This window comes from Manis javanica, chromosome 7, assembly GCF_040802235.1.
Source record: "Manis javanica isolate MJ-LG chromosome 7, MJ_LKY, whole genome shotgun sequence".
Lineage (NCBI taxonomy): Eukaryota > Metazoa > Chordata > Mammalia > Pholidota > Manidae > Manis > Manis javanica.
The window spans coordinates 85,595,362-86,084,993 of record NC_133162.1 but is presented as its reverse complement, the minus strand read 5'-3'; the positions used below and the strand labels follow the sequence as shown (position 1 = coordinate 86,084,993).

Below are 489,632 nucleotides of genomic sequence, written 5' to 3'. Positions count from 1 at the left end.
TTGGAGTCTCTGAGTCTGCTGCTATTTTGTTCCTTCAGTTTTGCTTCGTTGTTATACTCCACAAATGAGGGAAATCATTTGGCATTTGTCTTTCTCTGCCTGGCTTATTTCACTGAGCATAATATCCTCCAGCTCCATCCATGTTGTTGCAAATGGTAGGATTTGTTTCTTATGGCTGAATAGTATTCCATTGTGTATATGTACCACCTCTTCTTTATCCATTCATCTACTGATGGACACTTAGGTTGCTTCCGTATCTTGGCTATTGTAAATAGCGCTGTGATAAACATAGGGGTGCATATGTCTTTTTGGATCTGAGAGGTTGTATTCTTTGGGGAAATTCCAAGGATTGGAATTCCCAGGTCAAATGGTATTTCAATTTTTAGTTTTTTGAGGAACCTCCATATTGCTTTCCACAATGGTTGAACTAGCTTACATTCCCACCAGCAGTGTAGGAGAGTTCCCCTTTCTACGCATCCTCACCAGCATTTGTTGTTTGTTCTTAGTCTTTTTGATGCTGGCCATCCTTACTAGTGTGAAGTGATACCTCATTGTGGGTTTCATTTGCATTTCCCTGAAAATTAGTGATGTGGAGCATCTTTTCATGTGTCTGTTGGCCATCTGAATTTCTTCTTTGGAGAACTATCTCTTCATATCCTCTGCCCATTTGTTAATTGGGTTATTTACTTTTTGGGTGTTGAGGTATGTGAGCTTTTTACATATTTTGGATATTAACCCCTTGTTGAATATGTCATTTACAAATATATTCTTCCCATACTGTAGGATGCCTTTTTGTTCTGTTGATGGTGTCCTTTGCCGTACAGAAACTTTTTAGTTTGATGTAGTCCCACTTGTTCACTTTTGCTTTTGTTTCCCTTGCCTGAGGAGGTGCGCTCAGGAAGAAGTTGCTCCTGCTTATATTGAGGAGATTTTTGCCTATGTTGTCTTCTAAGAGGTTTATGGTTTCATGACTTACATTCAGGTCTTTGATCCATTTTGAGGTTACTTTTGTGGATGGTGTTAAACAATAATCCAGTTTCATTCTCTTGCATGTAGCTGTCCAGTTTTGCCAACACCAGCTGTTAAAGAGGCTGTCATTTCCCCATTGTATGTCCATGGCTCCTTTATAGTATATTAATTGGCCATATATGGTTGGGTTTATATCAGGGCTCTCTAGTCTGTTCCATTGGTCTATGGGCCTGTTCTTGTGCCACTAGCACATTGTCTTGATTACTGTGGCTTTGTAGTAGAGCTTGAAGTCGGGGAGCATAATCCTCCCAGCTTCATTCTTCCTTCTCAGGAATGTTTTGGCTATACAGGGTCTTTTGTGGTTCCATACGAATTTTAGAACAATTTTCTCTAGTTCGTTGAAGAATGCTGTTGGTAGTTTGATAGGAATTGCATTGAATATGTAGATTGCTTTAAGCAGGATGGACATTTTGACAATATTAACTCTTCCTATCCATGAGCACGGATGTGTTTCCATTTATTGGTATCTTCTTTAATTTCTCTCATGAGTGTCTTGTAGTTTTCAGGGTCTAGGTCTTTCACTTCCTTGGTTAGGTTTATCCCTAGGTATTTTATTCTTTTTGATGCAGTTGTGAATGGAATTGTTTTCCTGATTTCTCTCTCTGCTAGTTCATTGTTAGTGTATAGGAATGCCACAGATTTCTGCGTATTAATTTTGTATCCTGCAACTTTGCTGAATTCAGATATTAGATCTAGTAGTTTTGGAGTGCCTTCTTTAGGGTTTTTTATGTGCAATATCATGTTATCTGCAAACAGGGACAGTTTGACTGCTTCCTTGCCAGTCTGGATGCCTTTCATTTCTTTGTGTAGTCTGATTGCATGCCTAGGACCTCCAGTACTATGTTGAATAGAAGGGGGAGAGTGGGCATCCTTCTCTTGTTCCCAATCTTAAAGGAAAAGCTTTCAGCTTCTCACTGTGAAGTATAATGTTGGCTGTGGGTTTGTCATATATGGCCTTTATTATGTTGAGGTACTTGCACCCTATTCCCATTTTGCTGAGAATTTTTATCATGAATGGATGTTGAATTTTGTCAAATGCTTTTTCAGCCACTATGGAGATATCATGTGGTTTTTGTCCTTTTTGCTGGTGTGGTGGATGATGTTGATGGATTTTCGAATGTTGTACCATCTTTGCAGCCCTGGAATAAATCCTGCTTGATCATGATGGATGATCTTTTTTATGTATTTTTGAATTCAGTTTGCTAATATTTTGTTGAGTATTTTTGTATCTTTGTTCATCAGGGATATTGGTCTGTAATGTTCTTTTTTGTGGTGTCTTTGCCTGGTTTTAGTATTAGCATGATGTTGGCCTCATAGAATGAGTTTGGAAGTATTCCCTCTTCTTCTACTCTTTGGAAAATTTTAAAGAGGGTGTGTATTAGGTCTTCATAAATGTTTGATAAAATTCAGCAGTGAAGTCATCTGGTCCAGGCATTTTGTTCTTAGGTAGTTTTTTGATTACCAGTTCAATTCATTGCTGGTAATTGGTCTGCTCAGATTTTTTGTTTCTTTCTTGTCAGGCTTGGAAGGTTGTAATTTTCTAGAAAGTTGTCCATTTCTTCTAGGTTATCCAGTTTGTTAGCATATAATTTTTCATAGTATTTTCTAATAATTCTTTGTATTTCTGTGGTGTCCATAGTGATTTTTCCTTTCTCATTTCTGATTCTGCTTATGTGAGTAGACTCTCTTTTTTTTCTTGATAAGTCTGGCCTGGGGTTTATCTATTTTGTTTATTTTATTTTCTTGAGGAAACAGCTCTTGGTTTCATTGATTCTTTCTATTGTTTTATTCTTCTTGAATTTATTTATTTATGCTCTAATCTTTATTATGTCCCTCCTACTACTAACTTTGGGCCTCATTTTTTCTTTTTCTAGTTTCATTAATTGTGAGTTTAGACTGCTCATATGGGTTTGTTCTTTCCTGAGGTAGGCCTGTATTGCATTATACTTTCCTCTTAGCATGGCCTTCACTGCATCCCACAGATTTTTGTGGTGCTGAATTATTGTTGTCATTTGTCTCCATATATTGCTTAATCTATGTTTTTATTTGGTTATTGATCCATTGGTTATTTAGGAACATGTTGTGAAGCCTCGATGTGTTTGTGGGATTTTTCATTTCCTTTGTGTAATTCATTTCTAATTTCATACCTTTGTGGTCTGAGGAACTGATTGGTAGAATTTCAATCTATTTTAATTTACCAAGGCTCGTTTTGTGGCCTTGTAAATGATCTTTTCTTGAAAATGTTCCATGTGCACTTGAGAAGAATGTATATCCTGCTGCTTTTGGGTATAGAGTTCTGAATATGTCCGTTAGGTCCCTCTCTTCTAATATGTTGTTCAGTGCCTCTGTCTCCTTACTTAATTTCTGTCTGGTTGATCTGTCTTTCAGAGTTAGTGGAGTGTTTGAAGTCTCCTAGAATGAATGCATTGCATTCTATTTCCCCTTTTAATTCTGTTAGTATTTGTTCACATATGTAGGTGCTTCTGTTTTGAGTGCATAGATATTTACAACAGTTGTTTCTTCTTGTTGGATTGACCCTTTTATCATTATGTAATGTCCTTCTTTGTCTCTTGTGACTTTGTTTTGCAGTCTATTTTGTGTGATATAAGTACTGCAGTTCCTGCTTTTTTTCTCCCTATTAGTTGCATGAAATATCTTTTTCCATCCCTTCACTTTTAGTCTGTGTATGTCTTTGGTTTTAAAGTGAGTCTCTTGTAGGCAGCATATAGGTGGTTCTTGTTTTTTAATCCATTCAGTGACTCTATGTCTTTTGATTGGTGCATTCAGTCCATTTACATTTAAGGTGATTATCAGTAGGTATGTATTTATTGCCATTGCAGGCTTTAGATTCGTGGTTACCAAAGGTTCAAGGTTACCTTCCTTTTCTAAGTGTCTAACTTAGATAAGGTTACCAAAGGTTTAAGGTTAACTTCCTTATCTAAGAGTCTAACTTAACTCACTTAATATGCTATTACAAACACAATCTAAAAGTTCTTTTTTTTTCTTCTCCTTTTTCTTCCTCCTCCATTCTTTGTATATTAGGTATCATATTCTGTACTCTTTGTCTATCCCTTAATTGACTTTGGGGATAGTTAATTTAATTCTGCATTTGCTTACTAATTAGCTGTTCTACTTTCTTTACTGTGGTTTTATTACCTCTGATTACAGATGACAGCTATTTAACCTTAGGAACACTTTCATCTAAGCAGTCCCTCCAAAATACACTGTAAAGATGATGTATGGGATGTAAATTCTCAGCTTTTGCTTATCTGGAAATTGTTTAATCCCTCCTTCAAATTTAAATAATAATCTTACTGTATAAAGCAATCTTGGTTTGAGGCCCTTCTGCTTCATTGCATTAAATATATAATGCTACTCCTTTTTGGCCTGTAAGGTTTCTGCTGAGAAGTCTGATGATAGCATAATGGGCTTTCATTTGTATGTGATCTTATTTCTCTCTCTGGCTGCTTCTAAAGGTCTGTCTTTATCATTGATCTTTGCCATTTTAATTACTATATGTCTTGGTGTTGTCTTCCTTGGGTCTCTTGTGTTGGGAGGTCTGTGCACCTCTATGCCCCGAGAGACTATCTCCTTCCCCAGATTGGGGAAGTTTTTCAGCAATTACCTCCTCAAAGACACTTTCTATCCCTTTTTGTCTCTCTTCTTCTTCTAGTACCCCTATAATGTGAATATTGTTCTATTTGGATTGGTCACACAGTTCTCTCAATATTCTTTCATTCTTAGAGATCCCTTTGTTCTCTCTGTACCTCAGCTTCTTTGTATTCCTCTTCTCTAGTTTCTATTTCATTTATCGTCTCCTCCACTATATCTAATCTGCTTTTAATACCCTACACTGTGCTCTTCAATGATTGGATCTCTCACTGGAATTCATTCCAGAATTCTTGAATATCTTTCTGTACCTCCATGAACATGTTAATGATTTTTATTTTGAATTCCCTTTCAGGAAGATTCATGAGGTTGATGTCATTTAAATCTTTCTCAGGCATTTTACTAATTTTACTTTGAACCAGGTTCCTCTGGTGTTTCATATTTGTATATGGCACCCTCTAGTGTCTAGAAGCTCTACTTCATGGAGCTGCTCTGCCCCTGAAGCAATGTTGTGGGTCGTGGGGGAGTGGTATTGGTGCCTGGGGGAAGGTAAGAGCTGTTTCCTGCTTTTCAGCTCCTATGCCTGTCTCCACTGCCTGAACCAGGTGGCCAAACACACAGGTATAAGCCTCTATGCTTTCCATTTATAGTTACTGTAGACAGATCTTCCCTTTGGCTGGCCTAATGCAAGGGTAGAGTTCACAGTTTTGCAAGCCAGGTGGGTCTGGCTGGGAGAAAGGCGCAGTAGACTGCGTATCACGGAGGGGGTCCTTAGAGCTGTGTAGCCAGCCAGGGAGTTGAAGCACCTGAAGATTGTGAAAGCTCCCCACCTGCTGAGCAGAGTGCACCCAGACAATTTTGTCTCCCTGTCCTTTCTCCTGAGCAGTAAACTCTGTGCAATCCTTGCCCTTTTAGCAGCCCTCTTGCTATTAGGAATTCTCTCAGACTGCCCACCTTGCTTTTGTCCCAGAGCAGCCCGATATGGATCCCTGCTTTGCACAAGCAACTGGAATCTCAGTCTCTCCAGGAATTCTGCTTGTCTTAGCTTTCCAAACCCCTAATCATGAGAATACCATGCAAGCACCATGAAAGGTGGGTTTGTGCTCCCAGAGCAGATCTCCAGAGTTAGGTATTCAGCAGTCCCAGGCCTCCACTCACTCCCCTCTCCATTTCTCTTACTCCTGTAGGTGAGCTGGGATGGGGGAAGGGCTTGGGTACCGCCGGACCACAGCTTTGGTATGTTACCATGTTGCGTGAGGTCTGCTCTCTTCTCCCGGTGTATGCAGTCTGGCGCAGTCCTCTTTCCTCTTGCTTTTTTAGGATTAGTTGTATTTATTATATTTTTGTCTTATATGCAGTTTTAGGAGGAAGCCTCTGTCTCACCTCTCATGCCACCATCTTTAATCCTCTATCTCCACTGCATGTTTCTCAGTCTGGTGTTTGCATAATGCATCCTTTTCCATTCTTTTATGATTAACCTAGCTATATCTTTATTCATACAGTAGGCTCTCTATTGTTGGAGATGACATAGAGTTAGATATTGCTTTTTTATTCAGCCTGCAGAACTGTATCTTTTAATTGGAGTGTTACATTATTTCTTATGCAATTATTCTGTGGTCAGGTTTAAATCTATAATCTTGCAATGCATTTGTTTTCTATTTGTCCCATTCATTCCTTTTTCTTACCTCCTTCTGAAATAACTGGGTATACTGTATATTCCATTTTATATCACATATAGGCTTATATCCTCCCTTTCTTTCCTGTTTTAGGGTTTATAATAATTTTTTACCTTCCCACAATATACCTTCAAATAACATTATACAACCCTTTTTTTTACTATGAGATCCTTACAACAGTATGCTCTCATTTCCCTAATTCCTAGTATTTTTTGTCCTATTTTTCTTTCACATACACAATAAACCCTGAAACATTGTTTTTGCTTTAAGCTCTCAATTTCTTTTGAAGAAATTTTGAAATTATTTTTTTAAGTCTTTTACCCAATTTTTATTACTGAAGATTTTTTTCATTCATTAACAAAGATCCAGATTTCTATTTAGTATCATTTCCTTCTGCCTGAAGATCACCTTTTAACACTCCTTGTCATGTATATATGCTGGTGATGAATTGTCTAAGCTTTTATTTGAGTAAGTCTTTATTTTGCCTTTATTTTTGAGGGATATTTTTCTAGTTTGACAGTTTGAAGCAGTTTAAAGATGTCAATCCATTGTGCTTGCATAGTTTCTCTTAAGAGATCTGCAGTATTATTATCCTTGTTTCTTGGCATGTAGTAGATCTCTTTCTGTCTGCTTATAAGATACTCTATTTATTATTGGGTTCCACACTGTGAGTATGAGATTACTTGGTGTGATCTCCTCTGTGTTTATTCTTCTTGGTACCCCATGGATTTCTTGTCTCTGTAGACTTATTTTTTTGTCAAATTTGGAAAAATATTACCCATTATTTACTTAAATATTTTTTTCCGGCCCCTTCTTGCTCCTCTTCTTCTAGGACTCCAGTAACAGATATAATAGGCCATTTTTTATGTGGTACAAGTCATTGACACTCTGTTCATTTAAAAAATTCTTTGTTCTTTCTTTTAGTTTAGACAGTTTTTCAACTATGTGGTCAAATTCACTGGTCCTTTCTTCTGAAGTGTCAAGTTGGAATTTTATTTCACAGGTCAAGAAAAAGGCAAATACTGTGATAGCTCAATTATATGTGGAATCTGAAAGAAAAAGCACACAGAACTCACAGAAAAAGAAATCAAATTTGTGGTGACCATAGGCAGGGGGTGGAGAAGGGGAAATTAGAGGAAGGTGGTCAACAGGTACAAACTTCCAGTTATAAGATAAATAAATACTAGGGATGTAATGTAAAACATAATGACTATAGTTAGCACTGCTGAATTGTATATAGAAGAGTTGTTACAAGAGTAAATCCTGTATTTTCATTACAAGGAAAATAATTTTTTCTTTTTATTCTATCTGTTTGAGATGATAGATGCTAATTAAACTTCTTATGGCAATCACTTCACAAAATATGTATGTCAAACCATCATGCTGTACACTTAAACTTATACAATGATGTATGTCCATTATATCCCAATAAACCAGGGGAAAATTTAAAAAATAAAATGTAAAATTAAAAAGAAAAATTTCATTTTAAATATTATATGCTTATCTTTTGAAGTTCCACTTCATTTCTTTATAAACTTCCACTTTTCTTGTTAGATTGATTTTTCTGTAAGTCCTTGAGCATATTGAGCATATTTATAGTAGTTATTTTAATATGGCTTTTATGTGACTTCTATCATTTCCTTCCTTTCTTGGTCTGTTTCTATCAAATGAGTTTTCTCCTGTCTTGGGTCACATTTTCCTATTTGTTGGCATATCTAGTGTTTTTAAATTGCATGTTAAACATTGTAAATGTATGTTATGTACCTAGATTTTGCTGTCTCAAAGAGTAGGGATTTTGTTCTGGCAGGCAGTCAAGTTACTTATGGATCAGTTGGGTCTTTTTTATAGTTATTTTAAAGACTCTTAGCCTTTATTCCAGGACTAGTCAGCTTTCCTCCTATCCTATGATGCTTCATGTTCCAGGAACTCTTCCCTTCTGTGATTGGAACTCAAACGTATCCCAACCCCCGTGAGCTCTAGGAATTGTTCAGCTTGCAGCTGCCTGAACAATCTTTGCTCAGGTTTGTGGAGTTTTATCTTGCACATATGACTTTTTATACAGCTAGAGTCCCCAGAGCTCCGCAGATGGGAACGTGGTTCTCCTCTTCTGGCAGCAACCTTCTTCTAATAACTCTGAGCCACAAATTCCAGGTCTCTGTCTCCTCATCTCAGAAAGACCTCTGTACTCCTCAGGATCTGGTTCTGCCCCGTAGCTGTCAGCACCCCAGGCAGGAGGCTGAGGAGATGACAGATTCACCTAGTTTGCAGCCTCTTTCTCAGGGAGCCTGGTCTGTGCTGCCTTTTTTCCACTCTTTGAAAATCATTCTTTTATATATTATCTCCAGTTTCTAGTTGTTTATGACAGTAGGGGAGTCTGATCCCAGTTTTCCCAAAGTGGACTGAAGTGGGAGTTTTTGGCCTTTAAAAAATTTATTTTTTTATTGAACTATTGTTGATATACAATATTATATTGGTTTCAGGTGTACAACATAGTGATTCAACAATTATATACATTAAAAAATGCTCACCATGGTAAGTATCGTTATCATCTGTCACCATACAAAGATATTGCAATATTATTGACATATTGACAGCATATACCCTATGCTGAACCTTTTATCCCCTTATTTATTTTGTAACTGGAAGTTTGTACCTCTTTATCCCTTTCACCTATTTCACCTATCCCCTCACCCCTCTCCCCTATGGCAACAACCACTTTATCCCTTTATTTATGTCTATTTCTGTTTATATTTTTTAGATTCCACATATAATTGAAATCATATGGTATTGTTCTTCTCTGTCCAACTTATTTCACTTAGAATAATACTCTCTGGGTCCATCCATGATGTTGCAACTGGCAAGATTTCCTTCTTTTTATGGCAAAGTAATATTCCATTGTGTACATGTACCACATCTTCTTTATCATTCATCTGTCTATAGACACTTAGATTGCTCTCATATCTTGGCTATTGTAAGTAATGCTGCAGTAAATAGGGATACATCTATCTATCTTTTATAATTAGTGTGTTTTTTTCATCAATTAAATACCCAGAAGCAGAACTGCTGGGTTGTGTAGTATTTCTATTTTGAATTTTGAGGAGCCTCCATACTGCTTTCCATAGTGGCTGCCCCAGTTTACATTCCTACCAGCAGTGTAGGAGGGTTCCCTTTTCTCCATATCCTCGCCAACACTTGTTATTTCTTGTCTTTTTGATAATAATCATTCTGACATGTTGGGGTGGTACCTATTTGCTTTGATTTGCATTTTCCTGATAATCAGTGATGTTGAGCATCTTTTCATGTTACCCAGATAGGAGCACATGGTAATAGATTTTACTTGGTTGTAATAAAATCCTACTATGTAGAACATCATCTATAGAAAGCATGTAATGAAATTAGCTAATTAACCATTTGTATTTAGGTCATATCAGCAAGTATGAAAATTATAGCTTAATTTTTCTTAAAATCTCAGAGGAAGATAGTCTTTTTTCTTAATGCTTGTAACTGGATTCCAGGAATTTTTAAAGCTCTTTTAACAAAATTAAAGTCTGAGAAAGAAAGAATGGCTTATGTTATCAGCCTTCAGAAATTATGGTTTAATTCAGACCAGTTTAATTCACTTTGGTAATGAGCCAAATTTTGCCATGAAACAATCTTTTCTATACTTATCTGTCTATACTTATCTATACTTATTAACTTTGCTCATAAAAGAAGAAACAAGCTCAGCACTTGAGCAAGAATATTATAGCCCAGTCTCCAATGATCTTCTCCTCATTTGGGGCTTAAAGGACACATTGTATTATTTAATTTCTCTCAAATAGCTGAATTGCAACCCTGTATCCCCAAAATGTCAGGATATATTTTTCTGTTCAGGTCATATAGCACAATAAAATCAGTGGCAACTCCTCCCCAACTCAGTGTATATTCAAGTATAGTTTGTATTGGCAAATGTAGCTTCTTTTTTAATTGTGGATTTTAAATTGGACATAACCTGGGGGAAATATCTGGTAAATACTATGTGTAATGTGATACTCCCAAATACCAGTTTGTGCTGAACCTAAAGCCTCTTTCACTTCCCTTTGACCTCAATCTTAATTCTTTATCTTTTTTTTCATCGTCCACCTACCAAGTCCATCCCAACTGCTAATGCTTGTCAGCTGGTCTTTCTGATTAAAGCTTTCAAACCTATGAAATTTTGAAGTGCTTTGACTTCATAGTATATGAAATGCTATCCTGAGGAGTACATTGAAAAATAATAAAGCTGTCCAAAAGTGGAACAGATTGACAAGTGGGGACATTTTGTCCTCAATTTGGGACAAATTATGAATAGTTGAAGGTAATCAGCAAAATAAGGGTTAATGGTTACTCCAAGAACTCCAATAGTTTCAATCTCCAAATGTTAAGCTATTTGAGTTTCTTACCTCCCTACTCAGTTTTCTAAACATTGACCTTGTAGCTTTTCTTTAACTTTTGACAATTTAATTATAATGTATCTTGGTGTGGGTCTCTTTGAGTTCATCTTCTTTGGAACTCCTTCGGTTTCCTGGATCTATATGTTTCTTTCCTGCGGATAAAGTGAGGGTTCCCATGGCCAGGATTCTCACCTGGCCCTGGTTGACTAGCTCACTACACACATGTGGGCAATACATTGTTATTGACTCTATCTAAAGAGCCCTTCCCAGTGCTCTAAGAGACATGGTGGCACAGCTGCAAGGCTGCAGGAGAACAGAGATGAGACTGGAGTGGTGGCAGTGCTGAGGACAGAGACTGAGATGGCTGTGGGGGCAGAGAGGCCCAGAAGCAGGGACCAGCTTGCTGCATTCAGACTCACTCTGAGTGGATGGGATTCTAGTGGTTGACCTGCCACTGTGGAAATAAAGTTGGGTATGACCCTTTCACCCCAAGAATATTTTACTGTCATTTCCTTGGTCACATTGAATCCAGAGTGAACTTGCTTGGGGCTGAAACCCATTGGCAAGACACCTCCCCAGGTTAGGGAAGTTTTCAGCCAATATTTCTTCAAATAAGTCTTCTGTCTCTTTCTCTCTCCCTCCTCCTCTAGGACTCCTATAATGCAAATATTGGTCCCATTAGTCCTTTAAGCTAGCTTCACTCTTTTTCACTTTTTTCTCTTTTTTGCTCTGTTTGGGTGAGTTCCTCTGCCTTGTCTTTGAGGTCTCTGATCATTTTTTCCACTGCTTCTCATCTGTTGTTGGACCCCTCTGTTGTCTTTTTTCAGTTTAGATATTGTGTTCTTCAGTTCTGTGACTTGTTTGATACTTTCTTTTACTTTCTTTCTCTTTGTTGGAAGTTTTCACTTTGTTCATGCATAGTCCCCTTACCTTGGTTAGCATTTAATGACTATTATTTTGAACTCTTTATCAGGTAAATAACATATCTTTGTTTCATTAGGTATTTTTCTGATGTTTTATAGTTTTTTAATTTGAAATTTATTACTTTATTTATTCATTTTCCTGAATGTGTTAGTTTCTACACATTAGATAAAACCACCACCTCTCCTAGTCTTGAAGGGTTGGTTTCATGTAGGAGACAAACCTTGTTCAACCATGCTCTAGTTCTTGGTTGTCTCTTAAGACTTTGTGATTTTCCAAGCAGCCCACTTTGTTCTCAGTGGCTTCCAGTAGTTGAGACCTGTCAGTGTTTGTGGGGAAAGTTGGGGTTCCTATGGCCAGGATCTTCACCTGAACCTAAACCATTTGATAATGTAATTGGCCTGCTACTAGGCTAATGCTTCCACACCCATAGGCAATAAGCTATTATTGACTGAGTCACTATATAAAGAGCTCTGCCTAGTGCTCTGGGGCAGAGGCAGAGATGAAGGAGGATTATAGACCTGCAGACTGTTGGATGCAGAATGTAATTCTAGTGCTCGACCTATTGCTGGGAGAACAAGCTGGGTAATAAACCCTTTTACTCCAAGAATGTTCCATTGTCATTCCTTAGAGTCACTGAATCCATAGTCAACTTGCCCGGGACTGAAAACCATTGGTAAGACAGTGTTCCAACAGGGAGGATCTCAGACAGCACCTAGATTCAGGCTGATTGGAAGCCATATCCTCAGGCAGCAACTTTTTTGAAGGACAAAAATATACTTCTTCAGAAGACTGGGAGATGTGCACTTGTGGATAAAATGAAGGTTCCTGTGACCAGGATTCTCACGTGGCCCTGGTTGGCTAGCTCATTACACATGTGTGGGCAATGTGTCCTTATTGACTCTATATAAAGAGCCCTGCCCAGTGCTCTGTGAGACACAGCACGGCTGCAGGAGAGCAGAGCAGAGGATAGAGGCCCAGAGGATGGATGTGCGGGTAGTGAGGCCCAGAGGCAGACACCGGCTCGCTGCATGCAGACTCACTCTGAGTGAATGGGATTTTAGTGATTGACCTGCCACCATGGGAATAAAGTTGGGTATAACCCTTTCACCCCAAGAATGTTTTACTGTCATTTCTTGGTTACATTGAATCCATAGTGAACTTGCTTGGGGCTGAAACCCATTGGCATGACAGCACTTCTACTTCCTCTGTACTGAGCCCTGGTGTGCTAGCCAGTTAAGAACTATTTCCTTGTTTGCTACCATCCTGTTGAGTCTATGAACACAAGCTCTGCTGGGCCCAGAGCCAGGGATGTGTCCTCTATATGGCAGCCATAAAAGCTGGCATACCAGACATGTGCACAAGCTCTTCTTGGAGATGCCAGTGACCTAGGGCAGCCGTAGAGGGAGAATGCAAAGATGGTGCCTTGCTGGCCTACCTCTGAGAATTGCAGTCAGCCCCTAGATATGTGTTTAGTTAGAAGCCTGCCCTTCAGGCTGCAGCTATAAAGATAAACCAATAGGCCTTTATGGAAAGACAGGGTGTTTCTGCCAGCTGGCTCAGCAGCATGCCTTGAAGTGGCTGTAGCTGGTAAGAACTGTTTCTCCATTTGTTCTTGTCCTGTGGGATGTACCAAGATAAGCTCTGCTGACCACTAAAGCCAGGTGATCAGAGTGCGCCCCCTGGATGGAGTCATTAAAACTGGAGCCCCAGACATCTGTACAACCTCCTTCCTGGTAGATACTAGGAACTTGGAGTGAGGCAGAGGGAGAGCACAAAGATGGCAGCCTGCTGCCTCTGTTGTTGGGGCATTTCAGTGGCCCCTAAGTATGTGTTAAATGAGATGCCTGATCCTCAAGCTTTTAAGATAACCAATCGGCCTCTTCCACAGAAAGACTGGGCACGTTTCAGTTCAACAGCCTTGGTGGGTTCACGGTGTGAGTCCATCAGGGATGACCCTTTTAAGATCTGTTGTTCCTCAATTTGCTATAGCCTTGTAGTCTTGTGGACGCAAGCTCCGTTGGCTTTTGAAACTAGATGTCTTGGGGGTCTGTCTCTCAGGTGCAGATCTTAAAAACTAGGGCACCAGATGTGGGGTTCAAACCCTTTGCTCCTCAGGGAAAGCTAGGATTGGGAGTTCCCTCCCAACTGTGGGTTGCTGCACTAGGGGTGAGGTTTATGGTGAGATTGTGTCTCAGCCTCTCCTACCCATTTCGACGTGGGCATTTTTTTTTTCATCCATCTGGGGAGTAGTATTGCTTAGTTAGTTTTTGGATTTATTTAGAGGAGATTGTTCTGTAGGTTCAGTTTGTCTCCAGGAGGTGATTTCAGGATCTTCCTATGCTGCCATCTTGAATGAGAACCCTGTAGCTCTTCTTTCTTTGATTCAAAACATTAACAAGCCATCCAAAAGATTGCCAAGTATGAGTTCTGAAGGGCTGGAAAAAGAATTTCCCTACTCCTCCTCTCCTCTGTTCATCATCCAGCACTGCACCTATGCATAATTGGCATTCAATGAAGGTTGTTGAAAGGAAGAGTCAGTCTGAGATTTGTACCTCAAGAGGGGACATTTAGGTTGGCAGGCTTACACTGATGCTGCGTCTGAGTTCTTTTGGGGACAGACACCTACAAACAGGTGTGCTGTAGTCTTGAGAACCCTTAAAACATCACAGATTCAAAGCAGAAAAAAATAATTCTGGGTTCTTGGACTGCTATTTGCTGAATTCACCCAGCACTGTGCAATGCCATCATAGAAGCTGAGGTGTGTACAGGATGTTCTTTCCTTCACTACTGGGCCTGTGATTGTTGATATGCCTACCTCTGGCCTTTGCAAATGTATAATTGGAACACATATGCTCCCATCTTCACTAGTCAAATGTCTATTCATCTGTTAGGTTTCAACAAAGATTTCACTTGCACATGGGGCCTTTCTCGATCCCTTGCTCTAAATGGAATTCTTCCTCTATACTTTCTCAGGCCATGCTTTACCTTCAGTGCTTGCCACATTTGGTAACTAGATACCTGAACATCATGGGTACTGTGTTCTGCCCCCAGCCCGCAGCCTGTGGGAGTGCCGGAGCAGCTGTACTCACAGCATGGAGTGCACTGCCTGTACACTGCAGGGGCTCCATACAGATCTGCTCTTGGGGGATGGGCAGATGTGTTTTTCTTTAGATGAGTGGTTTGACTTGGGGCTGCTGTCTAAACTCCATTTAAGGGTAGTGAAGGTTGAAATATGAAATTTCCCACCAACAGGAAATGAAGTTTTATCTTTTCTTAGCGACATAAATGTGTAGGGGAGCTAAAGAGAGAACCTATGTGGGTTACAACTTGAGATCTGGCATATATGGTATAAAGAATAGTTCTTTAAATTTATGTTATGAAATTTATTCCCAATTTGAAGAGGCAGTGTATACAAAGATAACAGAGCTTGTGATAATTTACAGAAATGTTTGCTACAACATGCACATTACAAAGTGTTTCAAACATATACATACTAAGTTTCATGCTGAATAAATAATCCCTCCAAATTTTTATTTTTACATAAAAATATAATATTGCACTCTTAACAAGACCAGTTATTTTGCATGTTTTCTCTTTAGATAAATGATGAAATTCAGCCTAAAAAAAAAAAGATTGAGTAGCAACCCTATTCTAATAGGGAACTAATTGAAAGTTCTCAGTATAAAAATGAGAGTTAGACAATAGCTGCAATTATTGTTTTAATAGAGCAAATCACTTCAACGTGAATAGGAATAATCTCATCTCTGCACTTATTTGGACTTCAGAATTAATAGCTGATTTGTGCAGACCATGATCTAAATGCAGCCTGTGAATTGTTCTGACATATGTATGCAGTATGAAGTTACAAGTATATGGGACCACTTGCTTCCTACTGTATTTGTCTTGACAGCAGATACTTTGGAATTGTATTTTATACCGTTTTTGAGCAGAATGTTTTAGAAAGTCTGGAAGTTACAAAAGTAGGTTTGTAAACACCATACAAATGAAATTTCTGTAACAAACACGCAAGTTATTCTTAGGCAGGAATACATATTTTTCTCCCGTGGTAACATATGACTCAGCTATTGTACAGTGTTTCCAAAGCCAATGAAGCAGCAGTCCATGTAACAACAGAGCTGTAACATCATGGTAGACAGACTATCCCAGGACTGAGGGATTCTGTCTTACGGTGTAAGTTTGCTGTGGTGTACACTTAGAATTTCTATTGTTGCTAGATTTCTCAGGCTATATGGGTTAGTAAAAACAGTGGAAACTGCTTCCTAAAAGAATTATTCTGCCTTCTGTTTTAAACAAAGTAAATGGTCTCTTTTCTTTTTGTAATTCTGTTTTGGGGAAGAAGGCTCCTCCTGCACATTAGATTAAAAGCCTTATCTAGACTGTATTATTAATATCTGTGCAAACTTTTTGCATAGTGGAGGCTTCCTATTGCAAATTGTTAAGCATTCAATGCTCTGTAAATGAGAGATATTAAAAGAATTATTGTATTTAAATCTTCATGACTCAAGTAAGGATATTTAATATTTAGTGTCATGGATTTTAAGTTGTATTTTTTATGAAGAAATAGAGTATGTATGAAATCAATGATACCTGTTTCTTGATTATGACTATCAAAAAATTCTAGTTCTACTTTGAGCTGAGAAGGCAACTGTTAAAAACAGCCTAACACTGAGATTTCTTCATAGTCTGCGTTTAGTATTCAGATATTCCATAAGCCGTTTGGTGCAGAAGCACCTACTGAATAATTTACTTCTCAATGAAAGCAATGATCAAGCCCTGAATTTTTATCTTTTCTTTTCCTTTTCTGTGGGAGAAGGGACTATCGTGGCACAGAACTTCTTAAATATAATTTTTAGAGTATTTTACATAAACAATTAACTAACCAATTAAAAAATTCTACTGGCTCTTTAAAAATAACAGAAAAAGGAGACACCCTAATCTTTTCTTTAGAATACTCTTGTAGAAAAACCTTTGAGAATATTATTTTTAATTTACCACGAAGACTTAAATCCTGTTAGTGCATACTGACATGATCCTCCAGATTATCAATAAATTAGGAGAAGACTTTCCTCTCAGGAACTTGTGAGGCTGCTGACTCGTGTGCAGTGAACAGATTTTATCGGTATTTGGATGGTTTGTTTGGTCATCCATTTCTTCAGGTTCAGCCTCCTAAAACTGATGAAGTCCACGATCTGGTTAGGAGTTAAAGTGCTTTGGAGAATGAGAAGTCCTCTCTCATTCACCCAGCTGCATAGCTGCTAAGGAAGGAATAGAACATTGGCTGTTTCAGGCGCTGCTGGTCCTTGCGACACCAGGCAATCACGGTCCCATCACTGTTTGCCGTGTACAAATGGTGGCCGTCACAGGAAAATGTAAGGCTGTAGAAAAAAATTCCCATTTGGATATTATACCTCTTAAAATTGCATTAGCATATTAGTGATTGTATATAAATTAGTATAAAAATGTTATCTGGAGTGGAGAGACAAATGAAATGATTGCCTACAACCCACCAATTTTAACTGTAAGTCTAATATAGTTTAGTCACTCTGTGGGCAAGTTAGTGAAACTCAGGTGACCAAGTGATACAGAATAAAATCAGGGTCAGAGAGATCAACACTTTCTCTTCCTTGGCATATTTTCTTTTTCCTTTTGTTTATGCCTTGTTACTTCAGTGACAAATATTTGGGTGTAGGAAACTTTAGAAAATATAACAGCACTAAATTTTCTGTTTATAGAAATAAATGATGATGATTTTATGGAGGTATTTTACTTCCCTGAAAGAGGAAAGGGTAAAAATGTAACATCAATGAGTAATTTAGGTTCAATAAACTTTACATTTAGTACATTGAAAACAGTTTCATTTCAATAAAGTAGAATTTGAATGAATTACTTCCAATTGAGTTTTCAAAGTCAAATCTGTTAACAGGGTGAAGGGTAGCTGGCTGTTTGCCCATCTGTGAAGAAAGCCCCCACAGCTACCAGTCAACATAATGGTTTTTCAGTAAGTTAGGAAATGAATACAGCTCCTGCAGTTCCAGAGGCCTTCCCTGGGCTCTGTCTCAGCAGGTGAGACTGTGTGTTCCTGACTCAGATTTTAAGCACAATGAAGACAAGGAAGGTGCCCCCCTTGCCACTGGGTCCTGGACAACCTCGAGTCAGATAAATAGTTGGCTGTTTGTATTGACTTCCATCACATATTTCTTTAGGTCTGTGCTTTAATAGCTCTAACAAAAACACAAAGTATATTACCAAGAATTGGGCATGTGGAGAATTTTACCTTACAATAGGCTTATTTGATTTAGGAAATGTAATTTCCCGCACAGGCTTTAGGTCCCATGTACTCCATAACCTAGAGAGCAGAAAAAAGACATCACCTAATTATGCAAACTAGAATCTCCTTCACTACAAACACCTACATTTTTGTTTATTTGTTAAAAATCACCTGAAAGAAAACATAATAAATGATTAATAGTTACTTCTAGGAAGTTTACAGTGTGTTGATGTGAGAGTATGAAAAATTAACTTTGTATATTTTCATAGTCTTAATCTTTCATAGTTAACAAACAATACAAAATTTTAAAACCACACTAAAGCTATCTTTATTGTTAATAAACGAGCATAGCTAAAGAACAAGAACCTATATCTGAAGGTGATTATAAATCTCTAAATATTAAATATTAGTATGTCTAGATATTAAAACTAATTTTTGAAATAACTGTATCCTTATGAAAAACAGAAAGCAGAGTCAGAACTGCTCTTACCTTACAATTCCATTTTCTAATCCCCCAGCAATTACATTGATGGATATTCCTTCAGGTTGGTTAGAGAAAGCCACAGAACAAATGATCTCTCTGCAGTGGACATGTCCAACAAGGTCCCCGTTCACTGTCCAGAGTCTGAGGTCACTGCCTCCGCCAGCTACAACATCAAAATTACGGCAGGTCACCAGAGTATGGGTGTCCCTGAGCCCCCCACTTTGGGTCCTAGAGACATCCCTGAGGGCCAAGCTTGTTTGTTTTAGTGATGAAGTTTATAGGCAACTCATGACTAAAGACTGTATAAATGAAATTTATATGTGACTGTAAGTCACACAGAGCTTTACATATTAACTAGAGACAATGATCAGTGAATAAATAGAAATAAAAAAATCTATAGAGCAACAACATAAATTAATCATTAATCTTTGTATAATCATGTATTTTAGCATATGAATGGTCAAATCTGGATTTAAAAGTACCTAGAAATCTAAACAATCTCCAAAAAGAAAATAAAATATTCTGTGAAACCATCTATGAGAAATGACTTTGTGTGACTTCTGAAGAAAAAGTTATAGTAAAAGTGAGCTGAATTAAAAACTAATTCTTTTTTTTTTTAATTAAAGTATCACTGATACAGAATCTTACAAAGGTTTCACATGAGCAACATTGTGGTTACTACATTCCCCCCATCATCAAGTCCCCCCGACATACCCCATTACAGTCACTGTCCATCGGCATAGTAAGATGCTATAGAGTCACTATTTGTCTTCTCTGTGCTATACTTCCTTCCCCATGCCCCCCTACATTTATGTGTGCTAATCATAATACTCCTGAATTCCCTTCTCACTCCCTTCCCACCCGCCCTGCCCACCCTCTTTCCCTTTGGTAACTGTTAGTCCCTCTTGGGGTCTGTGAGTCTGCTGCTGTTTTGTTCCTTTAGTTTTACGTTGTTGTTATACTCCACAAATGAGTGAAATCATTTGGTACTTGTCTTTCTCCACCTGGCTTATTTCACTGAGCATAATACCCTCTAGCTCCATCCATGTTGTTGCAAATGGTAGGATTTGTAAAAACTAATTCTTAAAAATATATATGGTTCTTCAGAAGGTCTAAGACTGAATCTTATAAATCAATGTCTTATTAAAATTCAAAGACCATGAGTGATCAAACATTTTTGTAATTTTCCAGGGAATGGAGGAGGTAATAACTGTCTGCCATCTTCTACAAACTAGGGCTGGTGGGTTAGGGCTTCAGGATGATGTGTCCAGCATTCTCTGGAGAAATCTTTCCATGCTGATAAAGAAAAAGGTTAAGAGGCTTATAATGTCTGGATGACACAATGTCACTACACCTAATTTTCTTCCTCTATTAGAACTAACATAAAAGTAGATAATTTGTTCCTCTTCTTTATTAAAGCAATAAAAATATTTCATATTTTATGACAAAGAAACAAATACTGGAAATACTTCTTTATTTAAAGATATACTAAAGATCTTCAAATATTACAAAAAATGCCTAGTGTGTTGCAGCATTATTCACCATAGCTAAAAGGGAGAAACAACCGAAATATCTGTTGACAGATGAATGGATAAACAGAAGGTGGTATACCTATACAATGGAATATTATTTAGCTACAAAAAATAGTGAAGTCCTGACATATGATGCAACATGGATGAGCCTTAAAAACATTCTGCAATGTGAAATAAACCAGACACAAAAGGACAAATACTGTATAATCACACTTACATAGCATGTCTAGATTAGACAAATTCATACAGACAAAAAGTACAATACAGGTTACCAGGAGCTGTGGGGGAGGAGGAATGGGGAATTATGGTCACAGAGTATCTGTTTGAGGTGATGAAAAAGCTTTTGAAATAGACAGTTGTGATAGGTGTACAACATTGGGAATGTGATAATGCTATGGGATTGTGTATTTTAAAGTGGTTTAAATGGCAACTTTTATAGTAAATATATTTTAACACATGGAGATTTAAAAATGCCCAATGTTCTAAAAGTAAACTCTAAAAGACTCAAAGACCTGAATGTAAGTCACGAAACCATAAAACTCTTAGAAGGAAACCTAGGCAAAAATTTCTTGAATATAAACATGAGCAACTTTTTCCTGAACACATCTCCTCAGGGAAGGGAAACAAAATAAAAAATGAACAAGTGGGACCATATCAAACTAAGAAGCTGCTGTATGGCAAAAGACACCATCAACAGAACAAAAAGGCATCCTACAGTATGGGAGGATATATTTATAAGCAACATATCCAACAAGGGGTTAACATCCAAAATATATAAAGAACTCACATGCCTCAACACCCAAAAAGCAAATAACCAGATTAAAAAATGGGTGGAGGATATGAAGAGCCAATTCTCCAAAGAAGAAACTCAGATGGCCATCAGACACATGCAAAGATGCTCCACATCACTAATCATCAGGGAAATGCAAATTAAAACCACAATGAGATATCACCTCATGCCGGTTAGGATGGCCAGAATCGAAAAGATGAAGAACAACAAAGGCGGGTGAGGATGTGGATAAAGTGGAACCCTCCTACACTACTGGTTAGAATGCAAGCTAGTTCAAACATTGTGGAGAGCAATATGGAGGTTCCTCTAAAAACTAAAAATAGAAATACCATTTGACTAGGGAATCCCACTCCTAGGAATTTACCCAAAGAATACAAGTTCTGGAGGATTTTCTCAAGATGGTGGTGTGAGTAGGGTGGTGGAAATGACCTCTCAAAACCATATATATTTTGAAAATACAGCAAATACAACTATTCCCAAAAGACCAGAAGATACACTACACCAGCCAAGCTACATCTATGTCTGCGAGAACTCAGCATCTCACAAAAAGGGTAAGATACAAAGCCGTGACCCAATGGGATCTGAACACTACCCCGACCCCAGCTCACTGGTGGGAGAAAAAGAATCAGAGTGGGGAGGGAGTGGAAGCACAGGACTGTTAAATAACCAGCCCTAGTAATCTGCACCAGGAGCACAGACACACATTGCATGGTGTACTGGATATTAGAGAAACGGAAAAGCAAAATCTGAGACTGAGACTGCGAGTGGGTCCCCACAGCCGGCTCCCATGGGACAAAAGAAAAGTGGGCACTTTAAAAGTCTTAATGGGACAAGGGTTTAACAGGTGGACAAAATCGTCCCAGCACACTCAGCCCAGCAGGCTGGGAATCTTAAGGAACTTCAGGTGCCCTAACGCCCTTGGTCGCAATGCAGCTCCAAAGCCCCACATGGTGATAAGCAGCCTGCTATTCATTCCCCCCCCCCGCTAGCACTGCAACCAAACTGGCCATTGCTGCAGACAAGCTGGGGAGCAGTCTCACCCAGACCAACCACACAGTCTTCTCCCAGCATGCAGCTAACCAGACCAGACCCAGCGGCTGCACTCTGTGTGCAGCTGCCCAGCACAAGCAGAGGAAGCCAGTGCAGAGTCTGGAAGGCATGAAGGGGCACCACTCTCACAGGAGTATACACACTGCTTCTTTGAGAGCCCTGCCTGTGCCCTAGGCTATCCTGAGGACCACACAGCCTATGGAAGTGCAGGGGATTAATCCAGAGACTGCTCTGTGTGTGCAGGTAACCAGCATAGGCAGCGGGGAAGGGCAAAGTGACCAGCAAGCAAGAGAGGAATTTGTTCTCCCAGCTGACACACGCACCACTTGCCAATAATTGTTTCTATCCCCATGAAAAGGCAGAAGAACCTGGTCCAGTCCAAAATCATTCAAATGCCAGAGAGAGGGCCTGGCAAGATTGATATAACCAATCTACCTGAAAAAGAATCCAAAATAAAAGTCATAACCATGCTGATGGAACTACAGGGAAATATGCAAGAGCTAAGGGATGAAGTCCGGAGGGAGATAACAGAAATGAAATAAACAATGGAAGGACTTAAGAGCAGACTGGATGAGGTACAAGAGACTGTTAATGGAATAGAAATCAGAGAACAGGAATACAGAGCAGCTGAGGCACAGAGGGATAAAAGGATCTCTGGGAATGAAAGAATATTAAGAGAACTATGTGACCAATCCTAATGAAACAATATTTGCATTATAGGGGTAACAGAAGAAAAAGAGAGAAAAAGAGATGGAAAGTGTCCTTGAAGAAATAATTGCTGAAAACTTCCCCAAGCTGGGGAAGGAAATAAGTCTCTCAGATATGGAAGCCGACAGATCTCCCAACACAAACGACTCAAGGAGGACAACACCAAGACATATAATAATTAAAACAGCAAACATCAAAGACAAGGACAGGGTATTAAAGGCAGCCAGCCAGAGAAAAATGATCACCTATGAAGGAAAACCCATCAGGCTATCATCAGACATCTCAGGAGAAACCTTACAGGTTAGAAGAGAATGGCATGATATATTTAATGCAATGAAACAGGAGGGCCTTGAACCAAGAATTCTGTATCCATCATGATTATTATTTAAATATGAAGGAGGGATTAAACAATTTCCAGATAAACAAAAGTTGAGGGAAAGTGCCTCCCACAAACCACCTCTACAGGGTATTTTAAAGGGACTGCCCTGGATGCAAGTACCTCTAAGGCTAAACAGATGTCACCAGAGCAAATAAAATCACAGCAAAGAAAGCAGACCAACCAAACACTAACTAAAGGCAAAAAATAAAATCAGCTATTCACAAAAGCAGTCAAGGAAAACACAAAAGAGTACATAATAAAACACCTAACATATGAAGAGTGGAGAAGGAAGAATAAGAAGGGAGAGAAATAAAGAATCATCATACTGTGTTTATAATAGCATAATAAGTGAGATAAAGTTAGACAGTTAGATAATAAGGAAGCTACCCTTGAAACTTTGGTAACCACGAATCTAAAGCCTGCAATGGCAATAAGTACATATCTTTCAATAATCACCCTAAATATAAATGGACTGAATGCACCAATCAAAAGACACAGAGTAATAGAATGGATATCATCTATATGCTGACAACAAGAGACTCACCTCAAAAACAAAGACATACACAAACTAAAAGGGAAGGCATGGAAAAAGATATTTCATGCAAGCAATAGGGAGAAAAAAGCAGGTGTTGCAGTACTTGTATCAGACAAAATAGACTTCAAAACAAAGAAAGTCACAAGAGATGAAGAAGGACATTACATAATGATAAAGGGCTCAGTCCAACAAGAGGATATAACCATTATTAATATATATATGCACCCAACACAGGAGCACCTACATATGTGAAACAAATACTAACAGAATTAAAGGAGGAAAAAGAATGCAATACATCCATTTTAAGAGACTTCAACACACCACTCACTCCAAAGGACAGATCCACCAGACAGAAAATAAATAAGGACACAGAGACACTGAATAACACACTAGAAGTGGTTGACCCAACAGACATCTACAGAACTCTAAACCCGAAAGCAGCAGGATACACATTCTTTGCAAGTGTACATGGAACATTTTCCAGAATAGACCACATACTAGGCCACAAAAAGAGCCTCAGTAAAATAAAAAACCAACTTCTCATATCACAAAGGTATAAAACTAGAACTAAATTGTAAAAAGGAAACAAAAAGGCTCACAAACACATGCAGGCTTAACAACATGCTCCTAAATAAACAATGGATCGATGACCAAATTAAAACAGAGATCAAGTAATACATGGAGACAAATGACAACAACAGCACAAAGACCCAACTTCTGTGGCATGCAGAAAAGGCAGTTCTAAGAGGAAAGTATATAGCAATCTAGGCCTATTTAAAGAAGGAAGAACAATCCCAAATGAATACTCTAAATTCACAATCATTGAAACTGGAAAAAGAAGAACAAATGAGGCCCAAAGTCAGCAGAAAGAGAGACATAATAAAGATCAAAGAAGAAATAAATAACATTGAGAAGAATAAAACAATTTAAAAATTAATGAAATCAAAAGCAGGTTCTTTGAGAAAATAAACAATACAGAAAAACCCCTAGCCAGACTTATAGGAGAAAAAGAGAATCTACACACATGAACAGAATCAGAAATGAGAAAGGAAAAATCACCACAGACACCATAGAAATACAAAGAATTATTAGACAATACTATGAAAATCTATATGCTAACAAACTGGAAGACTAGAAGAAATGGACAACTTTCTAGAAAAATACAACCTTGCAAGGCTGACCAAGAAGGAAATGGAAAATCCAAACAGACCAATTACCAGCAACAAAATTAAATGGTAATAAAAAAACTACCCAAGATCTAAACACCTGAGCCAGAGGGATTCACTGCTGAATTTTATCAGACATTTAGAGAGAACATACCACCCATTCTCTTTAAAGTTTTCCAAAAATAGAAGAGGAGGGAATACTTCTAAACTTATTCTATAAGGCCAGCATCACTCTAATACCAAACCAGACAAAGACCCCACAAAAAAAGAAAATTGCAGATCAATATCCCTGATGAATATACATGGAAAAATACTCAACAAAGTATTAGCAAACCGAATACAAAAATACATAAAGAGGATCATACACCATGATCAAGTGGGATTCATCCCAGGGATGCAAGGATGGTACAACATTCGAAAAACCATCAACATCATTCCCCACATCAATGACCATCTCCATAGATGCTGAAAAAGCATTTGACAAAATTCAAAATCCATTCATGATAAAACCTCTCAACAAAATGGGTATACAGGGCAAGTACCTCAACATAATAAAGACCATATATGACAAACACACAGCCAACATTATACTTAACAGTGAGAAGCTGAAAGCTTTTCACCTAAGATCAGGAACAAGACAGGGATGCCCACTCTCCCCACTTTTATTCAACATAGTACTAGAGGTCCCAGTCACGATAATCAGACAGAATAAAGAAACAAAAGGCATCCAGATTGGAAAGGACGAAGTCAAACTGTCACTATTTACCAATGACATGATATTGTACATAAAAACTCTAAAGAATCCATTCCAAAACTACTAGCACTAATACCTGAATGGAGCAAAGTTACAGGATACAAAATTAATACACAGAAATCTGTTGCATTCCTATACACTATTGATGAACTAGGAGAAAGAGAAATCAGGAAAACAATTGCATTCACAATTGCATCAAAAAGAATAAAATACCTACGAATAAATGTAACCAAGAAAGTGAAAGAGAAATTAAAGAGGACACTAACAAATGGAAATTCATCCCATGCTCTTGGCTAGGAAGAATTAAAATTGTCAAAATGGCCATCCTGCCTAAAGCAATCTACAGATTTAATGCAATCCCTATCCAAATAAGAACAGCATTCTGCAACAAACAGGAACAAATAGTTCTAAAAGTTATATAGAACCACAAAAGACCCCAAACAGCCAAAGCAATTCTGAGAATGAAGAATAAAGCAGAGGGGATCTCACTACCTAACTTCAAGCTCTACTACAAAGCCATAGTAATGAGGACAATTTGGTACTGGCACAAAAACACACCAACAGACCAGTGGAACAAAATAGAGAGTCCAGCTATTGACCCAAACACATATGGTCAATTAATATATGATAAAGGAACCATGGATACACAATGGGGGAAATGACAGCCTCTTCAACAGCTGGTGTTCGCAAAACTGGACAGCTACATGTAAGAGAATGAAACTGAATCAATGTCTAACCCCATACAGAAAAGTAAACTCGAAATGGATCAAAGACCTGACTATAAGTCATGAAACCATAAAACTCATAGATAAACACGTCGGGAAAAATCCCTTGGACATAAATATGAGCAACTTCTTCATGAACGTATCTCCCTGGGCAAGGGAAACAAAAGAAAAAATGAACAAGTAGGACTATATCAAGCTGAAAAGCTTCTGTACAGCAAAGGTCACAACCAATAGAACCAAAAGGCATCCTACAGTATGGGAGAATATATTCATAAATGACAGATCCGATAAAGGGTTGACATCCAAAATATATAAAGAGCTCATGCACCCCAACAAACAAAAAGCAAATAATCCAATTAAAAAATGGGCAGAGGATCTGAACAGACAGTTCTCCAAAGAAGAAATCCAGATGGCCAACAGGCACACGAAAAGATGCTCCACATTGCTAATCATCAGACAAAATGAAAATTAAAACCACAATGAGATATCACCTCATACCAGTAAGGATGGCCAACATCCAAAACACAAACAACAACAAATGTTGGCGAGGATGTGGAGGAAGGGGAACCCTCCTACACTGCAGGTGGGAATGTAAATTACTTCAACCTTTGTGGAAAGCCGTATGGAGGGTCCTCACAATACTTAAAAGAGAAATACCATTTGACCCAGGAATTCCACTCCTAGGAATTTACCCTAAGAATGCAGGAGCCCGATTTGAAGAAGACATATGCACCCCTATGTTTATCACAGCATTATTTACCATAGCCAAGAAATGGAAGCAACCTAGATGTCCATCAATAGATGACTGGATAAAGATGACGTGGTACATATACACTATGGAATATTATTCAGCCATAAGAAGAAAACAAAGCCTCCCATTTACAAGAACTTGGATGGAGCTAGAGGATATTATGCTCAGTGAAATAAGCCAGGTGGAGAAAGACAAGTATGAAATGATTTCACTCATCTGTGGAGTATAAGAACAAAGAATAAACTGAAGGAACAAAACAGCAGCAGACTCACAGAACCCAAGAATGGACTAAGAGTTACCAAGGTGAAAGGGACTGGGGAGGATGAGTGGGAAGGGACGGACAAGGGGGAAAAAGGAGGCATTACAATCAACACACATAATGTAGGTGGTGGGGCACGGGGAAGGCAGTATAACACAGAGAAGACAAGTAGTGATTCTACAGCATCTTATTATACTGATGGACTGTGACTGTAATGGAGTATGTGATTGGGACTTGATAATGGGGGAAGTCTAGTAACCATATGTTGCTCATGTAATTTTACATTAATGATAGCAAAAGAAAAAAAAAGAATACGAGTTCTCAGATTCAAAAAGACATATGCACCCCTATGTTTATCACAGCACTATTTACAATAGCCAAGATATTGAAGCAACCTAAGTCTCCATCAGTAGATGAATGGATAAAGAAGAAGTGGTATATATACACAATGGCATACTATTCAGCCATAAGAAAGAAACAAATCCTACCATTTGCAACAACATGGATTGAGGTGGAGGATATTATGCTGAGTGAAATAAGCCACGCAGAGAAAGACAAGTATCAAATGATTTCCCTCATTTGTGGAATATAACAACAAAGCAAAACTGAAGGAACAAAAGAGCAGTGGACTCACAGACCCCAAGAAGGGACTAGTGGTTACCGAAGGAGAGGTGTGTGGGAGTGCGGGTGGGGATGGAGGGAGAAGGGGATTGAGTGGTACTATGTTTAGTACACATGGTGTGGGGTTCATGGGGAAGACAGTGAAGCACAGAGAAGGCAAATAGTGAATCTGTGGCATCTTACTACACTGATGGACAGTGACTGCATTGGGGTATGGGGGGGGGACTTCATAATATGGGTGAATGTAGTAACCATATTGTCTTTTATGTGAAACATTCATAAGAGTGTATATCAATAATACCTTAATAATAAAAAAAATGCCCAGTGTTGTACTAATAGTTCCCATTGTAGAACTGATTGGGCGAGATTATCTAACAAAGCACCAAATTACAGGAGACAATGTGCTCAATAAGGAAATACAACTGTAGGTGAGAAGCTCATCTTTCCCCTGAGCAGAGCACATTTCACTCTTCCTTTTGAGTTTAGTGTCTTGTACGAGAATTTTAAAATATGCAAAGTAGCCAGATGTGTACTTAGTCCTCCAAAATGAAAACCATGAATGAGGTCTTGGCTCCACTGAGGTATGGTATGGAACTTCTCAGGCAAAGTATTACTCCATCAGATCATCCAGCAAGTTGGGCTACCATAAAACCAAGAAACTACACATCTGCCTAAGATTGCAACATCAAAAATCAAGGCCTTTATCCAATACCAGATTGCTTTACATGTAAAATTTAGCACATTAACTAAATGCCAGAAAGTTGGACATCCCTGAAAAAAATCTCTATTGTCTATATGTCTTCACTGAAATTAAAATAAATTGGAGAACCACACCTACCCTGAATCTCAGTATGTTAACTTTATAACGCCACTGACAATATATGACCAGGCCATGAACCAAAAGCTATATATTTGATACAGTGACAGAATGATTTAAAAAACACAGAAACCATCTATTGTAATATTTATATAGTTTAACAAATTTCACATTTTATCACTACAAAAAGCACATCCCATAATAAGCATTCAGGAACTAAGATCAGGAGGAATTACCTTGCCAGTGCAACTTCAGCCCCAACACAGAAATTTTTGAGAACATTATGTATATACATATACACATCACATTCATTGTGAATTTATATACACCTACATATACATCTGCATTTTATTTATTTATTTATTTACTTATTTATATTTATTTCATCATAAATCTACAGTTACATGAAGAACATAATGGTTACTAGACACCCCCTTCACCAAGTCCCCCCCCAAAACCCCATTACAGACACTGTCCATCAGCATAGTAAGATGCTGTAGACTCACTACTTGTCTTCTCTGTGTTGCACATCCCTCCCTATTCCCCCAACAAATTATACATGCTAATCATAAGGCCCCTTTTCTTTTTCCCTGCCCTTATCCCTCCCTTCCCACCCCTCCTGCCCAGTCCCTTTCCCTTTGGTAACTGTTAGTCCATTCTTGGGTTCTGTGATTCTGCTGCTGTTTTGTTCCTTCAGTTTTTCTTTGTTCTTATACTCCACATATGAGTGAAATCATTTGGTACTTGTCTTTCTCCGCCTGGCTTATTTCACTGAGCATAATACCCTCTAGCTCCATCCATGTTGTTGCAAATGGTAGGATTTGTTTTCTTCTTATGGCTGAATAATATTCCATTGTATATATGTACAACATCTTATTTATCCATTCATCTATTGATGGACACTTAGGTTGCTTCCAGTTCTTGGCTATTGTAAATAGTGCTGTGATAAACATAGGGGTGCATCTGTCTTTTTCAAATTGGGCTGCTGCATTCTTAGAGTAAATTCCTAGAAGTAGAATTCCTGGGTCAAATGGTATTTCTATTTTGAGCATTATGAGGAACCTCCATACTGCTTTCCACAATGGATGAACTAGTTTGCATTCCCACAAGCAGTGTAGGAGGGTGCTCCTTTCTCCACAACCTCGCCAACATTTGTTGTTGTTTGTCTTTTGGATGGTGGCCATCCTTACTGGTGTGAGGTGATATCCCATTGTGGTTTTAATTTGCATTTCTCTGATGACAAGCGATATGGAGCATCTTTTAATGTGCCTGTTGGCCATCTGAATTTCTTCTTTGGAGAACTGTCTGTTCAGATCCTCTGCCCATTTTTTAACTGGATTATTTGCTTTTTGTTTGTTGGGGTGTCTGAGCTCTTTATATATTTTGGATGTCAACCCTTTATTGGATCTGTCATTTATGAATATATTCTCCCATACTGTAGGATGCCTTTTGGTTCTATTGATTGTGTCCTTTGCTGTACATAAGCTTTTCAGCTTGATATAGTCCTACTTGTTCATTTTTTCTTTTGTTTCCCTTGTCCGGGGAGATATGTTCATGAAGAAGTCACTCATGTTTATGTTGAAGAGATTTTTGCCTATGTTTTTTTCTAGGAGTTTTATGGTTTCATGAGTTACATTCAGGTCTTTGATCCATTTCGAATTTACTTTTGTGTATGGGGTTAGACAGTGATCCACTTTCATTCTCTTACATGTAGCTGTCCAGTTTTGCCAGCACCATCTGTTTAAGAGACTGTCATTTCTCCATTGTATGTCCATGGCTCCTTTGTCATATATTAATTGACCATATATGTTTGGGTTAATGTTTGGAGTCTCTATTCTATTCCATTGGTCTGTGGCTCTGTTCTTATGCCAGTACCAAATTGTCTTGATAACTGTGGCTTTGTAGTAGAACTTGAAGTTGGGGAATGAGATCCCCTCCACTTTATTCTTCCTTCTCAGGATTTCTTTGGCTATTCGGGGTCTTTGGTGTTTCCATATGAATTATTGAACTATTTGTTCTAGTTCGTTGAAGAATGTTGTTGGTAATTTGATAGGGATTGCATCAAATCTGTATATTGCTTTGGGCAGGATCGCCATTTTGACGATATTAATTCTTCCTAGCCAAGAGCATGGGATGAGTTTCCATTTGTTAGTGTCCACTTGAATTTCTCTTGAGAGTGTCTTATAGTTTTCAGGGTATAGGTCTTTCACTTCCTTGGTAAGGTTTATTCCTAAGTATTTTATTCTTTTTGATGCAATTGTGAATGGAATTGTTTTTCTGATTTCTCTTTCTATTAGTTCATTATTAGTGTATAGGAAAGCCACAGATTTCTGTGTGTTAATTTTGTATCCTGCAACTTTGCTGTATTCCGATATCAGTTCTAGTTGTTTTGGAGTGGAGTCTTTAGGGTTTTCTATGTACAATATCACGTCATCTGCAAATAGTGACAGTTTAACTTATTCTTTACCAATCTGGATTCCTTGTATTTCTTTGTTTTGTGTAATTGCCATGGCTAGGACCTCCAGTACTATGTTGAATAACAGTGGGGAGAGTGGGCATCCCTGTCTTGTTCCTGATCTCAGAGCAAAAGCTTTCAGCTTCTCACTGTTCAGTATGATGTTGGCTGTGGGTTTATCATATATGACCTTTATTATGTTGAGGTACCTGCCCTCTATACCCATTTTGTTGAGAGTTTTTATCATGAATGGATGTTAAATTTTGTCAAATGCTTTTTCAGCATGTATGGAGATGATCATGTGGTTTTTTCCTTCTTTTTGTTTATGTGGTGGATGATGTTGATGGATTTTTGGATGTTGTACCATTGTTGCATCCCTGGGATGAATCCCTCTTGGTCATGGTGTATGATCCTTTTGATGTATTTTTGAATTCAGTTTGCTAATATTTTGTTGAGTATTTTTGCATCTACGTCCATCAGGGACATTTGTCTGTAATTTCCTTTTTTGGTGGGGTCTTTGCCTGGTTGTGGTATTAGGATTATATTGGCTTCATAGAATGAGTTTGGGAGTATTCCCTCCTCTTCTTTTTTTTGGAAAACTTTAAGGAGAATGGGTATTATATCTTCTCTGTATGTCTGGTACAATTCCGAGGTAAATCAATCTGGCCCCGGGAGTTTTGTTCTTGGGTAGTTTTTTGACTACTGCTTCAATTTCTTTGCTGGTAATTGGTTTGTTTAGATTTTGTGTTTCTTCCTCGGTCCGTCTTGGAAGGTTGTATATTTCTAGGAGGTTGTCCATTTCTTCTAGGTTTTCCAGCTTCTTAACATATAGTTTTTCATAGTAGTCTCTAATAATTCTTTGTATTTCTATTGGGTCCATCATGGTGTTTCCTTTCTGGTTTCTGATTCTGTTGAAGTGTATTGATTCTCTTTTTCTCTTAATAAGTCTGAATAGAGGCTTATCTATTTTGTTTATTTTCTCACAGAACCAGCTCTTGGTTTCATTGATTTTTTTCTATTGTTTTATTCTTCTCAATTTTGTTTATTTCTTCTCTGATCTTTATTATGTCCCTCCTTCTGCTGACTTTAGGCCTCATTTATTCTTCTTTTTCCAGTTCCGATAATTGTGATGTTAGACTATTCATTTGGGATTGTTCTTCCTTCTTCAAGTGTGCCTGGATTGCTATATACTTTCCTCTTAAGACTGCTTTCGCTGCGTCCCACAGAAGTTGGGGCTTTGTGTTGTTGTCATTTATTTCCATATATTGCTGGATCTCCATTTTAATTTGGTCATTGATCCACTGACTATTTAGGAGCGTGTTGTTAAGCCTCCATGTGTTTGTGAGCCCTTTTGCTTTCTTTGTACAATTTATTTCTAGTTTTATACCTTTGTGGTCTGAAAAGTTGGTTGGTAGAATTTCAATCTTTTTGAATTTACTGAGGCTCTTTTTGTGGCCTAGTATGTGGTCTATTCTGGAGAGGGTTCCATGTGCACTTGAGAAGAATGTGTATCCTGTTACTTTTGGATGTAGAGTTCTATAGATGTCTATTAGGTCCATCTGTTCTAGAGTGTTGTTCAGTGCCTCTGTGCCCTTACTTATTTTCTGCCTGGTGGATCTGGCCTTTGGAGACAATGGTGTGTTGAAGTCTTCTAAAATGAATGCATTGCATTCTATTTCCTCCTTTAGTTCTGTTAGTATTTGTTTCATATATGCTGGTTTTCCTGTATTGGGTGCATATTTATTTATAATGGTTATATCCTCTTGTTGGACTGAGCCCTTTATCATTATGTAATGTCCTTCTTTATCTCTTGTTACTTTCTTTATTTTGAAATCTATTTTGTTTGATACTAGTACTGCAACACCTGCTTTTTTCTCCCTATTGTTTGCATGAAATATCTTTTTCCATCCCTTCACTTTTAGTCTGTGCATGTCTTTGGGTTTGAGGTGAGTTTCTTGTAAGCAGCATATAGATGGGTCTTGCTTTTTTATCCATTCTATTACTCTGTTTCTTTTGATTGGTGCATTCATTCCATTTACATTTAGGGTGATTATAGATAGGTATGTACTTATTGCCATTTCAGACTTTAGATTCGTGGTTACCAAAGGTTTCAGGTTACTTTCCTTACTATCTAAGAGTCTAACTTAACTCACGTAGTATGCTGTTACGAACACAATTTAAAGGTTCTTTTCTATTTCTCCTCCTTTTTCTTCCTCCTCAATTGTTTATAAATCAGGTATCAAATTCTGTACTTTTTGTCTATCCCTTGATTGACTTTGGGGACAGTTAATTTAATTTTGCATTTGCTTCGTAATTAGCTGTTCTACTTTCTTTACTGTGGTTTTATTACCTCTGGTGACAGCTATTCAACCTTAGGAACACTTCCATATATAGTATTCCCTCCAAAATAGACTGTAGAGAGGGTTTGTGGGAGGTAAATTCTCTCAGCTTTTGCTTATCTGGAAATTGTTTAATCTCTCCTTCAAATTTAAATGATAATCTTGCTGGATAGAGTAATCTTGGTTCCAGACACTTGTGCTTCATTGCATTAAATATATCATGCCACTCCCTTCTGGCCTATAAGGTTTCTGCTGAGAAGTCTGATGTTAGCCTGATGGGCTTTCCTTTGTATGTGATCTTATTTCTGTCTCTGGCTGCTTTTAACAGTCTCTCTTTATCCTTGATCTTTCCCATTTTAATTACTATGTGTCTTGGTGTTGTCTTCCTTGGGTCCCTTGTGTTGGGAGATCTGTGCACCTCCATGGCCTGAGAGACTATCTCCTTCCCCAGATTTGGGAAGTTTTCAGCAGTTACCTCCTCAAAGACACTGTCTATCCCTTTTTCTCTCTCTTCTTCTTGTGGTACCCCCTATAATGCGAATATTATTCCATTTGGATTGGTCACACAGTTCTCTCAATATCTTTCATTCTTAGAGATCCTTTTGTTCTCTCTGTGCCTCCGCTTCTTTGCATTCCTCTTCTTTAGTTTCTATTTCATTTATCGTCTCCTCCAGCATATCAAATCTGCTTTTACTACCCCCCCATTGTGCTCTTCAATGATTGAATCTTTAACTGGAATTCATTCCTGAGTTTTTGGATGTCTTTCTGTACCTCCATTAGAATGTTGATGATTTTTATTTTGAACTCCCCTTTCAAGAAGAGTCACGAGGTCCATATCATTTAAATCTTTCTCGGGAGTTTTATTAATAATTTTACTCTGGACAAGGTTCCTTTGGCATTTCATGTTTGCATATGGTGCCCTCTAGTGTCCAGAAGCTCTATTCTGGAGCTGCTGAGCCCCTGAAGCAATGTCGGGGGTTGCAGGGGAGTGGTACTGGTGCCTGGGGACACCTCCCGGCTGCTGTGCCTGTCTCCACTGCCTAAGCCAGTAGGCCAGGCCCAAAGGTATAAGTTTTTGTCCCAGAGCAGCCGGATATGGATCCCTGCTTTCCACAGCAGCTGGAATCCCAGTCTCCCCAGGAACTCTGACTGTATTAACTTTCCAACCGGTAGTCATGTGAGTCTCATGAAAGCACCATGAAGTGTAGGTTTGTGCTCCCAGAGCAGATCTCAGGAGCTAGGTATTCAGAAGTCCCAAGCCTTCCACTCCCTCCCTGCTCTGTTTCTCTTCCTCCCGCTGGTGTGCTGGGGTGGGGAAGAGCTTGGGTCCCACAGACCCACAGCTCTGGTATGTTACCCCATTCGCTGAGGTCTGCTCTTTTCTCCAGGTGTGTGCAGTCTGACGCCATCCTCTTTTGTGTTGCTCTCTCAGGTCTAGTTGCACCAACTACATTTTCTAATTGTATCCAGTTTTAGGAGGAGGCCTCTGTCTCTCCTCTCATGCCACCATCTTTAATCTCTCTCTAATTATTTATTTAAAATTTTTATTTTAAAGTTACTTGGATAGCACCCACTAGGGGGTGAAGATTTTTGTTAGGCTAAATATGATAGCTTATTTCCCTTACTAGGCTATAAGAACAGGAGGATGAATTCTAATCTGGGTCATTAAACATAAATTCAGCCACTGTTTTAAAAAATTATTATTTTTATTAAGTTCTCTATATACCAAAGTCTTTTTATGACTCCTCTTACATACATATTAAGAGGCCTTAAAAAAGTTGAGAAACCCTTTTTATTCGAATTGGAAGAAAAAGTTCTAGCCAATACTCAATTATACTGTGTGCTACCTAGGGAAACCTGAATACCCTATTAGTGCGTTGGTAACTGCAGCAAAAGTAATTTTGTTTCTTGTTCCCATATGACTGGCTAATATAATATCACAGATATAAATCACCACTGGCAGTGGGAAAGTAATTAACTAGGAAACTGAGCTCCCTCAGGATCAGTCCTAACTTACCAACGTTGCCAAAACAAGAAAGTGAAGACCTCTATATAAATAATTATACCATCTCCCCAGATTCCCTCTTGATATAACATACTAAAAGCTGCTTATGTACAAATTAAGAACAATTAGAAAGTCATCAATCATTGACCACACTTATATTACCAAAGTCAACTGCTTAAGATTTTTCCCCTTAGTTATGATGATTAGGAAATATAAATGATTTCATGACATGGTTTTATGACCAGAGGCTAAGACTGTCAAATACTTCACATATGAAATCCTTAAGCATGACTGAAGGCATTATTTTTCCTGAATATAAAAGTGGATTAACACTTTAAAAAAACAACAGAACTCCAAGAGATATCTGTGGTATAATAAAAAAAAATTTTTGTCTTTGTCCCAGGCCCTGGCACAGAGCTCCTATGGCCCTTGTAGTTTACTGTCTATATGCTAATGAAATAAGCATATAAAAGACTGGGAGTGGGGGTGGGCTGGGCCTAGACAGTTTCAGGATGGGGTATGGTCATCAGAAAAACCAACCAGTTCAAGGTTTAAATTTACAGCATCTCCCCACCTCCTGGGAGGGGAGAAGGGCTGGAGACTGAGCTCAGTTACCAGTGGCCAATGATTTCCTGAATCATGCCTACATAAGGAAACCTCAGAAACCTTGAACTGTGGGGTTGGAGAGCCTCTGAGCTGACAAAAGGCCCCCTGGATCTCACCCTGTGTATCTCCTTGTTGGGCTGTTCATTTGTATCCTTTACAATAAACTATAGTAGTAAGTGTTTTACTGAGTTCTGAGAGTTGTTCTAAAGAATTTATTGAGGTAGGACATTAAAGATAGCAGCATGAGAAGTGAGACAGAAGCTTCCTCCTAAAACCACATATAATACAAAAATATAATTAATACAACTAATCCTGAAAGACTAACAGGAAAGAGGGCTGCTCCAGACTGCATACACCTGAAGAAAAGAATAAACCTCACAGAACAGGGTAACGTGCCAAAGCTGTGGCCCAGTGGGACCCACACCCTTAACCCAACCCAGCTCACCAGCGGAAGTAAGAGAAACAGAGCGGGGAGGGAGTGAAGGCCTGGGAGTGCTGAACACCTAGCTCTGAAGATCTGCTCTGGGAGCACAAACCTACATTACATGGTGCTCTTGGGATTAGAGGGGTTGGAAAGCTAAGACAGGTGGAATACTGGCTAGACAGATGCCTGTCTCTTGTGGAAAACAGGGTTCATATCCGGCTGCTATGGGACAACAGAAAGGCGGGCAGTATGAGAGACTTCCTAATAGCAAGAGGGCTGCTAAAGGGGCAAGGATGGCACAGAGCTCACTGCTGAGGAGAAAGGACAGGTAAACAAAATTGTCCAGGTGCACTCTGCACAGAAGGTTGGGAAGTTTCACGTTCTACAGGTGCTCCATCCCCCAGGCTGGCTACGCAGCTCCAAGCTCCTCCCCACCCCATGATATGCAGCCTGCTGCGCCTTCCTCCCTGACAGTCCGCACCTGGCTTGCAAACCGGCAAACCGTGCCCTGGTGTCAGGCCAGACAGAGGGAAGCCCCGCCTACAGCAGCTACAAATGCAAAGCACATAGGCTTACACCTGTGTGCTCCGCCCACTGGTTCTGGCAGTGGAGACAGGCATAGGAGCTGGGAAGCAGGAAACAGCTCTTTCCTCTCTGTAGGCACCAACACCGCTCCCCTGCAACCCCTGACATTGCTTCATGGGCTGAGCAGCTCCAGAGAGTAGAGCTTCTGGGCACAAAAGGGTGCCTCATACAAATATGAAACGTCAAAGGAACCTGGTTCAAAGCAAAACTATAAATACACCAGAGAAAGAGTGAAATGAAATCAACCTCATGAATCTTCCTGAAAGGATTTCAAAATAAAAATCATAAACATGCTCATGGAGGTATAGAAAAATATTCAAGAACTCAGGAATGAATTCTGGTTGGAGATCCAATCATTACGGAGCACGTACCAGAAATGAAACATAGATTTGAAGGTTTTAAAAGGAGATTAGATAAGGTGGAGACGATAAATGAAATAGAAATTAGAGAAGAGGAATTCAAAGAAGCTGAGGCATAGAGAGAAAAAAAGGTTCTCTAAGAATGAAAGAATACTGAGAGAACTGTGTGACCAATCCAAACAGAACAACATTCATATTACAGGGGTACCAGAAGAAGAAGAGAGAGAAAAAGGGATAGAAAGTGTCTTTGAGGAAGCAATTGCTGAAAACTTCCCCAATCTGGGGAAGGAGATAGTCTCTCAGGCCATGGAGGTACATAGACCTCCCAACACAAGAGACCCAAGGAAGACAACACCAAGACATATAGTAATTAAAATGGTAAAAATCAAGGATAAGGACAGACTATTAAAAGCAGCCACAGAGAGAAATAAGATCACATATGAAGGAAAGCTCATCAGGCTATCATCAGACTTCACAGCAGAAATCTTACATGCCAGAAGGGAGTGGCATGATACATTTAATGCAATGAAACAGAAGTGCCTCGAACCAAGAATATTTTATCTGGCAAGATTATTATTTAAATTTGAAGGAGGGATTAAACAATTTCCAGGTAAGCAAAAGCTGAGAGAATTTACCTCCCACAAACCCTCTCTACAGTCTATTTTGGAGGGACTGCTATACATGGAAGTGTTCCTAAGGTTGAATAGCTGTCACCAGAGGTAATAAAACCACAGTAAAGAAAGTAGAACAGTCAATTACTACGCAACTACAAAATTAAATCAATGACCCCCAAAGTCAATCAACGGATAGACAAAGAGTACAGAATATGATACCTAATATATAAACAATGGAGGAGGAAGAAAAAGGAGGAGAAAAAAGAACCTTTGGATTCTGTTTGCAATTGGCATACTGAGTGAGTTGAGTTGGACTCTTGGATAGTAAGGAAGTTATCTTGAACCTTTGGTAACTACGAATCTAAAGCCTGCAATGGCAATAAGTACAACCTTTCAATAATCACCCTAAGTGTAAATGGACTGAATGCACCAATCAAAGGACACAGAGTCACTGAATGGATAAAAAAACAAGACCCATCTATATGCTGCCTGCAAGAGACTCACTTTTAAACCAAAGACATGCACAGACTAAAAGTGAAGGGATGGAAAAAGATATTTCATGCAACTAATAGCAAGAAAAAAGCAGGAGTAGCAGTTCTTGTATCAGACAAAATAGACTTCAAAACAAAGAAAGTCACAAGAGACAAAGAAGGACATTACATAATGATAAAGGGGTCAATCCAACAAGAAGATATCCCATTATAAATATATATGCACCCAACACAGGAGCACCTACGTATGTGAAACACATACTAACAGATTTAAAAGGGGAAATAGAATGCAATGCATTCATTCTAGGAGTATTCAACACTCCACTCCCTCCAAAGGACAGATCAACTAGACAGAAAATAAGTAAGGACACAGAGTCACTGAACAACACACTAGAACAGATGGACCTAACAGACATCTACATAATTCTACACCCAAAAGCAGCACAATACATAGTCCTCTCAAGTTCACATGGAACATTTTCAAGAATAGATCATACGCTAGGCCACAGAAAAAGCCTCAATAAATTCAAAGCGATTGAAATTGTACGAACCAGTTTCTCAGATCACAAAGGCATAAAATTAGAAATAAACTACACAAAGAAAATGAAGAATCCCACAAACACATGGAGGCTACACAACATGTTCCTAAATAATCAATGGATTGATGACCAAATAAAAACAGAGATCAAGCAAAGAGGGAAACAAATGACAACAATAATTCAACACCACAAAAATCTGTGGGACGCAGGGAAGGCCGTGCTAAGAGGAAAGTATAATGCAATATAGGCCTACCTCTGGAAAGAAGATCAATCCCATATGAACAGTCTAAACTCACAATCAACAAAACTAGAAAAGGAAAAACAAATGAGACCCAAAGTCAGTAGAAGGAGGGGCATAATAAAGATTAGAGCAGAAATAAATAAAATCGAGAAGAATAAAACAATAGAAAGAATCAATGAAAGCAAGAGTTGGTTCTTTGAGACACTAAACAAAATAGAAAAACCCCTAGCCAGACTAATCAAGAAAAAAAGACAGTCTACAAACATAGATAGAATCAGAAATGAGAAAGGAAAAATTACTACGGATACCATAGAAATATAAAGAATTATTAGAGAATGCTATGAAAAATTATATGCTAACAAGCTGGATAACCTAGAAGAAATGGACAACTTTCTAGAAAAATACAACTTTCCAAGGATGACCCGAAAGAAAATCTGCACAGACCAATTACCAGCAATGAAATTGAATTGGTAATCAAGAAATGACCTAAGAACAAAAAAACAGCTGGCCCAGATGGCTTCACCACTGAATTTTATCAAACATTTAGTGAAGACCTAATACCCATCCTCTTTAAAAGTTTTCCAAAAAGTAGAAGAGGAGGGAATACTTCCAACTCATTCTACGAGGCCAGCATCACTCTAATATGAAAACCAGGCAAAGACACCCCAGAAAAAGAAAATTATAGAACAATATCCCTGATGAACACAGATGCAAAAATACTGAACAAAATATTTGCAAACCAAATTCAAAAATATATCAAAAAGATCATCCACCATTATCAAGTAGGATTTATTTCAGGGCTGCAAGGATGGTACAATATTAGAAAATCCATCTACATCATCCACCACATCAACAAAAGGAAGGACAAAAACCACATGATCATGTCCATAGATGCTGAAAAAGCATCTGACAAAATACAACATCCATTCATGATAAAAACTCTTAACAAAATGGGTATAGAGGGCAAGTATCTCAACATAATAAAGGCCACATATGACAAACCCACAGCCAACATCATACTTAACAGCGAGAAGCTGAAAGCCTTTCCTTTAAAATCAGGAAAAAGACAAGGATGCCCACTCTCTCCACCTGTATTCAACATAGTTCTGGAGGTCCTTCCCACAGCAATTAGACAACACAAAGAAATAAAGGGCAAAACAACCCAATTAAAAAATGGGCAGAGGATATGAAGAGACAGTCCTCCAAAGAAGAAATTCAGATGGCCAAGAGACACATGAAAAGATGCTCCACATCACTAATTATCAGGGAAATGCAAATTAAAACCACAAGGAGATATCACCTCATACCAGTAAGGATGGCCAGCATCTAAAAAACTAAGAACAGCAAATGCTGGCAAGGATGCTGAGAAAGGGATACTTTCCTACACTTCTGATAAGAATGTAAGCTAGTGTGTAGAGCAATATGGAGGTTCCTCAGGAAACTAAAAATAGACATACTATTTGACCCGGGAATCCCAATCCTTGGAATTTACCCAAAGAATACAACTTCTGAGATTCAAAAAGACATATGCACCCCTATGTTTATTGCAGACTATTTACAATAGCCAAGATATGGAAGCAACCTAAGTGTCCAATCAGTAGATGAATGGATAAAGAAGATGTAGTATATATACACAATGGAATACTATTCAGCCATAAGAAAGAAACAAATCCTACCATTTGCAACAACATGGATGGAGCTGGAGGATATTATGCTCAGTGAAATAAGCCAGGTGGAGAAAGACAAGTGCCAAATGATTTCCCTCATTTGTGGAGTATAACAAAAAAGCAAAACTGAGGGAACAAAACAGCAGCAGACTCACAGACTCCAAGAAGGGACTGGTGGTTGCCAAAGAGGAGGGGTGTGGGAGGGAGATTGGGAGGGAGAAGGGGACTGAGGGTTATTATGTTTTGTCCACACAGTATGAGGGGTCACGGGGAAAACAGTGTAGTACAGAGAAGGCAAATAATGAATCTATGGCATCTTACTGCACTAATGGACAGTGATTGCAATGGGGTATGGGTAGGGACTTGATAATATGGGTGAATGTAGTAACCACACTGCTTTTTCATGTGAATCCTTCATAATAGTGTACATCAATAATATCTTAATAAAAAAAATTTACTGAATTTGGTGGGCATCTCAGCACTCCCAAATTTCCTAACTTCAAATAGTTACTGTCAGAATTGAACTGCATTGCTGGAAAATCCATTGGTGTCACAGAACTGCATAATTGTTTGTTGTCTGTGAAGATACCACACAATTTGCTTCAGAAAAAAACAAACAATATAAAAAATGCAAGCAAAGGCTAGAGGTCCACCCACTATAAATGTGTCAAAGATATTTTACACTGAGTGGATAGAAAGATAGAGTTTTTCAAGGGATCATTAAGATCCTTACAAATAGAAATAAACATTGAAAATTTGTGAATTTTTCCAACTGTTCTTTCCTGCTGGGTACATCAAGTTTTTTAGTATATATACATGAAAAAAACCCCATAAAAATCAAAGCAAGACCTTTGATTAGGAGATATATCTGTGTCGTGTAAATTAGGAGATATATCTGTCACGTCTACTTGTCATTCTCTACTATTGTTCTCTCTCAGGAACTGGAAGACATATTCAAAGCTGATCATCCACTGATGTTTTTCATTTAGTCACGAGGAAAGTAGTAGTTAAAAAGCAGAAGCAAAAAAGTATAGAACAAAACCCAAGAAAATTCAGATAATTATGTAAATAACAATTAACTTACATGTGCTCAAATGCAATCTTACACATATCAAAGAAAGTTAAATTATGACAATGCTATCTTTTGTATAAGTTGCCAGCTAAATTGATGAACTCAGTGTTGGACCTTACTACATTTTAATGCACATACATGCTATTATCACAGCATTTAGATCTAGCAGGGCCTGAGAGAAGTATCTGATAGTGCAGCCTGTGAGGTAGCCAGCTGGCCGAATGCACTGCTGGCACAGCGGCCCTGTGCTTTGGTGTTGGGGCTAGCTCACCTGAATCACACACAGTGGCAATGTCACCTGTTGTCTCACTGGCAGAGACGGCCGTGACAGGACTTTTGTGTCCCGCCAGACTTTGTACGTAGCACAACCTGAAAGATCAAAGATGTGAATTTGCAAATAAACATTAAATATACTTATATTCTTATTTGTATAAATCTTTTCTTCAGTATATGCACTGACTATTCATAAGGCATTCCTAACTGTATCCCTAAGTGATCTTTTGATTTTAATAAGATTACAAAGGTAATGTCTGTATTTCATGCTTAAAATTATAATATAATTAAAGATACTATTTTAGTGGATCTGTTTCATACAATAAGAACTGAAGCATTAAAAATAGCTAAGTTTGGTTGGAGACCTTCTTCTGTACCTGTTTAAATCCCATATGATGCAGGTTCCATCTCTGCTCACACTTATCATTATACTGTACGGTTTGCAAACAAACAAGCTGGTTATTTCCTCTGTGTGCCCATAGAGATGTATCTGAGACTCCATTTCTATCTCTGAAGGCTGAAATTAAAAAATTAAGTATAAGACAAAAGCATTGACAAAAGATAACCTAGTGTTATCTCAAAAATAAAAACAACCTGTCTCATTTCTTTCAAACATACCATTTTTCCATCCAATTCAGTTCAACTTTTTCTAAAGAGTAACACTAAGTAAACATTAAAAAATTTTAAATTGTCCATAATTTCATCAACTAATATACATTGCATTTTTTTGTTTATTCTTGTCCAGTTTATCCAAATAAATATACATCTATTTTTTTAGTTGTGATTACTGCCATGTAATTTTGTTTTTTATTTTATTCTCTCATAAGCATTTCTACTTTTGACACTGTCTTCAAAATGATTTTCAATGTTGCTGTAATATTCTAATCAGTTAGTATGCCATAATTTACTTGAGCATCCTTTATTGATAAACATTGAAAACTGTTTCTAATTTTTTCAAAATTATAGATGTTAGAATTAAATTCTTCATGTATGAAAGTTTTGTTGCTCCTCTGAATTATTTCCTTAGAATGAATTTCCAGGATCTCACTAGTGGGTCAGTGAATATTGATAATTTTATAGTGTTTGACAGTGTACTTTTTAAAGGCATAGCACCAATTCACAATTCCACCAAAGGTGGTGTATATAATGACACATTACTTGTCAATAGCTAGGAATTGGTTGTCTAAATCAAAGGTCACAAACTGATGTTCCAAGGTCCACACTGCCTTACAGATGCAAGATGTCCCCAAAAGGTTTGACTCATTTTCACAGGGCTGTTTATTGCCATAAAGTATTTCCACTTCAAAGAATACAGAAAAGTAGACTAAGTATAACAAAAATATACACTGACCACTCAGTTAAACTACTCCTAACATTTTATATGATCACTTTATTTTTTAAATACAGAAAACATTACACATTACATAGTTTGGGTACTGTTCAACATCCCATTTCCCCTCCCCTGTCAGGAGTTCCCACTGCCCTGAATTTTGTATTTATATTTCCCACGTATGTAGAATACATGTTCTACAATATGTTACTAAAACTATGAACAACATATTGTATTGTTTTTTATGTTGATAAACTTTATATATGTGGTATTATTCTTTAGGTATCTTCTGCATTTGCTTTTTTGTTCACTATTGTTTTTGAAACATATCTGTGTTGCTATATTAGCTGAAACTCATCTATTTTAAGTGCTATGTAGTCCAGTGTTTTATTCATATAAAAATACATATTTTACACTTAGAGAATTAAATGACTAGACAACACCAGGTTCACATTCTTCCTTGGAACAACAGGCTTGAGCTGTGTAGTAGCTGCTCTGTTCAGCCAGGGCATGTGGCCTTCAACTGAACACAACCACAGCAACCAGGTGGGCTTTGAACAAGAGAGAGGGTCCTGGGTGTAGGCCCCTTCTGGCTCTCTGACTGTGACCTTTTGTGCAGGGCCAGTAGTGTGCAGGACTGAAGAGATGCGCCCAGAACCCTTTCAGACCATGCTGCAGGCTACCTGGGACCGAAGAATTCCATGCACCAAAAGCGCTAAGCCTCTTCTTTCTCTGCTTGAGCTCTGCAGCATTTGAATTTGTGACTCACCTTTCATTCTAAATCTTTGAAAATTTCCCAGGTGTTAAATGGCAATCAAGGTTGCTTTAAGTTGCATTTTCTAAAGTTTAACTTTTTCACATATTCACTTTCTTATCCATACATTTGTGTGCAGGTTTTATGTACTTGTTACTATGTTTAAAAAAATTCACTTATAGGAACTCCTCTATTTGTGGAACAGAATGCAAGTATCCTCCTTGTTTCTGCCAGATGACATGGACCGCATGCCAATCTAGGGACGCCTTATCCAAAGTTGAGTCCTGAGGTTCCCCCCAGGACAACCAGGGAATTCCAACCCAGGCTGTGGTTTCATGCAAGAGCTGAAACATATGTATGTATATATGTCATATGTATTCTTTTATTACTCCATAACCATGAATAATATTCATGGAGTAAACACAATATAGGGTCCCTGTAATGGTTGATAATTTTATATATTTTACACTTTAAAATGATCACAAGAGTTAGTGGAACTAGATGATTCTCTGATGGATCAGAAAATAATTTCTATGGGTAAAACAGGAATCTTATGGTGCCCTACTTCATTTTAAAATTGTTCTTGAATGACATACTACTATCATGGATGAACTGAATGTATATATTCTCCTATAGCCGCCACTTGAGAGAACAGAAATGTAGTTGGTCACTTATATGAAGATGACGTGGCTACACTATTTAGTACATGAAAAAATGACTCAAGCAACTATTTTAAAATCACACCACTTTTAGAAAACATTCTTTTCTAATATAAAAATGGCTTATAGATAACAATTCCTTATAACAAGTCAACTTATTCATCAATACCTGGAATGCACTTAGAAGGCTATCTTGGGAGATTCAACAGAAACTTACAAAGCTCAAAGATATGCTTCACTAGCTAAGGAAGGTATTTCATAAGAGGCCCTTGAAAATATTTTCAACAATTATTTTGGTCATACATTAATGGAACTTGAGGAATCTTTCTTTTGTCTATGTTAAAGCCAACACCGATGGGAACATAAATGCTTTTAGAACCATGGCATTCAGTGGGTTGGGAGAACAGAAACTAGTGAACATGAGGTGCTTCCTGCTAATCTCACAGGTGCAGGCTCAGAACTGCAGCTTTAGGGACACCAAAATGGTGAGACGGTCCTGGAGAAAAGGCAACCAGGACATCTACAAAAACTGAAGTCACCTCCCCTTAAAACAAACAATGACAAAAAGATGCAGTTTTGGATACCGTTTAAATAGTAACTGTAAATCTAATGGCTTGATTGCCTAATACTATTATACTTTGGAGAAAAAGAAAACCCTTATAAATAAGCTAAAAATCTACTTTCAGGCAAATATATAACAAAGGAAGTATAAGCAAGATAAGATTTCACAAGTCTATAATAACTTCAAATCTAAAAGAAGCATGTCTTGTTATATTCAAATTATAACAGCCACACTTCTGGTCTGCTCTATTCAAAGCTATGCTGTGCACAACTACTCCTATACTGATAACTTCATCTCTCTGTTTAACTTGTACTTTATACTGTATTAGTGTACAATTAAAATTTTAAATATAGGGAGAATGAAAGTAACAAAAATGAAGAACAAGGCTGTTCAAAGTGTTGAGAAAAGCAACAGGAAATAAAAAGCTAAAGATGAACCTAGTTTTAAATAGGTGTTTCTGGCATGGTGCAAAATTATCTAAGTACACAACAGACTGCTGTAGTAGTGGTGATTAGAACATATTTGGAGGAAAAGGAAACAGAAGGGTGAGCTCAGAAAATGAAAGGTGATGGCAGCAGTGAATATTAGGGGTGTTATAAAATCAACACCCATTATGAGGCCTTTGAGAGTAAAAAGGAGCATAAAGGAGTCATTCCAAAAGCTAAGATACTTCTTGGCTGGTGGTCTCAGCATTCATCATTATAGGTGGCATATTAGAGTCTTACTTTTCCAGCCTACTTTTGCCACTCCTTCCCAGCATGTTATACTCTAAACTGCATATAAAAACTCTTTGCCATCCCCTCATTACCATGCCTTTGATTCCGTGTTGCTTTCCTTTGCCTGAAATATTTTTTCCTCTTTTCTCTGTGTAGTAAAATGAATCTTTAAGATCCAGCTCAAGTGTAATTTTTCTGGCCCCTGGACATCTGGTTGGTCCCTCTTCTGTGCTATTCTAACCAGCATGTGAATCTTCCTTAGAGCACACACTTCGCTGTTCTGTAATGATCTGTACGTGCCTGTGTCTGACACTAAGGCACCGTCCTGACAGCCTGCCACATCACTGCAGTGGCCTTCTAACTGGTGTCCTTGCCTTGGCTCTCCTATTCCTTTTAAGTGCTTCTCCTTGTAGGCTTCACAGTGTTCTTCCTAAAGTGCTGACTGGATCATATTATTCCTGCTGGAAACATTTTAATGGTTCCTTATGCTAAGGAACAGAAACAATATGATGGTCACATTTACACCCCAAGGATCATGGCAGAAAACCTTAACAAGGGCTTAAAAAGGAATAAACTTGGACAGAAAAGTAAGAGGAATCTAGCATCACCCTACAATAGGAATACACGTTTCACCCAATAAAACATATTTAACAATATAATGGAGAAAATTGTAATGGAAAAAAAAGCACAGAGGAAGTTCTAGATTGGAGTGATAATTACTGACTTACCACCCCAAATATGCCACTTATCCTTAATGGCACCACAGACAGTTGATTCAAGAAAGGAACAACAGTAAATTAACAGGATTATTGCATAGTGTATCTTCTTTTCTTCACTAGAGTGTTTTATAATTTAACTCACAAATCTTGAGGATTCAGTGAATGGCTAAAAGAAAATTTTTCTAGTGATAGAAATGAAGATGAGCTAGTTGAATTTTGTTGACAGCTAATTTATCTGGAGAGTGTGAGAGTATATTAAGAGAGTGTAAGATTGCTCATCATTGTAGTTTGAGATTTCACAGAATCTTGCTCCTAAGCACTGAAGTGGATACTGAGAATACAGTTATGCAAGCATCAAAACGTCATGAAAAAGCCTAACACAAAACAGATCCTAACTCAAAATACTGCCTCTGACGCACAAAAATAAAACCTTTTAAATTATTTTTGCATATTTCAATATAATTATTGTGATCCAGACAAACCTAAAATGAAAGAGTTAGATATGTGACCTTTCACATTCTAAGGGCTTATGTGAAGAAAAGATTGAAGTACAAAAATTTTAACTTACTCTTAAACAAGGTAAATTATGCCTCATAAAGGTTTTCTTGCCCTCCTAATGTGAAATTCCCAAAGTACCCACCAAGCGAGTCCAGGACCTACCGTGCTGCTCGTCAGCCTATTTGTATAGGCAGTGATGACACCACACTTGCTCCCAGTAAACAGCTGGCAACCATCAGGGACCCAAGCACAACTAGTCACCTTTGAAAAAGGATGGAGTCAAAGAGTATCATGTTTAAAAGCATAAAATGCTTCTCTGACCACTCTTTAACAAATACATAATCACAATATGTAAGGTAAATTGTTAACCTGAAATAATTAGAATGGTGTCGGATATAATAGAGCCAGGTGTCTTAAAAGTTGTTTTCAAATTAAAAGATATTGCACTGCATTGTCCATGATTTTACGTTTCTCTGTACACACATATACAGCTATTTGCTCCTTAGAAATTTAAGCAAAGTGATCCAAATTGACTAGATCCAAGGTTAAGTATGTGCATGATATATGTGTATGTGGGAATGTTTCACACATTTGCCTGATTTTAATTTTTTTTCTGTTTTTGGTGGGAAAACCAGGTAAACAGAGATATTGTTTCTAACAGTTCTAAACATTGTTAAATAGAAGGAAAGACAAATGTGGAGAAAAAGCTGGGATTGTTCCCTTGGGATTATAAGCCTTTCAGTCCTATCCATGGAGGCACTCTTCAAGGTCAGTTCAACTCTGCTTGGCCTGATGAGTCTTCCCCTGGGTACTAGCTGACCCCCAGGGCCACGTGCATGGCAACTGTTGCCCCTGCCCTGCCTCCTTGCACTCCTCCTTTCTGCCTCCCCACACAGCAGTCCCCACTGAGAAGACAGGGTCAGCCGTGGACCTCTGCCCCTTCCTCCTTTGGGCCTCAAAGTGTCTTGTAGCTTCTCCTGATTTAAAGGAGGAAGTTTCTCTGTTTTCAAAGGCCAGTCCCACCCCACTTCCAATGTCCCTTAGAATCCTTGTCCTCTCTCAGAATTCCAGTCTTTTGCTGACGTCTTCCCTTGGACCTACAAATATGCCAAGATAATGCTGCCTTAAAAACGGACTTTCTTTGGTTCTGGCTCGACTTAACTCCTAACTTAGGTCCAGTGGATCCAATTTTATTTCTGAGTTTCTTTATAGTCCCAACTATGGTAAGGATTGAAATTTTTTAACTTTTATTCTTTCTTAGAGGTCTTCCAAAGAACAGAGAAAATGTACCTATTTTTCATATATAGGAAAAATTATTGTGTCTACTGAACTCTTTTATAAACCTAAGTTACATTACATGATTTTAATAATCTTGTTTGTCCTCTACCTTGAAGTATTTTTCTATTATTCTAGGAATCATTTCATCACTATTCATCAATCACTCACAACTATGCTAAAACAAAACAAACAAAATAATAAAATGGAAGAATGATAGATATCCTGGAAGGATGATGTAATATGTGAAATAAACCATCATTTTTTGTTTTCTTATTGCTTTGTCTAAAGAACATTGTCATGTTTCAAGAAAGTATAAAAGAGGGCTGCAGACACCATTTCTGTAGTCTGTTTTCAGGTTCATTGAACACAGCTGGGAATTCAGAATTTTTCATTCTCTACTGATAACAGAAAAGAGAATAAATTAAGGAGGTCAATCAGAAGGTGTAGGTGAAGAGACAGGACTCGAATCTCTAATGATGATGATAGAATTCAACATGTAAGTGAAATATGTAATATGGAAAGTGTAAGTGTTCCTATGATAATACCCTAGATGTATTTTCTCAAACTAAAGAACTAATGAGTGAAGTACACATTCCTAAGGCTGAAAATGAAATATGCTGCTCTCATCCCGCTTGACCAAAACTACTTTATCACACAGTACTTTGCTTAAAAAATCTGGACTACTCTGTTGTGCTTAAGATTTATGAGAGAATTCCTTAATCTTTTATGATGTTTGTGTGTGAAACTTTAGCAAATGATAGAAATAATTTTGTAATGCTTAAATTCTTATTAAATTTCTAATAAGGTTGCTTTTCACTGCCTTTCATTCTTACTTTTCTTAGTTTAGGATAAGCCAGATAACTGTTCTCCTTTATCTCACTGCCAAAAATTTTTACAAAGTAGCATACTCTGTTTTTAAAGTGCTCATGGAATGGGGATACATGTTAGAACACATGAATAGGCAGCAGATGTTACACAGGTAATGAAGGTCAGAAAATAGTAAAAGAAATTCCTATGGAAAGATAGTCAAAGAAATAGGTTTAACATACAACTTAGTTCCAGAAAAAGTTGTGGCAGTATTGTGCGTGTGTGCATGCGTATGGTGTTTAATAGCTTACAAAGTACTTGCACAAACAGTGGGTAAATTTTACCAAATCCCTGAGAAAGAGTAGTGAGGGTGCTGTTATCCCAGCTTTATAGAGGAGGAAAGAAACTCTTGTGTGGTGAGATCAGGTAACTTGTCAAAGGCTACACAGTAAATCACTAACACAAATTACAGGCTTTCATTAGGTTGGGTGCTCCTTCTGCCACGTGATGCCTGATTATACAGTCCACTCAGGAAAATCCAGGTGTAGAAGATGGCACTCTGGCTATAGAAAATTATGTAGTGACAAAGGGCAAGTTAACAGGGCTGATTTTATTCAAACACGAGGCCGTTAGCTGCTGCTGAGTAAGAGATTATGGTAACTGTCTCAGTAAGACCTTGAGCAGAAGACTGGGGACACTGTCTAAACAGTGGTAGTTGGGAAGTCTGTAAGCATTGTAAACCAGGCACGTGTCCAGCATAAGCAGCTCACCTCGACTAAATGCAGTTTACCTGATATTGCTGTGAACTTTGTATAAAGTTTATTGGAGGCTCGCTTTGTTTACTCTTCAGCCTTAAAATGTTATCAGCATATCCCCAGCTCAGGATGGCTGACCACTGAATGTCTGTACTGTTCATGCTTCTCACACCTCGAGAAGGAGAAATGAAAGCATCAGACTGCTGCAGCCCAAGTGTTATTTGACAGCCTTCAAAAATGGCTGGCTAACAGCAGAGGTTTACATAGCAGAACACATATCATTCTAGTGCAAAATCATCATTATATCCATAAGATGGACTGATTTACATAGTTTTATTCCTTTAATGCTAATGGGATTCTAAGGATGGAACTGCATTCTTTTTCACTGGCAGTGCTTTGGTTGGGATTTTATTTAAAACTAAAATTTCTGATAAGAAATTTTTATAAAAGACAGTGATAGTCAAGCTTAGTCTATTCATGTTTTGCAACACCCTATTTTTAAAAATAAATGTGAACCAGATACCATTTAAATAACTTTTTAGATAGACCCTGCAGAAAAACCCAAATGGACAATTATTAAAGTGAACATAGAGAAGTGGCACCCACCCTGAGATGGGAAAACTCAACAGGTTCACCTGTAAGGACTGCACATGGCAGACCTTCATCTAGTAAATGTCAGTTCTTTTCTCTTTGCCTCTGTCTTTTTTACATAGTATTATGTCCTTTTGGGATAAAGATTTGGACATTTGACATCCCCTTTAGGTACTGATCTATGCCTGAAGATAGCTATGCAGCATACATGCTCTAACTGGTGGGCACTTCGTGCTTGGCACACTTTAAACTCCACAAGAGAGAGAGACTGCTTTATTTATTCCAGTATCTAGCATAATACCCAGCAAATAGAGGAATAAAACAAATAAATATTTGTTGAATGAATCAACAGCACATTGAACATGAAATTCACAAATCTACTTTTGTTGAGTATAATACTAAATGTTGACATCAGTTTTTTAATAAAGGAAATGGGATATACTCACTAAATAAAAGCTCCTCTAAGTATTAGCTTTTAGGGAAAGGCATTATATTTCATGAGTCTCAGGAGTTCTTAAATTCTACCAATAATGACTGGCATGTGGCAGATGCTCAATCAACCAAGTGCTCCATGAACCAAATAAAGTTAGTAATTGTTCCCAGTTTCTCATAACAGCCATACAAGATGTACCATTTTCTTTGAACAAAACGAACTTCTCTTTTACTCTTAAAGACAGTGGATCTTAAACAGGAGTTTGCAAGAAAATTGCTGTTTCTGTATGTGTAGGCTTGGACTCAAGCCCCAGAAATTCTGGTGTAGTGTATCTCAAATGGGACCCAAGCAAGTGTATTTTGAAAAAGAGCACCTCAGGCAATTCCAAGGCACAGTCAGTTCTAAGTAATTGGCCTATACTGGATTTAAGATAATCGAAACCACTTCAGTTCAGTTGTTACATTGTACTACACACTTATAATTGGCAAAAATACACTTATTTGTTCAGCATTTTGCTGCAGTGAATACATGACCTTTCACCTGCAAGCTGCACTCTTCGTTTGTCCCTGCCAGGTTCCACAGAATACCTATGTGGACTGCCATGTGCTGGGTACAGAGTGAACACTCATGTGGTCCCTGACTCCAGCATGCTGACAGCCAGTCCGATGGACATTTACTGAGCACTTAGAATGCATCTGGCACTGTGCTAATCATTCCCTATATGGTTTCATTTAATCCTTACAGTAAGTTACTCTGTGAGGTGAATCCTTTTGTTATTTTCATTTTATAGACCAAGAGCCAGGGTCTGGAAGGTGTAATTTCCTCAAGCTCACACAACTATTAAGTAGCTAAGCTGGGATGCAAATTCAGGCATTGGGCCTCCCAAGGCCATCACTGTGGTATTACACCACTTTCCTGGACATAGCAAGATTCTGACAAATCCCAAATACATTCCACAAGGAAATAAAAATTAATTTGAATGAATGCCATTAAGGGAACACTAAGGGCTTGTGACTGTAGTGGCACAAATAAGATAGGCTGACAATTATATTTGACATTTAAGACTCATCATGCTAAGTGATAATACCTTTCTTTTATGCTCAACTGAAATAAACTTCAATCTCCTCTTCATTAATTTCTTAAAGGTAAATTTATTCACACATTTTACTACTATAACTAGTATGAATAGTCAATTACTTGTGACATACCTTACAATTAATTACAATATACTAGTGATAGTAAACCACTTATGCCACAGCAACTATGATTAAACAGATTTACCTTATCCTATAAATTCACTAAACTTGGATAAAATGGTATGCAGACTCTTTCACTTCTACAACTATAAATGCAATTACTTATTTCATGGTGGAGTTAAAAGTCGGAGGAACTGTGCAGTCTTGCCAGCACACTTCATTTCTTCGAGTGACTGATGTTTGGCAGTACTGGTATCCTCGTACTGCAGGGCCATGTGCGGTGAAGGCTATATGGGTGGTGAGGAATGCAGTGCACAGAAAGGTATGCTAAACACTAACAGTGTGGACTGCTAGGGGCATCTAGGTAGCATCCTGGCTTGCAGACAAATTGGCACACACCTGATGTGAACAGGTGAGTGCCCCTAGTCATTCATGTTAGTGCCCAAAGCTCATGCCATTAAGTAGGGAGACTTCTTCTGCACTTAAGTGAAATGGTCATTTTGGAAGATCTGAGGGATTATTTGAGTGGAACATGCCCCTCGTTTTCCACTGTGTAGGTGTTTAGAAACAGGAAGCGGGCCTCTGCTGCACTCTTCTTCCATGTGCTGCTTTTCATGAGTCAGTACGTAAAAAGTGAGAAAAAGATTGTTTTCCAGGCACATGTATTTTTAAAACCAGTTTTCAGGGCTGTCATGATGTCCTTGTTTTGTCTGTTTTAATTTCATGACTACATATTCTAAAGTACTAGATTTGCTGGTCAAATAAATCTGTCTATTCTGGGATTCAAGAGCCTCAAAGTATACATTTCTATAAAACTGATAATGCTTTCATCTTGTGAGCATAATCATTTACTCTTATCTCCTTTGATGACTCCTCTCATCTGCATGCAATTCCCATTTTTTTCATGTATTATGTTTTAATTCCTACTTTGCACTAAATAACTACAAATTTGAGCAAGAGTTTTCCACCAAGGACTTAGAAAACTTAGAAATAAAACAAAATACCATCACAGATAAGATGGAAACATTCAACTCTCATGCAGGATATACCTAGAATAATTTTCATTATGTTTTATTTTACCTTGTTCTTTGCTGTATGTCATTAGAAGACAGAAATTTTGGGACAAACCACAGATTGCTCTGGTGGGCAGAGCCTGGAGAGAACCAAATCTTTCTCCATGGGGCTGGCTGAAGCAGACCACAGGTACTGGAGCACTTGGGGAACCCACATACTCCCCCCACTTCAAGCCTTTTATCCATGACAAAGGACTCTAAAACCGAGGAAAGGAAAAAAACATGATTTTTCTAAAAGAAGGTAGTAAACACAGACTTACTTGTAATTTAACTTCTAAACAAAGAGAAAGAAACCTGATTATAAGCCCTTTGTGGGCGAGAATTATTTAATACTTGTTTATTTCCCCCATGCTTAGCATATAGAAATACAAGTTTCTTGTTACTGGACACACAGATGAACAGGACAAAGCCCCAGTCCCCCTGGCACTGCATTATACTTGTGATGGGTGCAGAAATGAAATAAACAAATACATATGCAACATGTCAGGTGGTAAAAGTGCTCTGAAGAAAAACAATGGGGAGGAAGACTGAGAACCATGGAGCTGTTATTTTAGGCATGTGGATGAGGGCAGACCCTGAGGAGGAGTGGGGTGAGGGCAGACCGTGAGGGGGAGTGGGGTGAGGGCAGACCCTGAGGAGGAGTGGGGTGAGGGCAGACTGTGAGGGGGAGTTGGGTGAGGGCAGACCGTGAGGGGGAGTGGGGTGAGGGCAGACCGTGAGGGGGAGTGGGGTGAGGGCAGACTGTGAGGGGGAGTGGGGTGAAGGCAGACTGTGAGGGGGAGTGGGGTGAGGGCAGACCGTGAGGGGGAGTGGGGTGAGGGCAGACTGTGAGGGGGAGTGGGGTGAGGGCAGACTCCCTTAGCAGATGGCATCCAAGTAGAGACCTGAATGGCATGAGAGAGGAACCTGAGGCTGTATTTGGGAACAGTCATTCCAGTTGGAAAGAACAGCGAATGTGAAGGCCCTGAGGTGAGGATGAGGCAGGTGAGTACCACATCCCCACTGCAAGCAGATAGGCTGCTCAGATCATTTATATATAGCATTTAAAACAGGTTATTTTTTTGAAATAAGAATAGTGGTGAATTTAATAGCACTTACTACTTTTCAGGGATGTGATATTAAGTTATTTTGATATGTTAAAATAGTAGATTCTAATTAAAATAATGACTGGTAATAATGGCTAAAATGTTTTGTGGGTCTTCAAAATCTTGAGTTAAATTGACAAGTAAACAAATATAGCTTTCAACTATAAAACACAACATTGCTGATCTGATTTCAACAAAACCACATTGTCTAGCATACTGACGTTTTAAATTTGAGTTTTACTAATTATATAACTTCGCTTGTATTTAAGATGCAAATTTGAAACGTAAGCTATAAGCACAAGTATTTTACATTTAATATTCTATTTGTGTTTTACATTTAGTGTACTTAAGTAATATTATTATATAAACTGATTGTGAAAACCTTCGTCTCTGAAGTGGAATCACAGATGAGGGCAGAGATGCGCTGCTGCTTTGCTTCTCTCGGAGGTCCTTGCTGGGATCCCCTCTGCAAACTTCTCTACCATTTTACACTTCATGGTCTCCCATCTTATGTTGCTTTTATAATGAACAATTTAGTTGGATACCAGAATTCATCTTACTCTTAAGGTTTGGTTTGCTTTACTTTTTCATTTCAAAGTAAAAGTTATACCTATTCCTATTTTAAGGGGCAAAACAGTGCAATGCTTTTTATCATTACAATCTGGGGAGGCCGAAGAAATATGTAAGGTTTCCCCTTAACTGTAAGCCACAACATTCACACTTCTGGGCAGGGCTTTTGTTGAAGATGATAACCAGGACCAAGCTCTGCATGTCTGCACTGGGATACCCACACTCAGACTTTATTACCACTAACACAGCATTGGCTACACACAGAACATTACCATCAGCTGATGTGTCTGTGCTCATTGGCTGGTGCCTACTCTCAGTCTGGGACCAGGCTTTCATCTTAGTGTCCCTAGGCCTGGGAGAGGGCCTGACATTTCAGGAGTTGAATCAGTTTTTGCTTTCTATTGAAATTCGAATGACATACCGGATAGGTAATTTCTTTGACTTGTTCTCGAGTTTCTCTGAAAGCAAACTGCACTAACAACCCCACAGCAGCAGGGAGCTCTCCTTCAATATTGAGCCTGGATCCAGGTCTGCTCACATGGGCTGACTGGAAGAGCTGACGAGGGGTCTGGCCATAGGTTTTTATCATGGTTTCTAGAGCTCGTCTCTGAACTGGATCTTCCACTGCAGAGACATCCATTCCAAAATATGTCTGAAGAGTAAAAGAGAACAAGAGATAGGTAAAAAGGAAGGCTTGGCAATAACAACAAAGGGAAAAACAACTAGTTTTGTTCTCTAGGCAATGGTTTACTCTGCTCTATTTCCAATGGAAGTGACTTTTAAATGTTTTTAATCAGGTTAGTAATCATCAATGGTCTCACTGAGATCAGAATAGGAGTAGCATTCAGTGATGTTTCTGAATGGGTGAATGAATATAGTGTTATTTGATTGGTGCTAATGTTTATAAAATTGATTTTTAATTTAAGAGCAGAGAATATCATATGAGACTTTGTGTGCCTGCAGAGCAAAAGAAATCATAAACAAAATGAAAAAGCAAACTATGAATGGGAGAAAAATATTTGCAAATCATATATCTGTAAGGGGTTAATATCTAAAATATGTAAGAGTTCAACAACAAAAAATTTAAAAATCCAATTAAAAAATGGGCAGAGAAGACTTGAATAGACGTTTTTCCAAAGAAGACATACAGGTACATGAAAAGATGCTCAATATCATTAATCATTAGGGAAATGCAAGTCAAAACAATGGGATTATCACACCACATCTGTTAGAATGTCTAATGTCAAATGACAAGAAATAACTAGGTTGGTGAGGATGTGGAGAAAAGGGAACCTATGTGTACTGTTGGTGGAAATGTAAATTGGTGCAACCCCAATGGAAAATAGTATGGAGTTTCCTCAAAAAATTAAAAATAGAATTACCATATGATCCAGTAATTCCATTTCTGTGTATTTATTACAAAAATGAAAACACTAATTTGAAAAGATATATGCATCCTGTTTATTGTAGCATTGGTTGCAATAGCCAAGATATGGAAACGACCTAAGTGTCTGTTGATGGATGAATGGATAAAGAAAATGTGGGGTGTGTGTGGCACACACATACACACACACACACATGCACAATGTATAAAAAAATGAAATCTTGTAACAACATGATGGACTTTGAGGGCATTATACTAAGTGAAATAAGTCAGGTAGAGAAAGACAAATACTGTCTGATCTCACTTATATGTGGAATCTAAAGAAACAAGAAAAACAAGCTTATAGATACACAGAACAGATTGGTGGTTACCAAAGGGACAGTGTAGGGGATGAGGAAAATAGATGAAGGGGGTCAAAAGGCACAAATTTCCAGTTATGAAATAAATTAATCTGGAGTATGTAATGTTTTCCATTGTGTATCTGTTAAGTTGCTAACAGAGTAAATGTTAAAAGACCTCATCACAGGGAAAAAAATTTGTAACTATGTATGGTGACAGATGTTAACTGGACCTACTGTGATCATTTTGCAATCATTATGTTGTACACTGGAAACTGATTAAAATGCTATACGTCAATTACATGTTAATCATTATGTTGTACACTGGAAACTGATTAAAATGCTATATGTCAATTACATCTAAATTAAAAAAAAGAAAAACCAAATGAGGTTTTTCTTTAGTCTTGTCTTTCAGAGAGGATTGATGAAAAAATAACCAAGATTTTCAATTAAGTCTACCTAAAATAACTCAGCTTCTACAGGCAGATTACTAGGTGGCTGTAATTTTTCTGTAGCTGCCTGTCAGATATAGGTCATAAAGCTAGAGTCAAGGTGTTAGTCAACATCATTTCAGGGGGTCAACCAAATTGAGAGAGACAATAGAAATTTCATCTGTATGGTCATGCAGAGTCTGAAGAAAAGTATTTTCTTCAATTTGTAAAAATGAGGACTAGAAGTTCAAAGCCATTTGTATTTGCCTGAAATTATGTGATATCCAAATGCTCTTTTGTTCTTTGACATAAATACACTCAAAGAGTCTGATTTCTCTCTCTTAAGACACAGTGGCTGGTTTCACAGGACAACCTTTTGTTGTTCACTCAGATTTGCCATCTTGAAGATGCCTACAACTATCAACTAGTGAAGCACATTTTCTTACATATATAGACAGTAAGGAACCTAGATTTCTGTATGTTTATATCTTTCCTCTTTTCTGGGTTGAAGAATCAGGAATCTGCATACTAGTATCAAAACTCAAGCAAAGTCTGTCTGATTTCCATCCTGTAAGCTCAAGAGGAACACCTCATGCTTATTTATCTGTGGAGGGGATAAATTTAATTTTGACTTCCTCTCTGTGTTTGCTTGGCAAGTTTTCACATATATTGCTGAAAGTGACTAGAAGTTGGCAGTGAGAAGGCTAAGCTATCGCTTTATGTTAGCCTCCCTGGGCCAACTTGGCAGCCTGTCAATGGAGGCAAAAGGCCAGCTTCACCTCCTGTGCAGGAGGCAGAAGACTGCGTGGAAAACCAAGTCAACATATTCCACATTTGCCAAAACACTGCAGAGAGGTTGGCACAATTCATGTCCAGGTGAATGGTGTCTTCCATGCTATCACCTCTCTAGGACTTGAAGCTAAAGAGAAAGGAGGCTCACAGTAATAATCAAACTGGAAGAGGAGTAAAAATTCAGGATTTGCTGTTGTCCTTTCCTTTCTTCCCTAGTGTTGGTATATAGAAAAGACTTCATGAACAATACTAAATTATTGAAAAAGTGATTTGCCCAAAATGATATATAGGAAAAGTCAAAAATGAAATTAAGATACAATATTGGTAGGTAGTACAAGAGAGAATTATTGGGTTCTAATCTGAAAGCAGCAGTGAAAATTCCAGGCTCTTTAATGCAAAGGGTGTGATTACACTTTTCTCCTTTGCGTTGTCATCCCTTAGAATCAGCTGAGGAGCAATGTGTTTGCTTTTGTATTTCTAAAGCCAGCAGGCGGAAGCTGGGTACAGATCTGCCATGCTTTGTGCATACCCACTTGTACAATTTAGCTTTTAGCATTTAATCAGTCATAGCAAATTTCATTTATACATCTAGGTATAACAGTTCTATAAATGCCAAAATAACATTTCTAAGATTCTTCAGAAGTTAAATAGTCTCCAACACTACTACTCTCACCACCACGGCCACAGGGATTGAATACTTATTATTAGGCTTATCTAAGTAGGGACATTCTTATGGCTGCTTGACTTAATATACTCAAAAATTCAAATGAAGGTTGAAATAATCCTCTAGTCAAGACTTTAAAAAATTTGTCTTAAAACAGGGCTTCTTTATATTCTGTGGTATCAGTTTCTAACTGAACCCTATATATTAGTGAGTGATGAATTAATATCAAAGGCATTTCTACATTCTTTTCAAAAGGCTAACATTTATTTGTACTTAATTGTATGGCAGACATTATCCTATGTGAATTTCCTTCCTTATTTATGAGGCTGATGCTATTGTTCACACTTTATAAATTTGTACATTTGGGTACAGACAAGTTAAGCTATTTTCCCAGAGTTATGCAGCGAGTGACAGAATCACAGAGGATGTGAAACTCAGTTCTTAATTCAGAGACTGTATACTTAACCACTACACTTTGTTTTGCCTCATGAACTGAACTTAATTAAATTCCTACAACGATATAAACACTATCCTTTTTAAAGCTCTGAAGTCCCAAAGAATTAGTGAAAAAAGTTCCAGTAAGATGAAACTTATGTGGTGTATTTCAGCATGTATATACTTTTAATGTGAATTTTATATGATAATTGAAATGATGTGCCAGGATTATAGGCATAGAGTATATTGAGTTAATGTCAAATTCCTAATTGCTTGTAAGGTTATATTTTAGATCAAATTTGAATGAAATTCAAACATTATACCTTAAGCCTTGCCTTTATTTCATACTACTCTTGCGTATAAAATTATTAAGTGCCAAACTGTATTATTCCCTTTTCAGAACACTTTGCCATAGCATTTATCTTCTACTGGCATCATTGATAAATCTGTCTTATTTCCAAATTTAAGGAGTTTAATTTTTTATTATCTCAGAGATACTTAAAATAATTACTGAGCAAAATGAACCAAATAGATTTTTATTTAAAATCACTATTCAGGAATATAGATCTTTAGCATAAATAAGCCAAGATACAGAGTGCAATAGAGTAGGTTTGTGTGCATTTTAGCTGTATCTGTTATAAACACTTGATGAATCTACCTACACAGAAAATTACAGCTGGAAGGGAAGTCCAAGATCCATCTAATGCTACTTACTAATTTTAAAGTTAAGAAAATAAAGAGACTATGTGTCTTATGCAGTGGATTAATTATTAATCTGTTCTACTTGTCTTTGAGTAGCAACACCAGGAAATAACTTTCTCCCCATTTTTACCTTTTTAACCTCTCATTCCTTGAGTAATTTCCTGTTTGAGGCCTCATTCAGACTCTACAAGCAGGCCCAATGCCCCAATTTTCCATCTAGCCCTACTTTCCCTATTCGAATCTTATTCACCTTTCCCCCGCCTGAAAGCCTAGCAAAATAAATGTTTCTTGAACAGATAAGCTTTTTTTAAAGGAACATCAAGAAGTGTGTGAAAGTGAAAAGTTCCACTTCTAAGAAATTTTCTTAAGAAGGTAAAGCTGAACATGAAGAAATAACCTTAGGAATATTAATTTAAATAGCAAATAAAAACTAAATAACCAACAACAGGGAACTAGTTAAATAAATTAAGGAATTGGGAATACTAAGCAGTACTGTTATATGAATGGAGTCCTACAGTTATATGAATGGAATGATATATACATATAGAAAAAAGTCTAGAAGGTGGTTTTGGTTTTGGTATTTATCTCTGGATGGTGATATCAAAGTTAGTTTTAAAATTTCCTCCTTTTGCAGTCTGTATCTTACATATTTTTCTAACAAGGCACAAATACTATTTCTGCCATAAGGAAAAATAATGACATTTTAAGACAGATCATGTATATACGATAGTGTGCAGAAAACCTCAACTGCTTTCCTTGGAATGGGCTTCTTGCAAGGTTGGCCCTCAGCTGGTATCTGAGGCATGGATTTCAGGAGGGTTCCCACCACCCCATAACTGATAAGAGTGGCTCACTGTGCCTAAACTCTTTGTACAAACAATCTGGTTTATGCTGAACACCTGCTTTCCTTCTGGAGTCTGGAATTTTAGTATATGGGAGTGAGAGGGTCCCTACATGACCAGCTCCCAGTAAAAGCCCTGGGCACTGAATCTCTAATGAGCTTCCTTAGTAGGCAACATCACACATATCAAAATTTGTTGATGGAGGAAGTGTTTTCTTTGTGATTCACGGGGAGAAGACTCTTGGAGGCCTGTGCCTGGTTTCCTCCAGCTTTGCGCATGCTTCTTTTCCTTTTGCTGATTTTGCTTGGTATTTTTCATTGTAATAAACCTCAATTGTAAGTATGACTTATATTCTGAGTCCTTAAGTCCTCATCCAATCTGAGGGTGATCTTGGGGAACCTCCTACAGACAATATCTTAGTTATTTTTAAAGAGGTGAAATATAAAATCTGAAAAATCTTGGTAACAGTTTAGTGTCATTGCCAATTTTCTTTGATAACATGGTGTTTTAAAGAAACAGCATAACAGCTAGCCTTTTATTCAGGTTCTATCTTCAAAAATGCAGATTTTTGAAGAGTCACTTACAGCAGGGTGAAAAACATTGATGGCTTGAACAGAAGCCTTCCCTTTTTGCTTATACCCGAATACTAAGTCAATCCACTGACAGATGTTCTGGGACACGTAGTCAGACTCTAGAGCCTGTCTATGGATGAGGATAAAAAGTCGAGGATCATTACGTGCCCAAGGGGGAAGGTTGACGTGATTAACCCGTTCACCATTCTGACGCACACCAAAATCAAAACCTAAAAGAGAAGATTAATATTAATGCTTATCTCCACAAAAGCATGCTTCATTTGTTCCACTGAGCAGGACTTAAGAATTCACAGAAATAGCCATTGTGTGCTATCACCAGGACAAGGAGTGCAAAGAAGACAGTACACTGTTGTTCATCTACTTACTTACCTGATAATACATGGATTAATGCTATCCTCATTAAATGTGAGATCTTTCAACTTTATCCTTCTACTACTTTATATCACATTGGAAAAAAAGGAAGAAAATCATTATCTGCTAATTTCATATCAAATCTTCAAATACAGTTTAGTGCTTAAATATCTATTCGATTGTAAATGTGATTAAAATAAAAGTGAGGCTTTGGATAAGCAGTTCTGAATTACTGGTGTTAATGTTATACTAACTTAGCATTTATATTTATATTTAGTAAATGTCAGCATTCTTTAGTTTAAAAAACCCAAAGTATACACATTCCTAAAATGAACTCAGTCTATTAATTTTATGGTATGTCTATAGGTCTGTTCTAACCATATTTCTACTAAGCATTTCTGTGGACAACAAAATTAGCCCAACACATTGAATAAGAGGGCTCTTGTGTGATGTAAATGAGCTCTTATCTAATTGTCTCATTAGTCTGCTAGTGTAAACAAAACCTCAGATGTGTTTATTTTAAAAAATTGTCATAAAAGAAATGCTACCTTTGAACATTTGAACCTTTCATGGACAGAAGTCTAAACACCATAATCAGAATAAAGATGGAAAAGGACCTCATAAATGCTGATTACGTGCCATATAAAATTAACCTGCTGTCTGTTTACTTCTTGATCTCATAAAAACAAAAAGAGCTTCACTAATTTTGGAAGTATTTTGAAATGACATGATGTGAAATAGAAACCAAGGGCTTATGTAAAGTTAACATGGGGTGGGGTGGGAGTCATCATATAAAGCTCAGTAGTCACCCTACAGCCCACTGCAGGGTGACTTAGGATGGACTGCTGAGTACCTACAGAACTCTGCATGTAGCTTTGGGACAAGCAGCAAAAATTTACAGATTTTACACTAGTGGATGAGGCAGCTAAGGCCCAAGCTGGGGAAGGACTGAGAAACAGGGCATCTCAAATTATTCGTAACTCAAATTACTTCCAACTTTCAGGTGATCTGAGGATACATCACAGAGGTAGACACTCCACCCAGAGCAGATGACTGAGAGGCCTAGAGGAATGCTGTAGGAAATGACATGGTGTACACTGTAGTTACCCAAAATGGCTATGATAATACTTGCTGTCCCACATGCTCGTCTCGCTACTAGCCTATCCATCAAGTGGCAAAATCTCTGCTCCTTCCTTTTGAACGTGTCAGGCACTTGTGACTGTCTCACAAACAGAACGCAGTGGAAAGACCACTGTGTGTCCTCCAAGTGTAGGCTGGAAAAGCCCGTGCAGCTTTTGCTCATCTCTCTCAGGACACTCACCTTTGGAACACTGAGTTGCCAAGTAGGATGTCTGAGGCCACCATGCTGTGAGGAGGCCCAAACTAGTCCACGTGGAGAGACCACATGGAGATGCACTGACACTACATGAGGAGAGAGAAATGCCCACCAGCCTCAGCTGCTCTGATCCCATGGCTGTTCCAGCTCCAGCCAATCTGAATGCAATTGCACAAGAGACCCTGAGCCAAAACCACAAAAAGCACCTGGCTGAGTTCTTCCTAAATTTCTGACCTGCAAAAACTGTAATAATAAATTTATCCTTGTTTTTGGGTTGTTTGTCATGCAGCCATAGATAACTGGAACAAATATTAAGAAACCATGGCAGGGAACACAAGCAGTACATTTAAATATGAATCTCAAATTGAAAGTCACAAGGCAGGTACCCTAAATGGAAGGTGCTAATATTTGACTGAGGCATTTCTCCCTGGGGCAACACTATAAAACATATTCCACATAATTAGCAGCATGGATTTATTAATGATTCTCCAAACAACTCCAAAGAGGCCAGTTAATATAGAATAAAATTCTAAGGTAATTTGTCCAACACTAACTTCTCTAGAGATATAATTCTCAGTTTCATATATTCCTTACAGGGTACATAAAATATGAAATTACATACTGTAGGAAAATGACCTGAAGCATTACTAAAGAACAGGTAAGGTTGGCTAATAAAGTTGGTCATGGGCATCACAGAAAATTTGATTTTATCTCCTAGCATCCCTTTCTGTTATTAGATAATTCTGGTTAGAATGTTTTCCTGACTCAATCATTCTTCATAACACTGAGATTTTGGTTAATTTACACTGTGCTTTGATAAATTTCATGATTAATTTTTTTTGTTGTAATGAGCATATTATAACTTTTGTAATCAGAAAAAGAATAGAGCAATTTGTGTAACAAAATTAAAATACATGTTTACAAATACTTTTAATAGCTAAAAGTTATAGTTTCCCAACATGTTTAGTCCTAATACTTAAAATCCTCAAGGTCACTTGGAAATAAAACTTGGAAATGTTTTATGATATGGCTATGATAATACTTGCTGTCCCGCATACTCGTCTCGCTACTAGCCCATCCATCAAGTGGCAGAATCTCTGCTCCTTCCTTTTGAATGTGTCAGGCACTTGTGACTGTCTCACAAACAGAACGCAGTGGAAAGACCACCGTGTGTCCTCCAAGTGTAGGCTAGAAAAGCCTGTGCAGCTTTTGCTCATCTCTCTCGGGACATGATTCTCCAAACAACTCCAGAGAGGCCAGTTAATGTAGAGTAAAATTCTAAAGTAATTTGTCCAACACTAACTTCTCTAGAGATATAATTCTCAGTTTCATATATTCCTACAGGATACATAAAATATGAAATATGAAATTTATTCTTACAGGGTACATAAAATATGAAATTACATACTGTAGTAGACTCAAATTTAAGGACTTAAATTATAAAATAAGTACAAACCCTCAGAAATAAAAATTAGAAATGATTTACTGCTATACCTTCACGGTTAACTAAGAACTCTGGAAGGTAGAAAAACTCTGGGATAAGTTCCTTCACATCAGTCATGGATTCAAAAGATGAGAGGCGCCAAGTTGTATTTGTAGAATGAAAAGTTCTGTCTGGAATGTCAAAACTTTGATCTATAAAAACATACAAATAATATAATTAAGACACAAACACCTGATTCCCTTTAAAGCCCATACTGTTACTTTAAAAGACTAAAATGACATTCATTTTGTTTATCCATAGTTTAAAAGAGGTCATGTTCTTGAAAATAAAAATTTCTATACATGATTTGGGACAAAATTATTTTAAATCTGTATTATGTTCTCATAATAGATGAATTTATATTGATTGGTTACTTTCTGTCTGTCCAAGTAAAATGAGAATTCCATAAAAGAAGGGAATCACCCACACATAACACATTCTAGGTACTTGATAATGATATATTTATCACTGAATGAACGAATGAGTGAATGAGGTAATAAAGAAGGAAAATTGAAGTTCAGGTAAGTAAGATAGTTTTTTCCCCCATTGAAAAGCAAAATTATTCCTTTGCCTCTAATTGTTAAGACTACATTTTCTTCTTTCTTTTCTTTTTTTGGGGGAGAAGGCACTGCTTGTTAAGTGTTCTAACTCTAAGCTAAAGAATTCAGTAAAATTTCCTATAAATGAAAACAAAGCTAAGCATATTCACTATCTTAAGTTTTTCTGGTGTGGACTATTAATAAGCACAAACTAAGTTTTGACCCTGTCACTTTTCTGTCAACAGTTATCACACTTTCTAGCCACAGGGCAGGCCTAGAATATTAAATGGTATCTGAGGGCTGGCCCCTGAAAACAGCAGTGTGGATGCTTTTTAGGAGCTATGTTGCACCATCTAAAGCTCCTCTGAACTTGCTGAAATTTGAACACATCTTCTTCTTTGTAGAATGTCACCAACTAATCTCAGTATCACGCAAGGCACTTAAAAAATATATGCTAAATTTCTTCCCCAAGCCTGAGCTGCTCTGCCAAACAACGTTTTCTATTACTTTTATTAGTTTCTTATATATTCTGTTGAGTCAGTTAGCATTGGCTGGTCACTAAATAAGAGGAAATAAATTAGTTTTATAAATATGTCTTTTTTCTCAGAAAGTAGAGAGGGCCACCTAAAGAGATATTTACTAACTCACTGACGAGAAAAAGTTATCAATTTAAATGGGATCCAGAAAAATTGAAGGTAATTCTGTAAGGCTATGGTTGGAGTAACTATACCTAGAGTAGAGACTATGGAACTGTGGAATAAGAGAAACACACTGAAAGATTTTGGTTCAAATACTTAAATTCTCTGTACTTTCTTATTAAAAAAAGTAACACTAAAAATTCCTAAAATCTAGAACATGCATGTACTAAATTAGTGGTTCTTAATCTAGCACTCTGCCACCAGAGGACATTTAGCAAAGCTGAAGATGTTTTTGGTTCTCACCACTGGGTGGGGGGATGCTGCTGGCATCTAGTGGGCAGAGGCCAGGGATGTTGCTAAATGTCTTATAATGTACAGGGCAGTCCCCACAACAAAGGATTATATAGCTCAAAATAACTCTCTGGACTAAACCAGAAGTCTAGAAATAAATTCAAAAGCCAACACAAATCATTTTTAATTAATCAGATGAAATTGAAGAGGGACTGAGGTAGCCCTTACTTTTTGTTTTGAATCATTCTTAAATATACAGTGAAAAAACCTAGCATAATAGCAATATGTATAGAATAAATTAAGACATGTTAATTAATTGGGAGTTTTATATTAATAGATTCTCGGGCTACATTAAAAGAAACGGAGGGCAGTAACAGTTCTTTTATACACTGCAGCAGTCCCAAACCACAGCTGAAATCACCTTTTTAATTTTGACTGCCACTTTTTAATAAGGACAATCACAAATCAGAACATGTCCAGAAAGATGATCAGATTAGTGACAAGGCTGGAAACTAGAGCAAAGGGTAGCTTAAATATTAGTGTTTAAAATTCTAAGTAAAGAACTAATTTCCTTTTTGTATTCCTTGCAGCAGCTGTGGTAAGATCTTGCATAGAGGATGCTCTCAACCTAATGTCAAATTAACTAAGGATAATTAGCCTGAGGATAAACAAGACTGAGAGGGAGGAGGGAGAAAGGAGACAGGAAAATAGTCTTTAAATATTTGAATTGATGTCATGTGGAGCATTTGTTTTGTGTCCTTACAGAGGGGACAAACATAAGAAAGCCCTTTTTATAGACCAAGTAGGGAAAATACAGAATTCATTCCTCTAAGAGGTTGCATATGAGTAAAGATATATAAAGTTCAAGTAAAGTTGAGTAAATGAGTGGATAATAATTCCACAAAGGATTCTGGGTGCCATAAGGAACTACTTTAGAGGAAATACCATGAAGTTATTAGAAATGAGTGTGTCCCTATTTGCAGTGTCCCTATTTGCACAGAAATCAGTAAATTCACCTCTATCTATGCCATCTTTAGGTCTTCAGGGAGCCACTTAAAATGCTCTGGTAGAAGGTTATTAACTAGGAAGTTACTACAGTGAAGGTGGGAGTGTGGCTCTCCTATTAACTAGTTATGTACGATAAATTACACTAACATATTTCCCTTTAAGGTCCCAAGACAACTTATGTGATCTGAAATAATTATTAAGTTGAACATCTTTGGAAGTGAATTATGTACTCTTTAAAGAGGTTTTGAAAAAGGTAAATTTCATAGTATATGAATTACATCTTAACTTTTAATTGCATTTTTATGAACTTAAACATGTTTACTTTGAAGCTATAATTTGAGCCATTAATAAGATAATTGTGGTTACTGCAGATTTTTTGAAGGGAATTTTGTCCAAGAAATAAATAGAATTCTTTTTCCTGTGGTTTGATTAGTATAAATACATTCTCAGGAAGTGAGTCAAGTTTTTTTTTTCTGATGACTCAATGTGACTTTTTAGTAGTTATAACACAATCCTTACCTTGATAGGCTAAAAACATTTTCGTGAAAGGAGGCATCCTGACCAGGAAGTGAAGCACAGTGCCGCTGTTAGAATAGTGGGAGCCATAGTGGTAGGGCTGCACCGGAGGCATGGGGTCATCTTCCCTGGCTCCTTTGCGGTACTCTTCCTCCAAGTACTGAAGGGGAATCAGAGGGGATGCAAGGTATTGTGCTCAAGGCAAAGCTGGAAAAGCCCCATTAGTTTTCTTTTTCATCCATTTCCACTATCCCTCTGACGCCATCCTCCATGGCTTGACCTCCACTGGTGCTTGGACCTCAGCCACCTTGAGTGTCTGGCGGTCTCCTCCTTGGTGCCCTGCTGAGGCCTGACTACTCGAGAAGCATATCACAGCCTGCACCTTTCCTGTCTCATTTCCTCATAGAAAATCACCTATTCTGCACGCTACTTCCAAGCACTACTGCTCCCAAACAACAACTTATAAGGTCTAAGTTGATTAAACACCACTAAATGGGAGCTATGATCACTGGAGATGTCTGTATTTTAAAAGTGAGTTTCAAGAAGTAATGTTATGTTTTTTTAGGGAAATGCACTTTTGTAGTGGTAATGCATTAGAAATGGAAAAACTATATTACATTATTGGAATTCTTAGGTCTTACTCTAACATTATATGGCCGTGTTACAATGTAGTTATAACAATGTAGTTATACTGAGATAAAAAAGAATACAGTGATTTATCACTACCCCTATCTTTCCATGATAAAGTAGGCAGCTCAATAAAATTTTTAATATCTGTCACTATTCTCATCTCCTTTAGCTTCTGTCTGGCACTGATAATAAAGTCAGGTGGTAGTGAATTGCCTGGAGCCACTTCTCTTTGATTCCATAGCATTGGCCCATTTTTAACTGCAGAAGAACCAAGCAGTGACAATTATAAGATGTTTGGAGGGATCTTTCTGGAACTATGACATAAAATAATGTGATAAATATAAACATGGCTTTAACTGCTCCTATCTTGATAGTGTTGTGAAAAATGAACATGTGCCTCAGGAGTTTTTAAAAATTTCTAACAGAATTCTATTAATATTAATTTCACAGAAAAAGGTAACTGACTTCTATTTTTAAAGTTTAAAATCTGGTATATTCCTGTTAATAAATCAATGCATAATTTGCTGAATGTGAATAATAAGGATTGTTGTACATTATAAATATACTGACATTGTTATACATATAACACTAGGGGATACAAATAGCAGGGGCCTGGAGATGTTTGTGATTTTTATAAGGAATATAGTTATTTATATATCTGAATATAAAAAATGATTATTTGCTTCCAGTTTATGCCACAAGTGAATTTGTTTTTTGGGCAAAGTGTTTCCAAAGCATTGAGATAGGTAACAATATTTAAAATCATATAATGATTTCCATTTGTTTGTTAATCAAAGCAGAAGGAAATAATAAACAGAAAGATCAATAGTGTATATTTAAAATTAGGTAAAACCCAAGTCTATAAAATAAAACTTCAGTTTTCATTTATCAAAATCTGAGGAGAAACTAAATCTACCTTGTATGTGTCCACATAACGATCTTCTTTCTCCTTATACTGCACAGCTATTGGTTTAGAGAGGTTTCTACAAAGGAAGAGATGATGGAAAAAATATGAACTATTTTGACACTGTCAGGGTTAAGCCACCTAGATGTCTGCATTCTCTAGGTAAAGTGATCAAAAAAATACTTGGCCTTTAGTTTAGTAATCTCATGTTGCTTACACATGTTGCTTTGCAAATAAGTCACCATTTGAAATTGTGATTTAATGATGCTGCCCAGGGCAGCCAATTCCTGCCAAGCCCTAGAGTTTCTGTCCCTCTTTTCCAGACTACACTAATTAGGCAGTGAAGAGTGAAGGGCAGATTGGACAGGAAAGGTGATCATGAGATGTTATGTAATTATTAGGCTAGTTATTGAAAGCTGAAGAAACAAAACATGCTTAAAATGACCAAGCTGAGATTTGGAGTGTAAGTATTGAAATAAACATTCGGTTCTCTAATTGGTAGATAGCAACTAACACCATTGTGCACACTATAGAGAATGTGTGCATGCATGTGGATGTGTCTTGCTGGTGTTTAACTGTATCAGCGAGGCTCTTGAGAGAATTCAAGGATGAATTCTCACTTTACAAACTACAGAGTCAAGTAGTATTCCTGTGGCACTTGCAAGAACAGGAGAAAAACATACAATGGGGAAGGACAGGCTTCCCTGCCTGAGGAGCCATAAGGTCTGACACTGGGATGGGGCCACTAGAGTTTCAGTATTTGACACGAAACCAATTAACATCAAGATTTGCCCATATTTCAGTAAGTCAAACCTGGTCTGCTTAGTCTGATGCTGATATATTTATTTTGGGGGTAATAATTTACTAGGGATATTGAAATTAGTGACAGTAAACACACTAATTTCGGTTCTCAGACTTTTCTAATCCTAAATACTTTGTTAAAAAAGTAAAACCAGTTTTACATAATATATATGAGCTCACATCTCAAAACAGAAATCATATTTAAGATCCTGGCATGCAATTTTTTCTAACTACCATAAATAAGTTTTTTTGACCACAACTAGTACTTATTATTGTGGTTGAAAAGTCAGAAATTATTGATGAGCAGACAGAATAAACCAAACATCAGCCACAATACTATCACAGGTAAAACATTTTGGTATATACCTTTCAAAACGTTTTTCTGCTTATCTGTGTGTGTATATATATATGTATGAACTTTTAAAATAAAAACAATATCTTGCCCCACCTATACTATAGTCATCTACAGTATCATATTTTTAATAGCTGTAATATATAACAATTTACTTAAACCTAGTGTTGGGCATTTGGCTTGTTTCTTTATTTTAGCTATTAAAAAAATGATATGAGGATTAATCTCATGGCTAAATCTTTGGATGTAGTGGCAGGCACTATAATCAGTAATGAGCCAGACAGACAGTTCTTGCCCTCAGGAAACTTCTGGTAGAGCACATACATCCTTAAGTGTTTCCTAAGAAAAAAGTCCCAGAAGTTAAATTGTTAAAACAGAGTATGCATATTTGAAGAGTTCTTTGGCTATATACTGTCAAATTGTCTTCCAGAAAGATTGTATCTACTTAATGCCAGTGATTAATTAAATGTTTAAATGTCCATTGCAGTGTACAAAAAGGTCTGTAAGATAAATAGCAGGCCATTTGTTATTTTTTAAATTGACAAATATATTAAAGTGGATCTGATTTCTTGAAAACTGTCCAGATGAGGCCCACTTTTCAGTAGTTATAATTAAAATACTCTAAAATACTAAGTAGAATAGTTTGAGCTAATATTTCTTTAAATTGAATAAGAGACTATTTTTTAAAACTAAACAAACAGAACATTCCCTCATCAATGAGGGGTATTTGATTACTATAAAAATGCAAATCACTCAGAAAAGGAAGGATAGAAGTGAGGAACTGGTGCCCTGTAGTTAGAGCCAATGGTGACGAATGAGTTTAGTTTTGCTTTGTTTTTTTGGGCCTTTAAAAAAATCCATACTGAAGAGAGGATTAAAGATGGCAGTGTGAGAGGTGAGACAGAGAACTCCTCCTAAAACCACATATAATACAAAAATATAGTTAATACAACTAATACTAAAAAAGCAACAGGAAAGAAGGCTGTGCCACACTGCATACACCTGGAAAACAGAGCAGACCTCACAAAAAAGGGTAACGTACTAAAGCCTTGATCTGGCGGGACCTAAGTCCTTCCCCCACCCCAGCTCACTTGCGGGAGGAAGAGAAATGGAGCAGGGAAGGAGTGGAAGCCTAGGACTGCTGAAAACCAAGCCTTGGACATCTGCTTTGGGAGCACAAACCTACATTGCATGGTGCTCTGGAATTAGGGGTGTTAGAAAGTTAAGACAGGCGGAATAATTGGAGAGAGTGAGATTCCAGTCATTTCTGGAGGACAGGGATCCACATTCAGTTGCTCTGGGACAAAGGAAAGGTGGGAGGTCTGAGAGTCTTCCTATCAGACAGAGGGCTGCTGAAGGGGCGGGGACTGCATGGAGTTGCCTGCTCAGGAGAAAGGATAGGTGGACAAGGTTGTCTGGGCACGCTCTGCCCAGCAGGTTGGGAACTTTCAGGAGCTTCAAGCACTCCACCCCCTGGCTGGCTACTCAGCTCCAAGGGCCCCCACTGTGACATGCAGCTGGCTGCACCTTCCTCCTGGCCTGATAGCACTGGCTCCCAAATTGGTAGTCCCAGACCTGGCATCAGGCCAGACAGAGGGAGGACCTACCTATAGCAGCTACAAATGCAAAGCACAGAGGCTTATACCTTTGTACTCAACCCACTAGTTCTGACAGTGGAGACAGGCACTGCAGCTGGGAAGCAGGAAACAGCTCTTTCCTCCCCGCAGGCACAAGTGCCACTGCCTGACAACCCCCAACATCACTCTAGGGGCTGAGCAGCTCCAGAGATAAGAGTTTCTATGCACTAGAGGGTGCCACATACAAATTTGAAACATCAAAAGAACCTGGTTCAAACCAAAATCTCACAAACACCAAAAAACGGGCCAAGTGAAATTGAACTCACCAATCTTCCTGAAAGACATTTCAAAATAAAAATCATAAAAATGCTAATGGAGGTACAGAAAAATATTCCATTCAAGAACTTCAGGGACAAATTTAGGACAGAGATTAAATCACTAAGACATTCCATATCTGCAATGAAACATAAAATGGAGGGATTTAAAAGCAGATTAGATGCAGTAGAAGAGATGGTACATGGAATAGAAATAAGAGAAAAGGAATACAAAGAAGTGGAGACACAGAGAGAAATAAGGATCTCTAGGAATGAAATAATCTTGAAAGGAGGTAATTGCTGAAAATTTCCCCAACACAAGGGACCCAAGGAAGACAACACCAAGACATATAATAATTAAAATGGCAAAGACCAAGGTTAAAGACAGACTATTAAAAGCAGCCAGAGAGAGAAATAAAATCACATACAAAGGAGCGCCCATGAGGCTATCATCAGACTTCTCAGCAGAAACCTTACAGGCCAGAAGGGAGTGGCACGATGTGTTTAAATCAATGAAACAGAAGGGCCTTGAATCAAGATACTGTATCCAGCACAATTATCATTTAAATATGAAGGAGGGATTAAATAATTCCCAGACAAGCAAAAATTGAGGTAATTTGCCTCCCACAAACCACCTCTACAGAGTATTTTAGAGGGACTGCTCTAAATGGGAGCACTCCTAAGCCGAAATAGATTTCACCAGAGAAAATAAAATCATAGCAAAGAAAGCAGACCAACCAAATACTAACTAAAGGCAAAAAATAAAAAAATAAAATCAACTACCCACAAAAGCAGTCACAGGAAACACAAAAGAACACAGAACAAATCACCCAACATATGAAGAATGGCAGAGGAGGAATAAGAAGGGAGACAAATAAAGAATCACCAGTGTTTATAATAACTCAATAAGTGAGTTAAGTTAGACAGTAAGATAGTAAAGAAGCTACCCTTGAACCTTTGGTAAACACGAACTGAAAGCCTGCAATGGCAATAAGTACATATCTTGCAATAATCACCCTAAATGTAAATGGACTTAATGCACCAATCAAAAGACACAGAGTCATAAAATGGATAAAAAAGCAAGACTCATATATATGCTGTTTACAAGAGACTCACCTCAAACCTAAAGACATACACACACCAAAAGTCAAGGGATGGAAAAAGATATTACATGCAAACAGCAGGGAGAAAAAAGCAGGTGCTGTAGTACTAGTATCAGACAAAATAGATTTCAAAACAAAGAAGTAACAAGAGATAAAGAAGGATATTACATAATGAAAAAGGGGTCAGTCCAACAAGAGGATATAACCATTATAGATATATCTGCACCCAATACAGGAGCACCAGTATATGTGAAACAAATACTAACAGAATTAAAGGAGGAAATAGAATGCAATGCATTCATTTTGGGAGACTTCAACACACCACTCACTCCAATGGATAAATCCAGCAGACAGAAAATAAGTAAGGACACAGAGGCACTGAACAACACAGTAGAACAGATGGACCTAATAGACATCTACAGAACTCTACATCCAAAAGCAACAGGATACACATTCTTCTCAAGTGCACATGGAACATTCTCCAGAATAGACCACACAGTAGGCCACAAAAAGAGGCTCAGTAAATTAAAAAAGATGGAAATCCTACCAACCAACTTTTCAGACCACAAAGGTATAAAACTAGAAATAACTAGTACAAAGAAAGCAAAAAGGCTCACAAACACATGGAGGCTTAACAACATGTTCCTAAATAATCAATGGATCAACTACCAAATTAAAATAGAGATCAAGCAATACAAGGAAACAAATGACAACACCACAAAGCCCCAACTTCCATGGGACGCAGCGAAAGCAGTCTTAAGAGGAAAGTATATAGCAATCCAGGCATATTTAAAGAAGGAAGAACAATCCCAAATGAACAGTCTAATGTCACAATTATCGAAATCAGAAAAAGAAGAACAAATGAGGCCTAAAGTCAGCAGAATGAGGGACATAATAAAGATCAGAGAAGAAATAAATAAAATTCAGAAGAATAAAACATTAGAAAAAATCAATGAAACCAAGAGCTGGTTCTGTGAGAAAATAAACAAAATAGATAAGCCTCTAGCCAGACTTATTAAGACAAAAAGAGAATCTAGACACATCAACAGAATCAGAAATGATAAAGGAAAAATCACTACAGACACCACAGAAATACAAAGAATTATTAGAGAATACTATGTAAACCTATATGCTAACAGGCCAGAAAACCTAGAAGAAATGGACAACTTCCTAGAAAAATACAACCTTCCAGGACTGATCAAGGAGGAAACAGAAAATCTAAACAGACCAATTACCAGCAAAGAAATTGAAGCGGTAGTCAAAAAACTACCCAAGAACAAAACCCCGGGCCAGATAGATTTACCTCAGAATTTTATCAGACATACAGAGAAGATATAATACCCATTCTCCTTGAAGTGTTCCAAAACATAGAAGAGGAGGAAATACTCCCAAACTCATTCTATGAAGCCAACATCACCCTAATACCAAAACCAGGCAGAGACCCCACCAAAAAAGAAAACTACAGACCAATATCCCTGATGAACGTAGATGTAAAAATACTCAACAAAATATTGGCAAACCGAATTCAAAAATACATCAAAAGGATCATACACCATGACCAAGTGGGATTCATCCCAGGGATGCAAGGATGGTACAACATTCAAAAGTCCATCAACATTATCCACCACATCAACAAAAAAAAGGACAAAAACCACATGATCATTTCCATAGATGCTGAAAAAATATTCAACAAAATTCAACATCCATTCATGATAAAAACTCTCAACAAAATGGGAACAGAGGGCAAGTACCTCAACATAATAAAGGCCATATATGATAAACCCACAGCCAACATCATATTGAAGAGCAAGAAGCTGAAAAAGCTTTTCCTCTGATATCAGGAACAAGACAGGGATGTCCAATCTCCCCACTGTTAATTCAACATAGTACCGGAGATCCTAGCCATGGTAATTAGACAAAACAAAGAAATACAAGGAATCCAGGTTGGTAAAGAAGAAGATAAACTGTCACTGTTTGCAGATGACATGATATTGTACATAAAAACCCTAAAGTCTCTACTCCAAAACTATTAGAACTAATATCGGAATTCAGCAAAGTTCCAGGATACAAAATTAATACACAGAAATCTGAGGCTTTCCTATACACTAACAACGAACTAATAGAAAGAGAAATTAGGAAAACAATTCCATTCACAATTGCATCAAAAAGAATAAAATAACTAGGAATAAACCTAACCAAGGAAGTGAAACACCTATGTCCTGAAAACTACAAGACACTCTTAAGAGAAATTAAATAGGACACTAACAAATGGAAACTCATCCCATGCTCCTTGCTAGGAAGAATTAATATGATCAAAATGGCCATCCTGCCCCAAACAATATACAGCTTTGATGCAATCCCTATCAAATTACCCATAGCATTCTTCAACGAACTGGAACAAATAGTTCTAAAATTCATATGGAAACACCAAAGACCCCGAATAGCCAAAGCAATCCTGAGAAGGAAGAATAAAGTGGAGGGGATCTTGCTCCCCAACTTCAAGCTCTACCACAAAGCCACAGTAATCAAGACAATTTGGTACTGACACAAGAACAGACCACAGACCAGTGGAACAGAATAGAGACTCCAGACAGTAACCCGAACATATATGGTCAATTAATATATGATAGAGAAGCCATGGATATACAATGGGGAAATGACAGTCTCTTCAACAGATGGTGCTGGCAAAACTGGACAGCCAGATGTAAGAGAATGAAACTGGATCACTGGATCCCATACACAAAAGTAAATTCAAAATGGATCAAAGACCTGAAGGTAAGTCATGAAACCATTAAACTCTGAGAAAAAAACATAGGCAAAAATCTCTTAGACATAAACATGAGAGACTTCTTCATGAATATATCTCCCTGGGAAAGGGAAACAAAAGCAAAAATGAACATGTGGGATTATATCAAGCTGAAAAGCTTCTGGACAGCAAAGGACACCATCAATAGAACAAAAAGGCATCCTACAGTATGGGAGAATATATTCATAAATGACAGATCCAATAAAGGGTTGACCTCTAAAATACATATAGAGCTCATGCACCTCAACAAACCAAAAGGAAATAATCCAATTAAAAAATGGGCAGAGGAGCTGAATAGACAGCTCTCTAAAGAAGAAATTCAGATGGCCAACAGACACATGAGAAGATGCTCCACATCGCTAATCATCAGAGAAATGCAAATTAAAACCACAATGAGATATCACCTCACACCACTAAGGATTGCCATCATCAAAAAGACAAACAACAACAAATGCTGGCGAGTTTGTGGAGAAAGGGGAACCCTCCTACACTGCTGGTGGGAATGTAAATTAGTTCAACCATTATGGAAAGCAGTATGGAGGTTCCTCAAAAAACTAAAAATAGAAATACCATTTGACCCAGGAATTCCACTTCTAGGAATTTACTCTAAGAATGCAGCAGTCCAGTTTGAAAGATACATATGCATCCCTATGTTTATCACAGCACTATTTACAGTAGCCAAGAAATGGAAGCAACCAACCTAAGTGTCCATCAGTAGATGAATGGATAAAGAAGCTGTGGTACACATATACAATGGAATATTACTAAGCCATAAGAAAAAAACAGATCTTATCATTTGCACCAACATGGATGGAGCCAGAGGGTATTGTGCTCAGTGAAATAAGCCAGGCAGAGAAAGACAAGTACCAAATGATTTCACTCATATGTGGAGTATAAGAACAAAGAAAAACTGAAGGAACAAAGCAGCAGCAGAATTACAGAGCCCAAGAATGGACTAACAGTCACCAAAAGGAAAGGGACTGGGGAGGGAGGGTAGGTAGGGAGGGATAAGGGGAAAAAGGGGTCATTATAATTAGCACACATAATGTAGCAGAGGTGGGGACATGGGAAAGGCAGTATATACAGAGAAGACAAGTAATGATTCTATAGCATCTTACTATGCTGATGGACAGTGACTGTAATGGGGTATGTGGGGGGGACTTGATAATAAGGGGAGTCTAGTAACCATACTGTTGTTCAAGTAACTGTACATTAATGATACCAAAAAAAAGAAAAGAAAAAAAATTGAATTTGTACCCACCAGTGTCTCAGATCACAAAGGTACGTAACTAGGAATAAATAACGCAAAGAAAATGAAAATGCCCAGATATACAAGGAGGCTTAATAATATGCTCCTAAATAATCAATGGATCAATGACCAAATTTAAATAGATATCAAGCAATATATGGAGACAAATGACAACAATAATTCAACACCACAAAAATCTGTGGGATGCTGCAAAGGCCATGCTAAGAGGGAAATATATTGCAATACAGGCCTACCTCAGGAAAGAAGAACAATCCCATACAAACAGTCTAAATTCACCATTAACAAAACTAGAAAAGAAGAACCAATGAGGCCCAAAGTCAGTAGAAGGAGGGACATAATAAAGATTAGATCATAAATAAATAAAATTGAGAAGAATAAAACAATAGAAAGAATCAATAAAAGCAGGAGCTGGTTCTTTAAACCCCTAGCCAGACTTATCAAGAAAAAAAAGAGTCTACATACATAAACAGAATCAGAAATGAGAAAGGAAAAGTCACTATGGACACCACAGATATACAAAGAATTATGAGAGAATAGTATGAAAAAGTGTATGCTACCAAACTGGGTAACCTAGAAGAAATGGACAACTTTCTAGAAAAATACAACCTTCCAAGGCTGACCCAGGAAGAAACAGAAAATCTGAATAGACCAATTACCAGCAATGAATAATCAAAAAATGACATAAAAACAAAATACCTGGACCAGATGGTTTCACTGCTGAATTTTATCAAACATTTAGTAAAGACCTAATACCAATCCTCCTTAAAGTTTTCCAAAAAGTAGGAGAGGAGGGAATACTCCCAAACTCATTCTATGAAGCCAGCATCACTCTAATACCAAAACCAGGTGAAGACCCCACAAAAAAAGCAAATTACAGACCAATACGTCTGATGAATATAGATGCAAAAATACTGAACAAAATATTAGCAAACCGAATTCAAAAATACATCAAAAAGGTCATCCATCATGATCAAGTACGATTTATTCCAGGGATGCAAGGATGGTACAACATTCGAAAATCCATCAACATCATCTACCACATCAACAAAAAGAAGGACAAATACCACATGATCATCTCCATAGATGCTGACAAAGCATTCGACAAAATTCAACAACCATTCATGATAAAAACTCTCAATAAAATAGGCATACAGTACAAGTACCTCAACATAATAAAGGCCATATATGACAAACCCACAGCCAACATCATACTGAACAGCGAGAAGCTAAAAGCATTTCCTTTAAGATCAGGAACAAAACAAGGAAGCCCAGTCTCCCCACTTTTCTTCAACATAGTTTTGGAGGTCCTAGCCATGACAATCAGACAACACAAAGAAATAAAAGGCATCCAGATTGGCAAAGAAGAAGTTAAACTGTCAGTGTTTGCAGATGACATGATATTGTACATAAAAAACCCTAAAGAATCCACTCCAAAACTACTAGATCTAATATATGAATTCAGCAGGTGCAGGATATAAAATTAATACACAGAAATCTGTTGCATTCCTAAACACTAACAATGAACTAGCAGAAAGAGAAATCAGGAAAACAATTCCATTCACAACTGCATCAAAAAGAATAAAACACCTGGGAATAAACCTAACCAAGGAAATGAAAGACCTATACTCTGAAAACTACAAGATACTCATGAGAGAAATTAAAGAAGATACCAATAAAATGGAAACACATCCCGTGCTCATGGATAGTAAGAATTAATATTCTCAAAATGGGCATCCTTTCTAAAGCAATCTGCATATTCAATGCAATGCCTATGAAAATACCAACAGCATTCTTCAATGAACTAGAGCAAATCATTCTAAAATTCATATGGAACCACAAAAGACCCCAATAGTCAAAGCAATCCTGAGAAGGAAGAATAAAGCAGAGGAGGATTGTGCTCCCTGACTTCAAGCTCTACTACAAAGCCACAGTATTCAAGACAATTTGGTACTGGCACAAGAAAGACCCATACATCAATGGAAAAGACTAGAGAGCCCAGATATAAACCCAAGCATATATGCTCAATTAATATACAATAAAGGAGCCATGGATATACAATGGGGAAATGACAGCTTCTTCAACAACTGGTGTTGGCAAAACTGCATGGCTACATGCAAGAGAATGAAACTGGATTACTGTCTAACCCCATACACAAAAGTAAACTTGAAATGGATCAAAGATCTGAATGTAAGTCATGAAACCATAAAACTCTTAGAAGAAAACACAGACAAAAATCTCTTTAATATAAACATGAGCAACCTTTTCCTGAACGCATCTCCTTGAGCAAGGTAAACAATATAAAAAATGAACGACTGGAATTGCATCCAGCTAAAAAGCTTCTGTACAAAATTCAAAATGAATCAAAGATCTGAATGTAAGTCATGAAACCATAAAACTCTTAGAAAAAAACATAGGCAAAAACCTCTTAGACATAAACATGAGTGACCTCTTCTTGAACATATCTCCCCGGGCAAGGAAAACAACAGCAAAAATGAACAAGTGGGACTATATTAAGCTGAAAAGCTTCTGTACAGCAAAAGACACCATCAACAGAACAAAAAGGAACCCTACAGTATGGGAGAATATATTTGAAAATGACAGATCCAATAAAGGCTTGACGTCCAGAATATATAAAGAGCTCACATGCCTTAACAAACAAAAAACAAATAACCCAATTAAAAAATGGGCAGAGGAACTGAACAGACAGTTCTCTAAAAAAGAAATACAGATGGCCAACAGACACATGAAAAGATGCTCCACATCGCTAATTATCAAAGAAATGCAAATTAAAACTACAATGAGATATCACCTCACACCAGTAAGGATGGCTGCCATCCAAAAGACAAACAACAACAAATGTTGGCGAGGCTGTGGAGAAAGGGGAACCCTCCTACACTGCTGGTGGGGATGTAAATTAGTTCAACCATTGTGGAAAGCAGTATGGAGGTTCATCAAAATGCTCAAAACAGATCTACCATTTGACCCAGGAATTCCACTCCTAGGAATTTACCCTAAGAATGCAGCAATCAAGTTTGAGAAAGACAGATGCACCCCTATGTTTATCGCAGCACTATTTACAATAGCCAAGAATTGGAAGCAACCTAAATGTCCATCAGTAGATGAATGGATAAAGAAGATGTGGTACATATACACAATAGAATACTACTCAGCCATAAGAAGAGGGAAAATCCTACCATTTGCAGCAACATGGATGGAGCTGGAGGGTAGTATGCTCAGTGAAATAAGCCAAGCGGAGAAAGAGAAATACCAAATGATTTCACTCATCTATGGAGTATAAGAACAAAGGAAAAACTGAAGGAACAAAACAGCAGTGGAATTACAGAACCCAAACATGGACTAACAGGTACCAAAGGGAAAGGGGCTGAAGAGGACGGGTGGGTAGGGAGGGATAAGGCGGGGAAGAAGAAAGGGGGTATTAAGATTAGCATGCATGGGGGGGAGGGAGAAAGGGGATGGCTGCACAACACAGAGAAGACAAGTAGTGATTCTATAACATTTTGCTATGCTGATGGACAGTGACTGTAAAGTGGTTTATAGGGGAGACCTGGTATAGGGAAGAGCCTAGTAAACATAATATTCTTCATGTAAGTGTAGATTAAAGATTTAAAAAAAAAAAAGAAAGAGAGAAAGAAAAGGAGGATTACTCCTTGATAGGATAAAACTACTGGTAAATCAACAATTAACGCATGCTTTAAATATCCTTAATTTTGATCACTGAAAGGATGTCAGATGATCGGCTATGGAGGTACACTTTTCTGATAATATTCCTTTCTCTTAAAAAAAAAAAGTTCCTGTGTGGTGACCTCCAATGAGTTCTACACAATGGTATAAAGGGCATATCAAAGTGTGGGCAAAGGGTCTGTTTGTGTTTATACAGAGGATCAAACCTAATTTGGCTACCCAGAAAGTGAACTAAGATACGATATGAAGAACTTCCAACATCAGCACTCTCTGGAAGATGCACACCAGAAGATGATCATCAAAAAACCTCCACAAAGATACAGGCGATGCTGCAGTTGTAGCTGCATCCATCCCACCATTTCCTGGACTTGCCATTGGAATGAAGAAGGAAATATCTAAGCTGGCCTGTGCATACAGTAAAACAACAAATTTGACTGGATCTATACTGTTGGAACTCAACCAAGAATTAGGAGAAGTGCAAGTTGTAGTGCTCCAAAATCTTACGACTACAGACTATCTACGGTTAAAAGAACATATGGGATGTGAACAGTTCCCAGGAATGGGTTGTTTTAATTTGTCTGATTTCTCTCAGACTGTTCAAGTACAGTTGAACAATATCCATCATATCATAGACAAATTTTCACAAATGCCTATGGTGCCTAAGTGGTTTTCTTGGCTTCACTGGAGATGGCTGGTAATTATAGATCTGCTTTGGTTATGTAACTGTATTCCTATTATGTTAATGTGTGTGCACAATTTAGTTAGTAGTTTAAAACCTATACATGCTTAAGTTACTCTACAAGAAGACATGTCAAAGAAATAATCAATCCTCCCATGTTTTCTTCCATCTGCTACCTCTATAGCTTTTCTTCTTCCTTCCTAATTACAACCCTTAAATAGAATTCGTGCCTCATATCGAATTTACCAAGTATCATAATTCTCCAAGTGGTAAAGATACCTCAAGACAAATGCTGGGCATAGTAGCCACAGGGCATAAATCTGCAAAGAAGTAAAAAGCTAACCTTTTCAAACAATATGGCTTCTCTCTCACTTACCAACTTTACATCTCCCTGTATGGCCCCGGAAGATGACTGGTTAGCCAGAGATGGGTAAGATTCCTCAAGGGAGGAACAACCTAAGACAGGCACAGTCACAGGGGGCCCATCAGGTGATAAATTGGGGATGAACAGTGGTGAAGCTTAGAACCTCACCCCCCCTGTCTTGAGAGAAATCTTCTGCATCCGTGGATGTTTTAATGCCCTTGTCTAGCTTAGATTAACACATAGTCTACAGGCACACACCTGATCATCTACAATTGCTCTCTTACAACACTAAACTATGTTTTCTACCTTTATCTTGCATCTACCTACCACTTCAGCATTTTATTAAAAATAAAAATAATAATAATAATAATAGAGGGAGAAATGTGGGATCCACATATAAATCAAGTATAAAAATCAAACGAATAGTCATATTTGACCTGATTGTTTGTAGTTCATAATGCATGATCAAAACTGAAAGTTTCTGTGATGACTGCTCTTGTACTGTTCACCATGTAAGAACTTATTCACTATGTAAGAATTTGTTCACCATGTAAGAACTTGTTCGTTATGCTTCAGAAGATTGGAGACTGACGAGAATTAGGCTTGAGATGGATTAATGATTGTGCATTGAGCATTGACTCCCCTATACAGAATTTTATTGTTGTTAACCATTTGATCAATAAATATGAGAGATGCCCTCTCAAAAAAAAAAAAAGCTTCTGTACAGCAAAGGACACCACCCACAGAAAAAAAAGGCATCCTACAGTATGGGAGAATATATTCATAAGTGACATATCTGACAAGGGGTTAACATCCAAAATATATAAAGAACTCACACACCTCAACACCCAAAAAGCGAATAACACTATTAAAAAATGGGTGGAGGATATGAACAGATACTTCTCCAAAGAAAAAATTCAAGTGGCCAACAGGCACATGAAAAGATGCTCTGCATCACTAATTATCAGGGAAATGCAAATTAAAACCACAGTGAGATATCACCTCACACCAGTTAGGAGGGCCAGCATTGAAAAGACTAGGAACAACAAATGCTGGTGAGGATGTGGAGAAAGGGGAACCCTCCTACACTGCTGGTGGGACTGTAAATTAGTTCAACCATTGTGAAAAGCAATATGGAGGTTCCTCAAAAAGCTCAAAATAGAAATACCATTTGACCCAGGAATTCCACTCCTAGGAATTTACCCAAAGAAAACAACTTCTCAGATTCAAAAAGACATATGCACCCCTATGTTTATTGCAGCACTATTTACAATACCCAAGATATGGAAGCAACCTAAGTGTCCATCAGTAAATGAATGGATAAAGAAGATGTGGTACGTACACACAATGGAATACTCTTCAGCCTAAGAAAGAAACAAATCCTACCATTTGCAACAACCTGGATGGATCTAGAGGGTATTATGCTCAGTGCAATAAGTCAGGCAGAGAAAGACAAAAACCAAGTGATTTCCCTCATTTGTGGAGTGTAACAATGAAGCAAAACTGAAAGAACAGAAGAGCTGCAGTCTCAGACTAGTGGTTAACCAAAGGGAAGGAGTGGGGGAGGGCAGGTAGATCAGGAGGGAGAAGGGGATTGTGGGTATCGTGATTGGAGCACATGGTGTGTGTGGGTTCATGGGGAATATAGTGTAGCTAAGAGAAGATAAATAGAGACTGTGGCATCTCACTACACTGGTGGACAGTGACTGCAATGGGGCAATGGGGGAGACTCGACAATAAGGGTGAATGTAATAACCACATTGTTTTTCTTGTGAAGCCTTCATTAAGAGTGTATATCAATGATACTTTAATAAAAAAATCAGTATTAACTTAGGTATTTTTTATTTAAATGTGTTTCAATCAATTGTAGTCATTATTCTTACTGATGCTCTGATTGTCCTACCCTTGGCAAAGAAAGCTTTTTCAAGTTGCTCAAGTTCTTTACTTTTTAAAAATTGTGGTAAAAAACACACAACACAAAATTTACAATCCTAACCATCCTCAAGTATACAGTTCAGTAGTGTTGACCATATTCACATTGTTGTGTAACAGATCTCTGCAAGTTTATCTTAGTACCAGATCTCCACAAGTTTTTTATCTTGCAAAACTGAACCCTATACCCACTGAACAACTACCTGTCTCCCCTACCCTCTCCCCTTACAATCACCATTCCACTCTCTGATCCTTGAGTTTACCATAGACAACTCACCTAAATGGAATCACAGTGTTTGTCTTTTTGTTGCAGGCTTACTTCACTTAGCACAATGTCCCCAAGGCTCATCAATGTAGTAGCAGAGGGAATCTGTGATGGGATTTCCCTCCTTCTTAAGGCTGAATAAAATTCCATTGTACATACATAACCCATTTTGCACATCCATTCTCCCATAGATAGACACTTGAGTTCCCAAGTGCCAGGACTCTTGGCTTTGTGAATAATGCTGCAATGAACACAGGTGTGCAAATATGGCTCCCAAGTCCTTTTGACAGAAGCATATTAGTTTCTGTGCTCTCTGACACAACAAAATATCCCAGGTTCATCTTGTATGTTTTCTTCTAATAAATATAGAAGAAATGAGAGACTAGGAGATCACCATTTTGTAACCCTAGTGAAAAAATTGACTCAAGCAATAAACATCATAAAAGAAGCAAGTCCAGTGGCAGCCTGAACTCACAGATCAATCTGAGTGTCACTGGAGTGGGACATCATATGCCTTCTGATATGGGGCAATATAAAATTCATACTACCACTTTGAAAGGATTCTTGCCAAGAAAAAGGTGAACCTGAATCTAAGCAAGCCTTTAGAATAATTTCTAGTCTCTAGGAAAATACAAAGGCTAAAGGAAAAAGCTAAATTCTAACATGGAAATAGGGGTCACCCTACAAGATAAATGACCTGTTTTTTTTCAACAAGTCAATGTTAGGAAGAAAGAAAGAGAAAAATACATACAAAAAATGAAACCTGTATATCTAGATGGATGTCTTTAGAGGCATAGCAACCAAAGGTGACACTGGGACTGAGTCAAGCAAATCAACTGTAAAAAGGTATCTTTGATATAATTGGGGGACATTTGAGAATGGACGGCATATTAGATGATACCATCTAATTACTGCTAATTTTCTTAGATACGATAATGGCACCAGAGTGATGTAGGAAAATGTTCTATTTTTTTCTTAAGAGATGTGTATTGAAGAACATAGGAGTGACGTAACAAGATGACTGTGATTGTCTTAAAAGAAAACAGATGATGATGCAAGTTTGGCAAGAATTTTTTCATAATTGTTGAGTTGGGGTGATGGACACATGGGGTACACTGTATATTCATTCTATATTTATGCATGTGTGAAAATTCTCCCAATGAGAACTTTAAGCATGTGGATGAAGCCCAGATGAGATGTTGCTTTTAGTTACCTGTAGACCGATGGATCGCTGAGGTCAAGGGTCTCACTAACATAGTCAGCAAGTATAAACGGGAACACAGGATATTGCATGAGATCATTGAAGGATCGGCCAGCATGTTTGTTTAAGTGAGTCAAATATTCAAAATTAGTAATTTGTCCAGTATACCACAAATTTGTCAGAGCAGTGATGTTGCCATATTCCAGAAGATTAGGGAGGTCGTTTGTTAGTATACTGTGGAACACATCATCACGAACCTACAAGGGAAGGAGGAAAAATAAACAACACAGATTTTATTTTTAGGCTTATTGATACTTTCCTCCAAAGAATTAGTAATATTATAGGTTTGTTACTAATCTCAAGTGCTCTAAGAAAATAGTTTTTGCCTAAAGACTAGTGAAAAACTGAGATACAAATCCAGGTCTTACTCCAAAAGTAGGGCTGTTTGCCACTACATTTTGCAGCTGGATAAATCTGTTAATAAGAAACTAAGAAAGTTTGTATAGATAGTCAGTTGTATACAGATCCTAAAAAAAATTCAATACAGTATAAAGAAGGGTCTTCATCTAAAAAAAATGCAACAAGACGCAGTAGAAAGAGCATGGTTTTCTGAATTAGACCTGGCCTGTTTTCCCACTAAAACCCTTTGTTTTCTCCATCTGTAGAGTGGGGGTAATAATATTTATTTCATGAGAATGAAATAAAATATCTTCTATATAACAGGATATTTTATTTTCACTACTGATTGAAAACTAGTATCTAAACTTGTTTTTTAGAGATTCATAAAACTTCTATTACAGAAAAAGAGCATTCTGATTTCTTCTAAAGCAATTAACTGATGATAGGTAGTGAATGGAAAAAAAAATAGATAAGCCAGGGCTTTGCTAAAAACAAATCTGAAGTACTCATCTTAAATGTGTACATGCTTCAGGCATAGGAAGAAGAGACATAGATGTGAATCATCAGAGAAGGGACTAAAAGTAAATGAGAAGAATGAGAAAATAAAGCTATGGTTATGGAACAGGCAAGATCACAGAGTGTTTAAGAACCTGAACTTAGAGGTTTGTTTCACAACATGAATATACTTAATAGTACTGAACTATATGCTATAAAAGGTTCAAGATGGTTAAATTCTATGTTATATATTTTTTACCACAATTTAGGAAAAAAAAACGGTTTCAAGGAAAATAACAAACAAAAACCCTAAACCTGTAGTCTAAGTCTGAAAGTTGCCAACTGCTGAGGCTAAGGTTGATGGAATGGAATTTAGGACTGACTGCATAACAAATTCTGCAAGAAAAAGGAAGCATTCAACAAATATTTATTGAGCCCGTAAACATCAGTAAGTTTAAGGTGCTGCAGCTATAGCACTTAAAACAAAGAGATTACATTCTACTGGGGAGACAATGCTCTTATACAGAAAAATAGGGCAAAGTAAAAGAGATCAGGGATGCATGTGGCTAGAAGTGAGAGGGGTTACTATTTATTAAGAGTCGTCAGGGAAGGTCTCTGATAAGGACATTTAATCAGGGAACGTGAAAAAAGGGAGGGAGTGAATCATGAATCATGTGGATTTCTAAGAGGAAAAGCATTTCAGGTGGCATTATAGGGAGCAGTGAGAGAGAGGGCACTGAGGCTTTGTTGTGCCTGCTATATTCAAGGAAAAGAAGTCACACAGAGGGAGTAGAAACAGTAGGGGATGGAAGATAAAATCAGAGAGATAATGAGGTATCAGATTATTCAACTGCTTTGTTTGGCTACTGTAAAGACTTTGGCTTTTAACTGAGCGATGCACAAAGTGATTGCAGGGTTTTGAACAGAGGAATGGCAGGAGCTGACATAGTTCAGCTGCTGGGTTGATAACAGTCTGACAAAAGGCAGGTATGGAATCAGGGAGGCCAATTAGGAGACTATTGTAATGACTTAGATGAAAGATGATGGTAGCTTAGACCAGGACCGTAACAGTCTAAGTAAGTGGTCAGATTCTGGATGTATTCTGGGGGCAGAGTCAACAGGACTTACTGATAGAGTAGATGTGGGGATGAGAGAGTAAGAGGAGTCTAGCATAATTCCAAGGTTTTTGGCCTGGGCAATCAGAAAGACTGGAGTTGCTATATATTGAGATGGGGAAAACTGCAAAGAGATTTTGTGGGGGGATGATAAGAAGTTTGTTTTTTTATCTGTTAAGAAATAGCTGAGTGAAGCATTCAAGGGAGAGGTTTGGGTAGTGAAATAAATTTGTATGTATATATATGTATGGTGACATACATCTGGCATCTAAAGTCATGAGACTGAATGAGCAGAAACCAGACCTGAGAATGAACCCTGAGACTCTGCAAGGAAGCATATGCAAGCGAGCCTGGGAAGGAATGGCCGTGGCTGTAAAAGGAGAACTAAGGAAGGTGACAACCCAGAAACCCAGTGAGGAAGGTTTTTTCTGTGTTTAAAGAAAGAGATGACAATCAGATGTGTCAAATGCTGCTGACAGGCCAAGTAAGATCAGGACTAAGAAATACCACCACAGGCTTGCAACGTGGAGGTCACTGGAGACCCTGACCAGAGGAGGTACAGATGTAGTGGCGAGAAGAAAAGCTGATGGGAGCATTTCAGGAGAATGGGAGGGGAGAGTTGGAGGCAGCAAGCATACATAGCTTTTTCCAAGAGGATTTCTATAAAGGACCACAGACAAAAGTAGCTGAAGGGATGTGAGGTCAAGAAAGGGGTGTGAAAAATGGAATCTACTATCAAGTTTATATTACTCATTTCAAGTTGATAATGCATTCATTCATTTACTTTTTATAGATATAGTCACTTTGGAGAATCAGAATTAAATACAGTTTGAAGGACAATCATAATCCCAATACTTTCATTGGGGCTAAGAAATAACAGTTTTTATTTGATGTCAGAAGCAGTGAAAAAAGTTTAAAGAAACTGAATCTTCATGTAATCAGTATACGTACAGTTACTGGTCTGATGAACACCTCAAAAATACATATCTATTAATAAAGCCAAACTTACCTTGGTGTTTTCAAATGCTAACAGGAGTGTTCTGCCATTTGTTAAAAAGATTTCTACGGCATTATCTCTCAACTGCCACCAACGCTTGTGAACTTCTTTAATTTCTTCATATATCCAGGAAAATGATGCTGGTTCTAATTCTCCCTGAAGGCTCTAAAATAAAGGAAATAGATGATAGTATTTGCTTTACATGAGAAATAAATAATCATTTTCATTTCCAATTTTTAAAAATATCAAAATGAAATAGAATGTCTGTTTTGTGGAAAATGGCAGAGAAAATTCCTTGGAAATCTACAAAACTCCTTGGAAATCTACAAAACACTTAAAAGTGCTGGATAAAATTTAAGGAATAAAAAAAGTAGACTTTATTTTTATTTTTAATTTTTAAATAGGCTTAACTAAAAGTTTGAGATTTAAAGCAGTTTTAGGTTTGCAGAACACTGAGCAGATAGTAGTCCCCACGTATTCCCTCTGGGCACTCGCAGTTTCCCTATTAACATGTTGCATTAGTTTGGTGCAATCGATGAGCCAATAATGAACACATTATTCTTAACTAAAGTCCTTCGTTTATATTAGGGTTCGCTCTTGGTGTTCTACAGTGTTTTCCCAAAGTGCAAAATCAAGAAAAACTTTTAAAAACACATCTAAATTTTTGTAAACTCTAGTTGAATACATGAATTACATTACTCATTACTCAATGCTTTTAATAGAAAAAATAATGAAGAAAGCATCACCAAAATTTAAAAATAGTTATAATATATCTCATCAAATAAAACCTGCATCCTAGTTTCTGTTTTTTTATTATAAGTATTCCCTTTTGGAAAACTGCATTCACTTACTCTTTTGTGTTGGAACAGGAAGCTCAGAGCAAAATTCAAAACTTAGTTGCAATATCTATCTTGTCCCAGGCTGTTCATCCTATTAAAGCCTTATTTTAAACTTAAGACATGTATTGCCCTGCTCTGTGTGTGTTTCTTACTACTGTACTGGGTCTTAATTCATTTTTAGAAGTAGAGGCAGGAAATACATTACAAGTGATATAAACTGTTTTAATGAAACTGTAATATTCTCATGCTTAAAACTGAATTCTTTCTTGTTTAGCTTTAACATTCATTCATTCATTCCTTCAATTTAACACACACTAAGCATCTATGGGCAAGGTGCTCTAAGTCCTCTGCATGAAGCAAATCTGTGTAAGACAAAGGAGCATGAGATATTTGTACACACATTTAAAATGCAAGCTATCAAATGTCATACAAGAAGAAAGAACAAATACTACAAAAAGTACAGATGAAGGAAGGATTCTTCAATCTACTAAAAAGCAAGAGTATTTTAGGAGACTTTTAAAGGGGGAAAGTGTCATCTTTTGGACCCATTAAAACACTGGCTCATATATCAGCTATTAAATGCCTTGGTTGCAAAGAAGATACACCTTGAAAAGTAACATAACTACACTTTCAGTAGTTGGGAAAAATGCTATGGTAATTGATATATGAATCATGAAAGAATGTCTAGTCAACTTTTTGGGCCACATTAAATATTTTCATGATGTTTTTCACATTCTTTCTTTTACAACAAAATTTTATATTTTCATGTCTTAATTACTTTGAAGTCAAATGTGTATTTACCATTAAACCACACATAATCATATTTAGTATATCCTTAGGAATTCCTGGCTTTAGCACTTTTCTGAAACAAAAAGCATTATTTCTCCGATCACAGGATCTTAAAACAATGTTTTAATGGCATACATGCTAATTCAAATGGATAAAAAGACTATTCAAAAAATGTGAATCAAGTCTTTTATTTTAATATCAGTACTTCCAGAAGAATAAAAATATGATTCTAAAGTATGTGAATATCAGGATTACTTAAGTTATTCAATTACATAGTATTTTATTTTCTTTTTGAAGGCAAATTTACTTAATAGTAAATGGGAGTGGCAGGGAGAAGTTATTTGTTGCTATTGAGAGTAATGATGAGAAAGAATGGACCTAAATTGCAATAACAGGAGTCAGAATTTGATTCATAATGCTAACTGCTATGAGACTCAGACCATAAACCAGGGGAGATGGCATGGTCTTTTTAAAATTATCTTTAAAAAAAATTTGGAATTCCGATCCATCTACACATAGAGTGATAAGAAATGAACTAATAGTTCTACCTGTTCTGTGGCAGTACTGAATTTGTACATCTGGGAAATTTGTCTGGATTTATATAAATGCAAACTTAAGTCTCTACTCACTGAACTTTCAACTGTATCAGAAGCATTATCTTCCACAAAATACATTCCGCATTTTCCTGTAGAAAGTAATCAGATATGAGTTTAAGAATATATGTGCACTATTGCCATATATGATTAAAATCATGACCTCTAGAGTCAGGTGTCCTGAATTTACATGCCATACATTGTCAAGAAATAGTTCTTGACAATATTTTTTAATAGTATTCATGAGATCTTGGGCAAGTTACTTGATCCCTATCATAATTTCCTTATAAAAGGATTGGGGAGGGAGAGGACTCTATCTCCCAGGGTTCTTGTGGAAATTAAATTAGACCATATGTAAAATGTTTATCAATAGTGCCTGGCACTTAGTGCGAAAAAAAATGTTGGGTACTTATTATTACCAGAATTCTTCTTATATTAATAGCATATTAATTTGCTTTATTTTGTCACACACTAACTAAAGTCAAGTTGCAAACCATGGATCAGAAACCCTGGACTTCCTTTTAGAAGCACAATAGAGAATATAAATTATGAACAATCTCAAGATGGATATATTTCTTATGCACAGGTATATCTGTTAATATTGTTAATTACCAATAGTTCTTCACTTTAAAAATTGTTTTTCAGAAAGTAAGATTGTCATTTCTTCACATTCATGAATCATATGTATATAACATTAAGGCAAAATAACCTCTGTGATGTTATAGAAAGTTTGTCTTGACTTAATGGCAATGTGTTAAACAATGCTTCAAATGATCTAAGAATAAAATAAGGCAGTGTGAATTCATGTGTAAAATTTCAAAACGTGACTTACCTAATAACAATTCACCAGCTATCTCTCTAGATGGTGCAACGCTGACACATCTTCGATTCACTCTGTCAAAACATTTAAAATTACTGTAATTAAATGTTTTGACCAATTTTAGAGACCATAAGCTTTATTTCACCTAGTAAGAAATTTCAGCAAAGCAGATTATGGAGTTTCAAAAGCATGAGGTGTCTTGTCCAAACCCACATGAAAATAGTATCTCATTTTTTAACATTCAAGTAGAGGAGAAAATAACTGACAATTTTAGAAAAGGCTAATAATTCATATACCCTGTATGCAGAACACAGAGATTCAGTTATTTAAAAGAGACTTCAATATTTTATATTTTCCAGTAAATAAGCAAATATGGGTTCATACCTCTGATATTTTGAACACATAAAAGAAGCCTGTATTCTACCAAAACCATAGATTTAAAGTCAGAGAAGTTCCTCCACTCTTTGGACAAGTCACTTAACCTTGAGTCTCAATTTTTCATCTATAAAATGGGTATGATAACAATCACCACTACTGCAACAATAATGATAATATATCAATAACTAACATATACTGAGCCATTTAATACTTGACAATGCTATGATACTTTGGGTATTATTATCTTCTTCATGTAACAGATAAGGAAACAGACAGAGAGGCTAAGTAACTTACCCAAGATCAGACCATTTGTAAGTGGAGGGATGAGAATTTGAACCTTTAATTACTACACTAGGTTGACTCTTAATGTGTCACCAACAGTGCTCTCTCTTTCACAGAGCTGTTAGAAAAGTCAATTCCAAGGACATGTGTATGCAAACAAGAGCCAGAGCAGGATAATGGATATCCAATGATTCCTGCTATGAAAAATATCTTTTCCTTTTGGATTTTGGCCATTTTGCCTTGTCCTCTCTTAAGCCTGTTTAGGACCTTTCCTAAAGCCCCAGCATTATCTAAATAAACACTACAATAAACTATTAAAATATTTATCTCCTTCAACAAAAGAGAAAACATCTTATGAATGTAAATTTACCTTATAGACTCGCTTGCAGCTTTGTCTTTTACAGTAGAAGAGAAAGAAGAATGAGTTTTGTCTTCAAATAGATAAGAAAGTGGTGGCTTGACCACATCTGTTGAAGAAAAAAAAGCACATATAATCTTTATCTAATGACCACAGTTATCTGCTATATTTATATATAAATACATAAGTAAGGAAGCAAATATTACCTTCTGATTTTTGTCTATCCCTAAGAAGATACTTATTTGGAATAGTTAAGTAACATCTCTGTAAACGCCTCCTCTCTCGATTTGGTCCTTCTGTTGGATCCAACTGCCATGAAGTTGGATAATAGATAGGGTCATACCAGACTGCTCTGCAAGCAAAAACAAAAGAATGTTTGAAGTGGCAGTCTGAAGTATTGCAGTTTTAAAAAAATCATTATAGAGATTGAATAAATAGATCAAAATTGATCTACCAAATAAAAAAAATAGTTTATATAATTAGGTTAGGGAATGTGTATACACAGTATGAAAGAATAAAATAGTGTTCTCCTCTCTTGATGGAGTCTCCCAGTTCCTTGTCTGGAAGCATGCTTTACCACCAGTTTCTTGTCTCTATTAAATTTTTAAAAAGATAAATCATGACTACTCTCAATGCTTTAGCAACATGTTGGATTTAATATGACAAACTAAAAAAAAACATTTTCCAAATTAAGTTTTTACATTTCTCATTTTGCCTACTATCTAATGTAACAAAATTAGTTCATTTTTGAAACATAAATTATATTAATATATTTAAAAGTGAATATTTTATTTTATTTTATTATTTGGGGGGGCAAGGAAAGTGACTTTATTCTGAAAGCCAGCAGATTGAGAAGATGGGATACTCATGTCCTAAAGAACCATTTTAAAAGTAAATATTTAAATGAAAGAAAATAGGACCATATAAAAATATTTTTATAAACAGATAAGATTAAAAAAATCACCCTTAATCCTATTACCCTAATCATACCAAAATACTGGTAGTGGTTATTTTCTTTCATATTCTAAAATTGCAGTTAAAATTATTATGTATCTACGTTTCTATAGCCTTCCTTCTTTCACTGATTAAAATCTTTATTATCACCATTTAAGATGGTTGATACTGCAATGAGTGTCTGCTTCATGATGTAGTTGCTATGCATTACTATTATTATATATTTAAGTTGCTTCCAATTCATTCATTAGCATAAATAATGCAGAGATGAACACCTTTTCTTTATTGTATTTCTATATTTTGAGTGTTTCCCTTAGGACACAATCACTAAAATAGGGTATCGGGAGCTAGGAGTAAAACGTTTGTATTGATATATATTGTCAAAGTGTACAATGCCAGCAAAGCTCTGACCAAGGACTAGGATACATTTCTTCCTGCTGTGGATATTAGCACCTAAAATTTTTTTTTTGTAACATGAAGGGTAGAATATGGTATCTGAAGGTTTCAAAAAACTAGATTAGTCTGTAGCCATACTGAATATTTCCCCATCTACTATTAATTCTGTTTGTCTTATGTGAAGAGCATATTCATGTCTTTGCTCAAATTTTGGATTCTTACGTTTTACACTTTTAACTCTGCATCAGTTTTTAAAAGAATAAAAATATTAACTCTTTGATATATTTACTGAAAATAACTTCTCATGTTTTACTGTTTTTCTTCTTTGTAGTGTCTTCTACTGCACTTGAGATTAGAAAGTTATGCATCCAACAGAGTTGATAAATACCTTACTTTCTTCTACTTCATAAACTTTTTGAATTTAATTTTTTGTTCACTTGGAATTTGCTTTAGTGAATAATGTTCAGTGAATTTTAGCACCCGAAGCAATAATAATCAGTTTTCTTAGCCAAATTTAGAGAACAATGATTTAATATTCCTTTTTTATTTATTATTATTATTTTTATTTTGGTATCATTAACCTACAATTACAAGAGGAACATTATGCTTACAAAGGGTAGGATTGTTTTCTTCTTTCTTATGGCTGAATAATATTCCACGGTGTATATGTACCACATCTTCTTTACCCATCATCAAGTCCCCCCGACAAACCCATTACAGTCAGTGTTCATCAGCGTAGTAAGATGCTGTGGAATCACTACTTGTCTTCTCTGTGTTGCACAGCCCTCCCTGTGCTCCACCCAACATTACACATGCTAATCATAATGTCCCCTTTCTTTTCCACCCCCCTAATCCCTCCCTTCCCACCCATCCTCCCGAGTTCCTTTCCCTTTGGTAACTGTTAGTCCATTCTTGGGTTTGGTGTTTCTGCTGCTGTTTTGTTCCTTCAGTTTTTTCTTTGTTCTTATACATATGAGTGAAATCATTTGGTACTTGTCTTTCTCCGCCTGGCTTATTTCACTGAGCATAATACCCTCTAGTTCTATCCATGCTGTTGCAAATGGTAGGATTTGTTTTCTTCTTTCTAATGGCTGAATAATATTCCACTATGTATATGTACCACATCTTCTTTATCCATTCATCTACTGACAGACACTTAGGTTGCTTCCATTTCTTGGCTATTGTAAATAGTGCTGCAATAAACACAGGGGTGCATCTGTCTTCTTCAAACTGGGCTGCTGCATTCTTAGGGTAAATTCCTTGAAGTGGAATTCGTGGGTCAAATGGTATTTCTATTTTGAGCTTTTTGAGGAACCTCTATACTGCTTTCCACAATGGTTGAACTAATTTACATTCTTGCCAGCAGTGTAGGAGGGCTCCCCTTTCTCCACAACTTCACCAACATTTGTTGCTGGTTGTCTTTTGGATGGTGGCGATCCTTACTGGTGTGAGGTGATATCTCATTGTGGTTTTAATTTGCATTTCTCTGATGATTAGCGATGTGGAGCATCTTTTCATGTGCCTGTTGTCCATCTGAATTTCTTCCTTGGGGAAGTGTCTGTTTTGATGCTCTGCCCATTTTTTCATTTTTTAATTGGGATACTTGCTTTTTGTTTATCAAAGTGCATGAGGTCTTTATATATATTTTGGATGTCAACCCTTTATCAGATCTGTCATTTATGAATATATTCTCCCATACTTTAGAATGCCTTTCTTCTATCGGTAGTGACCTTTCCTGTACAGAAGCTTTTCAGCTTGATATAGTCCCACTTGTTCATTTTTGCTTTTGTTTCCCTTGCCTGGGGAGATATGTTCATGAAGAAGTCACTCATGTTTATGTCCAAGAGATTTTTGCCTATGTTTTTTTCTAAAACTTTTATGGTTTCATGATTTACATTCAGGTCTTTGATCCATTTCTAATTTACTTTTGTGTATGGGGTCAGACAAAGATCCAGTTTCATTCTCTTACATGTAGCTGTCCAGATTTGCCAACAACAGCTATTGAAGAGGATGTCATTTCCCCACTGTATATCTATGGCTCATTATTCATACATTAATTGACCATATATGTTTGGGTTAATGTCTGGAGTCTCTATTCTATTCCACTGATTTGGGCTCTGTTCTTGTGCCAGTACCAAATTGTCTGATTACTGTGGCTTTGTAGTAGAGCTTGAAGTTGGGGAGCAAGATCCCCCCACCTTATTCTTCCTTCTCAGGATTGCTTTGGCTATTCAGGGTCTTTTGTGGTTCCATAAGAATTTTAGAACATTTTGTTGCAGTTCGTTGAAGAATGCTGTTGGTATTTTGATAGGCATTGCATTGAATCTGTAGATTGCTTTAGGCAGGATGGCCATTTTGACAATATTAATTCTTCCTAGCCAAGAGCATGGGATGAGTTTCCATTTGTTAGTGTCCTCTTTAATTTCTCTTAAGAGTGTCTTATAGTTCTCAGGGTATAGATCTTTCACTTCCTTGGTAAGGTTTATTCCTAAGTATTTTATTCTTTTTGATGCAATTGTGAATGGAATTGTTTTTCTGATTTCTCTTTCTATTAGTTCATTATTAGTGTATAAGAAAGCCACAGATTTCTGTGTGTTAATTTTGTATCCTGCAACTTTGCTGTATTCCGATATCAGTTCTAGTTGTTTTGGAGTGGAGTCTTTAGGGTTTTCTATGTACAATATTACGTCATCTGCAAATAGTGACAGTTTAACTTATTCTTCACCAATCTGGATTCCTTGTATTTCTTTGTTTTGTGTAATTGCTGTGGCTAGGACCTCCAGTACTATGTTGAATAACAGTGGGGATAGTGGGCATCCCTGTCTTGTTCCCGATCTCAGAACAAAAGCTTTCAGCTTCTCACTGTTAAGTATGATGTTGGCTGTGGGTTTATCAAAGATGACCTTTATTATGTTGAGGTACCTGCCCTCTATACCCATTTTGCTGAGAGTTTTTATCATGAATGGATGTTGAATTTTGTTGAATGCTTTTTCAGCATCTATGGAGATGATCATGTGGTTTTTTCCTTCTTTTTGTTTATGTGGTGGATGATGTTGATGGATTTTTGGATGTTGTACCATTCTTGCATTCCTGGGATGAATCCCACTTGGTCATGGTGTATGATCCTTTTGATGTATTTTTGAATTTGATTTGAATTTGAATATTTTGTTGAGTATATTTGCATCTACATTCATCAGGGATATTGGTCTGTAATTTTCTTTTTGGTGGGGTCTTTGCCTGGTTTTGGTATTAGGGTGATGTTGGCTTCATAGAATGAGTTTGGGAGTATTCACTCCTCTTCTATTTTTTGGAACACTTTAAGGAGTATGGGAATTATATCTTCTCTGTATGTCTGATAAAATTCCGAGGTAAATCCATCTGGCCCATCTGGGGGTTTTATTCTTGGGTAGTTTTTTGATTACCACTTCAATTTCTTTGCTGATAATTGGTTTGTTTAGATTTTGTGCTTCTTCCTTGCTCAGTCTTGGAAGGTTGTATTCTTCTAGGAAGCTGTCCATTTCTTCTAAGTTTTCCAACTTCTTAGCATATAGGTTTTCATAGTAGTCTCTAATAATTCTTTGTATTTCTGTGGGGTCCGTCATGATTCATGATTTTTCATTTCTTGTTTCTGATTCTGTTGATGTGAGTAGATTCTCTTTTTCTCTTAATAAGTTTGACTAGGGGTTTATCTATTTTGTTTATTTTCTCAAACAACCAGCTCTTGGTTTCATTGATTTCTCTCTGTTTCATTCTTCTCAATTTTATTTATTTCTTCTATGGTCTTTATTATGTCCCTCCTTCTGCTGACTTTGGACCTCATTTGTTCTTCTTTTTCTGATTTCGATAATTGTGACTTTAGACTATTCTTATGGGATTGTTCTTCCTTCTTTAAATAGGCCTGGATTGCCATACACTTTCCTCTTAGAACTGCTTTCACTGCATCCCACAGAAGTTGGGCCTTTGTACTGTTGTTGTCATTTGTCTCCATATATTGCTTGCTCTCTCTTTTAATTTGGTCATTGATCCACTGATTATTTAGTAGCATGTTGTTAAGCCTCCATGTGTTTGTGAGCCTTTTTGCTTTCTTTGTACTATTTATTTCCAGTTTTATACCTTTGTGGTCTGAGAAGTTGGTTGGTAGGAATTCAATCTTTTTGAATTTACTGAGGCTTTTTGTGGCCTACTATGTGGTCTATTCTGGAAAACGTTCCATGTGCACTTGAGGAGAATGTGTATTCTGCTACTTTTGGTTGTAGAGTTCTGTAGATGTCTAGTAGGTCCATCTGTTCTAGTGTGTTGTTCAGTGCCTCTGTGTCCTTACTTATTTTCTGTCTGGTGGATCTGTCCTTTGGGGTGAGTGGTGTGTTGAAGTCTCCCAAAATGAATGCATTGCATTCTATTTCCTCCTTTAATTCTGTTAGTATTTGTTTCACATATACTGGTGCTCCTGTATTGGGTGCATATATGTTTATAATGGTTATATCCTCTTGTTGGACTGAGCCCTTTATCATTATGTAGTGTCCTTCTTTATCTCGTTACTTTCTTTGTTCTGAAGTCTATTTTGTCTGATACTAGTACTGCAACACCTGCTTTTTTCTCCCTATTCTTTGGATGAAATATCTTTTTCCATGCCTTCACTTTCAGTCTGTGTCTGTCTTTGCATTTGAGGTGAGTTTCATATAAGCAGCATGTAGATGGGTCTTGCTTTTTTATCCATTCTATTACTCTGTGTCTTTTGATTGGTGCATTCAGTCCATTTACATTTAGGGTGATTATTGAAAGATATGTACTTATTGCCATTGCAGGCTTTAGATTCGTGGTTACCAAACGTTCAAGGGTAGCTTCTGTACTATCTAACTGTCTAACTTAACTCACTTATTAAGCTATTATAAACACAGTGTGATGATTCTTTATTTCTCTCCCTTCTTATTCTTCCTTGTCCATTCTTTGTATGTTAGGTGTTTTATTCTGTGCTCTTTTGTGTTCCTTTGACTGCTTTTGTGAGCAGTTGATATTTTTTGCCTTTAGTTAGTATTTGGTTGGTCTGTTTTCTTTGTTGTGATTTTATTTTCTCTGGTGACATCTATTTAGCCTTAGGAGTGCTTCCATCTAGAGCAGTCCCTTTACAATATCCTGTAGAGGTGGTTTGTGGGAGGCAAAATTCCCTCAACCTTTCCTTGTCTGGGAATTGTTTAATCCCACCTTTAACTTTAAATGATAATCATGCTGGATCCAGTATTCTTGGTTCAAGGCCCTTCTGTTTCATTGTATTAAATGTATCATGCCATTCTCTTCTGGCCTGTAAGGTTTCTGTTGAGAAGTCTGATTATAGCCTGATGGGGTTTCCTTTGTAGGTGATCTTTTTTCTCTCACTGTCTGCCTTTAATATGCTGTCCTTGTCCTTGATCTTTGCCATTTTAATTATTATGTGTCTTGGTGTTGTCCTCCTTGGGTCCCTTGTGTTGGGAGGGCTGTGGGCTTCCACAGTCTGAGAGACTATTTCCTCCCCCAGTTTGGGGAAGTCGTCAGCAATTATTTCTTCAAAGACACTTTCTCTCCCTTTTTCTCTCCTTTTATTCTGGTACCCCTATCATGTGAATACTGTTGTGATTGGATTGGTCACACAGTTCTCTTAGTATTCTTTCATTCCTTGAGATCCTTTTATCTCTCTGCCTCAGCATCTCTATGTTCCTGTTCTCTGATTTCTATTCCATTAATGGCCTCTTGCACCTCATCCAGTCTGCTCTTAAGTCCTTCCAGAGATTGTTTTATTTCTGTATTCCCCCTCCTAACTTGATCCTTTAGCTCTTGCATATTTCTCTGAAGGTCCATCAGCATGGTTATGCCTTTATTTTGAATTCTTTTTCAGGAAGATTGGTTAAATCTATCTCCCCAGGCTCCCTCTCAGGGGTTGTCTGCGTGATTCTGGACTGGATCAGATTCTTACGCCTTTTCATGGCTATAGAGGTAGTCGTGGGCAGTTGGTGCATGTGCTAGCTGGGAGAACAAAGTCCCTTCCTGGTTGCTGGTCACCTTGCTCTTCTCAGAAAAGCTTCTGGTTTTATTTCCTGATCCACCGTGGGCAGGGAAGTCGTCGTGGCAGCCCAGAGCCCTGCGGGTTGGGGCAGGCACGCCGGGTGTGCTCTCCTTTGAGGATGACCCTTGGTGCCCTGTCTCAGCTTCCTCTGTCTGTGCACGCCAGCAGGGCCTCTGAGTCTGGCCCAGGTGGCTGCTGAGGAGGCTCTGGGTGGTTGTTATGGCTGCGGCTGCTCCCCTGCTATGGCGGGGCCATGCTGGACAGGGACTGGTGGGAGGCTGTTTATTGCCATGAGGGGTTTCAGAGTAGCGCTGCCTCCCAGGGGGCTTGAGTGCCTGAATTTCCCCAGGATTCTCAGCTACTGGGCTGTGTGTGCCAGGACACTTCCGTCCAGCTGTGGGGCCCCTGTCCCTTTAAGACTTTCAAAAAGCACTCACTTTTCTTTTGTTCCAGGGGTGCCGAATGTGGGGACCCACTAGCAGATTTTACTGTTCCGTTTCCCTAATATCTGCACACCATGCAATGTGTGTCGGTGCTCCCAGTAAGGATGACTAGGGCTGGGTATTCAGCAGTCCTGGGCTTCCACTCCCTCCCCGCTCCGACTCCTTTCCTCCTGCTGGGGAGCTGGGGTCGGGGGTGCCGCTTGGATCCCACCAGGCCACGACTTGTATCTTACCCCCTTTGTGCGACACTGAGTTCTCACTGATGTAGATGTAGCCTGGCTCTTGTACTGTATCTTCTGGTCTCTCTTTTAGAAATAGTTGTCTTGTTGTATTTTAAAAAATATATATGGTTTTCGGAGGAGATTTCCGCTGCCCTACTCACCCTGCCGTCTTGGCTCCTCCTCTAACAGTCCTCTTTTCATTGTGATATATATTTTAAATTATATTAATGTCTTAGCCAGGAAAAGATCTCTTTCCCAACTGTCCTGTTTTCCAATTATTTCTCTATGCTTCTTCAAAGATCGTATTTTAAAATTAAAGTCAATATACAGACTTTACTATCTGGAAGAGCTAGTGGCTTTCTTACTACCTTTCCTCCCTACCAAAAATTAAGAAAAAAATTCTCATAGGATTATTTTTCCAGATGAAACAAATCACAAATAATTAAACAAAAAAATATTTAAGGTAATGAGATAATGTTGTGAAATTTTTATTGTGGAATGAACATATTTTAACATCAGTATATAAAATATTCACACAAGACAACCCACTTTGCTCACCTGTCATGCGTCAGTTGTTGAATGAGTTCCTGCCAATATCTGCTAGCACTCAAATCTACTTTATACATGCCTCTGATATGCTGGATCACCTTTTTTCTCTCCATTCCTTGGGAGAGAGACACTGCCTGGGTGATATCTGCAGCTATTTTAGATATATCCTTTGCTTTTGAATTGAGGCGCTGAAATAGACTAAACAAACAATAAGATTATCCAGATGTTGAGCATTTGTGAAACATTAAATGTGTATTAAAACATGATACTTTAAAACTAAAAGTCTATGTGAAATCTAAGGGGTTCCTAAAACATGACTTTTAGAACACATAAAATCCTACCTTTGTTGATTATTATTAACTGTTTTCTGCCAGGTAGCTTTATTCATACCTTCTTCAGCTTCATATTTCTTTTGTTCCTAAAAGATTTAGATAATATCCTATATAAAACTTTTTATTTATCATTTAACATTGGCACCAAGCCCAACAAAATTATTTTAAAACCAAGTTAACAAAGGAAAAAATATTGTCCAAAGGAGACCAGAATATTAGAATACATTAATATTTTAAACTGTTATAATTCCCCTTTGCTTCCACAAAATTTGGGTGACAGAAGTTGGGGGAGAATAGTTAATCAGGTTGCCAAATCTAATGGGTTTGCATAGTTGCTTGCTTCCTTACTTTGCTCTTTCATTAGAGAATCTATAACTCAAGGTTGATGTTTCAACTTATGACTAAAAATCTTTCCTTCACTGAGAGCTACTGATAATGAATAAGGATGACAAGAGAGAAAAAAATTCTCCTTAAAATAAGCTTATATATGTTCTCTCATAGTAAAAAAGCGATATAAAGAAAAAAACAATTATTTCAAATTTATCATCAATGATACACTGTAACTTTAAAAAATCTTTCAATCATTCCTTAACTATATTTAATGGGGTCTCCTAAGAAGACTGTGTCTTATGGTTTCACTGACTCACCTCTTTGATCATTTTAATAAGGTCTGATTTTGTTGATGCACTGAGAGGGATGCACTTATACCCACATAATTTTAAAGCATTCATAAGCAGTTCTGCTGTGTTTAGTTCTTCTTCAGTCAATTCATCCTGGTGATTATGTATCAACTCTGATAAATACAAAACTAACTTGGCTCCATGCTTCAAAAAAAAGTAAAATTGTTTTTAGTCATGAAGAATTTTTATTCTTACATTAAGTTATTTAACAGTAATTAAATTAAATTATATTGCTAGATTTAATTCATTGAATCTGGTTTGAATAAATCAGCTAAAAAAGACACTTTGGGGACAACTGAAGAAATCTGATTATGCATTGGATGTATGATGACATGAGGGTGTTTACTAATTTTGTTAGATATAATACATTATGGTTACATAAGACAATGACTTTGAAAAATGTCATGGTATTTCTATAATTTAAAATACTTCAGAAAAAGAAGAAATGATGTCAATATGATAAAAATATTAACAAATGTTAAATTTTAGTGGTGGTTATATGGTATTATACTATTCTATTTTCTTAAGTATATTTGAAAATTTTCATTGTAAAAGAGAGAAAGAAAGGAAAAGAAAAGGATGGAAGGAAGGATGGAAATAAAAGAAGGAAAACGAAGAGAAAAGTAAGCAAGCTTTTGGGGAAAGAATTGGGAGAGGATTTGCTAAAGGAATACAGAAAATATGCTTGGGATAAAGGAAAGTAATTCTTAGCTTTTCTCATAGAAAAACTGAACTGGAAGGGAAACTTCCTATAAACTGTAAGGTAAGAGAATTATCCTTATTCTTTCTCCTTTGAAATCTGCTTGGAATAGAAGTGAAAATTTCAGAACAAAAACCTACCTCTAAATTAGTTTGTAAATATTCATGACTCCCTAGGGAGAACAAAAGGTGAAAAACTCTAAAAGCAGTGGGACCTCAGCACTCAGTTCCCAGAGAAGGGTTGGTTTAGGCCAGTCTTTTATGAACACTCTAAAATTACAGTGTTACTGAAGGTAACTCAGAGTGTAAACCTGAACCAAACTTTGAGTCATGACTTTTTAAGTGGTCCTTCTGTACTATTTCTCTTACACCTGATTGTTATGTGTATATTATTATTTAGACATTAATTTTGCCAAGTTAAAGGATAATTTTGCTTTTTAAATATTTGCTTTCATACAAATTTGCACTGCATTTTGGCTTTATGACATTTTAAAATGTGAATTGTATTAAATGTCAAAAAATGGATTTTAGAAAGCATTACATTTTGGGTTATTTAAATTAACATGCTGAATCACATCTTGTCATTTCCCAAAAGCATAAGATTAACATATGAGATGATGAAAATAGCAAAGCGCATTTTAATGCCACATTTCAAATTAGTCAGTAGACAGCTGCTACCAGACCAAAAGAGAAAAATGAGCAGACTCTGTACGAGTAAAAGGCTTGATAAGTTGGTAAATAAACAGAAATGGTAAATAACTAGAATATTTTCATGTAAGTGTCTTAAAGGTAATCTTCTTGATATAACTCTAAAAATATTTCAATTTAGTATTTAATGACTTTCTAAAACCACCTTGAAAAACTATGAGAAATGTTTTTATTCATTCTGAATATCCAATGAAACACATGATTTTCTTAGATACTGAAGCTGTTTCTCATATATCACTTTAACATAGTCTGATCAATCATTTATTGGTTGGAATTCCTAGAACTAGAAAGAGTATTATTTGGGAGAGATGAAAAAAAGTATTGTTTTACCCTTCAAAAACTGATTTAAGGAACTGAATCTAATGAAACACAGATCCTTAGAAAATAGTAAAATGCTAATATGTGTAAAATAAAAATTTCAATAAAGTTTTTAAAAAGGAAAAGTTCTGAGTGGACTAAAAGGAGGGCTTTGAAGGTGGCACACAGTGAGCTGGGTATATGGTTAAATGGACAGAATGGGTATACAGACAGATAAAGGAAAGGAGATTAGACTGGACAGCATGACTAAAGCAGCATGTCAGGGGGAATACACAGGCTGTGAAGAGGTTACAAGAGACAAAGATGAGACTATCCTGAAAGGAGAGCTACAGACTGGAGAATTAATCAGACTCAAGTTGTAACATTAGACGATAAGCCTGGGGCTTTGAAAATGAAGCAGATAACAAATGGAATACAGCTTGTAGGCAGCTATATAAAGGCATGAAAAGATCTCTATATATTGCCATGGAATGATCTTTAGGGTATATTGTTGGTTGAAGATAGAAAAATGCAGAAGAGTGTGTATAGTTTGCTCTTTTCTTTGTGTTGAGAAGTGGAGGAGATAATATATACACTGTGTGTGCATCTGTGTGTATATGTGTATGTGTGTACATGCACAGATTTGCTTTTCTCTCCAAAAGAAAAAAAAAGAAAATTAAGATTGTTACCTACAGGGAAAGGGAAGAATGAGGGGTGGGCATAGAGATAAAAGCTAGAAACTCTCAGAATGTGCTATGTTTCACAATTTTGATTTTGAAACCATGTAGATATTTTACATAATTAAAAACAAAAACAATTAAAAACTCAATGGAATCTCTAAAACAAAAAAAGGAGCTAACTATTCATTGCAGTTGGTGGCATAATGAAATAGAGAAAATTACTGCTTTTACAATAAAATATTTTCATTGTCCATCCACAGTGGCATCCTAAGAACAAAAAGAACCACAGAGAAATCTTAAATTGCATTCAGTGGGCTTGCGATAATGTTGCTCATCTTTACACACACAAACACACACACACACACACACACACACACACACACACACACACACATATGAGTATAAAGATAAAGCAAATAAATAATTATAATAAAGTCATCATGAATCATTTAAAATTGCCCACAAAACAAAACTTACGAATAAACCTAACAACGGAGGTGAAAGACATGTACTCTGAAAACTCTAAGACACTCATATGAGAGAAATTAAAGACACCAATAAATGGAAATCTATCCAATGCTCATGGATAGGAAGAATTAATATTGTCAAAATGGCCATCCTGCCCAAAGCAATTTACAGATTCAATGCAGTATCTATTAAAATACCAAAGGCATTTTTCAATGAACTACAGCAAACCACAAAAGACATGAATAGCCAAAGAAATCTTGAGAAAGAAAAACAGGTGGAGAGACAAGATGGCGGCATGAGTAGAGCAGCAGAAATCTGCTCCCAAAACCACATTTATCCATGAAAATATAACAAAGACAACTCTTCCTAAAATAGAGACTAGAGGACACAGGACAACAGACCACATCCACACCTGCAAGAACCCAGTGCCTCGAAAAGGGGGTAAGATACAAGCCCTGGCCCTATGGGTCCCGAGCGCCCCTCCCCCCAGCTCCCAGCGGGAAGAGAGAGATCTGAGCGGGAGGGAGAAGGAGCGCAGGACTGCTGAACACCCAGCCCCAGCCATCTGGACCAGAGCACAGACACAGTGCATGCGTAGGGTCCTGGATACTAGGGAAACAGGGCGACAGGACTGGTGAGCGGGTGCCTGAGGCCAACGCCGGAGGACAAAGAAACGGGAGCAGCCATTGTTTTTTCGGTTTCTGTTCCTCTTTTTTTTTTTTGGCGAGTGCTTTTTGGAAGTCTTAAAGGGACAGGGACCCCAATACTAGGGAAACAGGGAAGCAAGACCGGTGAGTGGGTGCCTGAGACCGGCACCTGAGGACAAAGAAAATCATGCTTTTTTCTTTTTTAAAAAAATATTTATTTATTTATGATTTATTTATTTATTTTGTTGTTGCTGTTGTTGTTTTGGTTTGGAGAGTGCTTTTTGGAAATATTAAAGGGGCAGGGCAGGACACTTAGTCCAGAGGCAAGGAATATCGGGTTCTCTGGACACTCTAACGCCCTGGGCAGCAGGGAGCACAGAGGCCGCTTGCAGAGATAAATGGCCTCCCAGCCACTCCCCCTCTAAAGGGGCTCCACCATTTTGGAGCAGCCGCCCAAGCCAGGTGACGCCCACAGCAACAGCAGACATAAACTCTATAGCAGCTGGGCAGGAAGCAGAAGCCCTGTCTGTGCACAGCTGCCCAGCACAAGCCACTAGAGGTCGCTATTCTCCCAGGAGAGGAAGGCCACAAACCAACAAGAAGGAAAGCTCTTCCAACTGTCACTCGTACCAGCTCTGCAAACTATCTCTATCACCATGAAAAGGCAAAACTACAGGCAGACAAAGATCACAGAGACAACACCTGAGAACGAGACAGACCTAACCAGTCTTCCTGAAAAAGAATTCAAAATAAAAATCATGAACATGCTGATGGAGATGCAGAGAAAAATGCAAGAGCACTGGGATGAAGTCCGGAGGGAGATCACAGATGCCAGGAAGGAAATCACAGAAGTGAAACAAACCCTGCAAGGATTTATAAGCAGAATGGATAAGATGCAATAGGCCATTGAAGGAATAGAAATCAGAGAACAGAAAGTATAGAAGCTGACATAGAGAGAGATAAAAGGATCTCCAGGAATGACACAATACTAAGAGAACTATGTGACCACTCCAAAAGGAACAATATCCATATTACAGGGGTACCAGAAGAAGAAGAGAGAGGAAAAGGGATAGAAACTGTCTTTGAAGAAATAATTGCTGAAAACTTCCCCAAACAGGGGGAGGAAATAATCGAACAGACCACAGAAATACACAGAACCCCCAACAGAAAGGATCCAAGGAAGACAACACCAAGACACATAATAATTAAAATGGCAAGTATCAAGGACAAGGAAAGAGCTTTAAAGTCAGCTAGAGAGAAATAGGTCACCTACAAAGGATAATTCATCAGGCTAACATCAGACTTCTCAAAAGAAACCCTATAGGCCAGAAGAGAATGCCATGATATATTTAATGCAATGAAACAGAAGGGCCTTGAACCAAGGATACTGTATCCAGCACGACAATCATTTAAATATGATGGCAGGATTAAACAATTCCCAGACAAGCAAAAGCTGAGGGAATTTCCTTCCCATAAACCACCTCTACAGGGCATCTTACAGGGATTGCTCTAGATGGGAGCACTCCTAAAAAGAGCACAGAACAAAACACCCAACATATGAAGAAGGGAGGAGGAGGAATAAAAAGGGAGAGAAACAAAGCATCTCCAGACAGTGTATATAACAGCTCAATAAGCGAGCTAAGTTAGGCAGTAAGATACTAAAGACGCTAACCTTGAACCTTTGGTAACCATGAATCTAAAGCCTGCAATGGCATTAAGTACATATCTCTCAATAATCACCCTAAATGTAAATGGACTTAATGCACCAATCAAAAGACACAGAGTAATAGAATGGATAAAAAAGCAAGACCCATCTATATGCTGCTTACAAGAAACTTACCTCAAACCCGAAGACACATGTACAGACTAAAAGTCAACGGATGGAAAACATATTTCAGGCAAACACCAGTGAGAAGAAAGCAGGGGTTGCAGTACTAATATCAGACAAATAGACTTCAAAACAAAGACAGTAACAAGAGATAAAGAAGGACACTACATAATGATAAAGGGCTCAGTCCAACAAGAGGACATAACCATTCTAAATATATATGCACCCAATACAGGAGCACCAGTATATGTGAAACAAATACTAACAGAACTAAAGGGGGAAATAGACTGCAATGCATTCATTTTAGGAGACTTCAACACACCACTCACCCCAAAGGATAGATCCACTGGGCAGAAAATAAGTAAGGACACAGAGGCACTGAGCAACACACTAGAACAGATGGACCTAATAGACATCTACAGAACTCTACATCCAAAAGCAACAGGATACACATTCTTCTCAAGTGTACATGGAACATTCTCCAGAATAGACCACATACTAGGCCACAAAAAGAGCCTCAGTAAATACCAAAAGATTGAAATCCTACCAACCAACTTTTCAGACCACAAAGGCATAAAACTAGAAATAAATAGTACAATGAAAGCAAAAAGGCTCACAAACACATGGAGGCTTAACAACACGCTCCTAAATAATCAATGGATCAATGACCAAATCAAAATGGAGATCCAGCAATATATGGAAACAAACGACAACAACAACACTAAGCCCCAACTACTGTGGAACACAGCAAAAACAGTCTTAAGAGGAAAGTATATAGCAATCCAGGCATATTTAAAGAAGGAAGAACAATCCCAAATAAATGGTCTAATGTCACAATTATCGAAATTGGAAAAAGAAGAACAAATGAGGCCTAAGGTCAGCAGAAGGAGGGACATAATAAAGATGAGGGAAGAAATAAATAAAATTGAGAAGAATAAAACAATAGAAAAAAAATCAATGAAACCAAGAGCGGTTCTTTGAGAAAATAAACAAAATAGATAAGCCTCTAGCCAGACTTATTAAGAGGAAAAGAGAGTCAACACAAATCAACAGTATCAGAAATGAGAAAGGAAAAATCATGACAGACCCCACAGAAATACAAAGAATTATTAGTGAGTACTATGAAAACCTATATGCTAACAAGCTGGGAAACCTAGGAGAAATGAACAACTTCCTAGAAAAACAAGACTGACCTTCCAAGACTTCCAAGACTGACCAAGAAAGAAACATAAAATCTAAACAGACCAATTACCAGCAAAGAAATTGAAGTGGTAATAAAAAAACTACCAAAGAACAAAACCCCCGGGCCAGAAGGATTCACCTCCAAATTTTATCAGACATACAGGGAAGACATAATACCCATTCTCCTTAAAGTTTTCCAAAAAATAGAAGAGGAGGGGATACTCCCAAACTCATTCTATGAAGCTAACATCACCCTAATACCAAAACCAGGCAAAGACCTCAGCAAAAAAGAAAACTACAGACCAATATCCCTGATGAACGTAGATGCAAAAATACTCAACAAAATATTAGCAAACCGAATTCAAAAATACATCAAAAGGATCGTACACCATGACCAAGTGGGATTCTTCCCAGGGATGCAAGGATGGTACAACATTCGAAAGTCCATCAACATCATCCACCACATCAACAAAAAGAAAGACAAAAATCACATGACCATCTCCATAGATGCTAAAAAAGCATGACAAAGTTCAACATCCATTTATGATAAAAACTCTCAGCAAAATGGAAATAGAGGGCAAGTAACTCAATATAATAAAGGCCATCTATGATAAACCCACAGCCAACATTATATTGAACAGCGAGAGGCTGAAAGCATTTCCTCTGAGATCGGGAACTAGACAGGGATGCCCACTCTCCCCACTGTTATTTAACATAGTACTAGACGTCCTGGCCATGGCAATTAGACAAAACAAAGAAATACAAGGAATCCAGATTGGTAAAGAAGAAGTTAAACTGTCACTATTTGCAGATGACATGATACTATACATAAAAAACCGTAAAGACTCCACCCCAAAACTACTAGAACTGATATCAGAATATAGCAAAGTTGCAGGGCACAAAATCAACACACAGAAATCTGTGCCTTTCCTATACACTAACAATGAGCCAACAGAAAGAGAAATCAGGAAAACAACTCCATTCACAATTGCATCAAAAAAAATAAAATACCTAGGAATAAACCTAACCAAAGAAGTGAAAGACTTATACTCTGAAAACTACAAGTCACTCTTAAGAGAAATTAAAGGGGACACTAACAGATGGAAACTCATCCCATGCTCATGACTAGGAAGAATTAATATCTTCAAAATGGCCATCCTGCCCAAAGCAATATACAGATTTGATGCAATCCCTATGAAACTACCAGCAACATTCTTCAATGAACTGGAACAAATAATTCAAAAATTCATATGGAAACACCAAAGATCCTGAATAGCCAAAGCAATCCTGAGAAAGAAGAATAAAGTAGAGGGGATTGCACTCCCCAACTTCAAGCTCTACTACAAAGCCATAGTAATCGACAATTTGGTACTGGCACAAGAACAGAGCCACAGACCAATGGAACAGACTAGAGAATCCAGACATTAACCCAGACATATATGGTCAATTAATATTTGATAAAAGAGCCATGGACATACAATGGCGAAATGACAGTCTCTTCAACAGATGGTGCTGGCAAAACTGGACAGCTACATGTAGGAGAATGAAACTGGACCATTGCCTAACCCCATATACAAAAGTAAACACAAAATGGATCAAAGACCTGAATGTAAGTCATAAAACCATTAAACTCTTGGAAAAAAACATAGGCAAAAACCTCTTAGACATTTAGACATAAACATGAGTGACCTCTTCTTGAACATATCTCCCTGGGCAAGGAAAACAACAGCAAAAATGAACAAGTGGAACTATATTAAGCTGAAAAGCTTCTGTGCAGCAAAAGATACCATCAATAGAACAAAAAGGAACCCTACAGTATGGGAGAATATATTTGAAAATGACAGATCCAATAAAGGCTTGACGTCCAGAATATATAAAGAGCTCACACACCTCAACAAACAAAAAACAAGTAACCCAATTAAAAAATGGGTAGAGGATCTGAACAGTTCTCCTAAAAAGAAATACAGATGGCTAACAGACACATGAAAAGATGCTCCACATCACTAATTATCAGAGAAATGCAAATTAAAACTACAATGAGGTATCACCTCACACCGGTAAGGATGGCTGCCATCTAAAAGACAAACAACAACAAATGTTGGCAAGGCTGTGGAGAAAGGGGAACCCTCCTACACTGCTGGTGGGAATGTAAATTAGTTCAACCACTGTGGAAAGCAGTATGGAGGTACATCAAAATGCTCAAAACAGACTTACCATTTGACCCAGGAATTGCACTCCTAGGAATTTACCCTAAGAATGCAGCACTCCAGTTTGAAAAAGACAGATGCACCCCTATGTTTATCGCAGCACTATTTACAATAGCCAAGAATTGGAAGCAACCTAAATGTCCATCGATAGATGAATGGATAAAGAGGATGTGGTACATATACACAATGGAATACTACTCAGCCATAAGAAAGGGCAAATCCTACCATTTGCAGCAACATGGATGGAGCTGGAGGGTATTATGCTCAGTGAAATAAGCCAAGCGGAGAAAGAGAAATACCAAATGATTTCACTCATCTGTGGAGTATAAGACAAAGGAAAAACTGAAGGAACAAAACAGCAGCAGAATCGCAGAACTTAAGAATGGACTAACAGGTACCAAAGGGAAAGGGACTGGGGAGGATGGGTGGGTGGGGAGGGATAAGGGGGGGTGAAGAAAAAGGGGGGTATTAAGATTAGCATGCATGGGGGTGGGCAAAAGGGGAGGGCTTTACAACACAGAGAAGACAAGTAGTGACTCTACAACACTTTGCTATGCTGATGGACAGTGACTGTAAAGGGGTTTATAGGGGGGACCTGGCATAGGGGAGAGCCTAGTAAACATAATATTCATCATGTAAGTGTAGATTAATGATAACAACAAAAAAAAAGCAGTTCCTGTGTGGTGACCTCCAATGAGATCTACACAATGGTATAAAAGGCATATAAAAGTGTAGGCAAAGGGTTTGTGGATCAAAGCCTAATTTGGCTACCCCGAAAATGAACTAAGATACGATATGAAAAAGAACTTCCAACATCAGCACTGTCTGGAAGACTCATGCCAGAAGATGATTATCAAAAAACCCCAACAAAGATCCACGCGCTGCTACAGGTGTAGATGCACTCATCCCATCAGTTCCTGGACTTGCCATGGGAATGAAGAAGGAGATATCTATGCTGGCCTGTGCATACAGTAAAACAACAAATTTGACTGGATCTACACTGTTGGAACTCAACCAAGAATTAGGAGAAGTGCAAATTGTAGTGCTCCAAAATCTTACAACTACAGACTATTTACTGTTAAAAGAACATATGGGATGTGAACAGTCCACAGTAATGGGTTGTTTTAATTTGTCTGATTTCTCTCAGACTGTTCAAGTTCAGTTGGACAATATCCACCATATCATAGATAAGTTTTCACAAATGCCTAAGGTGCCTAACTGGTTTTCTTGGTTTCACTGGAGATGGCTGATACTGGAGATACATTATAGGTATGCTTTGGTTATGTAACTGTATTCCTATTATGTTAATGTGTGTGTGCAATTTAATTAGTAGTTTAATACCTATACATGCTGAAGTTACTATACAAGAAGATATGTCAAAGAAATAATCAATCTTCCCATGTTTTCTTCTGCCTGCTACTTCTATAGCTTTTCTTCTTCCTTCCTAGTTACAACCCATAAATAGAATTCGTGCCTCATATCAAATTTACTGTGTATCACAATTCTTCCAAGTGGTAAAGATACCTCAAGAAAAATGCTGGGCATAGAAGCCACAGGGCATAAATATGCAAAGAAGTAAAAAACTAACCTTTTCAAACAATAAGGCTTCTCTCTCACTTACCAACTTTACATTTCCCTGTATGGCCCCGGAAGATGACTGGTTAGCCAGAGACGGGTAAGATTCCTCATGGGAGGAACAACCTAAGACAGGCACAGTCGCAGGGGGGCCTTCAGGTGAGGAATTGGGGATCAACAGAGGTGAGGCTTAGAACTCCCACCCCGCCACTGTTCTGAGAGAAATCTGCTGCATCTGTGGATGTTTTATTGCCCTTGTCTAGCTTGGATTAATACACAGTCTACAGGCACATACCTGATCATCTACATTTGCTCTCTTACAACACTATGTTTTCTACCTTTATCTTGCATCTACCTACCACTTCAGCATTTTATTAAAAATAATAAGAATAAAGAGAGAAATGTGGTATCCACATATAAATAAAGTATAAAAATCAAGCAAATATTCATATTTGAACTGACTGTTCATAGTTCATAATGCATGATCAAAACCGAAAGTTTCTGTGATGACTGCCCTTGTACTGTTCACCATGTACCTTATTCACTATGTAAGAATTTGTTCACCATGTAAGAACTCATTCGTTATGCTTCAGAAGATTGGAGACTGAAGAAAATTAGGCTTGGGGTGGATTAATGATTATACATTGAGCATTGAGTCCCCTATACAGAATTTTATTGTTAACAATCATTTGATCAAAAAAAATAGAAGAGATGCCCTCACAAAAAAAATAATAATAATAAATAAATAAATAAAGTACACACTTCCAATTGTAAAATAAGTAAGTAACTGGGATGTAATGTATAGTATAAGGAATATAGTCAAAATATTGTGACAACTTGGTATGGTGATAGCTGATACCTAGAATTATCATGTATATAAATGTTCAATCACTGTGTTGTACACCTGAAACTAATGTAATACTGTATGTCAACTACCCTTCAATGAAAAATAATTATCTAAAAAAAAAAAAAAGAAAGAAAAACAAATCTGGGGGTATTAAGCTCCCTGACTTAAAGGTATACTACAAAGTTACAGTAATCAAACCAGTGTGGTATTGGCATAAGAACAGACCCACAGGTCAACAGAACAGAGAGCCCAGATATAAACCCACACTTACATGGTTAATTAATATACTATAAAGGAGCAATGAATATATAATGGAGAAGAGAAAGTTTCTTTAATAACATGTTGATAAAACTGGACAGCCACATGTAAAGAGAATGAAACTGGATTACTGTCTAATACCATACACAAAAGTAAAGCCAAATGGATTAAAGACCTAAATGTAAGACATGAAACCATAATGTTCTTAGAAAAAAATATAGGCAAAATCTCTTGAACATAAATAAGCATGAGCAATTTTTCCTGGATACATCTCGTTAGTCAAGGGAAACAAAAGCAAAAATGAACAAGTGGGGCAACATCAAACCAGAAAGCTTCTGCACAGCAAAAGACACCATCAACAGAAGAAAAAGCAACTTACAGTATGGCAGAATATATTCATAAATGAGTCATCTGATAAGGGGTTCAATCCAGAAAAAAGAACTTACATGCCTTAACACCAAAAATAGTAATAACCTGATTAAAAAATGGGCAGAGGACCTGAATAGATATTTGTCCAAAGAAGAAATATGGGTGGCTAACAGGCACATGAAAAGATGCTTCATATCGGTAATCATCAGGAAAAATGCAAATCAAAACCACAACAAGATATCACCTCATATTAGTCAGAATGGCCACTATCCAAAAGACAAGAACGTGTTGGTGAGGATGTGAAGAAAATCTCTGTTGGTGGGAATATGAATTAGTGCAGCCACTGTGGAAAGTGGTATGGAAGTTCCTCAAAAAACTAAAAATAGAAATACCATACAACTCAGTAACTCCACTTCTAGGAATTTACCCAAAGAAAACAAAATCCCTGATCTGAAGATATATGCACTGCTATGTTTATTGCCTCATTATTTACAATAGCCAAGATATGGAAGCAACCAAAATGTCCATCAATAGATGAATGGATAAAGAAGAAGTGGTGCATACACACAATGGAATATTATTCAGCCATAAAAAAGAAGGAAATCCTGCCATTTGTGACAACATGAATGGACCTAGAGGATATTAAGCTATGTGAAATAAGCCAGGTGGAAAAAGACAAATACTATATGATTCCACTTATTTGTGGAATCTAAAAACAAAACAAAACAAAATGAACAAAATAGGTGCATGAGAAGTGACTGGTGGTTACCATGAGGGAGGGGCTGGGTGGTAGGTGGAGAGAAATATACATTGGTCACAGGGATGGTAGTACAGCATGGAGAATATAGCAAAAGGCTCTGTAACATCTTCCTATGTTGACAGATAGTAACTGCACTAGTGGGGGTGAAGATTTAAAAATATGGGTAACTATTGAATCACTGTGGTGTATACTTGAAACCAATATAAGATTGTATATCAAGTATACTTTGATTTTTCTAAAGTCATCAGGAATCAGAATTATCAATAATAAAAAGAAATAAAAATATAAAATCCAAAAAAAGTGTGTCAGATGAACTCATGATTGTGTTTTTTTTTTTAAAAAAGATGCGTATTTCCTAGCTTTGTCCATTAAACAGGCTGAGAAGTGACAATACAACAGAAGTGAGGATACCTAGTCCCTAGATATGTAGTCTCTAAATACAATTATCTCATTAAAAGGAAATGGGAGCTTCCTGGGGGGAAAAGCTTGGTTCTAGGTCTGGAAAAGGAAATGTACAAGATGACCCTGGGGCATTCTTGTGCTCCAGAAAGCAAGGAAGTTAATCATATTAACTTGTTAAAAATTAAAAAGGTCATGTTAAAAGAGCACAACAACTTGAATCTACAGAGGCGTTCAACGGAATACCAAACAGAATTGTAACTACAATGGTTTGAAACTGTTTAAAATATTCATAAAAAATACCATAATGGCACCTCAAAAATAAAAACTAATATAAAAACTGAAGGTGGCTAGGGTACTAATTCATTATTCTAAAAATTAATAAATAGGGAGAAAAAACCTTATCTTTCCTACTTAGACTGTATTTTAGGGTAGCAAATATTCGATAAGGGAATCTTCTTCCTTACAGAAGAACCAGAGCTAATAGATGCTAGTGCAATGAGAAACTTAGAGAAATCACCATTTTGCAGCTCATAGTGAAAAAGTGGATTTTTGGCAACTAACATTGATGGCTGCTAAAACTATTAGGTTAAAGATGGAGGATGAACTTTATAATGAATGTATCAGGCTGACACCCAAACTCAAACAACTTGACAGTCTCTGCCTCCTGCCGTGATGTAACAGAAAATGCAAAGCATTCCTACTAAAATTTGATATCTGACATTTGTTTCAAAATACTATAAAGAAAAATTCAAGCTGATCAACAGTCATGTGATTTTTTTATTTCTGCCAACTTTTAGGTATGTTTGAAAGTTTCCATAATAAACTGAAAAAAAACAGGTACAGTAATTTGGTCTTTAGGTGGAGAGGAGGTTACAGTAATGACTGGAACATAAGGGGTCAAAGTCTGAACTAGGATGGGGAAGGTAGACAATAGAGAAAGACGGCTAAATAAATGACTGGCTTTGGTAATGAAATGGATTCAAGAGTGAAGAAAAATCAAACATAGTTTCAAGTTTCCAGATGAAATCAGTAAAGCTTCCACTGACAGAAATGGAACAGTAGAGAATGGACATTGATATGAGGAAAAGAAAACTGTTCCCACCAGGGTTGGATTTTGATGGATTGCAACTTTGCTGAGTATAAAGGAATGAAAGAACATCACTTCAAATTCTCCACAGAAGGAAAAATTATGGGGCTGGATATGCTTCTGCCTGAGGAGAGGGAAGACAATGCCCTTTGTGCTTGAGAGTCATAATATTGGGAAGAGAACCTAAATGTTGGGAAGAGCATCAAAACTGCAACCTTTTGGTTTCCAATATATTTGAGTTCCCAGGTATTAAAGGGGACACCTGTCCTTTCTTATATATCATCCACTTCTTTATTTACAGGGGTATAATTTCATGCAATAAAGCATATAGATATTATGTGTTTGTTTCTATGAGTTTTGAGAATAGCATATACCTAGGTAACTACTACACAACATAAGAAGTAGTACAAAGCTTCCCAATGCTCCTTTCCAATCAATTCCTCTTCTTGCTGCTCACCTCCACACAGAGACAACTACTGTCCTGAATTCTATCACCATATCTTAATTGTGCCTGTTCTTAGACTTCATCTGAATGGAACCTTAGAATGTGTATACTCTTTTGTGTTTGTTTGCCCCTTTCATCAATATAGTGTTTTTGAGCTTCATCTATAATGGCAGGTGTATCAGTAGTCTTTCCTTTTTAACGCTGTGTAACAGTCTATTGTATAAATATATCACAATTTGTTTATACATTCTCCTGTTGATAGACATTTGCGTTATTCCAATTATTGGCTATTGGTAAAAAGGCTGTCATGGATATTGTGCAAGTCTTTTTATGGACATATGTTTTAATTTCCCTTAAGTAAATATGTAAAAATGGAATTTTAGCATCACAGGTTAAGTGTATATTTAATTTTATAAGAAACAGCTGAACAGCTCTCTAAAATGGTTGCACTATTTAAACTCTCCATCTATCACTCTTTAAGCAATAGATTTTAGAGACTGAAATTCTTTTATGTACTTTATTTGATCATACCTAGTGATCAGCAATTTTTTTTATTCTGAAGTGCTGCATTTTTTTACGTCATATTTATTATTACTTGAGCCATTCAGTATAGATATTTCATTAATAATATCATTCTTAAAAAAGTTTCCAAGCAGTTCATAAAGAAAACACTTCAAGATTAAGTAACAAACTACAAAGGACCTTGTAAGAACTCAGATACAGAACTTCTTAATTTAAGCACTGGAAAAATGGAAAGGAAAATAAGCAGAGAGGCCACATTGAGTCTGGTATAGAGCATCTGAAGAAAAGAACTCAGGTGGTATTTGTCTGGTAAAAAAACTGTATTTATGATGTTTGGCGTGAAAATACAGTGTATTTTCAGCTCTTGTTTTGCACAACTTTACATCTCACCGGTAGCTTTTATGTAGGAAACGCAGAGATACTTACTTGCAGGGATGGGCTAAGGCAGTCTCGTAATATTTCCTGATGATTGGGTTCACAAACTATTTCAAAAATTTGCTTTCTCTCTTGCAAAGGATGGGTTGGTGACAAAATATACACTAGTAATCTCCCAAGCTGCATTCGGAAGGTTTCCTTACAAGACCATAAGATCTTAGTCCACTGCTGCTTGGAACCACTGGTTTTACCTGAACCCTTAAATCAGAATAAGAATAAATTAAGATAACACTTCTTAAGCAATAATATACTAGCCTCAGCACAGCCTTAAAGATCATGGAAGGTGTTTTATTATAGATTTTTTTTAAATAGTCAAATTAGAAAGACATATACATCCATACAAATGGGTGTTTAAAAGAGATGGAGGTACACCAATATTTACAGGACCATTGTTCTAAATAGTCAAAAGGTGGAAACAATACAAATGTCCATTGATCGATGAATGGATAAACAAAATGTGGTATATACACAAAATTGAATATTATTCAGCCTTATAAAGGAATAAGGTTTTGATACATGATTCAATATGGATGAGCTTGAAAACATTATATTAAATGAAATAAACCATATCAAAAGGACAGATACTATATGAAATATTATATGATAACTTATATGCGATATCTAGAAGTAAAATTTATAGAGACAGGACATACAATAGTGATTATCAGTGACTGAGCAGCTATTGTTGTCAGGGAGTAATGGAGAGTTAAGTGTTTAATAAGTGCAGAGCAGTTTGGTATAATGAAAAAGTTGTAGGGATGTATAGTAGTAATGGTTGCACAACAATATGAATGTACTTACAACTACGTAATTGTACCCTTAAAAACAGTTAAAATAGTAATTATTATGTTATGTATGTTTTACCACAATTATAAAAAAGAAATGAATGAAGAAGTTTAAGTACTAAGGCTTTTAAAAAATTACACAGGGCTTGGAAATTTTAAGCTAAAGAAAAAAGAACTCTCAAAGAAGAATAGTGGATAAGCCCACACTGATTTTGTAATATAAATAAAGAGAAAGGATTCATAATAAAGACTTGAATTAGTACCAAGATATTAAGTATAATAGTCACAAACTAAGAACTGCACATAAATTGACTACCAGTATTTCCGAAGAAATAATAGAAAGAGCTTGTTTCAACTGTGATTTCATTAAGGCTAAGCCAACCCTAATCCAAACTCCTGTCTGGTTTGACATTGGAATCAGTACATCTTAGAGTTTGGTCTGAGTTTTAGAATTGGCTCTTCTATTACTCTAGTCCTAAGGGCCTTGTGTGAATGATTCAATTCTAAGTGAAACCTGCAGACACGAAAATCTAGCTTAGATGTAGAGATTGTCAGAATCATGATTTATGAGTTCTGCTAGAATTAGACTGGCCTTTGGTTCTTTGGAGTGTTTTGTTCCCTATGGTCAACGGTAAGTGACCCACAGAAGACCATGTGAGCCAATGACAAATGGATCTTGACACTTGCCAGTATTCTCTCTGTGATTTTGATGGTGTTGGATATGTTTAAGCCAAGATCTAAACTTCATAATAATAATTCAAGAGTAAGTAGCTATAAATAAAGTCCTTTAACAAGTGGCTATTAATTTAAACTCTCATAGTAATCACCAAAGTCGTACTCTTTTCTGATGCTGATCTTACTAAAGTACAAAATGGCTTTCTTGTTACAGACTTAAAAACCAATGCTGCATGAAGTGAGTCATACTGGAAAGGATAAATTAGCAACATATATTACTCTTTTATTAAAAATTAAGTAGTCTGAGTTTCAGAAAACTCTGTGAAATAGAAATATGATTTTGAAAACATGTAATATAGATACATGACACCTCTACTACTTCTGTGTGAATGAACATTTTTCCATGTAATTTATTTACTTACAATAGATAATTTGAATCCTTCTACCAGATACACAAACATTTCTTTCTGAAATGGGCTGAAAATGGAAGGCTGCTCATGATGAATATTTTCTTCAGAAATTTCAGTCTGGGAAATGGAGGTCTTGCTTTGAGTTGCATTTTCTGGAGTGCTCAAAATGTCAATAATGTCTGGATTAAACTCTTTGAATCAAGAAAAGAATAGAAAATTAGACCACTGCTACTCAGCCATTACAAATGGTAATGATGTTGGTAGAAATACTTTATGTAGCTGATAATTCAGATGTCACAATACAAAAGTGTAGTTGGTTTATTAGATGTAGATACAGTGTATTAGAGAAAAAGTGAATTCACCTAAGACAATGTAGAAATTTAAGCATTCATAAGTCATGCAAGTTTAAATTAAAGATTTATTTTACTAAAGATGAACCACACTGTAAATTAAAGCCATCCTCATGACTTTACTTTCATTAATTAAACATAAAGACCACATGTTCTTCATTTTAGGTGGATGTGCAGAACTGTTTCACTGTATATGCTGTGCTATTAAGTGCTGTGCATATGATAAAAACGGTTCAATTTCAGAGTTTAGTTTAGGGGCCAGGAAACAGGAAAAATTAAAAAAAAATCTTGGGTGTATTATGTGAAACCTTCATAAGATTGTATGTCAATGATACCTTAATTTAAAAAATCTTGTGTGTATTATGTTTCTTCTAGTGATTAACAATTACTGTTTTCTTTTTCCTGTCTTCTTGGGGTAATGTGAACACTTTTTAGAATTCCATTTTGACTTATCTATAGTATTTTTGAGTGTATTTCTTCACATAGCTTTTTAGTGGTTGCTCTACGTATTATATTTTTTATATAAATACATAAATCATTAACCACTAGAGACATTCAAACTGAAACCACAATACAATCTCACTACACATTTATCAGAATGGCTAAACTTAAATATAGTGAAAACTCCAAATATTGCTAAGGATGTAAAGAAAACTGGATCATTCATACATTGTTTGTGGGAATGTAAAATCATACAGTTACCCTGGAAAAGTATGGCAGTTTCTTAACAGAAACAAAATACACGACTACCATACAATCCAGCAACTTCACTCCTGGCCATTTATCCCAGAAAAATAAAGACATATTCATGCAAAAAACCTGTATGTAAACGTTTACAGCAGCTAGCTTTATTTGTAATAGCCCCAAATGGGAAACAACCCCAGATGGTCTTTCCATACGTGGATGGCTAAACAAACTAGTATATCAATACCATGGAACACTACTTAGCAGCAACAAAAAAGGAATAAACCATTGATGACTCTGCAGAGAATTATGCTGAGTGAAAAAACCCATACTAAAAGGCTACATACTACATCTATCTACATAACATTCCCTAAAGGAAAATACAGAAATGAAGAACAAATTGGAGACCTGTAAGGAAGGGGTGAGGGTGGGTGGAAAGTGGATATGGCTATTATAAAGGCAACAAAATGGATCCTTGTGATAGAAATGTTCTGTTCCTTGGCTGCATCACTGTCAATATCCTAGTAGTGATACTGGACTACAGTTTTGCAAAATCCATTAGGGAAACCGGGTAAAGGGTATATGGGACCTCTATAGTGTTTCTTAACAACTGTGAACCTATGATTATCTCAACAAAAAGTTAAAAAAAATACTGGAAGTGCTCTACTGTTTTAAACTCAATGGTAAATCTAGTCCAGCTTTTAATTGATTAAAAAGTAGACCTTTATTCAAGACTATTAGTTGCAAATAAGAAATTATTTCAATAGTGTAGATGTTAAGGTTGTTAATGCTGTTTAAAGATTTGAAACCTAATCAGTTCCCTCGTAAATTATTTTCCTTTTAATTTAATATCTGAGTAAGAACATATTCATTATCTAGTTTTACCTTGATAAACGATCCTGTTAACTGCTAAGACAGTGAGCCTCTGCAGTCTCTGTGCAAGCTCTGCTTCAGTTGCCTGGACAGGGTTCTCCTGGCTCATTCTCCTTTGCATCATCATATGAAGTTCATCACTTGCCACTGAACGCATTTTCATCAGAAGAGAGTCAGTTTGAGCAAGAGGAAATTTTCGAGGACCTTGCAGTATACAAATTAAAATGTCACATGTCTATAAATTAATAAGGATGAAGGAAGCTATTTTTGTTGCAAATTTTTGATTATCAGACCATGAAAAGAATCTTAGTTAGTATAAAGTTAATTAATCCAAAGGAAATAGAGTGATTAACAGGAAGTGATGTTTCTCCCTCTTTGAAGAAGTGTAACAATACTTGAGTTCAAAGTTCTAAATAACAATGCTGAAGCTTAGTAGGATGTATATTATTTGGCAAAATTTGAGTCTTTTGATAAGCTTAAAGAATTAGAAGGGTGTACATAAGTAGTTCAGAATGTTTTGACAAAATATTTTCAAATACTGTTTCACTTCCTTGTATTCCAAAATAATTAATAGGTTTTTAAAGCACATTGTGTTTTAGTAGGCACATTACTATTTCTGGATAATCATCGTTCTTGAATTTTATAAAGTACTTTTGAGAAGTGTACAGTTACATATTAGAAATCAGATGAAAGTGAAGAGATCAGAAAGATGAATATAATTCTGGAGATTTTCTATTAAAATGATTTGGTACATATACATTACTTGAAATTCAACCCTACAAAAGCATTTCCCAAGAAATGTTTCATGAGACTGAACAGGTAGGAGTAGCATTCCTGCACCATTACTGCACCTGCTCTGAGAGGCACCACACAGGTAGTGGATCCAGGAGAAAACGGGGGTACTGAGTCATGATTTAATGAGCTGAAGGAAGGAAGTTGACCATAGGAATGAAAATGACGCCTTGGCAGGTGAGGAATAATGGAGTCCTTCATTAGGATTGAACCTTTATTTTAAATTATGAAAACATACATCAGTCTCCCAATAATAGCCTCTGCAAACATTAACTATGTGTAAGTAAATTATGATAGTTTTTAATGAATCATCCTGCAAGATAAATATTTTAATAGTATTTTAAATTGTCCAGTATTTTTGGTGATCAGTATTTCTAATCAGTTAATCTATTTCGGTGGGTAGAGTCACTTTTGAGACAAAAATAAAGCAAATAGAAAGAAAAAAAGGTTCATATCTGGATATATCCAAGAATAATAGTCAGACTATGTCCTTAGTTTAAGCAGATTCTTCCTAATGTCTACAGCTCTGACAGCTTTCATACCATATAAGCAGCTAATAATCACATGAGAGGCACAGCAATGTGCATTTGAGTAAGGAAATTGTTAAGTCTTCTCTAGTACGAGGTCCTTTAAAAAGTGGTAGGGTATTTCAGCAGTCATACTATAGCTACACCAAGCTGATGTGGCCTTAGGTACACCTCTTTCTACACCTCAGTTTTTTCATATGTAAGGTGTGAACTGGAAAGTAAAGTAGAGACTATTTCATAGGCAGATAATTGTCACTATCTGACACTACATTAAATATATCTGGGTATAGGCTTATTGACTATTTTCTACAGTAAAATATAAGTTCCATAAGAGCAGAAAAAATAACAACTGGTATATGGCTGATGCCAAAAAAAATCTGATGGTTGAGTGAATGGATAAAGAGGGTTGTTTTGTGAATTAAATAAAATAATGGAGGTAAAACACAATGCCTATTTCATACAAAGAATTAAAAGATGTCAATAGTTGGTATTAATGGTTGAAATTCATTTGTATGTGAATAATATTAAGGATACATATTTATATATATACACATATATATTCACTTATGACAGTGTAAGTAGTTGTGTAGCAGTTTAAATAATACCCTGATGCTTCCGTCTACCAACATGCATTAAGGTGACATGTAAAGTTTTCACATTGTTAATCATATAAGTAAAAATATACATACAGAAGAATATACACTGCTACCCAATTTATAAAAGCAAAAATAAACAAGTAGAAAAGAAAAATCATATTAGAAAATCCACCAACATGATCCACTACATCAACAAAAAGGACAAAAATCACATGATCATTTCCATAGATGCTGAAAAAGCATTTGACAAAATTCAACATCCATTCATAATAAAAACTCTCAACAAAATGGGTATACAGGACAAGTACCTCAACATAATAAAGGCCATATATGACAAAGCCACAGCCAACATCATACTTAAAAGTGAAAAGCTGAAAGCGTTTCTTCTAAGATCAGGAACAAGACAAGGATGCCCACTCTCCCCACTTTTATTCAACATAGTACTGGAGGTACTAGCCATGGCAATCAGACAACACAAAGAAATAAAAGGTATCCAGATTGGTAAGGAACAAGTTAAACTGTCACTGTTTGCAGATCACATGATATTATACATAAAAACCCTAAAGAATCCACTCCAAAACTACTAGAAGTAATATCTGAATTCAGCAAAGTTGCACAATACAAAATTAATACACAGGACCCAGGAATTCCAATCCTAGGAATTTAGCCTAATAATGTAGCAGCCCAGTTAGAAAAAGACATATGCACCCCTATGTTTATCGCAGCACTATTTACAATAGCCAAGAATGGAAGCAACGTAAGTGTCCATCAGTAGATGAATGGATAAAGAAGATGTGGTACATATACACAGTGGAATATTATTCAGCCATTAGAAAGAATAAAACAAATCCTACCATTTGCAACAACATGGATAGAACTAGAGGGTATTGTGCTCAGTGAAATAAGCTGGCAGAGAAAGACAAGTATCAAATGATTTCACTCATCTGTGGAGCATAAGAACAAAGCAAAAACTGTAGGAACAAAACAGCAGCAGATTCACAGAACCCAAGAATGGACTAACGGTTACCAAAGGGAAAGGGAATGGGGAGGATGGGTGGGAAGGGAGGGATAAGGGGGGGAAAAAGGGGGGGGCATTACAATTAGCAGACATAATGTGGGTCAGGGGGAAGGGGAGGACTGTACAACACAGACAAGACAAGTAGTGAATCTATAGCACCTTACAACACTGATGGACTGTAGGGGGTATGTGGTGGGGACTTAATGATGGGGGGAATCTAGTAAACATAATGTTGGTCATGTAACTGTACATTACTGATAGCAAAATAAATAAATAAAATAATTTAAAAAATTAAGACACAGAAATCTGTTGCATTCCTATATACTCACAACAAACTAGCAGAAAGAGAAATCAGGAAAGCAATTCCATTGACAATTGCATCAAAAAGACTAAAATACCTAGGAATAAACCAAACCAAGGAAGTGAAAGACTTATACCCTGAAAATTACAAGACACTCTTGAGAGAAATCAAAGAAGACACCAATAAATGGAAATACATCCCATGCTCACGGGTAGGAAGAATTAATATTGTCAAAATGGCCATCCTGCCTAAAGCAGTCTACAGATTCAATGCAATCCCTATCAAAATACCAACAGCATTCTTCAATGAACCAGAAGAAATAGTTCTAAAATTCATATGGAACCACAAAAGACCCTAAATAGCCAAAACAATCCTTTGAAGGAAGAATAAAGCAGGGACGATTATGGTCCCCAACTTCAAGCTCTACTACAAAGCCACAGTATTCAAGACAATTTGGTACTGGCACAAAAACAGACCCACAGTCCAACGGAACAGAATTGAGAGCCCAGATATAAACCCACACATATAGGGCCAATTAATATATGATAAAGTAACCATGGACATACAATGGAGAAATGACAGCCTCTTCAATAGCTGGTGTTGGCAAAACTGGACAGCTACATACAAGAGAATGAAACTAGATTACTGTCCAACTCCATACACAAAAGTAAACTCGAAATGGGTCAAAGACTTGAATGTAAGTCATGAAACCATAAAACTCTTCAAAGAAAACCTAGGCAAAAATCTCTCGAATATAAATATGATCAACTTTTTTATTAACATATCTCCTTAGGCAAGGGAAACAAAAGCAAAAATGAACAAGTGGGACTACATCAAACTAAAAAGCTTCTGAATAGCAAAGGACACCATCAGTAGAACCAAAAAATATCCTACAGTATGGGAGAATATATTCATAAATGACATGTCTGATTAGGGGTCAACATCCAATATATATAAAGAGCTCACATGCCTCAACACCCAAAAAGCAAATAACCCAATTAAAAAATGGGCAGAGAATCTGAACAGATACTTCTCCAAAGAAGAAATTCAGATGGCCAACAGACACATGAAAAGATGCTCCACATCACTAATCATCAGGGAAATGCAAATTAAAACCACAATGAGATATCACCTCACACCAGTTACGATGGCTAACAACCAAAAAGATAAGCAACAACAAATGCTAGCATGGATGCAGAGAAAGAGGAATCCTCCTACACTGTTGGTGGGAATGTAAATTAGTTCAACCATTGTGGAAAGCAGTATGGAGGTTCCTCAAAAAACTAAAAATAGAAATACCATTTGACATAGGAATTCTACTCTTAGGAATTTACCCAAAGAAAAGAAGATCACAGATTCAAAAAGACAATATGCACCCCTATGTTTATTGCAGCACTATTTATAATAGCCAAGACATGGAAGCCACCTAAGTGTCCATCAGTGGATGAATGGATAAAGAAGAAGTGGTACATATACACAATGGAATATTATTCAGCCATAGAAGGAAACAAATCCTACCATTTGCAACAACATGGACGGACCTAAAGGGTATTATGCTCAGTGAAATAGGCCAGGTGGAGAAAGACATGTGACAAATGACTTCACTCATCTGTGGAGCATAACAAAGCAAAAACTGAAGGAACAAAACAGCAGCAGACTCACAGAACCCAGGAATGGACTAGGGGTTACTGAAGGGAAAGGGGTTGGGGAGTGTACATGGGAAGGAAGGGATAAGGGGATTAAGGGGTATTTTGATTAGCTCACATAATATAGGAGGGGGCACCAGGAAGGCACTATAGCATAGAGAAGACAAGTAGTGACTTTATAGCATCTTATTATGCTGATGTACAGTATCTGTAATGGGGTATGTGGTGGGGACTTGATTATAGGGGGGAATGTAGTAACCACAATGCTGCTCATGTGAAATCTGAGTGTAAGATTGTATATCAATGATACCTTAATAAAAAAAACCCTTGTTTATCAATAAAAACTAGGGAAGATCATGGCAAATCAATATAATCAATTATTAAGCATATTAAACATAAAGAATATTTATATTACATGAGAAAATGTCTATAATACAGTGATTAGAAATGGAAACCAGTTTATAAACAGAAGGTAAACTATGATACCATTTAGGCAAAATTACATCTTTCAGTATACATTTATACTGAAAGAAGACTTAGGGTCTAAGGATCAGAGCTTTGTTCACTGGATGGCAGGGAATCATCAGCGCTGCTGAGCACAAGAATGGTACATGAGTCAGGCCATAAAAAGATTAATCAGGCAATAAAGTAGCATCTAGCTCCTTTAAGAGTATGAGAACTTGAAATATAGAAATGATGAAAGTGTTGCTGAACAAATTTTGGTCTCCCAAAACCATGGATATCTTGGGCTTCACTGAGTTAATCTGTCTATTAATCAAAGAACGTGGCATGTGGCTGTAGTAGCAGCTGCAGCTGCTAGCTGTCCCCACCACTCCTGCTGGCAGTGCAGAGAGGGGCAGTGAGATTGGAGGTGTCACTTGCCTCAGCAGTTTTCAATAAATGCTAAGTGAATATATTTAGGAAAAAACAATCCCCCAAAGTAATTAGCACTAATGAGAACAGGTTGTTTTAAATCTCTGAAGGAATAGTTCATTACCTAAATGATAGAAATGGTAGAAATATAAACCTTTAGTCACTTTAGTATCATGAATAAATGAACTAAATGGGTTTTTATAGCCATATTGCTCAGAAGAAGAGAAGCTTCAGTACTTTGTACCTTTTGTACCTATCAGATACAAAGCCAGTACAGCTTGACAACAGCTTCTGACTGTAAAGAACTAAAACACAGTCTTTTCCAAGTACATGTGTAAATCAATATGAAGGAACTGCAAAGCAACAACTCATCACATATAAAGTAGTATTTTGTAAACTGGATTCACAAAGACAGAATTTAAATAAGGCAGTATTTAAAACAAGAAGGATTCTTGGGAGATAGCTCAGAAAGGTGGGTCCTGAAGCTATGGATGTGGTCCTGAAGTTACTACAGACCTGGAATGTGGATGTGGGGAGGACACAAAGGGAAGAGTGCAGGTGCTTCTGTCCCAGCAGTCTCTAATCTCTAGCCTCAGTGAATTTGCAAAATGAGAAAACTGGACTGGTGACTTTTAAGGTCCAAATTTGGTAGGATTCTATAAGCGTCCTATGGCTTACAGTCATTGCATTTACTTAAGAGTGAAAATACAACCCAGGGTTAAGAGGCCGAAGGAGAATAAAAGGAGAATGGCCTAGAGAAAAGGACTAAAAGCCCATTAAACACTTTAAAATGACTCAAATAAACAAAAAATAAACAATAACAAACTTGGAGCTATGCAGGGCTCTAAGGCTGAAGTTGATTAAAGTGCTAGTATCTAAAAACAGAGAAGACAGATTGCTGGGAAATCACAGACCAAAATGAAAATAGCAAGAGGGCTAAAGTGTTAGCCCAGGCACAAGCTGATTACCATCCACCCCAGGGATCCAGGTGTAGAAGAGAATGAGAAATAGCAACAAGAAAGCAACAGCAGGAATTCATGAAAGTATTAGAGTATACTTTTCTTTATCAACAGAGGGTGAATTCCAACTAAGACGTCACTGTTTATGTAAAGAATCCTACAAAGGAAAGAGGATCCAAAAACCACCTTTTGGCATGCAGGCAGCTAAGTATCACTGCCAGACTGGGTAAAAGCTAGAATTCTACCTGGGACAAAAGGGGTGTTAACTGTGAGGGCAGCTCTCAAGGAGGGACTGCGTTCAGATATTCAGTTAAGGAAGAATGTATGTGGGTGGTAAGTTTACTCTTGTGGATGCTTTAGAAGTTTCATTTACATAAGTTTTTATTTAGCATAATCTAAACATATTGCTGCAAAACATGTATAGTTAATAGTTTTTTTCTACAGATTAGTTTTTCACATGGTCCTAAAATTTGGCATAGCACAAAACACAATGAAGTAGTTTAACACAGGTAGAAGAAAGATTTGGATTTAAAAGACCTTAAAACTGAAAGGGTGATTAACCTTCAAACAATTTACCAAGTACAGTTTGGAGATACATATACACCCACTATACGTACATACACGGTATGTGTATGAGTATGTGTATTTAGATTCTATGTGTGTATGTGTTTGGTGTGTGTGTGTGTTGGGGGCTGTTTATGCTATATCTCTGAAATATGAGTATGAAGGTCATAGCAGATTTTACGGAAAAAATGGGGAAGTTTACAATTTGATGATATGTACTAATTCACAGCAAGCCTGGATGCCACACGCATTCTAACCACATCTGAGCTCCCAACATCTCTTCTGCCCTGCCTATTACAATAGCCTCCTACCTGGACTTCCATTACCTTTCTTGCTTTCCTTTAATTCACTCTCTACACGATGGTCTTTATAAAATGTAAATCTGATTATGTCATGACACCTACTTAAAAAACTTTGATGATTTCCCATTAGGATAAAATCTAAATTCTTTATGACGGACGACATCTTTATGTATGAACCGGCCCATACCATCCTGAGTCACCTTGTCAGTATCACACCCTCCTCACTGTCTCTAGAGTACCTGCCGGTATCTGCCCGTAACCATCTTTCTCTGACTCTCTACCTCAGTAATTCCTTTCTCATCCTTTATGTCTATGCTGGAATTTCACCTCCCCAGAGACTTCTTACATAGGAGTTACATAAATCAGGTTGCCCTGTTACAATCTCTATTACTACCCTCTACATTTCTCTACTATTTTATAAACTCTGCAAGGGCTGATTCTGTGTCTGTTTTTTCATCTCTATCTTCAACATTTAACACACTGCTTGGCACAAGGGAGATCATAAGAGAAAACTGAGAAAAGAACTGAAAAGAAGGCAGTAGAAAATAGCTTCCCCTTCTCCAACTTTATTGTTTAACTTTTTAAACTAAGAAATATTTTTAAAATGTGAATGGCATCAGAATATAGGAAAGTCAAGCTACCTTCAATTTACAGTTATTAAAATATTTCAATACTCACCAGCAATGCTCTTCCGCTTTTGAAATATTGCATGATGGGGAGCAGTAAGTGACTGGAATGAATCTGTAAAGTTTTCAGAGTCATGATTTGCAGTGCTCCTTATAAATTCCATAGCAGCCTGGAGAACTCTAAACTGCAGTGCAACAGCCATATCTAAAAACAGAAGATACTAGAATGTTTTCAAGCTATGTGGTTGTTAATTTTTTTTTTTTTAGATAAGTATTTTTTATTGAAGGGTAGTTGACACACAGTATTACATTAGTTTCAGGTGTACAACACAGTGATTTAACATTTATATACATGATAATTCTAGGTACCAGCTATCACCCTACCAAGTTGTTACAATATTTTGACTATATTCCTTATCCTATACATTACATCCCGGTTACTTATTTATTTTACAATTGGAAGTGTGTACTTTCTTTTTTTTTTTTTTGTGAGGGCATCTCTCCTATTTATTGATCAAATGGTTGTTAACCACAATAAAATTCTGTACAGGGGGGTCAATGCTCAATGCACAATCATTAATCCACCCCAAGCCTAATTGTCATCAGTCTCCAATCTTCTGAAGCATAACGAACAAGTTCTTACATGGAGAACAAATTCTTACATAGTGAATAAGTTACATGGTGAACATTACAAGGGCAGTCATCACAGAAGCTTTTGGTTTTGATCATGCATTATGAAGTGGTTGTTAATTTTTAAAACTGAATTGATTTTTATATTCATGCAATATCTAACTGTCAAAAATGTTCTGTTAGACACAAATTTAAAAATTTTGATCAACATGGGCTCTTGGTGGTACATATTTTTAAGCAGTCTTTGAAAGAATTTTAAAGCAAATTTCCAAATGGTTGCTATAAAAAATTCAATGGGAAAATACTGACTCACAGATTTATCTGATTTTATATAACTGCTTTAAAAAATAGGCTTTTAAGATATAAAAGGCAAGATTTAACTAGAAATTCTCACATTTTTCTGTTTCATATTCACTTTAATATTTGCCATGAAAGAAAACTAATGGGGATTATTATTAAACAATAGCCATTTAATTCTACTTGGTAAGAAAAATAAGTGGCTTTAATGATGCTACTAATTACATCAAGGATTCATTTAAAAATTTTTGCCACTTAGAAAAGCCTTGCTTTTAACATTAATAGATATCATCATAAAATTAAGGATGAACCTTCAGTAACACAGTTTCCAAAAGAAAGACATTAAGTTCAAATAACATATTAGGCTATTATACAACTCCTCCCCAAATCCATGAAATTTAAATCTTACTTTGTGTCCTTTTGTTTTTGCTATTTTGAAGATATCCAAGAAGTACAATAAGGTCTTCAATAACCCTAAAGTATTGTGAGCCTGAGGAACTGCAAGCATGAATTGTAACTGCTATGAAAAGTTGCTGTATATCACAAGCAAGCAACCTATATTCATTCAAAGGAACACTACAAAAAAAGAACAAATAATTTAAGGCACAGAGAACTATTTTAAATTCTTGTTCTAAAAGCATTCGTTTATTCACACAATCCTTCTATATTTATTCATGCTTATACTATATAGGTAACACAAATTACATGCTTGGAATAGAAATAAGAGGACATGCTTTGACACCTGTTGAAAAGTGTATTGTCTTGCAGAGGACCAGACAAGTAAAGAGATAACTATAAATAGTAAATGGTGGTACCTGAAACAACAAAGAGTAACACAAGGTTCTACGAGAATGCATAGGCACATTGCTACCCCACACCAAAGGTGAAGACTTTATGGGTATGAGTAGGAACTTCTAAGAAGACTTCTCAGAGAAGGTAAATTTGAGTAAATTAATCTCTGTGAAGCTTGTTTACACCAATTACAGTTATTTTAAGGATTAAAATATATAATAGATTTGAACAAATATTAATTGCTTATAAATACCTAATAAATATGTATTACTTACTTCTGTCCCTTAAAATCTACCTCAGTGTGTGATATTAAGCCTAAATACTTCTCTCCATTTAGTTTTTCCAAAGCAAGCAAGAGTTAGAAATGCTAAGTGTTTGGGACCAATTAATAGAGTAGCATACAGGGACATTCAGTATGCCCAACTCATTTTTTAAAAAAATACAACAAACTACTTTTAGGAGAAGCCTGAAGGCAGTCTTCCCAAATTTCATGCATTGTACTGTAATCAAGACTAAGTGTTTTGAGGAAATATAATACTTGGTATTTCTCATATGCCTTGCACAGATCCTAAATTTAACAGGTGTCCAGTTAAAATTGAACTGAACTGAGTACAAGGAGTCTCTCTTGCAGGGCCTCCTTGGCCTAGAGAATCACAAAGATATGGTCTGCCTTCTCTGCAGAAATACAGATAATATGTAATGCTTTAACATGCAGTAAGACGATGCTTCTGGAGATCTTATTTTAACATTATGCAAATAAAAATGTTACACCACACATCAAAAATGCAGACACCAAAGGAACAAAATCCAAATATAAATATAATCCCCTAACATAATTTTTTAAACTATTAATCAACTTGGTGAGCAGCGACCTGCCAATGCATTTTTGAATATTAGAAATTAATTTATGGTAATAATGGTATGGTATGCTATAAGTAGGATAGCGTGGTGAATTGAAAATAGGCTTTTTAAGTGAGACAGATGCAGTCTCAAGTTCTCTGCTATTAGCTGTGTGATCTTCAACAAGGTACTGTATCTCTTTGGTCTTCACTTTCCTATTTCTATGTGGACAATATTTTTTATAAGACTACAGCAGAAGCTCGGTAAGTATATGTGAGGACAGTTAATTTTATTCAACTTGGCTTCAGGTTCTAAATACCTAAAGTAGGTCACCTAAGCTCTTTATTTTTAACCAAACTGTTGAAAAAGATAGAAATTACACACCCTCCAAATCTAATCTAATCAGTTTTTTCAGGAAAGAAGTTCTTTGAAAGTATTTTGACAATTCAGATGCTTTAATGTAGCCTATTACTAGTTTTCACTTTCCAATATATTACCAGATGTAGGTTTAAATAATGATTTAAAACTTACTTTTTTTCTAGTCCATTCAGGGTTGCTACTGTATTACATAACACGTAGAGTAGACCATTATCCAACAACATATCTGCTACCTTAGAACAAGAATTTAATATTTGGAGAAGAAGTAAAAGAGCATTATGCAAGAGCATGTTGTCATAGAGGGAGGTCTCTACTAGTCCCAGAATAGGAATGACAGACCACTTCTGAAAAAGTTCCATGTTTTTCACATCTTCTAGATCAAATCTATAATAAATAATACAGTTAAAAGCATGTTAGAAGCAATCAACCACAAAATAAGGAAAAGATGATTACAATATGGGCTGTTTTGTTAACTTAACTTCAAAGCTAAAAAAAAAATTGGGGGAGCAAGGATTCTTAACCTTATTTTAGATCATACACTCTTCCAATAAGATAAAATGTGTTATTAGAAGTCTGTGCTGAGGTAAATATACAAACATTCTGATGAAACATGTATACAATTTCATGGTTTCAAATGACTCACTTCATTTATGGGAACTTTAGGGGTCCCAGAACCCCTGTTTTAGGGCTCTATATAACATGTGCACAGGAAAATATTAGTATTTGAGAGAGCTAGTAAAAAGAGGTCTAGCAAAAGGAATGAATTTTGAGATCTTGTCCCAATATTATTTGCCTCTGTAATAGAGGGAAATAATTTAATCATTTTGTGCCTCATTTTCCTTTTCTGTCAAATACATGTGGTGATATTTGCCCTACTTTCTTCTCAAGGCTGTTGTGAGAATCAAATGAGATAATTGCTGAATTAATTTGAAAGAGCCAAAAGCTGTATGCAAATGAAAATACTATTGTCATCACCACAATCAGTAAGTATATTCCTTAAGAACTAATTCAGACCTTGAGGAATTTGCTTAACAATAAGTAGGCTATACTTATAATAATAGCAAGACACACATTTCTCTCTACTTTATCACACACAGAAATAACAAATTTAACTTTTCAGCCAAACTTTTAGTTTGGAAGAAAATATTTTTGTATTTATCTGCTAATCCTTCAGTATTGTATATACCAGGGTTCAATTTCTGTAAACAGTATACCAGAACTCCAGGCAAAGGGTTCACCCTCCTCCCAGATAACCTGAAGACTCTGAGGTAGTGAGAGCTTCTCTGTGGTCACTCATGCAATCTGTTGCTGAGAATACAGGAACCACCTTCTTTTCAGTCAACCCTCTCGTGTTGATACAATGTACCAAAACTTAACTATCACTTTCTTCTATTTGATGCAGCATTTATTTGTTTCTAGTTTCTAGTCTAGTTAGTGAATGAAATACAAATGAAGAATTTACACTAGGAAGAATATCATATAGATTCACCTGGAAAATGACATTTGGCAGATTTTTTTCTAAAATGTCCAAATAATTTTGTTAAGAATCAGTTTAATAAATTTTACATCTAAGACAAACAATCCCAAATTATGGGGAGGAAGAATGAATCCACTTACTCCTCATCAAGGCTAATACGTCGACCAAAGAACATTTCAATGAAGCATTCTAACAATTCCTGAGTTCCCCGATGAAGATACAACTGGTTGGCTAGCAAGGAAAAGCCACGATTCTTCAGAAACTTATCTTTTTGTTCCTTAGAGGCTCTATTAAAATATGCACCTAAGAGCTAAGAAAAAAATTAAGATAACTTATATAATGTATTAAAACTGTATATAACATAAGCAAAGGAGTGTATTATATTTGTAAGTTGTTTAATTTTATATGTACAGAACATAGAAAGCACAAAAAAAAATGCCACCTCCATGGCAAAATAAAAATGAACTTTGTTTCTGACTTTTATGAAATGCTGCTGATGACTTTATCTTAGAGCTCTTAATATTTTGTGACAGGGAAATTAGCTTCTTAGCTAAGCATGGACACTGGCAGCATTACTTGAGTGTAAGTAGAATATTTGTGCCTAATTCTGAAGGAAAAAAAAATCAATCAACATTGTACTATGCTCTCTCTGCAAAAGGTGTGCATGCATATGTGTGTGTGTGTGTGTGTGTGTGTGTGTATGTGTAGCTTAGACAAATTATGCTGAGCACAAGCCTATATTTTCACCTTCTCTAGTATTTTCAATGCAACACTGAAAAAGCCAATTAATTATTTTTCCTGCCAAACTCAGTTCTCCATGGTTCTGATCTTAGAGCACAGTAGCACGACCCTCCTAGACTCAAGGCTAAACTCACTTCTGGCTTTTTTGTCCTTAATTACCTATGTAATCGTGAAGGCACCTCTTCTCCATTCCAGTGAGTGTCTCTCAAATCTGTCCATCCTGTGACTTCCTGCTTCCGCAGAACAGAAAGCCATCATTCCTCCCCCAGAATGTTGTGCCAGTCTGTTAGCAGAACACTTCCACCTCTCTCCCCTGTAATCACTCCCTCATAGGGTGGCAGACATTTCTCCCTAAACACACATCTACTTACTGCCCTACTTAGAAAGCTTTCTAAGTTTACAGAACTCAAAATACATTTTTTGCATGAATCCTTCCCTGGCTCTTCCATCAGAATGAATTGTTTTTCCTACGCTCCCACTCTTCTTTATTAACACTGCCATTGAAGCACTCATCAAGAAGTCCTCAATTTTACTTCATTGGGTATATCTCTCCCCCACTGAACTAACTCCTTGAATGCAGGGGCTTTTATTATTTCCGTTGTATTCCACATAGCTACAGGCTCAGTGTTTTGTGCATGGATGGAAGCTTAATAAATGAATGGGTTGAATTGCAAGTGATTAAACAACATCCTACATCAAGACAATTGAAAGAAAATGAGAATTATAAAATATTGGGTTGTTATTCAGTGGAAATTATTCATATCAAACATTTATTCATTCAACAACATACCTAGTATCTATTATATTACTAGGCACAGGATGCCTACCCTCATGGAGCCTATATTTCAGTGTGGAAAATTATAAAAAAAAAAACAAGTACAGAAATAAATTTAAAAAATACTTTTAAGACATAACTAGGATGTTATGCTCAGATAAATGAGGAAAGCTCTTTTGAAAGGTGATCAGGGAAGGCCTCTCCGAAAAGGTGACATCTGAGCTGAAACCTGAAGTAAATATCCAATGAACTGTGTTCCTCATAATTGGTAAACTTGAAAAAACATATTGACATGAATCAATGTATAGAGGAATACTTAGAATTGAATGAGAATACACGCAAAAATATGAGTAAGAAGTAACAAACTGAGAAGAGGATTAAAGATGGCGGCGTGAGAGGAGAGACAGAGGCTTCCTCCTAAAACTGGATACAATTAGAAAATTTAATTGGGGCAACTAATCCTGAGAGAGCAACAGGAAAGAGCACGGCATCAGACTGCACACACCTGGAGAAAAGAGCAGCCCTCAGTGAACAGGGTAACGTACCAGAGCTGTGGCTCCGTGGGACCCAAGCCCCTCCACCACCCAGCTCACCAGCGAGAGGAAGAAAAACGGAGCAGGGAGGGAGTGGAAGGCTTGGGACTGCTGAATACCTAGCTCCAGAGATCTGCTCTGGGAGCACAAATCTACATTTCATGGTGCTTTCATGAGACTCGCATGACTACCGAGTTGGAAAGTTAATACAGGCAGAGTACCTGGGGAGACTGGGATTCCGGCTGCTTGTGGAAAGCAGGGATCCATATCTGGCTGCTCTGGGACAAAAACTTATACCTGTGTGCCCGGCCCACTGGCTCAGGCAGTGGAGACAGGCACAGCAGCCTGAAAGCAGGGAACAGCTCTTTCCTACCGGCGGTACCACTCCCCTGCAACCCCTGACATTGCTTCAGGGGCTCAGCAGCTCCAGAATAGAGCTTCTGGACACTAGAGGGCGCCATATACAAACATAAAACGCCAAAGGAACCTTGTCCAGAGTAAAATTGTTAATACAACTCCCGAGAAAGATTTAAATGATATGGACCTCGTGACTCTTCCTGAAAGGGAGTTCAAAATAAAAATAATCAACATCCTAATGGAGGTATGGAAAGACCAAGAACTCAGGAATGAATTCAGGCCAGAGATCCAATCATTAAAGAACATGATGGAGGGTACTAAAAGCAGGTTGGATATGGTGGAGGAGACAATAAATGAAATAGAAACTAGAGAAGAGGAATACAAAGAAGCTGAGGCACAGAGAGAAAAAAGGATCTCTAAAAATGAAAGAATATTGAGAGAACTGTGTGACCAATCCAGCAGAAAAATATTCTCATTATAGGGATACCAGAAGAAGAAGAGAAAAAGGGATAGAAAGTATCTTTGAGGAGGTAGTTGCTGAAAACTTTCCCAATCTGGGGAAGGAGATAGTATCTCAGGCCATGGAGATCCACAGATCCCCCTACACAACGGACCCAAGGAAGACAACACCAAGACACATAGTAATTAAAATGGGAAAGATCAAGGATAAGGATAGACTGTTAAAAGCAGTCAGAGGCAGAAATAAGATCACATACAAAGGAAAGCCCATAAGACTAACAACAGACTTCACAGCACAAACCTTACAGGCCAGAAGGGAGTGGTATGATATATTTAATGCCATGAAGCAGAAGGGACTGGAACCAAGATTACTTTATCCGGTGAGATTATTATTTAAATTTGAAGGAGGGATTAAACAATTTCCAGATAAGCAAAAGCTGAGAGAGTTTACCTCCCACAAACCATCTCTGCAGTCTATTTTGGAGGGACTGCTATCAATGGAAGTGTTCTGAGGGTTGGATAGCTGTCACCAGAGGTAGTAAAATCATGGTAGGGATGGCAGAGCAGCTGATTGCAAGGCAAATGCAAAATTAAATTGACTATCCCCAAAGCCAATCAAGGGATAGAGAAAAAGTATAGCATCTGATACCTAATATATAAAGAATGAAGGAGGAAGAAAAAGGAGGAGAAATAGAAAAGAACCTTTAGATTGTGTTTGTAATAGTATACTAAGTGAGTTAAGTTAGACTCTTAGATAGTAAGGAAAGTAACCTGGAACCTTTGGTAACCACGAATCTAAAGCCTGAAATGGCAAAAAGGACATACCTATCGATAATCACCCTAAATGTAAATGCACTGAATGCACCAATCAAAAGACATAGAGCCACTGAGTGGATAAAAAAACAAGACCTATCTATATGCTGCTTACAAGAGACTCACCTCAAACCCAAAGACATGCACAGACTAAAAGTCAAGGGATGGAAAAAGATATTTCATGCAAACAATAGGGAGAAAAAAGCAGGAGTTGCAGTACTAGTATCAGACAAAATAGACCTCAAAACAAAGAAAGTAACAAGAGATAAAGAAGGACATTACATAATGATAAAGGGCTCAGTCCAACAAGAGGATATAACCATTATAAATATATATGTACCCAACACAGGAGAACCAGCATATGTGAAACAAATACTAACAGAACTAAAGGAGGAAATAGAATGCAATGCATTCATTTTAGAAGACTTCAACACACCATTCACTCCAAAGGACAGATCCACCAGACAGAAAATACGTAAGGACACAGAGGCACTGAACAACACAGTAGAACAGATGGACCTAATAGACATCTATAGAACTCTACACCCAAAAGCAACAGGATATACATTCTTCTCAAGTGCACATGGAACATTCTCCAGAATAGACCACATACTAGGCCACAAGAAGAGCCTCAGTAAATTGAAAAAGACTGAAATCCTACCAACCAACTTTTCAGACCACAAAGGTATAAAACTAGAAATAAATTGTACAAAGAAAGCAAAAAGGCTCACAAACACATGGAGGCTTAACAACATGCTACTAAATAGTCAATGGATCAATGACCAAATTAAAATGGAGATCCAGCAATATATGGAAATAAATGACAACAACACAAAGCCCCAACTTCTGTGGGACGCAGTGAAAGCAGTCTTAAGAGGAAAGTATATAGCAATCCAGGCATATTTAAAGAAGGAAGAAAAATCCCAAATGAATAGTCTAACATCACAGTTATCAAAATTGGAAAAAGAAGAACAAATGAGGCCTAAAGTAGGCAGAAGGAGGGACATAATAAAGATCAGAGAAGAAATAAACAAAATTGAGAAGAATAAAACAATAGAAAAAAATCAATGAAACCAAGAGCTGGTTCTTTGAGAATATAAACAAAATAGATAAGCCTCTAGCCAGACTTATTAAGAGAAAAAGAGAACACACATCAACAGAATCAGAAATGAAAAAGGAAACATCACGATGGACCCAACAGAAATACAAAGAATTATTAGAGACTACTATGAAAACCGATATGCTAAGAAGCTGGAAAACCTAGAAGAAATGGACAACTTCCTAGAAAAATACAACCTTCCAAGACTGACCAATGAAGAAACACAAAATATAAATAAACCAATTACCAGCAAAGAAACTGAAGTGGTAATCAAAAAACTACCCAAGAAAAAAACCCCTGGGCCAGATGGATTTACCTTGGAATTTTATCAGACATACAGAGAAGATATAATACCCATTCTCCTTAAAGTTTTCCAAAAAATAGAAGAGGAGCGAATACTCCCAAACTCATTCTATGAAGCCAACATCACCCTAATACCAAAACCAGGCAAAGACCCCACCAAAAAAGAAAACTAAAGACCAATATCCCTGATGAATGTAGATGCAAAAATACTCAATAAAATATTAGCAAACAGAATTAAAAAATATATCAAAAGGATCATACACCATGACCAAGTGGGATTCATCCCAGGGATGCAAGGATGGTACAACATTCGAAAATCCATCAACATCATCCACCACATCAACAAAAAAGAAAGACAAAAACTACATGATCATCTGCATAGATGCTGAAAAAGAATTTGACAAAATTCAACATCCATTCATGATAAAAACTCTCAGCAAAATGGGTATAGAGGGCAAGTACCTCAACATAATAAAGGCCATATACGATAAACCCACAGCCCACATCATACTGAACAGTGAGAAGCTGAAAGCTTTTCCTCTGAGATCAGGAACAAAACAGAGATGCCCACTCTCCCCACTGTTATTTAACATAGTACTGGAAGTCCTAGCCACAGCAATTACACAAAACAAAGAAATACAAGGAATCCAGATTGGTAAAGAAGAAGTTAAACTGTCACTATTTGCAGATGATATGATATTGTACATAAAAAACCCTAGACTCTACTCTGAAACTACTAGAACTGTTATCAGAATACAGCAAAGTTGCAGGATACAAAATTAACACACAGAAATCTGTAGCTTTCCTATGCACTAACAATGAACCAACAGAAATAGAAATCAGGAAAACAATTCCATTCACAATTGCATTAAAAAGAATAAAATACTTAGGAATAAACCTTACCAAGGAAGTCAAAGACCTATACCCTGAAAACTATAAGACACTCTCAAGAGAAATTCAAGAGGACACTAACAAATGGAAACTCATCCCATGCTCTTGGCTAGGAAGAATGAATATCATCAAAATGGCTATCCTGCCCAAAGCAATATACAGATTTGATGCAATCCCTATCAAATTACCAACAACATTCTTCAACGAACTGGAACAAATAGTTCAAAAATTCATATGGAAACACCAAAGACCCCGAATAGCCAAAGCAATCCTGAGAAAGAAGAATAAAGTGGCGGGATCTCACTCCCCAACTTCAAGCTCTACTACAAAGCCATAGTAATCAAGACAATTTGGTACTGGCACAAGAACAGAGCCACAGACCAGTGGAACAGATTAGAGACTCCAGACATTGACCCAAACATATATGGTCAATTAATATTCGATAAAGGAGCCACGGACATACAATGGGGAAATGACAGTCTCTTCAAAAGATGGTGCTGGCAGAATTGGACAGCTACATCTAAGAGAATGAAACTGGATCACTGTCTAACCCCATACATAAAAGTAAATTCAAAATGGATCAAAGACCTGAATGTAAGTCATGAAACCATAAAACTCTTAGAAAAAAACAGGGAAAAATCTCATGGATGTGAACATTAGCGACTTCTTCATGAATATATCTCCCCGGGCAAGGAAAACAAAAGCAAAAATGAATAAGTGGGACTACATCAAGCTGAAAAGGTTCTATACAGCAAAGGACACCATCAATAGAACAAAAAGGTACCCTACAGTATGGGAGAATATTTTCATAAATGACAGATCCGATAAAGGCTTGACATCCAAAATATATAAAGAGCTCACGCTCCTCAACAAACAAAAAGCAAATAATCCAATTAAAAAATGGGCAGAGGAGCTGAACAGACAGTTCTCCAAAGAAGAAATTCAGATGGCCAACAGACACATGAAAAGATGCTCCACATCGCTTGTCATCAGAGAAATGCAAATTAAAACCACAATGAGATATCACCTCACACCAGTAAGGATCCCCACCATCCAAAGACAAACAACAACAAATGTTGGCGAGGTTGCGGAGAAAGGGGAGCCCTCCTACACTGCTGGTGGGAATGTAAACTAGTTCAACCATTGTGGAAAGCAATATGGAGGTTCCTCAAAATGCTCAAAATAGAAATACCATTTGACCCAGGAATTCCACTTCTAGGAATTTATCCTAAAAATGCAGCACTCCAGTTTGAAAAAGACAGATGCACCCCTAGTTTATCGCAGCACTATTTACAACAGCCAAGAAATGGAAGCAAACTAAGTGTCCATCAGTAGATGAATGGATAAATAAGATGTGGTACATATACACAATGGAATATTATTCAGCCATAAGAAGAAAACAAATCCTACCATTTGCAAAAACGTGGATGGAGGTAGAGGGTATTATACTCAGTGAAATAAGCTAAGCGGAGAAAAACAAATACCAAATGATTTCACTCATATGTAGAGTATAAGAACAAAGAAAAAACTGAAGGAACAAAACAGCAGCAGAATCACAGAACACAAGAATGGACTAACAGGTACCAAAGGGAAAGGGACTGGGGAGAATGGGAGTGTTGGGAGGGATAAGGGCAGGGAAGAAGAAAGGAGGTATTATGATTAGCATGTATAATGTGGGGGGTGGGGTAAAGGGGGGGGGCTTTGCAACACAGAAGACAAGTAGTGATTCTATAACATCTTACTCTGCTGACGGACAGTGACTGTAATGGGGTTTGTAGGGGGGAACTTGGGGTAGGGGAGAGCCTAGTAAACATAATGTTCTTCAAAAAAATAAAAATTAATTAATTAAAAAAAAAAAAGAAGTAACAAACTTTGTCAGTCTATTACTCCTAAGTATAAAATAAAGCTTTAGGTCTACTTTATCATATATGTTCAAAATTTAAATTACGTATATTAATTTTTCTGAATTAACACATCTAGTATTTGTCCTTACTTTAATAACGCCTTGTTGTATAGCAGGTGATGGATGGTTAACAAGCACTAAAAGCGTGTCTGCTTGAATAAGCTCCAGTACATCTCCAAGCATGATGTCAGGCAGGACCAGAAGAACTCCACTTAAGAGTTCATATAGTCCACAGCAGATAGGCACCAAGCAGTCTTCAGTTACACTAAAACAGAGACCCAAAAAGTCTTAACTGAACAGTATTAGGGAGAAAAGTACATGATGATTACCTTAAGGACTGTGATGAGTAGTAATAATTTAAACATGTGAAACTAAAGTTCATAAAGTTTAAAAACAGTTTTCTCATTTCACTATGATTAACAGATTTGCAATCACTTTTTAACACCAATATTTTTTAGGCATATAGTCTACTAAATACTATTCTATGCTACATCTATGATGTTCAGTATGGTAGTCACTTGCCAGCTGTGTCATTTAGTCAGCTCTTCAGTTGCACTGGCCACACTCCAAGTGCTCAATGGGCATATGTAACTGGTGTCTACTACATTGGAAAGCACAGGTAAAGCACTTCCATTATCACAGAATGTTTAATTGGACAGGTGATACTTTCAGAAAGAATGATAAATCTTATAATTTCCTTGAAGAGTTGTTCTAATAACCATAGGAATTAAATAAACCACAAGATATTTTTTTTCTTTGAGAGCTATGCATGACTTAGTCTTCAGTTAAATATGGAATATCAATATTATCTAGATTAAGGGAAAAGACATCTTACTGTTTGTTATTAGTATGTATGTTGTCTTCTAAGACATGACAATAATGAAGATGTTTCTACAAGTGTAGATACTCTTCAAAGAATAGGAAAATGAGGTAGGGAGGGTCAACAAAAACATGTGAGTACCTGTTAGCATTGGTAGTTAGGTTGTAGTTTGGCTCATAGGTGAGAGAAAAGGCAAGGTTTTCCCAATCATCAGTGTTCTTGTCAATAAGACTTGGCCAATGGCCAAGAGCTGCAGATCCATTCTGGGAGGGAAAAGCTAGCCCTAGGCTTGCAATAGTGCTGTGGCTTTGCTGGAATGAGGCCAGTCCCTTTAGGTAATCAGGTCGACGTGGGCAGGACTCATCCCCAGGACTGTCACCATTTGATCTGGGTTCTGCTCCCAAGTCTTTATGATCTATTCTGACCACTGGAAATCCCACTGTTCCCTTTGAAACACCAGGGACAGTGGCTTGGGCTGAAAGTACAGCTTCCATTTCACAAACAGTTTTTGCAGACTCACAGCTACTGATGAAGTCATCTTCTTTGCTTTTTTTCAGCGTCTCAGAACTCTCCAGAGAATTCAGTTTCTCTGGTTGGGAAGTGACATCATTATCTGCAATATTTTGTAACCTGTCAATACTACAACCCAAACTTCCAGTCAGTTTTTGTGGTTGTATTAGAGATGAAGAAGTAGGAAATGCTGGTAGACTTCTAGAGCGCAACATGTTGGCAGTCATCTGTTGTGGAATAATATTGGAGGAATTGTTTCCTGGTAAGAGTAGACAGAAAAATGTTATTTAAAAACCTATTAAGTGGGACCACTTCTTTTCTGGACTACCAGACACAACCACAGCAATAACCCATTTATCTAGCAATCTTAAAGAATCCATATAGGTTAATGTTCCTAGTACTAATGTTTAAAATTCTTAACTTGCCCAAACTGTTTTTCTTTCAACTACTTTTTATTAAAATCTTCCAGGTGTTTTTTCCTGTCTGCTTAACAAAATACAATATTGACTGAATGAATCAAAGTCATCAGGATTAACTGTTCTACTATAGTGAAATTAAATGAATTAAGGGAAACTTAACTTGCCCCAGGCTAGCAGTCACTAGGATGCAGTTTGATACAATGGAAAGAGTGTGGGCTTTGCCACCAGTACTACTGGATCCAACTGTTAGGTGGCTTTAGGTAAATTATTTAATTATATGAGTGTCAGTTGCTGCAAATGTAAACTGAGGATCAGAATATAGACTTGGCAAGGTTGCTTAAGGATTAAGTGAGATCATATTTGTGATGCTTCCAGCATAGTGTCTGGCACATAATAGGGGCTTAATGAACAGTAGTAATAGTTGTAATTATTATTATTAGGCCAAATGGCCCTAGCCTGTTCTCTTTCTCCTTCACTTCTGTAGGCATGTCTAGTAAGAAGGAATAGTTTTTTCTTCTTCTTGCCATAGATCTCCAATTTGCTGCTTTTAATATCTGTGTAAGAGGAGGCCAGAAAAATCATTCTCATTCTAAGTGCATGGGATATAACTGAAAGCTACGCAAGGTGTGGGATACCAGCAGAATGGGGATCAACACCACCTGTGTGACTGTTAGAAATGTATATTTTCAGGCTCCACTCTATATCTACTGAATCAGAATGCATGAAGGAGGACCCGGGGATCTGTGTTTTAACAAGCTCTCCAGGGGATTGTTTTTTACATGCTAGAACTTGAAAAGCACTGATACAGAGTAAATAGGCACTGAATGAACTGCTGTAGAGCATAGGCTTTGTGGCAATAAAACAGCTCCTTAGCTCAGAAGCTTTTCTTAGCAATTTCTTGATTTTGGCTGAAGGGCTAAGTCTGCCAAGAGATTCTGCTCAAAAGACCTGGAAAAAATGGAAGCATGACTGTATTTAAAAGTGTTACAGAGCGATGCACAATGATTTTAAAACAGACATTTCCTATAAAATTCCAAATAAAACTAATAGAACACAGCCTTAAAATGTGCTGAAACACATCCTGCCCATCCATATCTCTATTTTACCTGCCACTGTTCAATAATACGCATTGGAGCTAGAGATAAAAGTAGGCTGGACTGACAATGAAAGCAATGTCTCAGTATGGAAGAGGACAGTGGTCAGGAAAGAAAGAGGTGTCCAATCAGTTCACACAACTAGAAGACATGTACCTATTCTTTCTCTATAAAAGTAGAGATGAGGTAGTCTGTTAAGAGTAAACTAGGAAGACAGAAAAATATTGTAAGCTTAAAGACTTGAATATATACTTGTGAGGGAAATAGTAGAGGGAATTGATTCTTTACATAAAGAAAAACTACAGGGCAGCATTAAAAGGCCTACTACAATTGAGATCCTTGTAACTGTAGGAATTCTCAGAGATAACCTTCTCTAGCAGCTTTCAGCAGCATGAAGATAGACTGAGGCAAGATTAGGGTTTTTGAGGTCAAGAATGCCAGAAGGCCAAAGGGACAAGGAAATTGAAGATAGTGTTAAGGAAACTATTGGCTAATGGGACCTAGGCTGGATGGGGATAACAGGCAGAAGGGAACTTGGGATGGAGATAGAGAAGCCAGAAGATAGGTTATTACTACAGTTTCAGAGGTGGGAAGCATTCTTAATGATGACAAAGTCCAAGACAGATGCATGCATATTGGAAGATAAAGTAGAGGGAAAGATCCCCAGTGTCAAGGAACGTGAGACTGTACTGTTGGATGGTCATTCACACAGCAAGTGAAGTTGTCTAGAATGATAAGTTTAGGTAGAAAGGAGAGAGTAAGTTATGCAAAGCTTTTGAGGAAAATGGGAAAATAAATCAGAAGCTTAATGAAAGACAAATGACTATGATAAGAGGGGACAGAATTTCAGAGCAGAACAGCATAAACCTCATTTGTATCTTAAGTTTCCTGAGTATTCCTTGCTATGTTGAGTGTGTGTTACTGACAGAAGAAACTAGTGAAATGAATTCCTTAAATACATTCTATAATTTTTAAATTTAACCTTCCATTTATTTAGTCCATCAAGTTATATTATACTGCTAAAACATGTATAGTTTATTTATCTGTCAATGTTCAGAACTAAATGAGGAAGGATTATATTTTCATTACTGTTATTTTTACCTTCAGGTGGTGAAGCAGTAAAATCAGATGGGCTTATTACCACAAATCCAGGGCTAGTAACAGATTTTCCTCCACTGCTGGAATGCCTCAGGTACATGATTGACTGTACTTTCTCCTGAAAGATCTTGCCATCTAGAATAAAAATTGAAACAGTAAAATTTTTAAACAGGATAAAACAAGAATATAACTTTAAAAGCAAATAATTAAATACAAATTTTTACGAAGATGTTCAAAGTGAAAACATATGGCATATTTTATACTAATGTACATTTGATTTTTCGTGACTATTACTAGCCACATTAACTTCTATTTTCTTTTTATTCCAATTGCAGTTATTTCTAGAGTTTAATAGCTAACTGTATACTTTTTTATATGTTAATATGAGCTCTTCAAGGAGACTGCTCATCTCTTTATTCCTTGAGGAAAGGACTGGGTCTTCTACTTTTACATATCCCCTTCAATGTCCAATATAAATCCAAAATTGCTATTTCCAGCTTCTTTTTTTCTGAGCTTCATACTTGCAAATTTAACTGCTTGATTTCGTAAGTGCACCACAAATGCAACAAAAATCTGAATCATCTTTCTGCCCTAAATTCACCCCTCCTGTTTTGTTCTCTGGTTCATGTGGTAGAAGCATCCATTTCCCATGTAGAAACCTGAAGCCACCCTTGACCCTGCCTTTACTTTATCCATACTAAGTCAGCCTCCAGGTTCCACTAACTTAATTTCCTGTTTCTTGAACTCTTCTCATCCCTAGCATAGTGCTACAATGCAGGCTTTTACCACTCTCACCTGGATGATTGTCACAGACTTCTAAATAGTATCCATGATGGGCACCTGGTCACCCTCAAATCCTCATAGTTACCAGAACTCTACAAATGTCAATCTTGCTTAAAATCTTCCAGTGGCTCTCTGTTGCTTTTTTACCACTCTAGATACTAAAGCCCAAGCTTCTTGTCTGCAAGAATCTCCATGATCTGTCTGCATTTCCCTTTTCAGCATTTTTTTTTTTAACATTACAACAACCCATTGCACACAGCATCTCATTAAGCTTTTGCTCCACCTGGAATGCCCTTCCCTTCACTGTTATTCAACCTTTAAGACTTAGAGCAGGCAGTATCCTGGGAAACATCCCCTCACCGTGCTCTATGCTACCAGAAAATGAAACATTTATATCACTGTGCTTTTCCAAACAGTGTAATTATCTGTCTGTGTTGCTCTCCCCTCCATCAGGCTGTAAGCTCCCTTAAGGTAGGAGACCATAATTTACTTATCTTTGCAACTACCCTGCTCCCAGAATCTTGACAGAATTTTATTCACTATACATGTACTGAACCCAATACAAAGTCATGCTGTCTTCATTTGGATTTTTACTGCTGCTGAATCATTTTATTCATATAATACATTCCTTAAAATGGCTATTTCACAACCAGTTTTCCTCTCTAAATTTACTATCTAGCTTTCTCACAGGTACATTCCTACTTGCTTTCTTACCACATTACGTTTTCTTAACTCTGTTAAAACTCTGACTATACCATCTTGTCCTTACACTGGTTACTCTTCCTTATAGTTCTATCCCGAGCTTCTTTTTTACTTCTTTCTGCACATTTCTTTAGTAGTTTCATCCATTCTAAGAGCTTCAGCTCCCTTCTCTATAGGTGGTTTCTCTTTCCTGAATTTTACTGCAATAATTTACTTACCTCATATCCCTTTGCTCAAAACAAACACACATGAGAAAACAAAACCCTTAATGACCTCAATGACCCCTAACCAGAATACAAGTTCAAATTCTCTGGCCTTACATTTAAGGGTCCATTTAATATGACCTTGGGAGAAAATGTAAATAAATGATGGTCCAAAATGATATTTATGGTATTATTTCTTACTACTCCTTTATCAATCCCTATACTTAGGTAAAATTCACTGTTCTTTATTTTCTCTTTCTATTTTTCCACCCTTTAAAACTCAATATCTTTACCTAGAATGCTAATTATCCAGTCTACCTAACATACTGTACCTAAATTCTTCAATGCCTATGTCAGATATATAATCTATTAAATCTCCTTTCTCCACAACTTTCTTATGGACCCCTCATTCCTCTGAAATCCAATTAGTTCTTCTATTACATCTATTAGGTACTTACCAAATAGTGCTTCTTACTGTATTTCAGTAGATGTCTCCTGTCTCTGCTTGTCATTTAACCATGTCTGGTTCATTTTATAGCCCTTTGCCCTGTCCCAATTTAGGGCAGTTTCTAGCACAGAAGTCATTCAATGAATATCAAATGTGGATCAAGTGGGAAGAAAAAATGAAAATGGAAATAGCCAAGATCTAACAAAAATGATTATACCTACCTATGTGCAAAGAAAAGTAGAAGTTTGTGGGGTTGTGACAAACATAAGTATTAGTAGGAGGGTGAACTGCTAAAAGGAAATTGAAGATAATTGCCAATAATTCCAAGTCTGGAGGTGATCCAAGGACTTCTGCTATAATTTTCACAAATGATCTGCAAACCTCTCGGGGCATGGATGTAAGCTGACCCTCTTTGTGTTCCTGAAAAAATAAAAGTCAAACTCTCTTGAGATTTAATGAAAACTGTCAACTAACAGTTTTTATTTAAGCAAAATATGCTTTTAAGATAGAATTGTATTGGTTTACTACTCCAGTATGACCATATTTGCCATTAAATTGAGTTGCTATTTCTTAATTCAATTAATCTTGCTATTAAAAATTCATTGAAACTGATGGCAATTTAAATTAAGCCCGTTTATCTTAATTAACTGAGGCAAAGTTATATTACCACACTCATGAGCATGGTCTCAGAAGTAAAACTGCCTAGATGTGCATTCTGGCTCCTTCACACACCAGCTGTCTGGTCTCGGGTATATTACTATCTCTATGCCTCAGTTTCGTTATCTCTGATATGGGAATAATACTAGCATTACTTACTTCATAGGATTATTACAAGGGTTAAATGGCATGTGCTTTTAGATAGTGCCCCACATGCAACAAGCCCCATATAAAGTCAGCTACTAGTAGTACCATTATCACTACTACTTCTTCTGCTACTTATTATGGGATCAGAAGGGACATTTCTGATAGACAAAAACTGATTATATTAATACAGCATGCTCCAGTTTACAAAGCTCTTTCTCACAATAGCTCGTTTCTAGACTATGAAGTCTCAAAGTGATTATATGACCAACTTCAACCACACAGAAAACCTATAAGTAGTGTGGTTGTAACTCAAACTCAGACCTCTGAACTCTTTCTACTGCATCACCTATTGCTTGGAATAATGAAACATGGTAGAATGCCAAGTAATTACTAAAAAAAAAATGGATATAAATAAATTATTTATATTCTCCAATTCTACCTCTCCAATAGTAGCAGCTGGCCTCCATTAAGGCTATGGGAGCTAAACTTCCTCATCTTCCCTCTCCCTATGCCCAAATACATATGTCTATACATTCACTTTTCTTCATTTACTCGTGTATTGCTGAAACAGAAAATTTCAAACCTAGATTTTTTGCTCTGAAACAGTATAGTGTGACTACCTCAGACTTAAGAAGAGAGCACTGAGTCTACAGAAGAAAACACAAAATGCCCTTTCCAAGATATCACAACTCCACATAGCCAGGCCAAGACAAGAACATGGGTCTCCAGATTTGCAGTTCAGCATGATTTCTGCTACAACCATCCTTTTTCTGATAGACAAAACTGATTATATTAATACAGCGTGCTCCAGTTTACAAAGCTCCTTCTCACAACAGCTCATTTCTAGACTATGAAGTCTCAAAGTGATTATACCCCTGTGTCTTCCCAACTCTCCGGTTGCCACTTCAATTATTCATTCCTATGTCCATCCCAGCCCATGTTTCTTTAATCTCGCCCTGTCCATTGACTCCTTACAGATAGTTGCTGGTAATTTATTTCATTAAGAAAACAAACAAACCTTAACATAACCTACTGGAAACCTTGTTAACATTCTGTTTCTCTTTTCTTTTGCTGTGGGACTTCTTCTTTTTTTTTTTTTTTGGTGTCAATAATATACAATTACATGAGCAACACTGTGGTTACCAGATTCCCCCCATTATCAAGTCCCTACCACATACCCCATTACAGTCACTGTTCATCAGCATAGTAAGATGCTACAGAGTCACTACTTGTCATCTCTGTGCTATACTGCCTTCCCTGTGCACCCTTCTACATTATGTGTGCTAATCATAATGCCCCTTATTCCCCTTCTCCCTCCCTTACCCCCACCCCAGTCTCTTTCCCTTTGGCAACTGTTAGTCCATTCTTGGGTTCTGTGAGTCGGCTGTGTTTTGTTCCTTCAGTTTTTTTTTTTTTTGGTTCGTATACTCCACAGTTGAGTGAAGTCATTTGATACTTGTCTTTCTCCGCCTGGCTTATTTCACTGAGCACAATACCCTCTACCTCCATCTATGTTGTTGCAAATGGTAGGATTTGTTTTCTTCTTATGGATGAATAATATTCCATTGTGTATATGTACCACATCTTCTTTATCCATTCATCTGCTGATGGACACTTAGGTTGCTTCCATTTCTTGGCTATTGTAAATAGTGCTGTGATAAATATAGGGGTGCATATGTATTTTTCAAACTGGGCTGCTGCATTCTTAGGATAAATTCCTAGAAGTGGAATTCATGAGTCAAATGGTATTTCTATTTTGAGTCTTTTGAGGAACCTCCATACTGCTTTCCACAATGGTTGAACTAGCTTACATTCCCACCAGCAGTGTAGGAGGGTTCCCCTTTCTCCACATCCTCACCAGCATTTGTTGTTCCTATTCTTTTCTATGTCGGCCATCCTATCTGGCGTGAGGTGATATCTCATTGTGGTTTTAATTTGCATTTCCTGATAATTAGTGATACGGAGCATCTTTTCATGTGCATGTTGGCCATCTGAATTCCTTCCTTGGAGAATTGTCTGTTCATATCCTCCACCCATTTTTTAATAGGGTTATTTGCTTTTTGGGTGTTGAGGCATGTGAGTTCTTTATATGCTGTGGGACTTCTTAATAATTGATTATTCTTCCTGCCTTGGATGACTCCACTACACACACTGCCTAAAGCTCCTGAAACCTGGTTCTTGTCTTCTACATTCTACTGAACTATTGCAAGTCATTAAGACTTTGAAGTCAGTGGCCCTTTCTTTACCTGTTTGCATTTTCTTAGAATTTTCTACAATATTTGGCTCTAGAGGCCACCTCTTTCTGGGCAGGGTCTGCTTCCCTCTGCTCATTCTTGGCGTTCGCTTTAATGAGTTTCCTGGTTCTGTTCTTACCTCTCCAACTACTCTTTCTACATCTCTTTCAATAGCTCCCTTTTTCTGTTTCACAGCCTGAATGCAGGTATTTCCTGTGGTGTAAAACTCAGTCCTCTACGATCCTTTCACTACATTTATCTTGTAGTGCTTATCTATCCCCATGGCTTTTCCATTACATCAGTGCAGACAATTACTTCTCTCTAATCCCTCTCCCCAGTTCCAATCTTGCACATCTAAGTGCACAGTGGTCACTGTCACAGAATGCCCTACTGTAATCTCAAATTCAGAATGTGTTAACTACAAAACTTGCATGTTCCAATACTTCTTTCTTTGATGATACTATCATTCTTCTACTCTCACAACTTGAGATTTTTACTTTATATATTCGAATTCTGCAGCTTCAACTTACACAGAATGAAGCCCCATTAATTGTTTTTACAGTCTCCTTCATATTTGCTCTCTACTTTTACACTTCCATTTTAATCACGTAAGTTCAGGTTTTTTACACTGTAGTCATGAACTAATGAAACTCCCTCACATCCAACATCCTACCAATTTATTAATCTTCCTTAAATACTATGAGTTCCTGAAAAGTAACAATTAATTTCTTTATATACTTCTCATAAGACCTAATGTAAAGCTATTCTTAACACATAACTGTTAATTTGATAAACTGGCTCTTTGAATGAAGAAAGGTGAAAACATACTTCTCAGGAAAAGGAACTGGTATCTGGATTTTCCCAGCAATTTTATAAATAAAATGGAAGTGAGACTATATACTGAAACCTCCAAGTTTATATGTGTTACTCTTCTGACATGGAAAGACAATAAGAACTTCACACTGTCATACGAACTCACTGAAAATGAAAATTTCAACAAATTTCGAAATGGATATAGAAAGAAACTGATTTAGAGAAAAACTGAAGCATAAATGATACATACAATATTCAGTAAGTAAGGGGCCTAAGAGATCACTGTATTGTATTCCTGAAGACAATGGTCTAATTTTCACAGGGGCCAAGAAAGTCAATGAAGTGTTGTTGTTTCTTTAGAATTCATTCATTAAATAAATGTTTATTGGGTGCCTATATGTGCAGGGTACCAGTGTTACAGTGTGATCAACAAAACACTATAAAGTACAGCTGCCTTCAGGAAGTACACAGAGGAAAAAAACCATAATCTCATAAATGACATAAAATCAACAAATTGTATATGTGCAGGGTTAGATCAACTGTAGACAGGGGAAAGAGCATATTTAGATGGACAGGGTAGGGAAAGCTTCTCTCAGGAAGTAAATTTAAAGTATACACATATCAAAATTCATCAAGCTGTACACTAAGATTTGTACATTTTATTGTATGTACCTCAATATAAAATACTAAGTTTTAAAAAAGAAAAAAAACCAACTGTAGTTGAGGCATGAAGGAGTTGGCTGGATGAAAAGAATGGGATCAATAACTTTTCAGTCAGAAAGAGTATCACGTGCACACAGGGGGGAAAAATGCTCACTTGGTTAAGGAAGAGGATAGAAGCCAGGGGCTGGCATGGCACAAGATGAGTCTGCAGTGGTAGCCAGATCATATAAGCCAGCTTACAGATACTGTCACAGATTATGGATTTTATCCCAAGTACAATGAGAAGCCACTAGTACCACTGAAACAAAGGCATTAAAAACATAAAGAAAATATTACTGATCCCAGGGAACACCTATACTTATCTAACTTGATAAAGTTCTAATAGATGCCTCAGACATTAAAAAACAAGAACACACCCTGGGAGACAGATTTTGGCTGTTTCTGTATGAGGGATACACACCCAGCCGCTCTGGGACAAGGGAAAGGTAGGCTGACTGAGAGGCTTCCTAGCAGCGAGAGGGCTGCTGAAGGGGCAGGGTTTGCACAGAGCTTGCTGCGTGGGAGAAGCGATAGGGAGACAAGGTTGTTTGGGCGCACTCTTCCCAGCAGATTGGGAACTTTGAGGAGCTTCAGGTGCACCATCCTCCTGGCTGGCTACTCAGCTCTGAGGCCCCCCCACTGTGTTATGCAGCCTGCCAAGCCTTCCTCCTGGAATGACGGCACCAGCTTGCAAACCAGCAGTCACTGCGCTGGTGTCAGGCCAGTCAGAGGGAGGCCCCGCCTACAACAGCTAGAAACAAAAAGCACAGAGGCTTATACCTGTGTGCTTGGCCCACTGGCTCAGATAAGGGAGACAGGCATGGCAGATGGGAGTAAGGTAACAGATTTTTCCTCCCCACAGGCACTACCTCTGCTCCACTATGACCCCCAACCTCATCCTAGGGGCTGAGCAGCTCCAGAGAATGGAGCTTCTGGGCACTGGAGGACATTACACAGAAATATGAAATGTCAAAAGAACATGGTTCAGACCAAAATCTCACAAATCTCAGAAAAAGGGTCAAATAAAACTGAACTCACCAATCTTCCTGAAAGAGAGTTCAAAATAAAAATAATAAACATGCTTATGGAGGTACAGAAAAATATTCAAGAACTCAGAAACAAATTTAAGATGGAGATCCAATCATTAAGAAATTCCATATTTGAAATGAAACATACAATGGAGGGATTTAAAAGCAGATTAGATGTAGTAGAAGAGATGGTAAATGAAACAGAAATTAGAGAAGAAAAACACAAAGAAGCTGAGGCACAGAGAGGAAAAAAGGAATCTCTAAGAATAAAAGAATATTGAGAGAACTATGGGACCAATCCAAATCGAACAACATTTGCATAATAGGGGTACCGGAAGAAGAAGAGAGAGAAAAAAGGATAGAAAGTGTCTTTGAGGAAGCAATTGCTGAAAAACTTCCTCAATCTGGGGAAGGAGATAGTCTCTCGAGCCATGGAGATGCACAGATCTCCCAACATGAGGGACTCAAGGAAGACAACATCAAGACATATAATAATAAAAATGCAAAGATCAAGGATAAAGACAGACTTTAAAAAGCAGCTAGAGAGAGAAAAAAGATCAAATACAAAGGAAAACCCATCAGGCTATCATCAGATTTCTCAACAGAAACCTTACAGGCCAGAAGAGAGGGGCATGATATATTTAATGCAATGAAACAGAAGGACCTTGAACCAAGAATACTCTACCCGGCAAGGTTATCACTTAAATTTGAAGGAGGGATTAAACAATTTTCAGATAAGCAAAAGCTGAGAGAATTTACCACCCAAAAATAACCTCTACAGTAGATTTTGGAAGGAATCCTATAGATGAAAGTATTCCTAAGGCTAAATAGATGTCACCCAAGGCACAGACAAAGAGTACAGAATATGATTCATAATATACAAAGAATGGAGGAGGTAGAAAAAGAAAGAAAAAAAAGAAACAATGTTTAGATTGTGTTTGTAATAGCACAAGAATTGAGTTAAATTAGACTGTTTGATAGCATGGGAATTACCCTTGAACCTTTGGTAACCACGAATCCAAAGCCTGCAATGGCATAAAGTACATACCTTTAGATAATCACCTTAAGTGTAAATGGTCTGACTGCACCATTCAAAGATGTAGAGTCACTGAATGGATAAAAAAACAAGACCCACCTACATGCTGCCTACAAGAGACTCACTTCAAACCCAAAGACATACACAGACTGAAAGTAAAGGGATGGAAAAAGATATTTCAAGTAACTAATAGGGAAAAAAAGCAGGAGTTGTGGTACTTCTATCAGACAAAATAGACTTCAAAAACAAAGAAAGTAACAAGAGACAAAGAAAGACATTACATAATGACAAAGGGGTCAGTCCAACAAGAGGATATAACTATTATAATATCTATGCAACAACACAGGAACACCTACATATGTGAAACAAATACTAACAAAATTAAAGGGAGAAATAGAATGCAATGCATTCCTTTTGGGAGACTTCAACACACCACTCACTCCAAAGGACAGATCAACCAGACAGAAAATAAAGAGACAGAGGCACTGAACAACATTTTAGAACAGATGGACCTAACGGACATCTACAGAACAGTCCATCCAAAAGCAAAAGGATACACAGTCTTCTCAAGTGCACATGGAACATTTTCAAGAATAGATCATATGCTAGGACACAAAAAGAACCTCAGTAAATTTAAAAAGATTGAAATTATACCTACCACCTTCTTAGATCACAAAGGTATGAAACTAGAAATAAATTACTCAAAGAAAATTAAAGACCCCACAAACACAAGGAGGCTTAAAAACATGCTCCTAAATAACCAATTGATCAATGACCAAATAAAAACACAGATCAAGCAATATATGGAGACATATGACAACAATAATTCAACACCGCAAAATCTGTGGGACACAGTGAAGGCCATGCTAAGAGGGAAGCATACCGCAATACAGGCCTACCTCAGGAAAGAAGAATAATCCCAAATGAACAGTCTAAACTCACAATTAATGAAATTAGAAAAGGAAGAACAAACAATACCCAAAGTCAGTAGATGGAGGGACATAATAAAGATTGAAGCAGAGATAAATAAAATTCAGAAAAATAAAACAATAGAAATAATCAATGAAAACAGGAGCGGGTTCTTTCAGAAAATAAACAAAATAGATAAACCCCTAGCTGGACTTATCAAGAAAAAAAGAAAGTCTACACATAGAAACAGAATAAAAAATGAGAAGGGAAAAATCACTACAGACACCACAGAAATACAAAGAATTATGAGAGAATAGTATGAAAAATTATATGGTAACAAAGTGGATAACCTAGAAGTAATGGACAACTTTCTAGAAAAATACAACCTTCCAAGGCTGACCAAGGAAGTAATAGAAAAATCTAAATAGACCAATTACCAATAAAGAAATTGAAGTGGTATTTCAAAAACTACCTAAGAACGAAACCCCTGGAACAGATGGTTTCACTGCTGAAATTTATCAAAAACTTAGTAGAGACCTAATATCCATCCTCCTTAAAGTTTTCCAAAAAAGTAGAAGAGGAGAGAATACTCCAAAACTCATTCTACAAGGCCAACATCTCTACTACTCTAATACCAAAACCAGGCAAAGACATCACAAAAAAATAAAGTTACAGAAAAACATCCCTGATGAACACAGATGCAAAAATACTCAACAAAATATTAGCAAACAGAATTTAAAAATACATCAAAAAGATCATACATCAGGATCAAGTGGGATTCATACCAGGGATGCAAGGATGGTACAACATTCAAAAATCTATCAACATCATTCACCACATGAACAAAAAGGACAAAAACCACATGATCATCTCCACAGATGCTGAAAAAGCATTTGACAAAATTCAACATCCATTCATAATAAAAACTCTCAACAAAATTGGTATAGAGGACAAGTACCTCAACATAATAAAGGCCATATATGACAAACCCACAGCCAACATCATACTTAACAGCGAGAAGCTGAAAGCTTTTCCTTTAAGATCAGGAAAAAGACAAGGATGCCCACTCTCCCCACTTTTATTCAACATAGTTCTAGAGGTCCTAGTCACAGCAATCAGACAACACAAAGAAATAAAAGGCATCCAAATTGGTAAGGAGGAAGTTAAACTGTCCCTGTTTGTAGATAACATGATATTATATATAAAAAACCCTAAAGAATCCACTCCAAAACTACTAGAATTCAGTAAAGTGGTGGGATATAAAATTAATATACAGAAATTTGTTGCATTCCTATACACTAATGATGAACTAGCAGAAAGATAAATCAGGAAAACAATTCCATTCACAATTATATCAAAAAGAATAAAATACTGAGGAATAAACCTAACCAAGGAGGTGAAAGACTTATACTCTGAAAACTACAAGACACTCATGAGAGAAATTAAAGAATAAACCAATAAATGGAAACACATCCCATGCTCATGGATAGGAAGAATTAATATTGTCAAAATGGCCATCCTGCCTAAAGCAATCTACAGATTCAATGCAATCCCTATTAAAATACCAACAGCATTCTTCAATGAGCTAGAGGAAATAGTTCTAAAATTCATATTGAACCACAAAAGACCCTGAATAGCCAAAGCAATCCTGTGAAGGAAGAATAAAGCAAAGAATTACGCTTCCTGACTTCAAGCTCTACTGCAAATTCACATTATTCAAGACTATTTGGTAATGGCACAAGAACAGACACATAGACCAATGGAACAGACTAGAGAACCCAGATATAAACCAAGTATGTATGGTCAATTAATATATGATAAAGGAGCCATGCGTATGCAATGGAGAAATGACAGCCTCTTCAACAACTGGTGTTGGCAAAACTGGGTACCTACATGTAAGAGAATGAAACTGGATTACTGTTTAACCCCATACATAAAAGTAAATTCAAAACAGATCAAAGACTTGAATGTAAGTCATGAAACCATAAAATGCTTAGAAAAAAACATAGGCAAAATTCTCTTGTACATAAACATGAGGAACTTCTTCATGAACATATCTCCCTGGGCAAGGGAAACTAAAGAAAAAAGAACAAATGGGGACCATATCAAACTAAAATCTTCTGTACAGCAAAGGACACCATCAGCAGAACAAAAAGGCATCCTATATTATGGTAAAATATAGTCATAAATGACAAGTCCAATGAGGGGTTGACATCCAAATTATAAAAAGAGCTCACACACCTCAACAAACAAAATGCAAATAAGCCAATTAAAAAAATGGGCAGAGGTTCTGAACAGACACCTCTCCAAAGAAGAAATTCCGATAGCCAACATGCACATGAAAAGATGGTCCACATTGCTAATCATCAGAGAAATGCAAATTAAAACCACAGTGAGATATCACCTCACACCAGTTAGGATGGCCACCATCCAAAAGACAAACAAGAACAAATGTTGGTGAGGATATGGAGAAAGGGGAACCCTCCTACACTGTTGGTGGGAATGTAAATTAGTTTAATCATTGTGGAAAGCAGTACAGAGGTTCCTCAAAAAACTAAAAATAGAAATACCATTTGACCCAGGAATTCCACTCCTAGGAATTTACCCTACTAATGCAGCAGCACAGTTTGAAAAAAGGCATATGCAACCCTATGTTTATCGCAGCATTATTTACAATAGCCAGGAAATGGAAGCAACCTAAGTGTCCATCAGTAGATGAATACAAATCCTACCATTTGCAACAACATGGATGGAGCTAGAGGGTATTATGCTCAGTGAAATAAGCCAGGCAGAGAACGACAAGTATCAAATGATTTTACTCATCTGTGGAGTATAAGAACAAAGAAAAAATTTAAGGAACAAAATAGCAGCAGACTCACAGAACCTGAGAATGGACTAACAGTTACCAAAGGTAAAGGGACTGGGGAAGATGGGTGGGAAGGGAGGGATAAGGGGGAAAAGGGGGCATTACGATTAACACACTTAATGCACCAGGGGCAGGATATGGGGAAGGCAGTATAGCACAGAGAAGACAAGTAGTGATTCTATAGCATCTTACGATGCTAATGGACAGTGACTGTAATAGGATATGTGGTGGGGACTTGATAATAGGGGGTGTCTAGTAATCATAATGTTGCCCATGTAATTGTACGTTAATAATATGAAAAGAAAAAAGTGACACTCTCCCAGCTGAGTGTGTGTTCATGGACGCCTGTACACAACCCATATTGGAAGACTGAAGTGTTTAAAAGAAAAAAAACAAGCACACAAACTTGAAATATAGTCCAATACAGCCCCCATGCTGAACAAGGGACATCTGTGAAGGTGGAGAAAAAATTTAACTAGAAGCCAGACCACAGCCCAGACACTACAAAGCAACTGGTATAGTGGCACTCTTTAATATAAGATTTTGAATATATTTTCAAAATGCTAATTCTTACACATGTAATAGTAGATCTTGAGCAAATACATACTTACTACTAAAACAATACATACTCGTACTTGCTATTTAAGAAATGTGGAATGAGTTTCAGTTAGCAATAATTGTATCTCAGGTAAAAACATGTTCACTGCAATGCTGCCACTGTGTCAAGCCTGGAACAAGTTAAGATTTCCCTATTATTGATGTTCAAGAGACCACAAATTATTATGTCCCAACATAAAGAAACATCTCAGAAATATAGTAGCAGGATTTTCTCAAGATGGCAGTGTGAGCAGGGCGGTGGAAATCTCCTTCCAAAACCATATATATTTTGAAATACAGCTAATACAACTATTCCTAAAAGGGAGACCAGAAAATACAGTACAACAGGCAGGGTACACCTACATCTGCAAGACCCAGCATCTCATGGAAAGGGTAAGATACAAAGCCATGACCCAGCGGGATCCAAGCACTCCCCCTACCTCAGCTCACCAGAGGAAGGAAAAAAATCTGAGTGGGGAGGGAGTGGAAGCACAGGAGTGCTAAATAACCAGCCCTAGCAATCTGCACCGGGAGAACAGACACACATTGTATGGTGTACTGGATATTAGAGAAAGATTAAACTAAAATCCAAGACAGACTGTGAACAGGTCCCCACAGTCAACTGCCCTGGGACAAAAGAAAAGCAGGCACTGTAAAAGTCTTAAAGGAACAATGGTTTAACAGGTGAACAAAATCATCCTGGCACACTCAGTCCAGCAGGTGAAAATTTTAGGGAAGTTCAGGTGCCCTAACCCCCTGGGGGGTAATGCAGCTCCAAAGACCCTCACGACAATAACTGCCTGCTGCTCATTCCCCCCCACCAGCACTTCAAGCAAACCGGCTGACCGGCCATTGCTGTGGACAAACCGGGGAGCAGCCTCACCCACAGCAACCACACAGAGTCTTCTCCCAGCACACAGCTAACTGGGCCAGACCCAGAGGTTGTTCCTTGAGCGCAGCTGCCCAGCACAGGCAGAGGAAGACAACGCAAGGTCCAGAAGGCACGAAGGGGCACCATTCTTGCAGGAAAACACATGCTGTGTGCCTACAACCATGGGCAGTGTCCTAGGTTTTGCTGAGGGCTGCCCCAATCACAGCAGCTCAAGGGATTAACCCAGAGACTGCTCCCTTTGTGCAGTCAACTGGCACAGGCAGTGTAGAAGGGCAAGGCGACCACCAAGCAGGAAGACACTTTGTACTCCCAGCTGATACACATGCTACTCGCTGACAATCACTTCTATCACTATGAAAAGACAGAAAGAACCTGGTCCAGTGAAAAATCACTCAAACGCCAGAGAGAAGGCCTGATAAGACTGATATCACCAGTCTTTCTTAAAAAGAATTAAAAAAAAAAGTCATAACCATGCTGATGGAGCTGCAGAGAAATATGCAAGAGGTAAGGGATGAAGTCCAGAGGGAGATAACAGAAATGAAACAAACAGTGGAAGGATTTAAGAGCAGACTGGATGAGGTGCAAGAGACTGTGAATGGAATAGAAATCAGAGAACAGAAATACAGAAAAGCTGATGCAGACAGAGATAAAAGATCTCAAGGAATGAAAGAATATTAAGAGAACTGTGTGATCAATAAAAACAGAACAAGAAGAGAGAGAAAAAGGGATAGAAAGTGTCTTGGAAGAAATAATTGCTGAGAACTTCCCCAAGTTGGGGAAGGAAATAGTCTCTCAGACCATGGAAGCCCAGAGATCTCCCAACACAAGGGACCCAAGGAGGAAAACACCGAGACATATAATAATTAAAATGGCAAAGATCAAAGACAAGGACAGGGTATTAAAAGCAGCCACAGAGAGAAAAAACATGACCTATAAAGGAAAACCCATCAGGCTATCATCAGACTTCTCAATGGAAACCTTACAGGCAAGGAGAGAATGGCATGATATATTTAATGGAATGAAACAGAAGGACCCTGAACCAAGAATACTGTATCCAGCAAGCTTATCATTTAAATTTGAAGGAGGGATAAAACAATTCCCAGACAAGCAAAAGTTGAGAGAATTTGTGTCCCACTAACCACCTCTACAGGGTATTTTAAAGGGACTGCTTTAGATGGACATACACCTAAGAATAAATAGATGTCTCCAGAGAAAATAAAATCACACCAAAGAAAGCAGACCAACTAAATACTAACTAAAGGCAAAAAATAAAACCAGCTATCCACAAAAGCAGTCAAGAGAAACACAACAGTAGAGAATAAAACACCTAACATAGAAACAGTGGAGAAGGAAGAATAAGAGGGAAGAGAAAAAAAGAGTCATCAGACTGTTTATAATAGTATAATAAGTGAGTTAAACTTAGACGGTTAGACATCCATTCAAGATAAAAACCCTCAACAAAATGGGTATAGAGGGCAAGTACCTCAACATAATAAAGGCCATATATGACAAACCCACAGCCAACAACATACTTAACAGTGAGAAGCTGAAAGCTTTCCCTTTAAGATCAGGAAAAAGACAGGGATGCCCACTCTCCCCACTGTTATTCAACACAGTACTGGAGGTCCTAGCCACGGCAATCAGACAAAACAAAGAAATACAAGGCATCCATATTGGTAAGGAAGAAGTCACACTGTCACTATTTGCAGATGACATGATATTGTACATAAAAATCCCTAAAGACTCCACTCCTCAACTACTAGAACTAATATGGGAATTCAGCAAAGTTCCAGGAAACAAAATTAATACACAGAAATCTGTTGCTTTCCTATACACAAATGATGAACTAACAGAAAGAAATCAAGAAAACAATTCCATTCACAATTGCATCAAAAAGAATAAAATACCTAGGAGAAAACCTAATGAAGGAAGTGAAAGACCTATACCCTAAACACTACAAGACACTCTTAAGAGAAATTAAAGAGGACACTAACAAATGGAAACTTATTCCATGCTCTTGGCTAGGAAGAATTAATATTGTCAAAATGGCCATCCTGCCTAAAGCAATCTACAGATTCAATGCAATGCGTATCAAAACACAAACAACATTCTTCAATGAACTGGAACAAATAGTTAAAAAATTGATATGGAACCACAAAAGACCCCGAATAGACAAACCAATCCTGAGAAGAATAAAGCAGGGGGGATCTCACTTCCCAACTTCAAGCTCTACTACAAAGCTACAGTAATCAAGACAATTTGGTACTGGAAAAAGAATAGACCACAGACCAGTGGAACAGAATAGAGAGTCCAGATATTAACACAAACATATACAGTCAATTAATATATGATAAAGGAGCCATGGTTATACAATGAGGAAATGACAGACTCTTCAACAACTGCTGTTGGCAAAACTGGACAGCAACATGTAAGAGAATGAAATTAGATCATTGTCTAACTCCATACACAAAAGTAAATTCGAAATGGATCAAAGACTTGAATGTAAATCATGAAACAATAAAACTCTTAGAAAGAAACACAGGCAAAAATCTCTTGGACATTAACATGAGGGACTACTTCATGAACATACCTCCCCAGGCAAGGGAAATAAAAGAAAAAATGAACAACTGGGACTACATCAAACTGAAAAGCTTCTGTGCAGCAAAGGACACCACCAATAGAACAAAAAGTCATCCTACAGTATGGGAGAATATATTCATAAATGACAGATCTGATAAAGGGTTGACATCCAAAATATATAAAGACCTCATGCACTTAAACAAACAAAAGCAAATAATCCAATCAAAAAACAGTCAGAGGAACTGAACAGACAGTTCTCCAAAGAAGAAATTCAGATGGCTAACAGACACATGAAAAAATGCCCCACATCACTAGTCATCAGAGAAATGTAAATTAAAACCACAATGAGATATCATCTCACACTAGTAAGGATGCCCACCATACAAAAGACAAACAACAACAAATGTTGGCAAGATGTGGAGGAAGGGGAACCCTCCTACATGGCTGGTGGGAACATAAATTAGTTCAACCATTGTGGAAAGCAGTATGGAGGTTCCTCAAAAAACTCAAAATAGAAATACCATTTGACCCACGAATTCCACTCCTAGGAATTTACCCTACGAATTCAGCAGCCCAGTTTGATAAAGACATATGTACCCCTATGTTAATCGCAGCACTATTTACAATAGCCAAGAAATGGAAGCAACCTAAGTGTCCATCAGTAGATCAATGGATAAAGATGTGGTACATATACACAATGGAATATTATTCAGCCATAAGAAGAAAACAAATCCTACCATTTGCAACAACATGATGGAGCTAGAGGGCATTATGCTCACTGAAATAAGCCAGGCTGAGAAAGACAAGTATCAAATGATTTCACTCATCTGTGGAGTACAAGAACAAAGAAAAAAACAGAAGGAGCAAAACAGCAGCAGACTCACAGAACCTGAGAATGGACTAGCAGTTACCACAGGGAATGAGACTGTGGAGGATGAGTGGGAAGGGGGCAATAAGGGGGTGGAGGGAAAGAAAGGGGGCATTATGATTAGCATGCATAATGTGGTGGGGGGCATGGGGAAGGCTGTACAGCATGGAGGGACAGGTAGTGATTCTACAGCATCTTACAGTGCTGATGGACAGTGACTGCAATGGGATATGTGGGGGGAACTTGGTGATGGGGGAGACAAGTAAACATAATGTTCCTCATGTAATTGTAGATTAATGATACCAAAATACAAATAAATAGATAGATAGATAAATAAAAAATAAAAGTTACATGGTTACATAGTATAGAAGCTACCCTTGAACCTTTGTTACCCATGAATCCAAAGCCTGCAATTTCAATAAATACATACCTATCGATAATTAACCTAAATGTAAATGGACTGAATTCACCAATCAAAACAAACAGTGTAACACAGTGGATAAAAAAAGCAATATCCATATATATGCTGCTTACAAGAGACTCACCTAAAACCCAAAGACATATACAGACTAAAAGTGAAGGGATAGAAAAAAATGTTTCATCCAAACAATAGGGAGAAAGAAGCAGGTGTTCCAGTGCTTGTATCAGACATAATAGACTTCAAAACAAACAAAGTAACAAGAGATAAAGAAGGACATTACATAATGATAAAGGGGTCAGCCCAGCAGGAGGATATAACCATTATAAATATGTATGCACACACACAGGAGCACTGACATATGTGAAACAAATACTAACAGAATGAAAGGGGGAAATAGAATGCAATACACTCATTTTAGGAGACTTCAACACACCACTTACTCCAAAGGACAGATCAACCAGACAAAAAATAAGCATGGACACAGAGACACTGAACAACACAATAGAACAGATGGACCTAAGCAGAAATCTACAGAACTCTACACCCAAAAGCAGCAGAATATACATTCTTTTTTTTTTTAAAGACTTTATTTGTTTTACAGCACTTTTAGGTTTATAGAAAAATGGATTGGAAGCAGTTTCCAAATATCTCCTACCCACTCCCTGCAACACAGTTTCCCTCATTATTTACATCATGTATTAATGTGGTACACTTGCACAATTGATGAACCAATATTGATATATTAAAGTTCTAGTTTACATTAGGATTCACTCTGTGTTGTATGTTCTATGAGTTTTAACAAGCATAATGACATGTGTCCATAATTACCGTGTACGGAATAGTTTCACTGCCCTAAAACACCCCATGCTCTACCTATTCATTCCTCCCTTCCTCCTCTACCCCAAACCCACCCTCTGGCAACTACTAATTTCAAAAATGGTCAAAAAGAAATCCTGGAACTAATAAGCAGTTGGAGAAAGATTGCAAAATACAAGGTTAATACATGAAAGCTGATGCTTTCCATATATACTCACCATGAACAATTAGAATTTGAAATTGGAAACATTTACATTAGCACCAAAATAAAAATAGGTATAAATCTAACAAATATGTACATGACCTATATGAGGAAAACTACAAACTTCTGATGAACTAAATCAAAGATCTAAATAAATGGATTATTCCTCCACTGAATTTTAAAAAACGAACTCTCCAACTCTTTCAGCCTCATTTTAGATAAGAGGTTTAGAAATGTCTTCCTTCACAATGATGGTTCACAATAAGATCGCCTAAAGAAAGATAGCCCCATGGATGTGCAGCTACAAATTAAAAGTTTAAGGTCCCCACCTTCATCAGCTACACCTGAGAAAGAGATGCCAGAATAGGGTTGCCAGATAAAGTACAAACATTTAGTATATATATGTCCCAAGTATTGAATGGAGTATACTTACAAAAATTAAACTTTTTTTCATAATTTAGCTAAAATTAAAATTTAACTGGGTCTCCCGCACTTTTTTTTTTCCTACTTCTTTTTTTTTTTTTTTGAGAGGGCATCTCTCATATTTATTGATCAAATGGTTGTTAACAACAATAAAATTCAGTATAGGGGGGTCAATGCTCAATGTACAATCATTAATCCATCTCAAGCCTAATTCTCGTAAGTCTCCAATCTTCTAAAGCATAACGAACAAGTTCTTACATGGTGAACGAATTCTTACATAGTGAATAAATTCTTACATGGTGAACAGTACAAGGGCATTCATCACAGAAACTTTCGGTTTTGATCATGCATTATGACCCATAAACAATCAGGTCAAATATGAATATTCATTTGATTTTTGTACTTGATTTATATGTTGATCCCACATTTCTCCCTCTATTATTATTTTTATTTTTATTTTTAATAAAATGCTGAAGTGGTAGGTAGATGCAAGATAAAGGTAGAAAACATAGTTTAGTGCTGTAAGAGGGCAAATGTAGATGATCAGATGATCACGTGTGTGCCTATGGACTAAGTATTAATCCAGGCTAGAGAAGGGCAGCAAAACATCCACGGATGCATAAGATTTCTCTCAAAGCAGGGGGTGGTGAGGTTCTGAACCTCACCTCTGTTGATCCCCAAATTCTCACCTGATGGCCCCCATGCGACTGTGCCTGTCTTAGGTTGTTCCTCCGTTGAGGAATCTTACCCGTCTCTGGCTAACCAGCCATCTTCCGGGGCCATACAGGGAAATGTAAAGTTGGTAAGTGAGAGAGAAGCCATATTGTTTGAAAAGGTTAGCTTTTTACTTCCTTGCAGATTTATGCCCTGTGGCTTCTATGCCCAGCACTTGTCTCGAGGTATCTTTACCACCTGGAGGAATTATGATACTCGGTAAATTCGATATGAGGCATGAATTCTATTTAAGGGTTGTAATTAGGAAGGAAGAAGAAAAGCTATAGAGGTAGCATATGGAAGGAAACATGGGAGGATTGATTATTTCTTTGACATATCTTCTTGTATAGTACCTTAAGTATGTATAGGTTTTAAACTACTAACTAATTTGCACACACATATTAACATAATAGGAATACGGTGACATAAACAAAGCAAATCTATAATTACCATCCATCTCCAGTGAAGCCAAGAAAACCATTTAGGCACCCTAGGCATTTACGAAAATTTATCTATGATATGATGGATATTGTCCAACTGTACTTGAACAATCAGACAAATTAAAGCAGCCCATTTCTGGGATCTGTTCACATCCCATATGTTCTTTTAACCATAGATAGTCTATAGTCATGAGATTTTGGAGTGCTACAACTTGCACCCATCCCAACTCCTGGTTGAGTTCCAACAGTACAGATTCGGTCAAATTCATTGTCTCACTGTATGCACATGCCAGCCTAGATATCTCCCTCCTCATTCCTATGGCAAGTCCAGGAGATGGTGGGCTGGATGCAGCCACAACCGCAGCATCGTCTGGATCCCTGTGGAGGCTTTTTGATGATCATCCCCCGGCACAAGTACTCCAGAGAGTGCTGATGCCGGAAGCTCCTCCTCATATCGTATCTTAGTTCATTTTCTGGGTATCCAAGCTAGGCCTTGATCTTCTGCATAGAAACAAACAGACCCTTTGCCCACACTTTGACATGCCCTCTATACCACTGTGCAGAACTCATTGGAGGTCAGCACACAGTAACTGCTTTTTTTTTTTTTTTAATTAAGAGAAAGGAATATTATCTGAAAAGAGTACCTCCATAGCTGATCATCTGACACCCTTTAAGTGATCAACATTAAGGATATTTAAAGCATGTGTTGATCTTTGATTTACCAATAGTTTTATCCTATCAAGGAGTAATCCCCATTTTCTTACTTTCTTTCTTTCTTTTTTTTTTTTAATTTTTAATCTACACTTACATGAAGAATACTATGTTTACTATGCTCTCCCCTATATCAGGTCCCCCCTAACAACCACATTACGGTTACTGTCCATCAGCTTACCAAAATGTTGTAGAGTCACTACTTGTCCTCTCTGTGTTGTGCAGCCCACCCTCCCCTTTCTCCCTCCCCCCCATGCATGCTAATCTTAATACCCACCTTCTTCTTCACCACCCCCTTATCCCTCCCTGCCCACCCATCCTCCCCAGTTCCTTTCCCTTTGGTACCTGTTAGTCCATTTTTGGGTTCTGTAATTCCGCTGCTGTTTTGTTCCTTCAGTTTTTCCTTTGTTCCTATACTCCTCAGATGAGTGAAATCATTTGGTATTTCTCTTTCTCCGCTTGGCTTATTTCACTGAGCATAATACTCTCCAGCTCCATCCATGTTGCTGCAAATGGTTGGATTTTTCCACTTCTTATGGCTGAGTAGTATTCCATTGTGTATATGTATCACATCTTCTTTATCCATTCATCTACCGATGGACATTTAGGTTGCTTCCAATTCTTGGCTATTGTACATAGTGCTGCGATAAACATAGGGGTGCATCTGTCTTTCTCAAACTTGATTGCTGCGTTCTTAGGGTAAATTCCTAGGAGTGGAATTCCTGGGTCATATGGTAGGTCTGTTTTGAGCATTTTGATGAACCTCCAAACTGCTTTCCACAATGGTTGAACTAATTTACATTCCCACCAGCAGTGTAGGAGGGTACCCCTTTCTCCACAGCCTCGCCAACATTTGTTGTTGTTTGTCTTTTGGATGGCAGCTATCCTTACTGGTGTGAGGTGATACCTCATTGTAGTTTTAATTTGCATTTCTCTGATAATTAGCGATGTGGAGCATCTTTTCATGTGTCTGTTGGCCATTTGAATTTCTTCTTTGGAGAAGTGTCTGTTCAGATCCTCTGCCCATTTTTTAATTGGATTATTTGTTTTTTATTTGTTGAGGTGTGTGAGTTCTTTATATATTCTGGACGTCAAGCCTTTATCGGATCTGTCATTTTCAAATATATTCTCCCATACTGTAGGGTTCCTTTTTGTTCTATTGATGGTGTCTTTCACTGTACAGAAGCTTTTCAGCTTAATGTAGTCCCACTTGCTCATTTTTGCTGTTGTTTTCCTTGCCCGGGGAGATATGTTCAAGAAGAGGTCACTCATGTTTATGTCTAAGAGGTTTTTGCCTATGTTTTTTTCCAAGAGTTTAATGGTTTCATGACTTACATTCAGGTCTTTGATCCATTTTGAGTTTACCTTTGTATATGGGGTTAGACAATGGTCCAGTTTCATTCTCCTACATGTAGCTGTCCAGTTTTGCCAGCACCATCTGTTGAAGAGACTGTCATTTTGCCATTGTATGTCCATGGCTCCTTTATCAAATATTAATTGACCATATATGTTTGGGTTAATTTCTGGAGTCTCTAATCTGTTCCACTGGTCTGTGGCTCTGTTCTTGTGCCAGTACCAAATTGTCTTGATTACTATGGCTTTGTAGTAGAGCTTGAAGTTGGGGAGTGAGATCGCCCCTACTTTATTCTTCTTTCTCAGGATTGCTTTGGCTACTCGGAGTCTTTGGTGTTTCCATATGAATTTTTGAATTATTTCTTCCAATTCATTGAAGAATGTTGCTGGTAATTTGAGTGGGATTGCATCAAATCTGTATATTGCTTTGGGCAGGATGGCCATTTTGACGATATTAATTCTTCCTAGCCATGAGCATGGGATGAGTTTCCATTTATTAGTGTCCCCTTTAATTTCTCTTAAGAGTGACTTGTAGTTTTCAGAGTATAAGTCTTTCACTTCTTTGGTTAGGTTTATTCCTAGGTATTTTATTCTTTTTGATGCAATGGTGAATGGAATTGTTTTCCTGATTTCTCTTTCTATTGATTCATTGTTGGTGTATAGGAAAGATACAGATTTCTGTGTGTTAATTTTGTATCCTGCAACTTTGCTGTATTCCGATATCAGTTCTAGTAGTTTTCGAGTGGAGTCTTTAGGGTTTTTTATGTACAGTATCATATCATCTGCAAATAGTGACAGTTTAACTTCTTCTTTACCAATCTGGATTCCTTCTATTTCTTTGTTTTGTCTGATTGCCGTGGCTAGGACCTCCAGTACTATGTTAAATAACAGTGGGGAGAGTGGGCATCCCTGTTTGGTTCCCAATCTCAGAGGAAATGCTTTCAGCTTCTCGCTGTTCAGTATAATGTTGGCTGTGGGTTTATCATATATGGCCTTTATGATGTTGAGGTACTTGCCCTCTATTCCCATTTTGCTGAGACTTTTTATCATGAATGGATGTTGAATTTTGTCAAATGCTTTTTCAGCATCTATGGAGATGATCATGTGGTTTTTGTCTTTCTTTTTGTTGATGTGGTGGATGATGTTGATGGATTTTCGAATGTTGTACCATCCTTGCATCCCTGGGATGAACCCCACTTGGTCATGGTGTATGATCCTTTTGATATACTGTTGATTTCTGTTTGCTAATATTTTATTGAGTATTTTTGCATATACATTCATCACGGATATTGGTCTGTAATTTTCTTTTTTGGTGGGGTCTTTGCCTGGTTTTGGTATTAGGGTGATGTTGGCTTCATAGAATGAGTTTGGGAGTATTCCCTCTTCTTCTATTTTGTGGAACACTTTAAGGAGAATGGGTATTATGTCTTCTCTGTGTGTCTGATAAAATTCCAAGGTAAATCCGTCCGGCCCCGGGGTTTTGTTCTTGGGTAGTTTTTTGATTACCGTTTCAATTTCTTTGCTCGTAATTGGTTTGTTTAACTTTTGTGTTTCTTCCTTGGTCAGTCTTGGGAGGTTGTATTTTTCTAGGAAGTTGTCCATTTCTTCTAGGTTTTCCAGCTTGTTGGCATATAGGTTTTCATAGTAGTCTTTAATAATTTTCCATTCTCATTTCTGATTATGTTGATTTGTGTTGACTCTCTTTTTCTCTTAATAAGTTGGGCTAGAGGCTTATCTATTTTGTTTATTTTCTCGAAGAACCAGCTCTTGGTTTCATTGATTTTTGCTATTGTTTTATTCTTCTCAATTTTGTTTATTTCTTCTCTGATCTTTATTATATCCCTCCTTCTGCTGACTTTAGGCCTCATTTGTTCTTCTTTTTCCAGTTTTGATAATTGTGATGTTAGACTATTCATTTGGGATTGTTCTTCCTTCTTCAAGTGTGCCTGGATTGCTATATACTTTCCTCTTAAGACTGCTTTCGCTGCGTCCCACAGACGTTGGGGCTTAGTGTTGTTGTTGTCATTTGTTTCTATATATTCCTTGATCTCTATTTTGATTTGTTCATTGATCCATTGATTATTTAGTAGCATGTTGTTAAGCCTCCATGTGTTTGTGAGCCTTTTTGTTTTCTTTGTAGAATTTATTTATAGTTTTATACCTTTGTGGTCTGAAAAATTGGTTGGTAGAATTTCAATATTTTGGAATTTACTGAGGCTCTTTTTGTGAGCTAGTATGTGGTCTATTCTGGAGAATGTTCCATGTGCGCTTGAGAAGAATGCATATCCTGTTGCTTTTGGATGCAGAGTTCTATAGATGTCTATTAGGTCCATCTGTTCTAGTGTGTTGTTCATTGCCTGTGTGTCCTTACTTATTTTCTGCCCGGTGGATCTATCCTTTGGGGTGAGTGGTGTGTTGAATTCTCCTAAGATGAATGCATTGCAGTCTATTTCCCTCTTTAGTTCTGTTAGTATTTGCTTCACATATGCTGGTGCTCCTGTATTGGGTGCATATATATTTAGAATGGTTATATCCTCTTGTTGGACTGAGCCCTTTATCATTATGTAGTATCCTTCTTTATCTCTTGTTACTTTCTGTGTTTTGAAGTCTATTTTGTCTGATATTAGTACTGCAACCCCTGCTTTCTTCTCACTGTTGTTTGCCTGAAATATGTTTTTCCATCCCTTGACTTTTAGTCTATGCTTATCTTTGGGTTTAAGGTGAGTTTCTTGTATGCAGCATATAGATGGGTCTTGCTTTTTTTATCCATTCTATTACTCTATGTCTTTTGATTGGTACATTAAGTCCATTTACATTTAGGGTGACTATTGAGAGATATGTACTTATTGCCATTGCAGGCTTTAGATTCGTGGTTACCAAAGGTTCAAGGTTAGCTTCTTTAGTATCTTACTGCCTAACTTAGCTCACTTATTGAGCTGTTATATACACTGTCTGGAGATTCTTTTCTTCTCTCCCTTCTTATTCCTCCTCCTCCCTTCTTCGTATGTTGGGTGTTTTGTTCTGTGCTCTTTTTAGGGGTGCTCCCATCTAGAGCAGTCCCTGTAGGATGCCCTGTAGAGGTGGTTTGTGGGAAGCAAATTCCCTCAGCTTTTGCTTGTCTGGGAATTGTTTAATCCCGCCATCATATTTAAATGGTAGTCGTGCTGGATACAGTATCCTTGGTTCAAGGCCCTTCTGTTTCATTGCATTAAGTATATCATGCCATTCTCTTCTGGCCTGTAGGGTTTCTGTCGAGAAGTCTGATGTTAGCCTGATGGGTTTTCCTTTATAGGTGACCTTTTTCTCTCTAGCTGCCTTTAAAACTCTTTCCTTGTCCTTGATCCTTGCCATTTTAATTACTATGTGTCTTGGTGTTGTCCTCCTTGGATCCTTTCTGTTGGGGGTTCTGTGTAATTCCATGGTCTGTTCGATTATTTCCTCCCACAGTTTGGGGAAGTTTTCAGCAATTATTTCTTCAAAGAGACTTTCTATCCCTTTTTCTCTTTCTTCTTCTTCTGGTATCCCTATAACACAAATATTATTCCTTTTGGCTTGGTCACACAGTTCTCTTAGTGCTGTTTCATTCCTGGAGATCCTTTTATCTCTCTCTATGTCAGCTTCTATACTTTCCTGTTCTCTGGCTTCTATTCCTTCAATGGCCTCTTGCATCTTATCCATTCTGCTTATAAATCCTTCCAGGGATTGTTTCACTTCTGTGATCTCCTTCCTGACATCTGTGATCTCCTTCCGGACTTCATCCCACTGCTCTTGCATTTTTCTCTGCATCTCATCCCATTGCTCTTGCATTTTTCTCTGCATCTCTGTCAGCATGTTCATGATTTTTATTTTGAATTCTTTTTCAGGAGGACTGGTTAGGTCTGTCTCCTTCTCAGCTGTTGTCTCTGTGATCTTTGTCTGCCTGTAGTTTTGCCTTTTCATGGTGATAGAGATAGTTTGCAGAGCTGGTACAAGTGACAGCTGGGAGAGCTTTCCTTCTTGTTGGTTTGTGGCCTTCCTCTCCTGGGAGAATAGCGACGTCTAGTGGCTTGTGCTGGGCAGCTGTGTGCAGACAGGGCTTCTGCTTCCTGCCCAGTTGCAATGGGGCCTCGCTGGGGCTGCTCCTCCAAAATGGTGGAGCCCCGTTGGAGGGGGAGCGGCCGGGAGGCTATTTATCTCTGTAAGGTGCCTCTGTGCTCCCTGCTTCCCAGGGGGTTAGTGTGCCCAGAGATCCCCAGATTCCCTGCCTCTGGTCTAAGTGACCTGTCCTGCCCCTTTAAGACTTCCAAAAAGCACTCTCCAAACCAAAACAACAACAGCAACAATGAGCGAGGGAACAGAAAAAAAAAAAAAAAAAAGGAAAAAACACACGATTTTTTTTTTTTTTGTCCTCAGGCGCCGGTCCCAGGCACCCGCTCACTGTTCCTGCTGCCCTGTCTCCCTAGCACCAGGGTCCCTGTCCCTTCAAGGCTTCCAAAAAGCACCCACCCACCGGTCCCGCAGGGAAAAACGCGCGATATTCTTTGTCCTCAGGTGCCGGTCCCAGGCACCTGCTCACCAGTCCTGCCGCCTTGCCTCCCTAGCACCAGGGTCCCTGTCCCTTTAAGGCTTCCAAAAAGCACTCGCCAAAAAGAGAAAAAAAAAGGGGAAAAACGCGCGATTTCCTCCGTCCTCAGGTGCTGATCTCAGGCACCTGCCCACCGGTCCCACAGGGAAAAACGCAGGATATTCTTTGTCCTCAGGCGCCGGTCCCAGGCACTGGCTCACCAGTCCCGCCGCCCTGCCTCCCTAGCACCGGGGTCCCTGTCCCTTTAAGGCTTCCAAAAAGCACTCGCCAAAAAGAGAAAAAAAAAAGGGGAAAAACGCGCGATATCCTCCGTGTTCAGGTGCCGGTCTCAGGCACCCGCCCACCGGTCCCCCTTCGCAAGGCGCTGGGTTCTTGCAGGCATGGATGTGGTCTGGATGTTGTCCTGTGTCCTGTGGTCTCTATTTTTAGGAAGATTTTTCTTTGTTATATTTTCATAGCTCTATGTGTTTTTGGGAGGAGATTTCCACTGCTCTACTCACGCCGCCATCCTGGCTCCGCCTCAATAAATTCAGAATATACATTCTTAAATGCACATGGAACATTTTACAGAGTAGACCACATAGTAGGTCACAAAAAGAGCCTCAGTAAATTCAAAAGGACTGAAATTGTACCAACCAACTTCTCAGATCACAAAGTTATAAAACTAGAAATCAATTGTACAAAGAAAACAAAAAGGCTCATAAACACATGGAGGCTTAACCATATGCTCCTAAATAATCAATGGATCAATGAATAAATTAAAACAGAGATGAAGTAACACACGGAGAAAAAGGAAAACAACAGCACAATGCCCCAAACTTCGGTGGGACACAGTGAAGGCAGTTCTAAGAGGAAAGTATATAGCAATCCAGGCCTTTTTAAAGAAGGAAGAACAATCCCAAATGAATATTTTAAAATTACAATTATTGAAAGTGGAAAAAGAAGAACAAATGAGGCCCAAAGTCAGCAGGAGGGATATAATAAAGATCAGAGAAGAAATAAATAAAATTGAGAAGAATAAAACAATAGAAAAAAATCAACAAAACCAAGAGCTGGTTCTTTGAGAAAATAAACAAAATAGATAAGCCTCTAGCCAGACTTATTAAGAGAAAAAGAGAATCTACACACATAAACAGAATCAGAAATCAGAAAGGAAAAATCATGACGGACACCAGAGAAATACAAAGAATTATTAGAAAATACTATAAAATCTATATCCTAACGAACTGGATAAACTAGAAGAAATGGACAACTTCCTAAAAAATACAACCTTCCAAGGCTGACCCAGGAAGAAACAGAAAATCTAAACAGACCAATTACCAGCAACAAAATTGCAGCAGTAATCAAAATCTATCCAAGAACAAAAGCCCCAGCCAGATGGATTCACTGGTGAATTTTATCAGACATTTTAAGAATAAATAATAGCCATTTTTCTTAAAGTTTTCCAAAAAATAGAAGAGGAGGGAATACTTCCAAACTCATTCTATGAAGCCAGCATCACTCTAATACCCAAAACAGGCAGACATCACAAAAAAAGAAACCTACAGACCAATATCCCTGATGAACACAGATGCAAAAGTACTGAATAATATATTAGCAAACTGAATTCAAAAATACGTCAAGAGGATCATACACCATGATCAGGCAGGATTCATCTCACAGATGCAAGGTTGGTACAACATTCGAAAATCCATCAACATCATCCACCACATCAACAAAAAGAAGGACAAAAACCACATGATCATCTCCATAGATGCTGAAAAAACATTCGACAAAATTCAACATCCATTCATGAAGAAAACCCTCAACAGAATGGGTATAGAGAGCAAGTACCTCAACATAATAAAGGCCATATAAGACAAACACACAGCCAACATCATACTTAACAGTGAGAAGCTGAAAGCTTTTCACCTAAGATCAGGAACAAAACAGGGATGCCTACTCTCCCCACTTTTATTCAGCTTAGTACTGGAGGTACTAGCTATGGCATTCAGAAAACACAAAGAAATAAAAGGCATCCATATTGGTAAAGAAGAAGTCACACTGTCACTATTTGCAGATGACGTGATATTGTACATAAAAAAGCCTAAAGACTCCACTGCAAAACTATTAGAACTAATATCGGAATTCAGCAAAGTTGCAGGGGACAAAATTAATACACAGAAATCTGTTGCTTTCCTATACACAAATGATGACCTAACAGAAAAAGACATCAGGAAAACAATTTCATTCACAATTACATTAAAAAGAATAAAATACTTAGGAATAAACCTAACCAAGGAAGTAAAAGACCTATACCCTGAAAACTACAAGACACTCTTAAGAGAAATTAAAGAGGACAGTGACAAATGGAAATTCATATCATGTTCTTGGGTAGGAAGAATTAATATTATCAAAATGGCCATTCTGCCTAACGCAATGTACAGATTCAATGCAATCCCTATCAAAATACCATGAGCACTCTTTGATAAACTGGAACAAATAGTTCTAAAATTCATATTGAACAACAAAAGACCCCGAATAGCCAAAACAATCCTGAGAAGGAAGAATAAAGCAGGGGGGATCTCGCTTCCCAACTCAAGCTCTACTACAAAGCCACAGTAATCAAGACAATGTGTTACTGACACAAGAACAGACCCACAGACCAGTGGAACAGAATAGAGAGTCCAGATATTAACCCAAACACATGTGGTCAATTAATATAAGATAAAGGAGCCATGGATATGCAATGGGGAAATAATAGCCTCTACAACAGCTGGTGTTGGCAAAACTGGACAGCTACATGTAAGAGAATGAAACTGGATCATTGTCTAACCCCATAGACAAAAGAAAATTCAAAATGGATCAAAGACCTGAATGTAAGTCATGAAACCATAAAACTCTTAGAAAAACATAGGCAGAAATCTCTTGGACATAAACATGAGCAACTTCTTCATGAACATATTTCCCCAGGCAAGGGAAACAAAAGCTAAAATGAAGACGTGGGACTATATCAAGCTGAAAAGCTTCTGTGCAGCAAAGTACACTACCAATAGAACAAAAAGGCATCCTACAGTATGGGAGAATATATTCATAAATGACATATCTGATAAAGGGTTAACATCCAAAATATATAAAGAGCTCACATACCTCAACAAAGAAAAAGGAGACAATCTAATTAAAAAATGGGCAGAGGATCTGTAAAGACACTTCTCCAAAGAAGAAATTCCGATGGCCAACATGCACATGAAAAGATAGTCCACACTGCTAATCATCAGAGAAATGAAAATTAAAACCACAATGAGATATCACCTCACACCAGTTAGGATGGCCACCATCCAAAAGACAAACAACAACAAATGTTGGCGAGGATGTGGAGAAAGGGGAGCCCTCCTACACTGCTGGTGGGAATGTAAATTAGTTCAACCATTGTAGAAAGCAGTATGGAGGTTCCTCAAAAAACTAAAAATAGAAATACCATTTGACCCAGGAATTCCACTCCCAGGAATTTATCCTAAGAATGCAGCAGCCCAGTTTGAAAAATACATATGCATCCCTATGTTTGTCTCAGCACTATTTACAATAGCCAAGAAATGGAAGCAAACTAAGTGTCCATCAGTAGATGAATGGATAAAGAAGAAGTGGTACATATACACAATGGAATACTATTCAGCCATAAGAAGAAAACAAATCCTACCATTTGCAACAACATGGATGAAGCTAGAGGGTATATGCTCACTGAAATAAGCCAGGTGGAGAAAGACAAGTATCAAATGATTTCACTCATCTGTGGAGTATAAGAACAAAGAATAAACTGAAGGAACAAAACAACAGCAGACTCACAGAACCCAGAATGCACAGTTACCAAAGCAAAAGGGACTGGGAAAGATGTGTGGGAAGGGAGGGATAAGGACGAAAAAGGGGCATTTTAATTAGTACACATAATGTAGGGGGGACGGCACGGGGAAGGTGGTACCACATAGGGAATACAAGTAGTGATTCTATAGCATCTTACTACGCTGAAGGACAGTGACTGTAATGCGGTATATGGTGGGGACTTGATAAGAGGGGGAGTCTAGTAACCATAATGTTGTTCATGTAATTGTACATTAATGATACCAAAAATATATATATATATATATATATATATATATATATATATATATATATATATATATATATATATATATATATATAGTAGCAGTTGTTCTTTTGTAATTGATTTAGGAATCTCTTAGATCAAGCTGTGAGAAGTAAGTGTTGAAAAACTCCTGAACTATTTGTTGAAAGAAGGGAGGAGAAAGAAGCTGGAAAGGAGAAAAAATGCCATTCAAAGTCCCACAAAAATCTGAGTCCATTGTACTGAGTCACACAAATAATTGCAGAAAATATCTTCAAAAGTAAAGTTACATGGGAAGTACCTGCAAAACCTGACAAGTCAGCAGAAAGTGATGAACCACTCGAGCTTTCAATAGCTGCTTGACATTAAACATCTGCTGGTGGTGCCCTCCTCTGATGAGGACTTCTAGAGCTGCCAGCAGAGTTTCCCAAGTACCTGGCTGAGAAAGGGAACACACACCAGTTAGCACATGGTTGCTTAAAAACATGCTGCATGTTTTGTAGATTCACGCAATATATCACTTTAAATATATTCACGGTCAAAGATTAAATTTGTCTGAAAAAGAAAATCTTAAAATATATTCCCAGACTATTATTATTTTTTTGTCAATAGGTCACTTCTAAATACATATGTTGAATGTGATGTTACAGTAGGTACTTTTAGTACATTAACATTCCTGTGGCATGAAATGATATGCAGTGTTTTTAAAAGATGAATTATTTTGAAAGATTTATTCAATATAGAGAAACACATTATCAACATAATTATTGACACTTTATTTTCAAAGGGCATTATTAAAAATTTATAAACTTCAAACAATGCTGATTTGCATATATAGCATTTAATTAAATAATTTTAGAAAAATTGTACTAAAATTTAAATAGTCACTGACAATTCTGCATTTTGGATTAGTTTACTTTTAAGTCCAAATAATAGAATTCTCTCCACAATTATTAAATTGTATCTTCAAACAGTAGTTAGTATTTTTTTAAAGTTCCTAAAAATGTTTCTCCTGTAGTGAATAAATCTTAAATTTTCCTCAGCAATAGAGAAAGAGGATTCTTCTATAGAAAACTAATCCTGAAAGATAGTCTTCACCTCATTTTATTACCCCAAATTACCCTTCAACAAAGACATTAACAAAAAGCAAAATTAACAGGCTTGGGATGCAGGTCTTGCTATTACTCCCGCCTTTATCTGATGGTAATGAACAATGAAAAGGCTCAGGAATTGAAAGACTTATCATATTATTCTGACCAAGGCCTCTCTCTTCATAAAATATTGCCAAGATGCCTTCAAAGAAAAAGGCATGTAAAAACTGGAAGACAAGGCAGCCCAACTATTAAAACTTGATCTGGGTCTGAAAAATAGTACTGTTAAATAGAAGAGTGACAGCGTAAACAACCAAAAACAAAAACTGAAGTCAGTTTAAAAAGTGTTAGGTAAGAAAACCTTATTTCAAACCCACAGAAGTATTTGTGTTTATCACTTATGAGTTCAATAAAAAATGTCCTGTTTTTTTAATCAGCCCAAAATTAGCACCCTCTTTTGGAATAGTAAAATAATTGTCCATACATTATGAAATGGTCACAAAACATCTAGTTACTATCTGTCACCATACAAAGTTGTTATAATATTGACTATATTCCCTATGCTTATATATTACATCCCCATGACTTATTTATTTTATAACTGGAAGATTATATCTTCACTTAACAATAATTTTGTAGTATGATTTCTATAGGAAGAATAGAAAAACAATTCTGTCTTTCCTCTAGCATGTCTGGTCAAAATTTATTTTTGTTAATGGTAAATTAGAAAAGTTTTTTTCATCTTCCCAACTCATTATTGATAATGAGTATGTTTTGGGGAACTGCTGCCAAATTTGGGAATAACCATTTAAAAATCCTAAATGGATACAGTTTGAATTGGACTTTAATTAATTATGTTTGATGATAATGTTGTTATATTCTAACTCTAGATAATCTACAGTCTATACGAGAACTAAGGAGCCTGTATGAGCTTATGCTATGAAGGTTGTTTAAAACTAGGGCAGAAAGCACAAAAAGAAAACAAATCCTACCATTTGCAACAACATGGATGGAACTAGAGGGTATTATGCTCAGTGAAGTAAGCCAGTCAGAGAAAGACAAGTACCAAATGATTTCACTAATTTGTGGAGTATAACAACAAAGCAAAACTAAAGGAACAAAACAGCAGCAGACTCACAGACTCCAAGAAGGGACTAGAGGTTACCAAAAGGAAGGGTTTGGGGAGGGTCGGTGGGAAGGGAGGGAAAATGGGATTAAGGGACACTATAATTAGCACTCACAGTATAGGTAGGTCATGGGATAGGCAGTATAGCATGGAGAAGACAAGTAATGACTCTGTAGTATCTTACTAAAATGATGGACAGTGACTGCAATGGGGTGAAGGAGGACTTAATAATATAGGTGAATGTTGAAACAACAGTATTGCTCATGTGAAACCTTCATAAGATTGTATTCAATGCTATCTTAATTAAGAAAAAAAATAGGGTGAAAGAAATAGCCTCATATTCACTCCCTTGTGAAGACCAGCCCATCTACCTAGTTGTTGAGATGCTGTTCCTAGACCTAAGGTCAAACCATGTTCCTTAACTTATGCCTATGAAGAACCCTAGACTTCATAGCCCTGCCAACATACCCTGTTACAGCTCATGACTCCGGGGTAACTTGGCTTCCCTACTTAGAAGTATGTCCATTTTCCTCTCCTTGACTTCACTCCTCAGACTCCTAGCAAGATGCCCTTTCCAAGTTTATTGTAAATATAAGTTCCTGACTGATTGAAATGAGCTGCATGTTTCCCAGTCTGAGTACTGCTCCAGCTATTCCCAGTCAGACCAAATTCTGATCCTGACCCTCAGCATTACTGTGGCTGCTCAAAACCTTGCACAGAAAATAATCTGCACATTCCCATTTACAACTAACATACTGAAGTAGCAAGTTTATTCTGTTCTCCAGAAGAATGATTAAATGAATATTTAACAGTACATGCCTCTTTGTACAGCAAAGGAAATTACCACCAGAATGAAAAGGCAACCTATGAATGAGAAAAAATATTTGCAAACCATATTTCAGAAAAGAGATTAATATCTAGAAAATATAAAGAACTACAAATCAATACCAAAAAAGCAAATAATCCAATTAAAAAATGGGCAAAGAACAGAATGGACATCTCTTCAGAGAAAATATGCAAATGGTAAGCATATGAAAAGATGCTTATCATCACTAATAATCAGGGGAAGACAAATCAAAACCACACGAGATACCACCTCACACCTAATAAGATGGCTACTATTAAAAATAAATAAATAAATAACAATTGTGGTGAGGATGTGGAGAAATTAGAACTCTCACATATTTTTGGTGGGATTCTAAAATGGTGTGGCTCTTATGGAAAATAGTATGGAGGTTTCTCCAAAAATTAAAACTAGAACTACTATATGACCCAGCAACCCCACTTTGGTTATATATCTAAAAGAGTTGAAAACCAGTTTTCACCAGTATTCCCTTCAGCATTATTCACAATAGTTAAGATGTGGAAGCAAACCTAAATGTCTAAATATGTGTATATACGTACAATGGGATATTATTCAATCTTACAAAAGAATGAAATCTTGTCATATGCTACAACATAGATGAACCTTGAGGACATAATACGAAGTGAAATAAGCCAATCACAAAAAAGACAAGTACTGAATGATTCCACTTTTATGACTTATCTAAAGCAATCAAAGTCATAGAAACAGAAAGTAGAATAGTGGTTGCCAGGGGTTTGGGGAGTGGGGAAAATGGGGAGTTGTTCAGTGGGCATAGTTTCAGTCAAGCAAGATGAAAAAGTTCTAAAGCTCTGCTGTTCAACAAAGTGTATATAGTTAATATTGTACCATACACTTAACGATTGTTGAGGGTAAATTTATGCCGTGTGTTTTCTACTATTAGAAAAAAAAAAAGTACATGCCTCTGCTTTATTCCATATCTTCCAGTCAAGCAATAGCTCCTCTAGCAGTTTAACATCTTGGATTATAGCATTAGACTCTACATCCAACTTAAACTCTCCATTCTCATTGACATTAATAATATCTTCACCACAGCAACCTTCAAGAAGGGTCTATGGAAAATCAGCATTAATACAAGATGCAATTTAACTGATTAATCCACAAAATCAACAGAAACATTAAGCTTTCAAAATCTTGGCAGTCATGACATTAATTTCAAAGGAATACTAATGAATAATTCAACATTTCACAAAGTATTTTTAATTTGCTTTAGAAAACAATTCAAATAATCAGAGAAACACAAACTTCCAAATATCTGTAAATGATCACTCAAGTTTCAAAAAGGGATAAATAAACATTCTATTTTTATTTTTAAATTCAATGTATTTACTAGGTTTTAAGACCTCTTCTAAAAAGATTCATGCCATAAATGTATGGATCTTGACAGTATAAAGAGTTGAGGGGTGTGGGCACGGGTAGAGGCATGGTCTTTTGCCTTAGCACTAGTACCTTCAGAGAGAAATACTTTCACAATGTTACCAAATGCTTTTATCTAGAAAGGTATTTAAACATACGATAACAGCTCAATTATAATAAAAACTAATAAGGCTTTAAAAAACCAACTCTTTTTCAGTACCCACTAATGGAAATGGCATAGCACTAGCTGTCTGGAGAACTGGTTCTCTCCCATAATTGAGGGAACTGAAACAAACAATGTTGTCTCTGTGGGTCTCAATTTTATTAGTCTACAGAAACAAGGGGCCAGCCTAGGAGACATCTTTGGTTCATCCAGATCTAATACTCTTCGAGTTAATTTTTTTCTCCTACTCTTCTAAAATGCTTTAAAGAAAATAAAAATCCAATCACTTAAATGATGAAAAAAAATAGAAGAGTACCTTAATTTGATTAAATATATACTATTAAGTTTCCTTCATTTTCTTTAGAAATAACTGAAACACAAAACCTATTATTGGAAGACTTTAATGAAGACAGAAGTATCAGTGCATATGAAATTATGAGAATAAATTTTATGAGTACATACCTTCAAAATGTGAAAGCCAACAATGCATTTTTGTTTTGTCAACACCTGATGAATCATGGAAAGGCCATTACAATTTTCTAACTCTTGTATTCTCTGTTGGTTGTATTTAATTAATGACAGGATAACTCTCAGTGCTAATGCGTGAGTTTCTTCACAGCCACTGAGTTCCACAACCTAAAAAAAGTGGATATATATTTCTTTGAGAGTAAAAATTTAATACATGTAGCTGTCTACCATTACATAGTATTAATCCATCAGTTTCATTCAAAAGCTTAATTTTTTATTGCCTGTTAAAGTCATAAATTCCATGCTCTTTAGTCTCTTAAATATACTATAAATGAACTAAAATAATATTAACAACTTAGAGGTCAGTAGCATTTTATTAATGATTTGAAATGTCAGCAATATACCTCAAACTTTTGATAATTAGTTGATCAATAAATAGGCTCTGCATTAGGTGCTATGGGAAATAAGAAGTAACAGGCATGATACTTGCCCCAAGTGGGGCCTACTGTTTAGTCAAAAGATATGATATATGTATGAAAACCATGGATTGCTTTGTACTTCAATTCAACCAATGCTTTCGGACAACTACTATGTGTAAGAAAAACACCTTATTATCAAGATAACAGGCAAATAAGAATGAAACAAAATAAATGCCATTAGAGCAAGAAACTATTTCTGACTCCATTCTGGGTTAGGGAAACCAATATGGAGAGAAGATGGCCTGGAAAGAGAGCAAAATCCTAGAAAGTAGGGGGAACAGGTGGTGGGGGAAGGAGACAGGGGAGCGGTAAAGGTGTAAAACTGGAAGACTGTATATCTAGGAGGCTTTAGGTTGCCTATTTGGCTGGATGGTAGGGGTTAGGTTCAAAAGGCAGGTTATTCATTTAGGGATTTTAAGGAGAATAAATTTAATTTTTGCAGGGAAAGAGAAGGATACTGAATGTTTCTCAAGTTTTATGTGTGAAAACATGCTTTAAAAAGTCTTAGCAAGATTTTGAATGTAAGATAAAAAACTAGTTCTCAAAACATTTTTGCTAGTATCTAGTCACTGTATAACAGCAATCATAACAAAATTATATTCTATAACTTGATGAAAGAGGAAAACCAAGGATATATATTTTGAAATTATACAAAACTCTAATAATAGATCATAAAATGTGGATGAGTTAAATGAACATCTTTTTATTTTAAAACACTAGGGAAAAATCTATTTAAAAAGATTCTAGGTACAAAAAAAGTTTGAATAAGAAAGAGGAGGAAAAGAAAAATCAGCATAAGAGTATGGTGAGTCAAATGCTAACAAAATATTTGTAAGAACGGTAACAACACTGATATGGCTTAATTAATTCAAAATTAATCAAATGTGGTCCCATTAAAGAAAGCAAGCCAGTTAGGGAGTCAGTGTGAAAATTTGGTACTGTTTTAGAAGTAATACTTAGGGATAAAATTCTGGGGATGAAAGAACATCAGTGCCACTTTAATTAAACAAGGAAGTACAGATGATCTGTACCAAAGTGAGACCATTTGAATCCCCTATTTTGGATTTCAGCAATTCCTGAGACAGCATATACTCATTGACGCCTACTTTAAGTCAGGGAAGATATTGTTTCTGCCCTCAGATGACTAAATAGAACAGATAAACAATTTATTTTAGTATAATACTCATGGCATCAGCCAAACCTTTTATATTTCTCCTTCTCTTTACAAATAAAATCAAAGAAACCCAAATAAATTATTTTTGTACTTATTTGTTGACCCTTGTTTTTTTCTATGTATCTGGAAACTTCAAGGAAAAAATGCTTTTCACAAACCTTATTTTAAAGGATACACTTTTGCTGTATTGTTACTACAGTATGCATTTTTTTCCCCATTGATGATTTTAAATCTTGTACATTTAATATGTAAGTGTTCTAATTACATTTCTGGATAATAGAAAACTTCTAAAATGTTCACAAATTAAAAGAAATTTTAACCACTTGTGGAAGAAAGCTTGATGATATCCTAGACTGAATGATTTAAAAAAAAATCTTTCAGAAGTTTAAATAGTTGATATATATAGCTTTTCTTGGACTAAAAATAAACTATGAAATTTATCAAAAATAAAGAAGTAGTTTCTTCTTAGATAAAACTAGAATCAGTAATTCTTACCCTAGCAAAGAGAAAAACAAATATACCAGCTCCACCAATCTCATGCAGAATGCCTTGAATAGTTTTACATTCAGTAGACCGAAGATTCTTTAGATGGTGAGGTTCTAATAAGATGCTCTGAACTTCTTTTGAGCTGAAGGGTCTTTGAGAGAGCTGGGTTTTCATTTGGCCTTTAAGTCTAATAACTGGCTCGTAGATGGTATACTGAGCAGGACAGTAAGCTGTATAAACAACTGAAAGACTTTCCTGAAACATAAATATTTTCCTTCAGTAACTAAACAATGTTTAAAAAGTTTAAACTAGCAAACACATATTTCAAAGTGAAGATAACCATCAAATCTTCTTCTTTTAAGAAAGACAGACAACTATATTAAACAAAGATGAATGTGAGAAGCAAGGCAGCTCCCCACAAAGGAAAAGATCAGTCTCATTTAGTAGTGATCAATAGTATAAAACCCATTAAGACTGAGAAAAAGTCCAGAATAAACATGAGATTATATTTACTAGTAAAACAGCAACAAATCTCAAGCCACACTCATTATACAGCAGGCACTGTCTTATGCACTTGTAAATATTAACCAACCTTTACAACCCCCTATGAGATGAGAACTCTGGATTAATGTATTCAAAATATTTTCTTTGAATTCGCTCACAGGCTGGCTACTCATTTAAAAGAGACTTTAAACCAGATCTTTCTACCAGAATAAAATTCCAGACTATCATAAACCCTAACTAAAACAGAATACAACTTGCAATATTTTTTCCATGTAAAGGATAGTTTCTATCAGCTGCTGGCTTCCTGTCAAGCTTCTCTTAGCTACTTTAAAAATTATAGTCAATTTTAAATGCAGAATACACTTTGGGTACTTTCAATATACTTTGGCAGCAACTGCAGGAGTTCAGGCTTAGGGGAAATCATGAACTGCAGATTTAGCGTCTTATCTCAGAAACTGGTGGGGGCCTTGGGCTTTGACAATTTTCAACCCATGGTGATTTAAATGTAGTTTCATCAGACACTAGCATATTCATATACCAACTAAACTGACTACATAGTCTATTGTATGTGATTACGCCAGATAAAACGAAATTTTAAACCTGAAACTTGACAAATGCCCAGTTACCTGAAAGAAGTCCCACCTGACACAAGCGCCTTGCCAGGAGGGCACCATCTTGGCCTGACTGCTCACTATGACATTATGACCCCAAATTACTAAGGCTTTAAAAATGTGCTTTCTAAAAAGAGCATTCATGTGAAACCCTTAGAATGTTCATTTGAGATAATTTATGTTGAATTTGATAACTTATGTAACTGTTATTCTTTTCAGGAAAAAAAGGATTAAAGAAATTTTGTTTTTTTGTGAAAACAAATAGATTAAACAAAAACTAGGGTTAAAATTATTATTTGAACAAACACTTGTATGGGCCTCTCAGTGTGTGGTTCCCAACCAGCAATGTCAGCATCACCTGGGAGTTCGTTAAAAATGCACATTTGTGGGCCACACCTTAGACCTACTCAATCTGTAACTCCCACCAAGCAATCTATGTTTCAAGTGTTCTGGGTGATTCTGACACACACTTAGGTTTGAAAACCATGTTTTCCTCAATGATGGGCCATTTGGGGTGGGATAATTCTTTGCTCTATAACACTGCCCATGCACTGTACAATGTTGAGTATTCCTGTCCCCATGCAGTACTAGTGGACAGCCACAATGCCTCCAACCCCATTTAAAAATACTTCTTAGGGAGAAAAAAGATTGTATACCTAATATCAGATATTTACTTAAATTCCACAGGTATTTACCCTATACCTATTTTACCACAGCTATATTTAACACCATTTAAAACATACATGCTTTACAAAATATCATACTAGAATTTTCCCTTTACTTGAGCCAAATGTTACAGCTTTAAGACAGAAATAATTTTATTGTGAAATATACATTTCACTAATAACAAAATACATTCCAAAAATAGTCTCCTAGTAAAAAATGTCTCTGCCCTATAATTGTGCCTCTTGTAAGAAGCAAGAGGAGGAACACAGTGTCATGGACAGACCTACCAGTTTTTAGACTTTTAAGACTATGAAGGCTCAGTTTTTTAGTTTCCATAATGAAAATACCCATTAGAAGCTCCTAAACTGTATAATACAACAAAATATTAGAATAATGCATAAAAACAATATGAGGGTCTTATATAAGCAGAGTTAGCAATAAAACAAAACTCCTAGTTGTTACTGATATTAAAGAATATTCTAAAACCTATAGAATTAAAAGTAATATAAATAAAAATTAGTGTTTATTTATAAAATATGGAAAGGAAATGTGATGGCAATTTTTTTAGGCTAATTTTATTTTTCACTATATCATAAACATTTTTCTTGAATGATTAATAGATATAACTAAACTTAACTAATACTTAGTATAGAAATACAGTTCCAAGGAGAAGGAGATGAAAATTTGAAAACAGAAAATAAATTCTGAAGTCAGAGTATTTCAATTTCTTTCTCAGAAAAAGCCTTGTTCTAAGAAAATGAAGAAAATGCTGAGAAAACAAAAAAAGAGAAACTTAAAAAATCTAACTCAGTTAATTACACACTCAAACATATCTATGCACAGTTACTATTAAGTTAAAACTCGTAAAATCAAAACTTACAATTAAGAGCCCAATGTCCACATCTTTCTTGGTCATAAAAAGTTCTCTGATTTGTTCACAATGCAAAATTTCTTTATTAATGTACTTGGAGTAGTCATTCACAGGTCTCCCATATTTACATGGCATTATAGATGTATGGTTGGGTCCACAAACATATAAATAAAAAGCCTCTTGTGAACCAATCTTAGCTCCTATACAGCAGAAAAATAAAGTTCCTTATTTAAACCACTTCAACCAGAATTTTCTATAAAAAGCCAAGAGTTATTATTATTTTTTTTGCCAGACTCTTTTAGTTGTTCTCTATTTCTTATAAAATTGATAAAGCCTCAATTTCCAAATTGGTGTAATGAGCAAATAAACAAACTATGGAGGGAAGATGAGTTAGTATAAAGTTAACTTGCTAAAATAAAATCATGAAATTTCTTTTCTGTTCCTTAAACTAGAAAAGTTTTTTGTTTTTTTTTTTAATAAATGAAAACTATACCTCAGTGAATTCCTTTTAAAATAAAATGTGAGTTGATACCTTTATTCCTCCCATCCATATGTCTATTTATTAATTAAGCTCTGTCTAAATGACAGCCATTTTGTGACAGGTTCAGTGATGTATTTTTAACAATCAGATTTCTTTTATTCCTATAATTTTACCCCTAAAATTTAATACATTGAAATTATAAATAAAAGGGAAAACCATTATGAGTTTACTTGTTGTAATACTGCATTTTCCAGGATTATAAAATAAAGTTGATTTAAAATCAGCTCTTCTTTTACTGTGGGGGTGGGGGAACAATAAATAAGATATGCACTTCTACATTAAATGTATGTCAATTACAAGAAACATCTACATTATAAAATGTTAAAATATTTTATATGTGCATCTTGAAATCTAGGAAATACAGTACTTATTAAGCACAAGTGAAGGAACGGGAATTATTTTATCCAGGATAATTTACTTAGTTTAATACTTGTTAACTGAAAGAAAAACTTGAAATGGTTTTAAAGGGGAAAATATACCATTGAAGAGGAGTAAATTTCCCAGGTCCCATTTTCCAGACAATTGCAAAAACTCTTCTTGGGATGATAAACAATGGCCGATCATGCAAAATGTTTTATTGCTATCAGATGACAAACTTGTTTTTCTTGGAAGCATAAAATTCAAAGGAACGTCAGGTTTCCTAAGTTAAAAATAAGGTTAAATAAATTACTTCAGTGAGGACTAAGTACTAAGTATTAAAAAGTACTAAGTATTTTAAAAGTGTGAATGTTTAATAATGGGAAACGAGCAATTTTCTTGGTTCAGTATCAGATAGCTGGTGAGCGGAAGAAAGAGAGTTGATTCTGTTTTCTCCTGGTCCAAGGTGCTGGCAGCCCCCAAGCTCCAGAAAGAGCAGAGCAGAGTGTCTGGTGATCCTACAACAGGCCACGGCAAGTGTGACCAGACATTTACTGCTTATTTTCTTAGCCATTTGGCTTCTGCACATGCGCCTTCCTGGTTTATAGATACTCCATCTTGAGAAACAGTTCCTAAAATCTCATGTCCTCTACGAGGCCCTCAAAGATTAATCAGAAAAGGAATATCACTCCTCCAGATTTTGCTCTGACTAGCCACTGAAATACCATAGCTTTTTCGCATTTTCTATTTTTTCAGTACGAAGTCATTACAGAGCTGGAATCCTTACAAAAGAACCAGTAGGAAAAGGTCACAGAGAGACACACATGATGGAAGGACTTCATCTGATTGAGATTGTAGAGCGTCCAGCTCTACTCCTATTTTAAAAATATTTTAAACTTCATATAAGATAATGAAGATAATTTATAAAGGCAAAGTTTTTAAATAATAAAAAGACTTAGAATAAACTAACAAAGCCTAGCTCTTAATGAAAAATTCTACTTTGGTATATATTATTTAAAAACTTTCCCTTAAAGCTTTCTGTTTCATAGTTAACATGTAAGTTTAATTATTTTAATAGGAATATTTCTTAATAAATGAAAGATGTGGGGTAATTTTTTTACTGAAGCATAATTGACACACAACTTGAGAGTGAGATCATTTCTATTACATGCATCTCTTTCCTGTGACAAATAAATGGCATAAGTGAAAGACTACTGTCCCCTAGTGGCAGTATGACTTAATACTGTTTTTAAGATAAATTCAACAAATGTGCTATATATTCCTACCAGATTTGTATGATTTTCATTAAGTAAAAGTAGAAAAGATTAATAAGTTATTCTTCTGTCATTATGTATTATTAAAAGTGGCCTCTTGAAATGTATTATTTGTAGAAATTATTCTATTTGTTCAGAAAGTGGTAAAGACAGTGCCAAGTTTAAATCAACGGAATATATTTGTCAATGACAACTTTACTCATTGCTCTATTAACGGTTGAAATCATTGATTTGTATCAGGTGGCAAAAAGTTCCTTCAAAGTAATGTAGAAATAAGTGGATGGGTGTGTGAATAAAATGAGAGTTCCTGTGGCCAGGATTCTCACCTGGCCCTGGTTGACTAGCTCACTGCACACCTGTGGGCAATGACTCTATAAAGAGCTCCGCCCAGTGCTCTGGGCATGACACAGTAGCATGGCTGCAAGGCGGCATGGCTGCAAGGCTGCAGGAGAGTAGAGCAGAGGCTGGAGTGGTGGCAGCGCCAAGGACAGAGGCCCAGAGGATGGCTGTGTGTGCCCACTATGCAGAGAGGCCCAGAGGAAGGCTGTGCGGGACAACTGTGTGGGATGGCTGTGCAGGCAGAGAGGCCCAGAGGACAGTTGTGCAGACAGAGGGGCCCAGAAGATGGCTGTGTGGACAGAGGGGCACAGAGGATGGCTGTGCAGACAGAGGGGCCCAGGGCAGAGACTGGTTTGCTGCATACAGGCTCGCTCTGAGTGAACGGGATTTTAGTGACTGACCTGCCACCTGGAAATAAAGTTGGGTATAACCTTTTCACCCCAAGAACGTTTTGGTCTTCTTCACCCCAATTTCTTTGGTCACACTGAATCCATAGCGAACTTGCCCAGGGCTGAAACCCATTGGCAAGACAGAGTGAAAAACAGAATGTATGTGAATCAAATGGCTATGTTAACTTCAGAACTGTCCACTCTCTTTTTGTACATGTGTAATAATTAGCTTATGATTCCTATACCTGTCAGCTGGTCTGATGAAGGAAAAAGCTGCTGGGACAATGAAGTCCAGGGTTTTTAAGCATGGGCTCTCTCTGGGGTCAGAGTCTAGGTTCAAGTCTGTACTTCTTCCTTGTGGCATGAGTTTGCCCCACTCGGGTCTCAGCTGCATCATATGTAAAACAGATAACAATATATCTACTTCATTGTGTTGGGATGACTAAATGAGGTAAGCTGTGTAAAGTGCTTAGTATGGTGCCTGGCACATGTTAAGAGCTCAAGAAATGAGAAGAGAGTCCACAAGAAAGAAGCTTGCTTCTCACAGCCCTAACTTCAATTCCAACTCCAGGTGATCTAACTCTAGATTCTGCATAGAAATTTACTGACAGGCGACAGCTGCCATTCGGGCTTAGGCAGTGGTGAAGATTGAGAACTTCTCTTAAAATATTTTATTTGGAATAGGAAAATTGAGCTTCAGTGATGTATTTCCATGCATTTTTTTAGTATCATTAATGTACAATTACATGAGCAACATTATGGTTACTAGACTCCCCCCATTATCAAGTCCCCACCACATACCCCATTTTACAGTCACTGTCCATCAGCATAGTAAGATGCTATAGAATCACTACTTGTCTTCTCTGTTATATTGCCTTCCCTGTGCCCCCCGCCCCTACATTATGTGTGCTAATCATAATGCTCCTTTTTCTCCCTTATCCCTCCCTTTCATGCATTTTTTTAAATGCATAAACAAAAACTGAACCCCTGACTTTATTTCCAAAGCCTGTTCTCTCCTGTGGCTGAGACCATGAACTGGCTACCCTAAAGCCATTCACCAGGTCCCTTTCTCCTGCTTTCCTCTAGTACTGAGGCTGGACAGCCATAAGCCATTCTGTAGCCTCCCTTGCAGCAAAGGCTCGACACACAGTCTCTCCATAGTTTCCACAGGCTCTTTGCTGTGTCTGGAATGTTCTTCCTCCCTCCTGCTCATGGCAAGTTCCATCTTCTTCAGGTTTCTGCTTAAATAATCTGTCCTAGATAGACCTTCCCTGATCCACCTCTTTCAAGTAGCAAACTTGGTATTTTCTGTCTTGGGAGGTGTTTGTTAACCTTCACAGCATTCATCATGATCTGTATATATTTATTTAATTGTGTTTGTTCGTTGTCAGCTTCCTCACTAGACTGTGAGTTCAAAGAAGGCAGGGAACATGACTGTCTTGTCTACAACTACCCCTGGGCAGATACAGCATATGCTCAGCATACAGTAATTCCTCAATAAATATTTGATGAACAAACAAATGGATGAAAACAGGTTAATTTATGCTAAGGGTCTATGTCATCTCGATGGTCTAATCTATTTCAAGGGATTTTTGAGAGAGTTGGGAGGTAATGTATATAATGTACCTAGCAAAAGTCTGTAACATAACAGGCATAAGTATTTTATGGTCCGTTCAGTTCAATCTCAATTCCTCATCTTGGCATTCAAAGCCTCCTGTTAGGTAACTTCACCAAAGCCGATGTCATTTTTCTTTTTCATTATTCAACTCAGACTCTTCCTTCCAGCTTTTCCATGCTACCCTAGTTTCTAATTCTGTATCACCTTCCATGCTATTTCATTCAGTAAAATAGTTCCCAATTCTTATAAGTCCAAGATACCTTATATAGCTCTCTCAGGGTTAAACTTTACATTAAGATATTCCAGAAAATGTTTCTTATAAATCTGACCCACAGCTCTCCTGGTCAGTAAAAAATCCCATGAAACTACACCTAAATCTATCACCTGGTATATTTCTAGGACCCTATCTTAATCTATCAGCTGATTTATTGGCTTATATTTTTCTCTAGTCATTCTGATTTCTTTTAAAACCCTGATTTAATTTAGGTATTAGCCTTATTAGCCACTTAAATGAAATAATTCCTTGTGGATTCATTTTATAATATATGAGTTGAAGGACCAAATTATAGGTTTTGTTCTTTGACTTAACACATATTCTACATAAATATCTAAATGTCTAGATTTCTGCAAGCTCTCCCAAACCTAAATATTAATGTTCAATAATTACTTCTATGGGAAATTAATTCTGTATTAAAGTTATATATAGGAAAAGTGATAGTTTTTTACATTTATAGAAGTGATAAGAAAAAATATCTAACTCGGATACAAATTCCTACATTAGTAAACAGTAAATTTTATCTGTAGTTTTCTGTAATATATTTCAGAAGCTTTAACAGACTAATTAAACTTAATAATAAGTAACTGAGGATAATAAGTATTTACTAAAAATGTCTCATACCTTTGTCCAGAGACCCATATGGAGATTTTCCCATGGATATTCTTTTTCCCTTGGGGCTGCTGTAAGTAGGTGAGTACCAAATGTTGCCATTTGCTTGGGAGGAAAATATTCTCCTGTGATTCAATCTGTGCTAGTAAAACAGCTTTCATATCATCATTTGAATCCACACACACACTACACAAAAAGAGAAAAGGTTTAGGCTGAAAACATGAAATTTATGATCTCAGTATTTAATACATGAATGATAACTACAATTCCAGATATTTAAGTGAGATTAAAAATCAGTTCTAATTTTAAACTAACTTAAAAAACCAGTAGCACTTTGTTTTATATCATAATCTGCTTACTGTATTTTTACCTCAACTCATGAACTAAAATAGATTAGGCTCACTTGCTGGTGTTAATAATTTAGGAAGTAATTTTCAAAATTCAATTTGGTAACAAAAAAAATTTATTACCAACTATTTATATAGTCCTTGCCCTTTTAGAAACTACATAAAAATTTGGCCATATAAAAATCAATACTTATTGTACATAAATGTCTAAATGCCAGGATGTATTGGACATCTAACCTACTCTGAGGAATTGTGAGAGAATTAAGATATAATGCATATGCAGTACACTTTTAAGATTTACAAAGCATATATCCCCAAATAACATACTATTTGTTATTTTTAAGTTTTATAAAAATTGTACATACTCACTACAAATAAAAGACTTGTGTCTATACAAGTTAACAAAGGAGGTAGGAAAAAAGGACAAGATAGTAAGGAGAACCTAAGCTTATTAGATAATGGCTATTAAATACATCATCTACATGGAAAACAGCTGTCTGATAGTTACATCTTAAGACCATCTCAATCTAACAGAATACTTCTAGAGATAAGACTTCAGTATGTATTTGGTCTAAAATCTAATTGATAATCTACTCTAGAGAATAATTATAAATTTTTGGATAAAATAATGTTATTGTCACAAAGATGATATTAATAACTGTTAGAATTTATCTTCTTAATAAGATTTTTATGTTTTTCTGTCATGATCTTTATTAACAGATTTCACATCTATGTTTATTATATAAATAATTTAAATACATGAGGTATTCATGGGCGGTTGAGGATAAATACCGAAAGATAAAAGTGCCCTTGTGGGGATCAGCCCACACTTGGATCATCAATGCTTTGGATCCCAATGAAATCATATGAATACAGCCTTCTTCTATGAGCCTTTCACCAGGATTTGTGTACTCTGCATCTTCTGGTCTGTTGTTCTCTATGATAAAAAGATGTTAGAATGATCAGTAAAGTAGTTGATAAAAATTGAGTGGAAAAGTGAATTTAAAAGAATACAAAACATGGTTGTTTACTTGTAGTAAATTACTCATCCAGAATGTCTGAACCTGATCAGTTTCAAACAATATTATTTCCAAAGTTGAGGTGTTAACTCAGAAAAAGCACCAAGAGTGAAAAAAAGTAACTAAGTGCATTAACAGTTACTAAATGTTTTAAAATGCATGATAACTGAGGTCTAATTGAGGGAATGAATAGACTGCTGTGATGTCACAGTAAATACCTAACACAATCTGAGCCACGATTTTTTTACTGATTGGATTGGGCCTCTGATTATCGACTATAGCCCAGGGAGCACACACCACTGTCATGTGCTTTGCACTACTAAAAATCATCCTACAATTATTATGATAGTATGATTTTTTAAAAATTGATATTAAAGTTCCTCTTAGAAAAATGGTGGTTTTTTAATATATTCCTTGTTTAGACTCCCTGATGAGTGATCTTTGAATGTACGGCTGTTATTCTGAAATTCTAAAATGTTCTCTAGGGCAAGCTAAGGTAAATGCAATATAGTTTGGACTACCTGGTTATTCATTCTGACCTTAAGTTGTTCCTCTACTGAGTATGTATGATAAGCTGAATCCTCAAGCCATCCACGCTACCTATGACTTTGATATTTGACTTTTTATAAAGCTATATTAATTAAGATGTACCAAAACATAAAATGCATGTCCAGAGGCTCAGAATTCCAGAGAAGATGAACATAACCAGGTAATAGATTACATATAGACTTGCTGCCATTTTTCAACAGGCATAACTATCACCAATTTTTAAGAATATTATTTCTGGCAATATAATAGTCTTACAAAAGAAGAGTTAAATTCATTGATTATTCTGAGGACTATTGCTCAAGATGTAAGATGTAGAGAGAACTCATATCATCTGATATGATATTTTAAAAAGTTCCCATATCAAATCTTAACTGGTATAAATGAAAGGCTAGAACAAAACAAGTGTGTACTCAGGAACTGCAGAGTAGGAATATTATAAATATTTCTTAATGTTCACAACAATCTTATGAGGTAACTATTATTATTATCCCCATTTTGAGGGTGACAGAATTGAGATGCTGAGAGGTCATATAACTTGCTCAGTGGCACACAGGTGGTTTAGAGGCAAAGGATCTATTACCACTGTAATATGTACTTCATTTCTTCTCAATTTTACATGTATACTATTTTTAATGTTCTTTTTAAATGTTTATCCAAGATCATCTTTCTAAAATATATGTTTCCTAATACATCTTTACAATAAAAAACTTTTTAATTTCCCCAATACTTAACTTTTCTCAGGTCATTGGGTATATTTATTCATTTAAGATAAAATACTAAACAGAGATTTCATTCTTAAAAAATGTAATCTCTTGTAGTTAATTTGTTTTAGATTTAGATACTTAATTTATGGTACAAACCTAAAAGTTATAATAAGATGGTTTTAAGTATTCAAAATTAAATATAATAATTATATCAGGAATCATTTCTATCAAAGAAAGATTATTTTCCACCTAAACTATAGGGGCTTCTGTCAATGTTTTAAATGAAGGATAGAACCCATTTAGCAGAAGGATGGAAAAGTGGCTATATAGTTTTATCCTTTCCTTTTCTAACATAACATAACGAGAAAGCAATCTGCACAGTTTATAGTGCAGTGATGACATTCAGAAGGAGATGAACAGTGATGCACATACAGAAAGCACTCAACGTACATTAGGCAACAACATCATCAATAATATCACATGTATATTGTTTCAGAGCTGTCAATTCTTAGGCGCCAAATTCAACTCACAAAAGAAAATGCTCTAACTGCCTGAAATACTAAAAATTATCTGCTGAGGTTTTTTTTCAAGTTGGCTTCCTAGGCTAACCCATAAAATATGTAGGCATGCTACACTAAGAACATGAAAATGCATGGTGGAGAAGTGAATTCTGAGTTCCAACTGTGGATATCAGGAAACATTTCCTACTCTTCAGTCCTGACTGTGTCATTAAGGATTTTCCTTTTCATCTGCAAATCAGTGGCAGGGGACTGCCCCTGGAAGCCAGATACTAGTGAACGCCTAGAGTCCTGAAGCAGAGGCTCTCCAGTCAGGTAGGGAAGTTTTGTGGAGTGAAGAAATATAGAGGCCGGGACCAGCATATAAACAAACTCCTAAACATCTGTCTCATCTAGTCATTTCATTAATTCCATGGACCCTAAGAATTAGCCCATCTGCTTCATGTCCCATCACCATAAACTGCTTTTCAATCAATGGGTTCTTTAAGCCTTGGTGTATGAGGAACAAGATGCAGCTTCAAAGCAGCAAAATAGCAATTGATCAGTTATAGAAAGGACTGGAATGGAACTAATTCTAACTTTGGAGAATGGCTGATGCATTTAAACAGTCTATGATAGCAACTGGGAGAGGAGACCTGAGGTAAGATACAGCATAAAAAGGAGAATTTGAATTGATAGAGAGAAAGCAGATGGAAAGGGGGCTGACTAAAAGGGGCTGGGAAAACAGGTAGCAGAAGGATGGAAAAGTGGCTATAATGTTTTATCCTTTCCTTTTCTAACATCAGGAGCCACCCTAATCCAGTATTGGGACCAAGAAAGAGGCAGGAAATGGGGCTGGTGACCCCTACAGAAGTTATATATGTGGTGGTTCCCCCACTTCCCCCCCTGCCCCACTAGGTTAAAAAAGTACAGAAGAAAATGGAGTTCTCCAGACTGTCTGGCAATTTGGACAGCTTAGCTTTGCTAAGTCAGGACCTGTCACTACTCGGGCATTTAAGTGAAGGCATGTTAAGAGTTAGTTAGAATACTGCTGTGTTCTGGACCCAAATTGTCATCTGAAAAAGCTTAGTGTAACACATAACGCTGTCATCATACCTGTTCCATCAAAACTACCTTCCCGTAAAATTAATGATTTGTTTCTTTTCTTTATCCTCTTTCCTTTTCCTGTGGTACTCTGAGCTTCATGGATACACTCCACATTAAACCACAGGGAGACACTGAAACCTTCTGCCAGGTGAGGCCAGCAGTTTTGTCCCAGCAGTGGCAAGTGGACTGGGGCAATGTGCCAAGAGGAAAGCAGCTGCTGGGGGAAACTTTCACTGTCAGCCTCTTTCTTGCTCCTTGAGACTCGTGCTCTTCTCAATAATCCCATGGCCTTACTGTTGAGAATCCGAGGACATTTTTGTGATGAAACACCATTGCTTATATTTGGAGTGTGCAGTAGAGGGAAGGTTAGATACTGTGAAGGGCTCAGAGTAATATCACTTTCAACCATTTTCAGAACACCCAGAAGAAGAATTTCCTAGAGAAAAAGAAAAACAAACCTTTACAATCATGTTACAAAGTACACAATAATCTTGAAATCAAGGTTATAAATGAACATACAAACATATCCATACACATATCAGCACTCCTATTTAAATACCTTTCTAGCTACCATATCATTAAAATTTTCATTTTTCATGTAGTTATGATACTGAACAGAGATTTCATTCTTAAAATATGTAATCTCTTGCAGTTAATTTGTTTTAGATTTAGATACTTAATTTATGGTACAAACCTAAAAGTTATAAGATGGTTTTAAGTATTCAAAATTAAATATAATTATATCAGGAATCATTTCTATCAAAGAAAGATTATTTCCACATAGACTATAGGGGCTTCTGTCAATGTTTTAAATGATGGATAGAACCCAAGACATTAAGAATTCTCCAAATTTCTCAATGATAATTACAGCATGATTGACTTTATAAAACTGAGTGTTCAATTAGTTTCCAGCTTATTTCACATGACTCTTCCCTAATCAAATAAGCTTGCTTCCATCTATGTTTGGTAAACTAAAATCAAGTTTTTAGGTTTTATTCATAATTACAAGTTTTTGGTTGAATGGAAATGTAGAATATATAGAGAAGATGAGAGGAAATGAGCATTTAATTAAAGGGGAAAACAATGAGGAGACAAGTAAAAAAAGATGACTTATCTAGTAAAATGCCTTATGATGCATAAAATTACATCTAATGTTGATTACGATAATGAGAAATGCACTCTGAAAAATAGAAACAGTCCATAAATGTACGTCAGTTCTCAATTGTCTATACTAGTGGTTTTTAACCTTGCGTTCCACCAAGCTCCCTCAGGGTCCACAAGGCAGGCGAGCCGGAGTGGGGGTGAGGATGGGGGCTGGGAGTTTAATGGGCAGAGTTCCAGAACATCTCATCGTGCTTCAGAGAAAGTAGCTTCAAGGTTTTCCATTTAGCTGCTTACGTTTCTACTGAAGATTCCATTATAAAAATGGGTTTCTCAGCAAAGAACAGTCTAAATGTCACTAAGCTATACCAATTAAAAGGAGAAGTGATAGAAGATAACTGAAGAGTAGATAATAATTTTCTAAAAAATAGTAATCCTCAAAGTGGTAATAATTACTCATAATTAAGTTCTTTAGTAATTAAAATTATTCAGCACTTTTTAAGCACAAAGACCAGGGATGGGATGGATTAAAGACACTAATGATACCAATGATATGTCTGGTTAGCCAAAAAAGAAGTGAAATGGTTAAAATATGTGCAAATAATAAAACAATTGAGAACTTCACACATAATAACATGGAGTTGACTGTATAATAATTACCACATTAAAAGAGAGAGCTTAGTAACTTCCAAATCATTTAAGAAATTGTGTTAGGTATCAGTGAAAAAATGTTAAATTTTAGCATATTTACTGTACAAGGAGACTTCTCCAGAAATATTCTCAAAAGAAGTGTTAGCTCTTCTGAACATGTCCTTGAACTCATCACAGATACCAAAAGATCCACCAATAGTCGCTGGCATGCTAAATTAAAAAAAGACAGAAGGGAACTATTCAAGCCAACACAATTAAAGGAACTGAATAAGTGATTTCATTGAAAGAGATCAGATGCTGCTGTTACATTTTAGATGAATTATAGACACTCTAATAATCCAAAAACTTGCTGAAGAAATAGCAATACGATTATGTGTAAACCAACTAGTCAGCCAATGACAAAAGCAACACAATCACTTTTCTTAAAGATTGGTTAGCTCCACATAAAGTAAAGACATTTTAAAGAAGCATAAATAATTACAGTACTTGTTAAATAAGTTGATACTGTTGGGTACCATAAAATAGTCTGCTACCTTCTTATTTTGAAAATGTTTAAATTATAACTATCACTTTCTAAATAGAAAATTAGGTGACATAAATAAGAGTGGAAATATTAAAGATTATGAAAAAACCATCACAAATGATTAGTTTGAACACTTTATCAAACATATCATGGGTTTAGCATAAGATATAATCAGTGTTACACAAATTGTAGAACTTTTTTAAGTAAAATAACTAATACTTGTAACACACATTATAATGTTTAATGTATATTTACACTGCTCCTCACCAGAAAAAAAGATCTCCATTTTAGACATGCTAAAAATAATCCGAATGTGAAACCTAAGAATAGAAGCCAAAAAGGGAAGCAAATTTACTTTTACAACCTCACACGAAATTTCCAGCAGCTTTCTTAAATAAAACAGGCACAAAAGGTCTATAAATACTTGAGACTCAGAATCATAAAAGAGAAAACCCAAGGTATAAAAAATAAAAAAATTGATAAACTGACTCCAAAGGAAAAAGACAATTTAGGGTAGGAAGAAATCTTTTTAAAATGTTAATATTATATCCATATATATATAAGAAGGTATTATAGCCTTATATGAAAATGGAATAACCAGAAAGCAATCAAACAAAATGGAGCTCTTAAATATTAAAAGATATTGCCAAAATTAAAAATTGAATAAAAGGCTGCAGTAGAATTAGAGAAATCTTCCAGAATATAGCACAAAAAGAAAGAAGTAAGTAAAATGAGAGGAAAGATAAGACATAGCAAGATCAATCTAAGAAGGCCCAAGATTATAACTAGAATGAAAGAAAAAGGACAGCAGAGAACATGGAGAGGAGAAAACTATTTTTAAAGATAATGAATCTTTGTGACTATGGTATAGACCTTCCTAGATATACTAAAAGCATAGCAACAGAAGCAAAAATAGATAAACTGGACTTTATCAAAATAAAAAAATTGTGCTCCGAAGTATACTCCCAAGACAGTGAAAAGTCCAAGCCAAAGTGTGGGAGAACATATTTGCAAATCATATATAACTTAAACTTAATCATGAGGAAATATACAACAAATCCAAATAAACATTTCATGTATGCTAGCCTTAACTCACCAACTAAAATCTAGGTTTCTATCTACTATGTATCATTTTGTATACTCATTACAAATTCCTCAAATGTCTATGAAAGTACAGAAGAGTAGGCACTCAATCAATACCTGGCCAAGCAGCAATACAGTATTTAGATTGGGTTACAGTCCTTGCAATGCCATTTCTATGTATATGACCTTGAACAACTCACTCAATCCCTTGGAATCTAGATTTTCCTCTCTCTAAATTCAAGATGCTATGTCTATTGCACTGGGTGCTTCTGAGAAACAAAAGAGATGATATAAATAAAACTACTTTTGAAACCATTGAGCACTAGGCCAATGGAAGCCATTATTATCAACTCTTCATTTCAGGTAACAAAATAACTTCAAAGCTATTGTTTGAAACTAACAGGTTTCCACATACCTTGAAAATCAGAATCAGCCTGTGTTAAAATACTCAAAAACCCTCCTAAAAGATTTTTCACAGTTCCCTGAAGATTAAAAAAACAAAGCAGGAGAAGTTAAATATCTTACTTCATGAAAGCATGAACTATAATGTCATAATAAACTAATAGTCTACTACATATACATATATATATACAGTTAAAAATAACTGTAAAGAATGCTATGTGTAGGATTACACATAATTTTCATTTTATCTTTCATTTTTGTTTTCTGACTTTTCCAAACAATAACCATATATTAAAATGAAATGCAATTTAAAAAATATTATCCATCCTCAGAAATACACTAGGATTCATTATTAGTTAGCCAATGACATAATTAATTTTATGCTGCTTTTAGAGAACTGAATTAGATTTTGAGAATATCACTTGTAGATAAAAATGTACCTAAGGTGTTATAAAAGATAAGTATGCAAAGTATACAAAATGCAAGTTCGTTAATATATAAGGAGATAAGTAATTGTGACATGAGTGTGATAAACACTGATTACATTTAACTAAATGCCTCTTTTACCTGCTGCATGAATAGAAAAATATTCTTTTCTTTCTGCCTGATGATTTTCAAAAAACTTTCAAATACATGAACAAGCACATCAAGTTGGGCTTTACTAGTAGAAAGCAAATTTAATTCCAGCATACAAATCTCAGGATACATTATTTCCCCATGAGTGAGGTTTTCAAGTAAGTCATTTGGACTGCTTGATGCACTGAAACCTTCTGCTTCAGGCTTGAAGTCTACCCCTGAAAGGGGAAAAGAGAAGATTATTTTTATTCCTTAAACTCTGAATAAATATTTCAAACCTCATTAATCATTTAGAAGATCTAGTGGCAGAAGTGCTACTTATAAGATGATGCTCACAAAATCTTTCCCTACAACATGACTTTTGATTACAATTAAGTATCATGAATAATCAAGTCTTAGGGATATATTGAGGATAAATGAGTGGCCCTCAAAGTAATTTTGATCTTCAACAGAATTAGAAATATGATAGTAATTTTTATACACATGATACAGATTTAATACATTCGTCTGACACACCAAACTTTCTAACCCCAAAATACCTAAATCAAAAAGTAGTTCATTTGCCTGCCTTTATCTCTGTGAAAACAATAGGCTTGACTATTAGTTGGATGAATCCTATACTTTGTCTTCTTCATAAATGAGAAACAGATACTGTCTCACTGAATATTACATTTCGTAAAATTTAACTGATATGCTCTTAAAAGAAAGAGATTGCTGTGCCATTAAAAAAATGTTCATATAGTTAAGAAACTTGTAACAGACCAGTGTTCTATACCATAATTCTTTAAATTAAGATCTTGTTATCAAAAGCATAAAAAGGAGGAAGTTTATCACTGTAAAATCCTGTCTGTACCATGATAAAAACAACATCATTATGCCAATGTGTTTTCAAAAGCACCTGCTCTGGTGTGGGCACGGGGCATTGGAAGAGGGTGGCCAAAAGATACAAACTTCCAATTATAAGATAAACAAACAAGTACTGGGGATGTAATGTACAACGTGATGACTATAGCTAACACTGCTATATGATATAGAGGAAAATCAAGAGAATAGACCTTAAGATTTCTCATCACAGGAAGTTTTTTTTTTCTTTTCTTGGTATCATATTTATGTGAGATGATGGCTGTTAATTAACTAAACCTATTGTAGTAATCATTTCACAATATATGTAAATCAAACCATTATGCTGTACATCTTAAATGTATACAGTGATGTATATCAATTACTTCTCAATAGAACTGGAAACAAACAATTTAATAAATCAAGCAAGTAAAAATATAAGTATTTATGTATACACACAACATAAATATGTGTATACTATAATATACTATATGTACATAGTATATATATGTTAATATATGCTCTCTACATAGATGGATAGATAGATATTCAATTTGTGGCTGTGCTTTTGTTCTTTTTACCCTCTTTATGGTTAAAAAAACACTTGCTTTAGGCCCATCAAGCCCTTTAGTAGGGTATCAGTGATTATTCCCATCCTCTAGATGAGAAAGAAAAAATAGACCCTGAGGAAGATAAAGTACTGTAAACAGTGGAGACTAACAACACTGAGACAGTCACAAGGCCAGCATGTAAAAAGATGGGGCCTTCCCAGAAATCTCTTGGCTCTGATCAATCCTTCTTTTCCATTCTACCCAAGTTTTAAGCCCAGAGACAAAGGATCATATGGAATGTAGTTCCAGTCTAAGGACAAGCTGGGCTGTGGTGAACTAAGAAATCTATGCTGTAGCATGTTGGATGTCACAAAAAGGTGTCTGCATTCCTTATATTATTTTATCTTTATAACAAACTGCCTGAAATGCTCTTCCTGTCAATGTTTATCTGGTAGATCTGTTTTATTCAGTTCTCAGTGTAAACATAACATCTTCAGAGAGGCCTCTGACTACCCAATTACTATCATATCACCCTGTTTTATTTCTTCATAGTGTTTACTTCTGACTTGTCTGTTTTCTCCATAGAATAGATAGGAAAGCAGGGACTTTCTCTACCCTATACACTTTGGCACTCAGTCAGTGTGATAATAAAATATATCTCTGTTTTAAACTGCATATATGAATGCCTCTTGTTGTGAAGATCAAACAAAATGATGACACAGTACAATTCTCAAATTGTAAGGCAGTACAAAAGTATTACCATGAACCATCTTGCTAATTAATAATCTGACTTGCAAATCAGTCACAAGTACTTCAGTGATGTATTACCATCATCTCGGGTTTCACTGTCCTCAGGATTGCTTTCACTGTCTGCTTCATAGCCTTCTTCAATCAAAAGTTTAAAACTACGACACTGGGAATCCTCAGCTTCTTCTGAAAAATCACCAGGTGGGGATGACAACTCTTCCTCAGACTGATGACTCTGTAAGATCAGTGTAAGCAAAAGGCAAAAGTTGTAACATTTTCTTATTTCTGGTAAGAGTTTTACGCAAAAGTAATCTTAAGGACAGCTACAGTATTTTCTTTAAGATAAAGATCTTAAGAATTGATATTAATCATTATAAATTATGTAATTCATGAAGTAAAATTTTCCAGATTCTCTTGGGCTCCTAGATTAACACCTCAAAAATGGGAGTCTCTAACAGGTTAAGTAAGCTGTTGGTGATTTCAGTTTTACTGAAAAATTAGTCTAAGAAATTTCATTCTAGTTACATAAAAGGAAATGTCTAAAAACCACAATGATGTACCATTATACTTCTTACATGTAACTATATTGTTTTTACACATTTGTTCATGGAAAAATTTTTTTCATAGGATTTTTACAAATAAGATGTTTCATTAGTTAGATAACCAGAGAAAACATGAAAAATTTTCCAAGGGATTTCCAGATTAGATGAGGGAAAAGCATGTCACATTGCTCTCCTGTTTTTTATGACATAGGGCACTGAGTACATTTATCCACCCCAGATGATGGAAATCTGGCCCATCAGACTCACCTCGTTAAACCCCAGCCCATACGTTCTAACCACATGTACTGGTATCCCAGTTTCATCTCACACATTTCTGCTGCTTCTAGTCATACCCACACAGTACAACTCTACATGACTCATACCTTCTCAGTTACAGCATCACTGTGTTCAAAATCTGCCGAATGGTTACCCAGTGCAACTCGAAGCAGGGCATCAAATAAAGGTTTTGCTAATTCTGTTTCAATCGCCTTTGACTGGGAAAGATGGTCCCTCATTTCAAACAAGATATTTTCCACAGACAAGTTCTAAGGTAAAATAAAGGTGACTAAGAATATGAATAACATGCTTCAGGAAAAAATTAAACTGTGACAAAATAAGTGAAAATTAGTATGTATTTGACAAGTAGTAAGCTAGTTTATTTGCAGTTAATATAGAAGGAAAATGACTATAAATATCAAGCTTATACAAACATTCAACTGTTACAGTTAATAACATTATTTATCAAATGTTTTACTCATTTTATATCATTCTGAATTTCAATGTATCATAAATTTGTGATACACTGAAACGACTAGTTGAAACTTTTGATTAACCATCTCTAGAGTTTTACAAATTCCTTATTCTTAGAGATTCCTTAAGTCTCTAAGTACTTATATTCTAATCCTTTTCTCTCCCTCCCTACTTTATTCCTTCCTTTCTGTCCTTGAAGGGAACACTTGCTGCTTGCCTATGGCCCCATAGTAGGTGATGAATCCAACTATGAATAAGAAACTGACTTCTCCATAAGGAATTCTCTCCATCCAATAAGCGACACAGATACATACAGACAAGGTGTGATGATGGTCAGACTAGAACTAAAGTTCTCTGAGAACAGAAAACAGAGAAGGTGCCTGAGGGACCTGTCAGAAGTGTCCCAGAGGAGAGGTTGTATGAGATGGACAATGAAGAACAAGTTGCAGACAGCAGTCATAGAAACAGAGGGGGAGAATACGCCAGGCAGAAGAACTTTATGTACAGAAGTACAGAAATAATGTCAGAATGGCATTGAGAAGCTGTCAACTCAGTCTAGATGACTGCAGCGTGGTGAAAGATGGCAGGAAATAAGGCTAAACAAGAAGTGAAACCAAGATGGTGAAGGGCTTTGTATGCTATACTAAAGAATGTGGATTTTTATGGTGAGCAGTGCGGAAGCACTAAGATTTTCCAGACAGGAGGCAGTAGGGACAGCCTGTTGGCTGGCAGAACAGTTAGGGGTGCATTAGCAAGAAGAAAAGGGATCCGCTATATTAGAAGGTTCCTTAGAAGCAGGGCCTGAAACTGAGGATTCCTTTTTTGTTGGGAAATATTCTCAGGAGAAATTTGTAAGGGCATGAGGGAAGGAGGATATGTCAGGGAGAAGAATCCAGGCAAAGATGTGGTTTCAGAATAAGTAAATGTCCAGCCCCAGCAACTCAGTGAGAAGCTCTGGAGCCCGAACTGCACCACAGAAATTTTCCCCAGCCCCCAGAGCCACATCCATCAGTCACTGGCTATGAGCACCCTTCCTAGGCATCCCTAGACAGGGCATCTCCCATCGGCCAAGGGCAATTCTCAGGAGATGGGTGCAGATATGGTCCCTAGTAACCAACACCCGCAGCACATACTGGCTGGATGTGTCACCTTAGTAAAGGTGCCATTGAGCAGGGCACTAAATGGCATCATACCAAGATTTTAAGTCTGAACTCTGAAACACAATATCCATTATTCCCCATCTGACATTTAGTGCATATCTAATGGCTTTCAGGGACGGTAACCTGGTCACACATTTAGTTTGCATTCCAAACTAAACTATAAAATTCCTGAGGCAAGAACTGTGTCATGTATTCCTCTCTGTCCTCCACAGCACCTGGTACTGTGCTAAGCATACAGGAAGCTTCTCAAAACAGAATCTTTAGAAAAACAAAACCATAATAGTATATTAGAACTTTAAAACGTATATACTACACAATAGCTGGATGAAGAAATAAGTTATTACCTGATGAGGGAACTCCAATTCCACCTTTTGCTGACTAGCTCTGGTGCTGTGAAGACAAATGGCCAGAAGGGCTTCCAGAAGTCGTATGCTCTGAAGTGAGGTTTCACTTCCCCGACTTGTAGATGCCTCTGCTTCCTCAGGAGCAGCTTCAGTAGCTGAAATTTGTTCCATGTTTATGGAAGAAATAGGCTGTGCCTCTAATTTACCGAAACTGTCAGTACTCTTGTTTAGATTACTCAGTTCTGATGGTATGGGGTCACTTTTTACAGTCAAAGATAATAAATCTTCCTTCCTAGTGATCTCAGATTGAGAAGTTCTGTTTACATCTTGGTTTTCATTTACATCTACATCCCCTTCCTTTTTTCCTTGCTCCTCTTCCTGACTTCTGAATAGTTTATGTATTATCATAAAAATTAATTTATGGCACACTTGGAAACCACCAAGTCTATAAAACTGTTTCTGGAAAACTGGACTCAACATATAGAGCCAACGACACATTGACCAAATATCTGCTGCTTGGAGCATATGCTTGGGAGAAGGTAAGACAAGGCTCTCGGGAGAGAGACACGGCAGCATCTGGTGCCAAGCCTCACTTGCTGTGCTGTCATAGCCGGAAGTATCTTCTGAATCATTGGCTGACTCTCTATCAGATTCTGCTTCTTTACTTATGCATAAGAATGCCACACAGAGGAACAGATTTATCATGTTGATATGAACATCCTGATTAGCAGACTTCCGCTTCTTTGGGTAAGCTTCTTTGAGGCAAGCATAAAATTTGCTAAGACTCGGAGGAGAATCTGAGTAAGCTTGCTGGCTATGAAAAGAAGTACCTACATTTAGAGATGACAATTTCTTCTGTTCAATGTCCATCCTTTCAACACCGGGAATTGAAGACTCTTTCTGTTGTTCCCCTAAGCTGATTATCAGAGTTTCAAATGCTTTTAGCGAATGACTTCGAACACCATCTAAGTAATTCAATTCAATTATTTGATTTACTCCATTACAATTTAAAAACAAATCTCTTATTACCCTGTGAGTAGAAAAAAAATAAGAGATTTTACATATAGAAACATCATTTATAAATAGATACATATATTACCTAAACATGTCATTGCTGCTTGTGGTATATACCAAACACTACCTAATTTAACTAATCAATTATCTGACTGAAGTTCTTAGTCAGATATGACTAGGGTCTCAAGTTACTTTCTAATTACTTTTGCATCCTTCTTCAAACAAGGCATATATGACTCTGGCAGCATTTTAAAAAATGGATTACATGCATCTGAAGTTAAATGAAGCAATACAGGGAAGAGTATTTTCCTCTAAATGACAAATTGTATGTAAATTCTAAATGCCACAACCACCAGCACACTTGAGATGGATACTCTGAAAGCAGGCAGGCATTTGTGTATCCATTCGTCCATCTGCCTGATGGTTCACTCAGGACTTTTTGTTTTAAATCAGCTACTTATAAAGGGAAAGGTCTATATCTGAAGATTTTCAACTCTATCTCAGGTGAGACTCATGGGTTTGGATCACTGGAATCCTAGTAATAACTAATATAAATCAGCTCAGCAACAAACAGGGTGTCCACAAATATGTCAAGGAGTTACAAACATTTCCAATCAAATTCAGCTCTATTTTAACAGTGTCAGAATATAAGGAATTTAATAAAATGATTGTAAAGATAATGATAGGTAAATTCTAATTTTTATTACAAGTTTTTAAAGTGATACATGCATTATTTGAAAGGCCAGACTACCTATAAGAAGCAAGTTTTTTTATAAAATTATTGTATAGGTACCAGACTCAATAACCACAAAACTTGGAAAATGTATTGGTGAAATTCTACTAAGTAATTGTAATTTTCTTGTTTTATCCTATGTGTATTTTCTAATTTTTGTATATATATTTCTTAGGGAATAAATGTAAAACATGGTATTTAAAAAATAATAATACCCTTCCTTCCACTGACTTAATAATTATCATTTTATATACGCATACATTTTACATGGTTGTGAATAAATGGGTAATATTTTTAACTGATAAAATAGTTTATTGATAAATATTATAAGCATTTTCTCATGTCCCACCATGATCTTTATAAACATTTTTACTAATACTGTTATGATCAATACTGTTCCATTAAGTAAAATAATTACTTTAACTTTGCCCCTGCTATTGGTTATCTGTGTTGCATCCATTTTTTTCTCAGAAATATACTTAAAACTTTCCTTTTCTCCACTGAAAACCTGAAATAGTGGCTGTGTTCTCCTCTATAACCATTCTAATAAAAATAAGTAAGTACATGAATAATGGTAAAAAAAATTTGACATATGATAGGAACTTTCTTGCTGTTAAACTAAAATTAAATCCTCTGAAGAAAGGATAAAGACATTCAAAAGCATACAATAAGAAAAAAATATCTACATACACATACACATACCAACCTTGATTTAAGCAGGGTAGGCAGACTTTTTAAATAAATCTGAAGCACTTCCTGAGGCAAACACTGGTTATGATGTCTACATACATGAGTTTGGGCTGAAGTAATGCTAAGGTGTTGACAATGATGTGCTAATTCAACTCCTCTTTGGAGCACAGGGTTAAATATGTAATTATACAATTTCCACTGAACAACTACATTGCCTTTCTGGATTAAAGTACAAATATGATTTGCAATCTGTACACTACATAATCTGTCTCCTTCAAAAACAAAATTCTGATAGGCCTTTAAGGCATCCCATTTCCATAATAGGTCTTCAGTTCCACTGCTGGGCAGGATCCCTTGGAATCTGACAGAGGGGCTGGAAGAACTTGAGGAAGGCCCAGCATCACATGAGCTTCCCTGCAGTGTTTCTTCTAATTTGGTTAGTTGATCAGAGTCGACGGTACAGATATTGCAAGCTGCCTTTTGAATTTTCTGTGATACCTCAGCTCCTCCTAACTGATCCAAAATAAGTTTGTTAAGGGTAGTCAAAATATGCTGCTGAAAATTTTTCAATGCTGGCAACTGAAAAGCATGCAGCATAGGGATGATGACAGATTTGGGATCCATACAACAGCATATCCCAACGCTATTAACACCTGACAGAATCTGGACACAGGTGCTGCTCAAGGAGGCCTGCTGTAGTAAGCGTAAGCACTGATGCGCGCACACTGCGATACAACAGCACCGCTCAGGGTAATAAACATCTCCATCTGCAGTCTCTTCGAATGGGTTTTTGGAAACCTGGTTTCTAAAAGCTGAAACCAGGAGACCTGAGAGATCTCTGTGGTGATGCATAAAGTGAGAATATTCACATCGCCTGTGCCTTTTCCTTGTACACATTGAATGATGAAGTTGCTCTGATATCACTTTTTTGACAGTGCTCATTATTTTCATCACACTATTTATTAGGGCTTTCAAATGTTCTGCAGCCTCAGTAGGAACTCCATCTCTTAAAACCAGCCACTCCATTTGAAGAACTGCTGTTTCAAATAAATTAAATCCATGATGTTGAATGAATTCTTGAACCAAATCCATGGCTTGACTGAAAAAGAAGGGATTTGAGGTTGCACTTTGAAGACAACAGATCAGAATCTGTAGAACACCTTCCAGAAGCTCAGGTAAAAGAAGGGCTCTATGACGATGCTTTGAAAACACAAAACCTTCCCAAACCTCCTGTAGTGTTTTCTTTTGTCTTGGTGCAAAAGGGTCAGGCTGTTTTTCTAGGCAAATTCTAATTTTTAAAGCTGCTCTGAGCAATTCAGTTAAATTTTTTCTAAGACTTTCTGGCACCATCTCTGCTGTACTAATATCTACTGACATGAGATGCAACACTGTTCGGAAAAGCATCCGTTGAATCAAAGCCACTGGTTCTTCAGTCCAACCTGCAGAGACCATTTGACTCTCCAAACTGTTGCTTAGATTACAGCAGTCCCCAAAGTCTGCTAGGAATTCAATCAGTGTGGGCACTACACTGGCTGCTAGAGCAGAATTATGATTTAAGGTAATGTCAAACTTACAAACTTTCTCTAATAAAGATAACAAAACATGACATAAGTCAAATGGAGAATTGTTCATGTGACTGATAATAGACAAGGCAGCTGGCTCACTTAAAATGTCAGTGTTTGACTCCTGTCCCGGAATAATCTCTTTGGAATCTTCCAAAGCCATGGTGTCAGGATGAGTCTGTTCTTCTTTGGTTGGTAAGTGCTCGAGTTTAGCTGTAAGGTGGTCTTCTTTAGAAGACTGTGTTACAAAATGCTGTAGCAGACGGGGCTTTCTGTGTTTATTCATTGCTATACTTTTGTCATCTGAATTGCCTTCCGAATCTGAGGTGGAGAGCTGTGTCTTTCTTGCATCTCTTATAGAATAGCGATGGGTAATCTTGCGCTGTCGTCTGCTTTTTCGAAAAATGTTTACTTTTCCGGAAACCTGACCAGATGGGGCACTTCCTTCTAAATATAATTTTTCCTGAGTAGATCTTTGTGAACTTGAGTTTTTTTCTTTGGTCAGGATTACATCAGCTGAGAATGGTAGATTAAAATCTAATGAAATTAAGGAAGAAAATTTAGGATACCTTTTAAACTCAATTTGTATAGGTAATTACTCTTATTTATCAAGGAGCTTATCCTTAGTTTATTTTTACGGGGCCTGTTTTCCTTTAGCTATTTGCTATATCTCTAGGTCACATCCCCAACACTTACCTTTCTTAAGGTTTGGATCAAAGGATAGAAACTGATTTTGAAAACAATAAAAGAGAACAGAATTAGGAAGGTAAATTTGTATATTTACTTTCTTTGATTTAAAACCATACATAGCATACTAATGTCAACACAAGAGACTTTTTAGATTGTCTGGTATTTAGCACTACCTACCGTTCATACTATTTTACAAATCTCCTCCAATAGTGCCATTAATGAAGATACAGGGTATAGTATATTCCCCAAAATAGTATGTAGTGTATAGCCTTGTCATAACTTAAGAACTTTAAGATTTTCCAAAATTATTTCAAAATTATACAATAGATAAGAAATGTCCTCTAAGACTGAGGTTAAAAGAGTTCTTCATTCAAAATATTTACTAAGTGTGTCACACATGGAGCCAGGCACAGGTACAGACAGGTACCAGTGTCCTTGTCAGTGCCCAAAATCCAGAACCACCTGTGTGTGGTCAACACTCAGCCTATTTCTTAAAGAAATGAATAAACCTTCCTTACTAATTAAAGAGATAATGAAATTGGTCTTTCCCTTTGCAATAATACATAAAAGATTTATATGAAAATTACAATTGCAATTTAGAATGAATAAATAAAAAGCTGTAAATAAAAGATCTGTGCTTTAATTAAGAGAGGGAGGGGGGAAACTAAAAGGAGTCTGACAAATTCCACCTGTGCAGCAAGATGTGGGCAATGAGGACAATTTCCCACAAAGAACACTCATCAGGTATCTTAGCTGATTAATAATTTGTGATTTCTCCAAATTCAGAAAAAAATAAGAGCAGAGAGTTAGTGAATCGACAAATAAACACGGTAACAATATTACAAGGCATTAGATAACTCCCTAAAAAGGTAGCTGTGTATCAGAAATGTATCAAAATGCATACAAGGCATTAAAATACAATATGGAAGGATTTTTTTAAATCTGACAGATTCTTAAACATCTCATAATTCACATATTCCCAAAATGGTCAAGGGGGAAAGCCATTAATCCTTCTACTGAGGCAGTTAAATTGTTTCATATACCTAATATGATATACACAATTTTTTAAAATTGGAAATTAAAAACATATATTGAGCTGAAGTGTAATAATCTATCCAGCCTTGAAAAAAATATTACTTCGAATTTATCCTTTGAAAGTGACATTATAAAAACTAAACTAAATTGCAAAAGTCATTTAGAGAGTACTGTTGATAGAAAGCAGTCTTTAAAATAAGCAGAGAAACTTTAATTTCTTTCTTCAAACTTTTCATTATCCACTTCCCACATATTATGTTACATACCTAGATTTACTCATTTTGCTAAGTGTCCTTCTTCATATATTTTCTAGTCATCATTATATTTGAGTAATCCCCTAAGAAGCAACATGGTTTTTATATTATAAGAAATAAAAATGTTTGCCTAAAGAATTTTTCATATTAAGAATCATACCACTATATACTGTTCTGAAATCAAACTGTTACTCAACCATTAAGGAAGAGTAACCTTTCAATGGAACTGTTCTCCCAGGATGATTTTGATAAAACAAGTGATATAATTAAGAAAAGAAGACATACCTGTTGCGTTTTCTTCTTGCACAGGTATCTTCCACACCAGTGGAAGGAGTGACAGAAGAAGGGTAAGAAGTTCTTCTCTACATGTCAACGCCTGTATCAGAAACAACAGAATCCGTCAGAGAACATGGGGTGCATTAATTCCTCATACCTTGTCTTATATTGAAACCAAAAGCCTTTTTCTTGAAAGGTTGAATTTGAGAGGCTAAGAATCAAATTAACCTATCTTAAATCCAATTAAAGCTGTGATACTTTTCAATTTATAAACCTTTCCTGTGACAGAAGAATGTAAGGGTATTTGATGACATTTGGCACGTTCTTGCTGATTTTTCCAAAAATAGCTGTTATTACCATCATGCACATTGCAAGAATTCCTCACCTATGAAAAAACAAGTTTGCTAGGTGAAAATGAAAAGTTACGCCCTATTAATTAGCCAACCAATAACACAAAGTTACTAGAAAAACAAAGTCTTCATGCAGTTAAATGTAAAACTCAGAGAACACAATTTTAAAAAGAGAAATTGATATATTAACAAATAATATATATCAAGAGAAAGACTTATTAGTGAATGTAATCCAATAAATATTTATTGACTGCACACTACATCCACTGCACTTACTGTCTTATCCTTTCTGGAGGATATGGTCCAAGTCCTGGAGAAGGTCCCCTCACTTGGTGCATAAGATACATACACACAAACAATTAAAGAACAATAGAAAGCATGTAGTATGAGTAAGTACCCAGGTATGGTACAGATATTCAGTTTAGGAGTTCAGAAATGGGAGCAATCACTATCAGTTAGAAGTCTGGAAATGAAACTGGAGCCAGACAGCTAGACCTGGGACCTTGGGACATGGATGGTCAAGGAATTAATGACAAATCAAGTATAAATTGACCACATCAATCAGTGGGTAGAGAGTCTGAGTAATACAATCAAATTTACTTGTTAGAAAGACTGTTGTGGCCACTAAATAGAAGACAGAATTAGTGGGGAAGAGAAGAGACCAGTCAGTGTTAGAGGCAGGGAAACAATAATCCAGATGAGAAGTAATGATGATCTGAAGTGCCCTGAAATGACTTCCAGTTAATTATCTATAGGGCATAAGGGACAAAAATGAAGCTCTAAAAGAACTCAAAAGTTTCTGGTTTCGGCATAGGTGACTGATGATATACTCACCCAGACAGGAAATTTAGGTGTGGTTATTAGGTTGGGGTAAAGATGATAGGTTCACTTTTTAGACATATTAAGTTTGAGATGTCCATGGGATATCCAAACGGAGAGAGCATTTTAGTAACAGTTGGATATATAGATCTGGAGTTTAAGAAAAATATGTGAAGTAAATAAGAAGACTTGGCAGTCACTGGGGTAGAAGTCAACAGCATGTGTGAGATTTCCTATCGAGAGTCTGTAGAATGACCTGGGCAGACTAATGAGAATGGAGCTCTGGAGAACACTTAAAGAATTAAGCATGGTAGTTGCTGAAGAGCCTGCAAGGACACTGAGAAGCAGCTCCATGAAAGCAGAACAAGAAAACTCAAGGGAAGACAGCAGTTCAAGAAACAAGAGTTAACCAGGTGGAGAGCTGTTGTTCTTAACTTGTGAGATGATGGCAGATAAGCATTTAGCAAGTAAAGGGTCACTGGTCATCTTGACAAACGCAGTTTTAATGGAGTGATTTCATGCACAAGTCAAATTACAATAGGCTAAAGAGTTGAAAGGAATGAAAGAAAATCAGAGACAAAACATTCAGATTGTTTCTTCTACTGCCCTGGTTATGAAAAGACTCAAAATTCTTCAAAAGTAAAATCTAAACTCCTTTTCAGGCCAGAAGACCCTTCATGACATGATTCCTCTTGACTTGTGTAGTTTCAGCTCTCCCCATCCCACTTGTCCAACTTTTAAAGGTTTCCTGAACACCACTGGTTTTTGTACCCTCAACACTCTGCTCTTACGACTCTCAGTCACCATCCTCCATCTGCCAATGCCAAACCATTCTTCAGGTCTTAGCTCCTTTGTGGGGAGACTTCTCTAATACTCCTTTGGTAAAGTTGGGTTTCATGTGCCTGTTTTATTTCCAGTACAGATACCTAATTGCTGAACTATTCATGCCAATTTTCCTCTTTTACTCACTTAACAGATATTTATTGAGCCCCTACTATGTGCCAGGCACTTTGAGTGCAGTGGTGGATAAGGACCAAAGCTGACACCCTAGTAGGAGGGACAGAAAATACTGGGTACAAATAAGAAAATTGCAGAGAGAATGCTGTGCTATGAAGAAAATTAAGTAGGGAAAGGATTACAGAGGAATGAGAAGTGGGGCATTTAGGTAAGCAAGTCAGGATGGGACACCTGAGCAGATAATTGATGACAAGAAGGAATCTAGGCAAAGAGTTGGCAGAAAAGGGCTCCTAGGAAGTATGTAAAGGATTGGGAATGGGTTTGCCTTCTCATAGAATAGCAAGCAGGTCAGGGTGGCTGGAGCATAGCAAGGGAGAGTGCTAGGGGCTGAGGCTGGAGACATAGGTCTGTGAGGTCGACCATATCAGTTCTAAGGCAGTCTGTGGGCCATGAGAAGGAGTTTGCATTTGTTTCTACAGGTGATGGGAAGCTTTTCCAAACATACTTCAGAGTCCTCTCTCAATATGGACTCCAGGCCTCAGGCCCTAGACCTCAGCGATCACCCTCCTTTTCTGCAACCCCATGCCTAGAACACAGTTGGATGTTAATAAGCATTATTTGCATGAATGTCTTTAGATTCTGGGTGCAAAGTTAAAATTATATTACAGGGCCCCATTTCCATGTTGCTTTAATTAGAAATTATCAAGACTAAAGATATCTGGAGATACCTTTAAGATAAATATTTCCATGTATAGCTTATTCTCAATATGTACTTCAACATTTTTAAAAATGCCAGCAAAATGTACATGGTCTTAAAAAAAAATGTAGACCAACTTTGGGCATGTTATTCCTGTACAGTCATCTCAATCTGAGTCTTTATCTTTCACAGATCAACTAGTAACATTCTAATGGAGCTTGCAGAAATCTCAGGGGTGTGTGAAGAAGTGTTACAGACATGCTGTCCTTAAAATTCAGTCTTTGCTCCACAACGGTACACTGGCAAATCATCACTGCTATGTGAACCAAACGCCTGCCTCCGGACCCCTGCACATGGTCTGGAAGTTCTCTTACTCCTGTCCACTGAGTTAAGAGTCCCTCTCTACCTTCACGGCCCAGCCACACCCCTTCTGTGAAGCTTTCCTCCCACACCAACCCAAGGTTACTGTTCTCCCCACTTAGGACTTTATGCCTGTTACTCCCATTTCACCAAGTGGGTTAGTTCTTGGAAACCATGGGCCTTTCCACAGAATGAGAGTGAAGCAAGCACAGGTTTTTATTTTTTGCTACCTACGCTGGAATTACTGTCTTGAGGAGGACACTTCTGGGGAATCATTCTTCACTTCACACTCAGTTGCAATAATTTCTAACACAACTCATTACTGGGGCAGCTCTAATCCTCTAGGACCTATTACATTTTTAGGTATTGAATATTCTCAGATTTATCTATATTTTCAAGTCTCAAAGAAACTACACAGAACTACAAGAAACTGTAAGCAATTACATTTGTAAGTCTACCCTTTTGCAAGTCCTAAAATCTTTTTCTCTCATTTGTGGGTATGCTGGCAAACTAGAACTTGTAGCCCTCTGTTTCAAATCAAGCTCTAAGTACTGCCCTCAGGTCATAAGTATATACAGTGGTCACAGTACTCAGAGAACTGGGGTGTTACCTCAGGCCATCCAAGTGAAAAGTTCCCAATATGCCATATTAGACAACATATGCTATAAACAGGCCCATTCACTGGCTATTCCTCAACTGTCCAATCTATAGAAATACACCAGTCCACGTTTAATACTTATATTTTTATATTTCCCTTTCTACTGGAAAAAAATGTCATGCCTTTATAAATTCCCTATAACTATAATAAACAGTACAATCACTCCCATTCAGGTGATAATTTTTCAGTTCAACTCAAGAACATATTTTAAGTACCTACCAGGTACAAAGTACCATCCTTTCACAACTCTACTGTTCCAACTGATTTTAAGATGAATTGCCTATCCTAGTCATGCAGAAATAGTGGCAAGTGAGTCAGGGGAAGGGCTAAGATCTCAAACGAGACTAATATCTAGGAAGCTGCAAAGGCAAGTGGGCACCAGCTCACTGGGGCTCAAAGACCTCAGGATGGCACACTATTGGACGATAGCCAGAATTTGACGTTAGACTACAGAAGTTATTTTTAGTAGACATTAATAGTATTACTTTAAATCACCATTTTGACATGCTAATTAGTGTTCCAGACATAAGCAAAAATGAGACATTTAAGTCTTTATTTCTATCAGAATTTTATAACTATTTCTAACATGTGTATCTATCCACATATATATAAACATTTTTTCATTACTGTAAATAAAATCTTTTTTATTTTCTAGCTGTATAGCTATCACTAAAGGAAACAAAATAAGTTTGTCTTATATTCTATAATTTTGCTGAACAGTTTTCTGGATGATCTTTTGTATTTTTCTGTACACATCACTTAAAAATGTCATTTTTATTTCTCCATCTTTCTCACATTTAGCCATCATTACTTTCATATTCCACTTTACTGATGCATGTTTTTAAAACCTGATATTAAACAGAAAAAGTAATAATTACCCTTATATTGATTCTATCACAGAACTTCTTACTAAAAATATTAGTTTTTTCTGTTCTTTATAGATGAAACATGATATTCTTAATTTTTTAGAGCTTTTGTCAAGAACAGATGAATTTTGTCGAATGTGTTTTATTTCTCAGTATAGCTAAATGTATTGTTTTTCCCACTGATGTCAAACATTCTAATAGTTTTTCATGAATTGGACCAGGGTTTGCAAACATTTTTTCTAAAAGGCCAGATAGTAAACATTTCAGGTTTTGTGAGTCACATATGGTCTCTGCTGCACATTCTTCTGTTTATTTTAACAACCCTTTAAAAATACAAAACTATTCTTAGCTTGTAGACTCTCTAAAATACGTCATCGCCAGCAGCATTTGGCCTGCAGGCCCCAGTTCACCTACCTAACTAGCCCCTGTTGCCTCTCCTCCTTCCCTCTCAGTAAAGAATGGTTATTAAATAGCTGTAATACTCTTTGTTAAGACTCCAGAAAGACTCAAGGTGGTACCTAGTAAACCCTGTGAGCTAGACAAAAATACTACTAAGTCTCTTGAGGGCATTTTTCCACACTAGCCTTCCATGCCCAGGTAGATAGGTCTGTCCTAAAAACAGTTATGGGTGTGGCCTTCAGGGCATGGAGTGAACTCCATTAAGATTCAGAGGAAACCCACATTTTAAAAGCAGGTTATATTATTAAAAAATACTAACAGCTTGGACTAAAGGGACAGAGACAGTTAAAATGAAAAAAGATGTCTGAGTCCTTACTTTTCTAAGGGCAGGAAGCAGGGTAAGAAAGCTGCAAATTATAGACTATTATGGAAAAGAGAAGACACCTCAGAGGGTGGAACCAAGAGTCCTGGAAAACCATGCATTAAGGAAGTACTCCCATAGAAGAAAAACATATTCCCTGCCTCCAGAATAGGGGGCACAACACATGCCTGACAGATGTGAGTGGATCAGTGACTGCTGCATGCCTCCTGTCACTCTCTTTTTTGAATACGCATATCTATCATGGTTAACTTGTCCCTACTGCATCACTGCATACAGTGTGTGTGTGTGCTGGGTAACATGTCTGTCAGCAAAGAAGAGCTGCAACCAAAGTACTGCACCTGGAAGGACTGATGCATATCATGAGATTAAGGACTTCAAGCCTGATGCCCTGATGGGATAATACCTTGAGTGTCTTGGGAGGGAGGGAGTGTGGCAGGCATGCTAATTATTGTGGCCAGAGAGGATACTATGGTAGATAAACATAGATACAAATTATTTCCTTCCATGCAGTGATGGAGTCTATGTTCCCACCCCTTAAATCTGTGCTGGCCTTGTGACTTGCCTAGACCAATAGAATGTGGCAGAAATGACTTTATATCACTTCTTGCAGCTTCTTCTCTCACCATCTTGGAATGCTTCTACCACCATGTAAGAAGCTGAGTCTAGCCTACTGAAAGATGAGAGGCCATCTGGATGAGAACTGAGGCAGGCTGGCCAACAGCTCCATCCAAGAGCCCTCAGTCTTCTGCCAACTGACTGCACATTCAGAAGTAGGCCCAGTGACACCACAAGCAGAGGCAGCTATCCCAGCTGTGCCTACCTGAACTGCCAACTCACCGAATCTTGAGCAAATAAATCACTGTTGTTTTATGCCACTAAGGTTTTGGAGTGTGGTTTGTTACATAAAAATCAGCTGATATTCCCACTGCTTCTATCTATTAGCCTGGGTGCATAACTCAAAGGGTTAACTTACTATCAAGTGGCTAAAATTTCCACTGCAATTATACTCTTACGATTTCAAGTAGGAATGCCAGCATCCCCCACATTCCCTCATTCCTGCCAGACTAATCATGCACAGACATATCTTGGCATATGTGTAGACAGAGTCTGTAGGATTAGATATAGTAAATTAAAGCTTACTTATTATTATTACTCGTACTAAATCTAAAAGTTCACATTATTTTCCTACTGGAACAATTCCGGCTACTAATATTACCAATGACTTCCTTGTCAAATCTGAAGAATAATTTTCATTGCCTATTCTCTTGCCTAAAAAACTTCTCCAGTGTCTTCAAAATAAAATTAAGACTCCCTAATATGGTACACAAGGTTCCATCACATGGGCTCTGCTTTCCAGTCTCCTCACTAGCCAACCACCCACATGCAGACTTTAACTCCAGTAAAATACTCCTACTTCATCAAATGCATTGTTCTTTCTCCAGATCCCAGGGTCTTTGTCTTTGCAGTTTCCTTGGTCTAATGCTTCCTGCCTCTTTACATTGCTAATCCCCATTTAGAGATGTCAATTTCTTGAGGAAACATTTCCTGATGACCCTCTCATATGCACTTCCTGTATACTTTTACACGGTTTTGTCACTGTTGTTTTTTTTATTCTGTCCATCTCTTCAAAAGTTAAGATCCTGGTAAACACAGTCTCTGTTCTTTTATTTCTGGTACTAGCTGGGGCACTGGCATGTAGTAGGTACTTAAATGGTCTGCTGAATAAACCAGGGACTGAACTGTGTAGCTACACTTGTAAAGGTCTGATCATACTTATTTTACATATTACTATGATAGCCCGTTTATGTAGTGCTATATGTTAAAGTGATTAATACTATAAAATGTAGAAAGAATAAAGTACTCTGTTACACAGAAAACAGCTCAGATTAAAGAAACATATTTTTTAAATTCTATTTTGTTCATAAATGTATATAACTCCAGTAAAACTTTATATTTTACCTAGCAAAATAAGTAACCTTATAAAACACAGTGTGGACAAATATGGAAATTATACATATTGAATTTTTAAAACATATTTATAACACATGGTTGTGATACTAGTTCAATTTTGCTATATTGTGTTGGTAACAAATTATAATTTTCTACTCATTACATCATAATTAAGCTATATGTATTCATAATCAGGGTATAGAAGAAATGTGAAACCTTACTATCAAATATTACACAGAAACAAAAATTTTTATGCTGGAAGAGATCTTTTAAGTCACTCAAGTAGATGTATTTATGTTACTGATGAGGATACTGAGATCTGGAGCAATTAAGTCACTAACTAAAGCAACCCATCTAGTTCATACTGGTGTCAAGATCAAAATCAAGGATAATTGTTACTTTTCAGGCTGGGCAAAGTATCAAAAACTGAGAGATCAGTGTATAGGCTTCAACTGCCAACTTTAACCATTAAAAAGAATACATTTTTGCTAATTTAGCAGACAGTTTTTCCCTAAGAATAAATATATTAGCATGTCTGTGTATAAGAAATCATGACTGAATGGGGCTTATAGGAATGCAAAGTTGGTTCAACATTTAGAAATCATCAGTGTAATTCACCCACATTAACAGAATAAAAAGAAAGAATAATATAATATTTCAGTAGATTCAGAGGAGGCATGTGACAAAATCCTATTCCCTTCAGGATAAAAATTCTCAAAAAAATGAGAATAGAAGACAACGTCCTCATTCCGATAAAAGGAACCTAAGAAAAACCTAGAGGTGACATCACATTTAAAGGTGAAATACTGAATACTTTCCCCCAAAGGTCAAACACAAGGCAAGATGGCCACTCTCATTACTTCTATCCACCTTTGTACTTGAAGCCAGCACAAAAAGGCAAGAAAATTAAATAAAAAGGTAAGACACTGGAAAATAAGTGAAATTATCATTACTCACTGATGACATGATTGTGTACATAGAAAATCCTAAGGAATCTACAGAAATTTTTCAAAATAAATATAAATTAATTTATCAAAGGCACAGGACAACTGGTCAACATATAAAAATTAATTGTATTTCTGAGCAAGAAACAACAGAAAATAGAAATTTTAAATTCTGTTTACAATAGCATCAAAAACAGTTATTTAGAATAAATTTAACCAAAAGATATGCAAGACTTCTACACTGAAAACCACAAAATATTTCAGGGAAATGAGAGAAGACACAAACAGAGATTTATACCATGCTCATGGACTGAGAAACCATTTTACTGTCAATTCTCTCCAAGTTGATTACTGGATTCAATGCCATCACAACTGAAATCCTTGCCTTTTTGTAGAAATAAACTGATTCTAAAATTTATATAGAAATGCAAAGGATCTTGAATAATAGTCAAACATTCTTGAAAATGAAGAACACATTGGAGAACTAACACCACCTAATTTCCAGACTTACTATAAAAGCCACAGTAATCAAAAGACTATGGTATTAGTGAAAGAACAGATGACAGATAAGTGGATCAGAACAGAGAATCTAGAAATAAACCCATAAATATATATGGTTAACTGATTTTCAAGAAAGGCACCAAGGTTATTCAGTGATGAAAGAGCAGACTTTTAAGAAAAAACATTGCTGGAACAACTAGGTAATTAACTATACAGGGAGGGGGGCTGAAAGAAACCTTAACTCCTACCTCACACCATATACAAATAACTCAAAATGGGTCCCAGACCTAAAAGTAAAAATAGTAACTAAAAAACTCCTAGAAAAAACCCAAGAGAAAATCTTTGCAACTTTGGGGTTGCAAGACAAAGATCTCTTAGGATACAAAAAGCACTATTCACAAAAGAAAAAAATATGCTCTTCTACAGACATTGTCAAGAAATAAAAAGGTCAGCCACAAAGAAAATATTCACAATCCACAAAGACTTTTATTCAGAATACATAAGGAACTACTACAATTGGATAATAAACAAAAAATTGAACTTTAAAAATGGGAGCAAAACTTGAACATGCATAGAATATATAAATGGCCAATAAGCACATTTTTAAAAAGTGCTCAACATCATTAGTTGTCAGAGAAATGCAAATTAAAATCACAATGAACTACTATTTCATATTCACTTACAATAGCTAATACTAAAAAGACTGGCAATGTCAAATATTAGAATTTAGAAGAACTAAAATTCTCATATACTGTTGATGAGAATTAAAAGTGGTACGCCCAACCACTTTAAAAACCAGTTTGGCAGTTTCTTATAAACACCTACCCTATGACCTAGCATTTGTATACCTAGATATTTACCCAGGAGAAATGAAAATATATTCACACAAAGACTTTTATAAAAATGTTCACAGCAGCTTTATTCATAATAGCCAGATGAAAACAAATCCAAATGGTTAAACAACAGGTGAATGGATAAACAGTGGTATATCAGTACAACAAAATATTAACCAGAAACAAAAAGGAGTGAACTACCAATTCACACAACGCCAATGAATCTCTGAGACACAATAGTACATATGGCATGATTCCATTTACATGAAGTTCTGGAACAAACTACAGGTAGATGTTAGAAATCAGAATAATGGTTATCTTGTGGTGGGGGAAGGGCAAGGGCTAACTGAAAAGGGATATGATAGAACTTTCTAGGGGGGTGAATATGTTCTAAACATTGATCTAGGTGATGGTTACAAAAGTATGTATTTGTCAAAACTCATCCAACTATACACTTAACATTTGTGCACTTACTATATCTAAATCATATATCAATATGGGTCTGTTTAATTCTTTAAGTATCTATTAATAAATATTGATTAATAAAGTCCTTCCACAAAAGGTCTGCAGTGAAGGGCAAGGGCTTTCACATTAGTGCTACTCATGAGAAGCACAGATATAAAAGTGAAAATTCCTTCTGAAACATACAGTTTTGAATCTAGTGTTTTGGATACCATCTTAAATAATGAAACTTGTGCAATTAAATTCCCCTTAAAGATCCAAGTGATCATTTTCTATTTCCTAGATTAAACATTTAAATGTTTATAAGCCCTAGTATTCATTCTATTTCTACTGTTCCTACTATCATTGCTACAGATATTCTAAAAAAGTGAGTAACTACAGAAAAAAGAGCTTACATCTTACCACAGGAAAAAATATTGTTATAATTATGACTGGAATGATTTCAGTCACTTACCAAAACATTAAAAGATATTTCATGACTTAAAAGAGAAATCATAAAGTCTATAGAGACAGAAAGTAGATTAGAGTTTACTAAGGGCCATGGAGGATGGGAGGGATAGGGGAGTAACAGCTAAAAGGTGCAAGGTTTCTATTTGAGGTGACAGAAATGTTCTAAAATTGACTGTGGTGATGGCTGCACATATCTGTGGCTACACTAAAAACCTCTGACTTACACACAGACACATATGAAATGGATGAATTCTATGACATGTGAATTATATTTCAATACAGCTGTCATAAAAGTAAAGCAATGGAGATTTTGATTGGGACTGTGTTGGAATCTATAGATCAGTTTGGAGAAAACAGCTCTCTTTACAATACTGATTTTTCCAATACATGAAAATTATGCAGTTTTGCATTTATCTGGGTCTTCTTCAGTTTCTCTCAACAGTGCCTTACAGAATTCTATACAGAAGTTGGTACATATTTTATTAGATTTATTCCAAGTTACTTGGCATTTTTAATGCCATTTATATAATATCTTAAAAAAAGAGAAAGCAATGAATTGTTTTAATGTGGGCTAAGAAGATGAACAGAGCACGATACGCATATATGCATATTAAATCATTAAAATTTTGAAATAAAAAAATCACTACACATGGTGTAACAAAGAATTTTTCTGATTTTAAAATTTATTTATAGAAAGCTACACAAATATATAAAAATTAAATTACATTTTAGTCATACATTTAATATCTCACATTTATGAAAAATAAAAATATATAAACCTGCAAATATTCTGGAAAATTCCATGACAGGCAGACACCACAGTGAACAATTACTTCCTAGTTTATATCTGTTAGGTTCTTTACCTTACAGTAATTTTAGTTTCTTATTTACTCAATGTATGTATTTATTAGGAAAATGCTTTCGTAGCAAAGTAATTTTATTTAACAATGGCTAAGTTTAAGTTTACATCTAAGGCATAACATTTAAAGTGTTTAAAAGTGTCTGGTGCTGCAGAGAAATTATCTTTTTAATTTATGTTAATTAAAATATTAGTATCTACCTATATTAATTGGTCCTCTGAAAGCAGATGGTGGAGTTTTTCTTTCATAAAATAAAATTTGCTTTTTAGTAAAATGAAATAAAGATATAAATCACATCTGGGCTTCAAGTTAACCTTGTCTGAGTTTCTTAATGTTTCTGCCATTCAGTTTTTCATCTACAAAAAGGAGACTGAACGAAAAATCCTACAGTCCCAACTAATTTTAAAATTCTGTTAATTCTATACTAAGAAAACAGCAAAATATCATGTGGTCATACCACACTTTAAGCAAACACAATAATGTACAAAAAACTAGATGTATGTAAGCTAAAGGACTCAGTAGTTATTAGTTTATACAAAGGCTCCTAATTTAACCCCAGAATTACTAAACTCTCTAAAGATAATTTACGCTAAACTTTTCAAAAATGTATCTGATGTTTACTGAAAGTGCAAATTCATCATGCTTCTGAATTGTAATACTTCTACTAATAAATCATAATTATCTCACACTGATAACTATGATAAAAGGCATAGAATCCATGTAGCCATTTTAGAAGAGAGGCCAGTTACTGAAATATCTTAGAATTATAAGTTATTCTTGGAATTATAAATAAAATATCCAGATAAACAATATGTTCATAAATGGGGCTAATTTTCTTTGCTGGAGTGATGTGATAGAAATTTATCTCAAAGAGATTCTCAGAAACCATGTAACCCAGATATCATATATCTACAATTAACTATAATATAGTGATGGAAAAAATTATGGGATATGAAAATGTTACCTGATCAATGATAGAATTTAGCTTGGTAAGTAACAGAAATCCTCGGCCATGGACAAGGTATTGTCCAAGGGTCGTCATGTGTGTCTCCTCCTCTTCCTCTTCCTTGGCCTCCACCCTCTGGACCACTGCATTGCAAAGCCGGTTGACATCAGTAAGAAATTCACGTGCCAAGGAGTTACTGTCAGTGCTCATGACCGAGCTGTAACACAAATATTACAAAAAAGATTAGAAAAACAAAAATTTCCATTTAAAAGTATGTGTTTTTATTGTTTGTTTTCAACCAAAGACTGACTTTAAATTATTGGGCACTGGTACTTAATCCTGTAATATTTTCAGACATAATTCTGACCTACACAGGTGCTCCTTAAATATTCCTTCATGGCAGCAATAAGCTCTGGGTGTGAAATGCCTAAGCATAACCAAGAACATTGAGTGAAACACTTAGGTAGAAGTTATTAGCGAGTAGTTAGAGTTAAGTAGATCCTTATTTTCTCCCTTATATAGCCTGACCGAAGACTAAAAGTAAGGCCATTACTTATAAAATTTTCTTGTTTTACATGTTTTAAAAGATAAATGGATATTTTAAAAATATTAACTGTTTTTTACCTGGTAAAACCAACAATCACTGACCCACCCTCCCCAAACACCAGAGTTGAGTGTGAACACCAGGGGTGGGTGCATGGAGGATTTACCACCAGGTGAACAGAAATCAGAAAATTCTACCAGTTGAAGTTATGCCACTTTACTTTTTACTACATATCTGAATCAAACAAACGGCAATGTGCCATTGTAAGATTAAGGAAAACAGTGAGGTAAAGCGGACAAAAGAGCATGGTAAGCAACAATATAAAGAAAAAACGTATAAATATTCAGAAAAGAATCATTAATAACAAAATCCCCTAAGAATTTCAAAGTAGTTTCATTTTAGGGATATAAGTAATTCTGAGACATCCAGTAACCTTCACAAACTTTTAACCTGGAGAGGTTAAATTAGATAAGATGTATTGCAGAGTCTTTTCTTCACCCACTTGGGGAGAAGCCCTGTGTGCAGTCCCTGCTGAGAAGGCGCTGGGCCATGTGACTATGTCTACTGCTAGGAGGCACAGCCAGCGTCTAGGCCCTAGTGAAACTGAAGTATGCCCCATTCAGGAGCAGCCAACACCCCGGTTGCAAGGTGTGACTTCTATGATGAAGTGACATTGGGTCAATCAGGTTGTTTCTCTTTCTTAGCAATTTGAATTAAAGGACATAATGTGGTGAAAAGTCGCACAGATGGGCCTGTGGTAGTCGTCATAAAGTAGTACAACTCAGAAGAAGCCAACTGATAAATATGAACCAACAGGAGGCAAAGAGAAGCAGGTAAATACGGAAGGGAGAGACCACAGAAACTTCTAATACTGCTTTGGTTCCTGTTCATTCTGGAGCCTGATGGTTTTACTCTTGAATTCCCATCAGAATTCTAGGTATTGTTACATAAACAGTTCCTTCTTCAGTATAACAAATACCATTATTTTTAATATTACTGAACATTAGGAAGACAGAAAAGTATTTTAAAAAATAAAATGTACATCATTCATTATCCCCAAATGCAGCAATAACCTCTAACATATATATAATACTGGTTCTTTACAAGCTTTCATTCCGTAAAAATGTTTGAGTCAAATAATCTAATTTACATTCAGTCCATATTTATCCAACTTTATTAACTTATTTCACCTAATCTGTCACTGATTTTAAGATACATAATTATTTAGTGTACAACTAAAAAAGAAAAAACACTGCCAATTAAATCATAACACAATGCTTCTTATCACTTAGAATTTTCCATACAGTATCACCTTCTGGGTCATCAGCACCATTTACTATGCAAGATTTCTTAAGAGTGCTACATTACTGTTCTTGGGATTTTCTTCCAAAGATGCTCACATCATTCTATAAATTTTGATGCTGGTACTTTCTTGATCTTACTAGATGGAATCAGCAGAAAGTTTCATATAATAACCAGGAAACATTTAAAACGCATCAGATAGAGTATCAACAAGGCATTTAACTAGCCTGAAGTACTGATGTGAGTGAAGAGCTTTGACCAAGGTCATTCATGAGCAGGCTACAACAGCTCCTTCACAAGTACAGCCTACTGACAATGCTTATAAGATATCATTAATTGCAAGGCATGCTGCAACTTCTAGATATTAAAAATGTGAAAAACTAAAAGACTGTGGTAATAATTACGGCCTATCATCTAGAAACTAAGATAGTGGAAATTAACATGAATTTTTATGTATGACAATTAATGAGGAAATAATTTTAATCCCACTTTCTGAAAGCACAAGATGTCGAGTCAATAAAAAGCATTATAATATATGCAGAAATATGTTCTCATTTTAAAATGTACATAAAATATATACATAGTACATAAAATATACACATAAAGTAAACATTATATCTATTATCTGCTTTGATTCAGAGAGGTATTTTGGAAATCCTTTCACATGAGCTCTCTCCCACTCTCTTTGATAGCTACATAGCACTCTTGAGCATGTATTTATCACATATATTCCTTTACACAGATGTACTGTCACTATGTAGCCAATCTTTCATTGAATATTTTGGTTATTTCCAGTTTTTATTATCATAAACAAAGTTGCAATAAACATCTTTACACTACATGCACATCTATCCTATTATTTCCTTGAAGTAGAAATTGTTAACTTCATATAATAAGTTTCACACATTTGTTAGCTTTATGCTAAGGTGTCTGATAGTTTCTGCCATTATTCTGAATGGGATTTTGTCTCCTATTATATAATCTATCTAGGATAGAAGAATGGTAAATAGAAGATGTATAGGAAGATTTATTTTACTATAGTAATTGTATATCCAAACTTCTTACTGAACTCTTACTGATTTTCTTGGGATTTCCAGATATAAAACCCTAACATCTACACATAACAAAAATTCTGAATTCTCCTATCCAATATTCACACACCTTCCACTCTTCTAAGTGCATTAGTTAGCACTAACAAAACAACATTGGTAGGGGTGATAAGGGGGACTTTCCCTTGGCACATTAATTTTTTAATTAATTAAAATAAAAATATTTTCACTCCTATGTTTATTGCAGCACTATTTACAATAGCCAAGAAATGGAAGCAACCTAAGTGTCCATCAGTAGATGAATGGATAAAGAAGATGTGGTACATATACACAATGGAATATTATTCAGCCATAAGAAAAAAACAAATCCTACCATTTGCAACAACATGGATGGAGCTAGAGGGTATTATGCTCAATGAAATAAGCCAGGTGGCGAAAGACAAGTATCAAATGATTTCACTCATCTGTGGAGTATAACAACAAAGAAAAAACTGAAGGAACAAAACAGCAGTACACTCACAGAACCTGAGAATGGACTAACAGTTACCAAAGGGAAAGGGACTGGTGAGGATGGGTGAGAAGGGAGGGATAAGGGGAAAAACTGGGCATTATGATTAGCACACATAATGTAGGCGGGTGGGGACATGGGGAAGGCAGTATATACAGAGAAGACAAGTGATGATTTTATAGCATCTTACTACACTGATGGACAGTGACTGTAATGAGGTATGTGGGAGGGACTTGATAATAGGGGGAGTCTAGTAACCATAATGTTGTTCCAGTAATTGTACATTAATGATATCAAAATAAAAATAAAAATATTTTAATTAAGGAATTTAATTGAATGCCTTTCAACCATTCTAACTGCCAACTGAAAAGATGAATGTCTGGTATTTTTTAAAGATTTTTAAAAATATTTCAAATACCTAGAAAAGTACAAAGAATATATAACATGAGTTTATAGCCAAAATTCAGATCTAGCAAGTATTAACATTATACTATATTCAAGTCAGTTCATGTGCCTGTATGTGTGTGTGTGTAAATAAATCATACCCTACAGTATAGGAGAGCCATACCCTACCACTACCTCTTTCCCCTCCCTAGTTGGTGTTTATCATTTCTGTACACATTTTTATAATTTTTAAAATACTTATAGCCATAAAAATATTCAGCATTGTTTTAATTATTTTTAAACATTTTATAAATAGTATACATGTATTCTTTTGTAACTTTGCTTTTCCCTCCAACATGATGTTCATTCCTTTAAACCACTGTGCAATATGCCACTGTATGAATAAAACATAATTTATATATCCATCTCTACTAATGGAAACTTTAGTTGTTTTTACTTTGGGATTTAATTAATGTCACATAATTATGAAGTTGTAAAACCTTGGACTGAACCAAGTATTTTGTCTTCTAATACCTATTACATTAAATACTTACCAATCTTTCAACACTTCTCTGACATTTATACTCTTTATACTTTGAGCTCATAAACTGGAAGAAACAAATATTCTTAGAATAAAGCTTCACCTACAAAAGAAAAACAAACATATTAGTGGAAATAGTAAAACACAACTAATTTAAATAAAGTTCTGACATGAAAACCAGTAGCCAGTCTTAACGTTTGATGTATGAATGTTTTGAACTTCAAGAGTGTGCTAAAAAAAATAGCCTCAAGTACAGTGTTGAGAGAAGGAGTCTTGGAACATATTTGATCTGAACAAAGACAACTTGATGGTGGCTCCCTATCCTTCCTCTCCCAAATCCTAACTTAAAACTTCCAGGTAACTCATCAGTTAACTACAAAAGAAGGAGGATCAGACCATACCAGTCTTTTTAACGGGACTCTAGGAGGCACTGGAGTATCATCTACATACTATGGGGCAGCTGGGTTATTACCCTCCTGTGGGAATAAACGGATATCTATTTGAGGATATGTGAGAACTCAGAAAATACTAAAACCAAACGATGAATAAACTAGCACCAAATTTCATATTTTTCTTGAATTTTTTTAAATGAATTAATTTTTTGTGTACAATAAAATGAAGGCTATTTGTAGAATGCCTAAAGGATAAATTCCTATGTCTGGGATGGCAACAAGATGCTTCTCTTTAGTTAGCTGTTTTCCCCTTCTCTGTAGTTTACACAAAGCAGAGGCATGAAAAATATTTCCTTATTATAGTTATAAGGCAAACATAAAGGTTTCTTTTGAACTACAAGTTTTTAAATCAGAATGATCTTTGCTTCAAAATGCTCAAATATAGAGAACTGTCTTGAATTCCTTTCAGATTGGAAACAGTTCTTATGCCACAATATCCTAGGCAGAGGATAAAGAAGACAGGAAATGGGGCAGCTGCAGTGAGACTACACTGGATTTTGCATGAATTAGCAAAAAACACCTCTTACCAGGCTTGTGCAACCCCACATCAGGCACACAGTCATCAAAGTACTGGCTAGATTTCAGTGCCACTAGCCTACTTCGCTGGCTGAGCACCAGTGGCCAGTGCATTAACTGTTCAACCCAATGGAATGGCCCTGGAATGGAGTCTCTATACATCCTCCATACCTGTTCCTGCTGCCTCCTGAACTAATCAAAATGATACATCTATTTTTAACTTAAAATCATGGAATCAATTATGAGCATAAATATAGTATTATCTTAACTGCTCTGACTACTAGCACCCTCTATCTTAGACTACTACAGGGTTGAGCCATGTATCTTGAGGTGCTACAAAGATTCCAGCTAACTCAGCATGGGCATTAGAAGTGAAAGCTGACAGATAACAGGATCCATCTGTTTTTTTCTCTTACTGAGGCGACATATCTAGGCCATCTTGAGGGATTTCTCTAATGCTCTTAAACTGACGAGGCTTCTTTATGTCTGTATTTGCAATGCCCAGCCTGGATATCCATGGAGTTTCACTCTATCCAAGATCATAATTCTATCTGCCAGCACAATCAGCTGAGCCCTTCTTTCCTCTGCCATACTTTTTATACACAGTTGTATTCTAATTTTTATCACCTTATATTATACTGACTGTCCATAAAGTCCAGAAATATATATAATTTTTAATAGACTGAAGACTCCTTAGGGCATATGTGTATTTGTTTCTGTTTCCAAACTAAATGGACACCCTGTAGTTATGTATCTACATGACTGTCTTACCCCTAGGTCATGAGTTCCTTAAATCAGGGAGCCTGTCTTACTACTTTTGTACTCTATAGCTATAATGCCAAATTTAAAAATCATCATTATTACTATAATTTTGAACTTCAAATACAATTATTGTTATAATATCATAATAAATAAAACTTGTTCTAAACAATATTAGGATTTGCGTTTTCTCAAAATTTACCATAAGTGAAAAACATAATAACAAAATGCCTATATCATACAAAAAACCTCCTCAGGAAAAAAGTTTCACTTTCTGTAATGCAGTGACTGGAAGAATATAAATATGAATGGCCAAAACAAAAGGCAAAAAGCTGACCTAAATGTTTTAGCTACACCTCCTAGTTTCATGTCATTAGACATTTCATTAATATGACATTTAATTCAACAAATGTTTATTGAACACTTACTATGTACCATCTCATATTTTTGGCACTGGGTATAGAGAAAAAACAAAATCCCTACCCTCATGGATTCCAGTGGCATAGAGAAAGACAAAAAACAAACACATTGTAATGTCAGACACTGCTAAGTGCTACGTAACAGCACAAGGGGTACAGAGTGACAGGAATGATACTTTAGATAGCATGGACAAAGAATGTCTCAAGAGGTAACATCTGAGTGAAAACCTGAATGATGGAAATGGGACATGTGAGTATCTGAGAAAAGAGTAGTCCAGGGCTTGGAGATTAGTGTAAGTTTGATGCATTAGACATTGAGTACAAGAGAAAAAGAGAAGTTAAAAATTACTACATAGAATAAGCAAAGTCATTCACTCCTGCTTCTCAGAGACTGAGGGTGTAGAAATAATAGAAGTGTTCCCTTGCAAGTGTTTCTCCTTAAGAATGGAAGTCTTCTTCCCCCATCTGCCCCTCAATCCAAGAATGGAAGTCTTCTTGCCTGCCATTCCCCATTCCCCCTGCCAAAAAAAAAGACCACAAGGTTTTTTAAGCCTGTGTGAAGAGTAGCACTGTTTACTGATAGGGAAGACATACAGAAAAGCACAGTGGGAGGGAAAATAAAGTTCAGTTTTAGCCATGTTACATTTGACAGGTGTCTTAGAAACCAAGCAAAGAATATTAAGTAGACACTGGATATACCAAACTGGGATTTAGGAGGGGGGCAATCAAACTGCTGAATAAATTTTTTAAAATATTTTTTTAATTGAGGCACATACAATAGAATACACAAATATTAGTGTATAGCTCAATGAATTTTGACATGTGTATATCTTCATGTAGCCATCACCTAGATCAAGATATATATCTCACTAATTTTTTCCCCCTTCACTTATGTCATCTAGATTTCTTTTAATGAGACCAGATAGGTGAAATAACCCAGAACAGTGCTGTCCAACAGAACTTTCTACAATGAGAAGACTACAGCTAGTGGCTATAGCATTGAACAGTAGGGACCTCAAGAATGAGTGTAAATGGAGCAAAGAAGAGATTCTCAGACCAAGCTATCTGGTTAGCATCATTGAGTCAGGCAGAGGAGGAAGATTCAGCACAGGAGACCTAAAAGGAGCAGCAAGTAAGACAGGAGAAAAATCCAAAGAGTGGTACCTCCCAGAAAGCAAGTAAAGAAAACCTGAAACAGGAATATCACAGAGAGGTTGAGTAAGAGGAAAACTGGGAACTGATCACTGGATTTAGCAACATGGTGGTTACTGACAACCTTGTCAAAGAGTGGTCTCTGGGGAGCGGCAAATAGTGGTGAGGAAACAGAGGCAAGGAGTTTAGACCACTCTTTTGAGAAGTTCTGCCTTAACAAGTGATAAGGAAATAGTCGCTTGAAGGGCACATGGGTAAGGGAGGGTTTTTGTTTTGTTTTGTTTTGTTTTTTAAAACGAGAGATATTATTGAATGTTTGTATAGCATGTTTCTCCAACAGGGAAAGTAATACAGATGAGAGGAGATAATTCCAGGAATAATGAGTAGGCAAAGAACAAAAGAGAATTCAGTGTGCAAACTCTAGGAATGGTGACAGTTCAGCTAATGGAATAAGAAGGATGAGAGCATTCTTGAGTACAGATGCAGGAAGATTAATATATCCAGCAGTAAAAGGACCAAGATTTGGATGCTTCCATTTTCTCACTAAAATAAAATACAAGGTTACCAGCTCAGAGTGAGAAATGGGAGAAGGTGTTAAACTGATGAGTGGAATAGGGTCAAAACAGCAGCCCAGAAGAGATCCTGCAAAGTTGCCAATAAATATCTAAGATTGAGTTCTGTTATTTTACTGTGAATAAAATTTGAATAAGTAAAGAGAGAAAAGGAGGGAAGAAAGGCATTACAGACAGAAAGAACAGCTCAAGTCAAGTCCCTAAGAGAATTACAATTAAGTCTGGTATCAAAATACAAAATGAGAAAAAGGAAAATAAGGATGGAGAGAGGAGTGACCAAGAATAAATAAAAGGATTTAATGGCCAGCTGAGAGCTCAGTAGAGGCTGACCCCCATGAATTTCTGGTGATATCAAATTTTTCAGGTATTTGAGACTCTCTAGCAGGATTCAGCTCCTTGGTTCCAATAGCAGAGAATGAAGATTGTGTCACTGACGTAGAGATGGGAGTTTCTGTGAGCTGAGGCAGCAGAAGCATGAGTGGAAGGGAATCAAGGGTACAGGTGAGAGAACAATCCATATTATCAAAAATGGAATACAGACTGAATAGGAAACAGAAAGAGGTCAGGCAAACATTGATAATACAATCAATTATTAGACAATGGCCAATCTCTCTGAGATAGGAGCATAAAAATGTGGTAATGACTTCAGCATTTTATTAAAAATAAAAATAATAATAATAGAGGGAGAAATGTGGGATCAACATATAAATCAAGTACAAAAATCAAACGAATATTCATATTTGACCTGATTGTTTATAGGTCATAATGCGTGATCAAAACCGAAAGTTTCTGTGATGAAAGCCCTTGTACTGTTCACCATGTAAGAATTTATTCACTATGTAAGAATTCGTTCACCATGTAAGAACTTGTTCATTATGCTTCAGAAGATTGGAGACTGATGAGAATTAGGCTTGAGATGGATTAATGATTGTACATTGAGCATTGACCCCCTATACTGAATTTTATTGTTGTTAACAACCATTTGATCAATAAATATGAGAGATGCCCTCTCAAAAAAAAAATGTGGTAATGAAGGATAGTGGAATTTCTAAATTTCTGAAACAAACAGTTTCAGATGTTGACAACATCTGGAATGTGACCCTGCAAGTAGGGTGTGAAGTGAAGTGTAAGTTAAGGTCACTGCAGTTAAGTAGCCATGAGGCTAGCTTTTTTGGGCAACAGATCATTGTAAGCTCTTAAAATGAAAGCCCTTGATGAAGGCAATTCTGTCTGTTGGATTTACTGCTAAATCTACAGCATCTAGAACAGTAGGTGGCACATAGAAGGCATTCAATCATTTGTTGAATGTGTTGAATGAATAACATGGCCTTTCTCTCAGGATTCCTGTTATGTTCACTTGTCTGATTAATCTCTCAGTGGGTCAAAATCAGGCTCAGAGTATCAGCTCCCCTGGTATTTCCTTCACCTTCTGGAAATGAAATGGTCACTAAGATAAGGTAATAGTGGCTCTGCTTTTGTTGACTGAGACTTGCCAGAGACATCTGAACAGCTGACTCTGATACCTTAGTTATGTTCTGGTTTTCTGTGATTAATTTCTACTACCTAGCATACAAAAGATTACAGAATTAAGCTAACACCCTCAGTCTTGTGGATTTTTACACATTTATCTTCTTTACATATAGAACTACAGTTGACCTTTGAACAGGGTAAAGGTTAGGGGCACTGACCCACCACACACAGTCAAACTCTTACAGATAACTTTTGACTCTCCCAAAACTTAACTACAAATAGCCTGTTGATGACTGGAAGCCTTACTGATAACATAGTTGATTAACATATTTTGTATATATATTTTATACTATATTCTTATAATAAAGTAAACCAGAGAAAAGAAAATGATGTTTCAAATTTGCAAATCTCCAAAAAATTTTCCAATATGTTTATTTTTTTTAAACCCATGTATAAGTAGACCCACGCAGTTCAAACTCATGTTGTTCAAGGGTCAACGGTACTACTGCTACGCCCTACACCAAGTCATTACTACACATATATTCTTCACTTTCAGGCATTTTTCAATACCTTGTCATTTCTGTGTTTTAGTCATGGTTACCAATGACATTACATTTACCACTGAAAATAAAATCTCAAGCCCAGCAACAGGACAATAAATGCTCCTTAGGTCACAAAGTTTCCTCCTTAAGAACTACCAAATAGCCAGAGGCCACAGTGAAAAGAAGAGATGAGTCTTTTGTGTTATAGTCCCTTTTTCATTCACTCACTCATTCATTCAACCAATATTTATTACTTACTCAACAAATATTTCAATCAATATTTACTACCTCTTTACTCATTCTATTTTTGCTAGTTTCTGAACCTGTTCTCAATAGTCAAAATAACATTGTGACAGTGGTGAAAACAAGGCAGCTGATTGGATATCGAGAATTACTAGCCAGTCACACAGAGGCTGTGTGATGTTTGGTTTCCTTTTCTATAAAATGTATATCCCATAGAGCTGCTGTTAGGTAAACTGCAGATCTTTGAAGATTATAAAGCGTCAGTAAACATTCTCAGTAAATGTAGTATGTGGTTCTCTTTGTTTGGCACTAGCTGAACACATTAATACAGACAGTACCATCTGGAGGAAGAGAAAGATCACTGCAACATTTCCTCAGAGCAGTTTGCAAGGTCATGTTTTTATATTCCGCTTTATGATGATGCTGGTGACAGAAAAGCACTGAAAATAAAAGAGAGGAGTACCTGTATTTTTTGCCTTTTCCCTACCTGTGACTTCTACAGAAAATAAGGGAAAGACAAGGAAAAAGATTACAATAATGACCTTTATTCTTATAGCCTGATTAGAAAGCATACTTTTTTCCTAAGTAAACAGTAACACCTGAAGGACTTGATTCCTAATCTTTCACCAAATGCCTAAAGTCCAAAATCCCTTTTAAAATAATACCATGTGTTTGCCTAAATTTCTTAATTACTATAGTATTAGAGAAATTACCATGGGAGAGAATATTTCTCAGAAATGTGTCCTGTACCAAAAACAAGGAGACTGCTATAAATCACAGGATTATTGTGAGGATTAAACAAAATAACATATAGCATAATAAGTACTCAATATATTCTGTTGAATCAGAACCTGCCATGATTTGAAGCAGCCTTCTTGAAAATGAGGATTGTTTGATATGGACTCTTAGCAGCTAAAACCCATCTCTTCAGAGTTCAATATATATTGATTATAGACTGATTAGTGTTTCTCCCAAACATCTTTTATATTCTTTGCAACACAGCATTAAAAATAAAAAATATCTTAGGAGAAAAAAGTGACTCTATTTATACTATTTTATAAATGACATGAAGAAAGGAATGAACACAATAAGTTAGAATCATACATTTGCACAACAGAAGCAACTTCAGACATCATATTCTCCAATCCCATATTCTATAGGTGACAAAAACCAAAGCCCACAGGGCCAAGGTCCCATGGCAGCTGTCTTGGAATTATATGATATTTTTGGAACTAATTAACTAGAACTAAAATAGCCATGTTTAGAAGACATAGCCTTTCTCCTTCTGACAGGCCAACTAAAAATTAGACGGTGGGCAAAGAAGATTCTTATTAAATACTATCTCCAAATATTACCCAGAACATTTATTAAAATCCATTAGATTGTGATTTGTATACCTGGAAACAAGACTTAAAAATATTTTTCTACAAACATCTGTAACTACAACAAAGAGCTATATATTTGAAATCCAGGAAACTTGCGTAGGGGTGAGAGGAAGAGACTATGAACTGACCTTGTTAAAATTAACAGAATTCTCTTTAAGGAATAAGATGGTTAAGGCACATCAGCTGTATTAAATTATACAGTATTTAAACAAGAAAATATCTGTTAATCTTAGGTTTACTCTGCAAACTTTGGTCATTCTAGATGTGTTAAGCAATAACTATCAGAATGATTCCCAATGAGAGACTTAAAATTGAGAATTCATTAGATTATTTATATATCATATATATTTTTTATTAATATAAGGATATTCACAACCCATGTTGCAATGGCTAATAAACATTCTCTTGGGAACATTGAATCAAGACGTGATAGTCATTAAATATGAAAAATTAAACTATTTTAATAGGCTTGGTTTTTATAAAATTCTTGGAATTTAAAATTTGGATTAGGGAAGGATATGACACCTTTGCAAAGTTCTAGAACAACTGAGTGAGATAATCCATATAAAACAGGTTAGCAATAAGATAAACGGTTTCACAAACTGAAAACTTCCACAAGACAAATCATGATCCCATAATCACTGATTATTCACCATAAGTGGGGGTATTTCAACTTTCAAAGAAATTTTAACAGTTGTAGATTATAGCAGTTGTTCATAGAGCTCCGGCCATTCTTGACAAATTCCAAATTTGATTTGGTGAATTTTGCATTAAGGAACATCTGTTTGGATGTCAGGATGTCACACATCCTTAGGAAGTTTGGATTGTGGTCTCTAGCACCTTAGATACTAATGTGGTATCTTGAAGGAAATGTCATTAAGGCTTTGAACTACAGACCCTATGGAGTCTGAACAAAAACCCATGCCCTATTGAAAAATGAATTTTTTAGAGTTATAGCTTGAATTTCTAGCTACACATTTTGCCCCACTCTCCCCTAGTACCCTGCCTTTCTACACCTCCAAGCCATTTGTGGCAGCTCCAGTGATCTGGGGAAAGGGCTCCAAAAGTAGGGTAGCAGCATGTAAGGCAAACAGGGGGCCAATTAACCTTGATGAGGTCATCTTGGCACTTCCCCAAACCTTCTCCCGGGTCCTCTCACAATGCCACAGTAACGTACACTGTAGTTCAAACACTCTGAAGAAAAACCTAATGGATATAAACACCTCATATAATATTGTTTAAGGGCAAATCGCTAATGTTCTAAACAATCATATTAAATTCGAACCTTTGGAACACAACCGTTTATAGAAGTAACTGCCATATTCTAGTCAAAGTTTCTTCAACTTAACATTGGACTAACAAGTTGACTTCCAGCAAATAAAAACTGCCAGGGAGTTTGCATTCTATGAATTATTTGAGAATGAGTATCAATTCTAAAATCGACACTCAGAGAGTTAAATGACCTTAGAACCTCCCTCAAAATTTTACACATAAGAACCTTAAGGCAGATGGAAGTTAACAGATTTCCCCAAAGTCACAGACTTCCCAGTTAGGTCTTCAGGTCCCTATCCAATATTCTTCCTAATACAGAATGAAAATTTTGAGACTCCTCAGAGCCCAGTGTGTCTTTCAGAAAGCTATCTGTCAGAACATTTTAGTGATTAGGTCTGGCACTAAGTGCAACTGTAATTAGGCAGTGATCCTGCCTCTGTCTTACACTGTGTCAAACATCCAGGCAATACATCCTGCCATCCCAAACTTCCCAAGGTGTTCTGCAGCTTTATGGAGTCTTTTTCCATGTTTCCGCACCGCTCATTTATATCAAGAAGCAAATGAACTGGAAAAAAGAAACTGCTCCTCCTAGAAAGAATTATTTACATTTTAACAAGAAGTAACACCTTCACCTCTAACTGGAGTCCCAATGTAAGGGGTAAAAATTAGCTCTGACCTAGATGTTTCATTTAAAAAATATAGTACTATAATAATCCTTAACCAGTAAATGTACTGTTCCTACTTTTATTCTGTATTTAGATTAAGTCAAAGTACAAAAATGTGTTTAATGAAATATTTTCAATTTACATATAGCTGTATAGGTTAATCAAATAAAGAAAACTCAATAAAATGAAAAAGGATGGGATTCAAAGGGAAGAGTGGAAACCTAAGAAAGCAATGTCCCCAGAAAAGGGTACATACTACTTTTTTATAGTTCCGGGAATCAACAACCACCACCACCTGTTTCCTTCCGCCCTCCCCAAGATCATGAAGTCTTGGTTAATACTCTCCATTGCAGCTGCCTTGAAACCTGTGACTGATCCTAAGAGGAGAGGTCATCCTGGCTCCTTGCAAGACAAAACTGGCTAGGAAATAAGGGAAACATAAGCACAGTGTAGCAAGGAGGAATTTTAAAGGAAATGCAGAAGTCACGCCAAAATGTATCAAACTTAAGCCCTTTGACAAGCAGCTCATCTTCCCTAAAACAAACAAATTAGGCAACTAAATATCTCAAAAGAACCTGGGTTTGATCCTATAAACCAATGAAAATTCTGAGACATTGTGGTTATAGTAAGAAACAATGAAGGTCCATATATGTAAATCATCTCCCCTGGCTTTATGTCCCTGCTAGAAGGAATGTGCTATAAGTTTTATACTGAAAGCTAGCTCATCCATCTTCAAAACAGATCTCTGGATTTTCAGAGGGCAATGATCATGATGGTGCTACCTCTAACACCTACAATGATTCATAACTACAAACACATCAGGCCATATTGTAAGCACTTTACTATCTATAGTAGTTGGCTCAATCCTCATAACAATCTTGTTAAGTTCAATTACATACCCATTTGTTACATGCTGGAACTGTAGCACAGGGAGGTTAGGCAACTGCTCAAGGTCACAGAGCTATTAAGTATCAGAGGCAGGATTCAGCCCCCAGGCAATCTCTCTGTATTCCATATACAACTTTCTATTCTTCAAGGCAAACATTGACTCCTAGCTCCAACAAACCAGCTCTTCCTTTCTCATTCTTATTTCAGTCAATGGTCTCAACCCAGTCACTCAGAGAAAAACCAGAACAGCACTTCACCTAAGGCCTAGTCAGTTCTTCCTTTTGTCCTGATGGCTGGTTCACCTCTGCATCTGCTACTCGCTAACCCTATGGCCTTGGGTAGCTGACCTCCTCTCTCAAAGCATCAGTTTCTTATTTATAAAAGCAAGTTCCTAAGAGCACCTAAAGTTGTTGTGAATGCTAAAATTAAGTAAGATAATACAGATAAAATGTGTAGCACGAATGGGAGGAGCAAAGGTGGTGGCATGAGCAGGGCAGCAGAAATCTCCTCCCAAAAGCATATATATTCTTAAAAATACAACAAATACAACTAATCCTAAAAGAAAGACCAGATGATACAGTACAACAGCCAGGCTACATCTACATCCGCGAGAAATGAGCACCTCACTAAAGGGGTAAGATACAAGCCGCGGCCTGGCAGGACCTGAAAGGCGCCACCCACCCCAGCTCCCTGGCGGGGGGAGAGGAGTCGGAGCAGGGAGGGAGTGGAAGCCCAGGACTGCTAAATACCCAGTCCTAGTCATCCACACCAGGAGTGCAGACACACACTGCGTGGTGTGCTAGAGCACCCAGTCCTAGTCATCCACACCGGGAGTGCAGACACACACTGCGTGGTGTGCTAGATATTAGGGAAACGGAACAGTAAAATCTGTGAGCCGGTCCCAGCAGCCAGCACCCCTGGGACAAAAGAAAAGCAAGTGCTTTTTGAAAGTCTTAAAGGGATAGGAGCCTCACAACTAGATGGCAGCATCCCAGCACACTCAGCCCAGCAGCTGGGAATCCCAGAGAAATTCAGGCGCTCTAGCCCCCTGGGAGGAAGTGCAGCTCTGAAGACCCGCACAGCGATAAACAGCCTCCTGTCCATTCCCAGTCCAGCATGGCCCTGCCATAACAGGGGAGGAGTGGCAGGAGCGGCCATGCCCACAGCAACCACCCAGAGCCTCCTCTGCAGCTGCCCGGGCCAGACTACTCAGACGACCCATGGGTGCATGGCAGCCCAGCACAGACAGAGGAAGCAGGGACAGGATGCCAAGGGTAGCTGTTCTCGCGGGAGAGCACACCCAGTGAGCCTGCCACTACCCGCGGGGCTCTGGGATGCCCTGATGGCTGCACCGCCCACGGCAGCTCAGGAAATAAAACCAGAAGCTGCTTCCCATGTGCGGAACGTTGTTCTCCCAGCTGACACATGCGCCAACTGTGGACAACTACCTCTATTGCCATGAAAAGGCAGAAGAATTTGGTCCAATCCAGAATTACCCAGACAACCCCTGAGAAAAGACGGGGGAGATAGATTTAACCAATCTTCCTGAAAAACAGTTAAAAATAAAGGTCATAACCATGCTGATGGATCTGCAGAGAAATATGCAAGAGCTAAAGGAGCAAGTACAGAGGGAGAATACAGAAATAAAACAATCTCTAGAAGGACTTAGGAGCAGACTGGATGAGGTGCAAGAGGCCATTAATGGAATAGAAATCAGAGAACAGGAACATAGAGAAGCTGAGGCAGAGAGAGATAAAAGGATCTCCAGAAATGAAACAATATTAAGGGAACTGTGTGACCAATCCACTATTCACATTATAGGGGTACCAGAAGAAGAAGAGAGAGAAAAAGGGATAGAAAGTGTCTTTGAAGAAATAATTGCTGAAAACTTCCCCAAACTGGGGGAGGAAATAGTCTCTCAGGCCATGGAAGCCCACAGATCTCCCAACACAAGAGACTCAAGGAGGACAACACCAAGATACATAATAATTAAAATGGCAAAGACCAAGGACAAAGACAGAATATTAAAGGCAGCCAGAGAGAGTAAAATGATCACCACAAAGGAAAACCCATCAGGCTATAATCAGACTTCTCAACTGAAACCTTACAGGCCAGAAGAGAATGGCATGATATATTTAATGCAATGAAACAGAAGGGTCTCAAACCAAGAATACTGCATCCAGCATGATTATCATTTAAATATGAAGGAGGGCTTAAAAAATTCCCAGACAAGCAAAAGTTGAGGGAATTTGCTTCCCACAAACCACCTCTACAGGATATTTTAAAGGGATTGCTCTAGATGGAAGCACTCCTAAGGCTAAATAGATGTCAACAGAGAAAATAAAATCACAGCAAAGAAAGCAGACCAACCAAATACTAACTAAAGGCAAAAAATAAAATCAACTACTCACAAAAGTAGTCAAAGGAAACACAAAAGAGTACAGAATAAAACACCTAATATATAAAGAATGGATGAGGAGGAATAAGAAGGGAGAGAAATAAAGAATCATTAGACTGTTTATAATAGCTTAATAAGTGAGGAAAGTTAGACAGTTAGATAGTAAAGAAGCTACCCTTGAACCTTTGGTAACCATGAATCTAAAGCCTGCAATGGCAGTAAGTATATATCTTTCAATAATCACCCTACATGTAAGTGGACTGAACGCACCAATCAAAAGATGCAGAGTAATAGAATGGATAAAAAAGCAAGACCCATCTATATGCTGCTTACAAGAGGCTCACCTCAAACCCAAAGACATACACAGACTAAAAGTCAAGGGATGGAAAAAGGTATTTCATGCAAACAATAGGGAGAGAAAAAAGCAGGTGTTACAGTACTTGTATCAGACAAAACAGACTTCAAAACAAAGAAAGTAACAAGAGATAAAGAAGGACACTACATAATGATAAAGGGCTCAGTCCAACAAGAGGATATAACCATTATAAATATATATGCACCCAATACAGGAGCACCAACATATGTGAAACAAATACTAACAGAATTAAAGGAGGAAATAGAATGCAGTGCATTCATTTTAGGAGACTTCAACACACCACTCACTCCTAAGGACAGATCCACCAGACAGAAAATAAGTAAGGACACAGAGGCACTGAACAGCACACTAGAACAGATGGACCTAATAGACATCTACAGAACTCTCCACCCAAAAGCAGCAGGATACACATTCTTCTCAAGTGCACATGGAACATTTTCCAGAATAGACCACATACTAGGCCACAAAAAGAGCCTCAGTAAATTCAAAAAGATTGAAATTCTACCAACCAACATATGATATTGTACATAAAAAACCCTTAAGATTCCACTCCAAAACTACTAGAAGTAATATCTGAATTCAGCAAATTTGCAGGATACAAAATTAAATCACAGAAATCTGTTGCTTTCCTACACACTAACAGTTAACTAGCAGAAAGAGAAATCAGGAAAACTATTCCATTCACAATTGCATCAGAAAGAATAAAAATACCTAGAAATAAACCTAACCAAGGAAGTGAAAGTCCAATGCCCTGAAAACTACAAGACACTCTTAAGAGAAATTTAAGAGGACACTAACAAATGGAAAGTCATCCCATGCTCTTGGCTAGGAAGAATTAATATTGTCAAAATGGCCATCCTGCCTAAAGCAATCTACAAATTCAATGCAATCCCTATCAAAATACCAAGAGTATTCATCAACGAACTGGAACAAAAAGTTCTAAAATTCATATGGAACCACCAAGACACCGAATTGCTGAAGCAATCCTGAGAAGGAAGAATAAAGTGGGAGGGATCTCACTCCCCAACTTCAAACTCTACTACAAAGCCCAGTAATCAAGACAATTTGGTACTGACACAAGAACAGACCCACAGACCAGTGAAACAGAATGGAGAGTCCAGATATCAACCCAAACATATATGGTCAATTAATATATGATAAAGGAGCCATGGACATACAATGGGGAAATGACAGCCTCTTCAACAGCTGGTATTGGCAAAACTGGACAGCTACATGTAAGAGAATGAAACTGGATCATTGTCTAACCCCATACACAAAAGTAAATTCAAAATGGATCAAAGACCTGAATGTAAGTCATGAAACCACAAAACTCTTAGAAAAAAACATAGACAAAAATCTCTTGGACATAAACATGAACAACTTCTTCATGAACATATCTCCCTGGGCAAGGGAAGCAAAAGCAAAAATGAACAAGTGGGACTATAGCACGCTGAAAAGCTTCTGTACAGCAAAGAACACCATCAGTAGAACAAAAAGGCATCCTGCAGTATGGGAGAATATATTCATAAATGACATATCCAATAAAGGGTTGACGTCCAAAATACATAAAGAGCTCACACACCTCAACAAACAAAAAGCAAATAAGCCAATTAAAAAATGGGCAGAGGATCTGAACAGACACTTCTCCAAAGAAGAAATTCAGATGGCCAACAGACACATGAAAAGATGCTCCACATCACTAGTCATCAGAGAAATGCAAATTAAAACCACAATGAGATATCACCTCACACCAGTAAGGATCGTTACCAACCAAAAGACAAACAACAACAAATGCTGGCGAGGTTGTGGAGAAAGGGGAAGCCTCCTACACTGCTGGTGGGAATGTAAATTAATTCAACCATTGTGGAAAGCAGTATGGAGGTTCCTCAAAAAGCTCAAAATAGAAATACCATTTGACCCAGGAATTCCACTCCTAGGAATTCACCCTAAGAATGCAGTAGCCCAGTCTGAAAAAGACAGATGCACCCCTATGTTTATTGCAGCACTATTTACAATAGCCAAGAAATGGAAGCAACCTAAGTGTCCACCAGTAGATGAATGGATAAAGAAGATGTGGTACATATACACAATGGAATATTACTTGGCCATAAGAAGAAAACAAATCCTACCATTTGGATGGAGTTAAAGGGTATTATTCTCACTGAAATAAGCCAGGTGGAGAAAGACAAGTACCAAATGATTTCACTCATATGTAGAGTATAAGAGCAAAGAAAAAACTGAAGGAACAAAATAGCAGCAGAATCACAGAACCCAAGAATGGACTAACAGTTACCAAAGGGAAAGGGACTTCGGAGGATAGGTGGGAAGTGAGGGATAAGGGGGTGGTGGGAAAGAAAGGGGGCATTATGATTAGCATGTATAATTGGTGGGGGCACGAGGAGGGCTGCGCAACACATAGAAGACAAGTAGTGATTCTACAGCATCTTACTACGCTGATGGACAGTGACTATAATGGAGTTTGTGGGGGGTACTTGGTGATGGGGGGAGTCTAGTAAACATAATGTTCTTCATGTAATTGTAGATTAATGATACAAAAAAAATGTGTAGCACACTGCCTGGCAGGTTGTAGGAAAGTCAATAACCATTAGCTATCATGATCATCACCCTCAATTTGGCTCTTCCCCTCTAACTCTATAACTAAATATTCTCAGGCCCACATCTCCTCTCCCACTTGCAATACCAACAACCTCTTAATTGGTCACTCTGCCTGTTCTATTTTGCACCCAATCTAAATTCTACAGTTGCTAAAACTGTCTCTCACATTCCTTAAAATCATAAATAACACCCCAATTCATAGGGAATAAGATCCAAATTCTTTATTATCATGCTATACAATTCCCACCACCATCTAACCTTTCTAATCTCATAACACTGCACTACCACATAATTTCTCCTAGGTATGCCCTTTCTCAACACTATTTCACTTATTTTTAAAAATTATGTTGCTGTTGCTACAGGAATTCCCATTAATTCCCAATTCATTACTTTTATACATACCTCTATCTTAGGACTCAATGCATTGCATTACAGCATTATTCTTTCCAAGCTAGATTATACTTTCCTTAAGAAGGGAAACCAGGTCTTCATTTGTTTAAAAAAGAAATTATTTGTGCCTAACACAGTGCCACAAACAGTAAGAGCTCAATAAATAAACACCAATTTATTTAATACTGACTTTAGAGAAATTTTAATATTCAAATTCCTTTAGAAAATCTTCACACAGCTAAAGCTCTGAGAAATAAAGAGGAACATTTACAAAACTTTTTTTCCATTCCATAGCAAACATTTAAGGTACTAAGGAAAGTATTACAGAAACACCTAAAAATCTTACCAAACTTTTTTAGATTAAAAACAAAAACTTAAGCAATAAAGTTTGGATGTTATTCTTCCTATATTAAAAACTGTAATTTAGAGTTTAAAAGTTCTTAAAATCAATTGTAAACATGATGGTTTTCCATACCTCCTAAAGAAACATGAAAAACATAGCTTGGAGCCTTACCCCAAATGTGAAGTGAAAGTTAAATGAAAACTAATTTATATAGCAACACCATAATGATAGTTTAAATATATTTTTTATATAAGGTAAGAGAGTCTGCAAAATAAGTTTCAGAAATAGTGAACATTTACAAGCTTTAAAGACACCTTGCAACTTTAGACAGCAGTATTTTCCTCTTATTCCTTTGTAATTCTTAAAGACATTGAATATTAGCTTCCCTTCTAAAGAAAAATATTTAGTTGAGGCATTCAATTACAGACAAATGTTTTTACTGTTACAAAACATTTCACATCAAGAAATTTAATAGCGAGATCAAACTGAGATCCAGTTGCTTACTCTATTGCTCCATAACCATTCATGAGGACGGATAGAGAGTAGGAGAGAAGGGCATGGGGACTAGGAGCGATAAAGAACAGGAACAAAAAAAAGTAATATATATTAAACACTTCTGGAGCAAATTCATTTCAAATGCAAACTACACTTAATATTGTTTCTAGCTCATTGGGTACCAATCACAATTTACTTTACATCACTGTTGTCTAAATGTAGGCAGGTGTAAAGAAAATGGGTTGAAGTTACAAATGAATTACACTAGAAACGAAGTGCTGTTTTGCCTCAAACCCTCTTTAGTATTTCAGGCAAAGTGCTTAATGTTTCTGAGCCTTATTCTTCTTAACATATTTTTTAAAAAAACAAGACAAAACTAGATGATCTCTAAATATCTTTTAGGCTGTAAACTTTTATGACAGTACAACATTCAGAAAATAGTAATATAGTGATAGTAAGCATCAAGATTAACCAAAGATTAAAGTGATCCATTCTAATTGTTTCCTTATATTATGCGCAATCAGGTCTTGTCAAAACTACCTTACTGTGATTCTATATTTTCAAAAATAAGGTGTAGAGAAAATAAATGTATTTCAGTAATATGAAATGTATGATTTTAGAAATACTCTCCAAAATACTTAAATAAGACTAACAGAGAAAAAACATTAAAGAATAATTATCAGCATTACAGTCTTTGGAAACATCATTAAGAGGAAATCCAGAAAATGGCAAAGGATATTAATCTTTAATGAACTCTAAACCATAATGCATTAAAAGTCCAATAAAATCTGGATAGCAAATATTAAAAAGTAGTATAAGAGAAAGCTGATGGATATAAGCAGCTGTCCTGAAAATCACACCAAAAACCTCTTTTTACCATTGGCCGGGGTACAGTGAATTTTGCACTTCAATGAATGAATACCCAAAAGTAGTAACAATGAATGCATTTTATGTGCTGATAAATATTTCTTGTTGCCCTTGCAAATAAGCCACATTGATATGATATAATAAAAAAAGAAATAATTCCTACCAATGTTTTAATTTCACTCATCCAAACTCAGTATAATAATTATGCTGTTGGAATAATATGTGTGCAGTTATTACTTACTCCACCTAAGGAACTAGGACAAGTGAACTACAGGTGAATTAATAAGAATTTCATGGTAGCAAATCACATTTTGATAAGAGCAATATTAAAACAACAAAAGAATAAAATTAATATATAACTATCGATCTCTAAAAGTTCATAATTCTAAAATGAACATACAGATTTGATTTTGCTTATCCTAAAGAAACAGAAATTGCCAAAAACAGTGGAATTCAGCCAATAACCAAATGTTACTACAACAGAAAGCTTAAATATAATTAACCAGAAAATATTTCCAATGTACAAAGACACAATTAGTTTTGTAAAGTACAAGAACAAATCTCTAGAAAATAATAAACCCATCCCAATCTTGTCACTGGGACACAGTTAAACTGTTCCAAAAAGCAAGCTTGAGCACAGAGAAAAAACAGAATCCTAGTTAGTCCATAACCTAGTCATCTTTCAGTATCTCATCCAAATTAGGAATTCCATCTCTTCAATAAACACTTTCCACCCTTTCCAGCTTCTAACAAATTGTAGTTATTTTGAAGCTTGTCTTACTTGATTTAAAATATACCTTCCTCTCACTTTCACTCTATAGATTACAACAAAATTACTGAGTAGACATTACTAGGAGGCACTGGCTGGACTTCCAGCTCCCTCCTACTTTTTAACCCCTCATCTCCATTGACTTCTCCACTGCCTCAATTAAAAAGAAAAAATCCTGTTGACATTCTCCTCTTTCAAGATCACTCAGGGGTAGTCTACACTGGAAGTAGTTTCCTTACCTCATCTCACCTCTCTGGGCACTGCAGTCTGGCTTCTGCCCATACTCTCTACCAAAACTACTAGGGCCAAGATTAACAATAACCTAATTGCTAAATCCAATCCAATGGACACATTCCAGTTCTTATCTTATTTGACCTCTCTGAAGAACATAAAGCATATGAGACTATTAATAATTCATTTCTTAAATCTCTCTTCTCTCTTGACTTGTGAGATGCCAATCTCTTCTGGTTTTCCTCATACCCTTCTGGGTCTCCTTTTCAGTCTCCTTGGCTGGATTCTTCTTTGCCAGTTCCTTTTTGTTGGTAAGCCTCTGGATTCTCCTCCTCCTCACTTTCCTTCTTTGTGTTCTTCTTTGAGGATCTCCTCCACTTCTAAGGTTCAAAGTATACCTATATAGTAATGGTTTCCAAATCTTCATCTAGAGAAGAATTTCTAGAATTTCCTTCAAATCTCCAGAACTTTATAGAACAAGGTGTCCCCAGATCATTTTGGGGCAGTATTGCGGAGCTAGAGAGAATAACCTTAGGCTGGCAAGCTCCATTCATGCCCCTCTAATTTAGGGTTCAATTCATTCATTCTCAATATCCACAACCCCTTTCCAAGGTGATAGCTCCTCTGGTTACCCATCACTGAAATGACTAAACATCTCAATTTGCCCAGGAGAGTCTTGGTGTATGCCTGTTGTCTCAGGGTAACTATTAATGGCACTCTTTTCATTTTCAAAGTAACACTTGTTTAGTCAATAAATTATATGATCACCCTCCCTGCCCACCGTTCCTGTCTGATATTTCATGTGCAACTGGATGAGTCCTCTTTCCTCCCTGGATTCTTTACTCCTTACCTTTAGAAACCCCAGTTCTGTTGTTAAAAAACCTTTCACAGGAGGATCACTTCAACTACTCCTCGTAATAAAGCACTACATACACACAAATCCCAGGTCAGAAAGACAAGTTGGTATTATCCTGGTTTCCAAAGGTGACTGCTGCATCATCATCCCATTTTATCCACTTTTCAGACTATACTGTACTATATTTGTAGTTGTCATCTACTGACCTTTGAGTCATTCATCTCCATTTACTAAGAAATTTGTCACACAACTCCTGCCTTCCTCTCCATACAAGATCTGTTATGGGGTGGGGGTGGAAGGGCTTTATTATCCTTAAGAACAATTAATCCCAACACACTTGAATTTGGAGCTCTTTGACTTCCTCTTCTTCAATGACTCTTACTTTGTAGGAGGCCAGCACAGTTTAGTAGTTGGGCATAAAGGCTTTGGGGCTAGAAAGACTCAGGTACTTCCTAGCCACACGCCTAGGGAAAAGTTTTTTAACTTCACTAAGACCAGTTTCTTAATTTGTAAAATGGAGATCGTAACATGCACCTCACAGGATGGTTGTCAACAATAAATATGATAACCTATGGAAAGCATGCAGTACTCAATAAACAGTAGCTTTCATTAATGTTACTGCTGTTGTAATTAGTACTGTTAATCTTGGCTACTCACCATCATTCACCATACTTTGGCCCCTATCATCACCTCCAATTCTTCTAACTCTAGAATCTTAAATTTAGGACTCCAACACTACATGTGCCTATTTTTCCATCTCTAACACTCCTTTACTTCAATAAATCCTATAGCTTACTTACTATCTTCATCCTCTTCATTCTCCACATTTATCAGCCCCATCTTGGCTTGGCTTTCTTCCTTAATCAAAGCAGGATACAAAGATTCAGACCTTCAATTAGCAACCTCATTACCGACTTCAACTTTGTGACTTCACACTACACCCCGTCCAAGTTCTCCATCATTCCTTCCCTTCCAATCTCCATGCAGGTTCACTAAAACTACTTGTTTTTGGTACTGTTATAAAAGTTGCTGGAGAAAACTGCTTAATTATTCTGATTGGCCTCTTTCTGCATTTGTGATTTCAAGGGTATTGATCACTATTCAGCAATTAGGTCACTTGTCGCTGATGAAGTCCCTTTTCCAATCACAATGGTAACTTTTCTTTTCCCCTCACACATGCTCTTCTCAATCTCAGCAGATTAACTTGCTTCAGAGAGACAAGAAATGCAATCCTGGATACTTATCTATATCTGTATCTACTTCCTATTTCCTTTCCTTTTTAGAAGAGGAAGATGCATCACTTGTCTTCTTCAGGGTAGCCCTTTCACCAGGGCTCTTGTCCTCAACACTTCCATTTCCTCTGAGATTATGTCTGATTGCTTTCTTTCTCTTGTGATTTCAATTTTCTTTCCTTTTCAGTGGCCTTTTTCCCTCAGTCCACCAAAGTGTCCTTGACTCTTCCATCTCTGAAGAAAAACAAACCTTCCCTGATTACAACTCCCCATTCAAGCTTCCACCTCCTTTCCATACCAAAAGTATTTGAAAGAATACATTTACTGAATAAGTTAAGTTATTTCCACCAAACTGATGTGAACAGAAGAATTTCATGTCTCCTAATCATGTCTTTCACTTGTATTTTTAAAATTAAGATCAATTACCAGCATCCCCGCTCACCCAGACAATCTAGAATCCTTACAGCCCACTTTGATTCCTCCCTCTCCCTTACTCCCTATCTAAGCAAGTCACTTCTCAAATCTCACTCTCCAAGTATTCCCAGGGCTACGCCTGCTGTCCTCCTCATATGGCGTTACTTCACTTCAGGGATATTGTAAGGGTAAAGTGAAATAATAAATGGGAATGTATTCTCTAAGATGTGAGGTGCTTACAAAGATTATTTAATATATTTTTGGCAAAGTGAACATGAGGTTGGCTTAATATTACTTGTTCTTAAAAAAACAATTCTGGGTCTTAGTAACCAGTGCTTTCTTTTTTCTAATCACAAATCATGAAGTATCTGCTTGGCAATCTGGTCTATTTTTCTAGGAATCAATCGATGTCAAGATATTCGATGCATAGTTTCTGGGCTTCACCTCCCCCACACCTTTTTAAAATTTAAAACATACAATTCCTCAGATTTCTGACAAAAATTCATCCTCTCTACTTTTTAAAGATGAGTGGCAGTAGTTGCATAAACACGTCTAAGTGTGAGTAGTACTCTATCATTTGCCTATTTCCTCCATTCATTTAAAGTGGCTAGAAGCTCTTTTATTTCCTTATACTTTTTGAGTTTGAATTTCAAAGAATAACACTTGAATGCAAAAAAATTACTAAACTTTTGGAAAACTGATTCCTTTCTTAAGATGAACACATTTTGAGCATTACTCTTTAGGATTATTAGATAAGACTTAGTTTTTTTCTTCCCAGCAGTTAGACCTGGAAAGCATTCACAATTTCCAAATGTATCAAGTCTCTCTCAATTACTGTAAAGCAAGGGCAGGAAAATCAAGAGGCACAAGGACAAACACTGGTGAGAAGTAACAGTAAAACAAAGTATCAAAGATAATATGGTGCTCCCACTGACTCCAAGATCAGTTTATAATTAGTTATTAATCTGACAGATTTATATATACTTTCAGAATATATTTAGGTTGAAAATCTGTTTTAAAATATTAGCTTATTACCTGGATTCTTAATATAAGGGGCAGACCTTAAATTCTGGGAGCCTGATATATTTTTGATACAAGTCTTACAGGTCAAATTCTGTTGCTCCAAATACTGCATAATTTGATGAAAAACATCTCCATTTAACATGTGATGACCTATTTATTTGAAGCCATCTTTAATGACACATAAGAATTAGGATAATCCCTGTATATTACTGACTTACTAGTAAAGTATTAAAAATATAGGTCATTTCCATTGTAATTTCACAAGAGACCAAGTGAAGACACATTTGATAAGATTTCCAAGGCTTAAAAAAATTCTTGAACTTAAGCAGGCATATAAACTTAATTCAGAAAAAAATTAATTGGATGAAGGTGTTCAAGTTAAATACAGCAACAAACTAAAAAGGTACTCTGAATCCTGGATGATATGGCTTGCTCTGCAACTGAAACTAACAAACAGATGCTCTGGGTGCGAGCAAATAAAAAGAAAACTATACATTTGGTGAAAAGAATGATTAAGTTGGTCCAAAACAGGTAATAAAATGAGCAAGGAAAAAAAAAGTTGGCAATTCGTGGGTGAAAATATTAAGCCTCTGTTTCGGTCAAGATAATGTATAAAGTGCCTTCATACAGTATCACTAGAATCTACTACTACTAATCTCCACTTGCATGTCTAATTTCATTATCTTCTAACCAACTCCTAAATTTCTTCCCTCCAAACTGCTCCTCCCTACCAAAGTGCTTATTTTAGTACATGTCTATTCCATCTTCCTACTTGTTCAGGACAAAAATGCTGGTGCCCTTTAAGCTTTCTGTTGACTCTACCCTCAATTTATTCAGAAATCAAGCACTCTACCAATTCCACTCTGCTGCAAGTTACATCATCTCTGGCCTGGATTATGGCAAAGTCCCCAAATGTCATCCATGCTCTTGCTTCTGCCCAACCATTCCCCCTAACCCAAAGTCTATTCCCATCCAGCCACCGGAGTCACCCTTTTAAAAGGCAAGTTTGATTATATCTCTTCTCTAGTCAAAGGGATGAGTTCCCTTCTTACCCAGAATAGAAGCTCAAGTCCTTAAAGAGACCTATAAGACCTTACACAATCTTACTTCCTGTTCCCACTCACCCCTCTGACTTCATTTCTACTACTCTTACTTTGCTCACTCCACCACAGCCAGATGAGCCTCTCAGTTGTCCTCAAACATGCCCAGTACACTCCTGCCTCAAAGCTTTCACAATTGCCTTTCCCTGTCCACGTGAACACTTTTCCTCCACAGAGGTGCATAGATTACTTCCTTCCGGTCTTGGGCCCAAATGTCATTTTCTTCGGGAAATCTTTCCTGGCTACCTCTAGTTAAAACTGCAACCTTACCCGGTTCCCTATCCTCCTTTTTCCTTGTTTTTTCTTTATAGTCCTTAATGTCATCTGACATAGCACATATTTTATTTGTTCATTATCTGAGATCTCCCACTAGAATGTAAGCTCCATAAAGGAGGGGAGATTTCTATTTAGAAAACTGGCACACAGGAGTGCTCACTAAACGTTTACTAAATTTATATATAATTTTATCATTTACAAATTGCTTTCACGTACATTCAATTATATAGTAACTCATCTTACACCTCCTCTTCTCCAAATTCTCCAATCTTTGCACTTACAATATGACAGCAAAGAGCTATCAGAAAAAAAAGTTGCTAGCTACTTGTAAAACTCTGTAAAACAGAAACTTTTATATTAATTAACTACTTCTATAAAATGAAAGCTCAGAGTCAACATCTTTATTAGCATAAGGTTTCTGGGTGTGGAAGTTTAAAGTAATAGTCGAATAGCCAAGAATCATCAGGAGGAAAAGACCAACTCAGTTTGTCCTATCAATCTGCTAAACAAACCCTAGGGAAAAGGTGAGCTGAATTCAATATTGGAGGAAACTTTGGTCCTAATTTAACACCAACGTATTCAACACAACATTCAATTGCCTTAAAATTTTCTATCTGCTTTAAACAAACCTCATCAACTACCAAGAGCCGTCGCTGGGTGTGTATGGTTTGCTGAGCAAATTGGCTATGTTTTGTTTTGTTTAACCCTTAAGAATCAGGTCTAGGGAGCGTTCTTAACACCTTAGTCCCTCCACCATTACACGACGTGCTGGCCTCCACACTGAGGTGCCGGGGTCTTTCTGGGTTATTTCCCATACAATTTAATCCCACCAGGGGCAAGGGGGCAACTCAGCCAAGGTTCCAAGGATGCCCAGGGCAGACAGCAGGTATCTCTGAGGATCCGCAGGAGAGTCTCTCAACTGGGCAAAGGGTGTCAGAGACAGGGGCAAAGCAGCAGACCATGGCGCACGGGGTAGATGACTGGTAGGCGTAGATGACTGGTAGGCGAGCACCGCGGGACAAGAGGGCAAGGTGCGAACGCAGGGGTGGTGGCGACGACACTGTCAACTGCGGTCGTAAACCTGCCAGTCTGGTCAGGTCGGGGTCGGGGGAGTGCCGCAGCGCAGGATACTAAATACAACCAAGACAGCCGCAAATCGGCGCCAGCCTACTCGTCCACCGACGCACTCGCGTTCCGGGAAATACAGTTAGTGGCCGGAGGCCGCACGGCCCCGGAGAGGTCCGGAGGGGTCGAGCGGAGCTCCAGTCCGCGACTCAGCTGCTGTCAAAGGCTGCCCAGGAGCAGCGGGGACACCACCCCGGAGCGCCACGAAGCCCGGGCCGGGCGTCGATCAGAATCCTTCGCGCCCCTCAGCTCTGGCTGCCACCCCCTCGACCCCCAATCTACTTCCCTCCAGACCACCGACCCCAAGTCCTCTGCCGGCATTGTCGGCGCCAGGCTGCCGCCCTTACCTGCTCCGTGGCCGCCGCGCGCTTCCCTCACCGGGAGAATCCAGGGTCGTTGTTGCTCCTGCAGCAGCCGCCCGTGCAGCAGCGAACTCCCAACCCCCGCCCCCTCAGGTAACCCAGGACACCGGGAACACCAACCACTCTCCCACCCGGGCCAGACCCAGACCCTCTTGTCTGCGCGTGCGCACTTGCCCCGCCTCGCGCGTCCCGGGCCCCGCCCCTCACTGGTTGGGCAGCCTTGGCGTCGCACACATGACGCAAGACCCCCAAACCAATGGGGAAGGGAGGAGTCCAGCTGCGCCACCGCGCGGGGGGCGTGGGCTTCCCCCTTGCCCCGGGAAGGTTGTCCCACGATTTCACCCTCCCAGAGCTGCCAGACGCCGGGGAGAACGCGCTTCAATTGAAAAGCGTCAACACTTGCGCAGTCCCCGCTAACACCTCTCAACAGAGTGTTATTCTCTCCCTCTTGTGTGGGTCCAGAGAATGCGGGTAGAGGAAATGTGGGAAGGGGTCCGGGAGAGGGGGGAAGCGTTACCCATGAGGAGCCCTGTCTTTCCTCTTGGGCCTGGAAATAGCCATTTTGCAAAGGTTATTGTAAGCTCTTTCAAGAAACTTAGGGAGGTTTACAAAGCCCCTGTAGAATTAATTCAGCGCAAAGGTGTATTTTTCAACTTAGCCCTCTGCAAACACATTTGTATACAGCGCACTATCAACGTTATGTGCCTTAAAAGTAGTGCCTCCATTGTTCTGAGTGTATAGGATTTTAGTGACTGACCTGCCACCATGGAAATAAAGTTGAGTATAACCCTTTCACCCGCCCCCCGCCCCCAAAAAATAAAAAAGTAGTGCCTCCAGAGGGTGGGAGCCGCAGGTTAAATACAAGGATGTTGCCTGCATCAGTGACTGCCGGGCCCAGCATACGGCTGGCAGGCTGCTGCCGCCGGCAGTTTGGCCTTTTAGAGGACACCCTTCATCACCAGGTCACTGTGACAGGCCTTCTGGTAGAATGTCAGAGATACTGGGAAAGAGCCTAAACCTTAAGGTCTGAGGGTCCGGGGTCTACCTAACAATACAAACTATAAGCTGATGGTTTACAAATCGACGGGAATTACTTTAGAGTCAACTGTTCCAGTAATTTTTGCACAGTAATTCAGGATATTACCTCCTAAGGCTATATCCCAAGTGCAGCTTTTAATACTTCAAACTCCCATCTTACCCAATGACAAGGTAAGTTGTTGCCCAGTGATGTGGTTTGAAGAGGCTGTCAGGGAAAATTCCCCCTTTAAAATATTTCCCCACTGACATCTGAAGTTCAGCCGTTAGCAGTTCATACCTCTGGGCAGAGGTTACCCACTTCCTCTGGCAAGCTTAAAAATGCAAATACTCCAGAGATGAGCAACAGACAGGAAGTTCCTAACAAGTTACTGAAAGATGTCTCCGAAATCATCACTCATTTGAAACATATTATGAGGACCTACTATGTGCTAGGTACTGTGCCAAGTACTGAAGATACTTTGGTGAATTTCCCTGAATTTAAAGAGGAAGCGGAAACCAAACTTGATCTGTTTCACAGTTTAGCTTTGGACTGAAACTGCTCTTATATACACATCAACTTTGACACATTACTCCGAAAACCACCTTTTTTTCTTAATGGACAAAAGAAGTCACAGCAATGTTAAATAACAAGTCAATTTCTGTTTTTCTGACTGGAATATGTGATCATGATCTTGTTAAAGCCAAACAGATTGAAACAGACTTTCTGTGACAATGGTGCACGATTGACCCTCAAATTATTTTTAAAAGGCACAAAGTAAAGTCCTTTCTCCTTAGATCAGAGTTATAAAGTATTTTAACCAAGCTACCACAGTATTGACTTTGTTAAGACCATCAAGAGTTTCTTAGAACATAGATATTCCATATACATATATACATAGATAAAAGTTAAAAGTCAAATGAACAACAAATGTCAAGTGTAATCAAGCACATGCAATAGAAGAAAGAGTAGAGAAAAAGTAATAGATATATAAAAGGAAGCTCTATTAATCAATATCATACACTGGAAAATTTTGTTAAGTGGGAAATTCTCCACATAGTTGACTCTAAAATTAGATTCTAAAGTGAAGTCATAAAATAAAGGTTTTAAAAGATGCAGTTAAGGGAGCTGGTTACATGAGTGTATACACATCAAAATGCATTGAGCTGTACACTACAATTCATGCCTTTTATTGTATGTTCCTCAATAAGTAAACTTTTAAAAAGATGTAGTTAATGTATATGTATGTAATTTCACATTATTTGCCAAGATACCTTAAAATAATCATTTCATAACTACACAGATACGTAAATCAGCCCATGTCCCCATGTCACACTTCTACTAAAAAATCTGCTGTGACTCCCCATTTCACTCAGGTAAAAACTTAAGGTCTTGTAATGGCCTACAGATCTTTTAAACCATTTTTCTCACCATAACCTCATCTCTTCCCATTCTCTCATCTCGTCAGAGTGGCCTTTTCCCTCATAATCAAACATTCCTGACACATTCCTGCCTTAGGCCTGTGCTCTGGCTGTTCCCTCTGACAAAACGCTTGTTCTCCAGATAGCCATGTGGATAATCTCTTACCTCAAGTCTTGCTCAGATTTCACCTTCACAATGAAGTCTATCTCAACAATGCCTTTAAACCTAGACAAGAAGGTACTGTAGCCTGATCCCCACGCTTGAGTGTCCCTCATATCACAAATGCCATGGATGGACTTGTTCCCCACACCCCCAGTTCATTTGGTGAAGCCCTAACCCACAGTGTGACTCTATTCAGAGAGACAAAGTCTTTAAGAAGGTAATAAGGTTAAATGAGGTCATAAGGATTGGGTTCTCATCCAATAGTACTGTTGTCCTCCATAAGGGAAAAGATACACATGCACAGAGGAAACAAGAAGGCGGCTGTCTTCAAGGCAAGAATAGGCCTCACCAGAAACCGACCACGCTGGTACCTTGATCTTGGATTTCCAGCCTCCAGAACTATGAGAAAATTAATTTCTGTTGTGTAAGCCACCCAGTCTACTGTGTTTTATTATGGCAACCCTAGCAGACTAATACACTGCCCAAAATAATTTTCTTAAAGAATACATGGGTTCTCTGTCACTTGGGATCTGGTGCTAGGAGTGGGCATGATGTGATGCTAAACATCATCTCTTTTGTTGCACCTATCAGCAGCTAACATTCTACATAATTTACCTGTTTCTTATGTTTATTTTTATTGTCTCCCACATTTAGGCTAAAAGCGCCATGAAGGCTTAGTCTATTTGTTCTGTTTAGGATATATCCCAAGTGCCAGAATAATACCTGGCACTTAGCAAGCACTCAGTAACATTTATTGAATACATGTTTGAAAAAAATTTGTTTAAATTCAAATAAATATCCAAATAGTAATTTTAAGTACATAATTTTAGATGAAGTTTGATGGCTTTAATGCCTCTGCATTGCACTGGAGCAGAAATGGATTTATGAAGAAGTGGTAGAGGGAATGCAGGGCTGGCATCTCAGTAAAAAGAATATGGTCAGAATCACACAGAAAGCCTGCATTTGACTACAGACCAAGTAATTGCTATTTTAATGCATTATAGATGTATAAATTTAGTTTTGGAGTGCTTTGCTTTATTAATATGTACATGAATCTTTTAAAAATGTGTTTTTTAATAGATACCTTGAAACCTTGTGGAAGAGGGTAATTCATAGATAATGTGTCCATTAAGTTGTTTAGCAACATCTACTTCTTTTTGCAAAATTGATCACATTAGATTTTAATAAGATTCTTTAATGTAATGTTCTCTTTTAAATCACTGACAGAATTTTAAACCTCCAAAAGTATTTTACTTGACAAACTTTTAGGTCATTGCATTCAAAGATTTGTAAACATCAAAAAATATTTTGGGAGATGATCTTTTCAACCAGTGAAAAGTGTTAAAACAACCCACATTTCCCTTCTTTGCTGTGGAAACTTCATGCTGAGTGTGTCTTGATGTCTTATTTTTGTATGTAAAAAGGACTGTGTTTGTGGGCAGCAGTGTCATTAATTCTCATAAACTTTTTTTTTCCTTTAAGTCTGAATTGTTTTTCTGCTTAGAACAGAAAATATATGCTATAGTGTGGATAAAATTAAAGTTCCTGTGGCCAGGATTCTCACATGGCCCTGGTTGGCCAGCTCACTACACAAGTGTGGGCAGTACATTGTTATTGACTCTATATAAAGTGCCCTGTCCAGTGGCACAGCTGCAAGGCTGCAGGAGAGCAGAGCAGAGGCTGGAGTGGTGGCAGCGCCAAGGACAGCAGCCCAGAGGATGGCTGTGCAGACAGAGGGGCCTAGAGGCAGAGACCAGCTTGCTGCATGCAGACTTGCTCTGAGTGGACCAGATTCTAGTGATTGATCTGCCACGGTGGAAATAAAGTTGGGTATATCCCTTTCACCCCAAGAATGTTCTACTTCCTTTGATCACACTGAATCCATAGTGAACTTCCCCAGGACTGAAAACCATTGGCAAGACATATGTATAATCAATTTAAATACTAAAATAAATATATAAAATAGAAAATGAAATTCTTCTGTGATCCCATCCCAGAGATAATCACTAGTAAGTGATATACATGCCCACAGATGTTTTAGTGCATATATATGACATATATATATATCTATACTAAGTTATTTTTATCACCATTACCATCACTGAAAAAAGAGGGATTTATTTGAGTTCATTATTGAGCCTAATTGTTAGCCAAGTGATTTCTTGCCATTTCTTATTTTAATGGTTAGTATTTGTCTGCCTTAATTCCCAATATGTTCCTGTAGTTAGTAAGTTTGTAATTAACTTTGAGCTATAATTTGTGTGAGCTGTTTATATTAGAAGAGCAAACTAAGTCCATCCTACACAGTAAGGCTAAGAAGTAGAAGAAAATTAAGAAAGGTTATCATAAGAAATGGATGTTTGCTATCTGTTCCTGCTTACAAAGCCGAGAGCACAGGGAGTCAGAGCAGATGAAATATTACAGGAACCCTCTAAAGATCACGGCATCCCATTCAGAAGACTAGAACAACAGAGACAGTTCAAGTTGTCAGCTGATTCACAGAACAGAATATTACTTAAGTTCAGAGAAAGAGTTGGCAAGGGCCAGTCAGGTTCAATGAAAGGAACAGGTAAAGATACACATGTGTTATACTGCCTACTCAAAAAAAAACCTGCTACACATAAAGATTCTTAATATGTACACTTTCTCTGTAATATCATGCAAATCACAATTTTGGGCCACTTCAAAACTGTCTCTAACTCAGTACATAATATCACACAAGGGACCCACTAGTAAGATTGTTAGATTGATCCATTATTTCAGGCCTTCATTCAATTATGGGGTATTTTCTGTGTACTGCAGTGGTCAAGGCTTTGAGATACAAATGTAGGTGAAAGATATTTTAGGGCTGCTGAGGACTCCAGACAGGTAAGAAAGCAATTTCAGTGAAGGACGAGGACAGTTATGACAGCATCATGCACAGGGATCTCTAGGGCACTGAGGAGGGACATCCAGTCTTACCTCTGGGGTCATAAAAGGTTTCTTGAAAATATGACTCAGACTTGAGATGTAAGGACTTATCTTGGCAGGCTTCAGGCAGGCCATTTTTTCCTAAGTGCTTTTATATCCCTAATCTAAGACAAACTTTTAAAAATGAGGCCACTGGAGTAAGTTTTTCACAAAGTTAAGTTTAGTCAATTCAAAAGACTGTCCTCTGTTCTGAACCTATGCCCTTCCTACCTTTTTGGAATTTACACAACCTTCCTTTATGATATGGTCCTAATAGCCATGCCTATGATTAATGATCTTTCTTGACTAGTTATTTGGCAATAAAGAGTTGACTAGCTCATTGGTCGCTGCAAATGTTTGCTGTTTTGTTCTTGTGGTGATGGTCGTCATTATTTTTACTTTTTTGTTGCAGTCTATAAAATCCCATGTGTCCAGAAACCAGCCAGGATGGGCCAGGCAGTGTGTTTTAAGCCCAGGCAGGGGGTTCTAGGCCCACACTCGTCCTCAGACAAGCAACATCTGTAATACCTGGGAATTTGTGAGAAATTCTAACTCTCAGGCCATCCTCCAGACTTGGCATTTCACAAGCTCCTCAGGTGATTTAAATGCACTTTCAATTTTAATTTTAGGAGTGGGAACAGCCTGTATAAAAACTGGTGAGTGAGATTGTGGTGGCTTGATGAGCCTTACCAAAGTAGAAGGAGTAAAGGCCACATTTCAGGGAGCATGAAAGTCACACTAAGAAGACAGGCAGAAGACTACAAGTAGCTGAAAGAATTCTCTGTGTCACGCTCAACAGTTGTTGGAGGTTAGGGGTCTTACATTTGGGGAGATTTTATTTAAATTCCGATTTTTGTGCATGGAATGTCAGCATATTTTATATTTTGCATTATTATGTGGTATCCTGTTTGTTAGTAAAGCCCTGTTTTGTGCAAAGGGAAATCAAACTTGCAAAAATTACATAATCATTTCACAGTTCACTATGTAAACTAATTTGAGAGGCATAGAACTGGCATATATTTGGAATCAAAACTGAATATTAACACAGTGTAGTCCCACCTTAGGCTGAAACAATGTTTACCTCTGGAATTCAGGTGGGGGAAGTTGTAGGGGTCCCCATGGGGCCTCCAGAAATAGAATTGCATGAGTAAGTGAAGAGTGTTCTGGGCAGCTCTCATTCTAAGCTTCTCTGGTATTCAAGCTCATTAAATAATTAAACTGGGGTTGCAGAAGAGAAGGGGTGATTACACATACAGCATGGGGTCTGTTATCCACATTTGTTCCTCACTGGCATCCTAGATATTTCTAAATCCTGAGATTTCAAACATATTTCAAAGGCATCTGAGATTAAAAACTGAAGGGCCTGTTTTCACTAATATCTCTGTGGAATCCCTGGTCCAGACAGCTCTGCCTTCATATCTGCAACCAGGTAGTTGTACCAGAGAAAACAAAGTGGCCCCACTTTGCCATGTGATGGGGGAGCTTGCAGTAGACCAACCATGGCACAGGGTGGTCATTCACTTCATCAAATTGTTTGCCTGGAACCTTGAATTTAAGCAAAAACCCTTCTCCCTGCCCAGCTCATATTGACATTGGAGCATGGCAGGAAACATAGGACTCCTTGGGAACATAGAATTCATTTTGTGAACCAGTGACTTATGGCCAACTTTTCTGACTTTGTAATACACCTACTCCATGAGTAAAGTTCCAAGACAGTCATCTCACTTAGCAATATAGATTCAGCCCAGGAGTGCCAAAAGAACATATACTCTGGAAGTATAATAATATCTGACCTGGAAAAGTGGTCTGAAACACACAATAATATTGGAAAAAATGTGAATATTATGTTGGAAAATCAATCACTGAAATATAAAGAAGACAGGTTGGGTCTAGATTCTTGGAATCTGAGAAAAACAGTTTAGTAGATATGACATATTTATATGTCTTACCTCTCTCTATGTATATATATAATTCATATTTAGATATAGGTAACTATAAATATTTAGACATATAAGAAAATATAAGGCATATTTATATCTATATATTATATTTATATATTAAATCTATATATATGTGAACTATAAAGAGCCTTAGCTAAGCAGGGTATTTAAAAATATCTTCTGGGTTTTTATCTATATATTAAAAAAAAATCATTTCACTTCACATGTGTCAATGTGGTAGTTTAGTCAGGAAAGCCCTATGGCAACATTCCAGGATGAGGTGAGCTCAGCCTTCAGCTGGACAAGGACACCTGGCCAGGAGAGAGTCTCGCCAAATGCACTTGTTCCCTGGGCAAGGGGGAAGTGACTTTGTTGCAAGGGACACCCTATGGGTAGACTTTGTGGCTAGTGTGTGAGCTGCCACTTGACTCAGATTCTCCTGAATTCAATGTGATTTCTGAAAAATACTCCCCTTTTCATTCCACCCTTCCTCCCCGCAAGATCAGACACATCCTCCCTATGCATCAAATGCCATCAACCTGACATAAGAATAATGATTATAGCCCACCTTCTGTTCATGAACAGCAATTGCTGTTCATACTGCTCAAGCTTCTTTAGACGTTAAGCATATCAGCCAAAAATTTGAGGTCATCACATCGAAGAATAAATGACCAGGAAATGTACTCCAAAGCACCATCATGGGGCCACTCACCCCTCAAGAAAACCTCACCTGACTTGTTTCCTGCCCAACTTACAGTGCCATTTCTGGAAATCAGCTGCTGACTGATAATTAGATCTAATACAGAGCAAGGGTTTCCTGATGGGAGGCAGACAACACCATATTTACTGGCCACTGTGCCCCTACTAATTGTTGGAAACCTTGTTTTTAACCCTGTGTTTGCTATCCACCACACCGAGCTCAGTCAGTCCAGTGAACTGAGGTCTCCACACATTGAAGGCAGCTATCAGGTGAGATCCTACCCACTGACTGATTCTTCATAAAGAGAAATGGTATTAGAACACTCATCACAGGGGAGAATGCACTTGCAGGTGTGGTGGTTTCCTGCAATCTCATAAATTCAAGTCAGGCGGATAATAGATTTCTTCAAAAATAAGAAAAATCCTTGGTCACTGGTGGCTTCTAAACAGATGGCGCTACCTTTTCATCTTCTTCATCCACATCCCCAGCCGGGATGACCCACCACATGCTCTCCAGGGCTCCTGGCTCAAAACAATTACTCAAGACCCCTCCCAATCTTGACCCTACTTAGACTTGTTCCTACCTCTCAGTCTTTAAACTCCTGACTTCAGCACCATCCAGAGCCCCCTCCCAATCGGGCAGGCATTCTCCTCTAGTTTTCCCTAGAATCTCACCCAGTATTTCCCTTTCCCTACAACTCCTGCCATGGCATTTCTTACCTATTTCTTCATGATTCCCTACACCTATCCTTAGTTCTGTGCTAGCTCCCTCTTCCTCCTAGACCAGTCTCTAGTCTCCAAGATAGCAGGGTAAGGGAGGCCTTGAGATACTCTTAGCATAGATCTGGAACATAAGAGAGGCTGAAGGGGAAAAAGGGCTAACAGTGAGGGGTGAAAGAGAGGAAAGAATGAGGCATTTTGGATATGCTGGGTTGGCTGAACCTTCTCTAATACCATCAGACATTAGCCCATCTACATCCATTATTGAGTGAGTCCTTATAACTACTCCATGCCCAGCCAAACCATCTCAGTTTACCGGCATCCAAGAATCAGAACTGCAATCTCTCCAGTGAGGATTTTTGGCCCATCCCACTCCAGAGGATATCTTCATCCTCCTTCCTTTCTGCACAGTATCTGGCCACTCTGGCAAACAGTCTGCAGGAACCAGCTCCTGAGAACACCAGGACTGCCCAGAACCCACCTGCTAATCACCTTTCTAAGTGGATTTAAATTTCTGGATGCAGCCTGCCCACCAAAGCTGCCCTGAGAAGTCTCAGGAACACTTTAATCTACCTGCACAGTGATTACTTTCTTCTGGTGAGCAAGGAGCTCTTCCCCTTTGTAGTTACTCCTGCAGGTATCTTCACTGCAGGCTGATTAGCAACCATCTACTCTGTTAGCTGCAGTGAAACTGGTCTCCTCCATCTTTTAAATCTCATGCTGTGAAGCAAGCTGGGTTGCTTGTTTGCAGTTAACTTCTGGCTTCTGTTCAGCTGACTTGGGGTAGGATCATTCTCCTGACAGTGTAAGGACATGCACAGATGAGCCAGACAGCCTGAGTAGATGGCAGAGGCAAACGCTGCTGCACTCTGATGTCACAGGAGGAAGATCAGGAGCAGATGGTGAAGACAATAGGTTCATGCACAAGAACTCAGAACACAACTTCCCCATGGAAGAATGGTTAAGCTGCCGAAAGAGGCAATGCGCCAAAACCACTCTGGCACTACAGGTACTCTTAGCAAAGCCAAGTTGTCATTGGCAATGGCTTCTTGTAAGTCCTATGCTGCTTTTTCTTTCGGTGATGGGGCTAGGAAATCTCTGTGTTGCCGGGAAGGTAAGTGGCCCTCTCTCCCTCTGGCTCTTTGGCAGGTGGCCATGCTCAGATCACATGGAGAATTCAGCAAATCAAGTCCCATTCCTGTGCAGTGTAGCTGCAGCAAGGATTTCCAGTAAGTGATTTCCAGTAAATGGTGGCTCCTGTGAGTCATTGAGCCCTGATCCTCCTGAGGGGGAAGGGCCTAAGTTTGTCCCTGAGAGATCATCATTACTTTTGTTGTGAGAATTCTGCAGTCTTTGGAGGACATAGAACTGAACACCAGAATGTGAGTCCTGAGACAATAACCATCTGGTTGCAAACTTTCATTCAGATTTCTGGTGTAGTTTTTGTCCTTCCTTTATGCTAACATCTGCCTCTCTCTCTCTCTCTCTCTTTTTATCTGTTAATATTTCTTTTTAAAATCTTTAATTAAAAACCACTGTCATCTTTTAAGTCTCATGCCATATTATGGATTTCTGAATTGCTCTCTTTACTAACAAATTCATGTGCATATACATGTGTGTATAAAAGTAGTAGACCACTACCTTTTATTGAGCATTTAAGCCCAGTCTTGTCTAGCATTTTACATTTAATCCTCACAACAATTTTGCCAGATAGGTATTTTTGTTCCCATTGTACATATTAGGAATCTGAGACTTGCCCAATGTCACATTGCTTTTAAGTGGTGGCACCAGCACTAGACCGTAGGCCTGTTTAACTTCTAATTCCATGTTCTTCATTACTAACTAGACTGCTTTTTATGTGTTTGTGTATGTGTGTGTGTGATACATATAGACTACATAGGAAATGAGCAATAAATATTTATTGAATCACTTTTATGTGTTGTATGTATTTGCTCAAAATGTTCAGGGTAATTACTGTACCTAGAAATTGATGCTAATCATGTTATATTCTGGATACAGGTTATAGCTAAAAAAAACTCATTTTGTATATGAGGCCGGGAGGAAGGGGGACTTAGTGTTTAATGGGGACAGAGTTTCAGTTTGGAATGATGAACAAGTTCTGGAGATGGATGGTGATGATGGTTGCACAACATTGTGAATGTACTTAATGTCACTGAATTTTACACTTAAAAATGATTAAATTAAAAAAGAAAGTGGGGGCTTGTTAGTGTCCAGGGATGACAGCTAACTGTAGATACTGTCCCAGTTGTGCTTTGGTTATTAAGGGCACTAGAATTCTCAGTTCAGCCCTGGGGATGAAGAGTTCTTGCAGGCTTCTACACTGCACATGCTCTTGGAAAGAACTGTACAGAGGCCTCTTTCTTTGCATCTTGATCCACACATCCATGCCCCTCTGCCCTGCACTGGGAGACCTCCATACTGTTACCATCTTCCCATCACTGCTAAATCCTTGCTCTGAAAAATGCAGCTCACTTTATCCCAACCCATGCTGTGCTCCCTCTCTGGCCCTGAGCACCCTGTTAAAGCTGCTGGGGGAGTTGCCTAGCCACTCAGCTTGCTTTCCTGGCTCCGGTATTTCTTCCTTCCTTCAGACTGAAAACACTCTAAATCCTGTGCGTGCCATCATGAGAGGTGGAGTCCAAATAATTACAGTACAAAGTGGTATATTTTATAACAAGGGCAATGAATCCACAAAAAAAGATAGGGATTTTCTGTTAAAACAGGATCCAGAGAAGCTCAAAGGAACTGTTTTTTAGATTTCATTCTGAAATATATATGTAATTAATAATAGGTAATATATATGAGTGCTATTCCAGTTACTTTACATGAATTAATACACATAAGCTTCAGAGTAATCCTACAGGATAGGTACTGTGATGATCTCTATTTTTGAGATGAGGAAATCAAGGTACAGAGAGATTAAGTATCCAGCTGGAAAGTACTTGAGTACTTGAGAGAACTTGAGCCAGACTCTGAACCTGGGCAGTCCATTTCCAGAGCCTTCCTCATAATCACTACATTGTAATTTCTCTCCTATATTAGCCAGAGAATAATATAATGAATGTTCTGTTCTTGCTAGAAAGTTTAACCAAATCTTAATATTTGCCATAATTTCTTCAGACTTTTTTAAAGATATGAAACAGTATGGCTGTGCAAAATGCAATATGGTTTCCTGGATGGGATCACAGAGCAGAAAAAGGACATTAAGGAAAAACTAATAAAATCTGACTAACCTCTAACATTCAGTTGTACCAATGTTACTTTGTTAGTTTTGAGGAATGGAGCACAGTTATGTAAGATGCTAACTTGAGAAATTGGGTGAGGGTATATGGGAATTCTCTGTATTCTCTTTGTAGTTTTCTATAAATCCAAAATTACTCCAAAATAAAACATTTCTTAAAAACAACACCAACCACTTCAGATATGAAACCTTATTGATACCTTTCTCCTGTGGCCCATCCCCAAAGGTAATCAATATCCAGAATGTGGTGCTTCTCATTCAAAAAGCCTGACACAACTGTGCAGACATACACAGAAGTGCTGGCCAAGAGAACATCTTCTTAACAAGAGGACTTGCTAAGGCTTAGACATCAGTGAGAGGTCAGGAGGGAGGTTCTTCTGGAGACCCTGCCTCTTCAGGAAGCAGTGAGGCTATGAGCCCCACCCCGACTTTCACTAGCCACTCAGTCTCCAGCCTGGGTCCCACTAACCACCTCATTACGAAGCCCACTTGTAGGCCACTGCCACCAGCTCCTTGCAGCCCCTTTCACTCAACCTTTCCCTGACACCATACAGCACTGAATTTATCTGAGCTTGGGGTGAAATGCAGACTTCTGAGAGTTACCAGTCCCTGTTACAGTCTAGGTCTGCAGACAAGCGCCCCGAGGCTCAGCCATTTCCTGTAGGAGAGACGACATTCATGCCATGTGACATGCTGTAAGTGGTAGAACTCCCCCTGAAAGCCGGAAGACTCGCCATTTACTGAGTACCTAAGCTGGACTCTGGACACCCTCCTGGGCCCCATGGGACCCTGCACTGAGACAGGAGGGTCCCAGGCACTGAGGGATCCTTTCTTTGCTCCTGAGGCAGAGGTATCTTCGTTCTGTTTAAAGATCATTAGAAAGGTAACAGCTCCTAGACTTCATTCACCTGTTTATTTAAAGATCTGCCCCTCTCCCCATGCCTACTTATAAAAAGGTAACTGTGGAGAGAGATTCACAGAGGTTCTCAAAGAGGAAGCATAGAAATCCCTCCAGCAAGGCAGGAGGGAAGGCCTGGGCTTGGTCAAGGCTAAGTAAGGCTAACCAGAAAATTAAGAAGGGGAAGTGACTGGCCAAAGTGCCTGGGAAAATAAATACGCTTATCAATTGTCTTTTGACCTGTGGGTACTGTTCTTTTGTCAGAAAAAAACAGTCCCTCCTGTTTTTGGATTCCTGAAAGGTAACCAGGGAAATGCAGAGCCCACCTCCCAGGGAAATAATTTCCTAAATTCTGTCCCCTGAATCCAGTGCTAGACTCAGAGAAAGAAAGACCACAGATGGGAATGGCTTGGTTGTGTTTTTTTACTAAAGTAAATGCAAATGAGAGAACATCCACAGGAGGGGAAATAGGAATGGGGAAGAAGAATTCAGAGAAGCCCTTTTGTTACCTCACTTCAGCTTTCAACAGCTGACAACTTGAACCTATAATACAAGGACACTTGTGGAAGTGCTTGAGTAAATATTTGAGGTGATATGTTCTTGTTTTCCCTATGAATTCACCTAATTTCTGTTGAAATTCCTATGAAGTCTACTGGATTATGCAATTTGTTTCATAATAAACCTAGAACCACAGTGGTTTAAAGAGGGATCATTATGGATATTATAGTGAAATAGGATCTGATGATACATAAAGCTAAGTCACGTGGCTCTACTTTCTTTGAAAAAAGCCACCCTTCATGTTCTATTAACAATCAGAACCATCATTGATTATGTTTCCAAGTAAAAGAAAAGTTTTTCACTGTATGCAGTGACTGAGATGTGGTCCACATTGCTCAGGAGACCTGAGTTCTGCCCAGTCCTGTTGTAACCACCTATTTGACAGTGGGTCTCAATTTGCTCTTGTGTGACTGAGAAGTGAAGTTTTCTTGTACATGATCACTAAGAGGCTGTAACCAATATTGCTTATAAAGCTGGATAGGTAAGTGGACACATGCAAATATAAAATCCACAGGGCAAGTACACAGACACATGCTACATATATGACATCATAATTAAGGCACAATGATTAATAGTGTTCACTATAATAGTGAAAAAGCTTTCTGTCACAGATTCTTGGCAAAGAAAGTCTCTCTAGAGATGATTAATATTGAAATTGGTTGAATTTTTATGGGACATTCACTGTCTGAATTAGAAGGATCTGTGTGTTCTAATCTGTATGGTTTTTCAGAAAAGGAGTTTGAACACCTTTCCCTGGTAATTCTCTCCATGTTTAAAGAGCCTAATGGTAAGAAAGTTATTTCTTTCATTTAATCCATGCTACCTTTGTTCTTAACCCAAAGGCTATTGCAACAAGGGCATGTATTTAGAATGAACCCATCCTGGATTTGCCATCTACCAGCTTTGTGTGTGAACCAGAGCAGATTAAATTGCCCTCTGAGCCCATTAAGTGAGGATAATAACACTTAGAGCTAATATCCATGAAAAGTGCTTTATAAAGTGACCAAAATGGTAATGATGATCATTCTCAGGTGTCATTTTTATAAGTAACAATGCATTAACATTCTAAGAATTTAAACAATGAATTTCCTATGATTCATTGCTACCACACAGAAGAATTAAATAAAACATAATGTTCATAATGTTAACTGAAAGGAATCAGATGCAATACAGTAGATTCTGTGTGATTCTACGAAGGTGGCTTCTAGGAGATGGGGAATGTTCTATTTCTGATCTTTGTGTTGTTTTCATGGCTGTGTTCAGTTTGTGATCATTCATCAAGTTGTGAGCATAGGGTGTGTGCCCCTTGCTGTGTGTATCTGGTACTTCAATAAAAAGTTTACATTTTGATTTAGAAAAATTAGATACCATGGATAAAAAAGAACAGCAATAGCAACAAAAACTGCTAGATGTCCCATCTTCCAGAGATAGTGAAGGGGTTCAGAACAAGCCACCCCCAAATGTGCCACTTTGGCCTGCGAATTATTTTGAGCTGAAGGCAGTGAAGACCCAGGAAAACTTCTACCTCTCCCTTAACTGCCTTAATGAGCTTAGGTCAGGGGAGTGGCCCAGAAAGAGAACTGTATTAGAGGTAACTTTTTACCTGAACAACCTACCTGCATGGCAGGGCAAACGTCTGATTACCAAACATCTGTTCTCCTTTTGTTCTGGGAGTGATTTATTTCCTCCTCTGTGAAGCCTCAGGCCTGTACCCCATCCTTAACTCAGGATGGTATATTAGTCTCAATTGACCTATTTTCCTTGAGTTTCTTTGTCTTTGTGGGGCTCTTGTGTGTACGTAAATTTGTTTTTCTCCTGTTTATCTGCCTTATGTCATTTTTATTGTTAGACTAGCTGCAGAACTTTATTTTTTTCCTCCCCAGCAATAGCCACTCCTAATATGTGGTTGTAGTTTGTTCCAGCATTGTTTCTCTACAGATAGACATATGTTTTGCAAAGACAGAATCATATGTATAACTTGGTAACCCAATTATCTCACCAGGCAATATACTGTAGAGTTTTTCCATGCCAATTAATTATCAGCTATTAAGTGCACAGTATTGGAGTCCATTTTATCAATGCCCTGTCTTGCTGCTACAAATAGTGATAAATAAGACTTGTTCAGACATCTTTGCTCTGTGGTTTGTTTATTCAGGATTCCTAAATTCCTGGGGACTCAAGGAGGACAGGGATCTTTAAGGCACTGGGCTTTCTTCTGAAAAACTGCACCAATTTACATTCCCACCTGCACGGGATGAAAGTTCCCTTTTCCCTGTTACCTTGCCCAAAATGGATATCATCACTTCATCATTTTTTTTTCCATCTTTGCCAACCTGGAAGGTAGGTGTAATTGAGGGCAAGGGCCACTGAAGAAGCAGTAGGGGTTTAAGCTCTGACTCTGGGGTGGAACAGACTTGGGTCTGTCTTTGAGCTCAGGACCTCAGTTTCCTCAGCTATAAAATGGGGGTAAATGGTGACCTTTCCTAAAGAGAAGAGTTACAGAGCTAAACACTCATCCCAACCACTTCTCCTTTCTTCTCAGGCTCCTTCCCAAACTTGTCTCCACCTGGCAGCCTGGATATTCTCCCGTGGATGTATATCACACCCCCTTTCTTAAAACTCTTTCTTGCCCCAAAGAAGACAAGTAGTGACTCTGTGGCATCTTACTACACTGTTGGACAATGACTGCAATGGAGTTGGGGGAAAAACTTGATAATATGGGTGAACATAGTAACCACAATGTTTTTCATGGGAAACCTTCATAAGAGTGTATATCAGTGATACCTTAATTTAAAAGACAAAAACTCTTCCTTGCCCATTGTACATAGAGCAGAATCTACACTCCTCAACCCTGCCTGTGCCTGCCTGCCCCAAAACTTGGCCAGGTCTGCCCACTGTCTGAGGCTGCCCTGGCCTCTCAGCTTCCTGCTCAGCAGTCCCCAGGCCTTTCCTCGGATGCCTCCTTCCACTCCTTCATGTCCTTGCCAACTTCAGCTTAAAAACCACATCCTTAGAAGGTCCTTCTTGGCCCTCATGCTATTTTCTTTCACAGCACCTTTTTAGTCCCTTCACAGTTCCTATGACTATATGTGATCATATATTTCCTTGCTTACTTTAGCGATATTTCCTGTAAACTCAATGCGAACAGAGCTGAGGGCTTTTTGGTTCATTGCTAGTTCCCCAGTATGTGTCTGCTTAATAGATGCTCAGTAAATCCTGTTTGATTGAATGATTAACCATTTCACTTTTCCTCTGGTTTTGTGGCTTGTAAACCCATAGCCCTGTAGTAGGGTGAGGGAGCTATCAAATCTTTGTCCATCTAAGCACCTCTCTTTGTAATCTGAGGCTCCAGTTGAACACTTCTTCCTTTTCTTTTCTTTATATCAAGGTGTATACAATAAAATATAGAAATCTTAGTGTACATGCCTTTTGGTATGTATATACACTCACGTAACCGCCACCTAGAAGCCAGGCCACTTCCGATCCCTTCCATCCCCCACCCCTGAGTTCCTGTTTTCTGTACCACCTTCTATAGCTCTGAAATGAAATGTTTGCTATTTTGTACTGTTTGTTCAGTGTTTGAAGTGCCTCCCCTACCTTAGAGAACCATGTATTACACTAATCTAATTTCTCTAAATGGCACTCTATCTCAAGGATGGGGGAGGAGATGTTCAATAAATATTCATTCAGTATTCATTTATTAAGTGCGTACAAGTGCCAGGCACTATTTTGAGCACTCAGGATACAAAGATGAATAAGACAGATCATTTCTTAACTTCAAGGAGCTCACAGTCTAGGGAGGGAAGTACATAATTGTAGTATTATGTAGCAGAAGAATTGACTTGCTATATAAAAGATAAACACAGTATCACAAGGAAAGGATACCTAACTCAGTTTGAGAGAGAGGAAGATCTGGGCAGGCTTCCTGGAGGACATGTCATCAGATCTGAGCCAGATAAAGGGGAGGAAGGCATTACAAGCACAGGGAACCACAAAAGCCCAGATATGTAACTAAAAAGCAACATTTTGTGGGCAGGAAAACACTCAGCAATTTAGTGTTGTTAGAAAATAAAGTGCAAGTCAGAAAATGCTGAAAAATAAGTCAGAGAGATGGGTTTGAGCCAGATCAGGGATGGCACTAGAAGTCATGGTTGGAAGTTTGGACATTCAAGTAGGAAGAGGTCACTGAAGGTTTTAAGTGGGGGCAGGGGGTGAGCGGTGGAGTGGGGAGTCTACAGGTGGAGGCAGGGAGACCAGGTGGAATATGGTGAGGTTCTGACCTGGAGCAGAAGTAACGGAGAATAGTCAGGTCCAGGGCAGCCGCCAGAATCTGTAGCAGATGAAAGTGGTGGGACTTGGTCACTGATTCAGTGTGAGGCAGATTGATTGGGAGGCTGCTGAGATGAGAGTCAGCAGGCTGAGTGATGCAGTTGTGATGGAATTCCATCCACAAAGAAATATCTAGCAAGCAGGTTTGGTGAGCTGGAGAGAGTGGGAGGATACATCAGCTTTGGGAGATGTGGAATTTGTGTTGATTTGGGGAACCCAAGAGAAATAGGCCCAGATATCAGGGCTGGAACTCTAGGTTTGGGAGTGATCAGCCCCCTGTCCACCTCACCCACATGGTATGTGGAATGAAATGAGCAGTGGGCCATGACAGGGTCCAGGGAACCCCAACATTTGTTCTCAGCTGGAGTGAAAGACAGAAGTGGTTAGCATCACCTCCAGTTATGTATTCTTCCATGCTTTTTAGTCTTGTTTCCATTACCTTCATACCCCTCTAGGCTTGGGTAACCAGCCTCTATTAGCTAATAATAGCTGTCACCTACTGAGCACTTACTACATGCTATGTATATCCTAAATGCTTTGCTTGTAGTGATTTCTCTTCACAAAATCCCCATCAGGTAGTTCTCCCTATTTTTTTATTTTGATATCATTAATGTACAATTACTTGAACATTATAGTTACTAGACTCCCCCTATTATCAAGTCCCCACCACATACCCCATTACAGTCACTGTCCATCAGTGTAGTAAGATGCTATAGAATCATTACTTGTCTTCTCTGTATATACTGCCTTTCCCGTGTTCCCCCACCCCACTACATTATTGTGCTAATTGTAATGCTCCTTTTTCCCCCTTATCCTTCCCTTCCCACCCATCCTCCCCAGTCCCTTTCCCTTTGGTAACTCTTAGTCCATTCTTGGGTTCTGTGAGTCTGCTGCTGTTTTGTTCCTACAGTTTTTGCTTTGTTCTTATATTCCACAGATGAGTGACATCATTTGATACTTGTCTTTCACCACCTGGCTTATTTCATTGAGCATAATACCCTCTAGCTCCATCCATGTTGTTGCAAATCGTAGGATTTGTTTTTTTCTTATGGCTGAATAATATTCCATTGTGTATACATCTTCTCTATCCATTTATCTACTGATGGACACTTAGGTTGCTTCCATTTCTTGGCTATTGTAAATAGTGCTGCGATAAACATAGGGGTGCATGTGTCTTTTTCAAACTGAGCTCCTGCATTCTTAGAGTAAATTCCTAGGAGTGGAATTCCTGGGTCAAATGGTATTTCTATTTTGAGTCTTTTGAGGAACCTCCATACTGCTTTCCACCATGGTTGAATTAGTTCTCCCCATTTTTTGAGATAACAAAACTGATGCCTAGGTAAGTGACTTGGCCAAGTTCAGACTGTTGATCGGAAGGGGAGCCACCCTACGTGGGCCAATGCCTTCTGCAGGAGAGAGAAGCAGCAGCTGCTTGTCCTTCACAAATCAAATGAACTTTCTTTAATTTTCCCTGTCTTCTGTTAGAGATGGAAAAACAGCTACAATATAGCTTGTTAACATTTCTGAGACCTAAAGAATTACTAAGGGAAAAATAACTTTTTAATGAGGTCTAGATTTCCAGTTACCCTTATCATGAATTAATGTTTTTCTCTTAAATACTCGTGTTCAAAACTGAATAGATGTTGCTGAGTATGGCAGGGTGCCGTCATTCTGATGTGCACACAATTCCTAGAAATATCCTTTGTCTTAGAATAAGCATATTAGTGAGGAGAGCTGCAAATCATGTGAGTAGCCATGGAGCTCTCACATGTGTCAGAGATACTCCACTGTTGAATAGGCCACCTGTAGGCCAAGCAAAGCTTCCCCACACTCCCTTTCAGATTCCTAAGGTTGAATAGTATATATATATATATAATATATACATAAATTGTATATATTTATGATGTAGTGTCAATTATGTAGATTTGGAAGATAGAGCCAAGCCTCACTTTATCAGCTAGTCATTTTATAAAAACCTTCTTCTATAAATTTTGGGTAATGTTATATTTTCTGAAGTTGTATTCAAAGCTGAATAATAATGACTTGTATAAACCATTCACACAAAAAATACAGTGCTAGAAACATGAATTTTGTATTGATGTATCAGTGAAGGTATGGAAATGATTCTAGAACTGCTTTATATGTTTTTCTGGTACGACAGTTTAACCAGGAGTTCTGTTTTGAATTAGAAGTTAAAACTTGATTTATAAAAACAGGTGGCTGCCCACAGGCCATAGTTTGTCAATTTGATTTTTTTTAATATTACATTAAAAAATTATTTATCTGAAAGCTTTTCCCTGTCAGATCAGGAACAAGACATGGATGCCCAGTCTTGCCACTTTTATTCAACATAGTGTTGAAGTCCTAGCCAGAGCAGTTAAGCACTAAAAGAAATAAAAGGCATCCAAATCAGAAAGGAAAAAGTGAAACTGACTCCATTTGGGTATACACGATATTATATATAAAAAACTCTCAAGACTCCAGCAAAACTAATAAATTCAGTAATATTGTAGGATACAAAACTAATAAATAAAAATCAGTTGTGTTTCTTTTTTTTTTTTTTGATTTTACACATTTACCTCCTGTTGATTAATACCAGTTAAGTATAACATCTATTACAGAAAGCTGAAATTTAACTGTGTCTTGGAAACCTTACTTTCTTCTGCAATGAACAGTTTTTATCTTATCAATATACACTCCACAGTTTCAAACTTTGCCCACATTAGCAACTTGTCAGGAGATTGGAGGTTACACCTGTCTTGCAGAATGTCGAGTTGATCAGAGCCTGCCATTACTTTTTTTTTTTTTTTTAATGATTTTTTTTTTTGATTTTTTTATTTTGATTTTTATTTTTTTTGAGAGGGCATCTCTCATATTTATTGATCAAATGGTTGTTAACAACAATAAAATTCAGTATAGGGGGGTCAACGCTCAATGTACAATCATTAATCCATCTCAAGCCTAATTCTCGTCAGTCTCCAATCTTCTGAAGCATAACGAACAAGTTCTTACATGGTGAACGAATTCTTACATAGTGAATAAATTCTTACATGGTGAACAGTACAAGGGCAGTCATCACAGAAACTTTCGGTTTTGATCATGCAATATGACCTATAAACAATCAGGTCAAATATGAGTATTCGTTTGATTTTTGTACTTGATTTATATGTTGATCCCACATTTCTCCTATTATTATTATTATTTTTATTTTTAATAAAATGCTGAAGTGGTAGGTAGATGCAAGATAAAGGTAGAAAACATAGTTTAGTGCTGTAAGAAGGCAAATGTAGATGATCAGATGATCAGATGTGTGCCTATGGACTAAGTATTAATCCAGGCTAGACAAGGGCAGCAAGACATCCATGGATGCAGAAGATTTCTCTCAAAGCAGGGGGGGTGAGGTTCTGAGCCTCACCTCTGTTGATCCCCAAATTCTCACCTGATGGCCCCCCTGCGACTGTGCCTGTCTTAGGTTGTTCCTCCCTTGAGGAATCTTACCCGTCTCTGGCTAACCAGTCATCTTCCGGGGCCATACAGGGAAATGTAAAGTTGGTAAGTGAGAGAGAAGCCATATTGTTTGCAAAGGTTAGCTTTTTACTTCTTTGCAGATTTATGCCCTGTGGCTTCTATGCCCAGCACTTGTCTCGAGGTATCTTTACCACCTGGAGGAATTATGATACTCGGTAAATTCGATATGAGGCACGAATTCTATTTAAGTGTTGTAATTAGGAAGGAAGAAGAAAAGCTATAGATGTAGCATATGAAGGAAACTTGGGATGATTGATTATTTCTTTGACATATCTTCTTGTATAGTACCTTAAGTATGTATAGGTTTTAAAGTACTAACTAATTTGCACACACATATTAACATAATAGGAATACGGTGACATAAACAAAGCAAATCTATAATTACCATCCATCTCCAGTGAAGCCAAGAAAACCATTTAGGCACCCTAGGCATTTGTGAAAATTTATCTATGATATGATGGATATTGTCCAACTGTACTTGAACCATCAGACAAATTAAAGCAGCCCATTTCTGGGATCTGTTCACATCCCATATGTTCTCTTAACCATAGATAGTCTATAGTCATGAGATTTTGGAGTGCTACAACTTGCACCCCTCCCAACTCCTGGTTGAGTTCCAACAGTACAGATCCGGTCAAATTCGTTGTCTCACTGTATGCACATGCCAGCCTAGACATCTCCCTCCTCATTCTTATGGCAAGTCCAGGAGACGGTGGGCTGGATGCAGCCACAACCGCAGCATCGTCCGGATCCCTGTGGAGGCTTTTTGATGATCATCCCCCGGCACAAGTCCTCCAGAGAGTGCTGATGCCGGAAGCTCCTCCTCATATCGTATCTTAGTTCATTTTCTGGGTATCCAAGCTAGGCCTTGATCTTCTGCATAGAAACAAACAGACCCTTTGCCCACACTTTGACATGCCCTCTATACCACTGTGCAGAACTCATTGGAGGTCAGCACACAGTAACTGCTTTTTTTTTTTTTTTTTAATTAAGAGAAAGGAATATTATCAGAAAAGAGTACCTCCATAGCTGATCATCTGACACACTTTAAGTGATCAACATTAAGGATATTTAAAGCATGCGTTGATCTTTGATTTACCAATAGTTTTATCCTGTTAAGGAGTAATCCCCCTTTTCTTTCTTTCTTTCTTTTTTTTTTTTTTTTAAATTTTTAATCTACACTTACATGAAGAATACTATGTTTACTATGCTCTCCCCTATATCAGGTCCCCCCTAACAACCACATTACGGTTACTGTCCATCAGCTTACCAAAATGTTGTAGAGTCACTACTTGTCCTTTCTGTGTTGTGCAGCCCACCCTCCCCTTGCTCCCTCCCCCCCCATGCATGCTAATCTTAATACCCACCTTCTTCTTCCCCCCCCTTATCCCTCCCTGCCCACCCATCCTCCCCAGTTCCTTTCCCTTTGGTACCTGTTAGTCCATTTTTGGGTTCTGTAATTCTGCTGCTGTTTTGTTCCTTCAGTTTTTCCTTTGTTCCTATACTCCTCAGATGAGTGAAATCATTTGGTATTTCTCTTTCTCCGCTTGGCTTATTTCACTGAGCATAATACTCTCCAGCTCCATCCATGTTGCTGCAAATGGTTGGATTTTTCCACTTCTTATGGCTGAGTAGTATTCCATTGTGTATATGTACCACATCTTCTTTATCCATTCACCTACCGATGGACATTTAGGTTGCTTCCAATTCTTGGCTATTGTAAATAGTGCTGCGATAAACATAGGAGTGCATCTGTCTTTCTCAAACTTGATTGCTGCGTTCTTAGGGTAAATTCCTAGGAGTAGAATTCCTGGGTCAAATGGTAGGTCTGTTTTGAGCATTTTGATGCACCTCCATACTGCTTTCCACAATGGTTGAACTAATTTACATTCCCACCAGCAGTGTAGGAGGGTTCCCCTTTCTCCACAGCCTCGCCAACATTTGTTGTTGTTTGTCTTTTGGATGGCAGCTATCCTTACTGGTGTGAAGTGATACCTCACTGTAGTTTTAATTTGCATTTCTCTGATAATTAGCGATGTGGAGCATCTTTTCATATGTCTCTTGGCCATCTGTATTTCTTTTTTGGAGAACTGTCTGTTCAGTTCCTCTGCCCATTTTTTAATTGGGTTATTTGTTTTTTGTTTGTTGAGGCGTGTGAGCTCTTTATATATTCTGGACGTCAAGCCTTTATTGGATCTGTCATTTTCAAATATATTCTCCCATACTGTAGGATGCCTTTTTATTCTGTTGGTGTCCTTTGCTGTACAGAAACTTTTTAGTTTGATGTAGTCCCATGAGTTCATTTTGCTTTTGTTTCCCTTGCTCAAGGAGATGCATTCAGGAAGAAGTTGCTCATCCTTATATTCAGGAGATGTTTGCCTATGTTTTCTTCTGAGTTTTATGGTTTCATGACTTACATTCAAGTCTTTGATCCATTTCAAATTTATTTTTGTGTATGGGGTTAAGCAATCCAGTTTCATTCTCTTGCATGTAGCTGTCCAGTTTTGCCAACACCAGCTGTTGAAGATGCTGTCATTTCCCCATTGTATATCCCTGGCTCCTTTATCATATATTAATTGACCATATATGGTTGGGTTTATATCAGGGCCCTCTATTATGTTCCACTGGTCTATGGGTCTGTTCTTGTGCCAGTTCCAAATTGTCTTGGTTACTGTGGCTTTGGAATAGAGCTTGAAGTTGGGGAGTGTAATGCCCCCAGCTTTATTCTCAGAATTGCTTTGGCTATTTGAGGTCTTTTGTGGTTCCATATGAATTTTAGAACAATTTTCTCTAGCTTATTAAAAAATGCTGTTGGTATTTTGATAGGAATTGCATTGAATCTATAGATTGCTTTAGACCAGATGGCCATTTTGACAATATTAATTCTTCCTATCCATGAGCATGGGATGTGTTTCCATTTATTGGTATCTTCTTATCTTCTTTAATTTCTCTTAAGAGTGTCGGCTAGTTTTCAGGATATAAGTCTTTCACTTCCTTGGTTAGGTTAGGTTTATTCCTAGGTATTTTATTCATTTTGATACAATTGTGAATGGAATTGTTTTCCTGACTTCTCTTTCTGCTAGTGCATTGTTACTGTATAGGAATGCCACAGATTTCTGTGTATTAATTTTGTATCCTTCAACTTTGCTGAATTCAGATATTAGATCTAATAGTTTGGGAGTGGATTCTTTAGTGTTTTTTATGTATAATATCATGTCATCTGCATGCAGGGACAGTTTAACTTCTTCCTTGCCAATATGGATGCCTTTATTTCTTTGTGTTGTCTGATTGCCATGGTTAGGACCTCCAGTACTATGTTGAATAGAAGTGGGGAGAGTGGGCATCCTTGTCTTGTTCCTGATCTTAAAGGAAAAACTTTCAGCTTCTCACTGTTAAGTATAATGTTGGCTGTGGGTTAGTCATATATGGCCTTTATTATGTTGAGGTACTTGCCGTCTATACCCATTTTGTTGAGAGTTTTTATCATGAATGGATGTTGATTTTGTCAAATGCTTTTTCAAAGCATCTATGGAGATGATCATGTGGTTTTTGTCCTTCTTTCTGTTGATGTGGTGGATGATATTGATGGATATTCAAATGTTGTACCATCCTTGCACCCCTGGAATAAATCCTACTTGATCATGATGGATGATCTTTTTGATGTATTTTTGAATTTGGTTTGCTAATATTTTGTTGAGTATTTTTTTCAGCTATGTTCATCAGAGATATTGGTCTCTATTTTTCTTTCTTGGGTGTGTCTTTGCCTGGATTTCATATTAGAGTGATGCTGGCCTCATTGAATGAGTTAGGAAGTATTCCCTCTTGTTCTACTCTTTGGAAAACTTTAAGGAGGATGGGTATTAGGTCTTCACTAGATGTTTGATAAAATTCAGTGGTGAAGCCATGTGGTCCAGCAGTTTTGTTCTTAGGTAGGTTTTTGATTACCAGTTCAATTTCATTGCTGGTAATTAGTCTGTTCAGATTTTCTGTTTCTTTCTGGATCAGTCTTGGAAGGATATATTCTTCTAGAAAGTTGTCCATTTCTTCTAGGTTATCCAGTTTATTAGCATATAATTTTTCATAGTATTCTCTCATAATTCTTTGTATTTCTGTTGTGTCCATACTGATCTTTCCTTTCTCATTTCCGATTCTGTTTATGTGAGTAGACTCTCTTTTTTTCTTGATAAGTCTGGCTACGGGGTTATCTATTTTGTTCATTTTCTCAAAGAACCAGCTCTTGCTTTTGTTGATTCTTTCTTTGTTTTATTCTTCCCGATTTTATTTATTTATGCTCTAATCTTTATTATGTCCCTCCTTCTACTGACTTTGGGCCTCATTTGTTCATCTTTTTCTAGTTTTGTTAATTGTGAGTTTAGACTGTTTATATGGGATTGTTCTTCTTTCCTGAGGTAGGCCTGTATTGCAATATACTTTCCTCTTAGCACAGCCTTTGCTGTGTCCCATAGATTTTACAGTGTTGAATTATTTATTGTCATTTTTTCTCCAGGTATTGCTTGATCTCTGTTTTTATTTGGTCATTGATCCATTGGTTATTTATGAGCATGTTGTGAAGCCTTCATGTGTTAGTGGGATTTTTCATTTTCTTTGCATAATTTATTTCTAGTTTCATACCTTTGTGGTCTGAGAAACTGGTTGGTACAATTTCAATATTTTTTAATTACCGAGGCTCTTTCTGTGGCCTAGTATATGAACTATGCTTGAAAATGTTCCATGTGTACTTGAGAAGAATGTGTATTTTGCTGTTTTTGGGTGTAGAGTTCTGTAGATGTCTGTTAGGTCCATCTGTTCTAATGTGTTGTTCAGTGCCTCTGTGTCCTTACTTATTTTCTGTCTGGTTGATCTGTCCTTTGGAGTTAGTGGAGTGTTGAAGTCTCTTAGAATGAATGCACTGCATTCTATTTCACCTTTTAATTCTGTTAGTATTTGTTTCACATATGTAGGTGCTCCTGTGTTGGGTGCATAGATATTTGTAATGGTTATATCTTCTTGTTGGATTGACCCTTTTATCATTATATAATGTCCTTCTTTGTCTCTTGTAACTTTGTTTGTTTTGAAGTCTATTTTGCCTGATAAAAGTACTGCAACTGATTTTTTTCTTGCTATTAGTTGTATGAAATATCTTTTTCCATCCCTTCACTTTTAGTCTGTGCATGTCTTTGGGTTTAAAGGGATTCTCTTTTAGGCAGCATATAGATGGGTCTTGTTTTTTTATCCATTCAGTATCTCTATGTCTTTTGATAGGTGCATTCAGTCTATTTACATTTAGAATGATTATCAGTATGTACTTATTGCCATTGCAGGCTTTAGATTCATGGTTACCAAAGGTTCAAGGTTAAGTTCCTTAGTATCTAAGAGTCTAACTTAACTTACTTAGTATGCTATTACAAACGCAATCTAAAGGTTCTTTTTTTTTTGTTCTCCTCCTTTTTCTTCCTCCTCCATTCTTTATATATTAGGTATCATATTCTGTACTCTTTGTCTATCCCTTAATTGACTTTGGGGATAGTTCATTTAATTTTGCATTTGCTTAGTAATTAGCTGTTTTACTTTCTTTACTGTGGTTTTATTACCTCTGGTGGCAGCTATTAAACCTTAGGAACACTTCCATCTATAGCAATTCCTCCTAAATATACTGTATAGATGGTTTATGGGAGTTAAATTCTCTCAGCTGTTGCTTATCTGGAAATTGTTTAATCCCTCCTTCAAATTTAAATTATAATCTTGCCAGATAAAGTAATCTTGGTTTGAGGCCCTTCCGCTTCATTGCATTAAATACATCATGCCACTCCCTTCTGGCCTGTAAGGTTTCTGCTGAGAGGTCTGATGATAGCCTGATGAGTTTTCCTTTGTATGTGATCTTATTTCTCTCTCTGGCTGCTTTTAATAGTCTGTTTTTATTCTTGATCTCTGCCATTTTAATTACTATATGTCTTGGTGTTGTCTTCCTTGGGTCCCTTGTGTTGGGAGATCTGTGCACCTCCATGGCCTGAGAGACTATCTCATTCCCCAGATTGGGGAAGTTTTCAGCAGTTACCTCCTCAAAGACACTGTCTATCCCTTTTTCTCTCTCTTCTTCTTGTGGTACCCCCTATAATGTGAATATTGTTCTGTTTGGATTGTCACACAGTTCTCTCAATATTCTTTCATTCTTAGAGATCCTTTTGTTCTCTCTGTGCCTCAGCTTCTTTGCATTCCTCTTCTTTAGTTTCTATTTCATTTATCATCTCCTCCACCATATCAAATCTGCTTTTAATACTCCCCATTGTGCTCTTCAATGATTGAATCTTCAACCGGAATTCATTCCTGAGTTCTTGAATATCTTTCTGTACCTCCATGAACATGTTAATGATTTTTATTTTTAACTTCGTTTCAGGAACATTCATGAGGTCAATGTCATTTAAATCTTTTCAGGAGTTGTATTCATAATTTTACTTTGAACCAGGTTCCTTTGGCCTTTCATATTTGTATTTGGTGCCCTCTAGTGCCCAGAAGCTCTCTAGTGTCAAGAAGTCTGGAGCTGCTGAGCCCCTGGAGCAATGTTGGGGTCACTGGGGAGCTGTGCTTGTGCCTGGCGGGAGGAAAGAGCTTGTTCATTCTTCCCGGCTCCTATGCCTGTCTCCACTGCCTGAACCAGTGGGCCAAGCACACAGGTATAAGCCTCTATACTTTGCGTTTGTAGTTGCTGTAGACAGATCTTCCCTCTGGCTGGCCTAATGCCAGGGTAGGGTTTGCCAGTTTGCAAGCCAGCTGGAGCTGGCCGGGAGAAAGGCACAGCATGCTGCATATCATGGAGGGGGTCCTTGTAGCTGTGTAGCCAGCCAGGGAGCTGGAACAGCTGAAGACTGTGAAACCTCCCATCCTGCTGGGCAGAGTGCACCCGGACAATTTTGTCTACCTGTTATTTCTCCTGAGCAGTAAGCTCTGTGCAATTCCTACCCCTTTAGCAGCCCTCTTGCTAAGGGCTTCCTTGTGAGAAATTCTCTCAGAATGTCCACCTTTCTTTTATCCCAGAGCAGCTGGATATGGATCCCTGCTTTCCACAAGTGGCTGGAATCTCAGTCTCTCCAGAAATTCTGCCTGTCTTAGCTTTTCAATCCCCTAATCATGAGAGTATCATGTAAGCACCATAAAATGTAGGTTTGTGCTCTCAGAGAAGATCTCCAGAGTTAGGTATTCAGCAGTCCCAGGCCTCCATTCCCTCCCTGCTCTGTTTCTCTTCCACCCACCAGTGAGCTGGGGTGGCAGAAGGGCTTGGGTCCCACCGGGTCACAGCTTTGATACGTTACCCTGTTCCATGAGGTCTGCTTTTTTCTCCAGGTGTATGCAGTCTGGCACAGTTCTCTTTCCTGTTGCTCTTTCAGGATTAGTTATATTAATTACATTTTTATATTATATGCAGTTTTAGGTGGTAGCCTCTTTCTCACCTCTCATGCCTCCATCTTTAATCCTCTCAATCTAGTATGATTTCACTTATATGTGGAATCTAACCCCCACAAGCAGCAAGAAAATTCATAGATAACAGAGAACAGACTGGTGTTTTCCAGAGGTGGGGAGTTGATAGGAATGGGTGAAGGGTGTCACATGAAATAAATCAGTCCTATGGATGTAATGTATAACATGTTGTCTATAGTTAATAACACTGTGTGTTTGAAAGTTGCTAAGAGAGTAGATCTTAGAAGTTTCATCACAAGAAAAAGAGTTTTAACTATATGTGGTGATGATGTTAACTATACTTACTATGGTGATATTTTGCAATATATACATATGTTGAATCATTATGTTGTGTACCTGAAACTAATATAATGTTATGTGTCATGTACATTCTCAATTTTAAAAAAGTTAATATAAAATTCTAAGTCTTCTGTAGGCAGAGATGGAAAGCTATAGAAATTTAGGTGCTATTTCCAAATAAGTCTCAAGGTAAAGCAAAAAATGAGAAATCATTCAGTTTACCCATTAATAGAAAACTAAAATACCAAAAATCCATCTTAAAATGTTATAAGACACATAGTTTTATAGAACCAGTTCATGCAGCGGTATGAAAACAAACAAAAAATATTATTATAACATAATATAACATGATCATTATATATTGTGTAATATAATATTATATATTACTACTCTTATGTATATATATATAATTTCTCTTAAGAACTGAGTTTTTCGGGCCCCCTTAAATGTTACACCAGAGTCAAGGGCCTCATTCACATTACCCTAGTCCCAGCCCTGAATATTAAAATCATCTTAAGATCTATTGTATATCATAAGATTTGAAGCACTAGCGCAAGACACTCCTGACAAAGTGTGTTTTACAAATACTCAAAATTTTCCCAGCTCTACTTTATGACTTTATGGTCATTATTGCCCTCATTCTCTCTCTTACACACATACATAATAACCCATACAAACACACAAACACATTCTCCCTTTACAATTCTTTTTATTAAAGTGTAAACTTTGCTAGCATTACAGTAATAGCTAGAATCTACTAATAACAGTTAACCTTGTTGAATGCCAACTTTATGCATTATATCATGTAATCCATGGAACACTCCTGGGTGTTCCCACTTTTAGTTCCTCTTTATGATAAGGAAACTGAGATTGCAGGAACTTAAGAAGTAAATGCAGCCTCTAGGAACAGACTGCCTTCCAAATGTCTCTCTCACACACCTCATGTGGTATAACCTTCCAGAGCCTCAGATTCCTTGCAAGCAAAATATGAATCTAACAGCTCATGTACTTCATAGGTCCATCTAAGGATTAATAAATAGGATGGTATGTGAGACATACACATCTCAGTGTTGGTGCATAGCCAGCATTCAGCAGATGGATGATGATGACGACGACGACCTTGGCTGACGGTCAACAGCTATGAGGAGGTGATGTCATACTGAACTCCCAGAATTCCTTCCTCCAGGGGCAGAGACTTAACCCTAGGGAAGTGGAGGATAATGGGGAAGGGTATATGTTTACTTTCTACAAATTAAGTATGACCGATTTTGAACTATCATAGACACTATTATTAGAACAGATGATTGCCTTGAACTCTTACATTGGCAGAGCTGGTTGGAGAAATGGTGGCAGGGGCTCCCTGAGTTACCTAGAAGTGTAGCCCAGGGGGGACCCAGCCTCCAAGCCTGCTATCAAAATTCCAGTTCAATCGTCCAGCCTGGTTTGGCAAACAGCACTATTTACATCTCTTCCCTTAAATGGTATTCCACAATTACAAGCCACATGATTCATGTATCTACTCTACTCTTCTGTTGCCCCTCCTCTCCCACATAAACATATACAATTTTTTCCAGTCTGGGCTCCACATTTAATAATTTATTCATACGTTTTTGTTTATTTATTTATTTAACAGCTCTGTTTCTTCAATTCTGTTCAATTATTGAGAGCACAAGAGACTAAACTAAACTTAACACCAGCCACAGTCAGCCTGTCTCCTTCCTACCCTTGCCACCTCTCCTCAGAGGCCTCAAGTTTTCTGAGCACTTCCCCCACAATCAGTCCCCTCTCTCCAGCACCACTAACTTCTCCCTCTGTCTGTCATTCTATGGGCATATAGATTATTTCCAGGGTCCTAGCCTCTGAGACTACATTCTCCTCCAGCTACAGCTCCGTTGCTTTGCAGCCCATCCCAGGAAAACTGTCCCCATTCTTATCTCCCTTTCTTCATCCTACTCCAGTTAACCCTGGCCCCTTTCTTTCCACTAAAGTTGCTCTTGTAGTCATCCGAGACAGGAGGCTGTCATGTAAAAGAGCTGTATGAAGTAGTCATCTCTGTAGCATTTAGCCTGACTGCCATTCCCCTACTTAAGTGCTATCTTTCCCCGCCTTCTGGGATGTTACATTCTCCTGGGATTTCCACAGGCCACTTCTTCACTGGCTCCTCCTCACCCACTGGATCTCTGAATTTTGGTGGGTCTCAGACATGTTAGTTTTCTAGGGGTGCCTCAACAAAGTACCATGGACTCGGTGACTGAAACAACAGACATTTATTGTTTCACAGCCCTGGAAGCCAGAAATCTGAGACTGAGGTATGGCAAGGAAGGTTGGTCTCTTCTGTGGGCTGTGAGGGAGAATGTGCAACAACTGTGTTTCCAAATAAGGTTACAATGGGTAATTGCAGGGGTTAAGACTTCAACATATGATTTTTTTTTTTTGCAGGGGGACACACAATTCAACCCATGACGCATTTTTTTCTTTTCTTTCTTGCGTTTCTTTCCATCTCAGATGATCTTGCATCTTCCCATAGCTGAAATGTTATCCATCCATCAATGCCTCCCAACTCCATATGTAGTTGTAACCTCCTTCTAGGACTCTAAGCCAGTTCTTCTCCAAGGATGGACCCTGACTAGGGACATCAGCATCACATGAGAACATCTTAAAAATGCCGATTCTCAGGCCCACTCCAGATCTATTGAATGAGAAACTCTGTGAGCAGGGCCCAGCAATCTGTGTTTTAACAAGGCTGCCGAGAAATCCCAGTGGAGGCTGGTTTTGAGAACCTCACTCCAGATTCATGAATCCGAGTGTCTATCTTCACAACTCTACCTGAAAACTTGATAGGTATCTCAGATAGAACTCTTGATTCCCACATCCTCCCCTGCCCTGTCCTCGCCTTAGAAAATAGCACCACCGTGTCAATGGTAGTGGTGGTTTAGGCGGGTGAGAGATGGGGGAGAATATTCTAGTTAGAAAGAAGAATAAATAAATTGAGAATGAGCACGGTGTGTGCTGAAGGAACAGAAAGAAGTGCAGTCTGGCTGCAGGGTAGGAAACAAAAGGAGGCAGAACAAGCCAAGTGTGAAGGGGAAGGCTCAAAGGCTTTGAAATTGTGTATACATATGATGGCAAGAAACATATTTTGTGGCATTAACTTCTCCCTCAATTGAGCTCCTGGGAAATGGCCTTTCCTAAGCAGCAGTGAGGACTGAACTATGTGGTTAGCAGTGTTCACTGCAGTAGATGTAGCAGGAGCCCTGCCCAGCTCCCAATTACCTACAGGTGCCTGAGCTGCTGTCCCCCAGTTGCTGTGAGTGTTGGCTATTGACACCTCATAAGCACCCCCTTCTCCTGGGAATGATCCTCTACCAAACAGGAGTCATAGCTCCCACAGGGCTATGCCCCACCTTCACCAGGCTGTCCAGCAGGAAGATATAAAAGCTCAGTCCCTTTGCAGTAAGGAGGATTGACTGTGTGGTGCAATTCAGGTTTCTGTAACCATCTGGAAGGGTGAGCTTGAAGCTAGCCTCCAGCTGAGGCCTGCCCTTGCTTGGGTCTTCCCTTGTCCTATCTTGCTTCCCTCTCTCCCCTTCTCCTAAGAATACTTCCCCAGTGAATCACTTGCTCAAGAGCCTCCTGCTTCTTGGGACCCCCTCTTCCCACCCCCTGCCTCCTACCTCCTGCCCTGTGACAGACGGGAAGCTTCAGGAGAGCTTTGGCTATTGGGAATTGCTTTGCCACCGTTTCAAGAATCCACAGAAGTAAAGAGGCCACTGAAGAGGAATTTAATTCCTCTGACCAGAGGCTGGTGGTGACACTGATGATAGCAGGGTTGTTTTTTTCCAGAGTGAAAGGTGACTTGTGTTATGATTATTTGTTTTGTTAAACCACAATCTTAAATCTCTGAATCAAGCCGTTCATCAAACTTCCAGCCTATTGACTGACTATTAAGGTTCCTGAGGTTTGGGTGAGTTCTTTTTCTAGAATACTGTGTTGCATCTCCCTTCTTTGCTCTTGGCCAGGTGCTCTTTGATGGTTGACACTGACCATGGTTGCCCCGAGGCAGGGTTGGTGTCTCCCTTGTGTTCTATGGTATTCATTGCTCTCCTCAAACAGCCATAGTGCATTATCCCCATAATTGCCTATTTATCGCCTAATAAGTCCAACAAAACTCAAGAACTCTTGAGTATTATTGAGGCTAACATGGCCTGCTCCCTTGTTGCCTTGTAGAAGGTGCTTATGAAATATTTGTTGAATAATGAAAATGAGAGAGTAAATGAATTAATGATCAATACTACTGAACTGCCTACATTTCACATAGATGCAAATTTGTTTTCACCTGTACAGTGTCCCTTTGCTTTTTAATCTGTTTGATCTATTCCTTCCCATGGATAGTGAAGACTGTGTCTTCAGGTCCCCTTTTATCCCTGAAACAGACAATAGAACTAGTATTTGATTGAATACTTGATTTTGAATAATTAATCAGTCAACATTTATTTGAGCACTATTTCAAGGATGGTTTAAAGATATGTTTTAAGAATAAGTAAAACACAGTGGTCTTCAAGAAGCTTGTGGTGGCCTGGTTATCCAATATGTTCTTCTTAAAAAGTGGGCCTTTTCGGAAGCAAAATTAAGGTTGGTTTAATGTTTGTTCCTTCGTTACACCTTACATAGGAATATATTCACAAATCATTAAAAATTTATTCTGCAGACCATGTGACCTCATTTTGTCAGGAAATATGGTTGTTGTGTCAGTCAGGCTCTGGCTGTTGTGTAATCAGTACATGTCCCTGCTTGGCTAGAAGGGCAAGGTTGCTGGTTCAAGTACTGTGTAAACCTGTAAGGGAATCAGGAGCCCCACAATGGGACATGTTTACATCTGAATCCAAGTTGTAGGGCAGACAGGCTCACTTTAAACAGCATGTGTCTTTGAAGTTTTGTCACTAGATACCTGCTCAGTGCTTTGAAATGAAATCAAAGCTTTCTTTGGCCTTGACTTTAGATTTGGTCTGATAAGAGTCTGACAGGTATGTCTACAGCAGCTTTTTAAACTTAACTTTCCCCTTTTAGTGATAGTAACACAAAGCCTTTGAATTTTTGGCATCTGTGAGGTGAGTCATGCATTTTATAGATACAGAAACTGAAAGAGGAATGACTTGCATAAGGCAGACAGCTGCTCCAAAAATACACTGAATCCAGCACCATGAGGCTGCCCAGAGCTACACTTCTTATCCTCCGCTGTACCAGGTGTAAACATTAGTAGAGAAAAGCAATTATGGCCCATTGAAAGGAGAAGAGACAGAAGCCAAGAGTTCACATTTGAAAGGTAAAACTGGACCTACATTGTGTTTCTGTTTTGTGCAGTTGGAGTGAAGAAATACAGGTGGTGGGTTTCTTCCTTCCCATTTGTTCCTGTCCTACTTGACCTCTGAAGGTCAGCCAACACATTTTCTTTAGCGAATAGGTGCTGAGTTCTCGGCAAAACATGCTCTAATAAAACAGAAAAAGTGACCCATAACATTGGCTTTAATGCCCCAAGGGATCTCTGTCTCTCAGTCACAAAATATGCAATCTTGCATTTTCCTATTGTTGATGGAGACATTTTACTTGTCACCCATAGAAATATTCCCACTTTCCTGGGTATAGTGGGTGTCAGATAAAGCATCCATCATGTACTGTACATCTATTTTAGCCAGATACCACTGGCAATTTTGCATGGTCTCATTTAATCCCAATGTCAACAAATATTTATTGATAAGCACCAGGTGCCAGATACTGTGTTGGGGGCAGGAGAGAGAAAAAATAACTTGGGTAGAATCCCTGCTTTCCAGAGTTGTATAGTATAGTATGGGAAGATATAATTATGATCAGGTAACTATAATACAGTATTGTAAGGGCAAAGAGGAGACCCTGTTGTCCCAGTTTTGGGATGCCAAGGACATTTTGTAAGCAGTGTTGAAGCACTATTGGGTGGAAATTATTATCTCCAGGACGTAGAGTTTGTGGAAGGCAGAATACTGGCCCTGCAAAATGCCCACATTCTAATCCCCAGAACCTGTGAATATGTTTCCTTATATGGAAAAAGCGGCTTTGCTGATGAGATAAAGCTAAAAATCTTGAGATGGGGAGAATACCTTGGGTTACCTGGGTGGGCCCAATCTAATCACATATAAGGCCTTAGAGAGGGAAGCAAGAAGGTCACAGTCAATGGTGGGGAAGTGATGATAGAAGCAAGAGGTCAGAGAGATGAGTAGAAGGGGCCACAAGCCCAGCAATTCAGGCAGCCTCTAGAACCTGGGGGAGGCAAGGGAATAGATTGTCCTTCAGTGCCTCTCAAAGGAACCCACTTGCTCACACTTTTAATCTGTAAGATTCATTTTAGACTTGTTCCAGAGCTGTAATAGAATAAATGTGTGTTGTTTTAAGCCACTAGGTTTGTGGTAATTTGTTCCGTCAGCAGTAGGAAACTAAGACAGGTTTAAAGTAAGAACTTTCCTAGCAGAAGATTGGATTAAAGATGGCAGCATGAGAGGTGAGACAGAGACCTCCTCCTAAAACCACATATAATATGAAAATATAATGTAATACAACTAATCCTGAAAGAGGAACAGAAAAGAAGGCTGCACCAGACTATATACACCTGGAGAAAAGAGCAGACCTCACAGAACATCGTAACATAACAAAACTGTGACCTGGTGGGGCCCAAGCCCTTCCCCTACCCCAGCTAACTGGTGAAAGGAAGAGAAACAGAGCAGGGAGGGAGTGGAGGCCTGGGAATGCTGAACACCTACTCCTGAAGATCTGCTCTGGTAGCATGAACCTACATTGCATGATGCTCTGGTGATTTAGTGTGATGGGAAAGCTAAGATAGGTGGAATACCTGGAGAGATGAAGATTCCAGCTGCTTGTGGAAAACAGGGATTCATTTCCAGCTGATCTGGGAGGGCAGTCTGAGAGACTTCCTAAAAGCAAGAGGGCTGCTAAAGGGGCAAGGATTGCACAGAGCTTACTGATCAAGAGAAAGCACAGGTAGACAAAATTTTCTGGGTACACTCTGTCCAGCAGATTGGGAGCTTAAATTATCTTCAGGCACTCCATCCCCCTGTCTGGCTACACAACTCCAATGCACCCCACTATGATATGCAGCCTGCTGTGTCTTCCTCCCAGCTAGCCTGCACCTGGCTCAGGCTCGCAAAACAACAACCCTTCCCCTGGCATCAGGCCAGCCAGAGGGAAGCCCCGTCTATGGTGGCTACACACACAAAGCAGAGGCTTACACCTGTGTGCTCGGCCCACTGGTTCTGGCAGTGAAGACAGGCATAGCATCCGGGAAGCAGGAAACAGCCCTTCACCCCCCCAAGCACCAACACTGCTCCCTGGTGACCCCCAACATTGCTCCAGGGGCTGAGCAGCTCCAGAGAGTAGAGCTTCCAGGCACTAGAGGGCACCAGAGACAAATTATGAAATGTCAAAGGAACATGGTTCCAAGAAAAATTATGAAAACACCTGAGAAAGATTCAAATGAAATTGACCTCATGAATCTTCCTGGAAGAGATTTCAAAATAAAAATCACTAACATGCTTATGAAGGTACAGAAAAATAGTTAAGAACTCAGGAACAAATTTAGGATGGAGAGCCAATTGTTGAAGAACACAATGGAGGGTATTAAAAGAAGATTAGATACAGTGGAGGAGACAATAAATGAATAGAAATTAGGGAAGAGGAATACAAAGAAGCTGAGGCACAGAGAGAACAAAAGGATCTCTAAGAATGAAAGAATACTAAGAGAACTGACCAATCCAAACAGAACAATATTTGTATTAAAGGGGTAACAGAAGAAGAAGAGAGAGGAAAAAAAGATAGAAAGTGTCTTTGAGGAAATAATTGCTGATAACTTTCCAAATCTGGGGAAGGAAATTGTCTCTCAGGCCATGGAAGTGCACAGATCACCCAACAAAAAGGACCCAAAGAGGACAACACCAAGACATGTAATAATTAAAATGGCAAAGATCAAGAATAAAAACAGACTATTAAAAGCAGCCAGAGACAGAAATAAGATCACATACAAAGGAAAACTCATCAGGCTATCATCAGACTTCTCAGCAGAAACCTTACAGGCCAGAAGGGAGTGGCATGATATATTTAATGCAATGAAGCAGAAGGGCCTTGAACCAAGAATACTTTATCCACCAAGATTATAATTTAAATTTGAAGGGAGAATTAAACAATTTCCAGATAAGCAACAGCTGAGAGAATTTAACTCCCACAAACCATCTATACACTGTATTTTGGAGGAACTGCTATAGATGAAAATGTTCCTAAGGTTAAATGGCTGTCACCAGAAGTAATAAAAAGGGAAGGACAAAGAGTATGGAATATGATACCTAATATATGAAGAATGGAGTGGAAAAAAGGAGGGAAAAAAAAAAGAACCTTTAGACTGTGTTTGTAATAGCATACTAAGTGAGTTAAGTTATACTCTTAGACAGTAAGGAAGTTACACTTGAACCTTTGGTAACCACGAATCTGAAGCCTGCAATGGGAATAAGTAAATACCTATCAATAATCACCCTAAATGTAAATGGTCTGAATACACCTATCAAAAGACATAGAGTCATTGAATGGATAAAAAAACAAGACCTAATTGTATGTTGCATACAAGAGACTCACTTCAAACCCAAAGACATACACAGACTAAAACTGAAGAATGGAAAAAGATATTTCATGCAACTAACAGGGAGAAAAAGGCAGGTGTTACAGTACTTTTATCAGACAAAATAGACTTCAAAACAAAGAAAGTCACAAGAGACAAAGAAGGACATTACATAATGATAAAGTGGTCAATCCAACAAGAGGATATAACCATTATAAATATCTATGCACCCAACACAAGAGCACCTACATATGTGAAGCAAATACTAACACAATTAAAAGGGGAAATAGAATAAAATGCATTCATTCTAGGAGACTTCAACACACAACTCACTGCAAAGGACAGATCAACCAGACAGAAAATAAATAAGGAGACAGAGGCATTGAACAACACATTAGAACAGATGGACCTAATGGACATCTACAGAACTCTCCACCCAAAAGACGCAGGATACACAATCTTTTAACTGCACATGGAACATTTTCCAAAATAGACCACATACTAGGCCACAAAAAGAGCCACAGTAAATTCAAAAAGATTGAAATTGTACCAAACAATTCTCAGATCACAGGGTATAGAACTAGAAATAAATTGTACAAAGAAAACAAAAAGGCTCACAAACACATGGAGGCTTAACAACATGATCCTAAAGAATCCATGGATCAAAGACCAAATTAAAACAGAGATCAAGCAATATTTGGAGACAAATGAAAACAACAGCACAGCAGCCCAACTTCTGTAGGATGCAGTGAAGGCAGTTCTAAGAGGGAAGTATATAGCAATCCAGGCCTATTTCAAGAAGGAAGAACAATCCCAAATGAATAGTCTAAATTCACAAGTATTGAAACTGCAAGAAGAAGAACAAATGAAGTTCAAATTCAGCAGAAGGAGGGACATAATAAAGGTCAGAGAAAAAATAAAAAAAATTGAGAAGAATAAAACAATAGAAAAAATTAATGAAATCAAGAGCTGGTTCTTTGAGAAAATAAACAAAATAGATAAACCCCTAGCCAGACTTATTAAGAGAAAAAGAGAATCTACATACATAAACAGAATCAGAAATGAGAAAGGAAAAATCACAACATACCCCACAGAAATACAAAGAATTATTAGAGAATACTATGAAAATCTATATGCTAACAAACTGGATAACCTAGAAGAAATGGACAACCTTCTAGAAAAATACATCTTTCCAAGACTGACCCAGGAAGAAACAGAAAATCTAAACAGACCAATTACCAACAATGAAATTGAATCAGTAATTTAAAAAACTACCCAAGAACAAATCCCCCAGACCAGATGGATTCACCACTGAATTTTAGAGATTCATTTAGAGAAGACATAATACCCATTCTCATTAAAGTTTTACAAAAAGTAGAAGAGGAGGGAATACTTCCAAACTCATTCTATGAAGCCAGCATCACTCTAATACCAAATCCAGGCAAAGACACCACAAAAAAAAGAAAACTACAGACCAATATCCCTGATGAACATAGATGCAAAAATACTCAATAAAATATTAGTAAACCGAATTCAAAAATACATCAAGAGGATCATACACCATGATCAAGTGGGATTCATCCCAAGGATGCAAGAATTGTACAACATTTAAAAATCCATCAGCATGATCCACCAAATCAACAAAGGAGGACAAAAATCACATGATCATCTCCATAGATACTGAAAAAGCATTTGACAAAATTCAACATCCAATCATGATAAAAACCCTCAACAAAATGGGTATAGAGGGCAAGTACCACAACATAATAAAGGCCGTATATGACAAACCCACAGCCAACATTATACTTAACAGTGAGAAGCTGAAAGCTTTTCCTCTAAGATCAGAAACAAGACAAGGATGCCCACTCTCCCCACTTATATTCAACTTAATTCTGGAGGTCCTAATCATGGCAATTAGACAACACAGAGTAATAAAAGGCATCCAGATTGGTAAGGAAGAAATTAAACTATTGCTGTTTACAGATGACATGACATTGTACATAAAAAACCCTGAAGAATCCACTCCAGAACTACTAGAACAAATATCTGAATTCAGGAGGATACAAAATTAATATGCAGAAATATGTGGCATTCCCATACACTAATGATGAACTAGCAGAAAGAGAAATCAGGAAAACAATTCCATTCACAATTGCATCAAAAATAATAAAATACCCAGGAATAAACATAACCAAGGAAGTGAAAGACCTATACCCTGAAAACTATAAGACACCCTTAAGAGAAATTAAAGAGGACACTGATAAATGGAAATTCATCCCATGCTCTTGGATAGGCAGAATTAATTTTGTCAAAGTGGCCATCCTGCCTAAAGCAATCTACAGATTCAATGCAATCTTTATCAAAATACCAACAGCATTTTTCAACAAACTGGAACAAATAATTCTAAAATTCATATGGAACCACAAAAGACCCTGAATAGCCAAAAAAATCCTGAGAAGGAAGAATAAAGCAGGGGAGATCTTGCTTCCCAACTCAAGCTCTACTACAAAGCCACAGTAATCAAGACAATTTGGTACTGGCACAAGAACAGACCCACAGACCTGTGGAACAGAATAGAGAGTCCAGATATTAATCCAAGCATATATGGTCAATTAATATATGATAAAGGAGCCATGGATATACAATGGGGAAATGAGAGCCTCTTCAACAGCTGGTGTTGGCAAAACTGGGCAGCTACATATAAGAGAATGAAACTGGATTACTGTCTAACTCCATACACAAAAGTTAACTCGAAATAGATCAAAGACCTGAATGTAAGTCATGAAACCATAAAACTCTTAGAAGAAAATACAGGCAAAAATCTCTTGAATATAAACTTGAGCAACTTCTTCATGAATATATCTCCCTGGCAAGGGAAACAAAAGCAGAAGTGAACAAGTGGGACACTATCAAACTAAAAAGCTTCTGTACAGCAAAGAACACCATCAGTAGAACAAAAAAGCATCCTGCAGTATGGGAGAATATATTCACAAATGACATATCCAATAAAGGGTTGACAACCAAAATATACAAAGAGCTGATGCACCTCAACAAACAAAAAGCAAATAATTCAATTAAAAAATGGGCAGAGGATCTGAATAGACAGTTCTCCAAAGAAGAAATTCAGATGGCCAACAGACACATGAAAAGATGCTCCTCATCGCTAATCATCAGAGAAATGCAAATTAAAACCACAATGAGATATTATCTCACACCAGTAAGGATAGCCACCATCCAAAAGAGGAACAACAACAAATGTTAGTGAGGATGTGGAGAAAAGGGAACCATCCTACACTGCTGGTGGGAATGTAAATTAGTTCAACCTTTGTGGAAAGCAGTATGGAGGTTCCTCAAAAAACTCAAAATAGAAATACCATTTGACTCGGGAATTCCAGTCCTAGGAATTTACCCTAAGAATGCAGGAACCCAGTTTTAAAAAGACACATGCACCCCTATGTTTATTGCAGCACTATTTACAATAGCCAAGAAATGGAAGCAACCTAAGTGTCCATCAGTAGATGAATGGATAAAGAAGATGTGGCACATATACACAATGGAATATTATTCAGCCATAAAAAGAAAACAAATCCTACCATTTGCAACAACATGGATAGAGCTAGAGGGTATTATGCTTAGTGAAATAAGTCAGGTGGCAAAAGACAAGTATCAGATGATTTCACTCATCTGTGGAGCATAAGAACAAAGCAAAAACTGTAGGAACAAAACAGCAGCAGACTCACAGAACCCAAGAATGGACAAACAGTTACCAAAGGGAAAGGGACTGGGGAGGATGGGTGGGAAGGGAGGGATTAGGGGAAAAAGAGGCATAATGATTAGTACACATAACATAGATGGAGGCACAGGGAAGGCAGTATAGCACAGAGAAGAGAAGTAGTGATTCTATAGTATCTGACTATGCTGATGGACAGTGACTGTAATGGGGTATGTGGTGGGGACTTGATAATGGGTGGGATCTAGTAACCACAATGTTGTTCATGTAAGTGTATATTAATGAAACCGAAAAAAATAAAAAAGAAAGCCATAAAAAAAAAAACTTTCACGACATCACAAATTACAGTGAAGCCAGAATTAAAACCAAGAGTGATGTCAATTGTATCTCAATGAAGCTGGGAAAAATCACAGAACAATCCCCAGAGTGAATCTTCCAAAGCCCTTGTACTCTTTCCCCAAAGTTTGTTACCTCTTAAGAAACTCCTCGCCTGTTTGCTAAGTATGTGTTGAAGAGCTTGTCTGCCATGCTCCTTCCCTCTCTCTTGCCTAAGGCACAATGTGTACAATGGTAAGTGGTACTAGATGCTAAAATGCTGGGATGCTGGATAATAGTCAAACATCCTTGGATCAATGGATTTTTTTTTTAGCTAAATAGTGGAAAGAGAACTGGATTTCAGTTCAGAGGCTTAGGCTCTAGTCCGGGGACTAATAGTCTCTGGCTCTGAGGCTTGAGCAAACCCTTTCACATTTCTGGGCCTCATTTGCTCAGATGAGGGCTTAAATAAGGGCTTAAACTTGATGGGCCTTGATGTTCCTTTAGTATTAACATCTCATAGTTTCTCATGACTCCTAGTATTTCCTGTCCTTTCTCCCCAGCATACACACTTGGAAGCCATTAAGGCCCTCATGGGAGTTCAGTCTCAGCAACTTGGATGCCAATTCATTTATTATTTAACCAAGGAAAAGGAAAGAAACCTCTCCACTTCCCAAAGTGTCACTGTTAGAAGAGATCATCTTAAATTCCCTAAGTTTTAGAAACTCAGCACATTAAGCTGAAAGATTGACAACTGGAAAATTTGAAGAGAATATCTTAGTTTGTAAATTCTGTCATGGCATATAAAGTATTATTTGAATAGTTCTAGATGAATAATAGTTCTATCTAATTCTGGAACTGGCCATATTCCATGTTGTCTGGTGCTGGAGCCTGAAAGAAGAGCTTGAAATGAGATCTGGATCTTTGGCAAATGATCTCAGGGGCCCCAAATACACTAGAGGCAAGGCTGTCTCAGATTATATGTTCAAACTAAATGTCAATTTGTTAACCTAGAGCAATTCTGAGGCTTATGATGGAATGATACCCTGAAGGTTTCAAGCAACCTTAATGATAATACTTGGCATATCACAACTTTGCATCTTTAAAGGATTGAAACCATGGCACAGATTTACCTTCCCCTTTCTGTGCTGGTACAATTCTAGAAATGCTGCTGATGCTTCCCAATTTGCTTCCTCAGCATTGTTCTGCTTTCTGACTGCAGATGCCCAGGAATACTTAGGAAAACATATTGATTATTAACCCAACCAATCAAAAAATAATAAACAGGCTTGTGGTCTTAAAGTACTTTTCTTTCTTGACCTCTCTTTTCAGCATGTGACATCACCACCATTCTCTCCTAGAACACGTTTCCACCTAATTCTATGATGCTCCACTCTATCTACTCCCACTCTCAGCTGTTCCTGCTTAGTCCCCACCTCTGGCTTCTCTTCTTCCCATTGCCTGCTCACTTTTTAGTTTCCATTTCCATTCTGGATTCTCAGCTGTTCTGCACATTATCTCCCTAGACAACCTCATCTAATCACAATGTTCAATTAGCATACTAATGTGGATACCCTGAAGTCTACAGAGAGCTCTGAACCCTCTTCTGAGCCTCACTTTCCACATATTGAATGTGCTGGGGTCACAGAACCCAGGCTGAATGCCATCTCTGCCACTAAGAACAGCTGTGTGAATGGGGACACGTGACTTAAGCTTCAGTTTTCTTCTTTATAAAATGGGGAGAATAATAGAATGTACCGCAGAGTGTTGTACTAAGCATTAAAGAAGTTAATTCTATAAAGTGCTTGGCACAGTCATCATTCAATACACATTATATATAATTCTTATTTGAATAACTGAGCTTTTAAACTTGTACTCTGTTAGTAAATCCAATGCACACCCCTCCTTCCTTAAAAAAAAAAAACACCACACCTCATACAACTCCTCTAATAATTTCAAATTCTGTCAGTGTCATCACCTGCCTTCCCATTTTCTAGACCCAAGAGTATGAGTCAACTTTGCGCCCCTCTCTCTTCGGTCCCAGTAGCTGGTGGATTGCCAAGTCCTACCTTTCAGTTCAGATCTGGAGCCTCCTGTCCATTCCAACCCCCAATTGCCTAATTTACATTGATTATTGTCATGGTTCCTTAACCATCATCCCTTGTTCACATGTTTTTTTTGCTGCCAGCCCATCCTGTACGTAACAGAAATGCTCCTCTCGGCATGTAGCAGCAATTGCACCCTCCCTTGCTCCTAAACAAACGTCCACTAACTCACCCTTTGTTGAATAGAAGCCAATTCCTCCAAGTAACATTCAAACTTCTACAGGGTAGATTGGGGCTTGGCTCTGACTGTGAAGGGCGGAGTGAGGACTGCCCTCTGAATGGCATCAGGAGGAGTCAGTTTGCTGGGAGAGAAACATGAGTCACTTGGTTATTCTTAGTGGCAGAGTGTACAAGACTGTATAACTATTCTAAATAGCAGAAAGTATCAAAAGTCATACGGGCATGGTAGCACCACAAATACTTATCCCACATCTACTAAGTGTCAGACCCCGCAGCTGGGGCTGGGAATCTAGCAGTGAAGGTAACACCGTCTTCACTGTCCAGGATTTACCGTCAGAGTGGGAGATGAGTAAATTCACGGGCCGTTTTAACACTGCACGGAAACCACTGAGCTCTTTTGTGGGAATACCCAAGAGTGGCACCCACATATGGGGGGCTGGGGGAGTGGGGAAAGTTCTAGGAGGAAATGACATTTTAGCCGAGACAGGACTCACTCAGCCAGGTGAAGGATGGAGAGGGCATGTTTCAGGATGAAGGGTCCCCTGGGACACCAGGAGACAGGGAGGGCTTGGTCTGAGGCTCAGCTGGGGGCAGAGGGGAGGGTGTTGAGAGATAAGGCTAAGGAAACAGGCAAGGGAGGGAGTAAGAACTTTCTTTACTTTGATGAAATGGTTGGCTTTTATCCTGAGGGCATGTGAGTTGCACTCACAAGATTTAGTCAGATTTTCTCTGTTCTTGGAAGAAAAAGGCCAGGATTTTGTTGGGAAGAGGCTAAGTACATGAATCATTAGAACTTAAACAATTTCAGTTTAATTTCAGTAGTTCTGTTTCAACAACTGAAGCAATTTCAATTTCAGTTCCAAGACACTTAATTGTATTTGCTTCTCTACCTCTGACCTTGGCAATTTGCAAGTTACAAGGGAAGTTTATGCCTGCTGTCTAGATAAATATTTGTTAGGGTCATAATTACAGGATTTCACAGTCAGAAAGGATCTCAGATGGGGTCTGCTTGAAACAGGGCATGGCAGCTCTGAATGGCGGGTCCTTAATTGATTGCCTTCTCTCTCTGTGGCTCTGAGTAACTGTAAAACACCATGGGGTAGAGGCATGATGCCTGAAAGGGTCCCTCAGGGTCTCTTGGCCTGGCCCAACCCAATTCCCCTTCTCAGGTCTCAGGGAGAGGAGGTCATGGTGAACTCCCCACAGTAAACCTGAAGCTGGCTCACTAAGGAAGAGATAAGAATAAGCTGGAGTGTCAGGCATCCTAGGAGCACTGGGGCCTCATTATGTTAATAGATACTGTCCCTTTTAGGCCACTCCTGAAAAACAGATATAACATCCCCTCCAGGTCCAGACTCAAAGGCTAGCTTAATAGAATTTGGTCCCACGCAGCATGTGTCATGAGGAAAAAATCTATCTTGATGGCTTACTCATTAAAGGGACTACGTAACATAATGGGACAGCCCTGGAAAAGGGTATTAGAGTGGAGATGACTTGGATTTGATTATTTCCCACAATGAGGTTAAAGAAGCGGCTTTTTCAAGTATTTTTTAGGGTCCCTGGAAATTTCAACATCCCCTTATCCTGCAATAACTGTTGTGACCAATCTAGAAGACATCTTTAGGCTTTGCATTAACATTACAGAATGCACTCACTTTTCAGAAAGCAACGGCTTTTTTATCCCATCTGTATAGCACTGAGATTTCACAGATGGGCAGCGTTGCTCAGTGTAGGCTTTTGTGACTGCTCTGAGACTCTGAGTAAGTTAAGTTACTTCACCTCTTCGTTAAGGAACCTCTGGCCCCTCATACCTCAAATGGGGTAGATAACACTATGTACCTTAGAGGTTTGTTGTAAGAATTAAGAACTAATTCGTGTAAAGTGCTTAGCATGATAAACACATTTCAGAAAGTAACTGCTACTGCATTTACAGATTTCGGTGGTTCTATTAGGATAAAGTCACACCACAGAAAAGAAGTCCTATAGTCAGCCTACACTGCCAATGTTAGCTGTTACTGTTATTACCATTCCATTCATGATTTCAAGCTATCTTGTTCACTTGGCACCTCACTGATGGCATCAGTTATGACACTGTTCAGGTAATTGATCCCAACCTAATATTTTACTTCTTCTCGGGGGATATGTGCTTCTATGATTTACCTACCCTTGTCATTTGTTTGTTTTTCAGTTAGGGCAAGTCACCTTTTAAAAAAAAATAATCTCAAATTGAAGTCTACCTGCACATTCATATAACAGCAAAGCCAAGGCTCTTAAGACCTTGAGCAAAATGAAACTGATGGCCCTGGTGTGCACTGATTCCTAGACTTTACAGGCCCTTTTGCACTTGGTTCATCATTGCTTCACAGACCTTCCCTCTATAGCTTCAGTTCTTTCTGAGAGCACTCAACACTTCCTTTTCTTCCTCTTAATACTTTCACCACTTCCTATTATCCCTAAATATATAGGCTACCCTTCCTGACTAAGGAGACACTGACAATGAAATTTTGTATTTAAACCACCATGGATCCCAGAGGAAAAACTGAAATCAAAGGGAAAACTACACTACACTAGCTAATTACACGATTAATTAAACTACACTACACAAAACTAGTTACATTAGCATCTTCTACTCCACAGTTGCAAATTGCATTTATTTAGCCAATCATCTACCATCTACTCATGCTCACAATGTGTCGGGCGAGGGGCTGGCACCTGTCCAGAGATGGAAAGTCAGGGACAGAGGCTCAGGGAGCTTGGAGCAAATAGCGGATCTGAAGGAAGCCAGACAGTGGACTTGGTGAAGGGGCTCCACGAGCCTGTGAGCAGGAAGCAAGCCGAGGGCAAGGAGCTGGGTGCACTATCCGTAAAAAATGTCTGTGCTGAGTGAATATTTTAATGTTTGTTTGCCTTCTTTTCCTTAATGAAGCCCTGGAAGACAGAGTCCTTGTCATCTCTCTTGGCCGCCTGAGGGTCCCCAGGTCTCTGTACCCACTGCCCCATGAGATGTGTAGGCTCTGGAAGAACCAGGAGGCAGTTGTGTTGGAAGAGCTCAAGCACCTGCTGACTTCTTTTCCCTGGTGTGGTGGGTTCAAACCCAGATGTCATCCTAATAGTACAACAGAAATCTGCCAGTAAAAAAGCAAAAAAAATTTTTTTTTTAATTTGAAATGCCCTTACTGTGCTAAGCACTTCAAATTGTTTCTTTTAATTCTCATAACAAATCTCTAAGGTGGTTAGTATTATCTCCATTGTAAAGATGGGGAGCCAGAGGCATAGAGTGCTTAAGTAACTTGCTCAGAGTCACACAGTGAAGTGGTGGCTTATCTTTTACTATGAGCCAGGCATGTGGTTCACAAAAGCCTGCACTATTCAGTATTGCTTGCCCATGAAATCTCATTGTTATACAGATGCCATAAAAAAGAAAGAGTTTATTCACTTAATCAGATTGGCGAAGACTAGGAAGCTGAATGTTGTCCAGGGTGAGGAAGACTTGGAGAAAGGTGTGCTCTGCTACCCCGTGTAGATAAGGCAATGGACATCCATTCCTCCTTTCCTCAAGGAAGTTCAGAATTTGTTCAGGTCACCACCTATCTCCAGCTTCAGAATGGAATCTGAGTATTTTAAGCCAATGTTTTTCAAACTGTAAACATAAAGTTCGCTCGGTGGGTCACAACCAGTGTCCTTCTAAAACATGAAATAGAGTAAAAATGGAATGCATCACACCTTTTACCTGGGGTTTTGGTCTGTGTGAGAAAATAAATGTCTTTACTATTTAAGCCCATTTGTGTTGGGATTGTTGTTCCTTTGCAGCTGAAAGCATTCTGGATGATTCTCTAGAAGTTGGAACTGTGCAATATTTCTGGAAGGGATTCTGACTATATGTGTCAAAAATTTAGCTATCTTTAGCAATACCACTTCTAGGAAGTATCTCAAAAGAGGAAAAGATTATATGGACACTGTAAAAGGATATTCATTGAATCAATATTTCTAATAGCAAAAAAATGGCACTGACCTAAATAATCACCAATCACCAATAATGATTATGTTAACTATGTTGTATTCCAGAATCTATACAATGGAATGCTATGCAACCTGTAATATGGTGATATTTAGAAAGTAGCAAATTGTTCACTTCCTGTCAGAGTCCAAAAGATACAGCATGAAATTCGTCAAGCCACTGAGTTAACATGAAAAGTTAAGTTGCTTGTGATTTTTGCAACCACTGATGTATAATTGATGGAGGCAGAGGTCATCATTAGATACTAAAACTACTGGGTAAAAGTTGTAGGAGCAGAATGTTCCCATGGTTTCGAAAGATCACTCCTGAGGTTAGTTATTTTTTGATTACAAGGGGGAAAGAGGACCTTTACTTCTGAGAGATCTGGCAAATGCCACTTTAACCAAGAGATCAGATTTTGCAATCCCAACAGCGAGACAAATAGACATCATGAGCTCCTGATATGATGCCTTGTGAAGTATCAACACCCTAAGGCCGTAATCTTGTCAGAAAGATTTAACTGGAATCTGATCAAAGGAAACAAAGTCAGATTGTAGGGCATTCTAAGACAATTGCCTTGGATTGTTCAAAAATGTCCATGTCACAAAAGAAAAAAGCAGGAGAGAATATTCTAGAATTGCACTGTCCAATAGAAATAAATACATGTGCAATTAAAAAATTTAAAATAGCTGTGTTAAAAAGCAGAGACAAAATTAATTTTAATAACACATATTTAGCCCGATCTATTCAAGGCATCATCATTTCAACACAGACAATATACACAATTACTGAGATAGTTTATATTCTTTGTGTGCTAAATTCTCAGTACAATCAATCTGGACTCACTACATTTGGGGGTCACATTGGGGGCTTCGGTATTGGATGGCATGTTCTAGATTAAAGAGGACTACAGAGGCATAACCAAATGAAATGTGGATCCTATATTGGAGCAAAAAAGTAGTTACAAGGGAGATGTGGGGATAATTGAGGAAATGTAAGTACAGACTGTATATTAGATAATACTATTGAATATATGTTAAAGTCCTTGGTAATAATCTTAGTTATATAGGAGGATGATGTTATTCTTATGAGATAGGTGCTGAAGTACTTAGGAGCAGAGTAAGATGTCTGCAACTTACTTTCAAATGGTTCATTCCATTATAAACAGATGGTAAGTAGATAAACAGGGATTGAGGTAGATAAAGCGAGAGAGAAAGTGAGAATATGTTACTGGTGAATCTAGGGAAAGGATGTTCAGATGTTTAGTGTACTGTTTTTCCCAACTGTTTTAAATTTGAAAGGTCTGAAAGAAAAAATAGATTCTAATAATGATAATGACATTTTATGTTACTTTACAGTTTACAGCATATTTTCACATACATTGTTAATTTGATCCTTTCAAAAGTCCACAGAGGCAAACATACAGTGTGCTTTATCTCTGATAGTCAACAAAAAGTTTTTTCAGCACCTAACTACATTCCAGGCATGGCCCATACATTTTTTTCTTTTAATTTCTACAAAAATGCCCAGATGCACGTAGGCTCTTTCCCATTCACAGAGGCTGACATCTGAGGCTCTGAGATGTTAGGGGACCACCAAAGTCCCCAAACACGCAAGCCCCAGAGCTGGGGTTTGAGAGCATCTCAGTCCCATTCTGGAGGCTGAGCCCATTGCTCTCTCAGCATCCTGTTGAAGGCTAGAGAAGTTAATTAACTTGTACAACTACTACAGGGCTGTACCAGAATTCAATCCCAGACTTCTATCTCCTATTTCTGGTCTCTTTTTTCACAACACCCAAGCCACTCATGGAAAGCCACCTCCCTCAGGTGAACACTGTGAAATAAATTCAGGCTCAAATTTCCCACATGTGGTGGCTCATGTGGGAAAAAGTCTTGGCCTGAGGGCCCTCTGCAAAGGAAATTAGCCAAGTTATTGCAGCAGAGTCAAGAAAGGGCCCAGGAGCTCAGAGAAGGCCTCGAGGAGGAGAAGCTTTGTAAAAGTAAAAACGCAACCACATTGACTAAATCATCTGATGCTCTGAGTAAGAAGCATGAGTTGCCACACCACGTGATTGGGCAGCTGTAAGCTCCAGCCCCAGAGGCAAGATCTGGCACAGACTCAGTTGTCAGAGCAGAGAATAGTGTTCAGGCAGGATTATATTCTGCGGGGGAAAAGCAAGTCAGGACTCCAGTATTACAACTCTGCTGCATTTTAAAAATACTATTCAGCTCTCATTTAATTTTAGACGAGATTTAAATTTGTAAGTGAAAATTAAAATTTCTATTTAATTTTAAGTATTCAATTAAAGGACTATGTGTTTTACTGAAAGTTTTAGGCTAGAGAACAATGAAGCCATTTGTCAAGATATTCAAATAAGAAGAAAATAGCAGGAATAACAGGAATCTAAGGAGCGATGAGTTTTGCATCAGAACAGGCTCAGCACAGTGAAGATTTCTAAAGATGGCTCTCTAGATATTGTCCCTTTGAGGGACACCTTCTCCTGTCCCAGTGAGGAAGGGACTCCGCAGTGATCTAGCCAGTGGCTGTGAAGCTAAGAAGGTCACCTCCTGAGTCCTAATCTTGAACCACAAAGCACTGTTTGCACCGCAGGAGGGAGCTGACTGGCTATCCTGGGGACAGCAGAGTCCTGTGGCTACTGGGAGAGGCCAACTTCTCAGCAGTGGAAGCTTCTCCTCCTTGGGCCCTAAGGGAGCATGTGCCCTTTGGACAGCCTGGAATGCACCACAAGACCCTCATCTGATTGTGGAAAGGTCTATGCCAAGGTCCATGTGGCAAACTTTATGTCTAGGAGTCACAATGGCCTCTTTGCAACAACTTCTCGTCTGAATATTTTGGAATGACTGGTGATCTAGATCATGAACCCAGGAGTAAGTGCCGAGTGCCCATAGTTTAGTCAGAGGTCTGGGAAACAGCCACACTGGCTGAGGGTGATGCCAGCAGTGATGGCCAAAGCCCACTGGCAGATCCACATCCTTGTCCTGGAGGAGGAAGTGCAGGAAAGCAGCCTAGAGCAGTCACTGAGACAGCTCATGTGGGTCTGACTGGTGAGTTAATGAATTCTGCAGCACTCTACTCTCATCTGCCCTAGTTTTGTCATGTGGGCAAGCCTGCCTAGACATTCATCCTGACTCCTCTGAAAGGCATCTGACACAAAGGCTGCAGAGCCCAGCAGCAAAGCGCTTGTGCTCAAACTCTTCTAAAGTCTCCCACAGCCTGACCTAGCAGCAGGTCTTCTCTGTTGCCCAGCTCAAATCCCCATTAGGTTTTTTTTTAATCCAAGTCTTTACCCTGCCAAGCACTAGCAGTAGCATGATTTGCACAGTTAAGAGTTAAGAGGTCCCTACATGTGGGCTGGTGACTGCAGCCCAGAAAGGCACACACTCCCTTGGGTCCCCCACGTGCCCACTGAGCCCCGAGGTGGTCAACCAGACCCCAGCGCTGGAGTTCTCAGAGCTTGAGGGGCTAGAATGAGAAAATGGGGAGGGGGAGGGCCAGTCAACCACAGACCTCACGCTGGCTACACATCTTGTGACTGGCAGTGTCCAAGACTGCTCCTGGTGAAAGGACATGATGGAGGGCATCCCCCAGAGGGGATCTGTGGTCACTGTAAACACAGTGCCACTGTTCTGATTCAGTGACACAATGGTCACATTATCCTTTAAACTTAGAAAGTCCACAGCAGGAAAAAAATATTGCCTCCCCCTCTCTCTTTCGCATTCTTTCTCCCTTCCCTCCACCACACCCTCCCTTATCCCATTTTCTCTATATTTTTACCTATATGAAATTCATATAACTCATACTTAACTATCTTCAGGTATACGTCTCAGGGGCATTTAGTGCATTCACAGTGTTGTGCAACCATCACTTCTCTCTAGTTTCAAGCTTTCTCACTACCCAAGACCACCCATAGGCATTAGGCAGTCACTCTCACCCCCTCCCCGCTGGGCAGCAACCATTAATCTGCTTTCTGTCTCTAGAGGTTTGCCAGCTTGAGCATTTCATATAAAGGAAATCATGCAACACGTGACCTCCTGTGTCTGGTGTCTTTCACATGCAAGGTTCATTCAAGTTGAAGTATGTAAAAGCTCTGTGTAGACATTTGTTCTCACTTCTCTTGGGTATATACCTAGGAGTAGAATTTCTGGGTCATATGGTGACTCTGAAGTTAGCATTTTAAGCAACAGGCAAAACTGTTTTCCAAAGCGGCCGCAACCTTTTTTGTGCCCACCAGCAGCCAGCATACAGAGTCTGCTGCTGTTTCATCCCATGAAACAAAACAAAATCAACAAAACAGCTTGCTCCTCATGAAACAGAGTCAGCCAAGAGCATATAAATAACCAACCATGTTTCCTAACAATGATTCACAAAGTGGCTGTGTTTAAAGTTGAGCCTAAACAAACACCCAAGTTGGCCCAAAACTCGCCCTGAAGGGCAGGATGAGACAATCTCTCCCTGTTTAGGCGGCAGGGACTGCCCTGCATGTGTTCTGCTCGTGGCCAGCTTCTCTCCTACATCGTAACCTGGCCCATCAGCAGGTCAGTGAGGCTGGACACCCGTGAGCACAGAACATGCACCTCCCCAGTGGGTGAGAAGACATATAGAAAGAGAGGTCAGAGGTAGTTCAGAGGACATTATACAGCAGACAAGTCTCAACCAACAAGCAAAGGGGTGGCACTTTAAGGCTGGAAGGAAGAGAGCTGAGGAAGTGGACCATCACCCCCACTGCCCCTGCCCAAGATCAATGACTAAATCTGGCCAGTGAGCAGTGGGGGAGACACAGTGGAAGAGGAGCACTGTACCCCTGTGCCCTTTTCCCAGACTTGTCCTACAAGGCTCCGCCAAGAGCTGGTAAAATGCAGCCCACCCTCACTAGCAGAGCCTGACTGGGGAGAGGATCTGGGCTTTTAACAGGTCTGATCAAGAAGTTTGGGGAACATGCTGCTGTGAAAAAAGCCATCAGGCTGATTAGTGGCACCCCAAGTGCCTTCTTCTTGATTTCAGTGCTGATACACCCTTATATTTGAGTATAAATTCAAAGTCATCATGTCTGTATGATATGTGGTTTCTGTTAATCTGCCTTAGGCTCTGACAGTCTGATGGTTTAGATAGTCACGGTCTCTGGCACACAAACACACACACCCCAGAATGGACGGAGAGTAGCCCCACCTCTTTTAACCCAGATTATAGCAATTAACCTCACTGTTCTGTACCTTGCTTTTAAAAAAAAAAAAAAATTAAGTGTCTTATCTAATCTGATACTAATTATTTTGGGAAAACGCCAGTGCAGTAGGAATTTTTTTTTAAGCCTAATTTCACAGATGAAGAAATTGAGATCATATGAGTTTAGGTTACTTGCTCAAAGACATGAAATTAGTTATTGGCTCTAATGGATTGTATTCTGCCCCCCAAAAAGATTATGTTAGTGTCCTAACCCCCAGTACTGCAGAATATGACCTTATTGGGGACAGGATTTTTACAGAGGTAGTCAGGTTAAAAAATGAAGTCATTGAGGTGGGCCCTAATCCAGTATGAGTGGTGTCCTTATAAAATGGGGGCATTTAGACATAGACACACATAGGGAGAATGCTGTGTGGAGATAATGGCAGAAATCAGGGTGATGCTTCTATAAGCCAATGAACCCCAAAGAGGGCCAGAGGACCACCAGCACCAGAGGGAGAGGCCTGGGACACATTCTCCCTCACAGCCTCAGAAGGAACTGGTCCTGCCAACACCTTGCTTTCAGACTTCTGACTTTCAGAGCTGTGAGACAATAAATTTCTGTTGTTTTAAGCCCCCCAGTCTGTGGTAATTTGTATGGCAGCCCTAGCAAATGAATACACTGACCAAACAGATTCAAACCAGTGTCTGGCCACATCTAATCAAAGTGTGGATTCCAGCCATCTCAAGGAGCCCAGAGGGTTGTGGGGTACAGCGAAGTGAGCAGGTGATCACCTGACAGTTCCATGATAGCAATGTGCAAAGACCATGAGACCACAGAGTAGGCAATGTGAAGGTCCAGGGGCTTTAGGGCTGGCTTCAAGCAGGGGGTGTCTGGATGCAGCCCATGTGCTCCAGTCAATTCCAGGGTAATGGTCTAGGAGACGGTACTGCAAACAGGCGCCAAGGGCTCATAGATTGAGTGGGACCTTGGACAGTAGAACGAGAACTCCCAGATGGCAAGCACACTGAGTCCTGGCCCCATTCCATCTTGCAGACAAGTCACATAGTCTCCTGGGGACTTGGTTACTACAGCTATAAGAATGGGACAATAATACCTACCTAATCCAATGCAGGGTGATGATCAGATGCTCTCTTAAGGTCCACTGTGAGGTTTATGTCTGCGAAAGGGTGGCTGCTGTTAGGGTAGGGGCTCCATTTGGTTCAACCTAGGGAGATCCAGATTCCAGGGTCCCTCTCCCAGAATCTCTGATTCAGTGGTCTGAGTTGCTACCACAGAATAGACATGGAAAAAATGTTCTAAAGTGATTCTGATGGGCAGCCAGCTTGGGCAGTCATTAGGTCAATGAAAACTGCTATTAAGACAGGGCTGACCGAGGGTTTGGGTTCTGGTACCAGACAGTGCAGTTTGGAGGTACTGCTGTTTAACCCACAATACTGAGCTGAGGTTGACATCAGAATGCAAATGTCAGGTGGGTAGTGATATCTGAGGCAAGTTCCTCATAATGAAATGAACACTCTAGGTATGAGTGACATGATCCTTGTGCACACACACACATACACCCTTCCCCCCAACACATGCAGTCAAAGGGCTGTGTGACCAAGCAGTCTGAACATGCCCATGAGCAGGTCTAGGGAGATGGTAGGAGACCGTCCTTAGAATGAGGGAGTGCCTGGAGGTGGGGGCAGTTCTGTCCAGTGGGGAACTGAAGTATGCACACTGCAGCAGTAGTAACAATAGACATTTGCTATGCCTCAGCTGGGAGACACTTGGGGGCACAGAGGATGCCAGCAGTGTGAACCCAGTGAAATAAGATTTTTAGGAAGACTTTTGTTGCCATGAAATGATATCACAGGCCTGGTGCCACATGGGAGGAGGAGCAATAGGGTCAGAGAAGAGGGTCTGCTAAAGAGCCATGAGCAGGTCCACTGAACAGGAGCTGGAAGAACCAAGAGGCTGGGTGTTTGCAGATTGTCTGATGGGGGGTATTGTTTTAAGCCATCCCGTGTACTGACCTGGGAGTCTGGGGCTGGGGTAGGGACGTATGAACAATGGCTGAAAAAGGGGGTGGTTTAAAATTGCCAACTATAACACATTCCATCTCAGTAAGTTTATTTATGCATTAATTGACTTGCTGACTCATTAGCTAGCAATCTACACATTTACCAGGTAATGTGTATGTATTATAGGATTTTTGGCTAAATCTGAAAGAATTTTTTAAAAAGTCCAAAGAACTCTCTATAAGTAGAATCAGCTAACTGTTCCCGTAGGGCTGGGCCCTGCCTAGGTTGGGAGTCAAGGGATCAAAACTGGGTTGGGCAGGGAAATTCCCTTATGTGGGAAAACCCAAAAGGTGAATACAGCCTGTGACCTCTGGAGCATTTAACCTGTAAGTGCCAAAGTAGGGAATACAGGTTCAGAGTTCAAGTCCTGGGGGTCAAAGCAGGTCAAGGCAAAGTGGAACCAGGTGGGAAAGTTCAGGAGCTGGGAGCCAACTGGAACCTGCAGCACAGCAAAGCACAAGAGCACGGGCAGAATCTGGGGGAGAGGTCCTAGATTATTGCTGGGCCCTTGCACAAACATGCCAAGTGTAGTATGGGTAGAATGCCTAAATGTGCTGGCATGGGAACTGTGTAATTTGTCAGGCCCAGTGCAAAATGAAAATGCTCACAAATTGAGGATTTCAAGACAGCAACAGCAGAGGTTGAACCAAGTACAGGGCCCTTCTAAGTGCTGGTCCTGTGCAGCTGTACAGGTCACTGACTCATGAGGCCAACCCTGTGTGCTGGCCTGGTGGGGAAGGAAGGCAATCTGTGTTTGAGCAGAAGCTCTGGGCGCTGCAGTGGTAAGGCCTGCACTGGGCAGAACAGCCCAAAGGATGACCTCTGAAGCTCTTCCGGTGCTCAGAGTTTCATTTTACCAGCTAAAAACACCCGGGGGTTTTGTAGATGCTGTAATACGGTCCACACAAACAAGTCAGCCAAAAAGACAAAGCAAAGGGTCCTCTTGGCTCATGTCTGACAATCCAATTACAGGGCCTTCCCTGTAAAAATCAGCAGCCCGTCCCAGTCAAAGGCTACCATTCTGCTGTAATTTAATGAGGGGCAAGTGCAGTAGCAACCGTACAAATAGTCCCAGGGAGGTGGGGGGAGCTCACCACATTCATTTCTTTCCTAAGGTTTCCAATACATTCTTGACACCGGAGATGACAGGCCGCTCATCTGTTTGGGAGGGTCTGCTTCCTTTCTGTCACATATGGCAATGCTGACAGTTAAGAAGACAAGTGGCCACTTGGTAATTGGATTCATGCTCTTGTGTTGTGACACTTCTGCCTGAGAATAGATCACAGGGGAAAATACATTCTTCAATTAAACTTGAGAGTCTAAGCAAACAGTTTATTAACTGCTTTCCTGGAGAAAAAAAAGATGATCTAAGTGTGGAGGTTAATAGCCTGTGGACACACATCAGTCTTTCAGCTATCTATATTATGTGGGCTATGCGTGTATACGTATGTATATGCATATATGTGTATGCGTATATATCTGTGTATGTATATATGAAAGTATATGTACATTTTTTCAATATATACATATATACATATATTTTATCTAAAAAACACTGACAAGAATTACGGTGACTATGAAGACAATGTCAGTCAGTAAATACTTATTTTGGGAAAAAGAATGTATTAAAGATTCTATAAACTCAGTTCCAAGGAAACTATCACCCATGTGAGGGAAACTGACTTCCCCATGTCTGCTTGTGACCAGAGGTGTCATCACTTAGGCACAGATCTCAAGCTCACTCTCTCCTTGCACCACGATCCCCGCAATTTGCCAAGTTATGGGATTTGTAAACCACATGTCTCCCTCATGGAAATAAACAGGAACTGAGAGGTACTAGAAGACCATCCACTGGGCATGCCAGGAGCATGACCTTCTAGCAGCTTCTCCTTGACAAGTTTAAATGTGCAGTTTAGTGAAAGACCACTGCAAAGGATTTTTGATGTCAAGCTGTTGTTAAGCCCTGCACTGACAGCTGTACCTCAGTTTTATTTATACACTAGTGGGATCTTGACTCCAAAATAAGGATCAGGGTGTCTTCACAGTTCTTTTGCGGCATGAGTCTGAGATGTCTGGTTCAGAGAAACCAGATATTGAGACAAAGAGCTGAAGTGTGTGACAGGCGCCTGTGGGGCCTTTCCTTGCAGTAAATAGAGTTTTCCTTTACATCCAGCAGCACCAATGACTCACAGAGAGACTGTAATATTTCTGGCCATTCATTATTTTACTTTACAATATACCAAAGATATCTATGTGCATAGAAGAGAAGGAGGAAACTACACACATTCACTTCACTTCATGCCAACTAGCCACTGTTTGGTTTGACCATAGGCTAGGGGTGTCACTCTTCACCGTGAAAGAGGGGCTGAAGTTATAACTATTTTAGGAAAGAATAATTAGTATTTTGATAAGTCTTGGAAAAAACATACAAAGTCATGGCATGTATAATTGACAATAGAATAAGATAGAAACCAAGGAAAAATATTAAGATAGATTAAACACAATTGTGTTTTTCTGGAAAATCAGTCTCACTGATTTAATTTCTTTGTCTCTGAACTTAGTGAAGGTAGAGTTATTAAGTGCAGACTATTGCTGGCAAGATGGGTCCGTGTCCTATAAGAGCTCGTATTGTAACATGGATAACCATAACATAGATGGAAACATGAATGAATGATGGTGATGAGAAGTGTTGGAACTATAGAGGGGGTTCAATTGCACAACACTGTGAATGTATGTAATGCCACTGAACTGCGTTCTTTACTATGGTGACAATGGTAATTTTTATCTTACATGTACTTTATCATAAAAAATTAATGAATGCCCATCAGACACTGACTCAGAAATGGAAATGGAAAGAGAAAAAGCTCAAAGCTGCCCATGACCATTATTACATAAGTCTATACCATTACTCAAAGAACCACAAATGTTATGATAAAAATCACATCTAATCAAGCAGATGAAACCCCACACACATTGTGGTAAGCCTACAAGGTTAGCATTAAGTCTTATATCAAGGTGACGAAAGGCAGTAATATCAGGTTGGAATAGGAAATAAATAACAATGACTGTGCTCTATGAAAAGGAAATCCTGCAGGCTGGAAAAGGGATCTGTGGGCAAACTACAGCCAACTAGCCAAATCCAGCCCTGTGCCTGTTTTTGGATGGCCTGTGTTGAGCTAAGAATGGTATCCATATTTTCAAATGATTGAGAAAAAAATCAAAGAAGAAATACTATTTCATAACATGTGAAAATGAAATGAAATTGAGATTGCAGTGTCCCTAAATAAGCTTTTATTGGGACACGCCCATTTGCTTAGGTGTCGTCTAGTGTCTTTAGGGCTCTAATGGCAGAACTGAGTAACAGCAACAAAGACCATATGGCCTGCAAACAGAAAGTACTTTCTATGTGGTTTTTTAAGGAGAAGTTTGCCAGCCCTTGTGCTGCAAGATGGACTGTACTTCCATATGAAGGTGGGTGGCCCCAGAGCCTCAGAGTCCACTCTGGGGGCCACCTTCTTGATAAAGCCACCCTATAGAGAAAGGCTCATCAAAGAGAAAGAAGCCAACCCAGTGCCCCAGAAAGGCCTGTTCTGCTGAGCTGCAAGGCCAGACACATTGCAGATTCTAAACTGAGGACCAAGACCTCCTGGAACTGAGGCTGCTGTGGGTAACAACACCCCACTCACACCTCACCATCTGCTTCCTGCTCCTCTCTTTTCAAAGCTCCTATGTGTGCTCACAGTAAGTAAATGTTTCAGGTGCACCAATGTTAGGAGGGGGAGCCAATGAAGATGAAGGTGTTGTTGAGCACCTAGAAGGTTCTGACAGTTAAAGGTCAGCTCTTCTAATGTTCCCCACAGCTCTCCTACAAGGCGGGCATCATTAGCCCCCATTGTGTAAATAATACTAGGCCTTGTTTCTTTTTTCTTTTTCTAAGTGATTGCCATGATCCTCAGCATTATTCTATGGGCTTTACAGAAATTAAATTATTTTGTCCTTAGAACAACTCTCCAAGTAGATATGATTATTATTCTCAGTTTACAATGACAATGATTGAGATCAAGATGGATTAAGTCATTTGCCCCAAGTCATTCAAAAAGAATACACAGAGTTCAGATTTGAACCCAGGAGCCTTGGCATGGAGCCAGGGCCTCACTGCTCAGCTAGACTCTCCCACCACACAAAACACAGAGACCTTCTGGGTTCTGCTAAGAAAACACAGATGGTAATAGCAGAGCAGCATTTCAAACCAAACACATCCTACTTCAAATCTGTGTTCTTTCCACTGATCCTTGAAACTGATCTTCCTTGAAGGCTCTGGTTCCAGGTCATGGGCAACCAGAAAAATGGGCTTTATTAATCAAGAACAACAAGGTGTCTAAATTCTAAATGTCCTCTTCTGATACCTAACAATGAAGACTGTGTTAACTGTCTTTAAGCACTTCTCTAAGAAGAATTTAAAACCTGTGAAAACCTGTCCTCTTTGCAATGAGGCTGATCCACATTGGAATATGGCTTTGCAGCCAATTGTTTTCAGAACTGAGACCGATTTGCTAAAGGAGAAAAAGAATATCAAGTCGGTCACCGTTTTGTGTAAGACAATGATGCAGAACACAAGCTTTGATAGATTTAGTTCATCCAAAGAGAGAGAGAGAGAACTTCTTGGGTTCTCAACTGGCTAGAAGAAGGGCAGGGGAAACTGAGAGAAATGATCCATGTGTAATCATACATTTGTAGTAATGCACAATTCACGGATGATTCAGGTAGCAAAGATGAGAATACACTCTGAAAGAGGTGTTCATGGTAAACAGCTGAAGGGAGTCAGCGTCAAAAGTTTAGACAAACACAGCAGGAAACGTTTTCTGGAGATGTAAGTTCAGCACTCTGGGTTCATGCAACTCGTGCTGCCCAAAATGGGTGGCAACTTGTCAGCAGCTGCTTGGCAGAAGAAGATACCTTGCAATGATTCGGAAGGCCAGATGCAGAATGCCAGAGAGCCGAAGGAACCTCTGTTTCCTGTTTTTTTAAGCATCAGGGAGTTTGATTCAGCGTGTTTAAGGAAAGCCTGGACCCCAGGTGGCAGGAGAGAGATGAACCCCTCTTTCTCCTTCTGGTCAACTGCCACTTCCCATCCTCCTGCCTGCTCCCCGCCCAGTGACTTTGATTTGGAGAATGAGGCAAAGGGGGAATCATCAGAGGCATTTTGTAGGTGCATAAATGCTATGCTGATGCAAACAGGAATATAATGTTAACTGGCAAGATTGGTCCTGTAAATAATATCCAAGGAGTCCCTGCAGTTTGCATTTCTAAAGGGTAAAAGTATGTGTCAGAAGCCAATAAGGTGGCAGAGCCAATAAAATGCCCTTATAGGATCTGGTACCCATTTTAACCTGCTGCACTAAAAAAAGATGTGATAGCTATTTTTAAGCTTTAATCAAATTTTCTCAAACCCTGATTCTAATTTGTAAACACTTACTGAACAGCTACTCTGAGTCAGGCCCTGTGCTGACTTCTGGGAGAACAAGGTGAACTATGCACAGTCCCTCACCCCAAGGAGATCACAGTCTAGGATATTCTGCTCAGAGGAACCAACACCAAGTATGATAATTGGTGACTTGTGCCTTTTGGGGAGAATGCAGGAGGCTGGGATTCACAGCCGCAGAGCCCACTCCTCTCAGGGGGCCCTCCTCTCCTTTGTTCCCCACCACACAGAGGGTGAAGTAGTTTTTATGCCTCTGCAATTTCAACCAAAGAGAGCTGCTCCACCCTTTGTCCCAGTGAAACTCAGGGTTGTCCTGTAATTATTGCCATGATGCAACTTGGTGCCATCTGATAAGTGCAGATTTCCAAACAGTGCTCATAATTTCTGCCAAAGCTCTCCTGCCAACATCAGCCATAAACATTGGCCTGGGATGACAGTTGAGTGCAGGTGCCATAAAATCAAAACCAGAGATGAGAACTTAGCAACCACCTAGAATGAGATGGCACGTACACACACACACACACACACACACACACACACACACACTGTCTTCCTGGCGCTTTGATCCAGTCACTTATGTGATTCCATCCCAAATTTCTAGGAAAAGGAAGCTGTCCTGAACCTTTTCAAAGCTGTCCTTTGAAAAATAAACATGAGCAATTCAATAGCTTCCCAAAGAGAAGATCAACAGGGCAGTGTTGGGTTTCCTCAGGTTCTTGTATGGGAACATGACCACATGGAGAGGTGCCAGAGTGAACTCCAGCCCCTGATCCTGGGAGCTGACCATGGAGGGTCTGGTGTACTGTGTTTGGAAAGTGAAAACCACAGGTGCCATTTGGCAGAATTTACCAGTACCCTGCCCAGAGTATATCAGCTGTGTTCTAAACATGCAGAGAGATGTTCCAGGACTAAGCTCATCTGGCAATACTTTAAGGATTGCATAAGAGAAGACTGCTAATAACTGAGAATTTCCCAGAATGCACTGTGGTCCTGGCCCCGTGATGTGGGCTTTACAGACATTGGCCCATGGAATCCTCACAACTGCCCTCTGAAATGGTCATTGCTATCATTCCCATTTCACAGATGGGGAAACAGCTTTAGCCATTCAAGCAGTTTGCCCAAAGGTCACACATTTAATGAGGGAGCTGGAATGTGAACAACCCCAGTGTGACCAAGCAAAGGTGGCCACAGGCTGGGAGGTGCTCCTGGCCTCATGCTTGCCCACCTCCTCCCGTTTTCACGTTTGTCTCCTGTTGCTCCCGGAGTGAAAGATTTGGAGGCTGTGCTGCCCTGAGATGGCCTCCAGGGCAGAGGGAGGAGCACAGAGCTCCTGGACTGCCCTAGTCCCAGAAAGCAGGGAGAGGGGAGGGCCATTCATCTCTTTGTGCTTGGCAACACAACCTCCCCAACTCTTACGGACCTCAGGTCATTCAGCTGGGACGCCTCACTTCCTGGCTTCCTGTCATCCATCCAGGCAAAGCTCATGTCTGTTTTATTTTACATTTTTCCCCTTTGACCCCCTTTCAAACTTCCATTCTTACTGCCATTAGGTTGCACACTAACACATTTACATGCATGCCCTTAGATATAGAGGTACACATACATGTGGACACATGTATATATATATATATATCGTATAGAATCATTTTGTGTATGTGTTTTTAGGTTTTACCAAAGGTACTGTGTCATCAGTTTTATTTTTTGCCTTCTTTCAATTGACTGTGTTTTTTAAGTTCCTTCCCTCCCCTCTTTCTCTGTCTCCCCCTACCTTCCTTTCCTCTTTACATATATACCATTCAAAGCTCTTGGTCTGAATCACCCACAGACAGATGAAAAGAAGGACATTTGTGTTCTTTAAGGTCTCACCCCAGTTGGCTATCAATAAAATCTTTCTGAAAGGCGCTACTGTTGAGGTGTTTATTCCTCAGATGACATATTTTTTATTTATTTTGATTGACAAGCATTTATGGAGTCCCTGCTCTGTGCAAACCTCTGTGACAGGCAAGGAAGGGGTTGGAAGGGGGCACAAGATCAGACCCTGTCCTCAAAGTGGGAAGCAGAGGTGTATAGGAAGGAATATGCAACACGAGGGCGGACGTGGGCTGCCAGGTGTGGCCAGGCATCTGTGTCATGGAGTGTGTGTGACCTTCCAATGTGTTCTAGAAACTGCTGGGTGCAAGATTGAAGGAATGGGATATTTGTGGTCTCAGAGTATCTCCTCACAGGTTATAAATAACATCATGTGTCTCTTGGCATGATGCACTGAGAAGATAACACCTATGCAGCATGTTAGCCAAAAGTACATAATTTGAACCTACTTTTGAGGAACCCGTCAGACAAGCCCAAAGGAAGGGTGTTCTACAAACTCTGGGTGATTAGCACAAAAGGCAAAGCCAGACTGAGGAGCTATCCCAGATTAAAGGACACTAACATGACATAGCAACGGAAAGCAATGCATGATTTGATTGGATCCTGAAACAGAGAAATGGAGTTTCTCTAAAGGACATCACTGGGTCAGTCAGTGAGGATGGACTGTGTGTTAGATCATATGTTGTACTAATGTTAAATTTCCTGAAAATGACAATTGTATTGTGGTTATATAAGAGAATGTTCTTTTTCTTAGACGTAAAGTGCAAAATACTGCAATTTAACTCTCAGATGGTTTAGGAAAATAACAGTAATGATTGCATGTTTAGAAAACAAGAAAAGAAGATAAAACACAGGTGGCAAAATATTAATAATCAGAGGATCTGAAGGGTGTATAGAGTTCATTGTACTTTTCTTGAAACTTTTCTGTAAGGCTGAAACTTTCAAAATAAAAAGTTTACAAATCTATCCTAGTGTTAAAAGTCAGGGATTTTTAATACAGAGGCATGGGTAGCCTAAGAAAACAAACATTTAGCAATATGGTGCTTCTGATGTGACTGGAGCTCCATTCCCATTAAGTCATGAACATCTCAGCCACCCTATCATCCCCATTTTACAAATGAGGAAACTCGGGCCCAGAGAGGTGAAGTGTCTTAACCCACCCAAGATCTCACAGATGGCATGTTGAAGAGCTGGGATTTAAGCCTGGGAAAGTTGACTCCAACCTTCATTACTGCTATTGTGTGGGAATTAAAGCTGAGACACTTGGACATCCTGGGTTAAAATCCCACATTCACATGTTACTGGCTGGGTGACTGTGGGCAAGGTACTAGCCTCAGTTTCCTAAAGTGTTTTTTTTTAAAACTGAGGGTCATAACAGCACTTATCTTATAGGTTTGTTCTGGGGTTAAATGAGGCAGGGCATGTCAGGGGTTCAGAAAAGTGCGTGGTGCATAACACACATATTATTATCACATGGAATCTTCTGGAACCTGGGGCTCGTAAGATGGTTGTTCTTATATTCCACTAACTATATGGGTGACTGAGCCCATTAAACAGAAATGAATGATTACAGAATGAGGCAAGTTTGAGACAGGGATATCGTTATGTGCAAATCTATGTATAGCAGGATGGACCTTCCAATGGGAAGGCTAGAGACCACTACAGAACATTCTGGAGTTCTAACTTTCATCAATTTCTAGGCCCTTTTCGGGATTGTGTAGTAAATATGCATAGCCAGAACCATCACTACGTGGAGCCCCAAAAGGAGACAATAATCCAATTTAAAAAATAGCTCATTTGCTTTGGGGTCCTGCCTATACTGACAAGCACCCCTTGTAAGAGTGCCTGACTCTATCTCTGTCTCCATATACATGAGCACTTCATACATACACACACACCATCACATCAGCCAAAGCTCTTCAGGTCTTATAATAGCACAGCACTCTGGCCTGGCCGTACCAACCACCCCATACTGGGAGAAGCATTTCTGCTGGGGAAGATACAGTTCCCACAAAGCCTTATGACATCCACCCGGAGGAGACAACAGGAACTCTGTGTTTAAAGGAAGATAAGTCCAATGGACTATCTTTCGCTACAGCTGTTCCTTTAGGGATAGAAAATGCTGTAATTGGAAGATATTATGAGTATAATTAGAGAATTAGCCACCTGGAAGTGAAAGTCTGGCAGAGGTAATGACCAACAGGCAGTGGTTGGGAAATTTAGGTTGAGGTGGCTGCAGAAAATCTGAAACTAGCTCCTACAGCCCGTCTACCTGACTAGTCCAAACATAACCAGGAACAGGTCAGAAGAAAGTGGACTTGAGAGTTTTAACCTTTTGAGACAATCGACTTAGCTAACTGGACCTGTTTCCTTTTCCTCCTCAGAGCCTGACCAGGCTTAAGGTGTTGAGCTTCCCACCGGGTGCAGGGTGAGAGGTCAGCTGAATGGGCTTGGCTGGGGCAAAGGGAGGGGCTCAGATACCTGCAGAGGAGGTAAACCTTTGAAAGGGAGGCTTCAAGTAATGGAAGCCTTAGATCACTTTACAGTGGGTTTAAATTGTTTTGAGGGGGCCACCAGTGAAATGTGAAATGTCCTGTGGGACTCCATATAACACTATTTAGTATAAATCTAACATTATATACTTAGGTGTCCCTTGCCTCCACATTGCCCATGAACTGTGACCTCACCCTAGTCCAGATTCTTAAGATTATTAAGGCAAATGATCAAACTCATGTAAACATCCTCACCAGAGTGAGTAACCACAGGCCCAGCTTCCTTCTGAAGGTGCATTCATATATTTATGTCCAATGTACAATCACAACCCTTGTGTGTTGGACTGCCTGTGTTGAAAGAGAATTTTTGGTTGAGGAAGGCTGAGTGCCCTGGAAGGAAGTTGCTCAATCTAAGTGGAAACCAAGCCCTAGCTTTGGTTTCCGCGGGAAACTTTGCAGCAACTGCTTCTCTATAATTAGTTAGCATGGGCTTGACCAAGGCCCAGCCTAGACCCAGCCACAGTTTGTGTGGACACAGTGAGGCACACCCAGAGCCATTGCACCGTCACTTTGCCATCCTGGAACCAGGGAGGTATTTGATTCTTGGAACTTGGCCTTTGAAGGAACTGCCCAGTCTGGCAGTTTTCAATTCTTTTTCTGAGTCTACTATGGATAGAGGAGGAGAAGGAGGAGGAGGGTATGGTTGGCAGCAGATTCGCTTCCACCTATTGAGCATAAGCAGGTCCATATCTGAAAGGGGCTTCCATTGTTGATAAAAGGTGAAAAGGGGTTAACAATCATGATTACCCTTTGCTATTTCACAGATGAGAAAATGAAAATCCAGATTGGTTAAGTGACTGACCGGGGGTTGTGAGTTTTCGGTAAATGGCCAAGGCTTCTGACTTCGCAGCCAGGACCCCTTCTCACCACTACACATGGCCTGGTATCACTGAGGACCAGAGCAGCAGCTGATAACCCTCCTGATGGCAGTTGGACAGTCGCCCAATCACTCAACCATCTATTGACTCCTATGCAGGTAGCATTTTGCGGCTTCTGTGAGGCAGAGAAAAGGTTTAAATCATGTCATCTCTCCCACAGAGAACTCACTCTATACTTTAAGAGATATGGCACACATTCAAAGCATTCAGTAACAGTGCAAAACCAAGATGGTGGAGTGTGAAAACCAGTGCCATGGAAACTGGAATAGGGAGCGTGCTCCTAGAGGAACCTGGGTGCCAAGGCTTCATGGAGGACGTGAGCCTGACACTGAGCCTTGGAGGATGCATTCCAGCCACACAGGCAGAAGGGCTGCCCAGGGACCCTGTGAGGACAGTGTCTGCAGCAGAAATGGAGGGATCTGTGAGGAATTAAGGGGCACCTGGTGTGGGGTTGGGTTCCCACTAAGGGGATGGATGCTCACTATTGCCTGGACCCACTGGCTTCCCCACCCCTGCCCTGCCACCTGCCTGACGTGCAAGTCACAAGAATGCAGTATCCTGATGACACAACCACTGCTGGGTCCTTTGAGCAGACTTCCATCATGCTCCTGCCTGCACCCCACCCCACCAACATTCCAACAGCTCCTCTGGTCCTTTGATCAGGCTTCCCTACCCTTCTAGTAGCCATCAGAATTCTCTTGCTAAAAAGCCAGTGTTACAAAGTCCTCACTCTGCCTTAAGATCCAAGCAACCCTTTGTCTGTAGGATAAGTCTACACTCCTTTGCAGGGCAGACCAGGTCCTTCAAAGTCTGACCACACTTCCTTTATGTCGCCTCCCCTCTTGCTCCTGTGGTTCCGGGCTGATGTTCTCATAGCCCCTTCCTACAAACAACAGGCAGTAACCTCCACAGCTCTCTGAATCCTCCATGCCTTCCTGGCATAGTTTCTTCTTCACAGAAAGTCTTTGATTGTCTTCTAACTTTGCTTTGAGACTCACCTCAAATCCATCTCCTCCTCCAGGAAGCCTCCTTTCCTGGCCCTGAGCTCCAGTATCATATCATTGTTCCTCTTCTGTCCCCCTAGCTCATCCAGAGCTAGGAACCCAGAGCCTGATTCTCATTCTGTTATGCCTGGGCTTGCTGTAGCTCATTGTTCATAGAAAGTTGCTTAATAAATATCTGATGAGTGGATGGGTGTAATAGAGGGGAGTAAAAATTGAGGCCAGACTTTCAGGTTATTGGAGCAAACGGAGTGGAGGACACCAAGGACAGAAGCGGCCCTGCAGAGAGGCCAACAAGAACAGCCAGGTTTGCCCCTGTTGGGATCTTCCTCACGTTGTTCCAGCCCCTTTGGGTCCCAGGAAGGGCAACCCGTGGCCAAGCTGATGGCAGTGATCATGACAGCAGAGGCTTCCCACATTTCAGAAACCTGTTTTCAGACACAAAGCCAAAGAATAACAACAGCAGCCAGGAAAAATGAATGTAGCTGTAATCCCATGACCTCAATACAATATTGCTCCCATTTTTCCTTTTCCCTTCCAGTCTTTTTCCTTCTGTCTTGTGATGCTTAACTTTAGGTGTCAAGTTCACGGGTCTAAGGGGCTGAACAGGGTAGCTGGTGAAACATTATTCTGGTGTGTCTGTGATGGTGGTTCTGAAAAGGCATTAGCATCTGAATGGGTGGACCAGTAAAGGTTACCGGCATCAATGAGTGGGCCTCATTCAGTCTGCTGAGGGTCTGACTAGAGCCCAAAGGTTGGGGGAAGGTGAATTTGCTCTCTGTCCATGAGCTGGGACGTCCACCTTCTCCTGCCCAGGAACATCAGGGCTCCTGGTTCTTGGGCCTTTGGATTTGCACGGGGACTGACACCACTGGCTTCCCTAGTTCTCAGGCTGTTGGATTTGAACTGGAAACACACCACCAGCTTTCCTGGGCCTCTAGCTTGTAAGCAGCAGACTGCGGGACTTCCCAGCCTTCACAGGTGCTACACCAGTCCTTCATGAAAAAAATCTCTTTTTCAAGGGAACATGTTGTACACCTTAAACTCACACAATGTTGTATGTCAATTACACCTCAAGAAAGCTGGAAAAAATATCTTTTTCTATGTATCTATTTATATCCTATTGGTTGTGTTTCTCTGGAGAACCCTAATACATGTCTATAGTTGTAATTATGGTTTTTAAATATATAACACGCAAGTGAGAAATTGAAATTCTTGACAATACATCTTTTATTTGCCTCCCAGTGTTCTGCATACAATGGGTGCTTACTAAGTAATTTTTGACAGACTGACAGTTACCCCAACTAAAAGCTTTTCTCAAAGGCAGTGTTGCCACTGCAGTGACCCCTGGGAAGAAAACCAGGAACAGCATCTCTCCAATACTTTGCTTTCTCTTTCCTGCCTGGAATACAGTTTCTTCCCTTTAAACCACATTTTCCATTCTCTCTATCAGTCATTCAAATAACATTTTGTTAGTACCAGTTACAGAGTGGGTCCCGGGCTAGGCCCTGTGCTTACTGCCACATGGCATTTAGGCCTCCAGTCTGTGTATCCATCCTGGTGAGAACCTGCAGCCCCAGGACCCTTTTAAGACCCCTTATTGATGGCTGATCATTCAGGACTTATCCAGTTCAAAATAAAATTGTGTGTGTACCCAAGCTCTTCCTTTGTGTATGCTGCACCCAAAGCAAAATAATAGTCCAGCTGTCCTGAGAACAACCAACAGTTGAGATTGTGTCAGTGAGCCTTTGTTCAGTTCCTGAGAAGGCTGGCCAGTTAGGTAATAATCCATTCCAAATGGAAAACGCGCCTTTCGTAAGGCCTGAAATTAACTATTGCCACATTCCCCCTTCAAGCCCACAAACAGTTCTTTCACGAGGGAATAACAAGCTTAGCTAGCTAGAAAGAGACTCAAAAATGTTTTCTCTAGCTTTAAAAATACTGGGGACTCTGGCCTCAGGGACACAAGAGATGATAATGCCTGAAGGAGACTGCTGCCAGTGCCCCTGGCATTGGCCTAGGAGGGAGGGCACGTTCTGGTGGCTCTTCTGCCACAGGGAGCCTCCGTAGGGGTGTGCTTGGGAAAGCAGTGCTGTCACCTGACAGCACTGGGAGGAAGATGCTGCTTGGATGGAGGCTAAACACTGTGTGGCCTTAGGAGGAATTCATCTCAGATCCTAAGACTAACAAATTCCAGGTGATTTTGTCACTAACCTGTGATAGGCTGGGGTTCTTCAGTTTCCCCACAAACTCAGAAACCTAGGATGAAGCAGGAAAGAATGATTTCTTACACTCCTGAGCTCCTACAGGGCAGGTGCTGATTAGGGTGTCTTCCAGAGCTGCTGGGCTTTCTGTAAGGTACATACACGCTGTCATAGGCTGAACTGTGTTCCCCTAATATTCATATGTTGAAGTCTTAACCCCCAGGTCTTCAGAATGTGACTGTATTTAGGGACAGGGCCTTTAAGGAGGCTATAAAGATCGTTAGGGTGGTTCCTATCCACTATCACTGAGGTCCTTGTAAGAAGAGGAGATGAGGACACAGATGCAGAGAGGGAGACCATGTGAGGACACAGGGAGCAGGTGGCATCTGCACACCAAGGAGAAGGTGAAGGGCCTCCACCTGTAAGATGGCGAACTTCCGGCTTCTCTTCCAAGTCTTTGGTTCCCACCGGCGCCACCTGAAGCCCAATCACCTCTCGCCCCCCTCCCAATCCCAGCACCTAGCCAATAGCCACCAGCCCCGTAGAAGTAACACCTCAATCACCTCATGCCCCTTCCTATGTAACCCAGCAACTTTCCCTAATAAAGCGGAATTCTCTGGTGAATTGCTGCTGTGTGTCGCTCTTTCCTTTCATTGGTGCCAAAACCCAGAAGACGGGACACCCCAACTGGGCCCCGTCTTCCCCCCCTCCGACACCAGCAGCAGCTTGCCCTCGTCCTCTTTTCCGGGCGCTGGCTCCTCACACTCACCACTCCTCTTTGGCCTTTGGGTAAGTTTTCCCCCCGGAGCGGGCTGCTCTTCCCCGAGCTATCACAGTGCCATTGACCATGATCGTCTGGCAAGGCCCTGATGCTCGGGGACGAGGAGGGAACTCTCCCCGCCTCAGGACTTCACGGCTGCGGCGGACCCTCAGGCCCCTCCTCCAACAGCCATAAACGAGGTGACTCCTTTGCGGATGAGAACGCTCCCTTTTTCCCCGCTCCTCCTTCTGTTCCTTCCGCCGAAAATTCCTAGTACTAGGTTCCTCGTGACTCCAGCACTCTGTCTTCTTAGAGAAATCTGGGTGACGACCCACACTTCCTAAGAAATTCCGACTCGTATACGAGTTTCCGCAGACCACCAAGGATCATCAGGGACGCCCTTTGTCTCCTTGCGGTCTGCTCCCAGTCCGAGGATCTCCTTTCATCTTCCCCTGTTCATCTCCTTCTCTGTCCTTTAACCATGGGAGCCTCCTCATCCCTCCCTGAAAGTTCACCTCTTGAATGCCTGCTCAAGCATCTAGCTACCCTCTCCCTGACACCTGATATAAAACCAAAACTTCTCCGTAAATACTGCTCCCAAGATTGGCCAACATACCCCCTAGACAATAACAACCAATGGCCCACAGGGGGAACTCTTGATCCTAACATCACTCACGATCTTTTTAACTACTGCCAGCACCCGAAAAAATGGAAGGACATTCCCTATATCGAAGCTTTTCACCTCTTAGCTCAAAATCCCAGCCACTGCACCACCTGTTCCCCGCCCCAAGTTCTCCTAGCCTGCAAGCCGTCCCCCTCCCCTCCACACACTCCCAGTCCCTCTTCGATTACCTTTGACCCAGCCGACGAACCTCTGCCATACAGGCTACCCCTTTGGCCCCTCCCCCTCCTACAATGCCTCCGCCCTCTTCCACCGTTGCCACCGCCTCCACCTCCTCCCCTGCAGAAGCCTCCCATCCTGTCCCTTCCCCCTCCTCTCCTACAACAGCCCCTCCCCTCCCTCCACCACCATCTCCTCCCCCACCTCACCTCCTCCGCCTTCGTCCCCCTCACCTTCCCCCCCCCCCCCGGCAGATCGAGCCTGAGCCTTTCAGCCCCCCCCTCAACTAAGTCCCAGGAGCCTCCTCTGTCCTTGCCCCTATCACCTGTCTCTCCCCCACAGACTGAGCAAGAAACGTTCAGTCCCCCTCAGACTCGGTCCTGCGGGCATCCCAAAATTATCGCCCCCCTCTGGGAGGTGGCAGAACCCAAAGGAATCATGCGCGTTCATGTCCCTTTCTCCCTAGGAGATTTAGCCCAACTTGAGAAACACCTAGGTTCCTTTTCCACTGATCCCACGACATACATCAGGGAGTTTCAATGGACCCTCCAGTCTTACAGCCTCACACATCATGACATTTTCATGCTCCTGGCCAATACCCTCCTCCCTGAAGAGCGTAGATGAGTTTGGGACATCGCCCAAATGCACGATACCGAAACCCACAGGACTGACCCCACCCCTGGCCCCACCACTGTCCCCAAAAAAGACCCACACTGGGACTATAACACCGCCGTAGGTCTCCGCTCTCAAGATATTTTCACCTCCTGCTTAATAGCAGGTCTGAAAAAGGCAGCTCATAAAGTAGTCAACTTTCAAAAGCTCCAAGACATAATTCAAAGGAGGGAGGAAACTCCCTCTGAGTTCTTAGACAGACTCACTCAAGCCCTATTACAGTATGCCAGCCTAGACCCAGAAACGCCTGATGGAAGACATGTCCTTATGACATACTTCCTACCTCAAAGCTACCCGACATTAAAGCTAAACTCAAAAAGTTAGAACAGGGCCCTGCTACCCCACAGACTGAGATCTTAACAGTGGCCTTTAAAGTCTTCCATAACCGGGAGGAGGAGAAAGAACGCCGTAAACAAAAGGCTGATAAGGCCAACTTCCAAATGTTGGCCCAGCTGATAAAAACACAACCCGGGCACCCCTCTACAAACAAGTACCCCCCCCCCGGAGCTTGTTTCAAGTGCGGAAAAGAAGGACATTGGTCAAGGGTGTGCCCCTCCCCCAGATCTCCTACCACCCCATGCCCCAGATGCCACAAAAAGGGCCACTGGTGGTCTCATTGCCCAACCACCCGAAGGGGAGACTGGACGAACAACCCCCATTATAAGCCCACCATAGTGGGACTGGCAGAAGAAGATTGACGGGGCCCGGGGGCTTCTCGCCCGACCATTTCCATCACAAAACAGGAGCCCAGGGTTACTTTAACAGTAGACGGTCGCCCCATCTCCTTCCTCCTAGATACAGGAGCCACCTTCTCGGTCTTGCCGGAATACTGGGGCCCTACCATGCCAGCCATTACTCCTATAGTCAGGGTAGGAGGTAAACAGATTTTCCCATTAAACCCCCCCCCCCTTTTATGCACAATCCAAGACATCCCATACCTTTCTCCCACTCCTTCCTGGTTATGCCCCAGTGTCCCATCCCTTTACTAGGACAGGACATCCTTTCTCTCCTCCACGTTTCCATAACTATATCCACTCCCACAGCCCCCAGTACTCCCTTTCTGATGGCCCTCATAGCCTACAACCCCCCTCTACCCAATGAAAGCTCCAGTTCCACCCTCATACACCCTGTAAATCCCAAAGTTTGGGACATTACCAGCCCCTCTGTGGCTCTATGTCCTCCTGCCTCTATCAAATTATGTGACCCCTCTCAGTATATCTGCCAGGCCCAATACCCCCTAACCACTTCAGCCCTCATAGGCCTTCAACCCATCATTCAAGATCTTTTAAACAAAAATTATCTCAGACCCACTCACTCCCCATTTAACACCCCCATATTAGCTGTTAAAAAAACCAACGGATCTTTCCTCCTTGTCCAAGACCTTCACCTCATCAACATGGCCGTCATCCCTATCCATCCCTTGGTTCCAAATCCATATACCCTTTTATCACGAATCCCTGCCTTGGCCTCCCACTTCTCAGTCCTAGATCTCAAGGACGCATTTTTTTCCATCCCTCTGGACCACTCCTCCCAAGATTTTTTCGCCTTCACCTGGATGGACCCATACACAAGACATTCTGAACAACTCACTTGGACAGTTTTGCCACAAGGCTTCCGAGATAGTCCCCATATTTTTGGACAGGTCCTAGCTCAGGACCCCAAACAGTTTCATCATGATCACTCCAAGTCCACCTTATTACAATATGTGGACGATCTTCTACTCTACAGTCCCTCATGGGAACAGTCTCAACTTGACACTACCTCCCTACTTAACCTTCTAGCTTCCAGAGGTTACCAGGTATCCCCCATCAAAGCTCAAATCTCTTCCCCTTCTGTCACTGACCTCGGATTCCTTCTGTCTCAACAAAGAAAGTCCATTACCTTAGACAGAAAATGACTCCTCTCTGACCTGCCCATTCCCAAAACCAAGACAGAAATCCTTTCCTTTCTAGGCCTCTCTGGGTATTTTAGAGCATGGATCCCTAACTTCTCCCTGTTGGCAAGACCCCTATACGACCTCAGCAAGGGCCCCCCTGAAGAACCATTATCCTCCTCACCCTGACACTCCTTCATTAAGCTCCATCAAGCCCTTATGGAAGCCCCAGCTCTCCATCTTCCTGATTTGTCGAAGCCCTTCTCACTATACATTCATGAGAGGTCCAGTCAAGCTCTAGGAGTCCTAGGCCAATATTATGGCCCATCCTTTGACCCAGTAGCTTACCTTTCCAAGCAATTAGACCCCACAGTTCGGGGATGGGCCCCCTGCCTATGGGCATTAGCCGCTGGACAGCTCTTGCAGAAGGAAGCTTATAAACTGACATTTGGGGCACCCCTAACCATTCTGTCCCCACATCACCTAAAAGACTCTTAGCCTACAAAAGTTTACAGAATCTCTCTCCCTCCAGACTCCTGACCTTACTGTCCTCTTTCCTCCAAAATTCAGACATTTCTTTCCTCCCCTGCCCGCCCCTGAATCTGGCTACTCTTCTTCCTCTACCCTACTCTCCTCATACTCCCTCACATGATTGCCTGGAAGCCCTCCACAACTTCCTTCCGTGCCACTCCACGATCTCCGAAGGAGCCCTCTCACACTCCAACCTCATCTGGTTTACTGATGGGTCCTCCTTTAAACATGAGGGCACCCATTATGCAGGATATGCAGTAGTTTCCCTCAAGAAATCATAGAGGCATGAGCCCTATCCCCCGGTACAACCAATCAACAGGCTGAACTCATTGCAGCCACCAGAGCTTGCACTCTGGCCTGAGACACATCTCTCACACTGTACACTGACTCCAAATACGTATTCCACATTCTCTTGTCTCATGTGGTAGTATGGAAAGAACAAGGCCTCCTCACCACAAAAGGAAACTCCATCACTAATTCAGCCTTAATTACTAAACTTCTAGAGGCTTCACAACTCCCACACCAACTGGGCATAGTCCACTGCAAATCACATCAGAAGGATGACTCCCCCATTACAAGAGGTAACAACAAAGCTGACAGAGTAGCCCGGTCAGTTGCCCTATCAGAAGACACACCAGACAACAATCCATCTGCCCTTGCGGTTTTAGCCTTATCACAAGACACCCTCTGTTCCCAGGACAAAGAGTCCCTCTTCCACTTCTTACACGATCTGTTCCATCCTAGCCCCCAATCCTTGATCCATTTTTTACAATCCTTTTTGTCTCTCTCTCCTGAAGACAAAACCCTACTTGACCAAATCACCTGCAGGTGCACCATCTGCCAACACACTAACCCTAATGCCCCCCTCAAGGCCTGACCCTTCCCGGCTCATCAAGCAAGTGGTAATGTCCCCACCACAGATTGGCAAATAGACTTCACTAACATGCCCCCCATATGATGTACCAGATACCTACTCGTGTTAGTAGATACATTTTCAGGATGGGTCAAAGCTTTCCCCACACTAACAAATGAGCATCTGCAGTTGCCTCTATCCTCCTCACCCAGATCTTTCCTAGGTTCGGGATGCCCACTTCCCTCCAATCAGATAACGGCCCTGAGTTCACTGCTCAAATTATCCAGAACCTCTCCAAGTCGCTCTCGCTCCCCTGGCATTTACATTGTCCTTATCGACCACAGGCTTCAGGAAAAGTAGAAAGAACCCATAGGACTCTAAAGGACATCCTGACCAAACTATCTCTAGAACTACACCTTGACTGGGTTCACTTACTTCCCTTAGCTCTACTCCGCATTCGGGCTCTCCCAAAGAAACCTTCCTTCTTGTCGCCCTTTGAGATCATGTACGGCCACCCGATTCTACCCCTGGGGCTCCCTTCCCACAAATGGATTCCTCCCAATATGGCCCTTCCGCTACTCTCTCTCCTCCACACTGAATTGTAGAAATATCAGGATTGGCTCCTTCCTGATCCATCCGCCTCCCAAAATCCTCCTGTCTTACAGCCCGGCCAACTAGTGTTTTATAAGCCGCCAGAGGATCAGCTCTCTCTCACCCCAAAATGGGAAGGTCCACACCCAGTTATTCTCTGCACCCCCTCGGCTGCCAAGCTCTCACTGCCTGATAACTCTGTCACCCCTTGGATTCATATCTCCAGGTTGAAACCAAAAACCCAGGACCCACCTCCTCTGGACACCCAAGATCCAACCCAGAGTCCTTTGGATACAGCCCAAGATGCTGTCTACTCTTCCACGCTCCATCCCTCTGATCCCTTGAAACTCCGCATCTCCCGTTTACCCCCTTTGTCATCCATACCCAAATCATGATTTTTTTTCCTCCTTTACTGCTCTCTCGCTTTTTTTCCTCATTCCTATTGTCTTCCCCACCACCCCAGCCTCCTTTGTATGGCGATTCAAAGTCAGACAGACTTACACACAGCATCAAACAAAGGCTACTGCCCTCATTGCCACATTAGACTGCCCTCTAAAAGGCTGCTCTGAGCCTTTATACCTCCACTTTCCTCTCTCCACCGAAGTGTTCACCAGCAGCTACCTTTATTCTCCCTACCTCTGCTTCCTCTATGACCAAAGACAAGCCTATTTCAGGCGATGGCAAGACACCTACGGGGGATGTCCCTACTGGTCTTGCACCATTCACTACATGGGTAACTCCCAGTACCCACAGTATTACTCCTCCAACCATTTCATGAAATATCCCAACGGCTCATTCTCATCAATCCCAGATCCCTGGGACTCTCGATGGGCTGCCAGAGTCACAGCCTCAGTTTACTATGGGGGGTCCTCGACCCCCCACGGTACCCTTCATATCTCTCGAGAGTATGTTCCCTCTCATTCCCAGATCTCTCAAGTTGCATCCGATATCGGACATTCCAAAAAAGTCATTATCCAAACTCTTGACAGCGCCTCTTCATCTTCTCACCCCCGCCCCTCTTCTAATTCCTTCTACTCTTGGTTACAGCTCATTCAGGACACCACCATCTTTCTCAACCACACCCTTAACACCACCAATTGTTTCTTGTGCACATCACTACAGCGCCCACTGCTGGCTGCCGTGCCCCTTAACATTTCCAATTACTCCTTTCACGCAGAAGGACAACCTTTCTGCCCCCTGGCAGACATACCCCTATGGGAACCAGAATATGCAAATAATCTCACCATCCGCTACTGTGTAGGCCCAACCCCTCCCCCCTCCAGCGCACTTCACTGTCTCTCTATCCACACCCCTACCTCCGGCTCCAAGACTTTTACGCAGCCAGGACACTTCTTTTGGTGTAATGGCAGTCTTTTTAACTCACTGCCTCCCAACTCCAGCACACCCTGCATTCTCGTCACCCTAATCCCACAGCTTACACTTTACAGTATGGCAGAATTCCTTGAGCTTCAACCTCCTTTTCCCTTGTGCACAAGAAGGGCTGCTTTCCTTCCCATTATGGTCAGTATTTCCCTAGCCACCTCAGCCATTGGGGCAGGATTTTCAGGGGGAACCTTGGGTCACTCTGTACGGGCAATTAGAGATCTCAACGCCAAACTTGAGGGAGCCCTGACATCCACTGCCGATTCCCTGGCCTCTCTCCAAAGACAGGTCACTTCGCTAGCTAAGGTCACCCTTCAAAACCGGCGGGCCTTAGATCTGCTTACAGCCGAAAAGGGCGGCACCTGCGTCTTCCTTCGGGAAGAGTGCTGCTATTACATCAACAAATCCGGCATTGTAGAAACTGACATTACCAAACTCACCAACCTTGCCTCCAGCCTCCACTCTGCTTTCAATTCCAACCCATTCTCTTCTATACTAACAAACCCCTTCCTCACCTGGCTGTGGCCCATTGCAGGCCCTATAATAAGCATTCTTCTCGCCTGTCTCTTCTTGCCTTGTATAGTAAAGTTAATCAAATCCCAAGTCGGTAAAATCTCTAACCAAACTTTCAACCAGCTTTTACTCAGGAACTACCAGCTTTTAGCCACAGAAGATCCCTCACCCTCATGTAACCTCCTCACCACACGCTGAGATGGACCCCTCTCCCCGCTGGAAACAGTTCCTGGAAACAATGGCCACAGACACCTGGCTTCTGGCACCTGTATCCTCTTGGCACCATTGGAATCAACAAGTCCTCGACCTATGGTTTCAGGGAACCTTCATTGATTTCCAACCTGAAGAAGTCCACATCTACTCGTCCTTACTGTGGGGAGTCCTATCAACCCTTTCCTCCCAATCCTCAAGCCCTCACTCCCTTTTCTGCCACCGTTCAGCAGGAAGCAGTCAGAGAGAAAGCAACATCCACAACCCCATAGAGGAGAAAGGGGGGAATGAAGGGCCCCCACCAGTAAGATGGCGAACTTCTGGCTTCTCTTCCGGGTCTTTGGTTCCCGCCAGTGCCACCTGAAGCCCAATCACCTCTCACCCCCCTCTCAATCCCAGCACCTAGCCAATAGCCAATTGTTTCTTGTGCGCATCACTACAGCCCATAGAAGTAATACCACAATCACCCCATGCCCTTTCCTATATAACCCAGCACCTTTCCCTAATAAATCAGAATTCTCCGGTGAATTGCTGCTGTGTGTCGCTCTTTCCTTTCAGAGGGGCCTCAGGAGGAACCAGCCCTGCTGAAACAGAGCAGAATGTGCCACTTTGGCCTGTGGACTACCTTGGGAGGAAGGCAATCAAGACCCAGCAGACTCAAGAAAAACTGTTATTTCTCCCTTAACTGCCTAAGAGAATTTAAGTAGGGGACCTGGCTCAGAAAGAGAGCATTCACCAGAGATAACTGCCTTATTTGAGACTTACCTGCATGGCAGGGCAACCAGGCCTGCTCTTATCTTCTTGCAGATCACCGCCAGCCGCCACCGCCATTGAAGCCCAGGCCCCTGTCCCAGCCTGAGCTCAGATGACACACAGCCTCACTTGCCCAACTGCCTTAGGGTCTCATGTATTTGAGGGGCTCCCATACATATGAAATTAAATTTGTTTTTCTCCTGTTAATCTTTCTTAGGTGAATTTAGTTGTTAGTCCAGCCAAACAACCTAGAAAGGAAGGAGGAAAAATTTTCCTCCCCTGTACTGTCCACACCTTGATCTCTGGAGATATGAGAAAATTAATTTATGTTGTTTAAGCCGCTCAGTCTATGGTACTTCCACAGTGATGGCAGCCTGGGCAAATCAATACACCCAGTCACACAAACTCACACCCACGGAAACACTCTCACTTACATACCTGCACACACACATCCACACAGACACACACATTCTTCTCCCACTCCTGACATTACCTATGCAATACTTGTTCCACTCACACCCTTACACACCCACACTCATACTCACTCTGCTCACACATGTTTCCTGGGTCCAGAAACCTGGGCTGCTCTTGCTCAGGCCCACACTGAGGTCTGTTCCCTTTTTTGAATAGTGGAACTTTGCTCTCTGTCGAGCTCTCCCTCTGGCTAGAACCCTGGATCCCTCTCAGAGCCCTTTGCCTGCAGTCTGGCTTCTGGCCTCCTTGACACTCCTGGGTGCCTAGCACTTTGTTCTCCTGTCTCCCAACCTTGCTTGGCAGGAGCTGAGAGGTCAAGATTCTGTTGACATGGGCAAGGAGCAAACATTCTGTACCTCAGGATCCTCATCTCCATAATCAGTCATTTAAGCTAGCGGAGTGGTTCTCAAAGTGTGGTCCCCAGACCAGCAGCATGAGGATTGCCTGGAACTTGTTAGAGATGTGCATTCTCAGGCCCCACTCAGACCACTGAATCAGAACCTCTGAGGGGGTAGAGCCCAGAGATCTATGTTTTAACACACCCCCCTGGGTAGTTCTGATACAGATGAAAGTTTGAGATTTAGAAGATCTCTAAAATTCCTTCTAGGGAATAAACCTCCAAGACTTTGCTGTAAGCATTGATTGTGATAATTGGGATGGGTATCATTTATGAATTTGTCAATGCACCTGACCCTTTCCAAACATTATTTCTTTAACAATCCTCTAAAGTAGATATCATTAAAAATATTTTACAGACCCATGAAGTGAGGCCCAGAGAGGTAAAGTCACTCACCAGGTTCATATGGATGGAGAGGAGCAAGAGGAGGATTTGAACTGGGGCTGTCTCACCATGCAGTATCCCCCACATGGGCTGCCACAGTGGCAAGTGCCTGGGCTCTGTCAGCACACAGTGAATATCATTTTCTGGTGGTCCTGTGACTTCAACCAACTCTGCCAGCCTCTGCCAGTGCCCTACCTGATTTACAGTCCCTTCTAGCTGCCCTTCCCCCAAGCCCTGCCTGCCTTTGATTTCCTCGGTGGTGGGCAGTGAGTTATCACAACCATTCCATGGGTGGCATGGCTACAAAAGCCGAGAAGGAAAAAGGCCCATCCTAAGGTCAAGACAGTGGCCTTGAGGACACACCTTCTCCCCTCACAACTCCCCCTGAAAGAAAACTTAAACTCAGAGCCAGCCGTGGAGGAGCTTGTGGCCAGGCCAACTTGGCAGTTGGCAGAAGTGCACCAGGAGGGTCTTTGTGGACTGGCTCTCATTCTAAGTGATATTTGATCTAGTTTATTTTGTGTCTGCAGAGAGGTCTCTCACAGCTTTTCATTTCAGGGAAGCATTTTGCATAATGTTACACAGTGTGTCTTGTACAAGATGTCATTGCAGCATGACCAGGCAGGGTACTCCAGGCCTTCTGTGACTAGGTCAGACTCAGTTCTCCTGCCCCCAGTTCCTGTTCTTCATCTGGGCTTGGCCTCTCTGTTGTAGTGGCTGATCTGGTAATTGCCAGTAATTCCACAACCCAGACCCCAGTAATTGGCAGAATAGGCTTGAACACCGGTTGGTTTCTGTTCTTGCACTGTGTGCAGTTTGGAAAAGTGTCATTGCTGCCCTCTAGAACCAGCTGATGGTTTCTGAGAGCAGCTCCCAGATGGTACTGTGGACCAACCTTGGTTGAAGCAGGCAGCGGAAGACAGCGATCCATCAGCTCTTTTGCACAGACAACCTTGCATGTGAGGTTGGCAAGTGGACACTGGTTTAGTGCACAGCACAGGCCCGGTGCTCTGTCAGCCACCCTCCCCTGGGAAGGGGCACTGGGTCTACAGCTTGCCGTTTATAGTGGAGGCTGACTCAGGAAGGTGGAGTGATGCTGCTGAGGAAGACAGAAAGCCAGGGCTGAAACTGGTGTATTCAGACTCCACGTTTATTCTCTTCTTACCATTCTTTAAATTCTGGCTATAAATGGTCGCTGGATAACTGACTCAGTGGAACTTAGCCATGGAGAAGTGAAATGGTCCCTGCCATGGATTTACTCTGTACTGGCAGAAGCTGCAGGACCAGTATGATCCAGCTTCATGAGTAGCCTTCCTACTCACGTTGCATTGCTGACTTGAGAGCGTGTTTGATGCCAGCTGAGGCTCCTCATTAAATGCACAAGGCAAACCATAGAGAACAAAATGACAGGTTAGGCTCATCCTACTCAGTACAGCCAGGCTGGACCTGCTTCAATCCCTCTAAAGCAAACAGTACATTTTATTGGGAATTTAATGGTGTGAAAGGGTAAAGCTGGTCAAAAGGCACGAACTTCCAGTTAGGAAATAAGTAAGTCCTGGGGATGTAATGCACAGCGTGTTGATTCTAGCTAATAATACTGCATTGTGTGTTTGATAGTTGCTAAGAGAGTAGACAGTCTTACAAGCACTCATCACAAGAAAAAAAAATTCTGTAACCATGTGTGGTGATGGATGTTAACTGGACTTCTTGTGATCATTTCCCTATGTATACAAACATAGAATCATTATGTGGTATACATAATGTAATGTTACAAGTCAACTCTATCTCAATTAAGAGTTTTTTAAATAGCTCTGAAGTTTTGTCAGCAATATATAAGCACTGAGTGCATCTTTGAGTAGTAAACAAAATGACACTGCAAAGGGAGTCTCAGCACCGACTGAGCCCATGCTGACATTCCTGGTTCCCTAAAGCAGGATCTTCCACATTTTCAAAAGACTTGTTAATAAGATGCTGGTGATACGCTGCCCCTGGAGAAGGAGGTTAGTTTCATCTTTGCTTAAACTCCAGATGTGAAAGTAAATTCTATAAAAATTTAATGTGTAACCAACAACTTCTAGCTTTTCAAAATGGAGGAATTCTTCCTCAGGTGTGTCACCTGGAGTCAGAAGATTCCTCAGCTCCTCAGGCACCCCAAGTGCTAAGACCATTTGCTTCACTTCAGGCTATTTTGTTTCATTTTCCACTTTCCCTTTGAGTCCAAGGTCGAGGGTTCGTAATATGCAAATGGTTACAAAGCATTCCTGTGAAGAATTCCAGAAACATGGAACTCCACAACATACAATACCAACTTCCCTTACAATACAGGCAGGTGTCTCATTTCTTTTTAGAAAGAGATGAGGTATAAAATACTTCTATTCATGAATAGAATTGTTTGTCCTAAAATAACATATGTCAGCTTAACTCTGGGAAAAAATCTCCTTTGCAGATGAGCACACCCATCTGTTTATACTTAGGGCCGTGGTGTCTGTGAAGCAAAATAAACCCCTGCTGAACAGGAAGGAGCCACACTGTTGGCTTACCAGGCCAAGTCACCTAAAAAAAGGGACACCCTGGGGTTTCATGTAGGGCTTCTGTTGCATTTAGTCTGCTTAGCTCTGTTGGATGATAATGTAGATGTGAGGAAGGAGCCTGCCAGCACCACGGTGGATTCCCACTGTGCTGGGTGGCCACAGCCTGCACCCAGGGCCCATCTGTTTTCCATTTAGAGACACGCTGTAAACAGTGGCCAACAGCATATGCCACGGGCACCTCAGCCAACTGCACTCATGGCCACAGTTCTGCCAGTGCCCATGTATCCCCAAACTGGCCCTTGGAGGCCTGGGAAGGCTGCTGTCCTGGGCCAAGGGAAAACCTGGACTGCCCACCCAGCACCCCTTTCCATTCCCCTGTTGCAGGGACAGGGGTGTCCCCAAGGACCTGCACCAGCCCCATGAGGGCAAAGTGGCCTCTTCTCTCATGGCCCTTAGGTGGCAGATGTGGGTCCAGAGTGACACTTGCTCTTATTTGACTCCCATAACCAATTAAATCAGTGCATTCAAATATGCAAACAATCCCACACATGTACAGTTCAGTTAACTTCTTCAAACAACTTATTTACAGTGACCAAATCAGTTACCAGCCTCCTCACTCGGAGGAGCTTCAGAGACTGTCTAGGATGCAACCTCGCCACCCACTATGGTCCAGCAGCCTAGAGCACACATACTGTGTTACACCTGACCTCCTTCTTCGTGCTGGACCCTAGCCAATGCTGATCAGAGCAGGAGGGGTCAGCTGACCAAGGGAGTAAGACAGTTGTGAGGCAGAAGCCAGTGGAAAAGAAGAGCAGAGAGTGAGAAGCAGGAGGCAGAGGGGCCTGGAGCTTTCTGAGCCTGGTGCCTGGAGCTCTGCTGACTTAACTTTCCCTGAGTGCCTGTGCTGGTAGGTCTTTTCCTGAGGTGGCCAAGGAGTCCGAGTTTGTTGTAGCCCCCCAGGCATATCTCCCCCTTCATCACTGTAAGAAACTCTCCCAGGGGAAGCTGAATGTTCTGATGTTATGAGTTGAACTGTGTTACACCTAAATTCATCTGTTGAAGTCCTAACCCCCAGAGCCTCAGAATGTGACCTTATTTGGAGACAGGTCTTTACAGAGGTAATCAAATTAAAATGAGGTCGTTAGGTGGAAATTTGGACACAGACACACACACACAGAGGCCATGTGAACATGAAGATGGCCATCCATCTGCAGGCCCCAGGGGAGCCTGGAACAGAACCTTTCCTTAGAGCCTCAGAAGGAGCCAACCTTGTTGACATCTTGATTGCAGACTTCTAGACTTCAGAAATGGGAGACTGAACATTTGTTTAAGCTGCCCATCCTGTGTTGCTCTGTTATGGCAGCCCTTGGACACGGACATGGCCGGGGCGGCCCTCTGCCTGGCCCAGGGGCCCTCTCCACCAACACAAGCCCACATCTTCACTGACAACTCCAGCACTTTAATTTTCAGCTCCAAAATGAAACCTTTGGTTTTGTGCTTTCTTTTATTTTGTTTTAAGCATTTCAGGACAGTCATGTGTGTGTAGTTTTAAAAATCAGTTCATATAAAAAGATTTGCATTAAAAAGACCTCTTGCCTCCTAAGTCCTGTCCCACTGCCTGGAGGCAAAGGGCTTTCATTGCTCCTGTGTTTAGTTTGTCAGGGGCAGCACATCTGAGTACAGGCCAAGGCCCCAGACAGACTCCAAGCCGGCCAGAGTGTGGGTCACAGGGAGGAAGTGACCATCCTACCAGATTGTCCGGCACACCTCTGTACTTCCTCCCCCGGTGCAGTACCTGGCACAAAGAAGATTCTTGATTTGTAAAAATTTTCTGCTAATGATTGTAGCAGTAAGTTATTCTGGCTACGCTGATGCTTCCAAAACACCAAATAATTAGTTTGTCAGAGGCTTCTCTCGCCTACTCTTTTTTTTTATTAGACTTTATTTTTTGAGCTGTTTCATGTTTCCTGCAAAAATTGAGCAAAAAGTACATAGTTCCCAGGTAGTCCTCATATACATCCACCCAGTTTTACCTAATAACATCTTGCATGAGTGTGGTACATTTGTTGCAATGGATGAGCCAATATCAATGCATTTTTCTTAACTGAAGTCCATAGTTCACATTAAGGTTCACTCTTGGTATTCTACAGGTTTTGTCCAGTGTTTAATGACATGTGACCACCAATACAATATCACACAAATAGTTTCACAGCTTTAAAACCCCCCTATGCTCCACCTATTCATCCTTCCTTTCCCACTGCCAAACCCTGAAACCACTGATCCTTTCATTGTCTCCATGGTTCTGCCTTTTTCAGAATGTTATATAATTAGAATCATACAGTATGTAGACTAATAGCCAGACTAATTCTGGGTGTTCCACAGTTTATTTATCTATCCACCTACCAAAGGACATCTTGGTTCCTTCTAAGTTTTGGCAATTATGAATAAAGCTGCTATAAATATCCATGTGCAGGTTTTTGTGTGGACACAAATGTTTAACTCCTTTGGGTAAATACCAACAAGTGATTGAACCGCCAAACTGTCATCCAAAGTGGCTGTCCCATTTTGCATTCCCACCAGCAATGAATGAGAGTTCCTATTGCTTCATATTTTCACCCACATTGGTGATGTCAGTGTTCTGGGTTTTGGCCACTCTAATAGGTGTATGGTGGGATCTCACCATTGTTCTGATTTATAATTCCCTAATTATATATGACATTGAGCATCTTTTCTCATGCTGTTTACCATCTGTTCTTCTTTGGTGAGATATCTGTTTAGTTCTTTTGCCAATTTTAAAAATTGGGCCATTTGTTTTGCAAATTTTTTCTCCCCACCTGTGGCCTGTCTTCTCATTCTTGTAAGTCTGCTCTTTTTTCAGAAACTCAGGAGGGCCAATGAGGACAGACAGACAGTGTCCCCCAGGGTGTGCCGTGTGTGTGCAAACACCTCTTCTAACCCACACTCACTGGGCAGCAGGCTAATGTGGGGGTGGGGGAGCCACATCGAGGCAGTGGGAGAGGGTTTGGGCTGGAGGAGCATTTATTTAGGGTGGGAATATGTCAGCTTCCCTATTGCATCAGCTCCATCCATTCACCTGTCCATCCATTCTATTTTTAAGGAGTTCCTACTATGTATCCTGCATGATGCTAGGCATTAGGAAAGCAAAGGTGGGTTAGTAAAACAGAGTTCTTGCCTTCAAAACCTCACAGGTGAGACTGGGAAGTGGACAAAGATACAGGTCATTTCAGTGCAGTGTAAGAAGTGCCCTGGTAAAGGGAAGGGTGGGTGCGGTGGGTGGGGAAGTCTGTTGGGTGGACGGCAATGATGAAAGGGAGAAGGAGAACCAGATTGAAGGTCTCATCTACTCCATGGTCTCCAGGGAGCCCCACGCAACCCGAGGGAGCACCCCTTGTCCTGCTGAGCCTATTGCAGGCATACACAGGAGCCTCCCATTTTGAAAGCAAAGAGTAGATGGCCCTCCCCAGGCCCCACTCTCACTGTCACAACCACAGCTTCCTCTTTGTCACTTTCACATGGTACCTACATCTCCAAACAGGAACTGCTGCAAGGCACACAGTGGCCACAGAGAAGTAGCCCTGGAGATGAGGTAAGGGGCCTGTGTACCCTATAGGAACAACGTATGGCCCAGCCTGGAGGGCAGCAGCCATAGATACCATCGGGGTCAGCCTAGTGGGGTCCCCAGGGCATGGCACTTGCACGTTTGTTCCCTTGGGTGTGCTCATCTTCCTCCTCCCTGCTGACCCCTGCAGGACCAGCATGTACCAGTGACCCTCAGAAGGATAGAATTACTCCATGGCCACTACAGTTGTGAAGGGGAACCAAAGAACTTCCCATTTTCAAGGTTCTGCAATTGGCAATATGGAGAAAATCTTTCCCCATCTCTCTCTCTCAACTAGACATTCTTCTAATTGTAAAGGCAACACATGCTTACAGTAATGCATCCTAATGCCAGTGGAGAATATCCTCCAATGAGAAGTTAGAATCCTTCTCACTAACCCCACCACCACATCATTGTCTCTAGAGAGAATTTCTTGTGCCTCCTTCCAGGCTTCCTTCAGTGCAAATGCACATACTTGTTTGGCTGTACAAAAATAGGTAGGAAGATACACAGTGTTCTGTGACTTCCTTTTTCACTTATCTCTACATTTTGGACATAGCTCCATGTTGCTGTGGATAACTGGATCTTCCTGCTTTTTTTTTTATCAAGCCCATGTCTCTTTTTAGAGGCAAATGATTATGCCAAAGAAATGCCCTAAACTGGAACTGGTGGGGGCTGGGGGGTCATGGGGCTGGGGGCCACCTTGATATTGAGAAGAGACAACAGAGTGAAGTGGAAACGGCATCAGATGATCAAGCTTGGAATCCCAGCATGCCAGCTGTGTGGTCTTCCTAACCTCTGTGGGCTCAGATGCCACATAAGTAAAAGGCAGATTATAAGTGATTTAGGCTAAGGGCCAGAGTTTCATAGTTGACCAAGAATGGTAGCTCTTCTTAAATAAATGGGGAGACAGTCCATGTGGATGAATTGGAATCCTCAATGTAATTAAGATGACGATACTCCCCCAGAGAATTCCTCCCAGGAAAGGTGGGTGGGAACCCCAGAAAGCAAGGAGAAGCTGTCAGCTCCATGCTGAGACTGTCTCAGAGCTGTGCACTGCAAGAGCTGGGAGGGCAGGATGAGAGTCGGAAAGGGGTGATGGGCCAGTCTTGCTGTCTTCGAGCAGACAGGGATAAATGTCACGATTAATCCCACTCCTCAGGGTGGAGCCCTCTCAGATCCTCCTTCGGCGTCTCCAGGCCTTTAGCCATCCCCTTTCCTCTGTCTGGATGCCCTGTCTTCCTTTATGTGCTTAACCAACTCATCCCCCCTTCAAGACTCAGCTCCAGCATGGTCTAACCAATTCCCTTGTTTACCTCTGCACCCCACTTCTAGCCCAACATCTGACACAAAGTAGACACACATCTAATGTGTGGGACACAGGTGCACTTTCAGGACAGACAGTGTGGTGTGTAGAAATAGCATGGGCTTGGGCAATGGAGAAGATGGGTTTGGAAGGCCAGACCTGAAATGTACTAACCTTGAGACCTCAAACACCTCCGACATCCCGTGCTTCTGTTCCTCTCTCAGGAAATGGGACAGCACCAGGCCCTACATTCCCCACAGGCTACAGCGAAAGCATTTTCTGAATGTTAAAGTGCTAAGCAATTGTAAGAAATAAACATTTGCTATGTTCTTGCTACATGTCAGGCACTTTTAATTTTCTCTCCTGTAGCTGCACAATGACTAGGAGATGGATGCCAATGTGTTAATTTTGCAAAGGAGAAAAAGGAGATGTAGAGCAGAGATGGTACCCATGGCAGCCTAGATCCCCAGTGTGCCCCTCCCACTCCCACAGCACATGTGTGCCTGAAGCTCTGCAGGAAGAAACACATCCTGACACAAGGCCCCCAAATAGCTCTGGGTGGCTGTAGAAGAAAGGCTGGGAAACCAACACTCACTTATGAATTATTCATGTCACAGCCTCACTGAACCTCTCTAAACAAACCAAATATAGCTGTTTATCTTAACCTTCACAAACAGTTTCTTTTTTCCTCTCCTAAAGAACCCTCCCTATATCTCAATGCCATAAAGGTGTTTCCTGCTCAAATCAGGTTACTTTGCAATAGGAACTAGCAGACTAGGGCACAAAGCAGTTTCACACCTGAATAATTGCTGAAATGTACTCCGTGACTGAGTGGAGACCAGGCAATTGCTTTTCTTCTTCTCATTTTTCTTATTGAGTTCATGGACCCAAAGTTGTTTCTTAAGAGAGAAGAAACCATATGCTACTTGCAGGTCATACAGAAGATCTACTCTGTGTCAGCTCTCGTGGCAGGGTCAACAATTCCAAGATCTGAGGCTGTGACATGTTGCCCAGAGGGAAGGATCCTGCTTGCTTTGTCTATTCATTTTCCAAATAAGAAAACTGAGTAGGGGCCAGGGAAGTACATGGTTTCTGGGCTTTTAATATCAGTTATCACTGGCAAATGCCAGTCATCCACAGCTGTGTAACAAATAATCCCCAAACATGGGGCTGGGAACAAAGCAATCATTTTATTACTGTCTTCTGTGGTCCAGGGGATAGACTGGCTGTGCTCCCAGGGATGCTGTTAGACAGTGGCTGGGCTGGAGTCACCTAGGAGCCCCATATCTGCAAGTGGCCTCTTCACTTGGCTTGAGCTTCCTCACGGCATGGGGGCTGTGTTCCCAGAGAGGGAATCCCAAAAGAACCAGGTGAAAGCAGTTTCACTTTGCATGGCCTGGCCTTGAGAATCACACATAGCACCTCCAGAGTGACAGGCCCCCTAGATTCAAAGAGAGGGAACACAGGCCCTACTGCTCAATGGAAAAAATGTGAACATCACACAACACAATATTGTAAGCTGTGTGGGATGGGAGGCGGTGCTGAGGCCATCTTGGAAAACACTGTGTGCCATGGGTGGAGGTTGGACATGCCTGGCCTCATGACTGCTAGGCAGTGCTTTCATTCTAGTTCATGCTGCCAGGTAGGCATGTGGTGTAGTAGACTAGGCAGGAACTGGCTACATATAATTAAAGACTTCTGTATGGTAAAGAGACCCAAAACCCAAAACCTAAAAGGACAAAAGGCAAATAAGCTTAAAAATGTACGGGGCCCTTTTAAATCCCACTTACCCAAACAGAACCAAGGACTTGAAGAGGCCCTTGACAAATTAGAATGATGAGTATACACTTTAAAAGTTTAACACAACAAAAATAATGTTAGTTTTAATAAATATCCCTCCCCATGTTTATCTGATTGGCAAAGATGGAAACAAAAATTACCCAAAGGCAAAAATATAATTCAGTAATACATTATTTTTATTACTGGTGGGTGGGAATATAAATTGGTACAAGTTTTCTGTAGGGGAGCTGGGCAGTATCTATCAAAAACCTTAAAACTTTGAATAATAGTGAGTCTTATCCTAGAGAAATGAGTAAGGACACTTTGCTATAAGTACCAAGGTGTTTATTAACTGTCATTTGCCACAGCAAAAAAAACAACACAGAAAAAAAAACTGGAAGGAATCTAAATGTTCATCAATAAAAAAGTTGGTGGTAGTTTATTGTCCATTCATAAAATATAATACTATTCAGTCGTTAGAAGTGATGTTTTTATGCCCATTTATTTAAATAGGTTTATTTAAGTAAAAATATCAAAAAGTGTATTTAGCAGTGTCCCATTTTTTATTATATATAGTCTACAAAACATATAACATGATGTGTTTATGTGTGCATTTTTACTTTCTGAGATAAGATATCAATGTATTAATGATTGCCAAATGAGATTTCTGTGATTTCTTCTTTTTGTACCATACCTTCATTTTCTAGTTTTCTAAATGTAAATGTGTTAAATAGAAAGAAATAAAGTAAGATATGCAGTAAAAATTCATTTCTATTTAAAATATTTCATACAAAGAGAGGTGGGATGTGCTGAGCTGGACTGTAGAGCAAACCAGATCTGGACTTGGACTCCTCTCTGACCCTTACTAACAGCAATGACCTTTGTCAGGTTACTTCATTTGGGGCCTTAATTTCCCAATTTGCACAATAAATTCTACTTCACAAGCTTATTGTGAGGAAGGAATCCCATTTCCCATATACATTCGGCAAATGAACGCTTCCCTCTCTGGGATCCCTACTTAAGCCCTCTCTCTTCTCTGATTTTATGGAAGTTCTTAATATTTTGCACCATCTGGTATTAACATCTACTAAGCAACTAGACATACACTTGCTGGGGAAGAGCATGTCTTATTTGCAAAGGGCCTGTGTTTTCTGAAACTGTGTCATTCTTAATTTAGATACACTCAGAACCTGGTCCCTAAAGAAATAAATATGTTTACATGGACACAGACGTGCACTTAGGAATACTTCTGTGTATTCCTCACAATGCTGAGCACATTGCTGTGGCGGGAGTGCCTGAGATGTCTGTTAATGTTTACTGAGAAGGAGGTGACTCTGGGAGGAACAATGCTGGGCTTTTGGGGTGAATCTGCATGAAAATGAAGAGACTTGAACACACTGCAGAAACTCAAACTTTTAGACTTCCTTGGGTAACAGATAAGGCAACTGACCTGCATTAAGAAAGGTCTTGGGCACAATGATGGGGAAGCCAGACAGAATTTTGGCAGAAGTCATCTGGGCCCCAGGCCTGAGAGCATCATCCTCCAGCCCACCCTGCCCAGGTGGGCATTTAGAGGCTTTTCCTGCCCTCTCGTGGCCTCTTCTGGAACTGTCTCTGAGAAGAGCCACTTCCCCATCTGGTGATTGTCAGCTCTGTCATCTAAGCTCTCCTATCCCCACCTCTGTTTCTAGCAAGCAAGCAGCCAGTCTTAGAGCCTGTTTTTCAAGACTCTTTGGCCTTTGCATTCCTTAATTCTTAGTTTTTTTAAACAAAGGCCCCTCATAGGGGTTCTTCTCCATAGTAAGGCCTCAAATTTTGGCAGTGCCATGCAGCTCCTGGCTCAAGAGGAGGGCCACAGCCAGTGCTGGACTTTGGAGCCACTGCTGAGCAGTGACAGTTCTGCCAGGGGAGCTGAGCCCTGTCTCCTCCTTCCAGACTCAGGGTCTTCAAACATGCTTGCTGGAGAACCCACTAAAAGAATTTCACAAACATTTTTTCCTCATATATTTTTTTTTGCCTTGGAAACATTTTTCCTCATTGGCTTCATTAGTTACAAAGAGATGTAACTTCTAGTGCATTATCCATATTGACACTTAAAAAATAAACCATTACATCACTCTTACAAAGAGTATATCCAGTGGAATGCATACCCAACAGCAGTTTCATCTTCATCATGGGCTGTTTAAGAGTGATACTAACAAGCCCTTGCAGTCCTTTATCTCTGTACTTGTATTCCTGTTCCCCACACAGTATTACTATAATATGAGATGGTTTTGTCCTGTGAAGTCTTTCATTGACCTCTCTGGAAAAACCTGAATTTGAGGGAAAGGAAAAGACCCAGGAGTGAAGCACCCTGTGGAAGGGCAGAGGGGCCTGTAGGGTGGTGTAGATAGGGTGTCCACAGAGCTGTGGGCAGGACAGTGAGAGCAAAAGAGCCGGGCTGGTGGGGGGACACGCCAGGCTGCCTTCCCATGGACTACCTATTATTCTCAGTTCCATGTGCATATGATATCAGCACCAAGGATGCTGGAGGCCTCTGTGGAGCAGTGAGGAGCACAGACCCTCAGGATCAGCAGCTGGAGAACAACCTGGGCCAGATATAAGACCGCCTCCCTCCCCAAGCTGGAAATGCCAGGTGCACAGAAGGTACAGTTTCCTGCGGCAGTCCCTTCTCAGCACTGTGCCAACAGAGAGCCCAGTGCCTGAGGGAACCTGAGTGAACAGCCCTCTCCTGCTGTGGCCAAGGGTAAAATGAAGATCAACTCTGGTCTCTAATGTGTTTCAGGAGCAACCACCGCCTCCTGTGCACCTTCACTTGGTTTACAGCACTAACCTTCCCCAGGCTGTACCGGACCCTCTCAGTCTTAGATGGGGAGAGTGGGAGACCATGCATTTATGTCTCCTATAGTGTCCAAAATTCTAAATGGTGATATATACTTTTTTCTTCTACCTTTTTATAATTGAATTATCATTGAGATACAATCTTACATTGGTTTCAAATATACAACACAGTGGTTCAACAGTTATGCATATTATTAAATCCTCACCCCCTCAGATGCAGTTACTGTCTGTGAACATAGAAAGGTGATGCAGAATCACTGGCTATATTCTCCATGCTCTTCTACAATCCCCATGACCAACTTCTATCTTAATTGCAAGTTATTGGGCCACTTTATTCCCCTCCCATTTGGTAACCACTAGTTACATTTTAGTGTTATGAATCTACTGCTGTTTTTTTCTTTCTTTTTGGTTTGATGTTATACTACACAAATAAGTGAAATCATATGGCATTTGTCTTTCTCTGCTGACTTATTTCACTGACGATAACACCCTCTAGATCCATCCATGTTGCTGCAAATGACAGGGTTTCTATACTTTTTTTTTTGCGATCATTAATGTACAATTACATGAACAACATTATGGTTACTAGACTCCCGCCATTATCAAGACCCCCCCCAATACCCCATTACAGTCACTGTCCATCAGTGTAGTAAGATGCTATAGAATCACTACTCATCTTCTCTGTGCCATACTGCCTTCCCGTGTCCCACCACCACCACCACATTATACATGTTAATCGTAATGCCCATTTTTCCCTCTTACCCCTCCTTTCCCATCCATCCTTCCCAGTCCCTTTCCCTTTGGTAACTGTTTGTCCATTCTTGGGTTCTGTGAGTCTGCTGCTATTTTGTTCCTTCAGTTTTTTTGTTGTTGTTCATATACTCCACAGATGAGTGAAATCATCTGATACTTGTCTTTCTCCACCTGCCTTATTTCAGTGAGCATAATACCCTCTAGCTCCATCCATGTTGTTGCAAATGGTAAGATTTGTTTTCTTCTTATGGCTGAAAAATATTCCATTGTGTATATGTACCACATCTTCTTTATCCATTCATCTACTGATGGACTTAGGTTGCTTCAATTTCTTGGCTATTGTAAATAGTGCTGCAATAAACATAGGGGTACATATGTCTTTTTAAAGTGGGCTCCTGCATTCTTAGTGTAAATTCCTAGAAGTGGAATTCCTGGGTCAAATAGTATTTCTATTTTGAGTTTTTTGAGGAACCTCCATACTGCTTTCCACAATGGTTGAACTAATTTACATTCCCACCAGCAAGGTAGGAGGGCTGCCCTTTCTCCACATCCTCACCAACATTTGCTGTTGTTTGTCTTTTGGATGGTGGCCATCCTTACTGGTGTGAGGTGATATCTCATTGTGGTTTTAATTTGCATTTCTCTGATGACTAGAGATGTGGAGCATCTTTTCATGTGTCTGTTGGCCATCTGAATTTCTTCTTTGGAGAACTGTCTGTTCAGCTCCTCTGCCCATTTTTTAATTGGATTATTTGCTTTTTGTTTGTTGAAGTGTGTGAGCTCTTTATATATTTTGGATGTCAACCCTTTATCAGATATGTCATTTATGAATATATTCTCCCATACTGTAGGATGCCTTTTTGTTCTACTGATGGTGTCCTTTGCTGTACAGAAGCATTTTAGTTTGATATAGCCCCACTTGCTCACCTTTGCTTTTGTTTCCCTTGCCAGGGAGATACATTCATGAAGAAGTAGCTCAAGTTTATATTCAAGAGATTTTTTTTTTCTATTTTTTTTTTTGAGGGGACATCTCTCATATTCACTGATCAAATGGTTGTTAACAACAATAAAATTCAGTATAGGGGGGTCAATGCTCAATGTACAATCATTAATCCATCTCAAACCTAACTCTCATCAGTCTCCAATCTTCTGAAGCATAACGAACAAGTTCTTACATGGTGAACGAATTCTTACATAGTGAATAAGTTCTTACATGGTGAATAAGTTCTTACATGGTGAACAGTACAAGGGCAGTCATCACAGAAACTTTCAGTTTTGATCACGCATTATGAACTATAAACAATCAGGTCAAATATGAATATTCATTTGATTATTATACTTGATTTATATGTTGATCCCACATTTCTCCCTTTATTATTATTTTTTTTTTTATTTTTAATAAAATGCTGAAGTGGTAGGTAGATGCAAGATAAAGGTAGAAAACATAGTTTAGTGTTGTAGGAGAGCAATTGTAGATGATCAGGTGTGTGCCTGTAGACTATGTGTTAATCCAAGCTAGACAAGGGCAATAAACCATCCACGGATGCAGAAGATTTCTCTCAAAGCAGGGGGGATGAGGTTCTGAGCCTCACCTCTGTTGATCCCCAATTTCTCACCTGATGGCCCCCCTGCGACTGTGCCTGTCTTAGGTTGTTCCTCCCTTGAGGAATCTTACCCGTCTCTGGCTAACCAGTCATCTTCCGGGGCCATACAGGGAAATGTAAAGTTGGTAAGTGAGAGAGAAGCCACATTGTTTGCAAAGGTTAGCTTTTTACTTCTTTGCAGATTTATGCCCTGTGGCTTCTATGCCCAGCACTTGTCTCGAGGTATCTTTACCACCTGGAGGAATTATGATACTCGGTAACTTCGATATGAGGCACGAATTCTATTTAAGGGTTGTAATTAGGAAGGAAGAAGAAAAGCTATAGAGGTAGCATATGGAAGAAAACATGGGAGTATTGATTATTTCTTTGACATATCTTCTTGTATAGTACCTTAAGTATGTATAGGTTTTAAACTACTAACTAATTTGTACACACATATTAACATAATAGGAATACGGTGACATAAACAAAGGAAATCTATAATTACCATCCATCTCCAGTGAAGCCAAGAAAACCATTTAGGCACTCTAGGCATTTGTGAAAATTTGTCTATGATATGATGGATATTGTCCAACTGTACTTGAACAGTCTGAGAGAAATCAGACAAATTAAAGCAGCCCATTTCTGGGATCTGTTCACCTCCCATATGTCCTTTTAACAGTAGATAGTCTATAGTCATAAGATTTTGGAGTGCTACACCTTGGACCCCTCCCAAATCCTGGTTGAGTTCCAACAGTACAGATCCGGTAAAATTCGTTGTCTCACTGTATGTACATGCCAGCCTAGACATCTCCCTCCTCATTCCAATGGCAAGTCCAGGAAACGGTGGGGTGGATGCAGTCACGACCGCAGCATCGCCCGGATCCCTGTGGAGGCTTTTTGATGATCATCCCCCGGCACGAGTCCTCCAGAGAGTGCTGATGCCGGAAGCTCCTCCTCATATCGTATCTTAGTTCATTTTCTGGGTATCCAAGCTAGGCCTTGATCTTCTGCATAGAAACAAACAGACCCTTTGCCCACACTTTGACATGCCCTCTATACCACTGTGCAGAACTCATTGGAGGTCAGCACACAGGGACTGTTTTTTTTTTTTTATTAAGAGAAAGGAATATTATTAGAAAAGAGTACCTCCATAGCTGATCATCTGACACCCTTTAAGTGTTCACCATTAAGGATATTTAAAGCATGCGATGATCTTTGATTTACCAATACTTTTATCCTATCAAGGAGTAATCCCACTTTTCTTTCTTTCTTTTTTTTTTTTAATCTTTAATCTACACTTACATGAAGAGTACTATGTTTACTATGCTCTCCCCTATATCAGGTCCCCCCTATCAACCACATTACGGTTACTGCCCATCAGCTTAGCAAAATGTTGTAGAATCCCTACTTGTCCTCTCTGTGTTGTGCAGCCCACCCTCCCCTTTCTCCCTCCCCCCAATGCATGCTAATCTTAATACACCCCTTCTTCCCCCCCTTTATCCCTCCCTGCCCACCCATCCTCCCCAGTTCCTTTCCCTTTGGTACCTGTTAGTCCATTTTTGGGTTCTGTAATTCCGCTGCTGTTTTGTTCCTTCAGTTTTTCCTTTGTTCTTCTATCCTCAGATGAGTGAAATCATTTGGTATTTCTCTTTCTCCGCTTGGCTTATTTCACTGAGCATAATACTCTCCAGCTCCATCCATGTTGCTGCAAATGGTTGGATTTTTCCACTTCTTATGGCTGAGTAGTATTCCATTGTGTATATGTACCACATTTTCTTTATCCATTCATCTACCGATGGACATTTAGGTTCCTTCCAATTCTTGGCTATTGTAAATAGTGCTGCGATAAACATAGGGGTGCATCTGTCTTTCTCAAACTTGATTGCTGCGTTCTTAGGGTAAATTCCTAGGAGTGGAATTCCTGGGTCAAATGGTAGCTCTGTTTTGAGCATTTTGATGAACCTCCAAACTGCTTTCCACAATGGTTGAACTAATTTACATTCCCACCAGCAGTGTAGGAGGGTTCCCCTTTCTCCACAGCCTCGCCAACATTTGTTGTTGTTTGTCTTTTGGATGGCAGCTATCCTTACTGGTGTGAGGTGATATCTCATTGTAGTTTTAATTTGCATTTCTATGATGACTAGCGATGTGGAGCATCTTTTCATGTGTCTCTTGGCCATTTGAATTTCTTCTTTGGAGAAGTGTCTGTTCAGATCCTCTGCCCATTTTTTAATTGGATTATTTGTTTTTTGTTTGTTGAGGTGTGTGAGTTCTTTATATATTCTGGACATCAAGCCTTTATCGGATCTGTCATTTTCAAATATATTCTCCCATACTGTAGGGTTCCTTTGGTTCTATTGATGGTGTCTTTCACTGTACAGAAGCTTTTCAGCTTAATGTAGTCCCACTTGCTCATTTTTGCTGTTGTTTTCCTTGCCCGGGGAGATATGTTCAAGAAGAGGTCACTCATGTTTATGTCTAAGAGGTTTTTGCCTATGTTTTTTTCCAAGAGTTTAATGGTTTCATGACTTACATTCAGGTCTTTGATCCATTTTGAGTTTACCTTTGTATATGGGGTTAGGCAATGGTCCAGTTTCATTCTCCTACATGTAGCTGTCCAGTTTTGCCAACACCATCTGTTGAAGAGACTGTCATTTTGCCATTGTATGTCCTTGGCTCCTTTATCAAATATTAATTGACCATATTTGTTTGGGTTAATGTCTGGAGTCTCTAATCTGTTCCACTGGTCTGTGGCTCTGTTCTTGTGCCAGTACCAAATTGTCTTGATTACTATGGCTTTGTAGTAGAGCTTGAAGTTGGGGAGTGAGATCCCCCCTACTTTATTCTTCTTTTTCAGAATTGCTTTGGCTATTCGGGGTCTTTGGTGTTTCCATATGAATTTTTGAATTATTTGTTCCAATTCATTGAAGAATGTTGCTGGTAATTTGAGAGGGATTGCATCAAATCTGTATATTGCTTTGGGCAGGATGGCCATTTTGACGATATTAATTCTTCCTAGCCACGAGCATGGGATGAGTTTCCATTTGTTAGTGTCCCCTTTAATTTCTCTTAAGAGTGACTTGTAGTTTTCCGAGTATAAGTCTTTCACTTCTTTGGTTAGGTTTATTCCTAGGTATTTTATTCTTTTTGATGCAATGGTGAATGGAATTGTTTTCCTGATTTCTCTTTCTATTGATTCATTGTTAGTGTATAGGAAAGCTACAGATTTCTGTGTGTTAATTTTGTATCCGGCAACATTGCTGTATTCCGATATCAGTTCTAGTAGTTTTCGAGTGGAGTCTTTAGGGTGTTTTATGTACAGTATCATATCATCTGCAAATAGTGACAGTTTAACTTCTTCTTTACCAGTCTGAATTCCTTGTATTTCTTTGTTTTGTCTGATTGCCATGACTAGGACCTCCAGTACTATGTTAAATAACAGTGGGGAGAGTGGGCATCCCTGTCTGGTTCCTGATCTCAGAGGAAATGCTTTCAGCTTCTCGCTGTTCAGTATAATGCTGGCTGTGGGTTTATCATATATGGCCTTTATTATGTTGAGGTACTTGCCCTCTATTCCCATTTTGCTGAGAGTTTTTATCATGAATGGATGTTGAATTTTGTCAAATGCTTTTTCAGCATCTATGGAGATGATCATGTGGTTTTTGTCTTTCTTTTTGTTGATGTGGTGGATGATGTTGATGGATTTTCGAATGTTGTACCATCCTTGCATCCCTGGGATGAATCCCACTTGGTCATGGTGTATGATCCTTTTGATACACTGTTGAATTCTGTTTGCTAATATTTTATTGAGTATTTTTGCATCTACATTCATCAGGGATATTGGTCTGTAATTTTATTTTTTGGTGGGGTCTTTGCCTGGTTTTGGTGTTAGGGTGATGTTGGCTTCATAGAATGAGTTTGGGAGTATTCCCTCTTCTTCTATTTTTTGGAACACTTTAAGGAGAATGGGTATTATGTGTTCTCTGTGTGTCTGATAAAATTCTGAGGTAAATCCGTCCGGCCCCGGGGTTTTGTTCTTGGGTAGTTTTTTGATTACCGTTTTAATTTCTTTGCTCATAATTGGTTTGTTTAACTTTTGTGTTTCTTCCTTGGTCAGTCTTGGGAGGTTGTATTTTTCTAGGAAGTTGTCCATTTCTTCTAGGTTTTCCAGCTTGTTGGCATATAGGTTTTCATAGTAGTCTTTAATAAATCTTTGTATTTCTGTGGGGTCTGTCATGATTTTTCCATTCTCATTCTGATTATGTTGATTTGTGTTGATTCTCTTTTTCTCTTAATAAGTTGGGCTAGAGGCTTATCTATTTTGTTTATTCTCTCAAAGAACCAGCTCTTGGTTTCGTTGATTTTTGCTATTGTTTTATTCTTCTCAATTTTCTTTATTTCTTCTCTGATCTTTATTATGTCCCTCCTTCTGCTGACTTTAGGCCTCATTTGTTCTTCTTTATCCAGTTTCGATAATTGTGATGTTAGACTATTCATTTGGGATTGTTCTTCCTTCTTCAAGTGTGCCTGGATTGCTATATACTTTCCTCTTAAGACTGCTTTCTCTGCATCCCACAGAAGTTGGGGCTTAGTGTTGTTGTTGTCATTTGTTTCTATATATTCCTTGATCTCTATTTTGATTTGTTCATTGATCCATTGATTATTTAGTAGCACGTTGTTAAGCCTCCATGTGTTTGTGAGCCTTTTTGTTTTCTTTGTAGAATTTATTTATAGTTTTATACCTTTGTGGTCTGAAAAATTGGTTGGTAGAATTTCAATATTTTGGAATTTACTGAGGCTCTTTTTGTGAGCTAGTATGTGGTCTATTCTGGAGAATGTTCCATGTGCACTTGAGAAGAATGTATATCCTGTTGCTTTTGGGTGTAGAGTTCTATAAATGTCTATTAGGTTCATCTATTCTAGTGTGTTGTTCAGTGCCTGTGTGTCCTTACTTATTTTCTGCCCTGTGGATCTATCCTTTGGGGTGAGTGGTGCATTGAAGTCTCCTAGAATGAATGCATTGCAGTCTATTTCCCTCTTTAGTTCTGTTAGTATTTGCTTCACATATGCTGGTGCTCCTGTATTGGGTGCATATATATTTAGAATGGTTATATCCTCTTGTTGGACTGAGCCCTTTATCATTATGTAGTATCCTTCTTTATCTCTTGTTACTTTCTTTGTTTTGAAGTCTATTTTGTCTGATATTAGTACTGCAACCCCTGCTTTCTTCTCACTGTTGTTTGCCTGCTATATGTTTTTCCATCCCTTGACTTTTAGTCTACGCTTGTCTTTGGGTTTAAGGTGAGTTTCTTGTAAGCAGCATACAGATGGGTCTTGCTTTTTCATCCATTCTATTACTCTGTGTCTTTTGATTGGTGCATTAAGTCCATTTACATTTAGGGTGACTATTGAGACATAGGTACTTATTGCCATTGCAGGCTTTAGATTCGTGGTTACCAAAGGTTCAAGGTTAGCTTCTTTAGTATCTTACTGCCTAACTTAGCTTGCTTATTGAGCTGTTATATACACTGTCTGGAGATTCTTTTCTTCTCTCCCTTCTTATTCCTCCTCCTCCATTCTTCATATATTGTGTGTTTTTTCTGTGCTCTTTTTAGGAGTGCTCCCATCTAGAGCAGTCCCTGTAGGATGCCATGTAGAGGTGGTTTGTGGGAAGCAAAATCCCTCAGCTTTTGCTTGTCTGGGAATTGTTTAATCCCGCCATCATATTTAAATGATAGTCATGGTGGATACAGTATCCTTGGTTCAAGGCCCTTCTGTTTCATTGCATTACGTATATCATGCCATTCTCTTCTGGCCTGTAGGGTTTCTGTTGAGAAGTCTGATGTTAGCCTGATGGGTTTTCCTTTATAGGTGACCTTTTTCTCTCTAGCTGCCTTTAAAACTCTTTCCTTGTCCTTGATCCTTGCCATTTTAATTACGGTGTGTCTTGGTGTTGTCCTCCTTGGACCCTTTCTGTTGGGGGTTCTGTGTAATTCCATGGTCTGTTCGATTATTTCCTCCCCCAGCTTGGGGAAGTTTTCAGCAATTATTTCTTCAAAGAGACTTTCTATCCCTTTTCCTCTTTCTTCTTCTTCTGGTACCCCTATAATACGAATATTATTCCTTTTGGTTTGGTCACATAGTTCTCTTAGTATTGTTTTATTCCTGGAGATCCTTTTATCTCTCTCTATGTCAGCTTCTATACGTTCCTGTTCTCTGGCTTCTATTACTTCAATGGCCTCTTGCATCTTATCCATTCTGCTTATAAATCCTTACAGGGATTGTTTCACTTCTGTGATCTCCTTCCTGACATCTGTGATCTCCCTCCGGACTTCATCCCATTGCTCTTGCATTTTTCTCTGCATCTCTGTCAGCATGTTCATAATTTTTATTTTGAATTCTTTTTCAGGAGGACTGGTTAGGTCTGTCTCCTTCTCAGGTGTTGTCTCTGTGATCTTTGTCTGCCTGTAGCTTTCCCTTTTCATGGTGATATAGTTTGCAGACCTGGTACGAGTGACCGCTGGAAGAGCTTCCCTTCTTGTTGGTTTGTGGCCTTCCTCTCCTGGGAGAATAGCGACCTCTAGTGGCTTATGCTTGTCAGCTGTGCGCAGACAAGGCTTCTGCTACTTGCCCGTTTGCTATGGAGTTTATCTCCGCTGTTGCTGTGGGCGTGGCCTGGCTGTGGCTGCTCCTCCAAAGTGGTGGAGCCCCGTTGGAGGGGGAGCGGCTGGGAGGCTATTTTTCTCTATAAGGGGCCTCTGTGCTCCCTGTTGCCCAGGGGGTTAGAGTGCCCAGAGATCCCCAGATTCCCTGCCTTTGGTCTAAGTGTCCTGTCCTGCCCCTTTAAGACTTCCAAAAAGCACTCTCCAAACCAAAACAACAACAGCAACAATGAGAGAGGGAACAGAAAAAAAAAAACGGAAAAACACACGATTTTTTTTTTTCCTCAGGCGCCGGTCGCAGGCACCCGCTCACTGGTCCTGCTGCCCTGCCTCCCTAGCACCGGGGTCCCTGTCCCTTCAAGGCTTCCAAAAAGCACCCGCCCACCGGTCCCGCATGGAAAAATGCACGATATTCTTTGTCTTCAGGCACCGGTCCCAGGCACCCTCTCACCAGTCCTGCTGCTCTGCCTCCCTAGCACCAGGGTCCCTGTCCCTTTAAGGCTTCCAAAAAGCACTCGCCAAAAAGAGAAAAAAAAAGGGAGGAAAAACGTGCGATTTCCTCCGTCCTCAGGCACCGGTCTCAGGCACCCACCCACCAGTCTCGCAGGAAAAAACGCACGATATTCTTTGTCCTCAGGTGCTGGTCTCAGGCACCCGCTCACCAGTCCTGCTGCTCTGCCTCCCTAGCACCAGGGTCCCTGTCCCTTTAAGACTTCCAAAAAGCACTCACCAAAAAGAGAAAAAAAAAAGGGGAAAAACGCGCAATTTCCTCCGTCCTCAGGCACCAGTCTCATGCACCCACCCTCCGGTCCCGCAGGGAAAAACACGGGATAGTCTTTGTCCTCAGGTGCCGGTCCCAGGCACCCACTCACCAGTCCCGCCACCCTGCCTCCCTAGTACCGGGGTCCCTGTCCCTTTAAGGCTTCCAAAAATCACTCGCCAAAAAGAGAAAAAAAAAGGGAGGAAAAGCGCGCGATTTCCTCCATCCTCAGGCGCCGGTCTCAGGCACTCACCCACCGGTCCCGTAAGGAAAAACACGCAATCTTTGTCCTCAGGTGCCGGTCCCAGGCACCGCTCACTGGTCCCACTGCCCTGCCTCCTTAGCAACGGGCTCCGTGTCCCTTTAAGGCTTCCAAAAAGCACTCGCCAAAAAAAAAAAAATAACAACACAGAAAAAAAAACTGGAAGCAATCTAAATGTTCATCAATAAAAAAGTTGGTGGTAGTTTATTGTCCATTCATAAAATATAATGCTATGCAGTCGTTAGAAGTGATGTTTTTATGCCCATTTATTTAAATAGGTTTATTTAAGTAAAAATACCAAAAAGTGTATTTAGCAGTGTCCCAGTTTCTTTCCACTCGCCGGGAGCCTGGGGGAGGGGCGCTCGGGTCCCACCGGGCCGGGGCTTGTATCTTACCCCCTTTGCAAGGTGATGGGTTCTTGCATGTGTGGATGTGGTCTGGATGTTGTCCTGTGTCCTCTGGTCTCTATTTTAGGAAGAGTTTTGTTTGTTATATTTTCATAGCTTTATGTGTTTTTGGGAGGAGATTTCCACTGCTCTACTCATGCCGCCATCTTGGCTCCACCTCTATATTCAAGAGATTTTTGCCTGTATTTTCTTCTAAGAGTTTTATGGTTTCATGACTTACATTCAGGTCTTTGATTCATTTCACGTTTACTTTTCTGTATGGAGTTACACACTAATCCTATTTCACTCTCTTACATGTAGCTGTCCAGTTTTGCCAACACCAGCTGTTAAAGAGGCTCTCATTTCCCCATTGTATGTCCATGGCTCCTTTATCGTATATTAATTGACCATGTATGCTTGGGTTAATATCTGGACTCTCTATTCTGTTCCACTGGTCTATGGGTTTGTTCTTTTGCCAGTACCAAATTGTGTTGATTACTGTGGCTTTGTAGTAGAGCTTGAAGTTGGGAAGTGAGATAACCCCCTACTTTTTTCCCCCTTCTCAGGACTGCTTTGGCTATTCGGGGTCTTTTGTGGTTCCATATGAATTTTAGGACAATTGCTCTAGTTCATTGAATAATGCGGTCAGTATTTTGATAGGGATTGGATTGAATCTACAGATTGCTTTAGGCAGGATGGCCATTTTTACAATATTAATTCTTCTTATCAATGAGCATAGGATGTGTTTCCATTTCTTTCATGACTGTCTTGTAGTTTTCAGAGTATAGGTCTTTCACTTTCTTGGTTAGGTTTATTCCTAGGCATTTTATTCTTTTTGATGCAATTGTGAATGGAATTGTTTTCCTAATTTCTCTTTCTGCTAGTTCATCATTAGTGTATAGGAATGCAACAGATTTCTGTGTATTAATTTTGTATCCTTCAACTTTGCTGAATTCAGATATTAGACCTAGTAATTTTGGAGTGGATTCTTTAGAGTTTTTTACATACAATATCATGTCATCTGCAAACAGGGACAGTTTGACTTCTTCCTTACCAATCTGGATGCCTTTTATTTCTCTGTGTTGTCTGATTACTATGGCTAGGACCTCCAGAACTATATTGAATAAAAGTGGGGAGAGTGGGCATCATCTTGTTCCCAATCTTAAAGGAAAAGCTCTCAGCTTCTCGCTGTTAAATATAATGTTGGCTGTGGGTTTGTCATATATGGCCTTTATTATGTTGAGGTACTTGGCCTTTATACCAATTTTGTTGAGAGTTTTTTATCATGAATGGATGTTGAATTTTGTTGAATGCTTTTTCAGCATCTATGGAGATAATCATGTGGTTTTTGTTCTTCTTTTTGTTGATGTGGTGGATGATGTTGATGGATTTTCGAATGTTGTACCATCCTTGCGTCCCTGGGTTGAATTCCACTTGATCATGATGGATGATCTTTTTTAACGTATTTTTAAATTCGGTTTGCTCATATTTTATTAAGTATTTTTGCATCTATGTTCACCAGGAATGTTGTTCTGTAATTTTCTTTTTCATGGTGTCTTTGCCTGGTTTTGATATTAGAGTGGTGTTGGCCTTGTAGAATGAGTTTGGGAGTATTCCCTCCTCTTCTACTTTTTGGAAAACTTTAAGGAGGATGGATATTAAGGAGGTCTTCACAGAATGTTTTGATAAAATTCAGCAGTGAAACTATCTGGTTCAGGGGTTTTGTTCTTAGGTAGTTTTTTGATTACCAATTCAATTTCCTTGCTGGTAATTTTTCTATTCAGATTTTCTATTTTTTCCTGGGTCTACCTTGGAAGGTTGTATTTTTCTAGAAAGTTGTCCATTTCTTCTAGGTTATTCAGTTTGTTGCCATATAATTTTTCATAATTCTTTATATTTCTGTCATATATATATTCTCTCATAATTCTTTATATTTCTGTTGTTTATATTAACAAGTAAGTCCATAGTGATTTTTCCTTTCTCATTTCTGATTCTGTTTATGTGTGCAGACTCTCTTTTTTTCTTGATAAGTCTGGCTAGGGGTTTATCTATTTTGTTTATTTTCTCAAAGGACCAGCTCCTGCTTTCATTGATTCTTTCCATTGTTTTATTCTTCTTGGTTTTATTTATTTATGCTCTAATCTTTATTATGTACCTCCTTCTACTGACTTTGGGCCTCATTTGTTCTTCCTTTTCTAGTTTCGTTAATTGTGAGTTTAGAGTGTTCATATGGGATTGTTCTTCTTTCCTGAGGTAGGCCTGTATTGCAATATACTTCCCTCTTAGTACAGTCTTCACTGCATCCCACAGATTTTGCAGTGTTGAATTATTGTCATTTTTCTTTATATATTGCTTGATCTCTGTTTTTATTTGGTCATTGATCCATTGATTATTTAGGAACATGTTATTATGTCTCGATGTGTTTGTGGGCTTTTTCATTTTCTTTGTGTAATTTATTTCTAGTTTCATACCTTTGTGATCTGAGAAACTGGTTGGTAAAATTTCAATCCTTTTGAACTTACTGAGGCTCTTTTTGTGGCCTAGTATATGATTTTTCTTGAAAATGTTCCATGTGCACTTAAAAAGAATGTGTATCCTGTTGCTTTTGGTGAAGTGTTCTGTAGATGTCTGTTAGGTCCATCAGTTCTAATGTGTTGTTCAGTGCCTCTCTGTCCTTACTAATTTTCAGTCTGGTTGATCTGTCCTTTGGAGTGAGTGGTGTGTTGAAGTCTCCTGCATTGCATTCTATTTCCCCCTTTAATTCTGTTAGTATTTGTTTTACATATGTAGGTGATCCTGTGTTGGATGCATAGATATTTATAATAGTTATTTCCTCTTGTTGGACTGACCCCTTTATCTTTATGTAATGTCCTTCTTTGTCTCTTGTTACTTTCTTTGTTTTGAAGTCTAATTTGTCTGATACAAATACTGAAACACCTGCTTTTTTCTCCCTATTAGTTGCATGAAATATCTTTTTCCATTCCTTTACTTTTAGTCTGTGTATGTCTTTGGGTTTGAAGTGAGTCTCTTGTAGGAAGCATATAGATGGGTCTTGTTTTTTTTATCCATTCAGTGACTCTGCATCTTTTGTTTGGTGCATTCAGACCATTTTCATTTAGGGTGATTATCAATAGGTATATACTTATTGCCATTGCAGGCTTTAGATTCGTAGTTACCAAAGATTCAAGGGTAAATGCCTTACTATCTAACAGTCTAATTAGCTCACTTCATATACTATTGCAAACATAATGTAAAGGTCTTCTTTTTCCTCCTTTTTCTTCCTCCTCCATTCTTTATATGTAGGTATCATATTATGTACCCTTTGTCTATCCCTTGATTGACTTCAGTGGTAGTTGTTTTGATTTTTCATTCTGCTTAGTAATTATTTGTTCTCCTTTGCTGTGGTTTTATTTCCACTGGTGACATCTGTTTAGCCTTAGGAATACTTCCATCTATAGCAGTCCCTCCATAATGCACTGTAGAGGTGGTTTGAGGGAGGTAATTTCTCTCAGTTTTTGCTTATCTGAAAATTGTTTAATCCCTCCTTCAAATTTAAATGATAACCTTGCTGGGTAGAGTGTTCTTGGTTCAAGTCCCTTCTGCTTCATTGCATTAAATATATCATGCTACTCCCTTCTGGCCTGTAAGGTTTCTGTTGAGAAATCTGAGGATAGCCTCATGAGTTTTCCTTTGTATGTGATCTTTTTCTCTCTGGCTGCTTTTAAAAGTCTCTGACTTTATCCTTGATCTTTGCCATTTTAATTATTATATGTCTTGATGTTGTCTTCCTTGGGTCCCTTGTGTTGGGTGATCTGTGCACCTCCATGGCTTGAGAGACTATCTCCTTCCCCAGATTGGGTAAGTTTTCAGCAATTACCTCCTCGAAGACACTTTCTATCCCTTTTCCTCTCTCTTCTTCTTCTGGTACCCCTATAATGTGAATATTGTTCCGTTTGGATTGGTCACAAATTCTCTCAATATTCTTTCATTCTTAGAGATCCTTTTTTTCTCTCTGTGCCTCAGCTTCTTTGTATTTCTCTTCTCTAATTTCTATTCTATTTAACATCTCTTCTACTACATCTAATCTGCTTTTAAATCCCTCCATTGTATGTTTCATTTCAGATATGGAATTTCTTAATGATTGAATCTCTGTCTTAAATTCATCCCTGAGTTTTTGAATATTTTTCTGTACCTCCATGAGTATGTTTATGATTTTTATTTTAAACTCTCTTTCAGGAAGATTGGTGAGTTCAGTTTCATTTGGCACTTTTTCTGGGGTTTGTGAGATTTTGGTCTGAACCAGTTACCTTTGAAGTTTCATAATTCTATGTGGTGTCCTTTAGTGCCCAGAAGCCCTAGTCTCTGGAGCTACTCAGCCCCTAGAGTGAGGTTGGGGGTTGTAGGGGAGCAGCACTGTTGCCTTGGGGGAGGATAGAGCTGTTTCCTGATTCCTGACTGCAGTGCCTGTCTCCAGTATCTGAGCCAGTGGGCCGAGCACACAAGTGTAAGCCTCTGTGCTTTGCGTCTTTAGCTGTTATAGGCAGGGCCTCTCTCTGGCTGGCCTGATGCCAGCGCAGTGACTGCCGGTTTGCAAGCAGGTGCTGGCAGACCAGTAGGAAGGCTCAGCAGGTTGCATGTCACAGTGGGGGGCCTCAGAGCTGAGTAGGCAGCCAGGGGGATGGAGTGCCTGAAGCTCCTCAAATTTCCCAACCTGCTGGGCAGAGTGCACCCAGACAATGTTGTCCACCTATCCCTTCTCCTGCTTAGCAAGCTCCATGCAAACCCTGCCCCTTCAGTAGCCCTCTGTTAGGAAGCCTGTCAGACCACCTGCTTTTCCTTTGTCCAGGAGGGGCTGGATGTGGATCCCCATCCTCCACAAATGACTGGAATCTCAGTCTCTCAAGCCCTCTGCCTGTCCCAGCTCTTCAATCCCACCAACCTCCAGAGCACCACACAATGTAGGTTTGTGCTTCAAAGAAGACCTCCAGCGCTGGGTGTTCACCAGTTCTAGGTTTCCACACTCTCTCTGCTCCATTTCTCTTCCTCCTGCCAGTGAGCTGGGGTGGGGGAAGGGCTTGGGTCCTGCTGGATCAAGGCTTTTGTACCTTACCCTGTTTCGTGAGGTCTGCTATGTTCATGAGGTCTGTATGCAGTCTAGTGCAGCCTTCTTTCCTGTTGCTGTTTTAGAACTAGTTATATTAACTATATTTTCACACAATATGTGGTTTTGGGAGGAATTCTCTGTCTCACCTCTCACGCTGCCATCTTGAATCCAGTTTGATACATGCTTTTTTTGAGTCAGGAGACATGATTGTTTTTTAAACCAAATCTTTAAGTGGACAAATGAAACAGTGAGAGCCCTCCTGAGATAAGTAATCAGGCCTCAAAACCTGTATTCCTCAGGTAAGAAAATCTAGTTGCTGTAAGTATTGAAGTAAAATAGCTTATAGAGTAAGAGAGTCATTTAGCTTTAGGACACCTGTACCACGCATCTGCTTTTTAAGGTCCATCTCATTCCCCAAGAAGCCTTTTTGCATCAGTTAGGCCCTATTTATTTCTTCATTGCACTGTGTGGGTGAAGCATCTATTGATAGGATGTCCTTTCTCTCTGCACCCTAACCTGTGGGCCCTGGGACCCCAGTTGCTCCCCAGGATTGCTGTTGGAATGAGAGTGAATAAGATGTGAGACAGAATAGCCTGCCAGGCCCTGCTTGGGAGTGGAGGAGGCTGCCCTGCATTACTGCCCTGGCAGTGTTCAGAACAGAGGAGCAGGAAGAAGGTGGAGGCTACACTGGGTGTAGGGCCGGCATACTCCATGGGTGGGGCACAGCCGTGAGTGGGTGGAGGCCCCTCAGGGTCCCACATGCCCCTCTGCAGGGGCAGTCTCTGAGAAATGGCAGTGAGGGAGGAAGAGGGCACTGACTTCCCTTCTCCCTTAGATCATGGAAGGACAGTGCATCTCACCCTATCTGCAAAACAGGTGAAGGGCTGGAGGTGCCACCACCTTCCAAGCAGGCCAGGTGGCCAGGATGAGGCTGCAGAGAGATCCACAGGATCAGGAGATCAAGGACTCTGAGACTCATAGAGGGAGACCCCAATGGAAACAAAGCTGTTGAGCATAGGCACGCCCCTTCGAGTTTGCAGCCTGAGACCAATTGAGCTGGGCTGGAGGTGCCCTTAAGTAGCAGGTCTGCAAGCTCCAGGGAGTTTAGATTTGGGTGTGGGGGAGAACCCTCAGGAAGGATGGGGCAACCACACTCTTGAATATAATTGAGTTTGAACCTGGAGTGACAGAAATGACTATGTTGAACTAGAATTCCCCTAGAGTGAGCTGATTAAGTTGTGTCATTTCAGGACGCTATGAGTCTAAAAATAAAAATGAGCTATTGACATAAATAGGACTTTTTTGGTACACTTCTTGTACATATGTATAATTTATACCTGCTAGTTTTACTGTAACTAACATGTATCCTAATTGGACACAAGATATGTGAGGTGATTATGAAATAGCTTTTTAATGTTTTTTTAAACTAAACTATGAATATTGTCAAGCATGCTCAAAAAAGTAGAGATCACAGAGGTATAAACTATTATCAGTTAGGGTCCCAACAAAAAATGTGTATGCACATTAGGATAATTTGAGGGAGGTTTAACATTTTTGGCTGGGGTGCAGGGAATGTCCTAGGAAGTAGGCAACTAGGAAGGGAGGGAGTGAGGGTAAACATCTGGCCTCACCCTCTTCTCTCCCCACTTTGCTTGCTGGAAAGCCAAGGACAGGGAAGACACAGATGTCATCCACATGTATTGGCCTCATGGGGTCCAGATCAGGATGGGGAGAGTAGATGGGCATATGGAAAATATACAGCATAATTCCATATCCCAAAACCCAGATGCAACAGGGTATTAGGTTTCTATTTTCAACCATAACAAATAACCACAAATTTAGTACCTTGAGCCAACATCCACTATTATCTCCCAGTTTGTAGGTGAGAAGTCCAACGCAGTTTGGCTCAGGTGGCACTTCTGCTTAGGGTCCCAGAAGGCTGAAATCAAGGTGTGAGCAGGACTGTGGCCCTTTCTTGAGGCTCTGGTGAAAAGCCCGCTTCCAGGCCCATTCAGGTTGTGGCAGAACCAGGCTCCTTGTGGTTGTAGTGCTGAGGTCCCCATTTGGCTGATTGTTGGCCTCGAGTTGCAGGGGTCGCCTGATTCTTGACTTGTGATTCTCTCCTCTGTTTTGAAGACAGCAATGACCAGTGTTCTTATCCTTCAGCTTCGCATTGCCTGCTTTTCATTTTTGCCTTATCTGACTCTTTTGCCTTTGTTTTTAAAGGCTTGTCTGCATAGTCCAGGATAAAGGATCTCCTTGTTTTAAGGTCAGGTCATTAATAATCTTAATTGCATCCACAAAGTCCCTTCACAGAAGTAACTAGATTGGAATCTTGGAATCTTTAGAACTCATCCAACTATAACAGTGATCAGCACTTTGCCAATCTTAAGGAACGTCTTTTTTTTTCTTAAATTTCAATGATTAAAAAAAAAAGCTTTGTTAAGATTGCCATACAATTTACCCATTTAAAGTGTACATTCAATGGTTCTTTATTATATTATTACTTTTAAAAAATTGTTTGAATATATATATTTGACATAAAATTTGATATTTTAACTATTTTTAAATGTGCGTTTCAGTAGCACTAAGTACATTCACAATGTTGTGCAACCATTACCACTACTTACATCCAAAACTCTGAACCCATTAAGCAGTAACTCTCCAGTCACCCTCACCCCAGCCTCTGGTAATCTCTAATCTACTTTGTCTCTATAAATTTGCCTATTCTAGTACTTCATAAAAGCAGAATCATATGCATGTCCTTTTGTGTCTGGCTTACTTCACTGAGCATAATGACTTCAAAGTTCATCCATGTTGTAGCATGTTGGAATTCCATTTCTTTTTATGGATGAGTATTATTCCACTATCTGTGTGTAACATTTTGTTTATCCTTTTAACGGACACTTGGATTGTCACCTTTTGGTTATTATGAATAATGATGCAATGAACATTGACAGACACCTTGTTCGAGCTTTAGCCTTCGATTCCTTTGGGTATATACCTAGGAATGGAATTACTGGATTCATATGGTAATTTTATATTTAACTTTTTAAGGAACCATGAAATTCCTTAAATGTAAAGTGGTTGCACCATTTTACATTTCTTCTGGAAATGCATAAAGGCTCCAGTCCTCTACATCCTCCTCAGCATTTGTTATTTTGTTTTTTGGTTTTTTTTCCAGTTATGTTTTGATAGCTATCTAATGGGTGTGAAGTGATATCTAATTGTGATTTTGATGTGTATTTCCCTAATGATCAATGATGTTGAACATCCTTCCATGTGCTTATTGGCCATTTGTATATCTTCTTCTAAAGAATGATTATTCAAATCCTTTGTCCAATTTTGAATTGGGTTGTTTTTGTTAATTGTTATTGAGTTGTAGTTCTTTATATATGTCCTGGATATTAACCTTTATCAGATATAGGATTTACACATACTTTCTCCCTTCCTTGGGTTAGTTGTCTTATCATTGTCTTGATAGTGTCCTTAATGCACAAAAGCTTTTGATTAAGACCAATATATCTATTTTCTTCTTTTGCTGCTTGTGCTTTTGATGTCATATACAAGAAATCATTGCCAAATCCAATGTCATGAAGATTTTTCCCTTTGTCCTGGGCCCCCAACAATTAAAAGTAGTAATCAGAATTCAGAACCACTAACCCTGATTTTTGGAAAACAAGTTCTTTATGCCCAGTCTGGCTCCAGCAAGCCACACTAGGAATGTGGGGCTGCTGTCGCCACATCTGACTGGGTGGGGCTAGGTAATGGAGGCTGGTTGCCACTACTCAGGGAAGTTGAAATTGACTGAAATTTACCAGCTTCTTCATCAGCTCTCTCCTGGGAGGTTCAAGTTTTCTTCTAGACCTAGAGTTCCAAAGTAGTTTATTCAGACAGCTCCCACCAGTTCAACTGCAGTTTTGATAGAAGGATGGATTCCTGGAGCTTCCTACCCCACTATCTTCCCTGATTGTCACCTTTAGGTAACTAGTTTTATGACCAGAATAAAACACTGTAAGGGTTTGCCCTAAATAAGTTACCCTGTTCAAGAGATTTGCACTGGCAAGCTGTAACTGATTCCATTAATGGTACCATTTCTCAAGGAGACCTTTATGTGCCAATCCCTTCTCTACAACTGCAGCTCTGAGCACCTCATTCCTGCAACTTCTGAGCCCCCTTCACTCTGTACAAGTCAAAGGCACATTCTCATCCCACCCAGGGGTCAGCATAGGTGAGTGACACTGTCCACTGGTGGCACCTAAGTACAGACCAGAGGTCTCTCTTCATGGCCAGGTGTCAGGAAAGTGTCTTTATTCCTTATGGACATTAGTAAGGGAAGAAAACGTAGCTCATCCTCAGAACAGAATGTGGAAACTCTTTCTATTACTTGCCCCCAAATACCTTTTTCTAAAAAATGAAAACAATATTCAAAAGGGTGGTTTGGGGTCTCTGATAGAATTATTTTTTAAGTCAATTTAAAAGCCTCTCTGTCTTTTGTGCGAAACACACTACCCCTTGTAACACTGGGAGTCCAGCAAGTTTTGCAGATTCTTAAATGACTGTCTTTCCATTGTGAATCACCTTCCTGACACTAAATTTTTTCGTTCAAATGAGATTGAGAAAGGTGTCTTAACAAATTTTTTTTTAATTTTATGTAATAGTATTTATACAACTGTAAACATCCAATTCTTGTGTAAATCTCAGGGAACAGTTAATAAGCACCTTCAGTGGTTTCCACAGTTTAAGATTTTACCACTTAAACAATTTTAGAAGGAATCTAGTAAAATGAATATAATAATTATAAAAATTATACAAAACCATGACAAAGATGTGATACAGAGGGCCTGATACAGAATGATAAATATAAAAAGAAAGTGAAACCAACTTACAGGATAGAGCTATATAAAAGAGCCATGTGTTCCTCAAAACTTGTGGTTCTTGAGGGTATATATGCATCTAAAACAAATTCCAATTTTATTCAAAGAAAGGTTCCCGATTCAGGTTCCAATGTGCTCAAGCAGATGAGGTCAAGAAGGGTAGGACCTAGGATGGGGGCTGGGTCTTGGTGTTCTGAGGTTGAAGATAAGGGGAGGAATCTCTTCCCTAAGGAGGAAATCAGGCAAATTCTTCCATGTCCTCAAGTGATCTTTGTTAAAATTTACTATATTCTCTTTGGAGTTATTTGAGTTTTTGTTATTGCTATTGTTAAATCCCTTCCTCTGCCCTTTCCCTTTGGATTTTCCGTTCCTGCTTTTGATCAATCTTTTTGTGATGCTTTTCACCAAGTCTTCTCTATTTCTTTTTTATCCCAATCTTTATGACTCAAACTCCCTATGCTCAGTTTTCACTCCAAAATTTTAATTTTTTTAGGACTTTGGGAAGCAGTTGATAGAAAAGTAATACTAGCTACTTGTATGGTCAGGAAATGTTTTCTAAACAAACTGTAGAAACATAAACATGAAATGTGGCAATGGCCCCTTTAATTACAACAATGAGCAATAAAGGTCTGGACCACTAGTATAAAATACTTGATTCAGCCCTCTTAGAAGAGAAAACAGCCAGAGAGGGCCACAGATAGAGGGAGAAACAAAGAAGAAGTAAACTCATGATTGATTGTAGATTGCCTCCCATGAATAGAGGCCAGAGGCAAGGAACTGTGGGTGGGTCATCACTGGTACCAGTCTCAGATTGTGCCTCACCTGAGGCTGGACATCAGTGCCAATGGTGGCACCATGGTGCTCAAGATCAGATGCTGGGATCGAGGTGTGTTGGGCAAAGAGGAATAAATTGGTGACCTTTGGTATGATTTAAGGCACATCAAAAGAACCCCTATCCTCAAACATCTAATTCTATACCTTTAAATTCTTACCACTGGACACTCCTTTGATTTAAGCCTTTCACTACCAAAGGCTACTCCTGAAATGCCAATAACTTACCTGGAAGGGGCTGCTCATTATCATCTACCAAATACCCATATGTCCCTAGGGCAGGGTGAATTTTGATTAAAATGTCAGGCTTGCTCAGCATAATGGGGACCTTGGGCAGGATGTAGGTGGTATAGAACTTGGGGGTAAAAATCTAGGCATATAAAGAGGAAAATCAGAGCACCAAGAGAAAAAGTGTGGGAGAGCTAACTCCCTTCTTCATTCAAAACCTTGCCTACATGGCCCTGGTTGATGTGTGGAGAAGCTGACAAATGGTGGATGTCTCAGAGTAAGGCTGAGCTTTTAAGGCCACAGGAAGTGGGGGTGGCCCAGGTCTGGGGAAGCTCTGCTCACCACTGGGGACCTAAGGTTGGGGAAAGGTTCCAAAGCACTGGCATAGGGCATCTAATCCTCACTCAGGATTGCATAAGCTCATCTGAGGGTCAGGGTCAGTGGGGTCTTCTGTCTTTGTGTAGAGAAAGAGGTTTACCCATTTTAGAAGCCCAGGGCATATCTCTCAGGGAACAGTGAAGGGAATATTGTCAGGACTCAGGCTGGGTTGGACCTGAGCCTGGTGTCCACTCAACCACCCGGTCAGATAGTTTTCAGTTTGAACCCTTTCAAGTAGGGTGTTGCTATAAAATACTTAGAGAGGGAATGAGGGACTCTTGTCTTCATTTCCGCTCAATACAGTCAACTCCCAGGGTGTTGTCAGGGCAACGGCAGGTCCTGCTTCCTGGAGTGGCCAAGCAGAGGTGGGTGCAGCCACCATTGTTCACAGAGCAGTAGTTATGACCTGGAAAAGGCAGAAATCAGCTCAGTGGCCATCTAGAGAGTGGCCTCCATGTTAGCCCCATTTTTTATTTCTGGGGGCCAAGGTTGTGGGCACTCCAAGGGAAAAAGGAAAGGCTGTACTGGGCACTCAGCAAAGCATATCTACTGGCTGTTTCCTCATCATTAAGGATTTGCCAGATGGGCAAAAACACTGATTCCTGATTTGAGGACTATGCAGATTTACCATCAAAGCTATTAAACAGATCTCAGGGGGGGTTTCCAGCTTTGATTAGAACAGGGAATTGGAATTTAAAGCACAATATACTCTCTAGCTTGCCCACTTGGCTTTGCACTTGAATGGGGAGAGGCAGGAAACGAACAGGGAAAGCGTGTTAGGGGACAGGCCTTAGAGAGGCAGCAGAGTGGACCCTGGAGGCAGGCTGCCTGGCTCACCCCTCCCCACTCTGCCATTGTGCTGTGTGACTCTGGGCAAGTAGCTGTTTCCTTATTTATGAAATAACCATAACCTCATAAGGTTGCTATGAGAATTAAATGAAGTAGTGAATACAAAACACTTATAATGCTGAATTAATAAATGTAGAGTGCCCAGCTCACAGCAACCATCCATGTTTCAATTATTATCATAATTAACTATTGTTGCTGTTAGGCCAAATGGATCGACTTTTAAGCAGTAGCAATCCTAAGACTTATATTCCTCTTTGGAACCTGAAGACCACATACTTCTAGACCCAGCCCAAGACTGAGTACTTTTCCTCACCCTTGTCCACTTGCCATCTCATTCCTTAATGTTTTTTACTGATTTATCTGGATCACTGAGTAACTAATGAAGACTCTTGGACTCTTGATGGATGGGACTGTGTCTCACCTGCCAGGTGATAGGGGCTGTTAGAGGCCAATGTGGGCTGTGAGGCTCAGGGTGCCCCCAGCCTCTGAATAGTAAGAGCACAGGTGAATTACCTTGGGGACACTGAGACAGGGCAGTGGTGATGCCATACAGCCGGGTCTGCTTGTAGGGGTGGAAGGTATCCATCTCTTTGGAAATCGCAAGATCTACAGCAATCACGGAATTCCTACAGGGCACCAAAGGGCAGAAGATTAAAAAAACACATCCAATGGCTTTAACTTTTCTCTACAGGGCAGCCTTTTTTGCAGTTTTGAGGATAAATTGGAAGCCTTAAACAGATATTCTGGCCTTGCTTCCTCGCCATCCCCCCCCACCAACTGGGGTCAAGCCTGCATTTCTCTGACTTAGAAAAGGGCAAAGGTCAACTAGCTTTTCTCTCCAGCTGTAAATTCCAAGCCATGAAATTGGCCTTCTTTTCACTGTCCCTGGCCACAGCTTCTTGCTTGGTTTAATGCCTCTTTTTGTAGGAAGAGGTGGTCAAGAAGAGTCTGTAGGAATATGGTAATTTAAGAACTATAATGAAGTAGGGGGACAGAGTGGGCATGGAGCCCACCAGCCAAGTGACCCTGGGTCAGCTCCTGAGGGAAGAACAGACATGCTCAGGAAGTCCAAGTTCACAGACTGGAAACTGCCCCTCTAGGAGTGTCCAGATGATAAACGGCACCTTCTGCTCCCCTAGGACCCCAGTCCCCCCCTTCTTCACCATCATCTTGTGTGTCCTAAAAGCCAAAGGGGCAAGGCATGGGGACATCTCCAGAGGCTTGGTAGGTCAAGCCAAGGGTCCAGATGGGAAGGGCTTGGCCTCCCAGAGACAGGGGCAGGGCAGGCGCCCTGGGTCACACTGCAGCAGCTGACATACGTCTTCCAGTCTGTGTAATACAGATTCTTCCCGTAGCTGGTAACAGCAAAAGGATACTGGAGCCCTTCAAGGACCTTGCGACTGCTGGGCTGATCAGGCTTCAGGCATTCTGCCCGATTGGTGCCTACAGGGAGTGAGAACAAGTTGCTTATTGTTCATATAAGAAATGGCCCTTTTGTGTCAAAACACAAGAGTAACAAGGCCAAGGGTGGAAGAAATTAAGAGTCACAATCACAGGCCCTAGTCACAATCACATGGGACTTGCTCCTTGAAACTGGAAAGCTGTCTTGGCACCCTCCTGGCTCCCATTAGCCAAGACAGCCCTAGGCTACACTGGCTCTGATGGGACGTGTGTGCAAGAGCACAGTAGCCATGCCTGCTTCACGCATTCCCCGAGCAGCTGGGGACTGTCTCAAGTCCCTCCTCCCTGAAGCCCCTCCAGGCTGCCTCTCCCTTAATTCTCAGTCCTAAGAATTGCTGGGCTGCACACAGGTTTATTAGCTGAGCACGGCCCATGTCAGTGCCCGAATTATGAACTACCAAGGGCCTGAATTTTCATTTAACTTCACTTTTCATTCCTTGTCCTCCCCAAATGCAAGATGCAGCCCCTGCACCCCTCAGTGTCTCCAGCGGAGCAGGTAACCAATAGGGACTTGACAGATGACTGACACTCCTCCTCCACTGAGCATCCTGCCCACATCACTCACACACAAGGGCCCCCCAAGTCTGCCCAGGCAGGGGCACACATCAGGACTGCATTGCTTTATCTCCCATGGCTCTGAGGAGTCCTACATAAGCCCTTGGGGACAAACGGGAGTTACAGAAATGTAAGTCGTGACCTGCTTAATAGATAGATGATAGTAGGATGAAGACAGACTCTAAGGCTCGGCAAACTTTTTCTTAAGGGGCCAGTAGTCATTATTTAAGGTTTTCTGAGCCAAAAGGCAAAATTGAGGGCATTATGTAGGCATTTATATAACTTTTAAAATGTAACACTTAAAAATATTAAAACCAGGGAGGCGGAGCCAAGATGGCGGCGTGACTAGAGCAGTGGAAATCTCCTCCCAAAAACACATAGAGCTATGAAAATATAACAAAGAAAAATCTTCCTAAAATAGAGACCACACGACACAGGACAACATCCAGACCACATCCACACCTGCAAGAACCCAGCGCCTTGCGAAGGGGGTAAGATACAAGCCCCGGCCCGGCGGGACCCAAGCGCCCCTCCCCCCGGCTCCCGGAGGGTGGAAAGAAACCGGAGCGGTTTTTTTTTGGCGAGTGCTTTTTGGAAGCCTTAAAGGGACGGGCCCCCGTTGCTAGGGAGGCAGGGTCGTGGGACCGGTGAGCAAGTGCCTGGAACCGGCGCCTGAGGACAAAGAATATCCCGCGTTTCTCCCTGCGGGATCGGCAGGCAGGTGCCTGAGACCGGAGCCTGAGGACGGAGGAAATCACGAATTTTTCCCCTTTTTTTTTTCTCTTTTTTGCGAGTGCTTTTTGGAAGCCTTAAAGGGACAGGGACCCCAGTGCTAGGGAGGCAGGGCGGCGGGACTGGTGAGCGGGTGCCTGGGACCAGCGCCTGAGGACAAAGAATATCGAGCGTTCCTTCCCTGCGGGACCGGTGGGTGGGTGCTTTTTGGAAGCCTTGAAAGGACAGGGACCCTGGTGCTAGGGAGACAGGCGAGCAGGACCAGTGAGCGGGTGCCTGGGACCGGCACCTGAGGACAAAAAAAAAAAAAAATTGCGTGATTTTTCCTTTTTTTTTCTTTCTGTTCCCTCTCTCATTGCTGTTGTTGTTTTGGTTTGGAAGTCTTAAAGGGGCAGGATGGAGGAGGAGGAATAAGAAGGGAGAGAAGAAAAGAATCTCCAGACAGTGTATATAACAGCTCAATAAGCGAGCTAAGTGAGGCAGTAAGATACTAAAGAAGCTAACCTTGAACCTTTGGTAACCACGAATCTAAAGCCTGCAATGGCAATAAGTACATATCTCTCAATAGTCACCCTAAATGTAAATGGACTTAATGCACCAATCAAAAGACATAGAGTAATAGAATGGATAAAAAAGCAAGACCCATCTATATGCTGCTTACAAGAAACTCACCTTAAACCCAAAGATAAGCATAGACTAAAAGTCAAGGGATGGAAAAACATATTTCAGGCAAACAACAGTGAGAAGAAAGCAGGGGTTGCAGTACTAATATCAGACAAAATAGACTTCAAAACAAAGAAAGTAACAAGAGATAAAGAAGGATACTACATTAATGATAAAGGGCTCAGTCCAACAAGAGGATATAACCATTCTAAATATATATGCACCCAATACAGGAGCACCAGCATATGTGAAGCAAATACTAACAGAACTAAAGAGGGAAATAGACTGCAATGCATTCATTGTAGGAGACTTCAACACACCACTCACCCCAAAGGATAGATCCACCGGACAGAAAATAAGTAAGGACACACAGGCACTGAACAACACACTAGAACAGATGGACCTAAAAGACATCTATAGAACTCTACATCCAAAAGCAACAGGATATACATTCTTCTCAAGTGCACATGGAACATTCTCCAAAATAGACCACATACTAGCTCACAAAAAGAGCCTCAGTAAATTCCAAAATATTGAAATTCTACCAACCAATTTTTCAGACCACAAAGGTATGAAAGTAGAAATAAATTCTACAAAGAAAACAAAAAGGCTCACAAACACATGGAAGCTTAACAACATGCTACTAAATAATCAATGGATCAATGAACAAATCAAAATAGAGATCAAGGAATATATAGAAACAAATGACAACAACAACACTAAGCCCCAACTTCTGTGGGATGCAGCGAAAGCAGTCTTAAGACGAAAGTACATAGCAATCCAAGCACACTTGAAGAAGGAAGAACAATCCCAAATGAATAGTCTAACATCACAATTATCGAAACTGGATAAAGAAGAACAAATGAGGCCTAAAGTCAGCAGAAGGAGGGACATAATAAAGATCAGAGAAGAAATAAAGAAAATTGAGAAGAATAAAACAATAGCAAAAATCAACGAAACCAAGAGCTGGTTCTTTGAGAGAATAAACAAAATAGATAAGCCTCTAGCCCAACTTATTAAGAGAAAAAGAGAATCAACACAAATCAACATAATCAGAATGAGAATGGAAAAATCATGACAGACCCCACAGAAATACAAAGATTTATTAAAGACTACTATGAAAACCTATATGCCAACAAGCTGGAAAACCTAGAAGAAATGGACAACTTCCTAGAAAAATACAACCTCCCAAGACTGACCAAGGAAGAAACACAAAAGTTAAACAAACCAATTATGAGCAAAGAAATTAAAACGGTAATCAAAAAACTACCCAAGAACAAAACCCCGGGGCCGGACGGATTTACCTCAGAATTTTATCAGACACACAGAGAACACATAATACCCATTCTCCTTAAAGTGTTCCAAAAAATAGAAGAAGAGGGAATACTCCCAAACTCATTCTATGAAGCCAACATCACCCTAACACCAAAACCAGGCAAAGACCCCACCAAAAAATAAAATTACAGACCAATATCCCTGATGAATGTAGATGCAAAAATACTCAATAAAATATTAGCAAACAGAATTCAACAGTATATCAAAAGGATCATACAACCTGACCAAGTGGGGTTCATCCCAGGGATGCAAGGATGGTACAACATTCAAAAATCCATCAACATCATCCACCACATCAACAAAAAGAAAGACAAAAACCACACGATCATCTCCATAGATGCTGAAAAAGCATTTGACAAAATTCAACATCCATTCATGATAAAAACTCTCAGCAAAATGGGAATAGAGGGCAAGTACCTCAACATAATAAAGGCCATATATGATAAACCCACAGCCAGCATTATACTGAACAGCGAGAAGCTGAAAGCATTTCCTCTGAGATCAGGAACCAGACAGGGATGCCCACTCTCCCCACTGTTATTTAACATAGTACTGGAGGTCCTAGTCACGGCAATCAGACAAAACAAAGAAATACAAGGAATTCAGACTGGTAAAGAAGAAGTTAAAGTGTCACTATTTGCAGATGATATGATACTGTACATAAAACACCCTAAAGACTCCACTCCAAAACTACTAGAACTGATATCGTAATACAGCAAAGTTGCAGGACACAAAATTAACACACAGAAATCTGTAGCTTTCCTATACACTATCAACGAATCTATAGAAAGAGAAATCAGGAAAACAATTCCATTCACCATTGCATCAAAAAGAATAAAATACCTAGGAATAAACCTAACCAAAGAAGTGAAAGACTTATACTCTGAAAACTACAAGTCACTCTTAAGAGAAATTAAAGGGGACACTAATAAATGGAAACTCATCCCATGCTTGTGGCTAGGAAGAATTAATATCGTCAAAATGGCCATCCTGCCCAAAGCAATATACAGATTTGATGCAATCCCTCTCAAATTACCAGCAACATTCTTCAATGAATTGGAACAAATAATTCAAAAATTCATATGGAAACACCAAAGACCCCGAATAGCCAAAGCAATCCTGAAAAAGAAGAATAAAGTAGGGGGGATCTCACTCCCCAACTTCAAGCTCTATTACAAAGCCATAGTAATCAAGACAATTTGGTACTGGCACAAGAACAGAGCCACAGACCAGTGGAACAGATTAGAGACCCCAGAAATTAACCCAAACATATATGGTCAATTAATATTTGATAAAGGAGCCATGGACATACAATAGCAAAATGACAGTCTCTTCAACAGATGGTGCTGGCAAAACTGGACAGCTACATGTAGGAGAATGAAACTGGACCATTGTCTAACCCCATATACAAAGGTAAACTCAAAATGGATCAAAGACCTGAATGTAAGTCATGAAACCATTAAACTCTTGGAAAAAAAACATAGGCAAAAACCTCTTAGACATAAACATGAGTGATCTCTTCTTGAACATATCTCCCCGGGCAAGGAAAACAACAGAAAAATGAGCAAGTGGGACTACATTAAGCTGAAAAGCTTCTGTACAGCGAAAGACACCATCAATAGAACCAAAGGAACCCTACAGTATGGGAGAATATATTTGAAAATGACAGATCCGATAAAGGCTTGACGTCCAGAATATATAAAGAGCTCACACGCCTCAACAAACAAAAAACAAATAACCCAATTAAAAAATGGGCAGAGGAACTGAACAGACAGTTCTCCAAAAAAGAAATACAGATGGCCAAGAGACACATGAAAAGATGCTCCACATCGCTAGTCATCATAGAAATGCAAATTAAAACTACAATGAGGTATCACCTCACACCAGTAAGGATAGCTGCCATCCAAAAGACAAACAACAACAAATGTTGGCGAGGCTGTGGAGAAAGGGGAACCCTCCTACACTGATGGTGGGAATGTAAATTAGTTCAACCATTGTGGAAAGCAGTATGGAGGTGCATCAAAATGGTCAAAACAGAGCTACCATTTGACCCAGGAATTCCACTCCTAGGAATTTACCCTAAGAACGCAGCAATCAAGTTTGAGAAAGACAGATGCACTCCTATGTTTATCGCAGCACTATTTACAATAGCCAAGAATTGGAAGCAACCTAAATGTCCATGGGTAGATGAAAGGATAAAGAAGATATGGTACATATACACAATGGAATACTACTCAGCCATAAGTAGTGGAAAAATCCAACCATTTGCAGCAACATGGATGGAGCTGGAGAGTATTATGCTCAGTGAAATAAGCCAAGCGGAGAAAGAGAAATACCAAATGATTTCACTCATCTGAGGAGTATAGGAACAAAGGAAAAACTGAAGGAACAAAACAGCAGCAGAATTACAGAACCCAAAAATGGACTAACAGGTACCAAAGGGAAAGGAACTGGGGAGGATGGGTGGGCAGGGAGGGATAAGGGGGGGGAAGAAGAAGGTGGGTATTAAGATTAGCATGCATGGGGGGGGAGGGAGCAAGGGGAGGGTGGGCTGCACAACACAGAGAGGACAAGTAGTGACTCTACAACATTTTGCTAAGCTGATGGACAGTAACCGTAATGTGGTTGTTAGGGGGGACCTGATATAGGGGAGAGCATAGTAAACATAGTATTCTTCATGTAAGTGTAGATTAAAAATTAAAAAAAAAAAAAAAAAAAAAAGAAAGAAAGAAAGAAAAGGGGGATTACTCCTTAGCTTTAAATATCCTTAATGTTGATCACTTAAAGGGTTTCAGATGATCAGCTATGGAGGTACTCTCTTCTGATAATATTCCTTTCTCTTAATTAAAAAAAAAAAAAAAGCCGTTACTGTGTGCTGACCTCCAATGAGTTCTGCACAGTGGTATAGAGGGCATGTCAAAGTGTGGGCAAAGGGTCTGTTTGTTTCTATGCAGAAGATCAAGGCCTAGCTTGGATACCCAGAAAATGAACTAAGATACGATATGAGGAGGAGCTTCCGGCATCAGCGCTCTCTGGAGGACTTGTGCCGCGGGATGATCATCAAAAAGCCTCCACAGGGATCCAGACGATGCTGCGGTTGTGGCTGCATCCAGCCCACCGTCTCCTGGACTTGCCATAAGAATGAGGAGGGAGATGTCTAGGCTGGCATGTGCATACAGTGAGACAACGAATTTGACCGGATCTGTACTGTTGGAACTCAACCAGGAGTTGGGAGGGGTCCAAGGTGTAGCACTCCAAAATCTCATGACTATAGACTATCTATGGTTAAAAGAACATATGGGATGTGAACAGATCCCAGAAATGGGCTGCTTTAATTTGTCTGATGGTTCAAGTACAGTTGGACAATATCCATCATATCATAGATAAATTTTCACAAATGCCTAGGGTGCCTAAATGGTTTTCTTGGCTTCACTGGAGATGGATGGTAATTATAGATTTGCTTTGTTTATGTCACCGTATTCCTATTATGTTAATATGTGTGTGCAAATTAGTTAGTAGTTTAAAACCTATACATACTTAAGGTACTATACAAGAAGATATGTCAAAGAAATAATCAATCATCCCAAGTTTCCTTCATATGCTACATCTATAGCTTTTCTTCTTCCTTCCTAATTACAACCCTTAAATAGAATTCGTGCCTCATATCGAATTTACTGAGTATCATAATTCCTCCAGGTGGTAAAGATACCTCGAGACAAGTGCTGGGCATAGAAGCCACAGGGCATAAATCTGCAAAGAAGTAAAAAGCTAACCTTTGCAAACAATATGGCTTCTCTCTCACTTACCAACTTTACATTTCCCTGTATGGCCCCGGAAGATGACTGGTTAGCCAGAGACGGGTAAGATTCCTCAAGGGAGGAACAACCTAAGACAGGCACAGTCGCAGGGGGGCCATCAGGTGAGAATTTGGGGATCAACAGAGGTGAGGCTCAGAACCTCACCTCCCCTGCTTTGAGAGAAATCTTCTGCATCCGTGGATGTCTTGCTGCCCTTGTCTAGCCTGGATTAATACTTAGTCCATAGGCACACACCTGATCATCTGATCATCTACATTTGCCTTCTTACAGCACTAAACTATGTTTTCTACCTTTATCTTGCATCTACCTACCACTTCAGCATTTTATTAAAAATAATAATAATAATAATAATAGGAGAAATGTGGGATCAACATATAAATCAAGTACAAAAATCAAACGAATATTCATATTTGACCTTTTTGTTTATAGGTCATAATGCATGATCAAAACCGAAAGTTTCTGTGATGAATGCCCTTGTACTGTTCACCATGTAAGAATTTATTCACTATGTAAGAATTCGTTCACCATGTAAGAACTTGTTTGTTATGCTTCAGAAGATTGGAGACTGACGAGAATTAGGCTTGAGATGGATTAATGATTGTACATTGAGCGTTGACCCCCCTATACTGAATTTTATTGTTGTTAACAACCATTTGATCAATAAATATGAGAGATGCCCTCTCAAAAAAAAAAAAATATTAAAACCATTTATAGCTCCCAGGTTATCCCAAAGCAGGTGACAGGTTAGGTTTGGCCCATGGGCTTAAAAGACTAAGAACTCTCCCTGGATGGCATCACGTCAGGAGAAACAATACACTTCACAGCAAAGATATGCAGCTATTTTTGTGCAAGGAAGAAAAACAGTTATTTTATGCCCTCTTCCCCATAAAAGATACTCTTGGTGTACAGACCGGGCTAACTCTCAATGGGTAAAACTAATTGTTTGGTAAAAAAAAAAAAAAAAGCACTGCTCCAACCCCAGGAGTCAGGACTGGGGCTTTCTGTCACCTGCATCCACCCAGCAGAGCTGAGATGTGTAGGCATCAAAGGTCAGCCCATTGGGTAGGCCCAGGTCATCCTGCACCAGAATCCTCCGGTTTGTGCCATCCATGTAGGAGGTTTCAATTTTGGGGTTATCTCTGTTCCAATCTGTCCAATAAAGGTTCCTGGAGGAGGAAAAGGAGGGGAAAGGGGAAGAGAAATAAGGAAGATGTATGAGAAAATGTTAATTAAAAAAACCACTTAGAAAGAACCGATGCTGAAGACATTAGGAGATATTAAAACAAAGACTGGCTAAAAAGGCTCTGGGAGGTGATAAGACATGTTTTCCTTTGCAAAGATACTTGGTTCTGGTTCTTCACTTGAATTTGGTTATTCTGTTACTAATGAATTCACTTCCCTTAAACACAAGGATATATTATATTTCAATATATCTGTTAAAAAAAAAACAATACCATAAGTGACATAAATACATGGAATTGTCCCACACTGTCACCGCACAGTGAGGCATAGCAGACCCAGGGGTCCAGGCCCAGAAGTGGATGCCAGCAGACGCGGTGTCAAGGCTCTGCTTAGAGAGGTGGCCAATCGGCCTCAGAACAAGGGATGTGGTCTCAGAGGAAAGGAATCAGTGTCAAGGAGCCAAGAGCCTGTGTATCAGATTCAGAGCTTGCAGTAGGAAATGGATCAAAGCATTGATGTGCTGATGAAACCCACAGGAAGGGGTCTCCAAGCTGTTCACACTGGGAGGCCCCCAATGTAGAACCCCGAGGGTACATTTGTGCTATCTTGATTCTCTTGGGCTCAAACAACTTGGTTGTTGGTCCTCAATCAATCCAAGCGGAAATGCCCAATTTCTGAACTGTTGACTTACAAAGTCTCTTGGTAAGATTTGAAAGTGTAACATACTATCAAGTCTATGATCACAGGCCATTAAATGTTCTTGAATTTTACCATGGTATCTATAAGCCACCAACTGTAGACTCATTCATCCTGTACTCATTCATTTCAGGAGAGCAATGCTGGAGTTAGAGCCTGACATTCAAGAACATTCAACAAAGCAGATGCAAATAAAATAGAGGCACACATGGATGTACACAAAGTACCCTCTCACGGAATCTGTCACGATGCCTCTGGGATTCACCAAATCAGTCTCAAATAGCACCCGGCGCTGGGTACCATCCAGTTTTGCAACTTCTATTCGATCCAGGTGAGAATCTGTCCAGAAGATGTTGCGGCCAAGATGGTCAAGGGCAATGCCTTCTGGGCTTCCAAGATCTAGAAGCAAACACAGAACATTTCTGATTTTTTTAAGCAGTTAAGGTTAGGTTTTTCTGATTCTTCAGTACTATTTCACATGATGTTCAATTCTTGCACTTAAAGAAAACAAACAGGAATGTGAAATGCTTGTTTACCAGCTAAGCAACACTCAGAGTGATATATTAAAAGTGCTACTCATTCACTTGGTGGACATCTGCCCTATGCACATACTGAGAACCCCTTAATGATGACTAAGCTGTGGCCCCACCTTCAAGGAGCACAGGGCCAGTCACAGTTGGGATTGAGTTCTGAGTTCTGTGGGAGTCTGGACGAGGGACACTGGACTCAGTTGGCGAGACCAGAGGATTCATCGGGAAAGTGACACTTCATGAAGCTGGCTTCTGAAGGACCAACAGGAATTTGTCAGGCAAAGATTGTGGATAAGGGTTTTCCAGGGAGCAGGACCAGTACATAGGTATGAAGGAAGAGTGGGTATGGCTTAAAGTAAACTGCATGTCATTTTGGATGGCTGGAGACTATGAGGGTGGGGGCATGGTCAGAAATGAAGTTGGGATGCCCATGTTAATGACCTTAGAGCCTGTCCCACAGGCAAAGGGGAGGCATAGGGATATCTGAATATGGAGAATGGAACAAATACATTTACCTTATTCATTAATTATTGGAGAAAAAGACCATTTCAGAGAAATAATACATGTAAGAAATCAAAACTGTTAATACTTTTACCCAAGTATTAAGAGTATAAAGAAGAGGTGTCAGTGATCACAAATAACACTCTCAGAAATCTGATAAGTAACTGGTTTTCAAGACAGGCATTGCCACAAGGTAAGCTGACTACAGTACGAACCTTCAGTGCCCACCTAACTTATCAGAGGTTGGAGATTGCAATGGTTTCCTTATTATACATAAAACCAAATTAAAAATTAAAACCCAATTGGGAGGAGCCAAGATGGCGGCGTGAGTAGGGCAGCAGAAATCTCCCAAACCATATATATTTTTGAAAATACAATAAATACAACTATGCCTAACAGAGAGACCAGAAGATACAGTACAACAGCCAGGCTACATCTACATCTGTGAGAACTCAGCATCTCATGAAGGGGATAAGATACAAAGCCACAACCCAGCAGGACCCAAGAACTCCCCCCACCCCAGCTTACCAGTGGGAGGAAAGGAGTCGGAGTTGGGAGGGAGTGGAAGCGTAGGACTGCTAAATACCCAGCCCTGGTAACCTGCACTGGGAGTACAGACACACGTTTCATGGTGCTCTGGATATCAGGGAAACGGAAAAGTAAAATCTTCAAGTGGGTCCCCACAGCCAGCTCGCCTGAGACAAAAGAAAAGCGAGTGCTTTTTGAAAGTCTTAAAGGGACAAGGGCTTCACAGCTGGACAGAATCGTCCTGGCACACTCAGCCCAGCAGGGAATGGAAATCCAGAGGAACTACAGGCACCCCAACACCCTGGTGGCAATGCAGCTTTGAAGCTGCTCATGGTGATAAGCAGCCTGCCAGTGGTTCCCCCGCTGGCGCTGCCCCGCCACAGAGGCCGAGCAGCCGGAGAGTGGCTGTGCCCACAGCAGCTGCCCAGAGCCTCCGCCCAGCAAGCAGCTGCCTGGGCTAGACCCAGAGGCTGCCGCCAGTGAGGAGCTGCCTGGCACAGACAGAGGAAGCCAGGGCAAGGCACGAAGGGGCGCAGTTCTTGCAGAAGAGCACACTGGCAGGCCTGCAACTCCCCACAGGGCCCTGGGCTACCCAGAGGGCTGCCCCACCCATGGCAGCTCAGGAAATGAACCTGGAGGCTACTCCCAGTGTGCAGGTGACTAACACAGGCAGCAGAAAAGGGCAAGGCACCCAGCACGCAGGAAGGGACTTTGTTCTCCCAGCTGACACATGCCACCAGCCTACGACTACCTCTATCGCTATGAAAAAGCAGAAGAATTTGGTCCAGTCCAGAATCACCCAGATAAGCCCCAAGAGAGGACCTGGGAAATAGATATAACCAATCTTCCAGAAAAAGAATTCAAAATAAAGGTCATAACCATACTGATGGACTTGCAGAGAAATATGCAAGAGCTAAGGGATCAAGTCAGAAGGGAGATTACGGAAATGAAACAATCTCTGGAAGAACGTAAGAGCAGACTGGATGAGGTGCAAGAGACTGTTAATGGAATAGAAAACAGAGAACAGGAATACAGGGAAGGTGAGGCAGAGAGAGATAAAAGGATCTCCAGGAATGAAAGAATATTAAGATAACTGTGTGACCAATACAAATGGAACAATATTACCATTAGAGGGATACCAGAAGAAGAAGAGAGAGAAATAGGGATAGAAAGTGTCTTTGAAGAAATAATTGCTGAAAACTTCCCCAAGCTGGGGAAGGAAATAGTCTCTCAGACCATGGAGCCCACAGATCTCCCAACACAAGGGACCCAAGGAGGACAACACCAAGACATATAAAAATTAAAATGGCATAGATCAAAGACAAGGACAGAGTATTAAAGGTAGCCAGAGAGAGAAAAAAAATCACCCATAAAGAAAAACCCATCAGGCTATCATCAGACTTCTCGACAGAAAACTTACAGGCCAGAAGAGAATGGCATGATATACTTAATGCAATGAAACAGAAGGGGCTTGAACCAAGAATACTGTATCCAGCACAATTATCATTTAAATATGAAGGAGGGATTAAACAATTCCCAAACAAGCAAAAGTTGAGGGAATTTGCCTCCCACAAACCACCTCTACAGGATATTTTAAAGGGATTGCTCTAGATGGAAGCACCCCTAAGGCTAAATAGATGTCAACAGAGAAAATAAAATCACAGCAAAGAAAGCAGACCAACCAAATACTAACTAAAGGAAAAAAATAAAATCAACTATTCACAAAAGCAGTCAAAGGAAACACAAAAGAGTACAGAATAAAACACCTAACATACAAAGAATGGACAAGGAGGAATAAGAAGGGAGAGAAATAAAGAACCATCACACTGTGTTTACAATAGCTTAATAAGCGAGTTAAGTTAGACAGTTAGATAGTAAAGAAGTTACCCTTGAACCTTTGGTAACAACGAATCTAAAGCCTGCAATGGCAATAAGTACATATCTTTCAATAATCACCCTAAATGTAAGTGGATTGAATGCACCAATCAAAAGACACAGAGTATTAGAATGGATAAAAAAGCAAGGCCCATCTATATGCTGCTTACAAGAGACTCACCTCAAACGCAAAAACATACACAGACTAAAAGTGAAGGGATGGAAAAAGATATTTCATGCAAATAGGGAGAAAAAAGGAGGTGTTGCAGTACTTCTATCAGACAAAATAGACATCAAAACAAAGAAAGTAACAAGAGATAAAGGACATTACATAATGATAAAGGGGTAAGTCCAACACGAGGATATAACCATTATAAATATATATGCACCAAATACAGGAGCACCAACATATGTGGAACAAATACTAACAGAATTAAAGGAGGAAATAGAATGCAATGGATTCATTCTAGGAGACTTCAACACACCACTCACTCCAAAGGACAGATCCACCAGACAGAAAATAAGTAAGGACACAGAGGCACTGAACAACACACTAGAACAGATGGACCTAACAGACATCTACAGAACTCTACACCCAAAAGCAGCAGGATACACATTCTTCTCAGGTGCACATGAAACATTTTCCAGAATAGATCACATACTAGGCCACAAAAAGAACCTCAGTAAATTCAGAAAGGTTGAAATTCTACCAACCAACTTCTCAGATCACAAAGGTATAAAGTAGAAATAAATAATTGTACAAAGAAAACAAAAAGGTTCACAAACACATAGAGGCTGAACAACATGCTCCTAAATAATGAATGGATAAATAACCAAATTAAAATAGAGATCAAGCAATATATAGAGACCAATGACAACAACAGCACAAAGCCCCAACTTCTGTGGGACGCAGTTAAGGCAGTTCTAAGAGGAAAGTATATAGCAATCCAGGCCTATTTAAAGAAGGAAGAAAAATCCCAAATTAATAGTCTAAAGTCACAATTACTGAAACTGGAAGAAGAAGAACAAATGAGGCCCAAAATCAGCAGAAGGAGGGACATAATAAAGATCATGAAGAAATAAATAAAATTGAGAAGAATTAAATAATAGAAAAAAATCAGTGAAACCAAGAGCTGGTTCTTTGAGAAAATAAACAAAATAGATAAGCTCCTAGCCAGACTTATTAAGAGAAAAAGGGAATCTATACACATCAACAGAATCAGAAATGAGAGAGGAAAAATCATGACGGACCCTACAGAAATACAAAGAAGTATTAGAGAATACTATGAAAATCTATATGCTAACAAGCTGGATAACCTAGAAGAAATGGACAACTTCCTAGAAAAATACAACCTTCCAATACTGATGAAGGAAGAAACAGAAAATCTAAACAGACCCATTACCAACAAGGAAATTGAAGCAATAATCAAAAGGCTACACAAGAACGAAACACCCGGGCCAGATGGATTCACTGCTGAATTTTATCAGACATATAGAGAAGACATAGTATCCATTCTCCTTAAAGTTTTCCAAAAAATAGAGGATGAGGGAATATTTCCAAACTCATTCTATGAAGCCATTATTAGCATCACTCTAATAGCAAAATCAGTCAAAGACCCCACAAAAAAAAAGAAAATTACAGACCAATATCCCTGATGAACATAGATGCAAAAATACTCAACAAAATATTAGCAAATGAAATTCAAAAACAGATCAAGAGGACCGTACACCATGATCAAGTGGGATACATCTCAGGGATGCAAGGATGGTACAACATTCGAAAATCCATCAACATCATCCACCACATCAACAAAAAGAAGGACAAAAACCACATGATCATCTCCATAGATGCTGAAAAAGCATGTGACAAAATTCAACATCCATTCATGATAAAAACTCTCAACAAAATGGGTATACAGGGCAAGTACCTCAACATAATAAAGGCCATCAGCCTCCTCGTGCATCAGCCTCCAGTAGACTCCTGATAAGATCAGTCCCCCCAAAAGAACCCCCACCAGAGGAAGTTTATTAAGAATTAGAAACAGCAGTTGAACTAGGCCTTTATTATTCAAACCAAAAGTAGAGATTTATAAAGTATTAAAATATTTCCCATGTCCCCAGAGGCACAGGGATGGCAAAAGTCCCCTTCTGACTTTCAGATAAAACCAGAATAAATCACCACTGGGGTGTATGTGGAATGAGCACATCCCGTGCAAGTTAATCAGGCTTCTCAGACACACACACTGAAAAGAGGGGGAAAAGCTGTTCCGGAGAGTGTCTTTATGAGACAACCAGTGGAAGCCTGGAAGGAACTCAGTGTCATGTCACCTCATTATGAACAGCCCTGGTTCTGACCTCAAACCCAAGAGCAAACCCGCACTGGGAAAAAACTTCATGGGCTACTGTGCCCAAGCAAGGCCTGGAAAACCTCATCGTTCACTGTGTAGTCAGGTCAAGAGGCAATATATTCCATACTGCTTATGTCTAGAGGAAGCAGATTATGATGATATTTAGTACAGATATTTAGTTAAGACTTGAGCTCAAGAAACAAATCCTGAAGTTCAGGATTCAGACTGTATAAAATCAGGAAGAAAAGGACAAGTAGAGACATTGCTACCATTTCCCTCACTAGGAGCACACTGACTTGGACCATGATGAAGTTTCTTTCTCTCTTTTTAAATTAAAAAAAAAAATTCCTGATGATCTTTCTTCTACAAAGATCACATTCTGGTTTAATTCTGTGTTTTCACAGTGGGCTTTTGCCTGGAATGTTTCTTACTGTGCTTAAAGCTTTCTTGGATGATTATTAGTTCCAAAAGCAACAGGAAATAGCAAAGATGACCTACTCCCATCTTCCACTGGGTTTTGAAGTCAAATCATAGATAACAGCAATAATGTTTCTCACAGAGAAAGATAAGATGCAAAAAGGCATCTTCAAACTTCTGTTCCTTAAAGTGGACCATTAAAACTAGCAGACGTAGCACATGGGCCTCCAGAAAAAGATGCAGGGTCTATGTCCAAAGCCAGACAACATTTAACTCCACTTCAGTTTAATTCCTGCTGTGTCACCTCATGTGATGGTGCCAAGGAAGGAAAAAAATGCCCCAGGGGCTCTTCCACAGGGATCCTTCTGGAATATCAATCATCAGAAAAACATTAAATTGGAAAATAGAAAAGCTACGTTCAGCCCCAAGTAAAAAAGAAATACCAAATGAAGCTCATGTATTTTAAAGATATATGTTTGAGTGTTTTGAAGAGAAAGCAAGAAGATTTTACACAAGTATCATCAGCATGACAATGCCTTTTGATCGAAAATATTTGCAAGTCAGGTGACAAGTCACTGAGTTAGCAACATGTAATACCTGACCTTTTCTGTATAGCAGAATTTTTATAGGGCCTTGGATTTTTGTTATAATGAATTTGTAGTCTTGATAAAACATATCCATGTAGGATAGCCCTGACTTGGTGAATATAGGCATTAAATTAACGTGTAGAGTCCTTGGCTCAAATCACTGTAAGTTAAGGAACTGAGGTTAATGTTGAGAGGTAGGTTGTGCCAAAACATGGTGCACTTTTATCATCAGTAGTGCAACAAAAAACTGAGAAATGTCTGTGAAAGTTCAGCCTGATCTGCTGTACTCCTCTGGCATAGGTAATCTCAGCCAAGTGCTGGAGGCTGGGGAGGGTGGAGAAGAAAAGGCCCTTCACCCCCACGATGTTACAGATCGAAGTGACAACCCTTTAACTTGAAAACTGTCTTGGGAATAGACTCAACTATCCAGGACAATATTTGCCAATATGCTGTGACCCTTCCAACTTTATGATTCATCTGCCTGTTGCCTTTGGCAAAACCGTAATGGAGTACTCTGTGGAGCAGACACAAGAATAGATGCTAGGCTCAGAAGCCCGAGGGAGAAACATATAACCAAACTGGACATTTGAGTTTGGCTCCTATTGTTCATTAAAAGTGGCTACATAAGCTTTCAGAGAAAGGCAGGGGCACTTACCCTGTTTTAATTTTATTCTTCTTAGGCAAGCAACACATCCCAGCCAGGGTGTTCATGATTTAATGATGAGTCCTTGGAGGGCTCCAGGAAGGCTAGAAAGGGTGGTGTTTAGGGCTGAAGACCAGCCCCTCTGAAATCACCATAGCCTGTAGGCAACCACATACTTCACCCCTCTGCTCTTGCCCAAGATCCACTTGAGCTTCTAGATGCAAAACCAAAAAGGAATAATAATATTTGCTTGCCCACCTTGTCGAATGATGATGCCTGGCTCTCCACCAAGCAGACTGGCCCTCCCAATGGAAGGCTCACTGATGTCAGTCCAGTAAACCATCTTGTCCACACAGTCAAAGGCCAGTCCAATGATGACTTTATCCTGGAAGTGCAAAGCAGTGGTGTGAGAGGTCCACTCCCTCCCTCGCATCTGGTGGTGGGAATCTTTCACATGATTACAGGCATTTGGGTATGTTTTTTATAAAGGTCTTCAAGTTTTGTGCACTTTTAAATGTTTATTATTCAATTGCACACATTCTTTACATATTTCCAAAAAAGAGCTTTGTTATATACACATACATATGTGTATGTATAAAATATATATATAAATATATATAAACTATATATAAAAATAAACACACATATATATAAAATATATAAATATATATATGTATATATATTTCCTGTCAGTATGTAGCTTCCTTTTTCATTTGCTCATGGCGTCTTTGAGGAACAAAGATTTTAAATTTTTATTAATTCCAATTCGTTATTTTTTTCTTATGGCTAATGGTTTTCATTTCCTTCTTTTTCTCTTATCTGCTAATGCTAAGAAATATTTGCCTACCTGAAGATCATAGGAAAAAGAAATACAAGCAAGTATTAGAAAGAAAGAGGTAAAACCATGCTATTCTAACATGATTGTATATGTAGAACATCCTGGGGAATCTTTAAAACTATTATAATAATTGAATTTAGCAAGGTTATAGGATACAAAGCAATATAAAATTTTATTTCAATATACTAGCAAAAAATAAAATTTTTAAATAATCATGTTTATAGTAACATCAAAAACAAGGTATTTAAGAAATTTATTTTTAAATGTGCAAGAATGCTATACTGAATACTATAAAACATTGCAGAGTGAAATTAAAGAAGACTCAAACAAATGAAGAGATAAATTAGTGGGTTGTAAGCATTAATATTTCTAAGATATTAATTCTCCCTAAATGGTGTTAAAGATTTAATGCCATCTTTATCAAAATCCCACCAGGCTTCCTTTTTTTTTTGGCAACTTACAAGCTTACTCTAAGATGTATATGGAAATAAAAGGGAGGCTGTGGGGACCTTTGAGAAACACAATGATCTTTCACTGGGAAAATCAGGGTTATCAGAAGATACTTCCTACTCGAGAGGTCAGTTCAAAAAGGACACAGAAATACTTTACCTTACACCATAAAAAAATAATTAACTCAAAATATATCAAAGACCTAAATGTAAGAGCTATAACTATAAAACTTCTAAAAGAAAACAGGGGGAAGCCTTATAACACTGAACTTGGCAATGATTTCTTGATATGACATCAAAAGCAAGAATAGATAAACTGGACTTTATTAAAACTAAGAACTTTTGTGCATAAAGAGGCACAGTCAAAAGGGTGAAAAGGCAACCTATGGAAGGGGAGAAAATATTTGTAAATCATATGTCTGATAAGGGGTTAATATCTAGAATATATAAAGAACTCCTATAACTCAGTAACAGCAAAAACAAAAACAACCTAATTATAAAAGGAGCAAAGGTTATCAATTATGCATAAATATCTTTCCAGAGAAGATGCATGAATGGTAACTAAGCAAATGATAAGATGCTAACATCACTAATCATTAGGGAAATGCAAATCAAAACCACAAGCAGCTACCACTTTACACCTATTAGGATGACTATTATTTAAAAACAGAAAATAGTGTTAGCAGGTAGTACAGAAATTGGAACCTTTGTGCTCTGCTGGTGGGAATGTGAAATGATTCAGCTTCCAAGGAAAACAGCATGGCAGTTTCTCAAAAAATTAAAAATATAATTACCATGTGATTCAGAAGAACTGAAAACAAGGACTTGAGCAGATACTTGTTCACAGCATTATTCACAATAGCCACAATAGCCAAATAGACATTTGGAAGAACACAAGTGTCTACTGATGGATAATAGATAAGCAAAGTGTGGTACATCCATACAATGGAATAGTATTCAGCTTTAAAAAGGAAGACAATCCTGTCACATGCTACAACATGGATGCAACTTGAGGACATTATGCCAAGTGAAACAAGCTAGTCACAAAGGGACAAATACTGTATGGTCCCACTTATAGAGAAAGAAAGAATGGTGGTTGTCAGGGGTTGTGGGGAAGAAGGAGTTAGTTTTTAATGGACACAGAGTTTCAGCTTAGGAAGATGAACAAGTTCTGGAGATGGATGGTGGTGATGGTTGCACAACATAGTAAATGTATTTAATGCCACTGAACTGCACACTTACAAATTGTTAAAAAGGTATAAATAAATAGATAGACAAGGTCAATATTTATCCTGTGATTTCAGCCCCTCCCTCCACCTACCCCACCTCAATCTACTTTTCATCACCTCACTTGACTTCACACATCCACTTGGTCTTGCGAAAAAATGGACGTCACAGGGAAGCCCTTCCTACCTCCTGAGAGTGAGTGTAGAGGACACAAAGGAATAGTGATGAGTCCCCCTTGAGCAGTTTCTGCTTCAGTGAGTCAAAAGGGGGACACAGAGATCACTTATGCAGTCTATGCATTCATTCATCAGATATGTTTTGATGCACTGTTTTGGGTCTAGGAATATCACTGTGAAACAGATACCTCCATGACACAGATGAATGTTTCTGGTCTTGCAGTTCTTATATTCTTGGTGGGAAGATACACATTGGATAAAGAGCTCATACATTGACACATAATGCATCAGGTAATGAAAAGCAAACAGTATAAGGAATGGAGGGTGCAGTCTGCTTGGGGCAACCAGAAGGCCTCTCTGAGAAGTGATGTGCCAGCAGAATTTGAATGTGGTGAGGTTGTGAACCTCAAAAGTGTTTGGGAGTGAGAGAACTATGGGCAGGGGGTCAGCAAATGCAAAGGTCCTGAGGTGGAATGTGTGTGATGTGTTGAGGACCAGCCAGATGACCAAAGGGCTGAAGCTGGTGAGTGCAGGGATGGTGGTAGGGAGTGGGGTGAGAGAGGTAGCCAGAAGCTGTGGAAAGAAGTGGATTTTGTTCTGAGTGAAGGGGGAACCCATTGGAGGCTTTTGTGCTGAGGAAGAACATAAATCCAATTGTGGCAGCTTTGCAGGAGGCTTTTGAAAAGCATTTTTACTTTGCAGATTTTTTTCTGTTCATGTTTCCTCTCTGGTCAAAAGGAAGGAGCAGGTGGGCAATGTGCAGTGTCAGGGTCTGTGATGTAGGAACCAGTGTGGGAAGGGAAAGAAGGCAAGCAGGAAAGACTGGAGTAGAGGAAGGAAGAGGAGAAGACAAACTGGAAGAAGGCAGCTTTCAAGCAGGCTCTGCCCCCAGGACTGAAAAGTGGTAAGAGTTTCTGCTGGACTCTCATCTACAAGAGTGGATGACCTCACTCTTCCCTCCTCACAGAACCTGATGTCTCTCCACAGCCCCACTGCTCTGGTGACCCTGTCCAAAGCCCACCTCTGGAGACCCCCAGGTCTCTGTTTTTTTGGCAGAAGCTCAGGATCACATAAAACAGAACAGCTTTTCAGAAGTACAGAAGTATGCAACCTCTAACAAAGATTCTCCAGCCTTACAAAAATACATATTTGAAGCTTTGAAAAGCTCTAAGCTAAAGCAGGTACTTCCTCTGGGTGGATGTGAGGATTCTGAGATGAATGGCTGCCAAAGGATGAGTTACTTTACTACTTCAGCAGGAATGGCAAGATCCAACCCAGATGACACCAAATCACGTGATGCCCCTGCGGGAGGGGTCGGACACACGGTGGTCCCTAAAGGCCCTCCTGATTCCACACCCATGCCCTTGAGCTGCAGGGACAGCCATCCTGAGGTGGACACCTGGGGTTGCACAGAATGAAGAGGCCCCTGGGTCCAAGTATCAAGCTCCGGTCCCAGTCCGGACACGTCCTGCTTGCTTCTCTAGGTCATGGGAGCAGAAGTCGCCACCAGGTACAGTAAGCCCACACTCACCGGAGCATGAAGCAAGGCCTTGGCTTCCATCTTCTTCATGGTGCGCCCCTCCAGGGGGAGGCGCTCTATCTTCCCAGTCTGGGCAAAGAGTAAGTGGGTCCCAGATGGCAGGGGGATCACAGCAGTAGGAACTGAGGGTCCGTAGTGAGTTGGAGGAGCCACTGTACTCAGACCTAGGTGGCAGGAGGTGGCAGTGAGCAAAGCCTGTGTGCAGCTGGGAGTGCACAAATGCACACACATCATGTGTACATAGGTGCACACACATGCACACATGCACCATCACCTTCACAGCACCACAGGTGCACAACCACACAATGCCTGTTTTACAGCTGGAAGCACCAGGAGCAGAAAGTCCTCAGTGAATTAAAGGACATTTCTGGAGATGATGATGCAGGGCAAGAGTTTAATGTTAAAGGTCAAATGGAAAAAAATGGCTTAACCTTCCCCTTAATAGAAGTAGAAATAACCTAACTATAATGTCCTGCCTTGGACATAGGCTACAGCACTGAACAAAAACAATGGCAACAGTAGGGCCCTGAATCCCCAACCCAGAGAACCTGCAGCCCAGTGGGAAGCCTTTTAATGCCAGGGGAGACTGAAGTTAAGTTGCCCTGCACTCCCTGCCCCTCGGGTGTGGGGAGTCTCACATGCCAGCCGGCAGGACATACCCTTCCAGGCTTTCAAGAACAGAATGATGGTCAGGGCTAATTCTCCCTCAGCTTCAGCCCTGCCTTCTAACTGCTGGCCCGGAGCTCCTGGGCTCACCTGACAAAAGAATGTCCCAGGAGGGGGCAGGAGCAGGAGCAAGGGATGAGCATCAGGAAACCTGGTCTTGAGCCTGGCGCTGCCACTCACCTGCCGTGTGGTGGAGTCATGGACCTGCCTGCTCCCAGCAGTGAGAGCACTGGACCAGATCACCAAGGTCACGCTCTTGTCCTTGCCCCTGATACCCAATCAGTGACATAAACCAATCTGGATGACCTCTTTAATAAATCTGGAATCCATCCCACTTCCCCAACAACCTGCCAGCACCTTGGGTCAGACCCTTTCCATCTCCCACCTGGATTAATTTTAGGTACCGCAACACCCCCCTCAGCCTGCTAGGGCCTCCTAGCCCTCCATCCCCGCCATCACCATCCAGCCACTGACATTTCTAAAATTGAAACCTGGTCGCATCAGTGCCTGCTCAAAACCCTGCCTGGGCTCCCCGCTGCCCTTGTGATCCATGCCTGTGTCTCTGCAGCATCTGAAGCCCTCACCCCAGGCAGTGCTCCCACAGGCCCCGGGGCCCCCTGCAGTTTGGTTCCTAGTCCCACTGGCCACAGCTTCAGCCTCTTCAACTCTGTAAGCTGGCAACTCCGTCCCTGTGCTCCTCAGAGAATCTGCCCATGCGGTTCTGGGGGCTGTGCTGTGACTTCCCTGTGTACCCCCAGCATGATTCTGTTAATGTTGGCTGGATGAATTTTACTGAAGCTTGTGAGAGATCATTTCTTACCCACTTAGGGGCCTCTTAGAAGCTTCGGGAAAATGTCTGGCACAGGATGTACGATTTTTAGCAAAGCTGAGCATGGAGATTTAGGGACCAATCACATTAGGTTTTGGTAATTTGTGACAATTACTGTTCTCTACATTTGTAACAGGAGCAGGATTTTAGAGCTGGATCCAGCCTAGTGATTACTTTACTCATCCCTTATGCTGAGGCTGAGGAAGCAGAGACTGTGAGGCAGGTAGCTGTGGTGTCCCACGGCTGGACTGGGCCTTCCACAAGACCCTCAGCTCCCAGCATGGAGTCTTCCCACTACCCCAGGCTGTTATAGAACCAGTTTTCAGAAACCTTTATGGTTGTTTGTTCTTGGATTCTAAAGTAGACCTACTGCCTAAAGGCCCTGGTACACAACCACGAAGGAGGCAAGTGTGCAAGGAGAATGCTCCCCCAATCTGAGTCAACAAGGCCTCATGGAAGGGCTTGGTGGATCTCCAGCATCCCTGCAACATCCCAGTGCACAGATGTTGAGAGGCCAGGCCACCACAGCAGGGGACCCAGGGCACACACACACTCTCTGCTACCAACTGCAGTTTTTTGTGTGTAGGTTCACTGGTCATTGGCACAGTAAAGGAAAAGGAGATGGTGAGTGAGAAGCCAGATGTGGAGGAGTGGCATGAATGCCCAGGTAGACAGAGGGGGTGCAGAGAGGGACTGGGTCCCAGCCAGGACAGAAGCTCAGGATGCTGGGAGGTGGAAAGGCATGTCTCAGACACCTGGAATTTGGCTGTGAGGCCCTTCCCAGGCACGAGGCTTGGTGGGCGGGACTTACAGGGGGGCTGCATCCCGGTCCTGGTCCTGGTGCCCTCCACCTCGCGGCCATCGCGATCCACACACCAGCAGTAGCCTGTGCTGCTGTGGCACTGGGTGGGCGCGTACTGCCCATGCTCATCACACTTGGGGACAAACAGGCCAAGCAGCCGTGGACGCTGTGGGTCCGTCGCCCCAAGGATGTGTTCACGCTCTTGCTGGCACCGGGTTTTCTCCACCTCTGCAGAGAGAAGTCAGAGGAGAGACCATCAGTGGTATGGTCTGTCCCCAGCCATGGGTCCCCCTGCACCTAGCTCAGGACCACCAGAGCTGTCTGCTCATCACTGGGTTTTGTTTTACTGAGTTTTATGAATGTAAAACAGTATTATTATTTAATGGATTTAGTGGGCAAGAAGATTACATTTACATTTTTTCTTTCCTAAGCAACTTTTTTTCATTTTCAAAAACTGAGGCAAAATTGACCTGACATAAACATGGCCATTTTAAAGGGAACAATCCAGAGGCAGTTACAGTCACAGTGCTGTAAGACTGCCTCTCCTATCCAGTTCCAACATATTTCCCCTCCTAGGAAAGCCATACCTAGCAGGCAGCTGCTCCACCTCCGCCCAGCTGCTGGCACCCACCAATCTGCCTTCTGTCTCTGTGGCTTTACCTATTCCAGACATTTCCTGTAAATGCAATCATGTAACATGTACTCTTTTGTGCCTGGCTGCTTTCACTCAGCAGAATGTTTTCAAGGCTCAGGCAAGTTGTAGCAGGTGTATTTCATTGTTTTATGGCTGAATAATAGTCTATTATCAGCTACACCCCATTTTGTTTGTCCATTCATCACTTGATGGACATCACTGGTTTATTTTTAGAAATTTTAAGTTTTTCTTAACTTTGTCCTTTTTATCATCTCAAGCTTCTTAATTATCCACATTGAGTCAAGGTCAAAGATTTGGGAGATCTTTTACACACATTTTCCAACATCTCTGTGTTTCCCTTGAATGATGTGCTTGTGTTTGACAGGAAACATGGCCACTTAACAGTGCAACTCAGATCCCAGGGCAGGGAAATACTCCTCTATCTGTGGGGGATTGCTGGTAAGAAGCTATGTACTGGAATAAACAACACCCAAATGTGCAGAGTTGTAGCTGGTCCCACACTAGCTAGAGTTCAGCCAGTGCTAGTACCAGGCCACCTCGTCATGCCCTCTGCAGTTATGTACCACCAGAGGCATTTCCAGACACCAGCAGAGTGCAGAGTGCTGTGCTTCAGATAAACTGAACCAGGTCGGCTACCTCGCTCTTCTGGACCTTGCCATGGGCTGTTCATTATGTGGCCCTCTTCCCCCTTTCCTCTCCAGTTAATCCCTCAAAAATCAGCTTAGGCATATACTTCCTCTGGAAGCCTCCCCAAGCCCTCCAAGGCTGGACCCTGTGTGTCCCCAAGAGCAACCAGGGCACGTTGCCCTTTCATACCAATGTAAGACTTTGCCCCTTGTCTGTGTCCCTGGCCAGGTTACAGGCTCTGTGAGAGCAGCAGGTACTGTATCTCCTTAACCTTGATTCAGGAAGCACTTCCCGGGGGGGAAGCACATGGGAATAGCCCACAGGGCCTGTGCTCAAGGAGCTCCCAGTCCAGAGGGAAGGGAACAAGTAAACACACAGATACAAGCAAGTGTGGCTTGACAGGGAATCTGGATGTAACAGATACACAGAGAAGATCCTCTCCATGGGACCCAGAGGACAAAGAAATGCCTAAGTGCTGTTTTGGTCTTCATTGGAAGATTGCAGTTATACAGATCTAGGGCAGGGTCCCCCACTTCCTGTTAGGGGGCAGAGGGTAAATGTTTCGGTTTTGTGGGGCCATGTGGTCTCTGCTACAACTACTCAAGTCTGGGGATGAGGTATGAAAGCAATCATATTTAATTCATAAATGAGTGAGTGTTTCAGTAAAACTTTATTTACAAAAACACGGTGGGCCAGATTTGGCCTGTGAGGACAGTAGTTGCCAACCCCTGCTGCTCTAGGGTATTACTAGTTATGTTAGAGGTGAATTTTATATAAATATGCTACTTCATATGCTAATATGTATTAATGAATATATTAAAGTGCTAAGTAATAATAACATATAATATATAACAAGATATGTTTCATGGACTTTTTGTGTCTGAAAAATGTTTTGATTCTCAGTCCCATCACTTCTGGCGTTACCTCGGGCATGTCCACAAGCTGATTGAACTTACTCCTTAACCCCTCTCAGCAGGACAGCAATGGCAGTAGTAACTAATCTCACAGTATCATTTCAAAGAGTAGGTTGAATATGACCAAAAATGCACAGATAGAATGTTAAGTTCTTGCCTCAGATGTTCATTTGTGACTGTGTCTACCCTAGGCTTTCACAGTGACATTCAGTGTGTGTGTTGCCAATAAATATTTAAAGTACTTTTTTCTGTGTTGCCAGTTCATTCTCTTGTTAGCCTGGTTAAGTGGCTGCTTCCTTGATTAGAAGCAGAAGCATGCCAGAAAAGAGTTTGCTGAACCTGGCAAGGGAAAACTGGGTATGCTATTTTGTCCCAGAGGCTCATATTAAAAAAACCAAAACATATTTGATGTAGGAAGAACCAAACATACTAGTCAGCCATCTGCTTGAGAATAAATATGTTGGGTTTTGCTCATGTTTGGACATGGAACTTACTTGCCCACTATTGTACATTTGTTTTAGAGCTCCATATAAGCTGTCTCATTTAATTCTGCATCTAGCAACGATGCTTTTTGCACCAAATGAAGCTCAGATAAGTGAAGGGGCTACCCCAGGCCACAGCACTGGTTAAGTGGCTCAGCTTGAGCTAGAACCTGGGTTTTGGGTTCCTAGCCCAGCTCCTGCCCCTATGCACCCAGTGTCCAGGAAAGCAGGACAGCTCATGTGCACTGAACATGTTATGTCAATGGTGACATACACCTGTTAACTAAAGACAGTCTTTGAAATCATCTGTGGCCCACAGACTCATTTTCCTCCTATCAGTATCTCCCCAACTAGAATAGAGAGGTGGTGTTCTGTGTACTGTCAGCCAAACCCAACTTTTCAGGTAATAGGGGTTGCTCCTTTTTATGTGGCTGACAGAGGTTTGTGTTGACATGATGCTTGGCCCACATATAAAATTTCAAGAGAATTTTACAAGGGAATTTTTAAGTACTATATCTTGAACTTATGAAAAAGAGGGAAAAACCTTAATTGTGACTCAGTAAACAGAATTTCAAGTCTGTTTTTGGAAAGCTGCGTTATCACTGGATTTCCTGGGATGGCTTCTCAGCCTGGCCAGCAGGCAGGGGGAGCCGCCTGGAAGGGCCCCAGTTCCCAAGGGGTATTTTCCACTGTGGGTGGATGGGGAGGGGTTATAGACACGTTTCCTGGCCTTGTGTCATGCTGATAAAATGATAACTTAGGCAAGATTTTGTTTATTCATCTGGTTTGATTGCTTTGGGGAGGAAGCATTCAAGACCTGATAGTTATCCAGAGAGCAGCAGGAAGTCTGGGGTGACTTTTCTCAACAGTGGGGACAAAGGGAATGAGAGGAAAATGAAATGGAGGGAAAAGTAAGAAAAAAGCACATTTTGAATCTCTTGATTTGCTTTCCATTCCCTTGCCTGATTAAATTTCTTTCTCTGTGTTAATTCAAATAAATAATCATTGTAGCCTCTGATATACTCAAAGGGGAGAAGGAACTTATTTGGGGAGGCGTCATTCATTCAGCCTCTTCCTACACAGTCTGCCCCACCCCAGGTAAGGGCCGGCTGCTCCCAAGGGTTCTTCCCTGCACATGTCTCAGGATGAGCTAACACGGGTGTGGGGAACAATCCCTGGTCGCTGCTGGATTTGAGACCTTCTGGCTCCTAGCCTCATCTCATTAACTGCCAAATGGACACTTGTTACTTCAAGACTGCCAACTTTCCAAGAGTGGGAATTTACAAGTAAAAGAAACAGTGTCAATCTGATACGGTCTTTATCCTCATGTTCCCAGAGGTTTACTAAGAACACCACCACCACCTCCAACGATGAAGATGGTGATAATGGCCTTTATACATTTGATGAGCTCTGTCCAAGTCCCTTCCCGAGTTTTATAGTCCTTACAGGACTTGAGAGGAAGAGGAATGCCCAGAGAGGGGTAGCAGTTAGAAAAGGGGAGGGGAATAGCAGAAGGTCATAAAACAGCAGGAAGAGAAAAGGCACACACAGTCCGTGTGTGGCTCATCGTGTGGCACTGCACCTTCGGGTTTCGCACATTCCTGCCTCCATCCTCTCCTAACAGCCTGCTACTGTAGCCTTTTAAAATCACTGTATGTGTTATATTCTGCAGACCAGGAACCCCACTGGCCCTTGAATCACGTATGTATTTGTGTTATAAGCATTTATGGAACCATGCCAGGTGTCCTGCAAGCCCATCCCAGGTTCTCCTTCTGTAGAATAACTGTATGGACAAGAAAGGGATGGAAGACAGAATTATAGATAGAAAAATGAGCAGCACTAAGTCCGTAGTCTACACATGCTCACATATGGTCAAACTATGAAGAAATGCAGGAAGTAGTTATTGTGAAAGTCAAGTTGGTGGTGGTAGTTTGAGGCTGCTGCTAAAGTATACCCTGACCTGGGGGCCTCCCCTTGGACTGACTCCTTGAGCTATACATGTGTTCTATATGACTTTCCATATCTATGTCCTTTTTTATAATAAAAAGGTAGAGAAAAAATAGAGAGAATTGGAAAAGAGGAAATAGAAGCAGCAGCTCCAGAGAACCCTTACGTGGAATTAAACTGTAAAGGGGAGGCAGGGATGGGAGGCAGTGAGAAAGGTGTATAGGGTCAAGGGGAGTCTTCATTTTTTGTCTGTCTTTTAGATGAGGAATGTCACATCCTCTCTGCAGGCTGGTTGGAATTATCCAGTAGAGATGGAAAGGATGACCATCCAGCAACGGGGAGCCAACCACAGTAATGTCAGTTTCATCTCAACAATCTGGCATATTAAATTGATGTTGATTGGAAATTTTTTATTTATCATTTCATTTGCATTTAAATTGTAAGTGTATTTTGATTTTATAGTTATAGTTAATACTTAGATTTATCTGTAATAAAAATAATCTGAGCCAACACTGGAGACCTTAAGAACATTTCTCTTTATAAAAGGGTCTTAATCAATTTTGAAAAAAAATTGCTATAGAAAGTTATTTTACATAAAGAGTCAAGGAACCTTTTTGTAAACCAAGAAATTATTCATGCCTCAGATCCTTTATTTATAAGACAAAGCAGATGAATTACAGAAATTTCTGGAGCCCCTTCTAGCTCTAACTGGGAAATTCAGGTTTTCTAACATCGGATTTGTTTGGAACAAAATGCAAACTGTAATATGAACAAAAGACACAGAATAGGAAGTGTATATCATATTGTTCCTCAGTTTTCTTTCCTTTAAGTCATATTATCCTAAATGCTTTCATCTTTCCTTGCAGCCCGACTTTCTGGCCTTTTTGATTACCCTTCTCTCTAGAGATGTGTGGTGTGGGTCTGGATGCAGTGTGCTGGTTGGCAAGACTGTGGTCACATGTACAAAGCAGTTGCCACACCTATGTAGGTTGGGTATTTGCCCTGAAGCACCAGGCCCTACATCTCTAGCCCAGGACTTCTAAGCAGCTCTTCTACTTTCCAAAAAACCTAGTCAATTACATTCCCCCTCCCCTACATCGTACAGGTACACTGCTGTGATTTCTAGCCTCCAAGACAGCCCCCATCTCCTACCTCCTGGTGTCCCCACACGTATGCAGGTCCCCTCACACTGTAAGAAGGGGGGCCTCTGATTAACAGCATCAGCAGAAATAACCACACTGTCACTTCCAAGATTAGGTCACAAATGACTGTGGCTTCTGTCTTGGGTGCTCTTTCCTAGAGACACCACTGGCTCTGGAGGGATCCATGCCAGGCCTTGAAGTCACTTAAGCAGCCCTGTGGAGACACCCAGGCTGTAGGGAACTAAGGTCCTCAGTCCAACAGGCCATGAGGCCTGCCAGCAGCCACATGGATCCTTCAGTCCCCAGTGAACCTCAGAGGAGACCCATCTAATGCCTTAACAACCTCATGGACCCTAAACTAAGATCCCCAGCTAAGCTGCTCCTGGATTCCTGACCTACAGAAACTGTGGGATAATAAATGTTTATTGCTGTAAGATGCTAACTTTGGGGATAATTTCTTACCCCAATAGATAATTATTATGGTGGCTTTCAAACTTTCAGACCATGACCCACAGAAACACATTTTGCTCAACAACTAAATACATACACGCACCCGTACACACAATCACCCACACACATACACAAGCATGTACATAAGTATCATTCATGAAATAATACTTACTCCTACTGCATACACTCTACACATTCTAGTATTTTCTTGACCAATTTTTCTATTTCATTCCACTCCATTTAAATGAAAATGGTAATAGTGATCCACTTAATTTATTTCATAATCCATACATGGCTTGTGGGGACAGTGCTGGGGGACAAGAGGAGCCAACCAATTTCTTCTGTTTTGCCTGTCACCAGTTGGCTGATGGTATTGTCATCAGTACCCATGATGTTAACAGACTCACCCTCAAAGCCAGTTTAGTTGTATTTTTTAAACTCATGCCTTCTGTGTATGCTAGGTACCAAATAAGTGCTGACTGTCTGATCCTTGCACTTAATCACGTTTAGCAACAGGAATCAGATGACACTACACATATTTTCCTTTCTGTTAATATTTCATAAAATACTTTAGTCATACAAAATTTAGAAAAATATGTCCCTTCCTCCCACCATTGAGGCAAACTTGATCCTCCAGTTGTTGTTTCTCATCCCATGTGTGCATTTTATAGCTTTCTTATATGTGGGTATACAATTGTAGGTTTATTTTCATACAAGGTTAGGTTTATATAAATGGGACCATACTACATACATCCTTGAAACTTTTTTTGCTGTGAGATGTGTTCATGAGCTCTAGCTCACTCATCTTAATGGCTATATATTATTTTATTATAGGAGTTATACCAGAACTCATTTGTCCATTCCTCCTGGTAAGAGTCATTTAGATTTTTTGTTACAAATGATACTCAACGAACATTCGTAAATATTCCAAGTGCACATCCTCTTTCAAGTGTATAACTAGATGTTGAATTTCTTAAGGGATGAGGACTCAATACATAAACAACCCTAGCAAATAGCCCTCATTGGCTTTATCCTTGTCCCATCTCCTAGCCTATAGGCCTGAATTTTTTTGTTCCTTTAACAGAACATTAAAGAGGATGCAAGACATCAGGTTAAAAACAACAAAAAAATGAAACATCTGCTTCTTTTTGAACTGGAGATGTGAAGCAAGCCTAAGGAAATAATGAATGTTAGTAATTTTTAATAGCTTCTGGAATGTCCTAACTCAAATTATTATGACCTCTTCTCTTTGTAACTTGCCTATCGGAATCTTTGGGCAACAGTGCAGTGTTTACTGTAATTTCAAGAACAAAAGGTTGGCACTGCCTAGGTTCATCCAGGCTAGGGGTTTGGCAAACTTTTTCTGTCAAAGGTCAGGTAGTAAATATTTTAGGCTTTGCAGGCCTTATAGACTCTGCCACAACTACTAACTCTGCCTTTGTAAAATGAAAGCATCCATAGACTATACATAAACTAATGAGTGTGGCTGTGTTCCAATAAAACTTCATTTACAAAAAACAGGAGGTGGGTCAGATTTGACCTGTGAGTCATAGTTTGCTGACCCTTGCTATAAGCAGAAGAAAACAACTTAGACCAGACACATATAGTATTATATATAAAATTTAAACTTTAACCTGGTATTTTTCTTCTTTCAGATGGGCAACTATCCTAAACATTATATTCGGTCCTGCTGAGAATGTGGTTCAATAAATACATTTCTATACTGCTGGTAGGAGTGGAATCTAGTATATTCATTTATTTCTTCAACAATTATAAACATCTGGGAGCCCCACTATGGGCCACATACTCCCCTGGATAGTGGAGACGTGAAAATAAAATGCATATTCACGCTGTCCTCAAGGCACTCACAGGGTACTGATGGGAACAGACACTGAAATAGCTAATAATTGCTTAAAAAAGTGGTGAAATTCCACTTACCTCTTACTGAAACGTAATGGCATAAGTCTAGCTGGCCAACAATAGCAGCAGTAATCAAAAATAAATAATGACATCATTGGCTAAGTCTAGGCTCATAAGTGCCTGATGGTATCATGTGGTCTGGAGAACTGAATCCAGGTTGGAGTCCATCTGGCAGACAGACCTGGGTTTGAGTCTCAGTCCTAGCACCTACTACCTGTGAGCTTTCAATTGCCTTTATCTTTTCAAGTTTCAGCATCCTCTGTGGAAATGGAGATGGTAATAGTACTTACTTTAAAAAGATGAGTCTGAACATTACATGAAATAGCACAGGTAAAGCACCTGGCTCATACACAGGCGCTACACAAACAGTGCCAATTATACTTATTCATTCAACAGCATTTGCTAGTGCCTTCTACATTTCCAGATTCATTTGAGGTATGACCTAGGTCTATAATTATCTTCATGAGCTAACAAGATGCCACTCAAGTCTCAAGTCAGCAGGCATCCTTAGAAGCTGCACAGTCCAGGTAGGATAAGTACCTAAGATAAGACCATATCTTCCCCCAACTGGTGGTCCTTCACCACCACTACCACCCCTCCCAGCTCTATTCCCCATGACTCTTAGGAAGCTGTCTGTGATGGTTAATTTTATGTGTCACCTTGACTGGGCCAAGGGTGCCCAGGTATTTGATCAAACATTATTTCGGGTATTTCTATGAGGATATTTTAGATGATAGTAACCTTTAACTTCCTGAACTGAGTAAAGCAAATGGCCCTCCCTAATATGGGAGTCTCATCCAATCAGTGGAGGAACGGAATAGAACAAAATGGTTGACGCTTCCCTGAGTAAGAGAAAAATCCTTCCTTCTTGATGACCTGTGAATCAGGATATCAGCTTTCTCCTGCCTTCAGACACAAAAGGAAACACTGGCTCCTCCCAGGTTTCAAGCCAGCCAGGTCAAACCAGAACTATACCACAGGCTCCTCTAGGTCTCCAGCTTGCTGACTGCAGTTCTTTGGACTTGCCAACCTCTAAAATTGTGTGAACAAATTCCTTATGATAAATCTTCCTATATGCAAATATATGTATTTACACACACCTTTCTCTACACACACACTCACACACAACACACTCTCTCTATTAGTCCTGGTTTTCTGGAGAACCTTGGCTAATACAGACCGGTTCTTACCCTGCTCTGCTTGCTCAAGTTATAAGGATGCCCAGACTCCAGGTGCCAGTACAGTCATGGTCTGTGTGTGGCACCCCCTGGGGTTGTGCAGTGCATAACCTGCATGGCTCTAAGCTGCAGCCATGCTCTGACCTCCCACTTCAATAACCTTTAGGGCTCTCCATGGGGCTTCCCATGTCCCCACACACCTTCTCTCCCAGGGCCATGTACTCAGTATTCACAGCTATGGCAATGGCCCTACCAACAACACCTACTATCCCTAACACCTTACCTCCAGGCATGCAACGGAAGCCATCTCCCTGATAACCAGGCTTGCATTGGCATGTGAAGGAGCCTGGAGTGTTGTAGCAAAAGGCATCGGGGTGACATCGGCTTGGCTGGCATTCATCCACATCTGCAAAACAGGCACCCAGCCCATGGACAATGAGATTTCTTCTGGAATTCATAGTTTGCACAATAATTTAGGCCACTAGCTCAACTCTCTGGGATCTTGTTTCTGATCTGGGAAGAGAGACAGCTTAGAATTCACTAAACATTAACTACCAAAACACTAACTCCCCAACATCTATCTAGTGCATTTACAAGTGTTTCTTTGATGATAATGTTTCCATGAAAAATCAAGCATGTGAATGAGAAAAAGAAAAGATTCTTTTGCATTATAAAGTGTTCTGTCTCATAAATGAGAGCTTCATAAATGTCTCAGTTTGGAAACAGGTTAATAACTGCTTGACAAAAAAACCTCAGAGACAAGACATAATTCATGTGTTCAGTAATGAAGAGTAAGCATCTCCAAAATTATAATCTATTTTAGGAAAGCTTGGACTTCTCAGAAAAAATCCTTGGTATAATGTAAAGTAATTTTGCTAACCAAGGGACCAGGGTACTGTGCTCACAGCCATCTTACCTAAAATGATCTGTAAGAGCACCCTGCCAGACAATAATAGACTGATCTCAGGTCTGAAAAAATTCTGGGGAGCCATTTATTCTCTGACTTTGCAGTAATTTACTCAGTAAGGGCATTTCACGTTTTTTACAGAAGTTTGGAGCAGGTCAGATGAATGACTATATATATATTTATTAAACCAAAAGCTGGACTTCAAGCTCCATGCATGCAAGGATTGTTTGCCTTTTTTTGGAAAGACCACCTCCTCAGTTCCTAGCAGACAGCAGGTGTCTAACTGAATGAGCCAGAATGAGCAAGTCACACAGAACAAAATAGTAGAGGGAGGCCAAGTGTCTCCCCCAATGAGAAAAGCCCCCAAAGGAAAATGCACAGTCCAAACTACTACAGAGATACAAAATGCAGCCCACTTACCCAACAGAGTTGAGAGGATAATTCTCTTATATCAGGGGGCTAGTTAACAGCATCACAGGAACTTTTTAAGGTTCCATGGAGAGAAAAATCAGAGCAGCCACGAACCTTGGCAGGCTCGGCCATCCCCAGAGAAGCCTGGCAAACAGGCGCAGTTGTAGGAGGTCCCTCCCGTGTAGATACACTGGGCCCGCTGCGGTATGTCACAGTCATGGAGGCCGGAAGTGCAGTAGTTGATGGGGCGCTGGTCCATGACAACTGCAAACAAGACGGTGACGCACAGGTTAGGCTCCGAGTAGCCTCAGTGCCCTCTGCGCTCCACTCTGTGCCCAGATGCCCCACTCCTGGCTCTCCTCCATCTTTCCCACCGAGATCCTGCCTCTGGCTAGTCTTCACACCTAATGGTCACTCTGCCTGGCTTTCCCTCTCAGTTCTGCCTCAGGGCTCTGTCTCAGGCTGCTGTCCACACCACATCTCCATCACCCAACTTTCCCTCACCTGGGTGTGGAGGTGGGACACTGCAGTGTACACCTTCCTGTAGTGACTCTAGGTGGACCATTTGGAGCTAAGATCTGGGCTTCCACATGGAGTCTTTAACCTTGACCCACTGGGCAGGTGATGATTCACTACAAATGCCACAAAGACCCCCGTTTCCCACCATGCAAGTTGGAATCAGCTTTTCCAGAGCAGAGAGACAGGTGTGGTGGGCATGGTGGGCCTCTGGGGTAGGCAGGCCTGAGCTCCTACCAGGTACCCATGTGTGCACTGCACGGCTTTGGGTAAACCATGCAACTTCCTAGAGCCTCACATTCGTCCTCTGTAGAATGGGAACTCCTTCCTGTGAGCTAAGTGCAGGAGGGCCCAGTAGACAGGACTGGTATTCTAATGGAGATCCTGATGATAGAGCACATGAATGAGGGCATAGCAGGTGAGTAACAGAGGGCAGCCAAGAATACTCCATTGAGTGCAAGATGGAGGTTGAGGGCTGAGGTCGAGGGGTGACTGCCAATGGCTGGCTCAAGCACCATTTAGCTTCTGCTTTCAAAGCTCTAAGGTGTAGGATTCAGTCCCATCCCCAGACACAGTGCCATTCCTCTCTCTAAGATCTAGGACAGAGCCCTCACAATGTCAGGACAGAACCTTTTCTTCCCTCAGAGGAGATCCTAAGTGTTTGGATTATCCCAGATATAGGAACTCCTTCCTCTTTTTCCTCTAATCTTCCCAAGATTAATTCCAGTTTGTTTTGCCACAAGTACTTAGAGAGAGAGAGAGCTCAGAGCACAGAGTAAGAGAATAGGCAAAGTGGGTACTCTTTGAAAGTCTGTGCCAAATGAGAGGTAAGAAAAGCACTGGCGGGTTCAGGCCTAGCCTGTGCACTTAGCAGCTTGGCCTCCTGCAGTCGAGACTGTTAAGTAACTCCCGTGAGACAGACAGCATCAAACTGAGTCTTGTGGGCCAAAGGGTTGCCGATTTTTAAACTACCGAAGTAGTCCAAATTTCTGCCTGGAAAACAGCAGCCCAGATTATACTTAACCAGCCCAAGAACACACTCCTGTTTCCTCAGATCCCTCCTCTCTTCTCTCACTCCCCATCATTTCTGATGCTCTTTTTTCCTCTAGGTCACCCCTGCCAACTCCTTCAGTTCATGGGGTGTGAAAGGGAGCACTCTTGAAAAATTGGGATCAAAAAATGGTAGGAAAGTATTTTTGGACAGAACAACCAGAAACTGAATCTCACTATGTTTTCTTTTCTTTGTCTCTTACATCAAATATTTATGCCATTTATAGCTTATAAGTGATCATTTCATTAATCACATTTGCTCAGAGCCTCATTTTGCCCCACCTGTATAAACAGAGGAAGACCTTTTGGCAGGATGCATAGGTCTTATCCCCATCATCTTCACATACCTGTTTCTATACTCCTCAAGTCATTTATGGAAAAAAAGCAGTTTATAATTTAATTTTTTAATTAATGTTTTCCTTTATGTAAGACCATTTTTCAGGCCAAAGCAATTTTCTTCTTAAAGACAATTTAAAAGTCAAAGTTACGAGGGGGAGGAACCAAGATGGCAACATGAGTAGGGCAGCGGAAATCTCCTCCCAAAATCATATATATTTTTGAAAATACAACAAATACAATTATGCCTAACAGAGATACCAGAAAATACAGTACAACAGCCAGGCTACATCACATCTGCGAGAACTCAACATCTCATGAAGGGGGTATGATACAAAGCCACGGCCCGGCGGAACCCGAGCACTCCCCCAACCTGAGCTCACTGGCAAGAGGAAAGGAGTCAGAGTGGGGAGGGAGTGGAAGCACAGGACTGCTAAATAACCAGCCCTAGTAATCTGCACCAGGAGGACAGACACATTGCTTGGTGTGCTGGATCTTAGAGAAATGGGAAAGTAAAATCTTAGAGCAGGTCCCCACAGCTAGCTCCCCTGGGACAAAAGAAAAGCGAGTGCTTTTTGAAAGTCTTCAAGGGACAGGGGCTCAACAGCTGGATGGAATTGTCCCAGCACACTCAGCCCAGCAGGCTGGAAAACCGGGGAACATCAGGCGCCCTAACTCGCTTGGTGGCAGTGCAGCTCTGAAGCCTCTCACGGCGATAAACAGCCTGCCATTCATTCCCCCTGGACGGCACTGCCCCGCCACAGCGGCCGAGCAGCCGGACAGTGGCCCCGCCAACAGCAACCACCCAGAGTCACTTCCAAATGTGCAACCACCGGGTCCAGACACAGAGGCTGTCACAGGTGCGCAATTGCCCAGCACAGACAGAGGAAGCCAGGGCAAGGTGTGAAGGTGTGCTGTTCTTGAAGGAGAACACACCTGGTCTGCCTGCGACTCCCCCCACAGGAATCTGGCCTACCCCGGAGGCTGTCCCACCCACGCCACCTCAGGGGATTAACCTGGAGGCAGCTCCTGGTGTGCTGGTAACTGACACAGGCAGCGGAGAAGGGCAAGGCAACCAGCCAGCAGGAAGAGACTTTGTTCTCCCAGCAGACACATGCACTACCTGCCTACGACTACCTCTATCACCATGAAAAGGCAGAAGAATTTGGTCCAGTCTAGAATCACTCAGACAATCCCCGAAAGAGGGATTGGGGAGATAGATATAACCAATCTTCCTGAAAAAGAATTCAAAATAAAGATTATAACCATGCTGATGGACCTGAAGAGAAATATGCAAGAGCTAAGGGATCAAGTCAGGAGGGAAATTATGGAAATGAAACACTCTCTGGAAGGACTTAAGAGCAGACTGGATGAGGTGCAAGAGACTGTTAATGGAATAGAAATCAGAGAACAGGAATACAGGGAAGCTGAGGCAGAGAGAGATAAAAGGATCTCCAGGAATGAAAGAATATTAAGAGAACTGTGTGACCAATCCAAAAGAAACAATATTTGCATTATAAGGGTACCAGAAGAAGAAGAGAGAGAAATAGGGATAGAAAGTGTCTTTGAATAAATAATTGCTGAAAACTTCCCCAAACAGGGGGAGGAAATAGTCTCTCAGGCCATGGAAGCCCACAGATCTCCCAACACAAGGGACCCAAGGAGGGCAACACCAAGACATATAATAATTAAAATGGCAAACAAAGATCAAAGACAAGGCAGAGTATTAAAGGCAGCCAGAGAGAGAAAAAAGATCATCCAAAAATTAAAACCCATCAGGCTATCATTAGACTTGTCAACAGAAACCTTTCAGGCCAGAAGAGAATGGCATGATATATTTAATGCAATGAAACAGAAGGACATTAAACCAAGAATACTTCATCCAGCATGATTATCATTTAAATATGAAGGAGGGATTAAACAATTCCCAGACAAGCAAAAGTTGAGGGAATTTGTCTCCCACAAACCACCTCTACAGGATATTTTAAAGGGATTGCTCTAGATGGAAGCACTCCTAAGGCTAAATAGATGTCACCAGAGAAAATAAAATCACACCAAAGAAAACAGACCATGCAAACACTAACTAAAGGAAAAAAATAAAATCAACTATTCACAAAAGCAGTCAAAGGAAACACAAAAGAGCACAGAATAAAACACCTAACATACAAAGAATGGACAAGGAGGAATAAGAAGGGAGAGAAATAAAGAATCAGCACACTGTGTTTATAATAGCTTAATAAGCGAGTTAAGTTAGACAGTTAGATAGTAAAGAAGCTACCCTTGAATGTTTGGTAACCACAAATCTAAAGCCTGCAATGGCAATAAGTACATATCTTTCAATAATCACCCTAAATGTAAATGGACTGAATGCACCAATCAAAAGACACAGAGTAATAGAATGGATAAAAAAGCAAGATCCATCTATGTGCTGCTTACAAGAGACTCACCTCAAACCCAAAGACATGCACAGACTAAAAGTCAAGGGATGGAAAAAGATATTTCATGCAAACAACAAGAAGAAAAAAGCAGGTGTTGCAGTACTAGTATCAGACGAAATAGACTTCAAAACAAAGAAAGTAACAAGAGATAAAGAAGGACATTACATGATGATAAAGGGGTCAGTCCAACAAGAGGATATAACCATTATAAATAGATATGCGCCCAATACAGGAACACTGACATACGTGAAACAAATACTAACAGAATTAAAGGAGGAAATAGAATGCAATGCATTCATTTCAGGAGAATTCAACAAACCACTCACTCCAAAGGACAGACCCACCAGACAGAAAATAAGTAAGAACACAGAGGCACTGAACAACACTATAGAACAGATGGACCTAACAGACATCTACAGAACTCTCCACCCAAAAACAGCAGGATAGATATTCTTCTCAAGTGCACATGGAACATTTTCCAGAATAGACCACATACTAGGCCACAAAAAGAGCCTCAGTAAATTCAAAAAAATTGAAATTTTACAATCCAACTAACTTCTCAGACCAAAAATGTATAAAACTAGAAATAAATTGTACAAAGAAAACAAAAAGGCTCCCAAACACAAGGAGGTTCCTAAATAATCAATGACCAAATTAAAACAGAGATCAAGCAATATATGGAGACAAATGACACTGACAGCATAAAGCTCCAACTTCTGTGGGATGCAGCGAAGGCAGTTCTAAAATGAAAGTATATGGCAATCCAGGCCTATCTAAAGAAGGAAGAACATTCCCAAATGAATAGTCAAAAGTCACAATAATTGAAACTGGAAAAAGAAGAACAAATGAGGCCCAAAGTCAGCAGAAGGAGGGACATAATAAAGATCAGAGAAGAAATAAATAAAATTGAGAACAATAAAATAATAGAAAAAAAGCAATGAAACCAAGAGCTGGTTCTTTGAAAAAATAAACAAAATAGATAAGCTCCTAGCCAGAATTGTTAAGAGAAAAAGAGAATTTACACATATAAACAGAATCAGAAATGAGAAAGGAAAAATCATGACAGACACCATAGAAATACAAAAAATTATTAGAGAATACTATGAAAACCTATATGTTACCAAGCTGGAAAACCTAGAAGAAATGGACAACCTCCTAGAAAAATACAACCTTCCAATACTGACCAAGGAAGAAACAGAAACTCTAAACAGACCAATTACCAGTGAAGAAACTGAATCGGCAATCAAAAAACTACCCAGAAACAAAACCCCTGGGCCAGATGGATTTACCTCAGAATTTTATCAGACATACAGAGAAGACATAATACCCATTCTCCTTAAAGTTTTCCAAAAAATAGATGAGGAGGGAATATTCCCAAACTCATTCTATGAAGCCAACATCACCCTAATACCAAAACCAGGCAAAGACCCCACCAAAAAAGAAAATTACAGACCAATATCCCTGATGAACATAGATGCAAAAATACTGAACAAAATATTAGCAAACTAAATTTAAAAATACATCAAAAGGATCATACACCATGACCAAGTGGGATTCATCCCACGGATGGAAGGATTTCAAATGTACAACATTTGAAAATCCATCAACATCATCCACCACATAAACAAAAGAAAGACAAGAACCACATGATCATCTCCATAGATGCTGAAAAAGCATTCAACAAAATTCAACATCCATTCATGATAAAAACTCTCAACAAAATGGGTATAGAGGGCAAATATCTCAACATAATAAAGGTCATATATGACAAACCCTAAGCCAACATCATATGTAACAGCGAGAAGCTGAAAGCTTTTCACCTAAGATTGGGAACAAGACAGGGATGCCCACTCTCCCCACTTTTATTCAACATAGTACTGGAGGTCCTAGCCAAAGCAATCAGACAACAGAAAGAAATAAAAGGCATCTAGATTGGTAAGGAAGAAATTAAACTCACTGTTTGCAGATGATGACATTGTCCATAAGAAACCCTGAAGAATCCACCCCCAAACTACTAGAACTAATATCTGAATTCAGCAAAGTTGCAGGATACAAAAATGCACAGAAATATTTTGCATTCCCATACACTAATGATAACTAGCAGAAAGAGAAATTAGGAAAACAATTCCATTCACAATTGCATCAAAAGGAATAAAATACCTAGGAATAAACCTAACCAAGGAAGTGAAAGACCTATACCCTGAAAACTACAAGACACTCTAAGAGAAATTAAAGAGAACACTAACAAATGGTAACTTATCCTATGCTCTTGGGTAGGAAAAATTAAAATCATCAAAATGGCCAAGCTACCCAAAGCAATATACAACTTTGATGCAATCCCTATCAAATTACCAACAACATTCTTCAACAAACTGTAACAAAGAGTTCCAAAATTCATATGGAAACACCAAAGACCCTGAATAGACAAAGCAATCCTGAGAAGGAAGAATAAAGTGGGGGGTATCTCGCTTCCCAACTTCAAGCTCTACTACAAAGCCACAGTAATCAAGACAATTTTGTACTGGCACAAGAACAGACCCACAGACCAGTGGAACAGAATAGACACTCCAGACATTAACCCAAGCATATATGGTCAATTAATATACGATAAAGGAGCCATGCACATACAATGGGGAAATGACAGTCTCTTTAACAGATGGTGCTGGCAAAACTGGACAGCTACATGTAAGAGAATGAAACTGGATCACTGTCTAACCCCATACACAAAAGTAAATTCAAAATGGATCAAAAACCTGAATGTAAGTCATGAACCCATAAAACTCTTGGAAAAAAACATAGGCAAAAATCTCCTGGACATAAACATGAGCAACTTCTTCATGAACATATCTCCCTGGGCAAGGGAAACAAAAGCAAAAATGAACAAATAGACTATATCAAGCTGAAAAGCTTCTGTACAGCAAAGGACACCATCAATAGAACAAAAAGATAGCCTACAGTATGGGAGAATATATTTATAAATGACAGATCTGATAAAGGGTTGACATACAAAATATATAAAGAGCTCATGTACCTCAACAAACTAAAAGCGAATAATCCAATTAAAAAATGGGCAGAGGATCTGAACAGACACTTCTCCAAAGAAGAAATTTAGATGGCCAACAGACACATGAAAAGATGCTCCACATCGCTAGTCATCATAGAAATGCAAATTAAAACCACAATGAGATATCTCCTCACACCAGTAAGGATCGCCACCATCCAAAAGAGAAACAACAACAAATGTTGGCGAGGTTGTGGAGAAAGGGGAACCCTCCTACACTGCTGGTGGGAATGTAAATTAGTTCAACCATTGTGGAAGGCAGTATGAAGGTTCCTCAAAGAGCCCAAAATAGACATACCATTTGACCCAGGAATTCCACTCCTAGGAATTTACCCTAAGCATGCAGCAGCCCAGTTTGAAAAAGACAGATGCACCCCTATGTTTATCGCAGCACTATTCACAATAGTCAAGAAATTGAAACACCCCCATTGGCTCCTTTCCAGGCCCGAGCCAGCCTTCAGGTGTCTCTCAGGGACGACTAGCAGGTGGGCGAATGTAGATGAATGGATAAAGAAGATGTGGTACATATACACAATGGAGTATTATTCAGCCATAAGAAAACAAATCCTACCATTTGCAACAACATGGATGCAGCTAGAGGGTATTATGCTCAGTGAAATAAGCCAGGCGGAAAAAGACATGAATCAAATAATTTCACTCATCTGTGGAGTATAAGAACAAAAAAAAAACTGAAGGAACAGAACGGCAGTAGACTCACAGAACCCAAGAATGGACTAATAGTTACCAAAGGGAAAGGGACTGGGAAGGATGGGTGGGAACGGAGGGTTAAGGGGGAAAAAAGGGCATTACGATTAGCAGACATAATGTAGGGAGTACAGGCATGGGGAGAGCTGTACAACACAGAGAGGACAAGTAGTGATTCTACAGCATCTTACTACGCTACTGAACAGTGACTGTAATGGGGTATGTCAGGGGTCTTCATGATAGGGGAATCTAGTAAACATAATGTTCCTCTCCTCATGTAATTGCACATTAATGATACAAAAAAAAGTCAATGTTACAAGTTTAAATAGTTTAGTTTTAGCTTTTTCATTCTTAGAATACAGAAAGTACATTTTTTTGGTGAATGTTTCACATTGATTAAAAGGCAAGTATTTCCTAAGGCTCTTGCTGGCCACTGCACTACCCAAAGCTCTGCTGGTCTTCCTCAATCGTCACATGGAGTTTCCAGATGGTCTTACTGATTGTGCTTATTAGAAGAAGAGTAATCCTAAAACCAGGGTGGCCCTGGTCCATTGCTCAAGCCAGAAGCTGCTACCCCAACAACCTCAAGGTGAGCTGACAAACACGTGGGGCACCAGCGTGCTGGGTGAGCTTCCTCAGAGGCTCCTGGCTTCACACGGGGGCAATGTCCCTGCAGCTCTGGCCCAAACCCATCAACTAGTGGGAAGCTGCAGGGTGGGATGGAGGTGAAAGTTTTGGAAAGCAGAGAAAACTAGGCTTAGAATGATCATTTAAAAATAATTACAATTAAATTGTAAGTTGGGGTTTCACTTTTCTAGCACCTTCATTTCTGGAGGGATCCCTGGAAAAGGACTGTGCCCCTACCCAGCATGAGCAGAACAGGTGGCTGGCCGTGGAATGCTGCCGCCCACCTGCTAGTCGTCCCTGAGAGACACCTGAAGGCTGGCTTGGGCCTGGAAAGGAGCCAATGGGGGAGAAGGAAGGACCTTCTTGAGCTGTGCGCACGACGTAAAGTGATACAAGGAGAGGAAAGAGCAGGGTAAACAGAGCTCTAAGCAGGGTGGCGTCACATATCTCTAATTACTTTAATGTTTGAGAAGATTACAAAATTGAATGATTTACAATAATTTTTGCTAATAGTATGACAGGCAGGGGAGGGAGAACAGGAACGCTGGGTGAGGCAAAGCTAAGCCGTCAGCCTAAGCCTGGCCCTGTTCCTGCCCTTGCAGATGGGCAGGTGCCCAGAGCTGTGTACTGCAGCATGCCGCCCAGTGAGGGCTGGTGGGACCTCACTTTCCCCATGCTGGGTGAGCCAGGCCATGTATCACAGGGCCAGGTCCACCCAGAGGGGTCATCGGTATCTTCATAGAAAGGTGATTTATGGACAAACTGAGGCCCACCTTTACTTCATGTAAACAAGCTTTGCACATTCCAGTTGGCTGTAAAAGTCTGCACCCAGCAGAAAAGAGAAAGCCACAGGTTGCCAGATAGGGAAGTCCACAAAGCAGCCTGTCTCATAATGGATGCCAGTCCTCATGCAAAGCTATACCTCTGGGCAGCCCCCATGCCCTGCATAAGCTCGCAGGCCCTCACAGTGGGTGGGTCATAGAGCTGGCCTCCTAAACTATCTGGATTCTTTCCTACCCATTCCCTGCTCTGACCTGGTGAGAAACCTTCCCAATCCAGGCTTCCAATCTATGATACAGTTTTAATATGAAATTTCAGGAGAGGTGAAACTGACCACCAAACTCCCCAGTAGCAAGCCACGGTCACTCATTTGAGTGTGTTGAGGCAGACCTAGTTTTACCAGGGAGACACCTCTCCACACAGGGAGTCTCAAAGGCGCTGATGAAAAAGGGGTGAAGAGGACAGAATTGTGTGGGGTCTCCAGGCAGCAGGGCAGCAGGGAAGCTCACAGTAACAACAGGTCTTGGTGGAACTTAAAGATCCTCAGGTGGTCTTCCCATTTGTTTCTGAGCAGTGTGACCCATGATTTAAACAGCTTACTCAGAATTTGATGTGTAAACATGAAAGGCTGGAGGTCAGGAGGGAAGGACCAGAGTCTGCCTTCAGCTTCTCTGGGTCCTCACTGGCAGAAATTGAGACATCTCCAAGAGCCCCATGGGTCACAGTAAACCCCTGATCCAGTCTAAGCAGCTCATTTTACAGGTGAGGAACTGAGGCCCAGAGAGGTTAAGCGTCTTCCTCCAAATCAAATGCCTAGGAGGAGAAGTCTGCTCCCCGCCTGCCCTGCCCCCACCCTGCCCCGGCAGGAGTGTGGATAGCAGGAATGGGTGGATACAGAAACCCAGGACATCATGCCTCAAACACATCTATCCCAGTACTTCCCCACCCAAGGGGTGAAGGAGCCATCCCCTGAGTTTCACACAAAATGTAACGTAAATGATGCAGCTGTGAAAAATGAACCTTTGAATCTCCTTTATCTCCAAAAGCAGGGAAGGAAGTCAGGCCAAATAAAAAGAAATTGTTCTCAATTAAAGAAAAGGAGATACAGTAACTTTAACAGAGCTGAAATCTCAACTCTGTGCAAAGGGGACTGGCGTCTCCAAATTCACAGATGTTTGGGTCATACTCAAAATATGAGAACTGCCTGTTCCCTCCCGCCCTCAAGACCCTGCCGCACCCCAGGAACTCGGCAGCCTCATCGAAGTTTAAAGACAAAGCAAACAGAAAGTATGTTAGGGTTTAGTAAGCAGCAAGGAAGGGGTAAGGGATGGTTCACTGATGACGTGAAAGAGGAATCTGTTTTAAATTGGGAAGAAATGTTGATTTCAGATGGCCCATTCTGCCTTCCAGACCTGGAAATCTCTGAGAACCTTTGAACTTAAAATTCTTGCAACCAACAGGGAAAAAGTGGAAAAATCAAAACAATCTGGCTTTTCGTGGTTGGCCCATCTTCATCAACCTAATGCATAATTAGCCTAATTAGCAGCCTAAACTCACTTTAAAAAGGCTAAGAAGTTATGTTACTACCTGTGACTTGTAAAACTGAAACCCATAAATAGAATCTTAATGGAATCTCAATGGAATCTTAGATGTAAATCAGGAAGAATTCAATCTAACACAGGTAATGACACACAGGTCTATAATATAGTCCCTCCACATGAATCTCAAGGCCACTAATTATAAGGAGGAACAAGTCTAATTGTTTTAATAGTTATTAAAAGAATAATGAAAAGAATTAAAAGTTTTATAAGAAGGGGAATGTAATACAAAAGTTGACAACAGGCAAGGTGCTGGTTTTACTAGTGCAGACAGTAACATTGCTTATTCCTCGTACATGTGACTCTCCAGGTAGTTGGTGGGAGGGAGTGAAGTCTGATTGTCTTTGTAAACTGCAAAACAGAAATAAAAAACCAACAGAGCCCAGCACCTTCCATCTCAGCCAGGATACTACCTGGGACAATACATTTTAGACAGGTGCTAATATACACTCCATGAATAAACGTTTTGTAAAGTCACTGCAGGACTTACCCACACATGTTCCCTCCTCTGAGAACTGATAGCCCTCCACACACTCGCAGCGGAAGGTTCCTGGGTGATTATTGCAGATGGCATGGTTTCCGCACACCAAGGGCTGTTCTGAACACTCATCGACATCTACAGCAAATTTTTAAGATAAGCAGACTTTTTTAAAAAAACCTCTTCAGACAAACTATAATGATAGAAAACATCCTGGCTACAAATGGATCCATTTTAAAACAAACTTTTCTATAGTCCAAAAATAGTGTTAAGTAAGACTTTTGCCCCGTGTGTAACTTTAGAGAGTGATCCCAAGGCTTCCCTCCTACGTAAACACGTGCCTCCCTTGCCTCACGTGGGATTAATTACCGAGCCCAGGGCCCACTAACATCAGATTGGCAAATACACATTAGAAAGATGTGTAGACAAGTTTCCAGACTCTGGATAAGTTTAAATATGCTATTGTTAAAAACATTGCCTTCCTCCAATACAGTTACAAAAGGAGTTGAATAGTTTAAAGCCTAATTATGAATTTTTGAATGTTAACCAGAGTTTAATGCACTAAAAGGAAAGCCACTAACTCATAAGACTGTAAATGGACTAGTAGGGTGATGTCCTCTCATGTGACAATCCCACAGGATAAGCAAAAACACAGATGCTTTGGAGCTGGAAAATACTGGGTTCCAATTCTGCCCACTTTACTTACCAGTCTGTGTAGTCTTGGGCAAGTTATCTAACTATTTAGCCTCAGTTTCCCCATTGGTAAATAAGCATCATATTACTTATCTTGAGGGGTTCTTCTGAGGATTATGGAAAATGGATGCATGCTAGAGGAGCATCTAGCACACTCAAGAAATGTTGCTATAATCAGAATTTTAGGGATTCACCCTATACCATATGCCATGGGGGTGGATTTGGCCAGTTCTAGAAACATGGCCCTCAGACGGCCACTGCAGTAAGGCTAGTCGCCCCAGACAAGAAACCAAGCTGGTTGCCTGTCCACTGATGGACTGAAAAAAACAGTCGCACAAAGTCCTTCCCATGCCAAGTGCATTCTCAGAGCGTACACTATTATTTCTGGCATTTCTAGAACTCTGAGACTCATGTGAGGAAGACTGCATAATGGCTAAGACCACCCAACTCCCCTGCTTTAATGTAACTTCTTCACACTTGGGGGATAAAGCCTCATGTGCCCACTTCTGATGCCAGCCAAGCCAGTCATCATTAATAGATAGATGCCCTGCTGGCTTACTAGACAATGCACAAGACAAGCATTCTTGCCACAGCGGCCCCACAGTTTGACCAATACCCAGGGCAGAAACCCAAACCAATGATACTGAGCCTTTTGGAAATAAATTGCAATGTATATTTCTGTGAAATGTTTAAGATACAAGATCTCAGGACAAGCAGACTGCTTCAGGCATAGCTGGGAGGTTATGGAACAAAGCGACTCCCAAGGCAGCTCCTTTATGAGCTGGGGTTGGTGGGGGAGGATAAACAGCAAGCCTGGAGTTCATGGCCCCATCCAACAGCTGCTGCTCCAACAACATAGGAGGAAAAGATTGTTCTGGCTCTCTGTCTCTGCAGGAGAACTCTCAGAGGACATTCCCGGTGCAGATGCCTGGACACGCTTCATAGACCGGCAGGGTCCATAGCTTGACTCCTCTGCCAAAGTGCAGCAGCACAGAGCAGTGGCTTTCAGCTACAGCGACAGTACAAAATCACCAGGGAGCTCTTCAAAGCTCCATTCCCCACTGGAAGGTTTACGGACAGGGAAGCTGTGTGTTTCAAAAAAGCTTCTTAGGTGATCAGGAGGTGCTCATCTTTCACTCCTTAACTGGAGAACGATTGGCAAGTAGGATCTGGGGGCCCTTGGGACAGAAGGGATGATCCCTTAGCACCGTATGGTCCTCCATGCAGGCCCACATGTATAATCCAAGGTGGACAACATCTTTTCTTTAGAGCAAGACCCTAGTAATGTCCCACCTAGTAGCTCACAGTCTTTCCTCACAGTTTGGAAGTCCTTCCTAATGTCCTTCCTAATTGAAATCCTCCTTTCTGAAAATTGAGGCTAGGTCTTTAATCCTTTCTTAGTGGAAATAGTGAATTGGTGATAACTGTCCCTCATAAAATATTAAAATATCTGCTTGAAAATTATTGTTGTTATGCAATATCTGGCCAACCTCTATACTGCGAAGAGATTTCCTTTCACATAAATCATTCCCTAACCCAATATGAAAATCCCGGATAATTCTTGCTTCCTTTTTTCTTTTATTCAGAGTGGTTACTTTTCACATATTTTCTACAACTCTAAATTTCTCCAATTTGTCCTTTTTATAAAGGCCAGAGTCTTTGAGGAGAAGAATCTCATGATTGAATTGATAAATGTCTTGTGGGTCCTCAAAATTATTCAATGAGAAATTATCTAAAACCATCTCTACAGACTCCCACTTGAGACATATATGGAAACCATTCTGCCAGGCACCAGATCTCTCATTTAACTGGTGGGAATCTTCTCCAAATTACCTGGTCCATTACTGTACTATATAGTGTCTAAGCAACACCAGCCTTGTATGTTATGTCATCTGTCATTACATCAATGTTTGCGCACTCAACTACAAAGGCTCACCCTCACTGTCCTCTAAGACACTTTGCAGGTCAAAATAATAAATGAAGTGATCTGACTAATGCAATTTCTTACCAACAGCCTACTGTCTTGAAGCATTAACACTCTAAGGCATGACCTAGTGATCCAGAACAAAAAGCAGCCTGCCTGGGAATATACCCACATTCCATGGTGCTAATATGCCAGATCAAGGGCTAACCACAGGACAAAAGTGAGTCTACACATGATCACCCACCTCCCTGGACAAGGACATCAAAGGGGTTTCTACGACAGCAACAGATTACACAAAGGATGGCCGGCTGTGCCTTGTGAAGTGAAGCAAGCATGGCCATTGCAACAAGTCAGGCACCAAGACTGAAAGCAGCCAGAGGTTCAGCAGCAGCAGCTGGAGTATCACTTATGCTCTGATGCTCAGTTGGCCTACAGAGTTGAAGTGGGGCTACATGAAGACTCAGGAGGTTCATGCTTCTGCTGGGGAAATGAGGGAGTTCACCATCCTTATGGCCCTGGGAAGGCTCTGCTCCCACACATGCACTATCATTCTGCTTCAAACTACCCTTAGCCAATCCAGCTATTCAAGGCTGTTGGGCTATTCTGGGAAATACTGGGGAACTCTGATGATCAGAGGTGAGTAGGAACTATGTCCCCTTCCCAGAGGTATGTTGCAAGCAAAGTGAGTCTCCAACTGAATCCTACCACCATGTACAAAGTTACTGGCAACATGACTAACAATTACACAACCTGTTCCTGTGAGTGCCATGATTTCAGACCTTACATAAAGTTTCACCCTGAAGCAAAACAGCAACACCCTGACAGCAGGACCTGCAAAACCAGCACGCTAAATCTTCCCTTGATCGGATGCACTAGAGGCCACACCCTAAGTTTGGTCCCCAAATTCCACAGCTGCCAGACATACCAGATTCTGATATCCCAGTCATTCAAAGGGCTGCTCAGCTTTCTGGCCAAGCATACATGAGTACACTACTCACTTCACTAGGGAAACTGACTTCTTGCTTCCATACACTTGTCAGTGAGCCAGCCCTGTGTTGCAGATTTAGGCAACACTGGTCGAAGAACTTGACATTCTTGCACTAGTTGCTCTGCTGAATGGACTCTTCATTGAGTCAGGAGCCAATTAACTGCCCCTTGGTAGTAGATTAAAGTTTAGCAGCAAAAACATAAGTATCAAGCCTGTCTATGTGGCAATATTAACAATTAAATTATAAGTAATAATGAGAAAGCGGCAAAATTCACAAGCTTGAGTCAGAGATTCAAGTTCCAATGTTCCAATGTCTGTGGCTCACTCAATGAGCCTCAATTTTCCCATCTTTAAAAACAGGAATGAACCTCCCACCCATTAGGACAGCCACTATCAAAAAGAAAACAAAATAACAGGTGTTGGCGAGGATATGGAGAAACTGCAGCTTTTGTGCACTGCTGGTGGGAATGAAATGGTACAGCTGCTGTGGAAAACAGTAAAGCAGTTCCACAAAAAAAAATCAGACATACCATATGCTCCAGCAATTCCACTTCTGGATACAGACCCCAAAGGGTTGAAAGCAGGGACTCACACAGCTATCTGTACACCCACGGTCAGAGCAGCATCATTCTCAATAGCCAAAGAACTGAAGCAACCCGAGTATCCATACATAGATGAGTGGATTAAAAAAATATAGTATGTGCACACAGTGGAATGTTATTCCTGCCTTAAACAGGAAGGACATTCAGACGCATGCTGTGGTGTGTGGAAGGACCTCGAGGACATGGTGCTAAATGAAGTTAAGTCAAACAAAAGGACAAACACTGCATGATTCCACATAGATGAGGTACCGATAAGAGTCAGGTTCACAGACAGAATGTAGAATAGCTGGTGGGGAAGGGAATGGGAAGTTGTTGTTTATGGGAACAGAGTTTCAGTTTTGCAAGGGAAAAAAGAGAGTTCTGGAAATGGACGGTTGCCCAACATGATTATTCGTGATGCTGCTGAACTGTACACTTATAAATGGTTAGGAGAGTAAATTTTATGTGTATTTTGCCACAGCTTAATATAATTATAAAGAGACAGAAATGAAAGAATCTGTCTCATTAGAATCACTGAATCAGATGCAGTGGGGTTTGTGAAGCAGCTGTATGCCCTAGGGCATGACAGGTATGGTTATATCATCAGTGCTGTAAACAGTGCTGACTTAGCTTTGCCTTGCCTGTATCTCTTAAGGGAAGGGAGTGTGGCCTTATAACTCTACTCTGCCCCTTAGACTGTGCATTTGGTCAATGGCAAGAGGCAGTACACCTAACACTACCAAGGCAGTGCCAAGCATGGGCAAACCTTGGGCATGGCCTGCCCATCCCACGCCCCCGCACCTCCCGGCTCCCTGTTGACAGAACCTGGACACCTGCCCCTAGCCTGTCTCCCCCAGCCCCGTCAGAACTGGTGGCTGTACCATAGCAGGTCTGCCCATCTCCTTGGAAGCCGACGGAGCATTCGCAGGTGAACTGCGTCCCGGGGCCAGGGCGGCAGGCTGCGTTGGTGTGGCACCCGTGAGTGCCAAGATAGCAAGGGTTCTGAAGGGCATCAGGGGAGCCATCTGTGAAAGCAGAGACATGAAAGCAAGTGAGTATTCGGCAACTCCTGAAGCTTTCCTCCTCCCACACAACAGCTGGTGACCAGGAGAGCAGCAGAGGGTCCTGGACCAGGAAACCAGCCGAAATCCCGTGTCATCAGCAAATAACATCCCTCTGGAGCCACACCTGTTTTTGTAAATAAAGTTTTGCTGGGAGCCAGACACACTCACTCACTTGCATGTATGTGGTCTGTGGCTGCCTCTTTGCTATGATGGTGGAACTGAGATCCTGTGACAGATACTGTACAACTGGCAAAGCCTAAAATATTTACTATCCAGCCTTTTAAGGAAAAATGTGCCAGCCCCTGATGCCTAGAGCTACAATTCTCAGAGGAGGGGGACAGACACCTACCCTCCTTTACAGAGTCCAGCAAGGACACGCTTGATCAGCTGGAGCCATGGCCTGAGTATGGAGGGAGAACCAGCAATCACTGACAAAGAGAAAGATCTTATGCCTGGACCCTGAGCTATAGATTTGGATGATGTGAGCTCTAGCACTGAGATGCCACACCGGCTCCCCACATGCCAGCTCATTCCATACAGCCAGAAGCACCCCCAGACCTCAGCACCTGTGACATGCTGTCCCAGGGCCTGGAGTGTGTGGTAGATTCCGTGCTGGACTTTCATCAGAATTTATGCAGATTTCCTCAGGCCCTGGGGACATCTTCCTTTCAAGGTTGAGTACTAGAGTGTTTTAAATGCTCTCCAAAGCCAGGTGTAGCCTTCTAATCATCTGCTCTGGAAGGTAACTCAATAGGCTAGCATTATTCATTCTACCCCAAGTAGAATAATGAAGAGGCCTTAGGTTAGCAGAACAGCAGAACATTCCTAAGAATGGGAGATGACAAGACATTTATTTCTGTCAGAGACATTTTAGCATAACTTTCTTCTTTTTACTAAGAGTAGGAGATGAAAACCTATACATCCAAGAGCACAGAGATACACGTGAAGGCACACGTGACGCCCATCTGAGCCACCACCTCTTACCCCTCACAGGACCAATGGAGTTGCTCAGGGCATAGCGCAAGATCCTCTCTTCCTGGTTATACAGGACAAACACGCTGTCCACCGAGAGCTGCTGGGTGCTGGGCAGGGCCGGCTGGGAGTCATCGTGGACACACTCCTGGAAGGTGATGGTCTGGCGCCACTGGTAAGTGTAGACCTGTGAAGGGGTGGTGCCATCTCTACTGGGCTCCATCACTGTGTACTCTCGGGTAGAGGAGGATGTGATCACTGGGACGTGGGGGGCAGGCGGGAGACAAAGGAGAAATCTTAAGGATGCAAGAGTCTTAACCAAGGGCTTTAAAACCACCAGCAGTGTTCCCTGTCTGTAATACTACCAGAAGAGAGATCAAATAGAACAAGTCAGACCATTGATTTCTGTGTTGGGACTCATTCTGCTCCCTAGACTTCCCATAGTATTACGGGTATTATTTCATTAGTCATATTTCCTCATCAAGTACTTCTCTGTAAGTTCCTAAGTCACCCAGAACCAACCCAGAGATTCAGGTCTGGTGGAAAGAGCACACACATGGAAGGAGATACAACTGATTCACACCTGGCCTCATTCCTCACAAGGTGGGTGATCCCAGGCCATTTACAAACCTCTTCAGCCTTGGTTGTTTTACAGCATGGCTTGGGGTGAGGATGAGACAATATATGCAAAATTTCTGGAATCAAGCAGGCTAATACTGTTTTTAAGATAAATTACCATTTATGGAGCATTTATCAAGTGACTGGCAGAGTGCTAACTGCTTTACACAGGCTCTCTCACTTAGGGTTCAATAAATAGTGGCTGCCATATATAACCCTAGTTCTCTGATATTAAAAAATATCAGATTAAAAAAATGAGATAGTAAGTGGGTTTTGATAGCCAATTTCTGAAAAATTACCAAAGCCCTCTCAGCAAACCTCAACAGAGGAGAAGAAAGACAATTTTTCCCACTCAGAAGACAGCCTGCTTTGCACCCATTCAACAAAACTCTCCACTTCTTGTTTTTTTTAAAAAACAATAACAGAGTCTTTATATTTGTGTGTTCTGCTGCACTGCACACTAAAAGCAGAGGATAAATAAAAGATGAGTGTATAAGTTGCCTCTTGTCCAGCTCCCACGTGCTGGGCTGCCAGAAACACCATCTGGTTGCAGGCTGACTTCAGGCTGCAGTCCCGCTGCTCATTGTACCTTCTCTTCACCCGCTCCTGTTCCCACCCAGCTCAGTGCAACCAAGCTGCAGAGCCTTGGTAACTGGTACAACCTCTCTAGATGGCAATTTAATAAAGGCCTTTAAAAAGTTCCTATTGTTGACTCATCACTTCTATTCCTAGAAACTGATTCAGGAAAGAATAAGAACTTTGGTCAAGATTTATGATGAAGACGGTTATTTCAACTCATTATGAGAAGGGAAAATGGGAAATAACCTAAGCTTTAGAAAATAAAATAGTTTAAATTAACAGCCATACAATAGAATTATACAGATTCATTAAAAAGTGTTTTCAAAGTCTACCTAATGAAACTACAGAATATTCATGATTTGCCAACACTGACTAGAAAAGTGAAGATTAATAATAATCTTCTGGTATGATTGCAAATAAAAGCTGTGTCCCTGACTGTAGAGTATATAATAATACTGCATCAATGTTAAATTCCTGATTTTGATTATTTTACTGCAGCCACATAAGAGAATGTTCTTGTTCTTAGGAAAAAAACATGAAGTATTTAGGGGATGAAGGATCATGATGTCTATAACTTGCCTTCCCCCAAAAAATATATATGTGCAAGAAAGGGAATAAAAGGAAATGTGGCAAATGCTATCCATGGGTAAAGCTAGGTAAATGGCTTGTGGAAATTGTGCTATTTGCAGCTCTTATGTAAGTTTGAAATTACTTAAAATAAAAAGTTAATGTGATATCCATGCTGTATATTGCATCTAGAACTTACAGTAAAATTATTACTTTACTTTGAAATTATATTTGCCATATTTATCTTAAGATGTTATATATATGTTGGGATATTTCATACATATATGGGACAAAAAGCTGAAGGGAAATTTAAATCTAATAATAGGTACTGGTTTTACAATTACGAGTTAGGCTTATTTTCTTTTTTGCACCAAATTTTCTGCAGTATGTACTGTGTCTAAAATTGGGGGAAACGGTGATATTCACCAGGTAACCTGCCACGGATTTCCCTCTCTGAAGCTCGAGGACTGCACCAGCTCAGGGGTCTGCAGTGGCCGGTCTGGAGGCCTGGCCTGGGCCAGGCTGTCCCCAGTGCGGGGCTGGTGGCTCACCTTGGCGGGAGTAGTGGTAGAGCTCCGTGTAGGGCTCGATGTGCACCGAGGAGCCAAACGGGATCTGCGGCACACGGCCCTCCAGCTCCGTGTCGATGGTCAGGTGTCCATGCTCATCAATGCCGCTGAACCGTTGCTTAATGATCAGCTTGCCTGGGTGCCCCACGAAGGTCACCTCAGCCTGGCGGGTGAACTCTCCCCCTGGAAAGCAACAACAGTCTGTCACTTTGGCTCGCCACCCTTGAGCCAGGCCTGGGCTCAGAGTGCACAGTCATGAAGGCAGAGAGCACTCACACCTCCTCTGCAGGTGCTTTAGTTGAGGTGAAGCTGGTGGTGCTGAGGACAGAACTGGGACATCCATGAGGCCCAACTGAGTCATGCACAGAGGAGAGAAGCTGCCTCCCAGCCACACACCAGCATCTGAGAAAGGCTGCCTCAGGGGCAGAGCTGGGAAAAGCAGGGGCCTGGGGTTGTACTCCTAGGGTGCTAGTTGCGTGAACTTGGGCAAGTTACCTAACCCCACTGAGTCTCTATAAGGGATACAAACTGTCTTGTGGAATTTAGATGAGATAAAGTAAGTTAAAAAGTGCTCCACCCAATGTCAAGTGGTCCAGATACCAGTTACGGTGATGACTACTGTCATGGCTAAGTCCTGGTCAGGGTGGGTGAATCGCTCGGGGCGAACCATCACCAGCCCCGGAAGCCATCCTGGGAGCACACACTTCGGGTGTTGGCTCAGGGACTCCCTTTGGCCAGTGCAGGGCAGCAGCCCCAGACAGGCAGAAAAAACACTTCCCCTTTCTGACAGCCTCTTCCCTTTCTGAGCTTTGTTTCCGTTATAGCAGGGCTGGCAAACTATAGCCCTAGGGTTAAATCTGGCCAGCAACCCTTAAGTTAAGAATGGTTTTTATATTTTTTAATTATTTTTTAAAGTCAAGGGGGTAATATTTCATGGTATGTGAAAATTATATAAAATCAAAATTTCAGTGGCCATTAATAAAGTTTAATTGGAACATGTTCATTCCATTCATTTGTATATTACCTATGGGTGCTCACTCTATAATGACAGAGTTGAGTAGTTGCAACAGAGGCGATAGAGCCTAAGACATTAGGCAAAGCTTAAAATATTTACTATCTGCCCCTTTTCAGAAAAAGTTCAACAATCCCGCTTTATAGTTCCTAAGTCCCAAGCAGATATCCAACTGATAACACAGATCCTGGGGCAACTAAGATTGGACCCTTGCAGTAACAAAGATCTGTTGTAGGGAATTGCTAAAGTTTCCCCCAGCCCAGCTGGAGTTGATGTATGTTACAAATCATCATCAATTTAAATTCACCCATATACAAAACAGCACTGATACAGAAAGCTGTGCAGGGAAGGGGTAGGGTCTGTGGATCTGAATACAAAGCTCACCTCTATCTGCAAAGGGAAGAGTTCGTGTTTGCACAAGAACACAAACATGGATCTTATGGGATCTTTACAAAGATACATGCTCTCTTTTCCTGAAATGGCCACACTTTATGTATTTATGCTCTGTAACTTTTGGAGGGTTACCTGTGTAAAGCGTACAATCCTGTTTTCAGCAGTGTTTCCAGTGATAAACCCACAGCTGAGGTCCAGCAAGGCTGGTGGTGGTGAAGACAGATCTAGGTAGTCAGAGGCAGCGGCTGTGTATCTGTGCCCCAGAAATACAGCTCCAGGTCGTAAGACTCATTAGGATTGTATTTATCAGGCTTATTTTACTAGCTAGAAATGACAGGTTCCTTCTCATCAAGCACATAATGAAGAAATGTCAGGTATCAGTCTCAGATTGGTTTGGAATTAGAGGCAGCCTTGGTAAATCAAATCAGGGAAGCTGTGAGCCCCACACTTGGGTTGTGAGGATATATGAGATGACAGCCTGTGCTTTGTTGGAGACTTTCAAATGTCCACCATGAAATCGCTCCCTGATCAAAATGCAGTTCTAGACAGTCTTAGTTAATATATATAAATGGAAAAATAATTGATAACTTTACCTCAGTATCTTATTTCCAGAGCTACAAAATACTTGTTAGTAAGCTAGCTGTCGGCAGACATGGACTTTCCTCTCCATTCACATGCATCACCCTTCCCCCGCCAAGGTGTCCCAGGCACCACCGTGGGACACATTACCTTTAGTGTCTGATGAATTACCTGTGATGCTGAACCCATTCTTGAATCCATCTTGCTCGACTGCAAACATCCATCCAATGATGCCTCCCACTGGGGCCAGAGGAAGCAGCGAGTTCCCTATGGCCTCGGGGACGGTGCTGATGGCTGTGTAGGAGCGCCCGTGGCTCATCACCACATAGGAGTGGAGGTCTGTGTTCTCAAAGACGATGGGGACCTGACTGTTCCCCACAAAGATCCTTCCTTTTACCTTGCCGTTGACTCGCTGAGGGGAACCTGAGCAAGAAACAAAGAACAAACGAGCCTTTCAGAAAAAGAATGACACGTCCAGTAGGACCTGTGCCTGTAACACAAAGAGGATAACAGTGGTCGAGTAAAGGGCTTTGGGGTAAGCAAAGGAGTTGTTCTTCCCAAGAAGACAGTACCTATGACTGTGTCTGTGAGCCTTAGAAATTCTAGTGTCCTGCCTTTCTTCCATGTGGACTAATAATGGGCAGCCTGAAAGCGGCTCTAGTGGGAGCCATTGGTGATGGTGGGACTTCAGGGGCAAATAAAATAACCTCAGGAGAAGATGATACTATGGGTGATCTAAAACTAGGGGACTCACAGAATCATTCCTCCCCTTTGAGAGTGTAAGGGACAGAATTAGTAATTTCACTGGGACAGAGGCTGAACTGGATGGTCCAGGGAATCTGGGACACTTGGTTGCCTGATCTACAACACACCTTAATAAGCATCTCCCATTACCCAGGGTCAGGGCTGCCAGCCTGCATCCTGGATCTTCATTCAGCCCAAGCCAGACCAAACAAGGGCACGGTGGATGTCACAGACCATACAAACATGCTCTCTGACCCAAGACCAGCTTGTGGATGGGGGTGTGTTTGCTGTTCATGGTTCCATTTAGACAACTGGGGAAGAGGTGAAATCTGCTATGGCAGATTTAAAAGCTTTCTTCATAAATGGCAAATAGTATATGTAAGGTACTGTTGTGTCTTAAAAATTACACTAATAATAAATGTTAGCGTGTGCCTAGGGGAAAATATCTGAAGAGATGTACACAAAATTGCCAACAGTGGTTAACTCAGGGTAATAAGGTGAACTTTCATTTTCTATACTTTGTATCTCTATAATGTTCATAGAGATATGTATTATCTCTATAATATTTATAACTTGCATTTAAGCAGGAAAAGATAAGGTCTAAATAAATTAAGCTGTCCTTGTATTCTAATAAGAAAATTGAAGGTAACCAGATGACCCAGCAATTCCAACTCCTACGTATATACCCAACAGAACAGAAAGGTATGTCCACACAAAAACTTGTACACAGATGTCCTTAGCAGCATTATTCATAATTGTCAAAATGGGAAATCACCAAAATACCCATCAACTGATGAATGAATAAACAAAAGGTGGTATATCCACACAATGGAATATTAGTTGACTAGAAAAAAGGAATGGAACCTTGATGTATGCCACAACACTGACAACACTATGCTAAATGAGAGAAGTCAAATACAGAATGTCACTTACTGTATAATTTCATTTACATGAAATGTCCAGAATAAGAAAACCCACAGTGATAGAAAATAGATTGGTTGGTGACAGGGGCTGGGGCACTTAAGGGAATTGAAAATGACCACTACTGGGTACAGGGTTTCCACCTGGAGTGAGAAAATGTTCTCAAATTTGACAGAAGTGATGGCTGCACAACTTAGTGAATATAGGAACCACCATCCAACATATACTTTAAACAAGTGTCTTTATTATATCTTAAAAAACAAAACAGAGGAAGTAGTAAGTAAGTCACTGTGGACTGCTCAGATTTGAAGCAGAATTAAATTCTATCAGTTTCTGATTGCACATACCTTGTTCTCCCAGATTGTAAGTGACTCTCATACCCAATCCCTCCCTCGGTCTCAGAGGAGTTTTCTGTGCAGTTAGTTCTCAGTGAAGTTTGTTGAATAGCCCTAGACAGATGGGCTCCCACCTGTTCTGAAGACCTGTTGTGTTCACTCTGCCCAAGCTGCTAAACAGGGTCACTGACAAGACATGGCATACTGCACACACACACAGTATTTCTGCACATGAACTATGTCTATTACACTGGGGAATTCTGTGAAGTTAGAAGAATAATATCAAAAAAATGCCTCCCCCAAACTATTATGGAGACAAGCAGGAAAGCCAAATTAGAAAGACAAATTCTTTCCACCAAACTTTGAGCTCGAAAAATGTTTTAAAAGTAGCAAGAATCCAACAAATATTTAAACCACAACAAATATTTAAACCACAAAACTATTATGAGGCATGTATATAATGTTAAAACAGAGAGCCAAACAGTTTGTCATATCTGAGCTTGTCACCAAACACAAAGTGCTCAGCATTTCCAGCTCTGATATTTGGCAAGGAAAGCACTAATGAGGTTTCTCTATGAGAATAAGATTTCGTCGTAGATTTTGGAGGCTTCTCCTAGGGTGATAGTAGTATAAGAGCCAAGCCTAAAACAAAGAAGCAAAGGCGTGCCTTCCCTGGGGAGGTAGGATTTGGAAGAAAATAGAAAACACATTTACAGAAGTTAAAAACATCCCTCAAAATTAATGTGAAAAGTATACACAATTTTCTTCCATTACTGTGGATGGTATGTAACAAAACTCACTTGATTTCACCGTGACCCAGAGGGGAACTTCTTTTTTGGCAAATTAAAATAACTGGTTTAACTATAGCTATGGCAGGGGGTTCTGAAAAACAGAAACCATTCCTCCTATGGAGTTTTATTTAGTCTGATTTTGCAAAGGAATTGAGGGTCTTCATTAAATGCACAAGGTAATGACCAGGGACAAGTGAGGTGACTTGGCATCTGAAGGACAAATGTTCAGGACAGTAGGGTCTTTGTTGTTTTTGTGTTAATTCTCATCTATGGCCGCAGACTCCCATGGGTCTCACTCTCTGAGTAAACTGTTATCTGGACCCCTAGACTTGTGCAGAGAAGATCTGTCTAATCATCTGAGAGCATCAGGGCTGGATACAGAGCTCAGAACTGATGGCCCACAGCTGGATCCATTTTAGAGTTAGCCCCACAGTGCGCCTGGTGCTCTAGAACCAACTGTGGGGCCCCCTTGCACTACACCATCACCATGCTGCAGTTTCGGGGGACGAGGAAAGGAAACCCAACAGGAAGGGTGGCCAGAGTAGGCTTTACCCGCTACAAACTGTGGTCTTTCCCAGCCCCCCGTGGCCCTGTTGGCACTTAACCATGATTAGTCAGGACTGTGAGCAGTGCCAAACAAGAGGTTTGAAAGAAAATGAAGAAGAGGAGAGGCATTAACAACTCCTCATGCAAGCTGCATAATTTCAACACGCCTTCGTCCCATGTTAGAAGCAGTTGTAAAGATGGGCTCCCAGTGGCAGTCATTTCTGACATGGAGAAATAGCACAGGAAAGAAGAGACCTCCCTACATCAGAAAAATGGTTAGAGAAGGATGGGAAAGAATGGGAAGCAAGAAGTAAATGTCATTGTTATACAACAAATATTACGCACCCCCAGAGATCTAGGTAAAGGCAATATTGCAAAACAAGCCCCCAAACAGAGAAACTTTAGCCCTCCTCTTTCTCCCCTACAAACAGAACACACAAAAGCAAAGTACCTTCTGCGACACATTGCCGGCCATTGCCAGTATAGCCAGCAACACAGCTGCAGCAGAAGCCCGTGGGGAAGTCCCTGCAGTCGGCGTGCACAGAGCACTGGTGTCTGTTGTTGGCACACGTCTGGTGGGAATCCGTGTTGTAGCTGAAAACTGTTCAGAGAAAACACAGCACACTTGTCAGTGCTTCACAGGGCTGTGGACCAGAGCTCTGTTACCCTGTGCACCCTCCGGCCTAGCAGGAAGTCACATCTGCCCCGGCAATTCAGAGACAGGACTCACTACCTGTAGCTCTTTAAAAAGGATAGTGGCTCCATTACTCAACCCACCAAAGGCGAATGGGTCTAAACAGAGTTGGAGAAATCACAAGGGTGAATTATTTTAAAATGCTATTATTTGATGTACCCAGTATGCCTGAAATCAGCATGAGGTTACTACCACCCAATATCAAATTTAATATGGTATCCATATAATGTAGTCAGAAAGATCCCCCACCTTTTGTGGTGGGGGAAGGGGGAGGGGGTAACTAAAAATATTTTTTTACTTTTTTTTAATTGTGGTAAAATATATATAATCAGCTTAATATATTTTTTTTAATTTTTCCCCTCTCTTGTCCCCAGGGGATAACTCAGAAGCTCCCCTACTCAAAAAAGCTGAGTAAAAATAATTCCTAAATTATACCTGGTCTAAGAGCCTTTGACCCAAGAAACAAAGAATTTCTCCCTATTTCAAATTTCTACCTCCCAGGTTCATGATATTAGAATTATGAACTGCTCATTATACTTAATCCAGGGCAAATAAATTTGGAACAAAGTTTAAAGGCACAAGAGGGGATGAACTTTTAGAGGAGATAATGATCCAATTTATATTTGACTATTGTGAGTGAAGATAAAAGGTTAAGTTTACTGCTAGGTAGATTCAACTGGTCCTACCTACTCAGAGGGAATTTCCAGTATGTGTAAAGATATCATTTGGAGCCAAGAACACAGACCCTGAGCTGAGCACATGTGACATTACTGATTGCATAAGCTTTGGTTGCAAGACCAGGACCCAGCCAGGGTCTGTTATGGCTTTGGTATCAGTGGTGACCATTCAGATAACACCAGGAATGCACTGCGGGCTACACAACACTCTCCTTTCTAATGAAAACAGTGAAATAACTGGAATAGAGGGACAGGACAGAAAGACATCTGTTTTAGACACATTTGGCGTTTAAATCTAGGTGTTCACCAGTGTCAAGTAAAACCATTATAAGTTGTTGGGCCAGATATGATCTCATTTCAAAGTGATGGCTACAAAAATGAGAATTTCAGCTCAACATCTGCAAGCAAACATACCCAACACATCTGGGAGATCACTCTGATACCCAGCTGTAGGAGCCGAGTGCTGTGTGCTAAGAGATGTCAGCATCACCCCAGGAAATCCAGGTTGCAGTGTGTGCAGGAAGAGCCCAGGACATGAACCCTTGTCATCATCTTGCCACTGAAGGGTGCCTCCTCCATTCCTGTGCCTCACAAGTAAGCAAGCACACTACCCCTGGCCACAAGCCTTTGTCCAAGGCTTTGGGATACTCAGTGAACAGTAATGACTATATTGTTACGAGCCAAATAAGAGCAAGTAAGGAGAAACAAAAATGAGTGAATAATGTGGAATGGAGTATATTTTTCTGAGGGCCTTCTGAGAGCTTCACAGTAGAAACAGTAGAGTTGTAAACCTCATTTAAACTGGACCACACCATTTATATGACTCTTAATGGATTATAAGTCAACTTGAGGAGCAAAAAATAATGACAACTTAGTTTGAATGTCTTTTATAAGACAAAGCAAAGCATGGGGTTCCAATGGTTTTCCCTCAAAATGTAGCAAAAATCTGATATAATACGGTTGACTAGAGGTATCGTATTTTAAAACTATCTTTAAAAGGGAGAGCTACTGATTTTGTATTTTTCAATCTTTACAAACAACTCCAAAACTGACGGAACCTGGGAGGAATAATAATCAACCATTCTCGTTCCAAAACTAAGAGGAAATAAATGCCAAAGATAAACTGCATACATAGTCAAAGGAACTTCTGAAATGTTTTTTCAGGTGGGTGAACATGTTTCTGATCTCAAAAGTCACAAATAAGAAACTAAGTCAAAACAACACAAAAGCACTTTTTTCTTTAAAACAGACCAAAAGCAGGAAATAGGAAACTTGGAAGTGGACCCGCTCAGCAGTCTCCATAACCACAAGCCTGATCCCAGAAGATACTTGGAATTTTTGAGGCCATGGAGCCAGCCCACTGGTGCTCTGCACCTGTGAGGCGGCCCCACCCCCACAGGCTCTCATCCTCACACACCATCATGGAATGCGCACTGACACCCTTCCGCCACCCTCCTGTCCAGAGAACCAAGTGTTCAACTGCAGTTTAAACGGCCTTACCAACTCCTGTCTCCTCCACTTCGTCCACATCTATGACCTGCGGGTGCTGCTGGGAAAACCTCTCCCCTGGCAGCAGGAAAGCCCTGGTTCTCTCCGTGGGAGGTCCCAGGGGTCTCTCGGTAGCCAGGCGACCAGGAATGAGGACACTTGGCATGTTGTATGTGCCCGTGTCTCCCCTTCTAGGAGCCTCATAGGGGATGGATGTGGTGCCCCCTTCCTCCAGGCTCAGACGTGTCACGGAGTCATAATCTTCATCATCATACTCTGCTCCGTCGTCCAGTCCCAGGTTCACGTCCGAGGGCACCACGCCACTGGCCGTGGCAGGACTCCCAATCTCAAACACCCAGACGCCCTGCTGCCCAGAGTTGCTGCTCCTAGGGGGAAGGACAGGCTTCTTGGAAACAGGCTAGCAACCCAGCAAACGGCCCCATAAGCAAGCAGGAGCCCTGGGATCTGTGTCAACCTGAAAACCACTGCCTGCTTCTGCCTATAGCCAGGTGGGAGGGTGTCTGGTCAGCACAGAGCTGAGTCCATCCAGGGCCACTAGGCAAGGCCATAACCAAATGTCACAACACTGGCAAAGGCTTGCCTTCAGCCATTTGAGGGGGTGCTCCAGTGCCACGTCAGGCCTTAAAAATGTGGCCTACACTGTGTAGTCACTGGTCAATGCCCTATCATATGAGCCACCTGCTGACCAGAGTAACTCACTTTCTCCCTTATTCTCTGTCCAGGGTGTGGTGTGATACAAGATATCTATCTTTGGTCTTTGTCTCCAGTTCTGGCTTACAGCTCCTAAAATCCTTGTAATCTCTGGAGGGATGAGTGTGTTTTCGTATGCTAACAAGAGAACTGGTGGCTGGGGACCCTAGACAGCTTCCTGTTGGGGGCTGGCCACGAGAAAGACCAACGCGTTATTACAGAGTTGGAATTTTCAGCCCCCTACCCTGACTTCCAGGGAGGAAAGAGGAGCTGGAGATTCAGTTAGTTACCAATGATCAATGACTTAATCAGGCATGCCTATGTGAGTAAAAACCCCTACATGAGGAGCTTGGAGAGCTTTTGGGTTGGCAAACACCTCAAGGTGCTAAGGGAGTGGTGCACCCCAAGAGGGTATGGAAGCTCCGAGCCCCCTTCCCCCATACCTTGCCCTCTGTCTCTCTTCCATTTGGCTCTTCCTGAGTTGTATCCCTTCAGATAAACTGGTAACAGTAAGTGAAGTGCTTTCTTAAGGTCTGTGAGCTGTTCCAGCAAATTATCAAACCTGAGCAGGGGGTCGTGGAAACCCATTTGCAGCTGGTTGATCAGATGTACAGGTGCAACCTGGGACAGTCTTGTAGGGCTGAGCCCTTAACCTGTGGGGTCTTTGCTCACTTGGGTGGTTAGTGTCCAAATTAAATTGAATTGCAGGACACCCAGTTGTGTCCAGAGAATTGTAGAATTGGTTGGTGTGGGGAAAAAAATACCCCATATTTGGTGTCAGAGTAAAAACAGCACAGTCTTGGTTTATTAGATATCCTAACTCTATTAGTTGTGGAATCTCAGGTCTCAGCTTACCTTTTTATGTTCAAAGGGTATCGTGAAACACTAGTGAGATTCAGAACCTAAAGGCATTTTATAATTATAAAATAAAATAGAATAACCCTGATCTCTACTTCTTGCTCCACCAATTTTACTGTTCTTATGTGTCTAAGATTAGAAGTGCTCCTATCATAAATTATTAAAATGACCAGATTATACCACAGGAAGAAGGGACACACATTACTCACTGGAGAACATTGAGCAAAAAAATGGGGTGGAATGGGGGATGAAGAATCAAGAAAGTCCTACAGAAATAGGACATCTAATCAATCTGCCTGCTTGGGACCCAAGTGAAGGCAGTGTCATGCACGAGCTTGCCTGCAGCAGCTCGTGAGAGCCAGTTGTTAAATACTGGGAATCTGGCAAGCCAGTTAGTAAACACAGCCCTTGTAAAAAATGAAATTATGTAAACTTACAATTAAATAAATTTTATTAAAAACAAAGGCAATAAATATTCAAACCTTGTCACATTAGAATTATTTTACCACCATCTATGTTTTCTTGAAGTTAATTAAGTTTATGGCATGTGTATGCTAAGAAGACTATGTAATGGTTCATCTTTTTTAAACTCCATGTTGAGCAAGATAATGTGAGGCCGTGGTAGGAGTATTTACACCACAGAAATGGCAAACACTGTAAATGAGGGCTTCACCCACCCCATAAAGCCAGTTGTTAAGCACACCATTAAGTAAAGAGCAGAGGAGTTTTAGGCTTAATTTGATAATATGAATTGGGTGGAGGGGAGGGTTCCTTTCTTTATTGTTTAAAGAATAATGGCAGAAGAAAGATTTTAATTTTAGGAAAAGCTTAGAAAAAAGTCTGAGCTCTACCCACTTTTTCCAAATTCTACAAAATAACCTAAGAGAACACTGTTTCTCTTTGTAAGAATTTCCTCCTTAATCAATGTGGGGGCAAAAGGGTTTTTTTAGCCTCAGGTTCATAGCAGGAGATAGGTCTGAATACCTATTATTTCTAACTTTGTACTTAAAAGAAGATGGTAGAAACTGTTTCAAATGAGGATGATAATCTGAAAAACAGGATACCTGTTCATCTTAAGAGTATATTTCCTTAGTTCATCAGGAAAAAGCACTATATAATATAAAAACTATCTACAAAATTAAAATCCATGGGAACATTTTTAGGCAATGTTCTGTAAAACCCTTTAGATCTTTAATAAAATAATGAAATGATACTCTTATTAAGGGGAGAATCTACTGAAGAAGGAAGAAAACATACTTGGCCAAATTTCCAATCGCTTCTCTGTCATTAGCAAATATATTGTAAGCGCCATCGCTGTTCCACAGGGATCCCCCTGAGCCTTGACTAAATGCCACCACAGCGGGGACATGGCTCTTGTCCTTTTTGGAGAATGTTGTGTGGAACTGCAGACCATCTTCAGGATAAAGGAAAATGGCGTAGGTGCTGGAATCAGAGGAGGCCAGAACAGCCTGGAATGTGTTTCTCTGTGAAGATGAGTTAAAATTCAGTTACTCAGGAAAATATCTACAGATCTTAAAATGTGCTATTCACCAGACTCCACATAGAAAGTACAGAGATGGCAGAATAAGTAACTTATTCTAAAAGAAGGTCTTGTAGCAAGGGCCAAGTATTCCAGGAGAGCTCCACTTAACTAACTCTATGGCTATGTCGACATGAAATGTTTTAATTAATTAATGAATACCTTCTGCATAACTGTGACCTTAAGATTAATCAAAAATTATAGAATTGGTACCTCTAGATGGTGGCCTAAATCTCCCACAACTTTGCAAATTCTTACCCTTAGAATTTGCTTCCATGGCCATTAAACACACCCACCATTTGGCATACAGATATTCAGTTCCAGACACCACACAGTAAGAAAGGTAATGAGCTTTGGGAGCACACAGTTGTGGATCAAAGTCATTGTTCTACTCGTCATTGGTTGTGTGACCTTGGGCATGCTATGCTACTTCAGCTCTTGGACTCCATTTCTGAATCTGTAAGATGGAGACAAGGCCACCTACTTCACAGAAATGTTAGGAGGACTATGTGGGAGGGCATATGCAGGGTCAGACACAGAAAAAGTGTTTCAGTGTTAGTACCTTTCCCATATCCCAGGCATTGGATGAGCAATGTAGATGCAAAGGATAGAAATGTGCATTCTGGGAATTTATGGTCCAAATGGGGAACTGACGTGCACAAAACATTGCAAAGCTGGGGGACAGATTCTGTAACAGTGTTGTGTGCAAGCACATAGGAGCCATACGATGAAGTGCCCAAGGCTGGGAAAGGCGGGAGCAGAGGAGGCTATTGGAATCTGAAGGACTGCCCAACAGCTGTAATGAGAGTCAGGGAGCAGACGTCATGAGGAGAGGACAGCAAGTACATGGTACTGTGGGTCAAAAAAAAAAAAGGCACGATCAGGGAATTGAAAAGAATTTGACACAGCTGCTGCAAAGAGTATGCAGAGAAGGAAGGATTAGGGGAGATTAGGCCAGAGCGGCAAGCTGGAGCTCTGTACTAGGGGTCAGGCATTGATCACTCAAGTGAAAGGGACTCACACTCAAGAAATTCAAGGTTTTAAGCAGTTTTCAAGTACAGCACTCAGGTACACACAGGTGGCAAAGCAAAACGAGTCATGCAGGCCAATAACAGACTTTTTCCAAAGTGTTTTCTGTGGAATGTAATGGGTCATATTGGGGAGGGAACAAAGGGTATAGCCAAAAGGTTTGGGAGCTGCAAAATTAAATTAATCTAAGCAGGGTTATCTATTGTAGGACTTTCCAGAGTGAGTCATCAAGAGAGATACAGTTTTAGCATTTCCCAAACTTATTTGGCCGGGGGCTTGGTGGGGCTTTTTTCAAGGACAGTCTGGCAGGACTACCATTCTGTGGTGCACACTTTGGGAACTACCAGCCTGGAACACCTTTCAAGTGTCTCTCTACCCTGTAATACTATACAAATGTAACCATGGTGGAACGAAATTATTTTTTCCAAGGAGAAACTGAGGCATGTCCTAAAGAGTTATGTCAGATTTGTTGGAGACAGCTTCTTGACCTTCTCAGATATTCCCCTTCCTTCATGGTTAGTCCAAACTCTACACCCCCTTTACAGGCTTCCCTGACCACCGAGGCCCCAGAGAGGCCCACCGGTGAATTACAATACACTTGGCTCTGAACCACTCACACGGTGCAAATGGCTCTTGTCAACCCAACCAGAGGTGGGCCTTGCCTTTATTTCTTCAGCACATGTCTCAAGCCTACTTTGTTGCTTCATTATTCTACCCCTCACTTCATGTTAGTAACTTCTCTCTTTAACTAGAACCCGCCCCCCACTGCCCACCCCCCAAAGGAAGAGCAGCTAGGGGATGCAGTTTATGAACCCTGTTCTGGCCATGCAGCAGTCCTCTCAGGAACTGGCTTTCTCTACATCTAATCATCACTAAAACACAGACTTACACAGCCTTGAAGCTAAAGCTTTTGGAAGTCTTGGACCTGCAAGATCCAACCGAGCAGATTTGCTTTCATGTGACCTGACTTTATTGGTACAGAGGCACGATGCACATAAACGCAGTGCTTCCTGGCAGACCACAGTGCAGACGCCCGCCTGTTGCACTGCTTGCACGTGTACCCGGGTGAGTGCTCACCTTGCCTTCCTGCGCGGGGTCCTGGCTTGGCCCTTGGTAGGGGGCCACAGATTCCCAAGTGGCAACCACCACGCTATTGGGCTGGAAAGAGACTTCAGGGAACCCTCTCTGGACACTATCTGCAGCCAGCTGAGTGACAGAGGGGGATAAATCTTCTCGATAATAAACCTTCCCAAGGCCACCTGTCGTGTCCAAGTCTGCCAGGAAAGGTGCGACTGCTCCGAAGGTTGGTGGGAAGAGCCCAGGAGAGGATTCTTTGGCTGGCGGTTCTGTCATGGCAATCATGCCATTTGTGGTAACCTGTGCAAAACCAAGACTAGTTCAGAGGAGTACAGAGACAACATCTTCCTTAGGGGGACTGAGCTCCCACTCGCAGAACGCTGTACACATGCCTTATATTCTGCAAAGCACCATTCAGACATGAGCTATCTAAGCCAGTGGAGGAATCAGGGCACACTAGGGCTGTGCTGAGTGCTGCGGGTCCACAAATGGGTCGCACACATTCTCTGCCTTCAAGAAACCCACAGTCCAGAAGTCCAGTCTGATGGACTGATACCAACAGAGTATAGTAAGTTAACAATAAGTACAGGGTCAAGAAGTAAATTTGAATGGGACATTATGATACCATTATTGTGAATAGTTTGGTGTGTTAGGGTAACAGCTAACATTTACTAAATGTTTACCATGTTCCAGGCATCTTGTTAACATCTACTCCCCAGGAGAACTCCGTAGACTGCATACTACTACTATCCACATTTTTTCTGATGGGGAAAAGAGGTAAGTTAATCACTTTGTCCAAAATCACCAATAAGTGGCAGCACTGGGATTGAACCCAAGGAGCCCAACTTCAAAGTTGACCCTCTTAATCACTGTGTGTATAGCCTCCCTGAAATCAGTTATAACTGCCTATAACTGTTCTTATCCAGCTAAAATCCACACTCCTTGGGAAAATAGAAAGCGACCAACAGCCATCCAGTGGGTGGGGGGGTGGGAGTGACACGACTTGGGCCCCTGCAAAGCCATGTGAAGAATGAGGCTTTAACCCCTCTCACTGCTGTTGGGCACAATCGACTGGGTCCACAGAACACCAGTTCCAGTGGTCTTTGTACTTTGAGAATGTGTGAATTTTTTAGTCTTCTAATCAAATGGGAGAGATTTTGCAAATGGCACCTAGTTTGTACTAAAAGGCTGCAGAGTGTAAGAATACCATGCAAAAAAAAGGGACTCTCATTTGTGCAGGAACTGATCAGCAGGCCTGTGGGTTTCCTCCCACAGCCTGATCCTTCACACTTCGGACCTCATCACAGAGGAGGGGTAGGAGTGGGCAAGAAGAGCAGGAACATAGGGCAAACCCTTGCAACAATGCAAAGAACAGGTAGAAAGGCTCAGTGTGGTGAAGCCAACTGTGGCCCAGGAGGGAAAAGAGCTTAAGTTTGGGGAGTTCAGTTTGGACTTAGCCAAACCCTCCCTTTACCAAACGTCACAGGCTGTTCACTGGTCAGGTAGCACATTCTCCATCACCAGCTGGTACCAGCAATGGTTTTCTCAAATAGGCTGACAGGTTGCTGAGAAGGAGTCAGAGCAGGAGTTGGGCAGGAGCTTAGCCCAGCTGGTTTCTCACCCGCTTCCTCCCCCAGCCCATCCCAATAGCTCCCAGCACAAGCATCCCGATGGGTATGCATGTGGGAGTGTGGGAACCAGCTCACTTCTCAAGCCAGAAGCAGGCAGTTACCAGCTGCTAGTAGAAGTGATCACACGGAGGCCACATACAGATAATGTTATGTTAAAAAGCTGTATTCCTGTGAAATTTAAGTAGGTCCAAGAATTTTGAACACTCCTGGTGACTTTTATTATGTAGAATCTGGGCACAGGAATGTTTCTCTTTCATAAGGAATGCTTTGGGGCTTGAGCTTTTAAACAAGTATCACGAAGCGCTGCAAATGCTTTGGACGAAGACCACATAACCCTTATTAGTGTTAGATTATTTTTATGGCACATCAACTGCACTGTCTGTGATAATGAAGAAAGATCACATCAAAGATAAATGTCATCTACAGAACATCCAGAAGTTTTATCTGAGTCTTAGCTTTAAATTTCTCCCCAGTAAATGTGGCTTTTTTTCAGGTTTTTTCAGCTATACCAGTAAGTGGTAGACTTGCCAGTCTCACCTCACAAATCTGTCAAGCACGGGAGGCTCCTACTAGCCTTGTTCCTTTTTTCCATCGTTTTCAAGTCAAGTAATTCAATAGAAGGGTGGGGAGCACACGGGGAACCACAGAGAGTCACACAGTCACCGGTCCAGGTGTCCAGGGCTATCGCCATGACTGCCATTCACCAGCTGCTTAAGCCAGGACACTTGGGAGTCAGACTGACTCTTTCCTCTTTCTCATCACATGTCCTGCATGTCCTAAGTATATGGCACTTTCTCCATCCCTGCTACCATTTCATCCCTTACTCATGCACTCAACTGACTGGCTCTTTCTCACCCTCCAGGGCTCAGCTGAAATAACACCTGCTAAGAGAGCCTTTTCCGTGTACCCGGTGTAGGCTGGATGCCCCTTTCTCCATCCTCTCACTCCCTGACCCCCAGTTTACATCTCTGCCTCCTATTTGTTTCCTTCTAGGCATGCACCACAGTTGGTAATGATCCCACTTACTTGTCCACTGGCTCTGGCACAGTCCTCACTAGGTGGGGCATCCCTCAAGGGCGGGGTCCATGACCCTCTGGGTCACCACTTAAGCTGCGGAGCTTATATGCTGTCTGGCATGGGTCGGTCTCTCCCTCCTGGCCTCCTCCAGGAAATGGGGTGGCAAGGCTCACATAGGAGAAGGCCTGCATACAAAGGTTGTTTTTAGAAATAATGCCTGAAGAAGCATGAGTTCCTCTGGTGAGCCACTTGAGGGATCACAGCACCCCATATCACTGAGGTCCTTCCACTGGAATGGAGCATCGGATACTAAAAGAAGAGTGTGCATAAATGTGAGCCAATAACCTGACTCTGAGCAAGTCTCTAGATCTCCCAGTTTCCAGGAATTACAGGGCCAGAAGAACACATTAAATGATACCCGAGGGGACATGATCAGCAAAATCCAGAATGTGGGATATTCGGAAAGACACAGACCCAATTTCTTTAATAAATACATTGCAAGAAAAAAGGAAGTGAGGAGAACCTGTGGATTTGGAAATCCAAGGAAGTCCTAGGAACTGTATGTACCACATGCAATGTGTGGTCTTCGCCTGGCTCCTGATTTAAACCAGTCAACTGAAAAGCAAAATAAAACATTTTATAAACCTATTTTGATATTGGATGACATTAGGAATTAATATTTAGGGTGATAGTGACTTTGCTGTTTTGTTTAAAAAAAGAGTCATTTTTTAGAGATGCATTCTGAAATATTTCCAATGAAATAAAATGTCTGGGATTTGCTGAGAAACAATCCAGTTTAGGTGAGGGGTTAGTATTAGTGATAAGCAGGGATATAAATAAAACTAGATAAGCCACAAAGTGATACTTGTTGAAACGGAGTGATCCAAGTGAGCACATTATAATATTCTATTTTTGCATGTGTTGTGGTTGAAATTTTCCATAATAAAAAGGTTTTCTGAATGCATAATGAATGTAATCGATCTAAAGTCAAGAAAAGAAGGGTAGATAGCTTTTATGAGTAAGATAATATCAGGGTTCTCTGTCCGGAGAAGGGCCGAGTTCATTGTCTGAATCCCTCCTTCCCTGGGGCGCCTCAAATCTCCCCAGCAGCCCTTGACTCTCTGCTACCAGGAATTTTCAGGAGGGCTAGTTGCCCTGGGTGTGTTAGACTTCATGAGCAGAAGGTGCTTGCAGTTAAAGGACTCTGTAGTTAAAGCTGATCAAAGGTTACGGAGCCTTGAGGCTCCCTATGCAGAGTGGAGTCCAGAGGAAGCAATCATTGAGCACAAGTATAACACAGCACAAGTATGGCTTTCTCCTCACCACCTGAGTGCTAGCTAAAAAAATGCCATGGAGTATGGGACCAGATTTTAGTTTTGATATGAATCTTGGTGAAAAGAAGGCTGGAGTAGAAATACATGTGCTGGAAAAAAATTTTTTAAATGCTTACACGTCTCCAGACTCGCCATGGTGTTTCACCCAGCTAACACAGAATGCTCTGGCATCCATGGTCCCCTCTGCCTTGCAGACCCTTCCTCAGCTTGTGTCCTTGCAGAACCTCTGTCTCCTTATGAAGCCATCCTCCCCTCCCCAAGCAGGGTTTACCATCAGATCCTTTATGTCTGTACCTCTCTCCCTCTTGCTAAAAAATAAGACAACAGGCACAAAATGGAGTCACTTCTGCTCAGCCCCACTTAACCAAAATGAAGACTTAATTTGATTACACTTTCTGCCCTCCCAGAACAGAATCTTAAACCGGTCAATCAGGAATCATCTGACCAGCACTAGTTGCGTAATCTGGCAGATAGACCTCTGCCATCCCCTAGGGGGAAATACCTTTGCAATAACCAACCGCCTTTTTTGCCAGAAAACTTCCTTGTTCCCACTCCCTTCTGCCTATAAAAGTCTTTCATTTTGTACAACTCCTTGGAGCTCCTGTCTCTTAGATGGGATGCTGCCTCAGTCAAGCTGATTTTTGCTCAAATAAACTCTAAAAAATTCTAATATGCCTCAGATGGTCTTTTAACAGGTTGCAATTAGCACTTTGGAGCCCCGACTCCCAATGGCATCGGCACGATCCTTGTTCATACCTCAGAAGTCTTGTGGAGTGAATGTGCTCCTGAGAAATCCATCTGAATTATTAACAGAGCTTTAATAGTAATAATGATGATGATGACACTGAGGACACTGATGCTGTTATTGTCTTAAGGTAACTCAGACTAGCCAAATATTGCCTCCCTGAAGTTCATAGTGGAGTAAATAATATACCACTTCTCTCTTGAACAGCAGCTACTTTCAGCACATTGCTTGATATAAATATTGCCCTGTAATCTTACTTACAGTTCACACTGGGTAAGAAAAGTCTTAGCAAAATTAAACTTCAGCTCAGTATGTTAGCAGTGTAATGCCTCTTTATAGAACGTATCTATTTGCTCACTCCAAGAAACACACCAAACAGTAGACTCTTCATCCAGCTACCCAGGGCACAACACTGTCAATTATACCAGTAAACATTTTGCCCAGGGCAAAAATGCCAAGCATCACATGGCTAACAGCTGGACCATTTACGTACAATTGTTTCAAATCAGCTGGCAGTAGGAAGAGGGTGGACAGAACAGCAAGCTCAGAATGGGGGCACTTAAAAAGATACTTCCTGTCTTGTGTTCATCTTTAAAGTGAACTGACAGCACAAATCACTGGAGAGGGTCTAGACTCCATAAATTAAAATTAGATTCTTTGTATTTAAATGCATACCAAAGAAGTAAAACAACTACCTTTTTAGGCTGAAATGAGGCTAATTGCAGTCCCCAGGGCAGAAAGCAGCCTGCAACAGTGGGAAAGCTTTCTCCAAAACAGATGTGGTTAAGAATACTTGAGGTAGGCACAAATAAGTAACAAATGGGATCATTTTGGAAATGCAAATTGCTGTATGAGAAGACAATGAAATTGCATAATGTTGCAGAAGTGAATGGGTGGGTGGAAGCAGGTACTTAAAGGTAAAGAATGGAGGGACAACAAATTTGTTGAATGTCTTCTAAGTGTGAGTACCTTTACTAAAGCAGTTTGCATTTTTTAGGATTTAACACAACCATCCATCTTTTCACATTTATAAAACAGACAAGGAAATGATACGAAAGTTATCTAATGTCACACACAAGATGAAATCAAACTTCAAACCCACATCTGCTAGGGTCCATAACCCATGCTCTTTCTGTCACATAAGGCCGCCAAGTTTAAAGGAATTGGAGGCAAAAGTCCAGGAGGCTGCAAAGTTTCATGGGATAGCTTCATGGATAGAGACTGGGAAGACAGACAAAGCTGGAAACCTTAAAGGGCCTAAGAAAAGGAAGACTTGTAGAGAAGTCCAGGAAATAGCTAAATCCATGTACAATCAAAGTGGCTGTTGACTGATAACAAGCCTAAAGCCCAAGGGAGACTGGGCCTGACCCACTGACAAGGCACTTTGCAATTTACAAGACATTTTTACTTGAGTTACATCTTTAAACATAGTAAAATAGGTATTAATATCATCTTTAGTCTTCATTTGAGAAAAAGTGACTTTCAGTTTATAGGGCTTGCCTAAGATCCTATACTAGAAGTGCCAGAACAAAACTCTAAGTCAAAACTGCAAACTTTTTCCCATTAACTCCACAGAACCAGAGAAATGGCTCTAAGATAGAGCAGGGGACATGGGACAAGCATTATGATTAATTTTTTCCTGCCTATGAAGAAAAATGCTGAGATATAAGCAGTATAGTAAGAACAGGAGAGATTCCATCTTGAGGTTAAGATTCCATTTTAAAAACTAGGGAATTAGGAGGTAAGATTCCTAACATACTTAGTGATAATTAGCTAACACCGACCCTATCTTAAGGCAGGGCAAGCAGTTCTAAATGATATGCTTCCACTGCTTGAGGGTAACCACTATCTTGAAAAAGAACAGGATCAATCAATTCCTTGGGTTAAGTTTATCTTACAGAATATCCAGAGGACTGACTGTGAATGGTGACATAATGCCTCTCACCAGAAACAGACACCATGAGACCACATGCCAAGCTTATGCTCCCTCCCCTGGCCCTTTACTCCATTCTTGAAATCCTTCAAAGACAGGAATCCTCAGCCTTTAAGCACACCTCCTTTCTGAGGCATAGTGTTTACTTTGCCTTAAATAAATCCTTCTTGCTGCTCAGATTATTGAGTCTGTTTTGTCTCTGCACTCTTCCAAGCCTCTTAGGAGATTAATAAGAAACCCCTTTTTCCCAGTTGTAAGCATCTTGGTTATTTTGCTATTTCATTCAATTTTCTAGACTTGAGCACTAGTCTTCTCTCTTTCTCTGTTCTATTTATGACAGGTAGGGAGGGGCTACTGAGATCTCTGATTTGGGCTTGCAAGTTCCTGTCACCTGGGTGATCCAGATAGGGTTGCAGCTGTATGATCATGCCCTTTAGTAGCCTGCCCGAAAATCTCCTTTCTTTGCTTCGGCAAGTTCTCAAAACATAATCTCACTCCATCAAGTACTCTGTGGCTCCCCCAAATCCTGGATGGTAGGGGCTTAGTTCCCATCCCATGCAGATTCAAGAGGACACTCATACCAGGTGACCTGGTTTCAGGAGTTGGCAAGGGATCTGCCCTATCGTGAGCAGGAGTTCAATGAGCTTCCCTTTCCTCTCTGTTCTTACTTGCTCTCTACTGCCTGAATGGCTGCTGCCATTTACTACTATTCTCATTGTAATGAGTTCCTTCGTTACCTATACTCATCTGACCTGTTTGTGAATTCTTTCTCAATCAGAGTCAAGAACCCTCCCCTGTCCAGGTTAAAGTTTCACCTAGTGCTCAGGGAGAGATTCCCCCAAGAAGCAGCTGCCCGACAGCAGCTCTACCTTGATTAAGAAATAAAAACAAGGCACAACCTAGGGTAAGAGTTAGGAGATAAATCAATGTTTTCAGCATCATCTAGTTAATGTCCAACTCTGACAGACTGTACATGGGTTACTGATCTTTGCTACAGGAAATTTCTCCCGGAGACTGACTACTTTCTGACATTTCAGAGTGGTGGTGTCCTTAAGTGTTAAATTCTCGTGTATCCACCAAAGAAGAGGCAGCAGCATCCTTCGGGGCCCCAGGACGACACACTAGGAAAGGGAGGAGCAGGGCCTCATCCAAAGGCTCAGTCTCTGGGGAGAAGCATGTTCCTCCTTGACACCTTGCATGTTTACCAGAAGTCTACCTGAGCCAGATGGAGCACCCATACTCCCTTAATTTGGATTATACCAATCCCTTAATTTGAACACCAGTCCCCTAATGTGAACATCAGAAACATAAGGAAAGAATTAAGTATTCATCTGCCTTTCCAGAATGAACCACATGCCAGTGCAACCCAAAAGCCCCAGTTGATGAGTGTGGGTAAAATTACAGCATTTCCAGAATCTCTTGCCTGGTCTTACTACATCTCCATATCAGTAGGTGTTTCCAAGGGGTGGACAGAAGTAGACCATCTCCATACCAATAAATGATTACAAGGGTCAGGGAGCCAGGGTGTATCTGGACTAGAGAGGTTTCCTGGGGTTCGTTTTTTGCAGCTAGGTGATGAGAGACATGGTTGAGCAGAAGTGGATGACTCCTTGTAAACAATAAACAGGTTTCTCCCACTTTATTTCTCCCTCCAACTGATTTTGGTTTCAAAAGTAATTTTCCCTGGATTGGGAGAAAGATTTTCCACTCCAGAGTTACAATGAGGAAAAGCTCTTCCCTACAGAAGCATGCCAGATAGTAAACGTAGGAAGAATGATAGAAAAACAAGGAAACCATATAAAAACAAAATAAAATACTGTTTAGCAACCCTTAATTTAATAACTGATGCAAGCAAATCATCAATGGATGCTAAAAGCATTAGGTGAAGGGTTACTGGGAGAGGGAACAGCTCCATAAGGCCAAATGTCACCCCCAACTGCCCACTGTTCACAAGGGGTAAAACCTAACTCAACAGACATGATCTAGCTGCCATCTCCTTAACACTAACAGCTAGCAGAGCATGGACTGCACATCACTTACAGCTTGACGTGACACCCTATGACATATACAGCTTCATTCATGAAATATTCCTGTTAAAAAATGTTTGACCTACTCAACAACAACAAAAAAAGACAAATGACGCAAAAAATGAGCAAGGGATTTGCATAAACATGTCTCCAAAGAAGATACACAAGTGGCCATATCAAAACCTGAAGGAGATACCACACCACTTCACACCCACTAGGATGGCTAGAATCAAGCCAGAAAATAACAAATGTTGACAAAAATGTAGAGAATTTGGAACCCTCATACATTGCTGGTGGGAATGTAAAATGGTGCGGCTATTTTAGAAAACAGTTTGGTTGTTCCTCAAAATGTTAAATACGGAGTTACAGTATGACCTAGTGTTGGGGAGGTAAAATTTCCCTCTACCCTTCAAAGGTTCTTCTGGCTGTTCTAAGAATGAAATTGCCATGAGGCAGATTAATAGGCAAAGGTCAAATTTAATTTCATATGCACAGGAACCCCACATACATGAGAAGTTTAAAGACAGGAAGGTAAAATGAGGTCCATATTGTCATCCTGAGCTAAAGAATGGGATGGAGCCTGGGACTTCGGTGGGGAGGACAATTCACAGGACAATAAATAGGAAGTGCGGGTTTGTTTGGTAATGAGATGTTTGCCCTGCCATGCAGATGGGTCACTCAGATGAAATGTATCTGTGGTAATAACTCTCATTCTGGGAAAGACCCACAATCTAGATTCTTCCAGGTAGTTAAGAGAGGGGCAAAAGCCTGCAATGTCTTGATTTCCTTTAGCGCAAAATAGTCCACATGTCAAAGTGGCACACTTCAGGGAGACTTGTTCTGAACCCCTTCACCAGCAATTCCTCTCCTAGGTATATACCCAAGAGAACTGAAAGCTGATGTCCAACACAAAAACTTGTGAATGAACGTTTGTAGCAGCATTATGTATAAAAGCCAAAAAGGAGAAGCAACCTGAATATCCATTAACTTATGAATGGGCAAATAAAAACAACAGCCTATCTTTCCATTCACCATAGAAGAATGAAGTACTGGTACATGCTATGTGGCTGGACCTTGAAAATGTTATGCTAAGAGGAAGAAACCAGTAGCAAAAGGTCACACATTGTAGGATTCCATTTAGGTGAAATGTCCAGACCAGGCAAAATCCACAGAGTCAGTAGATTAGTGGTTGCCAGGGATTGGGGAGTAGGGGAGGATGGGGGACATGAGGAGTGACTGCTAAAGGAATATGGGGTTTGTTTTGGGAGTGAGAAAAATATCCTAGAGTTAGATAGTAGTAATGGTTGTACAACTCCCTGAATATACTAAAAATCCATGAACTACACACTTTAAAGGGCTGAATTTTATAATATAAGAATTGCATCTCAATAAAGCTATTATTTAAAAAATCAATAAGCTGTTTTAAACAGAGCGGGTGGGTGGGCAGTATATGTACATACCATGTTTGTACATTTGAGACTCTTTCTGCAAGGAGATAAAAAAAAAAATCCATGAACAGTGATTGCCCCTAGGGAGGCAAGGGTGTAAAGGAAACCTATTTTCATTTTTTGCAAGTTTTGTTTAAAGCATTTGCATTGTCTTACTAGTCTTAAAGTTAATTGGAAAGTAAAATGCTCCATATTTTCTAAAGAGAACAATGTTAAACCTGAATATTTTCAAGACTACCAGTTTTCTGAAGAAAATACAGAGATGGAATAGCAAGCTAGCCTACATTACAAAGTAAGAGTCAGATGCAGAAAGTGGGGCATTCTGTGGAACAGCAGGCAATAAATCCTAAATAAGCTGACGAATTGAAACAGGGAGGGTGTTAGTCAAGATTCAGAGGGGCTAAAGACACTTGGCCAAATGTCATGCTTTCCTTGTTTGGATCCCAGTCTGAATAAACCTCTCTATAAAGAAACAAAGCTTTGGGAATATAGGAGAAATTGGATATGGAGTGTGCAGAAATTGATAGTAGGGAATTATTACTGATTTTGTTGTGTGATAATGGATGCTGATTATGTAGGGCAATGTTCTTATTATTTTAGGAATGCATACTAAAATGTTTAGTGATATAATTTCATGAAGACTGTCATTTTTCAGATAGGTCAGCAAAGGGAAATTGATTAAACCATACAGAAAATACTACCAGGTGTTGTATTTAGGTAATGTGCCTATATTATTTTCTCATGATACTATTTTCTCCCCTTTTTTGTATATGTTTGAAAACATTTTAATTAAAAATTAAGGAATAGAAAAAAATTTATCTGAGGACAAAAAAGTTAAGAAACCTGCTCCTTAGGGGCTAAGAACCAACTTTTCTTCACAAGCAATGCAGTAGTTAGTAGTACAGTGTGGTGGAGGGAGGTGTCACCCAGGGGTAGGTGCTGTCACGCGGTAGAGGGCAGTGTCACCCAGTGGTGGGTGGTGTCACCAGGTGGAGGTGGTGTCATGCAGTGGTAAGTAGTTTGATGCAGTAATAAGCTCCATGACATCAGGGACCATGTGTGGTGTCACTTGTCACTGTAGCCCCACACACCTAGCCCCAAAATCTGTACAAAACAGGAGCTGATAGGTACTGTCACATGAATAAATGAGGGCAGGAAGGGAAGCAAGTGGTGTCCAACGTAGCAAAGTATAAAGACTGCAGTACAGCATGGAGAATATAGCCAATGATTCTGTAACATCGGCCTATGCTGACAGGCAGTAACTGCACTACTGGGGGTGAGAATTTAATAATATGGGGAACTATTGAACCACCACTGTGGCATATACTTGAAACCAATATAAGATTGTATATCAGTTATACTTCAATTTAAAAAAACACACAGACTCTGGAAATAGACTATGTGGATTTGAATTCTGTTTAGCCCCTTACTAGCTGTGTGACTTTGGGGAAATTAAAATCTCTCTATAACTTAAATTCCATAACTGTAAAAAATAAATACTTCATAGAGTTGCTATAACATTAAATGAGTCAATGTATGTAAACTGTTTAGGAGAATGACAAACACAATATGTGTTAGCTACTGAAAAAAATTCATACATATAAATATAAATATAAATATATATATATATATATATTTTCAATATATATATATATATATATATATATATATATATATATATATATATAAGAAGACTGTAGAACTAGAAGCCGGAAGCCCTGAGTTCTAGTTCCAACTCCGACACTCGTTCTTTGCTGAGTGAACTCTGACAAGTCCCTTAGCTGTGTGGGTCGCTCACTGTCATTCTCTATTATCTGGGGCTCCTCCTCTCACCTGCCTGAGCTACCACAGGGCTGTTGCATGTCTTGGAGGAGCTAACACATGAGCAAGCCTCCTGGTTCCCACTTTTCAGACAGGTCTGGAGCCCTCAGCCCTGCTCCACACGCTACCACTGCCTCTCCCCTGGACCCAGACAACAGGCCCCTAGCCCCAGAATTTGTTCTTCCTCCTCCACCCTGCCCCCACAGTCCTCTACTTGGGAAGCAGAACAATTTTTAAAAACCTTTTATTATGAGAGTACTTACAAGGGAAATTTGCAAAAACACAAGACTAGCACAGCACGTATACACACACACATACCCCTTAGCTCCCACACCATCCACACGCTCCAGTTCTTGTCTTCTGCTCCTTCCATACATGCACATTTACAGTTTTATTTTTTGAAGTACTTGAAATGAAATCTCAGGCATCAAATTATTTCACCTGTCAATATTTCTACAAGTACCTCTTCTAGAAAAGCAGTTTGTCTCCAAGTTGACCTTTCAAGGCCATGTTATTTCAAACAGGATCCAACCAGTTCTCACCTTGTGTTAGGTTACCTGTCTCTCAAGTCTCTTGTGATCTATACCAGTTCTCTCTCCTTTTTCTCCCACTTGTGGAAGAAAGTAGATTTGAGTATCCACACAGAAGAAAGAGAAATGTAGATAAGAAGGGGAAATTTAGTTTGCTGCCTACTGTGCCCTATAAAGAAGTATAAAGTGAAAATGTGAGATAGCTTATAAATTTATTAAAGCTTCTAAGAATATTTTTGTGGGAAAGAATCCTAGATAACTGTGGCACTAGGTGACCTGTATTTCACCCTGGGCTGATAGACTCCATAGTCACTGCTACATACTGCACCCTCCTACAGTCACATGCACTACTTAGAAACTGCGTTGCATAGAAACGTAAAACACAATAGAATACATGTTAATGAGAAAAGTTTTGGTCAAAGAACAGAAAAACAATCACCTATCTAACGCTTGACCAACCATGAATAGATTAGAAAGTAAAAGAAAGAAAAAAGCTTGCCTATACTTATTAACCAACTGTGTATTTGATTAATCATCAAAATAATAAAAAATCATATCCTTGTGCAAAATGGTATAAATAAAGCTGTCATCGGCACTTTGTCGAGAGACCACCTCCATCTGACTCTGTGTCCTGTCTCTCCACACACCGACTCCATCCTGCACCTTCAGGCATCCCACCCCTAGGCTGGAGCTGGACTCCCGCAGGCAATAAATTAAATATGTGTGGAATGAATAGCTGATGTATCTAAAGGTTGTACTGCATTGTATGAGAAATAGTATCCAGCATCCTGAAATAGTACATATCTTATTCAACATTTGGTCACGCAATCAGAGAGTATTAAAAATCCAAGGTAAAATGACCCTCAGAGATAATCTTGTCAAACCTCTTCATTTTATAAATAAAAGAGACCTGGAATAACAAGAATGTGAGAGACGAGTGATCTGACCTCAGTTCTAAGTTGGTTACCATGATAAATCAAGTACAGGTTAGTCCCCATGGGAAATCAATATTCTATTAAGTATCCTCTGATTCAGCCAGGCCACTACTAGACCCCAGGGGGCCTGTGGGCAGATTAGGAGCAGGTGCCCTACCTTCTGTGTGGCCCTGGCCCCCTGCTGGGGCTCAGGGCTGGGCGAGTGGCCTGTGAGCTGGACTTCAGCTCCCAGTGTCTCTCAGTCAAAGCCTTTGTGCTGAGATCACCCAGCATATCCACAGGAGGGGGCCCTGGGCTTGTCCAGCAGATTCATTAACTTCCTACAAGCCGGGAAGAGTGGCAGCATTACAGGTGGTGGTAATGGGAATAAAACACAATACCTGGGAGCCATGCTGGCCCACAGTTCAGGACATAAGACAGACTCCAAGCGTACTCCTGTCAAACCTGGGCCACTGCCCCTGGCCCGCCACCTCCTGAGAAGTCAGGGAATCATGTAGGGTTTGCAGGAATACCCACTTAACTTGAAGTTTTCTGTAAAAGAACTTACTAGGAATGGCAAGAAACATGATAAAGAAGGAAAGGCTGAAAAGGCCAAAATTAAAACAAGGCCATTCAGAAGAGCATATCCACTGAAAATGCAGCCCACCAGAATCAAGCAATGAATCTCTTGATTGTGCAGCAAGAGTTCCACTGCAGTCACAATGGACAAGGTGACAAGTCCACCACTGTGTGGTTAAGGTATGGATGCTCCACTGAGGGGTTTGAACCATGAAAGGATTTCTGCCTTGATGGACAAGTATGAGAACCAAGTTGAAATGCTGGATGTTTAAACACAACAAATGGAAGACACAACGAGTAACACTAAAACCACACCACCAGGTGGATATGCTGCTTTAAGAAATGGCAGATAAGGTTGGCTTGATCTCAGTAAGGAACTACCACAGGGCCAGAGAGGTTCTGTCAGCACAAGTGTTACTTCAATGGAAGAGGAAGAATGGTCACAGACACTTGCTCATGCACACAGTCAAGAGTAACTTGAAGAATGGTGCTTTCGGCAGACTCACAGAACCCAACGATGAACTAACAGTTACCAAAGGAAAAGGGACTGTGGAGGGTGGGTGAGTAGGGAGGGAGAAGGGGAATAAGGGGCATTACGATTAACACATATAATTTAGGAGGGGGCACTGGGAAGGCAGGACAGCACAGAGAAGACAAGTAGTGACTCTATAGCATTTTACTACACTGACGGACAGTGACTGTAATGGGGTATGTGGTGGGGACTTGATAATGGGGGAATCTAGCAACCACAATGTTGCCCATGTGATTTTATATTAATGACAACAAAATTTAAAAAAAAAAAGATTGGTGCTTTCATCACTTCACTTGTTTCAGCAGTGTTTTATGTGTATATATAGATACACTGTACAACAAGTACACTAAGAACACTATATACGCCAGAATTCATAAACACTACTTGTACGTAATGCTCTTTTTTTTGCTTTGCTAAACTTCCCAATACATTAAGAAATTCCAGAGTTTCCACCTTGACAGATTTTATAGTTCTCTATATTATGCATAAAAATACAAGGGACATATTTTTGTGGATGTCTTCGACAGAGACAGCATTAGCTTGAGGCATATGAAACATCTTTCTCAAAAGTTACATAAAAATCTACCACCTAAGCACAACAGAATAGAGCATAGAATAAAGGCTTTGCTTTAAAAAAAAGAAAACCTCTGCTCACAAGGAAGAAGAAAGCCCACAGTTCTGGAGCACATGACTGCATGATTAGGTATTTTTATATATTATTTCAATGAGTGTTCACAACCCTTTGAGAAAGTCTGCTTTACATATGAACAAACCATGGCTTACAGAGGTTGGATAACTTACCCAAGATCACACAGCTAGTAAGTAAGCAGAACAGAGATTCAAACCACATCAATGGGCTCCAGAGACCTTCCCATATTATCTACTGATAATCCAGGGAAAATTAAGATCCATGAACATTTGTTAATATATTAAGCTCTGGATCAGACAGCATTAGAGTTCCAGAGTTCTAAGGACTGAGGGATCAATGTAGTCAGCTGGCACGGACCAATTAGTAAGGAAGATGGACTTGGGAGAATAAGGGAGAGTCTGAGAGTAAGACATGGATAAACAGGAGAAGAATGAGCAAAGGGCCAAATAAGACATACTTTACTTTCCTGGGAAGTGTTATGGCAAAGCTGGAAATAAAGCTAGATAACTGGGTGAGGCCCTGAAGCCAGGCCAAGAAGTTCACCTTTCTCGGCAGTTAGGATGTGGGGAGAGCATTAAAGAAGTTGAACACAGACAGTATCATTTCCAAGGTGGCAAGAAAGATACAGATGCAAAGCCCTGCTGTAGAGGTGCAGTGGAGAACTGGTGATTTTTCAAGATGACCACCATGTTCTGCAATCCAATGGCCAATTCTCTGTCCTCATCTCTCAGTCCATCAGCAGCATTTAACATGGCAGCTCACTCCTCCTCCTTGATACACTTCCCTCACTTGGCTTCTGGGCCTTGGTGTCCCGCTTACCTCACTGGCCACCCCTTTGGCTTGCCATTGCTGGCTCCTCTTTTCCCTGACCCGGTGGAGGTTCCACTGGGCCTCTCCTCTATCTACACACACCCCCTTGGGCAGAATTCATCTAGTTTTCCTCCTCTAAATATCATCTATGGCCAATGATTTCTCAATTAAATTCAAAGCCCAGGCTTCTTTTCCAAACTCCAGACACATATATCCAACTGCCTACTCCACCCCCAGATCCCTGCTATTTAGTAATATATAACCTACTAATGTACTATATAATTGACTTATTTATTATGTTTACTATTTATTTTCTTGCTCCCACTCTCCTGCTAGGATGTAAACTCTTTGAGGACAGTTTTGTTCTCCTGTATTCTAAGTGCCTAAAATAGTGCCTGGCACATAGCAGGCTCTTGATAGTTATTTGTAGAATAAATGAATATAGGAAGGGAATGAGATAGCCTCAAGGCAGTGGGAGAACCCTCATAAGGAACCACTAACAAGGAAAAGCAAGTGGTGGTGACAGTAGCTGAGGGGAGGAGGGAGATGAGTAATTCTCAGTGTGCCACGTGGAACCTGAAGGAACAGATGGGCATAGCAATGGAAACATCTTTGAAATACGGGATTAGTGCTCATGGAAGAGTAAGGTCATGGCGATAGACATTGCTGTGGTATAGGCAGGTGAAGCCAGAGGTTGGCAAGATCTCCAAAGGAAAAACTGTACAAAGGAAATGCAAGCCATAGTCTATGACTTCAGAGGCTTTATCGACTGTGGACAGGCAGAATATATAATAAGACAAGCAAAGAAAACACGTACAATGACCACAGTACAATGGAGACTTAGCTCAGGTCTACTGAATGCCAGGGAGTGAACCTGGTGGAATGGAGTCCTCATGTCTGAGCTCCCCGAGTCCTGGGTGTTGTTCCTCTATCATGGCCCATAGCACAGGGCCTTGGAGTCACCTGTTCATCTGTGGCTCTCTCATGATCCTGAGACTTCCTTGAGGGAAGGGAGCTGCTTTCAATATGTAAGTGGTATAATGAAACTCCGTTTGTGGAAGGAGAGAGAGAGAGAGTGTGTGTGTGTGTGTGTGTGTGTGTGTGTGTATGAGAGAGAGAGAGACACACACACTAGAGGCAGGGAGATGAGTCAGGATAGAGGTATACAGTCTCTCTGCTACCGAGAATATCCTTCTATTATTTTTCCATAACACGAAGGATTTTATTGCGAAAACAAGCTGGATGAAATAACAACTGATTCATTTCTCCATTTTTAGGCATCAAGATGTAAATAATTTAATATGCAATATTATCATGCTCTAGAAATCCTTCTATTGGTCTAGACAGCCAATCAGGGCTTCAGATAAGCATGAGATAACCAGCTTCAGTAAACAGATGATAGAATCCAGTCAAAAAAAGAGAAAACGTCTTTTATTGTTCTATACAGCCTCATTGCATTTTTGAAGACCTCTTGCCTGGGAGTTCAGTTCGCAGGCCAAGGCAGCAGAGCTCACATGAAATGTCCAATGGCTCAGTCAGCTGGTTTAGTAGATTTCCAGATTGGCCCATTCTGCACTCATTACCCAGGATGAGGTCCAGAGAATGGCTGGCTTCAACAATGGGACTGTGCTGATTTACATACAAAAAGAAGAGGTTATTCCATGGGGAGAACCAGATCTTATCATGTAGAGAGCCTGCCATGGCACACAGGAGGAAGTATGGTGACCCGCAAGGGCTCCTCACCCTAACACAGAACACTTCCCCGCCAATACCCTTCTCCCACCTTCAAACGGATCTGAAATTAAGGCAGAGGCATGCAATGTTTAGATACTATTAGATCAGCAGCTCATGAACATTTTGGTCTCTGGACCCCTTCACACTCTTAAAAATTACTAAAGACCCCCCAAAAGCTTGTGTTTCTATTGGTTATATTGATCAATATTTATCATGTCTGATATTTAAAATTTTAAACTACGGAAATTTTAAATATTTATATTTAAATAATAATGAACTTATTGCATGTGAACATAATTAACATTACTTTTTATGAAAATACAACCCAAAAGTGCTTAGGGAGAAAAGTGTCATTGTTTTTTATTTTTGCAAACCAATTTGATGTCTCGCTTAATGGCTGAACTGGATTCTTCTATCTTCTACATTTGATCTGTGGTGATAAATACCACACATTACATAGTCTCTGGTGACTCCACCGTATGTACATGAGAGCATGGGAGTATAAACAGTAAATACAATTTTAGCATGGTGAGGAAAAGTTTTGACCTTGTGAATTTCTTTAAAAAGTCTCCAGGACACCCAGGACTCCCCAGACCACACTTCTGAGAACTGCCATGTTAGGTCATCACTAATGTTATATTATTTCCCAGGGCTCTCAACCCTCAGCTTGTTTCTTACTCTATTTCGTCTTGTAAATCAGTCTCAAGGCTTCCATTGCCTCCACAGCCTGACTACTTGATTGAAGGTCTACTGGCTATAGGGCATCGCCAACGTTCCCATGTTAGTCCCCAGTGCCACAGAGTCAAACCTGGGCCAACACTTTTCATTTACGTCAGCCCTCCTGGCCATCTCATCACTCAACTCCTCAGTGAGAATCCTCCCCACCTGGCCCATCTGCCTTCTCCTTCCCGTCCCATATGTGACAGGCTCCCTAACTCCTCAATGAGAATCCTCCCCACCCAGCCCATCTGCCTTCTTCTTCACATCCTGTATGTGACTCGTCAGAAGTCCTGTTGATGCATCATAGATCACCTCCCTGGTTCACCCTCTTCTTTCTTTGTTCCGCTTCTGTAATCCCTTATCCTTACAAATCTGGATAAAACAGCAACTTATGGGACTGGTTTTCCTGCTCCCAGATTCTTCTTGTACCTCTCCCACTGTCTTGCAAACCACTAACTTACCTTTCCATGCAGCTTACCCCAGCCATCGACCTTGTAGCCATCTCTCATGATCCTCCACGGACTTCATGGCATCAGTTGGCCACACATCTTCCTTTTTCCCTGTATCCATGCCTGCTGCCACTATATAGGGTAGGGTGACCTGCCTCACCTGCTGACCCTGCTCAGTCATGTGACTTGCTTTAGTCCATGAGATGTTAGGAGACATGTCCCAGGCAGAGTCTTGAAAAAGCACTATCCATTCCTGCTTACTGTCTTGTGCCTGTAACATCCCCATGAAAAAGCACATGTGTGAGCTGGCCCTCTGAAGCAGCTCTATTCAACAGAATTTTTAGCCATGATGGAAACAAACTATAGGGCAGCAGCTCTGTCCTATATAGTAACCACTAGCTACCTGAGGGTACTGAGCATTTGAAATGTGGTTAGTGTGACTGAAAGGCAGAAATTGTAATATTACTTAATTCAATTTTAAATAGCTACATATAGGTAATGGCCACCATATTAAACAAAGTGCAGGATGAGAGACCCATGGAGCAGACACAAATCATCCCAACTTCCTCTGCTAAAAGCCACCTTAGATCAGTCCACCCCCTGCTGATTCCAGACACTTGAGCAGTAAATGCTTATTTGTTACATGCCCCTGAGGCTTTGTACTTGTTTGTTACACATAAAAAGCTAACAGATAAATTTTATCTCCCAACTCTACTTGCCTATACAGACAGAAACTCCTGCTCCAATGGAAACACTCTGCTCTGGTTGTATCACATTCCTCACTCTCCCAGCATATGCCAAGCTTGTTCCATCCTCATGCATATCCCACCTAGAAGGGCCTCTCCATTTCCCCTCTACTTACTGAAAGTGGACTTGTCTTTCAAGTCTTAAATGTAACCACCTCTGTAAAGTTTTCCCACACTATGCTGGCCCACAACAGTCCCTCCTATCTATTACCACATGTTTTAGGCTTGATGCTAGAAAACATTATGAGTTAAATAGACTTGGGCTAGAATCCTAGTTGGGCATTTAATTGGTTGTTTGGTTCTGGGTAATTACTAATGATGATGATTATTATATCTTCACCTGAAAAAAGGGGTGAATTGTTTTGAGGATTAAATAACATAAAACTAACAAGACCCTAACATATGTAGATATACTCACCCAATAACTGTTTTCCTTATTGGTGGGTGTTGCTTTCACTTGCCTAGTTTAGTGCCCAGAACTAGGTATGTACCACCTAGTCCATGCTCACACTCCCTGTCAATTCACCTTTTCAGGCAGGGCCATGTGAGGGCTTCCATCAGCTCGAAAGGGCCTCTACACAGCTACAGATAGTGGTGGATGCTGTGATCTGTCACCAGATGCCCCTTCAGCTCCTGGGAATGCAGTCCTCAGTTGTCAACCCTCTGTGAGGATTGCCTCCATCAAAAAACTACCCTCGCCCAGGGTTATACCTCCTTCCAGGGAAGCCCGTATCCAACTGATCACCATAAGGATCTCATGCCCTCTCGTGCAGCCTTGAGACAGCTCTGAACGGCCATTCCACCCTCCTCCCACCCAGGGGCTGGCTGAGACCTTTGCTGGACTGCAATACAGCTCAGCTGCTCCCTCTGCTCAACCCTTTTTCATTTCCCTCCCTATCATACATGTGGACCTGAGGAGCTCACCCTAATGAAATAAACTGTCTGGTAATTTCCACCTTAGAGACAGCTTCTGGGAACCCAACCTGTAGCATAGATATAAGATCCAAAGAGAGCTCTGGGATTCTCTCATTGACATGCAGATTAGACACAACCAGACTTTCCAAGAAGGTATGGTTTGACAGGAAACATGTTTTCTAGGTCTGTAGACTGTAAAGTGGTTAGTCTGATGTCACAAGTAAAGGAGGGGAGGATGTCCAAATTTAACAGAGTTCTTAACTTGAGGCCCAATGACCCCCACAGGGGTTCATGAATAGAATTCAGTGGGTCTGTTAATTTGGAGGAAAAAAAGAAATTCATTTTTATTTTTGGTAACACTGAAGTGATACTTAGCATTTCCCTCCAATGTGAATGGAGGCAACAAGCCACTTATATAGTAAAGGTAGTAAGTAGCGCTAAGTGACCTTGCCACTCAGAGAAGACACAAAGAGTCACTGTAGGTGTCTCCAAATACTGTTTACAGTCCTTGTGATGTTGAGAGTGCAGTAATTAGCTGGACCACCACTACATGCACGACTGGAACTTGCTCTTTAATGTGGTTAAAAATAAACACATATGTTACTTAATACAACTTTTAATATTTTGACCTGTATTTTAACATAACTTATTTCCTTGGAAAACCTGTGGATTTTATTTTACCCATTAAGAAACACTGTTCTAAGGCAGCCTGACTAGACTGCACAAGGAGCTCAGGGCAGTCAGCCAACAAGGCCAACACTCTCTGGGGTGGAGATTTTGAGAATTCATTCTTTTTAGGCAAAGCTGACAAGCTCCACGTGGGGTGTTGTCCAAGCAGTCTCCCCTGGCTAGACAAGAGCACAGCCATTTCACGCGCAGGACAGGCTCCAGCCGCTTCTGGATCACACGCAGCTTTATATGAAACCCACATGGTGCGCGGCCGAGGAAGGCCGCAGCACTAAAGGGCTGCCCCAACTTGACAGCGTCCCTGGGCCCAGAGGAGGCCTGGCCAGAGAGCTAAAGGTCACCTGGCCCACTCCCCAACTGGCGCCCCCCATGGTGACAATGCTGGGCAACAGGAAATTGGATCACCGGGTCGCCCTGCCTTCCCAGACCTAAACTCTGGACTGAAACGAGCTCAAAGGGAGAGCAGAATCATTGCCGAGACACATCCGGAGTTCACACACACGAAGTCCACGGAGCCCCAAATGCGGGGGACTGTCGGCTAAATGCCCGTTTCCTGCCCTGGCACCTCGGGAGGCCCGGGTCCGTGCGCAGCCTACGTGCCAGCTCCGGCCTTTGCCCTGACGAGGCTCCGCGCCCGCTCCTGTCCCAGCCGGACCGGGTCCGGTCCCCGAGGGGAGCGGGACAATGGCGGGGACACGAACCGACTTCCCGGAGGCGATGCCGCGCGCAGCAGCCGGAGGGAAGCTCCGCCCGGGATCCCGGGGCCGGGCCGGGCGCGCGCGGGGCTCGCAGACGGGGCGGCCGCCCCAACCCCGCGCGCTCCTCGGAGGACAGTGACCCGGCGGCGGGGAGACGTCGACGGGCGAGACCGAGGCGGGAGCCCACCTGGGCTGGGAGACCAAGCAACGCGCCCGCGCGCAAGCCAGCGCGGCCCCGTTTCCGCCCACGACGCCCACGTCCGTCCGGCTCGGCCGGCGACCCCGGCCCGCCCCGGGCTTCCTTCCGACGCCCGCTCGGCCCCCACCGCCTGCCCGGCCGCACTCACGTAGACCGAGTGGATGTCGGATTTGTCGAAGAAGCGGAGCGCCCCGCTCAGCTCCAGGGCCGGGGAGACGCGGTCATCCCCCGCCTCAAGCTCCAGGTCCCCGTGTCCGGGGCCGAAGGGGAAGAGGTCCTGGCGGCTCAGGCAACCTCCGGGTCCCGCCAACAGCAGCTGCAGGAGCAGCGCCCGCGTCCACGCAGCCTCGCTGCGGCCGATCGCGCCCAGCATGTTCCCAAACTGAGTCCCGCAAACCCGGCGGCTCGGCGGTCCGAGGCTGAAGAGGGCGGGGATGTAACCGGACGCCCCCCGCGGCCCCTCCGAGCCGCCCGCCTCCCACTGCTCCCACCCCGCGAGAGGGGAGGAACCGGGGTGGGGCGGGAGGGCGGGAGGCCCGCCCCGTCCAGGGCGCGCCGCGGAGGCTGCCCAATGGCCGCGAGGGGGACGGCGGGGGCGACTCCGGACACCGCCCCCGGCCCCGGCCGCGTCGCCCTCGTCCCCCGCGGGTCAGCGGCGCCGGTGGCTGCGGCTCCCGAAGCCGCCCTTGTGCCCCGCCGCTGGGCCCTCCCGGAGGCGGGAACAGAGCGCGGGGCACTGCACTCTCGTCCCGGCAGCGGAGCCGGGAGAGCGGGCGCCGAGGCAGCTCCGATTCCGGGGCACCGTCCTCCGAGCGCTGCCTAGGGCGACCAGAAGTCGGCAGAGCGGGGTCATACTGGTCGGCAGAGCGGGTTGGTACTGGTAATTAGCTAATAGGGCCCCCGGCCGGGAGCGTGCTCGTTTGTTGATTATCTATCCATTCTTTCAAATTCATCGAGTGCGGGATCCTACGCTCGGCCAGAAGTCGAGTCACCCTCCAGGACAAAGTAGCAAGTGTTTAACAAAATTCAGTGTTAAGTGGGGTGAGGTCCCCAAGCGATAAGGACATTAGGGTTGGAAAAACCGGCCAAGGCGAGCTTCCTGTGGGATGTGGGAATCAAGCCAGGTCTTCCGGAAAGGATGGCATTTCATCGCGGACGAAGAAGGGATGTTCTGGAAAGCGGCGGGCGTGAGCTGTGATTGGGTTCAAGGAACCATCCCCTAGTTAAGAATTTGGGAAGATTGTTCCAAGTAAAGCCTTTAATACCAAACCAAAATTTGAATTGGCTCTAACAGTCAGAGGAGAGTTCAAAGGGAGAAAAGCGTTGTAAATGGTATCGTAAATAATTAGTTGATCATTAATTTGGCCCTGATAGAAAGAGACAAGGGAGGTACCAGAATACCATTGGAAGGGAAAAAAACATAGGGGATGAAGGAAAATGTGGAAATTGGGAAGAAATGAATCTAAGAGGCCTTACAATGAAAGAAAGAATAAGACCCCGTTATAAATTTGATATGTGTTGGGAGAGGGAAAGAAAAGAAATTTAAATTGAGCCTGGAGGGTTGCTGGACAACCAGCGCTGCATTTTGAAGGCAAGGATAAGGACCCAGGACAGAGGAAGATGGATATGTGTTTGATGTCAGACCTGTCAGCCTGCTGGTCCACAGGACACCCCTTGCCTAAGGCCAGCTAAAATTAAGGATGTGGGCCGTGGTTTGGAATAACTCTCCCAATAAACAGTTTGCAAATTCTGTATTATATTTAGGGAATGTGAATGACTCAGCAGAAAACAAAAAAGTAAATAAAATATACCTTCTGAACATAGTCTTTAATCTGGTCAATCCCTTAATCTATTCTTTTTCTTTTAAATTCATTAGCCATTATACTGACATTTGTCGAGTTTCTACTGGTGGTGACTAGTTTCCCAACCATAATAACCCTGGAGACAGAGAGCACCCCCGTTTTACAGAAGAGTGGCACAGACATGCAGGGAGGTTTTAGTCACTTTGCTTAAGTCACACAGCTGGAATCCTGCCAGGACCTTAGCAATCCTGCTCCAGCTCCAGGACCACCTTGACCAGTACATTAAGTGGCTTCTGTATTGCTACGTGTTTTTCTCTGGTTGTTAAAGAGTGACTAATGCTACCTGCAATATGTAGCCAAATTCTGTGGCTTTTCCTTAGGCTCCCTCTGGGACCAGCAGTGCTGAGTCCCTCCCCCTGCCTCAGAAGCGCTTCCTGTCCGCTCTGTGCCATCCCTAGCCTGGACCCCTGCACTGCCCACCTCTGGGCCTCTGGCCTGCAGCATGACACATTCCAACAGCCAGAGCTAGAGTTCCGTGTGGAGGCTTTGTGCCCACCTACACAGCACAGCCTGTAAAACACAGGAACGCTAAGCCCCACCTTTCCTGCCGGCGCCTAGGAATCTGCTCCTTCCAAAGCCCCTGTCCTACCTCTGTCCCGCACTGGAGTGGCTTTGAAGCTATTGCCATGCCTGGAATGCTCTCACTCCTCTCATGAATTCTCCCTTTTTGGTACTCAAGCAGCTCCTCAAACTCCTATTGGACGGTGGGATTTTCCTCGGCTAATACAGGAACAGAGCTGCTCTCCACTTGGCCAGTTCAGAGTAGTGCCTGGAGCCCTGCTTGACGAGGCCCCAGCTCCCCATTTACTGGCCCCCTAAACTTGAGCAGCTTTCTGACTCTGTCTCCTCCTCATTTGCATGGGATGCTCATACCTACAATCAAAAGACTGTTAATGAGAATTAAATAAGATGGTCATGACATGCTCCTATCACAGAACTGAGAGCAAAGCAAGTACTCAGTTAATGATAAGCCCCCGTTATTATCCAAATGTCTAGTTTTCATGATTCTGATTATTTCAACATTCAGTAAGAATCCACCATGAGTCAGAGGCTGTAGTAGGAATTAAAAATACTAAGACCACTAAGACACAACACCTTTGTGAGCAACTCACAGTCTGTTGAGGAAGACATACGTAACAGCAGCATGGTAGGGTTCCCCACATCTTAACATAGTTAATGTTAATAACAGTTGCACAAGCTAGTAGCCTCACAAGAGATGTGAGGAAAAGGAGATTTACAGAAGTTAGATAATGCACCCAGTTTCACATGGTTAGTGGAAGAGCCAGGATTTGAATCACAGTGTGTCTGAAACCAAAGCTAATACTCTTTCTACCACACCTCTTGCCTTTCTATTTCTCTCTTTCTCTTCGATTTCCATCCACGAAGTATGTTTGCTCTGTTGTTTGTGTATTATGTCCATGCTCTATTTACATATGCTTCTCTTCCCTTATTTCATCAGTATCTTCTTGCTTAAAGTCTAGTATATACTGTAAATTATCTGTCATTTCCTATTTATAGCTCTGCACTCACTGCACTTTGCCTGGTGCTTGGGGGACGTGACATCAATGCTGTGCCTCCTACTAGAGCAGTGTGAGCTGGGTGCCAGCCACTCCTTTAGGGTTTATACTTACAAACACATTTAGTGTGTAACCATAATCTTCATCATAGAATACTTAACTCCATATTGTGCTCTGGTCATTTCTGAAGTATATATAATAATTAGATATTTTTCTCTAGTTGTTTCCTGTGTTTTTTTCCCAGATAGAAGCTCTTTGGGGCAAGGATCATGTGGTATACTTCTTTTTCAAAGTTCCCAGAGACTAGCCTAGCACTGTGTTCACATTAATAAAAGATAACAGTTTGTGAACTCAATAGCACTTTTGAGAACCATCTTCTATCTGCAGTGGCATATGCACCCACAATTATATAACATGCCAGTTTTGTTTTTTAAAAACACTTCAACTCTCCACTTTCAGGATTTGTACTTTTTCATTGACTGCTTATCATCTAGAGGAGGCAGAAAGACAAAACTGAGGAAGCAGGCTGTATCTATAAGAAGCCAAGGTAACCTTTCTATTTGGTTTATTCAGACAAAAGTCCAGGCAACTGAGTGGGAAAAGGGCTCAGTTGGGTGTTTCACTGAAGGAGACATCTGTTCTAATCTCATTTTCCTGTAGGGTTTGACCACTGAGCATATGGCCATGGAGGATACTTCTATTTACCAGATGTTATGTTGAGTTAAATGTGTTACTATTTCAATTCCAGAGGAATTCACCTAATTTGTGAATAACATGATTGCTATTTTAAACAATTTAAGTTTGATTCTTACTTCAGATAAGGATAACATAAACTAAAGGGCCATCCCCTAACAAAGAATGAGAATCATTTGTGAGTGTTTTATAACTACATCGTTTCATTGAAAATAATAATGATTTGTGGTTGATCACACACTTGGCCTAAGATTGTTGACTACCACTCAGTCTGACTGAAGTGGAAATAAAGGTATTATTTCTTCATTTTATTTTATTACTAAATCATAGTCTAATTTCCATGTGGTGAATTTAGTGTAACAAAACATGAACAGATTAAATTTGCATAATTAACTAAATTCAGCATAAGTTGTGATGACTGATTGATTACAATGTACTTCATTATAGCTGAACAGCCACAAGAAGGTTGTTAGACGATGAGGGCTCATTACTTTGTTTAGCTAATAAGATGAAAAGTAATTACAAAAGCATGTTTGTAAAAAATTCCCCTGTTGGAATGGGACTGAGCAATAGTCACCATCTGGCCTCTGATTGGATGCTGAGACCAACTACATCTTAGCAAAGTGGATGGGCAACAGAGCTCTCGAAATTACAAAAATACAAAATGGTTATCCCGTTTCCTTGGGGGATCCTTATGAGAGCAAGTGTGATTAAAGGGATAAAGTAAAGGAATATGGATAACTAGAACGTCTTCAGACAATCTCGTTCGGTGGTACAGGGTACATGTTGCTCCTTGGTGCTCTAAGCTGCTGTGCTTAGAATCTGCTTCTTCTGAGACAACGTTGCACTATCAAGTGTTCTCTGGATTTTTTATCTTCCTACAAAATAGGCTAGACAACTGCCTCCAGCGGATTATTTTAGAAGATACAAAAGACTCCTCCAAATCCTGATTTACCCACTGGTTTTCATTTCATTTAACTTAAGGTTTTCATTTCATTTAACTTAAGGTTAGAATCAGAGGCCACCTAAGTTTGTGAGTTGTTCAAAAGCGTGTGTTACTGTAGCAGAGAGGATTTGTGGGGCTAGATGAGGGGTGAGGGTACCACTGAGGACTGAAAAATAACAGAGACTGGGAAAACCAGAGTATTTAAGACCCAACCGGCCCATTTCATGATTTCACTGGGGTCAGCCAGGTGTATCCATCCAAGCATTGAGGACAGGGCACGCATTTGGTGCTAGACTATTTTGATGGCTAAACTGATAGCAAATAATTTTATCTAGTATTTTTATTTACATCTTTAATAACCAACATGGGTCATTCATTCACTGACTAATATTTACTGAATACTTACTGCGTACCTGAAACTTCTGGGCACTGAGACCCAGCTGAGAACTAAACATTCTAGTCGTGAAGATGGACAATAAAGGAATGGATATGCAATTATTGTGTGAGGTGGTGATGAGTAACAATGCCAAAAGTAAAAATAAATTAGGAAAAAAAGTGGATAAGAACTGATGGAATGACCTGGGTGGGTGTGAGAGGTAGTTTTATTTGGGAAGATCAGAGAAGTCCTCTTCAAGGAAATACCTTTGGAGCAGAAACTTGAAGAAGTGAGGGAGCAGGCCATATGTGTGCAGGATGAAGGAGCATTCCAGGTATAGGTCTGGATAGGCCACAGACGGGCTTTGGGGACTGAAGATGTAAAGTTCCTTAGCAAGAATGGACTCCCTCTGTTCAAAGAACAGCAAACAGGCCAGGTAGTAGAGCTGATGAGGGAGGAGTGGACCCCTGGGCTCTATAGGTCACACAAAGGGCTTTTAACAGTTAGCAAGCACCTGAAGAGAGTTCAGTAGACAACATCAAAACCAGAAGGAGTTAGTCAAATTACCAGAATACATATTTTCATGACTGAGCTAAATGGCTGCCTCTGGTTATGGAAAACACTGACAATAGTACAAATCTAGTAGAAGAGAGCCAGGAAGGGAAAAGATTCCAGAGTGACATTATCATTGGAAAGACAGAGATACAAAGAGCAAAACTCTATCGTCTTCTCATTGAGTTGAAGTACAGTCAGTTCTGCTATAATGCTTGCTTCCAAAATGCAAGTCTGTTCCAGCATGAATGATATACTAGGGAACATTTTCAGCAATATGCTTTTTTGCATTTGCTCATGCAAAATCCTGTCTTTGAGAAACACCAGAGGAGCACAGAAAACTGAACCCAGTGGAGCTGAGCTGTGTAGGAATGCTCAAGATTTCAGATACTCCTCCTCCCGCCCGTCCCACTAACCCAGAGCAGCATCCGAGCAAAGTCCACCCAGGACCCGGCCCCGGTCGCCCTCCCTCTGTAATCTCCCCTCAGCCTCCTCTGTCTTTTTCTTCTGCTTTCTGCATTTCTTTGCCCTTTCTCTCTCCTTTCTCCCACTTTCTCTCTTTTCTTTTCTCTTCCTCTCACACACAGGCAGTGGGCCTGGGAGCCAGGGGGCCTTCCACAGGCGAGCTTCAGGTCCTTTTTAAGATAAAATGCCATATATACTGTCCACATATGCCTCTCCTAACCATTTAACATACACCAAACTGTATTGCCATTTTTATTAGGTGTCTGTGCTGTTGTGTTTTAATTTCACTGATGAGAGTTTTGAGTATTGTGCCTGTAACCCCATGATCCCCATAAGCCCTGTGGTTTCTATGTCTGTGGTGATTTTCAAGAATTCGTGTGTTGCAATCTAGCAGAACCTATCATGTTGCCATGACAGATACCCACACAGCAAAGGCGATATGCAGGTTTCCTCAGATCCACCTCTTTCTGCCTGGTGTCACTTACATTAGGAAAAAAATGGTCTGAGCATGCCATCCTTGAGAGTGATGACATTGAGGCAATGTGACAGAGGGCACCTGGCTGATTTCTCCCTTTTGGGCTACCTCTGCCCCCCTGCACAAGGCCAAGGATTTGCCCTTCCAGATCCTTCTCAAAGCAGCCTACCTTCTCCACATTTCCTCCCAGGGGTGCTCTAGCCCTTGCCTCTTGCCCACTGGAAATGAATACAGTCATCCATCTGCATGGCAAAAATTACCTTCTGGTGGCAGTTAGTAAGCCAGTGAACTCACTAGAAAGGAGAGGTAACAGGAAGTGAGTGGAAAGAAGGATGGAGATGCACATGGACTTGGCAGAGGGATTGGGGAGGCCTGTCCCAAGTGAGGTCTTGACATAGACACTTTATACACGTCAGAGCTGACTGGATAAGCGGAAGGGAGGCTTTTCCAGAGAATGGCTGGCTGAGGAGTATTCTGCAGCATGACTTCCCAAATCTCCCACCTACCTCATGGAAAAACCACTTGGGCTGGTGGCAATTGTTTTCTACCTGTGCAGGTGAGATGCTACCAGGTTGCAGAAAACCCTAAATGGGATATTATCAGGGCTTTTATACACTTAGTCGCATTTCCTGAAACTCCACTGGGTTGCAAAAGTAAGCTATGTCCCCCTGGACGTAAAATCCAGGGTCCAGGTACAATTTCATATTATGTAACCAAAACCAACCTGTGTTTCTGCCAGGTTGAACTGCAATCCCATGAGCAGGCACACTGCTGCCATGTCATGGTGGACAGTCCACAGATATGGAAAGTCAGGTTCAGGCAGAGAGGGGGCTGGGTGAGCAGGCCTGGCCCCGCTATCACACCAGGTGAGAGATGCGGCATGTTCTTAGGCAAGGAGGAGCCCCCAAAAGGGTCTGAGTGGTGATGTAAGCTGAGCTGCAGTTTACAAAGATTACTCTGTCAGTATACCTTAGGAGGAATTAATGATGAAATTACATGGAAATGGGAGTGTCTGGGACAACGGAGATGATAGCAATACATTCCAGAGGTGGACCCAGTAAGGGCAAGAAGAAAGAGGGAAATGTGGTAGTCATGCCAATGCACCGCTCGGATCTGGTACAGGGAGCAGAGCTGACTGACAGCGCCTTCTGGCTCTCTGCATGCACCGCCATGCCACACCCAGTCCCCCAATCCCCAAGCCCACCGGGTGCTGTGCAGGCCCAGTCCTACAAGATGCAGCTTCCTCCTTCAGGTGATTTTGCCAAAGAGTCCCCACTGGCCTGGTCAAAAGTCACACTGCAGCCTAAGGATCTTCCTACCCAGCCCCTACTTTGCCCTCTGTGTTCACAGGCGTTAGACTTCCACTGAGGTCTGACGGCCCTCCCCTCTCCTTCATGGGCCCAAGAAGATGGATGAGATTTTGGAACAGGTTCATTCACTGTCCAGCAAGCAAAGAGAACAGTTACGTCTGTGCCATTTACAAGGTGTGTGATCACATATATGATGTCATCTAACCATTACAGCAGCCCTGTGAGTGTGTATGACAGTCTCCACTTCAGTGGTGAGGGAACTTGGACTGAAATTTCATGGTTGCCCAAGATCTCAAGAACTGAAACACAGCAAAGCTAAGGCTAACATACCACCTTCTGACTCAGACACAATACTCTGTCCACTAATGTAATGACATTCAAATGTTTGTTTAAAAATGTTTAAGGCAACATAAGACTATTAACCAAATATAAGTGTTTTTGGTTTTTGGTTTCTAATCAGTTCTAATATACAAATATTCTACACAGAGTTGCCAACACAAGAAAGATACACTATTTTGTATTCACTTTTTCCCAATTAGCATGATAATGTAATGATTTTCCCTGTTCTGACATATCTTTCATAATTATTATTTTACATACATTGCATTTATCAGAGGATAATTAATCTGACCATTTCCCTACTGTTAGTATTTAAGCTGTTTCTATTTTTTTGGCTATTATTTTTAAAAGTCTGCACTGCATCTTGCTCTTTGCCTCTGAGGATGATGTCCTGAAATCATTTCTCCAAAGTGAAATTACTGGGTCAAAGTACAGGAAAATATTTTTGGCCCTTGATACATCCTGTTGGGAGTCAGGGCAAGGGATATTGAGAGGAGTTGGAGAAAATCACCACCAACACTGGACAAACAAGGCACATGCCTTTTAACCTCTCTACACAGATCCAGCTCAAATCCACCTGCAAAAATCCCTCCCAGGTCCCCCAACAGAATTCATCTCTTTCTTTCCTACATGCTATTATATCAAGGATGATAACAACACCTCGTCTTGCCTGGGAACTCTTTAGTTTACAAGGTGATCTACAATCTCATTTAATCTGCAGTATTTTTATCCCCATTTTATAGATGAGGAAACTGAGACTCAGAGTAAATGCCTTGCCCAAGGACACCCAGTTAACCAGAGGCAATGCCAGGTCCTTAAATGTGGGTCCTTCCCATTACAGGGCTGTAAAGGACCACTCATGTCAATAGTGCACTTACTGTCTTTGCTTTTGAAATAATGCTGACTTCTCCACATGGTCAGGCTGCCTTTTCAGCTTTCAGAAACTCCACAAGGAACAAGAGAGCACATCCAGCTGTCTTTCAGAACACTGATTCCTGGCAGGGTGGACTGACAAGTGGGAGGCAGAAGGAGAGAAGGAGACAGAATCATCTTTCACAGTCTCTGATAGGCCCGGGGGTGTGCCAGGACCTGTGGAGGGGGTGGGGAGGCCCAGTACAGGTTGGAACTTGGAAGAGAATCACTTAAACACCTTAGATGGAGAATTGTTGATCAAAGCTGATCACCCTCTGTCAGGGTTAGGCTTTCTCTGCTGGTTCCATCCAGGAGAATTCCCAACACAGTGGGAGTACTTCGTCCAGTCCATTTAATTCTCATTACACACTATCCATTCCTTATGCAGCAACTAGGGTATGAAGATAAAGAAAATGGAAACCCGGACAACAGAGACAGATCAAGGAAGGGCATTTCAATCCTTCTTCATTGTAATCCTACAAAGAAATCATGTGTGCCAATGAACTTGAAAACAAACGGGTGCTGTGATATGAGCACTTTTGTTAAAAGTGTCTTCCGTATTTACCAAGTCAGAGACTTCTGGGAAGCTCCTCTCCCTTCCTTTGTCTGCTGCCTGGAATGCATATGTGCTCACCGGAGCTCAGCAGTCAGATTGAACCATGAGGCGCATCCAGGGAGGTTGCTGCAGGGACTTCGTGGGGCTGCCCCCCTGCCTGAACTGATGACCTTTGGCTTTCTACCACATGAGAAAGGAATCCTTGTGAAAGGATGAGGGCAACACCTTTAGGGGACTGGCCACAGGAGGGGTTCCCCTCCCACAGAATGTAAGAACTCTAATCTCTTGTAGCTAGTGGTGCAAGTTTCCCCTGCAGGGTACATTCTGATTCTCTGCTTTTCCAGGCTTGCAAGTTGAATCTGGACTTTGCTCTGATGGGGGCCCCTGTACAGGATCCAGTCTGGACCAAGGACCTGGCAGCCTCTGGGGAGAGAAGAATCCCATGACTAATGGACTAGGGCTGGCACCCGTCTGGAGGGGCGCTTCTCAATCTACACATGGTGAAGGACCAGATTTTAAGTACCCAGTCTGTGAAGGGCTAATACTTTTGTAAAATACAATTAGAATGAAAAATTTTAAGAAGTCATAAATCTCACACTTTTAATTATTAGATCTAGCAGTCATTAAACTACTCTGTCAAATTGCTATAAACATTCCTAAGTCATAGTTGCTCTCAGTTTCTGTGCTGGTCTCATGGATATTGGTAATGATCCACAGTCCAGCCCCCGTCTCTAGACTACACTTTGGGTAGGATGGAAACTTTTAACCTGTGTCCAAAAGGAGTATTATGTGCTTGGTATGTCTATTAATGGAAATGATCAGTCTAGATAAAGTGAATTTACATTAGATAATTTTTATGCTGAAGAAATCTATACTTAATGTAAGTAATTTGGATAGGGTACCACTGATTAGTTGGTCTTCATTAATTTGTTGGAGACAGTGAAATGAGTGGATGGTAATTCACTGACGGTCTTAGGCCCCCACAGCTAAACATGTTGTCGGGCCATGTAGCCCTCCCTGGCTGCCCCCACCTCCCACTTCACGCTCCAGCCATTCTGCTCCCCTGGCAGTCTCTGAGCCTCATGCCCTTCTCCTCTTAGCCTTTGTGTGATGCCCCGCTCATGTGTTCCCTCCTCTCTCAAGTTTTCTTTGTCCTTCTGCCCCTCAGAAGACAGACTTTACCACTAATGCTTTAGAATAGCATCACTTTGATATTTTTGTCATTGTGTTGACTTAAAAAAGAGCCCTATTTACCCAGAAAAAACAAAGTCCCTGATTTGAAAAGACTTATGCACCCCTCTGTTTATCACTGAATTATTTACAATAGGCAAGATATGGAAGCAACCTAAGTGTCCATCAACAGGTGAGTGGATAAAGAAGATGTGGTACATATACATGATGAAATATTATTCAGCCATAAAAAGAAAAGAAATCTTCCCATTTGCAACAACATGGATGGACCTAGAGGGTTTTATGCTCAGTGAAATAAGCCAGGTGGAGAAAGACAAATACCAAATGATTTCACTTATTTGTGGAGTATAAAAACAAAGCAAAACAGAAGGAACAGAATAGCAGTAGATAGACTCATAGACACCAAGACACTCATAGTAGTTACCAAGGGGGAGGGTTTAGGGAGGTTGGGAGGAATAGGAAAGGGAATAAAGGGGCACAGTAATTCACAATCACAATATAAACTGGTCATGGGGATGGCAGTACAGCCATACATACATGGAGAATACAGTTAATGATTCTGTAACATATTACTACATGGATGGATAGTGTCCTCACTAGAGGGGGTGAGGATTTAATAATATGGGTAACTGCTGAACCACTGTGTTGTATGTTTGAAACCAACATAAGATTGTATATCAATGACACTTTAAAAAATTATTATAATACTAAGAAAAAAAGAGTCCTTCTTTAGAGTCTGCCTTCCTTGTTCATCTGTATATCCTACTTCAGGAAGAAGCACACAGTAGGTGCTCATAACATGCCTACTAAACTGAACTGAGTTTGAGCAGAAACTGTTCTGTTCAAAGAAAAGTGTCCTCAATGAGAGTGACTCAGAAAAGAGCTGACCAGATAGTGAAGCCACCCCGGCTCAGCGGCAAGGGTTAGCATCAGACATCACGTGGGAAAACAAGTCTTGGTCTCTGTCTTCAGAAATGTCCTGAGAGAGAAATGCTATGTAGAGATCTGTTAAAACAAACATAATTTGGGGCCTCTCTTGTCCCCTCCTGGCCTGAGCCAGGAGCTCTGTCCTCTCATTTTCTCTCTAAATAAAGCCCTCTGCCTTGCTCTCCTAAAAACAAACCAAAAAAAACCACATATTTTAATATTAGGATCCACAAAATAGTCTTCATTTGTCCAGATAACATTATCCCATAGATAATATTAAGGGAAAATACAGCTGATTTTTATATGATTGAAACAAAAAGCAAATGGGTAAAACAGCAGCTATGATCTGTTATTAATGTATCATCTTAAAAAAAGGGACACAAGTATTGTGGTTGGATTATTTTTAACCCAAAACTTGTTCAAATATTATTTTCTGTAAGCAGTTAACTGAGGTGCAAAATGCTCCTTTCACTTGAAACCTGCTGGCTTGGGGCTTAAATGGGATTCTGTACAATGCACACGTACTTCCTCTTGGCCATGAAGTCTACTTATTCATGAGACCCAGTAACTATATGGGCCCAACATCCTCTGTTCTATTTAGGAGATCTGAAACTAAAATAACCAGCAGTCCACTCACTTCAGTCCAAATGTGGTACAAGGGTTGGCTCAAAACACCCCCCCCAACACACACATATGTTCCCCCCAGCAGACACAGGGCTGTCATGCAGCACACAAAAGTTTATGAAAGTCAAGCCCTTATCTTCTTCCAGGAACTAGAGTGCTAAATATTTACAAATGTAAAAAGAGACAGTAAGCCTAAGACCTTCCCAAGGGAAGGGTGGTTGATGAGAGAGCTTTTTTTCCTTCCTAGGTTTATATTGAAGTTACATTATGGCAAAACAAATGATGAGAAATGATAAATGTGTTCCACTGCATGTTTGGACAACATGGCATCAGCTGGCTGGTTTGGCCCCGCGGCGGGTTTTTCTGCTTGTCTCAGCATCACATCTATCCTGTCCTCTTGTCTTGGGACAATGTCAGGCCTCACCACAGAGCAGCTTGCCTGTTCTCTGGGGCTGCGTGAGCAATTAGGCCTGAGAATTGGATTCTTTGCTTTTTTTAGCTGTATTTTAAAGTAATGTATCACTCACCATTATGTTTAATTTTCCCAAAATATCTAGACTGTTATAAAAAAAATTCAAACATTCAGAAATGTGGAACGTAAAAAGGAAAATTTCTCTTCCCTTCCCCCCAACCCCAAGTCCCACACTGCTAAGGTCATTTGGGATTTCTGTTGGGAACCCAGCCTCTGGAATCTGACTGCCCAGAAGCATGTCCCCATTCTGCCACTCTGCTTGGAAGACTCTGGGCAAGGTCCCTGACCCTTTGTGCTTCGGTTTTCTCATCTGTAAAATGAGGACAATGAAGGGACTCACTTCACAGCATTGAAGTGCCTGGAACAGTACTTGGCACATAAGCACAGGCTGTGTGATAACACTGTAAACACAGCTGTGCTGTACCACGAAGGGCACAGGATTAGTGGCTGTAATGGAGTCCCCAAACTACAATAGCTGAGACAACGTGGAAGTTCCTTCTTCTTTGTAGAAGTAGTTGGAGGAGTGGCACAGGGTGGGTAGTTGCTTCTATTTCATGAAGTGTCATCCCCCAGCAGGGGTGCTGGTGTGCATCAGTGTCATCCCAGGGGTTCAGCTGCAGGAATGGGACAGAGGAAGTGAATGAAAACTAGCTTCTTTTGGAAGAATGTAACCATATAGTTGTACATACTACTTCTGCTCACATTCCATTGGCCAGAATGTACACCCTCTGTCAAACCTGGCTCAAAGGGAGCTATAAGTCTATAGCTGCCCCCTTAAAAAGAATTCTATCACTATGTGAAATAAAGAAAGGATACTACCAGTCTCTGCCCCAAACACTTTCTCTTGAATGGCATCATTTTGTACATGTTGCTCTACACACAGATTTTTTGTTTAGCAATACACCAGCTAGGTCTCCCTCTGTCAGTATATGATGTCTAGTTTATGTTGTCTGTCAGCTCATTATATTCCAGGGAACGGAGTTCCCATAATTCTCTGAACCAAGCCTTACTGATGGGCACTGAGAATGTTTTCGATGTTTTGCTCTTACAAAGTTGCCATGTGCATCTTTCTACAAATATATTTTTTGCAATTTTTTGCTAGCATTTTTATAGCATGGGTTTGTAAAAGTAGGTTGCTAAGGGAAAAGGGCATGTGTGTTTAAAATTTTGTTACACAGTGTAAAATTCTACTCCAAAAAGACTACACCTGTTGGGGCTCCCCCAATAGTGTATATATGCCTTCATGTGTTCTTTTCTACAGAGGAGAAATTTCCCTGTTAGCCAGCTCCCCACCCCACCCATAAATGCTAGTCCTGATTTCTAGCCAGCCCAGTCTGATGGTATGGAAGAAGAAAAGAGGCAGAAACCTGACATTTATTAGGGACGAGGTGCCCTTATCCTTGCCTTACATGAATGGGAACAGAGGCACAGAGCAGTTACCTAATTTGCCATGTTCACCAGCTGGTAAGGCCTTGCTCCCCTTTCTTTTCTGCTTCTTTTGGAAGCTTTCCTCATTTATTTGTCTCCTAAATCAGCTTTATCAAGGTACTATTTACACACACGGTGAAATTCACCAACCTGCAGTATGCAACTTGACAAATGCTAACAAATGGCTGTCCTTATGTAGACGCCATCAAAATCATGATAGGGAACTTCTCCATCACTCCAAAAAGAGCCCTTATGCTCCTTTACAGTCAATCCCTTTCTTCTACTCAGCTCTAGTGGCTGCTGTTCTACTTTCTTTCAGTCTAATTTTGTTTCTAAAATATATATATATTTTAAATGGAATTATACAGTAGGTGATCTTTTGTGTCTGCCATTTCTTCCTTAGAATACAGCTTTGAGAGTCATTCATGTTGCTGCATATATCTGTAGTTTATTTTTTGTAATTGCTGAGTATTACTGTATTATTGGATATACAAAAATTGTTTACCCATTTACCAGTTGGTGGATAACTGGGTTGTTTCCAGTTTTTAGTTATTATAGATAAAGTTATTATGAATGTGTGCATCCAAGTTTTATGTGAATATATGTTTTAATTTCTCCTGGGCAAATAACCAAGAGTAGGATTGTTGAGCTGAATGGTAGGTGCTGCACTTTTAAAGTTCTTATGTTGTACTTTATAAGAAACTGCCAGACTGTTTTCCAAAGTGGGTATACCATTATGCATTTCCGCTGGCAATGTAAGAGAGTTCCTGTTGCTCCACATGCCCACCAGCCCTTGATATTATTCATCTTTTTCGCTTCAGTCATTCTTGGCCAGTTTTGATGGCTTCCCAACCTGTCCTTCATCTCTTGGCTCCCTTTGAACCTAGAAAGCATGGCTTCTCCACCTTCCTTCTGGAGGGCAGGCTGGGCTGCAGCCCTCCTCACACTAAAGAAGATGGAAAGGACATTCCCAGTTAAGTGAGTGAGAAGTCACCTGCCAGACAAGGGATCTTTTGACAGAAGGAACCAGGTAGCACTGAGGCCTGGAAACAAAAGGCCATCAAAGCCGACCTGAAGGGGAAATTTATATGAATTGAAAGAGGGAAAAGCTGGAGAAAGCTAATTATCAGGAGGAAGTGAACATGGGACTAGAACAGGATAAAGAGATTTCCATTTTTTAAAAAGCTCTTTGAAGCCAATTGAGATTATGCAGAGACACAGCAACTATAAAATCTGAGAACACAGACTCTGAGACAGACTGCCTGGTTTCAAATCCTGGCTCCACCATTTACCCACTGTGCATTCTTGGGCAAGATGCTTAACTTCTCTGTCTCAATTTCCTCATTTGTTAAATTTGCTAAGAATAGTACCTACCTCATATGGTTGTTGCAAAGATTAAGGTATAAGAGTTAGGGATGTGTTTGTTATTCTTCAACATCATTCTCATCACTTGTTACTATGTTAAGTTACCTAAACTGGATATCATTGGCACCCCAAGATTTCCTAGCACAGTACCAAAAATAACTATCCAGATTATACACAGAACCCATGTTCCCTTAGTAGAGTGGGAGCCAAGAGCCTCACAGGGCAAGCACCCAGCCTTTGATTCTGGACAAAGCTGTCTAATCCGTGCAAGGAGCTGTCAAGAGTATCTTCTGCAGATTTGCACTTGCATCATGGAGGGCGAGTTTGACAGTCAGTGATGCAGGAGAGTCAGCTCCACAGTGACTTGCTGAGAATGCCGGCAAATATTAAGGATTCCCATCCACGAGCTCCCACTCAGTCTCAAATATGTGGTTATATTTAATCAGTCAAATTGCATAAGTATAGCTTCTGGCCTGCCCTACACATGTATGGCATTGTTGCAAAAAAAAGCATGCTTTTAAGTTAATTTGTAATGCACATATCTTCTAAAAAGCTAAAGATTATAAAGTAGCTGCATCACATTCCCACAGACCTCCAATACTTCCTTCCTGGCCAGAGTGTTTAACTCGCTTCTCAAAGTACTGACTGTCTGGGGCCGTGCGGCAGGAGGAAGCTCTGCAGAGCTGGAAGGCAGTATGGGACATCTTGTGTGGCCCAGCCATGTAATGCCTTCAGCAGACCTGCTCTCTACACTAGGTCTGAGCCCCTGGGCTTGCACAGCCTCTGCCCATTAAGCAAAGACAGATAGGCAGAGAAACTGACGTGAAGATCATTTATTCATAAGGAAGAGAAGAAAGAGAAGGGGCAACTAAAACAGAATTTCATCCCTAAAGTGAGGTTTTGCAGCTCCTGAAGCCTTCCTGTTAGTTCCTGGAGGGCCGGGCAGGTGTCCTGAGGACCCCATACAGTGGGTCTTGGGGGTGGGGGGCTCTCCTCTCCCTTGGCAGCACCACTTCTGGACAACCTCCTCCTCTATCTCCAACACCCCCCAGCATCCTTGCTGGGTGCCCTGCTCCCCGAATGTGGGTGGCCTCAGAGTCTCTCTTCTTCCCACTTGATGGCCCCTTTCCAAATGATTGTATGTCCTTCACTGGTGTAAACTTCCTCTTTTTTACTGTGAATCCACCAGATCTCCAACTCCAGCCCATCTATGACTGAATGCCTGATGGAACTTGACATTCTCTCCCCAGAGTGGGCTCTCCCGCCTGGGTCGCCCACCTAGCTCCATGACACTTTCCCCTACCTGGTCTGTCTAGAAACCCAAATCTTTGACTTCTCCCTTTCCATCTTCCCCTCATGTTGAAGCAGTAGTAATAATTATAAGTAATTGACCTATTGATAATTGAGTACATACTATACACCAGACATTATACTACCTCCGAACTTTTTAATTTAGTACACAAATCATACAAGGGTAAGTACCCTTATTAGTAGCATTTTAGGCACGAGAGAACTGAGACACAGCTTGCTCAAGGTCATAGAGCTAACAGGTAGCTGGACTAAAACTTGGGTCTGCTTAATTCTAAAGCTTGAGCTCTTCCCTGCTACCCTGCACCAGCCTTGATCACACATGCTAAAACTTCTCGCTTCTGCATCCTCCTCTCCATCTCCCAGATCAACCTTTTATATCTTTATGAACGTCACACAACTAATGCCACCCCTTAATGCCTCCACCTGCCTGTCTGCACCCCATGTTGTTAGCACAGTGAGCTGTAAAACCTGTCAAAGGGTTGGCATTGTCTATAGGAGAAAGTCTGACCTCCTAAGCAGGGCAAAAGGAAAACAAATTCCTTCCCCCAGATTTTTGGTATCCTGTGTCTGCTTGCCCATACATATCCTGTATTTCTATCTACTCTATGACAGATCATGATCTTTCACTTTTTAGTGACTTTGCCCATGTTCTCTTTTCAGGACTGGCTTTCCTACCTCACCCATCTGTGAATTGTACTTGTCCCTTAAAGCTCAGTTCAAGTGACAGCTTCCTTACAAAAACACCTGTGATATTGCAATTTGTAGTAAGAAATGTGTATTTGGTCATCTATCATCCAGTTCCTGGCCCAGAGCTCTCAAAACACTGGGAATTTCCTAAACGATAAAAACATTAAAATGAAAAGAGTGTCTTTTGTTACTCATAAGAAGCGCCTCCCAGTGAAGTGACTTTTGGATAGCCCCTAAGGATGGTGGCTGGATAGCAGGGACCCAACCATGTGGTTAGTGGGGAGGAACTTTGGGCCCTGATCTCCAGGAGGGGAGATGGGCTGGAGGTTGAGTCAGTCAACAATGGCCAATGATTTAATCAATCCTGCCTAGTAGTGAAGTCTCCATTAGAACCCCTGAAGTGTGGGATTCAGGTTGGTGAACACGTGGAACTGCTGGGAGGGTGGCATGCCCAGAGAGGGCAGTGGAGCTCCACAGCCCTTCCCCATACCTTGCCCCATGCCTGTCTACTATCTGATGGTTCCTGAGTTTCATCCTTTTTTAATAAACTAGTAATGTAGCACATAAACTGTTTTCCTGAGTTCTGCAAGCCATTCTGGCAAATTATCATCCCTGGGGAAGATGTCTTAGAGACCCTCTGATTTACAGTTGGTCAGAAGCACAGGTGACAACTTGGACTTGCAGTTGGTGTCGGAATGGGGAAGGAGGCCAGTCCTCTGGGATCTCAAGCTGGGGGCTCTGTCTCTGTTTCCAGGGAGGGAGTGTCAGAACTGAATTGGACTGAAGAACACCCAGCAAGTGTTGGAGACTTGCTCAGCATGGGATAAACACATGTTAGGTGTCAGAAGTATTGAGTGTACTGATTCAAAAAGATACATGCTCCCCTATGTTTACTGAAGCATTGTTTACAATAGCCAAGATAGGGAAACAAGCAAAGTGTCCATCAATAGATGAATGGATTAAGAAGATGTGGTACATATACACAATGGAATATTGTTCAGCCTTAAAAAAAAGAGAAATCCTGCCATTTTGCAACAACATGGATGGAGTTAGAGGGTATTATGATAAGTGAAATAAGCCAGGCGGAGAAAGACAAATATCATATCATTTCACTTATTTGTGGCATCTAAAAACAAAACAAAACAAAATGAACAGAACAGCAGTAGACCCACAGACACTGAGAAGTGACTGGTGGTTACCATGGGTGGGGAGGGGAGAGGGATAAAAGGGCACAAAAATTCTCAAACATAATGTAAGTCGGTCATGGGGGTGGTAGTACAGCACGGAGAACACAGTCAGTGCTTCTGTTGACTTCTGTGTTGACAGATGGTAGTTGCACTAGTTGGGGTGAGGATTCAGTCATGTAGATAACTGTTGAATCACTATGTTGTATACTTGAAACCAATATAATATTGTATATCAACCATACTTCAATTAAAAAAAAGAAATAGTGAGCATAGAGTGGTGGAGTGAGGAGAAACACGGTGAGTTTTTCCCTCTCCACACCCCAACTCTCGTTGCAGAATAAAACATTCTGTGTCTGTTATATTCATTCTCTTTCTTTAATAAGCAGTAGTGATAATTCCTCTATTTGGCTGTTACCGAAGAGTCCCTGCTGGGGACATACTTTTGCCGTGTCTCCTCTGCAATGGGCACGTTGTCACTGCGGCAAGGAGGTTCGTGAACGCTGGCCATTCATTCTCTCGCAGTCTCTCGCTGAGCTCCTCCATTCAAGCCTCAGACATTGCGCTAAGTGCAAGGGATGGAAAATGAGCAAAACAGTGTAACTCTGGGGGGAAAATATTTTCCCTACCCAGGGCAAATTACTTTTGAAACCAAAATCAGTCAAAGGGAGAAATAAAGTGGGACAAAACATTTATTGCTTGCACGCAGTCATCCACTTCTGCTCACCCATGTCTCTCATGACCTGGCTGCAAAGAGGGACCCCACCCAACCTCTCAGGTCCAGATGTGCCCTCACTCCCCCTGTAATCACCTGTTGATATGGAGATGGCTACTTCTCTCCACCCCTTGGAAACACCTATTGATACGGAGATGCACTAAGGCCAGGCAAGAGATTCTGGAAATATTGCAATTTTACTCACAAATAGGAACTCAGGCACTGAAAAAGCTTTGAGCTCCTGTTAAATCCACTTTTCTTACAATGTAGCTTATCTCATAGAGGAGGGACCAGGTTCTAATTACATATGTATTTCCATTGTCTAAGATAAGGCATGCTCAGGGAAGTGGTAAATAAATGTCAAATGAATGCGTGAACTGAATTATATTTCTGATCCAATTGTGGACTGAAAACAGAAGTAAGGAATGAGAATAAAATCTCTCTCAAGAGCCTGGAATCCTGCTCTGCAACTAACATCACAGAAAATTCCAAGAAAACCCCAAAGCACTTTGGAGCCGGTGCTCCACTGGCTGGGAAGGGCCCCTGCATGATAGACTTAGGGGACCCTGGCTGGAGGTCCAGGTAAAATCATCGTGGTCATGATGCCAGTGGGTAGAACATTTACAGGCCACGGAAAAGTAGGATTTTCCTTCTCCTATTGATAGAACATATTGTTCACCTCAGTGAAGCCTCTAACATCAAAATGGGACCTGCAGTTCACTGCCAACCCCTGAAATTACTTCCTTGCTTCTCATGTTCTAAAACCCCAAAGGAATTCCTCTCTGGCAGGTGTGGGCAAACTCCCCCAAGCCTGAGAAGCAGTCACCGTCAGAGGAGGAGGAGGGTGCCTGGGGATGAGGGTACGGGTCACAGGCAGAGCGCCCTCGAGACTGAGCCAGCTGGAGATGGCTCGCCCAGATGGACAAACTCCATGCCAACCGACCACAGTGAGCATGAGGGCCAGTGGGCCCCGAGGCATAGGAACCACTCTCAGGCCAGTGACTCACTGCCAGCCCCCTTGGTTCCAGAAGCAAGGCAAAGCTGCCAAGTTGGCCCAACCCTCTGACGCTGGACAGCCCCCACCTCTTCTGGTCCAGAGAAGTGAAAACCAAGTCTGGAGTGTGGAAAGTGGGAAGGGGCGGTGCTTGGTCATCCCTCAGTCTTGGAGAAAACCGTCCTGTATTTCAGTGTCCTCAGGCCCGGGGTTACTTACTCCTTGGGATTTCAGTGGGAGGCAGCCCTGGGGTGGACACAGCCTGCGGTGTTTCCCGTTAATACGAGGGTGTGAGAGGAGTGCGAGTGTGGGAGCATGTGATTGTGTGTGTGTGTGTGTAGCTATGACCGTTTCTGATCGCCAACCATCCCTCACACATTACTCTCCCATTTAGTGGCCTTGTAAAGAGCCATGTGAGCACCCCCTGACCCCACCAGCAGAAGGGACCCCTCTCCACTGTGGTCTCTGAGCACACTCTTATCAAGTGACGGCTTCCTGCCCCTACGGTGGCTTATCTACCTGCCCTAACTGAGAGCCCCCCGAGGAGCATGGGCCCCAGCCTAGCTTTGGCTTCTCAGCACACCATTCTCCTGCAGGGGAATCAGCCTCATACTCGGCCCTAGTTCAGCATGTCCTGGGAGAGTTTTCTCTCCCTATGTCGCTCCCTTCAGCTCCACAGAGCACCTGCTCAGGTAGCCTGGGGTGGCAATGGGGACAGAAGCTCACCCAGGCTTTGGTAAGGGTGATCCTGTTGCCACTCCACACACATAAGCACCACCTGGCCCCTGGGTCCCTACCTGGCTACTGTGGAGTGACCAAAAGCCCAGCCCAGAGCAGGAGGGATGGCCTGGGGGGGCGGGATCCTGCATCCACCTCAGGTCTCACCGCTGGCACTAGAAGCAGCATCGTCCTAGTGCTGTGTTGTGACGACCTCGGCAGCCTTTGAAAAGCATCAGACTCCAATATCACTATGAAAAAAGGTCTAGCCTTTTGGGGGAAAGAAAACATTGTTTACCAAGATCCTACAAAAGCCAGACAATGAACTTGACTGAAGTAAAACTCAAGGGAGGAGGAGGAGAAAAGCATCCTGAACTTTTCTGAAGCTGCTCCTTGGTGTGCAGATGGAGATGTGGGCTTGCCCTTGGCAGAGAGCAGTCAGGAAGGCTTCTGTCCCCAACCCAGGAGGTCCTTGGCTCTGGCTCCTGACTGCAGCAGGGAGAAGTGCCCCACAGAGCCGCTGCTAGGTGTGCAACCTGTGGGTACATGCGGCTGGTACATCTTTTCTTGTTTCCGTTCTGTTGTGGTTACCCGATTTGAGAAGTGGCTGGAAGCACATTTTTCTGCCTCCTGGGAGGGAGGGCTGTGTTGCCTTTGCACACAGAATCACTTCTCAGTTTCTCTGGGCCAGTGGCCCTTCCCAGCCTCTGCTTTTCCTATTGTCCCTTTGATGCCCGGGTTCTTGTTCATGGAGTCGAAGGATGAACTTCTCAAACACTCAAGGTAAGAGAGCATGGCAGGGGCTTTTATTTAGAGATAAAGCAAGAGGACAGAGCTCCTGGCTCAGGCCAGGAGGGGACAAGAGAACCCAGGGTAGTGCATTGTCTAGGGGTTTTACAGGGCGTTGAGAGACAAAGGACTAGGGACATACACTTGCTAAGTGGTCCCAAAATGTTTACCTTTGAAGAAACATTAAGTTTCTAATTAATCTTCCTGGTTATTTACAAGAATTTTGCTGCTCTGATTTCCTCCCAGGATAGCAGCTTCCTAGTCTGGGAGCATATCACTCAAGACTACCTGCTTTGTTCCCAAGGTGGGCTGATTTATTGTCTGTTTGTTAAGAAACTCACTTTTTAACTAATTGGATTTTAAGATGCAATCTTATTTTTAAGATGGAATCCTTCCTGTTCTTACTATGTTGTTTTGGGCTTGCTTGCTACATTGTCCAGGTTGCAAATAATTTGTTTAGGGCTGGAGGAAGAAAAGCAGCACCTGGGTAAAGTCAGAAAAACAAGCTGGGCTCCCCAGCAGGCTAAAGCAAATCCCACAATGGATTACCTTGCTTTGTTTTTTCCAGAGGCCCTCATCCTACTGTCTAAACCCATGGTCCCTGTCACACCTTCTGTAGTCTTTGACTGTTTTACTGGCTATTAGTATTTGAAGGGAGGGAAGGGGGAGGTTGGAGGGAGCAGATAAATAGAGTAAAAATCCAATCTGATGGAATACTTGATAAATGTTTTAGTAGGGGAGAAGTTAGCATTTAACTATTATTTTATTAAATTTATGTTTTCCATATTTCTCCTCTTAAGATATTTTCAAAATCAACCATGTATCAGAGAACAAATACAAAATTTCTCTTTGTCAGTTTCATTAAATGCATACTTGGCATGTAAAAATGAAAACTTCCAGAAGACGGCGCCAAAACCTACCTTTTCCCTACCTTCCTCTACGCATTTCACCCTCAAGAGTATGAGGTTTCTCTACCAGTGCAGACCAAATCTAGTTAAAATCCCCAGAAAGACGTTTAGGGGAAAAAAATAGCCCCAAGATTTGTAACTTTGGTTGGTATAACAAGGAACTTCCAAGTTTCCAAATTGTTTATGGATTCTGTATCAGTTCAGTTCTGAAGAATGTCCAGGGGAGAGGTTTGTACAGGGCAGGGAACCAAAGAGAATGAGAAACAGAAATAGCAAAGCCAGGCTAAATATTTATGCCAACGCTAATGTTTACTTATTGCTGTCTAGATGCATGGCATTGTGAAAAATGAAGAGAGATATAGTCCCTGGCCTCCAGGAATTAATGACTAAGTAGAAAGCCCGTTTATTCCATCGTGGGGTATGTTAGAGCCATCTGGAACCTGCGGGCTGATTATAGGCATCTCCTTCCACATCTGTGTTCAGTGACATCAAATGGGTAGCTATAAATCGTCATGGCAGGAGTATTTATACCAGGAAAATTGGCAAACATTCCAAATCAGAGCTTCCCCTTCCAAAGAGTTGAATGTTAACCATTAACCAGCACTCTGGAGATTCTGTCCACAATACAAACTGCTTAGACAAAGGTAGAGCAGACATCTCAAAGTTGGAAAGAAGGTAAAGCATCTTTGGTTTGGATTCAGGGTCAAGCAAAATTAAATCAACTACCCCCAAAGTCAGTCAAGGGATAGACAAAGAGTACAGAATTTGATACCTAATATATGAAGAATGGAGGAGGAAGAAAAAGGAGGAGAAAAAAATGAACCTTTAGATTGTGTTTGTAATAGCATACTAAGTGAGTTAAGTTAGACTCTTAGATAGTAAGGAAATTACCTTTGAACCTTTGGTCCACGAATCTAAAGCCTGCAATGGCAATAAGTACATACTTGTCAATAATCAACCTAAATGTAAATGGTCTGAATGCACCAATCAAAAGACATAGAGTCACTGAATGGATAAAAAAATAAGACCCAACTATAAGCTGCCTACAAGAGATTCACTTCAAACCCAAAAACATACACGGACTGAAAGTAAAGGAATGGAAAAAGATATTTCATGTAACTAATAGTGAGAAAAAAGCAGGAGTTGCAGTACTTGTATCAGACAAAATAGACTTCAAAACAAAAAAAGTCACAAGAGATAAAGAAGGACATAACATAATGATAAAGTGGTCAGTCCAACAAGAAGATATAACCATTATAAATATCTACGTACTGAACACAAGAGCACCTACATATGTGAAACAAATACTAACAGAATTAAAGGTGGAAATAGAATACAATGCATACATCTAGGAGACTTCAACACTCCACTCACTCCAAAGGACAGATCAACCAGACAGAATGTAAGTAAGGAGACAGAGGCATATTAACACATTAGAACAGACAGACCTAACAGACATCTACAGAACTCTATACCCAAAAGCAGCAAAATACACATTTTTCTCAAGTGCACAGGGGACATTTTCAAGAATAGATCATATATTAGGCTGCAAAAAGAGCCTCGGTAAACTCAAGAAGATTGAAATTGTACCGACCAGTTTCTCAGACCACAAAGGTATGAAACTAGAAATAAATTACACAAAGAAAATGAAAAATCCCACAAACACATGGAGGCTTCACAACATGCTCCTAACTAACCAATGGATCAATGACCAAATAAAAACAGAAATCAAGCAATATATGGAGAAAAATGACAATAATTCAAAACCACAAAATCTGTGGGACGCAGTGAAGGCCGTGCTAAGAGGAAAGTATATTGCAATACAGGCCTACTTCATGAAGGAAGAACAATCCCATATGAACACTCTAAACTCACAATTAACAAAACTAGAAAAAGAAGAACAAATGAGGGCCAAAGTCAGTAGAAGGATGGACATAATAAAGATTAGAAAATAAATAAATAAAATCAAGAAGAATAAAACAATAGAATCAATGAAAGCAGGAGCTGGTTCTTTGAGAAAATAAACAAAACAGATAACCCCCTAGCCAGACTTATCAAGAAAAAAAGAGAGTTTACAAACAAACAGAATCAGAAATGAGAAAGGAAAAATCACTACAGACACCACAGAAATACAAAGAATTATGAGACAATACTATGAAAAATTATATGCTAACAAACTGGATAACCTAGAAGAAATGGACAACTTTCTAGAAAAATACAACCGTCCAAGGATGACTCAGAAAGAAACACAAAATCCGAACAGACCAATTACCAGCAATGTAATTGAATTGGTAATCAAAAAACAACCTAAGAACAAAATTCCTGGACCAGATAGCTTCATTGATGAATTTTATCATTTAGTGAAGATCGAATACCCATCCTCCTTAAAGTTTTCCAAAAAAGTAGAAGAGGGAATACTTACAAACTCATTCTATGAGGCCAGCATCACTCTAAAACCAAACCAGGCAAAGATACCACAAAAAAAAGAAAATTACAGACCAATATTCCTGATGAACATAGATGCAAAAATATTCAACAAAATATTAGCGAACCAAATTCAAAAATACATCAAGAGGATCACATACAATAATGAAGTGGGATTCATCTCAGGGATGCAAGGATGGTACAACATTCGAAAATCCATCAACATCATCCACCACATCAACAAAAAGAAGGACAAAACCCACATGATCATCTCCATTGATGCTGAGAAAGCATTAGACAAAATTCAACATCCATTCATGATAAAAACTCTCAACAAAATGGGTACAGAGGGCAAGTACCTCAATGTAATAAAGGCCATATATGACAAACCCACAGCCAGCATTATACATAACAGTGAGAAGCTGAAAGCTTTTCCTCTAAGATTGGGAACAAGATAAGGATAGCCATTCTCCCCACTTTTATTCAACATAGTACTGGAGGTCCTAGCCATGGCAATCAGACAAAACAAAGAAATAAAGGGCATCCAGAATGGTAAGGAAGAAGTCTAACTGTCCCTGTTTACAGATGACATGATATTGTACATATAAAACCCTAAAGAATCCACTCCAAAACCACTAGAACTAATATCAGAATTCAGCAAAGTTGCAGGAGACAAAATTAATACACAGAAATCTGCTGCATTCCTACACACGAATGATGAACTAGCAGAAAGAGAAATCAGGAAAACAATTTCATTCACAAGTACATCAAAAAGAATAAAATACCTGGGAATAAACCTAACCAAGGAAGTGAAAGACCTATACCCTGAAAACTACAAGACACTCCTAAGAGAAATTAAAGAGGATACTAATAAATGGAAATTCATCCCATGCTCTTGGCTCGGAAGAATTAATATTGTCAAAACGGCCAACCTGTCTAAAGCCATCTACAGATTCAATGCAGCTCCTATCAAAATACCAACAGCATTCAATGAACTGGAACAAATAGTTCTAAAATTCATATGAAACCACAAAAGACTCCGAATAGCCAAAGCAATCCTGAGAAGGAAGAATAAAGCAGGGGGATCTCACTTCCCAACTTTAAGCTCTACTACAAAGCCACAGTAATCAAGACAATTTGGTAGTGGCACAAGAACAGACCTACAGACCAGTGGAACAGAATGGAGAGTCCAGATTTTAACCAAAGCACATATGGTCAATTAATATACAATAAAGGAGCCATGCATATACAATGGGGAAATGGCAGCCTCTTCAACAGCTGGTGTTGGCAAAACTAGAAAGCTACATGTAAGAGAATGAAACTGGATTACTATCTAATTCCATACACAAAAGTAAACTCAAAATGGATCAGAGACCTGAATGTAAGTCATAAAACCATAAAACTCTTAGAAGAAAATATAAGCAAAACTCTCTTGAATATAAACATGAACAACTTCTTCATGAACATGTCTCCATGGGCAAGGGAAGCAAAGGCAAAAATGAACAAGTGTGACTATATTAAACTAAAAAGCTTCTGTACAGCAAAGGACACTGTCAGTAGAACAAAAAGGCATCCTACAGTATGGGAGAATATATTCATAAATAACATATCTGATAAGGGGTTGACATCCAAAATACACAAAGAGCTCATGCAACTCATCAAACAAAAAAACAAATAACCCAATTAAAAAATGGGCAGAGCATCTGAAAAGACACTTCTCCAAAGAAGAAATTCAGATGACCAACAGGCACATGAAAAGATGCTCCACATTGCTAATCATCAGAGAAATACAAATTAAAACCACAATGAGATATCACCTCACACCAGTTAGGATGGGCAACATCCAAAAGATGAACAACAACAAATGTTGGTGAGGATGTGGAGAAAGGGGAACCCTCCTACTCTGCTGGTGGGATGTTAATTTGTTCAATCTTTGTGGAAAGCAGTATGGAGGTTCCTCAAAAAACTCAAAATAGAAATACCATTTGACCCAGGAATTCCACTCCTAAGAATTTACCCTAAGCATGCAGTAGCCCAGTTTGAAAAAGACAGATGCACCCCTATGTTTATCACAGCACCATTTACAATAGCCAAGAAATGGAAGCAACCTAAGTGTCCATCAGTAGATGAATGGATAAAGAAGATGTGGTACATATACACAATGGAATATTATTCAGCCATAAGAAGAAAACAAATCCTACCATTTGCAACAACATGGATGGTGCCAGAGGGTATTATGCTCAGTGAAATAAGCCAGGCAGAGAAAGACAAGTATCAAATGATTTCACTCATCTGTGGAGTATAAGAACTAAGCAAAAACTGAAGGAGCAAAACAGCAGCAGACTCACAGAACCTAAGAATGGACTAACAGTTACCAAAGGGAAAGAGACTGGGGAGGATGGGTGGGAAGGGAGGGATAAGGGGAAAAAGGGGCATTATGATTAGCACACATAATGTATGGGGGGCATGGGGAAGGCAGTATAGCACCCACAATGTTGTTCATGTAAGTGTATATTAATGATACTAAAAAAAAAAAGTAAAGGCTGATACAAATGTGACTAATTACATGGCTCTTTTTTTATTTTCAACCTAATTTTTGTGAATAGGCAATTCAGATATATGGGTCCAAAAAATCCAAATGTACAAAGAGGAACACAGTGATGATCCTCCCTCACCCTCTGCCCCCATCTGCCCAGTTCTCGCCCATGGCTAACCATTACTATTGGTTTCTCTTGTAGCATTCTAGAGTTTCTTTATCCATATACAAGTAAACATGAAAACTTTCCCCCCACAGGATCATGTCTGACACCTGCCCATTTTTCAACCACTTTGTTCTGTGCCCAATATTAAGTGAATCTGCAATAGATACCTGTGGTGAATGTGATTGGCAGGTATTATAACAAAATGATGGACACAAAAGAAGGTGACTTTGCAATATGCAATAGAGGCAGGCAGACTCACGTGCTGAATACAGACTGGTCCAGTGAATAGCCTGCCTGTAAGAAGAGGAGATGAGGACAAAATATATCAAATATATTTTGATATTTCTGATGCACACAGAGGGAAGGCCATGTGAGGCCACAGGGAGAAGATGGCTGTCTGCCAGCTAAGAAGGAGGCCTCAGGAAGAACCAGCCCTGTTGCCACCTTGATCTCCAACTTCCAGCTTTCTGGCTGTGAGACAATGAAATTCTGTTGTCTAAGCCCCTAGTCTGGGGGTCTTTGCCAGGGTCAGCCCAGTAGACATACACACTTACTAACGCACCTTGCTTAGCCTCTCATTTCCCAAGTATATTAAACCAGAGAAGTTGTCTTGTTGCGGTTTTTTAGAGCCAGGCCCTGTTGTCCACAGGACACAGAGTGCACCAGCCGGCTGAGGAGCTTCCATCCTGAAGTGGGGCAGGAGGGTCACCCTGAGGCAGGCTGCTCAGCATCGGTCCAGGGGCTCTCCAGCTGTGCCTGGGAACAGGAGCCTCCTTCCCAGCCAGCTCTTTGGAGCTGTGTGCACAGCTGCAGCAGCCATGGCCCTGCCACAAGGAAAAGCCCACCCTCAAGGGAAGATACAGCAGACACCTGTAAGGGGCCTGCCCAGATTCAACCTTCATCCCCACACCTCATAGGCCAGCCCCACCTCTGCCCTCCCTGAGCTTTGACCACTCGGCTAACCTGTGCCCTTTTTGCTTCAGTTAATTAGAGGTGGTCTGTGACCTTTGCAGCACAGAGGGTCCTGTTGAATGCAGTGTCTACAGAATAAGCTCCTTACTCAGCAGCTCTTGGTCAAGGGCCACTGGCCAGCCTCCAGCCTCCTCTCACTGCTGTCCCAGTTGCTGGAATGCTCCAGGGCCCGAAGTCCTCTCCATCCTAGTGTTCTGCCAGAACAACCACACTCAGCCGGGCAGGGCCCACTGACACCCTCCTGGCTGCTGCTCCGATTCCCCACCCAGAGGCTGGCCCCTCCCTCTGGCTTCCCCAGATCACAGGGTCTGTCTGTCTCAGAGGCTTAAGGTCCAAGCTGGGTCATCACAACCTCTGCACTCTCAGAGCCCACCAGTGTGCTGATGTGGCCCTTAACCAGCTGGGGATGTCTGTGTTGGGTCAGCCTGTCCCTCAGCTCCTGGGACATGGCTGGGCACCCACAGGTGGCATCCAGTCTCTTCCAGCTTGCTGTGCCAGAGTCAAGAGGCATGCAAACAGAGCCCAAACCTATCTAGTCGCTCAGGGTTGAAATGTCAGTGTCAAGTGGTCACTGGGGTCACTCTTCCTGAAAAGGACACAGGTGGCTCCCTGCTGGCCCCAGGCCCACCCCACTCACTGGGATCATCGCAGTCCAGCGCCTGCCTGCATAGTAGAGGACAGCAAGCTGGACAGGGCAAGTTACAGTTCATAAAATCACCTGCTCCAGTGGCCCATGGAATCAGCCATGGTCTCATATGGGGCCGACAAGGGGCAAATTATCCCTGTCCTCTTCAAGCAGCATTGCACAGTGTCTCAGAGCTTAGACACTGGGCATCCTGGGCCAGCCATGCCCTCAGTGAGCTGTGTGCCCTTAGGAAAGGCTCCTAACCTCTCTGAGCCTTTCATCATCCATTAGCCAGGGAGAACAGAATTATAAATTAAAGGGATGTTGTGGGTAAAATTTTAATATTTCCAGAATATCTCTCCTGGCTTTAGTACATCTGCATATCAATAGGTGTTCAGGAGTGGAAAGAAGTATGACTTTAGTGCATTTGCATCATTCCTCAGGGGTGGAAAGAAGTTCATCTTCATATCAATGGGTAATTACCTGGGCAACACTGGGCT

The 489,632-nt window shown here is 39.9% G+C and overlaps 2 protein-coding genes and 1 pseudogene across 8 annotated transcripts; 1 reads left to right on the top strand and 2 right to left on the bottom strand.

Annotated features, from left to right (window-relative positions):
* Positions 1-15,018: 15,018 nt before the first annotated feature.
* LYST (lysosomal trafficking regulator) lies at positions 15,019-254,110 on the bottom strand. Of its 7 annotated transcripts, none has more exons than XM_073241262.1 (55): positions 253,945-254,108; positions 249,224-249,285; positions 228,765-228,854; positions 224,442-224,640; positions 211,999-212,089; positions 208,189-210,271; positions 205,736-206,765; positions 203,865-204,026; positions 203,021-203,174; positions 200,793-201,019; positions 200,239-200,305; positions 198,318-198,427; positions 196,475-196,901; positions 193,382-193,526; positions 192,255-192,428; positions 187,859-188,019; positions 186,848-187,038; positions 184,196-184,441; positions 182,042-182,215; positions 180,959-181,112; positions 177,262-177,395; positions 148,110-148,308; positions 145,756-145,887; positions 142,773-143,400; positions 141,902-142,076; positions 134,078-134,247; positions 132,614-132,844; positions 130,860-131,026; positions 129,576-129,728; positions 122,171-122,323; positions 121,332-121,523; positions 119,425-119,603; positions 117,534-117,740; positions 102,094-102,270; positions 101,456-101,532; positions 101,124-101,312; positions 92,721-92,866; positions 92,527-92,623; positions 91,509-91,570; positions 90,713-90,768; positions 88,468-88,620; positions 85,462-85,706; positions 69,096-69,162; positions 67,553-67,709; positions 64,569-64,709; positions 61,379-61,596; positions 55,628-55,858; positions 53,559-53,748; positions 50,294-50,430; positions 47,581-47,679; positions 42,558-42,697; positions 42,179-42,276; positions 18,430-18,586; positions 17,946-18,017; positions 15,019-17,046 (listed from the first exon to the last, which is right to left on the bottom strand). In XM_073241262.1, the coding sequence occupies exons 4-55, from the start codon at positions 224,631-224,633 to the stop codon at positions 16,908-16,910; spliced, it is 11,556 nt and encodes a 3,851-aa protein (XP_073097363.1). In that variant the 5' UTR covers positions 224,634-224,640; positions 228,765-228,854; positions 249,224-249,285; positions 253,945-254,108; the 3' UTR covers positions 15,019-16,907. The 7 variants fall into 7 exon arrangements, 6 of the variants coding, with proteins under 6 accessions (XP_073097363.1, XP_073097364.1, XP_073097362.1 ...); XM_073241263.1 differs by having other exon boundaries at positions 249,224-249,281; XM_073241261.1 differs by lacking the exon at positions 249,224-249,285.
* Positions 254,111-365,870: 111,760 nt separating this feature from the next.
* Positions 365,871-459,580, bottom strand: NID1 (nidogen 1). Its single transcript, XM_017670171.3, has 20 exons — positions 459,243-459,580; positions 436,977-437,276; positions 434,588-434,814; positions 431,774-432,147; positions 429,354-429,503; positions 425,737-425,988; positions 423,564-423,764; positions 421,261-421,506; positions 420,094-420,237; positions 415,039-415,164; positions 403,552-403,701; positions 402,403-402,525; positions 392,814-393,032; positions 390,499-390,671; positions 386,536-386,662; positions 379,076-379,247; positions 377,979-378,136; positions 369,726-369,849; positions 368,920-369,032; positions 365,871-367,963 (listed from the first exon to the last, which is right to left on the bottom strand). The coding sequence occupies exons 1-20, from the start codon at positions 459,465-459,467 to the stop codon at positions 367,842-367,844; spliced, it is 3,726 nt and encodes a 1,241-aa protein (XP_017525660.3). The 5' UTR covers positions 459,468-459,580; the 3' UTR covers positions 365,871-367,841.
* Positions 450,889-454,630, top strand: LOC140850453 (charged multivesicular body protein 1b-like; annotated as a pseudogene).
* Positions 459,581-489,632: the final 30,052 nt, after the last annotated feature.

What these genes read in the sequence shown, in the direction of transcription:
- NID1 (XM_017670171.3), bottom strand. Translation starts at nt 459,467, where the DNA reads ATGCTGGGCGCGATCGGCCGCAGCGAGGCTGCGTGGACGCGGGCGCTG. An exon ending in ACCCCGCGCAGGAAGGCAAG is followed by an intron (nt 434,815 to 436,976) that starts GTGAGCACTCAC and finishes TCATCTTCACAG; the next exon opens with AGAAACACATTCCAGGCTGT. An exon ending in GTGACAGATTCCGTGAGAGG is followed by an intron (nt 378,137 to 379,075) that starts GTACTTTGTGTA and finishes TTCCTCCTCCAG; the next exon opens with GAACCTTTATTGGACAGATT.
- LYST (XM_073241262.1), bottom strand. Translation starts at nt 224,633, where the DNA reads ATGAGCACTGACAGTAACTCCTTGGCACGTGAATTTCTTACTGATGTC. An exon ending in TTTTTCTATTCATGCAGCAG is followed by an intron (nt 200,306 to 200,792) that starts GTAAAAGAGGCA and finishes TTTAATCTTCAG; the next exon opens with GGAACTGTGAAAAATCTTTT. An exon ending in TTGTTTTTCTCTTTGCTAGG is followed by an intron (nt 182,216 to 184,195) that starts GTAAGAATTACT and finishes CACTTTTTTTAG; the next exon opens with GTTGTGGAACTCAGTGGCTG.